The sequence below is a fragment of the Muntiacus reevesi genome, chromosome 7 (assembly GCF_963930625.1).
Source record: "Muntiacus reevesi chromosome 7, mMunRee1.1, whole genome shotgun sequence".
Taxonomy (NCBI): Eukaryota; Metazoa; Chordata; class Mammalia; order Artiodactyla; family Cervidae; genus Muntiacus; species Muntiacus reevesi.
Window position 1 is genome coordinate 9081513 of NC_089255.1, and position 576716 is coordinate 9658228.

At 39.0% G+C, this 576716-nt stretch overlaps 3 protein-coding genes and 3 pseudogenes across 10 annotated transcripts in view; 3 read left to right on the forward strand and 3 right to left on the reverse strand.

Annotated features, from left to right (window-relative positions):
- Window positions 1-101352: 101352 nt before the first annotated feature.
- Window positions 101353-334109, reverse strand: AP3B1 (adaptor related protein complex 3 subunit beta 1). 2 transcript variants are annotated; one of them, XM_065940361.1, is made up of 28 exons: window positions 333824-333898; window positions 333003-333040; window positions 308226-308301; window positions 292675-292749; window positions 280948-281043; window positions 280182-280342; window positions 277904-277970; window positions 267164-267346; window positions 242674-242829; window positions 237681-237778; window positions 236105-236159; window positions 235945-236016; window positions 233779-233841; window positions 230949-231081; window positions 224625-224734; window positions 217440-217616; window positions 202440-202626; window positions 201340-201470; window positions 196078-196186; window positions 193145-193283; window positions 189581-189728; window positions 177273-177345; window positions 171522-171628; window positions 136761-136992; window positions 132160-132244; window positions 119855-119952; window positions 114609-114747; window positions 101353-102083 (listed from the first exon to the last, which is right to left on the reverse strand). In XM_065940361.1, the coding sequence occupies exons 3-28, from the start codon at window positions 308280-308282 to the stop codon at window positions 101930-101932; spliced, it is 3105 nt and encodes a 1034-aa protein (XP_065796433.1). In that variant the 5' UTR covers window positions 308283-308301; window positions 333003-333040; window positions 333824-333898; the 3' UTR covers window positions 101353-101929. The 2 variants fall into 2 exon arrangements, with proteins under 2 accessions (XP_065796433.1, XP_065796432.1); XM_065940360.1 differs by lacking the exon at window positions 333003-333040 and having other exon boundaries at window positions 333824-334109.
- A 10717-nt stretch (window positions 334110-344826) lies between these two features.
- Window positions 344827-345857, forward strand: LOC136171842 (craniofacial development protein 1 pseudogene; annotated as a pseudogene).
- A 7530-nt stretch (window positions 345858-353387) lies between these two features.
- On the forward strand, window positions 353388-366688 carry LOC136172168 (craniofacial development protein 2-like; annotated as a pseudogene).
- Window positions 366689-375935: 9247 nt separating this feature from the next.
- LOC136172194 (NADH dehydrogenase [ubiquinone] 1 alpha subcomplex subunit 5 pseudogene) lies at window positions 375936-376317 on the reverse strand (annotated as a pseudogene).
- Window positions 376318-396322: 20005 nt separating this feature from the next.
- Window positions 396323-526975, forward strand: SCAMP1 (secretory carrier membrane protein 1). Of its 2 annotated transcripts, XM_065940058.1 has the most exons (9): window positions 396324-396501; window positions 423291-423368; window positions 460328-460426; window positions 461400-461508; window positions 466335-466463; window positions 471170-471329; window positions 498119-498220; window positions 501100-501217; window positions 524151-526975. In XM_065940058.1, the coding sequence occupies exons 1-9, from the start codon at window positions 396445-396447 to the stop codon at window positions 524313-524315; spliced, it is 1017 nt and encodes a 338-aa protein (XP_065796130.1). In that variant the 5' UTR covers window positions 396324-396444; the 3' UTR covers window positions 524316-526975. The 2 variants fall into 2 exon arrangements, with proteins under 2 accessions (XP_065796131.1, XP_065796130.1); XM_065940059.1 differs by lacking the exon at window positions 423291-423368 and having other exon boundaries at window positions 396323-396501.
- A 6692-nt stretch (window positions 526976-533667) lies between these two features.
- LHFPL2 (LHFPL tetraspan subfamily member 2) overlaps window positions 533668-576716 on the reverse strand; it is a 168498-nt gene continuing 125449 nt past the window's right edge. For 5 of the 6 annotated variants that reach the window (XM_065940060.1, XM_065940061.1, XM_065940062.1 and 2 more), the window contains 2 exons: window positions 557301-557913; window positions 533668-537766 (listed from right to left, as the gene is read on the reverse strand). In XM_065940060.1, the coding sequence (XP_065796132.1) occupies window positions 537510-537766; window positions 557301-557730 (687 nt within the window). In that variant the 5' untranslated portion in view covers window positions 557731-557913 and the 3' untranslated portion in view covers window positions 533668-537509. Of the gene's footprint in view, window positions 537767-557300; window positions 557914-566464; window positions 566654-576716 lie in introns of those variants that run through there. The other variant, XM_065940065.1, reaches the window with a different exon arrangement.

The window sequence follows — 576716 nt, forward strand, 5'->3', positions numbered from 1 at the left end:
TTTTTGGTCAATATAGCCTCACTCTGGAAGTGTGTGGACCAACCTCTTCTTTAAAGCACCATTGGGTTTTGTGTTCAAGGATAGCCCCCCAGTAGAAATACCTGACTTGGATCCTACACCACTAAGACTCATAAAAAACAAAACACAGTCGGTTAGGGGCAAAAGTGAGTGTAAAACATACAGCTAAAAACAATGGACTTGGAAAAGGAAATGGCAACACACAGCAGTGTTCTTGCCTGGAAAAGTCCATGGACAGGAGCCTGGCAGGCTGCAGTCCATGGGGTTACATGACTGGGCATGCATGCATGAGGGTGGAGGGAGATGGATTGGTAGCAATAAACTGGTAGAACTGAAAAAAAAAAAATGGACTCACTATTGTTTGTTGGTTTTATTCTTTAGGGAAGGAAATGTAAATCAGAGAACAAGAAAACAACTTTTCAGTCCATCAAGATGCATAAATGGCACCCCGAGGGACTCCCCTGGTGGTCCAGTGGCTAAGACTTCCAATGCAGGAGCCCTAGGTTCAATCCCTGGTCAGGGAACGAGATCCAGTACGCCACAATGAAGACCAAAGGTCCCACATGCTGCAGACCCAGCACAGCCAAACAAATAAATAACAATAACTATTAAAATGGCTAAGATGGTAAACTTTTTTAAAAGGCACGACAAAGGATTTATAGATTCAAGACAGAGCTAATTACAGGATTAACAAGTGGTTTACTACCACCAAGAGAAAGCACTAGTTGCTTTGTCTGCTTCCACTTCTAATTCTCTTAAATTCAGGAAGATGCGTGAAATGTCTTTACATCAGTATCACTTGCTGCAAAGCAGAGATCATTTGGGTGGTCCTGGCAAAGTAATTGTTCATCAGTGGTGTGAATGTACACAAGAAGACATCTGATTTGAAATTCATAATTGAAATGTTATGAGCAGTTTAGCATATGGATCCTTCACATTCACTTAATTGCCAGTTTAGTAATAATTTTATGTAACGAGGCATTATTAATAATACGTGAAATACTAAATTGACGTAATGCCCTAAAAACGTAGTATGACATTTGCCACTGAAAGACTACTATGATTCTAGGTGTCTTTACCATGATTTCCAAAACATATGCAATATTAGCTAAGATAAATTAATCCTTACAAATAGCTTGGTTATGAAGTACTTCAAATGCTTTGTAGTACTTCAAATTCTTCAAGTTATAATCTTTTTTTTGTTGTTGTTACAAAACGTGCAAAACTCTGTCCTTGTGGACTAGCACCGCAACTGCGGCTTGACGCGCCCATCTCACTGGATGGGTGACATCTTGCTCCTCTGTGGCTGAGATGGCATCTGATTCACCAGGAGGAGGAAGTGAGACAGAAAAGTCTAGAGGTCTGTCCCAGCTCAAGCACTTAGTAGGAAGCGGGAAGTAAAAGTCACTCAGTCGTGTCCAACTCTTTGCGACCCCATGGGCTGTAGCCCACCAGGCTCCTCTGTCCAGAATTCTCCAGGCAAGAATACTGGAGTGGGTTGCCATGCCCTTCTTTCTCCAAGGGATCTTCCCAACCCAGGGATTGATCCCAGGTCTCCAACCTACTAGAGGATTTTTTACTGTCTGAGCTACCAAGGAAGCCCCCAAAAAAGAGGGAAGCAGAAGTTAAACGCCCTCTATTGACAGACTCCTCAAAGTTTCACCACACTTCAGGGACTTTAAAATACCTCAAGATAGTTTCTAAAACCTTTTTACTGGGGCCATGATTATCATTTGTGAGGCCTGAGGGGAAGAGTGCAAATGGAGACTCACACACTGTTTATGTGAAGTTACAAGGGAAGCAAATAAACAAGTAACTAAAATGTGATCCTTTCTACTCTGACAAGTCTGTCAGAATGACAAAATGGCAAAATATGTAAAAAAGTCTTGGTTTTTATATGAGTTAAAGTCAGGTAAAATGTAAAATATCAAAAACAACTAACACTGTATTATGTACAGCTGAGTACCTTTGCTGTTCACTTGAAACTATCACAATATTGTTAAATGGCTATACCCCAATAAAAAATTAAAAGTTCAAAACAAAATTAACCCTGATTACTACTTTATTATTGCTATTCCACTGTTGGGATATGGATGAGTACTGAAATAAAAAATATATGCAATTCATAAAAAATTATAGTTCAGCCCATAAAATTTTTCTTGATTTTATATCTTAGCAAAATTTCTAAAGAGCTGTTATAATCAACACTTTAATATTTCTTGTGTTCTATTGACAGTAATCTAAATAAGCAAAAACTAGAATGTCATTGTAGGCAGATGGAAATTCTAATATACTGACAATATATATTAAATGTAAAAACTCATATTTTTCATATATTTTTCCAAAATTTCCCTTCTAAAATATTCAAAATTACGTATTAAACTTAAAAGGTGGAATGAAAATCATAATTGATAACCAGTAAACATTTCAATCCATTTAAATAATGTTGAAAATTTTAATTTAACCTTTTGAAATTTCAATTAAATCTTATAAGTATTTTATAAAGACAACCAACTATTTGTAACTATAGCATTTTTTATTCATCTGGTTGCCAGTGTAAAGAACTAGCAACACATTGCCACATGTATGTCTGGATAAATATATCTGCATAAATCTATACAGGCATATATATTTAAGAGTAATATGATTAATTAATACTCCAAAATGTTCCTAAGGCACTATGTGCAACTGTTGCAAATACTACACAAGCTTGTGAACCAGGAAATGGAACTCAACTGAACATGGAAGAGAAGTTAAGAAAATGGATACTAAGAACCACTGGGAAACAATACCTCATAGTATAAGAGTCTATTGCCTTCATGCTGACAGGAAGGATTTGACAAGTTAATTAATTTGTCTTTTCTCTCACCTAAGCGTTTCAGCCACTTAAATCCTCTTGCACTCAAAAGCAAGTGTCCGTCTCTGAAGCTGGCAGTGGCAGAACCCATACATCTGCTCAGCATCTGGACACAGTTGTCTTTTGTTTTGAGGTCATGGGGCAGGCCATGTGAAAGGTGTTTCCCAGCACCTGGAAGGTGTTAGCCACGAACGCAGATGTTTAGAGGTCAGGGTTTCCTATGTCAACACCCAGCACTGGATCTCGAGTGACAGAGGTGCACATTTCCTAAATAAATGTGTGTGCACATGCGTGTGTGTGTGTATGATTGTAGGGTACTCTACAGTTTAAGTCTGAGAGCAAGACTGCTCCCTGTCTGGCTTGAGTGCAACACAGAATGTAGTCATGTACAGAGAAAGAGATTATTAAGTGTACTTCCACTCTAACTAATAACACTGCCTCATAGAGTCTGAAACTTCCCCCAACACGTTTCCCTACTGAAGCTAGCCCATGGCTCAGATCTTTCTCCATCTTTCTGTGGTATATTTGGAGGCACAGTGTGGCCATCATCTTTAAAATTTTGTACCTATGTCCAAGGCAGGTTTAGCTGAGCACACTGGTATTGCCATATAGCATGGTAAAACACTGAAATTCCTCCACAGCATTTGTTAAGCAATGGTTTTCCTGGGTGTGCCTCTCACCTTCGTGTTCCCCTCCTCCCTTCCCTGGAGCTCTCTTCCCAAGATCTCTACCTAGACTCTCCAAGACCGCGCTGTAGTGCCTGAGCCACATGTGTGGCTCAACAATTTTAATATCACCCTTGTCAACGTCACATAGCAGAGAAGTACAACTGAAAGGGACAATGGGTTAACACCATTTGCACTTGCATCACAAAATACTTTAGAGGGCATTGTTGGTGGAATCCTGGTAGGATATTTTGGATGGCACCAATTTATCTGAATAATAGGAGAAGAAGAGATGCCCTTTCATTGTGAGGTTGGCTATAGAAATCTGATTCAGGGTCACTTAGGAGAGCTATTTTCATGCTGACAGATGTTCAGTAGCTTTTGTCAAGTGAGTTGGCAGCCTTTTTTCAGTTCCAAGTGGCCAGATGTCCAAATCACTAAAATCACTATTCTAACCTGATGTGTGATTTGATTAAGGTCCTTCCTGGGCTTTTTTGACTCAGAGTTCAGAAATGAATTGGAGCAGAAATTGAGACAGACCGGTAAGGGAGAACTGTAACATGTTCTGACTCTAAGACAAAACTGAATGCTTAAATGTACCCAGCACTAACCCATTTCATAGATTAATTTAGGATTAAATCTGCATGAAATGTTATCTTAGCACTTTTCAAAAAGCCTGCAAGAAAGAAATTGTTTATTAAAAGTAACTGTGTAATTTCAATGCTGAATATTTTTGTACTGAATGTTCAGCAAAGGCTAGTGAGAATGAAAGAAAGGAGGAAGAAGCTAACATAACATGAAATAACACAGTATATTTTCCAAGTTGGAGTCATTTAATTTGATTTCTGAACCCAAGTTAGTCCAGCACTTTCCAGGCCTAGTTTTGACTGTGGCCTAGGGTTTCTTCCAGAGCTTGGCCCAGAACCAAGAGGTTGCCTAGTATAAAATGATTTAAGCTTCATATATATTTTTACACTTCCATGTTCAGAGACAAACCCAGGCTTTGTGCATACTTAAGTTTAAACAGTTTGGAAATCTCTCTTTTAAAAAAAGAACAGAGGGAAGGCAGGAAAGCAACTCAGCAATGGGAAATCATCCCTGAGTTCCTGCAACGAACTAAGTGCGCACTCGTGGTGAGGATCACAAGGAGCAGGAGACAGCGAGGACAGGCCCAGGAAAATGAAGAAATGGAGCAACCGTGCAGAGTGGAGAGGAAGACCACCCTTTGGGAGGGGGCGAAGGCCACCAGCCAGAAAGAAATCATAGACGGGGACAGGCTCATCGACTTACCCCTAATTTCCAATGGGTCATACCCAATAGGTAGGTCAATGATGGGATGGGTGGAGAGGGAGACAATATGGAAATATTCATGGAGGAGATGAGAGAAATCAGGAGAAAACTTAGGAAGCTGCAGTTGAGGAATTGTCTGCGCATCTTTATGGGGGAGCTCTCTAATGACCATGACCATCATGACGAATTTTGCCTTATGCCTTGACTCCTGCCATCTCCATGAGATTAATACTGTAATTTCCACTGTGGTTCTGTTTTTCCCTGCATTTTCCTGATAACGCCTTTACTGATCTGTTTGCTGTGAACCTTATGTAATTTCAACGGGTGGGTTCTGTGTTACCAGCTTCTAATTGCAGATTGCCTTGGCACCCGGTCTTAAGTTTCTGTCAACAGTGAAGTTTCACCCATTTGCATGGAAAAATGTAGAGTTAATAAAGTAATTAAAAAGCAAAAAAAGAATAAAGGGACTTCCCTGGTGGTTCAGTGGGATGTGGGTTCTGCTTCCACTTCAGGGGGTGTGGGTTCAATCCCTGGTTGGGGAACTTAAGATTCCACATGCCACACGGTGAGGGAGGGAGGGCGGGAGGGATGGAGGGGGGGAGGGATGAATGGAGCGGGGGAGGAAAGAAAAAGACTATAAAATCATGAATTAAAAAGCATTAGGGCCCCAACCAAGGCTTTACAAAGGGCCCCTGAAAGTGAAGGACTCTGAAATATAAGCTCCAGGAGCATCAGGGTGGACCCTCTGTCTAGATAGCGCTCCCTGTGTAGTAGGAAACAACAGTTGGGACCTTCCGTTTTACTCCTTGTAAGTTCTTTGTTGTGCTATTGTGTCTACCTTAAAGGAAAACACAAGTTGGGCAAAATCCACCAGGTTTCTATAGGAAAAGAAAATGGATTTTCTGTCATTTAAAAGAAATCTGATTAAGGAGACACTTCCATATGATGTTTTGATGAAATGTGAATTCTGTGGCCATACAAAAAAAGATAGAATTTGTGCTAGTTTTTTCAAGCTCAAAAATGAGGATACCTGGTATTCATATCTGGAAAACTCTGCAGTGTCAATCCCTGAACACATTGTAAATCAGAATGACGACAGAGGGTAGCCAGACTTCTTGAGCTGACCTTTTCACAGTGTACACAAACGTCCAATCACTATGCCGCACACCTGAAACTGATGGATGCTGCATGTCAATTATAGTTCAGTGATAAAAAATAAACAAAATGAGCAAAAGGCCTCGATAGGCATTACACAGACTACAAAATATAGTCAAGACACATCCAAGACGCTTAATCTCATTAGTAACTCAGTTCAGTTAAGTCACTCAGCCATGCCTGACTCTTTGCGACCCCATACACTGCAGCGTGCCAGGCTTCCCTGTCCATCACCAATCCCCGGAGCTTGCTCAAACTCATGTCCATCGAGTCAGTGATGCCATCCAACCATCTCATCCTCTGTTGATGCATTCTCCTCCTGCCCTCAATCTTTCCCAGAATCAGGGTCTTTTCCAATGAGTCAGCTCTTCACATGAGGTGGCCAAAGTATTACAGTTTGTTTCAGCATCAGTCCTTCCAATGAATATTCAGGACTGACTTCCTTTAGGATGGACTGGCTGGATCTCCTTGCAGTCCAAGGGACTCTCAAGAGTCTTCTCCAACACCACAGTTCAAAAGCATCAATTCTTCGGCGCGCAGCTTCTTTATAGTCCAACTCTCACATCCATACATGACCACTGGAAAAACCAAAGCCTTGACTAGACGGACCTCTGTCAACAAAGTAATGTCTCTGCTTTTTAATGTGCTGTCTAGGCTGGTCATAGCTTTTCTTTCAAGGAGCAAGCATGTTTGAATTTCATGACTGCAGTCACCATCTGCAGTGATTTTAGAGCCCAAGAAAGTAGTCTGTCACTGTTTCCATTGTTTCCCCATCTATTTGCCATGAAGTGATGGGACCAGATGCCATGATGTTAGTTTTTTGAATGCTGAGTTTTAAACCAGCTTTTTCACTCTCCTCTTTCATTTTCATCAAGAGGCTCTTTAGTTTCTCTTCACTTTTGGCCATAAGGGTGGTGTCATCCGCGTATCTTAGGTTATTGATATTTCTACCAGCAATCTTGATTCCAGCTTGTGCTTCATCCAGCCCAGCATTTCAAATGATGTACTCTGCATATAAGTTAAATAAGTTAACTTATAACTTAAATAAGTAGGGCGACAATATACAGCCTTGACGTACTCCTTTCCCAATTTGGAACCAGTCCATTGTTCCATGTCCCGTTCTAACTGTTGCTTCTTGACCTGCATACAGATTTCTCAGGAGGCCAGTAAGGTGTTTGGTATTCCCAACTCTTTTAAGACTTTTCCACAGTTTATTATGATCCACACAGTCAAAGGCTTTGGCACAGTCAATAAAGCAGAAGTAGACATTTTTCTGGAACTCTCTCGCTTTTTCGATCGTCCAACGGATGTTGGCAACTTGATTTTTGGTTCCTCTGCCTTTTCTAAATCCAGCTTGAACATCTCGAAATTCTCAGTTCACAAACTGTTGAAGCCTAGCTTGGAGAATTTTGAGAATTACTTTGCTAGCGTGTGAAATGACTGCAATTGTGCATTAGTTTGAACATTCTTTGGCACTGCCTTTCTTTGGGATTGAAATAAAAACTGACATTTTAAAGTCCTGTGGCCACTGCTGAGTTTTCCAAATTTGCTGGCATATTGAATGCAGCACTTTCACAGCATCATCTTTGAGGATTTGAAATAGCTCAACTGGAATTCCATCACCTCCACTAGCTTTGTTTGGAGTGATGCTTCCCAAGGCCCACTGGACTTCACATTCCAGGATGTCTGGCTCCAGGTGAGTGATCACACCATTGTGGTTATCTGGGTCATGAAGATCTTTTTTGTATAGTTCTTCTGTGTATTCTTGCCACCTCTTCTTAATATCTTCTGCTTCTGTTAGGTCCATACCATTTCTGTCCTTTACCGTGCCCATCTTTGCATGAAATGTTCCTTTGGTATCTCTAATTTTCTTGAAAAGATCTGTAGTCTTTCCCATTCTATTGTTTTCCTCTATTCCTTTGCACTGATCACTGAGGAAGGATTTTTTTATCTCTCCTTGCTATTCTTTGAAAGTCTGCATTCAGATGGGTATATCTTTCCTTTTCCCCTTTCCTTCTCTTCTTTTCTCAGCTATTTGTAAGGCCTCCTCAGACAACCATTTTGCCTTTTACATATCTTCTTCTTGGGGATGGTCTTGATCATTGTCTCCTGTACAAAATGACGAACCTCTGATCATAGTTCTTCAGACACTCTGTCTCAGATCTAATCCCTTGAATCTGTTTGTCACTTCCACTGTATAATCGTAAGGGATTGATTTAGGTCATACCTGAATGGTCTAGTGGTTTTCCTTACTTTCTTCAATTTGAGTCTGAATTTTGCAACAGAAATCAAGACTACAAAGAGATATCATTTTTCATTCATTTAATCTGCAAAATTCAACAATGTGACAGAACCAATAGTTGAAAGGATAAGGAGGATTTCTTATATATTACTAGCACGAGTATATACAAGCACAAGCACTTTAAAAAATAATGTAAAATTATTTTGTAAACATGAACATTGGTATACTGCATGTGAATCACTTCTATAACCCAAAAGAAACTCTTATACAGATATATCAGGAGATGTGTGTAAGGAAGTTCATTTTTGTTGTTTAATTGCTAAGTCATGTCTGACTCTTTGAGACCCTAAGACTTGTAGCCCACCAGGCTTCTCTGTCTATGGGATTTCCTAGGCAAGAATATTGGAGTGGGTTGCTACTTCCTTCTCCAGGGGATCTTCCTGACCCAGGGATGGAACCCTGGTCTCCTGCATTGCAGGCCGACTCTTTACCATCTGAGCTATTAGGGATGTCTGAAGTTCATTGCAGCACTACTTATACAAGCATAAAAAAAAAAGATTAAAATACTCATGAACTTGAGAATAAATAACTAGTGGAATGGTATATAGCAGTAATAATGAATGAACTGTAACCACTGACAACAATGGACAGATCTCAGTAATGCAATGTTACATTAAAAAAAAAAAAGGTCCCAGTAGTCACCAAGTTACCTATAGTTCGTAATACTTGTTTTATGAAGCCATACACACACACACACACACACACACACACACACACACACACACACACATAATAAAACATTTATCCCGCTGCATATATGTAAGATAAACATGCATTTTAGGACAGTGATTATCTTCTGCAGTTAAGGTGCTAAGATTGTGGAGGAGCACAGATGCAGATTTAAGTTATTGTCAGTGGTCCAGTTTCAGAATCAACTGGTGATTTCATAGGTGTTTACTGCATCATAAGAATAAATGAATTAATAAAAGATAGGTTCACATGTGAACCATGAAGCCTATATGTCATAAACCAGTAGAATAGAATAGTTCTGTCTGCTTGGGGTTACATTTAAATCTAAAAAAATCAAAGATGGGGGAGGCCTGGGGAAAGCCCAGGTGTAATGAAGGAGTGGAGAAAGCTGAGTGTTAAGTGTCCGATTATATTGTGAAACATAATTTGGCTGAGATTGCAGACATCTGATCTACCCCAGACAACTCTCTCAAAGCAACAGATACCTCGGTTCTACTCACATTCAGGAACAAGGCGGCTGTGACAATGCTATCCGAAGGAGATGCTCTTTTCAAGCTCTCACCAGCCCCAGTCCAATTCTGTCTTGACCAGCTGACAGGGGCTGAGGTTTTAGGAGAAGGATAGAGCCTATTTTTAATGAACCAGAGGCAATGAGCTCAGGAAATAATTATTCAACCTCACTCTTCTCCCCCCTTCCCACCTGCTTCCAGTATGCTGGCCTCACAGAGAACACGGGGCTGCAGCTTCCCCTGGAAACCAGAGGGTAAAGGATCCACTGAGGCAGTGTGTACAGGTCAGTCTTCAGGGCACACAGCAGGATGGAGAAGGGTAGGAGTAGGTCTGGAGAGACAAGCAGAAGATACACAACACGGGAAGAGAAACAGAAGTGCTGAGGGAAGCTTCTGAGAAAGCTTCTGAAAGGGAGGCAGATTTTTAGCCATCTTTTCTCTTCTTCCTTCCTAAAATGCAGATACAATGCCTAGAAGAACAGGTATTGTATTTTGACCATGGAAGATGAAAAACACATTTGAAGAATGGTAAATCAGGAAGACAGAGAAAGTCTGGTTCCAAAGCAGTCCCTAATAATCTAGCCCCAAAGTCATTGTGACATAATAAAAAAATCAAACAAACCAACCTTTTAATGTCAGGCTTCTGTTACATGCAGCCAAATGCAATCCTGATCAATTCAGACACCTTGCCAAAGTCTCTGATCAGATAGGCTGAATTATTAAGAAACTCTGTATGTAGTAACTTCCAGTGTACTGGATAAACAAACACTATTTTGGAATAATTTGAGTTAATGTTTGAGGCTTCATAAAAAATGAATATTTGAGATTCATTTATCTTCATTTTTAAAATTTAAAATGAACATTAATTAATTGACAGTAGAAATAAGCTGAAAATCAATAACTTTTCTTTTATCTGCACATTAACTGACAGACAACCCAAAGTTTTTATTCTTTCTTCTGGCTAATTTAAGATGGCTCATTTTGGGAGTAAATAAGGTGAGGTGTCAAATTTATAACATATGCTTAGCACTTCTACCTAAAACAGCTGATTAGCAACTTGAAATAAACTGATTTCTAATGCACCAACCTGTATAAAGACTTTTTGCCTGGAAAAATAATTAGGAAAATACAGCAAGAAATGAGTAATATCACAATCACTCTTATGAGTAAATCAATTCTCTCTCAAAGATAAAATGAAACAGCTCTCACTGCTGAATAAACAAGAAAAGAAAGTACATAACAGATTAAATGTAAATCTGTTTATCCATCTCTTAGTATGTTTTCTATGATACATTACATATTACTGAAAAGTCATACAACTTCTCAAAAGTGCTAAACTATTTGAATATCAGTGAATATTTTAACTATACTAGAGAAGTTTGCCAGCTAAAGGAATTCAACTAGTGAATTTTATGGTAAAGAAAACAATTACATTCTAATCTGTTTTGTAAAATCTACCTCTTATAAACTGGGGCAAAGCTGTACCTAGATAAACCTGTGATTTGTGACCAATGTGATTTCTTAGTAAGAAGCATATGAAAGATTTTATAGCTCTTTGTAGACCAATTAGGTCCTGCAGTCTCATATCACCAGGGCCCTCTTTAACTGCATCTTCCAAACCTGAAACTGTTGGGGGGTTGATGCTCAGAAAAATGCAGTATCAGTGGGGTTGGTGACAAAACTGAGAATGATGGGCCATGGGCAGAATCTGTGTATTTCAGGGGCATTTAAAGGAAATGCAAGGCAGCTGGAATGACAGCACACGCCAACTTCCCTTGGGCTCAGAAACTGATAAAAATAGATTGACTTAACACACTGTGGTTTAATAACATGAAACTTTCCCTTGGAATTCCTACTGCATTATTTTGTGCAGCCCTTGTTATAAGATCAGATCTACTTTAATAAAACACCTGGAGGGGCTACCAGTGAACAATGTGGTTTTGGTTCCTGTCTCCATGAGACTGAAGATGGAGAAGGATTACGACCTTTGGTTGCCAACCTTTCCTTAGAGATATTGTTTGGGTTAATCTTACATAACAGAGACTGGGTAACTGTTATTCTCTCCACCCAGTTAAACTATATTTCCCAGTCTCCCTTGGAATAGGTGCAGCCATCTAATAAGTTCTGCCAACAGAATATGGGCAGAAATGATGTACACTGCCTTTAGGCCGGGCATATAGCAATCCTCCCTTCTTTTTCCCTTATGTCAGCTAAACACAGGATCCTCTTAAGAGTTTAGAGAATAGAGTCACTATTCTGCAAGGAGTCTGGGTTCCTGAAAGACTGTGTGGAGCAGGATCTTCCTGCCAACCCTTACTGGATTGATGAGAACAGGGAAAACAGTAAGAGCAACACTCATTTATATGAAGGGCACTAAGATCTTAGGACAATTTGTTATAGCAATTAAACCACCCTGACTAATACATCTTAAGATCTATATATGAAAAGAATACTATTTAATAATAATCTACATACAAATAAATTTGTACATACATACAAATAAAAATGAGTGTATACACAACTTACTGATCTTCCAGTAAAAGCCTAGAAAATACCTATTTCCTAATAACTTTAACAGATTTTGGCATATAGTTCTACAGTCTTGATAGGTATCAGACTTCATTGGGTGGGGTGGGGAGGGGGTGGCAAATGTCACAAAACTGAGGGTTTTCATTTCTATTTTCTTCACCTGGAAAACATTAAAAAAAAAAACTATTTAATTCTTAGGAAATTATTCATTTTTAGTGATATTCAAATGATACCATTAATATTTCAGAATATAAGACCCTCTCACTTCTATTTAACAAGGAACAAAAATAGCTGCATATGTAGTTTTTGTTTCCACAATTTAAAAAATCCAACCTTATCTTTTGGAACAAGAATAAATGCTTGTGTTATTGGCAGATACTCACAAGAAATACTTTTGTGATTGTTAGACACGAATTTCTGCACTCATGCAATCTTGCCATGGGAATCCTACTTTTGCTATGTGCTCAATATATTTAAATTCTAGCTTGGACAGTTCTTGGAAATGGCTTCTTCTCTCAAAAGGCTTTACTCACCCCAATCCTGTATGATGCTATTGACCAAGTTAAGATGCGACGTAAGCATAGTGAGCCTCCAGTTATTTTTTCTCTTAGATGCTTTCAATCGACTATTCAGAGATTAGTTTCCCTACACAAAGTCATTGAACTCACTCATCTCAAAACAGCTAAAACAAAGCGGTATAGATCAGCTCCAGGTTCAGTGGCCACACTGTAGGAGCACAATTCATTTGTTAATTAAATGCATACTGTCTACACCACTGCCTCCTGCTAGCTTCAAATTTCTGTTTATAGGAACTGCTTGGTTTGCCTAAGGAGTGGAAATAAAACAGACACCTCCCTCTGTTCCTGCTAAACAGTCTTCACGGAAGCTTCTCTCCCACTCCTAGCGGCGGATCAGCCTAGGAGCATTATAAGAACGTCAGCTCCACTACTTGTTTCTCCCTGATATCCCCCAAATTAACAACACAGTTTTGATAGTAACACAATAACTGATCATTTATATCAAAAGAGCCTCTTGATGAAAGTGAAAGAGAAGCGTGAAAAAGTTGGCTTTAAAGCTCAACATTCAAAAAACTAAGATCATGGCATCCGGTCCCATCACTTCATGGCAAATAGATGGGGAAACAGTGACTGATTTTATTTTTCTGGGCTCCAAAATCACTGCAGATGGTGACTGCAGCCATGAAATTAAAAGACGCTTACTCCTTGGAAGGAAAGTTATGACCAACCTAGACAGCATATTAAAAAGCAGAGACATTACTTTGTCAACAAAGGTCCATCTAGTCAAGGCTATGGTTTTTCCAGTGGTCATGTATGGATGTGAGAGTTGGACTATAAAGAAAGCTGAGCACCGAAGAATTGATGCTTTTGAACTGTGGTGTTGGAGAAGACTCTTGAGAGTCCCTTGGACTGCAAGGACATCCAACCAGTCATCCTAAAGATCAGTCCTGAGGGTTCATTGGAAGGACTGATGTTGAAGCTGAAACTCCAACACTTTGGCCACCTGATGCAAAGAGCTGACTCATTTGAAAAGACCTTGATGCTGGGAAAGATTGAGGGCAGGAAGAGAAGGGGACGACAGAGGATGAGATGGTTGGATGGCATCACCGACTCAATGGACATGGGTTTGGGTGAGCTCCGGGAGTTGGTGATGGACAGGGAAGTCTGGCGTGCTGTGATTCATTGGGTCGCAAAGAGTCAGACATGACTGAGCAACTGAACTGAACTAACTATATCAATAATCTGATGTCGATTTGGGGAAATCCAAATCCTCCATAATTTGGGGAGACAACCAACTGCCATGTTAGGGTTTTACCCAGAAGCCCCAGGGATCAGCCTGATTTGGACCCAAACTTGTAGACAGATTTTTGCCCTGGATGTGACTTGAGTTTGCTCAATGCTGAGTTCCCTGTAGGGAGGGACTGTATCTAGTTAGCTTTCTGCTATATATGCAACACCTGGTGCAGGGTCTACACTACAGAAGTTTCTCAAAAAACACCTTATGGAGAAAAAGAAGTACCAAGAGATAAGGCTGGAGAATCTCATACGCTGAAAGTTTAGTTGGAAAACGAGGAATGGGTTAGATAATAATCATACTGTGTATCAAAGCCATACTAAGGAACTTGGTCTTCATTCTGAAGGAACTGGTAATTTCTTTTTATTGCTGTATAGTTGATTTACAATGCTGTGATAGTTTCAGATGTAAAGCAAAGTGATTTAATATATATATATATATATATATATATATGTCTACATACATATATCTATGTCTACCTATCTATCTATGTATATCTATTCTTTTTCAGATTCTTTTCCATTATGGATTATTATAACAGGGACCAGTAATTTTAAGTAGGGGAGGTACTCAGATACATTTTTATTTTTAGAGAACTCGCTCTGGCAGCACTTGCCAGTTACACTGGACTCCAAGCTACGTGAAGGGAGGGGCCTCCGCCTGTCTTGTTCATCACAAGTATCCCCTAGTACAGAACACAGTGCCTGGAACATATAATCTACTCAAGAGTTAGCTGCTGAACAAATGAATAAAAAGTCCACGAAGCTTGTCTCTGAATCTTCCAGGAGAATAGGAAGGTTTTAGGGCCTCATGAGGAATTTTGACCTCCTTTAGGTTAGCCCTGTGATGTGATTTCTGAGCTAGTAGCTGGGGTGTGACCCTTTTGAACGTCTAAGAAATTCACCCGAGCGGAGTGAGACGTCACTCTCATCTGGAGACACCTTTTTGGACCCAACTAGACACATCTCTTGGGCCTAAAGTGGAACTGATTCATTCTCCAAGACACAGAGTGGGAAGAGCCATCCTCCTTGAGAACATTTTCTCAAGGGACATTTGCAGGATGCCTGAAGGTCCTTGTCAGCCCGTTCTTAAAATAACAGCGTTCCAAAGAGTACTAACCACAGGACTAGCAGTTAGTTTTATGGCTGATAAACATGTTTCAACCTTGAGTTCCCAGATAATGTGTTTCTATGGGTCAACTGGGCAGCCTCTGGAGTGCTGACCTTTGAAATGTGGGCATCACAACCTGACATCTGAGGCTGTTCGGTGTCTCTGGTGTCCACACAGTTCAATGAGTCTTGCTTTTCATAAAGCCTCTTCCCTCCTAACCCTGACTGTTCCCAAATATAAATGAGAAAATTAAACATTTACTTTGATGAGAAAATAGTGCTCTCTCATTGACACTTCTTCACACCCTCACTGATGTGATTTAGTTATAGTTTTTAGTAGCTGCTTTTACATTTTTAATTATTTTGCAGAGTTAAAATACGTAATAATGGATAACTGTGCAATACATTAAATACTTATGGGTTCGTTGTGCCTTCTGTTATAATATAAAATCCATCTATTCTGGTTGATGGGTTTTAACCTCACACAGAATACTTTAAACTCCATTTGGACTTGTGCCTACAATCACCTTAGCAAAGTCTCTTAAGTAACTGCGCACAGCCTAATTAGTATGCATTATCAATTAACAAACTTAATAGCCGGCAGATTGATTAGATCCTCTGTTGCAGGGGCAGAGCTGAAGCGAAACAGAATGAAAAATCATTGCACGCATACACTGCAGCTTTGTTATTTTCTCAGATCCCCTCCTCCTCCTTCACATTCCTTTAATTAATGTATGCATATGGTTCTGCATATCTGGTAAACCCAAGCTTTTCCTGACTCGTTCATAAAGCTCATTCTTAAACAGAGGGAGTTCCTCCTTCCCTTTCCTTTGGGGGGGTTCTGCATATATCATTTTCACCCCTCTTCTTGCCCTTTGCATAGCACTGAATTTTAAAGGGCTGCTTCTCCCAGCCTGATTATCTTCCGGGTGGTGGAAATGGGAGAGGAATACAAAGATGAGTGGGAAGCATGTGCTTTTTAACACAGAGGCCCGCCCAGGAGTCACATCGGTGGGGCTTTGACAACCATAAAGTACTTCTGGCAATTATTTCCAAAAAGAATGGTACAAATGGACTGTCCTGTTACATCTTGTCTATTTTTGATGGACTGGAAACAATATGAATAAATGAAGGAAAACCCACAATCCCTGAAAGCGGGGATCAAGCAAAAAGGAGTCACCAATTGCACTGTTCATAAAACACTGGCATTATAAGAATTTTACACCTTCCATAAACATTCAACACAAAATTCTAAAAAGACTTCTGAAGACATTTCCAACACCATAAATTGTCACCCTGTAGGGCTGGTTTGGGTTTTATTTTTCTATTTTAAACAAAGTAATGGTTCATGCCATATATTATTTATTAGCTGTTCTCGGGTATAGTATCTTTCTGCTTCTAATGTGGGAAGAGTTCTAATTAGGATGTGGAGGAGGCACAGAGGAGTGTCTTTAATTTCAAAGACAACCTGATGCTTGAGGTCTGTTGACTGTCTCTCTAAAACCACTGCTGTTGTTCAGTGGCTCAGCCGTGTCTGACTCTTTGCGACCCCGTGAACTGCAGCACACCAGGCTTCCCTGTCCTGCACCATCTCCTGGAGTTTCCTCAAACTCATGTCCATTGAGTCGGTGATGCCATCCAACCAAGAACTAAAATCCCACAGCCTCCAGTGCAAAAAACACAATTCAAAACCGTATCAGTTTTCCTAGGTCTAGAAAACTTTTTCTTGACTGTCCTTCTAAAGGCAGACTGTCCTGCCTGCCTCTCTGACTTTACCTCACGCCAGCTTCCTCTTAATCCATAATTCTCCTTAATCCATAATCCATAATTCACCAGCCTTCTCACTTCCTGAGCACACAAAGTGCCTTCCTCTCACTTGCTTCCCTCACCCTGAGATACCCCTCCCTATTCTTCCTATGGTCTACCTTTTCTTATCATGAAGGTCTCAGCTCAGATATCACCTCCCAAGAGCGGCCTTTCCCAATCCCCCAATCTAAAGTAATGCCCACTCCCCTCATCTGACCAACAGGATTTTTTTCATCACAATTGTATTAATATCATAGCTCTTCCACTGTCTTACATGATCTTACTTACCTGCTTTTTTATTTAATATATTCGTCCCTTCTAAGAGCACAAGCTTCTTGTTGGAAAGGACCTCAATTGCTTATTCCTGGTTATTTGGCTTTACCACTGAGCACAGTACGAGCACATTTTAGGAGCTTAATAAATGTTTGTTGAATAAAATGTGATTGAATAAATAGTAGAAAATTAATAAGGAGTGGGGGTTAATGTATATGTGTACGAGAAGAGAAAAGAGGGTCAACACTGAACCCAGAGTAATACCAACAATTATTAAACAAACAAGCCCAAGGACAAAAGACACATCTCCAAAGGAGGTATGCGAATAACCTATAAGCACATGTGAAGATGTTCATCTTTAGCCATTAGGGAAATGCAAATCAAAGCCACAATGAGATACCCACTAGGACGGCTAGAATAAAAAAGACAAACAACAAGTATTGGGAGAAATTGAGACTTCCATACATGGCTGGTGGAAATGTAAAATGATATACCCTCTGCAGAAGAAAAGTTGATAATTCCTCAAAATGTTAAATATAGAGGTACATTGTGATAATGCACTCAGTGGTGTTCGATTCTTTGTGATTCCGTAGACTGTAGCCCACCAGGCTCCTCCATCCGTGGAATTCTCCAGGCAGGAATACTGGAGTGGGTAGCCATTCCCTTCTGCAGGGGAATCTTCCTGATCCAGGGACAGAACCCGGGTCTCCCAAATTACAGGCAGACTCTTTATCATCTGAGCCACCAGGGAAGCCCTAGAGGTTCCATATGACCTAGTATTTCCAGTCTGAAATACATACCCTAGAGAAATTAAAACATGTCCACACAAAAATTTGACCACGACTGTTTCCGGCAGCATTATTCATTATAGCAAAAAAGAAGAAACATCTCAGTCCATCAACTGACAAGTGCATAAATAAAGCGTGATCTAACCATACCATGAATAAGTAATACGACTTGACCACAAAAAGGAATGGCAAGCTGACACAGGCTACAACACCAACAAACCTTATGCTAAGTCAAAGAAGCCAGTCACAGAAGAGCACGTGTTATATGATTCCATTTAGATGAAACGTCTAGAAGAGACCACTGTACAGAGACAGGCAGTGGGTAATGATACCGGAAAGGGCCTCATGAAGCAACATCAACCAGAGCTGAAGTCCTCAGGGCCTCGGGGAGGTGGCGCAAATGCTGGCTTCAGAACTGCCCCACCTGGGCGAGGCAGGGTGCGCGTTTATACAGCACCTCCCGCTTCCATGGGCGCTCCCCCACCAAGCCCTGACCCTGGCACAGAATGGCCGTCGGCGGCCGCTGCAGATCCTACCTGCCGGCAGGTCCCAGGTGGCGCCGCAAGAAGATTCGAGGGCCGGGAGGCAGGCGCAGGCGCGTCTGCTCCCAGAGGGCAGGAGGCGCCGAGCTTGGGCCCCGGCTCAAGGCTGGGTGAGGACGCGGGAGGGCGGGTAGCGGACCGCATGCCCAAAGGAGGGCACGCGGCGAGGTCAGAGGCTCTAGGAGGAAGAAGAGGGCTTCACCCAGCTGGAGCCTGGCTTTCTGGGAGACAAGCTCTCCGAGGTCCACGCTGACTGACTCTGCGCCTGACGACCTCCCCTTCCTCCCGCCATCTTCCCAGGATCCCCCTCTGCTCACTTCTGGAGTCCTCCTGTTTGTCTTCCCCGTGTCGATCCCCCTTCGAGCCCCAGAAAGGAACGGGCCACAGCTGGGTGATCCCGGTGCCCGACCGCCCCCACCTGAGAACAGAGCCGCTGCCGTAACATGGAGTCTAGTACAGGGGGGTTAAATGTGTTGTCTTATGCCCAAATTGACAGAGCTCCATTCTCTCAGGTGGGCCTCGTGGGGCTGAGGAGGGTGGACAGAAGGAGAGCGCTGGAAAACAGGCTGCAGAAATGGAGGGGCCGGAGAGGAAGGGCCTGTCCCGTCCTAAGTTCCGCCGGCCTAGGAGCTGTGGTTTCCTGGCTCGAGCTCAATCACGCAGCCTCACAGCAGCTGCGAGATTTCCTCAAGGGTGGGAACTGGGTCACATTCATTGTCAACCCCCCTGCTTAGGTTTCCCCAACTTTAGGTTCCCAGTAAATGCTTTTCAGCTAAGTTAAACTGATGGGAGGCAGCCTCAGGTGGTTAGTCCCCGCCAGGCGTTCCTCCTCAACCATGCTCCTTCGGGGCCCACTGCTGGGAGTGCGTTTCTGATTGAGACCCTTCGCTGGTACAGATGAAGCTGTTTGTAGGGCAGGAGGAACGTGTGTGTGCCGGGGGTGAATTGGGAGATTGGGATCGATGCATGTGCACTGCCGTATGTAAAAGAGCTCGTGGGAAGCTGCTGAATGTCACAGGGAACTCAGCTTGGTGCTCTGTGGTGACCAAGAAGGGTGGGACTAGGGGAGGCTCTGGAGGGAGAAGATAGATGTATACCTGTAGCTGATTCACTTTGTTGTGCAGCAGGAACTAGCACAATACCCTGATCATAATGATAAATTATGGATAGCCCTCCAGTTCAGTGAATATGTGCTGTGCTTACTCGTTCAGTCGTGTCTGACTCTTTGTGACCCCATGGCCTGCAGCACACCAGGCTTCTCTGTCCTTCACTATCTTCCGGAGTTTGAGTATAGGGTGACATTTAAGTCTGTACTACATAATTTTAATGTATTGCACAAATGGGAGACTCTGAGATTTCCTTCAAGAATACTTCATTGTTTATTTAGTAACATATAAGGAGAATGGCAGTAAGGCTAGTGGGAGCACAAAAGCTAGTTTCTTTTCCAGTCACTTTGATCAAAAAGGAAGGCAAAGCTAGTGTAACATAGGGGCTTGGTGTTTCTCCTTGAGGCAGGGACAGTAAGTTCATACTTCCTGAGTACTTACTAGCCGCAAGTCATTGTGCTAAGCACTTTACACTGCATACAGCAGTACAAGAGAAGTACTGTTTTATCCCCATTTTACTGATGAAGAAACAGAAGTTTAGAGAATTAACTTCCACTCATGAAACCATCAAAGGTTTCTAGATCTGCTTCCTACTGCGTGGCCTTTGTCCGTTCTCTTCCTTCAGCCTCATAATTGCAGCTGCCATTTTTGAGCACCCACTAGGTAGAAGCAGTGTGAAATTCACATGCATCAATTCACTTTAATCTTCAAACTCCGAAGGCATTTCCTATCATCCTCATTTTATAAATGAACAAACTGAGGCTCAGAGAAGTGACTTGCCAAGATGACACAGCTAGGAATGGAGGAGGGTTTCAAACTGACCCCAAAGCCTGTCTCTTGGTCACTGCTCTGTTGTCTAGGGCTCGAATGGTCTCTTCTCTGTCCCCCACGACACTGTGACTCCCTCCCTCTTGGTACCAATATCATTCTATCGTGCAAGTTCTCTGAGGATAGAGATACTATACATTCACCAAATACTTATCAGCTACCTTATGTGTAGGCACTGAATCTTCCCCAGGGTCTAGCATGTAGCTGGTGCTTCATAAATGCCATCTGGACTGCAGCACGTTCTTAAGATCAACATGAAACAAACCACCACTTACAGTCAATATTTTAATATACTATATAATTATTCCCCTTTTCCTTGCCCCAAGTTTTTACCTAAGTAACATAGTATTTATTACACTGGTTATCATTGTTTTCGATATGTTAAAGGCTGAACAAATGTAGAATTTCACTAGGACGGGTCAATGGCACAAAACCCTGAATAGTAATGGGGAATTGTGGCCATTTCAGGTCAGAAATCTATAAAATTTTGAGGCAGAGAAAAGCCAAGAGGCTATTAACCATGTGTTCTTTCTCTAGAGCTAGCAACTACCCTCTAGATGCTTTAAAATTATAAATAGCCACTCTAACCCTTTTTAATTTTAACACTGCTGATAAGATATAATTGTTCAAAGTGGAAAAGAAAAAAAGATCACTCTTCATTATTTAATGCAAATGAACCAAATTGGAAAAAATTACATGTTTCCTTCCCTGAAAAAACTGTCTCTTGTTTTTATCATCCTCAGTCCTTTGTTTTATATAGTTTACACTCGGTTCAGAAAATGCCTGTCTAAATTCGCTTTCTTAGCTTAAGTTACTAACCCCTTGTTCTTGTATTTGACACTAACTCAAATAGCCTTGAAACAATTATCCTCTCTATTCCCTTCAGAATTGTCTATACTTTAATGAGTTCCCACTTAATCTCTTCTTTTCCAAAGAAGACCACTCTGAATAGCTAAAATCCTTAAATCCCTGGGTGGTTCTCTTTGCCCTCTGTTGTACCTCCTCCATTTCTATAATATCCTTTTATAATAAGGTGACTGGAACTGTGCATAGTATTCCAAATGTGGCTTCATCAGTCCTCACAAAGAACCTAGATAATTCCTTGGATTTGCATTCAACCCCTGTTCTTAATCATCCCAAAATGGGGGCTCTCAGGGTGTCTTTATTGCCATTAAACTCTGAAATATTGAGCTTCTTTCTATTCCCCTTTTATCCATTCCATTTCTAATTTCCAAACACACTAAGGGAGTCTGGACCACTCTGACAACTAAATATATATATTTTTCAACAATCCTGGGGCAAAAAGAAAATGTCTATGTCCTTCAGTCACATTCATTTTGGAGAGCAGAGGCTAGAGACTCTTTCTTCAGTAGCCAGTGTCTGAGGATCCATGCTGTAGGAGATTAACATGGGGTTTTCCTCTGCACTGACCTCATCACTTCAGCCTCCCTAGCATCTCCTTCAGAGGAGAAGTGGAGTCTAAAGCCAAAGATGACCCCAGAGTGGAGGAAAAACAGCACATGCTCCTCAAAGATATATATTCTTCAGTGGAAAATTTGGTGAATTCAGGTTTTTTAAAAGATCCCTAGAACCCAAAGAATACAAATGCTTCAAATGTTTTGCATCTTCAAGTATGCATACACACAGGTATACACACACACAGGTATACACACACACACACACACACACACACACACTTACCTTCTATATTCCAGCTATTCAATTTGAAACATGATCTCAGTCCTCTTGGGGCTTCAGGCTTGTGTGGAAAAAAGACATTAATCAAATGAACATTTAAAGAAATACACAACATAAAATAAGCTTTCAGAGAAGCCTGATCCAGTCTGAAAGATCAAGGAAGGCTTCCCCAGGGAAGTAATAGAACTGATTCGGGAGTAGTGAGTAAGAGATGTTGCACTGGCTTGGAGTTAGGGGTGGGCTGACCATTCCAGGCAAAATGAACCACATATGCAAAGGCCCTATGGCTTTTTAGGGAAATGAAACAATACCAATTTTCTGGAGGGCAGAGTGAAGGGAATGGTACATAAGAGCAGAGACAGGCCAAACCCATTCCATGGTAAGGATTTTTTTTTCCCCCTATGAGCAATGAAGAACCACTGAAGAATATAAATTAGGGGAATGTTTTTTAAATTTTTTTATTGGAGTACAGTTGATTTACAATGTTATGTTAGTTTCTGCTGCAAAGTGAATCAGTTATACATTATGTATATCCACATTTTTTAGATTTTTTTCCATATAGGTAATTACAGAGTGTTAAGTAGAGTTTCCTGTGTTATACAGTAGGTTTTATTAGTTATTTTATATACAGTAGTAGTATTATATGTCAATCCAAAGCTCCCAATTTATCTCTCACCTCCATTCCCCCTGGTAACCATAAGTTTTCTACATCTGTGATTCATTTTTTTTTTGTAAATAAGTTCATTTGAACCATTTTTTTTAGATTCCACATATAAACAATATCATATGATATTTGTCTTTCTCTGACTTACTTCACTCAGTATGACAGTCTCTAGGTTCATCCATGTTGCTGCAGATAGCATTATTTCCTTCTTTTTTATAGCTGAGTAATATTCCATCTTCTTTATCCATTCATTTGTTGATGGACATTTAGATTGCTTCCATGTCTTGGCTACTATAAATAGTGCTAAAATGAACATTGGGGTGCATGTATCTTTTTGAATTATAGTTTTCCCCAGGTATATATCTAGGAGTGGGACTGCTGGATCATAGAGTAGCTCTATTTCAGTTTTTCAAGGAAACTCCACACAATTCTCCATAGTGGTTGTTTACATCCCCACCAATTTACATCCCCACTGACAGTGTAGAAGGGTTACCTTTCCTCTGTAGCCTCTCTAGCATTTATTGCTTGTCAATTTTTTTTTATGATAGCCATTCTGACCTATATGAGGTGACATCTCAATGTAGTTTTGATTTGCATTTCTCTAATAATTAGTGATGTTGATCATCTTTTCATGTGCCCCTATGTCTTTCTTGGAGAAATGTCTGTACAGAGTGAAGTAACCAACAAGGGATTAATCTCCAAAATGTACAACAGTTCATGCAGCTCAATAACAGAGAAAAGCAAACAACCCAATAGAAAAAAATAGGGGAGTGTTTTGAAAGCATATTTGTGTTTTGAAAAGTTCTTCCAGGCTGGTATGAGCAGAGGGTGTGGCGAGTACCCATGATGTACTGTGCCACAGCCCCTTGAGTCACCTGACTTCCGCAGAGCTACAGTGGACAGTTCCATATAGGGTGTTGTCAATGTCTCACAGTATTTAGAGTTGAGGACTAGGGGAAGCACACATTTAAGGGAAGGGAAATGAGACTCTACCTGTTAATTGGAAGAGTGCCAAAAAACTTGACATAGTAACATGCTTTGGGGGTAGACCCTATAAATGAATTCCTAGCTTTGCTTCATTTTCAATGTCAAGACACTCAAATGAGAGAAAATAGCCTTTCTTGGAATGCTCCTGTGAGGGTCTGATATTTACTAACCCATCAAGATGCATAACTAAGTCTTGTCTCATTGTTGTTCCTGCTTATTATGGGGGAGACTTCTGCTCATTATGGGGGACCTTGATACTAAAGCAGTGAGGAGATAGGGAAGAACTGAGAATCTAAGTGTCTACCCAAGAGTCATGGGTATCGGGGAAAACAGCCAACTCCTTCCTTGTGAAAGAGACTGCCTTAATCAAGAGAAAGTAGAAGGAAAAATATATTAATGGGATATTCAAGTTTTTGAAATTGAAGTTAGAAATAGTGAGGTTAATGATTTATTTTTCAATATTTGTATTGACTACTTTGCTCTCACAAATGTCAAGCCATTTATTCTATGGTTAAGGTGTTCATATTTTCAGTGGAAGTACTTCCTTTTAAATGTTAAGAGATATCAACCCTGAAATCAATTCATTTTCTCCTTTTGTTAAAATTAGAATATCATAGCAGGACACATTCTAATTGATGTTAACAGGGATCTGTGCAAAAAAAGGATATCTCAAGTCTTCTATTTGATTTTCCTTTTAAGACTCACAACTGAATAATAGTATCTATTTTGAACTCATCTATGTGCATTGATCTAACTTGTCACAAATCAATCAATAGTTAATCAATGTGTTCTCTGAACTAAGCAATGAATTTGGAAACAGTCAATTCAAATCCTAACACCACTATGGTGACCTCACTCCAGCCACTTATCCTTAGTTAAGCTGCTTCTCAGTTTAATCTGTCAATAATGGCACTGCTATTTTTGTCATCACAAAAATAAGTTGATTCGTAAAGTATAAACTCCAATGCATAGTTATTTTCTCCTGAGACTCTGGGCCTATAATTACAGGAGCAGCTAAGAAGAGGAAAATTAGGGTAATGTAAATTCAACATGTAGATTTACTCTGGGTGGGAACACCCAATGTCTTGGATATAATATAGGCAGTTGGGACTTGTCCATAAAAAAAAACCTTATTCATTACCTGTTATTCATTTATGAGAACATGAATTTGTTAATATTTTGGTTAACACTTGCTGTGTAACAAACTACCCCAAAAGTTACTGGCTCAAAACAATAATTTACTATTAGTACTGTCTATATCATGATTTTGTAGGTCAGGAATTCAGATGGGACAGTGATGATGGCTCATCTCTGCTTTAAGATACCTGGGACCTCAGCTGGAATAATTCAGAAGACCAGGAGCTGGAAAGAAGCTGGTGTCTCTGTCTCTCTTTTTCCCCTCCACCCACCTCCCACCCTTCAAGATACACAACTGAATTTGTTTCTCCACCTACTGTCTCCACGTTTTGAAATAGCTCGTTAGAGCTTGCTCACAGTGTGGAAGCCTCAGGTAGTCACATGTCTTACAGGGCAACTGGGGCTTTAAGGAAGAGCGTGTCCATGAACAGAAACCAGAAGATTCAAATTCTTTCAAAATGTTGGCCCAATTTGGCACAGTGCTACTTCCATCATAGTCTATTGGTCAAAGAAAAGTTCACACAGATTCAGGGGAAAGGAATATAGATTCCATGTCTCAGGAATAAGCATTTTGAAGAAGTATGTAATCTTTAGTTTACCACACTTAATTATCTCCTAGTATGCCTTATAATGTAGCAGATATTCTAGCTTCTGATAATAGGAGTAAAGTTCCTATTGAGTCAACTCTCATAAAGATAGCAACTATAAACATTAGACAAATGTAAACAAACATATACCCGAAGGCACTGGAAAGCAAACAAAAACTATTGCTGAAAGAAAGTCAACGGATGGAAGAAAGAATGGTACTGGAGAAATTTTTCACTTTTTATGGCTTTTTACCTAAGGGCCCTAACCTGTGCCAAGCAGGGCAGTTAACACTAGGATAGAAGGTCTGAAATTTTACTGGCTTGAAGAATAAGAGGAAAAAGTTCAGAGATAACACAGTAGCCTAAAAGTGAAGTAAGGGAACTCTAAAAAGGGAAAGAGCCCCAAATTCTGCATATGAACTCTGCCCAAATCTGTGACCACTGAACTACTCACATAGAGAAGATTCCATGCAGCCCAGATAAGACTACAAGTGCGGAATGAGATTTTGGCTGCTGTCCAGCCAAAATCTAGCTGCCTGTTTTAATAATAAAATAATAATTTTAAGAAAGACAAAACAGAATCCAGGGTCTTTATAATGTATCATTGATGTCCACAATATAATCCAAAGGTAAAAATACATTTTTAAAATGTGACCAAGATTCAAGAGAAAATGAAATCAATGAAGATCAACTCAAAGATGACCCACAAATTGAAATTAGTATACAAGGAGTTTAAGATAGCTGTTAAAACTATGTTCAAAGACATAAAAGAAAATATGCTTTTAATGAATGAACAAATAGGAAATCTCAGCAGAGAAATAGAAACTATTTAAAAGAAGAATCAAATGTGAATCTTAGAAATGAAAAATAAAATACCTAAAATAAAAATTCACTGGTTGGGCTTAGTAGAAGAATAGAGATGACAAAGAAAAAAGTCAGTGAACGTGAAGCTCAATCAACAGAAATTATTCATCCCAAAGAAGAGAGAGAAAAAACATTGAAAAGCATGAACAGATCCCCAAGAATCTGTGGAACAATATCAGAAAGCTTAAAGCATGTGAAATTATAGTCCCAAAACTTGAGGAAGAGGATATGGAGCAGAAAAAAGAAATAATGACCCAAATTGCCAAAATCTATTACAAGATTTATATCTATAGATTCAAGAAGTCCAGCAAACCATAATATGAAAAAATACAAAGTATAACTACTCCTATGTACATCATAAACTTCTGGGAACCAAAGAGAAAGAAAATCTTGAAAGTAGCTACAGAAAAATAGTGCATCACACACAGAGAAACAATGGTAAGAATTAAGGCTGACTTCTTGTCAGAAACAATGAAGACCAAGAGAAATATTTAAAATGCTGAAAGAAAAACACCACTGTTAACCCAGAATTCTATATCCAGCAAAAATATTCGCTAAGAATGAAGACAAAATAAAGATGTTTTCAGAACACTGTAGAAAAATATACCTTTTAAACTCTAGTTGAACTAACTCACTGTTAATTTTAAAAATATATATGTAAACAACTTTACTTCAACAAAAATGTTTTTCTCTTCATATTCCCAACTGTCCTGTTATTCCATTTTATTTTGGCTAACTCACCTCTGTGACAGATTCCCTGGTGGCTCAGAGGGTAAACAGTATGCCTGCAATGGCAGGAGACCTGAGTTCGATCCCTGGGTCAGGAAGATCCCCTGAGAAGTAAATGGCAGCCCACTTCAGTATTCTTGCCTGGAAAATCCCATGGATGGAGGAGCCTGGTGGACTACAGTCCATATGGTTGCAAAGAGTTGGACAGGACTGAACGATTTCACTTTCACTTTTCGCTTTCAGCTCACCTCTGTACACAAATTTCCCACTTCTGCCTCCTCTTTTCTCCTATCAAAAAGTATTAAAAACTTATTGACTGAACTGTAATAAAGAGGCATAATTTTGAGCAAATATTCTGTGCCAGGATCTTTCTTCAGCTATTACATTTAATCCTTATCCTTACCGACAGTTAGGGCTGGTATTATCAGGACAAAATTACAGATGAGAAAATAAGCTGAGAAAAACTAATTATCAGTAGTGTGTCCAAGGTCACAAAGCTTGGACCCAAGTAGAGGTCCTTGATGCTTGAATAATATTTCATGGACAAGTGTACATAGCTTGAAAATTGACTAAGTCCCTGAAGGATCCTTCTAAAACCTGTTTATACTATTTGAGTAAATCTTGTTTTTTTTAAAGGAAAAATTTCAGGCCAGCACTCTGACAGAGTCTGTTAAAGGCCTGGTAGCGGGCTGTCCTCTCCCCTCACCCACACTTGCCCTCCTTTAGCGATAGACAATACCCCAGCGGCCCCCAAGCAAAGCACTGTATCTCCCAGCCTCCTCTGAAGCCAGGGGCGGGCTGTGTGACCAAGACTGGGCAAGTGGAATAGGAGTGGGTTTGAAAACAACCAGAATTCAACTTTCCGTCAAGTTCTTAAAGGAAAAAAACACTTGCCTTAGATTCCCTAATCTCTGTTTCCTGAGAGCTAGAAAATGCAAACAAGGCCCCCACCTTGAACCTGGTGACATGTGAAAGGAGGCATAGGCGACCTTCAGTCTTCAAGGGTGGCACTGGGCAGCTGGGCTGGGTGTGGAATCCCTTAAAACAGTTTAAAGAAAACCAAAAGATGAAGAGATAAAGGCACCCACCAAAAACCCGAGTACATGGCCACCTCTGTGACACTGGCATTTTACTTAACCTCTCAAAGCTCTTTCCCCTTCTCACAAATAGGGTGCTCATTTTACTTCCCTCCTAGGGCTGGTCTCAGGGTGGGATAAGATAGTATTTATAAACATGAACACAGGTCCTAGCACAGAGTTACAGCCGACAAGTGTTACACGTGTTGTGTGTCACGAGGCTGGACGCTGTAAGATTCTTTTCCTTCAAGTACCGAGTGCCCTCAGACTGCAGAGAGCACCTGCTTGAACACTACACGTGGAGAGGAAGAATATGCACTGCAAGACAGGTGGTAATGATGTCAAAGGCTGCATGTTTACCCTTACTTGAACCCCTTCTTTCTCACCATTCCCAATGCTTCACCCCTTTTAAAAGAATGTAGGGTGTTCTTAGAAACATTTTCTTCTATAGTTCTGAATGATATAAATATCTCTATTTATCTAGCTTTTTGCAGCCCCATGGACTATAGCCCACCAGGCTCCTCTGTTCATGGGATTCTCCAGGCAAGAATACTGGAGTGGGTAGCCATTTACTTCTCCAGGGGTCAAACAAGGGTCTCCTGCATTGCAGGCAGATTCTTTATTATCTGAGCCACCAGGGAAGCCCTTCTATGTATCTATTGTCTATCTATGGTCCAGATAAATTCTTAAAAAATTAATGTCTCATTTTGAAGCAGCTCATTACTCAGATGCTAAATTTCTTTCAATAAAAGAAATGACTATTTACCTGCTGTATTACTAGATACTTCCCTCCCAGTCCTCCCCTCACCACCAATCTGAGCTTCTCTCAATTCTCTTTCAAAAGGATAGGTGATACCCTGAAAAGGGGACAGCATGGGATGGCTGTTCAACATTCAATGCGTGCCTCCAGCACCAACAGAGGACAGGTTAGAAATACAAGCACGGACCCTTGTTTATTGCAATTTCACACCCATGGCAAATGCCACAGGACTCAGGGCTGGCAGCAGGAATTAGTTCAAACTGGCAGTACTGTTTTCTTCCCCCCCACCCCTACCTCCTCTCCTCTCAGGACAGCTGCCAGTTAACGCTCATAATATGTTAATTTGTGGAAATTAGGAGCAAAGGAAGGGTGAGGAGAGGAGGGGGGAGAGCTAAAGCAGCGAGGGGAGGGCCGGACTGGCAAAGGTGGAGGAGAAACCAGAGAGAAGAGGATGGGACCGTGGGCGAGAAGGGAAGACGGGGCAGAGGGCAGAGCAAGGCACAGTTTGGGCAGGAGCAGCGTCAACTTTTAAAGACAAAGGGAAAAGAAACAGTTGCACACATGAGGAACAACAGCCATTTCAATTTCCTCTCTCTAGCGATGATATGAGGATAATGGGGAGAAATACAGCGATAATCTCAAAACTAATGAAGGAGGCAAATCTGAGTCTAGACTCTCTTTTTTTAGCACCTGGAAAATTGGAAAGAGCATGATTTCTATCAGCTCTAAAGCAGTCATCTCCCTGCCTTGCCCCAGTCCTGCTTCTGGTGGCACCTTACTCAGTTCAGTCACTCAGTCGTGTCCGACCCTTTGCGACCCCATGGACTGCAGCACACCAGGGCTCCCTGTCCCTCACCATCTCCCAAAACTTGCCCAAGTTCAAGTCCATTGCCTCAGTGATGCCATCCAGCCATCTCATCCTCTGGCGCCCTCTTCTCCTCTGCCCTCTCTTTCCCAGAAGCAGGAACTTTCCCAACGAGTTGGCTGTTCACATCAGATGACCAAAATACTGGACTTTCAGCTTAAGCGTCAGTCTTACCAATGAGAATTCAGGGTTGATTTCCCTTAAGATTGGTTTGATCTTGCTGTCCAATGGACTCTCAGGAGTCTTCTCCAGCACCACAATTGGAAGGGATCAATTCTTTGGTGTTCTGCCTTCTTGATGGTCCAGCTCTCACAATCATACGTGACCACTGGTAAGACCATTGCCTTGACTATATGGACCTTTGTCAGCAGAGTGATGTCTCTACTTTTCAACACACTATCTAGGTCGTCACAGCTTTCCCGTCAAGAAGCAATCGTCTTCTGATTTCAAGCCTTGTAGTCACAATCTGCAGTGATTTTTGAGCCCAAGAAGAGGAAATCTGTCACTATTTCCACCTTTTCTGCCTCTATTTGCCATGAAGTGATGGGGCCAGATACCATAATCTTAGTTTTTTTAATAGCTACTTTTAAGCCGACTCTTCCACTCTCTTCCTTCACCTTCATCAAGAGACTCTTTAGTTCCTCTTGGCTTTCTACCATTAGAGTGGTATCATCTGCATGTCTGAGGTTGTTGATGCTTCTCCTGCCTATCCTGATTCTAGCTTGTAACTCATCCAGCTCAGCATTTCTCATGCACTCAGTGTATAGGTTAAACAAACAGGGTGACAGCAGACAGCCCTGTTGTACACCTTTCTCAATCTTGAACCAATCAGTTGTTCCATACAGGGTTCTAACTGTTGCATCTTGACCCTCATACAGGTTTCTCAGGAGACAGGTAAGGTGGTCTGGTATTCCCATCTCTTTAAGTTTGTTATGATCCACACAGTCAAAGTCTTTAGCATAGTCAATGAAACAGGGTAGATGTTTTTCTGGAGATCCCTTGCTTTCTCTGTGATCCAGCGAATGTTGGCAATTTGATCTCTGGTTCCTCTTCCTTATCTAAATCAAGCTTCAACATCTGGAAGTTCTTGGCTTGCATAATGCTGAAGCCTAGCATGCAAGATTTTAAGCACGACCTTACTAGCATGGAAGATGAGTGGAACTGTCCGATGTATTACCGATCCCGTGTGTGATGCCAACTCTGCTGCTCTTCATCCTGTTCACAGCGCCAGTTGCCCTGCTGTCCACACCATCTGCACTGTTCTCTGAACCCAGGGGAGGCAAGGCACGAGCCAAGAGGCCAGAGGAATACGCAGGAGCCATAGGAACTGCAGACACGTTTATTCTCTTCTGGCTGGCACAGCAGTGGTAGCAATGGGCATAACATAACACAACATAACCGCACTAGACCTCTCTCCTGGATGACGCAGCAGCTGGAGCAGTGCAGTTCAGTTCAGTCACTCAGTCGTGTCCCACTCTTTGCAACTCCATGAACCGCAGCACGCCAGGCCTCCCTGTCCATCACCAACTCCTGGAGTTTACCCAAACCCATGTCTATTGAGTCGGTGATGCCATCCAGCCATCTCATTCTCTGTCGTCCCCTTGTCCTCCCACCTTCAGTCTTTCCCAGCATCAGGGTCTTTTCAAATGAGTCAGCTCTTGACATCAGGTGGCCAAAGTATTGGAGTTTCAGCTTCAGCATCAGTCCTTCCAATGAATGTCAGGACTGATTTCCTTTAGGATGGACTGGTTGGATCTCCTTGCAGTTCAAGGGAATCTCAAGAGTCTCCTCCAACACCACAGTTCAAAAGTCCTCACACTATATTCTCTCCTCTTGAGGCCAATCCAGTGGACACAGACGTGACGCAGCAGCAATTCCCACTGCTTTATGGGTGAAGCTCACATATCCGCACTGCACACAAAACCCATGACAAAGTGAGTCCCTCATAATGCCCATGTACAGTGCTATAAATGATCTCAGCTGTTACATAGTCATTATTTACAAAATGTGGGGCAAGAGAGAGAGGCTGCAGGATGAGAGAGCCTGAGCACACACTATCTTGGCTAATCTGCTCTCTCCCCACATCCAGAGGTTAGCACATTCTTTAGTATGACCCTTCTTATGAATTGGGATGAGGATTGACCTTTTATTCTCCTAAGAGTAGACCAGACTCCAACTCCCCAGGCCTACACTCTAACCTCCCCAAAGGGCTTGGACACACTGGATTGGCCAAGATCTAGGAATGGCTTAAGAAAAGGAGATGCTAGGAGTCTACAAGGCATGCTGGTGGAGCCTCACGTTATTTATGGGGCCCTGACATCTTTAAGAATAAAGCCTCCTGCCTTCCGGGCTCCCCTGGGACCTGAGGGTGCTTCTCTCTGTCTCTCCCCACCCAGGGGGTTGGTGTTTGGCTGAAACAGAAAAGTTGCATCAACTTGCTTCCCAAACTGCCATTCCATAGTGGGAGAAGAATAAAAGGGAAATGGACAATTGAGGCGAAAATGGACTAGAAAACTCAGGGATGACAAGAGGCTTGTAAAATTTGAATCCCAGTTTCTAGGTATTTCTCCTACTCATTCCCACTCAGCAATTATGAAGCAACTGCCTTTGGAACAAAGCATTTGTCTTTCAACAGATGTGCCAGGTTCAAGAAGACCTGTGGATTTCTCTGGGGGCCCAGTGCTAAGACTCCACCCACTCAGTGCACTCTCATGCAGAACGATTCCATCCCTCACTGGGGAACTAGATCCTACAGTCTGCATGCTGCAACTAAAGGTCTCACGTGCCACAACTAAGACCCAGCGCAGCCAAAGAAATAAATAATTTTTTAAAAAGAAGAAGGCCTAGAACAAGACAGTTGAATAAGCACAGTCAGTCAGTTTAGTCACTCAGTCATGTCCAACTCTTTGTGACCCCATAGACCGCAACATGCCAGGCTTCCCTGTCCATTACCAACTCCTGGAGTTTGCTCAAACTCCTGTCCATCAAACCTGTGATGCCACCCAACCATCTCATCCTCTGTCATCCCCTTCTCATCCTGCCTTCAATTTTTCCCAGCATCAGGGTCTTTTCCAATAAGTCAGTTCTTTGCATCAGGTAGTCAAAGTATTGGAGTTTCAGCCTCAGCATCTGTCCTTCCGATGAATATTCTGGACTGATTTCCATTAGGATTGACTGGATTGATCTCCTTGCAGTCCAAGGGACTCTCAAGAGATTTCTCCAAAACCACAGTTCAAAAGCATCAATTCTTCAGCGCTCAGCTTTCTTTATGGTCCAACTCTCACATCCATACATGACTACTGGAAAAACCATAGCTTTGACTAGAGGGAACTTTGTCGGCAAAGTAATGTCTCTGCTTTTTATTTTTATTTTTTTTTATGTCTCTGCTTTTTAATATGCTGTCTAGGTTGGTCATGGCTTTTCTTCCAAGGAGCAAGTGTCTTTGAATTTCATGGCTGCAGTCACCATCTGCAGTGATTTTGGAGCCCAAGAAAATAAAGTGTGTGAATGGTTGGGGGGGGGGGGCGGGGCTCCGGGTTGGGGAGGAAGTGTGTGAATAAGCACACCTGGCTCTATATTATTTCCCAATTTAAAGACGTGATTTTTGCAGAGTGTTCTGGATGGACACCTTTGGGTTGGCTGTGGCTTTGCTTATCACAGGGAGCATCAGTGTTCGCATTTAGGCTGCACATCTTCATCCCTCCCCCCTTCCAATGCCTTCCTTTGAACTGTTTCAGGTCAGCTATTTCTTCTGCTTTCTGATGATGATACAAATTCCCTCCACATTGGCAACTTCCTGAGAAAGCCAGGAGAACACCCAGTATATGGCCATAGCCCCCAACTCTGCCGCTACAGGGAAGGCAAGCCCAGCACCTTCCATTAGCCGTCTTCCTTCCACGGAAGGCTGTCAACAGGCCAAGGGCCTTTGATCAACTCCAAACAAGCCAGACTCATTCATAAGAACCAAGGAAAATGCTCAGTTCTCCATCAGTAGCTTGAAACTCTCAGCTTCACTTGTTACAGTCTTGAGTTGACTTGTCAAAATCTGAGATATAGTTTGCAGTTAAATTTGAAAGGGAAAAAGGGCGGGGGGAACCAGGATGTCTGATATTTCCTCCATGTGTGTTGAATTTTATGAGACTGACGCGCTGCCTACTGCGCTAAGGAGGCAACTTGTGTGTTGAATTTTAAAAGCATTCCTCTGCTGCCTTCTACTACTTCCTTTTGGAAGACCAATCACCAGACTGGGACTGAGCAGGTACCTGTGGAAAGAGCCTCCTGGCCCTGAGGCAGGGGCGGGGGGTACACCAGCTACAAGCACAAGATCTGGAGCCAAACGTCTTAAGTTTGATCTCAGCTCCACTGTTCACTGCTCCTGAGAACTTGGGAAAGCATTTCATCTATGTCTCAGTTTATTCCATTATAAAGAGCAAGCGTTAAAAACGGTGTGAGTTCAGGGTTGTTGTCAGGATTCAATAAGCTAGCAACAGGCCACAGTAAGCACCCTGCCTGTATTTACTAGTACCAGTACTACTATTATCAGCGTGCATTCTTTGGAACATACTGGGCGTCTACAGTACGGAACTAGTCTTCTGGGTGGCTAGAGAGCCACGCCCAGGAGGAAGAGCCCTTAGGTGACCCCATTTTCTACTTGTCTTTCTTTTTTTTAATTTTATAGAAATACAGTTGATTTACAGTGTTGTATTAATTTCTGCTTACAGCACAGTGATCAAGTTTTATATATCTGTATCTATATATATATATTCTTTTTCATCTTCTTTTCCATTATGGCTTGTCGCAGGATACTGAACATAGTTCCCTGTGCTATACGGGAGGACCTTGTTGTTCATCCATCCTATGTAAAATATTTGTCACCTAATCGTCTTTCAACTGTGATTACTCACTATAGTAAAGAGAATAGAGAAAAGATGGGCAAGCAAGTAAGGTGGTCCTGCCAGGCCTGGTGGCTAAACCTCCCCCACACTGGCTATAGACTCTAGGCTGATAACTACAGGTTAAGGGATTCCTAAGAGGGGCTTCTGCTGAGCAGGAAGAAGGAGGTCACAAAAGAGTTTTACTGATGACGTGACTGTGAGCTTAAGGTTGTGTATGACACCTGCTGTCCCCAGATGAAACATTTGGAGCCTGAGTCACATTTGTTAGCACAGAATTGATTTACAAAACTCAAGGAGGGCACCGAATTTCTATGAACTGTAAATTAGTAAATTGCTTTTTAATCTACCATAAAAGATCACTGAAAAGTCCTTTTAAGATCAAAGGTCTGCTAATTCAATCATGAACACATTTACCCAGTGGTGCTCAAGGCAAGAAAGCTTCTAGGCTGCGCATTTGCCATTTAAAACATATCATTTAAGAAATGATTCAAGTTTAATTACAATATCGAAGGCAGATATGTGTTACTTGGAGGAGACACTGGCTCCTACCCTAATATTTGCTTTTTCAAATATTTAAGAATAAAATGGCGTTTTCCCCATTATGTGCTTTCTGATCACACCTCCTGCTCGGTGAGCCAAGGAAGGCAACGGGGAAGAAGACCGTGCTGGACACAGGGGCAAAGGGTGTGTTCTCCAAGCTCCAGTGTGCAGAGGGGACACGAGGGGGAGACACTGAGTTGGCCTGGAGGAAGAACTGCAGGAGGCACAGCATGTCAGAGACAGAAATGGTTACTGTCCAGCAACCTGTCCCCAGGTGAGAGATGTGGAAACTGAGGCCCAGAAAGAAGAGGTGCTTATCGTGCCATTAGGACCCGACGTCAGAACTAACTGGAGAAGGCAACGGCACCCCACTCCAGCACTCTTGCCTGGAAAATCCCATGGAGGGAGGAGCCTGGTGGGCTGCAGTCCGTTGGGTCGCCAAGAGTTGGGCACAACTGACTGCCTTCACTTTCACTTTCAGAACTAAAAGCTAGTTCTTCTCTTCATTAAGCGCCCTTTCTACTTTACCAGTAGTTCTCAAATTTGAAAGTGTTTAAGAATTACCTGGAGATCTTACTGGAAATGGTGGTTCCTGGCCCTCCTAGTCTGACTCCCCCAGACTAAGATGCAATACAATCCAGGTGATATGGATGCAAGTGGATGCAGAGACCACACTTGAAGAAAGTCTGTTGTAAATTGACTGTCTTAATGGCAGAGGTTTCTCGATTTATTAAGCTGTTTGATGAATCAATCCAGATGTGAAAGCCCTTTGAAAAATTGTACAAATGCACCTATAGTATGCCCTGAAGGTGCACTTCACTCCTCAGTCCACTTTTCTACTCAAAATATGATCCACAAAGCAGCAACAGCATTATTACCTGGGAGCTTGTTAAAAAGTAGAATATCAGGCTCCATCCCTGGCCTAATGAATCAAAACCTGCATTTTCACAAGACCCTTGGTGATTTGAACACAGCAGTTTGAGAAGCACTGATAAAATGTCCACAGGATCTTTTTCTATCTTATGGGTCAGGAGTTGGAGCAGGACTCGCCTGGGTGATGTGTTCTGTTTGATGGTGACTGGTACCTTAGCTGGGGTGGCTCAGATGTCTGGGGATTAGTGGACAGCTCAACTAGATCCACAGAACTGAAGCCCTGCTCCATCTCCAAGTGCCATATGTTGGGATTGGGATGTCCCAGATGGTGATGACTGGCATTTGGGCTGAAATGAGAGGAGGCTGAGGGCTGGTCAGTATTACTCTATTTCCATGGAAGGAGGTGGTCTCGGGGGAGTCAGGTGCCTGGCCTCCCTCACAGGGGTTGTGGGGAGTGGAGTTTGGGGGAGGGACTTCCAAGAGGCAGGAAGTACAGGCTAACTAACTGGGTATAGGCAATGCTTAGAATTGGGGAGCGCCTTGAACCAGTCTATGAGCAAAGAGCCAGGCTGTGAGGTCTACACTGGAAGACTGGAGAGAGAAAGAGAGAGAGATGCAGGAGATTTTACAGGAGAAAATGGAACTCAACGGACTTGGAAATGTGCTTAGGGGCTGGACCAGCAGAAGGAAAGACAAGGACTTTCCAGAGTAATTTCTAGATCTCCTGTAGCCTAAGGCAGCTAGTTTGGGGTTTTTTGTCTCCCTCCCACCTCCAACCCACACCTACCCCCATCCTAGGCCACAGGTTTCCACCACACTGTAAGGGTACCATGTGGTCCTCTTCCCAGAGGGGTGTGTGTGTGTGTGCATGCACGCTCAGTAGCTCAGTCGTACCTGACTCTTTGTGACCCTGTGGACTGTGGCCCACCAGTCTCCTCTGTCCATAGGATTTCCCAAGCAAGAACACTGGAGTGGGTTGCCATTTCCTCCTCCAGGGGACCTTCCTGACCCAGGGACTAAACCTCTATCTCCTGTGTCTCCTGCATTGGCAAGCAGATTCTTTACCAATAAGCCATCTGGGAAGCTCTCTTCCCATGGTTACCTCTACATCATTCTGGAAAGCAGAAATAGCTTTTCAGATTATGGTTTCCAAAGGAACCTGAAATTCACCACAGGCTCACCACTGTCCTAGGCACTCAGAGAAAATGAGCAGCTGCATACTATGTCAGAGAGGGGTTTGCTCAAAAATCTGAGCTGCTTCCTGTCTAGAAAGGATAAATAATTCTAGGCTCTGATTTTCCTCTGCTCTAAGGAAATGGCAACCCACTCCAGTATTCTTGCCTGGAGAATCCCATGGACGGAGGAACCTGGTGGGCTATAGTCCACGGGGTCGCAAAGAGTCGGACACGACTGAGCGATATAACTAACTAAGGGAATCGTATAGAAAGCCTATAGGAAACAACCCCTAGAATGACCCTTGGATCCAGAGAAGTAGCCAGAAATATATGCACAACTAAGTGGTTTTTTTAAAAAGCGTGAAACCAATTGAACCTAAAATAAGGACCCAATTATATAAAAGCAAATACAGATAAAACGGTGGAAGAAGAAATGATAAATGTTCAATGACTATTTCTGAGTTGAAAAATTTGCATGACTTTTTCCTCTTTTCCATATTTCAGTAAGTTTTCTACAATGAATAGTATTCACTTCATAACCATAAAAACCTATGTCATATAAAGATAGATTTTGATTTTCAAGGAAGATTCTAAGAACCCTCATATAGCAATGATATCTTCAAAAATACAGAATTCAAAAACCCCACCACTAATCCTTCCAGAGACCCACACATAGTAATATTGGCCCTGATAAATGCCAGTTCTGTTCTTTAAGATTTACTTCTCGGGAAATCAAGACACACAGAATGAGTTATTTCAGAAGGAAGTGTTCCGGGATTCTGGAAACAGATGATGCCTTCTTCCAGCCTCTTGTCATTCTTCTCCTTCATGAGATATCATCGTCATCACTCTGGGTCTAACTCAGCTTGACAGTAGCCACGTTTCTGCGTGGATCTTCATCTTCTCTTTTGGTAAAAGTCTGTAAATTGAGGCTCCGCTCACAGCTATTTCATACTAATCAGATCCTAGAACTAGATTAGAATTAAGAATGGACCAGCGGTGCGACCACGTGGAGCCGACCAACTTCCCAGTAGACACATGGTTCTCTGTACCGCATCTTCATGAGTGCTGCCTAGGCCATCTGCTCCCTCCTTGATTTTTTAATTTTTTAGCCGTGCCACGTGGCTTGCGCGATCTTGGTTCCCTGACCAGCAATGGAACCTGTGCCCCCTGCAGGTGAAGCAGGAGCCCCAACCATTGGACATACAGGAAGTCCTTGCTCTCTCTTACAGGCCAGAGGGCCACAGCTCTCACTACCTATCGACAACCCATGGCAGCGTAACCCTTCACTCTCTTTTTCTCTTCACTTGCAGTCTGCACTGCCACTAAAATATTCTGCCTCTTGGCTGCCATGATCAGCGTCTAAATCATCCCTCGTCTAAGGCCCTAGTTTTTCGAGCATAGAAACCACAGACTCAGCAGCCAGGATGTCATCAGTCTGCTCCAGATTACATCATCTCCTTCTGCCAACCTTAATACCACTACAGCAAGCATCAACCGCAATACCCATGCTTATTTCAGGAGAAATATTGAACAGATGTGACAGCCTTGTCAAACTCCTTTGCTGGGGTCCAACCACTCTGTTACACCTTTTGCAATTCTAAAATCTCTCTTCTGGCCATAATAGAGACAGTGTGCGCTGACCTCGCGAGCAGGAAACTATTCCTGTAGCATCAGTTGAATACTGACTATCAACACTAACTTACACATCTAGGCTTTACAGCCCACTGATCATTTTTATACACATCTTCCTTTTTGACTCTCAAGACAGCTGAGCCAGGGATGGTATAACTTAAAAGAGTATAAACCTCTTGTTGGAAGCCTTAAGTTTCTGGGCTTCTTACTGCTTGTGAACTTTCAGCAAGTCCCTCTGAGCTGGTTTCTTGTCAGTAAAATACTAATCTCTTTTCAACCCAATTTGAAAACTACATGAGATGATACATTTAAAAATAGCTAATTATGGGGACTTCCCTGGTGGTTCAGTGGCTAAAACTCTGTGCTTCCAATGCAGGGGACCTGGGTTTGATCCCTGGTCAAGGAACTAGATTCCACATGCAGCAACTAAGAGTCTGCTTGTCACAACTAAAGAACTTGTGCATGCAATGACAAATATTGAAGATCCCAAGTGTTGCAATTAAGAACCGGCACAGCCAAATAAATAAATAAATAAATAAATATTTTTTTAATTATGAAAACAAGTATTCAAACACTTATACACAAATATTCACAGAGTATTATTCACAATAACCAAGAAGTGGAAATAACCCTAACATATGATTATTAATATATGTCCATCAACATATGAATGGATAAACAAAAGGTGATATTCGTATATATCCTAATCCTTAAAGGAATGAAGTACTGATATATCATGAAGGAATCTAGAAAACATTCTGCGAAGTAAAAAGAGCCAGACATTAGAGGTCACAGGTTGCAATGATTCCTTGTATATGAAATACTCAGGATGGGACAATCCATAGAGATAGAAAATGGATTTTTGATTGTGTGGGACTGAGGGGAGGTAGGGAAAGGCAGGGACTGTTTAACGGGTATGGGTTTTCTTTTGGAGAGAGGAAAATATCTTGGAACTAGACAGAGGCAATGGTTGCATAACATTGTAATAAATGCCTTGAGTCACTCAAGGTGGTTAATTTTATGTTATATAAATTTTACCTAAATAAAAAAAAATTACAAAGCACATAAAAGTCCCAGTTAGTAGATCCCAGTTGTAGACAAAACAGTCTCTCAAAGATTAAGTGACTTATAAAAGCATGAAAACTTAGAAAGCAAAAACAAGCAAATCAAAACAAAACAAAAAATCCACTCTGAGACCAGAATTTTCTGGTCCTCTTACAGCCCAGGTAGGCCTTTGTGTCCTTACAGTGATCCTGTTTTATGTGTGGACATAGATATTTAAGTTTTCAAGATGTCACTATTCTTGATGTCATTACCATGCCCTGTTACCTAATCCAGTCAACATACTGCATATATTCAGCCTTCTCATCTCCTTATTCACTCACAGAGATACTAACACAAAATGATAATCTAGCCTAAAGGAGGTCTTTGGAAAACCAGGAGCACCTCCCTCTTTATCTTGTCTAAAGAGAAAGTTCCCGAATGCCTAGTATTAAGTTGAGCAGATAGAGAGCTTTGTTAGAAACTTATTATCCTGGGTTCCAGCCAAGTCCAGCTAAATCAGAATCCAAATTTTATCAAACTTCCCGGGTGATGTGCATGCATATGAAAAGTTTAGACACACTGCTCTGGAGCTGTAGAATTATAACAGAGTCCACTTACATGAAGTCTGAGGATGTTGGAGATGTAAACAATAAGCTATGTTCGCCTATTGGACCATGTGTTCCGAGCAGAAAATATGTCCATATCCATCACCTTCATCAAAATTTACTAGAAAGCTTATGAACAGTGGAGACGGCACCTAGGCTGTTCACCAAGAGACGTCTAATTTCACAGATATGATTAGCCTCCAAGATTCTTCTGTGCCCTGGGAACAATAATTCTACCTCTCCAGTTTTCTAGTGATATCCCCAGTTCACAGGTAAATGTCTACAAAGGGACTATTTAAACTACCAAACATTACAGTCCATGGGAACTTTAGAGGTCATCTGGCCAGTGGTTCTCAAATGTTGTTCTATTGACCTGTTCTGAACTGGCTATGTCAGAATCACCTGGGAATATTTCAAAAAGGCAGAATCCTAGGATATAGAATCAATTTATCATGTCTGGGAAGAGGCACTGGAATGTGTGTTCTTTTTTTTTTTTTTTTTTTAAGAGTGTTACTGAAACTGGATTTAGCCTTTAATCCTTGAAACCCGGAACTTTTTTTTTTCCTCATTTATTTTTATTAGTTGGAGGCTAATTACTTTACAATATTGTAGTGGTTTTTGCCATACATTGACATGAATCAGCCATGGATTTACATGTGTTCCCCATCCTGATCCACCCTCCTACCTCCCTCTCCATCCCATCCCTCTGGGTCTTCCCAGGACACCAGCCCTGAGCAATTGTCTCATGCATCCAACCTGGGCTGGTGATCTGTTTCACCCTTGATAGTATACTTGTTTCAATGCTATTCTCTCAGACCACCCTCACCTTCTCCCACAGAGTCCAAAAGTCTATTCTGTACATCTGTGTCTCTTTTGGAATGTGTGTTCTTATAAAAAGCTCTCCAGGTGATTTCAATGCATAGTCTGGTTTGGAAACCATTCATCTAGCTCAGGCCACTCATCCCCTCCACAGCTCCCCCACCACTTTGGCCTAAAGACCTTCAGGGACAAATGCATTTCATTTCAGAGAGCTGTTAGAAAATTCCTTCCAACACATTGAATCAATACCTGCCTCCCTATGCTTTTCACTTACAGGTTCTGTCCTTCTGAACCATACAAAATGATAAGTGTGTTTCAGATGGACAGTCTCTCTTCCATATCATGTGACAGCTCTTCAAAGGTCTGGCCCCAGGCCCTGTATCCATCTGTCTTTTCCCTAATGACACCTTTTCCTTGAAGCTTATTTCATCCAATAATAATATAGTTACCAACTTTCTATTATTCTTTTACTTTTAATCTGCAATAATTTACATGTATAAGAATATATGGGTAAAAAAAGAATATATGGGCTTCTCAGGTGGCTCAGTGGTAAAGAATCTACCTGCGAATGTAGGAGACATAGGAGGCATGGGTTCGATCCCTGGGTCGAGAAGATCCCCTGGAGAAGAAAATGGCTACCTACTTCAGTATTCTTGCTTGGAAAATTCAATGGACAGAGGAACTTGGCAGGCTTTAGTTCATGGGGTCACTAAAAGTCGGACACAACTGAGCATGCATGTATAAGAATATATAGTTGTCTTGTATAAGAAACATATAGCTAGATTTTTTTTAATTCAGTCTAATAATTTCTTTAGTTTAGTTAAATACTACACATTTATTATAATTACTAACATATTTGGGATTATTTATATCATATTATTTTGTGCTTTCCTTTTATCCTGTTGTTTTGTTCTTTTCTCTCTTTATTTCTTCTTTCCTTTCCTGAAATCTACTAAAGTGATTGAATTTTCTCTATTACATTTCTGCCTTCTTGCTCCAACTCCCACACTTCCTTAAATGTGGAAGCTGTACCAGGTTTAGCAGTAACTCTTCAGAGTTTTTTTTTTTTAATTAAATGATGGGAATATCTAACAAAACATAAATTCAATCAACTTTAGTTGTTATTCTTAAAATTCTGACATGAAAGTTAACAGAATCTAAAGTTAATCAGCATCTTCTCTGCCTCCTTAACACACCAAGGATCTTAGAACAGTTTAACTCTGAATAATCATCTCCCGCTTGCCGTATAGCAATACCTATTTCCAATATTTTAGATTTATCATGCTTTTATACCCCCAATAAATTGTTGTATCATGTCAGTTTTTTTTTTTTTTATGTTGGTTCTTTTGTAGATTCACTCATATGCTTATTTGTTTTCCAATCTGTCCTCTGTCTCAATCCTTCCTTCTGGGTTTAATTTCATCTTTCACTGAGGACCTATCAGTAGAAAATTCTTTGTCAGAAAATGTTTTCACTTCCCCCTCACTCTTGTGTGATAAGGTAGCTGTATACACAGCTCTTGATTGGTGGTTACTTTCTTTTTTTTTTTTTTTTTCATTTATTTTATTAGTTGGAGGCTGATTACTTTACAATATTGAAGTGGGTTTTGTCATACATTGACATGAATCAGCCGGTAGTTACCTTCTCTTAGCACTTTGAAGATATTATTCATTGTCTTATGGCTTCTGTTGTTATTGTAAATTTTTGTTGCTGTTGTAAATTCTAAGACAGTCTAAATGTGATTCCTTTATATATTATCTGCCTCTTTTCCTCTGAATGCATTAAATATTTTCTCTTTGACTTCTGTGTTTTACAATTTTATTACAGTGCATCTAGACGTGGTTTGTTTTTTTTTTTTTTTTTTTTTATGTCTCCCATTTGGGATGTACTGTACTTAATATGAAGAGTTGTTCATTTTATTAGGTCTGGGAAATTATTGCCATTATCTCTTCACATTTTGTCTCCTTGCCAGTTGTTTTATAATCTCTTTAGGAGAATCCTGTTGGATGTATTTTTAACTTTCTTATTCTAAACTCCATGTCTCTGAATATCATTTTCATGTTCCCTTTTTGAAATCTCTTCATGATGCATTCCAGATAATTTTTCCATTCACTTATGTCTTTTCGGCTATGTCTAATCTGCTGTATATTTTGTCCATTGAGCATACAATTTCAAGAGATATATTTTTCATTATGAAAACTTCTCTGTCTCTTCATATTTTTCTTTTCTACTTTCTTGTCTTATTTTTATTCATCCATTTGTGTCCTCAATGTTTATAACCGAACTCATTTTATAGTTTTTAATACATCTTCTTATTACCTGAGTTCTTGAATGACTAATCTGCCATTGTTCTGTTTGCTGATTTTAACACAAGTGTTTTGTAACTTTGTATTGTAAGGTCGCCTTCTGTAAGGCTTTATCTGGGAAGTTTTGCCTGGGTAAAGAGATGATCCTTCCAAAGAAATTCTTGCTTTGGCTTCTGCAGGTTGACTTAGAAATATCACCAACTCTAGATGACTTTTATGCTAATTTCTGACCTTAGGTGTACCTAGTAATGCAATAAATATAAATTAAGCACCAAGCTTACACAAGGAGCAGATACATCCTTAAGGGAAACTTTTTTCTCATCTGGAGTCTAGGCTGAGATAGAAAGGTTTTCCTGTATTGATGGACAGATTTTTTTATTCTAGTGTACTATTTTTCTGAGAGTCCTAGATTTCTGTAGAGATATCAACTCTAACTCCTGCTTAATATACGAGGCTTTTCCTTCTGTCTCTGTGGTATTAACACTCAAGTATTAAAATGGACAGTATGCCCTAGGGCAGCTCCCGTGCCAGCTCATGAATGTATTACTCTGTTGTCTTGTTTCGTTTTTGGTCCTGGGATAGTTCCCTTTCTTTCTTGTGATATCATCTTTTCATTCAAAAGGATTTTAAAAATGTATTCAACCCCAAATTTCTATGTGTTTGTGGCAGGAAGACTTGTAAGTCATCTAGCCTGCAATATTGATGAAAATAAAAATACCCTAAGTATTACCTGTGTGCAACATTTTGTAATACTAAATAATAATTCGTCTTACTACATTTTCTCAACTATACTCAACCATGCTCCAACATCAAAAGGTGTATTCCCAAAACTGAAGGCTATATTACTCTCAAAACACGTCCAATAAAAAGCAACACTTTGGACTTCCCTGATGGTCTAGTGGTTAAGGATCTGCCTACCAATGCAGGGAACATGGGCGTGATCCTTGGTCTGCAAAGATTCCACATGCCATGGGGCAAATAGGCGCCTGTGCCGCAGCAACTGGGCCCATGCTCTGGAACCCACAAGCTGCAACTCCTGAAGCTGCGCACCCTAGAGCCCGTGCTCTGCAACAAGAGAAGTCACCACAATGAGCAGTGTGTGCATCTCAACTGGAGAGGAGCCCCCGAAACTAGAGAAAGCCTGCGCGCAGCAATGGAGACCAGGGCAGCCATAAATAAAAAATAAAAACATGTACACCTGTGGCGGATTCATGTCAATGTATGGCAAAACCACTACAATATTGTAAAGTAATTAGCCTCCAATTAAACTAAATAATTTTATATTTTAAAAAAGAAATAAAAATTTAAAAATTTGTTTAAAAAAGCAATGTTTGTTATATCTATAAAGTGTTCAAATGCAAAGTAGGGCTGTTAAATAAAGAGACTGAATCTTTAAACTAAATCTTTGTATGGATACTATCTGCATATGTTCTCTAGGAAGTGAAAGCAAAACTCCAAAAATGACTTTTCCTCTTATTTTGCTACTTGTTGGATATAAATAAATTTATTGCCATACTAAACATCTTAATTTTTTAAAACAATAACAGCAACATAATTCTTTAATGAAAGTACCACAGAAGAAGAAATCAGAAACCTAAATACTAATCAAATAAATGCTCTATGTAGTCTTGATATAAGGCAGAGAGTTGGCCAATACGTTTATTTCCTTCAGTTCCATCACTAGATTATTGCGTTATCCAAGACAAGTTTCACTTTCTTCCCAGGCTCTGTTTTGCCCTCTTTAACTGCAAGTTTTACTGCTGATTAACTGTGTAATCTAGGGAGAACATGCAAGGACACAGGGCTCCATCTCCTCTTCAATAGCAGGAGTAAGTAGTTCCACCTGGTCTTTAAGGTGTCACCTGTCTGAACCCCATGGTTCTAAATCCTGGGTACCAGACAAGAACACAAGCCTTTGGGGGGTGGGGGGTGGAGAATATTTGTATAAGTTGAGTGGGGATATTTTGTGTGGAACCACTTTATTTATCTACAAATATATTAATAACTACAAATACGACCGTGTACAAAGATCTGATAGCAAGGAATAAAATAAGGGCACAAAACAAGGAATCAGAAAAGCTGGGCCTTAACAAGCCTTCTAAAAATTTTAGATGTAACCTATAAAAACACCAAAGTGTGTTCTATTTCCACTCAGTAAATATCATCTTCAAACCTCCCATGCTGTGAGAATGTACATTTTGTTCCGTGGATGCCACATTCTACATTAAACCCAAGGTCTTCTTGCCTGCAAAGCACTGTAACCTGAACTCACTCATTTATCACTTTTCTTACAGATATTGGTGACAAGACCTCAAGAGGATATGAACTAAATGTCTGCAAGTCCATACTGACATGAGCAAATGACTGAAGAAATAAATGGGAGAGACAAACTTTCTTACAGAAGCATCACAAGTAATGTGCAGATTTGTGAATGCGGGTGGGACTTAGTGACTTGACTCCAAAGAAGAGAGCATGTGAAGGGTGGGGAGGGACTTTACAGTGAGGAAGCCTGACAGACACAACCTTGACCAGGGGACTGTGATAAAATTCATGGTGACGGCACACACCCCTTGATGTGATGGGCTGGAAAGAGCACTTCTCTGTGGCATACTCTCCCCAAACTCCAGTTTAATCATGAGAAAGCATCAGACAAACACAAATTGAGGGACATTTTACAAAATACCTAACCAATACTCCTCAAAGCTCTTAAGGTCGTGAGAAATAAGGAAAGACAGAAATGATTACAAACCAGGGAAGACTAAGGACATATGATGACCAAACACAACATAGAATCCTGGAAGAGATGCTAGAATGGAAAATGGCGTTAGTGGGAAATCTAGGGAAATCCAAATGAAGTCTGGAGTTTGTAAATAGTATTGACTAATGCTGACTTCCTAGTTTTGGCAAACGTGCCACAAGTCTTTAAGATGTTACCGTTGGGGGAGCTGGGTGGTGGGAACTCTCTGTACTGCCTTTCAAGTTTTTCTTTAAAGCTAAATTTATCCAAAATAAAAACGTTTATTTAAAAAAACCCAACAGGACCCCAAAGAATTGAAACTGCAAAAGGAATACTCATACATAAATGGTCATAACAGCAGTATTTATGAAAGCCAAAGGTAGAAACAACCCAAGTGTCTATCAATAGATGAATGGACAAATTCTAACACAGAATACAATGGAATATAATTTGGCCATAAAAAAGAATGGAATCCTGACCTGTGCTGCACCATGGATAAACCAAGATAATATTAAACTAACTGAAAGAAGCCAGATACAAAACCTCACATATTGCAATGATTCTGTCTATATGAAATATCTCAAACTGGTCAATCCAGGGAGACAGAAAACAGCCAGGGGCTGGGAGGGCAGGAAAAGGAGAGAAACTGTTTAATGGATACTGGCTCACTTGTGGGGAATTGGAAATGCTTTGGAACTACATAGAAGTAATTGTAGCTCTGTGTATGGACTAAGTGTCACTGAATTGCTTACTTTGCAATAGTGAATTTTATATCATATGTTTCACCTCAATGAAAAAAAGAAAGAAAGAAAGGGAATATAACCTAAATGTTGGATTTGATGACTTTCAGCCAAGAGACAGATAAGAGAAAACAGGGCTAGAGTAACAGATGGGCCAAGTATCCTCCAGGAGAAGGCTTAGCTGGAAAAGATGGAAATGAGCAGAAGTTAGGAATTTGCAAACAGGAAATGAGGAAGCTGTAACCTACAAAAAGAGGCACCAAGGAATTTAAGACTATTTTTCAAGGGAATATTAAATGGATTATAATATCAAAAGAAAACTCTTATTTAAGTTGGGAACAATTCTTCATTTTATTTGCTCTTCAACTATTCTCATGACGTTTTCCCAATGAGCAAGGATTTTCCACATCTAGAAGATAAATTCCACACGAGAGATCATATCTGTCTTTTTGCACTGAACCCTTAGAACCTGGCATGGTGCATGGTACACCCTGGTAAATCCTCAAATAAACATTGATCAAATTTATACATTTAAAAAATATGGAATGTACTAATGGCAAAAATTAGTGGTAAAGATTTTATTTTGCTTTAGCTATTTTTAAACAAATGTTGCCACTACAACAATTAATGCACTATTGTTACTGTGTATTACTATTCATTAGTATGGGACTTCCCGGGTGGTCCAGATGGTAAAGAATCCACCTGCCAATGCAGGAGATGCAAGAGACATGAGTTTGATCTCTCAGTCAAGACGATCCCCTGGAGGAGGAAATGGCCACCCACTCCAGTATTCTTACCTGGAAAATTCCATGGACAGAGGAGCCTGGTGGGCAACAGTCCATGGATTGCAAAGAGTCGGACACAACTGAGCATTCACACATGCACATTCATTAGTAGGTGTATTTTAAAATCTCAATGAACTCATCTGATGCAATCACAAATTTCTGACAAAAATTTAAAAGACTATTGTAAACCAAACTATATGCTTTATTTAACTTAAGAATGAGCAAAAGAATTTGTTTTTAAACTTGTTTATTCATAAAGTTGAAATTCCCCACTTCTTGCCAGTATTTCTAGGTCTTGGCCCATATTTTTAAGATTAAGCTCTTGGGGCTAAAAATGAGGATAGAGAACTATCCAGATGTTAAGAATGCCATTTTTTATATTATAATCCTTCTTGTAATCATTTATGTGACAGTGACTATGAACAGCCCAGTCATTCCCCTTCAGTGATTTATAGAGTAGCACTGAATCTAGAGGAGATAGGTTAATCTAACCTGCAGAGTTTAAAAGTTAAACGTATAAAGGCTAAAACTTTCCTTTCTATAAAAGTATTCTGTGGAACAGTGATGTCCTTGAAAGGCAGGCCCTGCAGACGAGCTGCTAGAGTTTGCACTCATGCTCCACCCACCACCGCACGGCCCTGGTGGGAGACCGCTTCCTCTGGGTTCACGTCCACGGCCGTCAAGGAGGGCGACACCGTACTGACCCCACGGTCTGCTTGTAAGGACTGCTTAGGCTTAACGTACCTAAAGACTCCAGACCAGGACCATCTACCTACCTCTGTCATTATCATTACCATCACCAACATGTAACACTGTGGTAATCAAATGAAAAAGCAGTCTTTTAAAACTATTTCCTCAAAGAATAAAGAATTTCCTCAGAAAATAATGTTATTTAATACTGCTTCATTTTTGCACAAAGGATTTCCTGCTAAGCTTATGCATCTTTTCTCATATTGAGGATTTTAACAAGAAAGAGAAACTAACACAAAAAGGAAAACTATGATGACAGAGGAGAAGATATACTTCATTTTTAAGCTTTGTAGTAGCCAAGTATTTCAGCTTCAGTAATTACTGACCCCAAAGGAGATCAATTTTAAAACATCACTAAAATATTATTCCACGTAGTTTTCCAAAATACAAAGTTGAAGTCAGGGAACATGCTGATTTCTTTCTGAGATACATGAAAACTTAATTCTTAGATTATACAGTCTCCTTCAAGGTTAATTTTAATCATTTGAAATAGTTTCAGTCTAAACATATGACTTTAAAATGCATGAGTCTATAGAAATAATTGTTCATCGACAAATACTATATAAATTAGTAAGCCAGTAACAAGAGTCTCTAAAAATAACTGTTGCCCTGGGGCTCCCCAGTGGTTCAGTGGTAAAGAATCTGCCTGCCGATGCAGGAGACGCAGGTTCGATCCCTGATTTGGGAAGAACCCAAATGCCCTGGAGCAGCTAAGCCCATTTGACACAACAATTGAACCTGTGTGCTGCCACTGAAACCAGCTTGCACTAGAGCACGTGCCCCACAGAAGAGAAGCCACTGTCACGAGAGGCCCACACACCACAGTTAGAGAGTAACCCCCACTCACCACAACTGCAGAAAAGCCTGCACACCCACGAAGATCCAGCACAGCCAAAAATAATAAATAAAACACAAGTATTAAAATAAACTGGACTGTATGATGCAAGTGCCTTTAAGGGATTCCCTGGTGGCCCAAACAGTGAAGAGTCTGCCTGCAGTGCGGGAGACCCGGGTTCGATCCCTGGGTTGGGAAGGTTCCCTGGAGAAGGAAATGGCAATCCACTCCAGCACTCTTGCCTGGAAAATCCCATGGACAGAGGAACCTGGCAGCTACAGTCCATGGGGTCGCAAAGAGTCGGACACGACTGAGTGACTTCTCTTTCTAGGAATAATAACCTGAAGAACCTCCTGTCACCAGGAGGAGTGGAATTTGCTGTCTGAGTGACATCTAGAACTAGAAGCTAGTTTGGAAAATTCCTTTCTCCAGTTTCACCACTTGCCATGCAGCCTAGGACAAAGCTCTCAATTTTGTTATGGCTCTGTCTATCTGTCTCTAACATTTAAATAATATCTGCCACTTATCCCATTAACAGAGGTGCTGTGAGGATTCAAGAGAGAATGTTCGTTAAGGATCCTGACATGCCCATAAACACAAGCATTATTTCTGATAAATACAATGGTTGGCCTGGCAGGTTCTGTTGAAGGTGTACGGTGCTTGGCAATAGTGAGGGTGAGGATAAAGCCATGTGAGAAACTCCAAGATGACCTTGGTCCAGAGCTGAAAGCGGCTAGAGCAAGGTGGGCAGAGTCAGGTGGTAGTCTTACACGTGGGGTGCCTGGTGTCTTCTGATAAAAGTAAAGCTTTAAAGTCACTTCTGTCTCTAGGTGCTGAGGTAGTTGGAGGTCAATAGAAGGAAGATTTGTTCGGCACTAGACAGCTTCCAGCCCAGCCCAGTCCACCTGGGAGGGAAGGATGTCCTTCGCCCTCTGACCTTTTCCAGCAGAAACTGATGACTGTCAACAGCCTTTGTTCACTCTTCCAGAAGAGTGAAATTGAAACAGCACTAAGCATTTCAAATCCTTCTTAAACATTAAAAATAATCATTAAAAAAAGAGCAGCGGAGATTGGGTTTCTAATTACCCACAAGCAAGCATTTAAAAATACAGTGACTAAAAAAATCTAAATGTGCTTCTTCAGCGTTGTGCATGAAAAAAGAGAAAACTTTTCATTTTCTGTCTTTGCCTTTTGGTTTTACAGGGACAAAATGTGAAATAAACTTCCTTAATTTTCACTTCAGTGTTTGCAGCTTAGGATTCCATTAATATATCCTTTCCCTTGGTTGTGCAGGGTCCTCGTTTGCAGTCAGTTCATTCCGCACTGATGTATATTTCATTGCCCAAGGCTTAATTTTGATTTATTGTCCATCCATAAATTAGAAAAATATGCTCTGGAATTCCATCCCGCTGAAAAGCTGTGCCTGATGTCAGGGGACTGGGTGATATTTAAGATGTCAGAAATACATATTGGATTAGCGTGCTTTGTTTCCCCACAACAGCAGGTGTTTAATCATAGCTGATGGCTAGAGTTAAATGCATTAGGACAGCAGGAGCCAAGAAGATGGAGTTTTTCTAAACCATACAAACTCCAGGATAAATAACTCAAAACTAATTGTGTGTCCACATCTTAGATACATTTTTATTTACTTAATACATTAAACAATGAAAATAGCCTCTGGCACTTAACTTCATGTTTAAGAGCCTGTACAAATATTTTATGTTAGCGAAGTGGTGGCTGTTTAAACGTAATTACTATTTCCCTTATTCGCCCTCTGGCGGCTTTATATAAAATATTTTGTAAAGCAGAAAAGAATAAAGGCTGAATCTCAGTAATTCATGGATAAGGAATCTTTAGGGTTTGCTTTTTTCCCTGAAAGTAATTTGAATGCTTTTATCTGTTTAGACACTCATCTTGCCATAATCTATATGATGCTCCTGCCTACCTACTGACCAGGCATTTTCCCTTCCTCTCTTGGTAAAGTACAGGTTCTCAGCGCCATTATGTATATATATTAATTAGAGGTCTATGTGTATAGAAAAATGATCCTGGTTGGTCTGGTGCAATTTAGCTGGAGGCTGGAGAGAAGACGCTTAGGAGAGCAAACATTTTCAAGGTGCAACCGGTGACCTGTAACAAGCCAGGGAGATTCATGGCGAGAATCGTATATTTTGACACAACAGTGATTTGATTAAAAGAGAAAGTAATGGGTTTAAACAGTCACTATGAGGATGTAGCCAGACTTTGGTAGCATTTTGCAATTTACTTTACAGACCAGTGATGGAGCAGGAGAGAAGACCTTGCTGCTGACAAAAGGCCACTTGGATTTGAAAACAAACATAAACAAAAATTGAGTGGCTGAAACTAGTTTTCTTCCCCTCTATTCTTAAAATAAAAAAAAAAAAATCCATGGAGAGGGCAGGATAATACTAAAGCAAAGAAAATATTGAGGTCACTTTCAGAATGGAATTAGATTTCATTTTTCTTGGCTATTTTTAAAATAATTATTTTTGGAGTCAGACTCCACTGAATCAGTCTGAAAGGCAAAGGAAAAAATGTAATTCTCTGCGTTTTGAGAAAATAAGAATTTGTATTAGAAAACTGAAATACTTAATTTATTCCACTTAGATAAGCAGTATGATCCCCAAGAATAGCTAACATACGTAGGATCAATGTAGCATCAAATTTAATTCTAATATAGCAGTTGAGAATAGTGCAATGTGGTTTGAATTAAGTAGGTTAAAAGGGGTATTCATAAAACACAGTTAAGCAAAAAAAGTGTAAAACTTACAAAACCACCTATGTAGTATGATCCCATTAATGTGAGAACATGAGGAAAAGCAACAACAACAATGGAAAGACAAGCCATATCCACGCGTAGGTCCAACAATAGCTACATCACTCTTAGTAAAGGGTCTGAAAGCCAGCTGAGAACAGTAGCTATCCCTGAGAAGGGGATTTAACTGTTTATTTTAATGTACTTTTTCATTGCTTGATTTTTATTTATAATGATAACATTTTGAGATTTAACTTATATAAAATACTTTCTAAAGAGTTCCAGTAAAGGTTTGTTTTTAAGTGAAAAAGAGTCTTACTCCATATTTTGATACATATATTCTGCCTTATCAAGATTCAATTGTAAGGATTCTCATTATAACTCTGTGTTGAAGGAAATAGTCACTGAATGTTATTATAAGATAAACCCTTTGAAGAACAAGTTTTAAAAATTCCAGTCCCAATGAGGTGTTCACACGGGGCAGACCTCACTGGTACCTCAGTTTTCTCACTGGAAGCTCACTTGTTGTCCCTTTATCCTTCCATCCCCCTCAGCCTCAGTGACCCTGATAAGGTGGCTGCCTCAATCACTAAGTATTTATTATACAAAGCAATTCACATTAAAAAAAAAAACCTAAAAACATCAAGGTCCTAACACTGCTCCTTGGTCTCAGAGTTTCTAATAATAATAGTCTCCCTGGTAAAATTTCTTATTTTCCACAAGTCTGATTTTTAAAGTGACATTTTGGTGCTTTTGCTTTTAAAAAAAATTTTTTTCTAAAATATATTTCTCATTTATTATAGTCATTCTCATACATTTTAATATCTTATCCTGGGTTTCCTGGGTTGCAATTGCTATCCCAAAGCTCTTCAACTATTTTAACCAAGGAGGATCAGATTCTTAGGGGAAAAAACAGATAGGGGGACTGCGTGCCATCCTTTCTAATATTTTTAGCATAAGTATCATAGGTCAGGCATCCCAGGAAATAGTCAATGAGATGATTTCTCACAGGAGGCTTATTGGGGGTGCTCTTGGAGTCATCCTTGACGGGGAGAGAAGGCATCAGGAACAGGCAGAAGTTGAGCTGCGGGGCTTTCGCCACGAAGGTCTCAGCTGATGCCACAGTGACTCTGGAGCTGGGTGGCCCTGCCCAGCTCCGCCCCCTGTGCCCACACTGCCCGGTCCTCAGATGAAGGCTGACCCTGCGCGAGTGTGACTCTGGGAAAAGCAGCTCCCTGTAGCAGATGACAATTCCTGGAGAGGAATTCCTGGGGCTGACAGCCTTCAGCAACCAGCACTTATAGCAGCGTTGGCCTTAAAGAGGGGCTATGGGTGGTGCACCACTCATGGTGGACCCAAGTCCACCACATTAAGCTTGTGGGGTTTATTATCTTCATTTCCATCTACGAAGGACAATGTTCTTTAAACAGTGTCTAGAGCCCCTCTCTAAAACAAAGGAGAGAAAGCAGCAACATTACCTGTGGACAAACATAAGAGGACCACCAATCCAAGGCATTCTTGGTAAAAGAGGCTAAAAGTAAAAGGGTGAAAAATACTCCCTTGTTATGACAAAAGCAATAAAGAAAGAATGACTGAAGTAGCTTGGACTAAACATTTGAGATTTTGTTTCCAAGTTTTCTTGATTCTCTCATGTTGCAGGGCTGGTTCTCTGGTGTATTGCATTTGTGTGATAGAGATAAGTAACCACACATCCTAAGGAGTCTGGAGATGATCACCTAGAACGTTCTATTATATATGCAATAGTATGGCTCATACATGTATTACACCCAGTAGCTGATATTTTGGCCTGTGAGACAAAAGCGGAGGACATCAGGTATCCATTACTGTTTTCCCAGTTTTCTGTTCCAAAGAAAACTGGTTCCAGGAGGAGACGGTGTAGACGAAGTGGATTTGCAGAGCAAATGGGGAAAGCGGGCTTCACCAAACGCCCAGGGACCAAGGAGGACACTTTCTGGACCGGGAAGAGAGCTCTCCTTGCTCCTGTCAGCATATGGCAACGTGAACCCTGACTCTGCCTTGGCAGCCGGAAATGAACTGGGCATATTTTGAAGCCAAAGACGTTAATTAAGATTTGTTAGGTGTGTGGGAAAGAGAAAAAACAAAAATGTTTTAAAGGGTTATTCATAGGGATGTTTATTCAACTTTTAAGCCTAAGTAAAAAACACTTATGTATGAAAAAGAAAAAGCTTGACATGTTTTCCTAATACATCACCAAAAGAAAAAAGAGAGACATTCCATAAGCATTGCCCAAATGCATGTGTGCATGCTCAGTCAGTCTTACCCAACTCTTTGCAACCCCAGGGACTGCTGCCCACCAGGCTCCTCTATCCATGGGGTTTTCCAGGCAAATACTGGATTGGGATGCCATTTCCTACTCCTGGGGATCTTCCAGACCTAGGGATAGAACCCAAGTGTCCTGCATTAGGAGACGGAGTCTGTACTACTGAGCCCCCTGAGAATTCCAAGTTCTCCTCAGAGAGATTCACTTTAGGAAAATTCAAATCCTCCTTGTTCTAAAACAGAACAATGAAGGTACCTGAAAGAAATATCTGTTCCTAAACATCTCCACAACATAACACCCCAGCCTGTGATTTGTATCTATGTATAAGACTTGACAAGGGCAATAGATTCACATTCTAGCAAGATCTAGGATTAGGTCCTGGGATCACTCATTCCTGTACTTGAGATTTGGTTCCTCATCACTTCCCTTAAAGTTTAACTCTTGAAGATAGCTTTTGCAACAAGAGTAAATCTGGAAGTAAGCAAAGAGAGATGGGGGACAAGGAGGAGAATAAGCAGAAAAGAAAAAAACTATTACAGTGGGGCGTCCTCAATAACTGCAAGAGCTAATGTAGGCTGAATGCTTTCTGAGACTTTCTTTCTCAGAGGTTTACGTACATTACCTCAATAAACATACCAGTAACCATAAGGAGTTGGTACTGCTTAGGGTACTCATCATCTCCATTTTAACAGATGAGGAAACCAAGCCCGGAAGAGCTCCGCAGTCAGGAGGCACAGATGGAAGCTGGTATCAACCGAGCCATAGCTCTAGAAGGCCACTTCTGTGTAAGAGCTACACCTCTCCGTATATCTGCAGACTCTCAGTGTTAGGGCTGCAAGAGCCCTTCAACATCCAGAGACCATTCTGCTTACGCCTCTCCCACTGCAGGCAAGGAAACTGAGGCCAGATCAAGAGGCAGAACAGCTCTCTATAGTTCTGCGGTCACGCATGTTATCTCCCAGAAAGACATGTAATTACATGATAAATGATAGTATGGTCTGCAGTGTTTCTCTTTGCCCTGGTAATAAATCATCCTGGGTTTTGTGACCAGACCCACAGTCTATTCTTTCATGTGGTTGCCAGAACTAGGCACACTGACCTAGCTTGCTAGAAGAAAACAGTTTGGATCTTCAGATTCCCTTAGACAGGGTTTCTGAAAATCTGCTTGAACCAGAGCCCAGTTAGTCCTGGGATTCTGAGGTCACCAAATGCCCGGACAATGAGAGTAGTGTCTGCCATCTAGAACTGAGGAGACTTGGGAATGCTATGAAGTCTGGAGCTGAACTTCAGGAAGATCCTTGGTATTTCCAGAGACCACAGTAACGATGCGGCTTTGAATTCATGGGCTTAGAGATAGGTAAGGGCAGGGACTCAGTTTATAGATGAGGCCATCCTCAGACTCTAGTCCCTCATTTTTATTTTAGGAGCAGGGAAGAGTTCAAAGCTTACCATTGATTCAATTGTGGACCTGGGATGCCCCTATATCCTACATGTCATTACCAAGAATGGACCTTAAGTCAATGATCTCAGGGCTTGACAAGATCATTCTTTAGTCAGAAAGTAAAAATGGCTTGATTGTTTCCATTCAAAGGCTGAAAAGCATCTACATATGCTAAACAAGATCAGATCTTCTTTCTCTTGTATAAGGAATTCTTAGCTGCTACAAAGAATCACGACATATTTACTCATCAAACACTGACGCAGCCAAAGGCTGGAGAAATTGACTTTACTAACTGAATTACTGGGCTTCCCCAGTGGCTCAGAGGTTAAAAAAAAAAAAAAAAAAAAAAAAAAATCTGCCTGCAATGCTGGACACATGGGCAGGAGACAAATGTTTGATTCCAAGCAGGAAGATCTCCTGGAGGAGGAAATGGCAATCCACTCCACTATCCTTGCCTGGAAAATCCGAATCCATGAGGTTGTGAAAGAGTTGGACACGACTGGGTGATTAAACAACTAAATTATAGTCACCCAGTGGTTTGGTGACAGATTTTGTGCTACTACTTTTGTTCTGAGTTTGACATTTTACATCCTGAAAATATGCCAAACCTGTCTCTTAAGCATCACTGTTTTAGGATCATTCCCTGTTGCTAGGTTTTCAAGTTTCTGCCCTTCACTTGTTTCAGGAACACCTTGTCCTGTAATCAAGGAGAAGTCATTGGGAGCAGGCACACTGTGCAATGCAGGAGACCCAGGTTCAATCCCTGGGTTGGGAAGATCCCCTGCTTGGGGAAAGCCCTGGAGTCTCTCTGCTCACCCTTTTTTGTCTTCCTAAACTAGAGACAGAGCTTGGGGTTTGGGGATGTCATTTCATATTGCTCAAATTTATATAGTTTCAAATAGATGCCAAGTGTTAAATAGTGAAACCACCCTGGGCTGTGGAAATCGGCCAGTCTGTGTTTTGGATAAGACACTTAACCTCTCTGCGTTTCTCATCGCCAAAATGAAAATAATGACTCCTGCCTCGGGACTTCCCTAGTGGTCCAGTGGCTAAGATTCGGTGTTTCCAGTGCCGGGTGCCTCGGTTCGATTCCTGCTTGGGGAATGAGATCCCTCATTGCTAAGAAGCTTGATGACATAAGTGTACATTGCCTGGCACATACAAAATGCCCAGTAACTTGTAGCCACCATTATTATCAAACTGCTGGAAGATAATGCTTATTCCCATCAAAGATGTTCTATACAATACTTAGGAAGACAGAAAAGCAGGTATCAATCGTAAATCAAACTTCAGTTGAGGCTTCCTTGGGCTCTGGACAAAGGACTGGAAACACCCTACTGGGTCCCCAGAAAAGATCTAACTAATCCAGAGGCAGCAGCATCACGGGAACAGGAACAGAAGTAAAGGACTTCAAATGAGGAGCTGACTGCCCAGTCACCCCAGCACACTTGGCCCGGCACCCTTCAAAACCAGAGACAGACCAAGATGGCCTCTCTACCACCTTCTCCACCCTCTTCGCCCTGCTTTCCGGCAGAACCCAAGTCACAGACCTCAGGCTGAGGTCTCCCAAGCCAAAGTGCTCCAGATCACAACTTCAGGACTTTCTAAATCAGCAGTTCAGGAACCTGTCACCCGCTTACACTTCTGACTTATGCAAATATATAAGAATTTTTTAAGGTGAGCTGTTAAATTAATATGATAGTCCTACATTACTGCTACAGTGATAATTTTTTTTAAAGGCTTACAAAAATTTTGGGCTTCCCTGGTGGCTAAGATGGTAAAGAATCTACCTGCAATGTGGGACAACCAGGTTCAATCCCTGGGTTGGGAAGATCCCCTGGAGAAGGGAATGGCAACCCACTCAGTATTCTTGCCTGGAGAATTCTATGGGCAGAGGAGCCTGGTGGGCTACAGTCCATGGGGTCACACAGAATCGGACACAACTGAGCGAGTAACATTTACACTAAAAATTTTAGCTTGTCAGCCCACTTGGGTAAAGTTGTGTTGAAAACCCTTTGTTTCCTACTTTAATTACTTTGCTTAAGAATAAATACAAGTTAAAACCCACTCCTAACAGACAATAAGAAAAGAGATGTAAAAAACAGTGTGTACTACATAAAGATCCGGGCAAAAACTACAAGATACGGATACATGGAAAAATGAAAACTCTTATGTTAGAGTGGTAGGGTTGGGGGAACTTTCTTTCTTCCCACAAAAAAACCAAGTATTTTTATGGAGCTTTAACATACAGTGAATTTTCCAGATATACACAACTACCATGTAAAGTTTTGTCTGCAACTATACTGAGTTATTCACCACAGTCCAATATTCATTGGAAGGACTGATGCTGAAGCTGAAACTCGAATACTTTGGCCACCTGATGGGAAGAACTGATTCATTGGAAAAGACCCTGATGCTGGGAGAGATTGAAGGTGGGAGGAGAAGGGGATGACAGAGGATGAGATGGTTGGATGGCATCACTGGCTCAATGGACATGAGTTTGAGTAAACTCCGGGAGTTGGTGATGGACAGGGAAGCCTGGCGAGCTGCAGTCCATGGGGTTGCAAACAGTCAGACACCACTGAGTGACTGAAATGAACTCCACCACTCTGGAAAATCGTGTCACTGATCCTGGTATAGTTTGTGGGTTTCATGTTCCCCGGACATCTCCAACATGCACAGCCGTCATCCTGGGACATCCTACGCATAGTAACAAATACACTTATTTAGGCCTTATTGCAAAAAGTCAGTTCTTACGAAAAAGTGTCAACAACAATCAATTGAACAGTTTCCTCTTAAATTAAAATGTATGTGTTAGAAAGTAGTGCAAGAATTTGACTATTTTACAGTTGTCTGCAAGGAAAAATGCATATTTTGTGACATTTTATTTGCTGTTTTTTTTTTCCTTTACAGTCAGGTCATCTTGATTTTTCTCCTTCCTTTCCTCTCTGCCTCTGCCCGCCACGCCCCCTTCCCTCTTATCTGTTCTTTCACTTGTTTTCTTTTTCTTTCTTTCTTTTTTAACCTTGTGCTTCAGTAGGCAATATTATCCAAGTCTTTCGCTGCAAGATGGTAGAAGTATTACAAGAAACTTGTTTTAAAAGGAGGGTTGTTGGCACCAAACAAGGTTGAGAATGGCCGCTCCACACATGTCCTCCAATATGATGTTTTCAAAATCTCCTAGAAAGTGCGTAAGCGCGCTGGCTTTCAGCAGGTCCACCACTGGTTCGTGTGGAATGGTCTGAGTCCCTCCAAAACAGATGTGAAAACCAAAACCGGGCCCTTTTGGGGGACCAGGATCCCTAGGTCTGAACCCTCCGCCTCCAAAGGGGGTCCAGCCCCCTCCCCGCACCCAGCGGGCCTGCGGGGATGCGGTGTGTGGGCTGGAGAGCTTCGCCATCGTCCGTCACAGCATCCTTGGACCCACACCCAGTCTTCGGGGCGCCCTCCTCAGCCACGGCCCCATGATTAGGGCCGCTGTGGCCCCTGACTTCTTCTTATTAATGTTTTTTAAAAGAAAAAAAAATGTAAATCATTACTCAGCTCAGCTCAGTCAGCAGGCAAACTCTGTTTAATAAATTAGCTTAATCTATTCCGCAAGTGGTTTGTGAGTGCAGTGTTTCCTCCAGTTAAGGAAAACATTTATATTCTCTCTTGGCCCTGCGTTCCTGGGCTCCCAGAGCCACTCGCCGGGGCGGGCGCAGGGGGCCATCCGAGTGCGCGGCGCTCGGCGGAGACCCCAGGGCGGAAGGGCCGCGGGCGGCGCGCGGCTCTGTCCCCGCCGGGCCCGGGTACCAGCCCGCGGCGCCGGGACCCACCCCGCCACCCCTGCCCTCGGCCGGAGCACGTCCCACTCCTCCAAAGGGGCCTCTTTAACTGCTCCCCATGAAACAATAATTCATTATGTCACCAGGAGGGAAGAAAGGGAGTGTAAGTGTCTTGATGGGATTAGAGGAAACCCCCGCAGAGATGATTTAGGGGCCGTGATAATTCATTTAATAGGGGCCTGGGGCAAATTGCTAGACAGGGAAATGGAACTGAACCAGCCTAGAAAGGGCGCTCGACAAGGCTGTGTGGGAGAGCTGGCTTCATTAGCAATATTTAAGAGATTTCATTTAAGAAGGAGTCATAAAATGCAGTACTATTTTATCCACCTGGTTTGGTGGCCTTTAGCTTTTCTCTGCATGAATATTAAATTTGAAATGGCACTACAGCAACACATTTTGGAAAGTGTTCTTTGGGCTGTTATTTGTATGGTTGGTTTAGTTTCTCGTTTGTTAACCTTTTAAAATGAATATCATTGAAAATGGATAACTGTACAACCAGAACTGGAGAAGATTAGGGGGAATATAATGCTTTAGAAGAGGTTGTTACTAAACTGGGTAAAGGATTTAAGTTTTTATTGATCAGAACACAAAAGGCATAGAGAGTGAGCCCGCAAGTGGCAAATTACTTTGACAATTCCCGATTTTCATGCAGATTTGGTGACGCTGCCCCATTCAAAGCCACCACCCGCGGCTCGGATGGGACCACAATGCAGTGAACACAGATGGGACTTCCCCACAGACACCCTGAAAAGTCAAAAAAGCTTCAGGGAGATACTTCCAAAGTGTTTTCTCGGACAGATGATACTCCCCTTTATTTCTGAGGGGCAAAGACAAACTCTAGTGTGATCTTGAAACTACTTCCTTCAAACATGGATTTTTATCGTTTAGGGGCAGGGGTAGAGGTGGGGATTGCTTGGAATTTTACAAACCCAAGTTTAAATGTGAAAACAGTGGTAATGGTTCCAATTACAGCTGGAAGGAAAAAAAATTCTCCTAAGGTGTGTGTGTCATCCCGTTTCCTGCACATGACATGCCACTAAGTTGAGAGTCCTAGCCAGGAAACATCTTAGACAAAACACAGCCTTCACTCCATGATATCCCACACATTTGTGTAGCCTAATGTACTTCTCTCCAAGAATCATGTATTTGCTTAAAAAAAAATTTAACTTTCATCCCTCCCTTTTAAAAGATAAAAAATGACTCTCCCAGATATGCCGCATTCATTAAAAAAAAAAAAATCACAGCTGCATTCTGTTATTTTAACAAAACAACTGGCGGGTCTCTATTCACAGAGCTGTTTTAGACACCCAGGATACATACGATGCATAATTAATATGTACTTTAAAAGACTTTCTTAATCAAAAAAGACATTAACTACATGTAAAATTATTCACTTACATATATTGGTTTGTGCAATTTTCCACAATGACAGTAGAGTTGGTAGCTAAATGTATTTTTATAAATAACAAAACTTAGCAAATGTCTTTTGTAAGGCGTGCCTGGGAGGGGTAGTACTAATATTTGTATTCCTCCTGTTAATATCCCACCATCTCCAGGTAAAGATGCTGTATTTTATACAGTTATAAATCACTTTGCATTAGAGTGAAAGGATCTATTTCAAATAAAATAAAGGTGATTAATGCACTATATATAGCATATACTATATAGAGAGAAAGTATATAGATAGATAGATAGATAGATAGATAGATAGATAGATAGATAGTCAGTCTCTGGACAAAGGCAAGCAAACTTTAACGCTAGCTGGTTCCCTCAGAGCCTCTTCCCTGGTCCTTACACTTCACTTTTTTCAGAACTTCCCTTTAGGGAGAAGCAGTCAGAACCTCCAGTAACAGCCCTGGTCAGTGCTGGGCCAAGTTCTGAGAAGGTAGCTTCTCTTTGACTTAAGAACTTTCATTCTTTCCTTTTTCCAGTAAAAAGTCATTCCAAGCCATTCCAAGCCTAACTCTTTTGGGCAGTCCTCCCCAAAAGAAACCTGCCTGCACCATTTATTTTTGCTTTTCAGAAATCATGTTTTGTTGCCAATTAGAAATCCAGGAAGTAAAGAACTCCAAGAGGTGAGTATGCACACATATCCAGACTGTTGAATCTTGGGGTCGCCAGCAGTGTTTAAAGGACATCACAGGTTTAAGCAGTTTCAAGCACAGTGACCATTCAGACAGGCTGTGCTGGGGGCCCAATGAGCACAGATGCAGGAGTTACAAATGCAGGGACAGCTCTCTGCATTCCCAGAGCCCAGCCTTCAGACACAGGGTGTGGTCTCAGCAGACACAAAGCCACATCCATGTCAACAGAGGGGACAGGAGGAGAGCATTAGATGTTTATCTTAGAGGACTGAGGTACTGGCACATTTAAAAAATATTTTAAAATCTTTTAAACAAACAAAACTGGGAGTTGGGTGGGTCAGGGAGTATAAATACTTTTTTTAAAGTTTCAATTTTTCTAATATTAAATTCCAGGGGGTTTTCGCATTACAAAAAATGAAGGTGAAGAAAATGCACAGCCAAGTTATCTTCTCTTTAAAAAATATTAATATTTAAAATACTACACACTATTTCTGAAGGCCGTCTAATTTTTAAAAAGAAAACTACCTTCACAGGAATGAACCAGGAGAACGAGCGCTCGCCGTTGTGCATAGGCCAAGGCAACACGTCCCAGCACCCCATTCAGACTAACCTTGGACATCAAGTCTGGGACAGATCACAGATCACCTCTTTGGAAAGCTGAAACCACCGTGTTTCAATAATGTGAGCAAAATACATCAAAGTTCATTGAAATAAGTTTATACTATAAATTAGTTAAAGCTTTGTGAAAAGTAATTTGGTGATATGTATCAAAAGCCTTAAAAATGTTCACTTCATTTAATCCAGTAATTCTGTCTCTGAGACCAGTTCCTCGGGAGATCTTCTGAAATGGAAACAAGGAAGTAGATTAAAAAAAATGCTTATCTTTGACATTTATAATAGGAAAACAAAAACAACAACAACAAAAAAAAACCACACAAACATCCAATAATGGAAAATAGTGAAATAAATGGTGACATCCTACAATGGAATTTAATAAATGCATTTTCAATGTTATACATATAGGATGCTCTGAACTGTGTCAGTCAGAGGAGAGAAATGTTCACAGGATTGTTTCTGGGTAGTGGGAATATGTAGGATTTTTCTCAAATGTTTTTAAGTTTTCCATAATGAGGATGTATTACTTATATAATATACATCTCTTAATGTATCATATCAGTTTTATACACACACATATATAAAATTCACTAATTCCTTCCATGTTTATGACATGACAAGCTGATTAGGCCAACCGGAAATCTCAGAGTCAAAATAAAACTGAAATCAGTTAATCAGATATTTTCCCCTTAGATAATCACATAAGAACAAATTAACACATATTTCTCTATTCATGTCAGGCAATGCATGATTTCTTCTCTAGCCAATAAGTAAATTTCATCTTTAGTTTATCATTGTGATTTTCTTTTGTGGGCATATGAAGGTAGAAAATGTTCCATGTTTTGGCAGAAAAATTAGGCGGTAAGTCCACATTTCATCATGATCACTTGCAGCTCACCCTTGGCACCAGGGTGCACATATTTATTTATTATTGATGCAAATAATAGCACATGGTGAAGTTACAGGGACAGTCGTGCTCTCAGGCCATTGCATTATCTGCAAAAGTCTGTTTTCAGCTGCAGACTGTAAGTTTGACCCTTGGCTCACTCTCTCACTGTTTTTTTTTAAACTAGGTCAAGTGGCTGTCCCTGTAGCGCCATCAGCATATTCAATAAAAATCACGTATATTCTGTGTTTGAAGCATACATTATAAATAGATGTATAGATAGAGCAGATATTGAGAAAAGAAATGGTAAAGATTATGAATATTAAGATTTATATTAATCTATCAGCCTATTAAAGTACAGTAAAACCTGTCCTTCAGACCACCTTTTTAAAGATATCACCTCCCTGAAGGGACCACTAAATTTCGGGCCAAATTATTTTCCCATAAAGAACAATGAAAAGAAAATGATTATATTAAGACTACTTCGACTATGGTTTCTTTTCATTGTTCCGCCAAAAATGATTCCAAACAGTAAAATAACATTGATTTTGACCTTGTTAATGAACCTGAAGAACTTCATGGAATACTCAAACACCGATTTCCATTTTTAACAGGAAAAAAAAAAATGGGCCCTCCGCCTCACATTGTCGACCACACTAGCGGCAAGATGGGATCGTGTCATTGATATTCGGCAGATGTAGCTCATCCTGGTATCACTGATGTTCCATAAGGTTTGTCGTGTGGATTTGTCTCCGTGTCGCAAGCTGGAGATGATTGTGTGATTTGTAAAATATTGAAGAAGCCTTCAAACTGAGAGGTTTATTTCATTTCTTTTTGGCTACAAAGATTCTCGCATACAATATTACTAAAGCGACTTTCAGTTTTCCAAAATGCCACTCTCTCCAAGGGAGCAGCTTTCTCTCTTTAGACCTTGTCAGGCCTCCCTGTGACTTTGATTGGCTTTTCTTCGCAACAAAACTGTCAGGCGATCCACGGCCCCCCAGCCGAGCCCCCCACGAGGTGGGCCCTGGTTCTCTTAATCAGGTCCTTCAGCTCACTCACGTCAGCCAGAAACGCCAGCGGCCCTACCCATCCTTGTGTTGGACTCCAGCCTATTCCCTCACCCTTTAAGTCTCTGGAATTGCTTTTCTTTGCAGCTTCCAAGAATATAACACCATGGTTTTTTCAGGTCTCCTCCAAGTCTGGCTATTTAAATAGGCCTTCTTTTTTCCATGGCTATCAGAAACGATTAGTCAGATATAGACATTCTTTAAATTACTCCTATGTGTGCAAGGAACACATCTTAAAATTATCCAATGAAATACAAACATCTGAGCAACAACTCACATATTGTTCAGGCCCCATTGGGGGGCTTCATGGACTGCAGAGTCTTGGAGGGCAGGAACCGCACCCTGTGTGTACCTGAGCCCAGCTGGAAGCCCAGTGCCTGTCATCATTAGGTCCCAGTAGGTCAGTGCAGATCTGAGCTGCCAGTCATGCCATTCCAGTCTGTCCCTGTTCTTTAGCTAGAGGCCACTGCCCCGTCATCAGCCCAGAATCACAGAACCTTGGTGCTGGAAGGGAACTGGGAGCACACTGATTCAGTCCAGTCTTTTCATCTCAGAGCTACCGAGGTCTCCAGAGAAAGGATGCCTCAAGTAGTGTCAATACACACAGCCACGAACCTTATGGATGAAAACCATGCATGTTTGTTTCTGTTCCCAAAAAGAAGAGGGAGGCCTGCGATTTCTTAGAAGTATATTTTAGCTGATAGCTTAGAGTAGTAAGCAGCCAGCTATGTGGTATGAGCTTAGAAATAAAGTATAAACATTCACAATTAATCCTTCCATTACCAGGACATCAGAACAATAAACTTCCTTTTATTCAAGCAGGACTTATTTATTTATTTTTTTAACTAGAGATGGAGACAGCAAGGCACAGTGGACTATGAGTGGGATGCGGCATCTAATCACTTGGATTTGAATTCCAGCTTCACTGTTTGCTAGGTGTGTGGCCATGGCTGAGTCACTTAACCTCTCTCTGGGCCTCAGCTTCCACATCTGTAAAATGGGCATAACAATACCATCAGCCTCCCTGGGGCCACTTGAAGAGCAAAGGAGATACACTATGTCAGTGCATCACACGAGGCAAAACAAGTGATTTGTTGGGTGGGAAATGAATTTCAAAGCTATGGCCGTGTACATGACAAAAAGAAAGAACAGATATAGAGGAATGCAATGATCATTTTAACCTAGATAGTCCCTCTTACTTTGGAGCAAGCTAATTGAATTGATGCTTCTGAACTGTTGTGTTGGAGAAGACTCTTGAGAGTCCCTTGGACTGCAAGGAGATCCAACCAGTCCATCCTAAAGGAGATCAGTCCTGGGTGTTCATTGGAAGGACTGATGCTGCAGCTGAAGCTCCTATTCTTTGGCCACCTGATGCAAAGAGCTGACTCACTGGAAAGGACCCTGATGCTGGGAAAGATTGAAGGTGGGAGGAGAAGGGGACGACAGAGGATGAGATGGTTGGATGACATCACCGACTCAATGGACATGAGGTTGAGTAAGCTCCAGGAGTCGGTGACAGACAGGGAGGCCTGGCATGCTGCAGTCCATGGGGTTGCAAAGAGTCAGACACGACAGAGTGACTAGATGAATTCGATGATCAGACTTATGAAACACAGACACCTGGGTGTAAACCCACTCCCAGCTGGAGCTCTGAGGAATCCCATCAACTCTTCACCCTGTCGCCTTTCCATGGCCACTAAGCCCCCTCCTTAGGGGTGTGGGATTAGAAAACTAAGCCCGGCTTCCTCTTTCTTTCTCCTCCCTCGTACCAGCCCCCATCCCTGTGAGCGACACTTAGGAAACTCAGGCCATTGATGAGAAAAGCCCAGATTCCTAAGAAGAATATTGCAGCTTTCTTTCTGCTCTTTCAGTGGCAATCTCCTTGCCGCTCTGAGACTTACACCAGGCGGTGAGCTGTCCTCTCCTTCCACCAATTCATCATCCTGGAGGATCACGGACCACTGTCCTCCCCGAGCCTAACATCTGTTCTTCTCACCTTGTCAGTTTTCTCCTCCTTTCCCTCCCAAATCTGCAAGTAAAACATGCAACTTTAGCTTCTCGCTTCAGGAAGCAGGGTAGAGAAAGCCAAGGGCATTATTTTTGTCCCACTTCAGCCGTTTCTATGGGGACAAGGCTGGCTTATTTTGCATGCTCACTGTGAAGACAGACTGTGCTCGGCTGTGAACACCCATTATTCTGGGCTGAAACGTGCCTTTCTCTGACACAGAAGAGACACTGCATTTTCATGTATCCACTCAACAAACATCCACTGAAGGGTGATTACGTGCTAAGCACTGGCTACAGCTAAAGGAGTGAGGCTCTGTTCTTCTCAGCAGCCCACTCTGCATTTCGAGATGTCCTCTTGCTCTTTTAGGCACCTAACTAGGACTAAGGGTGGCTCAGTGGTAAAGAATCCGCCTGCCAGTGCAGGAGATGAAGAAGATATGAGTTCAATCCCTGGGTCAGGGAGATCTCCCGGAGGAGGAGATGGGAACCCACTCCAATATTCTTGCCTGGAAAATTCTATGGACAGAGGAGCCTGGCGGGGTATAGTCCATGGGGTCACACAGAGTTGAACACGACTGAGCATGCAGGCAATGGCAGGAAAGAGTCCACCCTCTCCAGAGCAGCGGCCTGAAACAGCACTGGGTGCCTACCTGAGGCACAGTAGTTACGCAAGAAATCAGAGATGATCTTAGAACTTCTGAGTGGGACCCCTCAATCTCACCCCTGCGTTGAACCACAGAGGAATGAGAGGCCTAGGGAATAAGTGGCTCACGGAAGCCACCCACAGTGGCCTGTCTCATCCGTCTTGAGTGGTTGAGGGCTGCTCAGAGACCCAAGGATGTGTGAGAAGTTGGCTAGATGTCCTTTCCAGTCTGGAGATTCCAAGCTGGCCAGAAAGAACGGGGGTGACCCGACCGAGCAGCCCTCTGGAGAGTTCAAGAATCTGAAGCAATGTGAGCTGCCGTGGGCTTGTGCGATCGCTGGTGTTTGCCTACGCCATCACTATCAGCATCAAACTCATTCACTGCTTTGTTAAGTGCTTTGGGATTTCTCAAGTATAAAAGGTGCTATATAAAATCAATCACAGGAAACTCAGCTGCTGGCAGCTCAGAACAGCTACAGTAAGCGGTGTCCACTCAATCAATAGTCCCTCACCGAGAAGGGGAAAGAATACCATTAAAAAGATGCGCTCTTAGAAAAACTTCCCTCAAGCAAGAAAAAAAAAAATCTTACCTTCCAATAGTATACAGAAAACACACGATATATTGTTCCTCCATGAGCAATATTAAGCATGATAGGAAGAGTTGCTGACTGCTTGGCATGTACTTTACCTTTCATTTTAACCATGCAAGAACACAAACTGATACACATTGCATCAGAGAAGCTTTGTAGGCTCCATGCAGGAAATGCCTCTTTGATTAAAAAACATTTTAGGGGAATATAACTGCTTTCCAATGTTGTGTTCATTTCTGCTGTACACTGAAGTGAATCAGCCATACAAATACATACACCCCTCCCTCTGAGACCTCCTTCCCAGCCCACGCTCACCCCGCCCCCTCGGGCATCACAGAGCACTGAGCAGCTCCCCACTAGCTAGCATTTCACACGTGTTAGTGTGCAGGTGTTAATCACAGTCTTCCAACTCATCCCATCCTTTCCTTCCCACCCTGTGTTCACAAGTTGGATTTTAAAATCTGGTTCAGTTCAGTTCAGTCATTCAGTCATGTCCAACTCTTTGCAACCCCATGGACTGCAGCATGCCATGGGGTCCAGCACGCCATGGGGTCGTTAAAATCTGGTAGTAATAAGAAAATAGAATTAGTGCTCTGGCATCAGGGTAGAAAAAGAGATCTCTAAAAATTGCTTGCCGAAGGACAATATGCATGTCTGGAATCCAGTATACCTCATCTGCCTTTAATTAACGCTTAAATATAAGAAAAATGTGTAGATGTGTAACATTTTATGATGTTACAGAACTGAGCTCCTTGTACCATCCTGAGAGAGTATTAATTTGGGATATTTTAAGTTTTCATTTTATTTCAGAAAGTAAAAATGGCAAAAAAAATTATGTTACTATATATATGAATTCATGGTATTTCTTAAAGTTATGACATAGTAATTTAAATAGGTGAGAAAATTAGGCAGAGGCTACCTTACAGTATTCTTAGTCCACAAGTTATTTTTTGCTAAAGAAAACCATTAGAGTGAGAACCCGAAAAGCAAACAGCAGCTTTACATGGAGCATAATCTATAAAAATATTGAATCACTATGTTGTACACCTGGAACTAATATTAATATCGTTACATCAAAAAATATTGTTACATCAACTACACATCAATAAAAAATACATTAAATAAAAATAAATACATTGAAAAAAGAATGGAAGACCGGTTTCATAACCTGAGAATATAAAAAAACCAAAGGTTATTATTGTATTGGAAACAAAACACTAAAGGGAAAAAAAAGACAAATAGTGACAACCATTGAAGTTCTCATGAGCAAATGCATTTAAGAAGAAAGTCATTGACGAATTTGCCTAATGAAGTACTCCTGTGGTCTGAAGGAGTATTTTAAATCAGTCATCAGTGTCTCTTCAAGTCTTTTCCTCAAACTGTAATATTAGAGTTCAAATTGCTAAAGCATAAGTGATTAATAACCTCACGTTTATAAGAAAATGTGTAGGTCCTTTAGCCAGAGCATTTTAAACTCTAGAGTGCATGAGGGCTCCTGGGGTTGGGGACTGTTGCTGGGTGCAGAGTGGAGGGCTCGGACCTCACCTTGAGAAACCACGTGCCCAGGCCCTTGGTGGCACCAGGAAACCGCAGTCCGTGCCTGTTTGGCGGTGTGCCCAAGGCCCAGCTAGGTGGCTGCCCATCACCCCCCATGCCTTCCACCAGCCACCTCTTTCTCCTTCACCTGCTCCTTCTCTAAGCAACGGTGTTGCATACGTGCTCAGTCGCGCCCAACTCTTTGCATCCCCATGGACTGTAGCATGCTAGGCTCTGCTGTCCATGGGATTTTCCAGGCAAGAATACTGGAGTAGCTTGCCATTTCCTCCTCTAGGGGATCTTCCTGACCCAGGGATTGACCCCGCATCTCCTTCCTCGCCTGAATTAGCAGGTGGATTCTTTACCACTGAGCCACTTGGAAGCCCAGTTATAAGCTGAGTACTGGTTATTTTGATGATGATTGGTTTTGAAATTCTCAGAAACTCAGGTTGGGGTGGGTAAGTTGTGTGGACTGGGTCATGCTCATCAAAGTTCAGACTTCATCACTGGTCCCTACGTTAGATTTCAGAAATTTTCTTAACGTGAATATACTTTCCAGAGTCTGAACACATTGCCAGAAATTTCAGGTTAGATCTAGATCGAAACGGTCACTTTCAAAATTCTGGGAGACTTGTTTTTTCTTGGTTGACATAATTTTATTTCACTTTACTCAACTCTCCTATAACCTAGCCACACCAGTGGGACAGAGGCTTAATAACTCAGGCATATCCTGAAGTTCAACCTCTAAGGCAATTACTGAAACTCGGAGACAGATTCATATACAAATAGGTCCAACTCTTCAACAGAATTACTGAAAAACTGACAAAATATTCCCTTTCCTTCTTTTAATATGGGCTTCCCTTGTGGCTCAGACAACAAAGAATCTGCCTGCAATGTGGAAGATTTGGGTTCGATCCCTGGGTTGGGAAAATCCCATGGGGGAGGGCACGGCAATATAATCAATGTTATTTCTGATTACTAATCATACTAGGAACAAGGGAAAACCATGGGTAAGTATGATAAACTACATTCTATCTAGAGTTCTGTCTTATATCCTCCATGAAATATCTCATGAAGTTATGACAAAATCAATCCTCCTGTAGAGACTGAAGGAGACGATAAAAAGCCAAAAAACGGGCAATAAAGAGGGCAGAAAACTGGAAGAAGAATTTTTTAAAAACCTAAACTACAAGTGACAGAGATATGCCAATTCTTTCAAACACTGAAAATGTCTTTAAAATTTTAATTCTGTTTCACAATTTCCAGAACAAAGTGAACAAAGAATAACACCCATTTTCTCTTACTTTAAGTTGGCGATTTTTAAGAAATCACTTTTTATGGGACAGGAAAGTTTTAATGTTTAAGTGCTTGAACAATACTTACAAAGTATGACAAAAACATTTGGTATTTTCTCATATATTTACACTGCTTATGGCTTGATTGGAATAATGACTGTATATACGGAATAGTTGGAAGGTTTCATTGTGTGTGTGTGTAATATTGAGCAAGATATTTAACCTTTCTAGGTTTCAGTTCTCCCATCTGCAAATAGGGATGTTTAAAGGGCTTAACAGTCTCTACGTTTCCTTCTCGTTTTTGGCATCCACAAATAAGATTTATGAGTCATAATTAGGATGAACAAAATCACATGTTTCCTGTGTAATTTCTCCTAAAAAAACCCAAGATCTCCTTGTGACATTTTGGTAAGTTAAGTATTGTTGTTTAAGGAGGACAGTAACTTAAATTTTATACTCTAGTTAGCAGCTTGGATGGACTTGGAGCTCCACATCTGGATTAAAAACACATCGGATTCATCCAGCATGTTGTTAATAAAATGGAGATGGATTTCTCCATTGCAGATCTAGCTTCATGATTTTTTCACAGTAAGTGGATTAAAAGAAATCTCAGTGTTTGCAACTTCCAAAACAAGTTCTGCATGCTTGTTCCCTTACTTGAGGCAATGAATGGGCTTTCAGTGGCCAGTTATTGACACCTCCAGTAGGGAAAATTTATTTCATTGTATTATCCAAATGTGTAGATAGCCAGATAACCATTTTCTGAAAATGCATTAAATGGAGTGATACAGAAGGCTGGCTGTGGCAGTGAAAAAGATCCTTCAGGGAGACCAAGTGTCAGGTCACAACTCTTTCATAGCTTCACTATAAAAGCCCAGTCTCTAAAAGGGAAGGCTCTCATGATGCAAGAGGAAATAAGTAGGAGCTGCACCAAAGTACATTACATTGTGCCACAGAAAGCATAAATCATGTGTGTATGAAAATCATAAGCCCTAAGCTTTAGAGAGAGTTGTGCAATTGACAATCAAATGGAGCTTAAAAGGAATTATGAGGTTTTCAACTAAAGTCTTGAAATAAAGAAAGTAATATTTTACAGCAAAAAATTGCAAATGTCAAGTTTAAATCATAAGACTTTGCACCATTGAGCTACTAGCTAGTTCTATAGCTTCTTCAATCCTTAACACAGGGAAAGACCAACTTTCATGCTCAATAAAACTTAAGAACTTTAGAAATACATTTAGGAACATAACTCATGTATTTGTGACTTTTTCCCTCCTGAAATGGCTAATTGTAGAAGAAAAATGAGTGGGCATAAGACCTCCTTGGATGGTAACCTATTCCACAACTGGCTTTGGGCTGTTATGAGTTCTTGTGTTTTTAAAATAGGGCTGTCCCCAGTTTGGTCATTTAAAGAAAAACGGGGTCTGGGGAATATGGAAGGCTGTCCTCCTTTCCCCTTCAGTACATCTAGCTCTTGCTCTGGAACACCCCCTTAGAGCAAAGTAAGCTCCCCTTCAGCCAACCAAGCAGCCGACCAAGCAGCCGTCCTGTGAAAAGCTGGAGCCCAGCTGCACAATTTGGTTGCTCCTGTCCAAAGCCAGACAGGTGGCAACCCAGATTGAATCTGTTGTTGAGGGAATGATTTGATTCACAAACAGGGTTATTAAATTTTATATGGAGACAGGCGAAAGTCACAAGATCCTGAAGAGAAAGACCTGATTCACATAAATTTATCTTAATAGCTGTGAATTCGGGAGCATCAAACAGAAAAAAATTAATGGAAAGGCATTTCACCTCCTCTGTCTGCCTGCTCCCCTCCACTCCCGGCAGGTAGTATGCCCACACACACGCAAATAGATCAACCGGTGCCAGGGCCTCCTCCGGCCCTTCACAGGAGGCGGCCGACACATTGATCCGAGCCTGTTTTGACATATAAACTCCAATTTGGCCCCAAGTCACTGCGAGTGGACACCGCCCCCGACGGCTCTGACACTAGGTTATTTGTTGTTGCTGTTCGCTGTCCCTGTTTGCACATTAATCCAGTGACAATTAGGTGTCAGCGAGCGTTGTTTCTGCTTAGCTGATAGCCTTGGGCTCTGCGCTTGAAGCCCTAATCAGGAGTGTAAACTCTGCTATATTTCAATTTGGAGAAGCGCTCTTCCGCTAAGAGGCCCCTGGCACTGCGATAAATAAAACGCCTATTTACTCTATTGCCACACTTAGACATCTAATGCACTTACTACCAGCCCCCTAATCATAGCCCACAGTTAAAACCGCCTATAAATCACTCCATTCTCATCCTGCACATTAGTGAAGCCATTTTCCCCAAACCCCACAATGAGCACTGTTTCCTTTTCTTGTTAGTCAAAAGCTAGATGATTTTTATTAGGTTAAAGACGAGTTCACAGATGGTAAATCGCGTGGAGAGAAATGAGCTGGAGAGTTACACCCAGTCCGCGCGGGACGCGGCGCCAGGGCGGGGGGTTGGACCCCGTTCTGGAACCCCGGCGGCGGGACCCCCCGAGCGCGGTGGATCCAAGCCCACGGCACCTGCACGCCCACCGGGCGTCGGGGCTGCGCAGCTTAGCCCTGCGGACACCCCCAGCTCCCTGCGCCCCGGCGCACTCATTGCAAGTGGGGGGTGGGGGGACCCCGGGCAGCGTGGGCTCGGCGCGGCGCCCTCCTCCAAGACTGCCAGCACCCCCTAAAAAGGTACAAACTGCCCCATTCCCCTTGATCTCGCCGCGCACGTTTCCCACCGACGCAGCTCAGAGGCGAGAGCCGGGGAGAGGCTCCGCGCGGCGCGGCCCCGGGGGACCGCGCGCCACAAAAGCCCGGCCCGCAGCCTCTGCTCCTCGCCTTCCTTTTCAATTCTCCCCCGATCTCAGGTGGAATTAGGAGGATTAAAGCGCCGAGTAAATGAGGCGAGTGTGCAAAATGACTCCTTTCTGAACCAAACGGCATGCTCCGTGCTGGGGAAATGAGATGCACATTTAAATCTCATCCATCCACCGCCTGCGGCCACCGCCATGTACCTGCCTACTTAGCCCAAGGGTTAATTAATTGAGGCTTCAATGCACTGTTGCAAGAGCATTATTGCATTTGATACTCTACATCTGTGATTTAAAACTCTTTCGGTCCCCTGTCAGCAAGGGAGGGTTTTTAACTAGGAAATTAGCATTCAGATAAGGGAACGCTCTATTTGCTTCTGAAAGGAAGGGAATATTAAGGATGCTGGTGCACAAACCGGGCTGTCATATCCTGTCCCATCCTGGAGGGAGCGCGAGGGCCCGGCTCCCCTGGGAGCCGCGACGATTGGGGCCCCGGCCTTGCGCAACGGGCGCTGGCGCGAGGGGCGGGCAGGAGGGGGCCGCGGCGGCCAGCGGGACCCCACTCCTCGTGCTCTCCTACCTGCTGGGGCGTGTTGGCCTCTGCAAAGTCCAGTAATATATTTTCTCCCCACTTCCGAGGAGCTGATTCTTCTTAAAATGCATTGCCACGTTACTCAAGCGTTGGCTTTCTGGCTTCCACGGGCGCGGGTGTGGGGCTAGGGGCTGAGAACTGGAAGTAACCCAGTTTCTTAAGGAAGAATGAGCCATAAACATCGCAGAATTTGAATGACTCTAAAACAAAACCAGGGACAAGACCGTTGTTAGTGATCATTACCCTCACTACCTTATTGAATTTAGGAGCTAAACGCACTTAAACTCACTTTTCGCACTTCTTCAGCAATTTTTAGCAGAATTTCACTAACTGCGTGCGTGCGCGCGCGCCGGCGTGTGCGCAGGTCACAAACTAAAACAACAAGAATAGAGATCCTGGGTGAGAAGTCAGTTAGGATCCCTCCTAAGTATGCTGTAACTTAGACATGGCTTTCTTGCAAAATGGAGTCATCTTTAAGTTCTGGACTCTCAGACAAGAACTTTGAAACAGAAAAAAAAAGGAAAAAAAGAAAGGAGAACAAATCACAACAGAAAACCTTTGTCCCTGGTTAACTATAAGATGAACAACTTGCTGGTGGAAAGGAGAATGCTTCCTTTCTTGAGCTCTTCGTGGCCAGATGAATTTGGAAGACTCGGGACTCCTTCATTAACAAACACTTGGCCAAATACAAGGAACTGTCATTTATTCTCTACTGAGGAACTCTAATTAGGTGAAATAGCATCACCTATAGTGGATTCAGCTGAGGCCCAAGTCAACAATCTGATCTGAACAGTTCTTTGGGGCTTCTATGAATCAGGCAAAGAGAAGTGGATTTGATGGTGTCTGTGTGACATCAATCAGGTATTTCTTTGTAAAAATGATCCAATTCTATCTCTGCATACTTCTTACTGAATCATTAGTTACCCCCAGGAGTTTCCTTTGCAGATGCTAATCCTCACCTACTTTGCTCAGATTTTACTTTCTACATCTTCTTCACAGCATTTTTAAAAGAAATCAGGAAAAGCTGGTGATGATCACAAGGAAGAGTAGCTGGGCTGTGTGTTTGCCTCATGGTTTCTTAGCTACTTCCACTCAACCCTTGACTCACAATGCCCATTTATAACTTGCTTTGGTCCATTTTGTTCCTCAGGACCAAGTATGCTAACTTTGTTATGTGCATAACATTCGGAGTGTTTTACAATACATCCAGTCTGCATGACATTATCTCATTGGTGGCAGTCACCTTTCTGCCACCACATGCCGAGAGACCAGATACTATCCATTATTTTAAACCTGTTTGATATAATCCTTTAGAAGGAGAAAAACTAGAGCTTGCTTTTCTGCCAGCTTTGCACCACATTTTTCCTATATTGCTCACACTGGTTCATTACAGGAAGGCTTTTTCCCCTGACTCCTGGGGGGCCTGCATTGGGTTCTTCCCAAATAAAAGAGCACTGCAGGAAGAATGCTTGCTTTGGAAGACAAGAAACACAAAGTAACTCAATAAGCTCTGAAAATTGATAAAATGAAATGGTGAAATTCTAAATCTATGGACTTGATGGCAACACTTTGGGGACATTCAATGGCATCAGTCTCTTGAGATGACTTGCTTTTGTAACAGAAGGAGTGCTCTGCTTAGTCACTCAGCTGTGTCTGACTCTTTGCAACCCCATGGGCTATAGCCCATCAGGCTCCTCTGTGCATGGGGATTCTCCAGGCAAGAATACTGGAGTGGGTAGCCATGCCCTCCTCCAGGGGATCTTCACAACCCAGGGATCAAACCCAGGTCTCCCGCATTGCAGGCGGATTCTTTACCATCTGAGCCACCAGGGAAGCCCAACAGAGGGAAAGATCTGCACATTCGGAGGGGCTCAGAGGACCAACTGGATGCCACTTGGTGTCTGGGAGGAAACACGGAGCTCACTGTGTGCAGAATGGTTTGAATCTGATGCACACAATTTGAGCATCTTTCATAAGGATGTATCAAGCAAACTTACAGCATGAAACAGACTCTGTCCAAAATAAGAATATAATGAAACAGAAACCTAAAGTGACATTCTCGCTGGAAAACCGATACCCAGCAAAAGGTTTCTACAATAAGCAATGTGAATATCTTTGGCTGCAGATATTGGCCACAGGGATTTCTCTAATTCACAACTCTTTCCTTGCTGCCCCAAGGAAAGCATCTTTGGCTGCAGACATAAAAGTGGCCACAGGGATTTCTCTAATTCACAAGTCTTCTCCTTGCTGCCCCAACTCCCTCACAGCCCTATCTCTCTTCAGGTCCAGCTGGAACTTCCTTGCTGGTTCCCAAACACAATGCCCAATGACACCCTCAGCTTTCTGTGCTGTAGGGTCAGAGGGAAGCTGAAACATGTTCCTCTTCCCCCAACACCGTTTGTTCCTGATAGAAGCTGGGACTGTGTGTCCTCTTGTAGCTCCTTTACCAAGCAATGCCCCAAACGGGCTCTGCACAAATGATTTGTCAGATCAGTTGGTGAAATCTTATTATGATCCAAGGGACCATTCCAAATCTTTGGAATGCAGTTTTGTTGTACTGGGGGAAAAAAAGCTTAAAAGTGAGCCATAACCTAGGACTGTGAGATTTTAAGTGCATCTGATGAGTATAGTGAGACTTGACTCGTAGCAGTCCTAAAGGGCAGCGGGGGGCGGGGCGGGGGGCGGCGTTTGGGGGCGCTGGGTGGGAAGAGGATGGATTGGAAGCCCCTTGGAGTGCCAGATTCTTAGAACCACAAAGGCAGAGCCACAGACTTCTGCAAGAGCAATGTGATGATAGAAATAAATATTAAAAAGCAAGTAGCCTCAGTCTTTCTGTACATAGAAACACAAGCTTTTTGTTTGTAGGGTTTGGGGGTTCTGGCTTTTGTTTCCTGATGGAATTTATTTCTCATAAAGGAGGCAAAATGGTTGGCCCAGCGACCTGAGGGTGTTGCTGTGGGCCTCATCATGGGTAGGGCTGCTCCGAAGCCGGGACTTGACAAACGGAGGGAAGGTGGCCCTGCCCTCCCAGGAAGTGGTTCTGTGAGCTTCTCCTCTTGAACCTGGGCCCTTGGCTTCCTCTGACCAGGGCTGTACAGCGTGAGATCATGGCTCTCCTGCCAGCCAGGGGACACTAACTGTCCCCTGCTCCTGCCGCTGGATTGGTAACAGTCACCCACTTCCCCCGTCCAGAGCAGAAAGTCTGGGTGAGGGATCCCAACTCATCTCACCCTCTCAGGGGAAGAAGGGAAATAATGCTAGCATCTGCTCCCTGACTACAGATACATATGGGACAGGTAAACTCCAGGAAGTCAGCTCCTAGAATATCCATCAGTAAAAACCAGGAGAAAAGAAATGCAAGAGCCACCTCGAAGTCCCCTGGAGTTCAGTGGGAATGAAATGCAAAGGTAACAGATAAGCAAGTATATAGACTTTTCCTGGAAGCAAAGGAACCCCAGGATGAAAGCTTTAAAGAATACTACTTTTTAAATAGGGAGCTTGATTTTGGCTAACACCGATAGAAGGAAGTGTTAAGTGGTTTAGGTGAAGGTGATTTATTTATTTTTAACCTTTGTTGAGTTTATTACACTATTGCTTCTGTTGTTTATGTTTTGGTTTTTTGGTCACAAGTCACATGGGATCTAGCTCCCTGACCAGGGATCAAACCCGGACCCACTGCATTGGAAGGCAGAGTCTTAACTCCTGGACCACCTGGGAAGTCCCGGGAAGGTGATTTTTTCAGAGGGGAAAGGACAGTTTATTTCCTTTAAAAATAACAAAAATGAAGTCCAAGCAGTGCCAGATTCTCAGTGGAAAGGGAAAGAGCAGCCCTTCGACTCACGGTTTTCTTTTCCCTGGTAAAGGAAAGCCGGCTCACATGGAAGCGTCTGCAGGAGAGCCACACAAAGCAGCCCGGAACGGAAGCAGCGGGCATCTCTGAGGACGCGGGGTCTCTGGGTTCTCACTGTCAAGATGATCTGCAAAGAAAGGGTCTCGCTAGCCACACCCCCAAAGTTGGCCCTGTGAGCAGGTCTAATAGGACTTTTTTCAGTTTCATAAAATATCTTGATAACTGGAAAGTGCCAGTTAATGGTAACCTGTTCCAACTATGAATTTCACAAAGATTAATATACCCCTTTAGGTTTCTTAAGATTCTATCAGGAGGCCTCCCCTAGTCTAGGGTGTTTTACAATCTCTGTGGGCACGAAGCTCAACTGAAACTACCATTCAACAGCCTAACTGTCATCTTCATCTTCTCCTGGCATAAAAATACATATTTTTTTCCCATAATAAAGATTTTTTATAATAGCAATAAAGTAACTCCAGAGAACATGGTTGTCTTGAGATAGCTTAACTGTGTCTGGTACCTCATAACGCCCTGGGGATACAGCAGGCCCATAATACTCCCTTTTGCTGCCATGTCTTTGCTTAATTAAGGAATAAAGCCAAAAGGTCAAGGCTGGAGAAAAATGTAAATCTTCAAAACTTTTCATTCTTGACCCAAACTCTGTGTCATAAAACCTCGGTTATCTCTGTAACAAGCAGCACACCTACCCAGTGAGTTAGGAGATACCCGAATATACATTACATCTTTAAAATATGCTTTTGACACAATGAAAATAAATTCCTGACCTCTGGGCTTGGAATTATGATTCTGCCTTCTTAGAGAGAGACCCTCACAAACCATCTGCTCATCCCCAGTGAATGGAAAGTGCTGACAGCAGAAGCCATCTACCTCGTGAAACATGATTTGCTACTGTGTTTTCATGGCATCAGATATTGTGTTGACTCTCACACAGCTAGGAGGCAAGAAAGTCGTCTGTGGCTGTAGGGGAGAGGGGAGATAAATATGTGTATTCATTATTCAACTGCTGCTGTGAATGCAAAATATGATTTCAGCTCCAATCGTTTCATTAGCTCACAGATTACTGTCCATCATAATGAGTGAGGTGGTGGGGGCATGGGTCTGGCTTACTGGAGCTGCACTCTTTTGCGATGGACGTTTACAGACTATGTCATAGGCACCACACTGAAAATGATATTTCTGACCAATGAAACTCATTATAAACAGGAAACATTCGGTCCCTAAACTGATTTGTTAGAGCTGGTACAATGAATTAATAAATATTTATCTGCCTTCAAGAAATAGAAACTTCCTATCACATTCAAGCCTATGCTATTTGGAGGGGAAGTGTTATTCCATGATGGAACTAATTATATGTCATCTGCTTCTCTCTCAGATAACTAAATGGACAGACAGATGCTATGCTGATCAATTAATGTTGTGATAGATCAATCAATTGATCTGGACTTAGATAATATATATTTATGGAAGACAGAGAATGATTTATTTCTTTTTTCTTACAAATATGAGAATCCAAATGTGACTTTATTGTACAGATGGGAGCAAGTGATGAGCAAAGAGGTGCCGTTGTATTCTTGCCATGAAAAAGAATATTCATCCTTCTCCTTTTGCTTATATATTCAGCAAACCTTATGGCTCAATAAAAATGAGATGTTTAAATATTTAATAAACATGGGTAGAGCAATGTATTGCTAAAACTGCTGGAGTAGCCTGGCAGATTCTCATGGAAACATAAATTAGCCTGTATACAAATGGAACTGTTCAGTAATTCTGGCTTTAAAATTCCCTCTTTCTCTCTCACTTTTTTCTTTTCCATTGTTATCTGATAGGGCTTGGGTTTTCACTGGACGACTTTCAAACTATGCAAACTGTCAGCTTCACTAACCAAGTTAAATGAATCTCATATGAGTGCCTAGACATTTGCAGGCTTCTCTTAGCTATCATCCAGTGCAAGCATCCACAGAGGGGGTCTAAGCTCTATTGATTTCATATCACAGACACACTCCTTATATCAGTCTGAGCGTCAAGTGCAATAAACTCATCACTAATGCGGAAGCCTCCTCAGGCTGGTCTATGTCTGAGGTCCATCTTCTGCAGTGAGGGCTGACCCTGCCATGCCTCAAGGGGGAGGCTGGTGCTGGGTTAGGACGCAACTCCCCACCAACAAGGACTTTCGCTTGGGCAGAGAGAAGCAGCATCTGGTGGACGGAGGGATGCCAAAGAGGGAAGTGGGTTGCCAAATGCCAGCGTTTTATCTAGATGGGCTCTGGACCTCATGGGTAGAAAAGAGAAACCAAAACCAAAGGCACCATGTCCCCTGTGTGCGTGTGTTTATATTTTGACAATTGTTTTGCCTGGCCTCCCTTCCATGATTTGGAAAGCCTGTCTGCTGTTGATATTTTTGAAATCTAAAGACAGTGAATGAAGCCATGGGATTTATAAAGTAAAATGACTGACATACTTGGCCAAGGTAGGCTCCTGTACCAATGGCTTTTAGCAAAACTAGATTAAGAATAGGATTATAGCAAGGATCATAGAATGTGGAATTCACTCAGCAAACACAGAGGCCATTGGAGAGGTCTGAGTTGATGGACTTGTCAAACAGATAAATACACTTGCTGAGTACCTGCTACATGTCAGACACGGAACAAGGTGTTCTACCTAAGAAAAAGAAATAGTCATTGTACTGAACTTTCTAAGGAAATAGAAAATGCTATCTAGACCAGGGTTTCTTGAAGCTTGGGGGCACTCAGGACATTAGCTTTAGACCCAGATGCAGTTGCCCAGGTTCTGGCCTCCGGGCTGAATCAGGTTGGTAGAGGTGGGGAGGTGAGGTAAGGTGATATGGGGGTGGGGTGGGAGATACCCCGTCTCAAAAAAAGCATCTCAGATGCTTCTCACTCACACTGAAGCCTAAGGATGCTGGTTTAAGCCAGCAGGTCTCCCACTGGATGAGAGCAGGATTGCCTCTCGCAATCTGGGCTCTAATTTTGATTTATTACCTTGTGTATTAGTTTCCCACGGCTGCTGTAACAATCTACCACAAATTTGGCGGCTAAAAACAAGACAACTTATTCTCTTACAGTTCTGGAGGTCAGAAGCTCAAAATCAGTTTCGCCAGACTGAAGTTAAGGTGTGGCAAGGGTGTGTGCTGAAGGGATACCTGCCCCCTGCCTTTCCAGGGCTGCAGCGACACCTCTCCTGTCCCTCAGCTCGTGATCCTTCCTCCATCCCCAGGCCTTCTGCCGCTCTGCTGCTCTCTGCCTCTGGCACATAGCCTTCTTTCCTATGGCAAGTCTCTCTCTGCCCCCTGTTACAAGGACACTTGTGATTGCATTCACAGTCCACTGGGATAATTCAGGACAATCTCCCCATCCCAAATCCTCACCTGAAACACATCTTATACTATACAAGGTAACATTCACAGGTTCCCAGGATGAGAACGTGGATGTCTTCAGAAGCCATTTTCAGACTACCATTGGCAACCTTGGGATTCCCAAGTGGCTCAGTAAAAAAAGAATCTGCCTGCTAATGCAGGAGACCTGGGAGATGCAGTTTCGATCCCTGGTTAAGGAGGATGCCTAGAAGGAGGAAATGGCACCCCACTCCAGTATTCTTGTCTGGGGAAACCCCACGGGCAGAGGAGCCTGGCGGGCTACTGTCTGTGGGGTTGCAAAGAGTCGGACACGACTGAGCGTGCATATATGCACGAAAGCACTGGCAACCTTATCTTCCTAATTTCTCTCTCTCTCTTTTGGGCCTTGTCACGTGGCTTGTGGGATCTTAGTTCCCTGACCAGGGATCAAATCTAGACTCTGGCAGCTGAGTCCTAACCACTGGACAGTCAGGGAATTCCCACCAGTTTCTTTTTTAAAAGTCAGGCTTATTAAGATAATCGACACACAATAAAATTTTTGATTACCACGTGATTCCCACGTGATTGACACGTGATTCCCACGTGATTCCCACGTGATTCCCACGTGTATACCATTTAAGGTATACAGTTTGACGAGTTTTGACTAGAATATTCAGTTGTGTAACTACCACCACAATTAAGATATAGAACATTTCTATTATTTCCAAAAGTTCCTTTGTGCCCCTTCATAGGGATTTATTTTCTGTCCCAATAATTGTGCCCTTTCTGGAATGTCTTATAAATGGAATCATACAGTATGTGGTTGTTTGTGTCTGACTTCTTTCACTTTGCAAGATGTTATTAAGAGTCATCCATATTGCTGTGTGCCAATTCATTCCTTTTTATTGCTGAATCACATTCCACTGAATGGATATACCACAATTTCTGTAATTGTTCACTAGTTAGTGACATTTGGGTTGTTCACTAGTTAGTGACATTTGGGTTGTTCACTAGTTAGTAACATTGCTCTTTGGAGCAATTCTGAATAAATGAACTATAAACATTTGCTTGTAGATCTTTTTGTGGACCTGTTTTCATCTCTCTTAGGTAAATTCCTAGGAGTGGAATTGATGGGTTGTGTGTAAATATATGATCAGTATTTCAAGAAACTGCTGATGTGTTTTTCAAAGTAGCTGTATGATTTTGCATTCTTACTAGCAAAGTATGAGAAAGTTCTGGTTCTTCTGTATCCTCATCAATACTTGATATGGTCTTTCTTTTTTAAGTTTAGCAATCCTACCAGGTGTGTAGTGAGATCTCACTCTAGTTTTAATTTGCATTTCCCTGATACTCAATAGTGTTGAACACATTCTCATGAACTGATTGGTTATTTATCTTCTCTGGAGAAGTGTCTTTTCAGCCTTTTTTGCCCATTTTTAATTGTTGTTATTTTTTGTCTGATTATTGTCAGAGTTCTTTATATAGTCTACATACAAGTCCGTTATCAGGTATAATAGGCAAATATCAGGCAAGTATTTCTCATCTGTAGCTTGTGTTTTCACTTATTAACAATAACTATTTTTCAAGCTGGGAATTGGGGTTAAAAAAATCCATCTACACTGAACTCATAAAACTTTAAATGAGAAAGTTTTTTAAAAGTAAAACTAAATTAACTTTTGCATACATTTTTAGACCTCAGTTTTGATCTGAAAATTAGTAACTTGAGAAAGAAAGATATCTGGAGCCCAGGCTCTCAGATTCTTTTTTAATTTCCTGCTATATGACTGAAAAAAATCCATTTCTTTAGCTGTAATTTTCATGGGGCACAAAACAGCATTTGTTATTCTCTCAACATTTGGCTCTGTAGCAATTGTAAAATGCTAATCACGGTGCTGAGCTGACATTCCTTGGTGACATTGGCATACTGCAAAGACCGTTTGCCAGGGTCCTGTGCTATACATATTGAAGTTGTTTATTTATTTTTGTTTAAGAAACAGACAAGTTAATTTTACCTCCATTTGGGACACAGAAAAGAATCAATGTTTGCCAAATAGAAAAACACAAAATTGGTAAAGGGGAAAAAATTGTATCTTCAAGCTTCTAAAATGGAACTAGAGGAGAGAAGGGGGAAAAGTTACACAAACGACCAGAGAGTGTCCCCTTTAAAATTACCTCAGTCTTCTTGCTGAAGTTCTTGCTTCCTGAATGTTCCCTGGCTGAAGATTCTGCCCCGCCTTAAGAGGAGAACCCAACTTCAAAATACCTGGCTGGCATCTTCAATGACATTCCGTGACTTCAGAGTTGGGTTGAATACTGAACACTGGAACGTACAAATTGCTTCCTGCTAGAAATACAGCTCTGTGTGAAGAAGGTTTCACAGCGCAGAGCCTTCCTTCAACACCCTGAACTTCCACGCTCTCCGTCTCCAGGGGGAGCGATATGTATGCAAAGCTCTGAAAAGCAGAACCCAAGTCAGGGCCCCACATCAGATGGGGGTGTCTGGGGTTGGAGGGGAGCACAGCCCCAGGCCGCTGCCCGCAGGCTGGTGCCCCAGCCGGTGGAAAGAGTGCCCTGGAGAGAAGTGTGATCAAAGCATCTCATTCCGCCCTCCTGTCAGCCTGACAGGGACTTAGGATGCACAACCGGCCCGGAGCTGATTACCTTCAAGTGCAGTTAGGCCGAGTTAAAAATTCCATTAGCGGTGCCCAGGCTGGGCGGCCGTTTTCACACCGGAGGCTTCTTCCAGTTAACGAGCAAGAAATGGCCTCTCATTTCCCAGGGATCGCAGGGAGAGGACTCTGCTGTGTTTACAGTCTGCCAAGGGGAAGCACCTCGGCTCCTCGGGCCTGGAGGCAGGGCCCGGGAGTCAGAGAGGGAGCACTCTTCTCCCGAGCCTGCGGGGCCTCCTCCCTGCAGCCTGCGGGGCCTCCTCCCTGCGGCCTGCCACCCACGCTCCTTTCTCAACCTAATTGTTTTTCATTTTCTCATAACCCTCCTCCCTCACCCTAAACCCAACACTGAAACGTCGCCCTCTATTTACGAAGCTCCGAGGCGTGCAATAAAGGTGAGTGCTATTTGCTGCTCTCTGCCTGGCTTTTAATTTTATTCTAGAAGAAAATCAATTAGACCGTCAGAGTCCCATCTTCTTTGAGGCTTTTGGGCTTGAATAGCTCATAGAAGTACTTCCCCTGGCCTCAATATTTTAGTAATAAATGCTTGATTGTAATGGTTTTAAAAGGAATTTTAAAAAAAAGGAGAGAGACAAGCAGGCCGGCAACTTCAGAACAAAACTAGGCATCTGAAAGGCCCCTTTAGGTTGAGCCGCTGTTTCCTGCCCAGGCAGCCTCCTGGACTGCTGATTGCTTAATGCCCAGGACCTACATCCCCTGCTTTTCTCCCCTTCCGCACACTTAAGCTGTTCATTAGCTGAGAATGGGACATGCCGGCGGAGCCACCCACAAAGCTGCCCCGAGCTGCTGAGAGAAGAGCTCCTCCCCCGCGTGCTCCCCGCCGGGGCCTTCCCAGGAGCCCTCGCAGCGCTCGGGGTCTGGCGCCGGCTCACATGGAGGGCGAGGCCTCACGGGCCGGCCCAGAGCGCCGCTTGCGGCCGTCCGAGGGGAAGACGGAGGAGCCGGGGCCCCACACAGGCCCTTCTGGGGCCTCCCGCCGACCTTACAGTTAGCCCGGGGTGCCGGCTCCCATCGATCTGGCAGATATTGGCGTGATGGCTTGTGCACTTAGCTGCAGCATTGATCGCCCAGTGCCAGGGCGCTGGAAGGGCTCGCGTACACGGCGTGCCACGACTCACGGGCAGAGTGTCGACCCGGAGCGCTGGGCCGCGCAGAGGCCCTGCCGCCCCTGGAAGAGGCCGCGTGGGGCCTCCTCGTGCAAGGCCTCGGCGCCGCTGACTTGGAGGACGTCAGTCCACGCCGCCCACCACCTTCTGGGATGTCCCCAGGGAAGGGCCTGCGTGTCCGCGCCCGCCGAGCCGGGAGCCCGCGAGGTCAGGGCCCGTGCGTCCTCACTGCCGCACATCGGGGCCAGGACACTCTCGTCTTCAGAAGGCGTTTGGTGCCACTGCAGAGGGGAGAAACGGCGGGGGAATGGAGGAGGACGCCGGGAATCCCTGCTCTGCGAGCGGATGAACCCTGAGCCAGCCGTCTGCTGGGCTTCTCCAACAGAGGCCGAGGCCACAGGAGCGCGTGCTGCGGGCCTGCGAGGGCGGAGGTCAGGGCGCAGCCCGCCAGCCTGCCTTCACGTTTGCTCCCGGCCCTCAGACGGCGGGCCTCTGGGGGCCACAGCGGAAGACCCCGAGGAAGGCCCCTTGCCCTCGCCCTCTGCGCTGCCCCCACCCCACGCCCGCCGGGGCTGTTTCAGCATTCGTGCGAGCGCTCGGTTGCTCACTCGTATCTGACTCTTTGTGACCCCACGGGCTGTAGCCTGCCAGGCTTCTCTGTCCATGGGATTTTTCAGGCAAGAATACTGGAGTGCGTAGCCATTCTCTCCTCCAGGGGTCTATCTTCCCGACCCAGGGATCGAACCTGCAGGCATTGGGCGTGTTTTAATTCCCAGCAAGCAGGGCCCTTGATGGGGAAGAGAGCCCTGCTTCCAGGGCAGCATCTCTGGTCTTTAACTAATGGTGTGACTCGGGCTGTGGCTTCGTTGCTGTGGTCCACATGCCCATCTGGAATTAGACGTGGGGTTCATGAAGAACGTCTTCCGTTCTCATTTTCTTTTTGAGTATGGGGCCCAGCAGAGTGCCACGTTGCTGCAGGATAACCTCCCTGAGCTAGAGCCCTCCAACTGGTTCCCTTCTTCCCCGCTACACACCCTCTCTCCTCCCCACGTCTGTCTGCATCACCGCACCCCTCCCCTGCCCCTCAAGTGGTTAACAGACTACACACGCGCCAGCCCGTGTGGTCCTCTTCGCTGCCACAGGCTCTGAGCAGTTGTGGTCACAGACAAGCATTGATCAGATTAGCAACCTTGTGACTATTCATTAATTGTATTTTCTCTTGGAGCCGTATTCAACTCAATACCAAGTACATTGTTGGTGACATGGAAAGTAAATACAAATAGGATGCTTGTTATATTTAAAAATGAACTAGCTGCTACCTTTTCCAAAGAGAGTTTAAGAGGATAGGTAGGTTAACACAATGTTAACTTTCCTGGGGCAAAATAGCTACGTTTTCCCAAGAGTCACTACATTTCTGTAAAAGGCTTTTTAGGGTTCCAGCTTCTTTGGGGTTTTAGGAAACTCTACCTCGGTGTATTTGGCTGAGGTCCCCTGGGGCAGACGTCAAAGAGGGCAGGCAGAAACCCGTGAAGCGAAGAGGAAAAGAAATCTGGTTATTTCTGAACTGGACGACAGAGATCTCAAGTATTGCATGGAGTTAAACAGGACAGGAAGACGGACTTAGCGAGGGCACGTCTCTGAGTTGGCCAAGCGCCAGAGGCTGGGTGATGCTCCCGGGGTGGAAGGCTGTGTCGTGCTGAGTGAAGCTGAGTCCAGGCAGAAGAAGAGGGGTGCTCAGGGGACAGTCACTTGGTCTCTCCCAGGAGGCTGGGGCTCTCGGCCGTTGGAGGCCCGACAGACGTCACTCACTGGGCGGCACACGGAGTAACTGACACACCTTCCACCAGTGTCACTGGCATTGCCTGAAATCGTCAGGGTCACAAGCAAACTCAGGCGCTTCCCCATCCGTGCTATTCATTTCCAAGGTTCATAGCAAAAAGTTGCTAAATAATATCCATAAAAATTCCCTGACAGGGAGATCTATTAGTGAGTGGAATATGCTCCCTAGACAAATGGTTAAGAATGCCATTATTTGATACTTATTTAAATGATATTAGATAAAGAACTGAGGAAACGGGCGAAGGGGAGATGCTTGAAAAAATCTATAAGCCAAAGCCACATTTATGCCTGCTGTCCATCATGTACCCTTTATGAAAACATTTGCATCTTTCTGTGTGCTGGTATAACCCGGCTCTTTTTCTAGTCTGTGACGGGGAACACACACTACTTCGGCCTTTTTACAGGAAGTCAATGATTTAATAATGGATGAGCTCCAGGTACCATCAGTTCAGTTCAGTCGCTCAGTCATGTCTGACTCTTTGTGGACTGCAGCATGCCAGGCCTCCCTGTCCATCACCAACTCCTGGAGTTTACTCAAACTCATGTCCATCCAGTCAGTGATGCCATCCAACTATCTCATCCTCTGTCATCCCCTTCTCCTCCTGCCTTCAATCTTTCCCAGCATCAGGGTCTTTTCAAATGAGTCAGTTCTTCCCATCAGGTGGCCAAAGTATTGGAGTTTCAGCTTCAGCATCAGTCCTTCCAATGAATATTCAGGACTGATATCCTTTAGGATGGATTGGTTGGACCTCCTTGCAGTCCAAGGGACTCTCAAGAGTCTTTTCCAATACCACAGTTCAAAAGCATCAACTCTTTGTCACTCAGCTTTCTTTATAGTCCAGTGCTCACATCCATACATGACTACTGGAAAAACCAAATCTTTGACTAAATGGACCTTTGTTGGCAAAGTAATGTTTCTGCTTTTTAATATGCTGTCTAGATTTGTCATAGCTTTTCTTCCAAGGAGCAAGCATCTTTTAATTTCATGGCTGCAGAAACCATCTGCAGTGATTTTGGAGCCCCCCAAAATAAATTCTGTCATTGTTTCCATTGTTTCCCCATCTATTTGCCATGAAGTGATGGGATAGGATGGGACCATGATCTTAGTTTGCTGAATGTTGAGTTTTAAGCCAACTTTTTCACTCTCCTCTTTCACTTTCATCAAGAGGCTCTTTAGTTCTTTGCATTCTGCCTTAAGGGTGGTGTCACCTGCATATCTGAGGTTACTGATATTTCTCCTGGCAATCTCTAGCTTGTGCTTCATCCAGCCCAGCATTTCTCATGATGTACTCTGCATATAAATTAAATAAGCATGATGACAATATACAGCTGTGATGTACTCCTTTCCTGATTTGGAACCAGTCTATTGTCCCATGTTCAGTTGTAACTGTTGCTTCCTGACCTGCATATAGATTTCTCAGGAGGCAGGTCAGGTGGTCTGGTATTCCATCTTTTGAAGAATTTCCCAGTTTGTTGTGATCCACACAGGCAAAGGTTTTGGCATAGTCAATAAAGCAGAAGTAGATATTTTCTGGAATTCTCTTGCTTTTTCGATGATCCAGTAGATGTTGGCAATTTGATCTCTGGTTCCTCTGCCTTTTCTAAATCCAGCTTGAACATCTGGAAGTTCACAGATCACGTACTATTGAAGCCTGGCTTGGAGAATTTTGAGCATTACTTTGCTAGCGTGTGAGATGAGTGGAATTGTGCAGTAGTTTGAGGATTCTTTGGCATTGCCTTTCTTTGGGATTGAAATTAAAACTGACCTTTTCTGGTCCTGTGGCCACCACTGAGTTTTCCAAATTTGCCGGCATATTGAGTGCAGCACTTTCACAGTATCATCATTTAGGATTTGAAATAGCTCAACTGGAATTCCATCACCTCCACTAGCTTTGTTGGTAGTGATGCTTCCTAAGGCCCACTTGACTTTGCAATCCAGGATGTCTGGCTCTAGGTGAGTAACCACACCATGATTATCTGGGTCATGAAGTTCTTTTTTGTGTAGTTCTTCTGTGTATTCTTTCTACCTCTTCTTAACATCTTCTGCTTCTGTTAGGTCCATACCATTCCTGTCCTTTATTGAACCCATCTTTGCATGAAATGTTTCTTTGGTATCTCTAATTTTCTTGAAGAGATCTCTGGTCTTTCCCATTCTATTGTTTTCCTCTATTTCTTTATATTGATCACTGAAGAAGGCTTTCTTATCTCTTCTTGCTATTCTTTGGAACTCTGCATTCAAATGGGTATATCTTTCCTTTTCTCCTTTGCCTTTTGCTTCTCTTTTTTTCTCAGCAATTTGTAAGGCCTCTTCAGACAACCATTTTGCCTTTTTGCATTTCTTTTTCTAGGGAATGGTCTTGACCCCTGCCTCCTGTACAATGTAGGAACCTCTGTCCATAGTTCTTCAGGCACTCCGCCTCTCAGATCTAATCCCTTGAATCTATTTCTCACTTCCACTGTGTAATCATAAGGGATTTGATTTAGGTCATACCTGAATGGTCTAGTGGTTTTCCCTACTTTCTACCATGCTGGACACATTATCTCAGTTGGTGACTTCTAGGCTCCCTTCTCCCCTGCCCCTGTTTTTCAGGCAGAGGATTTTCTTATACCAGCTCAGCTTGGGGACCAGGCAGGTCCCGGCCCCGGCTTCCCATCTCTGGATGTAGCACTGAGCAAGGGGCTGGATGCTCTGAGTACCAGTTCCCTCATCAGTGAAATGGAGGTGAAGGCAGCCTCTCGAAAACCCGGCTGTTGTGAAGATGAAAAGGTGAAAAAATGTTGTGAAGATGAAAAAATATAGGTTAAAAAAGCATTAGTCTAAAACCAAACATAGGAAGTCCTCTATTCAAGGAAGTTAGCATTTAAAACAATAGGTATCATCACTGTGAATCTACTCTTTTCCTTCCCCTTTGAGCTATTTTCTATATATCATTGTTTATCATTTATTTCTGATAGCCTGTGAATCTCACAGGAGCACAAACCCTCTCTAAAGCAGATTTAATTGGGAGTAAAAAGGCAGGAATTCTATGAAAAAGAAATCCCTGTGGCTATGTAAATGTGAGGGGTAAATATTTCACCGACTGAAAGGCTCCAGTGTTTGTTATTCCATAAAAATCTGCCTATAAACTACGGTAACACCTCAATAGGTTAGGTCAAATTCACCCTTAGAGAAATTTTAATTTCAGTGTTACTATTGTTATAATCTGGGGGTGTCTCCCAAGATGGAAATGTCAGTAGAGAAATAGGGGTCCATCTGAGAAACTCATCTAACAGGCAATTTGGGAGCAAATATATTAATATATATATCTCCTGCTTTATATAGTTTAGCACTAAAATGTATTTGAGTAATACCAAAGAACATGTCTATTTAATTTTAACCAATGGGTTATGGGAATCATCAAAAATCAAACACAGTAAAAAGGAAAAATATTTATGGCATTTTAAAGCTTATCCTATTATTGGTTAGTGCTCCCCTCAATTGTTTAACTGCAATTGGTTCCACTTTCTCAGTGTGGCTGGTTTTTATACATCTGAGTTAAAAAATAATGCTGCTTGCAAGTGAAAAGTTAAAGACCAAGACAAGGCCTATTAGAATAACATTACACTTTTTTATTCCCTGCACTTATTTCGCCAATTACTAATTATTTCCCTTTTCCTATGCAACAAAATATAAGCCATAAAATCTTTGATTTAATGAAAACTTCCTTACCAAATAGGTCCTCCAACTCTGCTGAAAGCTCCTAGGTAATTTATCTACCTCAGTAGGCAATGACCTTTTGTGAATCAGGAGTCATTCCTCACTCCTAATGAGATGGATCCAGATGCCGTCCCGCCCTCCGAAGGCCCCCTCCTCCCTCCCGGACAGAGGCCGGCTCCCGCGGCCGCCTCCTAAGTTGCCCAAGTGGGCGTCCCAGCTCAGGGAGCCCGCTCCGCCTCCTTGCGCACCTCCCTCACAGTGGCTGAACCCCGACCCTACTTCTCTCCACGACCCCGAGGGAGAAGGGTGAGGGCCTGGAGACAACATGCGTCTCTTTATTGTTCGGGAAGTAGAAGTAACCTCCTGGTGCCTCAAGAGGCCACGCTGCCCACTCTCCCCAAACCACAGTCGTGGAGAAAAGAACCGGCTTCTCAGAAGGCATCTTAGCAGTGGCGGGCCCTCCCGAGGGCTCGGGGGGGTGTGGATTGAGCTGGCTCCAATGTCCGAATTTATTTGTAAACCGCCTACATGCATTGCTGACTGTGTATTATTTCCTGTATTATGTTATACACAGATATTAATATTACTACTCATATTACTAATTTATACATGGCACATTGATTCTATTGCTGTGTATGTATTACTGTCCTGCTCCAATATATTCAGTGCATTATAAAACAAATAGGGAAAATAGAAGAAGCACGAGGTCAATTATAAAGATATTTTTGATTTTTAAAATATCAAATAGGTTTTGATATTTTCTCTCTGTTCACTCCTGGGTTTTCTTGTAAATTGTCCTGCTTTTCAGGGGTCCAAGGAGAGCTTGACGTATGCGCTTGTCTTGGTCCAAAGCAGGTCACCTCCTGCCGTAAGGAACCGTGTTGGCGGCTGGGGCCACAGACCTCGCCCATCACACTAGATTAGCAACTGAAAGATCAACACAGCCTCCTCCCAGTCGGCCAAGCTCTCCCCATCCCTGCAACATGCTTCTCATGCTATGCTTTCCATTCGCAATAGTGACTGCTGCTGGGGGAGTGAAAATATTTGCAGACAAAAAGCTCTGGAATTCCCTCCGGAATGTTTGAGGGATCTATCTTCAAGTCGCTGGGCCATGGTGGAAGGCCTTGAAACACAGCGGCAGGCTTTGGAGGCCCTGGCACAGGCCCATTGGGCACAGCCTGCGAATTCCAAACGGCCTGGGATCTGAACCTCGTCCTTTTCTGAATCGGAGGTGGTCTTTCACTGCTGCCTTAACCAGAGGAACACTATGTGAAGGGAAAAGACATGCACCTTGAGACGCGGAAGCAGGTAGTGTGTGGAGGCACCTTGGAGTGACCTCAGCCTGACCGTCTCCGGGCCTGACTTGATAACGCCAGGCTGCTAGTCTGCAGAGCACAAGAAGGTCAAAAATAACTTGCAAATCAAAGTGCACAAAAAAATCCAGTCTTTGAAATGTTTATCAAGTGCTTTTTAATTAATATGTATATTCACAAAACTAAATGGGGCTACCTTTAAATTAGTTGAATGCCTGAAGTTGAATAAAATAGACTCTACATACAAATCTTACAGATAATATTACATCTTTTTTTCCTGGAGGAAAACAAGAAACCTAATTCCTCCATATGGGATATTTATTGGTTAAGACCTAGATATTCCCATTTAAATGCCAATAAAATACAGCCATGGGCAGAGAAATTGTGGGGTTTTGAAAATAATGTATTCATAAAGGAATAGAATTCCTTGGTGACTTGCTGCATTTGAAATAAATATCTATCAAGAATGCTAAACACCTGAACCTATGGTTTAGAGATAATTTTCTTAAAAAGTAAAACAGAAAGGAAGAGCCCCTACCGATGCCCGGTTTCTTTCGAGGTCAATGGCTTTGCTTTGTTCACATGTCTGGGTGAGGCTGGCGAGTGTGACCTGCCAATGGAAGCCACTGGTTTTGACACATCTCCGTGTCAGCTGTGGGATTTCTGCCTTAAATCTGTCAGGACGGGCCTGTGGCCACTTCTGCAAAAACCCTTGGGGACAAAATTTATTGTTCTACCTCAATAGCTTTTTGTTCACCTCCAAAATAGGGGTCTGGGGTCATACTAACGATTGTGGAGAGACAAAATGCTCTCTCTATATTTTATTAAACAGATCTCTTAATAATTAATCAAATGTGAAAATTATTTTCCATCACTCTGACACTGAGGCTAAAGCATTGGGAGTTTTGTTCTCAGCCTGCTTCTGTTCCTTTTAAATTGCCCTCCGTGGAGTCCCTCAGCTCCAAAGCAAGTGAGCAGAGAAAGCCCAATTTATGACCTGGCTTTTTCAACCATTATCACCCCTCTGGGCTTCTCCTGGAGAAAGGTTGGGGGGCTTCTTAGGCTGTCAGATAAACACCTGAGAAAATCTGTTCTCGGATCCCCCAGGTCCATAGAGGGGTCATGATACCTGGATGGGAACAGCTCCATGGACGTCTACCCCAAGCCCGACCACACTGTGGCCCCTCAACTAGGAACACAAAGACCCAGCTTCTTCAGTCAGAGTCCCTGTTTCGGGGGAAAAACCAGCTCGTGAAAGCAAGCACTACCCCGTTCAGCTCCAGATGGGGTAAGGGGGGAGCGCAGCGCTGGTGAGGGAGCAGCCCTGAGTCCCCTGGCCAGGCACCGCGTCTGTGCCCCGCCTCCAGCCAGGCTAGTGTGGAAGATGGGTGGTGTCTGAGGGCGCTGACGGAGGAGCCCCAGATCAGGGGCCTTGCTAGGGATGCACGGCAGGCAGTTCTGCTGGCCTTTCCTTTAAAAGGCCAGAGACAAGTGAGAAGTGGGTTTTCCCTGCGGTCCGCTCTAGGAATGTTCCATATGAATGGAGGAGATGTGAATCCCGCAAACACAGGACTAGGCAGAGAATGTAGGGGTGCGGGGGGTAAGGACGAGGGCTCACTTTGGGAGAGGGGGCTCCTGGGCATGTGTGGGAGGCATGCGTGTGCAGATGTGTGTAAGGGTGTGTGTGTGCACAGCCAGGAAACACGAAAGTCCAGTGGGCGACAGAAACGCACGGAAGAGCAATGGCTGCTGGCAGCGGCGTCGATATCCTCCCCCCGAGCACTAATTACATTATTAAGCAAACAGACCAACACAGGGTCTGAGGGACGAAAACACGTATTTAGGGCCCAGTCACCCTCCACTTGGCTGTAAGTAACTGTGCACAATACACAGTTCTTTCCAACCAGTGACTATTAGGAAGCTTCCTTAACTTCTCTTTAATTTACTCAACTTGAGAAAGAGGAGGGCTGTTTTCCACGCCAGCCAGCCACTCTTGGAGTCAAGATTCTCTCCTCCAGGGCTCCGAGCTCTCAGGTATTTCTGAGAGGCGCCTGAGCAGCCACAACCTCCCCAGAGGAGATGCAGGATTCGGGAGTCACAGGAAGAGGTTTCTAGAGTGACAGTGTGCGTTTTCTGGGCGGCAAACAGCCTGAGCACCGGCTCATTTGACCTTTGCAACCCACAGGAACCCACATCTCCTTTGATCCAGCTGAATCCAACCTAGAGAGGTGGCTGCAGACACAGGATGGGAAGAGACCAGGAACAACATGGGGAGGATCTATATGCCATGGAATAAATCTTTTTTTTTTTTTAGTCTAAGAAGAGCCTGCAGAAGGAAATCTGCAGCAGGCTGAGCCAGCCGGGTGAATGGCAGAGAGAATAGAGGCTATTTGAATACTGATGTGGCCCTCACTTTCTTCCATTTCCATTAATGACATGCTCATCAAGGGCAAACAATGGGACCGGCTGCCGGCGCCTGTCACAGTGTGTGGGTGCTGGGATGCCAGGCTGTCATCCCGGGCCGCATCTAGAGACCTGCACGCTAATAAGAAGTGCTTCTGTGCCGTCAATGCAGACAGGTGCTTCCGCGGCTGGGACATGCTCCATTCCCTCTCCCCCGAAACCCTCCTCTCCCAGCCCCCTGACAGACACCATGAAATGCACAAATTAACAGCCCCATCATGGTGGGCTGCTGCTGCCTGCGGTGAAAGCAGAAAATCAAGTTGTCACCCAGGGTGCAGCGATAAAGCCACAGCCTCATTTCTCTGTTGGTGCCCTATAATAGCAAATGCCAGACAGCTGGATGGATGGGAGGCTTTAGATTAAGGCCTTGATGCACGCTGGCCAGAGAATTAGTAGTTGCTGTTTCCGTGTGGATATTCTGTTCAAAACAAACATCTGGAGAAAGCAAAGTTTCCTAGGGCAGAAATGCCCTTTGGTGCTTCTGCAATCAAAGAACAGTCAAGAGAGTGGTGTTTCCTCTCCAAAAAATCCCATAAGGTTTCAACCTTAAATTTGCTTGGGACTTTATCAAGGACTTAGAGCCTAGGCAAAGGTTAACAAGAGGAGAAGTGGGGAAAGATGAGATGGTTGGATGGCATCACCAACTCAATGGCCATGAGTTTGAGCAAACTCTGGGAGATGGTGATGGACAGGGAGCCCTGTGATGCTGCAGTCCATGGGGTCACAAAGAGTCGGACACGACTTAGCGACTGAACAGTAAGTTAGCAGTGTCAGTGTCAAGACCCGTCTTGATGCAGAGACCAGTTCCTGGGTCCACAGAGCCTGGAGCTATGACACCCCATCCAGCAAGTCTCCCTCCTGCCGATAAAAGACTCTTGCTTTAGAATTTTCAAGAGCCCTGGAGCAGTCTGCCTCAAGCTGACCCTGTATCCCAGGCCTCCTCGCTACACATCTTCAGAGATGGAAGCTGTTTCTTGTGAAATAAGATTCAGGCAGCCGTGCCCTCTTGGCACCATGGCCAGCTGGCACTGAGCATCCACTGGGGCGGCCTGGCCAGGGCTGACGGGGCCACGTGTGCACCAGGCAAGAAATGGAGGGGCCTGAGCCCTTCAGACTCCAAGGAGTTTAATGACATAATGGCCTGAGAACTTCAACATAAAACAGGAAGAGCAACTAACGAAACTTACAACATAAAACCCCCCTCCTGTCATTTTTATAGTAACAGTAAAACACTTTATTGAATTTATGAGCTACATAATGACTATGAAGAATGTAACTTGAATTAGAACCAACTAGGACGTATAATGTCAACTATAAACCCTTTTCTATCAGCCCATTCCTTCAGCTCTTCTGTCCTCTTCCTTTCAACGAAGGGACACTGCCTTCCTCAGACTTCTGCCTGAGACAAGAGTTCGCAACTCGCTAGTAAGTCTTGACTGTCCCTCCAGAGCTCCTCAGCTGACAAGGCTTCAGGGGTAAGACATGCTCTGGGGCTGACCATTCCCTTTGGAAGCCCCAGCGCCATTAACGTGCACCTTAGCAAAGAAACTCGTGCGTCTTTTCTTTGCATAAAGTCTGTCAAATCGAGGTCTCTGCAGACACAAGTCAGGTTTTTCAATGTCTGTTAACTCCACGTTGTAATAGCCTTTCCCTAATAGAAACTATAATCCCTCCGAAGTTTATGAAAACTATCCTCAGCCCAGGACTCGGTGTGTGAGTGCGGGTGGTGGTCAAGCTCCTGGGGACTGGACGGGGGAGCACAGATGACTGAGCGGTGCGCTGGGCTTGTGTTCTGTTTGCATTTCACTCCGTAGGTCTTTCTGTTCCCCAGGGCTTTTTCTGGAGGGGTAATAAAATAAAATGGGTGAAACAAAACCATAAGCCAGTTAAGTCTGAAAGACATGTCATCTCATCTAAAAGGAAGAAACGGACCATTTCCATGCCTAAGGCTGACAGCAACGCCTGAGCTGGCAATAGCGCTATTCCATTTGATTTATGGAATAATGGGGTGACAAATGATGACAAAAATAAACTTTTACTGCACTGAACTGCTCCTTTATTTATGAAATTTGGCCAAGTAGTGAAATCTTTTATCTGCAAGTTGTAACATGGAGTGGGAGCGAGCGATTATGGTGTGGTAATAGTAATCCAGCAATGGAGGCTGAGTCAGTTGGAAATGGATTGAGGTAAAATAACTACCGCACCATGATAAATGTGAACAGCGCTTTGCTGACAGATGATCTAACAGGTGTTCATAACAACTATATAAGAGGATTTATTTATGACCAGCCACAGCCGCAGCTCTGTAAATCAGCCCCAGCAGCTGCAGGCCGCGGAAACCAAGTCCCTGATGGAGGAGCAGAGCGAGAGCCCAAAGAACACGGCTCACTCCAGAATCTTAATCGTCAAATAACGTTGCTTTTTTTTTAGGTAATTACACCACAGCACAGAAATCATAATTACTTTCAATTAGGAACAGAGCTGCCTGTAACTTTGTTGACAAAATATTTTTATTTAGGCCCTGCGGTTTTGATGAGGCCCAAACAACATGGAGGCTCTGGGCTGCCGGCGAGAGCGCCCTTGGTGATGGTGACTTTGCTGTAATGCCAGTAAGAGGCCTTCTGAGTGGCTTCATTTTTTTAAAGCTCAAAGAGCAAACCTTTGAAGGATACTTGTCCCACCCTCCCGCACAACCAAACTTCTGTATTATCCTTCCCGTGGCAGCATGTTGAGCTCACACCTTATCCTAAGTGTACTACCAAAAGGAATAAGCAAAGAGGGGTTTAAGTTTAGGTGGGGGGCCCACCTTCATACAATCTTTAATTCCTTTGCAAAGGCAGAATTAAAACCTCTTTCTCTTTGAAGGCCAGTCTTAAGAATGCCTCACTGCTGCGCATAGAGATGGCTGACCCTACCATGAAACAAGAGTCCTCATTCACATCCCACTGATTTGAAGTAGGTTGTTTCTTACATAGTCTGAGAAGATGCTCTTCTGTGAAAAGCGTTAGTTGCTCAGTCGTGTCTGACTCTTAGAGACCTCACGGACTGTAGCCTGCCAAGCTCCTCTGTCCATGGGATTTTCCAGGAAAGAATACTGGAGTGGGGTGCCATTCCCTTCTCCAAGATATCTTCCCAACCCAGGGATCAAACCTGGGTCTTCTGCACGGCAGGCACGCTCTCTACCGTCTGAGCCTTCTAGGGGGAAACAAATCAGAATCTTGGTTGGGGTAAAGTTGGAGACAGCCAATGTCCCTTCCCCCCTTCCCTCCTCTATTCTGATACCTTTCCCTTCTCAGACATTAACGAGCCCAGAATCATCTATTGGTTAGGTTTTCTTAACATCTCTAGGTCTTAGAATAAAGACCCTTCTACATTTAAGCCGAATCTCTGGCTCCCTAGGTTTTAAATGAGAAACCAGGCTCTCAGAATATCATTAAAGACAGGTTTGAGTCCATTGTAAAAAAGTCCTCATTTGAGTTTTGAGGGTTTGGGGTCTTCAGCGTGCATAATGAACCAGCTAGGAATTATATGTACAAGTGACTATGTACACCAAACCGGGGTGATTAGAAATTTTACCTTCACTTCAGCTCACAATCAATCACCTAACCAGGAAAGAGACACCAGTGGAACTTAATACTCTCTAGCTACTTTAAGTCTGAAAGACTCATCCTGGAACCAGCAGTGGCCCAGCAAACACCTGAAACTGCCCTACAAGCAGGAGAGGAAAACCAACCAAACCTGTTTCTCCTGATCTCTGTTCGGGAGATCCTACCTTTCCACTGTTCACCTGTCGCCCCCTTTCTTTCTGCTTCTGCGGACTTCCGTGCACAAGCTCAGGGTAGCCCCAGGGGTAACGGCTCAGCCCGGCGTTTCTTCTCTAAGCAGCACTGAGGTGGAAGCTGGGGGGCGGCTTCAGGAGAGAGGGCTGTGTGAGGGGCAGGGGCACAGACGAGGGCAGGGAGAGGAAGGGGCCAGCACTTCAGCGTGGGAGCAGCGCAGCCTTCTGTACCGAGAATGTCTCAGAAGCATCCTAAGATACAGCCTCTGCTGAGGACAATTCATGCTCCCTCATCTCACTTCTGGAAACACTTCTCTAAACGCCACCCCGCTTTTAAGAGCTAGTCTCACAGGCTCAGTCAAACCTTCTCAGACCCCTCCAGCACAGTTATCACTTCTTCCCCCAAACCCAGTTAACTCTTACTGGTGTGACCTGACAATGAATCTGCCAACTGCTTCTCGATCTTTCCTAGAAGAAATCTCAGCTTCTGAACAGCCGCGGCCGAGTGTGTGGGTCAGGTGATCACGTGGAATCTAACACGTTTTTGATTTTACACATTTTACACACTGTTAACAACAACAATTACATATGATGGTTAACTTACCAGGCAGGCCAGATCTTACAATCCTGCTTACTTGTAGCAGTTGAAAAGTTGTGGGAAAGAGGAATGTTAGCAAAATAGGACCAGAGTAAGGCACACATGTAATTGTCTCGAGTCAAAGTCACATAAGGAGATGGAGTCTGTGAAGATTCAGAAAAGAAACTTCCGGCCCATCTAAGGGTGTATTTTTCTATTACACACAATTTCCATTCATCTAAGACAATAACACTGTCATAAACTTGATTTTTCTCTAAAATCTTGAGAAGAGGCCAGAAGTGATCCTGAAAACTTTTCCTGAGGTAACTGGCCAAGTTGGAAGGTGTGGAGAGGGGATGGACAAGGATTTAAAAAAAATAATCAAGGACATGGTCAGAAGGTAATTCTCTCAATGAATGGACCTTCAGTTGATGGAGGAACAAAGTGTGCATTCAGAGACTGGCCTTGTCTCACCTGGGAGAGAAGGGGGCGGTGGTAACACGGGCTCCGCAGGCCCCTGAGGCTGGCCTGGCACCGAGGAGTGGAGTGGAAGTGAGGCTATCAGCACGGAACCAGGGCTCGCTAATGTGGCCGAGGCCACACTGCCATCTTTACTTATTGCCAGCTGGCCTGTAGCTCTCTTGGGGGGAACAGAGCTCATCTTCTATGTTCCCACCCCTCAACAAGGGTTACCGTAGTTCGTCACGCTCCACAGTGGACAGGGTCTTTGAATAGAAAGGAAATAGTAAGGCTCTGTAAATTTTGTGTTGTAACATAGGACTTTTTTCCTCCCCTCCGATTATGTAAGAGAGGAGTTTTTCCCCCTTTAAACAAAGTTGCCAATGATGTGAGAGAGATTACAGAGAGGGAACAGAAAAGGTCAAAGATCTCAGGTGTTCCTTTACTGGGCCTACTTTTTTTCTTTTTAAACCTCCCTTTATGTTGTCATTCTGGGTTCTTGTCTTCTCTGATATTAACATTTACATTTTTAACCACAGAAACACAGGTTTATGAGGGCAAACTTTTCATAAGCTTATAAAGTTATTCAAATGTTTGCTAACAGTTATTGGGAAGGGCAAGTATCTAATATTTTAACGGGGTACAAGTTTATTGTTACAGTCTCTTCTTTTCCTTTTCTTATAATAAATAAAGCAAATGTATTGTGACACCAAAAATGTGGCTCAGTCTGAAATACACTATGTGAGCCATTCTTCAAGACTGGTGTACATAAGTGGGCATTAAAATGAAAAAATATAGCTGGAATTAAGAATTCAACATTGACTAACTCAACTCAATGGAACAATTTAAAAGATAATCATAGATTATGATAAAGTTAAAAGAAATATGAGTAAAGGAACTCTGAATCACTGTGCCAAACAAAGGTGAAAAAAACAACAAAACCCCCCTAAACCTTTAACTTGGGACTGCGGTAATTTTTCTCATTTCAGTTATGTGAAAAAATATTAAGAAGCTACTGATGCTCAAGCGGTTTCATCTGCTAGCATACCACACATATTATTAATTTAATGTACATATTAAAAATTAAATATTAAAGGTGATCTTTTTCAAAGGTAAAATTTATTGAAATTTCCTTCATTTTAAAAAACAGACAAATGCATGACCTCTTTTCAAAGATGAGTGCCCTAATGTAAGGAAAATAAAAATCTCTCTACATCATGACATGCATTTCCCCCTCTGCTTTGATGACACTAAGCATATATATTTTTTTCAGAAAACAAATACTTGGCCTGTCAAATTCTTTATGTTTTAAAAAGTTATTGACTTAAAAATCCAAAGGTGTAAAGCCCTAGGAAATAGGTTGAATAATGGAAATGCCAAGGGGCTGCAATTACAGAGGTGCTTCTTGGTGTGAGTCCCATCACAGTATACATGTCTCCACGGTGAGGAAGGGCATGTTCCTGCTGCAGCAATACTTCACCCAGATTAACTGCTGCATTTCAGGAGCAGGAAAATGTAACCAGCTTACATGCTCTCCAGCTCACAACCTGAAAAATCTAAATCATTTTTTTCACAGCCTGAATGGCCCAAGAATGTTTCTGTTTTTCTTTCCTCTTTATATGTGTTCCATAATGTTTCAATCAGTGTACCTTCTCTTTTTACTTTTAAAAAATCAGTATGTGGCTCCATATAAAAGGACCTATCTTAAAGTCTTATTACCTTGTATCACAAAGTTTGGTAAATATAATTTTAACTGGCTTTAAAAGTATTAGGAAAGTTTTCTGATTACAGAACAATCTTTTACAAAATTATTAAAATATTAAAATTATTAAATTATTAAAACAGTAACTTGTCTAAGTTTGTAAAACAAAACAAACAAAAAACCCCAAAAAACACTTCAGGGAAAAATGCTAAAATGTTGATCATATAACTAGTTTTTAAGATTTCTATCATTTAGTTTATACTAGTTAGCTTCCAAAGGCATGTCAGTCCATCAGAGCTGGGCATCAAAATCTGTAAAGGAACAATGAAATTCAAAGAATTTCTTTAGTAGTTGTAACAGGCCTGTAATCAGATCTTTACTAAGATCAAAATTGTCTATAAGAAGACGTGAAGACTTTTGTTTTTGTTATTAAATATATCAGCTTTTTTCTTGGAGTTAACGGACTGTAACATAACTAGAAAACCTACCTGGTTTGAAAGTGGTTTTTCTTTCACCAACTACACCCCATTGTTTCTCTACATAAGACTCAAAACATTTATTTTAAAGAAACCTCAGCATATGAACTTCAGGATTATAAATGATTTCTCATTAAGAATGCAAAGACAAATGTTATTCAGGTGCTAGTTTATTTATCTTATTATTCAGAGATAATTTCATGATGACAGTTGTCAATAACCAATTACAATACCAGGAAATTTGTAGAACAAAATTCTGCAGATAAATTGTTGTTTCTGAATTTAATTCTAAGAAGTACACTACCCCATTTTTCATAGACCAAGCTGAGAGGCCATGTCTACTATTTCTAGGCTAATTTTTGCTTACTGCAGAAAGGAAGATGATTTCCAGTGAACTTTAAGTAACCAGTTCATGTCCATCATTGTTGAAAAAGGGAAGGGAGCCGAGAGGACCGGAAGTAGCAGGACAGAGAAAATGCCACATGGATTTAGGAGTTGAGATAACTGACAGTAAAATATATGTTCTTTGGTTAGCAAAGCGAAAAGGGGGAAAGTATTGCATTCATGATAGATACACACTAGCATTCTAAAGCAGGAGACAAGAATGTCAAGAGTGTCTTCTTCCCCCACTGCCAGATGGAAGGGCTATTATTATAAATGAAAGGCAGCAGTGGTGGATGCCAGGCACTCTTGTTGTGTGCCAGATTCTCAAGTCCAGATGTAAGCAGGTTACCCCTGGGACAGGACCGGCTTCAGCTCTCGCAGCAGAACAGAAGCAATCACAGTCTTCTCAGTGTTTATGATAAGCTGTGCTGTGGAGCCTTCCTTCAGTTCCACGGTGACTAGCATCAATGACCCACTGTGCACAGTTTTAGCTGCAAACCTGGAAGAAAAAAAAACAAAACACCAGGGACCTTTTATCACGAGGGGGAAAAAAGGAGACAGCATATATTCAAATAGGTTTAAAATAACTTTTTTTCCTCAATAATTTATTACAGGTTCCCTATTGCCCCAAACCTAAAGACAAGCATTCTCCCCCCAAAATCAATAAACTGCCCAGCACCATGCTTACCACAAGCAGGTAATTTCAGTATCTTGGGAACAGAACAGAAAAAGGAGTTTTATTTTACTTATTAGTTTGAACAATGGATGCATGTGAATAACTCTTGATTACTACATATTTGAGAATCACTTACTCATTTGATATATAACATTTCACCAGCCAAAGGCCATTTAAAATAAACCACTCTATTTTCATCTTTAAAACATGTTAAGGTTATCTTTCTCAAAGAGCTTGAAATTTTAATTTCTCATATCTGAAAATGATTATGCAAGAAATTAGATAATTTTATGTGCATTATTGAACTCTTACTAGGTTTCAGTGAATTCATACATGCCAAAATATTCAACTTCAGTCTCTAACATTGAGGACATGGAAGAAAATCATGTGACAGCCATGTGTAACACCACACTCCCTCTGTTTGTATTTTGTTTTTAATGTTCCGAACATTAGATCTTCTTTCTGCTTTAGAATAGGAAAGAGGAAACTTGAGGTCTAAGGCTCACATTACTAAATTCCAAGACATGAAGAACCTACTAATTACGTGGAATTAAAAGCAAAACTAGCCTTTTAAGCACTGCAATTGACTGCAAAGCCGTTGGAGATGCAATGAACCTCAGTCAATCCTGCTCATTCATTCTGCCCGCACAGTTGAGCCCCAGAGACGGAAGAGAACGGTCCCCTCCTAGGCCCCGATTTTTACATGAAGCGTGTTCCACAGATTTTTTTGGGGGGGTGAGGGGGTCTGATTGCAGGGATGACTGGAGAAAAACAAAGTTGCTGCACATGAGCTTTTGAAAACACTAACAAGTGTGGAGCAGGTCTGTGACCTGCTGTGACCCCACTTTGCAGGGCCAATCCCCTCTCCCCTTTCGGCAGGACACGTGTCTGAACCTGAGCCATCTGCCTCAATTTGCGCGACATCTCCAGCCACAATGGCGCCCAGTTAGCCCTGACAACAGCGCACAATACAGAGAATCAGACCGCAGCGCTGGCAGCACGCTGCGGGCCATTCAAGAGCAAGCCAACTGGTCAGTGTCTCCTGTCTGACAATTAGCACGGGCCTCGCACTGAGCCCAGAGCCTCCTCAGGGATCTGTTTAATTACCATCAACATAAAAGAGGGAGTTTATCAGGAGACACTCAGAAAAACTTCACTCCCGACTTAATTAAAATATTAGCCACTTAAGCAGGAAGCAGATTCTCTTTAAATGGAAAGTAATTTCTTTTTTGAGTTTTTTTTGAAATGACACCAAGAGCTCATAATATATTAGATTCTTTTTTTTTTCTTTATCTTTTTTTTTGGGGGGTGGGGTGGGGGGAGTACCTAATAAGCCATTTTTGGCCTAAACAGAATCATGAAGATCAGTTTTCCAACAATAATTAGAAAAATGTATCAAAAGCAAAACAAATATGCTAATTTTACTAAGTTGAAAATCTTTTCAACAATTTTAAGCTGTGTTTTACAATGTTAGCTAAAAAAAAAATATTAGCTAATGGGTGGTAGATAAAGTATATTAGAAACCTTCCTACATGTGTATTTGTTTACTCTATCCAAACATGCTGTAGACTTGCAAGGAATCTGATAGAGCAGTTTTTCCACTGAGAGAAGCAAGTATAAGTAAGCAGTTTAGGAACAGAAATCATAGAGGTTTCATGAAAGCTTAAACACACCCATCTGCCCTTTAGATGCCCACACAAGAGATTAGGAGACGGGCACCTCAGCTGCACTTTTTTGGGGTGCCATTTTTTTAAATTGAAGGATAACTGCTTTACAGAATTTTGTGGTTTTCTGTCAGACATCAAGAATCACCCATAAGTACACCCATGTCCCCTCCCTCCTGAGCCTCCCTCCCACCTCCCTCCCCACCCCACCCTTCCAGATTGTCACAGAGCCCCTGTGTGAATTCCCTGGACATACAGCAAATTCCCACTGGCCAGCTATTTTACACATAGCATAAATTTCCATGCCACTCTCTCCATACATCTCACCCACTCCCTCCTTCTCTGCCCCCGTGTGCATAGGTCTGTTCTGTTTCTCCATTGCTGCCCTGCAAATAATTCATCAGTACTGTCTTCCTAGATTCCATACTATATGTGTTAGTATACGATATTTATATTTCTCTTTCTGACTCACTTCACTCTGTGTAATAGGCTCTAGGTCATCTGCACCTTTGAGAGAACACAAGATCACCCGCCCTCAAATGGCCTCTTTTCTAACACCTTTCGCAGGTTTCTGGGTTCCTTTTGTCCCAATTTTCGAGGCTCTTCTGCTTCACAGGAGAAACCTATTTCTGTATTTCTGTTAAACCATGTCACCAGATGACAGGCCCTAGGTGGCTCTATTGTCTCACCCCCTTATGCAACTTTCCCCAAAGATGTGGTCATCACCAAACTGTCACTCAACAAATATTCCGGCAGAGGTCCCTATTTCTGACAGGTATCATTATGTCAATGGCAGTCTTAGTAGTCTCTTCATTTACTTAACACTTGTGCCTTGGGACCATGAAGAAGACAACTGTCATGCATTCTGAATAGGAAGGCAAAAGTGCTGCCACTTGACTGTCAGGGTTGCACAGCCCCAAAGCGCCTTTTGTCTCTTTTCTGTTAAAACTTAGGTGTGATGTTACAAAAATACAAACTCAGCAGAGACAACAGTCAATTCTGACGTCAGTATGTTTACAGAGATTAAAGGTAGTGTCAGTCACTAAGCCCTGCCCAACTCTCTGTGACCCCATGAACTAGAGTCTTGTACATGTTTTTAAGATATTTATTACCACAAAATTATCGATACAGTAAAGAATACAAATGTAGAAGGAAAGAGGTATTTGCTTACACTGCAGTGGAAACACATTAAGCAAATCATCCCAGCAATAAAATCTGTCAGCTGGTGTGAAAGTTACTGTCTTTTAACTAGTTCTCTATGTTCTAATGGGCACAAGTGGTGGAAACAATGTTTTAAAGCAGAGGACCAAAAGATCAGATGTTCTGACATTCTCATTTCACAGTTCAAAAAGGATGTATTTAATTGAAACACAGCATGATTACAATTGGTTTGTTTTGGTCCATGGAAAGCAGAAACCACCCCCGCCTCCAAATTATTAATCACTTAACTCCCAAACAGGCTATGCTTTAATGTACATTTAAAAGATAGTTATGGAAAGAGTACTAATTAGTAAATAACAAATAGCTAGGTTGGGGGTGTAAGAAACACTGAAGACAGCTTGCATCAAATACTTGTATACTAAATTTAATGACTGACATCAGAACTTTTGAACTTGCCTCAAACTAAGATCACACTGTGATATAATGTTTTTCAGAAGAGCTGTGAAGTTTCTGATCATGGTAACGATGATAGCAGCATTTATTAAGTGCTGTGTGCACTGGGTGCTAAGTACCTCATTTGCATTATTTCTCTTGATTCTGAGTCAGATCAATTCACAGATGAGGAAACCCAGGCCCACAGAAGTGGAGAAACTTGCTCAAACACTTGGCTAGTGAATGGCTGAGCAGGAATTTGAACCCAAGCTTTCTGATTTGAGGTGACACAATTCTAATATATGCAAAATGCCCTCTTAATACTGTTTTTTATCTGTCAACAGTAAATTAAGGTTTTTCTGATTTACCTTTTATGCATATACTCTATTATTGTTCTAGAACTTTAAGAAGAAAGATTTTTCTCTTCAAAAACTGTGCATCTGATTTGTAGTGTTCTGTAATTCAAAGCATCTTGATTTGATGCTCTGTCATGACATATTTTAAATTTCTGTCTTTAAAGGTTAAAAAAAGAAATAAATATTCTCCTACCCCTCACTCCTTCAAAAGAGACACCAGCAATGAAAAACACAAAACCTTGAATGGAGCTGTAATGTAAGGAGGGACGACTAGAGACCAACCAACCTCGAACACCGGCACCACCACAAATGAGGACAAATAAGTGGGTGACAGTTAAAGATGTATTGCCTATGTATGATGGCCTCCATGTTATTAAAAGAATACCATCTAGGTATTTTTCATAATTTTTCATTTTCATTCTAACCACCAAGCACTCGTTGTCTGTAACCACCGAGAAGGTAAAACTGTATGAATATATTTGTATTTCATCTTATTAAATGTCTTTTTATTATCTCTAGCAACTGACATTTAATTTTTGAAATCTATAAGAATTCCTAAGGTATGGCAAAACCCACTACAAATATTGTAAAGTAATTAGCTTCCAATTAAAATAAATAAATTTTTAAAAATCCTAAGGTTTAAAGAAAAAGACAAAATAAGCTGGTTGCCAAGCCTAAATGAAAGTATGTACTACTCCTCTAAAGAAGCTAATATTTAACTATTGAGAAAATTTAAAACTATTATGAGAACAGGTCAAATAACAATACATTTGAACAAATACATGCATGAACTACAATGCATGAACTTATTCCTCATGCACTTAAACCGTACTTTTTTTAGATTTGTGAGATTTGTGAGAAAATGGCTGTGGACCTTAAACGCTCTTTGTTGGATTGAAAAAGAACCCTGCGACTCAGTAACTTAAATGTTAATAGAACAACGTGAATTTAAACATGGTTATCTGAGAAGCTGCATCCATCCGCAGGGTATTCACAAACAAAAACATTTTTTATGCAGAATCATATTTGCTACACTTAATGCAACAGCTCTAAGACATGCTTTTTCTTCTCTTGGATAGTCTTCCTGGTTTCTGATTTTTCTATTCTGAGTTCAATTTTCTTGTGTTTTCTGTTCTACTGGTTACCAGAAGCTGTGACAATGGCCCACTCAGGCTAAAACTTTTTTTTTTCCTACTCTGTACATGAAGCCTTCAATTACTGCCTGCTGAAGCAGACAGAATCCTATTAGTAAGAAAGACGATCACAAGATGCAGTGCCCTGCCCTAGCTGTATAAAAATAATTAGTCCAAAGTTGACAAATGTGTAATGAAGTCGCACAATAATTATATGTAAGAAATACTGGTTTGAATAAGCTTCCTAACATCAAGCACCAAAGCATGTTGATTTGTAGTATTATTTTCTAAAGGATTTAGATGATAAATCCCTACAATTTTGAGTTAATATAGCATAACATTTTTAAAAGGCAGAGAGTTTGTATGTTGTAAAAAATCCTATTTTGTTGACTATAAAAATGTAAAAGTTAAGCTCACTACACTATTGAATCAGTATTGAGAAAAAATTTAGATGTGATTCAAGTTTAGAGAATTTATCTGAAGCAACGTATTTTTCCCTATTATTTTAAAAGAAGGCCAGCAATATTGTAACGTTTCGTTTAACATTCTGATAAGAGTTAAAAGAATTAGCGGCCATCATAATTTAGGACTCTATTTTCCATTTTAATCTTTAGAACTTATATAAAACATGATTCCCCACGCTTTCTTGTCAATGATGCGTTCTCTTTCTTTATATAAGAAAGCTAAAAAAATCTAAGTGCACTTTCTCAAGAAAGATACAAAACATCCCAGTTATTCAAGAGCATTTTTGGTTTGTCTGTTTGTTGGGGGTGGGGTGGGATGGGACTTAACAGAAAACCAGAGAGTAAAACAAATAAATTCTTACCCCCTTCTCTCTGATTACTTACAAAACTGTCAGCCAGAAGGAAAACCATCAAGAATACCTTTCTTTCATTTTTACATGAAAACATTTATACATTCCTATTTGTAAAACTGTTGCATTGTAGAAAATTATCTCACAAACGGTAGAATTAAATAAAATTTAAATATAGAATATCCTAAAACAAAAATTAACTGCAGTTTGGCTATTTCTGAAATATCCAAATGCGCCTTTCGTGTAAAAATTAACTGAGGTCCACATTTGTTTTTCAGCATAACGCTGCTCAGAGCCTTCAGAGATGAAAGCAGTCAGACAAAAAGCGGTGCTGCGCCCTAGTGGATAACCACTAAACTGAGAAACACTGACCGCAAAACAGCTTTCACAGTCTTAGTCATGTCTGAGATTCCACTTTGTTTTTGCTTTTTTTTTTTGGGGGGGGTGGGGCATGCTGCTCAGGTTGTGGGATTTTACATCCCCGACCAGGGATTAAACTGGGCCCTCAGCAGTGAAAGCACCAAGCCCTAACTACTGGACCACAGGGAGTTCCCTCTGACTTGTTACAGAGTAAGGTTGAAGCCTGGCACCTTTATATTATTAACAACTGTAGGCACAAACTTTTGTTTTAAAACAGATTAAGTTTGGTGACTATAGTACCAGGCTTATAAAATTTGGGCATCAAGACATCAAATGTCATTCTTTTTCATTATGGTCCTTCAAAATTACCTAGTATTTAAATATTCCATAGTTATCAGGGGAAAAGAAAACAAAAACAATAACCCAAAGATTGACCAACCTAAGAATCGAAACCGGGAAAATAGCAAAGACTTCACCAAAAAGTATCTATGTCGTTCATGTTTGTAACCCCAACGCTAACAAAATCTGTCACAATGGTCTTCAAAAAATACTGAATTAAGGAGTTACACAATGTGGATATTTTAGAATACAAACAATGGTATACGCCAATACTTAACCATTAAACATGTATACACAGTTTAAGGACTAGAAATGAAACAAGTTGTTCTTTACAACTACTTTAAGTAAAAAAAAAATAATTTAATCCTAAAACAATAAATGGTCTTTAAGTGTGCTGATAAATTTTAAAAGTTGGCTGCCAGGTTGCCATGGATTCACAGTTCCATTCACAGCATCCAATTTTTCTAATAGTTAAGGACCTAAGTAATAACAGCAAAACAACACTTACTCTATTAGGACTGTAATTATTCACAGGTTGTACATGTTCAAAATTTGCAAATTAAAAAAGTGACACAGTAAACAAAGTCCAAACCATAGATTAAGAAATATAGGGTGTAAAAAGGAATGTTAAGTCCTGAATACAACTTCATAATGAAAGCTCTTCTAAGGTTTTACTGGAGAAGCTAAGAATCAAAATAGAATCATGACACAGCCATGGCTTTGTGCTTTCACTCAAATATCACATTTTCCCCTTATAAGGTCAATTTGTTGTTCATGAAAGGGTAAAACGAGTAGGTTGTATGATATAACAAAATGAGTAGGTTGTATGATAATTGCTTTTAACAATATTACTGTATATGAACGTCAGAATTCCTGAAACTGGGTTAAAATATAAAATGCTGAGACTGCTGAAAGACAAACTTCTACTTATGGTCTAAGACCGTCTCATAGTCACCACTGTAGTGTGCTACTAAATGGCAACCCACCCAGAATTCTTGCCTGGGGAATCCCTATGGACAGAGCAGCCTGGTGGGCTACAGTCCGTGGGGTTGCCAAGAATCAGACACGACTGAGTGACTCAACAATGAATTCCTTTCTTGATGGAGCATATAGGACAAAAAGAAGAAAGGCTTAAATCAAACATCTTGTCTACTGGTATTCCTTAATGACTAACCTGTGAAAAAGAAACATACAAGGAAAAATATTTTTAAAAATACACCATGTGGCTGTCATTAACCATGAACTTCTGGAACATCTGTCTGCAACTACTTGGAGTACTGGCTAAAGTGCAGATTCCTGGGCCCTGTCCCAGCAGCCCTGAATCTGAGTGTTTGGGTGTGGGTCCCAGGAATCTGAGTTTTACAAAAACTCCTACCTGGTTCTTTTATACAGAAAAACCTTAGAGATTTTGAAGGTACAGATTTTTCAGCTTTCTGCATTATACCTTAGTTTATCAGAGGACAAACAATGTGATTAAGGCAAATACACTTTAAAAAAATGCAGTTTTTACACTGTTGAATAAGAATCTCCTTCAAAACCGCTGAATTTAATTTCTTTCTTAGACAACAAGACATTTTTTCTGGCCCTAGAAAAACCTAGAATTTCCAAGGCTAGTGTCTCTAATCTCCCCTAAAACACATACTCTTTTAACTTTTCAGTCTATTTGTACAGTGACTTACTATTGTTCATTCTGCTTTTTGTATATATTACTTTGTTTGTCATTGTTTAGTCAGTCGCTCAGTCATGTCTCACTCTCCTGCGACCCCATGGACTGTAGTCCGCCAGGCTCCTCTGTCCATAGGATTTCCCGCAAGAATACTGGAGAGGGTTGCCATTTCCTTCTCAAGGTATCTTCCTGACCCAGGGACTGAAGATGTGTCTCTTGCACTGCAGGTGGATTCTTTACCGCCTGGGAACCCCATATTCTTTATTAGTATCATTTTAAATAATATGCTTTAAGACTTTCAGTGTCTCATATGACACTCTATTATGAGTATCTAAACAGGACATGAAGATATTTGGCTGTATATTTAGTAAATGCTTTGATTCTTTTGATTCTGATGTCTATATTACCCCTTATCATGTGGTAACTGTAATTTGGAAAATAGCAAGATTGTTACAATGACCATAACTCTGTAGATCTCAGTAAGATGGTTTTATTCTCAAAGAGCAGCTTTTTTGGTCTTTAAGTACCTACCATGGAAATGAAGATAGAAATTAAGTGTTTTAATAATATACTGGTTGGGTTTCTGATTCTATGGCTCATTTAGAAAATAAAAACTAAATGTCATATAATCTAAAAGTAGTTATACTTTTTCAACTGATCTTTAAAAGTGGTTAACTACACTTAAAATGCTCGTGGCTTTTGAAGTGAATTCCATAAAACTTGTGCTCCTTTAATTGACTTTTCCTTAATGGAGGTATTTTCTGCTAATGTATTAGGAGCCATTTTCTATTACGTATTCAATTAAAATGTCTACTTTATATTATTACACACTTCTGTATATTAATAAAGACTAATTTTTTCTTAGCTAATTCTTATATAAGCATTTTTAAACTTGGTATTTAATGTAAAAAATATTCAAATTGTAAACAGTAGTAGGAACAAATGATCCTAAAACTAGACAACAGGAATTTAATTCATTGAATGGTTAGAAAGAATATTCTAACGTTAATTTAAAAGTCCTCTCAGAAATAAAAGGCCCTGAAAAATTAAATAGAACATAATAGATAGGCCAGCCAAGAATAATGCAATTTCTTAAAATACTAATGGTCAAAATGCTTTTCAAGCATATTGTTTTTTTTTCAAGTAATTTAAAACTTATTACCATTAATAAATACAAGAATGGCTTTGGTCCAATTTTTCATAAACTCAAAAAAAGCAACTACCACATAAGAATAGAGAAGTCATTCAAAAATCTCATAGAGATTTCAATTTTATTATGACAATTAATATATAAGCTTAAATATATAAATTCATTCATCCCACAGGGTAATATACTGTTGAACACTACCATTAAAAACATTAATAAAATTTAAAAAAGTAGTAAACTTAATTTTTGTTATTATGAATAGCAACTGCGATTTCATTTTAAATGAAATGAAGATAGCCATCCGTACAGATTTTACTAATAATTGTTTATTTTGGTTTTAACTTACTGGGCATAAAAGAGTGGCAAAAATGTTACATTTGCAGAATAATAATTTTTGTTATTTTCTCTATATAAGACCATGAGTAACTCTAGATATTTATTACCTGGAAGCCTTCTAAAATTTCAAACATTATTACAGCCATACCTAACTATAAAAAAAAGCAAATGTAAACCATTTTCAGTAAGTAGGATGAGACTTTTGAGGCAAGTCAAGATAGCACAGCCTGTTCTGAATTAGATAACAGCCATTTCATTCTCTTCTGGCTCTGTAGTAACTTGGACTCCTCCACCAAGTAAGCCAAATACCAGACTGCTGGGATAAGGCTTCATTATAAAAGTGTCAACACATTGCAGAAGTATACGAATATGAGGACCACGGACATGATGTCTAAGTGCAGGCTTCCCTGGTGGCTCAGTGGTGAGGAATCTGCCCGCAGTGCAGGAAACACGGGTTCAATTCTTGATCCGGGAAGATCCCACATGCTGCAAGCAATGAAGCCCGTGTGCTGCAACTACTGAGCCTGGGAGCGCAACCACTGCGTCCACGTGCGGCAACCCGGAGCCGGTGTGTCTGGAGCCTGCGCTCCGCAACTAGAGTAGCCCTGCTTGCCACAACCACAGAAAAGCCCGCACAGCAACGAAGACCCAGCACAGCCAGAAATAAAATAAAAGCATAGAACCATCTTTTACAAAGTATAAGTGCAATTTCTGCGTTCCAAAGTTGAATAGAAATGGTTCCTATTGTGTGCCTCCCCCATAGTGGTATGGATAATTGAGAACGGACTGTCACTTAATCATCTGAACAGGCATTAAACCACTTCTAAACCACAAAGACAAGTTACAGGCAAATTTTATGCTTTAATTAAGAATTATACACCTGTGCTAATGTCTCTCTGTTTCCCAAAAAGAAAATAGTTTTCATATTTGTTGGCTTTGAGAAGGTATTTTGGCCATTTTCTTCTAAGAAACAAAAATCTGGAACACTGTCATTGCTTTCAGAAAAGTTAGAAACCCACATATGATGCAAAACAAAATCAGAAGTTCCAGCATAAAGAAGGGTTACCCTACACTGTTTCGTCTATTATGAAAGAACATATTAAAGTAAGACTGAATGAAGTATGCTGGATACTAGATGAGTCAGGTAAAATTTCATAAAGCTAAAAGTTACAGATGACATACAATATTTTGGTATTTTAGTAATTTCAATAATTCAAAGGATCCACAGGTAAAATACAACAACTTCTGCTAAAGGAAACCACTCAGGAAAATGAAAAAAAAAAAAAATTCAAAGAAGAAAACAAAACAAGGAAGATATAGAATCAAAAATTTTCACTGAAAAGTCTTTCTGTTCATTTTTTCCCCTATTGAATAACACTGATAGATAAGTTGTATTTGCCTAGTGGTACCAACAAGAACTTCTATCCATTTTATTATTTTATCACCAACTTATGTGAGAATGACAGGGCTTATCATAAAGAAAGTGAAGCAGATCAGACCTCAGATGGAAGGTGCTCAGATCTCTTTAGCAACTTACTTAGTGACCTCCCTTTCAAAAAAAATAAAGGCACAGGGTAAATTTGATTTGTAACTAGTACATGCAGTTTTCAACCTGTCAAAATGAGCAGGTGAAGTAAGGCAACTCTATAATGGCAGATCAAGACTTGAACTCAGCTCTTTTGATGTCAAGTCCAACGTTTTTCCATAGATAACATAATTTCACTTCAATCACCTTCTTTTCCCTGCCATCCATTTCCAAACAGATGAGGAACTTAAAGCCCATAAGGAGAAGTTATAAAGCCCAATAATGGCAGAGCTGAGTCTAAAAAATTCCAGATAACCCTCAGAAATCTTCATTTGGGGCCTCTCTTGCCCCTGTATTAATTTAAAAGGATACATTAAATTTTTAAAGGTTTGAAGGCACTCTCTTTGATTTTAAATTATTTCCTAAATCTAACGATGGAAGTATGCCATTGGCAGTAGAATGACAGAGGAATTAAAGATAGTTTGCAATGAATTCCCTTAAGCTCACAGAGGACTAAGTAATCACTGCATGTTTATTTAAGGAGTAATTATTTTACTTTCATTTCAACTCACTAGCATTCGTAAGAATACAAAGAAGGCACATACTAATCACGTTTTCTGCTACCTTTGAGGGCAAAAAACTTGGACCTCACGGTTTAGACGGCTGGCGGTGAAGATACTTCCTGGCCTAAGAAATAGACTCTGCATTTGGCCCCATAATGGTTCCTCGTTACTGAAAGCAGTCTTAGGGGATTGCTGTCAAAAGGAAATCTATACCCAAACTTCCCCTCTTTGAAGTAAAAGTTCAAATCCACTGCTTTATAAAACAGTTCTTCCTGGAATTCACCGACTGTAGTGAAGTAAGAAATTCGCAACCACATCTCACACAAGTACCTTTACAAATCACCAAGCTATTATAAAATGCAGGTACACCATCTGTATCTTTCAGGAAAGTCCATATCCATGTACTAAAGACTGTACAAAATACGGAAGAGGGACCTTATTCCAAACCCATCAAGCAAATGTATTATCATAAAAAAGAAGGGGCATAGATATGTTATTCCCTGGTGGCTCAGCTGGTAAAAAACTCGCCTGCCAAGACAGTAGATACAAGAGATTCAGCTTTGATCCCTGGGTTGGGATGATCCCCTGGAGAAGAAATGGCAACTCGCTCCAATATTCTGGAAAACTCTAGCCTGGAAAACTCCATAGCTAGAAGAGCCTGGTGGGCTACAGTCCATGAGGTCGCAGAGAGTGGAACATGAATAAGCGTGTGTGCGCGCGCACACACACACACACACACACACACACACAGATATGTTTAGGACTTAATATTTTCAAGGAAAATTATGAATTGAGAATATATATTTATACATGTATACAAGTTACCTCCACATCACGGGTCAGTGAACATACCTGTGTACATTATCTTGTCCAGAAGGGACTGCACCCACGTTGGCTACATTTGCTACCTTCTGAAGGATCACAGAGGAAGCAAAATTCTGCGGGGCAGCAATAATTGTGGTGGAAGTTTCGTTCATTCCAGAGAGCATGCCTGTAAGAGCAGAAAGAGGCTCTCTTTTACTGATTTCTCTTTGAAAACTACATTAAACAATTTTAAATTCATAGTCAAAATCTAAAAACTTTCTAAAGCAGAAGAAATACCACTTCAGAATGTAATTTACAGGATGATTTATCATTAAATTAAAATGAACTGCAACTGATTAAAAAATTTTTTTAAATCCTCGTGGTGTTGAAAAATGTGTAAAAACGCAATTGAACATCACTCTTAATAACTTGATTTTAAAACTATGATTGATAAAAACATAGAATCACACAGATAATATTTTAATTTCAGTCCCTTTAAAATATACTCAATTAATTTGGGCTACATAATCTTAAGTTTTTACTATTTAAGGACCCCTCTCACCTCCTTTTCATTCAAAGATCTCTCTTGCCAAACGCTGCCTGAGAACAAATCAAAGTGTTTCTGGAATAACTAGCAGCATTACATGATGAATGGTCTCAATATAATGCATCAAAGTTATCTCAACAGTAACTGGAAGTCACTGAACAGCTGTGTGGTTCTAAAAAATGGACACGTATCTAAGCCACACTGAGTGGTCACAGTATTTGCCTAGTTAATGGAACTATGGTTGCTGACAAAAACAATCAAAATTTCTGAAGCAAAAATGTCTGAAAACAAAGGGAACAATGTAAATTGGAAAAATTTAAATCCCAGAGACATTTCAAATAATATTTAATAAAGATCATGAACAAAGCAAAATCATGAACAAAAACCATATAGAATTAACACAAGGCATGCTGTTAATGTCAGAATCTTATGTACAAATGTTCAAAGGACAAATTCAATAACCTGAGAAATACATGGAACAAATACTGAAGTTAAGTACCCAGTTTAAAAAACACAAAAGCTATATATGTTAAATGCCATCTATCTGATTCTGTGATGTTAAGTCACTGACACCCAAAAGTATCTACTAAAAATTATGATCCTTTGAGACATTTGATATGTGTACAATAGTTGACAAAATTTATAAAAAGGTAAAAGCTGATTTTGTATTCTCAAAAGGCCCTCCACCTTTAACGTTTGCTATTTAATTTTGCTATTTATGCTAATGCAACAGGAATTTTTTTTTTAAATCCCTATGAAGACACTAAAGCCTAACACTGTAAAAAGACTTATTTAGCTTTAACAAAGGACAGTTTTTACCAACCACTTTCAAACTCGGGGACACTATGTTCTGTCTTAGACTGTTTAACTTTAATATTAGGCAAAAGCTTTAAAAACCACACAAGCAGTCAAACACTGCTTTTAAGGAAAGCACAGTGGCTGCTGACATAACACTGCTGAGAGATGTGTGTACTCATTTAGGATTTAAACCTTCTCCATTAAGCTCTATTGAAGAGCAACTGCTGAATAAATGAATGCAACTATGTTTATGTTAAAAGCCTGTTTCCCGCAGCATGTAATTAAAGGAAATGTTGTACAAAGCCAGTACTTTTGTCAAGCTCCTGTAAATGGAAAGATGGATAGCACTCAGAGAAGTGAATGCATTGCTTCATATTTAACCTTAACACTCTTGTCATTAATGGTTTGTCTAACTTGGTCTGTAAGAGACAAGGTACTGCTCCATTGAAGTAAAATTAAAAAAATCAACTAAACCATGCTTTTCAGAACAGAAGATTCATTATCGTCAGCTAATGTATTGGCATAAAGCAAAGTAACATCCTATCAAGTAAGGCACACATTCAATCTGCCTTCCCACCCCCCTTTATTTTTAACTCATGCTGTTTTATTGTTATAGGCAATTTGTACCACTCAGCATGACAGTGTAAACTGAATCAAGATTAATTTACATGCAAAAGAACACTTAGGAGAGCAGCATGGTAAGCAAATGTATTGTCTCGATTGCTGAGGTGGAAAAAGAACCTGGAAAGAAAAAAAGGTGCTCTAATTAAGGGGCATCAAATATGATTGCTTGTGGTGGTTAAGGGCCAGAAAATAGTAAATGTCTGACCATTTAAAGAATTAGCATCTTGCTAGCTAGGAACCCATAAGATGGAGGCATAAATCATAATAAAATTAAGTAACCATTCTAGGTTTCTTAAACCAGAGATTTTTTTCTAAATGAAAATATATCAGGTATTCTTAAATTAATGAAAAAGAAAAATATGCCAAGATATCATTAAAAGTTTCTTCTACAAAAGCAGACTTTAAACACTATACAGCCTGCTCATACCTAATGAAAGTCAGGTAATTGGAAGAATATTTTAAAATTCTCAGACTGCAGAATATGCTGCCTCATTAAAATTTACCTCATTTTGGTGAGGCAGTGGACAGCACTTAGGTTAATCAGCTGTAACGCACTGCTGAAATGTAAATAAAATAAGAAAAGAAGACCTAAAAAATTTCCTGAATGTTTTAGACTTCCAATTTAATTCTTAAGAAGAAAGCAAATAAGAAGAGGAAATTTGGAATAGGCAGTTTCCTTAGGTCTCGTACAATTAAAACTGCTTCAAGAAACGAAATTACATTTTTAAAAGTAAAACAGATCTCACTTAATAGTACTGAAATCATCCCACAGCTAGATCATGAACTAACTTTGCAAGGATCAAAATTCATAACAGTGAAACAAACATGCCTTCTGGTTAAGGCTCATAATATGAATACTCCGGATAACTACAAAATATAGACTAAACCAATCTTTTGTTTAGCACTTTGACCACCAACCTTATAAAAATGCACGTTTGTTCATGGAACTCTAAATGTAACAACTGAGAAAAATTGACAGATCATGCTATGTACTAGAAACAAAACATTTTCGCTTTAAAAAATATTAATCTAATATGTACAACCTGACATAAGTATTCCTAATTAATATTATACACATTTTTCAAATATGCACATCTGTATATAAAAATAGAATCATAGTCCTCATGTTTTTAGTTTATAATTTCTTCAGTTAAATCCTAGTTAATACAGTTAATACATTTCTTGAGTCTTGAAATCTATGCCCTGTGAAATGAGATATTAAGTATATAAATTCACTTTAAAGTAGAAAAATCAGTTAAAGCCAGCATGTAATGACACAAAGACATTTCTTAAATTTACCAGCATTTTACCATCCTGAAGTTTGCAATGATAGAATCTGAGGAAACTGATTTTTATTCTGATTTAGAATTTCCAGTTAATGAGTTATTTCTAGGTATCTTCTGCAAAATAAGCTAAGCTCTTCCTAGTGTGATATAAGAAACAGATACATGTGTAAAGTTGAGAATTGAGACCTCTATTACCAAAGCAGCTGAAATCTAGAACTAAAATGATGCTATTGAAAAGACTCTTTAAACCTGTGGTAAATTTGCCAGCATCAAGTCCCATATCAAAGAATGAATTCAGGAAGACAGAAAGAATGATACAGAAATGCCAAGAGACTTGCAAGGATTTACAAATACTTCATATAAACAAATTTTCAAATAGCTTTATTCAGAGTAGCCTTTCTGCTCTATTAAACATAGCAAACAGCTGCCAGATTTATTCAGACAAATAATCAACAACCATAGAAGTAAAATGGCAGAAGAAAAAGGAATTTTGGCAACAACTCCACAGAGGACCACAGCTGTTCTCCAAGCACACCTCTCTCACGCGATTACGGTTCTGTATGGCTAGTCAGGGAAGAAATCCCTCAGTCACAACAGAGCACAAAAAAACTTGATCGAAGTATCAAGTACATATTCTAAACCAAAGCTGAGGAAGAGAAAAGGTATACAATAACCTACTGCTTTAGATAAACTTTAGCTGCACTTTTCGAAAAAGGAATATCCCCTTCACAATAAATGTGTCAAGGCTTATTCAGCTCCTATGTGCCACTCACCTGGGTTTGCTGAGCAGGTGTAAAGCAGAGAGGCAGGCTTTAGCCAGCAAAGGGTAAGAATAGCAAATGTAAGAATCAATTCAATTTGGCAATGGAAAAATAAAATCACAGATATGACTTTCTTCTACAGCAATAACCAACTTCCAAGAAAAGTAAATGCAAAGATGGGTTTAGTCACTCTTTATCACTTAAAAATAAGGCAGAAGAATAAAAGATAACCATTAATTTACAGTCTTATTTGAGAGTTTCTTTGTGAGATTCTTCTACAACAGGTCTTTTGGACACTGAACTGCAAAGGTTCATGGTAAAAACAGACAAACCAGCCTCTGGCACTACAGTGATGCAGAGCCAGGAAGCAAGCCCTTCCCCTGAGGGATAGGCGTTTGCGTGCGCCCAGTGCTGCATGAAAGCTTGGCAGGTACGAACTAATGACCTCAAGATGAAGGGAATCTTTGCTAACTCCTTCCAAAGAAAAACACAGCCCGGATTCATATACACTTGAAAAAATTGCTGACTATACTATTTAAATACGTCCTGGTTTTATAAATGCTATTCTTAACTAAATACATAGAATGAGGCAGTTGTTTCCCCTTATTTATATAAGAAGAAAATTATTTTTAATAGAAAGTATGCCTAACTCTGGGTCAAGTCCAAGATAGTAACACTTTCATTCTGCTGAAAATATTTTCTTTTTTGTTGCTTATTTTAATTTGCTTCAGCTCTGATACAGCCTTACAGCATAGCATTTCTTTAATACAGAATAAGGTCAAAAGAAAATAGAGGTATTTTAATATTTTAATGCTACAATTAGGACTTTATTTTGAAGGACAGGGCACTCTAACAGGGAAAAATATTATTAGCAGAACACAAAAAACCAGTCCTATAGTAAAAGGAAATACATACACATAACACGTACTGTGATGGGACTCTGCTAAGTCCCAAATTCCTGACATTTTCACTAATACAAAACACGTGAATACATCATTAGACTGACAAGCCGAAATTCCCAGGACTGAAAAGTTAATTAAGAATCAATTTATTATTTAAAAGACATAGTACTCAATTTTTAAGTATGCCAGGGATGCAGACAAACATATACCTTTAAAGGCTACTTTATAAACACAGCATTAGCAAAACTTGGAAGACTGTACATTGACATCTGTTAATAGCTATGTGCATATGGTAATTTATTTTAGAGTTCAGCCAGAGGAATGAGCACACGTTATCTGGGATGCCAATTTCTAGTAAACGGTAATGATTTCTCACCTTGCTCCTTCTTAAAATCTTTCTCTGACATGGCCACAGGTAAAAGCAGTTCTCCAACAGGAGGCTGAATGCTAACACTGAAGCAATCATCCTTGGTACTAAAGAAAAAACACATTAAAGCTGACTAAATGCTTAACAAATAGACATTCTTCTTAATACTATGCAGTTAAACAGGTACAATTAAAGCATATAAAGATGTTTGCCTTAAATATCACAGGTAAAAAGGCTTGAAATATTTCTCATCACCATTTGCAAAGAAATACATCTGTTATCTCAACTGGAAAGTCTATTATTTCCAGTTATGATAAATTGACATTTGACATAGAACTTTTAAAAATAGGTAAGGAGCAACCACTAGAGGAACACTTAATGCACCTTATCTGAAAGATAAGTAGGTAACAACTACCAGATGAACATTTAATGCAGCTTATCTGGTAGAGAACATCTTGTCTTCAACTTTGCAGTAAAAGTGCACAAAATGGAGCACTTTAGTCTTAGTTAAGATATTTTTTTAAAGGTATCAATTTTTAAATAAAGAATAAAATGGAGTGACCATACTGTGTTAAGATGTGTGCTAACAAAATAATACCAAATGTTAATAAGTGTTTATGTACTATGAAAAGAAAACCTGTACAATAATGTTAATCACAGTTTTATTATTAATAGCCCCAAATGAAAAACAACCCAAGTGCCCATGGATAATAGAATGGATAAATGAATTATGATACCATCAGTGAGATATTACATAACAATTAAAAAAAAAAAACCTAGTGTTACACATAAAAGATGATTCCACAGACCTAGCCTTGAGTGAAAGAAGCCAGAAACAAATATACATATTGTATGATACCAAAACTAACTCATGGATAGAGAACACAGAACTGCAGCCACTTCTATAGGAAAGGTGGTATCTATGGGGAAGAATGGGAGACCTTTCTGGAGGACTCTAGATGTTCAAAACTTTGATTTGGTGGTACACATAAAAATTCATCAAGCTGAACACTGAAGTTCTGTGTTATGGATGAAGTTATTCTTCAATAAAAACAATGTCATATATAAAGAGGAGAAAAGCAAATAGTAAATAAAAACATTTCTATGCAAGCAAAAAAAAACCCCCAAAACCCACCAAACATAAGGTTAAGAAAAATGCTTTCTTGAAGGGTGGGGTAGGGATAAATATTAAAATATAAGGAAAGAGAAAGAAAATCCACTTCGATTTTATGCTATTATATACTATAATCTTTTAAGCTGCCATTTTCTTTAATGGAACAAGGTAAGGACTAGACTAAAAAAAAAAACAATGATTCTGAATTATTCACACATGGATTGCCCAAGGCAAATCAATAAACCCAATTTATTTATTAATTCAATAAACATTTACTGAATATAAACTTGATCTCATGTACTCTCTGGGGATTTAAAGACAAGTAAAATTGGCCCTTGAAGTTCACAAGTTTAGTGACAGAGAAAGAGTTCAATTATGTTTATAACAGAAAGATAAGTACAATGTTAGAGATATGTGGAAAGTATCATAGTCCAAGAAAGAGGGGCTGATTAATTCTGCAGGAGTGAGGTAGAGGTAAGTTTACTTCCAAAAGGCGGGAGAGGGGCATTCTATGACTTCCAGACCTATACTTTGGGAATGGTGAGCAGAGGGCGTGTCAAAAGACTGGCTGGGGACACAGCAGAGAACAGCGTACACAACTGCAGTCCCAGTTCTCACGGCAGCTGTCCCAGGATCTTGTTTAGTTCATGTCTCCTGTCACCGTCCGAAGTGTTCTGATTTGTGTGACAAAGTATATGATTACTTTACTCTTATAACTTAGACAAATGTGCTTCAAAGTATCCTGGAGAAAAAAAAGGAAACTACCAGAGCTTTCTGACATAGGAAAATAAACAAACAATCTTTATAGACTGCCAGCGCTGTATAAAGGTGGTGTACAAGAGAAACCCAAGCCAGGGAGATGAGCAAGGATATGAATCAACAGTCCAAGCAGGGGTTTTCAGCACTGACTGTGTGTGTTGCTTTAGTGCATCCTAACAGTGATCCTAAGAGGTACCTTCTGTTACCCCTAATTCACCAAGAGAAGCTAAACAACATGCCCAAAGTCACACAACTAGAAAGAAGGTCTGAACACAGCGGCACTGAGATTTGAACCAAGGTCTATCCTATTCCAAAGTCAGCTATGTAATGTTTACTGCCATATACATACATATATATATGTATATATATTTTATTTGACTACACAAGGCTGCTTCCCTGGGAGCAAATGCAGAAGACAGGGGTGTTTTAGAGTTAAAAGGGACAGATGCAGTGATGGACGGGAGGAAGAGACCTTGAACCATTTAATGTGAATGACTGGAAGGATGACTTTCTCCAATGAAGAGGAGTTTGGAGGGTTAAACAAAATGATTTGGATTTAATCATGCTATACTTTGAGTACCCCTGCATCACCCAGGAAGAGATATTTAACAGATAACTGGAAATACAAATCACGAACCAGAAAACAGGTCAGGGCAGTATACATACGTTTAGAAGTAACCAGAATGTACGGGGAAGGGCTGAAGCCTTGTAAGTAGATAAGATCACATAGGAAAAGAGGATATGCCACGAAAAAGGATAAAGTGGACACCGGCATGTAAATAAAAACAGAAGTGGTACAACTTGCAGAAGAGAACTGGAAAAAGAGGTTGGGGAGAAAAGGTGTGAGCCAAATACTGCAGGGAGGAATAAAAAGAAGCATGTGTAACATCTGACTTAGCAATGCAGTTCAAACTGGACGAAGAATGCAGGATGCAATGAGCTGAAGTTCAGTGCAAAGACTGGCAGTGAAAGGCGGGGGACAGAGAGCAGCAGAAGCTTCCTGAGGATGCAGAGGCAAAAGGAAAATGCTTAAAGCAGCTCAAAAGTAATTAAAGGTTGGTGCCAAACAAAGAAACAGAGTGAGGTGTTAGACGAGATAAACGAGATTGGGATTAACAGCGTAAGAACTAGGTGAATGGGTCAGGCCTGGAATGGAGGAAGATATTTCTTCCAAAAACAGCACAGATGGAGTCCTTAAGATAGAGGTGTTGAGGGTGGGATGCTTGAAGGATAAGAGCAGGCTGATGTACTGGAAGGCTAAGTCACATTAAGAGAAATATTAGAGGCTGATAAAGTAGTAAATGGATAGGTATATATATTATGAACTAATTTAGTGTTAAATATAAACTCCCAGCTTCAAACAACTAGATAAATCAGTGCGTTCCAAAGTAGGAAAGGACAAGGCACTCCACTGAGGCAGAAAATCCACTGAAGGAAAAAAAGCACTATCAATTATATTCTTTTCTCTCTCATCTGAAGTTCTATTTTTGTCTGTACATAATACTTCAGTACATATATAATATGTTTGCATAGTGAGACACACACAGTACATATCGGGAGTGTGTGGTATAAATATTTTACTAAGATGTACACAATTTTAAGAGTTATGGCCACTGGGTTAAGTTACACATACTATACTATCTTTACCTGTGATTTCTTTTAATTATAGATGAAGTGACTTCTTTCCAACACTCCTGAAAAGGACCCCGAGAACCCTTGGTTAAGCAGCTATAGGGCACTGATGCCCAGGGATAAGAGGGCAGAGCACAGAAAGAAGGGAAAGTAGACCTGCCTTCTAAGGCCTGTGTGAAAATCAAGGTGGGTAAGCAGTGGGCTTCAGCCTGGGGGGGTAAAGGCGATTCTGAAATGCCCCCCACAAGCAACAGCCAATGGATTAGAGATGAATATATGATTCAGCTTGACTGGATATGTTTCACTTCTATTACCTTTTGGTAATGCATGTTTTATTATTATTTATTTTATTATATATTATTTATATGTTATGTTTTATTTGTATATTATATACTTCATTCTTATATCTATTTTATTATATATTTTATTCATTATTCTGTGATTGGTAAAATGATTACCATGTGTTTGCATATGAAAAACTAAGGCTGTAAGTTCATCCACAATGGGTCTTGGGCAAATAATGTAGTAAAATTGGAACACGGCTACAGCAGACACTTACTAAGTAATACTTTCCCTTCTCTTCTTTCCTGAAATCATCCTGATTCTCTTCAGGGAGACAATGTGCCCACCTGAACACTGTCTCTCTCAGGCTCTTGTATTAATAACAGCGGGACGGATTAGGTGACCCAGGTATGACCAATGAAGCCTGAACAGAGAGCGGCTGGGGGCTCCTGGGAAAGGTCTGCTTTTCCAGCACACACGGGCTCCTCCCGCCCTGTCACTTCATTCCTTCATTGGGGGGAGGGGGCTAGAATGCAGACGCCATCTTGGGACCCCTGGGATGACTTGCTAATGAAATTAGCTCATGGAACAAAAAGCTGGGAAGACCTACTGGAAGACATGCGGAGATACTCTAGCTGCTCTAACTGTTGGCCTCTGTTTTCCTTATACCAGGAGAATAATAAATAAAACCCTGTGTGGTGAAGTCACTATAGAGAGGTTTCTGTTACACAGAAATGAATGCAAAATCTAGTTACTGTAACTAGTACATAAGATATTTTATAACCCAGTCTTAGCTTCTAAGCAAGATTTGGCTTAGTAGGGAGTAAGAAGGAATGTTTCCTCTTTATTTTGGGGAAAATTTACTTTCATTTATATTAGTGATTTAGGATGTCCTCCAGAGTTTTCTGTGAGCTTCCTTTTAAATATTTTGTCCTCTTTTTTTTTAATTGTTCTCTTCTCTCTCCTCATAGAGGACTTCCCTGGTGGCTTAGACGATAAGGCATCTGCCTTCAATGCGGGAGACCCAGGTTTGATCCCTGGGTTGGGAAGATCCTCTGCAGAAGGAAATGGCAGCCCAATCCAGTACCCTTGCCTGGAAAATCCCATGGACAGAGGAGTGTGGTAGGCTACAGTCCATGAGGTCGCAAAGAGTCGGACACAACTGAGTGACTTCACTTCTTCACTTCACTTCTCTCCTTATAGTTCTTTTCTTTTGCAACCCACCCCCGCCAACCTTTTTCTTCTCATCTCCTTTGGTTGAACATGGGGCTAAACAAAGATGTCTTGACATAGACAGGGGAATGGTGAAAATGAGAAATGGCAGATGTAAATTTAATAAAATTAACAGATTACTAGACTGACAAGGTACTAATATGAGGTAGCTCTAAACAGCCTAAATTACAAGGGATCAGATGATGTAATAGTTTAATGTAAGACAAGATTCTACCTGTTCTACAAAGAACTGTAATGCATATTCTTAGACTACATGTAATCTCATTTCACAGATTCCTAGGATCCAAACTGTGAGACTCAAGTTTCCTTACCTATGAAGTAAGAAAAATGGCACTTAATCTTGTAAGCTAGTTTCGATGATTAAAGGAATATCACAACCCAGTTTAGTGCTTAATGCAGAGTAGACACCCAAAGCCCTCATACCTAGTAGGGATGTAACCATAATTTGTTTAAGCATTCCCCTAACAATTCTCAATTGCAAATTTTCTCTATTATAAACAAAACTTACTTAACACTCTTAGATATATTTCTTCATCACAGGCTACCATACTTCCCCAAGCCTGATACCCTAAAAATGAAATCACTAAGTTGAAGAGTTTAATTTATGAATGTTTAATATTTGACAAATACTGCCAAACTGACCTAAAAAAAGGTGGTACCAAATTGAAATCCCACAAACAGTAAATAAGAATACATGTTTTTCTGTACCTTCCTTGTCAGGTATCAAAATTATTTAAGAATTTTGCAAGTCTTTTTTTATTTGAATAAATTTTAAAAAATTTCCCTATTACCAATGTTGTATATATTATTGTTATTGGCTCACTGCATTTCATTTTCTGTAAATGAATTATTCTCAAACTTTCTCCACTTTCATTTTGAAATTTGCGAGAGTTCTTTATATACTCTGGTAACTAAACTTTCATCTGCTAAAAATGCTGTAATACTTTCTCACTATCTCTCACCTGTTATAACATCAATATTTTCTTCTTTTGTAGAGAAGCTTAAAAGTTTTAATGGTCAAACCTGTCACTTTTTCTCTACATCTTTCTGGATACTGTGTCTTGCTTGAATTTTGCTCCCCCGCCCCCCGCCCCCCAGCAAAGAGTATATGGAAAAGGAAATGGCAACCCACTCCAGGTTTCCCACCTGGAGAATCCCAGGGATGGAGGAGCCTGGTAGGCGGCAGTCCATGGGGGCGCTAAGAGTCGGACATGACTGAGCGACTTCACTTTCACAAAGAGTATAAAATTACTTGTTTATATTATTTCTAAACACTTTTTATAGTTACTATGATTAAATAATAAATCCATGTGGAATTTACTTTGGAGTAATCTGTGGGAAGAAGGTATCTTTATTTTTTTCCAGAAAATGGTCCATACACAATTGACATGAAATCTCACCCCACTAATATGAAACGTTACCTTCATGATACACAAAATCTCTAAATTCTGTTTTGATTCACTAACTCCTGTGCCAACAGGCAATTACACTGAATAAAAATATTCTTATGACCTTAAAGAATATTTTGAAGTTATTATTGAAAAAGGCTTTTTTCATCAAATTTTTGTTTTGACTTTTCTTGGACATCCTTTTATCCAGGTGAATTTTAGAAATTTGTCAAGGTCCTTGAAAAGGTTTACCGGAATTGAGCTCAGAATCACATTGAATTTGAAGATTAATAAGTGGGAGAGTCCTCTCTCCCATTTAGGAACACAGCAAATTTATTACTTTTATTTATATCATCTTTTTATGGCCTTGAGGAAAGTTTCAGGTATTTAAAAAATTCCCACATATGTTATCATGAATTTCTTGTTAATTGATTATTCCTTTTGTTGTTCTTGTAAACAGAATAATTCTACTCATAATGTTTTAAAATTGGTCATTCCTACTATATAGAAATGCTAATGATTTTCACATAATGATTCATACCACTGTCCTAAACTCACTGATTCTAAGACTTTGTGAGTTGGTAATTACATGTTGGGTAGAAATGATAATCTTGTGTCTTTCCAGATTTATACCTCTAACTATTTTTACTTGTCTTTTTGTATTGGCTAGAACTTCCATAAAAATCTCAAAAGTGCTGAAAGAGGGTAAAACTTTGTTTTCTGACTTAAAAGAGAATGCTTCTGATATTTTATGTGGTGATAGGTAACTTGCATGTCTGATAATAAACACACACAAATAAACATTTTATTTTTTTATTCTCAATTTTTCTGTGCCACCCTCTTTTAGGTGGGGTTTTTATAAACAGTATATGCTTAATTGTGTTTTTACAAGCCCAATATAAGTGGAAATCAACCTGAAATCTGATAACTAGTATGTGTGGCCCCTTTTAGTCATCTTATTTTGTTTTTTATTTGCCATGCTTTTTTCTCTTCCTGCTTTGTTGAACTGGTCAAGTTTTAAGCACTCCTTTTCTTCTTTCCTTTCGTCATTTGGATGTTATAAGCACCATACTTCTGTTAATTTAGAGGTTAGCTTTAACATTGTACACCATATTTAAACTTCTTTTTGTCATCAGTCAATTCTCTTGTGAGGCATGACAAGAACACCTCATGACAAGAACACATCTCATACTTGTTCATGTTGAGATTTTTGTTCTAGATCATTAGTTTATTTTTTACATTAGGTATGAACAATTATTTTTACATATTGGTGGATTTTATAGGTAGAATTCTTTCTCTATTTTTTATTCTATTTTTCTCTGTTACAGATTAAACATTTTTTTTTTTTAACTAACTGTATCTTTGAGTAATCCTTTCAAGAAAAGGTCATTGGGGGGTAAACTAATGGAACCTCCACTTGTCTGAAAAACATCCATTTGGCTTCCTCAGAATTTTCAAGGTTATGTCCGTTGCCTTCTGGTCACCAGAACTGATAACGGTATTGAGGAGAAATCTGATTCCATCCACAATCTTATTCATTTTTAGGTAAGCTGCTTTTCTTCTTCTCTTTGGAAGATACTAAAGTGGTTTTCTTCTTATCAAAAATTCTATAAGAATGTGGCCTTTTTGCTAGTTGTTCGCATTCACCCTGTTTGGCCTTTGATGGGTCCTTTCAATCTGAAGGCTTATGCATTTCATTTGCTTAGGAAAATTTTCTCCTCTAATATCTTTATTTCTTTTCTCCATTGTCTCTTTTCTTTCCTTCCAGACCGATTAGATGAATTGCTTCTTTTAACTTTTCTTTCATATTTTCCATCCCTGTGTTTTTTGTCTTCTGTTCTACTCGATTACACTCACTGAGACCCTCTTATGGAATACTAAATCAGACTTCAGCTGTGTCCAGTCTATCATCCACCTACTGAATTCCTTTTGGAATTATGTTTTTAAATCCCTAAGAATAACTTTAAATTGTCTAATTACTCTTTCTCAAAGTAAGTAATAAATTCCTGCTTTATAGATAAAGTGTTCTCTGGAATCAGATATTAGTTATAATTTTTAAAGATCTCTTGTCTCTTTCTCAGATTGTCTGCTCCCTTTCAAATTGATGCGTTCCTTCAAAAGTCTGGTCATCCTAAGCTGTCTGTCTGTATTTATAATGAAGGACTAGGTTTGATTAACGAACACAGCAAGTTCTGCTGCATGTTAGCTATAAGATTTTAGACAAGTTATCTTCCTATGCCTTAGTTTATTCATCTCTAAAATGGGATACCACTACTACTCACTTCATAGGGATGTTCTGAGAATTAAGTAAATTAGCACACACAATGCCAAGTGTTTAGAACAGTGTGCAGCACGAAGCTACTACTCCATACGTGTTAGTGAGTGTTATTTCTATGGATCTCCTCTACCTTGCTGGGCTGGATGGAGTTTTCTTAAGTGGGTGAGACATGACTGGTTACCTGGTTGTGAAGCTGGGAGGCAGGTAGGCAATGGACTTATCTCTCTACCAACAGATGCAACATTGGCTTTATCCTAGTGTAGATAACTTGAGAATATCCTTCTCTTGGGTAGAAGGATTTCCTCTCATCTTTGACCATCTGCTTCCTTCCTATAAACTCAACCCCTGCTGCTCTCTTAGGCCCCCACATTCTTACCAAAAGTCCTTCCCAGGCAAGTAGTTGTTCACTTTCTTTACAGGGTAATTCTTAGGTCTGATTAAATGTGTATGCTGCCTGCTGCTAGGGGAAAGGCTGGGGAACTGGGGTTTGGAAGTAGTTCTTTAATTCCCGAATACTGTCTTACCCTCACTTTTCTTTTCACTTGTTCACTTTGTGTTTGATATTCTGCCAGAGTTGTTCTTACCATTATAGTAGTTTTCTCCCGTAAGTGCTCTGCTCTGCGGTTTTTATTTTCTCTGTTATTGTATATCTGCTCCCATTTGCTTTCTAACTGCCAATAATTCTTCACAATTTCTGGTCAGCTAATAGCACTCTTTCTCTTTTTAGTGCTCATTTTCTATTAAAGAATGTATTTTCTGACTTTTTAATGATTTGGGGCAAAAAGAGGGGTGGAGGTTAGTGCTCAGTCCTCTAACTTGAGCCAAGTCATATAATTTTTCATACTAGTTAATACATTAATATCTGCTGGTAACAAGGGTGAGACCTGTTTATGCACTGCATCTACTTTTAGAGAGACACATTTATGTATATTATACACATTTAATCAAGGATTTAATTTGATGACCATTTAAAATGCAAAGCAAAAAGAGACATTAATACTTATCAAGTATCCATATAACTATGCAGTTATATATAGTAGCTTTAACTGTCTATATATGCATCATATAACTATAACAATAGAGAGAATTAATCTAGAAGCTAAAGTAGGATCATTTCACTCTTGTTCCTTTTCTATAAATAAATAGAAGTGTACCTGAAGGGCTCATAATCCATGTTCTCAGCATTTCTGAAGGCTTCCTATCAAATACGCTCTTATTACCCACAATTTTATATATCGATTTGGATAACATATTTTGAAGAAAAAATTCAATATCAGCCATTCTTGCTTTCCCCTCCCTTTTTATTGAACCACCAACACTAACACAGCACACCACCAAGCAAAAAGTGCTATTTACTATGCAAAAGGCACAGTCAGTGATTGGCGTCTAAGACCGATTGATCTACCCATTACCATTATCTCCCTACCTCCACTAGCAGTACTATGAAGCTATTGATTTAAACACTGTCGATCGGTTTCCATTTTCTGATTTTGGGCAGGCCAATTAAGAAAGTGAGTAATTGTGATTACATTGCTTCAGGATCAATTACATTTGATGTAAGACAAAGTGTTCTTTTTGGAATACATACAAAAATAATTTTTGATCTAGTGTGGTTATGTACTTAATAAAAATCTACAACAAATAACTAATTCAAACCTTCAGAACAGAAAAACATATTAATGCAGATGCTTATAATAGCTAAGGCTATTTTCTGTCTAAAATAAATTCATCATTTTCCTAAAATTAGTTTAAGAGAAACTGAGAAAAAATTATTCATATGTACTTTCCAATGGAAGATAAAAATAAAACATTATCTAAATATTTTTCCCTAAAGGGACTTAGTTAATTGTCAAAGATAAGATGTAAATCTTATCTAATGAACTAAACAGAAAACCTCTGTAGTGAAAAAATATTTTTAAAAACCCTTCACTGCACAGATGTATGGCAAAAACCACTACAATACTGTAATTAGCCTCCAATTAAAATAAATAATTTTTTTAAAAAGGTTTTTAATATAAACTGAAGAGAAAAAAGAATTTTTTTAGTTCTTAATTTTGCCCTAACTTAGTGCATAAGCTTTGTCATTGGGATCACATTGTCGAAATCATTAAAATGAATATACCTCTGGTGTTGGAGGCAAATCTATTTAGAGTGATGTTACTCATAGTCTTGTGCTCAGTAATATTGATCTGTGTTGTTTGTCTAATAGAAAAATAATAAACAATTACTAGGCAATGTTGGGAAAAGTAATCAGTTTTTATATATCACTAATATAGCAGACCTCCCAAAACATAAAGGTGATGATCTGCATAAAATCAATGTGTTATGCTACATTGCTTATATTCATCATTGCAGGTTCTCAGCAATAAATGGTATAATATTAGGCCTGACTTACTGGTATTGAAAAGGTATATGAAAAAGAAAGATTCATTATACTTAACCTATAAACTTATTTAAAAGTGTCTGTGTATTTCCTAAATCTGGAGGTATTTATCATAACAAATTCTGTTAGAAGCTACCTAAAATTTAGATAAATAAAATGTCTCAATTCTTCTCAGAATAAGAACAAAGGACTTCAGATCAAAATAACAAATTATATCTTAAATTAGAAAAATATAAAAGAAATGAGTTCAAAGATAACTCTTAAAGACACACAAATACAGCTTTCTATTAGTTTGCTAATAGTTTCTGGATTTCATCAGAAATGTATAAAACATTATATAAAACAATAACAATGGGAAATCTCAATCCTAGAAAAGCTCTTTTGAATAGTATTCACCTATGAAACCTTTGCCAACTGATAAATGTTCTCTTTTGAATTTCATCAAAAGCAGTAAATGTATGGGTTTTTGATACTGACAGAATCAGTAATCCTCCACTTAAGGGGCTTAAGATACCATATAAAATGTTTCAAAAGGTATCTTTCCTGGGCTAGTCAACAATATTATGAAATTTAATTTCTCCTGAGTTTTCCTCATGAATTTTCTCAGACATTTTCCAAAAGCATAGAGATAAGCAAAAAAAAAAAAAGAAAAAGAAAAATATTTAGCGGCTCTAACAAACTGAAGTTAACTATGTATGGAAGAAAGAAAAGTGTTAGTCATTCAGTCGTGTCTGACTCTTTGTGACGCCATGGCCTGTAGCCCATCAGTGGACTACAGTCCAGGAATTCTCACACATCAGAAGAGTGAAACTGAAAGTGCTAGTCACTCAGCTCTTCGTGTCCAGCTCTTCGCTACCCCATGGACTGTAGCCCACCAGGCTCCTCGGTCCATGCAATTCTCCAAGCAATAATACTGGAGTGGGTTGCTATTTCCTTCTCCAGGGGATCTTCCTGACCCAGGGATAGAACCTGGGTCTCCCGCATTGCAGGCAGATTCTTTACTGTCTGAGCCTTCAGAGAAGCCCTTGGCCACATACAGCAGACTGTAATGGCTATCTGTGTAATAAATACTAAAAATACATATATCACACATAATTTGTGCAACTATTTCACAGCAGTCTAAACACTGCCAAAGAAAAACATGACTGTGTAAATATTTTCTCTCATAGAAAAAGCGTTTGAAAGTCTTGATTTTGATCTGCTATTGTTTATAGTAACAAGAAAACACAGAAGAACTGAACTCACCACAACTGGAAACTGGCAGTCTGAGTGGAATCACAGAAGTCAATACCCATTGAAACGGTAATGGACCCCGCGGGCTCAAGAGATTCTAGGAAATAAGATAAATTTAGACGTGAAAACACAGAGGAAGTGAAAAAGAGGCAAACTAAACACTGAAAACATATGTAATGTTTGTGGTTTGGTTAGAACAGTCAAATTTAATGATAACTTGTAAGAATAATTTGAAACTAAGGGTATTAAAGCAAATTATAAAATAATTTCACCTCAAGGCTTTCTTTTTCACGAATTAATTCTGCACATATTACAATGAACATATTATACCTATTTGTTTCAGAAATATAGCTCATCCTGAGAAATTCCATGTTTTACAATACTGTCTTGATAGGAACTGAAGGTAAGAAGGAAATAAATGTTTTCCTGTTTGGAACATCTGTACCAGGCTCTGGGTGCTTTTAAGAGATTATGTACTTTATGGAATATTTACTCTAGATATAAAAAATACATTTTAAGCAATGTCCTAAATTTTCACAGGGGAAAAAGTCCAAAATTGAAAGCATGCAAATTAAAGCAAAGTTGGAAGAAGAAACTAATTTGTCCTCAGGTATTATTGAGGATAACCAGCATTATATGAACCAAAACAGTAAGTCTAATTGTATTATTTGAAGAATTACTCAAAGAAAATTTAGTAGCAGATTATGTTATCTTGAAAAAACAAATTATAAAATGACATTTTGTAGATGTGTAATTTCTGAAGCTTCACCTATCAACTAATCAAGTGTGGGAAATAACTGCTTCAATATACAGTACTGGTTGATAATAATAAAACTCAAGATAAACAGTAACACCATCTTACACTGCTTATGACTCCAGAGTCAAAGAGTAATGCTGTACATTAGAATAATAAGGGATCTTAAACATATACTATTTAGTACAAATATTTGTATATATTCTATATTTAAATAGAAACCATTCACTTTTGATTTCTACTTTGTTTAAAGTCTCCAGTATAACTGTGGTTGTATTGTTAGTTGCATTATTAGATGTAATTATATTTTAGCAAGCACACAATGGTCCAGTAGACTCTGATTATCCTAGGGTTTGTGATAGGTATAATTTCCCATTTAACGCTAACCATTACAGAAATCATGGTACAGGCAGGACAAAATAATTCAATAAGCTTAAAATATTAATAAGTATTTTTATATCTAAAAGCCTAAATGAAGATTAAACATTATAAGGAGGTATTTGATGCTGATTTTTTTTTTTGATGTTGATTTTTAAAGTGTTATTGGTGTGCCGGTTCTAGCTGGAATTCCTTTTATTTATAAACCTAACATTTACCAGGAGGGGATGTAAGTACCCCAGAAGCCTTGCTACTTGTCTTAGACAAACAGGCTTTACTGTAAATAACTACAATGAGAGTTTTCTTGCATTTCTCCTAAAGCTTACACCTTATCAGTTCACAGCTGTCAGTCACACTGTTCTACACTCTTCTTCACTGAACCCTTGATGCTTTCTTCTGGGCCACAGATATACTGGGGTTTGGTCTTGTTTGCACCTGACACCACATTGGTAGCAAATCTCCAAAAAACAATGGCACTCGGGACTAGATCTTTCTATATCACGTATCTTCATGTCTCATTTGACCAAGTGACAGTTCTTAGGATGCCTTGATGATGGCACTGTTTGACACAATTTCATAACCTCCTCAATCTTAAGATAATTAACTGTGAGCTTAGTGCCATACTAAATCTGGAGGCTAGGTCATGATCAATGGTATGTTTTATTATATGAAAGCTTCAACAGCAAAGGGGCTTCCCTGGAGGCTCAGATGGTAAAGCATCTGCCTGCAATGCAGGAGATCTGGTTTGATCCCTGGGTCGGGAAGATCCCCTGGAGAAGGAAATAGCAACCCACTCCAGTACTCTTGCCTGGAAAATCCCATGGACTGAGGAGTCTGGCAGGCTACACAGTCCATGGGGTCACAAATAGTCAGACATGACTGAGTGACTTCTCTTGCACTTTCAAAAGCAAAGTGATCAGCATAAAATTATTCATATAACAGATTTTTATAACATTTGAAGCCTACTATAATACATTGGAAAAGTTTATTTAGGCAGGGGTCTATAGTTGAATACTACTTCTGAATCATCACAGTATACATGAGAGGGTTATGTAGAAATGGCTGAAAAACACTGGTTCTATTACACTGCTATCTTAATAACGAAAAATGAAATCACACAGGATGATGTCTACTATGACAGGACAGTTGTATAGTAACTAGTGAAATCTTAGCTGAACTCAAACTTGTGAAGTGTTAACATAAAGTCACTGAATACAGTGCAGAGAGCCTAAGGCTACTCTTTTGGGGGGGGGGGGGTGTGTTTTAAATCTCTTGTGTACATGTACCTGATCTTCGTGGGAAAATGGCACTTTATTCCTAATACTTTTGCAAGGAATCCAGTTTCATGCTAAAGGCAGGGCAAAATCCTGACAAAAAAGTTTTCTCATATTACAGAGAAAAAGAGAACAGACTGGTGACAAATAAGAAAGTCACTGGACTCCTTAACATACATATATGTGCTTATTAAAGAACACAAATATCTTACTTCCCTTATTTCACAAAAATATGAAAATGCTGTGTTTTTGTTGCATCCTTAGGATGTTTTTGAAGGACTAATTAAGATATACCATACTCTGAACTCTACTGTTATCTACTGATGGAAGAGACTAGGTGGTATTACATACAAATCTGCACTGCACGGGAAAGAACTCTGTATCTTGAGGGTATCCAGTAAATGCCAACAAAAAGAATGAAACCCTGTGGTCAGGAAATCTGCCTAAGAAAAGAAAGCCTATTACTAGTACTGAGGCAATGATATATATTCATATTTTATTTTGGTGTGAAGGCCATACTCTGAAATTTATTGTATTTATTTCTTCTGTTCTACATAGGCCAACAAAAGGTCAACTCATCAACTCATTATGCCAGCTCAAAGGAATGTTAATACTGTTCTACTGTTTTAACCTTTGGATAACATTTTCAACCTTCAGACAATGCATATATCAGTTGCTTGATGCTTTTTAAAGTAACTTTTTAACTAGATAAAAAAAAAATCTGGATTGCAAGCAATAAAAAAGAACACAAATTGAGATATTCTTAATTCCTTGGCAATACGTTAACCACAAAATAAATAAGAATCAGCACACTGTATTCTTTAAATGGTGTCTTAATTACCAAATTATTTTTTTAAAAGGATATTAAGTGGGTTCTGAAATCAATTTACTTTAACTCTACTTCTCTCTACTGTGGCTGCTACCAACTTTCATCTAAATATTAGGAATTTTTTATATCTTTGTGGAAAAATATAACACAAAGGATGACTTCTTTATCGAGTGACTCATTAAAATGACAGAGGAGAGAATTCGACAATGTCAAAGAGCTCACTCAGGCAAAGACGGAGAAAAGCAGAATAACCATACGATAGGAAATCATGAGTAAAGAAGGCACAGTTACCTGGTCAAAAGGCTTTGCTCACCTGAAGTGTTATAAAAAGGGAACTATGTGGACCTATCTGATTCTAACACTTCAAGGACTCAATGACAGAAACCTCACATCACTTTTAATTAAGATCTTTTCTGAAGTTTCTTTCAACTAAACTGTAGGACTGCCTCCACTCACGCAAAACCAAAATAGAGCTACGGTACCACTTAAAAAATTCAAAGCAAGCCATACAGCTGTTACACTAAACGCTAAGAAGGTGTATTCCTGTGACAGCTGGAGAGACAGTGATGTAAGGGGCACTGATTTAGCCTGGCAGGCACATGGTGCCCGGGGGGCAGCCGACTTGACATCAGCTGGCCGTGCAGCAGGTGGGAATACAGCCCGGGTACTGCCATACTCTCGTGCTTTATCCATGAACAGCGAGATTTCTGGGTTTGTCCTTCAGTGTGAAAAGATACTGATTTTTAAATGATGGCAACAGATTAAAACGCATGATGTGTGAAAATACCAGTAGGCTTTTCTGCCTTCAGAAACATACTATGGGCTTTCTGCCTTCAGAAAGAGGAAGACAAACAGAATTGGTATACACCCTCTCAGTCTTTGCTCCCCTCACATTTCAATCTACAGAATGTGAGGGAAAATGGGGAAGAAAAGATGCAGGAGGTACTATAACCAAAAGGCAAAGTAAAATCATTCAGGGAAGGACGCTGACCAGGAAAACAGGTGGGGGTAGGTGATGCAGGTAGGAAAAATGGGAAGCAATTTTGATTCTCCATCTTTGATGAAAGAACCATTCTTTCGTCAGTAATGGTTATCACCATTGCTGGCATCTGATTTGCTATGGGCAAAAAAAAAAACGTATTTATCTTACACAACAAATTTGGTTTAAAAAGGAAAAACTAATGTTGGGCTGGCCAAAAAGTTCATTCAGGTTCTACCATGCCATGGCAATGAAAAACCCAAGCGAACTTTTTGGCCAACCCAATATAAACTGAATTTGCTAAAAATCAATAAAATAGTATGTATTCTACCTTATTTTAAAAATAAACACATTTAATTACAAATATAGTTAAAGCAATAAATGAGAATTAATATTTACCTATTGGATTAAAAACATGCATTTGCATGCCCATAGGAAGCTTTTTTTCCCCTACATGGATATTTTCTATCTTCTGATCAGTGGTATTATTCAGTGTTATTTGCACAGAGACCATCTTATCACCAAAAATGCAAGGCTGTCTTGGAAAGAAGTAATGGGCAGCTAGTCCTTTCCCACTCATTCGATGAAGCAGCACATGAGTTCTCCCTGGTACAAAGACAGGAGTACTGACCTATTGCACATTGGAAAAAGAAAAAAAGAAGTGAATTAGTGAATATAGTTACTAATTCTTAGAAAATATGTAAAAATTCATAACATTTAACTCCTATTTCCCCTAAAGTAGTAAATAAATCACAATAAGACACAATAGTAGGGTATCACATAGATAGATATGAAGTCAGAAATTATAAAAATTCTTCTGGAATTTCCAGGCATATATTAAAATATTTTGACAATCTACATCTAAAAAAAAAGAGAATAATTATAGTTATATAAATATATTTATTTTTTTGGAGTTTATAAACTTTATTTTCTTCCTAGGTACATTTTGGACATTTTGTCAATTTTCTTTTTATTTTTAATAATTTGTCTTTTGATTTCCTTGGGCTTTCAAACTATAAGATATAAGGCAGACAGAACTTATATCTGCCTATAACTTCATTATAGGCAGATTATAATATCTTTCACTATAGGCAGATACTTATACTTTCATTTCCAATCTTGACTCCTTTAACTTTTTTCATCTTGAATTTCTTTCGCTGTAAACTAAAGATTATAACCTCCTTTTTAAGTGGTTCTTCCTTTGCTTTAATGATTAAAAGATCTTCCCTGCCTCAAGATCAGGTAACTATTCATTTACATTTTCTTCCAGAGCTCTTATGGTTCCAATTTTTCAATTTATGAGGAACTAATTTAGGTGTATTTACTCTATATTTAATCATTTTTCTCCAAATACTTAACATCTGTACATGATTCAATGATTAGCTTTTCCTCAATGATCTGTAAATGCAAACATTCTAATTATTTAGTTGGAGACATTTTTGAACCTTGATAGAACTGCTAAATCAGTACCACACAGTTTTATTTCTTAAAGCCCCACAATATGATTCAGTTGCTCGACAAAACAAAGTGTCCCTTATTCTTCCACCCACCCCGCCCCCTGCCAATATTTTCTTGGCTAATCACCTGTTTCTGTTTCCACTGAACTTTAGACTCTGAGCTAAATTCAACTGTGACTGGAATCAAAGGCAGCATATTAAAGTAAAAAAAAAAATGTCCATTCTAAAATCATAAGGAGGCTATCTTTCCATTCAAAGTATTGCATGTGACTTGACATAGGAAGGCTTAAAAAAAAAAAAAACCAATTTGTAATTAAACTGGAGAATGTGATGGCACCCCACCCCAGTACTCTTGTCTGGAAAATTCCATGGATGGAGGAGCCTTGTAGGCTGCAGTTCATGGGGTCACTGGGAGTCGGACACGACTGAGCGACTTCACTTTTACTTTTCACTTTACTGCATTGGAGAAGGAAATGGCAACCCACTCCAGTACACTTGCCTGGAGAATCCCAGGGACGGGGGAGCCTGGTGGGCTGCCATCTATGGGGTCGTACAGAGTCGGACACGACTGAAGCAACTTAGCAGCAGCAGCAGCAGCAGCAGTCAAGATTTGTTCCTAACAAGTGCACTCTCCCAAACTAGGTTTCCTATTATAATTTAACCTGTTCAACAGGTTCACTATGTCACTGACATCTGATATATAAAAAGCTTAATAATAATACTAATCATTTAAAATGCATCAACAAAAATCCAAGAGTTACATAGAAAAGCAAAAGAGAAGCAGGAATCTGGAGTTATACACAGCCAGGAATTAGCACTCTAGACATCATATAAGGTTCTCTGAAGGCATGCCTTATGTCATTTAAGAGCTATCAATGTGTGTTAGTTGGTTTATTGAATTCTCTTAATCTAGTTCTGGGACACATGGTCCAAATATATATATATTTTTTTCTACTTTGTCTCAAAATTCTGCACCTTTATTATGATAGTTAAAATGATGCTAAAGCAGTGTGCAGCAAGGGAAGAAAAACAGTGTAATTGTCTTCACTCATTCTTTCTACACTCAGCCAAATTCAAGAAGCACTCTTTAATTAATGAAGTTAGCATCTAAAAAGGTCCTCCCTAACAATCCTCCAAGTTTATCTATGATAATGCAAAGAAGTCTACTGTTTTCTTACACAGTAAATAGCTCCTAAATGGCATTTAGAGGGTAATAATATAGCTTTTTTTTAACTACAGAGATGGGCTAAATGAGAATGACTATTTTTTCTAACCTATTTTCTAAGTTCATACAAGTCACAATTAGTGAATCTCCTCTAATATCTTAACTATATAGATGATATTTTGTTCAATAAAACCAGTAGGTTCCATAAATCCTTTGCCAACTTCCACATGTAATACAATTAATCCTGACAAGAAAACAAGACTTTAGTTCAACATTTTGTATGTCAGATTAGTTACCTATACTCCAGAAGCATACATATGATCTGTCGGTGCTTATATTCTAAGATGGCTTTTCTGACTTCACAATTGATAAATAATGATTATTTTACTAACTGCTAAAACAATAGTAAAAGATAAATTAATTAGAGAATGACCTAGGCTGGGGCTGTGAAAATGAGGATTTAAGTTTAAGGATACTTGAAAAGTCTGACAAAACAGACCATCTTTGGCCCACAAGCCAAATATGACCCGCTGCCTGTTTCATAAAGTTTTATTGGAGCACAGCCATTTGCATTCTTTGACATACTGTGGATGGTTGCTCTTCTGCTCTATGGTGGAAGAGCTGAGTACTTCCAATACCTAACATATTTACTATCTGGACCCATTATAGAAAAAGTTGGCTGACCCCTGACCTAAGGGCACAATGTCATATCCTTCCTTCTCCAGTTGTTGAGGAATAGTTCTCCATATTCTCTCACAGTTCTGCACAGCTTCTAAGGAAAGGCATTAACAAACAGCTTTGCTTCTGGAAATCTTTTCCAGGATGTATAGCAAACAGTCTTTGGAAACAGGTTCAGTGCCTCCACTCTGGCACAAAGGTTGGACAGGTTTACCAAAAGACCCTTATAAAAGGTTTGGATCTTTTATGCTAAAAATCTTCTTCTCTAAAGCAACACACTGCATGTGCACTCATATCTAGCATTCATCCTGTCACCCTGTGAAAACTGGGGAAGTGGTAAGAATGATGTTCCCCTGGCTATTGCTACTGCTGTGAGTAATAAACTGTACTTTGCCTTTGACACAGGAGTTTGTGTCTTCTGTCAGTAGCCATGAAATTGTCTCAGGCTCATCTGTTAACCTGCAAGTGAGGCAACATCTCATACCCTTCACAGTTCTTTGATACCTATTCATTTCCTTATTTTTTGGTCACTCAACAATTCCCAGATCCACTTACTCCAAAGAGCTAAATTAACACTGAGTAGGACTATCATGTACAGCTGGATAGCTGTAACTGCCTGAGACGGGGATATGAGCTAAAAATCTAGCTTACACTCAAGGGCACCTTTACAGAATGTTCACAATGGTACTGCCTGGGCTAGCATGCTTTGCTACTGAGAAGCCTACTTTATACAGGAGAAAAGTGAAGTGAAGTCACTCAGTCGTGTATGACTCTTTGTGACTCCATGAACTGTAGCCCACCAGGCTTTTCCATCCATGGAGGTTTTCCAGGCAAGAACACTAGAGTGGGTTGCCATTTCCTTCTCCAGGGGATCTTCCCCACCCAGGGATCGAACCCAGGTCTCCTGCATTGAAGGCAGACGCTTTACCCTCTGAGCCACCAGGGAAGTCCTTATATAGGAGAAGCTACTTTTTTCTTTTCACTTTCCTTTGTAAAAGTTGATTTTATAACCTGGACAATTATTTCTATGGGTTTCTGATGTCTTATGATGTCTTCTGATGGCTGACAACAAAGTATCATATAAGTTTTATGACAGACATTGAGGAATCAGGATTCAGTGTTTCAGGACTGCTTTTATCTGGTTGAAGACTAAAGGCTAGTCTTTCAAAGGCGCTTTCTCCCCAGTGCTCTACCTGTAGAGGTTATGTCCGGGACTGCCTAACACATCTGACCATCTTCTAAGAACGCTGCCATTTAGTTCCCGATGCAGCTGGAATGTTCTCACGCCAACTCATGATCTGACCACATTAAGGAAAGGCTCAGGAATGGACACCTGGCCCAGTGAGTGCCTTTTCTAGGATTTTTGGATTGGGCACTTGGGAAGTAGAGTCAGTCTCTCTCAAGTAGCTAAAAGTCTGAGATTTAAAACTCTAGTGTCTGTGGCCATATTTCCTGCTGTATTGCTCAGCAAGAAATAAAGCAAAGCACAGCTGAGAGACAGGGAGTCCTGCTGGTATCTCTGGTTTGGATGGTTCTTAAAGCTGACATGTTCCTACCATTTCTGAAGTGTGGCTTTCTGTAAAATACTCTAGGAAGTGGAACCCCCTGCCCCTTTTCTTTAGTTTAAGCCAGTTCAAATTCAGTTTCTGTCATTTAACTCCCCCAACTCAACTACTAATCAGGATTAGTCAGAGTTCAGGATGCTAACTGGGGACTGGGGAATAAATTCATAATGAGAGAATGTACTTTCTCATTCTTTCCCCTAAAGCCCTGGGACAGATGTTATGGTGAAACTCATGCATGGTATCTGATTAGGTTCAACCATATGAACCTAACAACTCTGTAGATCAAAGAGTTGAATTAGAGCAAAAGAAATAAAAGCAAAAACAAACAAATGGGACTAAGTTAAACTTAAGAGCTTTTGCAGAGCAAAGGAACCTTTGACAAAATGAAAAGATAATCTACTGGACAGGAGATAATATTTGTGAATGACATGACTGATAAGGAGTTAATAATCAAAATACAGAAACAACTCATACAATTCAACATCAAAAAAACAAACCACCCAATTAAAAAATGGGCAGAAGATCTGAATAAACATTTCTTCAAAGACAACATAACGATGGCCAGCTGGAACATGAAAAGATACTCAACATCTTTAATTACAAGAGAAATGCTAATTAAAACCACAATGAGATATCACTTCACAACTATCAGAATACACACATCTTCTCTATCCATTCATCTACTGATGGACATTTTGGGTGCTTCCAGACCTTGACTATTTTAAGTGTGTTGTTATGAACACTGAGGTGCATGTAGTTTTTCAAATTAGTGTTTTATTTTTTTGGATATGTACCCAGGAGTGGAACGTAATATGGTAGTTCTATTTTTAGCTTTTTGAGAAACCTCCATATTATTTTTCACCAATTTACATTCCTACCAACAGTGTAGACAGGTTCCCCTTTCTCCACATCCTCACCAACAATTGTTGTGTTCCACCAATGTAAATTGGTGGCAAATAATATGAAGTTTCTCAAAAAACTAAAAATAGAACTACCATATGACATTCCACTCCTAGATATATATCCAAAAAAAAAAAAAAAAGAAAACACTAACTTGAAAAACTACATGCACTTCAATGTTCTTAACAACATATTTACAATAGCCAAGATCCGGAAGCAACCAAAATGTCTATCAGTAGATGAATGGATGGAGAAGATGTGGTGTGTGTGTGTGTACACACACACACACACACACACACACACACACAGTGGAATACCACTCAGCCATAAAAAAGAATAAAAATTTTGTCATCTGCCAACAACATGGATGGACTTGGAGGGTTTTATGCTAAGTGAAATAAATCAAACAAAAAAAGACAAATACTGTATGTAGAATCTAAAAAAGAAAACATACTAGGGAATATAACAAAAACAAAGTAGACTCACAGGTATAAAGAACAACTAGTGGTAACCAATGATGAGAGGGAAGGGAGAGGGGAAAGATGGGAGTAGGAGGTTAAGAGGTACAGACTAATATGTATGAATTAAATAAGCTCCAAGGATATATCATACAACACAGGGAATACAGCCAACATTTTATAACTGCTATAAATGGAGTATAATCTTTAAAAACTGATTCACTATATTGTTCATCTGAAACTTAAATAATTTTGTACATCAACTATACCTCAAAAAATAAAGAGAAAAAAAAAAGAGTGGAATTAGCAATTCTTATGGTTCAATCTAAAAGCCTGCTTTGGTTCAAGGGCACTCTCTTTAGGGAAGAGGAATTCTTGATGTGCCCATACTACTCACTGAAGTTCTATGCTGAGGTTACAGAGCAAAACCCTGGCTAATAAAGGACCAGTCTGCCTGTTTTTGTTCTCTGACTTCTATGTCTCCCATGGGTATCTTGGGGAGAAAGGTGAGAGACCACAACCTCACATCTGGATTATTCCTATAGCCTTCTAGTTGGTCTCCTTGCTCCTATTCTTGCATCCTACAGAACACATACTGAAAACAGAAGCCAGCAAGAATCAGTTAAAATAAAGTTACATCATGTCACCTCTCTGTTCAAAACACTTCAGTGGCTCCCAATTTCATTGAAAATGAGACCTAAAAACTTTTATAAAGGCCGCTAAGGCCCCGTATGGCCTGGCCCCATTGTGTTTCTTTGACCTCATTTCCTGTTACTTTTGAACCCACAACTCCCTTCACTCCAGCCACCCCGACACCCTTCCCACTCCTTGCACACACCAGTAAGCCTCTGGATCCCTGGATCCCTCCTCCTGAAATGCACTATATCCAAATACTCACATGGCTCAATGCCGATATACCTTTGCTCAAATGTTTCCTTCTTAATGAGGTTTAACCCATTAACATCTCTTCCTTCTGATTCCCCTTTCTTCTTTTATCATAGTCACTTAATATCTTCTCAGATACAATAAACATAATCACATAATTTGCTTATTTGCAATGTTTATTATCTGTCTCTCCATTTATTCATCGATTTTATGTTCAATTTATAAAACACAATTGTACCCATTTTCAGAACTCAAAGTATAATTTTTCTACTTTAAATGTCTACAGAGATCTACAGATAATATGCTACTAGTATTGGTCATAACTATACTTAACAAATGCTGAGTGCTTAACTATAACACTGTTCCTAAAAATATTAATGGTCTTTCAAGGAGCTTACTGTGTTGATAAGTGAAGATTATCAATATTAATATTTGTTAGTTTTAGAATATGACTTGACTAAAAATTTCCTAGTGCATATAATTACGCACAAATGAAAAATACCATATTTCTTAAAGGCACACACAAAGAACAATTTAATAATGAGAAGAATTTCTATGATACAAACACTAATTCTTAAAGTATCCAGTTCATGTAAAAGCATTATTTTCCATTAAATATTGAAACTTGTATAAAGAGGATAGTATTAAAGACAGTATTTTTAAAGTTTTGATTTAATTATTTAATTGCAAATGTTCAAAGAATTAAAAATTTAGCTGTACTATAAGCAAATGATATGGGTTATCCTCACTATGATTCCTGAGAAGGTAATTAGCTCAGTAACTGTAATAACTCTAAAATATAAAGCCCCCTTCTAGAGTTAACAGAACAAAAAGCATCAAGTAACAGTGAGATAATCCTCACAAATCTTTACACAGCATATGTTTAAATAATAAAAGTCATTTGTGTACCTTTAGATGGTTTATGAAAATAACCAATCAATTCTGCAGACACAACATTATTTCTAAAGGAAATCTATGTGACTCATGATGCCTGTAGACACACAGAGACAAACCACACATATTTTATCAGTTTATTACAGTAAGCAAATAAGCGTGGAATGAGAGTGCACATAACTGTCTACTTAGCACTTGCTGAAACATTTATAAGAGCTGTTATCTCCCTAATAACAGACAGACAGCGTGCAATTTTAGAGAGGAGAAAAGCTTCATATTTTTTAACACTTCACTAAAAAGTAACTGAAGAGTGTAAAATGAAAAATACTCTGTGCAGTTAGCTGGTAATGGACCATATTATCAACTCAAGTTAGATTTATAGGATACAAACTAGTCACTAATAGTTATTTTATGACATAGCATGTCTGCTTTTTTTTTTTGAGATTATTAAGATTAAAGTTGTAAAACTTCTTTCAAAATGATTGAATTATAAAATTTAAATGAGAATTGAAAATAAAACAGGGAGTATCAAGTAAGTGCCTAAGAATAAACCTTGTTCAACATCTGCATTACTATTTCAGAGATGACACTTCCACATAAAGCTTTATGAAAACAATGTCTTCTAGTCTTTTGCTTTAATCCAGACACTTAATCATTTTTAAATATTATCAATCTACTCTGTTTTTGAACTTCAAAAATATAAAGGTCTATAGTACATAAAATACTTTCTTTGTATCTAATTTTGTTTGGTTTATTTTACAGCAGTATATATTTAGGTATATGATTTATAAAAAAAACAACCAGAAAATAGTTGTAAATAGAGATGCAGTTTCATCTTTAAAATTAGCATTTTTTAAACCAGTGTAAATCGCAACTGGTAAGAACTGTAATGCAGAAAGCTAGAGTATTGCTTTATTTGCCCAGTAAACTGTAGAAAGTGAGCCCATTTTAATATTTAGTATTGGGTCCAGGTGGCACAGTTGTAAGGAATCTGTCTGCCGATGCAAGAGATGTAAGGGTTCGATCCCTGGGTCGGGAGGATTCCCTGAAGGAAATGGCAACCCATTCCAATATTCTTGCCTGGAAAATTCCATGGACAGAGGGGCTTAGCAGGCTATATAGTCCAGGGAGTCACAAAGACCCCACGCAACTAAGAATACACACACACTCATACACCAGTACCTAGTTGTTGTTTAGCTGCTAATTTGGGTTTGACCCTTTTGCGACCCCATGGACTAAAGCCTGCCAGGCTCCCCAGTCCATGGAATTTTCCAGGTAAAAATACTAGAGTGGGTTCTCATTTCCTTCTCCAGGGGATATTCCTGAACCAGGGATCGAAATGGTGTCTTCTTCACTGACAGGTGAACTCTTTACCATAAGCCACCAGGGAAGCCCCCTAGCACCTAGTACAGGATTTAAAAAAGCAAACGGCAGTATACCTATGGCTGATTCATGTTGATGTCTGACAGAAACCAACAAAATTCTGTAAAAGCCATTATCCTTCAATTAAAAAAAATTTAAAAAAAAAGCAAAGGGCAAAGTTGCTTAACTGTTAGCTAGAACTGTACACATAAGACTCAAGTAAATATATATTTTTCCATCAAATATGCCTTTAAATAAATGGTTTATAATTCTAAAGGTAACTTCTTCCTTGCATATGTAAATTAAGATACTCTAGAAAGTATCAATGATTGCACTAATTACTCTTATTTTAGTCATCAGTATATTCACCTCTTATTATCATAACAAATAAAAGTGTATTTGCCGAAAGAGCTGAGTACATTATCAACAAACATTTAGTGAGAACCTTACTTCATGCATGGTGTTAAGCAGGATCCAGCAAACTTGGCCTGTCAATCAAAACTAGTCCACGGCTTTTGTGTAGTCTGTGAGCTAAGAATGGCTTCTATGTTTAGAAATGTTTGAAAAAATAAAAAGAAATAACATTTGTTAAAATTCAATGTCCACAAAGTTTTACTGGCACACCACCACATTCATTCATTTCTATATTGTCTCTGGCTGCTTTGCCACAGTGGCAGAGTTGAATGGCTGTGGTCTGTGAAGTTGAGAATATTTACTCTCTGGCCCTTTACAAAATGTTTGTTGACTCCCATATAGGATGTATTCTGTTTCCACAGCTGTTGAGAGGAAAGTAAAATCAGTTTATAATAATATCCTATTTTTTCCTCTCCCCAAAGGAAAACCTATAAGCCTCACTGTCAATATTCTACTTTTTAATAAATCTGAAATCCAGAGTGATGTGTATAAACTTTTATAAAGCTGTATATATTATATATACCACTTTCATAGAGAAATAGTTCCAGAACAATGGATAGAGATATGTTATACTATTCTACTATTTTTTTTCTTTTTCATATTTCCTTTCTGACTTCTGGCTTAAAGTGAAATCAAAATGAAGTCGCTCAGTCATGTCCGATTCTTTGCGACCCCATGGACTGTAGGGTGCTAATAAAAACAAAATAATCTGGTTTCCAGAGTGTTTAGCATAAAGCTCCCAATGATGGGCTACAGTAAATTTCCTCACAACCAGAGCATTTTACACAAGAACAGAACAATTATGTGTGGTTATCTGACAGATATGATAATCATATGATCTTAGTAGTTCACCTGCTTTCTGACAATATCAATGACATCATGTGAAAAAAGAAAATGGTAGGCCCTCTTCCTTTTGAACCAAGCTCAGAACTGAACTATGGCATCGTGTTTGACATCCTTATTTCCCTTCAATAATTACTTGAGAAGTCTGATGTCTCTTGTATTCAATATCTTCTTTTCTGCTGTCTACCACCAGCTTAGTTCAAGTCATCAGTGACACTTAAAACATTAAAACATTTTTAAAATTTAAAATTGCAAAAGAAGCACAGTTTATTGAAAACAATTTCAAACAGTATGGAAATCTTTAATCATAATTAATGATTTGCTGTACCTCCCAAGTCTTTGCTCACCTCTTATTTCTGCTTGCCCATTCAAACTGGCCTCCCTATCTCTTGACTCTTCCCACTGCAACCTGTACCATGGACTGTTGTAGACTGTACCTCCCTTATATGCTCAGTGAGGAAGTGGGTAGAAAGTGTTAAGCTTTGAAGCCAGATAGAGGAGTTGAAACTCTGGCTCTGCAACTTACTAAGCCTATGACATTAAAAAAGCTACTCATACTCTAGAGAACTCAATTTTCACATCTGTGAAATGGGGAAGCTACCATCTATCTTTCAGGATTGTTGTAAATCTAGGCTAAATATGGGAGGAGTGAAGGGCCTGAAGGTGTTAACATAACAGGCAGAAGTATGGGAGTAAGACATAACTTCAGAGTTGAAATAAAGGAGTATCTGGTTGAAATTCTGTACAGGTCAAAATCTGGAATGGAACAGATCAAAGAGTCTGTGAGGTTACATATGTCACAGGTTGATAGTATACACAGTGAGATCTTCCTGGGAGATGTGGGGCTGGAGAGATTATGTGAAAGACACCAAGATCTTCATTGAATGGAGGCAAGTGATGAATAGATCCCAAGACGAGAATAACAAGGGAAGGAAGAGGGTGTAAGATGATGGAATGGGCCTCAGAAGAGAAAGGAACATAAGGATGGAAAGGGAATGGCCCAATGCAACATCTGGGAGCTTCACACAAGCCATCTTGCTGTCAATAATGATTTTGTCAAAGAATTCTAGAGAATTCTGAGTGAGGTCATGCTGACAATATCTACTATAGGACAGCAAGAGCCAAAGGGAGACCCTAAGGGGGAAAGCCAGGCTTTATAATAGTACTTTATCAAGGTATGTGAGGGGAGTGGTGGCTGTTCCACACATTAATTTCACAAATGGGGCCAACGGCATCTAAAAACTGGCCATGATGCTTGCACTGAAATGAACGGTAACTTAGGAGACAGAGGGACAGGAATGTCATCTAGATGAAGTCCGCGAGGAAGGAAAAGGATGCCTTAGTGGACGGACAAGCTGGAAAGGCACTTTTATTACTGCTCTGCTCATTTTAAGTAGCGGGTCTCTGCAGGCACACTTTCCGCGAGTCTAACAAAGAAGAGAAGGATCCTTTTTACATCAGAGACGCCGACCGGACAAAATATAAGGTGCTGAGGAGCTCCTGATGCCGGGCAAGTCTGGGGAAGCGGGGTCTCTGAGAGCAAAGAACTAGTAGCTAGCTCTCTCTGTCACACACACATACTTTTGCCTGTACAGATACTGGGTTAGCCAAAAGTTTGTCCAGGTTTTCCTGCAAGATGTTATAGAAAAACCCGAACACACTTTTTTTGCCAAGCCCATGTTTTATATTCTCCAGTGAGGAGGTAGGGATGGGGACAAGACCGTGGGTTACAACACAGGAAACTTAAGAGCCTCTGGAGTCCGCGTCTGTGACAGCACAGCTCTGATGAGACCGACCGTGGGTCACGGCACAGGACCCTTAGAGTCTCTGGAGTACCTGTCTATAGCAGCAAGGCCTCTGATGATCCACCTTCACCTTGACTCAGTAAAGTCAACTGAGTATATATTTTTGTGCCTCAAGACCGAGGACCGGGGACTCTGCCTGCATCTGCCCCAGTCCAAGTCTTCTCAGGCTACCCCTATGCTTGGCACACGAAACCTTTCTCTTCAGACGCAAGAAAGGCTATGGTTCCCTTCTTGTCAGGTAGAACTACTGCTGGCAGTGGTTAAGAAAGAAAACACTAAATTTTAGGTTAGAAGAACTTAAAGTTACTGATGAGAAGAAAACTCTTAACTTCTTTGAGCCAGAATTTGTAAGACAAAGGGTGCTATGTGCCACGTGCTCAGTCATGACTGACTCTTTGTGTAGCCCACCAGGCTCCTCTGTCCGTGGAGCTCTCCAGGCAAGAACACTGGAGGTGGCTGCCAATTCCTCCTCCAGGGGATCTTCCCCACCCAGGAATCAAACCTGCGTCCCCTGTGTCTCCTGCACTGCAGATGGATTCTTTACCCACTGAGCCATCGGGGAAGAAAATAAAGGGTAACACTACTTAATTTGTAGGACTGTTTTATAAGGATTCAGTGAGATACTACATAGGAAAGTGTTTTGGAGCTGAAAGTCCTCGTCTTTAGTTATCATTAAAGACAACGTTTATTAGCAAAAGAAAAAAACACTGGCATAACAAAGATCGGAATTTATCACTTTTAACTGTCCTTTCTGTTAAGCAATAAATAATCTACCATTCTTTACCTTTTTCAATAAACAGAAAGCATTCCTTGTGATAAAGGGAAATAAAGGTCATTCCTGAAAGCTAGTGGGGAAACTTCTTCCTCTTCTTCAGAGAACTAGAGGAACTGAGAGCAACCAGCATTTATGATTTCTTTCAAAGACTGAAGATAACTAAGAGAATCTGATGGTCTTAATTATGAATCAGTATCCTTAGTCAGCAGAATAACTTTCAGAAGCAAATCAATAAAAGGAGATTAGACTTTTAAATTATCAGTTATATAATAAACTAGATACCCGAAAATGAACTTCAAGTGATAACTTCATAAGCACACAAAATTTATGATGCAATGCACAATCTCAGATAAATCTGAATGCCCTAACATCATAGGAAGACTACTATGCTTTGAGATATTTATACCTCTTTACTTCATCAGAAGTACCATATTAATAAGACTCCTACCATCTACCTTCGGTACTGAAATTATAGAATTCCACTTTTATGCTAGTTATGAAGAATTAACTCTCAGTGTACATATTGAAAAGAGCAATGGAGAATATCACTTAAAAAAAGAGTAGCGATGGTGACCGGGGCACTGGATGGGGCACTAGATCAAACTGTTAGGACTGGGGTTACGGCTCCAACTCAGCCATATGTTATTAGTGAAAACTTAGCCAATTCACCACCTCACTTGGTTTCTGCTTTTCTCTTCTGTAAAATGGGGCTAATTATACATATCCTGTCTACTTTGCCGAGTTGTTCTGAGGATAATGTGAGATTGTATATGTGAAATTGATTTTTAAACTGTTCAATAAAAGGCATTACTGGGATTGTTAGTAAATTGAGTTTTCAGTCAACGTTAAAACATCAATCTGTCTGATAACATAGGGTCTTGAGGTTAAAAGTACATATCAAAAAACTGAATCACCATTGGAAAAGGGCTTTTAAAACAATATTGCTGTATTTATTGATAGTACCATCCAAAGGCCTTTAAAAAAGTAATCCCTTCCCCCCATGTCCTTTTTTTTTCCTGTTAGTTGTGGGTGACGAGGACTGTTCTCTAAAAGGTTTCTAAATGATGTTGATATTAAAAAATATAGTGTCACCATTTAACAGCCTTTTAAAGAGCAGGCCCTAGCCTCGTCTTTGTTAACAACTGAGGGGGCAGGGACTATTTTTTCAAAGGCTTTTAGAGGATGTTGTTAAAAGAATATATAGTGACATCATTTAAAAGCCTTTTAAATAATAGTTCTCCTTCCCTCCCAATTGTAATGTCCTTGGCTTTCATTTATTTTGTACTACAAACTGAAAATGGACAAGCCAACATATTATTGGCTATGGCAGACATTTGCTGGATGGAGGATGATGCATTGCCTTAAAAGATGTTGATGTTCAGGAGTAAATTCAACTCTTTGAGAACACGGTAGAGAGCACTGTGCTCTTGAGTACAGCTCTGTACTGGCTACCCACCTTTTCACTGAGCTATGGGACCTATTGCTTGTTGTCTCTAAGCGTGTCCTAAAGAGGAGACCATGCAAACAGGAAGGAGTCATAACTAAGTCACTACAAGATTTCCAGTGGCGTAAGTGTTATCCTGCTGCCCACTGCTACTTAATTCTCCCACCCAACTTACAGCAAAATCTAACTCCTATTCTGCTATGTTATTAAATTATTTCTCCCCACTATCCCTCTAATTTTAGACTCTACTTCACTAGGAGACAGTAGTGGACGCTTAAGAGTTCCTTTCCTTATTCAGCTCTCAGGGAGAGGAAAATCTAACTCAACTATTTGGTTCAAAGCACAGTAAGCTCTGAGATAGGTTAGCTTTTATTATCTTTCACCTAACATACCAAAAAGAAAAAGTACTAGCCCCAGGGGTATCATCATAAAATAGAAAAAAACTTTTAATTTCTTATGCTGTGTTTTTTTCATAAGTGTCCTTTCATTTTAAAAACAGAAATTCCTACAACACTTTGATGAAAAAAATAAACCTTTAAAAAAAAACCTAAGCAGAGTCCTCCAAACACACTGCACTTTAGTTCTAAATTTCAGTGTATCCCTATTTTTTGCCAGTCTTGCACAAAGAACTCACTTGTTGGTTCTATGATCTGCTCAAATCATTTTTACTTATGATTTACTCTAATAAATCATATGATTTGATTAAATATCAAATTTTAACCATAATACAATGTTCAGCTCAAGTTCCAACTGATCTATTCAACTGCTCCTGACCAAATCCAGTCCATAAATGATGTGAGTCACATTCCATTTTGACATTCTTTGTAATTTAATTTTCATATTATTATTTAACTTTATAACTTTAATAAGATTACTTAAGTTTATTCTTATGAACCATATAAGCAGAAAAGTGCTATCTAGACAATAATTTCCTTGCATGATTTAAAAAAGTATAACTTTAGAATTCTCTGTTGCCTTAATAGCATAATTATTTGTGCCTGTAATTATGTGATAATACTTACGTTTTAAAAGTCCTAAAATTTCTGCATAAAAAGGCATGTTTTGAGACATGCTTCCATTACCTATTGAGATAAATCAATATTTCACTGAGAATGCTAATATAATAGATTCTAATAAATGGAAATTGGTGAAAACTTTGAAATAAAAATTCTGACTTAAAAAAGCATCAAAAAGACAGCAACAGGAAAATATAGATGTATAAAATTTAATTTGATAGAATTGATTTGAAAAATTTCAAATTTCTCTTAATTTGAGTGCTCCTGGGTGACCGCAGCCATGAAATTAAAAGACGGTTGCTCCTTGGAAGAAAAGTTATAACCAACTAAACAGCATATTAAAAAGCAGAGACATTAGTTTGCCAACAAAGGTCCGTCTAGTCAAAGCTATGGTTTTTCCAGTGGTCACGTATGGATCTGAGAGTTGGACTATAAAGAAAGCTGAGTGCTGAAGAATTGATGCTTTTGAATTGTGGTGTTGGAGAAGACTCTTGAAGAGTCCCTTGGACCGCAAGGAGATCCTATCAGTCCATCCTAAAGGAAATCAGTCCTGAATATTCATTGGAAGGACTGATGCTGAAGCTGAAACTGCAATACTTTGACCACCTGATGCGAAGAAAAAACTGACTCATTAGAAAAGACCCTGATGCTGGGAGAGGCTGAAGGCAGCAGAAGAATAGGACGACAGAGGATGAGATGGTTAGATGGCATCACTGGCTCAATGGACATGAGTTTGAGTAAACTCCAGGAATTGGCGATGGACAGGGAGGACTGGTGTGCTGCAGTCCATGGGGTTGCAAAGAGTTGGACACGACTGAGTGACTGAACTAACTGACCAGAATTAAGTAAAACCGCCACAAATAAGAATTGCTTGGTTAGGTAGCTGGCCATAATCCCCACAGGAGGGCTCCATTTGAATTTTAGGAATAGCGAGTGATCACCATCAACATCAAGATCCTGGAGTACGTGCTCATCTGTGGTGTCAGGCTCTGGCTCTGCATCAGAAAGCCCTCCTTAATGCCATGGCCTTACCCTTCCACTCTTCCACAATTTGAAAGATGAGGAATGAATATCTGAGTCATCTTCTTCTCCCCAAAGGTGCTATACATGAGGTGATACACAGATAATGGATTCCCAAAAGGATCTGAGTCTCCCCCACACAATCTATAAATATGTAATGATGCATGGCAGGGGAGAATTAAGATGACTAAACAGCTGATTTTGAGATGAGATTTTCCTGGGTTGTCTACGTGGGCTACCATAACTGTATGGATCCCGTAAGGGAAACCAGGAGGCAGGAGAGTCAGTGTCATAGGGATGTGGTGTAAAGACAACTCAGTCATTGATGGCTCTGAAGATATAAGAGGCTATGAGCCAAGGAATGTGGGCAGCCTCTAAAAGCTGGAAAGGCAAGGAAAAAAATTTTCCTTTAGAACTTCCAGAAGAAAACACAGCTGTGCTAACACCTTAATTTTGGCTTGGTGAGACCCATTTTGGACTTTGACCTCCAGAATTATAAGATAATAAATTTGCATTGTTATACACCACTAAATTGGTGGTAATGTAGCAGTAATAGGAAACTAATAAAGCAATTATGATATCTATTTGGAAACTACTGTTCTAAATTCTTGTGTTATAAAACCCATCTGTGGAGTCTATGGTATATTTACTTGCATACATCTTTCAATGGCTGATCTGTGATCTGAGAGGCATCAAAAAATTCTGCTTTCCCTATGGTATTTTCCCATTGGACTTAAGATCCAACTAGCATAGTTATTAATAAATTTGAGTGGCTTTCAAACCCAACAGTTACTTGTCAGAATCATTTGGAGGTCTGGTTTATAAGAAATTCACCTCCCCTAATATTCTTTCTATATTTTTAATGAGATTCATCCATTTGGTTAACAGATAGGTGCTGAGAACCAGTGAAAAAAATAAAAGATGAACTGTTTTCCAAAGGCTCCAATTTAATGCTCTGAATATTATCTAAGACTACTTCTTAACACTCTTTAGTTAGTATGTGTTAGTTTTTCTCATAAAATATACATACAGAAACATTCTGTATGAGTTCTATACAAGCAGAAAGGGATTATAGTAGTAGACACTTGAGAGACAATTCCCAAGGCAGACAAGTTTCCATGGAGGAAAATGAAGGAACCAAGAAAAATACAAGAGGGTGGGGCTAGGCTAGAGAAGGACAGGGAAGGTATTACAAGAGTGATAATTCTGGAGCACCTCTTTACAATGCTAACAATTTTTTCTATCACCATCTTTTTCTGAAGCAAGTACAATAAAAAGTCAGATTTTTAAAAAGGCTATACTGAGTCTCCGAATCAGGATTCTTAACCCTTTTACAGTACTCATGTAAAAGTTAACAACATAAATCCTGGGATAAATAATGAAGGTGTACCAGTGGGTGCTTAGGCAATCAGGTACACATGAGCAAAGTGAAACCACCGCAACTATAGGCAAATACTGTTCAGAAGAAACTCAACTCAGTCTGTGTTGGTTTGACAGAAATATACGTACAATGACAAACTGCTTCTTGGTGGTAATTCCACAACTAAATTATTTTATGGAAGGCATTCAGTATTACCATCCAAGACAAAAAGATTCTTCCCTGAAGACTGAGCAGCATTAGTGATGTCCTCTGTCAGTGACCTAAGACACCTTACACACACCTCCCATGGCAGCACCGTTCATGTGCTACTGTACTCTTGTTCATCGTCTGTTTCCAAAAGACTGTGAGATGTGTTCAAAACTGTAACCACAGCTCACTGTTTTGATCTGATGTAGCTCACACCATAATGTTCAGAATGTGGAAGTCACTCCTTTCATGTTTACTAACAGAATGTTCATAGTTAAAACAAACAAACAAAAAACTTATCATAAGAAAATGATAACCTCCAAAGCTTTTTACTAGGGGCATAAGAGAACTAGCACCATCCATAGAGATATGGAGTCTGCAAAGAATGTAAAGAACTTTAACCTATATTAACTATTCTATCCAAACTCTTCTTGGAGATCTGAGATAGCTAAGAAATTTCATACAACTATAATACGTAATTTTTATGTTTAATCTGACACCTGCTCAGATCATTTCACTGCCACTTGATATATAATAGCACTTCTTTGGTTGAAAGATTTGAAATAAGTATTGAGCCACATATCTATAAAATATACTCTTGAAGAGCACATTGGTGAGTTTCAGAATACACACAATCTGGTCAAGTAATAAAAAAAAAAAAGGTATGTTATGATTCCTTCTACCTATTTATTGAAAAACTGATGAATTGATAACCTTCTCTCCAGATGTCCAATATTCTTTTAAAAATTAATTAAATGGTACTGTTTTCTAAGGAAGAAATATTAAAAAGAATTCAGACAGTAATTTCTGAATTTTCTTTAAACTGTTTTACTTTTTCCCTCAGTGTTTAAAATGAGCAAGGCATTTAAACTTGTTGGGTGGTATATCTAAGGGTTTTAGCAAATGAAGCTACACAAAAATTCAAATTCTTTTCTTTCTTTCTAAAAAACTTGGGGAAATTTCTGATTCAAATCAAATATGATAGAGGGTCTAAGATTAAATTGACAGTGGCTGACCTATATTTACAATCTACCTATAATTTGCTCCTGTGACTAAGTTGTTTGATGCAATACCCAGAAGTAAAACAGGCGTTTTTCCTGGCACAGAACACATCTCTGTCACAAAGCCATGTCTTTATTTCAAATTCATATTTAGAATCACTGCTTGGAGCAGCACTGCCACTGCACAAGACCTGTGTGAGGCTTCACACTGTGTCATCACCCATCGACAAAGTTGACGTTTTATGAAGGGCCAGCCCCCTTTCACACTGACATCCTCTGAACCCTGAGTAAATAACTAACAATTCATTTCCTAACCTTGACTTTACAGTCCATCCTTTCTACCACTTTTTTTTTTTTTCCTTTCTTTCCAAACAAGTGACAAAGAACAAGGAAGCTGATTGAAGGGGTCCATTATGTATCAACTTAAAGAAAGGCAAAGTGATTGATGAAACTAGCAGTCACCTTCACTGCTAGCTACTGCACCTGTATCCTTTTTGTCAAATGACCTGAAAATCCTGCTGACAGTTTAACATTCACTACAAGGATACACACTATGGAACTACAGTTTTCAATATTTCTATTCGCAATGAAATCTTTAGGGATGTGATTTGAGAACAAAAGCTAAAACTTTATAATTTCCTAAGCTCTACATTTTCCTGTTACATAGTCACTGATTACAATTAACTTGCTTTGCAAAAATACTGTCATGGGAATATACAGGATAAGTAGGTGTGGTACGGTAAGTAATGAATGTTTATTTTAAACTTTACCTTTCTGTGTGTTTTGTTGGCAGAGACAAGACTGGTAACTCAGCAGGATTCCTTCTGCCGAATTATTGATGAATTACAATTGTACTGACACAAGAGGAATTTGTGATTTCTCATTTTTTTCTCTAAAGGTAGTCAATTAAAAAGTAATTAAAATAAAAAGTAAAAATGCATCATTAAAAAAACAGTATTTTATCTAAACCATCTAAAGTTGTTTCCCAACTTTCCATAGGTGGGGGACTTAGTGAATTCACAGGATAACCAGTAACTAAGAATTTCTTCGGTGGATGGATAAGTTTACCTAAATTAAAGAACTCATGTTCAGTTATAAGCTCTATGTGTTAGAAATAAAAATTTCACTAGTCAACAGTGACACTGTTCTCAAAAGAAGCCACCGTTCTCTATGTGGACACAGCACCATTTCCTCTGGGCATTTATTACCTGTTAAAAACCAATCTTTTGGTGAGTGGCAGTTCAGGGTTTTTGAGAGCAAGCTGCAATATTTCTTCAGGTCTGCAGAGTCATAATTAAAGCTGAACTGAGCGGAATTGGAGAGGGAAGGTCAGAGAGGTGCCGTATGAGAGATGAGGCTGGGCTGATGGGCGCCAAATGAACAAATTATGATGGGCCCCACTCAACGCGATGAGGTCAAATGCTTGTTTCTACCCGCTGACAGTTCAATTTCCCCGAAATGTCTCTCGGTTCTCTATGAGCTAATTATGAATGAAAAGTTATCAACTGCCCATGCCAAAGGGGGCTTAAATACTATTTTGTGGAGTTCTTAATGTCAAAATATTGTTCAAAACAGCATGCTGTCCCACTCCAAATACAATGTGTGGGTTAATCTAAATACCAGTGAAACATCATCAATTTTCCTCAGGTTTTTCACAATGTATACAACAAAGCAAATTCTCCAGTACTTGTCAGCAGCTTACAAAAATGAGAGAGAGATCATTTTATCAGGTAAATCTGCATTATACTTACAACTCACTTCCAAGGTAACAGCAGTATAGTGCTTACAGTTTCACATATCACAGGCTACATAATCTTCAAAGAGTACTGTATGTTTTGGGGGCAGAGGCTGGGGGAGGGGTTGGGAAAACGATGCTATTGGATTATTAGCTCTTAGGTATCAATACTCAGATTTATCCCGGCATACTGACTGATTACACAAACTCAGCTCAAGAGCAATTGACAAAACATAACCTCCATTTATGGAACCAGTTTTTGAGAACAATTTTCCACAGCCTGACTTTATGATAGATAATTATTTTCTTTACATCTATGTAAGCCTAAGTGCATTCAACTTCTCTCTGAAATCTTGTGACAGATGATAAACATTTGATACAACCAAGGATCCTACTAATGAAAAACATGTATATTGCTTCAATCAATAATACAAAAACAGATGGACATTATAAATTTGCTGTGACCCTACTATGTGCCAATCACTATGCAAGGGACTTCCATGTAAGGCTGTTTAACGCAACAATAAGTAGTTTTCTAACAATATACAACACATATAAAAGCTTGGACTGATGAATGTCCTGAGGTTAAAGGGTACACACACTAAAAATAAATATGATATGTATAAAATAAAAATATAGCACTGAGCTTAAATTGTAAGAAGAATTATAAAATATGTAAACATAATGCACATGAAAACAACACATGTCAACTTTTCTTTTTTCCACTAGATGAAAAGGAGTGTTGGAATGGCTCTATAAGGATAGATTTGAGGTATAAACATTGGAAGTATTTGGTGGAAGTGGGGTAGAGAGAAAAATCAGTTATGATTCAGGTAAACGAAACTGGCCATCAAAAAATGAGCCTGGAAAAAAAAAAAAAAAAAAAAAAAAAAAAAATGAGCCTGGAGTAGGGAAAACTTTTTGTCATTTAAAAACATTATATGCAGATATGTATACATTATATATTAAGCACTGTCTGTACATTTGCCATAATATACATAGATACACAACATCAATTTATATGATTCCTTAGGAAGTATTATCTCATATATATATATGTGTATATATATATATTCATGTTTATAGAGCTCACAATTTAATTCGTTCATTAAAGGATCCTTTCTAGAAGTTGGTTTTTTCTAATTCTTACTGTAATTGCATTGTTCTAATCTTGTATTATAAAGGCAGCTGCTTGCCTATCATTTGTACTTTCCTCGTTAATCCTGACTCAGTGAATTAACCTTTAATTACAGCCGTTAAAATTGAAATGAGCCTCTTGTCTGGCTGGGGCTGCCCCCTTTCAGAGCATGATTCTGATGAGAATTTTTAGGGTCAATGAATATGTCCCATGTCATGTCTGATAGCTGCTAAAGATGTGAGGAGGTAAATGTTACCTTAGAAAGATGTGCTTTAAATTTTTAGGAGATCTGCTCTATTGATGATGGGAAAATAAAATAAAAATGTTAATTTTAGTTTCTTAGTTTACCACGCTGTATTTTTAGCCAAATTGAGAGCACATAAGGTATATAAAGAATGGGCTATTAAGATACATTTAGTCAAACAAAGTAAAACAATAACTTATTCTCCATTTCAGTCTTAAATGTTGCATGTTATAAGAAAAGAAATATGTAAGGAAATGATCATGACTACTTTTGAGATATGTGCTTCATAAGAATAATTCTCACTAACAGGTTAACAATAGTCTTTTAAGCTGAAATCAGAGGGAAAGGATTCTATAATAATGAAACTAGAAAACAGGAAAGATTAATTTCATTCATTTAATACACTTTGGATGAATTTCTATTATGGATCGAGCAGTGAGAACAGAAAGGCCAATACAAAGGCCCTGTCCTATCTTCCAGGGACCCAGACTCTGAGTCTTATTAGATTAATATATTTCTAATACAAAAGATAAGGCACCTTTCCCCTACACTGACACTGATGTTTACTAAATCACTTGCTGCCTCCCTCTTAATTTCCCATAGACTTCTAAGAGCTAGAACTGAGGGATGTTAGAAACAATCTATTACATATTACAGTCTTCTTATTTCACAGATGACAATCTGAATGGAACTCAAAATTTAATGTACTATCTTAAATTTACAAGATAACTTTGGCAAGGCACACATGTAGTGAAGCATGGATGCCAAAATCTTCAGTGAAAATATGAAATAAGTTTCTGAAACTGTGTACTGTTTTAAAAAAACTTACTAGGAAAACTTTCAAACATACACAAAAGCAGAGAGAATAACATAAAGAACAAGGTACTGATCACTAACTTTCAAAAAACTATCAATATTTGTCCAATCTTGCTTAATCTTTTGTTCTACTTCAAATGTCAAATGATATAGTAATTTCATCAGGAAGCAGTTTGGTTTGTATATCTAACAGATAAAGACTTGTCAAGAAAATTTATAATACTATTATCACACCTAAAGAAAAAAAAAAACTACCCCAATTTCATGTAAAATAGTGTTCACATTTCCTCAACTATCATATATATGTCTTTTCAGAGTTGGTTTGCTATAGTCAGGATTCAAACAAGACACACACGTTACATTTTGTTGGTATCTCACCTAAATTATGCATGTTAAAGAACACAGTAAAAATTTGTTTTATCTTTTTTCAGCAGAAGTGTACAGTAGACCTTTAGTAATAATTTAGAATTTAGGGGAGATATTTATATATTCAGTAATGTGGAACAGCTGCAAATGTAGAGAAATAACCCATATTGATAGGCCTATAAAAGCTGTCTGTAATTATATTCCTGAATGATTTGAATCACAGTGTATCTGATATATTCTAAGATAAGTGGCTCTTACTTTTCTTTGATATTAGGGTCATAGACTGTGCTTATCTATTTTTACTCCATGTTCTCTTCTCTCCAGTAATAAATTAATTTCTTAGTTTCCTGTGTGTCTGAAAGCTAAATTCATTCTCTTTTCCTTTGAAGAGAAACAAAGTTTCTCTAAGTATCAAAGTAAGATTTTTCATGTTTAGGGAAAGTTTTTCATGTTAAAAGGCTTAATACTATTAAATAACACTTAATGGAATGGAAAATCAATTTTCCATACCATGCCTTGTCCTGTGTTCAGAAAATTTTTGGCAAGCTTTTAAAAGAGGAACAGAGGTAACAGAAGTTAACTTGACTGATACATAATTAAATAATAATTAAAACATGATTGGCAAATGCATAATAGTCTAAGATAGCTTAAAGCTTAAAAAATATTTTTCACTATAGATATCATAATTCAACACAAGCAAAAAAATTCACAACATGGCAGCTGACAACAATAGTTCAATCAACTTCAAATGCGGAAAACAAAATTTCCAGAAAAAGATTAAATTCTTTTAAAATAACTGGTACTATAAAACCTTTTATTTTCGAGTGTAGTACATATAATTGTAATTAATGAAAACTAAAAACAATAATCTTAGGAAAAAGTCTCAAGTGAACTGCCTTAGCTCTAAAGATGGAACCCACAGCAAGGACAGGAACTACTCACCACAAAGTAACAGGCAGGCCCGGGTCCTCTTTACCATCACGTCTTTAATCCTTCTGTTTCTTACAAATTTCTACACATATTTTCTTTGTTTTGGTGGTAACCTTTTTTGTGTGTGTGTTTTGCTATAATAACTACTGGTAGCAATTGATAGAGTGGATTTGTCACTGTGGAGAATTCAAGACTTAAGATTGCCATATATTTGTTTAAGGCAAATAAAAAATGTTTTTACAATAAAAAACCTATAGCTAAAATTAATAACAATATCTTTTAAAAAAGCAGCTCCTTTTAATAATCTAGGACAGGGAGAGATGATAATGGTCTGTTACTAACTATGAGACCTCTGAATTAGTACAGAAATAAAAAGATAAAGCAGTAATACAGCATACCTTAAAGATTAATTTAAAAATTAAAGCAACTCATATGCAGAAGAGAATTAAATAAAAGAATAAGATGGGACATGGCTGGGCAATGAAAGCACAAAATACTGTCAGACTTTAATTAAAAAATGTTTTCAATTTAAGCAGACCCAGGCCAGTGATTTTTCATTATTTTTATCACAGTTCCATGACTACTGACATTTTCATCAGAACAAATAAAGGATTTTTCCCAAATTTAAAATGACAAAATTATTTTTAATTTTAACTTATAATTTCTTCCTTCTTTAAAGTCAAGGAAATTTTTGATCTGAGCTGGACTTGTCTCTGAGCCTGAGGCTTAAGTTTTTAAAATATAAAAAGCACATATTTAAAAAAATACAGTTTGTCCAGCATATCAGAAAACAATCTTTACCACAGATATATTATCATTTATGTGGGAATGAGGCTATGTATTTGTGAAATATCTAGCATATGACTTAGTAAGACCCTTGTACAAAAACTAGAAGCAATCTGTCCTTGTAGGCAAACTAGAAGAAAGCCAGTACTCTGGCGGTAGAAGACAGCAGATTGGAAAACAAAATTAAAATGACCTGCTGCTGCTGCTAAGTAGATTCAGTTGGGTCCAACTCTGTGAGACCCCATGGACTGCAGCCTACCAGGCTCCTCTGTCCATGGGATTTTCCAGGCAAAAAGTACTGGAGTGGGTTGCCCATTGCCTTCTCCGTAAAATGCCCCAGCCCAGTATCAATTTTAAAAAAGTGAAAGGCCTATCTAAGATCTAAGTCCACTTTTGAGAAATGGAGATCAAATTCAGTTACAACTGTCCATCATTATGATGTGATTACCGAGTATATCCACAGGCTGTTTTACCAAATTCAGACTAAGAAATTCAGGTTCTGCATCATGAGTTATGGTTTGTTTTTTTCTTCATATTGTTTTAAAACTGACATAGTGACCTCTGTGCCAAAAGCAGGTCTGACAGGTACTCTTGATTTTCCAATTAATTTCCTATAATACAAACTGGGTCAGGATCTCATTCCTAACCATGGATAGCTGTAACTCAAGTAGTTGCCAATCTCTATCAATAGCAGAAGCTGTAGGCCTACCTGCCAGTTCTCCTATATTCCTTTCAAAGGTTTCACAGAACTAATGATAAATACGAACTGCAAGTGGTAAACTTGGTTTATGTATTAAAAAAAAAAAAAAAAGCCTTTTCCTTGCGTCACTTTGCCTGTTCAAGGGCATTATATATGGGTTTTCTCTTTCTTACTATCAGCCTGTAAATCCTGGAAGGGGTTGGTTTAGTCCATAAGTCATGTCTCACTCTTGCAATTCCATGGACTGTAGCCCACCAGGCTCTTCTGTCCATGGGATTTTCCAGGCAAGAATACTGGAGTGGGTTGCCACTCCCCTCACCAGGGGATCTTTCTGACCCAAGGATCGAATCAGGTCTACTGCAGCGCAGGCAGTTTCTTTACTGACTGAGCCAGCAGGAAGCCTTGAAGGGGCCGGGTGGAGCCCTGAGTGAAGTAGCTTCACATTGATAAAACAATGCCATCTTTTGGCTGCTCATAGGAAAATTCCATGCTGACTACCCATAATAAGCACAAACCTCTGGTTACCGCTGCTGCTGCTACTGTCTTTACTGGACATGGTGGGAATCTATTTCTTCATTAAGTGATTTAGTGAATATCCACAGCACCACTTCAAGAAAGAAGAGGTGAACAGCATGTACTCAAAATTATCCATCTACTTTTTGTTAGAGAGCGATGTTAGTTCAGATATTTAAATTCTAAACTGTGTTAAATGTCAAAAGTTAACTCCTGCTAGATTTTAAGCTACTACTGAAATAGGTGGCGCTGTGGAGTTTAGCTAATATAAAATAACCATGGTTATGCATAGTCATAGAAATGCTGACAACCTGCATTTGTAGAAATATCCCAAAGGGCAAACTATGTTACAAGATGAACATACTTAGTACACCAAAGTTACATAATTTTGAGGAAATTTTTCTTTTGTTTGCTCTTACTCAACTGTAAACTCCCTAAGGTCTGAAACATAGCCTTGTACACAACTAAATCTTTGGCTCCTCCTCATATTCCGCCCTGAATAAACACTTGTTGAATGGAAAAAAAAAAAAACCACTTAACTGGCATATGTAGTATGGAATCCGGTCTCATTTAAAGACTGACCTGGACTTTGTTCTAGCTCTTGAGAGGTAGCCTCTAAAGACTTGGAATTTCCAGAGTGATGGAGTGCCTTTTTTATTCATGGTGGGCCCCTAGAAAGCTTGGCTAAGCAGATAACCCAAGATGGAAGCTGACCACACCAGAAAGACCAACCATATGATTATAGAGGGCTGGGGCTCTAGGGCACTGATATCTGACTGACTTGCAGGGGAAGACTAGAGAGTGAGTTCAGCCATGAGGCAATTAATTCAGTCGACACTGCTTATGTAGTAAAGCCTCAATAAAAACTGGATATCTAAGCTTGCTGAGCAACCCTGGTTGGCAGTACTCCTGTATATACTACCAACTCCAACACAAGGAGGGTAATCCCAAAGCTTTGAGTTTGGGACACAACCAGAATCTCCTCCATAGATTTCTTCCTTTAGCTGATGCTAATTTTATCCTATTGTTACTTACAATAAACAGGTGGCACTAGTGGTAAAGAACGCACCTGCCAATGCAGGAGACGTAAGAGACACGCGTTTGATCCTTGGGTCGGGAAGATACCCTGGAGGAGGGCATGGCAACCCACTCCAGTATTTCTGCCTTGAGAATCCCACGTACAGAGGAGACTGATGTGCTACGGTTCACGCAGTTGCAAAGAGTCAGACGCTACTGATGCGATTGAGCATGAGCATGCCACAGTAAAACTGTAACCCTAAACATAGGGTTTTCCTGAGCTGTGTGAATTGATCTAGTGAATTACCATACTTGAGGGGAGTTTCAGAAAACCCTTCACCTTGCAGCTGCCTCAGTAGTCCTGGACAAACTTACCAGCCTGGAGGACTCTGCCCTAACATCCTGTGCTTAGTCGCTCAGCTGTGTCTGACTCTTCGAGATCCCATGGACTGCAGCCTGCCAGGATCCTCTGTCCACAGGATTTTCCAGGCAGGAATACTGGAGTGGGTTGCCATTTCCTTCTTCAGGGGATCTTTCTCACCCAGGGATCGAACCAGCATCTCTTACAGTCTCCTGCTTTGCCAGGCGGATTGTGGATTCTTTACCGTGCCACCTGGGAAGCCTGTAACATCAAGTTGGGCTAACTCCAAATAACATATTGTATCAAACTGACTTTTCCTTTTTGCAACCCTGGCTTCTCTTTCATGGACTGTTCTTGGAATTACTTACTACTCCTTAATATATTACCGCTGTCCTTTATAAAGATTGCTTTTCTTAATGAACCTTCCCACAGCCTCCTAAGTTAAATTCCACTTAGGGACTGTGATCCATGAGGATCAAACTGGTTATATTACAGCAGCTAAGTCAGCGCTTCCTCACTAATGTACCACAAATGGGTCAGAGGTATGCTGCGCTACTGCCTCTGCCATTAACCTCAGAAATGTCAGGTGTTTCCTGTGAAACTGGAGCTCCCGGCCTGGGAACTTCCCATCTCCTGCAGCATCTCTGTTTACTCCAGAGCACAATACAAATATTGTGTGTGTTAGTCACTTGGGCGTGTCTGACTCTTTTCTACCCCATGGACTATATAGCCCGCCAGGCTCCTCTGCCCATGGAATTCTCCAGTCAAGAATACTGGAGTGGGTAACCATTCCCTTCTTCAGGAGATCTTCCAGGCATCGAACCCAGGTCTCCAGCAAATTCTTTACTCTCTGAGCCACCTATTATCACTTTTTTATATGTACCAAGATATAAGAAAGAAATCATTACTATAATTTTCTCATGATAGTATGTCACCAACATTCTCCAGCATCACAGACTTGGTTATTCCAACCTCTATGTTATGCTTTAGCCACACTGAACAACTGTTTCTCCAATTTTCCAACATTTCTAATACCCTAGGTGAACAAGTCATACTTCTGCTGTGCTCTGCTTAGTCGCTCAATTGTGCCCGACTCTCAGTGACCCAATGGACTGTAGCCCACCAGGCTTGTCTTCCATGGGGATTCTCCAGGCAAGAACACTGGAGTGGGTTGCTATCCCTCTTCCCAACCCAGGGATTGAACCCAAGTCTCCAGCATCCCAGGCGGATTCTTTACTGTCTGAGCCACCAGGAATAATTCATTTTTATTTCACATTTACTCTTAATATGCAAACTTTATCCCTCCTCTTCTTTTCTCATCTTCGCCAGAGGACTAATACTCTGAGGATTGCTACTACTGAATTGTGGGGGTGTGAAGTATAAGAATTTAGAAACTCTTAGCCTAACAATAATATAGTTTAAAAAAAAAAAACTTTACAAGTAATTCACTAAAAATTCAGTTTCTTTACTGATATACTCTCAGTTCAGTTCAATTCAGTTGCTCAGTCATATTCAACTCTTGATGGCATGCCAGGCCTCCATGTCCATTACCAACTCCTGGAGTTTACTCAAGCTCATGCCCATAGAATCGGTGATGCCATCCAGCCACCTCATCCTCTGTTATCCCCTTCTCCTCCTGCCCCCAATCCCTCCCAGCATCAGGGTCTTTTCCAATAAGTCAACTCTTCGCATGAGGTGGCCTAAGTACTGGAGTTTCAGCTTCAGCATCATTCCTTCCAATGAACACCCGGGACTGATCTCCTTTAGGGTGGACTAGTTGGATCTCCTTGCAGTCCAAGGGACTCTCAAGAATCTTCTCCAACACCACACTTCAAAAGCATCAATTTTTCAGCGCTCAGCTTTCTTCACAGTCCAACTCTCACATCCCTACATGACCACTGGAAAAACCATAGCTTTGACCAGATGGACTTTTGTTGGCAAAGTAATGTCTCTGCTTTTTAATATGCTATCTAGGTTGGTCATAACTTTCCTTCCAAAGAGTAAGCGTCTTTTAATTTCATGGCTTCAGTCACCATCTGCAGTGATTTTGGAGCCCAAAAAAATAAAGTCTGACACTGTTTCCACTGTTTCCCCATCTATTTCCCATGAGGTGATGGGACCAGATGCCATGATCTTAGTTTTCTGAATGTTAAGCTTTAAGCCAACTTTTTCACTCTCCTCTTTCACTTTCATCAAGAGGCTTTTTAGTTCCTCTTCACTTTCTGCCATAAAGGTGGTGTCATCTGCATATCTGAGGTTATTGATATTTCTCACAGCAATCTTGGTTCCAGCTTGTGCTTCTTCCAGCCCAGCATTTCTCATGATGTACTCTGCATATAAGTTTAATAAGCAGGGTGACAATATACAGCCTTGACGTATTCCTTTTCCTATTTGGAACCAGTCTGTTGGTCCATGACCAGTTCTAACTGTTGCTTCCTGACCTACATCAAATCACTTACAATTATACACTGGAAGTGACAAAGAGATTCAGGGGATTAAATATGATAGAGTGCTTGAAGAACTTTAGACGGAGATTCATGACACTGTACAGGAGGCAGGGATCAAGACCATCCCCAAGAAAAAGAAATGCAAAAAGCCAAAATGGTTGTCCGAGGAGGCCTTACAAATAGCTGAGAAAAGAGAAGTGAAATGCAAAGAGAAAAGGAAAGATATACCCCTTTGAATGCAGAGTTCTAAAGAATAGCAGGGAGAAACAGAAAGCCTTCCTCAGTGATCAATGCAAAGAAATAGAGGAAAACAACAGAATGCGAAAGACTAGAAATCTCTTCAAGAAAATTAGAGATACCAAAGGAACATTTCATGCAACGACGGGCATAATAAAGGACAGAAAAGGTAAGGACCTAACAGAAACAGAAGATATTAAGAAAATGTGGCAAGAGTACACAGAAGACCTATACAAAAAAGATCTTAATGACCTAGATGAAATTGAAAGAGGAGAATTAAAAAGCTGGCTTAAAACTCAACATTCAAAAAACAAAGATCATGGCATCTAGTCCCATCACTTCATGGCAAATAGATGGGGAAATAATGGAAATAGTGGCAGACTTTATTTTCTTGGGCTCCAAAATCATTCCAGATGGTGACTGCAGCATGAGATTAAAAGACACTTGCTCCTTGGAAGAAAAGCTACGACCAACCCAAACAGCACATTAAAAAGCAGAGACAATACTTTGCTGACAAAGGTCCGTCTAGTCAAAGCCATGGTTTTTCCAATAGTCAAGTATGGATGTGAGAGTTGGACCATAAAGAAAGCTGAGCGCTGAAGAATGGATGCTTTGGAACTGTGGTGCTGGAGAAGACTCTTGAGAGTCCCTTGGACTGCCAGGAGAAACAAACCAGTCCATCCTAAAGGAAATCAGTCCTGAATATTCATTGGAAGGACTGATGCTGAAGCTGAAACTCCAACACTTTGGCCACCCGACGTGAAGAACTGATGCATTTGAAAAGACCCTGATGCTGGGAAAGATTGAAAGTGGAAGAAGAAGGGGACGATAGAGGATTAGATGGTTGGATGGCATCACTAACTCAATGGATGTGAGTTTGAGGAAGCTCTGGGAGTTGGCGATGGACAGGGAAGCCTGGCGTGCTGCAGTCTGTGGGGCTGCAAAGAGCTGGACATAACTGAGTGACTGGACTGAACTGAACTAGTGAAACAGAAGTCACCATATAAGCTAAACAGTGTTTAATCCATTTATTTTTCACACTCAAATCATCCCAGCATAATTTGCTTGCTTAAAAATTCCACAGATTCACAAAATGTTAGAGTTAAAAGGAAACATGAAGATCTACTTTGCTTTTATTTTAGAGGTGAGAAAACCAAATTACTTGCTTAATATAATTACTGTTGTTGATTCAGAAAGACAGACATTAGGTATCAATAAAATGGCATGCTAGTCATTCATATACATGCTTACCATGCCTATTACAAAATGACTGCTTTTTGGGTTATATATATATATATATTTATTAATCCTTGCCTAGAGAAACTCTGGAAAATACTACATATAATAGCATTTTCTTCTTTCATTCTCCTTACATTTAAAAAATAGTGAGTATACAATTTTATAAAGTTGAGGTTAAATACATAATATTTTATATTGTTTCATCATTTAATTTTATACCACATTTTAAAAATCTCATTCAAAGATTTAATAAAACCATCTTTATTAAGACTACACAACATTCTTTAATTTGACTCTGCCATACTTGATGCAACCATCATTCTCCTATCACGGCACTGTGGTTACAAATAACCATGTACATAAACCTCTGTATTTCTAATTATTTCCTTAGAAGAAAAACCTAGACATAAGATTACTGGGCTTCCCTTGTGGCTCAGTAAAGAATCCATCTGCAATGCAAAAGACCTGGGTTCTATCTCTGGGTCAGGAAGATCCCCTGGAAAAGGGAATGGCTACCCACTCCAGTATTCTTGCCTGGAGAACAGCCCTGGGCTACAGTCCATGGGATTGCAAAGAGTCGGACACAACTGACTGACTAACACTTTCACAAGATTACTCTGTCAACCAGGATGCATATTTTGATGATTCTATACACAGATGCCCAAAGTGCCACCCAGAATGATGGTTTAGACGACATCAGTGGAGAAGTATGTAACACCTGTTTCACTGCATCCCTCATTCATTTTCTGGATAAATCCCAGGGAAGATTCATCCAATAAGGATTATACCACGTTTCTCACAACTTTCACCTGTCTTGTTGGACATTCATAACATGGAAACCTGTTTAAAAATCACCTGGTCCTAGAACATTTTTCATATCAGTACAGAGTAGTCTTTTATGGGTGGGGGGGCCCGCACTGCAAGATTTTAAAATATTCAATTTTCCAGGAATAACTACCAGAAAAACCATTCAATATTTTGGAAAATCATGTTACACCACAACTCATGGCATTTGGGTTGCTAATACAATCATACAGTTTATCGGTTTGCATTTACAGTTGCCGGCATCATTTCACTACTTCACTACATTTCTAATGTAGTTATAGTCAAACATTTACGGTCTAACATAGTTATAGTCAATCATTGTACTATTTATTAGAAAGTACTTTTTTCTTTCTATTGACTTGAGGTAACATGTTGATTTTTAAATTAAGGATGTACTCATCCATGAATTTTATTTTGGGATTCAAGAGACCCTTGCATTTGTTGAGGTCCCATACCATTATTGGAGCTTTTAATTTTTGAGGACTAGTCTTTGAGTATTTCCTTGATGTCTTTAGTCTATTTCTGTCTAAATTTGTACACCTAATGAGAAAACTTACACTTTGGTTGATTCAGCTTTCTAAAGCACTGTTTCAAGGGCTGAACGTGAGATCAGGAGCCATGATATTCTGCATCAGAATGCTCAATTTATTTCCATAGGTTCTACTTTTCAAGGCTCTACTTTTCTCTTTGTTTAAAGTTCTGTTGGTTTCTTTATTGGCTTGTTGCTGGTGAATTTCTGATTGCCATTCTTGTTATGCTCACTTGTTTGACCATTTTGTTAGCTTTTGAGGATGAAGGTTGTGATCCTGCTTCACCTGGGAGTTCTTTTTATTGGGCATACTCTTTCGAGAGAGTGCTTTTCTTTTCCTTTGAAGAGACCATCTCAATAAATATTTTCTTTAGTATAAAAAGATGAGTCCTTCAATTACTTTGTGATAAGTGAAAATTTACTACAAGCTTTTCTAATCTCAATTGCATTCTTCTTACAGCTAATAAAGTGTGAGTCTACTCAGGGTCCATTATCACGTATTATACCACTTTCAAAAATATTAGCTAATATTTACTGAGTGATGACAATGTGCCAGTCACTGTTCTAAGAGCTTCACATTTATTAGCTCATTAATCTGCAAGAACCTGTGAAGTAGATATTATCTTCATAGGAAACTTAGGTGCAGAGAAGCTACCTCCCAATTTGCCCAAGGTCACAAAGCTAGTAAGTGGCAAAGCAGGGGTTTTCATTTTGGTCATCTGATATCAAACCCAAGTTATTCATCTATCACCTTATTGCCTTCCAAGTTTTTAGGGTCCTCCCTTCACCTCAAAAACTTACTGTGCTTCACTATAGATTTTTTGATGACCAGTTTCTCTCTACAAATGCTTAATAAATATTTATTACTTAAATGAAATAATTACCCACTTTCCCGTCCTCTCTTCTAATGTGCCTTGACCTTTTACAGTAAGAAGGACAAACTAAAGTCCCAAATACCGCTTTACTCATTTCTGAGTGATAAAGAGATAATCATGTTCTACAAGCTGAAAAACAACATGATACGCTTAAGAGTTTTCGCCTGTATTTTCTGAATTGACCAACGCTAAAGGGAAATGCATGGAGCTCTTTTGAGTGTTTCATTGCACAGCCCTGATATCACATTTGTTGGTAGCACTGTACAAGAATCAGGTACTGCTCTCTCTTATCTCTGGCAGAAGCAGTTCTATGTTTCCTGGCAGCTCAAATCACCAGTCGTGTTCCCTGCTCGCCCTGGCAACCACTGGTTCAGCAGATCTGCTCAAGCTACCTGTGTGCCCACCAGAACTTGCTGTGCCACTGCTTCGTTTGTCAGATTGCCAACGACAGAGTAATAGGAGGAAGCATACCAACAGATTGTACATCTCAGGCAGCATGCCTGACTTAGAGTGAAAGGTTAGCGTATAACATGCCAACACAGAAAAAGTTACTGTACTTTCAGATATTGTGACAGGCTGATGGCTTTGGCATTATTTTGAGATAGGTAAGCCTCTTGCCTCGTTGCCAAGTCAGTCCCCACAAATAATATTAAAGAATTTTCTTAGAAACATTAAGGCATGTATGTATATAATGCAAATAGATAGAAACACAATGTAAAAAGAAATACTATCTTGAGTGTTTAAACAGAAACAAGAAGTTTTAGTAGCCTATGATAAAGGAATAGTGTGGTAGACATAGAATCATGATGAGAATGGGAGTCTCTTCATGTAGAAAACAATTCTTCAGGACAGAATCTATGTATATAAACTAATTCAATGTGGCAAAGAACTTTTCGTAAGTTAGATACATAACAATACCAGAGAAAAATGTACACATGGTAAGTAAGTGTGGATAACAAGGAGAAATTGAGACAACGGTTTGGATAAAGCTAATTTAAAAATATATTTACAAAATTAAAAGGTTAAATCTGAAATAGATTTGTTAAGAGGAAGAACTGTTTGAGGCTAAGAATCTAATTATTTCTATTTTAATAAAAAAAGATGCAATGGCATAATTTGAAAACTGAGCTAATATATTTTGAAAATTACTTACGCTAATGACTGATGAAGTAGCTGACAAGTTTAAACCTTCAAGATCAGCTATCAGGCTTGGAGAAAGAGCTGGGGTGGGAAGTGCAACTGGAGTGGACACCGGGTTGACTGTAAGCAAAGGGCCAAATTAGCACATGTGCATGAAAATTTAATTCATATTACTAAAAGCAACATTTTTATTTTGCTGGTAAATCTAATTAAATTACTTTGATTAATAAGTCTATGACAATTCTATTTAACATCTTGATTTAGTCAAGCTATTATCAAGTCATGGCAGTTATTAGTCTTAGCTTTCAAAACATAATGACAAATCCTATAACAAAATAAGAATATAAATACCTTGAGTAATACTTTTTGAAAATTTTAATCTCCCAACATTATCACTAACATTAATCACCCAGTAGCTTAACTAAAAGCAAAAGGTAAAGAAACATTTTTTCAGACTAATGTAAAGGATAACAATAGCTCTCAAGAGAGTTTTCCAGTTGGGTTATAAGCCTTAAAAGAGTGTTTATTAAGTCTTTTCTCTATTTTATTCTCCACTGTAATAATTATAAGGGGCCCAGACTACCTAATTCACTTCTAATTATACTTTGTCAGCAAAAGCTATGAGCTAGATAAAAATATTTGATTCCATTAATAAAAGAAATTTGAAAAACTTTTGTAAACACAAATTTGATCACATCATTGTCATGCTGAAAACTCTTCAAAGATTTACGATTGTCTACAAAAATAAAGTCCAACTCCTTAATTAAATGTGCAAAGTCTTCTATGATCTAGCTCTGCACTGTCTAATAGAACTTTCTGAGATGATGGAAATGTTAACTGTAATGGCCAACATGACTGTCATTAGCCAGTATACCAACTGCACTCCTGAAATGTGGCTAGTGTGATCAAAGAACTACATTTTAAAATTTAATTAAATTTAAATAGCTACATGTGGCCAGTGGCCACCATACTGGGCAGGTCTAGCTTAGTTCCAATTTCATCAGTCACTCTTGTGTTTTAGCTCTACCAAATAAGTTTCCAAGATCTTGCCTCACGTCTTTGAACCTTGTATATTCTATCCGCTTTGCCTAAAGGTACTCTCATGCCTCATTCACCCTGCAGTCTGTATCACTGAGATACCACTGAGAGGGAAGGCGCAACTAGACTCACTTAAACACGGTTTGTGTGTGTCTTCTTCCTTCTACAGGTGCACTTGGATACCCATCTACAACTATACTTCTCTCATAATACAAATTTGTATCTTTAAGTGTTTTCATCTCTCCTGGTCTGTGTGAGTGGACTTTGACACATTTTCAGTACTTAGTCATTGTTCAACTGTTTGTTGAATGAAATAAATTCAAATGCGGAAAAAGTTTTAGCTTCCAACAAATTCTCTCTACAATAACACTATAAAGGAAGTCACATTTACTTCATGTGGCATCATTTTTCAAGCATCTTTCTCTCACTTTAGTCTCACAATATCTTGTAAGTTAGGCAGAACAAATATTCATTCATAAAATTATCAATAAGTATTTTTTGAACAATGGAGCAAGAGAGAGACAAAGAAGTTCAAGATATGGTCCCTGTCTTCAAGAAACTTAAAACCCAACTGAGGAAAAAAGATACATGCTTGAAGACAAAAAAAAAGTAACAATACGGTCCATAAATGATATTGCCAAAAGAAGAAAAGTTTCAAAAAGAAAATCTGAAAATCTCAACATGCCCAAGAGAAAAAGCAGCGTGGATGCTGGCTGGGGAGGGAGTGGAGCCCCTAGCTGCTCCCCTGTACTCTTAAAGGAGTGTGCTCTTAGTGAGAAGCACAATATCTCCATGCTTCCTTAGACACACGTCAAAAACCACCAACAATTAGCAAGTGCCATAGGGAATTGTTAAAAAAAAAAAAGGATCAATGGGGACAGGGTGGCAAGAGAAGGCTTGGTGAGTAGGAGGGAATGAAGCCCCGTTTTAAATTAAGGGTAGAATTCAAATTAATAGGAAAGGAAGAAGCTGGTTAGTTACTGAATGAGATGATGTAAACAAGGGCTGAGAGGTGGGAATGTAAAGCTAAGGGGATTGGATTTATCCTATAAATCAAAGAGAACTATTAAAAATCTACCAGAAAGAGGAGTAGTAAGATATATGGTACTGCATAATTAGTCAGAGGCTGTTGTAAGAGACAGACTGAAGAAACGTAAAGAGCACTCAGGTTGGCGCTGAGGAAGAATTTACGATAGTTCAGGCACAATATGATGAGGACTGAAGTAAGATAACGGCATGAATAGGCAGAAGGGGCATTTATATAAAGACAGTGTAAAATGAAGCCTATGGAGATTAAAACTTGCAAGATTATAAAACAAGTGAATGGAAGAACCACTGTAGGACTAGAAATTGGTTCTTCTTTAATTTGAATCAAAATGTGTTGCCTTTCCATGCAACATGTAACTTTTCCAGTGGGCTCTAAGGGCATGTCTGCCCATTTGTTTGTCTATCCATCCAATCCAAAATATTAGGTGACCATGTAAGAAATAAAAAACTGAGCATGAAATAGCCTCTGATTTTAATTATAGCTTGGCTGAAGACAGAGAAGAACAATTCACACCATAGGTAAGCTTGACTTACAGGAAAAAATATAAGCTTTTAATATCATTTCAGAAGACTGAGGTTCTGGCATTAAAGAAATAATTACACATTTGTTTACAGGTCTGGCAAGATGAAGCTGGCACTGAAAGTTAATCCTAAATAGAATTCTGCAGGCAGCTGACTATGGTGAATTAATGAGTAAGAAACAAAACGACTCTATAGTTCTTTTTTTTAAAGGCATACAAATTAAAATGAGATACCATTTCCACCTATCAAACTGGCAAAGGCAATTTTAAAATACAAAACCAGCACTGGTAAACCACGGTAAAAGGAATCTGGCACTCTCATAATACTACTGGGTATGTTGGTACCAACTCTGTGGAAGGCAATTTTAGAGAGTAGAATTCTTCATAGCTTTTGTCCTGGCAACTCTATTCCTGGGAATTTATCTTAAGGATATAGTCATGGAGACAATGCAATAACATACTTACAAAGATGTATATAGCTTCACTGATTAAGACAGCAAGAAATGGAAACAATAGTTAATTAAAAAATAAGTTTTATTTCCACAATAGTAAACTTAGAGTATAAAGGATAACCTTACAGTCTTAAAAGTTCTTAAGGAATATTTATGGTAAAGAAAGAAATGTGAATGATAAAGAGAGAAAGAGGCAAATAATAAAACAGAATTTCAAATCTCCAATTTGGAGGAAAAAGGATTTGCCTATGAAAAGACGCTGAACTGATCTGTCAGAATGCTAACCCATTTTCTTTTCAAAACTTTCTACAAAACACTTTCTTTACTAAAGTACATTTAATAATTAGACAACTGTTTTTCTGATCAAAGTTATGCTTCAAAATCTCAGTAAAACTTTTAATATACAAAAATTTTTAAATGAATAATTACTGGGTATTAAAAACAAACAGAAATATATCTGAGGTTGAGTTAAATGTAAGTTGGGAAGAAATTTCCCTTAAAAAAAAGACTTAGATTTAAATTCTTAAAACTTAGTATTTAAGAAAATCTTTGTTTCTACATACTTTTAAAAAAGCTTTTAAAAGAAATAATAAAAATTGTATCATTTTATAGGTTTCGCTTTTCTCTTTAGCTGCCAGAAAATCCAGTCAAATATAAGGAGAAAAGGAATGAGTACACTCTAGTACCTTGTAACATTGACTCTTAATTCCTTTTCAAAGGTCTGACTGTTGTTCTTTTACAATTTAAAACTTAAAACTTTACACAAAAATGTAAAAAATTCATTGTCACAGAGAGATACAAAATTAAGTTGTTGTTTTCCCCACCCCCCCCTCTGTCCCTAGTTCATTCTTACATCCCATAGGGGTCGGAGCTAACACTGTTAAGTGTATCTTCTGTAGACTTCCAGAAATATACAATGTATAATCATATTTGTATTTGTCTGCAGGATATAGTTCTTCTTTTACTTCTTTACAGAGGAGTCATAACCTACATGTATTTTTTTGCACTTATAATGTTTCATATATATAATAACATAAACTAGCATATTAAAAAGGTACCTCACTTTTCTTAATGGTTATATCACGTTATTGGTAGACAATTTCATTTATTTTCAGAACTGGGCTGTAAAAATAATGCTGCAGTGAAATTTGTATATACCTTTGCATATTAATTCAACAAATAGTTACTGGGTTCACACTATCTCCCAGGTGTTGTTCTAGGTGCTAAGAATAACAGTGAGCAAGACAGACAATAAACAAGACAAAAAAATATTTAAGATAATTTCAGATAGTGAAAAATGTCATGAAGACCATCAAGAATGATTCAATAAGTATGTAAGAGAAGGCGATCTTTAAGCTGAGATCTGAAAGATAAATAGCAGCTTGCTATCAGAAGATCAGGAAGAAGTGTTCTTAGCAGGGAAACAGTAGAACAAAGGCCCTTGATAGGAAGGAGCCTGGCATATTTCAGAAACGCAGAGGAACAGTACGGATAAGAGGTAGGCAGGAGTCAGAGCACTAAAGGAATATGGACATTAAGTGTAAAATTAAGCCATTAGGTTAAAGAGTCTAAAACAAGGATGGAATAAGAATCTGCTTTTGCTAGTTTATCTACAGGATAAATTCCTAGAAAAGAACTGCTAGGTCAAAAGGTGTGTGGAATTTAATATCTTGACAGATATTGCTCAAATGACCTCAAAAACTGCACTTATATGCCTATGAAAAACATATGTATGGTATCTGCTTCTCCAAACCTTAACAATATTGGATGTTGCTTTAAAAATCTTAGCCAAGAGGTAAGAAGTGATGTAAACTTTAAAATCTCTTTGCCAATAAGTGAGAAATTATTCAAATTTGGTTCCAATTTTATTTTTAGTTTCTCTGTTAAATATTTTTCAGTATTATATATTTTAATTTCTCTACAGTAAGGATTTGCCATGACTATTAGAAATAGGCAAGGTAAACAACATATATAGAACAGGTTCTGTGACAGTATGACATAAATGCGTAACTCACATCTGGCACAGGAAAACTATACTGCAAAATGACAGCAGTTTAGTGTTCAGTAATCTCATTTATTGTTACTCTTCCTCTAGTGCAAAACCTACTGATCCACAAAGTTAGTTCTACTGTCTTTCTCAAAATTCAGGAGACTTTAAAGGAAGGTGAATACACATTTTTGTAAAGGATTCTAACTTCCTAGAAGTGAATTTGGTGAGGAAAGATTTTTTGCAGTTAAAATATTGATAGATATAAATTTTACTGCATTCCAAAAGGTTTGTGCTTATTTCTGTTCACACCCCAAGTGTGGCAAGTAGAAAACAGTGATGTCCTTTACATTTCCAATTACATCCCTAATTCCCTATATCCTTAAGTTAGATATCTTGATCCCCATGGTCAACATTTAACAATGTAGAAGTTGTGAGATATGGATAATTATTCACTAAAACCAAAGAGTTTAAAATGAATTTGATGCATTTTATTTGACAAATTATACTTATTTAGGTGATACAAAACTAACTGATATACAGAACAGATGGGAAAAAATACTAATAGAAATAATTTTTTATATTTTCCAGTCTATTGATATCTATAAATCTTTTGTAATAGATGTTGATTATTTTGAGACATGTAAATGAAAGGTACTATAAAAATGAAAACTACTACTGCTAAGCACAGATAAAAAGATTTAAATTTCAATACTTACAATCATCTAGATCCAGAAGTGAAACATCTTTGGTAAGAGCATTTCTATCTTGCTTTGTTTTTTTTTCTTTCTCCTACAAAATAATAAATATTTTATTTATTGCATATTCTATCTTAAAAATCTATGACATAGTCCTTAACATTTCAAAACAAACATTTTTCCCCCTTTGCTTAGTCTTCCATAAAAAAATCAAGTTAAGTTTCTATATGGTTATGTGAAATGCTTTTTTGAATCAAAATTATTTCAGTTAGCACATGATATTTCTTCTTCACCTTGCAAACTTTTAAAATATCTTTTACTTAGAGATTATAAAGGACCTTCAGAAGGAAACTTAAAAGTAAATAATTATTTTATGTTCTGTCAACTTTTTGCTAACATAAAAATCTAATGTGACTCTTTGATAGAGAGTGTACGAATATTCTCAAAAATAATTTTGATTTGATTTAAGAAAAAGAATTGCTTGATTTAAGAAAAAGACTGATTTAAGAAAAAGATTTAAGAAAAAGAAATGCTTAAACAATACATGCTTAGCTCTGATATTGTCAGTGGGCTTGTGATAGCTCAGCCTTTTTGAGAGGTAGTCTGTAACAGGCATTGTACTAGGAACTTTACATTTCAACACTGGTTTGCATCGGACTTCTTTTGCCAAAGATATTCATTAAAAACCATAAATATTTTCAGGCTCTTGCTCTTTAGGGTTGAAAAGAATTAATTTACTTTCTCTTCTATTTTCCTTTGGAGAGGATAAGTATTTCAATATTTCTATACATAATTAGGGCTTCTCCCACCTCAGATTTGCTTATTTAGTCTATTATATTTTTGAAATGTGGATACCCATAGATTAGATTCCTAAGCCTCAAGGTAGCCACAGTATGCTTAGAGATTCAGAAAAGATGTGTAACTGTGAGAAAAAAAAAAAAAAGGCACAGTACAGAGTAGTAGTATAAACAATTAAAGACCAACAAGGATTAGGATGTTAAACAGATTTATTTGGGTCATGGTTACCTAACTTTATACTTTATTTTTACATTAAAACTTCACAAGTTGAAGGCCAAAACTTAAGCTTTTGACAAAATGTTGTTGTTTACCTATTCAATCATTCATTGATTCATACATATGTATAGAATTTTTAATAGATTCTGTGTTAAGCAATGGAAGTAATACAACCAGGACAGACACAGTCTAGTACCTGCCTTCAGATGACTTATAATCCACCAAAGGAGTTTACATCTTATTACTCATGTAAGTAACTACAAATATTTTTGAAGTAGTCCTTTAGCTATGGAAAGGTATCACTAAAGCAAAAGGTACTTTACTGACATTTAAAGTCTGTATAGTGTTAGACCTCTTATAGCAGTGAACATACATGAACAAGAGCAATATATCACATAACATATCTGGTAACATTTTTAAATGATTTAAATCCTGCTTTTTTTCCCCCCTTCGCCAATACTCAGAAAAATTATTTTCAAGGATCATATAATAATATACATTAAAATACTAGCTAGAAACATCAGCATTGATTTTCTTCAAAATATTTATTTCTGCCACTGAAAACTCCAAATCATCTAGGTGGGTTTTAATTTTCATTCGTTATTTAAAAACAAAACAAGCAATATGTGTCCTCGCCACACCTGAAATAAATAACAATTTCTAGGACTGGAGAAAGAAAAATAAAAGAAATGTTAGTTTTGAAGCTGAAATGTGAAAGTCGCAGGTAACAAAAACACATTCAGAATGAATATGCCATCTCAACAAGAATAACATTCCTGTGAAGAAAGAACATAAAACAAAAAGCTTATCACCATGTGACTTTATCAAAATGCCATGCTGAGCACAATGGGTGTAGCTTCCTATAACCTACAATGGTGCATGACTATCTTTATGGAACTGTAACCTCCCCACCTGAAAAATTAGAAACCTATCAAATCAAGACAAAGTTAAATCTGGAGGCAGGTCTATATACCTTATTTTCTACTTCACAGCTAAGAATGTGTAACAATATCTATTAAACACACATCAGGTCACATATAACACAGGACAGAACTGCATGTGGAATTGGCATAATCTCTTATTAGAAGCCTAAAAGAAAGAGAAAAAAAGGATCTCAGAAGGACAGAATTTCATTGACTTTCTGAGTACAGCAAATAACTGGTGACTGAAATACAACATTAGCAATAGATAACGGTCATTTATACTGAACTGAAAAAGCCTTGCATTCCGAATCAAGGCTGTAAAAAGCATCGTGATGTGTTTGGCATTCCTCTCTTATATTTCATTTCTCATTTAAAAAAATCCATAGTAAGTTCAAAACATTTTCATACTTAAAGGATCTACTTTAAAAAATAAAAATCTGAATTCTAAACAAAGAAGTTAAGAGCCCCATTCCATCAAACATTTCTCCATTTGCAATTCATCTTGGTAATAGAGACAGAACCTGGGTAAATGCATATAAGACTTGAGGCAGGAGATTTTTCTTGCTCAATGCATAATTCATGTGCTCCGCCTGCAAAGTGTGTAAAATGAGAATTTCACACCGCAGCATGAGCCATGGAGCTGCAGAGAAAAGGCAGACGAAATCATATTTTACTGTGTGAATTTTATTTCTTACCCTCCCAATATTTATACAAAACCATCATTGACAAACCAAACACATTGACAGATCACCCACTGTTTCCATTGTGTTAGTACTTGAGAAGAGATCAGGCAGAAAGATAGACAATTTGTTTTTGTATATTTTTTTAAATAGAGGATTAGATTTTTAACAGCTGAGTGACTGTATTAGACTTTTATAAGGACAACAGTAACTGATCTTAAAATCTCACTACAAAAATACCTAGTTATCAATGCATCATCCTCAAATCTCCATTTGTTTCTATGGTATTCGATTATACACCTCAACACATCAACATTTTCAAAATGAAATACAAAGTCACAGGGCTAAGAAACTGATTTCTATTTAACATATTTCATTTCAAATAATAAATAAAAGATCCTGGAAATACTTATTAAGCTCCAAATAATACAAACAAAAAAAATGTAATTATATACCTTGTAAGGATTTAAAAAAATCTATCATGCGTGTTTATCTTCATGCTGATAAAAAAAAAAAAAAAGGAAGCAAAAGATCTAACACAGCATCAAATATGCTTCCTAACAGGAAACCATTATAAAGAGGTTTGAAATTTAAAACTATAAAACAGGATAAATGGTGATGTAAAGTTTGCCAAACCCACACTATGCTTTGGAAGCAACAAAAATTCAACGCTTACTTCTAGCCTCAAAGGACAAGGTATCCACATGAAATATTTTCAGTTAGAATTACCAATCAAAGACAATTTAATGATTCTCTTGCCTTCAAGTCATCTAACAAATCTGATTTTAAAAATCTGAGGCTCACACTTACACTTTGTTTGAAAACAAAATTACACTGCCAGAAAATTGAGGCTTCGATATAAGTCAAAAAGAAGTCTAAACTGTTATACAAATCTTCCCTATTAGATTATACCTACTTCAATAAGAAAGATTGCTTAATGGCATTCACTGTGATTTAAAGATCTCAGTTGAAGTGAAATGCTAATTCTGTTCTGGAGAACTTAAAATATGAACTAAATTGGAAAAGACATAAATTGAAAGAGGCAAGTCTTTGAATTCTCAGAATAAAAACTAATATTCTACAATCTTCAGAGAAGTTATGTAATTGCAACAATCATAAATACTTGAAAAAACACAAGTAAACCTTGTTTCCTAGTCACAGATAGGGCAGAAAACTAATGAGAAGATAGTTCTTTTCACTGTTATCCACAATCTATTCATACCACATTCCATATTTACTTTATACCCAAGAATCTTGCATGTCTCTATATTTACTGACATCTGAACACTAGTCACAAGACACTGACCAGGCCAAAGAGCACAACAAGATTTAATTAGCTTCTTTGCACCTCTCAAAAAGAGACTAACAAAGCTATGTGAGATCTCTATAAATGTGATAAAGACCACCAACAAAAGCATCTTAAACACTGGTAGGATATAGAGATGATATTATTTTTCTTAAAGCTCGTAAACATATTAATCTTAATTTTGATTAAAATATGGAAATGTTCTTTGTATTAAATGCTATTAGGTGCAAATACATTAAATATATCTATTTTCCATTGATAGATTACTATGCTTAATATAAAATAAATGTAATTAAAATACTATTAATAAAGGAAATACATAATATTATTCACAATAAATTAACATTATGACTTAAAATTTTTATTATTTTAATCACAGCTTATTTGAATATTCAGCAGGTGGTGCACAGACATTGAGGATATAATCAAAACTACTAAATCAGAGTTCAGGTGTTAACAGTGGGACGAACAAGGTGATGGCAGAAATAAGTACAGTAAGTGGGAATGCTCTAACTTATTCTGTGTGTGAGTTGCTCAGTCTTGTCTGACTCTTTGTGACCCCATGGACTGTAGCCTGCCAGGCTCCTCTGTCCATGGGATTTTCCAGACAAGAATAGTGGAGTGGGTTGCCATCTCCTAACTTATTGGCTGATAATAAACACACTGAAGTCATGTTCAATGAAGAAAAAAAAAACCCTGGCAACTTAAAAAATATATGTTAAATAAAATTTTTACCATCTGTTCAACACATAATTTTAACTACAAGCAGAATATAACTTAATTATATCAGTAAAACATGGGATAAAGTGATATAAATGTGAATGTCTTCCTGATTTAATGTGGCCTGTATTACTAATTTTTTCTCCACTTTTCTTTGTAAAAAAAAAAAAAAATCTTTCCTAAACACCACATGAAATATGTGAAAGTACTGAAAATACAGAACTATTAAAACTAATTTTGTTACAGGTATTATACAAACTCCAGGAGATAGTAAAGTACAGCGGAGCCTGGTGTGCTACAGGCCATGAGGTCACTAGGAGTTAGACATGACTTAGCAGCTGAACACAAATTATTTCATATAAGGATTGGACTCAAATTAAAATGTTTATTAAATTTAGTTCAGAAAAGAACATCTGCAAATAAAAATATGCTTGCCCATCAAAATAATTGTAACTGAAGAAAAAGATAACTTTCTTTGGTTATGACTGACAATATCTGACTTCAGTGGAGGCCATCTCCCAATCAGAAAGAGAAACAAACCAACATGACACCAGTTTTGAGTTTTATGGCTATGCAGGGGTACGCTGCTGAACGACAAACACTTCAGGAACAGATATAATTTAACAGTAGTTCTCACCTGACTGTCCCTACACCATTCTCACCTGACTGTCCCTACACCATTCTCACCTACTGCCCTACACCATTCTCACCTGACTGTCCCTACACCATTCTCACCTACTGTCCTACACCATTCTCACCTACTGTCCCTACACCATTCTCACCTGACTGTCCCTACACCATTCTCACCTGACTGTCCCTACACCATTCTCACCTGACTGTCCCTACACTATTCTCACCTGACTGTCCCTACACTATTCTCACCTACTGCCCTACACCATTCTCACCTGACTGTCCCTACACCATTCTCACCTACTGCCCTACACCATTCTCACCTGACTGTCCCTACACCATTCTCACCTGACTGTCCCTACACCATTCTCACCTGACTGTCCCTACACCATTCTCACCTGACTGTCCCTACACCATTCTCACCTGACTGTCCCTACACCATTCTCACCTGACTGTCCCTACACCATTCTCACCTGACTGTCCCTACACTATTCTCACCTGACTGTCCCTACACTATTCTCACCTACTGCCCTACACCATTCTCACCTGACTGTCCCTACACCATTCTCACCTACTGCCCTACACCATTCTCACCTGACTGTCCCTACACCATTCTCACCTGACTGTCCCTACACCATTCTCACCTGACTGTCCCTACACCATTCTCACCTGACTGTCCCTACACCATTCTCACCTGACTGTCCCTACACCATTCTCACCTGACTGTCCCTACACCATTCTCACCTACTGCCCTACACCATTCTCACCTGACTGTCCCTACACCATTCTCACCTCACTGTCCCTACACCATTCTCACCTCACTGTCCCTACACCATTCTCACCTCACTGTCCCTACACCATTCTCACCTCACTGTCCCTACACCATTCTCACCTACTGCCCTACACCATTCTCACCTACTGCCCTACACCATTCTCACCTGACTGTCCCTACACCATTCTCACCTGACTGTCCCTACACCATTCTCACCTGACTGTCCCTACACCATTCTCACCTGACTGTCCCTACACCATTCTCACCTACTGCCCTACACCATTCTCACCTGACTGTCCCTACACCATTCTCACCTGACTGTCCCTACACCATTCTCACCTCACTGTCCCTACACCATTCTCACCTCACTGTCCCTACACCATTCTCACCTCACTGTCCCTACACCATTCTCACCTACTGCCCTACACCATTCTCACCTACTGCCCTACACCATTCTCACCTGACTGTCCCTACACCATTCTCACCTGACTGTCCCTACACCATTCTCACCTGACTGTCCCTACACCATTCTCACCTGACTGTCCCTACACCATTCTCACCTACTGCCCTACACCATTCTCACCTACTGCCCTACACCATTCTCACCTGACTGTCCCTACACCATTCTCACCTGACTGTCCCTACACCATTCTCACCTGACTGTCCCTACACCATTCTCACCTGACTGTCCCTACACCATTCTCACCTGACTGTCCCTACACCATTCTCACCTACTGCCCTACACCATTCTCACCTACTGCCCTACACCATTCTCACCTACTGCCCTACACCATTCTCACCTGACTGTCTCTACACCATTCTCACCTACTGCCCTACACCATTCTCACCTGACTGTCCCTACACCATTCTCACCTGACTGTCCCTACACCATTCTCACCTGACTGTCCCTACACCATTCTCACCTACTGCCCTACACCATTCTCACCTACTGCCCTACACCATTCTCACTTGACTGTCCCTACACCATTCTCACCTGACTGTCCCTACACCATTCTCACCTGACTGTCCCTACACCATTCTCACCTGACTGTCCCTACACCATTCTCACCTACTGCCCTACACCATTCTCACCTACTGCCCTACACCATTCTCACCTGATTGTCCCTACACCATTCTCACCTACTGTCCTACATCATTCTCACCTGACTGTCCCTACACCATTCTCACCTGACTGTCCCTACACCATTCTCACCTACTGTCCCTACACCAGTCTCACCTACTGTCCCTACACCATTCTCAGCTGACTGTCCCTACACCATTCTCACCTGACTGTCCCTACACCATTCTCACCTGATTGTCCCTACACCATTCTCACCTGACTGTCCCTACACCATTCTCACCTGACTGTCCCTATACCATTCAAGTGAGGAAAACCCTCTAGTCATCAATATCCTTCAGTCCATGCAGTCATTCTCAACTACAAGTGAGGAACTACCCTTGATACAAGGCCACTTTCTTCCTCAGCTTCTATTTACTGTAGTAAGAGAAAAGATACAAAAAGATCAAAGGCATAGAAATGGAAAAGCATACCGTATGTCATGAGAGCCATGAATAGTCCATTGGGATTAGAACACAAGGGGGGTTAAGACTGGAAAGGTGGGTTTTGGACCTTTGAGCTTGAGGAGCTCACTGAACTCAGAGACAATGGCGTATCATTATAGGTGACTCTGACAGTAACCTGGCAGCTGTCTGGAAGGACTGGCGTTGGGGAGCTGTCTGAGGATGACAAATCAGCCATGTATGGGAGACACAAGAAAGAGATGACCTATAATGGTGATGGTAGGGAAAGAAGAAACAGGTATGAGAAATAATACACAAAATCTCTAAGACTTGGCAACAGTGCATACAAACAGGATGAAGTAGGGATCAAAGACAACTGTGGGGCCCCAAATCCAGGAGAACAGAAAGCATGTTGGTACCAAATGACAGATCATGTCTCTGGGTTTATTAGGTTTGGGAAATAAGCAGCTCCTAAGACGTCTAAGAAGCTGGTTTGAATGAGAAAATTTACAGATGTTATGGAAGTAACTCAAAGAAATGTTTCAGCTGATGTTACAAGAGTTAGTAAGTCTCACAACAGTAAAATGTAGAGGAAAAAAAAGACTAAAATTAATCCACATCGATTAATATTTTTGAAGAATGTGAACTGTGAAGTACTAACTTTGGAGCAATGTTCACACTTGGGTGTCAGAAGAGGAGTAAAAAGTGAAAAACAGAAAAATTAATGGGTTAGAGAAGTCAAAAGAAAAAGGATGAAGAGAGTTTCAAGTAGTAGGGAAACTGTCATATAAACAGATCAGAGAAGGACAAACTAAGAGAAGGTTCCTGGTTTTGGCGAAAGATTATGGTTGCCTTTTCAGAGAGCAGTATCTATAGGAAGTGATGGAAGTAGAAATCAATTTAAAAGGGACTAAGAAATAATTTGCAGAGTACATCATGAGAAACGCTGGTCTGGAAGAAGCACAAGCTGGAACCAAGATTGCTGTGAGAAATATCAATAACCTCAGATATGCAGATGACACCACCCTTATGGCAGAAAGTGAAGAGAAACTAAAAAGCTGCTTGATGAAAGTGAAAGAGGAGAGTAAAAAAGTTGGCTTAAAGCTCAACATTCAGAAAACTAAGATCATGGCATCCAGTCCCATCACTTCATGGGAAATAGATGAGGAAACAGTGGAAAAAGTCGCTGACTTTATTTTTTTGGGCTCCAAAATCACTGCAGATGGTGACTGCAGCCATGAAATTAAAAGACGTGTACTCCTTGGAAGGAAAGTTATGACCAACCTAGATGGCATATTAAAAAGCAGAGACATTACTTTGCCAAAAAAGGTCCGTCAGGTCAAGGCTATGGTTTTTCCAGTGGTCATGTATGGATGTGAGAGTTGGACTGTGAAGAAAACTGAGCGCCGAAGAATTGATGCTTTTGAACTGTGGTGCTGGAGAAGACTCGTGAGAGTCCCTTGCAAGGAGATCCAACCAGTCCATCCTATAGGAGATCAGTCCTGGGTGTTCACTGGAAGGACTGATGCTGAAGCTGAAACTCCAGTGCTTTGGCCACCTCATGCGAAGAGGTGACTTATTGGAAAAGACCCTGAGGCTGGGAGGAATTGGGGGCAGGAGGAGAAGGGGACGACAGAGGATGAGATGGCCGGATGGCATCACCGACTCAATGGACATGAGTTTGAGTAAACTCCGGGAGTTGATGATAGACAGGGAGGCCTGGCGTGCTGTGATTCATGGAGTCGCAAAGAGTTGGACATGACTGAGTGACTGAACTGAACTAAACTGAAGAAATAATTGCGTTAAGAAGTAGTAGCTGGAGAACATCTAGATTATTCTTCTAAACTCTCACTCTCACACATTCTCTCTGTCTCTCTCTTCCATTCCCTTCTCCTGTCTTTAAATGCTAGGAAAGACCTGAATGCTTTCATTGGCAGGGGAGGAACTAAGGAAAAAAAGAGACCGAAGGTGCAAAGGAGGTAGAAGACTATCAACTAAACAAATCCAAAAGGAAACAGGACTCTAAGTGGATAGGGATCACTTACTGTGAGCTGCAGTCAAAGATAAAGGAGGGTAAATTGAGACTGTGTGTCAGAGAGTAGAGAGGTAAGAGATACTCATAGTGAATGCCAGGTCAGTCTGCAGATAGTGGATGAGATCAGAGGCTTCAGGTAAGGAGTCACACCTGACCATTGATTTCTAACTAGAAAGGTATTTAAAAAGTTGGAAAAATGCAGGAGACACAAGAGTGACAAAATATTTTGGGTTCCTTTTAGCATTGGTGTTCTGTAACCCTAATACTGGTCTCTCAGAGAACGAATATTCAAGTTTAAAAATGTTAACACTAATGTTTTATATTTATATAGGGCTTTACATTGATCTTTCACATCTGATTTTTTTATAATAGCACCTGAAGGAAGCAGAGTAGGTATTAGCATTTCTACTTTATAGATGAGGAAACTGAAGCATAAAGATATTATCTTCCAACAAGGAGAACACTATACCTATCTCACAGGACCTCCATAAAACGAACTGTTTTCAAAGCCATATATTTGAGGTACCCCAAGGTCCCATTTTCACGCTCAGTATCTCTCAAATACATTGTCCAAATGAAAGAAAAGGCTGAGAGAGTAAAAGTATAGCTTTAGCTGGGCTGCAGATGTAAGGTATATGAATTTGTAGCACTAACATACTGTCATGCTAAATTAAGGTAAAGCACCCACCATCTGCCTCCATTACTCATACTTTAGAGTGGAAGCCACAACACGGAGCAAGGAGAACTTTTCTACAATTACAGTGTTGTCCATTATTAGAAAATTGGTACACTTGTAATTGCATGCTATGTTTCAAATCATTCAGAAAGAAATAAAAACAAAAAAATTGTTACAGTGGCTCTAAGGTGGAGAATACAAATTAAAACAAATAATCCTATAACCCGCCTGTTACATACAGGAAAGGCATTACAATATATAGAAAATAAACTATATAAGCAAAACACATAGACACAAAACTATCGACAATGTGAATAAAACCTGAATTTCTCAAGAGTCTTGGATCACTGCATTACTTTGAAATTTCATAATGATGTTCTACAGTAAAATATTTTCAACTACTAAGTGATTTAATCTGATCACTGAAAGTGACAGAGAAGAAATAAACTGAATCTCTGGCCTGGCGTACCTCTGTGGGATTCTAATGTCCAACACTGAATAGGTACTAAAGTCTGCAATTTTTCAACTTTCACAAAACTTCATTAGAATAACTCACTTGTACCCACTTGACAACTCTTAATTTCTTGCTTGGTTATTCTGAAAAACTCTCAGTTTCTAAATCTCTTTTATTTTGAATAAAATCTTAAGATCATTTTGTAATTTAATGTAAGTAGGAAATGAGAGGATATCCAACTAACTGAGTAGTTAATAAGAGGCCAGATTAATAAACCTAAAAATCTGTAAGATTTTATGTGAATTTTTGAAAAATAAAACCCCATGTTACATACTACATACAGACATAAATTTTAAATATAAATTCAAGTTTAAAATAACTTTTTCTATATTTAAGAATATTTAAAGACAGACAAATACTAGCCAATGTTTAAAGCATGTTTATTCTTTTTCAAAAATATGGTTATTCTTTAACAATAAATCTTGGATGGAGGAAGACAATTTTTACTTTGATGAATTTATTTTCATACTTGCCTATTCAAATGATTTATTCAAGAAATTCATGTTACTAGAACAAATAAATGAAATAATAGTGCATTAAAAACAAGCTGAATTCAATAAAAGTAAGGTGTGATCATACTTTCAACACATGGAATAATACACTTATTCATAAAAACCACTGCGCTTGAAACCGAGCACCACCACGACCCATTTATAGGATGGGAACAATAATTAAAGATCAAAAGGATACATATTAAGTCTGAATTTTGTATTAAAAAAACTACATTTTCCAATTTTCTTTTTTTTTTTTGCTGCTAAGCAGACAAGGTTTAGTGCTACAGATATTGTACTAAAAAACCATAATTGCTCTTTTTTTTTTTCAGCCGCACAGTGCAGCATGCAGGATCTTAGTTCCCTGACCAGGGATCAAACCCGGGCCTCCTGCAGTGGAAGCTTGGAGTCTTAACCAATGGTCCACCAGAGAAGTCCCTATAATCATTCTATTAACACAAGTGGTTCTTGCACTTGTTTTTAAATACATGTTACTGTATTTTTATTAATTATTAAAGAATGTATACTCTTTAATTAAAACTTTAAAAATTATTATCCAAAATGCCTGATATATTTTTTAAAAGTATATTAGTCTTAATTTCTTATGAAGCATGTACATTTATATTTCGTTGCTCAATACTACTTCTGTGGGGGAATAGTACTGAGTAAAGGGGAAGTCAAAGTCCCCTTTACTTCCCATCTGGCAAAAGCTTCCCTTGTTACATCACAAACAAGAACAAAAAAGGTCATACTCATAACACTGAGTTCTCTAACTGTGGTTGGAAAATGTGAAGTTAAAGAAGTTTCTAACTTCTCTGCAGAGTTGAGTTATGAGGGAAGTAATAATCTACACACACACACACAAAAATCAAAATAAAATCACAGGTGTGGATGAATGAAGATGGTATTTTAGTTGCCAGTGACATATTAAATTCCTTCCCTGCTTTCTTGACTTTCAACAAAACAAATTTTTAGAAATATTTATTCTTAATTGTGAAAAGGCTAAAGAATATTTACTTTCTGTTACAAAAATGTGTAATCTCTTACCTTAGTAACTTTTCTGGATTCAGATTCACTTTCAGATTCTGATTCTGATTCAGAATCTGAAGAACTCTCTTCTATTGAACTAGATTCACCACTGGAAGACTCTGAAGTTTTAGAGTTTTCTTTTTCCTTATCCACATCTTTAGAATCACTAATCAGAATAATAAAATTTGAAATATTAGATACTTACATAAAAAAGTAGTTAGAAAAATCAAATGATAAATGTTACCATTTTTCCATTTTGTGTATGAATCAAAATCTTTATTAGAGAAGTGTATTTCACTGAGAACAATTTCCTTTTAGTGTATAGACAGTAAAAATGGTTTTAAAATTCCAAAACACGTTAATGAAATAATAATAAAGACAGTATTATCTATAACTAAATGAATCAGAACCCATTCAAAACTAAACCATATTACACACACTTCAAGTGCAAAAGATCATAAAATAACACTAAATGACATCATAAGTAGAAAATAATTAATAATTAAATGTTTGATTTACTAGGACTACAGATTAGGTGCTACCATTAACAACTTCAGAAATACTTAGGCAGATTTTAAAATACTACCTCAAAATACTCATTAAAAATTTAAATACTCATAATCTACTTTTGCTAATACAGACTTGCATTTTAGAGATTATTCTGCCCAGAAAAAGATTTACATATGTTCCCAAATGTGACCCTTTAACATATACGAGAAAACATCAACCAGTTCAAAAGAGAATTCTTCTAACGTACTAAATTTTACTAAAAATGTAAGATAACCAGACAAAAGAGAGTTCTTCTAATGTACTAAATTTTACTAAAAATGTAAGACAATCAGATAAACACTAAAGTTTTAAAATACCAAATGATCAGACCTAAGTGCTGATGTTCATTTTGTTCACTCATTCCCTTATTTAACAGATATTCACTGACTGCCCTCCATGAGCTGGCACTATCTTAGGTGCTAAGAGTGACAGTGGTTAGTAAGATACAGATGATCTCCATCTTGCTCCTTTAGAGTCTACAGTCAGTCCATCGGAAGATAAAGAGAAGTTAAGTTGGCAGTGACAAGAAAGCATGGCAAACAGTAAGTGACAAAGTATACTGTGTCATGGGAATACTTGAAGGAGCATCTAAACAAAACGGACCAAGACTGGGACCCTTCCTAGAGGAAGAGACACATGAGTTGAAAAAGAGGAATAAGGCAGGAAGAAGGGAAGGGAAAAAGGTCTCCAGGAAGAGATAGCACACGGTGTCCTCTCAGGGGAAAAGAGATACCTTGTGATCTTTTTTATTTTCTCAAGTTTGAAGGTCTAACTTCTCTTTATTATATGTGCGTGTATGTGTGTATTGTTTTAAAAATCCACCTTGTGCCAGACAGTATTAGGCAATTCATAAACAATTATCTACTTGAGATGTTTTAACACATTCTTCCCAGGTGGCAGGAGCGGTAAAGAACCCACAGGCCAACGTGGGAAACATGAGACGTGGGTTTGATCCATGTGTCAGGAAGATCCTGTGGTGGAGGGCACGGCAACCCACTCTAGTTTCCTTGGGCTCCCCTGTGGCTCAGCTAGCTGGTGAAGAGTCTGTCTGCAGTGCAGGAGACCTGGGTTCGATCCCCGGGTTGGGAAGATGCCCTGGAGGAGGGCCTGGCAACACACTCCAGTGCTCTTGCCTGGAGAATTCCAAGGACAGAGAAGCCTGGAAGGTTACAATCCACGGGGTCACAGAGAGTCGGACACGACTGACGACTAAGCAGAGCACAGCTGTTACGACTACTAAAGGGTGGTTCTGAAGATGCTCAGAGCTCCTGAACTTTAAAAAATTATCACATAGCTATACTGGCAAAGTTTTTAAAGAAATTCTAAGAGTCAAGACGAAAACACCTGGAGAGGGTGAGTGGTGAGGCAACTGGAAAAATCGATATTTCCCTGAACTGATTTTTGTGGAGGAAATATGTGACTGCTGTTTATTAAATATGGAGTCATGGTAACATCTCAGAGCAGATGTAATTATATCTGATGACTAAAAAGCATGTTTTTTTTCTTCTCCTAGCAAAGAATGGCAATTTATTATCTCCCATGTAATGGTTAAAACATATACCTAAAATATAAGGTTTAGAATGTATCTGAGATTTCCTTTTATATAACAGACAATTTTTAAAAATTCAAACATGAGTTTAAAAAAGTCTGTTTCTGAAGAAAAAAATAATGAAACTAACACAATTTATGATTATAAGCTTCTAGCACATTGACTTTTGCTATCAGAAAAGGTACTTAGTGCTCTGAACAAAACTTTGCCTTCCTAAGAAACATTCTTCACAAACGAAGTAATCACAGATGGACATGAGTTTGAGCAGACTCAGAGAGACAGTGAAGGACGGGGTAGCCTGAAGTACTGCAGTCCACAGGGTCACAAAGACTCAGACATGACTTAGTGACTGAACAACAACAAATCACAGATACTCTAACATTAAACTAGAAGCACAGAACCTCTCTCTGAGAAAACCAAGCAACTGGCTTGCTGCAACAAGTGAATGATTCTGAGTATACTTAGCTTCTAGCCTCTAAGATAAGATTTTAAAGGTAAAAGTGTTATTTTGTTATGCATCACTCAATTTTGATGGGTAATTATTGTTTACCTTACTGCTTAGAGTTTCAGATGTTAATCTAATGAAAAGAATTTACTGGTAACTAGCTTTTTAACTTTGCAATGATGAAAAGCCTGTATTAATTTAACCTACAGATTTCATTTGTTCTGAACAGGAAAAACAATATAAATCACTTTTAAAATCATTAAATCCTGACTTAAATTAATAAAGTCATAATTAGGGCATTATGCTGTGTTTGTTATGGAAGTGGCAGGGCGAGCTGCTTTAATTACTGTCTGTAATAAAAGGAGCAGAGAGCGTACTGCGCCCCAATCAGTGCTGTCAGCCACGACTGAGCTGGGCTGCAAGCTCATCAACTGAACGGGCAGCAGGCTCCCAGGGAAAGGGCCATCGAGCCTGCAGAGGCCACTCTCTGACAGCAACGGGGAAAACAGACTCAGACAATCCAAGGTATTAGCCCCAATTACTCAAAATTTTAATGACACTTTAATACATGATAACATTGTTGATAATGGGAGATCTTAAAAAGTGCTAACACTTAAATATCTTATGACCGTCTTCCTTCACAGCCCCTGACTCTAATATTTGGATCATAATCTTTTTAATATAACATTATTTAGAAAAATCAATTGTCTTAGTTACATAATGGCAAAGTGTTGAAGGATTTAATTTTCACTCTCAGCAAAATTGCTGCAAAAGGTAATTAAGTGTTTCATACCAACTGCGTGATCACTTAACTCAGCTTTCCAAGGTTACACCAATTTTCAAAATGTAACCCCAAGATTTGTTCAAGTTCAAAATGGAAACTGAGCATTACAAGTAGGAGAATAATGTGAATTAGTATTTTAAATTAATATTAAAAGACTTAAAGTCTGTTTGGGGAAGTAAACACACACTCATTTTTTCACTCAAGTGTTAGACCAGGGGAAAAGACCCCAGAATATTTGTGAAGGGAATAACTCACCCTTTCCCTTTGGCTTTGGAGCTCTTGGCCGCTCTTTTCTTTCCAGCCTCTGACTCACTTCCACTCTCACTCGAGTCCCCACCGCTGTCCCCACTGCTGTCTTCCTCGTCTTCTCCAGTTTCACTTCCAGACTCACTCTCTGAAAAAAATAATAACCAGATGCTCTCTGATTTAAAGCCACTTAATAAATACAAGGGACAGAAGCAAGTATCAACATTCATCACAAATGAAATGAGATGCTGAATTTTAATGCAGTGGAGCCCACTTGACCCATAGTTTCTATTTCTGCTGTCTGGTCACTCAGACCTCCAGAACCCTGCAGCAGAGTGAGCACAGTGGGACTCCAATACACACAGAAGGAATAGTAAAATAATGTGAGCATATCTTGCTCCCCAAACCCACACATGTCTGAGCTACAGCAAAACTTTTTATTTAAAGACTGATTATGAGGATGACTCATCAGAAAAGGCCCTCATTTTGGGAAAGAGTGAAGGCAGGAGGAGAAGGAGATGATGGAGGGAGAGATGGTTGGACTGCATCACTGACTCAATAGACATGAGTTTGAGCAAGCTCCAGGAGATGGTGAAGGACAGGGAAGCCTGGCGTGCTACAGTCCATGGGGTTGCAGAGTCAGACACGACTGAGCAACTGAACAACAATAAGGATGATATAAGAATAAAGAAATAATTTTATTTCTTCTACTTATAATGGGAAATTTTATTTAGAGAAACAGAAGGGATTATTGAATCTTCTTAGGAACAAATTTTGAGAGAAAAGAGTTGTTCAAATCACCTTCAAAAATTCCTAAATTCAAAGGCAACAAAGCAAAATCACTAATCAGAAAGTACTTATTTTAGCTAGTGCAAGAGTCTTCCATAAGTCAAAGAAATGATAAAGTTACCCTGAGGAACTACACAGTTAAAACTTTTATGTATAAATTACGGCATACTAGGCCTCACTGCAGAAGTGATATATACAGCATATTTATGTGTATTTTAAACAGGAAGCATAATTTTTTGGTAGTTGAAACGATGACATGTGCAGAGTTGTATCCTGGATAAGAGGACACACTGTTTTCCTAGCCTATGCATCTGACGACATGTTCTCAGGGAGGAACATGTTGCTGTTGTTCAGTCACTGGTTTGTATCCAACTCTTTGTGACCCCATGGGTTGCAGCATGCCAGACTTCCCTGTCCTTCACTATCTCCCAGAGCCTGCAAAAACTCATGTCCATTGAGTCAGTGATGCCATCCAACCATCTTGGCCTATGATCTATCTGATGAAGTGTCCCCAGGGAAGAACATAACCTCTAGTTAAAATAGTATTCTAATAGGCAAATACCAGTATATACTCTATGAAGATTAATTTATGTATCACACAGCAAAAAGCTACGAATGCCTATATTCTTTTGGAATAGCTTAGAGTGATAAGTATGAGTTTTCAAAATGGAACGTCCACGTTCAAATCCTGGCCCTGCCACATACCAAGGTGTAAGACCTCTCTAGGTCTTGGCTTTTTTTTTCCAGCGAAGCTCCATCACAGAGCTGTTGTGAAGATTAAATGATTTGAAACGTGTAAAGGTGATTACAACACAACAGTGCTACCACATGGTAAGGCACTCATTGCCTTGAGCTTTTAAAATGTTCTTTTTTATCATTTCATAAGAAAAGAAAAAATTTATCATTTTTTTTTTTGGTTGTGCTAGACCTCTGTCTCCTTGCACGGGTTTTCTCGAGTTGTGGTGAGCAGGGGCTCCCCTTCATCGCGGGACAAGGGCTCCTTGCTGTGGTACACCGGCTTCAGCAGCTGCAACATGGAGGCTCAGCAGTTGTGGCATGTGACCTTACACCGACTCCGAGGCATATGGGGTCTTCCCAGACCAGGGATCAGACCTGTGTCCCCTGCACTGGCAGGTGGATTCTCATCCACTGAGCCATCAAGGGAAGTCCCATTGTGACTTCTTACAAAGAACAAAATTCATTTTACCCAAGCTTTAGAAAACAAAACCGTTGATTAAGGGTGTTTTGAATTCGTTGTGATGTCAAAGTTAAGCACACATACATGTTAACTTAGATAACTGGCTTAAGTTATAACCAAACAAACAAAAACACTTATAGCATGTAAGTTACTTTTCATGTTATTATGGGAGTTCAACATGAACCTGGATCCAGTTCACTCTAGGCATCATTTATTTAAATTTTCAAGTTAGGAAAATCCTTGAGGAAATTTGTCTATCTTCAAGAAGACATGTTCACTGGAAAAAAACTGGTATCTTCTAATGAGAAAAGTTTTCTCTTTCTTCTGGTAGCTAAAAAGGAACTCTTGCCATCCCTACTATATGTGTTCAGATAATGCCGTAAAAAGCCATAATGTTAATGGAATATTTCAAATACATACTGAAGAAGGCTAGACTCTAAATAGAACACGAGCTTGTGAATAAACGGGATGGAGACAAACGTCTCTATGAGACACTCTTAACTACACAACATATCTTTCTCAATGGTCTATATCATTCCTGAAATTCCATATTGTTAGCATTAACTGTTTGAAGTAATTTCCCCCATTTTTCAGCTTATTACTTCAGAAAATAATGCACCACAGATTTGTCAAATATTGAAAACAAAGGCTTACCAAATGTAAATTTATGTTTTTCAACACGCTAATGAACATCCCAGGCAGTGTGGGTTAGAATTCAGAAAAGCATGAGTTCTTTTTTCAATTCTATCATTTTTCAGTTATGGGTCCAACAGGCAGTGTCAAATAAAAAGCAGTTAGAAATTACTTTGATATGTAAATGAAAGGAATCATTTCAATCATATAAACTTCACTTAAACCTGCTGGTTCAATATTATGCTCTAGGCCTTGTTGCTCTATAGCGAGCAGAGCATATAAGCCACGGTGAACAAGGTTTTCCAACAAATTAAAAACCCACCACTGTCACTGCTGCTCTCAGAAGAGTCCTCTTCCTCCTCAGATTCGGAATAAAATTTCTTATCAGGATTCTCTTTCTTTGCTTTTCCTGCTGGGGTCCATTCTTTTGCCTGATTTTAAAAAAGTAAAAATGTAAATATCAACGAATTCTTATTAAGGGATCTAGTCTTCAGGCAGACTTAATCATTTGGAATACTCTGCAAAACCAGAAGGAAGTTTAAAGCTTCCGTAGAAAAGGCAACACTGAGAAGTCTTGGCATTAAGACTGATTCCCACTACCCCTAAGTAGAGAAACATAAACTCTCACTCAGAACCTATTATTTTAGATCCACAACCTTATATATTACATGTGATTTTAAATACTTCTGTATTCGTTGGTTTACAGAAGATTCAAGCTAAAGTGAGACAGTCTAGAAGAGAGAAGGGCAATAAGAGGCAGATACACCAAGAGCGGTAAGAGATTCAATTTCACAGCCTGATGTTCTGTGTGCTGTGCTAAGTCGCTCAGTCAGGCCTGGCTCTTTGCGACCCCATGGACTGTCGCCTGCCAGGCTCCTCTGTCTATGCAGATTCTCCAGGCAAGAATCCTGGAGTGGGTTGCCATGCCCTCCTCCAGGGGATCTTCCAACCCAGGAATCTAACCAGGGTCTCCAGCATTGCAGGTGGATTCTTTATCAGCTGAGTTACCCTGATACTGAGGTTTAAAAAAAAAAAAAAGTGACAATGAAAACATTTGGTGTAGGCAACAAACAGCCTGTAGCATCTCAAAAGCCTGAAGCCTGGGGTAATTCTTGACTTGTGTGTTTGTTATATCCTAGATACCTAATCCATCAAGAAAGTCTGTAGGCCCCTTGGTCCTTTACCACCTCGCTCAGAGCCACCTCTCTCTCTGATCACCACAATCGTCTCTAACTGGCTATCCGGTGTCTAGTTCCATCTCTCACCCCCACTCCAAGCTGGGTCAAAACGGCAGCTGGAATGATTTTATTAATCCCAATCAAGCTCCTCTTTCTTTGAAAAGGTCTGCAAAGGCCTCCCATTCACTTAGAACAAATGAAGCCCTTAACGATAAAAGTCTGCCAGCCCTACCTGACTCCTGCGGCTGCTCTCCCTCTGGCTCACTTCCCTCCAGCCACTCATCACAGTGTCTTCAAACACCCCATTCCTGCTTCTCCTTGAGGCCATTTCTCCAAAGCTGATCCTACTTCCAGCACCTCACCCCAGACGGCCGCATGGCTCATTTCCTTCTTTCAAGACTCTGTACAAGTGCCACCTCAGGGAGGACCACTCTACCGAAAATTTCAACCTCCCATGGAGGCTGATCTTCCTTTGCACAAATTTTTTTTTTTTTTGTCATAGCACTTATTACTTTCTAATATACTACAGTAGACAATTTATATATTTATTGTAATTGTCACTCTATCCCTGCAAGAACATCAACATCTGGAGAGCAGAGATGTTTGAATATTTTCTACACTGATATATCTTAAATGTGTCTGGCACAATAACTATTAGTTGGGTGACAGACTCTTAAAAACTTTAATACAGTGTATTGAAGTAAAATAAATTATTTTCATAGGTGTGACTTTGATTCATTAAGAAAAACTTAAATCATGTTTCATGCACTCTCCTTTAAAGGGCAAGGAAATGTGTATTTTATAAAAGGTCAAGAACAGTTGAGATGCATTTATCTATCACACTTCAGAGTTTTCCCTATGTGCCAGTCTGCTACCGTAACATTTGTTGTAAAGATATTGACAGTAAGACCAAGGTTCTTATTCAAGAATGGTTCTCAGCACTGGATGCCTGTCAGAATCACCTGAGAATACTTCTTTTTAAAATACTAATATCAAAATAAAAATACTAATACTAAAAATGCTAATGCTTGGGACCCACTTCCCAAATTCTGATTGGTCTGGTACAGGTCTGACATATTTGTTTTAAGATCTCCATATGAATATAGTATAAAGCTAGGTTTAAAAACCACTGATGTAGAGGGCTTATGGGCTTAAGATGTGTTGCTTACAAAGGTAAGCTTCAGTAATCTGGAAAATTACTATCTGGAAAATAATAGAAAAATGAGCAAAAATTACTCAAATATATTTGAGTAAGATACTAACATAAGATCAACAGTACTGCTTTCTATGAATGTTTAAAATGCTCTGTCCTCCAGATATGAATAAAGACAGTACTCTATAAACAAAGTTTTCCTATATTTAATAAACAGTAAAGTTCATATTTTTCTTAAATCCAAACAAATACATTTTTCTGCAGGCTAGTAAAATGTGCGTGTGGTCAATTTATGAAAAAAAACAAGTATTTAATTAGACTCTGGCTTTCAGGATAAGACTAAGTCATCATATAAGGAAAATCAGGCTCCTATGCTCAGAGGGGCATAATATTTTGACAGGGCCATAGATTCTCTATTCATGGAGTTTAAGGTTTTAAAGGGTAAAGACTAATAAGTATTTTAATTTTTGTTATGGTCTGTTATGACTATGATCATTGTATCATTCTTAGCAAAGGAAATAAAAGGGTAAAGAGAAGAGGAAAAAAAATAACATAGTACTAATTTGAAAGTTTCAATATAAGATAAAATATTGATAGTAGATGTGTTTATAAAGCAAAATAGCCTTGATATGTAAAACTGGGAGAAAAGGATTTTCTAGAACCAAGTAAAAACAAAAATTGCAAAGAATCTTAAAAATTTCCTAGTGTCACAATATATATAGTACCTAATATCCTGGAATGGATGGAAATGTGTAATACAAAGTGACTTCTAGTGTCAGTGTGACTAGGTTCCATATTGTTTTGACTAAAATATTAATTGTCTAAACTTAGGCTGTTATTCTTGCTAAGCTAAATTTCATAGTAATAAGATATGACCCTATAAGATGACTTTACAGTAAGACTAGGGTAACACATGTATTATGTGCATAAATACATTGATGTGAGTTTAGAGAGGGATGAGGCAGAATGAAAGGCAAGAAAGATTATGTGAACACTACTTTCTATACTACTGCAGCCAAATTTGGTAATAAAACTATATATGCTATTTTTATATTTAATTAAGTCTTTATAGTATAATTTCAAGTCAGTGTGTCCACAGACAAACAGACTGAAACTGTTTTCTGCATGGCATCAATGGAGAGTGAGTTTTTTCCAACCAAGTTCCCTCAGTTATAATTATTCTCCATAATAAGTTACCAATTATTAATTTCCACAATGTAGTCAGCACAATGAAAAAGAAATCAATTTGTCTCTGTTCAACTGGACAGGTGAAATGAATATAAGAAAATAGGTTATTCAAGTACTGTCCCTATAGGCAGTTAATGCTCAGAAGAGCACAAGAAAATGGACGAAGGCAGCCAAACCACCAATCTATCAGTCAATATAAGAACACTGCTGAGACCAAATTAAATTGCATGGCATTGCTATCAATTTCTGAGATGATATTTTTATTTAACTTTTTTTTTTTTTTTTTTTGGTGGATTGGGGCAGCAAGGAGGAGGGATAAGGGTAAAAGGAGGGGTAGGATAAAAGGATGATTCTACTTGGGCCAAAACATTATGTACCTAATAGTGAAAAGGGACAGAACCATGAAAACAACAAACCATAAAAAGAAATTAGGAGAGAATATTACTTACAACAAAGAACATTCTCTTTGTATTCTAGTATCTGACTAAACGTTTCATAAATAAGCCAATCTTTTTGAAGAATACTTAAGAGTAGTATGTATATTCCAGGAGAAATCACCAAACTTAGTTGCAAGGAGATATATGGAACTTGTTAGTTTTATATTTTAAAAAATAATCTCTAAATAGAGATAATTTGTCACAACCTGAAAACAGTGTTGCTAATAAATACTAAGGACAGTCCAGATTTGCAACAAGCTCAAGCTTCCTCTCATTATGTTATATAATAAAATGCAGTAATCTCATGAACAGTGGACTCAGATATGAAGTGGTATTCCAGTTCCATCACTAACTAGCTATGGGAACTTGGGCAATTTACTTAACTTCTCTGAACCTTGGTTTCGTCAGCTGCAAAACGGGAATAACAATAACCATCACTTATAATCATTATAAGGTTTAAACAAATAATGATTATAAAATATTATCAAAGAACACTACCAGGGTTAGTTACTGGTTATTATTGCTCTGGTCACACTCCAAAGCCAGATAAGTTTGAGTAGTTAAGAGAAACATACTTTTCAAAGGAGTCAAATTAAATGGCTATGCCCCAGAAATTTCCTGGCAGTCTAGTGGTTAGGATGTAGGCACTTTCACTGTTGTGCCCCACATTTAATCTCTGGTCAGGGAACTAAGACTCTACAACCTGCAAAGTGTGGGTACGAAATTCTTCTATTTAAAGTAAGACAGCTTTTTCCCCACTGTATAGGGAAAAGTCAGTAGGCAAGAAGATTAACTGACTTTCTCATAAAAATTATAGATAAAGAACAGTTATCTGAATCCTAGTTCAATATATGTGCTGTACTGGAAAGGCACCCAGGATGTAATACATAACTGTTCTTTTTATTAATTCTATTTAAAAAAATATCAGATATATTTCACATAATCAATCTCTAAACAATCAGAAGACCCCTCTCCTTATTTTTCCTGTTTATATAAGAAAGAAAGAGATAATATTAGGAAAGAACAAAAATTCTCTTATTTTAGTGGCCAGCATGTTATAAAGACCTAGGAAAAGAGTATTTATACAGAGACTTTTTTTTTAATGTGAAGCAATATGCTATTCATTAATTGTGACCTTGTTCAAGGATATTCTTGGTACATAATGCTTCCTATTTATATTTGGCTTCCTGTGAAAAAGGTTCCTCAGAAAAGCCAAAAGAACACTTTGTATGGTTTTTCTGGAAGAGATAGCAAAAATGATTTGGAAAATATTGACAGGAAGCTTATGAGTCTCTAAACTAAGTGGGAAAAGCTCAACTCAATGAAACTAAATACCTTAGAAATTGAATCTGCACAGCTACAAATGCAGTATCACAAATGTGGGTGGCACTGATGCAGAGAATTCAATTCTCTATTTCCTTGAAGAAAAGGAACAGTACATGTACAATGACATAGGAATACTACAATATTTAGTTCCCATAGAAGAAAGATATATCTAACACACTACATTTAGAAATACCAGAACAATTTTCAGTTTTCAACCCCCCAAAAAAGCTTTTATACAAAACAGTAGCTATCCTAGAATCTCCTACTGCTTGACAAAATTAATTTCAGAAAGGTCAACTTACCAACTCTATTACTTCTACATTTCGAACTGATGGGTCAGGCGCCATCTCTGGCCAATTAGATAATTCCAGGTACCCAGTTGCTTTGGCGTTGAGAGTGTGAGATAAAGTGCCAAGCTGGAAATGATCCCTATCTATTAAAATAAAGGAAAATATAAAATAAACAATCTGAGCTGCACAGAGCAGAGAACAAGCCTAATCAGAGCTCAAGGTAATTGGCATATTACCTCAAATGTCAAGGAATAAATATAAACTAGGAAACTCTTCACAGGTCAAAAAAACTGATTTCAGTCCATAGATTACAATAATCTCCCCGATAATGGTCAATAAAAAAGCTAATCAGTCAGTGTGTTTAGAGGTGTTGCTCTGATATGTAGCTTCTCTAAAAATTACTTTACTGTGAATATTAAGAATGACAGCACAGTTAAACAATCCATATACATGTCTTGCCACCAACACATTCAGAATTTTAATAGTTTTACTACAAAACTGAACTGCTTTTTATCCCTTTATAACAATTAAATAAGAAACAATATGAAAACCAAAGTATATCATTTGATTCCCACTGTAAGGGCTACTTGTGAAACTGATAAATTACTCCTTTTAAAAAGCTGGGGAAAATAAGTCAATTTCCATCTCTGAAAAGCAAACATACATAAAGGGATACTACTATGAAATAATTCTTTCTGGAAAAGTTTATGTTAGTGTACACAGAATATTTAATAACTCACTATTAAGGCGAATTATATATTCCTTATTAAACAAAGCTATCTATTTAAACCATAAATGAAGTCAAGGTCTGCAAAAACAACACAGCTTTTATCTATTGTTCAGTCAAATCATTTGGTTAAGAATAAAAGTCAGAAGATTGAAATTATTTAGGTAAATAAGGCCTATAAAAACATAAACTTGAACTAACTAATATAAAGCTTGTATCGGAGAAGAGATGAATGAGTAGAAAGCACAGTTTTCGTATTTATATATTTATACACTAATCACATATTTTCTAAGAGTTAAATTTTAAACATGTTAAAAATGGGACATAATATCATAATTTCTAAGATAACATAAAATATCCTGCAGGTATATTCTGACAATAATACCTTTAAAAGGAGATTCAAGCAGTGGTGCGGGTTTCTGCGCCAGGAATATTTTTTTGGCATATTTACTTAAAGCTCCACTCTTCTCATTCGGAACAATAAGCTGCCTAATAAATCTTGTACGATCTCTGATGTCGTAGTTTTGATCATACTTGCCGAGATTTAATATGTACTGGGTAAGCAATTTTGTCTGTTGGAAAAAAACAGAACAAGATGAGAATACAGTTATTTATGATTATTGATAACTCTGGATAAACATATTTAAAGAGGTAATAAAAATGAATGGTTATGTCAAACAAATGTTGTTCCATAGGGAATATGCATTTCTAACGCTGCAAATGGAATTCTGAAGCCAAAGCACATGTCCTCTTCAGTATTGGGGAGGTGAATGCTGAGTACTGAGAAGCAGCCATGTGCTAGATTATTAAACTGCTGAAGTGGAAAGAAAGGCATCATTAAAAAAATAATCATATATGGCAAACTCGCTGAAGGGTCTACGTGAGAATAATGAATGTGGAAATACAACTAAAAACATGGCACTCAAAACTTAATCGGAAAAATATGCAGGACATCAAAACATCAGAGAGTATTAGGGGGCTGGCAAACAGCTTCTCCTGAGGTGTGTTTTATGAAGAGATACTGTCCCTGGCATAAGCAGTGTCTGCACTCTGACTGCACTCAGTTACTTTACCCTGAATTATGACCCATTAAAGCAGACACATGAATCACTGAGCTGGATTACTGCAAATTATTTGCAGTGCATTTAGCTGTTACTTTTTCATAAAAGCAAGCTGCTGATGCCCTCTAAAAACTAGGATAAAAGACTCCTTCCATTTTTTCCCCATATTGCTTATGGCCTCTAGTAATATTGGTCATTTATTTATTTATGTTAGGGAACAACTTATTATAGTAGCTTTTACACTCTAATAAGATTTCCTAAGTCAATTTTTGATTGTACTACATTAACATATATTGAGATAATTTTAATAATAATTAAACCAAAATTGAAATATTAACAAAATAGGTTTGTATTTTCAACTCATTACTTTATTGAAAAAGCATAATTTTAATTTAGAAGGTTACACATATACAATTCTAACTATAAACAGGATTCATAATACATGGAAAAAATAAACATCTACATTAGAACATTTTATAGACATTAGAAATGGATTAAAAACAATAAAATCCATCAAGTCAGGTAGAGCTAAAAATAGTTCTATAACAATAAGTCAAGATACAGGAATGGTGTGGCAAACTCTTTTACAATATTAATTCATTAAGATAATTGATTTGGATAGAAAGCAACCTTCTTTCAGTAACAATCTATTTAAAAACCATTAACCTAGTTTTACTAAAGTAGAACTACAAAAAACACAAATGAAAAATGTTAATAGAGCTATTCTAAATTTGGTTAACAACAACTGCTATTCACTAATTACTAGACTAGGTTGGTTCAATGACAGATAAGAAAATTTCTATGACTGATTTTTTAAGGACAATCAGCAAAACAGTCACTAAGTGAAAAACCCAGGTCAATCCAAGGTAGACTGGACTGTGTAATCAACTTGCTGGGATAACCTGGAAAATATATCTTACTGTTAAGTTTCTTCAGCTGTAGTGAGAATCCATAACTAAGTTAACTCTCTAAAGTATATTTGAATGTTGGGATTTAATATGCAACTAAAATAAATCAGATAAAAAAGTCAATTCATTGCAGTAATTTTTTAAGCTAGTGGAGTGATTCATCTCGCTTTTATTTCTAGTCTCCGAAATTAATTTTTAGGAAGTTAATTATTTCAAATATTATCAGATTCCATTTAAAGTGAGATAGAAAATTTTAAGTTATTAATATTATGTAATTTCTATAATATGTACCTATTGACTATAAAACTTTATTATATTGGTGGGTTATGAAATAATTATACCAAGTGTATTTTCAAAAATAAAATTCTAAAAGATAAAAACATATCCAGGTCCCATGATGCATTAAAAACATAAACAGAATATTTATTTACTCACATACCTCTTTATTCACGAACCTTAATCAATTTCTTAGCTCTATCTCTAAAACCAAGTCTTGGTATTTATCTAAAGAATGTAATTTTATATGTTATTATTTTTAATTAAAAAAATAAGATTGCTTACCATTATCTTCAAAATGGAATTTTATGATCATTAATTATGAAAGTATTGACATTTGCAACTTATTCTTAGCTATAGAACTTAACATTTTTAATGGAGAAAATGCCCTCTTTACAGTCTGAACAGAAAAAATTCTGTTGAATAAAGGATATTCTCAATGCTTTCATGTTAAAATTTGTAAATATTTCAAGCCTAGATAGTTAAATTTTTTCCCTTCAACGAAACTATCTTTATGAGATAAAACTTTTGAATAATTCTCTCTAGCTTAATTTTCATCAAATTTAGATACTGCAAAATCAACTGCCTTCTTAATTTCATTTCATTCTAATACAAAATATAAACTTAACCAACTAAAATAGTAGCTCCATCAAAAAAATCTTCATCATAGCTGAAATACTGCAAATGAAAGAACTTCTACAATAAATTATTAGCTCTTACCATTTAATTTGCTCAACTCTGTCTTTGTTTTTATAGGGATATATTTCAATGTCATTCTTTTTGCAAGATTTGTTTCTAAGAACTGTTATTTGCTAAACTTTTCAAAAGCTGAAGGTTGCTGGAACTCTACCTGGTAAAAACTTAAAAGGTTTCCAAATGATTTTGAATAAAAATCTAACCAACACACAAAAATTTCACTTAATCTACTCCCCACCCAGCCACCCACCCAATCCAGGCAAAAAAGCCAGTATATAACACAGGCTAATAATTTACAAAGTAGTTTTTCACAAAATCACATTTGTAAAATCCTGCTGGTCACATGCAGCAAAGAGAACTGAGTATGAGAGTGTGTACTGTCATGCTGAAGTAAGCCTTTTCAGTATTAGCTTCATCTCAAGAATTCTGTAGTTCAGTTAAACCACACATATCAAGTATCAGTATAGTTGACCATTATAGTTTTATTTCAATTGGTAAAATAAGCAGAGTGAGTTTGCATGTACCACAACCAATTCCCAAAATATTTCTGTTCCATGGTTTTCTTAATTTAATAAGAATGTTGCTTTTACCATGACAACATTCATTCAGTGAAAGCCACGTTGGGGCTTTTAAATTTACAATAATAGCATTTACAGCGATTTTGACAGAATAAACTTTCAAAAGCTTTACTCAGATTTCATTTACACTGACAGAAGAAATGTACAAAAGCTTTGAGTAAAAATGGTCTATTATTGGAATTAATTGTTTTTTTATTTGAAAACCAGCAGCATGACTTGGGTCCTTTTTCTGCTAATGGAGCCAGTACACTAACCGTCACTGCTTCATTCCTCATATGTGCAAAAGAAAACTTGTAATAAAAAATAAAGAAAACTAAATTTTAAAAGTTACTTGCTTTATATGAGATCATGTCTCAGAGAAAGGGATGTAAACATATTTGGCACCTATATACATTAAATCATCACCCTGAGGCTCTATCTTCCAGTTTTGAAACTAGATGCTGATCCTGTTTTAGCAGATATATCTTATCTTCAGTTCATTGTGTGGTCAGTGGTATCACTATGATTTTCATGGTAGATGGTACATGCTGACGAACATTTTGTACAGGTTAAATAATGATACAGAAATTCTCTACTTCATTCTTCATTAAATATACACTTCAAGTTTTCAGAATTTATTGCTGCTGGATTTATAACAAAATAAAAAAAAAGAACAGACAAATAATAAATAGGTTTTGGATTTACAGTACACAGTAAATGACAAAACTACTGTAGCAAGAGTGCCCTGACCACTCTCTTTAATAGTTTACAGCAAGATTGTTCTGTCTCTATCTCCTGCACATGTTTCGTCCACAACCAACCCCTAGGTTCCCATGCTTTCCCCTTACTCCAGCCACTGACAGTTGGGAGCTTCATGCTTTGCACAAGCTGTGATACACATGCTGGCTACCATCAAGTTACCATCAGATGAAACACTAACACACTCATGTCACTACCACGGGGAAAACGAGGGACCTGTCTTACGAGGGCACGTTTTCTCAGTACACATCCCACATGCTGCTCTAAACGGGAAAGGTTAGTCAGGTTGTATCTCAAAAAGGTTGGGAAAAGAAAGACAAAGTCTTTCCATTTAAATGTTTCTCATTTTAAAACGAAATCTCTGTTCACTACACCTGTGTCTCACAGGCCACTAGACAAAACCACAGCAAAGGTTAGAAGTCCAACATGGAAATTTACAAACTTACTCTGACTTATTTTGACGCAACTCTCCTTGGACAGAAAGGAGATCAAACCAGTCAATCCTAAAGGAAATCACCCCTGAATATTCATTCACTGGAAGGACTGAGGCTGAAGCTCCAGTGATTTGGTCACCTGATACTAAGAGCCTACTCACTGATGCTGGGAAAGATTGAGGGCAAAAGAAGAAGGGAGTGGCAGAGGATGAAATGGTTAGATAGCATCACTGACTCAATGGACATAAGTTGAGCAAACTCTGGGAGACAGTGAAGGACAGGGAAGCCTGCTGTGCTGCAGTCCATAGGGTTGCAAATAGTTGAACACAACTTAGCAACTGAACAATAACAACAACAACTTCATTAAAAATGAAAACCCTGGGATAAAGCCTGAACTGGATGTGACACTGAGACAACAGATAAAAATCAAATCTGTCCTGGGCAACAGTAACAAAGAAAACAGACACGATCACGTAAACAATCACGGCATTTCAATATGACTGAAGGCTCAATCAAAACCAGATTGGACATTCAGCAGTACATTTAAAGGGGTTTTATCAAAAAAATATAAGATGAAGAGAATATTATAATGCACCATAAACAGAAATATTCAATAGCACATATACAGCTTTATATTCAATTTTTATGTCATATTCTTTTCCTGTTTATATTTAAGGAATCATTCTGGGAAAAAAATTTGGGGGGAATGCTTTGTAAATATGAAGAAATCCAATATTCTAAAAAAACTGCTTAAAACATGGGCATCACATTTTTACCTAAATACTCTTGACAAGTAATAAACTGGCAAAAACTATTTGCTCAACAATAGCCTTCTTCAAATATTATATAGATCAACACAAAATAATAAAAAAGTTATCTTAAATTATAGTCCTAACATGAACTTACATATATATTAGTTTATGGAATGTTAAAAAACATACAGAACTCAGCATTTAAAATTGGTTTCACGAATGAAAATGAAAACACAACAACCCAAAACCTATGGGACACTGTAAAAGCAGTGCTAATGGGAAGATTCATAGCATTACAGGCTTACATCAAGAAACAAGAAAAAAGCCAAATAAATAACCTAACTCTACACCTAAAGCAATTAGAGAAGGAAGAAATGAAGAACCCCAGGGTTAGCAGAAGGAAAGAAATCTTAAAAATTAGGGCAGAAATAAATGCAAAAGAAACTAGAGAGACCATAGCAAAAATCAACAAAGCTAAAAGCTGGTTTTTTGAAAAAATAAACAAAATTGACAAACCATTAGGAAGACTCATTAAGAAACAAAGAGAGAAGAACCAAATTAACAAAATAAGGAATGAAAAGGGTGAGATCACAACAGACAACACTGAAATACAAAGGATCATAAGAGACTACTACCAGCAGCTCTATGCCAATAAAATGGACAACTTGGATGAAATGGACACATTCTTAGAAAAGTATAACTTTCCAAAACTGAACCAGGAAGAAATAGAAGATCTTAACAGAACCATCACAAGCAAGGAAATCGAAACTGTAATCAAAAATCTTCCAGCAAACAAAAGCCCAGGACCAGATGGCTTCGCAGTTGAATTCTACCAAAAATTTAGAGAAGAGCTAACACCTATCTTGCTCAAACTCTTCCAGAAAATTGCAGAAGAAGGTAAACTTCCAAACTCATTCTATGAGGCCACCATCACCCTAATTCCAAAACCAGACAAAGATGCCACAAAAAAAGAAAACTACAGGCCAATATCACTGATGAACATAGATGTAAAAATCCTTAACAAAATTCTAGCAAACAGAATCCAACAACATATTAAAAAAATCATACACCATGACCAAGTGGGCTTTATCCCAGGAATGCAAGGATTCTTTAATATCCGCAAATCAATAAGCATAATACACCACATTAACAAATTGGAAGATAAAAACCATATGATTATCTCAATAGATGCGGAGAAAGCCTTTGACAAAATTCAACACTCATTTATGATTAAAACTCTCCAGAAAGCAGGAATAGAAGGAACATACCTCAACATAATAAAAGCTATATATGACAAACCCACAGCAAGCATCACCCTCAATGGTGAAAAATTGAAAGCATTTCCTCTGAAATCAGGAACAAGACAAGGATGCCCACTCTCACCACTACTATTCAACATAGTGTTGGAAGTTTTGGCCACAGCAATCAGAGCAGAAAAAGATGTAAAAGGAATCCAGATAGGAAAAGAAGAAGTGAAACTCTCGCTGTTTGCAGATGACATGATCCTCTACATAGAAAACCCTAAAGACTCTTCCAGAAAATTACTAGAGCTCATCAATGAATATAGTAAAGTTGCAGGATATAAAATTAACACACAGAAATCCCTTGCATTCCTATATACTAACAATGAAAAAACAGAAAGAGAAATTAAGGAAACAATACCATTCACCATTGCAACAAAAAGAATAAAATACTTAGGAGTATATCTACTTAAAGAAACAAAAGACCTATACACAGAAAACTATAAAACATTGATGAAAGAAATCAAAGAGGACACAAACAGATGGAGAAACATACCGTGTTCATGGATTGGAAGAATCAATATTGTCAAAATGGCTATTCTACCCAAAGCCATCTATAGATTCAATGCAATCCCTATCAAGCTACCAACGGTATTTTTCACAGAACTAGAACAGATAATTTCACAATTTGTATGGAAATACAAAAAACCTCGGATAGCCAAAGTAATCTTGAGAAAGAAGAATGGAACTGAAGGAATCAACCTGCCTGACTTCAGACTCTACTACAAAGCTACAGTCATCAAGACAGCATGGCACTGGCACAAAGACAGAAATATAGATCAATGGAACAGAATAGAAAGCCCAGAGATAAATCCACGAACCTATGGACACCTTATCTTTGACAAAGGAGGCAAGGATATACAATGGAAAAAAGACAATCTCTTTAACAAGTGGTGCTGGGAAAACTGGTCAACCACTTGTAAAAGAATGAAACTAGAACACTTTCTAACACCATACACAAAAATAAACTCAAAATGGATTAAAGATCTAAATGTAAGACCAGAAACTATAAAACTCCTAGAGGAGAACATAGGCAAAACACTCTCCGACATAAATCACAGCAAGATCTTCTATGACCCACCTCCCAGAATATTGGAAATAAAAGCAAAAATAAACAAATGGGACCTACTGAAAGTTAAAAGCTTTTGCACTACAAAGGAAACTATAAGTAAGGTGAAAAGACAGCCCTCAGATTGGGAGAAAATAATAGCAAATGAGGAAACAGACAAAGGATTAATCTCAAAAATATACAAGCAACTTCTGCAGCTCAATTCCAGAAAAATAAATGAGCCAATCAAAAAATGGGCCAAAGAACTAAACAGACATTTCTCCAAAGAAGACATACAGATGGCTAACAAACACATGAAAAGATGCTCCACATCACTCATTATCAGAGAAATGCAAATCAAAACCACAATGAGGTACCATTACACGCCAGTCAGGATGGCTGCTATCCAAAAGTCTACAAGCAATAAATGCGGGAGAGGGTGTGGAGAAAAGGGAACCCTCTTAACACTGTTGGTGGGAATGCAAACTAATATAGCCACTATGGAAAACAGTGTGGAGATTTCTTAAAAAACTGGAAATAGAACTGCCATATGACCCAGCAATACCACTTCTGGGCATACACACTGAGGAATCCAGATCTGAAAGAGACACGTGCACCCCAATGTTCATCGCAGCACTGTTTATAATAGCCAGGACATGGAAGCAGCCTAGATGCCCATCAGCAGATGAATGGATAAGGAAGCTGTGGTACATATACACCACGGAATATTACTCAGCTGTTAAAAAGAATTCATTTGAATCAGTTCTAATGAGATGGATGAAAGTGGAGCCCATTATACAGAGTGAGGTGAGCCAGAAAGATAAAGAACATTACAGTATACTAACACATATATACGGAGTTTAGAAAGATGGTAACGATGGCCCTATATGCAGGGCAGAAGAAGAGATGCAGAAGTACAGAACAGACTTTTGAACTCTGTGGGAGAAGGTGAGGGTGGGATGTTTCGAAAGAACAGCATGTATATTATCTGTGGTGAAACAGATCACCAGCCCAGGTGGGATGCATGAGTCAAGTGTTCGGGCCTGGTGGGCTGGGAAGACCCAGAGGAATCGGGTGGAGAGGGAGGTGGGATGGGGGACCAGGATGGGGAATTCGTGTAACTCTATGGTTGATTCATATCAATGTATGACAAAACCCACTGAAAAATAAAAAATTATAAAAAAAACAATAATAAAATAAATAAATAAATAAATAAATAAAATTGGTTTCACATGGTTGTAACTTTTAAACTGAAGGATACTGGCAAATGTGCTTGGTAAATTTAGAACTACACAGAATTCTTAACGTATATCAGGGGCAAATGCAAGCAGCTATAGTGTTCTAGCTAATCAATTTCATCATTCCACGACTAAATAGGGCTTTAAATTTTTTTAATTAAAAATTTTATTAAATGACTGGTTAAATTCTATACTGCTTTACAATTTTCAAAAGTGTCACAGAGAGGCTTTCAGAAGATCCTGTAACCTTTCCCTCCACCGCTGCGTCACCCCTCCCCCTTCCCTCTCCTCACGGGTAACCAGCAGTTGCACTCTGTGTCTGTGAATTCACTTCTTCTTTGTTTTATTCACCAGTTTGTTGTACTTTTTAGATTCTACATACAAGTGACATCACACAGTATCTGTCATTCTCTTACTTCACTTAGCATAATGCTATCCAAGTCCATGCATGCTGTGGTAAATAGCAAAAATTTTATTCTCTTTTATGGCTGAGTAGTATTCCATTATCCATGGACAGAGCAGCCTGGTGGGCCATAGTCCGTAGGGTCACAAAGAGTCAGACATGACTGAAGCAACTGAATGAGCAAGTATTCCATTATAGACATATATCATGTGTGTATATACATACATATATACATGTATGTATACACACACACACATATATACACATCTAATATACACTATATAGTGTATGTATACACTATATGTATATGTGTATGTATACACTATATAGTATATGTATATATACATCATATATGTGTTTCATTATACTGATACATCTATATCTAGCCCTCCCTCCCTCCCCCCATATATATGTATATCACATCTTTTTTATTCATTTATTGGTTGACAGATACTTAGGTTCCTTCCATAAGTTGGCAATTGTTAAGTAATGCTGTTATGAACATTGGGGTACACGTATCTTGTATTTTTGTGTGTGTGTGTATCTTTTGATTAGTACTTCTGTTTTTGTTTTTTTGTTGGCTATCTACCCAGGATTTGAACTGCTGGGTCACATGACAGTTCTATTTTTAGTTTTTCTGAGAAATCTCTATACTGTTTTTCACCATGGCTACATGAATTTATCTTCCCACCAACAGTGTATAAGGATTTCCTTTTCTCCAGATCCTTGCCAATATTTGTTATTGGTGTTCTCTCTGATTATAGCCATTCTAACAGGTGTGAGGTGCTATCTCACTGTGGTTTTCATCCAGTTTCCCTAATAACTAGCAATTCTGAGTATCTTTTCATGTGCCTGTTGGTCACCTGAATTTCCTCAATGGAAAAATGTTTATTCAGTTCTTCTGCTCATTTTCTAATCAAGTTTGTTTGCTTTTTTGATATCAAATTGTATGAGCTATTTATATATGTTGGATATTAACCCCTTACTGATCACATCATTTGCAAATACCTTCTTTTCAGTGGACTGTCTTTTCATTTTGTTGATGGTTTCCTTTGCTGTGCAAAAGCATTTAAGTTTAATTAGGTCCAATTTGTTTATTTTTGCTTTTATTTCCTTTGCTTTAGGAGATGGATCCAAATAAATATTGTGATTTATGTCAAAGAATGTCCTATGTTTTTCTCTAGGAGTTTTATAGTATCCAGTCTTACATTTAGGTATATAACCCATTTTGAGTTTATTTTTGTATACAGTGATAGAGAACATCCTAATTTCATTCTTTTACATATAGCTGTCTAGCTTTCCCAGCACCACTTACTAAAGAGTCTATCTTTTCTTCATTGTATATTCTTACCTCTTTTGTCATAGACGAACTGACTATAAGTGTGTGGGTTTTTTTCTGAGCTCTTTATTCTATTCCACTGACCTATATGTCTGTTCCTGTGACAGAATCATACTGTCTTGATTATGATAGCTTTCTAGTACAATCTGAAGATTCCCTGGAGAAGGAAAATACCCACTCCAGTATTCTGGCCTGGAGAATTCTATGGACTGTGTAGTCCCTGGGGTCTCAAAGAGACAGACACGACTGAGCGACTTGCACTTTTATGTACAATCTGAAGTCAAGAAGTATGATTCCCTCAGCTCTGTTCTTTCTCAAGATTGTTTCGGTTATTTGGAATTTGTTTCCATACAAATTCTGAAGTTACTAATTCTAGTTCTGTGAAAACACCATTGGTATTTTGCTAAGGATTGCACTGTAACTGTAGATTGCCTTGGGGAGTATGGTCATTTTAACAAAAGTAATTCTTCCAATCAAAGAACATGGTACATCTTTCCTTTTGTTTGTGACATCTTCCATCTCTTTCACCAGTGTCTAATAGTTTCCAAGTACAGGTCTTTCATCTCCTTAGGTAGGTTTATTCCTAGGTATTTCTTTTTTTAATGTGATAGTAAATGGGACTGTTTCCTTAATTTCTCTTCCTCATAGTTCGTTGATAGCATACAGAAAACCAGATTTTAAAAAATTTTACAGTATACACATATTTTTGGTCAACATGAGTGTTTTACCTTTATATGTTTTATCCTGACTTTTTCAATGCCAAGAAAATTTATTCAAGAAAGGTTATAAATGTCACTGCATAAAGCCTGTGTCATCAACGAATTTTTTGAGTGTTGTATCTCTGGTTCTAGTTTTGCAATAATCCCTGTGGTTTGTGCATTTCTGTAGAGCATAACGATTTTTAGGAATATATATGTCAAATTATAAATAACTGACCATATTATTGTAACTCCCACCTTACATATTAGGAAACTAAGTTTTACACAGATTGTATAATCAGCCCAAAGTCATGTAGCTAGTAAGTGGTAAAAGAGAATTTGAAGTCAGAGAGTCTAATATTTGAACCTGTACTTTTTTTGATTACCACCTGACTTCCAGTAATTGACATTAAATAGTTCTAAGGTAGTCATCACATACCAACTGCTTTCTAAATTTCCATTGAAAGAGCCCAAAGTCAGAAAATTAAAGAAACTTACAGAAAAAGTTCATCTACAGAGTCTTAATCATAATTTTTAAAAACTATATGAACAGCTTTATATCTCCATGCCAAAAAAATTAAAATATTAAAGAATATGTAATACTAGACAAAATGTTGATTTTTCAGGTACTATATTTTTCAGTTCTAGAACTTCCATTTATTTTTCATTAGATTTTATTTCTCTGCTAACAGTTTGCTTTTCATCTATTGTGAACATATTTTCCTTTACGTCATCAATCATTTATAAAAGTTGCTTCAAATTTATACCTGTAAATTTCCACATCTGAGTCATATAGAAGTTGGTTTCTGGTTTTGGTTTTCTTGAAAACTGGTCATGTTTTCCTATTCTTGTCCACTATTAAGCTAAAATAAACATAAAATTTACATTGCAACCATTTTTAAGTACACAGTTCAGTGTTATGCAACCATCACCACCATTAATCTCCAGAAATTTTTATGTCTTCACAAATTGAAATTCTATACCCATTAAACAGTAATTCTCTGAGTTCTTACGTTAAGTAAATTGGGACTTATCTTGGACATTATGAATGCTGTCCTGTAGAAACCCTAAACTTTGCTATATTTTAGGTTGGATTCAAAGCACAGACTGTCTCCTCAGTGCTGTCCAAACTGTAGTTCAGTTCCTTTATTACTAACTGTGCTGTTCTAAATCCACCATGCATATATGTGGTTCAGGTGTCAGCCAGAGACTTGGACAGAATTACTCAGATTTTGAGGCTCCTCACACTGGCTCTTTCCTTTCTAGAATTCTTCCTTAACTTTTCAATATCTTTGGTGGTAGTTCTCTTTTTGACCCCACCAAGCGGCTTGCAGGATCTTAGCTTCTTGACAGGATCTGAACCTGGGCCCTCAGCAGTGAAAGCAAGGAATCCTAACTGCTGGACCACCAGGGAATTCCCTGTATTTTTCTTAAACTCTGTCCTCTGCTTCCTCAGGCAGGAGGACTCTGCGTTTCCTTCTGGAGTTTCAGTCTCTATGTGCTCGTGCCAACTGAAGACTGAATTCGGGAGCAGACCCAGAGAAGTCAGTTTCCCTTCAGAATCTTCCCACTTTTAATTACTCTTCAGAGACTTCAGACAGTTGTTTCGCTTTTGTATCTTCTCAGAGTTTACAGTTGCCCAGTAAGAATTTACTCAATACTACTAAAAGCAGACTGTTGACTAAGTTTCAAAATCTCTTTTACACTAAATAAAGACATTTGAGATATTAACGAAGTTTATTATTCAATTATTCTTAGGCATACAATTCCTGTATCTAATAAAAAATCAATCTAGGCAGCCCCTATAATTAAATAATGCAATAAAAATTCTGAAAATGCTCACTGAGAGATCTAGGCCACAGGGAAGTTGGATCTACAAACAAATATTGGGACATCATGGCAAATTGGTTTCTAACATTGTGGCCTGGTCTCCCTAGTTGAGTTTTAAAGATGGCTAAAATTAACATGTATAGAAAATATATTTTTTTACATTTACAAGAATTTTAGTCTCATCTCATATCCAGTAGATTACGAATCATGCAACTTAAAAATGCTGTTAAGTTAATGGAACATTATTCTTTAGTGCTAATTCTCACTTATGAATTCTCTAAAACTCCTTGAGAAATGAGAAACTGGATAATAGAACACAACCTTTAAGGATACCTTTGTTCATCTATTTTTATATTTAAACATTTAAAAACAATAAGTTTTTTTTTCTTCTAATTGTAAGTGTTGCACCAGCTAGTGGTCAAGTCTATTATGGTTATCTAGAAGTATCATTCTAAAATACACAATACAACACTTCAGAAGTTCAGCTCCAAAAATGAGTTCAAGGAAAAAAAACCAGCTGAATGCAAACTATGTTGTCTTCAGAGTCACTGAATAAAAAGTTATGGAATACACTTTACAATTTCTGAACACAGAGTACTATGCTCTATTTCTGGTTATTTGTTGCTCCAAAGAACCTTTATTCAGTTTTGTAAGATATAACTACTTCAGTGTTGAGTGACATATAATTTTGTATTACTTTCTTTGATGATACTATGTAAGCTAGATTTATTTACAGCAGCCAAACCATTGTTATGGTGTGCTGTGTTTAGTTGCTCAGTCGTGTCTGACTCTTTGTGACCCCACGAACTGTCACCAGGCAGGCCCCTCTGTCCATGGGGATTCTCCAGCCAAGAATGCTGGAGTGGGTTGCCATGCCCTCCTCCAGGGGATCTTCCCAACCCAGGGTTCAAACCCATGTCTCCTGCATTGCAAGCGGATTCTTTACTGTCTGAGCTACCAGCGAAGCCCATTGTTACAATAAGGCCATAAAAATCATATATTCTAGGTGTCATGGTAACATTCACAATACCATACTAACAGTAAGAAACAATGACTGTCAGGCTAAAACAGTGTTTTTATCAATAAAGAAGCAACTCAACAGCAAGCACAGTTTCCCCCTCTTTTACTCAGCTTTTAAAAAATAACTCATTGCATGAATTAATTTACATGACACTTGGAAATGACTAACTTATTCCTTTCAAAGATTTACTTAAAAATGTAAAGATAAAATCTAAATCATAGAAATATGCTCAAAATATTTGTGATTATTTGGTCACAAATTTGATATACCCATCAGCCAAAGCTATATTAATGTAATTCACATCACAATTAGGAATGAAGACAACCTGAAAATATACAAAAATTAATTTGAGGAGTTACCTGAGATTTCTCATTCTTTTTTCTTTGTCTAAACAGCTATTTAGACAAAGGAAAAAGAATGACCAAGATCCTATATTATACACAGAGGTGATTCTATGCATTTTATACACACAGGCTATTTCTCTAATCAACAGTTAGTTCCACAAAGTCAACTGACTTAAAAAGTCAATATTCTAAACTGCAAACATGGTCAATTATACCACTATTAAAAAATATTTAATGGCTTTCCCTTCACGTGGCAGATCAAGTCCTGCCCTTGCCTACCTTTCCAAACTCAGCTTTAAGTTTCCTGGGGGCACCATGGTGTGTCACGACTCTGACCCCCTGTTCTCCTCTCTCCTTATTCTGTATAGTAAACCATTCCTTAAAAGCACTTAGTCAGGAGTCTTATCCTTCATGAAACTCTGTCTGACCTCTCTCCTCATTCTATTTCAGACTTGCAATAACTTTCTCCTCTGGAGTTCCACTGTGTCACAATACACTATTATAGTACTTACTATGTACTATTTCATTTTTTTATGTTTTTCTCCTCAACTAGACCAGAACACTGTCTCTACACCACTGCCATCTAAAGTAAAACCTTAAAGAAACAGGCACCTGGTAACTGTTGAATGGACAGACTAATCTATAAATGGGCACAGCTACTTGATCAGAGCAAAGAAGAAAGTAGATTCCACATAGGTAGACTAAGGATTAGTCTCTTACCTGTTTGGAGTTGGTTAAATACAATTTTGCTCCAAGATTTAAAATCTGCAGTTTCACAAGATCGTCTTCGCTGGTGAAGCTTTTAGCTGTCTTCCTCAAAACATCAGGGGCAATTTTAGGAACTCGTTCACAGTTTTCTCCAATTAGCCAAAGAATACTTGCTCTAGCCACAGGAACCTAATAGTAGAAGCAGATAATATAGAAATATTGCAAATAAAATAATCATACTCTCCTTAATATTAACATAGAAAAGGCTTTAAATATTATAAAAGGTTTTACATCTATTAATTCATTTAACATATATCCAGGAAGTCCTCTTATATTTACAGATTTTCTTCAGTTATCAGAAAATCTGATTAAAACTGATTTCATAAAGGAAAAACCACTGGTCTAGAATCTTGATTCTATCAGAGATCTGCAAACTCCTGGGCCAAATCTGTCTAGCCTAGCCCATTTGTTTATTTATCATTGCTGCTGCTCCTGTGCTGTAATTGCAGAAGAGTAGCTGAAGCAAGTGTGTTAGTCGCTCAGTATCTCCAGGCTCCTCTGTCCATGAAATTCTCCAGGCAAGAATCGTGGAGTGGGCTGCCATTCCCCATAAAGCTGAAAATATTGACTTACCTACCAATTTACAGGAAAAGTCAGCTGACCTTTGCTCCAGGGCATGGTTCACAACTCTCAATGCCTATACAAAGCATCCAAGGTTAGGACTAGAGTTTGAGTAAACTCCGGGAGTTGGTGATGGTCAGGGAGGCCTGGCGTGCTACAGTCCATTGGGTTGTAAAGAGTCGGACACAACTGAGCAACTGAACTGAACTGAACTGAGGACTGTAGGGTTTTGGTATCAGTTCTAAGACAGTAGTTCTATGATGGGGCTCTGGAATCCATGCTCCATGAAGCATCACAGATGATTCTTGAGACAGGTGGCTTGCAAACCACATTTTGAGAAGCCATGGACAAAACAGAGAAAGGAACAGAGGACCCATTTAAGGCCCTGATTCCAAATCAAAACTGTTATTGTTTTCTACGTATCTGTATCTACAGCACTGGCAAAATTACCAAGATCTGCTTATAAAATCATGAATGCTGGTCTATTATTTGGTCATCAATAAAAGAAACACGAATAAGATAAACTTGTCCAATATGGCATTTTTCACTATATATTTTTAATAAAGTACCTTTCCATATAATTTGCTTCTTAAAAATAAATGCTTTGCTAAAAATTGGAAACCTTCCACCAGCACCATTAAGAAGAACATTTTATTTAGAGCATGCAAATTAGTTTTATTACTATTTATTTGTATTCTCCCTTATTCCAAAAGGAATTTGAAGGGGTATGCAAATTAGTTTCTGCAAACATTTTCACCTAGTATAGAAAATTTGCTTTTTATAATAAATGAAAAAGCCACTGGCTATCATTAAGAAGTAGCATCACAAGAAGAGGTAAGACTCTTTATGAAGTTCTTTTCTAACTTCTCAAATAAAGTCCCAATGCTTTCATTACAGTTTCACAGCTGTACACAGTATGACTGTTAAGGAAGAAAGTGAGAGTGGCGACCTTTGCACAGTGAGAATTTTATCACAATATCTACCATCTCAAATTCCTTCAAAATACCCATTTTGAGAAGTAACAAAAAATTATTTAGACATCACTAAGTCAAGTCATTCACCAGAATGAGGTCATCAGAAATCTTTAAAATGAAGTACACATTTTTATATAAAGTGCTAACATTACCATCTTTAAATTAATATTAGAATAAGTTTAGTAAGAAAGAAGAAAATCAATATATTTACATAATAATTTTAAGTACTAAGCCTAAGTAATAGTAAAATACTAAATGCTATTACGGATCTATTCATGTATTATGATAAAATTGATATCCTTACTGTATACTGATTTTTGGGAAGAAAGAGGCTATTTCCAATGTTCCAAAGGTTACACTGCATTAAGATCTTACTTCCAATCTATTATTTTAAATTGGGCTAAAGAATAGTAATTGAGTGGTACATTAAATTTTCCAGTATGAAGCAATTCAAGTTGCCTACCATAATGAAATGTACCTCTAAATAAGAATATATGAGCAACTTCAGATTTCAGTTATGCTAGATTTATTTTTCTTAAATATTTTATTATATATTGCTAGTATAAAAATTAGAATTCTATGACATATCACAATCTATTACTCCACTTTAATCCTTCGGTTATACACTTTTTTTTTTTCAGTTAAAAGGACAATCCCCCAAAGGTCTAAGAGATTATTTATATTTCTATTCATTAATATACCAAGATTAAAATAATATTCAAATACTCTAAACACAGTGCATACATTTAAAATAGAGTTCTTTAAAAAATTAAAAATCAGTAAGTTCTAAATGTTCATACTGAAAATCTCAAGATGGTGGCAGTGGTGTGGCAGGGCCAGAATAATATTCAGAGAGTCTAGAACTAAGGTAATAAAATTTCCAAGTAACATTTTAAAAACACAGAAAATTTCTCCACAATAGGAAGTAATATCAGTAAGTATATTGAAACCAATCCTTCTGTGATGACATTAAAAAGCTTATTTAGAAAACTGACAAACCTAATTTTGAGCATTTGGCTGGAATCTGAATCATAAAATCTTCAGGTTCCAGCCCTGCCTTTCCCTATTAAATTATAAGACTCTTATTTGTACACTACTGATACTATGAATCCGTGGCCACTATTTTCAAAGATTTGAAGCAACTGAAAAAACAGTAAGAAAATTAGCCACGTTTTGTTCCCCATGGCTAAAGCCAAACTAATAACACACATGCACACATATGATATAATACTTTCATTATGAACCTCTACTTTTCAGTATTTTCAAAGACAAACTGGGCTGTAAGTGACTTTGCTTCATCCTTTATTCTAAATGTCCTGAACAAGTGGTTAAGTGCACTTTTTAAACCTTCTACCAGAAGGCAGTTTCCACTGCCATTTTAACCCATTAACCTGCCTGCAAGAACAAATAATCTTTCCAAGCTGACCACAGCAGTTATAGAAAGACATCCACAACGATTTCAAAGATCACTCTGTAAGCAGTTCAATTTAAAAGCTATTGTATTACAATACCAGCTCACTGCACAATGCAATAGTGTACGGTAAAACCTGAAAAACATCAATTTTATTTAAATTTGTCAAAGGCACAATCAGAAGACATCTAAACAAACTGTATACAAATAGCAAATCTGATCCAGTATTCTGCATCTGGACTCAATATGCATTAAAACTGAAGTGTGAATTAAGTTGGGGTGGCAGGGCAAGTGCAGTTAACTTGTGAGACGGCAGGCGTTCAGTCAGGCACTTGGGCAAGAAGTACATAAAGCAGTACTTCAGTATCACTCAGCGTCTTTACGAAATAACAACTCTCCTTCTATAACATAAAATCCTCACCTATCCCATTCAAGATAATATGAAACCCTGTTAGAACAATCCTCAGGTAGTATAAATTTCATTCTGGAAGAATAAAACTGTATTTTATCTATTTCTCCTTGCATTTACCATAGATTTTTCCTTCACATATTTATTTAGTTGCCATATTTTTTGCACATATAGGTAGGTATATGTTTTTAAATTTCTTTGTAAATTGGCCTTTTTGAATTTTATAATGTCCCATTTTATCCTGTTAAAAGTCTTTAATTAATTTTAAATCTCACATTCTTGTTGATATTCACTTGATTATCTCTTTCCCTACTTTCCTATTTTCAATGTTTATACAGTGTTTTAATTATAAATGCCCTTTATCTGACTTTCGTTTTTCATTCCAAAGTCTGTCTTCTAATGAGAGAATGCAGTCCATTCATATTTAGAGTAGGATATATTTGATTTTTAGTCTTCCATCTTACTTCTTGATTTTAACTCTTCCATTTTAATTTTTAAACATTTATTATTTACTTTACATTTAGGTTTTCTTTTTTTTTTCCTTTTGTGAATTTGGAATTTCCACCATACTTTGTATTCCACTAATGGTTATCTTCTATCTGACAAAAACAGAAAACTAAGCTTTGCTGTAAGATCGTAAGGAAGTATGTACTTGGCTAATATTCCATCAACTGTTGTAGAGAAAGGTGATGCAATAAAAAATTTTCCTGAACCCCACACAGGGACATAATCAAATACAACAAATTCTTTTCCCAAGAAAGCCTGTCACTTGCTTGATCCAGGTCTCATGTACAGTCACAGGTTTCGTGTGTAAGCCACTGCATTCCCCCGAAAGCCCTAACACTCCTTTGCCTTGCCTCTCCCCTTCTAACAAGACCAGAACAAGACTAATAGCACAAGACTCAACTAACTATGCACAAGATGACTGGAATACAGAACTCCACATTCCTATTTCTCTCTCATAACCTGACACACATTTCTCCGCCATTATTTATAAGCAAAAAAATAACTATTTCCCCTACCAAAACCCACTGCTTTCAAAACCCTAAGATAACCTATTTTCACCTTGAAAAGTGAAAGGGAAGTTGCTCAGTAGTGTCCAACTCTTTGTGACTCATGGACTGTAGCCTCCTAGGCTCCGCTGTCCATGGGATTTTCCAGGCAAGAATACTGGAGTGGGTTGTCATTTCCTTCTCCAGATCTTCCCGACCCAAGGATTGAACTCAGGTCTCCCACATTGTAGGCAGATGCTTTACCATCTAAGCCACCAGGGAAGTCCTTACTACTTTTTAAACACATGAGACTACTAAAATAATCTCACCTCCCTCTACTCTCTTCCTCCCATGACACCTTCAAAACACTTTTATTCTGAACTAATCATACCCTACCCCTAAATTTTCTAAGACTGCTCAATATTTTTAGTATCAGATTAGAATTTCCTTTATATTATGGCCCTTCTTTTTCAAGAGTTCTCATTTAGTCTATTTTTATACATTTAATTATGTGTATAAATATATACATGTATTTGTATAAATACTTCTGTTCTTTGATTGCCCTGATTTAGGGTTTCCAGCTTTGGCTCATTAGTTCTTACTTAGAAAAGTGGGTCTTACTAAGCGATGTAACACTTGTCTAAACAGGATCTAAACACCTGTAGGAGTATTTGCGATTGTTACAATGACTAAAATACTACTGAAATCTGATGTCTGGTTACACAGAGATGTTGGATACCTATCTCAGTAGACATGAGGAAAAAGTTTTACCCTCCTACTTCCTATCAGTAGATCACTGACAAAAAATGTCAAACACTTGTTCCACATATGGGCAAACGGACCAATTTAATGCCTAATTTGTCAACAATTTGGGTGAATCAAAAGGAAACAACAACAAAGTCCTGGCCAGGTCAGTGAGTAGTCAAGTGAATTGGATACAAAAAAGAGAGACTAGAAAAGGAAGACAAATACAGCATAATGTACTGGTTAAGAAAGCAGACCTACTAACTATATGACCTTAATCATGTTACCTAACCTATCTTTGCCTCGGTTTCCTTTTCTAAAAACTATTTTATTAAAAAATTTTTATTGTAACATTTTATATTTTTCTTTTGCCGTTTTTGATTTTCATAAACAACTTTTACTGAAATGAATTAAGTTGCTCTATGTTGCTCTATATTTGTAAGAAAGTTTAATAATTCTGCTTCCATTTTCTTTTATGCAAAATAGAATAGAGCCTACTTTCCAGAGTTGTAATAATTTAAAATTAATGATTTACATTTTTAGGGTGCTTAGAATAGTGCCTGATATATTATTAACACTATAGGAGTTATGTTAAATAAATGATCAAAACAGAAAGAGCAACAAGGATGCTTCTTAAATTCAATAGCCATGATCATAATAAAAGTTTACACTAAGCACTATTCTCAGTGTTTCATTTATGTTGACTCATTTATTCCTCACAACAGATCTATAAAGTCATTAGTATATGTGCTTCAATTTTACAGAAAAGAAAACTGGAGCAAGGAGAAGTCAAGTATTGCTTAAGATCACAAAGCTAGTAAACCGCAGAGACTAAATCTGAACCCAAGTCATGTGATTTTCAAATCCAGTCTCTTAATCTCTCATACACAGCCTTTGGAAGAAGTCCTGACTTTGACTATTAACCAAAATTAAGAGCAGATATGAAGAAAAAGAACTGTGATAAGAATATAACAAAAGATCTTTCCTTTCCTCTTACTTATTCATTCATTCATCCATCCATTCCAGTTTGGATTCAGAGATTCTTACCCTGTTCGATAGGTTACAATCCTTTTACCAATATTTATTTTGTTGCTCAAATTAGCCAGTGGGAACTCTTTTAAATTCTGACATCTATACCATTCCGTGAGCAGAGCCATCCATGTTTTTATGGCCCGACAAGATGTTCTTTCCATGGCCCAGCTCTAAAATCAGCCATTTCTCTAAGGAGTCCTGGGTTCTTTAAATGCTAAATGGAATTTAAAAACCAAAGTCTTCCCAAAGGGGGGATGTGGTACTACTTTGTACAATATGCATGAACCTTGAAAACATTCTAAAGTGAAAAAAGCCAGACACAAAAGGCCATGTATCACGATTCCAACTGTATGAAATGTCCAGAAAAAGCAAATTCACAGAGACAGAAAGTACATTAGTGGTTGTTAGGGGCTGAAGTACGGGGAGGATCAGGAACCTTGGCTTAAGGACTTGATTTTAGGGATGATGAAAAGGTTCTGGAATTGCACAACCTGGTGAATACACCAAAAGTCACTGATTCAAGATTTAAAAGGGTGACTTTTATGCTATGAAATTATATCTCAATTAAAACAAAAGAAAACAAACAGGATCTGGGCACTAGGTGTGCTGTCACTGGGGTTATCATCGCACGGAGGTCCTCTTAAAGGCCACATAAGAAACATCTCTTTGTATACTCATGAATGTATTCATATGTACATACAAATGTGTGCACACACACACATACCTGCACATATGTACTCCAACACACCTAGCTCTCTACATAAAAACAAATGCAGTTCACACTGACATGTCCAATTCCAATCCAATGTGCAATATTTATTGTAACCTTTCCCTCTTTCAGATTTGTGATTTTCTTCCACAACAGGGCAGAATCTCAGAACAAGAATCCAGACTGTGCAGCTCTCTTATTCATTATACTTCAGTAAGTCTATTTATTTTAACAAAACCATAATTTACTAAATACAATTCAGTTCAACTGGTACTGAAAGCAAAGACCTCTTAACTGGTACTCACAGTGATACTATCCAAGAGTTTGGCCATATGTTTGATAATTTCACCATGTTGTATGGGTTGCATTTGCAGCAATTTCTTAATAACAACCACACTTTCAGCAACAACTATTTCTGGGGAAAAAAAATCAGATTATTCATATTTAAATATGAATTTCAAATCAATTCAAACTCAATTCGAACATAGTATTTTTAGTAAAATGTAAATTTAATTTAGCAAAACACTCTACATTTCTTAAATGATTAGGCAAAAACTAAAACAAGAGAGAATATTCACACACCTGGATCACTTTCCTGCCAGATCTCCCTAGCAGTGCTAGCACTTCTCCATTGAAGGTTTCAGTTCCTGAGAGTGGCTCTCTCCTTCGGGGTCTGATAACTGCTCCCAATCCTCAAGCCCTTTCCCTTTAGTTCTAGACATGGCAAAGGCTTCCCATCTCTACCAGCCGGCTAGCCCCAGGGTATTACAGCACATCTTGTTGGTCTCCCTTAATCCCACCCACAATTAATAAACAGCTCCTTCATTAAACTCTTTTCAATCATCTCTTTAAAGTGTACCATCCGTTTCTTGCCAAGGCCTTAACTACAACAGTAACTGGTACTAGGAGTGGTTCCAGAAAGCAGACCCTCAAATTGGGATTCTGAGATTGCATTATTATAGACTAATTAGTGGTCCAGAGAAATGTCTGTGGTGGCACCAGCAGTGAAACACAATAAACCAGTCAGAGCACCTGGCTTTATGGGATGAATCTTATATAAACAATTACTAATGTTACCAACACCAAAGAAAGACACCAACACTGCCTTTCCTTATTATTCTGGCTTTTTTTTTTTTATCAGCTGGGATTGATGGATATTAGAGATTCCCTGGTATACACTATAAAGGTTTATTTTAATATTATCCTGAAAACATGCCATGACTTGGGTTCTGTTACTCATTTTCTCTGAAATATATTTTCTTATCTGCTGCTGCTGCTAAGTTGCTTCAGTTGTGTCCGACTCTATGCGACCCCATAGACAGCAGCCCACCAGGCTCCGCCATCCCTGGGATTCTCCAGGCAAGAACACTGGAGTGGGTTGCCATTTCCTTCTCCAGTGCATGAAAATGAAAAGTGAAAGTGAAGTCAATCAGTCGTGTCCAACTCTTAGCGAACCCATGGACCGCAGCCTAGCAGGCTCCTCTGTTCATGTGATTTTCCAGGCAAGAGTACCAGAGTGGGTTGCCACTGCCTTCTCCGATTTTCTTATCTAGCTCCCTTTAAAAATACAAGCAAAATTTTCTATCATTCTAATTATTATTACAGTATGTATTTCATATTATATATATTTCTTCATGGGAATGATATACCATTACTTCATAAGGTTTTAGTTTGCTGCCATTGTTGTTTAGTTGCTAAGTCATGTCTGACTCTTTTGCGACCCCATGGACTGTAGCCCGCCAGGCTCCTCTGTTCATGGGACTTCCCAGGCAAGAATACTGGAGTGGGTTGCCATTTCCTTCTCCAGAGATCTAATCTGATTTCCTGCATTGGCAGGCAGGTTCCTTACCATTGAGCCACCAGGGAAGCCCAATGTTTTAGTTTAAGAAATGATGTATTTCTTTTAATTGTCATAATAACTTATGGTAGGCACCTTATTATCATCATTTTAAAGATGAAGAAAGAAAGATGCACTGGAGAATTCAAACTCAGAACTAGAATCTACCATTTTATCTCTAATGTTCTATGTGACTATGAGCAGGTGTTGCTTTTATAAAGACCACCTCTTGGAGCTATGAGGAAAACAAAGACAAATCAGAATGACACTCTGCCCTCATCAAACTTACCCTCTGCTAGGAAACATTAAGTGGTTATGTAAGAAATTACTATGCAAAGTAATGGCTTTGAAGAATCAATAGTATAAAAATCTTTATAAAATATATTATTGCAAAATTAGTCCAGGTTTTTTTTGTTGTTAAGTTGTATATTTTTAATTATTCACATGTACAGGCAAGGTTGACTAACCCTAACTATAGTTGAAATAAAATTTGGCATTATTTAACCTTTGGTGCCACCTTATTTTCCGATCATTATTGTTATGGATTACCACAAACTTGGTGGCTGATAGCAACATGAGCTTATCATTTTACACTTCTGAAGCCAGACTCTAACATAAGTCTTATGGAGCTAAAACCAAGGTGTCAACAGGGCTAAGTGCTCTGTGGAGGTTCTAAGGGAAAATCCACTCTTTGCCTTTTCCAAATTTTAGAGGCTGCCCACATTCCTTGGTTCAAGCCCCCTTCCAGCAAAGACATCATTCTAATCTCTGCCTCTGACATTTGGTTACATTAGATCCCAGATTATTGGATGAAAAATCTCTCCATCTCAAGAATCTTAATCACATCTGTAAAGTTCCTTTTGCCACATTATATAACATATTCACACGTTCCAGGCATCAGGACCTGAGCATCTCGCGGGGTGGTGGTGGTGGTGGTGGTGGGGTGCTATTTACCTAACCTGGGTGCCTTCCCATTCCCTTTGGGTAATTCCACCCTACTTTTCCTTTATGCTACCTCCTGGCTTTCAAGGACCTCAGCACTCCACTACAAATACAAAATGAACTTGTGTTCTGGGCCTTTCCAAGCTTTCTCCTTGTCCTCAACAGAACTTAACTGTACTGACTCTAAGAATTACAGCCTACTATTTAAAAAAAAGAATCATTTTAGTAAGAACACTTAACAGGGGATTTACCATCTAACCAATTTTTAAGCATATGATACACTACTGCTGCCTACAGGTACAGTGTTACACAGATCTCCAGAGCTTACTCACCTTGCTAAGTAAAACGTGATGCTCACTGATTAGTAGCTGCCCATTTTCCTTTTCTTCCAGCCCCTGGCAAGTACTTTTCTACTCTTGAATTATATGAATTTGATTATTCTAATACCTCATACAAGTAGAAACATTCAGTATATATCTTTCTGTGACTGGTTTATTTCACTTAAGGTTCTCAAGATTAGTACAGCCTACTATTATCTTCATTTTACAAATGAGGAATCTGAAGCACAAAGAGATCAGGTAATTTATTCAAGACAACATTAGCATTCAAACATAGGTAGTCTAGTTCTGCATGAGAGCAGATAGCTAGCAGCTGAGTAAGTGTTCAATAGATAGGAAGACTATAGTACACTTGTTTTATATTATTGTATCCCTGTTAGAATATGAGCTCCTTAAAGGCAGGAACTTTTTATAGGCTGGTGAATACCTTATTCATCTATTCTACATTTACTAAATACCTCAACTGATTCAAATTTTCAACAAATGCTTATTACTATGAACAAAATTTTAAAATAGTCTTTTGCTCTAATTCTTTCAGTTTACAGCAGATGGTAAAAAAGTTTTTCAGACCAACAAATTTTGCGAAAGAAAATCAACTGGGAGTTAAATTATTCTAAGTCAAGTCAACTGAAAATGCAGATTTCTCCCTAAGGTCTTTAAGAAATCTGTTTATCAGTGAATCTTTTTTTTTTCCCCACAGTATTTGTTGTTTATTTATTGAGATACTATTTCTCACCCCAGATAGTCATAGTTTCATAGTTCAGGAACACAGGAAAGTGACAAACTTCCATCGAACTCAACCCAAGAAATTCTTTATAATCCAAATCACTTTGCACTCTGAAAAACACCAGCCTTCCTCATCTCCTCAAAATCTTTCATGGAATCATAATTTCTGTAGAAATCTGCACATGCCTTCTTTCTTCGTTCAGCCACAGCAAACTTATAGAAAGCTGCAAACCCCAGGGAGACCATGAGTGCTCCAACAATATGAAATCACAGACGTTTGGCCAGGAGGCCACGCATCTGAGGTTTCGCCAAAGCAGTGGACATGGTAGTTTTTCTTCTCAATGGGAAGGTTAAGGAACCATTTTAAGGTCACGCAGTCAGGACTAACACCCCGGCGGGACCCCAGCAGGTCCTCCGGGCCCTCGGCAAGCGCCACCCGCGCGGGGTGGGAAGGCCGTGTGCGTGTGGAAGGGCTCAGTGAATCTTAAGATAGTGATAATGGGCTGTTTTAGGACAACCTTCAAGTCTGCCTAGAAGTCCTGTCCCTGACAAGAAGGAAGAAGTCAACAGCAACAACAAAAAAATCCCCAAACCCCTACAGGTCCAAGAAGAATATATTAAATATATGTAAAAATAATGTAGCCTCAATGCTGTCCCTTAAGTTGCAAGATACAGTATCTAAAGAGATGATGAGGTATTCACAATATAAAATCAAAGAGGCAGAGCTCCTTAGAGGTCCCAAAGGTCTTACAGATTTTAAAGAATCCGAGGCCTCATTCATAGCACTTATTCCTAAATGCAGACCTTTCAACAGAAAGACAAAGAGGCTCTGTTGTAACAATTGGCCATTATAAATAAAAATTTTATTGGTTTCTTTATTGTTACTGAGCCAGATTTCCAAACTACAGAAGTGCAGCACATACAATAAAGAGTTAAAGAACCAGGCTAAAGATAACTATGGAATCAGAACCTGAAAAATACAATTTAAGTTTCTTAATATTCACAACAGAAAAAAAAGTCCATGGTTATGAACAGAGTTTTGATTCACCAAAAACAAAAGTCTAAACATTAAAATATCAGTTTAAATTAGTAGATCTACCTTTAAGAATGATTATAAATTAGTCTCCTCCCATTGTCTAATTATAAAATGATCTAGTCTTCCCCTAGAAGTACTACAAGGGTACAGAATATTCATCTCTTTAAAATGAAGTGAACAAAGAATATTTTTTTAGCAATCAATGTGCTAGAAAGCTGAAGTAGAAACATCTGCTTTAATATCCAGCTTGAAAATTTCACATGAGAAAAAAAGAGTAAAAAAACAAAATTGAAAAACCCTGAATACATTTTATATTTGAAAGAACTAGCCAGTGTTCTGATTTGTGCGCTTTTTATATGCAATCAAAGTGAAGTGTGTCTTGTTTGATCAAATAGGAAGTCATTACTAAAGACATAGGAAAATGAAGGCATATTTTTAAACTCACAATTTAAAGTGTGGCAGAAATAGAGACAAAGAGGATGCTATTATTAAAAGTAGAAATAGATAAAATGAATGACATTTAGCATCCTACCCTCTGTAATTACCTTCTACAATCAGTGTTTTAAAAAAATCTATTTCCTTGATAATTTTTTTTTGCCACTTATTTGGAGTTACAATACTACACACAGAAAAATGTTCTCTCCATTATAATATCTTGAATTGATAGGTTAACAGTTATAATTTTATGTTGATTATAAAGATCACTCTTATTTGAGGACAAATTTTGTTTCAAAAAGTTTTTTGTCATTAGAAGTACTTACAACAATGTTACAGCTTTCAAAAGCGATCTACATGTGCGAAAAGATAATTAGGAGTGATATTTGTAGTAAAAAGCTATTTTTCAAATAAAATATAAAAAATAATCAATTCTGCTATCTTTCACCTTATGGCTGCTATGTCATACATGCCTGGGTCTAGATATGACATAATATTTAGAATTCCACAAAAAATTTCAATAATTTTACACAGCAAATTGTTTCCTATAAAGAAACCCTTGTTTTAATCTCTTTTTAATTAAATAAATGAATACTTTTAAAGGTGAGAGTGGAATTTCTTTTTTTCTCCAAAAGGTTTCATTTATTTTAAAGCCATATCATAGAAATAACTGATATTTTTCCCATAGAAAGAATAAAGTCTAGACTGTGCATTTTACTGGATATTACCTATCCAGTTCTACACGATGTTTAGACACTGACTGGCTTAAAAACATGAAGGTGTTCCAAATTGATGAGTTTTACATTTAATTAATCTTGACTATAAAATTATTAAGTTAACTTCTGGGGAAATACCTTGAAATTACAAGTTTAACATCCTTTCTGATCTAGCCTTTTAAGGACGCATGCTGTAGAGCCATTTGCCTGCTTTCAGCACCCTCTGCAGGTGAGCCAATATTGTACACGCCTTATAAACACTATACATGCCATTAAAGACCAGAAAACGGAACCTTTGTGGGAACGGTGAAATGCAGGCAACTAAACTGTGAAGAAATAAAACAAACGATTACAATTCCTTGGTTCTGTTCAGGCAAGAAAATTCTGTTTCTAAGTTAATTATCTAACTTACTAAAACAACAACAAAAACCCTATGTGTGTGTGTATGTGTATTTCAAAGATAAAATGTTACTCTTCATTGTAATCATGGACATACAGAAAAAACTCAAAGGCAACACTAAAAAATTACAATTTGTAGATCATGCCAAGAATATTCAAACGATAAACTATTTGCCAGTGAAATGAAACTGCCAACTCACCATCCCTGTTGGACAGCAGACACACCAGGCCGTTGAGGCATGTGTCAGAGACTTCTGTGATGCTGGTCGCACATCTGCCTATCGTTTGAATAGTGGCTGCTGCAAACTGTTTATCCTGGCTTTTCACATAGGTCTAAAAAACATTGTCTCAATTAGTTTATACACTGGTACTATCAAGCGAAGAAAAATATCCCTATAATATGAAGCTTTGTCAAAATCAAATTCTAGAATACATCATCTTCTCATCTGTAGGCACAATAGGAAGTCCAACTTTTGACTTAATTCAGTTGTTTTTTTTACTTAAAGAATGTGACTGTAGTACAGGCACATTTTCAAGTCAGGTTCATTCACCTGTGGCCACAGTAGCTTATAACTCCAAAACAGATAGTGGGGGAGCAGTGACCCAAAGACAGCAATTAGTTTTAGTGCAAGGTTGAAAGAAATCATGAGACCTCTCTTTTTGGAGGTTTCAGTTCATTTAACCAGCAGCATCTATGAATCTATGAAAAAGGGTTGCCTTTTCAGAGATACTAAACCTAAACTAAAAACTGGGAGAAGTGGAGAAAAGGGAGCAATACGCTGCTGATAAACATTTTACTTTAAAAAGGTTATCTGAATGGTGGTAAAACTACAATAGCCACAGTGAGCAGCATTTCAATAAAGACTTTATAATTTGCAATAAAACAAAACATCACACTTTTGAGAAAGATTTTCTTGAAAAAAAAGTTTTAAAAATACAATGTAAACCACATATTTATACAAACTTAAGAAATTAAGCACTTATTTACTTCAGGCCTAAAAAATTTTCATTTTGGTTATTACTTTTCTAATTCAAAAACTAAGCTTTTACTGTGTACAGACAGAGATGCACTTTTAATAAATATGCACATTTATGTACAAAACTATAAATGGATTTAAAATCTCATTTTCAAGTGGAAGTAAAAAAAAAAAAAAAAAGATTCCCAAACTCAAATGACAAGCACATAATCTAGAATTAACACCTTGTTCATCTAACATGCAAAAAAGGATATGCATTTAAATGGAGCCTAAAAGACACATGAAACTGGTGAAAATGGTACCCAAAACACGATTAAATGTTGAAGAAATAAACAAATTAAATGTCTTAGTTCCCTGTAGGAAAAAATCAACTGTTATTTAAAGCCATTTCCCAGTTGATTACCTAATTTCCTCAATCACAAAAAATGAGTCCTTTGAAAAGTTCTCTATTATTTAAAAAAGTTATAAAGAAACTGTAACATCTATGGACGTAACACATAAACACGGAAATAAAGTACATGTATAGACAGTGATAAAAACAGATGCATAAATAAAGAATATATTTAAAAGTCTGACTAAAGAATGGACCTTATTAAATATCCTGATATTAAATGAAATGACTGGATCACCAATATTCTGAAATAGGTAAACAATGCCATAAAATTACCTGAGACTCACTCCCTACAACTCCAGTAACCTGACAGAAGCAGAAAGTAGAAAGCGAAAGGACATCCAAACAGATTACACAGATTATACATGACAACAGGATAAGGGAAAACTGCAAACAGAGACAAAAACTTAAAAATAAATAAGCCAATCTATAAAAATGAATTACAAGTCACATTTAAGCAATATTCTATAGCCATAGATTACTAGCTAAGAACTTGAGATACTGTATTTTCTGCCATGCAACTATAAAATGAGCATATATCCTAATTTTATAAGAACTTTTTCTAAAAAAGTATGTACCATAAAAGCATAGTAATCCAGTAACAAAATTATAAAGCATGAATATATTTACTACTCCTGTTAAAAGTATAAGATCACATAGTCAAAAAGAAATACAATGTCTATATAGCTAAAAAAGGATTTAGGACAGGCATAAAGAATGATTATAGAAACAAAATAACTTTAATCTATAAAAGCTGTATGTGTCTGCTCAGTTGCTCAGTCCTGTCCTACTCTCTGGGACCGTATACACTTAAAAGCCACCATCTATCACACAACCTAAGCAAGAATACTGGAGTGGGTTGCCATGCCCTCCCTCCTCCAGGGGATTTTCCCAACCTAGGGATCGAACCCGTGTCTCCTGTACTGGCAGGTTGGAGTCTTTACCACTGAGCCACCTGGAAAGCACCTATAAAAGCTGGGGGTAGACAAAAATTCTGGGAATACTGTGTGGCATGTGGTATACTTTAGTTAAGAAAAAACTGCTGATGAAATGTAAAACGCGTAATATTGATATAAGGTTTTCTATTACTGTGCTCTACCACTAAGTCTTCAGGACTAACTCTTTCCTCATAAAGAGTCTAAGAGCCATGAGGCAATTTTTTTATGTTTTTGGAACATGTCTGTCTGGGAAGCATCTCATCCATCCACATACAGGATTTGAAAAATACAACAAAACATTAACAATTACACAAACATGAGGAGGGCAATTTTAAACCAATTTTTTTGAGCTATACATGAAGCTAGTGGACAATGTCTAAAATAGAACCAGACAATCCAATAGGGGCAACCAAGTAAGAAATTAAGTCATTCTCATGAGTACAGAGTGGAGCATGAACCATTGATGATGACAACAAAGAGTTATAAACTAGTCTCTCAAATTCTACAATATGAAAATATGAAAGGGACTACATTCTATTTCCCTTAAATTTAAAATTTGTAGATGTTTATTATTGAAAATTTATAAATTAGTTGTCAACCTTCTTCCGAATTATACAGTTTTATTTATACAATTACACATATCTAAATTGAGAAAGACACATATCTAACTTTAAACTGAACAGATGTTTTAGAAGTTATTGCATAATTAGCATTGTACACAAACCTGAAATTCTCGAAGGAGAGTTGATATGTTGGCTTCATTTGCCAAGTTTGTCAAAATTTCAAGCTAAGGTAGAAAAAGAGAAAGTACATGTTTTTTGATGGTATGGAGAGAGCAACATGGAAACTTACAATACCATATGTAAAACAGACAGCCAATGAGAATTTTCTGTATGACCAGGGAACTCACACAGGGGCTCTGTGACAATCCAGAGGGGTGGGATGGGGTGGGAGACGGGAGGGAGGCTCAGGACGGAGGGGACATGGGTGTACCCATGGCTGATTCTTGCTGATGTTTGACAGAAAACAGCAGAATTCTGTCAAGCAAATATCTTTCAAATAAAAATTTAAAAAAAAGAAAACAAATAAAGAAAGTGAATTTAATAAAGGCCAGCCATTTAACAGAATTTCTATTTTTAAAAAAATGCCTCACTATTACAAATGTGAGACACTATGCCTTTCAGCTGAACTTTGTCTCCCTACATCTACAAATAGAATAATTACATAGTGCTTAAAAAAATAATTACAAAAAAGAGAATTCTACGCCTTCGTTAATTGTTTGCTCCAACTTTACAATTTATTATCTAATTAACCTGAACAACTTAAGGCAGTTTTCTTTTTCTTTTAATAATAAAGTTAGAAAACAACTTGCCCTCCATATGATACCTCTATATTCCAGATACCAATTAATTCTTTTGATTAGTTTTCCTCCATCCTACCAAACCAAATATTTAGACATTTTAATTCTTTCTTTTGGATTCAGCTAAAAGAAACATGCAATTAAAAGTTCATCTCCAACAGGCTTGCTAAAAAAATTTCAGTATGTACTCATAAAAAAATATTCAATTTATCTGAAGGAAAGCTTCAAAAAGGAAAACAGGAACGCAGAATAGATGGGACAAACAGAAAACTAAAATAAAAGATGTAGACATAAACAAATTCATATCAATAATTACATTAAAGGCAAATGATCTAAACACTCTAATTAAAAGGCACAAATTGTATGAGTTTTCCTATATATTCTGGATACTAGTCAATTTTTAGATTATGTACTGTAAATATTTTCTCTTAGACTATGAACTAACTTTTCATTTTATTTTGATGAAAACATCTTACTTTGTTGTATTATTTTAAAAAGTAATTCTTAACATATAGAAAAGGTAAAAAGCAGTTTTTATCTGAGCCATTTGCTTCCAGAGTTACCAAAATGATATCACATCATCCCCAAACACATCTGTACGTATTTTCTGCAAATAAGGACATTGTCCCACAGGTCACAATACAACCAAGAAAACCAGGAAATCAACACTGATACATCAAACCTATACAATAATCACTTACATTTAAGTTTCACGAATTATCTCAATAATGTATATAAAAAAAAGATCCAGTTCCATATCATACATTATATTTAGCTGTTTAGTCTCCTTCAGTCTAAAAGTTTCTCAACCTTTTTTTTGACCATCATGACCTGGATGATTTTGATAACTGCAAACCAATTATTCTGTAAATTTATTCTACAATTTGGGTGTGTCTTAGATTTTTCTTATTAAACTTAAGTTTCCATGTGATTAACCAATCATTTCAATATTTGTTGAACAGTCTACTATTGAATAGCTCTCACTGATTTATAATGTCTCCCCTCATATATGATACATTTTGATATGCACAGATCTGTTTCCATGCTTCATGCTATTATCACATATTTCAAGTATCACACTGTTTTCATCATTATAACTTTATATTCATAACTACACTCTATACTGTAGTTATCATTCCCTGAATACAACTCCTACGCTAATATCATCTTTTCCATCAGTCTTTTCTAAATATACCACAAAATTAGCTGCATCTTTCTCTTTTTCCACCACACTCAATTCACATCTATAAATCTCTTAAAACAAAGTGGTGAAATCATCTATTTACATGTCTGTCTCTTTCACTTACTGTGAGTTATTCAAGGTATAGGCAGCATGTCTTTGTCTTATTAAAATGTAGCACAGTAATTAGTATATAATAATGTAGTTTTAAAAGCATAAAGAGAATCCCCCAATGTATTATTAAAAAAAAAAAAAAAAGGTCTCCATTTTGCAAATGCTAAACTAAAATTTACAGCAAAAAGTGTCAAAGTAATTATGCATTAAAGTCTGAAAAATAAGAGCATTCATACCTTCAGTATCTTGATCATAGTTGGATCAGTTGACCTAACGTAAAAACTCTTCAGATAAGGTTCAAACATACCCTAGATTACAAAAATAAACATATAAAATACATTTATGGTACTAGTGTATTCATTTCTCTCTTAAATTTTGTGTTCACAACATACATACCTTTCTTTGAATTGACATAGTTGCTATATTCTGTAGGACAATATATTGCACTTCCCTAGAAATTAAAGTAGAATTTTGACTAGGTATATTTTCCAACAAAATGTATCCTAAAGTAAACAGTATATTAAAGAAAAAAAATCAGCAGTAAGCTTCACATTGAAAGGAACTCTTAAATATAATACTGAAAATTTTCTAGTAAATCTTAAGATATTTATGCCTTTTAAAAATACATTTTCCCTACAGGCTATAGCCATTATAACATTAGATTTGATTCATCACATGGAAGAGTTAAAACAAATGTTGTAATACTGTATTCCGAAGAGGCAGAGCCAATACTGTACATGCTCTGAACACATGCAAAGAAGGTGTTCTTAGGGTTAACAGAACAAACGTAACCACAGTTAATACAAACTCTTGACTGGAGGGCTCATCATGAGGACTCATCATGTGACTCAATTCTGTCCAAAGTGAAAGACAGGTTTCAAAAGAAAAAAAGCCATGTTATTTTAAGTCCAAATATCTAAGAAATGAATGTACAACCGAATCTGGTATAATGCTTCATGTGAAAGATGCATTCCAGATCCTTATTTGAACCAGCTATGGACAACAGAACTTAATGAACTGACAAAGGGAAAGAATGACTACGCGTAAAGACAGAGGAATGCAAAGGAAATAGTATCTTACTAAGGAAGGGGAAAAGCCAACCTAGAGTGAAAGTCATGGCACGAATTCTCAGCTAAGAGCAAAAATAAATGTTTATCTTCCTCCTCTCAACTCATTAACACAAGTACTCAAAGGAAAAAAAATTTAATTTAAAATAACTAATTACTGCAAAATATTCAGGGTAAGCTAAATAGCTTGAAACAATAGTATTCTTAAATACAGAAAACAAAACAAATGACAAACATCTGATCTTAAACTTACAAAGGACATGTGACAGGAACTCAAGGTTTCCCGAATTGTTGATTTGAATTGCTGAATTAAAGAGAGGTAAAACTGAAAAGTACACTGCTACCTACCTACCTATCTCCAGGAAATAGCAAGATTATGCATTTCTTTAAAACAAGTAATATTAAGAATATAACTTCCTCTTAAATAGAACTATTAAATATTGTAACTTTACAAAAAGCAGTAATTCTGTCATAAACTACATAATTCAGCATATGTACTGCTTTATATGAAGTCTTATATAATTACACTAGTCAATACAATAATATATTTAATGTAGTTTTTCAGTGACTCCAGATTTAATGTAAATCCCCAAATTCTTACTGTCATGCCTAGAAATACCAAAAATACTAGTCTACTGTAATAGCATATACTATATTACAAAAAAAATACTTCCAATTTCTTTGGGCTTAAGGTAAAAAAAAAAACAACTTCAATATTTAACATTAACTTTGAAATCAATCATCTACAGACTTTCATAATAATCCTCTTAAGCATGAAATCTCAATTGACAAAATACAGTCAGAATCATGTGTTAAATGCCTAATGGACACATTTGATTTGTTCAAACATTACTAGTGAAGTAATACAATACAAAAGAAAACATACATGTAAAATGATGTCATACCTATTGCTACGAAGTAAACGCACTAGTGATTTAGAAATAATGCCAGCTTCTGATTTTGGAGCTATATGCCAATACAGTTGAGCAACTGCCATAACCACCTAAAAGATAAAGCATGAAAACAGTAAGAACTATGAGCAGCTCCAAAAAAAAAAAAAAGAACTATGAGCAGTTCCATACTACAGTTTCAAAGTATGTTCTAATACATTATTTCCTTTAACTCCTACAAAATTCCCATGAACCAAGATGAGTATGTTGTTACCCTGTGTAGCACGTTGAATAGGGTCCCCCTAGGAATTCATGCCTACCCTCAGAATGTGACCTTATTTGGAAATATAGTCTTTGAAGACGTTATTAAGGTAATGATCAAGATGAGATCACACTTGATTATAGAGTGGGCCCTAAATCCAATTTGAGTGTCCTTATCAGAGACAGAGAAGGACACAGAGAAGAAGGCAATATGAAGATGAAGGCAGAAATTGCAGTGAGGCATGTAAGTCAAGGAATGCCAAAAGCTGCTGGCAATCTCCAGAAGCTAATTTCTCCCCGAGAGCTTCCAGGAGGAACCAACCCTGTCGACATCTTGACTTAAGACTTTTGGTCTCCAGAGATGTGAAAGAATAAATTTCTCTTTATTTTTAAATAAATATTTTTCTTTAATAAAAAATTAAAGAAATTTTTATTTCTTTAATCCACACAGTTTTTGGTAAACTGTTACGGCAGCTCTAGGAAAGCAGTACTGTACACCCTCAGAAAAAAAAAAAAGAATGTTCAATGAACTACCCAAGGTCTGCCAGCCAGTATCCGGCAAAGCTTGACACACACCCCAAACCGCACAGTCTTCCTAGTGTTGCTGCTGCTGGCGCTACCCTGAGACAGGGAATGAAACCAGACCCTTAAAGGTAACAGAAGTAGTAGGCTACAGTTTTTTTAAAAAACCCCAAATTCAGTGTATTCAAGTTCTAATTAAGGGAACTCTATTAAAACAATTCCTCTAAAAGAACAGCATTTGAAATCCTGTTTTTCAAATGTAGAGCCTTAGAAATAGTGTTTGGTTCAAAGCTATTATGGGGGTAGTCAGACTTTTGCTGTCATAAAATATAACAAGACTATGCTTCCCCACATGCCTCTACACTTAGATCCAGAGATCAAAACTCCAGACTTTCCACTTAGTGAAAGTATTCTGTTTGGCACGTGACAAATGCAAAGAGAGAGCTACAGAAATTAATCATCTTGTCTTTGGTTATGAAGCTATATTAATATTACTACTCTACTTTTGCTTGGGCCGTAGGTAACAAATATACAGCAGGATTTTATGTATGCCTAAAGAGTTCACAGTACTTGAGGGTGCTTAAAGCAAAAACAGTTTCTTCTAGAACAAAGAAACATTTTTTAAAACTAGAGTTAGAGGTTCCTCAACTTACTGCTCTATGGCGTTTTTGTGTACTTTTCTTTTTTGTAACAAGACTGATTTCCAGTTTTCAGACATGACTTGGGAAATTGAGGAGTTTAAGAATATCTAATTTCTTCACTTGTGGTCTACAAATACACTTTAATTACAGAACAGCCTCTGCTGAATTTAAAATTTTAGTAAGAAAAAATTAATTACGGACAATCTACAAATAGGTGACAGTCATTTTTAAAAAATATTAAAGCACACAGATGGCTAGTAAGTATTATATGAAGAAAAGAAAACTGGCGCTTAATAAACTGTGCTTTCTATGTGTGTCAATGAGTTTAAGATTCTAGATTCTACTTAGTATGTCATTTGTTATGATACATTAATTAGGGCACTCCCTAACCCAAAGGGGCTAAAGGATCTTCTTTTTCCCCAATATTTACAAATCAAAGAGTTTTAATCTCTCTTCAATACCCAAAATTTGAATTTTATAGTCTAATTTGTAAAAGCCATGAGGAAAGCTCCCATAACTCCAAAACAACTGAAAATACACAACCTCACAGGCCTTCAACACTTACATTATGTATGTTTATAAGAAAGTACATCCTGTAATAACTTTTCTATTACTAGCCATTCATATACTACCACCTTATCCAGATGTCAGAACAGCCTCCCAACACTGCCTCCAGTATCGGTTGTCTCCAATTCAATCTACACAGGACTGACAGATTCCTGAAACAAACTCTCAAAGTCTCTCTTGTAAGTTAAGAATACTAAAAAAAAAAAAATCTATTCACAATCCTTCCAAAGTCAACCTTTACACATATTTATTGTTGCTCAGTCACTAAGGCATGTCTGACTCTTTGCAACTCCATGTGCAGCATGCCAGGCTTCCCTATTCTTCACCATCCCAGAATTTGCTCAAACGCATGTCCACTCAGTCAGAAATGCTATCTAACCTCTGCCCTGCCCTTCTCCTCTTGTCCTCAATCTTTCCCAGCATCAGGGTCTTTTCCAGTGAGTTGGCTCTTCACATCAAGTGGTCAAAGTATTGGAGCATCAGCTTCGGGATCAGTCCTTCCAATGAACAGTCAGGGTTTATTTCCTTTAGGATTGACTGGTTTGATCTCCTTGCAGTCCAAGGGACTCTCAAGAGTCTCTTCTAACACCACAGTTCAAAACCGTCGATTCTTCAGCACTCAGCCTTCTTTACTTATGCTCCAACTCTCACATCGGTACATGTCTACTGGAAAAACCATAGCTTTGACTAGATAGACCTTTGTCGGCAAAGTGGTGTCTCTACTGTCTAGATGTGTCATTGCTTTTCTTCCATGCAGCAAGCGTCTTTTCATTTCATAGCTGCAGTCACTATCTGCAGCGATTTTGGTGCCTGAGAAAATAAAATCTGTCACTGTTTCCACTTTTTCCCCATCTATTTGCCATGAAGTGATGGGACCAGACTCCACAATCTTAGTCTTTTGAATGCTGAGTTTCAAGCCAGCTTTTTCACTCTCCTCTTTCACTTTCATCAAGAGGCTCTTAAGTTCCTCTTCACTTTCTAACATTAAAATGGTATCATCTGCATATCTGAGATTGTTGATACTTCTCTTGGCAATCTTGATTATACCTGTGATGTACTCTGCATGTAAGTTAATAAGCAGGGGGACAGTATACAGCCTTGATGTACTCCTTTCCCAATCTGGAACCAGTCTTTTGTTCTATGTCCAATTCTAACTGTTGCTTCTTGACCTACAAACAGGTTTCTCAGGAAGCAGGTAAGGTAGTCTGGTATTTCCATCTCTTTAAGAATTTTCCACAGTTTGTTGTGATCCACACAGTCAAAGGCTTTAGTGTAGTCAACAAAGCAGATGTTTTTTTTGGAATTCCTTTGCTTTTTCTATGATCCAATGGATTTTGACAATCTGATCTCTGGTTCCTCTGCCTTTTCTAAATCCAGCTGCACCAAATAAGCAGAATACTAAAACATACTAGAACAAAAAATAAACTACCTCTAGTTGGTATATAATCAAATAAGCAGGGAACCAAAGTATACTGTTACAGTACAAACTACCTCTATTTGTTTCATTATTCAAAAACATTTTTGATCAGTAAGTATTTGGACTATAAGCCAATTTCCAAGACAAAGTTAAACTAAAAATGAGTCAATTATAAAGTAATTTTAGTTGGCAAGTTACAGCTACTTAAATAACATCAAGTCAAGCAAGGGCAAGCTAAAATGCAAGCATATTTTACAATATTAATAAAAAAAATATGTGTCATTATTGTGCATAGTTACTTAATCATGATTTAGAAGCTAAATACATAGTATAGGATAAAAACTTCTGCTAATTCCTAAGACACACATACAAAGGTCTAAGGACCAAATTCTCAAGCATCAGAAAACAAAGCAGTTCAAGGGAAACTCTCATTTTCAGTTTTAACTAGTTGCACAGAATGATTCATTAAGAATTTGTTTTTAAATAAAATAAGTTTAAGAAAACATTTAACTTGAATTCATCAAAACTTACCTAACTTTCAGTTAACTGGAAACACAAGGTATAGTAAAGAAAATAACCAGACAAACCCAGAGAACATTCTTCAAGACTTGAGAGGTTTATAAGACGTAACAACCAGATGTAATGCAGTGTAACTGGTATAGGTGAACCAGCTATAAAAGAATTTAGGGTAAACTGGTATTTCATAAGATGAAATTTTATTGAAGTAGAAATAGGGAACTGACTAGAAAAAATATGTTACAAAATATTATGTGTACTAAGACTTTTATCTTGGTTTAAAATGTATTATGTACAGAAATATACACATATGAAAGAGGGACATTTATACAGAAAAGAAAGATGTGGGGAAAACTGCATTAAGATATTATAACTGATATGTGATGGAAATATAATGTTATATTAGTTTTGCTAGTTTGTATTTTCTAATTTTCTACTGTATTCTTTTAAAATATTTTAAAATATAAAGAGTTATTTAAAACAAAGATATAAAACAAAACAAAAACTTAGGACCCAAGTAAGGATGATTTTTAATTATTCCTACCAGCTAAAATTTACTATGTATGTATGAGGCGTCATGCTAGGTGTTTCTAACTATAGTCTTTTCAAAACTCTTACTAGATAAATACAAATATAATGAGCAGAGGATGAGATGGTTAGATAGAATCACTGACTCAACAGACATGAATTTGAGCAAACTCCAGGAGACAGTGAAGGACAGGGAAGCCTGGAATGCTGCAGTCCACGGGGCTGCAGAGTTGGACATGACTTAGTGACTAAACAACAACAACCTTATTAAGTACTCACAACAATAATCTCATAATAGAGAAATACATACAGTCTTCCAATCAACTGTAAAACATCTTGGGCTCATATCTCAGGAATCCAATTACAAAATCAAAAAGAAAATGAAGAACAGTAGGCACACAACTACCAAACCAAGTAACCTATAAAAACCTGATTTTTAGTATACAAACAAAAAAATGCTCCATTAGTACACTCAAAATTACTTATTGAACTTGCATACTTTTAAGCACTGTTTTTAAAAAGCTGTGAATTATTTCTTGTAATGGTTTTTACATACCGCTGCATTCCTGCTCTGAAGCAAAGGCTTTGTATTCCGAATTAAAAGCCTATGGTCTGGATCCATAGTATATGGCCTCTTCCTTTTGTCAGCCTTTTCCTTCTGTTCCTCATCAGAATCATAGAAATCCTTTTCATTGTCCTCTAGACCATCACCCTACAGGAAAGAAATCCAATTCCAAGATTAGTTCAGACCTGGAACCACCCGAACACTACACAAAGAAAACTTTTTAAAAAACATCTACAATAATGATAATATTTTACGAATACTACTGTGGAGGCAGTTTGAAACCATGTTACTTATATGGAAGAAAGGCCTTGCTTTTTCTTGTATTTTATGGCACAGTAACTGTTCTTTAGTGCAATAGATAATACTTTTATATTATATAGCAAATCTCACATTAAATTACCACAGAAATACCCACAGCCGTCTAAAGGGAAAACCTGACCATTAATTTCTAACAAAGCCTATGATATGAGACTACCCAAAGCTGAAAACTGTTTCCATAAATTACCAGTCACTCTGTAACCGGATCAAAGGGTCAGAGGAAAAAAGAAAATTGTTTGAACTGCAACACACATAAAAGAAATCATTAATAAAGTTTGACAGGTTAAAAATTGGTAATTAAGAAGGTCCCTGTGTTGTCAAGAAAGACTCAGTTTGAGATTTATGAATACCCCTGAGACTTGTACTTTTTATTTATTTGAATTCTTTATTATCTGTCAGTAAAATTAGCCTACAGGTGCATGCGTTGTACATGCAGTTGTTCCGACTGTTTGTAACCTGCCAGGCTGTCTGTCCATGGGATTTTCCAAGCAAGATTACTGGAGTAGGTTGTCACCTCCTCCTCCAGGGGACCTTTCCGACCTAGGAATCGAACCCGTGTCTCCTGCATTGGCAGGATTCTTTACCAGAGTCACTTGGGAATCCCAGCCTACAGGTTAAGGAGTCCTAAAAATAAACAACAACAAAAAGCACACAGAGACAATAACATTTAAGTGGATCCAGTGCAATTACCAGGGCTTCCCATGTGGTCCTAGTGGTAAAGAACCCATCTGCCAATGCAGGAGATACAAGACACACGGGTTTGATCCCTGGGTCAGGAAGATTCTCTGGAGGAGGGCATGGCAACTCACTCCAGTATTCTTGCCTGGAGAATTTCACGGACAGAGGAGCCTGGCGGGCTGCAGTCCATGGGGTCGCACAGAGACGGACATGGCTGAAGCAACCTAGCATACACAGTGCAGTTACCATTTAGAGGTAATTTCTGTTACCAAGTACCTGAAACGTGTTTTCCACTTCCGAGAAGATGAAATAGATATACTGTTTCCTATTCCTGTCACTAAGAACAACTAGAAACCCAAGACATTATATATAAAACAATTTAAGAAAAGAAAGGCAGAGAGAAGAAAGGCTGGATACAGACACCTCAGGACCCAAAGAATGATGCAACAGTGAGTTCCTTGGATTTTCATTTTCCTCATATATCAAAGATAGGGTGGAAGAGAAGTGAATTAATAAGAAAATCCAGTAAGTGTAGATTAAATAAATCCCCCAAAAGCCTGCTCCTTGTAGCCAAAGAACCAAGAAAGAGAAAGTCTAGCAAGACAGAAAACTTTTTAAGAAAATAACTGCTCTAGGGCAGTCAACTCTAGAGGAAAAAACCACGACCCTAGCCCTAATCCCACAAGCAAAGACTGACAGGGAGAGCCTAGATTTCCACTCCTCCCCTCAGCCTCCCACTGGGTCGCTATCAGAAAAGGCCAAGATAGAACTGAGATTTTATTCCCCGCCAGGAGGTAATACAGTGTGGGGAGCGTGGACATCCAAGTCTGCTGATCAATACGGCGGTGACTCTATCCCTGGCTCCCCTATGCTGAGCGTAGAGGATGCTTAGTGGAATCTCCACGCAGGATTTGCAGCAGCACCAGCCAGTGGTAACAAGGACACTCCACTCTGTGGTGTCAGTGGAAGACACATCTGGAAGTCATGAGCCACCTCCATCCCTCCTGGCCAGAAAGCTATCAGGGGAGTAACAGTGCGGAGCCAGAGCCCATATTCACCCACGGTAACAATGAGCAGTCCCCCCGAGGTGTCCATGGAGGCTGAGGGGGGAACCTGGACTTTTAACGTGACCTGGCAGTAATGAGATGGCAGCAGCCCACCTTTCTTTGCTGGAATAGTCTCAAACAAACCCAGCTAAAACTTAAAATTTGAACAAGATCCACAATCTCATAATATCCAAAATGTCCAGGTTTCAACAAAAAAATCATTGAGCACTTCAAGAGCGAAGCAGGGAAAGCGGATTCCCTGATTAGGAAACTAAGATCCCACATGCTGTGTGGTGTGGCCAAAATAATAATAATAATACAAATGGTCACAAACATGAAAAGATGCCCAGTTTCACTAACAAAGAAACAAAATGAAATAATATTAAAAAAAAAAAAAAAAGAAGAGGCAGAAAAAACAATTTATTCACTAGCCAAAAATGTATGCAACTACACATGAAACTTACTCCTTGGAAGAAAAGCTATGACAAATCTAGACAGCATATTAAAAAGCAGAGACATCACTTTGCTGACAAAGGTCTGTATAATCAAAGCTATGGTTTTTCCAGCAGTCATGTACAGGTGTGAGAGATGGATCATAAAGAAGGCTGAGCACTGAAGATTTGATGCTTTTGAACTGTGGTGCTGGAGAAGACTCCCTTGGACTGCAAGGAGATCCAACCAGTACATCCTAAAGGAAATCAGTCCTGAATATTCATTGGAAGGACTGATGCTGAAGCTGAAACTCCAACACTTTGGCCACCTGATGCAAAGAACTGACTCATTTGAAAAGATCCTGATGCTGGGAAAGATTGAAGGCAGGAGGCAAAGGGGACGACAGGACGAGATGGTTGGATGGCATCATCGACTCAACGGACATGAGTCTGAGCAAACTGTGGGAGACAGTGAAGGCAGGGAACCTTGGTGTGCTTCAGTCCATAGGGTCGCAAAGAGTCGAACACTACTTAGAACTGTACAACAACAACACATGAAACAAGGGGCTAGTATCCAGCACATATAGACCACTCCTAAAACACAACACTAAAAAACCAATTCAGTTTAAAAAAGGACAAAAGATATCCTTACAGACTTATGTCTCCCCTAATATTCATATGTTGAAGCCTCAAGGTGACCATATGCTTAAGTAGGGACTTCAAGGTTAAATCAGATTGTATCAATGGTATTCTAATCCAAAACAACTGGTATTCTTATTAGAAGAGAGAAGGTATATTAGAATACAGCAAGAAGGCAGCCATCTGTAAGCCAAGGACAGGTGGCTTGGGAGAAACCAAACCTGCTAACACCTTGATCTTGGACTTCTAGCCTCTTGGAAAAACTGTGAGAAAACAGTGAGAAATAAATTTCTTTTTATTTAACCAGTCTATTGTATTTTGTTATAGCCCTAGCAAACTAATACAGACAATTACCTAAGAAGATATCCAAAGGGCAAACAAAGCACATGAAGCAAAACAAATTAAAACCACTGCAAGGCGCTTTTGTTATGGCATACATATCAGAATTGCTTTCATCTAAAATTAAATTTAAAAGTACTGACAACACCAAATGACAGTAAGGACAGTGAGGAAATGGGTCATTCATATGCTGGTAGTGAATGTAAAATGCTATAGTCACTTTGGCAGGTTGGCACTATCTTACAGAACTGAACCTATATTTACCATACAACCCAGAAATTACATTCGTGGGCATTCATCATGGGGAAATAGACATTAATTCTCACAAAGATTTGTACATCATAGCAGCTTTATCCCTATTAGCCAAAATGGAAACAACACAGATGTCCTTCAATGGATGAATGGTTAAATAATTTGTTAAGCAAATGGTTAAACACCTCTGCTATGGAATACCACCCAGAAATAAAAAGAAACAAACTACTGATACACACAATTCTGATTAATGCCCAGAGAAGTATACTGAACTTGGGTGAGAAAAAGTAATCCTAAAAGGTTAATATTGTATGATTCCATTTACACAGCATTCCTGAAATGACAAAATTACAGACATGGAGAAAAAATTAGTGGTTACCAAGGGTTAAGGGGCAGCAGGGTTAGACAGAAGAAGGAAAGGAGTTTAGCTATAAAATGGTTACATGAAGGATACTTGTGATGGAAAAGTTCTGAATCCTGAATGTATCAACGTTAATACCCTGGTTGTAGTATCTTACCATAGTTTTGCAAGATGTCACCACTGGAGGAAAATGAATAAAGGTTACACCAGATCTCTCTATATGATTTCTTACAACTGCATGTTAATCTACAATTATCTTAAATAGAAGTTTAATTAAATAAAATTAAGGAGGAAAAAATCAGCAAATCACTTAAAAGCAATTTGCATATATTTATCCATTGTTATAACAATAAAAGAAATTACCTAAATTGTTAAAGTTTAACATCACCTAATTGTTTTCCTTGTAAGTGCTTTTAAGACACAATCTTTACTTAAATATCACTGAAAACACTTTTCATCAAAAACATGACCTTTAGGTTTCTTAGAAGTGAGAATATTAACAACTCAGAGTTTTTTAAATCAACAATAAAAAGATCTTAAGAAATTTTCCAAACAAAAGAAACTCACCAAGTTTATACTCTTTGAAAACAAAAGGCATTTTAAAAGTAATACCCATATTTAGAAGTAAACTAGAAATTATAACATTATCTTCTTCAAATTTACAATTCAAAACAAACTACTTGTCTAAGTGCTTTAAAAACAGGACTATAACTGAGATAAACTTTTATATCAAGGCCAAAACACAAATAATTTATTCTTTAAGCCTAAGCACTCACCTACAATCTTCAGTGTATATTAATCAAACAAATGTTCAAAATCAACCTAAAATTGATATGATGAAACTGCTGTATTTATCATATTCATCATCAATATGAAACACAGCACTGTAACAAATAAAATCCTCAAAAGTACATAAAGCTGCCTTTTAAAAAGTTTATTCATTCATTCCAGTTTTCCTTCACTATTAACTTTATTAAAGCCCAACTATGAACTGAGGGACTTGACTTTCACTTTTCACTTTCATGCATTGGAGAAGGACATGGCAACCCACTCCAGTGTTCTTGCCCGGAGAATCCCAGGGACGGGAGAGCCTGGTGGGCTGCCGTCTCTGGGGTTGCACAGAGTTGGACACGACTGAAACGACTTAGCAGCAGCATGCTATTTTAATAAATGATATTTGTATTGCTTATTTTAGTGTACAAGAATTTAGGATTATGGCAGTAATTTTAGTAAAAAGATTATTAAAGAATATTTTTCTTTCATTAGTATCTTTCTCACATACAAAGATCTTACAAAGCTATTATGTAAAACTTCTATAAATTAATGCTTCATACGTTTTATTAAAGATCTATAAACTAATTCTCTCTTAACATTTAACATTAGATAAATTAGTGTAATTTACTAAAATGAAAGGGATTCTTTGAAATAGTACAGTTCCAACAACAGGATTATTGGATAACAAACACAAAGAACACGTTGCTTAATACCTAAAATAGTTATTGATATGAACTGTTGTTTCAAAGTATATTCCCTTCAAAAGAAACTTTCTCTTACACTTTCTGTGAAATTTCAACTTAGTTTTATTGTGATGAGAACATCATGGCATAGCTTTTTAGATGTCTGCTAATGACTAACTATGTATTTTACCAACAGCATAATTCTAAATTTGAACTAAAAGGAAAAAAAAATTTAAGGATTGATTAGGTTAATGAAATGAAAGAGATGAGGCTTCCTCACAGGATTGGTGCCCATCTGCAGTAACTTAATATCTGAATCTCTGTCACTGCAAGCTGTTTTCTCAGGTTTTCAACCTATGAGTACAGACATAAGCCAAAACAGAATGGAAGAGAGATGCATACAATCAAAATGGGTAATACTAGGTCATGGCAGCTCAGTATCAGGGCTTCCTCTATGGTCGTGTTAATTTCTTGACCTCTCCTTGTCTTCATTTCCTCATTTGTAAAATGAAATAAAAGCAGTATCTATATCATGGGTGGGTGTGTGTGTATGTGTGTGTACACGTGTGTGCGAGCTCCATTGTGTCCAACTATTTCCAATACCAGGGACTACAGCCCACCAGGCTCCTGTATCCATGGAATTTTCTAGGGAAGAATACTGGAGTGGGTTGTCATTTCCTTATTCAGGGCATCTGCCTGACCCAGGGATCGAACCCCAGTCTCTTGTCTCCAGCAATGGCAGGCAGATTCTTTAACACTGGCACCACCCAGGTAGCCCAAATAATATTATGAAAGTGTTCATGAAGATTGATTTATTTAGTCAAAGTATATAACCACTTAGTGTCCAGTGAATATTAAACACTCTAATAGTAGCAATTAACACTGCTTTCATTATTAAAATTTTTTCTAGAAATTATTACCTCACTTTAAATCAAATATCCCCAGAGGACAAATATGAAGAAAACTTTCCCCTGAAACCCTAACCCTAAAATTATCCCTCTGAAAAGAAACTGCCTCATATTTGAGATTTACAAGTATATCATGAGGCTTTTGTACAGGTGCTTCATTTTGAACCAAAATGTACTGTTCAGGGAACTCATTACACTAAAACAACTTTAATCAATGCTAGTTCCAGTTGCTTAAAAGAAGTCACAAACCCCAGGGACAAAATGTCATTAAAAATAAAACTTAAAAGATTACTTTCTAAAACCAGGTAATACAGGATCACAGAGTTCTGCTTCTAATAATAGGCAATTTGGAATAACCCTTATAGTGAGCTAGGAAAGAAAAATGAAACACACTTGTTTCAAGGCACTGAAAAGCTAAAAGAACAGTGATGAATTATGCAGGCAAGACCCAGAAGTAGTGATAAACCTAGAAATCTAACAGCTGAACACCTGCAGTTGTTTCTCCACCCAAAGCGTGAGTTGTTACATACATGACAAAAATCTGAAAGGCCTAAAGAGCTTTTAGCAGATTCACAAAAATTACAGAAGCAAAAGCTGGTGATGAGGATCCAGCAAAAAGCAAGATCCCTAACTCTCCTTAGTTTCTGGTTTTAAGTCCTGAAAGCCTATATCCTAGGGAGTTAAGGTCATAAAATTGAAGCTCATATTTTAATCATGTCAATCTAGAATTGAAGTGAATGAATGAAGTCAGATTGCTGATACCCTGATCAAGTAATAATCCACAAACAAACCAAAACTAACCATCTAGAGCTTCAAAACCAGTTCAACAATTTTTCAGAAAGTAAAGAAAGAGGGCAGAAAAAGGGGAAGAAAAGGCAGTGTCACTGAGGGTCAGGATGTTGTTTCCATTTGGGAGGGAAAGCAAGATATTAAGTGGAAAGTGAGGAATTAGGGGCTTCTGGTGAATACATATAATTTGTTTCTTCATCTGAGTACTCCTTACATCAGTGTCTTCAGTTTGCAAAAATTCATGAAGCCATTTGCTTCTGACACATATACATTACCTATTTCTAAATATGCATATAAGAAAAAAGCAGTGATGTGAATACGTTTTAAAAAACAAAGACAAAAAAAAAAAAACAAAGACAATAAAGAGAGTAGTTTAAAAATGAGGCTATTAGACACGAATTTTCAAGAACTGAGACCTACCTGTGGACAATATATTCAAGAAATTAAGTTATAAGACTGAGCTTTTGGGTGGGGATTTCGAATCTGTCTGGAGAAGGGAAAGGCTACCTACTCCAGTAGTCTGGCCTGGAGAATGCTATGGTCTATACAATCCACGGGGTCGCAAACAGTCGGACATGACTGCGCGACTTTCACCTGTATTATTATTTTTAAACTAATTCTTTTTGGCCATACTGGAAGATATATGGCATCTTAGTTCCCTGACTAGGGATCGAACTAGTGCTCCCTGCATTGGAAGCGCAGTGTCTTAACCAGCAGACCACCAGGAAAGTCTCTCAACTCTGTATTATTTTTACAGAAAAGTCAGATTCGTTTTTTTACATAACTTTGATATAAAGTGCTATAATTTCAGCAACCACCAGGACAGAAAAGACTCAGGAAGATTTATGCTCTCTTAGAGAAAACAGCCCAATAATCAAAGACATTAAGTGACGACTCATACTTTGTATCTTAGATAACTGAGAACTCCAAAATAATCATTCTTAATTAGCGTTTTAAATGTATGGTGGAAAGAATTTTATTTTCACCTTGTCCAGAAACATTTTCTGTTGCTGTTTGGTTAAACAAGTAAGGTAAACAAGATACAATCAGAAGGATGCTTAGTCTGCTTAAAAGTAAATATAGATAAAATAGGTTTCAAAGATGCTGAAATCTATAGAAAGAAACTTCCATTTGCTCAACTTAGTATACTAATTGTACATCATATTATGAAAAAAGCATATGAACTAACTTTAATATAGCTTCATGTGTATTTGAAAAAAAATTTTAGAAATAGTTTGTTTCTAATGGAATTGCTTAATTTTTTTAAACAGTTTAAAAAATACCTTCTACTGTATTTTTTATCTAGTTTAAACAGTTTAAAAAATACCTTCTACTGTATTTTATCTATTTTTATCTAGATATTAACATTATGCAGTTTCAATTTATGGGCTTCCCAGGTGGTGCTAGACGTAAAGAACCCAACTGCCAATGCAGGAGATATAAGAGCTGTGGGTTCGATCCCTGGGTCGGCAAGATCCCTCGGAGGAGGGCACGTCAACCCACTTCAGAATTCTTCCCTGGAGAATACCAAGGACAGAGGAGACTGGCAGGCCACAGTCCACAGGGTCACAAAGGGTTGGACACAACTGAAGCAACTTAGCACGCATGCACACACGAAGTTTCAATTCATAAAAAACATCTATAAATTTAGAACTAAATAGAAAGGCCTTCCCTACAAAGCTGAAATAGCAGTTATTAGGGATTATGTATTAGTAATAACAGTCTTTAGGTATTATGCTAAGTTCTCATTCAGAGTATATTATGCATATAATCTTAACCATCTTATCTCCTGATTCTCGAATAAAATAAGGTGCAATTTAGAAAGAAAAAATATTAAGTCGTATCCTTCATTCACTATCAAAGGGCAGGAAAACAGAAAATTGTTTTAGAAGTGCTTACATCAAAAAGTTTTTAAAAATCAATTATTATATATTGTTTGTATTGAGGCTAGAGAAATAGGGTATTATCACCCATGGGGACTTTAATGGGTATTAATTAAAACATTTTATATAGTGGCTTATGTTGGTAATTTTTCTAAACCTCATGATCATTTAAATAATTTCACCTTTTACCACAATAAATTACTATTACAGAGAGAACCATTTAACAGAAATCTGATGTAAAAAAAACAGTAATGAACTTGAAAAACCCGCTCTTTTGCACCTTGAAACACAGCTGGTTCTAAAACTCAGGCAGTTAAAATAAATCTAGATCATTTTAGCAACAAAATAATGATGTTATCAGTTTATAACCTGAAGAATAAAATAAATATCTATGAATCCATACTTAGGAAAATAAATAAATAAATGGGAGAAAAAAGTCAAGTCTTCCTTACAGAAGGATTTCTAACAATAATTATGCTAATAGTGAATGAGTACTTCAGGCTTAAAATACACTTCCATGTCACTATCCATATTCATGGAATATCCATATTCCGAGATGATGTGCATCTCAAACAACCTATACAGAAGTAAAGATGGTTCCCTATGGAAAAGTATTAAATGACTCAAAAAGGAACTCTGGTAATAATAAGGACACAAATATATAAAATCAATTATATACAATAGACAACCTTCTCCATCTTTCTAAAAGAGTACACACTCAAGCTGAACAAAAAAAAAAGTTAAATCCCTTACTTGGAAAATGGAGACAGCTTTGTAGTTTCTTTAAAGACAGTGTTTTAGAAATACATTCTGAGTAGATATGGGTGGAATTATATAGTATCTTGAATTGTATATAAAATTTGGGACAGAAGTGGGAAGAGGCTTGAGTTAAAGTGAGAGTAGTCATGAGTTGATGAATGCTGCAGCTAAATGAGGTATACGTGAGGATTCATTAGACTGTTAGCCCTATCTTTGTGCATGCTTAAATTTTTCAATAACAACATTTATACAGTGAATCTGACTCAAGATCAAACTATAAAGCTACAGTAATCAAAACCAAGACAGGGCGGTACTAATGAAAGAACAAAGAGATGAATGGAACAGAACAGGGAATTTCAAAACAGGCCTGCATGAATATATAGTTAACTGACTTGTGACAAAGGAGCAAAGGTAATACAGTAGAAAAGAAGCAGTCTTTTCAACAAATGGTACTGAACATCAGCATGCAAAAATAATCAATCCAGACACAGACCTACAGCACTTATAAAAATTCACTCAAAAAGGATGAGAGACAAACGAGGAACAGCAAACTGTAAAATTCCAGAATGCAACACAGGAGAAAATCTAGATGACTGTGGTAGAGTGATGACAAAGGCACAATCCATGAAAGAAATAAGTGATAGACTGAATTTCATTAAAATAAAAAATGTCTACTTTGTAAAAGCTGTCAAGACAAAGACAAGACAAGCCACAGACTTGGAAAAATATTTGGAAAAGATATTATCTGATAAAAGGCTGTTATCCAAAACATACAAACTCGACAATGAGAACGCAAACAACTCAATTAAAAAATGGGCAAAGGATCTGAACAGGTAACTCATCAAAAAAGATACATAGTTTCGGGAAGATATATAGATTCCGAAAGATCCGCTGGAAAAGGGATAGGCTACCCACTCCAGTATTCTTGAGCTTCCCTTGTGGCTCAGCTGGTAAAGAATCTGCCTGTAATGCAGGAGACTTGGGTTCAATCTCCGTGTCGGGAAGATGCCTTGGAGAAGGGAAAGGCTACCCACTCCAGTGTTCTGTCCTGGAGAATTCCATGGACTATAGTTCATGGGGTTGCAAAGAGTCAGACAAAACTGAGCGACTTTCAGTTTTCACTTTCAAGCTTACGAAAAGATGTTCAACAGTACATTACATGTAATTAGGGAAATGCAAATTAAAACGATATACTAGTGCACACTTGTTAGAATGGCCAAAATCCAGGATACTGACAACACTAAAAGTTGGCAAGAATGTAAAGCAAAAGAAATTCTCATACACTGCTAGTGGGAACACAAAACAGTACTGCCACTATTAAAGAAAATTTGGCAGCTTCTTACAAAATTATATATAATACTATCAAATGGTTGAGTAACCAGGGGCTTTCCCTGGTAGCTCAGATGGTAAAGAATATGCCTGCAATGTGGGAGACCTGGGTTCGATCCCTGGGTTGGGAAGATTCCCTGGAGGAGGGCATGACAACCCACTCCACTATTTTTGCCTGGAGAAGCCCCATGGACAGAGGCGCCTGGCAAGCTACAGACCATAGAGTGGCAGAGTCAGACAGAACTGAGCAACTAATCACATACACATATAAGTAATCGGAGTCCTTGGTTTATGCCAAAACAAGCTGACACAAAATCTGCACAGCTTTACTCGCAACTGCTGATTTACAGAGGCAAACAAGATATCCTTCAGCAGGTAAGTGGATGAATAAACTCGGGGACATCTAGATAATGGAATATAATTTGGTCCTAAAAAGAGACATGAAAAGACATAGAGCACCCTTAAACACATATAACTATTCAAGGAAGTCAATCTAGAAAGGCTACATAGTGGATGATTCTACCCAAATGATACTCTGACAAAGGAAAACTATGGAGACAATTTTAAAAAAAAAAGCGATTGCCAGGATCTGTAGCAGAAAGAGGAATAAATAAGAAGAATACAGAGGATTTTTAGAACAGTGAAATTATTTTGTAAAATATCACAATGGTGGGGTCAGGTCATTATACATTTGTCAAAACCAACAGAAGGGACCACATGAGCAAACCTTAATGTAAATGGTGGACTTCAGGTGATAACAATGTATTAACATACGTTCACCAATTGCAATAAATGTATTACTGTGGTGAAAAATGTCAACAGGCAGGTAGGGCGGGCATAGGGAGTATAAAGGAACTCTTTGCATTTTTCACCCTATTTTGCTATGAACCTAATACTGGTTTAAAAATAAATATAAAAACAAATCTTTTAAAAAGAATCAATGAGTTTAATATATCTTATTTCATATGAAAGTAGGTCTCCCTTCACTCATATGTACTGACCACCCCAAATGCTAATATAAAACTCAAAATTAACTTTTCATCATGCTCTAGAACATTCACTTTCAGTAAGAGAAATGCTGTTACATTAAATATAAGCTTTATGAAGTCCAAAAAACTTACCTTTTATTTCATAAAGCGTATTTCTGGAAAGGCACAGTTTGTAAACATTATCATTTATCCTGCCATCTCCTTCTTTAATTACCATGGTGTTGGCAGTAGTCAAGAGAGAGACACTGAGGGTACCTACTTGTCTTATGAATCCCAAGCAGCCTGCAGGGCAGTAGCACCAACGTAAGATCTGAACCAGAACAGCACAGTGTCTGCACTCTACCGTGGACACAGACTACTACATAATCCTTAAAGGCTACAGGGGAATGCATCAAGCCATTGTCACGCCATGAGATACTCATAATAGCAGGCCGGAGCTGCTTTAACGAAATGTCATAGGCTGGGTGGCTTAAACAACAGACATTTAATTTTCAGTCTTGAAGGCTGGTAAGTCCAAGACTGAGGTGTTGCCTGACTTGGTTTCTGATGAGAATCCACTTCCTCGATGGCAGCTGGTTGCCTTCTCACCATGTCTTCACACAGGCAGAGAAAGAAAGGCGGCATGCTCTCCGGTGTCTCTTCTTGGAAGGGCACTATTCCCACGATGAGAACCCCACACTCACAACTTGGCTGAAATCTAATTCCCTCCCAAAGTCCTCACCGCCAAATACATCACACCGGGAGTTAAGGATTTCAACATGTGGATTCTGAAGGACGTAAACACTCCATCCACAGGTACCATAGTGGTATACTGGAGGTGCGTCATGCTCACAATGGGTCAGAGTTCCCTGACAAGACCAGGGTGAGCAGGTGACTGGCAGCATCATAAATGCTTCATTAAACTATTCAGTATCAATGGCACACATTTACTTTCTCTTATAAGTCATGTTTAATACATTTTTAATATTTTTCTCAAAAAAAAAGTAGTCTCTTTCCCCTCAAATAAGGTCTATAAAGAACAACAGAAAATATATATACTAGTTTCAAATATTTTTTCCTTCCCTGAGGTAACTGCTATGCTCTTCACTTTACATGTTTTTCTACCACAGCCCAGTACCCACTACACCACAGGTGGAACTATGGGTTTGAGGATCATCAAACACTGAATACCCCCCAACATATCACAATTATAGAAACGCCTGTGCCCAGTAACTTTGAGTTGAGTCACTATGAAAATCCAGAGCACTCAATTGCCCACCACACTTCTCATTTTTCATGACGACATGTTTAGTACCAGTATTTAAGAGATACGTTTTCAAATGTAGTGGTTTCCATATCTTGCTACTGAAAAATCTAAAGAATCTACATGAGGCATTTTCCTATGTTACTCTGCAGTAAAATGTACTCATGACACAAGTTGATGCTCAATCTGAGTTCTAAGACATGAGAAAGAGTGGCCCCCATCATTTGAAAACTAACCAATCTCAATCTCATGACCAAATAAAGAAGATAAATAAGTTTTTTGTGCAGAATGCATTTTAGAGTGGATCTCACTCAATCATAAACTACAAAATAAAATTAAACCCAACTTATGTAAAATTAATCATGACTCCTCACATATTCACTCCCATGCACACGTGTTTAGTCGGTAAGTCCTAAATCACATCCAACTCTTTGTGACCCCACGGACTACAGGCCACCAGGCTCCTCTGTCCATGGGATTTTCCAGGCAAGAAAACTGTAGTGGGTTTCCATTTCTTCCTTCAGGTAATCTTCCCAACCCAGGGATCAAACGTGCATCTCCTGTGTTTCCTGCATTGGCAGGCAAATTCTTTACCACTGAGCTACCTGAGCCCAGATAGATAGATGGATGTATACGTATGTATACATCACTGATTATCATTTATCTTCAACCAAAACAACTTCTTGCAGTATCTTTTTACAATACAGTTCTCCTATGTATGAATTTTTCTACTTAGTTCATCTGAAAATGTCTTCATTCCATCTTTATTTTTAAAGAATGCTTTTGAGGTGCTCGGGCCTGGTGCGCTGGGAGGACCCTGAGGAGTCGGGTGGGGAGGGAGGTGGGAGGGGGGATCGGGATGGGGAATACGTGTAACTATATGGCTGATTCATGTCAATGTATGACAAAACCCACTGGAAAAAAAAAAAAAAAAAATAAAGAATGCTTTTGTTCAATATAGAAATCTTTGTTGATAGATTTTTCTCTCAACAATGTAAAGATATTCCATCGTTTTTTAGACTCCATTCTTTCTTATCAGCAGTCAGTCATAATCATTTTCTCTGTATATAATGCATTGTTTAATATCCATCTGCTTTCAAGGTTTTCTCTTTTCCTTCTGATTTCAGAAGTTTGACTATGATGTACAAAGGTATAACGTTTTATTTATTTTGCCTGGGAATTTGATATGTTTCCTGGATGTGTACACTCGTTTTTTTCACCCTTAAATATGAAACTTTTTTCACTTTTATTTCTTCAGGTATTATTTCTATCTCATTCACTCTTTCCTCCTACTTTGGGATTTTAATTACAAGGATTTCATTCCATATTGTTCACACGGCCCTGAGACTATTCACTTTTCTTCATTTGCTTTTCTCTTGGCTCTTGAGAATGAATAATTTCTGTTAACCTATCTTCAGGTTTCTTAACATTTTTACAGCCTTTTCCTGGCTGTTATATCTATCTAGCTTCTTTTTCATTTAACCGCACCAGAATTTCCATTTATTTCTTTCTTATAGGGTCTTTACCCTGTTAAGACTGCTCATTTGTCCACTCAATATAACTATGTTTCTTTTTAATACTTTTGCTGTGTGTGTGTGTGTCTATATATAAAATAAATGTAGTAACTGCATTATTTGTCTGGTAATGGTCTTTTATTGATTATTATGTTTCTGTTGCCTACTTTTTCTCTTGTGCATTAGCTATATTTTTGTTTCTCATGTCTGCTGACTTTTTCAAATTGATTCTGAATATTACCAACCACATGCTATAAATTGTTCCTCACGTTGCATTCCTCTGACATGTACTGATATTTGTTATAGCAGGAACTTTACTGGTTTCAAACTCCAAACTCTGTCTATCCTAATGTAGCCAGCAAGTGAAATCTATTTAGTTTTTTTTTTTTAATCATCCAGTTGCTTTTTTTTTGCTAGACCCATTGGAGTCTTTCTCACACATGTAGAGTTGGTCAGTCAATGATTTGGATGGTGTTTACATGTATTTCCAAGGGTGCACCCTCCTGTGGTTCCCACACCTTTCTGGAATTTTCTCCAAACCTTTCAGGTATTCTGCCAACCTTGAAGTCTGTTCTCTAATACCTACGTAAGCAAGACTGTGACTTTTCCATTATTATATGGGATTGAAAAATGCTCTCAGGCAAATCATGCAAACTCACAACCTGAAATTTCAGTCCTTCCCATGTAGAGTCCATTCTAGTTTTGCCTACTTTTGATCATCTGATAGTGCCTTTAGCTGCTGGTTTTCAAAATAATTTCCCAGAGAGTTAATCTGATCAAGGTATTCCATCAGCAGAAATTAAAACCATTAAGTCCATGGAGTTACATCTCAGCCTCAGGTCAGATGTCTTCATACTTTTTCTATTAAAGTAAACGTTTCTCATACACCCCTCCACACCCCACTTTTCTCATATTTTTGATTACTTCACATTGGCCAGAACTGTGTTGTATGCCCATTCCTAAACCCATCACCTACAAAGGGAATGTACTTAACATTAACTAGATTAGCTTGCACTGGGAAGCAACATGGCTTCTGCAAAGACACAGTGCTAAATCCCTGCAGAAAATCTGTCTGCAAGAAAGATCTTTTTGAATAGGGGTGTCTGCTGGAGACAATTAACAGCATCTGCCACATCCCCCCATCCAAGTACTAACCAGGCCTGACCCTGCTTAGCTTCCGAGATCAGACGAGACCGGGCACATTCAGGGTGGCATGGCCATAGACTGCCACATTCTCTATACCATCTAGACAATGATGCACTAGCAGAATCTGTCTGACATAATCATTTTGGAACTCTGTAGTCTGCTGAAGACTTGCAATTTCCAGGAGAACTGCAGTAATTTTAAGATATGTATCAGAAACTTAAAGTTTGTATGTTAAGTGTTCGTTGCTCAGTTGTGTCCGACTCTTTGCGACCTCTTGGACTGTAGCCTGCCGGGCTCCTCTGTCCATGGGATTTCCCAGGCAAGAATACCAGAGTGGGTAGCCATTCCCTTCTCTATGGAATCTTCTCAGTTGAGGGATCAAACCCACGTCTCCTGCATTGAAAGCAGACTATCATCTGAGCCACCAGGGGATATCAGCAAAATAAAAAATAGAATAGAATAAAATGGACTGTTTAAAATTACCACATTATTAGATTACATAAAACCATAATTTTCTATGAGATGAATATGGAAAACTACTAAGCAGCAAAATCACAAAACTGAAAATTAAATAATAGGATTGTTAGAAGATAAATTCAATACTAATCAAGGCTATTCCTTTATGCTAGAGTAATAAGACTAACAAAGAGAAAATAAATAAGACTAACACAGAAAAATAAAAAAAACAGGAGACAAATAGGGTATAGGGTCAAGAAAAAACAATGATATAAATATCCATGACAGAATGTCAAGGAGAAAAGCACAGTGGAAAAAAGACAGACATCAGAGAAGGGCAGAAGAATGATTCACATTTCTTAACGTTTTAAGCTTGCATCTCTTTTCCTAAAATTCATTTATTAATAGTACATGTTCCAAGTCATAAAATACTTTTAATACTGTGAACATTTTGGAGCTCCGAGGTAAATATGGTGAGAGAAAGACAGAAAATAGACTTTTCCCAAATATAAATAATATGAGGGAAAAAAATTAAAACTAGAAAAAAATCAGTCAGTAGAAAGAAACAAGAAGAGGGTCACAATCTACTGGCATAAATTTTCTAAAAAGTTGTTTAAAAAGACAAGACCCTACAAAAACATGTTCTTCACATCGTGAGACTGCATTAACGATCCTTGCCTCCCAATCTGGACAGAAGAAAACTGAGGGGTTATTCTTATCTTTTCATCCTACTAGGGGTGAGGTAAGCTCACGAGGGAGGTTTGTAGTGGAAGTAAGTGGTAAGGAGAAGGCAGGAAAGTAAACAGCAAACCCGGCACTCTCTGAAAGAACTAACACTCTGAGGCAAAACTGTCCAGTAGAAACTTCTGTGATAAAGGAAACATTTTATATTACACTACGGAATACAGTAGGCACCACCCTCACATGACTACTGAACACTTTATGTGAGGCCAGTGCAACTGAGGACGTGATTTTCAATTTCAGTCAAACAGCCCCATATAGCTAGTAGTGACTCTACTGGACAGCAGAATTCTTGGGTTAAACAATAAATAAACAAGAACAACTTACAAGTCAAGAGCATTTCTTCAAAGGAATATACTAAGTGGTATCAATGATAGTATAAGTCATTTAAGAAAGTTCTAAAGTAAGTGCTCAAGTTTCCTAAAAATGACATTAATCTCTGTTGAGACTGAATTTACTATCTCACAAGTTATTCCTTTCCCAAAATGCCCTAAGGCTACGAAAACAAAAAAGAATAAGGCAAATCCTTTATGCTAGAGTAATAAACATACAGTAAAATAACCCACAATCAGACTGAAACTGAGAGGAAGAGACAAATGGTCTTTGGATATGGTGGGACAGAATGAAGAAGTCACACTATATCAGAATGAACAAAATGTCTATACCAGCACTTCCCAAGTAGCTGCAACAGGAAAAGAGCATAATTACTGTGCAAAACATTCATGGCACAAAAGGAAAAAAGTGCAAAAGACAAAAAATTCTCCATGTATCAAAAGGAATTCTCTAGCAAGTTAGTAAGAATGTAAATTAAAAAAAAAAACAAAAAAACCCCTCACATATTCAAGTCACAGAATAAAGGAAAGAGTGAAACCTGAGTAAACTTAAAAATGAAAGAAATATCATTACCAAATTAAGTAAAAATTATAAGTAACATACTTTCAGGTCACTGAAAATCAAATTACTAACACACACACAAAAGACTGGAGATATATGAATGCAATAAGAAGGCAAACATTAAAGCAATTATTTAAAGAGGTGACAGACACAGCAGACAAAAGATTATAAAATAGAAAAATCTGTATTCCTCAAGCATATAATTCACATGGAGTACGAAAAGAAGCTTGACAATCAAATTAAAAAACTGAAACATAAAAAGACAATTCCCTAAAATATAGGAAGAAGTGAATATACAAAACATATAGAATGATCCACACCGAAGATGCAACCTTGCTAATCCTCTAAATATTTTAAGAAAAAATAAACAAGCAAAAAACCATCTTTTTGAGGATTCAGACAAACAAAAACAATCGAGTTACCTACAGAAAAATCTGTGACTACAGAGCTCTCAGAACGTGTGACCCAACAGTATTACATCTGGCTGAGAAGTCAAGTGTAAACGTAGCAAGACATTTCGAACATAGAAAACCTAAGAGAAGACTGACCCAAGAGTCCAGTCAAAATATGAAGCACAATACTGTGACAGCAATACTGCAAAATCCTGAAATTTTCTCTCTCATCTACCCATTCTTAAGAAGGTACTGGAGGATGTGCTCCATTCAGGAAGACCAAAAAAGAAGAGAGTACAGACAGGAAGCCCTAAGAAATAAAGGATTTAACACAGAAGAGAGAAGAAATTAAGTTCCAGAACAACAGCTGTGTAGCAAGCCCAGAAAGCAATCAGATTAGAACAGGAGGGTACAGAGCCTCCAGGACAACGTCTCCTGGAAGAGCATGAAGTTATTGGGACACTGGATATACGACCACGGTACTGACTAGAATGTATGTGTTCAGCTATATGTAACAGAAATACTAAGTTACCCATACGGAAAACTTTTTTTTTTTTCAAAATTCCAGAGTGTGGCTTCATCTTCATGCCTGCCAAATGGTGCTGTACCTGTAATCATCGTACATACATTCCAAGAAGAAACAATGAACAAAAGGCAAAGGGCAAAATAAATGCATCAAGGAAGTCTGCCAGGGAAACAATGGCTTTCCTAGAATTTCAGCCAGAATATCTCCACAACTATTTCAATATCTACAACTGGTTCATACAGCCATTTCTTGACTCCAACGGAGTATGAGGAAGTTGGTTATTTTTAACTGAATATGTTGCTACTCTGAATAAAAATCAGGATTCTTTTATTTAAAAAGTGAAGCTGGAGACTTGATATTTGGTAGGCAACTAGCAGAATCTCAACAACTGCATATGAAATAATATTTGGAGACAATTTAATTTTCTGATGGAGAATGTGGTGTGCTTTGTAATAGTGACATGATAAACTAGGCAATTTCAATTCCAAAGAAGGGAGTGCCAAAGAACATTCAAACTACCAGAAATTGTGCTCTTTTTTAATGCTAGCACCATATATATAGTGTGTGCTTTATACACACACACACACACATGTATTATATGTAAAGATATATTATAGATATTATGTGTATATACATGTGTATGTATATATACATATATGTGTATATATTTATGTATATGTATATGCACATACACATGTGTGTTCACATATGTATGTACACATATGTGTATACACACATAATATCTAGATACATATATCTAGTGCTACATAACACCATATAGATATAGATAGAGTACTTAGAAATGGAGAAAGTTAAATGCACACAAATATGAAAAGGCCTAAAAGAATTTGAAGTAGCTGATCCAGGCATGGGAAAAAGTGGGATAGGAAAATGTTTCTTATAAACCTTGCAGTATTCTTTTAACCATACACATGTTACTTGAATAAAATTTTAAATGTTTCTTTAGAAAAGAAACTATGTAAGTTTAAAAAACCCAAAAAAAAAAAAAAAAAAACCCAAACAAAAATAAACTATAAACAAGAACAACAAAAGAATAATCTTTAAGATAAATGCTCCATAACCAATGAAGTGAGCAGAGACAGAGACCTCATTTTAATATCAGCACGTGGTCCATAGTTTCCCATTAAATTGCACACTGAACCTTTCCTTCCTCAATAGTTGTCTGAAAGAGTAAGCAAAAAACTTTTAAATGTGCACTGTAAAGCATGGATTCTACCCCAAGTCTTCAAGCTTTTGTTTTTTAAAAAATCCACAGGATACCAAGTAAGATTCAAAAACAGCCCACTAGTAAGACAAAATACAAAATTTATTTTACAAAGAAAATTAACCTGTAAAGAAAATTTAAAACATAATCTCTAACACTCAGGTCCTCTAAAACAGGACCTAGATGTAGAGTTTTGAATCTTTTCCCCACATACCTTTATACTTGCAGAAAATTGCTAATCAAGAAGTATGTACATGAACTTTGTGTTCTGATGAGTTCTTATTTTATAGCTACCCTTGAAAAATGTAAGAAACTTTTCTTAAAAATACTTTAAACAAAACTGTAAACTTGGAACTTTCTTACACCTATATAAGGTTTTACAACTGAAGTAAAATGGGGTGAAGAAAAGTAAAATTATCACTTTGAATTTCAAAATGGAATATGCATTTCCACCAGAATTTATTATCTGGAATCATATACTAAAAAGTAACTGTGAACAACAGAATTTTAAGTTCTAAACTAGTGAAGTAAAATATTTTGATAATTATTGCAAAGCCATCGTCATCTCCTAGAGAAAGTTCAACTTTAAATTCATAAAATTAAAGACATTCCTATCAGGCCCAGTGACATGAGTTCCACTTTAGTCTATAACTGAACATTACTAAATCACTCTTAAAATTTACTTGGTGCTTTATAACATTTATTTTAAAAAATCTATTACTTCTACAAAAGCAAGTTTAGTCTTAGAGACTTACATCATTTATACTTCCAGTATTCTCCTACAATAAGCTTGAACGATACAAAGAAAACATTTAAGTAATTTTATATCCTTGACAATTATACAAAGTTGACCTAGAATAAAAAAAAAAAAGCAGCTGCAAGAGTAAAGTAAATTTAAGAAAATAAAAATGCAAATATGCATTTCAGGAGTCCCTTGAATTTATTAACCTAAAAGGTTTAATTTCCATTTTCCTGCATCAGCTGTATTTATAAAATGTCGTGCCCTATAAATATGCTGTTATTTTCTATAGTCAAGCACCCTCTTAACAAATCTTCTCATTAATATGTAAATTTAAAGTCAATCGGTCTTCTCCCTGACAGCCCCATGAATTCCTAGTGCACTGTATAATCGGCTTTGACTTGGCATCCACTATTTATCATCAAAGATGTCAGTTAGAAAAATTATGGAAAATGCACTGCAATTGATATGACTGCAATCTACTTTGTCAACACTTAATTGTTCCGCAAATCATACATTTACATATAAACAGCCTAAATACTGATCTATAATGATGCAAATAAACTAAATTAAAAATCGCTTCTGCCCCTGAAGAAGCCTGTTTGTATATGATGTGTTCATTTGAGGACTTACTGACAAAGCATGTACATTAGTCCATCTCAGAAAGTACTTTTAATTTTCAATTCCTTTAAAAAAAATAATATTTTTTGCTACCCTTGAAGCATATGAACATAAACAAATAAAGAATTCAATGAGAAACATGATTTGTCTCTTTGAAAAGCAAATTTAATTATGGCCGTTAGCTAATTGTAATGTTTGCGCACTAAGGATTGGGGAGGAGGCTCCAAAATTAGCTTTGACTAGAACAGGGCTTCCCTGGTGGCTTAGACAGTAAAGAATCCGCCTCCAATTCAGGAGACCTGGATTCGATCCCTGGATCAGGAAGATCCCCTGGAGAACTAATGGCAACCGACTTCAGAGTTCTGGCCTGGAGAATTCTATGGACAGGAGCCTGGTGGGTTACAGTTCATGAACTTTCAAACAGTCAGAAACTTATTAAAGTGAGCAAAAAATATATTTTTTAATTTAAAAGTCATGAGCGAATACATATAAAGGAATGAACTATGAGAAGACTGATTTTTATTTCACCATGTGCTTCAATTGCTTCTATTAATTTTAAAAAATAAGCTACACACTTCCAAATGTTCTGTTTAAGTGGTTTTCTTTCTTTCCATATCTTAAGCCAAGGAGCCTTTCTCAAAGGAAATCATACACATAGCTGCCTATGAAAGGCAAACAAAGGTGAAGCTGCTCCACACGGAATGGTGGCAAGATTCCCAGGAGTAGCACTGCCCACCCTCCCCGACGACCCCCTTGGTTGCTCCAGAAGCAGTGAGCTTCCTGAGGACAGAGCTGCATGGCTGGCAACTACAAAATCTGTCTACTAACCTACTGAATTTAGAATAACGCCAATGTCAGACTGCAAAGAAGTGGCAAGGAAATGAGGTAGTCCAATTCCAGTGCACCCATAACAATGATCAGACTTCTTCATCTCATGTTTGTAAAAATTAATGTTCAGAGTTACACATGAAAAGACAGAGAATGCACTACAGTATCAATTTTTAAAATAATCTGTCAAAAGAGTAAATATATATGGCAGTGTAGATTTTAACTGTTGGGCTTTGTGAATAGCTTTAACAACTAATTTTACCTAAAATAAAATAAAATAAAATTCAAGGAATAGAGACACAATTACAAAAACAGATATTTGAAAACCTATTTTTAGAAGGTAAGAAAAATACATTTTTTTAAACTCTAGATTCTACATAATGATAAAGCATGGATCACTTGCATACAGTTACTGAAAATGATTTGATGATGACAGGAAAGTAAAATATAAAAAATTTAAATAGTGACAATATCTAGATAAGGTAAAACAACCTATAATCTTATACAACAGGAAAAAAAATATGAATAGCATTCTGGAAAGTGATTGGCTGAAATCAGACAGACAGCTGTAGCTATTAGCCACAAAAAATTTCTCTTCCAAACTTACCACTGACAGGAAAGGGTCAAGACACTTGCTACATGGACCTGTTGCTTAATCCAGCAAAACTGCCTTCTAAATTTTAGTTTGTTCAAAGCTAAAATTTCATCAATCTAAGAGCTCTATGTGGCATTAGATGTTTACATATGAATAGTTTAAAATCTCCTTTGAATTTTAAGTAGAATAACCCAATCACCTTTTAAATATCAAAATTAAGATGAAGTCAATATTACAAATAGCCTTTTGGTTAAAGATATATTTTTTTAAATTTTAAATACTTTTTTAACAGCAAAAATACTTAGTAAATGCAGAAAACACTGATAAATATTTTAAACATCTAAACTTCTTAAATATCTGAAAGCTGGATACATCACCTGAAGCAAGAATTATAAACATTTTTCCCTTTTATATGTCTTTCTCTCACTGTAATATTATTTCTAATTAACAAAAGCAATTAGTACTGAACATTCGATCAAAGCCTATTCATAAGCTTGTGTAAAAACCACTATGACATAATTGGGTGGTATCTGGTCTTTTACTTTCCATTCTGTTTTTAAAATCTATAATACTGCTTTTTATTTTTTTAAATCTATAATACTGCTTTTTAAAAAGACAGAAATATCATTAAGTACAGAATGAATGCAAGTGCTTTTATAATATTGAGTGATTTCTTTAAACAAATTAAACTTTACCCTTAAATCTTACATACACACTTAGAGATCTCCACTGCAAACTATGTAACAAGGCTTTCTAACTTGTTCATGTAATGAAAAGAGTAAGGTATGCTGCTAAAGTTCGTCAGCACAAAGGAAACAACTTCACTGTAAGGTATACGTAATTATTAACTTTACTAACGTTCTATCAGCTTAAGTGAAAAAAAGTAAAACAAACATTCTAGAAACATAAAACTAGGAAAAAGTAGTTGAGTTCAAAAACGATTTACCTGTAAAGGTGCGAAATTATCTTTGGTATAAATTCACGTATGTTAGAACCACCTTATCTACTTTTACAAGTGAGTACCTGGAACAGTTGGGAATCAAAGGTGTGAAACTAACAAATAACCAAAAAAACCCCATGATTTAGCAATGTCACTGCCAACACTTTATCGAGCTGCTGTTCCCAACAAGGGCCTCTTGCTAGGCCTCATACCAAAAGTTTATTCGCTATGCCATTAAACATGCATCAATCAGTGCCAAAACAATGAACAATTATCCATGCATTTATACTGGTTTTCTGCTTTCCAAAAGAACATGAAAAAAACTAGTCCTCCTTAAACATGCAGATTTTTATATTTTCCTACTCTTACATCTTTGCACACATTTTAGAAACCTCATTCATTTTCTTAGTATACTGTGTAATATAAGATTATTCAACACTTACCTCTTTCCAAGGACTGACAAACTGTGTACGAGCATATCGAGTTAGCATGTGGATTATGACAACCTGTCCCCACTCTTCTACATCAACTAGTAAATTACATAGTTTGCGGTAATTCTTGTGAATGAGATCTATTCTATCCGGGCAAACTTCTTCAAAAGCCATGACAACACTGCCAGCCACCAGCTAGAAAGGAAAGAAATAGTAACTCATTAAAAAACATTTTCCTCCCATCAAAGATTCTACTCGGGCATTACAGAGATGCAATCAGTGTTATGGCAATCAGTATTTAAAGTGTTCAGTCATTTGACTAATAAAATATTCATGTTTGAATAACAAACAAATTTTGAAGAGTCACTGCCTGAAAGAATAATATTGATAGCTGAAACAAATCTGAAAAGCTAACACTTAGAATCAGAAGTATTAGTATTAGAAATTATATTTCTTATTTCATCAGGTTAAATTTCAATGGACTGCTCATACATGGATTAGACATATTAATTATGGGCAGTTTTCATTTTTAAACCTTACCAAAACTCTAAAGATTCATTACTCAGTACAATAACAAAGACCATATCATGTCAGTTTAAAATGAGAATGACAATTTCACCATGTTGTTCAGTCACTAAGTCATGTCTGACTCTTTCCAACCCCATGGGCTGCATGCAGCATGCCGGGCTTCCCTGTCCTTCACTGTCTCCCGGAGTTTGCTCAGATTCATGTTCACTGAGTCAGAGCTGCTATCTACAATGAATCTATCTTAAAATGTATGTTCAACTCATAAATGTCTTTAGAACAGAAACACTTTCAAATCTTACACATTTTAACCACAATCTTACACATTTTAACCAACCTGTTAATTTTTATCAACATAATTATTTCCAAGAAAATACTGCTACAATTTTAAAACATTATTATTATTTATATAATACTGTATTTAAATTGAAATAAGATAGTACCAATAAAAGGAAGCTTTTCTCCAAGACCAGTTAATGAAACATAAATGCTGTTTTGGAATTGTCATGTTCTTGCAAAGTGATGAAATTAAGATTTCTTTAGTATAAAGATACAAGCTAAGCAGAATATATAATAGACAAATACTTCTATAATATGTACCACTAATAAGTCTAGAGTTAGCCAAAAATATAATATTGTTTTGAAAAAATAAATTAATATCATATTCTTTCTGAACACTAGGGATCTTCACTTTAGTATCTAAAATTTGCCCAATGTCTTAAAATAAGCAATTAAATAGAAATAAAACTTACTGAAATGGTACTTTTTGAAAAATATTAGATACAGTGATATTCATATTTTTATTGTTTGTCCCTCTACTTGGCTGACATTTAGTTTATTAATATGCAACCAACAATACAATTGAAAGAAAACAGCTCAGAATATAGACTTGCTATTATGCTAAACAAGTTTCCAGTCCTGTGGGGATTTTATGAATTACCAATCAGTATAAACGTGAAGCTGCATTTATTGACTCCAGCCCTGCCCAAGTACTGGTGCCTGCTGGTCCCAGCATGTATGCACCTCAATCGAAAAAGCAAAGAATTGATTATTTGTGTGAACTAAATAAAAATGCATTATACGTATAATTTTCTATTTGCTACTGATATGGGAAGGAAGTTATGTTTGTGTTTTCAACTCTACATTTTTGTCTGTACAAATCACTCTTCAGCAATAATATTTCTAAAAGATGAGAACTATTATCATTTAAAAATCTCTCAAAACAGCCAAGTTTATGACATCAAACTACAAAATAACATGGTATTTGTGAAACATTTATATTTACATATATTTTATATATGTCAATCATATTAATTAAGCTATATTTTTTTAACTGGTTAGGGTGTTGAAGTACAAAAATGAGTAATATCACTTAGAATAAAGTAATATATGAAACCGAAATGGGAATTCAACAAAGTTTGAATTTAAGGACTACTATGTAAAATCAAGTTATTTTGGCTAAACCTAGAGACTATTTTTTTCAATTATGTTTAGACACCAAACAATTAAATGGAAAATCAGCTCCCACATAGTACTAAATTTATCAAAACAAGACCTACAGGTATAAAATAGTTCTAAAGAATTAACAAACACCTTGAAATTGAAAAAAAAATTGTTTAAGTTCAGGTAAAGTTTATGGAAACACAAAAGTAACTAGGAAAAATATTAAAAACTCCTCTTTTTTCTGATGATTTTAGATATTTCATTCATCATATGGTTTTAACAGTTGACCCCAGCCTAAACACTGCCAGAAGAATTGATAATTCTGGTATAGTAAATGTTCAATATTCTATAAAAACTTACAGAATTAAAATAAAATGATCTACTGAGATTTTAAAACCAAAAATATTGGTTTCCCAAAAACAGACAGTTAATTTCCATCTCATTGTGTCAATAGTAGCTTTTTATATAAGGGGAAAAATAAATCACTCCAACGAAACTAGCAATGAGCTCATCAAATTCAAATGCAGTTTTCCATTTATGTATTTTTTATATTAAAGCAATAAACATGGTTCATTTATCTTCCCTTGGTTGCCACGTTTTTCTGTGCTGTTGCTATGAACTTCAGCCATTAGCTGTGCTCCAAGGTAAACTACATGAACCATCAACAAAAGTGACACTCCATCTATGGAGTTCATATTTTCTCCAGATTATCTATGCTAGTTGACAAGCTGGTAATGAAAAAAATCACACTAAGCAAATGGTTCCTCTAATAACAATAAATTTTCTATAAAATTATGAAGAGTACAAAACGTTTCCTTGCATCTATTTTGTCATGAATTCTAATTAACGCTGGAAAAACCTGAGAGTGCTGGGTCATCACAAGAAGTGCATCAAGGTTTGATTGATAATATGGTATAAGTTGGCCAGTGCTGCCAAGATTTTCTTCTCTTAAATTAATGGCCATCCAACCTGCCCTAATCATACAGCCCAAATGATATTCCCCCTCTTATTTCAATTTTCTTGAGGCATGGAAAATGGGAAAGATCAGTCATTTATCTTCTAATAGCTGGATAATAGATCTATCACAATAAAACATGTGCACAAACTCAGAGGTGTGTTTTTGCCCACAACAGTGAAGCTTTTACCAACATTAAATCAATAACTTATAAAATGGTGTCTTACCCCCAACAGCTTAGCTATGAACTACCAATATATTCATTAGACATCATTTTGTAGCTAAATTAAGGAGAAGAAACTTTGTCACCAAAAAAATATAAATAAACAACTCAAATTTTCAGTAGGCACTGATCTAATTTGTTTTCCTAAGAAGCCATTTTCTATTAGAAAGTTAAATGCTACAAAAGGATTTCTTTAAAATTAACCTGAAAGGAAAAGGAAATAAATACCACTTTGCTTTTGAGGTGTTCTAAATAAAAGAAAGAAGGTTCACTACAAAGCTTAAATTGCTCAATAAATATAAATTTCTACATTTTAAAGAAAAATGAGAAAGTGTTATAAATTTTTAAAAGGAATTTACACATCCGAACATTTGGTAAGGTTTTCAGTAAAGAAAAGAAGTGTTCAGGATATGTTAAATAGAGAAAATATGATGAAACTGGTAAATCTAGGAAAATACAATAAAGAAATTATATTAAAAAATATAACAGTTGACTGTATGATCAAGTATAAATAAAAATGTTCCCTTAACTGCACTGACATGGTAAACTCTTATTATATCTTTTAAAATTTACAGGCACAGACCCCATGGACTTAGCCTACCGGGCTCCTCCGTCATAGTATTTTCCAGGCAAGGGTACTGCAGTGGGTTGCCATTTCCTTCTCCAGGGGATCTTCCTGACCCAGGGATCAAACCTGGGGCTTCTGTGTTGCAGGCAGACACTTAACCATCTGAGCAACCAGGGAAGCCCAATAGATACCTTTAGACAATAGTTATCTTAAGTAATTCTAAATGTTTTTTTGGGGAAAGGACTTTTCATATGACAAATACATGTATTTCTCTAGTAAAAGGGAAAAACAATTCTATTTTAATAGGCTTTTTATTTCTACCTTTTCTTAAAATCAGAATGACACAACTAATTTTGAAAAAATCAATTTCAAGAAAATCTTCCTTTAAACTAAAAGAAGCAACAGAAGGTAGATCTCAAAATCAACAGAAATTAAAGTTCTTAAACATATTAACACCTTTCAAAATTATATTTATCAGCAGCAACAGCAATGTCATCATCATTATCATCATGATCCCAAACAGCTCCTGCTGACAGCAAATAAACTCCTTTTAAAATGTGGAAATAAAATAAATTTGGATCATTTAATGAGGAAATTTTAAACAAAAATGATTTAGGTTTTTTATTTTAAATATTAATGCTAACACTATTAACTAGTGGGGAATAAATATAGCTATATCACTTCAATATATTCTATCTGGCAAGAAAAAGTAATAATAAAGATAAGATCCATAAATATCTATATAGATAATCATAATGTTTTCAATCTTTTTACATCAAATTATAAGCATACAAATGAAAAAATAATCAGAAAACATTCACAAAATATAAATACTTAAATACTGGGGAGACAACTTAAATACTGGATAGAAAGTTAATGCTACCTGGGGAAATGTGAATCTCTCAATGCAAAGTCAGAGAAAGCAAAAAGATTAAAATCAAAGCTCTAAACAACACTAAAATACTTTGCAATGTCCAAACTTTAATTACATGTGAGTAGAAAATAAGTTCTAAAATCAGAGGTATCTGTCACGTATGCACCACACACCTTACAAAGATCTACGATAGTATGAAGTACCTGCCCAGAAGAGAAGCAGACGAGAGTCAGACATGGGCGTTAAGAGAGAACTGAAAGCAACAGCGGAGAGAAAGCGAGGCGCCTACGTGTGAACACACTACAAAAAGATTCCTGGTAGCTCAGAGCAGAAGACGAAAATCACAACAATTGATGAAAATTATCCACAAAAAAAATTCATGAGGAAGCAAACAAACAGCTGTCCACAACACTTCAAAATGAATTAACTTGCCAGAAAGAAGCATTTCAAGATCACATAAATGAAGTGAAACTGAAAATCATAAAAGAGAAATGAACAAAAGACAACAGGAAGAAACAGAAGTTGACTGAAACCAGAAAAGAAATAACCAGACATCTTGATTAAACTGCAAAATGCCCCTGGCAGAAAATAGCTGAATAAAAATTTAGGAAGGGGCATTTAAGAAAAGTACAAAAAGAACCAAGAGAAAGAAAGCGAGATAAAGAAGTAAAGGCAGCAAAGAAGATCCAACTTAGAGAAAACTGAAATCTCTGAAGAAAAGGTAAGAGTTGAACAGAATTAATATTTAAAACTTAATCTTAACAACAACAACAGTACTTTGCCAGAAATAACATAAACTCTAAATCTATATTGTAACAAGCCTCACTGGGTACCAGGAAAAAACTGACCTTGACATACCAGACAAAACTAAAAGAGAAAATCCTCAGAGTCAGCATCTCGCTTAATACACACATATTACAGGGATTTCCTTTAAACTGAAACAAGGCAAGGATGCTTACCATCTCCGCCACTACTGAACCCTGTACTAAAGTTATACACCAATATAATTAATTATGACAAGAAAAATTAGAGTCATAGGTATCAGAAAAGAGAAAGTAAAGTTATCTCTATTTGCAAATGATATGATTTATTTTCTGGAATGAAACAGTGACGGTTGAAAGATAAAACTAAATCAAACAATAAAAGAATTCAGCAAAGAAGCAAAATATAAAATCACCATACAGAAAATCAATAGCTTTCTTCTATACCAATATAACAAGTTCAACCATACAATGTTAATGCAATTTCGATTTATAACAGCATTCAAAGAAGTAAGGCTAAAGATAAACATAATTCTAAACCAACATTTAACTCAATTAGTAGTCCCCATCTCACTACTCTTCAGAGTACACTCCAGCAATCCTGAAACAATACCGTATCTACATTCCAGGACTGAGTGAGTGAATGTGTAGTGGATAATGGGAGTCACATTTCTTAATGCTGGGAAAGGAAGTTACGAACACTGACATGGAAAGCCAGGACACTGGAAACTGCGCTTCTGCTCCGGGATTAGAGAGTTCAGGATACACTGCTCCTGCTTCATATGGACAGGAAACAGACATAGGCTCTCTTCTAATCTTTTAAGAGTAAACATATCCTATATATACTTTAGGACAGGCAGTACCTCACAAACGACAAGACCGTCAAAGCTCCTAAAGGACCTATCTACCTATGAACAGAGCATGACACACACCACTGGGGAAGTAAAACACTGAAAATGATAGTAAATACCTAATTATCTTCACCAAGAATAGAGCCAATTAATTCTCACAATTATTCAACAAATATTAAATACCTACTATTAACAAGTACAATACTTTTTCTATTGCATTTTGGAAATAAATGGTCAGAACCCAAGAGCAGACATTATAAATCTACAAAGAAAGTGTATTCTTTATACCCCTTTTTGAGTTGTCTGTTTCTTATTAATCTCCTTTCATGGTGCCAGGCACTATGCTGAGGATTTTATATACAATAACTTTCTCAACACAAACAAAAACTTTATAGATTGGAAATTATAAGGTCTAAAAATTTGGAAGCTGAAATTTATGAAGGCTTAATACATAGCTATTGCTCAGTCGCTTAAGTCGTGTCCGACTCTTTGGGGACTTCATGGACTGCAGTCTGCCAGGCTCCTCTATCCATGAGATTGCCCAGGCAACAATACTGCACTGGGTTGTTATTTCTTCTCCAGGGAGAAGGGGATGTTCTCCGCTTCTCTAGGGGAACTTCCCGACCCAGGGATCAAACCCGCCTCTCCTGCTCTGCAGGTGGATTCATTACTTCTGAGCCACCAGGGAAGCCCCTAATACATAGCTAGTAAGTGGTAAAACTTCAGGCTCAAATACAATTCTGTTTAATTCCAAAGAAGGTAGTTGTTACCTGTGACATGCTACATCTTGTTTGAGAAGACATGCACATATTATATACGGAGATTTCATTTCTAGGCCAAGAAACTAATTTCTTTAGCTTATTATGTAGCAGAAATCATGGCAAACTACCTTAAAATAAATGATCTCTTTCTTACAGATCTTAGTATTCTTCACAGTACTTGGCAAACGTCTTCAAGACAGAAGAAACTAAATGTTTTTTTATTATTACTAAAATCAAGTTATCCACAATATCAATAATATTGATTTCGTATTTGGGTCTAGAAGGATATAACAAGTATGCCATACAAAAGACAAAAAGGAATCAAATTTATTTTCTGTCTTCATTACGCCAACCACTGCAGAAGAAATAAAGATTCCTGCTACATTATTGACTAAAAGAAGTTTGCTGTCTGGTCTCCAGTACACTCTCAGTAAATACAGTATTTTCAAAAATACCTAGTAAAAAAGATCACTGAAAGAGCTATCATACACATCATATATACTGGATATTAAAAAAAAAGTAGTGAAGGGGGAATAACAAACAAAAAAAGACACAAGACATAGAAAAACATAATGGTGGCTATAAATCAACTATATTATAGTAAGAATTAATATCAATGGACTAAACCAAATCAAAAAGCATATGTAGTCAGACCAGAGTAAATATCAAGATCCAACTTTATACAGACCTCAGGAGACACACATTAGATTAAAAAATACCAACAGCTTGAGAGTAAAAAGAAGGAAAAAGATATATCATGTAAAAAGCAATTGTAAGAAAGTTGTACTTAAACAGAACAAAGTAGAATTTAAAAACTGTTATGAGAGATTGAGACATTTTATAATGCCAAAAGGAAGGTAAAAACAATTATAAGTACACTCTGTTTATTTAACTTATTTGCCAAGTACATCATGAGAAAAGCTGGGCTGGAGGAAACACAAGTTGGAATCAAGATTGCCAGGAGAAATATCAATAACCTTAGATATGCAGATGACACCACCCTTATGGCAGAAAGTGAAGAAGAACTAAAGAGCCTCTTGATGAAAGTGAAAGAGGACAGTGAAAAAGTTGGCTTAAAGCTCAACATTCAGAAAACTAAGATCATGGCATCCGGTCCCATCACCTCATGGCAAATAGATGGGGAAACAGTGGAAACAGTGGCTGACTTTATTTTTTGGGGCTCCAAAATCACTGCAGATGGTGATTGCAGCCATGAAATTAAAAGACGCTTACTCCTTGGAAGGAAGGTTACGACCAACCTAGACAGCATGTTAAAAAGCAGAGACATTACTTTACCAACAAAGATTCTTCTAGTCAAGGCTATGGTTTTTCCAGTGGTCATGTATGGATGTGAGAGTTGGACTGTGAAGAAAGCTGAGCGCTGAAGAATTGGTGCTTTTGAACTGTGGTGTTGGAGAACTCTTGAGAGTCCCTTGGACTGCAAGGAGATCCAACCAGTCCATCCTAAAGGAGATCAGTCCTGGGTGTTCATTGGAAGGACTGATGCTGAAGGTGAAACTTCAATACTTTGGCCACCTGATGCGAAGAGCTGACTCATTTGAAAAGACCCTGACGCTGGGAAAGATTAGGGGCAGGAGGAGAAGGGGATGACAGGATGAGATGGTTGGATGGCATCACTGACTCAATGGACATGGGTTTGGGTGGACTCCAGCAGTTGGTGGTAGACAGGGAGGCTTGGCGTGCTGTGATTCATGGGGACACAAAGAGTTGGACACGACTGAGCGACTGAACTGAACTGATGCACCAAATATCAGAGCTCCCAAATATACAAAGTAAGAGGGACAAAACTGACAGCTCTATAGTTAACAGTAGACTTCAATATTCCACTTTTAATGAGCCACAAGAAGGAAGATCAACAAAGAACAGAAGACTTGAACAATACTATAAACCAATTAGACCCAAAAGACATCTACAGAACACGCCACCCAAAAGCCAGCAGAGTATACATTCCTCTCAAATACACACTGAGCATTCTCCAGGACAGACTGTATACTAAGCCATATATTAACAGCTATAGTCTGGCTTTGCTTGGTGGCTCAGATGGTAAAGAATCTGCCTGCAATGCAGGACACTTGGGTTCGATCCCTGGGTCGGGAAGATCCCCTGGAGAAGGTCATGGCAACCCACTCCAGTATTCTTGCCTGGAGAACTCCATGAGCAGAGAAGCCTGGCAGGCTCTAGTCAACGGGGTCACAAAGAGTCAGGCATGACCAAGTGACTGAGCACAATACAAGGCTGCTCCTGCTGCTGCTGCTAAGTCGCTTCAGTCATGTCCAACTCTGTGCGACCCCACAGACGGCAGCCCACCAGGCTCCCCCGTCCTTGGGATTCTCCAGGCAAGAACATTGGAGTAGGTTGCCATTTCCTTCTCCAGTGCGTGAAAGTGAAGTCGCTCAGTCGTGCCCAACTGTTAGCGACGAGGCTAGTGGTTGCTATGTTGGCTTCTATAAACAGATATGCATGCACCTGGGTGATATCTTCCTAAAAATGAGCTGGAATCCTTTTTTTGAATAGTTTTAAGCCATACAGGTGGGTGTAGAGGACTCCATCAAAGATACCATTACACCAACTCCTCCAGAGGTCTGCTCATAGATCCCATGCATCGCCATTATTTCTAGATCTCAATATCATGTCACTATACATAAAGAATAGGCGTGGAATAAGAAGGAGGAAGAGACATGCACATTCCCCAAAGATGGGGAATTTGCTCAGTAAGATCATTCTAACCAGCCAATAAAACAGTGTTATACATACGAAAACATTTTAGTATCTAAGAAAAAAAATAACCCATGTATAATACTAAAACACACTCCTCTATTTTTCATTATCTCTGTAATACTGAATACATTTTATTTATTTATTTATTTTCTGAATACATTTTAAAACAATTATTTGCTTTCAACTGATTCGGCCTTTAAAAATCGTAGTAAATCACTATTTTAAATAAAAAAAAGTTGGCCTCAAAAGCAGTCAACAAGTTAGCCACAGGTTAAAGAAAGAATAGTCTTTTCCCAACTTGCTCTTCTTCAGACTCTCATGAAGAAATATGTAACAAACTAAAATTCCAAATGGAACTTTTCTCTTTACCTGGACATTTTTATTTTTCAAGATTTTAATGAGCTCCATTAATATTTATATAATTTCAAAATCTATTTGTTGTTCTGTTGCTAAATCATGTCTGCCTCTTTGCATACCAGGCTTCCCTGTCCTCCACCGTCTCCCAGAGTGTGCTCAGATTCATGTCCACTGAGTCAGTGACGCCATCCAACCATCTCATCCTCTGCCGCCCTCTTCTCCTTTAGCTCTCCATCTTTCCCAGCATCAGGGTCTTTTCCAATGAGTTGGCTCTTCGCATCAGGTGGCCAAAGTATCAGAGCTTCAGCTTTAGCATTAGTTCTTTCAATGAATATTCAACATTGATTTTCTTTAGTATTGATTGGTTTGATCTCCGTGCAGTCCAGAGGACTCTCAAGAGTTCTCCAGCCCCACAGTTTCAAAGCATCAATTCTCTGGCACTCAGCCTTTTTTATGGTCCAACTCTCACATCTATAAGGACTACTGGGAAAAAAACATAGCTTTGACAACACAAACTTTTGTTGGCAAAGTGATTTTTCTACTTTTTAATACATTATCTAGGTTTGCCATAGCTTTCCTTCCAAGAAGCAAGCGCCTTTTTATTCTATAAGAATTATTGTATCATATATATGATAGTAAAATAATATTATGTAAATAAAGCACAATTTTATTGGACATGAAAAGATATTACTTACTGTGCTTTTATCCTTCAGAAGTTTTTCAATTATTTCAATTAACATTTCTTTCTGCTCTGGATCAAGGCTAAAATATAAAAAGAAAAAAATTTACATTAATTTTTTTCCTTTATTTCTAACTTTAAATGAGGCTAATCATTTCAAGAATATGAAAAATTTTTTAAGTTGGGGGGAGAAAAAGACTATAGATAGAAATAAACAAAACAAATTTAAAGTGGAATAAGTTGATTTTCCCTATTCTATCTAAAGTTGCTCATATTAATTAAACCCAGATATCAAAACGATTAAGAAAATAGTTAAAGAACAAAACCACTTCTTAATGAAGTTGAAAACCTTAAGAAAGTAATCAGTTAAACCACAAAATCTTTTTTTAACTAGGGGAAAATAACAAAATAGGAATCATTTTTTACCATGGATACCTAACTGTCAAAAAGAAACACATGGAAATTTCCAAATAAGAATTTTGTATCATTCTAGTTTACTGATGGGAGACATGCATAATAAAACCTGCCATCTAAAACCAAAAAATATAAACAAAGGCTCACATATGTATAGAAATGACAAATGCATCTTAATACCAGCTTTACGCACTGAAATATTGATAATAATTTCTTCCTAGCACAGAATTCAATTGTTCATTTACTGAGAAACTAAACAATGGGTCTACAAAGAGAAGTAAGACAATCTAGTACAAATAATCCCAAACATAATCATAAGTCACAATAGTGATATGGATAAGGGATTATGGGGATAAAGAACACTGATGGAAGCAGGAAGGTTGCGGAGGGTTTCTTTTGGGATGTGACATCTCAGATGAATCTTGACTTTAGAGCTGAAAAAGTAGGAAATATTCTAGGTAGAGACTAAAAAATGAACAAGAGATGATTAATGATAAGAAACATTTTATGGAGAGGACTAATAGGCAGTACTGAGCTACCAGACTGTAAATTCAAGACAGAGAGAGGTAACATGGAGCCCAGTGATGGGCCTTCAAACTGTCATAGTGAACTTTGATCTTATTTTGTAAGTTAATAAATAGAAAGGATAAAAACTATGAAGCATGAGGTGACTTTGACAATTAGGAAAGAGTTTCACTTTTCATAAACATTATATAAGTTTATTATTGATCATTATAATTATCTGATTTATAATTACCTTGGAGGAGGGCATGGCAACCCACTCCAGTATTCTAATCAGGAGAATCCTATGGACAGAGGAGCCTGGTGGGCTACAGTCCATAGGGTCACAAAGAGTCTCACTACTCAAGTGACTAAGCACATAATTATCGGAACACTCAAACCTCTAAATTCTTTCAAATTCCAGCTCCACTCTCCCTTCTCTAATCTTTCCCAACTAACCCCATTTCTATTTTACTTTAAGAAACGCTATATGACAGTCTCTGAGCTCTACCCTGTCAAAGGCACTGTCATTGTGCCTTTGTATATACATATTCATTATATAGCAATACCTTACTCAATTATAGATTGCTTTAATTATTTGGCATATGTTTGATTTTTTTCCCTCAAAATGTGATACTACATCCTCTAATGTTTTCATACATCTTATGCATATAGCACCACACCAAAAACACAAAATGATTTTGATAAAAGCTTGTGAAATAAATGGTAACCGAAAATAATACCAAATTATGAAAGATAATAATTCTTTAAGCAATATATTTTATACAGAGATCAAGGTACCATATATATGTGCATATATATCTATCAATATATATAATTTTACCATATACAATATATATATCACATAAATATAGTATGGTGCTATATTTAAAAATCAGTATTTAAACAGTATTTAATAAAACAGCTCTGGAAAAGAAGAAAGCAAGGAAGGAAATAGCAGGACCAAAGATGGATGAAGGGGTAACAAAGTGAGCTGAGAAGATAACAAGCTTTAGACTCTACCCTACAGTAAATAAGAGGAAAAAAATCTTAATTTTCTAATAACATATATGTATGTGTAATGAGACTGTATAAATGAAAATTCAATATCTGATTATTTTTAAGTTATAAAATCCATTAAGTATCACTGTCCCTAACAGGCTCACAAGTACAAACCCTGCAAAGGCTCTCAAAATAACCAAAATAAAACAGAAGATGCATAAAGAATGTTTGTGGGCAAGGGGAAAGAAACATGGTCACTGAGTTTACTTACTTAGTTTAAGGTCAGACTATTATATAAGTGAACAAAATATGCCTCCATGGGTTTTAACATTCCATGCAACATTAGGGGTCTTTGGTATTGTTTATAAAGTACCAACCTGTATAGTTTTTGTATTGCATGGGCTGCATTCTTCCTAACGTATGGTGATAAATCAGCAGACGCTTCCTTAATGGCAAGCATCATAATAGGTACAATAATTGGCACTCTAATACTTGACAGAACTCTCAAAGCGCTTGCACGAATTAGTTGATTTGGGTCCTAAAAACGGTACAAAAATATTCATCAAAATTTCAAGTTTGCAATATTTCAAACACATCATTATGATACAGTTAACAGGTGCTTATAGGATATAACACAATGATAGCCAAAAAAAAAAAAAAAAAGGTACTTAAATTTAAAATAACCAGTATATGGAAATGGCTAAGGAAAAAGAGAAATAAAATGTTTCTTTCTCTGAATAATGTTTTAACAAGCAAAGCAATGTTTATAATTCTACTTGATCATATATTACCAAACATGGGGGGTTTTTAAGAGTTTCATAATAATAAAATGCTGCAGGTCGTTAATTTTATCTTTAAAAAAAATTCATGCCCCCTCTTTGTATACTTTCAACAAGTTAGTGTAATGATGAAGAATTCTTTGATGCACAACAATGATTACATTGAGCTTAAAGGAACCTATAAGGCAAAGCCCAGTTGATTATATATTTTCCAAGAGTGTTGAATAGGCATAGTGAGAGGCCTTTTAACTCTTTCAAAACATGGCTGCACCATGGAGAGGATTATTGCTCCGCTTCTTTAAATGACACACCTTCAGCTGTGCAGAAATGCTGCAGCTATCTGCCTGCTCACTCTATCGTTTACCTTCAGAGCTCGCTGGAAAGTGCTGATGGACAAGAGGGCCAGATCCTGCTGCTCTTCAGCGTATCGCACCAGGTAAACATACACTAACTTCTTGATCTGTGCAAAAGAAAAAACCATTTAATCCTAGCCAGAGTGAAAACTAAACATTCAATACTGTCTATACAAAAATCCATTCTCAACTTTTCTGAACTAAGTAACAGAACCTGCTCATAGCCTACACTATAAAATAAAGATAATATAAGATAATTAATAGAATCAGAAAAAGTTTGTGAAGTAAGGATTTTACTAATCTAATCTGTAACAGCAACATCCTATCAAGGTGTCCTTCCTCTTGAAGGGAAAAAAAGTTCCTGAGCAAAACTCATACAAGAGTATTAAAACATTAACTAAACTGCAAAAGTATTTTCAAAATGAGGGATACAAATAATACATGGAACTTGGGTTCTGTCCGCTAACCAACTACACAGTATGGAAACTTACATTTCCTCATCTGTCAAAAGGTGTTGAAATGCAACTCTGATTCTATGATAAGATTCAGATTCCAACAGACCTTACATGATATTTTCAGCTCCAAAAGAATGTGTGACAACAGCATCAATTTAATGTAATAAAAATTCCAGACGGATGGAAGTATGTTCTGAAAACTGTTTTCAAAGGCAATTAAACTACTAAATTTATAACAAAATTATGATGAGCAGAAAAATTAACCGAAAATTGAAATCTGAGTTGAAATTCATCAACTTCTTCCTTATGACACTGCTTTCAGCTTGTCTCTCCCTTTTCAAATACCTTCAGATACCACTGCCTGATTAATTTTCTGATACATTTCCATAGTACATATCTAAAGGTCTATGGAATGTTCAAAGAGCATGGGAAAGAAGGGAAAGTAGCTAGAAACAGCTGGAATCTATGCTGAAAAGGACAACAGTGCTATATTGGGCCATATTTTACATCATAGGAACCAATGTGGATTTCTTTAGGGACAACTGCCAGGGCTTCCCTGGTGGCTCAGATGGTAAAGAACCCACCTGCAACGCGGGAGACCTGGGTTTGATCCCTGGGTCAGGAAGATCCCCTGGAGGAGGGCATGGCACCCCACTCCAGTATTCTTGCCTGAAAAATTCCATGGGCAGAGGAGCCTGGTGGGCTGCAGCCCATGGGGTTGCTAAGGGTCGGACACGACTGAGCAACTTCACTTTCACTTTTCACTTTCATGAACTGGAGAAGGAAATGGCAGCCCGCTCCTGCGTTCTTGCCTGGAGAATCCCAGGGATGGGGGAGCCTGGCGGGCGGTACAGTCCATGGGTTCACAGCAGGACGTGACTGAGCAACCAAGCGCAGCAGTCACAGCCTTCTTCCTTACGCTTCAGCTGCTCTTGACACAGACAGCAGTGTCCTGAGTTCCTTCACCATCCTGCTTGTTCCCTTCTGAACTCACCCCAATTTGTCTATATTCTGTTCAGCGTGGCACTCCAAGCTACAAATGAAGTCTAAGCAAGACAAACTAGCTAAGAGTTTGTTCCAGATGAGGTGCTTCTACTGAGACAACTAATTCTTGATTAAAACCATATACTTTTTCCAAATGTACTACTGACTAAATCAATCCACACTTGAATAATTGTCCTAGTGAGGTCTTTTAAAAGGACAGTACCTTACACATGCCTACAGAAATTTTCAACTTAAATTCAATACATCATGGCACCCTCCTCAGATAATTTTAGTTCTATAATCTATAATCCAACCTATTTTGCTATTCTTCACAATTTCAGGAACAAGAGTGAAAACAACGAACATACTTTCTACAACTTTATCATTACTAATAAAAATGCTAAACACACCATTTCAAGGTAATATCAATTTGTCTATAGTATATTGACAGGGTTATAGGTGAAATTAACAAAAAACACATTTCCAGTTACTCTTCATTGTTGAACAGACCCACAAAATCTTAAAAACTAAACCTAATAGATAATACAGCTCATAGTGTATATACAACCTACTCAATATAGCCCATAATCTTCCCTTTCCAGTCAACCAGAAACAATCCTCAAATATAACTTGATTTTCTGTCTCAATCTCCACTTAGTTTATCATTCTTTTTTCTCGCAAGTTCTACTAATCAAAATGTTCCATAAAATCAAACATCAAACAATAAAATTCCCACTAGGAGGGGAACAGTAAAACAAATTACAGTATATCCATATAACACTGTATTATGTGGCCATTATTTTATATAATTAAGTGAATCGATATTTGACATTGAAAATATGTCCTTGTAAAAATTTTTGAGGATGCAAAACAGCATGCATTTTATGATCTCACTTCTGTATTAATAGAAAATAAACATACATATGCTGCATTTTATCAGTCTTAGGGTACACCATCAATTTGTAAGATGTACCATAATTTCATGGACCGCAAGAAAGGTACAAAAACCTCTGCCAATTTTAAGTCATCCTCAATTGTAAAGATAAGTCCCGACTGCATAAACTTTAAAATAGAAAACACATGTCTTAGACTGGACATAACACAGTAATAATAGCAAATAGTTATATACTTAACTATGTGTCAGGCACAGTTCTAAATGTTTTATTTAGATTAATTAATTTTATATTTATAACTCAATGAATAGATATTATCATTTGTCCTTTACAGGTGAAGAAACTGAAGCAGAGAGAGGTTGAATAACTTGAGCAATATGGAAATCTATTAAATGAAGCGTCAAGACTCAAATCAGTTAAGCATAAAAGTTAAAAAAAATATACAGAAAATGTTAACAGTGACTATCGTTGGGTAATGGTATTAACCAGTGACCTTCATTCTTTACATCTTTCTATATTATTTAATTTTTTTACAATGAAAATTAAGTTTCTACTAGTAAAATAATAAAGACATTTTCATTTCAGGGGTGAATCTCATCTTTCCAGACAACCTCCAACCCAAAAATAATAGTACTTTCTCTGATTTTAAAAGTATTTGAAGTTTTCATTATAAACAATCAGAAACAAAGTATTTTTAAGTTCCCACACTCCTCTAAGATGGCTTTTTCTATAGCATTGGCAAGGAGTAGCCACCAGAACTATTTTAAATGAGTTCAACAGACAAAAACTCAGCTTAATCAACAAGATTTTGCAAGTCAACCGAACTGTGACAGCCCCGTGCTTCTGAACGCTAGCCAATCAGGAACAAATTCACTCCGAAAAAAAACACCCTGGCGTGTCAATCAATCAAAAGCAGATCTCACCCAAGTGCCCACTCATCCATAGATGATACCAACCCACTCAGGCCCCTTCAAGTCCATGAAACCTTCAAATGATCATTGAATCACGTGATCTCACATAAGAATATAAAAAATGGGTTCCAAAATTAAGTGATACTAGTATACAAGATGGTAACCAAATGGTCCAAATATACCCAATACTTTAGATTATATTTAAATGGATATAAAAATATTTAAATTATTAAATCCCAGTTTAAGAAGCACTTATCATTTTCTCCCCAACCAGATCTTAAAGTTCCTAAGATTACAACAGCACCAAAAAGGAGCCAACATTTGCTGGTTGACTGATCTGCACCTATTTAAACATATCAAATCAACACAAGATTTTAAATAAGATATTTTTTAAATCCACCTTGGAATGAACGTGAGGTTATTTAGTAAAGGCACCATTCCTTACTCATCTGTATATTCACATAGCCTGGCACACAGTAAGAGCCCAATAATAATCAGCTGAATGAACCATCACAATCCAATGAGAGACGGGGGGGGGGGGGGGGGGGTAGATTGCTATATCTAACTTAGCACCAACAGTTATAATTCATGAAACAGATGTTTAAAAGGACATCAACACACTTGTTAGAAAACAACAAGTATTAAGAAGATTGCCTCCAAAGTCTTTAACTTGTGGGTTTTTTTGAAGAAAATTAATCATTTAAAATACTCTTTCTCTTCACCAATTACATTCAGGTCTCAGTCTACAGTTCTCAGGGAAGTGTGGAAACCAGAATGGGTTGGGTTCACACCCACTTCCTCATCTTCTTGGGATTTATTTCTCAGCATCATCTTTATTTTCCTAACTGTAAGCCAGCTCTTAAAGCTGAATTATGAACTCCAAAATATATCTAGTATATATACTGGCAACACCAAAACGTTCAAACCACAGCTGAGCTAGCAGGCATTGCTGTAATTACTCACCATTGGAGAAGGATTTTTATGACTGTTATAGCAAAAAGCATAACAATATTAAATCACAGAAGGTTGCAAAACACTAAATTTGTTCAAGTTCTGTTATAAGAATCAATCAATATTGACCACAAGAGGCCTATGCAGTGACTGGCTGCAGGTGTGCAGAGAGAGCCTACTTTCCCTGAAACCATTCTGTGACCAGAAATGGGAGGACTTAAAGCTTCGTGACTACACCATTCTCTGATCAGTTACTTTCATTCAATGTTACAATACTCCTTGCTGTAAAGCTAATCACAGCAGAGCCCCAGTAGGCTGGAAGAACACAGGCAGATCTGTTTAATTAGCTTATCAATACCAGTGCATCAAACTTCATGAGTTATTGACTACACCTTTGATTATTTTTGTACTATAACCACTTATAGTGGTTACTTACTATAGTGGTTGCTTACTAGGTTACTTTTGGTATCATTTGACATCGAATGGCAGATGATGTACAGCTCAACTCTGTGTCTAAGGCAGCATGTACTTGTAAAAATGAAATTTTGTACTTGATAGCAATGAAACATCCATTTTCTGAACATAAATTTTAAGCAGCTTAGGTCAGTTTTTTCACAACATTAGAGGATTAAGGCTGTTTCCAAAAACTAACAGTATTTTAAGAGCAAAACAAACCTAGAACAAACAGATCAATACAGTAGTCCCCCTCTACCTGTGGGGGATATGTTCCAAGACCCCCAGTAGATGCCTGAAACTACAGATAGTACTAAATTCCATATATGCTGTTTTTTCCTACATACACATACTTACAATAAAGCTTAATTTATAAATTAGGCACAGTATGAGGCTAACAATAACTAATAATAAAGGGAACAGCCGTAACAATACACTGTAATAAAAGTTGTGTGAATCTGATCCCTCTCACTTACTGGCCTGCACCTACCCTTCTCCTTTCTGTGGTGATGGGAGATGATGAAATATGTATGTGTAAGATGAAGTCAGGTGAATGAAGCTGTCATTGTGATACAGGGTTAGGCTGCTACTGACCTTCTGATGTTACATCAGAAAGAGGATCACCCAGCACAAAATGGTGACGGTTAGATATCAGGAGCAGACGTCATCAATGGTTGGGGATCCCAGAGAGAAAGGCACAAAATTTCATCACACTATGTGTTATAGTGAGCAATTTAAAACTTATAAACTATTTCTAGAATTTTCCATTTAATATGTTTGGACTGCAGTTAACCATGGGTAACTGAAATCATGGAAAGTGAAACCATGGGGGAGAAGGAGACTACCATAATTATATTTATAGGGACATTTCTGTTACAAATATTAGACAGCATGTCAGAATCTGATTGTAAAGGATAAAAATGAATAGAAAAGTTCTACTATTGATAATTGAACATTACAAATAGCTTTGAATAAACAACAGTACAGAATTTTCTATTTAAAATAAGAATACTGGAAGTCCAGAAGGAACTAGTTACAGCATAACTTATTACCAATATCTAAGGACTTGGTCATTTCTAGCCATATCTAAAACATAAAAAATTTATATACCCAAATGGGCAGAAGACCTAAACAGACATGTCTCCAAAGAAGACATACAGGCAGTCAACAGGCACACGAAAGAGTGTTCAACATCACTGAACATTAGAGAAATGAAAATCAAAACTACAATGAGGTATTACCTCATTCTGGTCAGAATCAGTTCAGTTCACTCACTCAGTTGTGTCCAACTCTGCGACCCCATGAATCGCAGCACGCCAGGCCTCCCTGTCCATCACCAACTCCCAGAGCATACTCAAACTCATGTCCATCGAGTCGGTGATGCCATCTCATCCTCTGTCTTCCCCTTCTCCTCCTGCCCCCAATCCCTCCCAGCATCAGGGTCTTTTCCAATGAGTCAACTCTTTGCATGAGGTGGCCAAAGTACTGGAGTTTCAGCTTCAGCATCAGTCCTTCCAATGAACACCCAGGACTGATCTCCTTTAGGATGGATTGGTTGGATCTCCTTGCAGTCCAAGAGACTCTCAAGACTCTTCTCCAGCACCACAGTTCAAAAGCATCAATTTTTCGGCGCTCAGCTTTCTTCCCAGTCCAACTCTCACATCCATACATGACCACTGGAGAAACCATAGCCTTGACTAGACGGACCTTTGTTGGTCAGAATAGCCATCACTTAAAAAAAAAAAATCTACAAATAACAAGTGCTGGAAAGTGTATGGAGGAAAGGGAACCCTCTTACATTGCTGGTGGGAATGTAAATTGGTGCAACCACTACGGCAAACAGTACAAAGGTTCCTCAAAACACTAAAAAAACAGTTGCCATATTATCCAGAAATCACATTCTTGGGCCTATACACAGACAAAACTGTAATTTGAAAAGATACACACATCCCTATGTTTTCAGTAGCACTATTCCCAGTAGCCAAAACATGTAAACAACCTAAATGTCCATCAACAAACGAATGACCAAACAAGATGTGGTACATACATACAATGGAATATTCAGTTCAGTTCAGTTCAGTTCAGTCGCTCAGTCGTGTCCGACTCTTTGTGACTCCATGTACTGCAGCACTCCAGGCTTCCCTGTCCTTCACTATCTCTAGAGTGTGCTCAGATTCATGTCCATTGAGTCAGTTATGCTATCTAACCATCTCATCCTCTGCCACCCTCTTCTTTTGACTTCAATTTTCCCAGCATCAGGGTTTTTTCCAATGAGTCGGCTCTGTGCATCAGGTGGCCAAAGTTTTGGAGCTTCAGCTTCAGCATCAGTCCTTCCAATGAATATTCAGGGTTGATTTACTTTAGGATTGACTGGTTTGATCTTCCTGTCCAAGGGATTCTCAAGAGTCTTCTCCAGCACCACAGTTCAAAAACATCAATTCTTTGGCACTCCACCTTCCTATGGTCAAACTCTCACATCCATACATAACTACTGGATAAACAATAGCTATGACTACACAGACCTTTGTCAGCAAAGTGATGTCTCTGCTTTTTAATATGCTGTCTAGGTTTATCATAGCTTTTTATTCCAAGGAGCAAGCGTCTTTTGATTTTGTCCCTGCATTCACCATCCACAGTAATTTTGGAGCCCAAGAAAATAAAATCTGTCACTGCTTCCACAATGGAATACTACTCCTTAAGTATGAGATAATACTTAAGAATGAGATAATACTATTTACTGATTGAATGGACATGAACTCTGAGTGAACTCCAGCAGATGGCGAAGGACAGGGAGGCCTGACTTGCTGTAGTTTGCGGACGTGCAGAGAGTGGGACACGACTCAGCAACTGAGCAATGATAACACTAGCACTTACAGCAACATGGACGGACCTGGCAATCATCACACTAAGTGAGGACATCAGAAAAAGACCAATAGCATATGGTATCACTTACGTGTGGAATCTAAAGTGTGACACAAATGAACTTATCCACGGAACAGAGACTCACAGACACAGAGAGCGGACCTGTGGTTGCCAAGGGGGCGAGGGGGCTGGGGAAAGGATCAGAGACACAACCTGTCATACAGAATGGATAAATAACAGGGTCCTGCTGTAGAGCATAAAGCTGCATTCAGCATTCTGTGAAAAACCACAATGGAGAAGAGTATGAAAAAGAATGTATATGTATAACTGATCATTTTGCTGTGTACTAGAAACTGATACAACAGTGTAAATCAACTCTCCTTCAATACAATAAAGTTAAAACAACTTTATACCAATGTCATATACCTCCCAAAGGACAGATAATGAGAAAACACTAGATGATGGGAAAAGGTCAAAGAAGCTGAAGAAAAAGGAGGAAGGATTCAAACAGGAAGGATGGCTTTAAAAGGGGAATGACCTAAAAAGGTTTCTGAAGCCAAGTTACCTGGCTTTGGATTCTGACTGCCACACACGAGTATGTGACCTTGCTCATATAACCTAACCTCTCTGCTACTTTGTCCTCATAATAAAAATATGGAGAATGAAAGAACCAACTTCACAGGGTTATTTGTGAGGATAAAATGAGTTGTTATAAGTAAGGCACTAAGACAAGCTTTACCCATGGCTCACTAATTTTCTAAGTGAAATCTTGATTTTTTCCCCTAGCTACTTGAACTTTCTTATACCAGAGAACATAAAACTAATATACATATCAAATTAGGAGTTCAGACAGCTCAGATGGCATTGTCATACCACAAAGACAGTTTAACTTAATTACCAATTCAGAATTATACATCGTAACAGGCTCATAAATAGTACTTAATAAGTATCTACTAAACTAATCATAAGTAAACTTTGCAAATACTGTAAGATTACATGCTCAGTCTAGATTTATCCCATTAATTAGAATCTGAGAAAGAACAGTTCATCAACTTAAGTCCAATATTAATTTATCCTAGTTCTTAAGTTGGAAACAAGTATACAAGTGTTTTGATTTTAATTTACTCAAGTTAGTCAAGTTCATTTTATAATGTTTATTTATTTGCACACAAAATTCATCTGAAATAAGTACTGTACTCACTAATATAAAATGAAATTACTTCAAAATGTATCTAAAAAGTAGATTTAAAATTTTTATAGAATCTTTAAAATTCTATAATATAAATTATTCTATTAAAAAATTTAAGATGGCAGGAAAACATTTTATATACTGAAATGTATACTCTAGAAATTATATAACACATACTTCACCATGCTTTTCCAGATTTTGAACATGCAAATGCAAATTATTTAAACTACTAGTATTTCTTATATGAGAGATACAATAATGCCCAATCTATTGCATAGAGTTCAAATAATAGCTAAGAGTCTACATCATATCAACATTGTGTTTGTATAACACAAATGAAATGGACCTGGCTGATCTGTCTGTTTCACTTAAACAAAAAATTCTAATCATCATTCTCAGGTCATGAATATTTTATACACTCTATTTTTCTTGTACCAAATCCAATCTCTTCATTAGAAAATACCTTGGTTTCTAAACTAGAAGTAATTAACTTTCCATATATTATAGGGTTTTAAAAATATTTCCAGATTATGATATAAAGCTATAACTTAGAAATAATAACTGAGAGATCTTATTTACTCTCCCTACCTTACCCACACAGGAAATCAAGGGAAAAAAATGAAACAAAAGTTTTCATATGTTGGACACCAGGCAGTACATTACTGTGAACCCTGAGAAAGGGAAAAAAATTAACGGAGCAACTCAAACAAAATCCAGAACACTCACTGTGCTGATGAGACAGTGATCAAAGTTCACACAGGCCAAAGGTGCCTGAGTTTGCAAAGCAGGACACCAAAGAGGAGGGAACTTCAGAGAGAGAGAGAGAATGCACTCTGGAGAGGAACAACATCAAATTGTGGGCTAGCACGGTCTTGCACATAAGACGAAACTACCTGAAGCCAGACCAGAGAAACACAGGGAAGCAGCTAGCAGAACAGACACCAAAGATCACAGAAACCAAGGAAAAGCTCATGTTCTCACCAACCAGAGAGAAAATATCTCATAAATACACGTATGATTGAGCAGAATCCTAAGGTACCGCTTTAGTACTGGGGTTACATTAGTCTAGACTACAGGTGTTTCTGTATCTCCTAGTAAACATTGAAATTATGCTCTGACAAGTATCCTCCAATCAAAAATTTAAAAATAAAAAAAAAAAGAAGAAAAAAAAAGAAAGGATAAGGTGGTAAGAAATTCGTATTTAGTGGATTAGCTTGGAGATCTGATACAGCTACTGACTGTTTCTCAGAGTTTCTAAGCACTTAAAATAAAGCAGTATAAAATATCCAAAACAAGTATGCTTTGAAAGAATCAAATGATCCACATAAACTTAACTGTGCATCACAAGAAAACTTAACACAACTTAAACAAAAATCAGGACAGTATGAATCATAACAGTGAGAAAACCCAGTCTCCGGAGAAAGACTTAAAATGACAGAAATGATAGAACTGGCAGAGGGATGTTGCAACTATTATAGATATGCTCCATATGTCCAACAAGGTAGACAAAAATATGAATATGCTGAAGAGAAAATTGGAGGATATAAAAATGACCTCATTAAACATGTAGAAATGAAAAAATACAGTAGCTGGCAAGATAACTATATGACAGGGGAGTCACAGTAACTAGACACTAGGAAAGGAAAGACGGGTTAACCTGAGCGTTTCTCAAGTGCAGCACAGGGAGAAGAGACTGAAAAAGTGACCTGAGCAACAATATCAATTAGTGTACTGCATGTCTGCTTGAAACACCAGAAGGAACAAAGACAGAAAAGACATATTTTTGAAAAACTAATGTCTGAAATGTTTATAAATTTTAAGAAAATTATAAACCCACATGAGTAAGAAGCTCAACAAAACCCAAGCAGAATAAGCATGAAGAAAAATATGTCAAGGTACACAATAAAACTGAAAACTAGTGATAAAGAAAAAGTCTCAAAATCAACAGAGGAAAGAAATGATAGGTTATGCAGAGAGAGATAAGAATGACAAGACACTTCTCATAAGAAGCCATGTAGGTCAGAAAACAATGAAATACGTTTTAAATACTAAAAGAAAAAGATAGTAAAGAACATGGGACTCTACATTTTACTCAGCAAAAATGTTTTCAAATTGTATACAAAGAAAAAGACTTTTTTAAACAAAAGCTGAGAAAATTCATCACCAGCAAAACAAGAAACATTAAAGAAATTCCTCTAGTCATTCAGGGAAAAAATATGGACTAATATGCTCAACACACACCAAACCAAATGAACACAAATAAGCAGCAAAGAACGAGTATAGCCAACAATAAATAAATTAATGAATTTAAAAAAAAACAACAAAAAACCACACCATTTGCTCAGATCAATCTCTAATTCTCTTCATTGAACTTTCAATCCTACTCATCTTTCTCAACAGTTTCTACATGGGCTCATTTCTATTTTTCTTCACACTCTATCAGAAGTCATTAATTAGTCCATCTCATATTAGTTCATCTGACCTAATATTAATTACCTTGGCCTCAACGTTCTGTGAATCCCTCAACTTCAAATTCCAGGTACAGTTATACAGAGAGACCAATAATTGAAGACTCCCACTACATCCTGCCTTCTGCTCACCTCCTGCTACACTGAGAAAGGGTCTACCAGAACTAAGATGCTCCAGGAGAAGCACTAGATTTGGCATCCTAACACCTGGATTCAGTCTCTGCCCTGATAGTGTAGAAAGGTAGGCCTGTTTCACTGGACATACAGTATTTTAAAATCAAGTCCCAAGAGCAAAACTTCAACAAAATTGGCTTCTAAGAATACTTAGAAGGTTACCATCCTTAACCAAGGTGAAGTAATCTCAATTTTACTTTTCACATTCTCCAGCAAAATTCCAAGCTAAGATTATGTCTACTTTGAATTCAATTCCACCTATTAAGATTATGGACATTTTATGTGTATCAAAAATCTAGTGACACTTAAGTATCTTATGTTGTATTTCAAAGTAACTGAAAAGTATATGATTCTATCACACCAAAAGGAATCATGAAAATTATGAATCAAAACAGTACCTCAATATTTTTACTGGCCACATTCTTCACAACAGCAGGAAACAGTTCAGAAGCATTTTTCCCTTTTGCAATCATCTGAGGAATAAAAGTAGAATATGAGAGCTCAAACTTTTAAAAAATTAGTCATTTGAAAACAAGACATAAATTCTACATACATATAATATTTAGAAGATAAACTACAGAAACAAGTAAGCTATAGAATTAACAAGCTTAACTCTTTTTGAGTCATCTTACTTAGCCCAACTATCTGCAGCAAAGAACAATCTCTTGTGAATCAATATAAATACACAAATACATAGACATATTAGGGAAGAAACACAGTAATTTAAGACATACAATATTTATAATAGATTCTATGGCTAATGGCATTATAAACATTTTCAAATATTTGTACTCTTCTTTATTTAACAAGTTCTTACATTAAAGATGTAATACATTTGCAGCGGGGTGGGGGTGGAGAATAAATGTTATTCTAAACAAACTACAGTCATTCCCTCTCCCCTGTTTTTTTTTTTTTAGATTGCCCTACTTCTCCAACCGTTTTCTTCACAGTTCCCTTCACGAGGTCCTCTTCCTTTCCTCACAAAAGTTAGCTGCACCACCATATTTTCCAAGAGAAAAAACAAGATTTAATTCACTCTCCTGGGTTAACTTTTAATTTTTTAGAAAGATCTTTGTTATATACCATATATAAGAAACTATCTTAAAAAGATATAAGGCGTTTAGTTTTATAAATTCACAAAAACATTTTACAAATACTATGTGACATTTTAAACAATAATAATCTCAGTTAATAATCTCTCAGATTTTCTATATGACAGCTTCAGAAAACTCTGATATAAGCTAATCTTCATTTTCTATTTCTTTACCTGTGAAATTTTTTGTTTTGTGAAACCTTCTGAGGATTAAAGAAGGTTCATAAAGTGTACAACTAAACTATTTTTATGTGATTTTTACAATTTTCTCATCTGTAAAATGAGGAGAGAGGGATTCATGTTCTCTAGGGTCCCTTCTTTCAGTCATTCAATAATTACCTAAGTCAGATATCCTGTGCCACGACACCCTATCCCAAGGCTTCCCCAACTTTAGTCTACAGAATGCTATTCAAAAAGATGTTACGAAAGAAATCAAAGAGGACACAAACAGTTGGAGAAACATACCGTGTTCATGGATTGGAAGAATCAATATTGTCAAAATGGCTATTCTACCCAAAGCAATCTATAGATTCAATGCAATCCCTATCAAGCTACCAACGGTATTTTTCACAGAACTAGAACAAATAATTTCACAATTTGTATGGAAATACAAAAAACCTCGAATAGCCAAAGTAATCTTGAGAAAGAAGAATGGAACTGGAGGAATCAACCTGCCTGACTTCAGACTCTACTACAAAGCCACAGTCATCAAGACAGTATGGTACTGGCACAAAGACAGAAATATAGATCAATGGAACAGAATAGAAAGCCCAGAGATAAATCCACGAACCTATGGACACCTCATCTTTGACAAAGGAGGCAAGGATATACAATGGAAAAAAGACAATCTCTTTAACAAGTGGTGCTGGGAAAACTGGTCAACCACTTGTAAAAGAATGAAACTAGAACACTTCCTAACACCATACACAAAAATAAACTCAAAATGGATTAAAGATCTAAATGTAAGACCAGAAACTATAAAACTCCTAGAGGAGAACATAGGCAAAACACTCTCCGACATAAATCACAGCAAGATCTTCTATGACCCACCTCCCAGAATATTGGAAATAAAAGCAAAAATGAACAAATGGGACCTAATGAAAATTAAAAGCTTTTGCACAACAAAGGAAACTATAAGTAAGGTGAAAAGACAGCCCTCAGATTGGGAGAAAATAATAACAAATGAGGAAACAGACAAAGGATTAATCTCAAAAATATACAAGCAACTCCTGAAGCTCAATTCCAGAAAAATAAACGACCCAATCAAAAAATGGGCCAAAGAACTAAACAGACATTTCTCCAAAGAAGACATACAGATGGCTAACAAACACATGAAAAGATGCTCAACATCACTCATCATCAGAGAAATGCAAATCAAAACCACAATGAGGTACCATTACACGCCAGTCAGGATGGCTGCTATCCAAAAGTCTACAAGCAATAAATGCTGGAGAGGGTGTGGAGAAAAGGGAACCCTCTTACACTGTTGGTGGGAATGCAAACTAGTACAGCCACTATGGAAAACAGTGTGGAGATTTCTTAAAAAACTGGAAATAGAACTGCCATATGACCCAGCAATACCACTTCTGGGCATACACACTGAAGAATCCAAATCTGAAAGAGACACGTGCACCCCAGTGTTCATCGCAGCACTGTTTATAATAGCCAGGACATGGAAGCAACCCAGATGCCCATCAGCAGATGAATGGATAAGGAAGCTGTGGTACATATACACCATGGAATATTACTCAGCCATTAAAAAGAATTCATTTGAATCAGTTCTAATGAGATGGATGAAACTGGAGCCCATTATACAGAGTGAAGTAAGCCAGAAAGATAAAGAACATTACAGTATACTAACACATATATACGGAATTTAGATAGATGGTGGCGATAACCCTATATGCAAAACCGAAAAAGAGACACAGAAGTACAGAACAGACTTTTGAACTCTGTGGGAGAAGGGGAGGGTGGGATGTTTTGAAAGAACAGCATGTATATTATCTATGGTGAAACGGACCACCAGCCCAGGTGGGATGCATGAGTCAAGTGCTCGGGCCTGGTGCACTGGGAGGACCCTGAGGAGTCGGGTGGGGAGGGAGGTGGGAGGGGGGATCGGGATGGGGAATACGTGTAACTATATGGCTGATTCATGTCAATGTATGACAAAACCCACTGAAATGTTGTAAAGTGATTGGCCTCCAACTAATAAAATAATTTAAAAAAATAAAAAAAAAAAAAAAAAAAAGATGTTACTACATGAAGGAGAAAAGAAACCTTAGAGTCAAATTCATTCAACAAATATTCGCCAAGAGGACACGACATGCCAGGAACTACCCTAGGCCTTGGGGATAAAGCCATGAACATTACAAAGTCTTTACCCGCTGGATTGTTCACGCGTGCTCAGTCGCCTCTGTGCGACCCCATGGACTGTAGCCCCCAGGCTCCTCTGTCCATGGGATTTTGCAGGCAAGAGTACTGGAGTGGGGAGCCATTTCCTCTTCCAGGGGATCTCCCTGATCCAGGGATCGACCCTGCATCTCCTGCATGGCAGGCGGATTCTTCACCTCTCAGTCAGCAGGGAAGCCCCTTACCCATCTGAGCTTACCTCTAATGGGGGCGGGGGACAAAAAACAATGTGAGGATAATGAGTACTATGGAGAAAGTTACAGCACTGCAGGAGAAGTGGAAAGTGCTAGGGTTAGGAGTAGGAATTGTTCTTTTATGTTTTGGTTGGTTTTTGCATGGTATATATTTTTCCATCTTTATATTCTTTATCTTTATCTTTACATTAAAAGTGGATTTTTCCTAGAGAACACATAGTTGCTTCTTGACATTTTCATCCAATATGATGCTCTCTTTTAGTTAGTGACATTAGATCAGTTACATTTAATATAATTACTGATGCAGTTAGATTCAGCTCTATCACTTTATTAATCAGTTTCCTTATTCCCTGTGATTTTTTTGTTCTTACTGCCATTACTCTCATGATTTAGAAATTTTTTTAGTATTCAATAACTTGTATTTTTATATTGACTACTCAGCTATAATTTTTTGTGTAGTTTTTATTGGTTCTTCTTCTAGAAATTATCAGATAATTACAAAGATGCACAAACACGGTTTACAGATACATAGATAAGTAAGTCGAGATATGTCAAATCTTCTACGGTCATTTTAGAGTTTATATTTTACAAGTTATTAGGTTATATGAGTTCTTTATATATTCTGCAAAGTCTACATCAGATATAATTAAAAATATTTTCTCCAGTGGGTTGCCCTCTCATGTAGCTGATGGTGTCATCTGATGCACAAAGTTTTACATTTTGATATAGTCTAAATTATCAAGTTTTTCCTTTTTTTGCTCACCTTTTGATGGCATATCCAAGAATCCTCTGACAAATCTAATGTCATACCCTATGTTTTAGCTCTTACATTGAGGTCTTTGACTCATTTTTTAACTTATTCTATATATAGTATTAAGTAGGGGGTCTAAATCCATTCTCTTGCATACGGGTTTTCGGTTTCCAAACACTATCTGGGGAAATTCTACCCCCACTGAATGGTTTTGCACCCTTGTTGAAAATAATGTGGCCATATACGTGAAGTTTTTCTTTTAAGGCACTCTCTACATGTGTGTGTATATATATAAATAAATATACACACATTTTTATATATGTCTGTCTTTAAGCTGGTACCACACATTTTTTAAATTTAACAATATATTTTATTTAACCTTATATATCCAAAATATTAGAATTTCTTTAAAAATGTTTCACTGACTCCCAGCTCCCATGTTTTTGATAAGATATATGGCGTTGTTCAAATTGCTGTTCCCTTGTATGCAATATATATTTTTTTCCAAATACTTTCTAAACTTTTTCTTTACTGTTTTCTAGTTTAACTGCTATATGTTTATTATGAATGGTTTTCATTCAGTTTTATCCGGTTTGGGGTTCAAGGAGTTTCTTTCATTTACAAACTTAAGTCATACATCAAGTTTGGGGAATGTTAGATGGACATATATGTTAGATGTTTTGATAACATCCAACAAGACCCCAAGGTTTTGTTCCCTTCTTTTTAATCTCCGTTTAACAAACTGACTAGTTTCTAGTGATTTCAACTTCCAACATATCGATTCTGCTATTCAATCCAAGACATTTTTGATTCTAGATATGACACTATATACATGTCAGAAATTTCAACAAATTACACGATGTAATTAACTTGAGATATTTTGGAAAACAACTATTTACCTATTTACCTAGGGAGTAAGTAGACACAGGCTATCCCTTTTCTTCGAGTAACTTACGGGAGGAGAAGGGGATGACAAGGATGAGATGGTTGGATGGTATTACCGACTCGATGGGTGTGAGTTTGAGTAAGCTCCAGGAGTTGGTGATGGACAGGGAAGCCTGGCGTGCTGCAGTCCATGGGGTCACAAAGAATCAGACACTACTGAGCAAGTGAACTGAACTGAGAGTAACTTACCATCCAATCATTAAGTGGCTTTAATATTACTACTGAGGTATAAAACAAGAGAAATATTTAGGTATTTACCCATCTTTTTGCTATTTATTTAAAAAATTCCAGATTTATTGAGATACTGACATAACCAAGATCAAGGTGTATAATGTGATGATTTGACTCAAGTATAGACTGCAAACTGATATCACAGTAAGGTTAGTTAGCACCTCTATCCCCATAAAAAAATTACATTTCTTTTTGTGGTGATAGATCTACTCTCTTAACAACTTTCAACTTCTACAAATGAGAACATTCAAGAGCTTGCCTTTTTATATAGTATGTTACAGTTCACAAAAGACAGCATTTTGTTTTTGTTTTTACTTCTTACATTTTCTTTCTTACACTTTAACTAACTAAAAATGACAATAACAGGATCAAAACATCATTTAAAAGCCTCTCAGACTCTATGGTAGGCAGCTTCAGACAGTTTCCAGTCATCCCTACCCATAGTATACACACTCTCATTAACTACTCTTATTGAATACGGGCTAGACCTAGTGACTTTTTAAAAAAAAAAAAACTTTTTATTTTATATTGGAGTATAGCTGATTAACAATGTGGTGACAGTTTCAGGTGGACAGCAAAGGGACTCAGCCATACATGTATCCACTGTCGCCACACTCCCCTCCCATCCAGGCTGCCATATAGCACTGAGCAGAGCTCCCTGGGCTATGCATAGGACCTTGGTTACTCATTGTAAACACAGCAATGTTGGTACCTCACACTTTGATTACTGCAGCTCTGTAGTAAGTTTTGAAATCAGAAAGTGTGAGACTTCTAAACTTTGTTCTTCTTCTTCAAGACTGTTTTGGCCAAGGACTTCCCTGGTGGTCCAGTGGTTAAGAATCCGCTGTGCAGTGAAGGGGACATGAGTTCATCCCTGGCCAGGAAATTAAGATGCCACATACTGAGAAGCAACTAAACTGCAAACCACAAAAGAGAGTCCATGTGTCGCAATGGAAGATCCCACATGACATAACTAAGACCCAATGCAGTCAAATAAATATGTGTGTGTGTGCACAGACTTTTTTTTTTTTTCAAAACACATTCCTGGGATTTTGATACAAACTGCAATGACTATGTAGATAAGTTTGGGAATACTGGTATCTCAATAAGTCTTCCAATCAATGAACATGGGATATCTTTCCATTTATTTGTGTCTTAATTTCTTTTAGCAACATTTTAGTTCTCAAGGTACAAATATTTTGTTTCCTTGGATAAGTCTATTACTAAGTATTTTATTCATTTTGATACTACCATATATAGACTGCCTTCATAATTTCTTTTTAGGACTGGTGATTGTTACTATATGGAAACACAACTAATTTTTATGTGTTAATTTTCTATCCTGCAACTTTGTTGAAGTTGCTTATTAGTTCTAAAAGATTTTTTGTGGAATCTTTAGGTTTTCTAAATATAAAATCATGTTGTCTACAAACAAAGATAATTTTGCTTCTTTTCCAATTTGGATATCTTTTATTTCTTTTTCATGCCTAATTGTCATGGTTAAAACTTCCATTACTACCTTGAACAGAAGTGGGGAAAGCAGGCATCCTCGTTTTGTTCCTGATCTTAGAGGGAAAGCTTTCAGTCTTTTACCACTGAGTATGAAGTTAGCTGTGAATTTTTCTTTAAAACACTTTAAAAGGTAGTTTTTTTATTCCTAGTCTGTTGAGTGAATTATCATGAAAGGGTGCTGAATTCTGTCAAATGCTTTTTCTGTATCAATTAAAATAATCTTATTTTTTTCCCCTTTGTTCTGTTAAAGTCCAACCGAATACCATGTAACATGTATGGCTAAAAAATAATTTATATCAATAACTCTGATTAGAAATTTTAAGAATTTTATCCATCAAAAGGTTCAGATTTGCTCATTATCCCAAAAAGACAAGCAAACTAATCTGAGAAAGACCTTTAACATCCAACACTTACTGAAAGAAAAGATTCTGATACACTGAAATATTCCATTCCTTCAAGGACTTGGAATAACCAACTCATCAGTATTTTAGCTAAAAAACTTATTACAAGTTCACTACATGAAGCAATACATTTCAAATTCTTAGTTCACATTTCATCAAACCAAGATAAAATATGAAGATGTGCTTTAAACATTAGACATACATTTTTCAGAAATATCAAGAAAAATAACATATGTATGTTTTTCAACTTGAGTCCTGCAGTGTAATAAGTGGCCACAAGATTTTGAAGTAGGTAGCTTTTCTTCCCTAAGCATGCTTTGGCATACATGAAACTTTATTCAACATATGAACCACTGGAAATATTTCCCCACGATTCTAAATAAGCCTCAGGTATTACCAAAGAAAGATAATAAAATGAACTGAGACTATCATTATGGTTTCTCGCTGGTAGATACTGCTCATGAGATTCTCTGTTGAACTGCAGGGCTACCAACTGTGAAAGATAGTCAGATGTGCACTGCCAGCATTTTGATACGTATTAGAAAGTAATGTAAAACAAATACATAACATTTAAAATTTTGGTAAATTAGAATTTAGAAATGTTCAAAGGTTTTTAACTATAAAGCTAAGGTCTTAAAACTACCCTGTATACAATTATATGAGGTGATAAAACCCCATATTCAGGGCTCATGAAATCCAAATTATGTAGAGAAATGTAAATATTGAAAACTATATTTTAAAAAATAAAGAAACTCTGAAGCCAATATAATACTCTACTAATTGGCCTCTAGCAAACTACTTCCACCCAACAGATATTTTGAAATGATGCATAAATGTGCATGCATGAACATAACATTTTAAAATGATTTTTAAAGCTTCCACATAGAAACATGGTGCTTATTAGAAATCATACTAAAAACTGGGCAAAAGTAAACAAATGATTGTTATAATACACAATGGAAAAAATTTCAAGAAAAACAATTACTAGTTATATAATAAAAGAAAAAATTAGCAACCAATAATTGCTAGTTTAAGAGTAAAATACAAGGGGAAATATTTGACAGAGCTACTGCACTATGGCTTTGATTTTCTATTTTCTTCTCCAAAAGTTAAGTTAGAAAAGATCTGTGGTGATGAACAATTTCTCCTGAAAGGAAGCTAGGCGAATTAGTTTCGGAAGCACTTCTTGAATCAGACCAACCCATGCTCTTACAGACTTTTTAAGTTTCCGTTTGTTTGATATTAAAACAAAATTAAAAGATGTCTTAGTTTTCCCCATAGAATTTTAATATGTCAAAAGCCGTATCGTCCAAATGTGTTTCTTAAGCTAGTACGCACTACTACTACTAGTGTTTTAAATCCGGACAGGGAGTTTCTATTATGAACATATAAGAATAATTACTATTCTTTTTAAAGGCTTTTTTCTTTTAACCAAACACTCAGGAAATATTTTAACTTCATGGTTAAAGAAAGGTAATAGGTAATGCCTGTCATTTTCTTGTTTTCTAATAACTAAGAGGAGATAACTTACTTTATTTGTTGTTAGTCATTCAGTTGTGTCTGACTCTGTGACCCCATGGACTGTAACTCGCCAGGCTCCTGTGTTCATGAAATTCTCCAAGCAAGAATACTAGAGTGAGTGGAAAGTGAAAGTGAAAGTGAAGTCGCTCAGTCCTGTCCGACTCTTTGCAACCCCATGGACTGCAGCCTACCAGGCTCCTCTCTCCATGGGATTCTCCAGGCAAGAATACTGGAGTGGGTTGTCATTTCCTTCTTCAGGGGATCTTCCTGACCCAAGGATTGAACCCAGGTCTCCTGCACTGCAGGCAGACGCTTTAACCTCTGAGCCACAAGGGAAGTCCTTTTATTTGTTTTAGCAAATTCCTAAATGAAAACTGGGCAAATGCCATATCTGGTCAGTTGCAACCTACTACCTTGACCTTCATTCCCAGGGTTTCTTTGTTGCTATAACTCTTGATTAAGTGGCCTTGGGTCCACTTTGTAATTTTCCTAGTCATCAGCAAATTCACTTGTATGACATTACTGCCAAATGAGAACAGTTACATTACTGTAAATGAATATGGATCATCAAAAAAACGAGAGCTCCAGAAAAACATCTACTTCTGCTTTAGTGAGTATGCCAAGCCTTTGAATGTGGATCACAACAAACTGTGTTAAATTCTTCAAGAGATGGGAATACCAGACCACCTAACCTGTCTCCTGAAAAATCTGTATGCAGGTCAAGAAGCAACAGTTAGAACTGGACATGGAACAGACTGGTTCCAAATAGGGAAAGCAGTACATCAAGGTTGTGTATTGTCACCCTGCTTATTTAACTTACATGCAGAGTACATCATGAGAAATGCTGGGCTGGATGAAGCACAAGCTAGAATCAAGACTGCCAGGAGAAATATCAGTAACCTCAGATAAGCAGAGAGTTCCAGAAAGAAAACTACTTCTGCTTTATATCTACTTCTGACACCAGACTTATGGCAGAAAGCAAAGAAGAACTAGAGTCTCTTGATCAAAGTGAGAAAGGGAGTAAAAATGTTGGCTTAAAGCTCAACATTCAGAAAACTAAGATGGTGGCATCTGGTCTCATCACTTCATGGCAAATAGATACGGAAACAGTGACAGACTAATTTTGGGGGCTCCAAAATCATTGCAGATGGTGACTGCAGCCATGAAATTAAAAGACGTTTGCTCCTTGGAAGAAAAGTTATGACCAACCTAGACAGCATATTAAAAAGCAGAGACATTTCTTTGCCAACAAAGGTCCATCTAGTCAAAGCTTTGGTTTTTCCAGTAGTCATGAATGGATGTGAGAGTTGGACCATAAAGAAAGCTGAGCACCAAAGAATTGATGCTTTTGAACTGTGGTTTTGGAGAAGACTCTTCAGAGTCCCTTGGACTGCAAGGAGACCCAACCAGTCCATCCTAAAGGAAATCAGTCCTGAGTGTTCATTGGAAGGACTGATGTTGAAGCTGAAACTTCAATATTTTGGCCACCTGATGCGAAGAGCTGACTCATTTGAAAAGACCCTGATGTTGGAAAGATTGAAGGCAGGAGGATAAAGGGATGACAGAGGATGAGATGGTTAGATGGCATCACTGACTCAATGGAGATGAGTTTGAGTAAGCTCCTGGAGTTGGTGACGAACAAGGAAGCCTGGTGTGCTGCAGTCCATGGGATTGCAAAGAGTTGAACACAACTAAGCAAATGAACTGAACTGAACTGAAGTGAATGTGATGTAGGGTTGTGCCATGAAGAAAACCTTATATTTATAGACATTTAATTATGTTCATTGAATTGATCTTACTAAATATCATTACCATTTAAAAAAACTGAAATAACAGTATTTAATAGCATTCAAAGACACAAAATATTTGGAATAACTATTAGCAAAAAAAAAAAGAACTTAAAATTTTACACTAAAAACTATACTATAGTGTTGAGAGAAATTAAAAACAACAGAAACAAGAGAGAGAATTGTGATCATGGGTCATAAGACAAAATGATGTCAAAAGTCAACTGACTTAATGCAGTCGTGTCTGACTCTATGCCATCTCACAGACCGTACAGTCCATGGATTCTCTAGGCCAGAATACTGGAGCAGGTGGCCTTTCCCTTCTTCAGGGGATTTTCCCAACCCAGGGATCGAACCCAGGTCTTCTGCGTTGCAGGCAGATTTTTTACCAGCTGAGCTACTAGGAAAGCCCAGATTTAATCAATTCCATTATAAACCCCAGTGAGCTTTTTTTTGGTAGAAACTGACAACCTTTCAAAATTTACATGGAAATGCAAAGGATACAGCATAAACAAAGTTTTGTTTTCTTTAAAGGAAGACTGACGAGACTTTATTTTAAGGCTACAGAAATCAAGGGTGAGGTATTGGTAAACTGAGGGCCACAAAGACCCATGAATCAGAAGAGTTCAGAAGTGGGTCCACAAACACACAGTAAACTGATTTTCAGTTGAGGCTGAAATTTGGTTGGAAAAGGATAGCTTTTTAATAACAAACAGTGGAATATTTAATAAAAATAGAGGAATATTAGATATACATGTGTTAAAAAAACATTCGCCTCTTATCTCACATCATACATAAGAAATAATGCAAACTGGATCTCAGACTTATACACAGAGGCTAAAAATGAGAGGTGAAATCTTTGCAATAATGGAGCAGGCCAAGATGGCGTAAATTAGAACTCATGCTCTGAATCTAATAAAAAACCTCAACACAAGACAAAATGAAAACTATAATACAACTTCACTTAATATATAGATATATATTTACTTGAATTCCTTGAAGTTACTTGAAGAGTAAAATATTGCAAATATTTACATTAAAATCAGAAACAATATAGTGTTGTTTTCTACCAGGCCTACTACTCAACATGATAGTGTAACTAAATCCAAGCAAAGAGAGAAGAAAACAAGAGATAAAAATATCTGAAAATAAAATATAAATCTGTTTTAACTTCTGGATAATGCAATTAACTATCCAAAAATCAAGCAAAAAAAACAAAAAACTACCAGATTTAAGAAGTTTGCTGAGAAGGTCAAATACAAGAACAGAAAAGTTATTTGTTCTTCTATACACTAGTAATAATTAATTTTGAAAATATAAATAAAGGAACCATTCATAATGGCAAGCAAAACTGAAAAGTACACAGGAATGAATCTAGCAAGGAATGTTCAAGATTCCTTATGATTAAAAACTATAAAATATTAATATAATGCTACTGAAAGACAGGAAAAGAGTGGAGGTGGAAATACACAAATTCCGTATTACCTTAATCAAAATCCAAAAACAATTTTTAATAGAACTTAACAATCTAATGCTAACGTATACCTGGAAGGTGAAACTTTCACTTTTTATATCTCAATATTATTTGAAAATCTACAAATACATATTTATGTCACTTGTATAATAATTTTTTCCAGATCTATGGAGATATAATTGATGTAGAATACTATGTAAATTAAAGGTGCCAACAGGTACATGAAAAAGATGTTGGTCAACATTAGTCATTATCAAGGAAATGTACATCAAATCTACAATGAGGTTATCACCTCAAACCTCTTAGAACTGCTATGAACAAAAAGACAGGACATAACAAGTGTTCGTGAGGATGTGGATAAAGGGAAACACAGGGCACTGTTGGTAAAGTAAACTGGTAATGTAGATATACCTTACATCTTTCTTATATACACACACACACACATATGTGTGTGTCTGTGCTGTATATAAAATGGGGTATTATTCAGTCATGAGAAAGGAAGAAATTCTGACATTTTTAACAATAAATCCTGAGGATCTTATACAAAGTGAAGGAATAATTTTTAATTAATAATAATTTTCCTACAGTTTAATGATCAAGTTCCAAATTTACATTTATATAAACTTCCTAATGAGAGAAAGTCTGTAACTACCAGACTACTACCATAGCTATATTTACACTTCTTTATGATGTCTATTTACACGTAAATTACATTTATAACACTCAAGTAGTCTAGATTGTGAGAATATCCATTTTTATTTCTTTGTAAGTTTGAAAGAGGAATAAAGAAAAAACTACCAAATACTCATTTCCATATTTAGGAATTTCAATAGCATCCTCAAGACAGTGAAATAATTCACCGTAGTGGGACGTAAAACCAAAATTCAGTGAAATAATTAGGAGTACTGCCTCCTTTATATGGCACTGCAGGACTGTATCCTGCAGGTCTGCAAGCGGAAACCAATGTAAAGCAATCTTGACAACTGGATCTGTAACTTATAAGAGTTTTATAAAAAACATTTAAAAACATTCTCTTATTACTGTCAGAAATATATAGGTAGGAAAATGAAAAATGATAAAATTAATGTTTATTTAATATACTGTACCTTAAAACATTAGAATCATTGAGAATCAACTGATCAGGAGTAGTTTGAAATGGACCTGCCTTATTCTCATCATTTGAAGTATCAAGCAAGCATCTTTAGGGCTTCCCACGTAGCCCTAGTGGTAAAGAACCTGCCCTCCAATGAAAGAGACAAAAGAGACTTGGATTCAATCCCTGGGTTGGGAAAATTCCCTGGAGGAGGGCATGGCAACCCACTCCAGTATTCTTGCCTGGAGGATGCCATGGTCAGAGGAGCCTGGTGGGCTATAGGGTTGCAAAGAGTTGGACACAGCTGAAGTGACTGAGCATGCATGCATGCATGCAAGCATCTTGTATAGTCCTTGAAAAATTAATTCTAAGTTTGAATCAACTTCCAAGATTGTATCCTTTGTACTTCTAATGTTGTGACTTATCTCCAAGAGTTCCTCCAATGTGAAGATTTTGGCATCATCACTTCCTCTGGCATATCTTCAGTCTTTTCATCACAACCATTTTCCTCATTTATGCTGACAAGCCTACCTGTCTGACGTGCCTCTAGCTACATGTTTGTGCATGCTCAGTCATCTCTGATTCTTTGCAATCCCATGGACTGTAACAGTCCGCCAGGCTCCTCTGTCCATGGGATTTCCCAGGCAGGATTTAGAGTCTCTCAAAAAGTGGCGGCATCAACATTCCCACAGTCAGCAATTTCTCCATAACTCCAGTTACATTCTATCTGAATTTCATTTCTAGTATTATCACTTTTCATTTCCTCCTGCATTTTTATCTTTGTTGATCAAATTCTGTTTTTAATCATCCATTTTGATAAAAAGTCAAGTGGGCTTCTCACTGGTAAACAAGGAGGGATCACTACTTCATGCTTTGCAATCTGTACATGAGCTGAGTAACACACACAGTGACCAACTGCTAAAAATAACTTTGAAAGAAGTGACATGACATATGCTTATTTGTTATATATATAGTGAGTTGAGGACTGAAGAGTTAAGTGATGAAACATGTACAGTATGCAATTACCAAGTCGATATACCATGATAACTGAAATATAAACCTACTGTGAGGAGACTGGTACTATTTAACTAAACTGTGGAGATTGAAATTCAAATGCCAAAGCCATGTAAAGCAAGGAACTACCTCTCCGTAAACGCTGCTATTTATACGATATAACACTGCGTGTGCGTTCAGTCACTCAATCACGTCCAACTGTTTGTGGCCCCACAGGCTGATGCCTGCCAAGTTCCACTGTCCACGGGATTTTTCAGGCAAGAATACTGGAGTGGGTTGCCATTACCGATTTCAGGGGATTTTCCTTACCCAGGGACCAAACCTGTGTCTCCTGTGTCTTCTGCATTACAGGTGGATTCTTTACCTGCCGAGCCACTAGGGAAGCCTTGGTTTAACATGAACAAATGAAAAATTTACCAAAAAATCTTCAACATTTGCCTTCATTACCAAATGACATAAATCTAAATAAAAGAATCAAGCAAGTTCTACAGGTATAATTAGTTTTTGACTTTGACACATTAGGTTTTCACAACAACAAACTTTTGAACACAATAAAATCATATCTATAATCATCTTTCATAAATGGGATTTGGATTTTAGAATGGAGATCTCAAACTCTCATATGGTGGCACTGCTGGAAAACAGTACTGTTTCAGTTGTGTTTACATCCTTCTGTAGTAGAGTTAATTTGTCCAATTACATGAATTTACTACATTTTGACCTGATACAAAAAGTTCTGGAAAACAAAATCAGCAATGGTGGTGAAAAAAAGCAAAGTAGTAGTAAAAAAGACAAGGTCTGACAAATTTAATTCCACTGAGACAAGCAGATTCTTTAGTATCAGAGAATCACTGAATTAAGCCAGTTTTTTTCACTGTCAATATAAACAATCAAAAAAAAAAAAAACAACAGAGTAAGATCCACAGAAATTGCAAATATTTTTAAACTTAATATATAATCAGAAATTGCATTATATTTTTAATTCTGACAGTAGAACCCCTCATATAATAATATATTAGACCATTGTCTGAATTTTGCATTGCAATAGAAAAGTAGAGGACGTTTTTATATCTATTAATATTCATTAGAAGTTCTATGCTGATAAACTGAATAAACCATTTGTATTGGTAGAAAAGAAATTTGAAGATCAGAAGAAAGCATGCTCACAATTTTTAGGTCATAGAAGGACCAAAAAAATATCCTTTAGCACATTAGTATCCCTCTTTGTAGGAAGTCAAAATATTGTGGTATATAATCTTATTTTCTCTTCAAACTGATTAGCACTCTCTATTTGACAAAAGAAATATTTGAGAAACAGAAGAGACAGAATTAGAACTCAAGTTTCTGAATTTTTTTACTTCATTACTTCTTCCAAAACATTTTAGACAGGAAATTTTAAGTTAATAATAAAGGGTAGATGGGAATGCTTGATTTGGCATTTAACATATTCTATAACATATATTTTTAGCATATCACTACTTGTCATTTATTCAAAAGTCAAAATGATCTAATTACTTTACCTACCCCAACAATCCGTTTCATAGCATCCAATTTAGCAGAATCTTTGTTGCTCTCTAACATTTGCTTTAGATCTTCATTTCTACACACACAAAAAAGAAAAATTGCATATTTAGACTTTATATTACATAGGCATTAAAACATGTAATTTTAATAACATGCTGTACATTATTACCAAATTATTTTCTTATTTAAATACATATTTCTCTTCTAACCCTACAAAATAATATCAAAGTGGTTAAATGGAATATAACACCACCCTAACAAAGACACCTACAAGTTAAGTACAAATAAAAGTAGGAAAATCAGAACAAGACTCAAGAAGTTATGTCAATGTCAACACCTTGGTTGTGATATTGTACTATAGTTAATCATTGAAGGAAACTGGACAAAGGGTACACAGACTCTCTCTGCATTACGTTTTATACTTGCGTATGAACCTACAATTATTTCAAAATCAAAAGTTTAATTATAAAAAAGTTATATAACAATTACAACAGATTTATAGATGACACACCAATTTTTTAAAATGGTCAAAAAACCTGAACAGGCATTTCACACACAAAAAAAGATGAGGAATACTGTTAAATACCTAAGGTCATTAACTATCAACAATGCAAATTTAATGAGAAACCATTACACATTCATGAGAATAAATGAAATTAACACAATGACAATAACAAATGTTGCCAAGGCTATAGAGCAACTAGAACTCTGATATACTGCTGGTAGGAACATAAAAGAGTAAACCACTTTGGAAATAATTGGGAGTTCCTTCCAAATTTAAACATAAACCTACTATGTGATCCAGTCATTCCACTTTCAGAGAAAGAAAAACATAATTCTACAGAATAACTTAGAGCGTATACATAGCAGCTTTATCCATAGCAAAAAAAGAGAAACAATCTAAATGTCCATCAGTAAAATGGGATTTAGCCATACACTGGAATATTACTCAGGAAGGGAAAAGAACCAACCACTGAAGTATGCAATAACATGGATGAAGTCTCAAAATTATTATGTGACTGAAAGACACCAGACACAAAAGACCATAATTGAATTAATTTAAAGTTCTAGAAAATGCAATCTGTAGGGACAGAAACAAGGTAGTGGAATCATAAGTAGAAGTCGAGAAGTGGACAAAGGGACATTAGAAATTTCTTCCATAAGAAGATGGAAATGTTGTGTATCTTCTTAATTGTAGTAGTGATTTCACAGGTGTATACATCTGTCAAAAACTCATCTAATTATAATCCGAAGTTGGGTAATTCGGTGTATGAGAATTATACCTCCATTAAAATGTATTAAAAAGTTTTTGTAGTGTTTTATTCACATATGTGAATAAGATAGAAATACTACAAAAGAAAAAATAAAAAAAAAAAGAAATACTACAAAATATTAAAAGACATTTAATCTGTTTCTGAGAAATACATTATTAAGGATCTGATAAGCCACTATTATACATACTCTGAAATTAAGAGTATCACATTTAAGTCTCAAGCTTACTCAAGAATTTAAATCACTGAACCTTATTTTAGGACAGCATTGAAAAATCCTCTTAAATGACCATAAAGATCGTAGTATTACAAACTATAACTAACCACTTTGTATTCGTTATCAGTTTATGATTAGCAACTTTTAATAGTTTCTACAACAAACTCTCCAGAAAAGAGATTTTAAAAATTTACTTCACATAGCTTCATGCAATATGGTTCAAGTTGCTCACATGCATGTGCACACCCAAACAAAGTATCAGAAGCTCTCTGATCTCAGCTTAAGCTTAAAAGTAGGTGAGAAGAGCTTCCTTAACTAAACAGACAGCCTTGACAAAAGTACTTTACTTTTTACATTTTACAAATTTAGGCCTAATATAGGCAGTAAACACCAAGAACAAATGATTGATCATGTGTTATTATGGGTTGAGTTGTGTCCCTTCCAAAATTCCTATGTTAAAATCCTAATCCTCAATATCACAGAATATGAGTGTATTTGAAGAATCATTAAAGAGGAATTAATCTCTTTTTAATTAAAAATTAAAATAGGTCAACATGGGTGGACCCTCATCCAATATGAGTGATTTTTCATAAGAAGAGCAGGTTAGGACTGATTCACAACGACCAAAAGATGACCAAGTGAGGGGACAGCAAGCAGGTGGCCATCCGCAAGCCAGGGAGAGCAGCTTCAGAGGAAACCAAATCTGCCAAAACTCTGATCTGCAACTTCCAGGCTCCAGGATCCGGGGAAATAAATTTTTTATTAGGCCACTGAGTCTGCAGTACTTTGTTATGGCAGTCCTAGCACCCTAATATTGGAGTTAAATGTTACAAACTGTTACTGCAGGAAAAATAAACAAAGGCAATGAGATTTATTATGAAAAAGTTACTCTTCCTTTCCAAGCAGCTCATAAAATTAAATACAATGATGACTACTAGCAAGACACAATAATCACAATAACTACTTTTCTCTAATTAAAAATATAGCTAGAAAAAAAAAAAAAAAAAAAAAAAAAAATATAGCTAGAAAACATACAAATAGTAAGACAGCAACATATAAGAACTACATCTCAGGATATATAACAACCAAATATAAAATACTCCAATTGCTCACTCCAATGAATTCAGAATTCCTTCTTAAAACTCTCTGTTCTTTCACACTGCACTGTTAACTGAAAAGGAACAAAAATTCCTTTTGTTGACATTTTTTGTGGTAGGAACCACAAATAAGGTTTTTTTCCCCTACTTTTTGGCATTTTCCTATTTTACTTACTGACAATGTAGGCTTTTATATTCAAAAAAAAAAAAAAGAAACCTTTAAAAACTTTTGGGAAATAAGAACTTGAAAAAAGGTAAAATAATTAGATAAGTAAACAGAAAGAAAATGTGACCACACATGTACATGTCAAAAGAAAAATTCATTTTCTTATGTCTGACCCCTTTTTCCCCCAAGAGTATTCTACCAATCTTCTCTACAAGTGTTATCTGGAGAGAAAAGTGAGCAATGAAGAATAATGAAGTGTCAATTTTCAGGAAATTCCAACCTCCAAATCCAGGTGTAATCTTATTCACAGCCTAATGAAAACTTGGTTTGTTCCTAATGCTACAGTTCCCTTCCCAAACACCTTCATGTCCTGACCCGCTCTCTTAAACTAAAAATAAGAGAACATGAATCCGACATTAAAGTCAAAGGTTTTGCTCTTCATGGTTAACAGAAAAGATGGTCTTCAATAACAAATATAAGTATCTTCAGTGTTATCATGGGTAGAAAGCTAATAACTTTGAAGTTCAGAGAAAAGAAACAAGAAAACTCCTAGGCACTGCTTCAACCTGATGTAATATTCAACTTCTCAGATATGTCATAAAGACCTACTGAAAATTCTGATATAAATTACATATCCCTACCCAAATTGCTCTTTGCCTGTCACCAAAACAGTAAAGATATGGGAAAGCTAATACCAAAACACCTCGTTTAACTCTCAAAATATGTTCACTTGTATTGAGCCATTTTAGGTCTACCTCCTTCATTATACAAATTCAAATATGGTCAATTAACATGCATTACTACATTAATCTTAAGAATTTAGAAATTCGTTTTAAAATTTTGAAAAATCTAAATAAGGAAAAGAAATTCTTTGTGTGAAACATCAAGAGTTGATTCAAAACAATACTGAATTAGTAACATTTTCATTGATTCTACCAAAAACCAATCCAAATATTGCTTTTTTAATTTACCTAGTTCTTAATTTATCTACTTACCTGTAGCTTTTCAGCTTTTGAGTATTAAAATACAACTTTATTTTTACATAAGTGACATCTTGTGGTGTTAAGTGGTATAACTTTTCCTTTCATGTTCAAAATAAGCTTGTTCTTAGTTTTCAGAACCCAAGAAAAATAAATAACTGGAAAGTTAAAGAAAATCTTACTGTTACCAAGAAGTCACTTTTACTTCAGCACTGTGTAAAGCAGCAACCATTCAAAAAGCAAAGTTTTAACAGTTACCCTTTCAGAACTTAAGAAGCAGTAAAGCTTTTTACATTGTATAAATGACCTCTTTTTTAAAAATCTGCAGTCCATAACTCATTAAAACCCCCTACTCCTTCGCAGGACTGTGCAGACTAAGGGGAAACGCACGGCGGCGCTGCGCACTGACTGTCTCACTGCTTCTCCAAGGGGGACCTGAGAAGACCGGTCCAAGGACCACTCCCCGCGCACCAAGTCTTGCCACTAATCCACAGGAGACAGAAACCGAGACCAAGTACTTAGGCACTTCAACAGGGTAGTTTTATATTTTTGAATCTAACAGAAAACTAGGGCTAGCACTTTGCATGCTTTTTCCAGCAATTCATTTTTTATTGTATTTTACAGAAGTATCTATCCATAATGGATTGGAAATTTAAAAGAAGAAAAGGGCCCTTCACCAGTTTGAGAGCACTGTACTACACAATGACTTCCTTTTCTCTCAAAAGAACTACCAAAATTTGGGTACTATAGAAAGTAACACTTGAATTTTAAATCCTGGAATGACGCATTGGGAAAAGTGATGAATAGTGATTTCCAATTAGCAGTAAAGTACATCCTCAAAAGGATGCATCAAAAATCTTTGAGGAGGAGAGGACTGAAACATTTTCAAGCCATACCAAAAAATTCTAAATCATGGGCACCTCTTCATGCTTTGACAACTACTCAAATGAAAGATGCTTCCACCCCAAAAGGTCTACTGTATAAACGAATGTTGCCGCTCAATCGCGCAAGTGTATCCGGCTCTTGGTGACTCCATGCTCCTGTGTCCATGGGACTCTCCAGGCAAGAACACTGGAGTGGGCTGCCAATTCCTTCTCCAGTGTATATGAAAAGGTATGTAGAAAAAAAAGGTTGGGAACAAGAGTCAAAATTTACTTTTATCTAGCACTGTGCAGCATTAAGGTTCTGCACTTCATAACAAGTTTCCGTGCACAAGGTGAAAACCTCAGTAACTTTACCTTGGATGACACTCAAAACTTTATGTAGTTTTGGGCACAAAGTATTAATTAATAGACACAAAAGTGAGTAAAACCCGAAATTGCAACAGCCAATCATCCATTTATTAACTCTCTAAAGGGAGAAACCAAAAATTATCCAAGTAAATATGAACTTTTTCTACTATACTCTCACAAAACTAAAGAATAGTCTACAATTGCTATCACAACATCCTCAGTCTCTGGTCATCTTCGTTTTCTCTTTGCTCTTCTATAAAAATGTCTTTCAGAAAAGTAACAACCTCCTTATTTAAAAATCCAATGCAGAAATATCATAAATACTTTTAGATTATTTGATATTTGATATAACTGACTACTTCTCTTCTATCTCTGAATTCCTTCTTCCCTTAGATTTTGTAATTCTCCATCTCATCTGGTTCTAATTTGCATTTGTGACATACCAATGAACAAAAATGATGAAAATCCCTGCCCTTGTAGAGTTATCATTTTAACAAGTAAAAGAGACAACAAACATAATAAAAGAATAAGTTTTAAAATCACAAGATGATATGAGGGAAAAACAGAGCAAAGGGAGAGCTAATGCAGAAGGGAAAGGAGGAGGTAATTTTAAGTAGGGTGGTCAGCACAGGCTGAGTAAGGAAACATCTGAACAAACATTTGCAAGTGAGGGAGTCAGTCACACCAGCACTGGAGGGGAGGGACAGAGTCTCTAGGCAGAGCAGATGAAGGAAGGTAAATAATACTAGGGACGCTGGTGTCCACCCTGAATGAAGTAAGGAACCATAGGAGGGTGATGAATATAGAAGTCATAGTCTAACACACAAACAGAAGCATTCTGGCTGTTGTGTTTAGAATACACTGTAGGGACTTCCAGATGTGCCCATGGTGCTCTTCTTGTCAGACACTAAACCTGCCACAGAAAATGACTATAAAACCTGGAAAAAACAAATAAGGAAACTTTCTCAAGTCATCCAGGCAGAACTTAAGGGGCCAAGATCATGGAAGGAATGGAAGCACATAAAGTGGGTTTTTATTCACATCAGCTTTTTTCTCGACTGCATTTCTCAAATCACTAACTGGGAGAATAGAATCCAAGGATAAAAATGACAGTTTTAAAAGACTAAAGAGACAAACGTTAATGTTTGTGGCTACCGAAGGAACTGGAACTTAAAGGGTGAAACTACAGAGTAGGGAACAAGTGAAAAGGTACACAAAAATCTGTGTACAAACTCCCTTCAAGTAGTTGACTACGTTTTCACAGAGTAAGAATGTGGGAAATCCAGTAGAAAACAACAGTGGCTGGGAGGTTAAGTATAAACACCTGAGCAGAGATTTCAGCAACCACACACTGCAGGGAAGAGAAGCTGGAAACCAAGTCTCCCGAGGAGATGTGGTGGTCTGGTTCCTCAGTCGTGTCTGACTCTCTTGCAATCCCATGAACTGTATGGCCCACCAGGCTCCTCTGTCCATGGAATTTCCCAGGTGAAAATACTGGAATGGGGTGCCATTTCCTTCTCTAGGGAGGTGTTGGTAAATACCCTGGCCTTTCCGTTAAGACCACAGGAGGGGCACAATTGAAAAGTAAGGATACTTCTTAGGAGTAGAAGAAAAATTGAAATAGACAAAACCTTTAAAAGCCTAAAACTGAACTTAAACAAGACCAAAGTGCTCTGCTAGCACTGTACTGTCAGAAAGAAAAAAAAACAAAACACATAATCCTCTTTGGAAGACATCATTCAGAGACTCACCTATGTTCCTGATTACCTAGCATCTGATCAAAACTTAACAGACACACTAAAAGCAGGAACAAATGACAGGAAAGAGAGAGTGAGGGTGGGAGGAAAGAGGGAAGGAGAGAAGGGAGAGAAAGGACAAAAAGGAACAGAAAGAGATCCAGGGTACTCACAAACTAGAGTTATCAAATAGGGACTTTTAAACAACTACAATTAATATGGCGAGGAAAATACAGGAAAAGATGGACAAAAGAGACAAAACAATAGAGAATGTCAACAACGTAGTAAAATCTTTATAAAACAATCAAACGAACATTCAGAAATTAAGAGTGTAGTTTATGAAATGAAGAACTCACTAGATAGGTTTAAGAGCAGGCTGGAAATAGCAGAAGATAGGACTATTGAAAGCGAAGGCAGGTCAAGAGAAAATACACAATCTGAAGCACCAAGAAATACAAGAATGGAAAACACCGAATAGCACATCAGAGACATGTATAATGTAATACCTAAAAAGAGGCAGGAGAGACAAGTGAAGTGAAATGAAAGTCGCTCAGTCGTGTCCGACTCCTTGTGACCCCATGGGCTATCCAGTCCATGGGATTCTCCAGGCCAGAACACTGGAGTGGGCGCCTTTCCCTTCTCCAACGGATCTTCCCATCCCAGGGATCGAACCCAGGTCTCCCTCATTGCAGGCGGATTCTTTACCAGCTGAGCCACCAGGGCAGCCCAAGAACACTAAAGTGCGTAGCCTATCCCTTCTCCAGCAGATCTTCCAGACCCAGGAATCGAACTGGGGTCTCCTGCATTGCAGGCAGGTTCTTTATCAACTGAGCTACCAAGGAAGCCCCAAAAAGAATGGGACAAAAGCAAATTTCAAAAGCTAATGGCTAAGAATTTTTCTAAACTGATGAAAGACGTAAACTTTCTATATATTTTAAAATCTTTAAAAAAACAGGAAAAACATAAAGCCACACACAGAGAGACAGACACACATACACACCAGGTCTAGAAGGTCAAACAGCTAAAAATCAAAAGATGAGAAAAATCTTTAATGTATGCAAAAAAAAAACCAAGACATTTCCTTAAGAATAGGGTTAACAAAACTTTTCAATAAAGGGCCAAATATTTTAGGCATTACATGCCATACCATCTCTGATGACTGTAAAGTAAGATCAGCTAATACAATACATACATAAATGGGCTGGCTGTGTTCTAATAAAACTTTATACATATGAGGATTTCTGGATGGCACAGTGGTAAAGAATCCACTTGCCAATGCAGGAGACCCAAGAGACATGGGTTTGATCCCTGGGTTGGGAAGATCTCCTGAAGCAGGAAATGGCAACCCACTCCTGTATTCTTGCCTGGAAAATTCCACAGACAGAGGAGTCTGGCGGGCTACAGTCCATGTGTTCACACAGAATTAGATACTACTAAGCAACTAAGCGTGCATGCACGAATGCACAGGCCATAGGCTATTAATCCTTGTTTTAAAAGGACCAACAATAATACCAACAGTCAACTTTTCAAAAGAATTTACAGAGGTCAGAAGAAAATCAAATGACATCTTTAAAATGCTGAAAGAAAAAAAGCCAACAAACAACAAACCCACTGAAAGAAAATACGCTTCAAAGCTGAAGGTGAAAAAAAGTGATTTTCAGACCAATAACTACTGAGGATCTGCTGCCAGGATATAAAAAGATATCATTTCAAAAGGAAGACAACTCTAAATTTACATGAGATTTATTCTAAATTTATACCTTTCATCTACAAAGGAAAACTTCCATCTATAAAGCAGAACTAATAGAAGAAAGACATATATCCACGAGCATGACTGGCACTTTTAACACACCTCTCTTAGAACAAGCAGATAAAAAAATTCAATAAAGATGTAGAAAATATGAAAACACAAATAACCAGCTTAACCTGACAAGCATAGAACAGTATATCCAACAACTGCAGAAAAACATTCTTTTCAAGTGCACATGGAACATTACTTATCAAAGTAAAATTATATGCTGGATAAGATCTTAACAGATTTCAAAGATCTAAAATCATTTAGGGTACATGGAATGTAACTAAAAATCCATAACAGAAAAAAAAAAACTAGAAAATGCTGAGATGTTTGGAAAGATAAGCAACACACTTTAAATAACCTACAGGTCAAAGAAAAAATCATCAGGGATATTAGAAAATATTTTGAACTGACCAACAAAATTACAACATCTCACAACTCATGATATACAGTAAAAGCAGCACTTATAAGTAAATTTATATTTCTAATTGGGAGGACTGATGCAGAAGCTGAAACTCCAATACTTTGGCCACCTGATGTGAAGAACTGACTCATTGGAAAAGACCCTGACGCTGGGAAAGATTGAAGGCAGGAGGAGAAGGCGACAATAGAGGATGAGATGCTTGGATGGCATCACCGACTCGATGGACATGAGTTTGAGAAAGCTCAGGGAGTTTGTGATGGACAGGGAGGCCCAGTGTGCTGCAGTCCATGGGGTCACAAAGAGTCGGACACAACTGAGCAACCGAACTGAACTGAAATACAATATAAATGAAGAAAGATTGACTATCAATATTCTAGGCTTCCATTTCAGGAAACTAGAAGAATAGCAGCAAATTAAACTCAAAGAACAAGTAAAGAAAAAAAGTATAAGGGGAGAATTCAATACAACAGAAAGAAACTACAATAGATAAAAATCAACAAAACTAAAGGATGGTATCTTTCACACAGGTTGTTAGGAAAACTTAATGAGATCATTGTAAAGCACTTACCACCGGGCCTAGAACATTCATTTATTCGGTATCTACTAGGTTCCAGGAACTATTCTAAGTATTGGGACTTACATTCTAAGTGAGAATGCAGGGGAGCTGGGTATGGGTGAGGAAAAATGACAGAACTGACAGAAGCGGGAGGGAGGGAGGGAAGGAGAGAGGGAAAGGGAAGGGAAAAATAAATATAAACAGAATAAGTACTATTCAAATAATTAAAATAAGGTAATACAATTAAAGTAAGACTGGGCAATCACAAATATCTCTATAGGTAGAAGTGATCAGTTAAGCTGAGATCTCAGAAGACAAGGAGCCAACCATAGAAATTTTGCAAAGATACATGGCAGGAACAAACAGAGATGATAAAGACCAAAAGAAGGTCTATAAAGGGTCTATAAATGTACACAATGGTTGTTTCCTCAAGTACACTAAACACACAATACATATGAGTTGAAAGAATAAATGAACATAAGCTATATACTAACCATGTTCCTCAGAGGAATACAGGAAAACTCTAAGCTTTCATTGGATTCTCAAAATGGTCCACGACCCCAGCAAAAGTTAAAAACTATGCATACATCTTCTATGTATACATTGTACGTGTGCATGTTTTAAAAACCATGATGTCATATATACATCACAAAAGTCTCCATATTTGCCAAACCCATTACCAAAGTCCTCAGCTACTATTCTGTTGGCAGGCAGCAGGAAATAGATTTTAGTTTTGCTCAGGATGTAAGGAATACTTTCTAGAATGCGACTACTCATCCTTAAAGTTTTAAAGGAAATATCACAGAGCCATTCAGCTTCTTAGGAACAAGCTAAAATTCTTCCTTCTGTCTAACAGCACCATAAACCAAAGTTGCCACTTTCGATAAAAGATTAAAAAGACTCACGGAGTCTCAAAAGTCACTGCAATTTGATAAATATAAACAGAAAGTTTTAAAATTTTTGCACTAAGAATAAGTGCCATAAACTGAAGTCAAAAAACAAATAAAAAGAATTTGGAATTTAACTCAGAGCTAATTTCCTTAGAATACAAAAGACCCTTAACTAATCAACAAGAGCTGATCCAACAGGGAAATGGACAAAGGACATATAAGGTATTTCATTGAGAAAATAAACCAATAAATATGAGGGAGAAGATGTAATGCACTAACAATTATAAAGATTCAGTGTAGTAACAAAATGTTATTATATATTATCATTTGGTAATATTATACATATGTATGATCATTTGGTTTACAAATTTTTTTCTAGAAGGATACACAAGAACTTTTCCATTGTGATTATCTCAGGGGGGTACAAGAATGGGGAAGTGATACATTTTCTCTATTACTAACATGCCTTACATTGATAACATATGATTAACTTATTTAGTCACCTGAAAGCATTTTCTAGAACTTAAAACATTATTTATTTATTTTAGTATCACAGAGTCTCTAGGAAGCATGCGGAGTTACTCACTATTCAATTAATAAGGAAGCTGAAGCTCAGAGAATGTAAGGATAACATGCAAGTAAAAAATTACACATGTAAGAAATTCTAAACATAATTTTCAAGTATACCAACACAGAATTAGGGAACAGCAGAGCAAAGAATTAAACCTGAGTCTTGTTTTGAAATCCAACATTCTTCCCATTTACCACATTACTATGAACTTCTAAAGTTGAGTATATTAAGAAAACATTTCAAGAATTATAGAATAAGTATAAAATCCATAACCTATGGTGCCACAATACCTACCTAATTTTTATAATCGACCACAAGAAAACTGTTGCATTCTTTTTTCTCTTGAATTCAAAATTTTGTGAAAAGAAAACTGATCACTGGAACCATAATAAACACTAACTATTCTCAGTAGTAGTCTAAAGCATCTGTGATACACTTCTGTCTAAGTCAAAATAAATTTTATTATCACTGACATTACTTTGACTATATTTGGTTAACATTATCTCATGTAGATTCATCAGCTCAAAATTAATTAGTATTACAGAATAGTGTATTCCATCCAAACAATTCGTCTTTGTTGGCTCACATGCCCCACTGATACTGGCATGCCACTGTAATAACGGGCATGGTGCCAGAGGAGCAGATGGGCATAAACACAGACATGCCAAAGAGTCAGTGTGCGCATCAAGTATGAGTATTAGTATTAGGTTTTCCTCCAAGAAATTCATAAACTACAGCAAAATAAATATAAGTTTTCTACTATGTTCATAAGATAGGCCAACTCAAAGCCAGATTAATTTTTAAATCCTTAAAAAGAAAAAAATCAACTTTCCAAGGCCACAGAAGGCAAGTTTTCCATCTGATGAGTTTGGATTAGCCTTCTGTTTAGGGAATTGAGGAAACCAATATTCAATCTCTACCTTAGATAAGCTTTGTCCCCGAAGCACTTGAAAATCTCAGTAAAAAATTCAGTTTTGAAAAAAAATCACTTGGCATTGTTACAAAATGAAACAGTTCTGGGATCTGTTGAACAACAATGTAAGTATACTTGACACTAATGAACTGTATACTTAAAAATGGTTAAGATGGTAAATTTTATGTTATATATTTTTTAATCACAATTTTAAGAAAAGTCACACAGTCAAGTTTCCTGATGAAGGCCATGTAGGCCTAGAAACCAAAAAAAATCCTACAATTTCCTATATGACAGGAAAAAAAATCTGAAAATGCAAATCACTGAGCTTTACATGTTTATTTTAAATTCTGCATTCTGTTGGAAAAAACTATTGTAATTTTCAAAAGATTAATTTATTTCCACATGTATTTTTAAAATTTTGAAATATAAACATATGATATTGACCAAATAATACTGCATTTTTTAATAATTTTTACCATATTAATGAAAAGTTTTAAAATACCAAAAATGATTAAAAAAAAAACCAAAAAGGCAGGGGGGAAATCATTTGTAATCACTATTCTCCAAAATCATTTGTTAAGCACTATATAAGAATCCAATCACTGCTCCCCTCTACCACCGAGGACTGAGGCATCACCTTATCTTGCCAGGGTTACTGTAGGGTCTCCTTGCTGGTCTCCCTGCCTCAGATCTGCAGTCTACTCCTAGTTTAGGAGACAAAGCGATATATTAAAAACATAAGGTGGGTCACCTCACTCTTCAGTTCAAACCCTCCAATGGCTTCTTTCTCTCACAGAGTAAAATCCAAGTCCTTACAAGGATGGACAAAAAGCCCTACACAATCTGGTCCTTACCTCTCTGCTCTCATCTACTACTCCCCCCTCTTCCTTCATTCACTCTGTGCAGACATACTGGCCTCTTTACTACGCTCCCAGATCAGAAATTCTTCTGCCTCAGAGCCTGAGCACACACAATTCCTCTGACTGAAGACTTCTTTCTCCCCAGACTTCTGCAAGTCACTCCCTCACCTACTTCAGGTATTTGCAAGCATCTTTTCTTCACCCTGCTATTTCAAACTCAACCCAACCTCCATCTTAATTCTCTATCCTCTTTCCCTGCCTTATTTTTCTCTATAGAGCTCCCTGTTATCAAATGACTGACCATATATTGACTTATTTTATTGCTTATCTTCTTCAGATTGGAATACACTCCATGAAAGCAGGCATTTTGTCCACTGATTGATTAATCCCCAGCATTAAGAAGAGTACCAAGCAAAAGAAGGCACTCATATTTGTTAAAACCACAAGTTACTTCTATATTTTTTAGGTTATAGAAAGAAACATTAGAAATGAATAAGGTCAATGAAAAATAAATAAATAAATAAAAGAAAAGGAAAAAAAAAAGAAATGAATAAGGTCTCAAGTATCCTGCAGACCATAACCTCTTCGAAAAAACAAATACATCTGGCACACAGTAGTCACTTAATAATGACTGACTGACTTCTAAATGCCCATTCTGCTCAAAACCTTCCAATGGCTCCTCTTCACACTCAAAAGTAAAATCCAAAGTCCTTACAAGGCCCTACACAATCTGGCCCCCAAACTTCAACTCTCCCCTTCCGCCCCCATAGTACTAAATTTCCCCCTTATTCTTTATGACTACATCCTTAACCTAGGCTTTAAGAAATTTTAGGTAACCTACTCCTAGAGTAAAGCTCTGCCAACCCATGATCTTGGGACCAGCCTTATTCATAAGCCTCTCGCTTATCCAGCTGGCATGCTACCTCACTCAGCTGCAAGATTAAAGACACTGGCCTTCTAATTAGGTCAGTCCCTATCAGCAATACAAGTAATCAGCCCATCAATAAGCAGACATTGACTATAAATTGTTCACTTTTGTAGATCTATGAACTGTTTCCAGCTGACATGTTAAGTAAGTCTTCCCTAAGTACATAAACCAAAGAATGTTATTCATAATAATGTGAAATATAGGAAAATCATTTCCTTCTTGATTATTCTACTTTGGGCTCTTCACTTTAAATTTTGAATTTGGACTGCAGGCAATTTGTTTTTGTCGGTAGTTCATTTATATTCACAATTGCAATACTGTCAAATTATTTCACTATAAAACATTTGTCATTTCATGAGCATTTGTAACTTTTCTGCAGTAAAAAAGAACATTTCAACCCACCATCTGTCTGATCTTTTCGGTTTTCCTCATTCAGTTCTAGCAATGTTACCTCAAATTCTAAATATTTTTAGAAATAATATCTCACATCTTGGGATTTAGTAGTAAGGCTTGATTTTAAATATTCTAGATTTTCTCCTTGGATTTCACAAAATCAGTGATCTTAAAATAACATATTCTATATCTATGTTTTTTGGTTGAGTAGTTAAGATAAACTATAAAAGTCAGAACTGAACCTCCTCCAAGAAGAAATGCAAGCTAAGCAAATAAAATAGAACACTGTTATAATCTGTTGCAAAGCAGGACTCTGCAGTATTTCATCACTTTTTTTGTTCAATGTGGTAAACTTTTATTTGATTTGAAGAACATTTCAAGAAGTAAATTATAGGAATCCTACTGCACCACTAAAAGTGAAAATCCTTAACCTGAATAGCTGGCCCTTTGTAGAACTAACAGTCTTACTTACACGAAGACAAAAACAACTAATTCATCTACCTAGGAATGTACTGCAGATATCATTGTATAGCTTCTTCTTTTGCTATCAGCCACCTTAGAACACATGACATTTACTTACTAAAAGAGCAATAAAAACACTGAAATTGGGAGTCTCCTAGTGGTCCAGTAGTTAGGACTTGGTGCTTTCACTATCGTGGCCAGGATTCAATTCCTGGGCAGGGAGCTAGTATTCCACAAGCCACACATTGCGGCCAATATAAAATAAAGCCCTGAAACTGCCTTATATTTCATATATTCCTTGTAAATAAAAACATTAGGGCCCAATTTATATATACAGCATGGCAACTATGCTGTTAACATTGCCATAACTAGATTAAGTGGCCATAAATTCCAACAAGCTAAGCAGAATTAACAAGATGAGCAGTTACCAAAACTGGAGTTATCAAACTCAAAGGAATTAAATCTTCAGAAATCGAAGATGATGATGTTATGCCCGATGTCCGAATGCCCGATGTCCGAATCCCCGAGCGGGAAGAGAGAAGGCTTCCAAGACAACGCAACTCGCAGGAAGGGAAGTTTATTACTGACTCGAGTCAGGACTCTCCACCCGCAACCAACGCAGTGGTGCGGGTCAGAGAGCCCCAAGCCCAACCTGTTACACAAATTTACAGAGTGAGAAGCGGATTGGTTACACGTTTGCAAAACAATTTCATTGGTCAATACTTTCGCGCGGGCGGGACTTTCCTGGGGGTTTCCGCCCCGTTCCTAATTTCCTAATTGGCAAACATCGGTGAAAGCTAATTGGTCCTAATTGGCAAACAGTGGTCATTGTTAAGCGAAAGCTACCTGATAGTAGGAAGGCCTACTCCTAGTCTAAGTTGCGTTACTTCTGCTTGCCTCACAGATGACAAGGACAAAAATATGCTATGGAAATCATTAATGGAGTATATTTTCATACCAGCAACACCAAATTCCTAAACACAAGAGAAAGGAACTCACAATGAAGAGCCTGTGCCTCTTCATAATATGCTAACAACTCAGAGCTCCAACATTTTCAGCATCTCAAACTAAAATGTGTTTGACATTTCAAAATTCCAGCATGTCCACTGTGTTCAGTAAATCACTGTTTACAAAAATAAAGGCTTATAGACACACATATATGTATGGCTGAGTCCCTTTGCTGTTCCCCTGAAATTATCACAACATTGTTAATCCACTATGAAAGTGAAAGTGGTTCAGCATGTCCAATTCTTTGTCACCCCATGGACTATACAGTCCATGGAAAGCTCCAGGCCAGAATACTGGAGTGGGTAGCTTCTCCCTTCTCCAGGGGATCTTCCCAACCCAGGGATCGAACCCAGGTCTCCTGCATTGCAGGCGGATTCTTTACCAGCTGAGCCACAAAGGAAGCCCAAGAATACTGGAGTGGGTAGCCTATCTCTGCTCCAGCGGATCTTCCCGACCCAGGAATTGAACTGGGATCTCCTGAATTGCAGGCGAGTTCTTTACCAACTGAGCTATCAGGGAAGCCCTGTTAATCGACTATACCCTAATACAAAATAAAGACCAAAAAAAAAAAAACCTCAGTTGGCCAAGTTCACATTAAAATGCACTATTCATTCTGGAAAAAAAGTAAATAAAGGCTTATAATAAGTCATTTTTTGTTAGGTATATCACACTGAAATCTTGAGAATTACTACACAATTTGTACTATTCATATTAGTTCACATTAGCCTTATCTCACCAAATAAATTCTTAAAGGTAAGATAAAAATCTTATCAGCTGAAAACACAGAATTAATTATACTTACAGTATAACCCCACATTTGAAAATAAAAATGCTATTTGAAGAATGGTATAGACTTCAAAACCTTGATTATAAAATTCATTCAATACCTACGTGACAATTCTAAGTCAATTAAACCTAACCACAACAAAACCTCAAGCAATGACATAAAGAAAATGGCTGTTTGGGGCCTTCACGGTGATGCAATAATACATTAACAGGGATAGGAGGTTAGGTTTTCCCTTTTGTATAAGGTCCACAGAATCTGGTCATGTTTATTTTTTAACTACATTGGCTGAAGTGACAGTAAATATTAGTAGAATCTGAATCATTCAATGATCAGTCATGAAGTAAAAGTTCTAAAATATTTATTATGCAAAAATATGAGCCAAACACTTTACTAGGCATCTTCACATAAACTACACTATCTAATTAACAGATTCCCTGGTGGCTCAGATGGTCAAGAGTCTGCCTGCAATGCAGGAGACAGGAGTTCGATCCCCGGGTCTGGAACATCCCCTGGAGAAGGAAATCGCAACCCACTCCAGTATTCTTGCCTGGAAAATCCCATGGCTGGAGGAGCCTGGTGGGCTACAGTTCATGGGGTTGCAAAGAGTCAGGAATCAGACATGACTGAGCACGCATGTCACGCACACGTACCATTCTGAGTAACATACATACAAAATCTCACATGCTCCAGGTTCCAAGGCAGAAGCAGTATTCTGAGAGGAACCTAGGTCAGACCAAGTTGCTAATCTTGGAAAGACTCCCAAAGAGGCAAGAGGCAACTGGGAAGTATCCTGGAGACACAAACGCTGGTGGCAGCCACTTGGGGGAGCTCATTTCACAAGGATACTGGTGCTGGCAAGTGTCATTTAGGAATTCTCTTCTAGTTTACTAGTGTCAGCACCCAGCCCACCCACCAGCCCACAGGCACCAGTCCTGGAACACTCTAGACCAAAGAGTAGCGGGGGGGACCCAGTCCTGCCCACCAACAGGCCAGCTGCCAGAGGACCCCCTGAGCCCTCAGCTACCACAGCTACCCCAGGACCCGCCCTGTCTACCAGAAGGCTCAGGATGCAGCCCACCCGCCAAGGCGTGAGCAAGAGCCCTGGGTCCAGCAGCCCGTCGATCCCACCCTCCCCACCTGCCAGCAGGCCAGCACTATCCTGGGCCCAGCCCCATCCGCCCAGAGAAGGGGACCAGACCTGGGACAAACAAGGCCCTACAGCCAGCTGGTAGGACCCGCCCACTCATCAGCAGTCTGGCACCAGCTCCATGACCCCCTGGGCCTGGTCCCCCTACCTACAGGCCAACACCAACCAAGAGTTTAAGGTATAATGTAGAAAAGACAGTCTCTTCAACAAGCTACGTGTACAAGTTGAGGTTACTACCTCACAGCATATATAAAAACAAACTCAAAATGGATTGAAGATCTGAAACCCTAAAATGTCTAGGAAAAGACAGAGGCAGAATATTGACAAAAATCATAACTATTTTTTCTGGACCTGTCTCCTAAGACAAAAGAGATAAAAGCAAAAATAAATAAGTAGACCTAATTAAAAGTGTTTGCACAGCAAAGGAAACGATCAACAAAGGAGAGGGGCAATTTATGGAATGGGAGAAAATATCCACAACTGATATTAGTGACAAGGGATTAATGTCCAAAATATATAAACAGCTCATACAAGTCAGTATGAGAAAAACCAAACAACCAATACAAAATGGCAAAGATGTGGGAAAGAAGGGATTACTGTACACTGCTGATGGCACTGTAAACTGCCGCAGCCGCAAGGGTATGGAGGGTCCTCAAAAACTTGAAAGCAGCTATCATATGATTTAGCAATTCCACTCCTGGGTATTTATTCAAAGAAAACAAAAACAGTAATTTGAAAAGATATATGCACCAGAAGTTCACTGCGGCATTATTTAAATAGCCAAGGTACGAAAGCAATCTAAGTCTCCACTGACAGGTGAATGACCAAAGAATACATGGTGTATATATATATACAGACAATACACAAAACACAGGGGATATTACTCACCCAAAAAAAAGAATGAAATCTTGCCATTTTCTACAACATGTAATGACCAAAGGGTATCATGCTAAGGGCAACAAGTCAGACAGGGAAAGATACACATGGAATCTAGAAAAACAAATGAACAAACATAACTAAACAGAAATAGAATCACAGATACAAAGAACAAACAGATGGTTTTGGGGAAAGAGAGTATCGGTGTACAAAATTCAGTTACAAAATAAATGAATCACGGGTAATGAAATGTACAGTCTGGAGAATACAGTCAAGAAATATGAAGCATCTTTGTATGGCAAGAGACACCAGCTAGACTTATCACAGTGATCATTTAGAAATGTATAGAAATACTGAACCACTGTGCTGTGTACCAAGAACTAACGTAGAGTGTGACAGGTCAATTACTCACCAAAAACAAACATACAAACTTACAGAAAAAGAGATCAGATTTGTGGTTGCCAGAAGTAGGGAGACTGGGGAGTGGGGGAATTGGATAAAGACAGTCAAAAGGTACAGACTTCCAGTTTTAAGTACTTTATCTCACAACTGGGAATGTGCTATACAACATGATAATATAACTAACACTGCTATACGTTATAAGTGAAAATTGTTAAGTAAATCCTAAGAGTTCTCATCACAAGGGAAAAAGTTACTTTCTATTTTTTTAATGTTACATTTATATGAGATGATGGATGTTCATTAAATTTACTGTGGTAATAATTTCATGATGTATATAAGCCAAATCATTATGTTGTACACCTCAAACTCATGCAGTGCTGTATATTAATTATATCTCAACAAAACTGGAAGAAATACAAAAACAAAAATATACAAACTAGTGTGTTACTATCAACAAGGCACTGACATCTGGGGCTGCAAAAGGAAAATAAAACAAAGTCAGCAGTGGCTGGAAAGCTCTCTAAAACAGCTTTTAGAAATGTGTGACTGATGAAGTGTGACTTACGGACAACAGCTCAGATGGAATCTGAACTTCGACCACTTACTATCTTAACGGAGGTATCCAGAATATGTGCCCAATGTTCCAGAAACTCAAAATATTTATCCAACCCTTACTCTAAAGTAACTTGTGACAGCCTATTCATTAAGAGCAAATACTTCCTTGCATCGTGGTCAACCATGAAAGTGAAGTCACTCAGTTGTGTTCGACTCTTTGCGACTCTTCGGACTACAGCCTGCCAGGATCCTCTGTCCATGAGATTTTCCAGGCAAGAATACTGGAGTGGGTTGCCATTTCCTTCTCCAGGAGATCTTCCCAACCCAGGGATTGAACCCAGGTCTCCTGCACTGTAGGCAGACGCTTTACCATCTTGCCACCAGAGAAGTCTTGGTCAACCATAGTTCTTGCCAGATAACAACGACCTTGCGGCTTTCATCTTTATAAGACCCTGAACTCTTTTCCACTGTACAATCTTGAGCTACAATTCTTAAGATCCCAAATAAATTATTTTATTTGTAGTCCTCTGCATTTTCTTGGTCCATAAGACTGGTTCATCTTTCCTTTCAATAAAGTTAACTCGAGAACATCCCTATAAAAAGGTTACTCTCATTCAGATACATTTCTATATGCCCCTTGAAAGTGACAAAAAGCAGTGTGGATTGAGCTAGATGTGTTGTCTGTCGTGTGCCCAATCACTCAGCCATATCCAACTCTTTGCAGCCCTTAGGACTGACTGTAACCTACCATGATGTACACACACCAGAGACCCACGTAAAATTCTAGTGACCTCCACCGAGAAACACTGATATTAAAGGTTAAAGAGTTATATGTAATGTAATGTTCATGGATAATATAAAGCTGACAATAAATAAAATTTAAGTTAAAAAAGTAAGCTAGGCTTTATCATTTGCAATGCAAAAACAATGACATTGATTACATCAGACTACACGATATAGTAAGACAACAGAAAAGCACGCAGTCCTTTGGGGCTAAATCAGCTCTCCAAATCAAACAAATGGAAAGACCACCCCAATTTCAGCAAGGACTGAAAAAATGCTGCCTTGGTTACCTTTTAATTGTTAAATCCAATGGCCACCTTTCAGCCTTCATTCCATCTGCCTTATCTCAGCAACTCCTAACATAGTTAACCACTTCCTTGCTCCTCTCAGCTTGCTTTTTTTTTTTTTAAACTTTCCTCTGGTTTCCTAGCCCTCTGAGCACTGTCTCCTTCCCTAGTTGCTCATTCATTCACACTTTAAATGTTGATGCTCCCTACAGTTTTGTCTAAACTGCCTCTTCACCTAAAAAGAAAAGTTCTCCCTGGGCGATTTAATCCATTCCCATACTTTAATTACTACCCACAATTCTAAATGCTGATGCTTGAATCTATATTTTATCTAAACGTGCATTTTCTTTTGCATCTCTCCTGGTTTCTATTTACTTTGCCTGAAGAACTCCCCCTGTTCTCCACCTGGCAAAAATCTTCTCAGGCTTTATGACCTAATACATTACCACCTCAGTGAAGCTTTCAACAACTTTTCCAAATAGTGTTAGTTACTATTCTAGTTCAGAAGTCATTTCAACTATACCATCTTGTGAAAAACTCACAAAACAGGCAAGTATTATCATACTCTCCCTAGAAATAAAGGCACTGAAGTTTGAAGAGATCAAGCAACTTGAACAAAGAAGCATTACTACAAGCAGAAAACATCAACTTAAATCCAGGTCTTTTCACTCTAGGTCCAACATTCTTTCCAGTACACTGTGATGTTCCCCCCCCCCAAAAAAGAGAGATTCAGAAATTTAGTAGTTTTACCATTGTTAAGAAAAACTAATTAGTAATTTTTAGAAATTAATTTATAATTAAATGCTTAATCCAAAAACAAATTATTAATAATTACTATTTTAAATTATACACACACACCCAAACTGGTTAAAATAAGCATTTAAGACAAAAGAAAACACCTCATACCAACCAGAACAGCCATCATAAAAAAGAAAACTACAAATAATAAATGCTGGAGAGAATGTGGAGAAAAGGGGACTCTAGTGCACTGCCGGAGGGAATGTAAACTGGTATAGCCACTATGGACAACAGTATGGACTCCTTAACAAACCAGAAATAAAACTACCATATGACCCAGCAATTCCACTAGTGGGCATATACCCTGAGAAAACCACAATTCTAAAAGGCACACATACCCCAATGTTCACTGCAGCATCCTTTACCATAGCCACGACATGGAAGCAACCTAGACGTCAATATAGAAGATGTGTGTGTGGTTGGGGGGGGGTGGGGTGTATTTTATATGTATATATATGAATATTATTCATCCATAAAAAGAAACAAATATGAGTCAGTTGTAGTGAGGTGGATAACCTAGAATCTGTTATACTGAATGAAATAAGTCAAAAAGAGAAAAACAAACATCATATATTAACACCTAGTGGCTCAGTCAGTACAGAATCTGCCTGCAATGCAGGAGACCCGGCTTCAATCCCTGAATAAGGAAGATCCCCTGGAGAAAGGAATGGCAACCCACTCCAATATTCTTGCCTGGAGAGAATCCCATGGACAGAGGAGCCTGGCAGACTTGCAAAGAGTTGGATATGACTGAGCGACTAACACCTGCACTTTTCTTTGAACACATATATATGGAATCTAAGAAAACAGTGAACCTACTTACAGAGAAGACATGGAGACACAGAGGTGGAGAACAGACTTCTGGACACTGCGGAAAAAGAGGCTAGGAGAAACTGAGAAAGTAGCATTGACATATATATATATATACTATCATGTGTAAAACAGGTTAACTAGCAGGAAGCTGCTATACAACACAGGGAGGCCCGCCTGGTGCTCTGAGATGACCTAGAGGGACAGAACTGGGGGTTGGAGGGAGGCTTCAGAGGGAGGGACCACACACACACACACACACACACACAATTATGACTGATTCGTGCTGATGTGTGGCAGAGACCACCTCAAAACTGTAAAGCAATTATCCTCTAGCAAAAACATCACCACTGCAGACACTGTGGTAAAGACTGGTTCAGGAGATTCACACACGGTGGCCAAGTACAGGGGATGGTGAATCTAATGAAGAGCAGAACACATGTATGATCTCAAAGTGTCCCCCCATAGATAACTAGAAAAAAAATCCTATAACTGGGAAAATTAACATCATAAAGATGGTCACCCTATGCCTCCTGACACAAAAGTCTAAGAAGGTAGTACTGCAGCCTGGGATATTTAACATGAATCAAAATGTGAGGAAACACCAGCAAAGGCAAACTGATTAACATGCTATAAAGTAACTGGCTTGTGTTCTTCAAAAATATCAAGGCAGTGAAAGACAAAGGCTAAGTAACTATTCCAAATTAAAGGAGATTAAAGAGATACGAGAACTAAATAAAATACATAATCCTGGACTGGATTCTACACTAGAGAAAAAAAAATGCTAAAAAAATTAAGACTACTTATTGGGACAAATGACAACACAGGATTATAGACTGTAAATTATACTAATGATAAACTTCCTAACTGTAACAGTGCTGCAGTTGTGAATGAGAATATCCTTGTTCTTAAAAAAATACATGCTAAGGTATGAGGATAAAGGGACATGGTGTATACAACCTATTCTCCAAAGGGTCAGAAGAGATAATAATACGAATGTGTGTATGTCTGCGTGTGGATGGAGAAAGAAAGAGAAATAAAGCAATGTAGTAATTTTTTAAAAACTGAGCCTGCGTCAAGAGTAGTTCTCTGTATTACTCTTGCAACTTTTCTGCAAACTCAAAATCATTCAAAGTAAATCATCAAAAATGAGACCAGAGGGTGTGGGAGAAATGGGTGAAGCAAGTCCAAGGCACAAAGTTCCAGTTATAAAATAAGTAAGTCAGGGGGATATAATGTACAGCATGTTTAACTACAGTTAATAATACTGTACTGCATATTTGAAAGTTGCTAAAAGTCAATCTTTAAAGTCCTCATCCAAAGAGGTGGGGGGGGGACCAAACTGTAAGTACGGTGACAGATGTTAACCAGACTTGCTGTGGTGATAATTTCTCAAAATATAAAAAACCTACCGAACATTACGGTGTATACCTGAAATTAGCATGTCAATGTCAAATATACTTTGATTAAAAAAAAATCAGAGTACAGGATCACGGTAAGCTTGAAGTTTTTTACATAAATTTGTCATTTGGGTTTTTTTAAAAAGGCGAGAAATATAACATTTTTATAAATGAGAAAATAAAAGAGAGGTTAAGTGACCACTTCCAGAACTCAGGTCCCTGTTTCTGTACAACCATTGGTTTGAAATTCAATGGCCAAAATGTTTCTAATTCTTGAAACCCTCAAGGTCATACACTGTCTACGACTACTAAAGTTTTAAACTTCTAATGATTTGTATGCATTCTCTAATAAGGTACAATTATTTCCTTCTCCAGGGGATGTACCCGCCCAGGAATCGAACCCCGGGACTCCTGCATTGCAGGCAGATTCTTTACCAACTGCAATACAAGGGAAGACCAAGGTACAATAAACTTCGTCAAGTGCTACTTCTAAATGCTCAAGAGAATGGGCTCTGAGATGAGACTGTCTGAGTTCAAACTCAGGCAGGGCAGTATTCTAGTTCTGCTATTTTAGGCAAATTAACCACTTGTGCACCAAATTCCTCATCTGCAAAGTGGAATCAAAGAAATATCTTTGGGTTCCTCCTATGTCCTCTGTGGCACCTGAAAGTCACAGAACAGTTTCCCGTAAGTCACACTCACTCACTCAGACAGCTGTCAGGAGGACCAAATGAGATAATCAATGTAAAGTAGTGTGCACAAGTACTCAAAGTCAGCTATTTTTATTTCAACTCCAACATGCTCAGTCACCTCAGTAACACTGGTCACAGTCAAAGCCACACATTTTTTTCAAAATCAGACCCAAATTTGACAAAATAGGAAACGAAAGGCTCTAAGAGGAAAACATCTTAGAAGTTCACAATCCATAAATCAATTGTAAGCATATCACATGCAAAACAGACTCTACAGACTTAAACATTAATTTAACAGGTGAAATATCTGCTAATAAAACAGTAGAGCTGCAACAGATTTCTTGTTGGAATAATCCATCATCTAAATGCACAGAAGGAAAAATGAAAAATTATTGAAGTTACATTACTTATAAACTTTGCTAACCTAAGAATAAGGAAATAAACAAAAAACTCTGTTCCACACACTCCACACAGATTTCAGTTAGCTTAATGCAGTCAAAATGTAATCTCAACTTCAACTACTAGCAATTTCCAGAATGTCTTTTTAAATAAATTTAATTTTAATCAAATAAATTATTTAAGTTCAGCATAAATCTAGTGTCAGCCTATAATGTTCAGTGAGTACTGAGAGATCTTCTGATAAAATTGAGATTGAAAGAGCAATAAAAAAAATGCTACGTTCTCTAGAAAAAAAATAAGAAAAAATGTAAAAATGATTACAAAAAAATGCAAAGTTAGCAGAATTCTGTAAGTTTAAAACCACTCCCTCTCCCCCACTACAAAAAAAAACAAAAATAAAAACATCAGTGAGTGGGGTGTTTTCTTTCCCTTTTTCGGTGGTACTTAAAATACTCGTAATAAAAAAAAAAACACGCATACATTGTTTAGTGTTCATTTTTTAAATCCACATTATTTGCAAATTTTTACCACTTGCCCACACTCTAAATATTCTCTCCTCATATGCTTATTATTGTGTTTCCGAGCTTTGTTTTTTGGTTTGGGGGTTGTCTTTTACCTTTGGTGGAGGGTTTTGTTTTTTCTTTTTTGGTCTGTTATGCAAAAGACATTTTCCGGGAACGCTGGTGTCCGAATAAACCAGCTTGTTCATTCATAAAGCGCCTAAAACACCACCTTGCTTCTACACTTAAGGGTCACAGAACAGGTTCCCATAAGACACAATCTAACTTTCCCTCTCAGCTCCCCAAACGTGAATCCTTCCACCCTAGCGAGAGAATTTCTCCAGGTGTCATCAAGCAAACGTTAAACTAGCTTGAAGTGTTCGTTCAAAATTCAGACTCCTGGGCCCCAGACCAACTCAATCGGGGTCTTTGGGGGAGGCACCTAAGCGGTCCCAAAGGTTCTTCTTCACTAAAGGCTGAAAACTCCTAGAGATCCCCTCCACACACTCAACTCAAACTCCCAACAACTCCCGCCACGGCCAAGTGCTCCCGCGGCAGGAAAGGCCCGCTCCGCTCCCGGACGGTCTCAGGGCGACGCCGCCCCTGTCCCGGGAGCCCCAGCCCCTCAGTCCCGTCCCCACCCCAAACCTTTCTCCTCACTTCTTCATATCGCTGCTAAAGAGGCCGAAGGCGCCGGAGGGGGAAATGGTTGAGGTCGCCTCCTGACCCAGCTCCGTCGCCTCCCCTCCTCCCGACTGCTCGTTGTAAGCGAAGCTGTTGCTGGACATCGCTGCGGGGTCGCCGGCTGTCGAGCGGGTCCGGCCCGGGGCTCTCTCTGACGGGCTCCGGTCCCAGCGACTGGAAACAAAACTAGTTCTCGGGCAGAGGGGCGCGCGCAGGCGCTTCCGGACTCGTCACCGCTCCCACAGCCGACCCGGCGGGCCACCCCCTGCGCATGCCCAGTGTGCGGGCGGCCAGAGCCCACCCCCCGGCCACTCCCGGGCCGGACCGGAGTTCCCGCCTCCGGGCTTTTGAGGTCGCCGAGCGGCTTGAACCCAGCCTCTGCGCTGGGCACGCCCTCAGCGTGCTAGGGACTAAGCTCTTTTTAGAGTTTTCTCTTTTTTTTTGGAGACAGGTACCCACGTATCCATTTTGAGCCCTTAGGAGATCCCCCGGGCCGGGACACCTCTTTTTTGGATTCCTGTTGTAAACCAGAAGCTTTCAGATTTCTCCTGAAACACCGTTTAACACACCAGATCAACTTTGCTAAACTTATCGGGATTGCTTTTCCTGTTTAGGCTGGTTTCTAAAGCTTTCGCTCCAGCCTGCTTAGTCTTGCTGTTACATCTGCCCCAGGCAATCTGTATGCAGAACTCTGCGTTTTAAGGAAATTTCTAAAACCCTGTCTTTCTGGGATCTGCCACCGCCAAGCTGGGATCATTGTAGCTTCAAAGGAAAATCCTGGGGTCATTGGTTCCGAGGAGCTAAAGGCGTGCTTCCTACTGGCGTCTGGCTACCAAAAGTAGAATAAAAGTAAATAGAGCTGTCCCAAACACCAGAAGTAGCTCATTATCTGGGCACCTCTTTTTGTTCTTCTTGTGGTAGCTCTTACTAAAGTCTAAAGAGGAGTCAAGGCAGAAAGTTGCCTGGCTCCAGAGTAGCTCTTGAGAAACTTTCTTTTCAGGAGTAACTTGCCCCAGCCTGATAATTCAGGTGGATTTCAGAGCAGACTGCGCGCTATTTCCACTGCTTCCCTTTTAGTCAGGCTCCGAAACCTAGAAACTGTAAGGGGACTAGTGAAACACAGGGCTTCCCTGGTCGTTTAGAAGGTAAAGAATCCCCTTGCAACGCAGGAGACCTGGGTTCCATCCCTGGGTGCAGAAGTTCGCCTGGAGAAGGGAATGTCTATGCACTCCAGTATTCTTGCCTAGAGAATTCCATGGACAGAAGAGCCTAGTGGGCTACAGTCCATGAGGTCGCAAAGAGTCAAACAACTAGAACAGCACACACTGAAACACAACCCAGAGGGCCAGTGTATGAGGCGGGTCTGAAGTGTTGTACAAGCATCAGAACGTGGTCTTCACATCCTCTAATGGCCACACTGAAAACAATTGTCAGATATCATTACCTATCTTCCCTGGGGCTCAGCAGTAAAGCCTACTAGGCAGGAAGCACAGGTTCAATCCCTGGCTGGGGAAGATCACCCTGGAGAAGGAAAGAGCAACCCACTCCAATATTCTTGCCTGGAAAATCCCATGGACAGAGGAGCCTGGCGGGCTACAGGACTTGGGATCTCAAAAAAGAGTAGGACAACCCACTGACTAAACAACACCACATACCTACTACTACTAAAATCCTCAAAATCCACAACACTAACAACACCAAATGCTGGCGGGGATATAGAGCCCGAGAAACTCTCATTTATTGCTGGTGGGAATGCAAAATGGTACAGCCGCTTTGGAAGATAGTTTGGCAGTTTCTTACAAAATTAAACATACTTTTATCATATAATCCACCAATTGTGCTCCTTGGTATTTATCCAAAGGAGGTGAAAACATGTCCATGAAAAAACATGCACATGCACAGATGTGTTTAGCATAATCACCAAAATGGAAAGCAATCAGGATGTATCTTCAGAGAGTGAATGTGTAACTAAAATGTGGCACATCCAGACAGTGGAATATTATTCAGCACTAAAAAGAGAGAGGCTATTGAGCCATGAAAAGACGTGGAGGAATCTTAAATGCACATTACTAAGTGAAAGAGGGCCTTCCCAGGTGACTCAGTGGTGAAGAATCTGCCTGTCAATACAAGAAGATGCTGGAGATACAGGTTCAATCCCTGGATCGAGAAGATCCCCTGGAGAAAGAAATGACAACTTACTCCAGTATTCTTGCCTGGGAAAACCTATAGACAGAGGAGCCTGGCGGGCTATAGTCCATGGAGTACAAACAGCTGGACATGACTTAGCAACTGAGCATGCATGCCAGTGAAAGAAGTCAATCTGAAAAGCTTATATATTCTGTGATTCCAACTATATGGCATCTGGAAAACGCCAAACTATAAGACAGTAAAAGCATCAGTGGGTGCCAGGGATTCATTTGGGGAGAGGAGGGATGAAAAGGCAGAGAAGAGAGGATTTTTAGGGCATTGAGAATACACTGTATACCATGATGATGAATACGTATCAGAATACATTTCTCTAAACCCATAGAATGAATAACACCTTAGAATAGAATGAATAACATAGAATAGAACAACACCATAGAATGAATGAATCTTAACGGACACCGTGAACTTTGGGTGATAATGATGGGTCAGTAAAGGTTCATCAGTTGTAACAAATGACCATGCTAATGAAGATGCGATAAGGAGGAGGCAGTGCATGTATAAGGGCAGGACACATACGGGCAATCTCCATACTTTCCTCTCAATTTTGCTGTCAATCTAAAACTTCTAAGAAATAAAGTTTTAACAAAAAATAAGAGTTTATTTTTAAAAAGAAAAGCCACACTGTTATATTGGAAACAAGCATGACTGCAATTCTAGGTCCTCTAATGGAGAGAGAAGAATGCCCTCCATACTTCATATTCTGATCAAAACTTGGCAGGTTTTTTATTCATGTTTGAATATCCCTCCAGGGATGAGACAATGAAGCACTTAAAATGTGTTGTTGTCAATAATGATGATATTGATCGATCTATGGAATTTAATCTATAGCTGATTATTTATGATGATAATGATGATGATGTTGGTGATGATGATATATACTTAATAGATGGCTTAGGGCTTCCCTGGTGGTTCCATGGTAGAGAATCCGCCAATACAGGAGACATGGGTTCAATCTCTAATCTGGATAGATCCCACATGCTGCAGAGAAACCAAGCCCGTGGGCCGTAACTACCCTGGGCTCTAGAGCCTGGGATTCACGACTACTGAGCCACATGCCACAGCAACTGAAGCCTGTGCACCCTGGAGGCCCCTGCTCCACAACAAGAGAAGTCACTGAAATAAGATGCCCACGCACTGCAACTAGAGAATAGTCCCCATCTGCCACAATTAGAGAAAAGCCCGTGCAGCCACAAAGAGCCAGCACAGCCAAAAATAAATAAATAAATAAAATTATTTTTAAAAACTAAATGGCTTAATATGTACCAGGCATATAAATATTAGTTCATTTAATAATAAAAGAAGCTAAGAGTTCACTTCACTTATCTGTAAAATGAGGACATTGATACACACATACCCTAGAGAATCTTTGGCATTTATTTCTTGGCATAGAATGTCTTGGTTGTACATTATATATACCTTTGCTGAATATCCTAAATTGTTCTCCAGTATAATTTTACTGGAGCGATCCTTGGTAGCTCAGACTGTAAAGAATCTGCCTGCAATGCAGGAGACCCAGGTTCAATCCCTGGGTTGGGAGGATTCCCTGGAGAAGGGAATGGAAACCCACTCTAGTATTCTTGACTGAGAAATCCCATGGACAGACCATGGGGTCACAAAGAGTCGGACACGACTGAGCGACTAACATATAATTTTAACAGTTTACATTCCCACAGCAATGCTGAGAGATCTTTCCTCACATTTTCACTAACACTTTGTTTTCTTAAAAGTTTTCATCATCGTCAATATGATAGGCATGAATATTGTTTTATTATACTTCATTTTCATTTTCATATTCATAATGAATCTGAGTACCTTTTAAAATTATTGTTCCATTTGCATTTTGTTTTCTGAGAACTGCACATGAACATACTTATTTGATTTTACATTGAGTAGTTTGCTTTTCTTATACATTTTAAGTTCTTTATTCTTGAGTCTGTTATGTTTAACTCACTGCTTGATTTTATTTGGTAATATTTTAATTTTTTCATGCAGACTACTGTAGGAAATTGAGCTACAATTTTTTTACATTGTCCTTAAATAGTGTGAGTATTATGATTATATATTCCTCTAAATACTTGTTGGGTAATTTTTCTCTGGATTCTTATGTATAGGATGCAAAATAAATACTCCTTGGAAAAACAGATGAAACTTCATCACTGAAAAGATATTAGAGAATTGACAAGAGAAGACTTGAATTCCTTTATGCCTTAAGATTGCAAGACTGTTACAGAAGTATTCTTACAGAAATGTAAAAAAATACATAAAAATAGTAACTACATAGGTTGAAGTCAAGCTCTCACATTCATTCAGAATTCAAGAATCTTACATATAGTTCGGATGTTTTCTGACAGAAGAAAGGTCACGCTCCTAACCAGAAGAAACTTCAGCTCTAATAGAACCAAATTATTCTTTGATCTCTGTTACCAAGCCCAAACCAATTTTTTCTGTCTCCTATTGACATATATAGAATCTCAGGATCATTGTTAAACATGCTGTTTTTTCAAAATGTTTTTTTTCCCTAACATTTTAATAAAATCTTTATTGAATTTTCCAATTTCAGTTTCTGTTCATTTGAACTCCCATGTTATAGGTGTTAAATTTGGTATATACATATTTTTGAACTTATTTTCTAAGCATAGAAAAACTAATTATACATGTGTATATTTTACCAAATGTCAGTTAAAACTGTATTATCACTCTGCATCTTTTTTTTATTTTAGTCTATTGTGGAAATCTTTCAGTGTCAATTTATATGGCTGACTCATTTTTAAAACATATATGTAATATTTCATTCTATGGATACACTTTTAATTATTTAGTCAGTAGCTTATACAATAATATTGCCCATATGTGTGTTTGTACACTTGCATCAGTTTTTCCATTAAGTAAGATCCCAGAAGTCGAATAGCTAGGTCCAGTGATGTACATACTTAAAAATTTTGTTAGTGCCAAATTTATAAGCCAAAAGGAGGATTCCAATTATCTCTTCTACAAATATTCCTCTGTTTCATCATACCCCTTCCAGCAATGAATACTGTAAATCTTTTTAACATTTGTTAATCTCACTGGCAAAATATAAATAATAAGATCCGCATTATCATTTAAATTTTAATCTCATTTGTTTTCATTGTTGTTCTTCAGTCGCTAAGTCACATCTGACTCTGCGATCCCATGGGCTGCAGGATGCCAGACTCAGCTCCCCTCCACCAGGTCCTGGAGTTTTACTCAAATTCATGTCCATTGAGTTGGTGATGTCCGTATAAGAATGCATTGTCCAAATTTCAAACTTTTAAGATTTTATGAACTAGTCATAATTTTACTGAAAGAGCACATATAAACCAGGCCTTTCCCAGGGAAGCAAGACTATATAATTACTCCAAATGTGATGGAATTAAAGCATACATTAAATGAATTTTTTTCTTTTAATATGCTGAGTTGACATTTGCTTATTTTCAAATGAGTTATAGGTCTTTTTTATTTGTAGGCACATTATAGATAGTAAATGTTAACCTTTTCTCTTTATTTTCTGGAAGAATGTAAGCTATAAAACATGGTTCAAAAAGTACTAGGAAACATGAATAGACTAAATAATTACAGAAGAAAATTTCAAAAATTGTCAAAAATCTACCACTAGAAAGACACTAAACCAATATAGTTCTATTAGGCCTAAAGCGATTTCCAATTTCTGTTACATTAAACTATCACTGAGTTTTTAAAAAGAAAAAGACAAAGCACTTCCAAATTCATTTTGTAAAACTAGTGTTATTAATATCAAAGCCTGATTTTTTAATACCAAATAAGGAGATGTACAGACTTTCTAAGTAATATGCTGAACTAATATTAAAGGAAAACAAAACTACCCTGTAGGTTTTATGTATAATAAAAGAAGCTTAAACATTAAAAAACTGATTATACTTAGTATATGCAGTATATATATTAATAGATATTAGAAATGGATTTAATAAAACTGAATCAGTTTTTCTGACTTAAAGAAATGCTTGATAGCCCAGGAAATGGAAAGAAGTAGTGTTACCATCATTGTGCATATACAGTCGTCCCCATTTGTCCAGTTTTGCTTTCCATGGTTTCAGTTACCTGCAATCAACCACAATTCAAAAACATTAAATGAAGAATTCCAGAAATAAACAGTCATACATTGTAAACTGCATGCTAGTCTGAGTGACATGATGAAATCTTGTGCTGTCCCATTCTGCTTTGTCCAGGACATGAATTACCTGTTTGTCCAGCATAGCCACACTATATACACTACCTGCTCATTGGTCGCTTAGTAGCAATCTTGGTTATCAGTATCACAGGGCTTGTTTTTAAGGAAACCTTATAATCCTTAATAATGGATACACAGTACAGGAGTAATGTTTCTGGCAATTTGGATATTCTCTTACTGTTCCTAAATTAAACGCTATCATTATTATGTATGCATAGAAAAAAAATATAGATAGGGTTTAGTACTACTCATGGTTTTAGGCATCCACTGGGTGTTTTTTTTTTTTTTTAACATATCCACTGTAGATAAGGGAGTGCGTACTAAGTCACTTCAGTTGTGACCAACTCTTTGCGACCCTATTGACTGTAGCCCACCAGGATCCTCTGTCCATGGGATTCTTCAGGCAAGAGTACTGGAGTGGGTTGCCATGCCCTCCTCCAGGGCATCTTTTTGACCCAGGGATGGAACCATCATCTCTTACATCTCCTGCATTGACAGGAGGGTTCTTTACCACTAGCGCCATCTGGGAAGCCCAGATAAGGGAGTACTACTACATAAATGTTGTATGTACAGATTATGCTAAAATATTTCCACAAACATACAGAGTACAACACATTACTACTTAATAGTGAAACACTAAAGTATTCCAACTACAGTCAGAAAAAGAATAGATATACCTAGTAACAGCATTACCATTTAGTACTATCAATTCTAGCTAATACAATAAGAAAGATAAGAAAAAATAGATCATGGAAAAGAAAAATTATAATATTTATAGATAATATGATTATCTTGCTGGAAAATCTAAGAGAAAAGTAGTAGAACTTTATGTTGATTCAGCAGAGTGGCCAGATTCAAAATCCAATAGCAGTCCTACACACCAATATCCACTTATAAAATGTAGTTTTAAAAGACCCTATTCCAGAGTAGCAACAAATAAGCCTTAGAAGTTTACAAGACATAAGTGAAAAAAAAACTATAACATTTTACCAAAGGGTGGACAGTGGGGAAAACACCTGAGAAGAGAGTCCATGTTTCTGGATAGGAAAGTGGATCTATAATATTTAACACAATTACCATCAAAATTCAAACTTCTTTACCAGACAAGCTAAATCTAAAGTTTATCTGGATGAATAAACGCAGCTTGAAGAAAGAAACTGGAGGTGAGGGTTAGGAGGAATACAGCATGACGAAGGAATTACCCTTCTACTCACATAAATGTACTATAAAATTGTTGCAATTTAAAAGTTTGGTAGTGTCTCAAGAATCAATAGACTGATTGATAGAATAGAAATAGGCTAACTCTGAGTGAGTATTGACATTATGATAAAGGTAACATTTCAGAACACTTATGAAATAATGTATCATTCAATAAATGGTACTGGGACAATTAATTAGTTAGCTATAGGGTGAAAAATTAAGTTAGATTTCTGTATTCATTTCTGATGACTGCTGTAACAAATTACCACAAATCTAGCAGCTTAAACCAACATGAGTTTAATCTCTTGCAGTTCTGGAGCTTAGAAGATTGAAGTCAAGGTAGCAGTAGTAGAGTTAGTTGCTCAGTCATTTCCGACTCTTTGCAATCCCATGGACTGTAGCCCTTGTGATTTCATGGACTGTAACCCGCCAGGCTCCTCTGTCCATGGGATTTTCCAACCAAGAATACTGGAGTGGGTTGCCATTTCCTCCTCCAGGGGATCTTCCCAACCCAGGGATGGAATGCTTCTCTTACATCTGCTTTGGCAGGCAGGTTCTTTACCACTAGTGCCACTAGAAGTGAAGGGATACATTCTAAAATAGGGGCAGAGCCACTCCTCCCAGAGCTCCAGGGATAAGACCTAAGACCTTCCTTGCCTTTTCTAGCAGCTAGATTGCATTCCTTTCATTCCTTGGCTCTTGGCCCCTTCTTTAATCTTCAAGGACAGAAGCATAACATCTTCAAAACTCTCTGCCCTGACAAACTCCCTCGGCCTCACTCCAACATGGACATTTGTGATTATATTTGGTTGGCCAAAAATTCATTCAAGTTATATTGGTTCAAGTTTTTCCGTAACAACTTATAGAAAACCCAAATGACCTTTTAGCCAATCTAATGTTTAGGACCTACCTAGGTAATTTAGTGGCTTCCCTGGTGGCTCAGTGGTAAAGACTCCACCTGCCAATGCAGGAGACATGGGTTCAATCCTCGGGTCAGGAAGATCCCCTGGAGAAGAAATGGCCACTCTAGCATTCTTGCCTGGGAAAGAGGATCCTGGCGGGTTACAGTCCATGGGGTTGCAAAAGAGTCAGACATGATTTAGCAACTAAATTAGATGCGGCTAATCTCCTCACATCAAAAACTTTAATCATGTAGGCAAAGTCATTATTGCCTTATAAGGTAACATTCATAGTTTCTAGAAATTAGGATTTGAATATATTTAGGGGTTATCACTCATCCTACCACAATCTCTGACTCACACTATCTAAAAATAAATTCCAGATTGCTGAAAAATAAACCACAAAACTTGAGTAAATTTTAGGAAAATATTTTCAGGATTGAGGATGGTTAAGAATTGGGGTAAAAAAGACTCTTGGTATAAATCTAGACTAGAAACAGTAGATATATTTACATAAATAGTTTTAACAGCCTTTACAATTAGAAAGTGACTCTCTTCTGTTTTTTAGCAGAATTTACATTTTACAGGGTTAGTGAAGACTCAAATTTCACAAGCATTTTTCTAAGTGCTCCCACTTCAAAAAATATTTAAATTTGAATAATGAAGGAAACAATAATTTGTTCTCTAATAGCAAAGGTTTTTTCCATTTATTGAGCTCTTTAGAAATTTCAGAATCCTGGAGAAGGAAATCGCAACCCACTCAAGCATTGTTGCCTGGGAAATCCCATGGACAGAGGAGCCTGGTGGGCTACAGACCTTGGGGCCTCAAGAGTTGGACACAACTTAGTGAATAAACAACAACAACAACAAAATAAATACCTGAGTAATAGCATTTTGAATACTGCACAGCCCTGTTATTCTCAATCAGCCTGTTACCACTAGCGTCCAAAAATAGCTTTGTGATTATGCTATATATCCATTGCCTTCCACGGTTTCTTTTACTTTGCCATAAACCAGTTCCAAGATGGTAATCTGAAATGCCACTCCAATATCAGAAAAAAGAGGTTAGATGGGAATATATTTCCTGTGGTTTTAGAGTGCAAAGGGTCATCCTACTCTCTGGTTAGTGTACATGTCTGTGGTGTGTAATAAAAATTAAAATGAACTTGCAAAAAAAAAATGCAGGATCCAAATCAACTCCATGTGCTCACCATGGTCCTGCATGATCCTCACTCATATCTAAAGACTTCATTAGGAGCCACTCCCCCTAGTTTACTGTATTCCAGTGTGGTGTTTTGTCTCTTGATCCAGCACATTCGTTCTGACCCGGGAGACCTTACTTACTCAGTGATATAAAGAACGTTGTTTCACTGGGTCTTCAAAAGTCTGATTCCTTCAGCTTTATTCAGGCTTCATTCTATTCAGCTGTTCGCTCGAATATCACCCAAGCAGAGGTCTTTCCTGTCCACCCATCCTAACAGTGCTCTTGCCTATTCTCACTCCCATTAGTAACCACTGTTTGGGACAGCTGAGTCTTTTAGTTATCTGTGTCTCTCTCTGCAACACAAACCCTTCTGAAGGCTTTGCATTGGGTTAAAGAGGACATTTTTTTCCAATAGAGTGCAAAGTTTCTTTTGCCATATTAATATGAGATATAATGCCCTCCTATTTAAAGACACCCCATGATCAATTATTTGGAAACATGAAGAATCCTTCTGTAATTGAATTTATGCAGTCCTCTAATGTACCAAGCATTTGGGGATTTTCACATTTCAGGTTTTCTAAAATGGTACACACTTGCAAATTTATGCTTTGAAAAAGCCAAGACTTAATTATTATATTTTATAATGAAATTGCTCTGGAAAATGAAATGTGATAAGCCCGACTCTAGACAATGACTAATATTTATTTGAAATGATGTTAGAAGACTAGAGAGAAACTATTATCACTAAATATCACAAGGGGAACCTTTAGGCCTCTTATCATTCTCTTCTTTAAGAACCTCAGAGGGACTTAATCTCAGAGGCAAAGGGTTAAGTTATACAAAATGATTTTGTTGTTGCATTTTTCCTCATATTCTTAATATATTGAGTGTTTTTATTTAGTCCTACGTTTTAAAAGAAGTTTAGATGCCTAGAGCATGTGCTCAGCAAAGTGAAGCTCTGTTGAGTAAAAATCTAGTGAAAACCTCTTCCTAATTTCCTTTCTCTGAGGTTTACTTACAAAGTCAGTGAATGTAGCTTTCCATTCTGCCTCCCTCTTGTGGCAAAAAGAACAATTAATCAGATCTGGGTTTGAACCCTGACTCCGTCACCAGCTAGCTGTACAAAGTCAGGCAAGTTCTTGATCTTTCTCAGACCCAAAGTTCCTAAAAAGTATTATCTCTTTTACTCATTAAAAAAAAATTTTTTTTTTAAGGAAAAGAAAATACTTGGCGGGGTCCGCCCCAGCCACCGCCTCCTGTCTCAGACCACTACACTCTATCCCTAGAGCTTTGCCTTTGGGCACAGCTGCTTCGCCCCTGTAGACATGGAGGAATTCGACTCTGAAGACTTCTCCACCTCCGAGGAGAACGAGGACTACGTGCCCTCGGGTGGAGAGTATAGTGAAGATGATATAAATGAATTAGTGAAGGAAGATGAAGTGGATGGTGAAGAGGAGACACAGAAAACCAAAGGGACAAAAAGAAAGGCTGAGAGCGTTCTGGCCAGGAAGAGAAAACAAGGTGGCCTCTCACTAGTAGAGGATGAAGAGGTTGCCAACGAGGAATCTGGAGGAAGTAGTAGTGAGGAGGAAGATGCAGCAACAGGGCAGGAAAAAGGCATTGAGTCAGAGGATGCCAGGAAAAAGTAGGAGGATGAACTATGGGTCAGCTTCCTGAATGATGTAGACCCGAAATCAAAAGTGCCCCCAAGTACACATGTTAAAACAGGAGAGGAGACTGAAGAGACAAGTTCAAGTCATTTGGTCAAAGCAGAAAAGCTAGAGAAACCTCAAGAAACAGAAAAAGTTAAAATTACAAAGGTGTTTGATTTTGCTGGTGAAGAAGTCAGGGTGATTAAGGAAATGAATGCCACATCTAAAGAAGCCAAATCCTTCTTCAAGCAAAACGAGAAAGAAAAACCCCAGTCTAACATTCCCTCATCTGTGCTGTCACTTCCTGCCGGGTCAGGGTTAAAAAGATCAAGTGGCATGAGCAGCCTTTTGGGGAAAATCGGAGCCAAGAAGCAGAAGATGAGCACGCTAGAGAAGTCCAAGCTGGACTGGGAGAGCTTCAAGGAGGAAGAGGGCATTGGCGAGGAGCTAGCCATCCACAACCGCGGGAAGGAGGGGTACATCGAACGAAAAGCTTTTCTAGACCGAGTGGATCACAGGCAGTTTGAAATCGAGCGAGATCTCAGGCTGAGCAAAATGAAGCCCTAATGTGATGAGGAGCCCCCGGCAGCGTAGTCCTCTCTACAGTCTGAGCTTCTTGTGTGTCTGCGAGATGTTTCCTGTTTCTCATTGACTGTCTCCCAGCAAGGTCCTTTTTTCTACATTGAATTTCTTCTTTGTATCTTGATCTCACATGATTTCATTTGTTTAGTTTGTCCTTTCAAAAATAAAAATTAAAAAAAAAAAAAAGAAAATAAGAATACTGCTCCTCCAAGTATAAATAAACTTTCTAACTTCTTTGTTAACAAAATCTCTGAAGGTGTTCCTAAATGTTAAAATTATAGAATCAGCTCTCTTAGACATCTTCTTAAACTCCTTAAAGTGTGAAAGCTCTGAAGTTTTTATATGCAGAGAGCAATCTGAATGTTTTACTAATGCAGTCAATATATACATATGGAACTTGCCTTGCATATGGCAAGTGCTGGAGATCATGTTTGGCACAAAGCTGAGGAAAAGCCAAGCCTTCTCCTCAAAGACATCTTAACAAGAAGAGATAACCCTCTACATGAATATGTGTAATACAGCACAAGGTAGTCGTGGTGAAAATATGTGATATACTAAAAAATGATGAATAATTCAAATTACTGCAGTATGTTAAAAAGATTGTTTTACTTTATTAGTTATATTAAGTCATTCAAAACCATTCATTCACACTCCATTGTAATAGTTCTACTGTTTTACTATAAGCCAGACACTCTCTGGGCTTCCCTGTTGGCTCAGCAGTGAAGAATCCCTGCTAATGCAGGAGACGTGGGTTCAATCCCTCGGTAGGGAAGATCCCTTGGAGAAGGAAATGGCAACCCACTCCAGTATTCTTGCCTGGGAAATCCCATGTACAGAGGAGCCTGGTGGGCTACAGTTCATGGGGCCACAAAAGAGTCAGACAGGCCTTAGCAACTAAACAGCAACAATGAGACATTCTTCTAAGTGCTTGGCATTTACTAACTCATTTGATCCCCACACAGTCCTGCGACACAGTTATCGTTCAGTTCAGTTCAGCTCAGTCGCTCAGTCCGACTGTTTGAGACCCCATGGACTGCAGCATGCCAGGCCTCCCTGGCCATCACCAACTCCTGGAGCTTGTTCAAACTCATGTCCATCATGTCAGTGATGCCATCCAACCGTCTCATCCTCTGTCGTCCCCTTCTCCTCCCACCTTCGATATTCCCCAGCATCAGGGTCTTTTTCAATGAGTCAGTTCTTCACATCAGGTGGCCAAAGTATTGGAGTTTCAGCTTCAACATCAGTCCTTCCAAGGAATATTCAGGACTGACTTCTTTTAGGATTGACTGGTTGGATCTCCTTGCTGTCCAAGGAACTCTCAAGAGTCTTCTCCAACACCACAGTTCAAAAGCATCAATTCTTCAGCACTCAGCTTTCTTTATAGTCCACCTCTCACATCCATATGTGACTCTTGGAAAAACCATAGCTACCATTAGCATCCTCATTTCATAGGTGAAAAAACTGAGGAACTAGGCTTAAGAAATTTGTCCAAGTTTGCACAACTAATAAATAGCAGAGCCGGTCTTTGAACATAGACTAGACTTCAGGTCCACAATTTTTTCCCTATTATACTATCTCTTCAGATACTTAATCATATATCTTGGAAATGTATCAGTGTTTATAAAACTTACTTGTTCTTTTTTTCCAACACCATAGTATTCCATTTATGGCTATATCATACTTAATTAAATCAGCCCCTAATATTGAACATTGATTTGCTCCTAAATTTTTGGTATTGTAAATTATGCATCCATAAATTTGATGGTAATACATTTTGTAGTGTAGTATATTGCTACCTACTATTCTCTGAAAGGCACGTCCATGACTGTTAACAGTCAAGGTATACTTGACTACCTAAATTGGCACTACCCCCATTATTGCATCAACTCTCATAGGTAAAAGGTAAATTTACTAATGAGAGGTGGAAACAATTTGGGGAAAGTGGTAAAAGAAATCGCATAGAAGGCACTAACATTTGTGCTAGACTTTAAGATGTGGAAAAGCTAATTTATGTGGGTAAAGCAGGTATGTATAGACTTCACAGCAATGAAACAGTAAGACATTTTTCACAGACATTAGGATAATAGAATAGTATTGTACCATAAGTGACTGTAAAAGTTTGAAAACTTAAAATTGAACACTATTGGCCTTGCAGTTAATAGTTAAAAGAAATCATAAAGCAGGTCCTACAAGAGTCAGAAATAAATCTTCACAGTACCATAAAAAATTTCCTAAACCACTGATGTAGCACGCTACTGCCTTCAAATGCGCCCAAACGGCTGGAGCAGATACTGCCACAACAGTTGGTATAACCACAGATGGAATGATTGTAATAGAAGTGCAAAAGCAAAAGAGAATAAAGCAAAACCAAATGGCCTTAAATTAGATGGTAAGTGATTCAATTTTAAATCTTGTAGTTCAGAATTCAAACCTAGGGCCCATGTTTGAGTGAAACTAATGGAAAATTTACTAGAAGTCATTCAAAAGGCACTGAAAAAGAACACTATTTGTAATGGAAAAATACCTCAAATCACTTTAAAGTTCAATGTTAGCAGAACAGTTAGGGAAATCATGGTGCCACAACTTGAATATTATTTTCTTAATCAGCACTTTTTGTTGTTGTTGTTGCAAGTGAAAGAATCCCTGTCAAACCATCTTAGCAAAAGAATGAAAAAGGGGGGGCGGGATTGGTGGGGGAGAGATTTATTGACAAGGATTCGCTGCCCTTAGATGTGAATGAATATAGAGATTCAAATGATACCATCAGGATTTTCTCTCCCATCTTTCAACCCTGCTTTCTGTCTGTGTTGGCTTTATTCTCTTGAACTGCAGATAAGCTGATGACATAGCTGCAGGGAGCTTCAGTGTTACAAAGTCACAGTTTTGGTAACACAAATGAAATAGAGTCTTCTAGCAAATTCCCAGGAAAGGGCTTTGACTGGCCGGGTTTGGGTGATATGCCTGACACTGAGACTGACCATGCTTTGGAGAAGGATTGTTATGACTGGTCAGGCTTGAGTCACTTGTGCCTGGGGGAAGGACCCTAGAATCAAATGACGAGCCTAAAGGAGATGCAATTCCGCAACAGACAAAGGGGTGCTGTTGCTGGAAGAGGGAGCAGGGTAGATAAAAACAACAGATGTCTGTGGCATACAGCAACAATGGAAATACTACAAATCAAGTGGAAAAAATAGAATAAACATTACATCTATGCTATGATTACAACTCCATAACATTTTGGACTCATATTGACCTGTAGTAAAAGCAGAGTTGATAAATAAAACAAGAACCACTGCCAAAGTAAGAAGCACTTGGCAGTAGTTCTCAATCAGGGATAATTTTATCCCCACAACCCCATCCCCCGAACCCTCGAATATTTGACATTTTTGATTGTCACAAAGAAAGGCGCGCTACTCGCCCCAATGGATAGACCCCAGGGATGCTGCTAAATATCTTACAGTGCGCTGGACAGTGCTCCATCACAAAGAAACACCCGGCCGAAAATGTCAATGTGGCTGCTATTGAGAAAATCTGGCAGAAGTGTAACAAAAGTGAATTGGGTTTTTGTTTGTTTTTTATTTGACTGAGCCAAGTCTTAACTGTGGTATGTGGGATCCTCACTGAGGCATGGGGCATCTACTTCCCTGACCAGGGGTGGAACCTGGGCTCCCTGCAGGGAGGGGAGCAGGAATCTTAGCCTCTAGACTACCAGGAAAGTCCCAGAAGTGATTTGGTTTTTTAAATTTGTTTTTAAAAAAAGATCTGTTGTTGTTTGCTCAATAGAAGAATGGAAAAAGAGGAAAGGAAGAATTAGAAAAGAAAGGAGATAAAAGGGATGGAAGATAATGGCAGAGAAGATGAGAGAATCAGGGACATGAGGATATTGGAAATCAAGACATCTTATTTCTAGTCCCACTTTTACAATTAACTGGTGGTATAACCTTGACAAATTACAGACTTTTTGAGATTCACTTCCCTTACTGCTAAATAAGGAATTTAGCTATTTAATTTGCCTCTGAGTTTCTTCCAGCTCAAATATTCTAACATTATCTTTAATAGTTAAGCAGATTCAGGGAAATCTTAATGATCTATGTGCTCATGGCTAATATTAAATCCCAGCATTCCTTGTTATTACAGAAACATTATAAGATTTCTCCTTTTTATCAACATTTCTTATATAAAATAAGTCAAGTTGCCAAGCTAAAGAAGTTAGGCCCAGTAGTTAGGCTTCTTCTCAGGCACTGGCAACAGAAAAAGTAACATGTGGTCCATTTATCTTTACTCTTTTCTCCAAAATTTTTTTTATTAAGACGGAAGACATAGACCTGTACACTTAAAAAATTGTTATGCGTATAGAAAGGCAGGAGAACTACTTTAGAATAAAAAATATTAGAGACATAAAAACCAAATGCAAAGTACAAAACACCATTGGATCCTGCATTCAAAAAGCAACCACATAAGAAATATCTTGTGGACAATTAGTGGAATGAAGATATGGACTCTGTTCACTAGATGGTGTTATTGAACTAATGTCACCCTTTTAGGTATCATAACAGTATTTTGGATAGGGGGGATAAAGTCCTACTTTTTCCCAGAGATGTATGCTGAAACACCTATGGGTTAAATGTCATGATAATGGCAACTTATTTTCAAGTGGATTGGGTGAAAAAAGTCTTTTCAAAAGTATGTTTGTATCTGGATTAATGTTTGAATATTGAATGAGCCTAGCATCCTTGGTTGATTATGATATATTCATGGCTAAATTCTATTTGTATATTTTTCAACAAGGCTTTTGTATTAATATTCATGAAGGTCTTTTCAATATTGATTTATTTGGCTGTGGCGGGTCTTAGTTGCAGCAGATGGGATCTAGTTCCTTGACCGGGAATTGAGCCCAACTCCCTGTGCTGGGAGTGCAGAGTCTTGCTGCATGTCAAGTATATCTCAATAAAACTGAAGAAAAAAATAAAAATAAAAACTTTTTTTTAAAAAACAGTATATATGTATCAAGAGAAAAATGTGACAAAATGTAAATATTCGGTGAACTAGGTGAAGAGTACTTACGTATTCATTGTTTTCTTCTTTCAACTTTTCTATGAAAGCAAAAAGAATAAAGAGAAAGCACAGATATCTAGGATGTCAAGGTTGTAAAAATTCTTAAAGTTATATACAACCTCTTCAAAATGCCTAATTGAGGATAGACTACAGTGTGAATTGGAAAGCCTCCGTGACCTGCTTCACCTACAGAAACTCCTGCTCTGTGTGACTGTTATGTTGGGAGACACATCCACTAATACCACTGATAAAGGAAATGGATCATTAACCTACAATTAAATGTGATCACAAAGGAAATTTGATAATCATGTAGGGCCTGATTACCGAGCAAACGAAATAAACCAGAAAGATACACTTAGAACATTTTTCCAGGAAATATACTTACCCAATTATCCCTATTACTTATTTCCATATATCCAATTTGCAAAGGAAAAAATTCTGTTGCCTCACCTTTCTCAAACTCATGTTGAAAATCAGTGTAAAACATCTCATGATACTAAAAACTTTTCTTTATATTAACATGTGATGATTACTGCCGTATTCTGTATTAGAAAACTTGCTCTCTTTTGACACATGATGTCTATTTCATGGAAATGTTAAGTAAGTTTTCATACAGAAAGCTGTTTTAATCAGGCAGAGAGTGCACTGCAATTTCAGCATTATTTGTTGGCTAGGTTCTTTAAGATGGAGAAGGAAGTGGCAACCCACTCCAGTGTTCTTGCCTGGAGAATCCCAGGGATGAGGGAGCCTGGTGGGCTGCCGTCTATGGGGTCGCACAGAGTCGGACACGACTGAAGGGACTCAGCAGCAGCAGTAAGCAGGTTCTTTAAGAAGAGAGGGAGGTGAGACTATGGTTTACTGATGCAAGTATGTCATTGTATTCAATGATAAAGGATTTCTTTCAAGTCGCAGACTTGGAAAGCCCCTCCCTTAGCTCAGCAGCTGGAGTAAGAAGGCGCTGCAAGCAATAGTCACACAGCTAATTAGTTGCAGAGATGGGAATTGAACTGTTTTTCCAAGTCACCCAAATAAAATGCTCAGAGGATTAGTATTCTAGCTTCTTGCGATCAATGGACTTCATTCTCTCTGAAGAAAAAAAAAACAAAAACAAAAGTTAACTAGCGACATCTGCAGCATCTTTCAAAACAAATTTTTATATCTCAGCAAAGGTAGGAGGTAGAATTTATCTTAAGATAACTTTAAGGTGGGAGTCCAGTATTACCCATATGTCTCCCTGATGAATGACTATTGGTCTAAAATACTTTATATAATAAATCATAGGATTAAACAAATTGTTCTGGGCCAACTTTAACCAATCTAAACAGCTCTGTTTAGGCTATAAATTTCTCAAGGGCAGGGACCACATCAAATATATCTTGGTGTCTCTGTCTACCTAGCAGAGTGCCCTACAGATTCAATAAATGCTGTTAGTGATCATGCTTGCAATGAAAATAAAGAAACATGCTAAATCTATCAACCCAGCAGAATTTTTGGATGATAATGAAGTTCTTAACCATCATTTGCTATTACTTTGGTAAGATTCTATTGTGTGAAGAGTTTAGCAAAGGTTATAAAATTTAATTAACTTAGAGAGAGTGAAGAATACTTGAGAAGATTTTATTTTCCCTTCATAATTGCAATCGATATAATAAAATTGTCCTCAAGCAGTCATTCCTGTCACATTAGCATATACAGTTACTTTGAAGTCCCAGCTGATATATTCTCCCATTGTTTCATGTTTCTTGACTGTTGAGGTTAATAGAAAGGGCCCACATTCATTAGAATAAAATTGCACTAAAAATATAATCTGACCCAATTAGTAAAAGAAGCTCTTGTCGGGGATAAGTGGCAGTTCCAGTTGTAGGCAGCAGAGGTAGTTGTTTTCACAGAAAACATGAGATACTAATTGCTCACACTTAAGTTTCTCTTCTAATTATAATTTCAAATATTAAAATCTTATAGTTATTGATCTTAAGCCTTATAATTCCCCCTCTCTCTCCTTTTGCCCTTTCTTTAGAAAGTATGTTTTGCCCTAGGTCAACACTATCAATTCTTTTTTGTTTACTCAGTGTTTAACTTTCTAATTGAGTCCTCAATTATCTGACAAGCATAAATATCCCAGGGTGGACACTACTGTAATTATATCACTATTATAAAATGACTGTTTCCTGTTGCTCCTGTAAGAAGATTTTAAATCAAATTTAACAAATATTTACTAAATAATCATGATGTACATGGGAAGGTGGCATAGGAAAGATAAAAATAAACAGATGTCTCCTCTAGTATAAGAGGTTTAAAACAAGAGCCTGGGGAAAATGAACACAAGACATTCACCTCTGGAAACCATCTGATTTCAGATCCTCTCATGTGACCGTCTTAGGGTTGTCGAGTCCTGAGATGAGACTCTACTGTCAATATTTAAAAGGACAAGATTAAATCCATGTTGACTTATTTGGTTCCTTCTTTCTCCCTAACTAATGTTGCTGCCAGAGCAATTAGTTTTACGTACTGCACGATGAGTGGAACTCTGGGTGAGTTATTTAATTACTCCCATCTTCAATATCTCCAACAGTAAAATGAGGATAATCACACCAACTTTAGTGGATCATTGTGGTGATCAAATGAGGTATGGAATGTGAAAGTACCCACGCAGTGCCTGTCACCTATAGGTGCGCAATAAATATTAGTTCTTTTTCTCCTTTTGAGTGTCTCCCAGCAGCACACCTACCCAGTTGGAACATCTAAGCATTCTTGACCACAGGCAAGTATGTGTAAGATAAATGATAATACTAGGCTGATGCCAGTGATAATTCTAGATGCTCCTATTAAGATTTTGACTTTAAGCTTCTTTACTGAATAATTTTTTCTAATTAATTGTTTTCTTTTCCCTCTGCGGCCCTTACTCCTCAACCCCTATTACCACACCAAGAATCCCAACCACCCAAGGCTCATTTCTCACTGAGTACCCTGCTTCCATAAAGTTCACTCGTTAAAAAAATTTGGAGCTATAAACCCAGAAAAGTACACAAATGTTGATAAAAGAATAATTTAGATGATACTTTGAGAGTAAAGACAGAAATAGGATGAATAGCAATTTAACATATTTCATTTTTCTGACGTGGAAAATTGGGCAAATTCGTAAGAGAGAACAAGTAAATTTGATCATTTTAAGTATGGTAAAAATCATTTTAAGACACTGCCGAAGAATCAAGAGATGGTGATAATGCCCTGTTCTACTAGGTTGTATTTGTTTTTATTATATTCATGATGAACTGTAGCATTTTTACTGCATTCAGGTGGATATGAGTATGTGCTATCTTCACAGGTTTGAAACCCCAGTCAAATCAGTATGAAAAACCCATTGTTTTAATCTCTTTTAATAGAGGAGACAAATAAATAATTCAGCCAAAAACTAGTGTCTGTTTCACTGACCATGCATTCACTTAAAAACAAAAGGAGAAAAACCCCTGATACATACAGCATGAGATCCATATTGGGCTGTACTGGAGAAAACTTAGTTTTGTCTTGATTAAAGTAGATGAATTGCAGAAAATTGAGGTAGGAAGTGCTAACATAACTATGACATTTGGGAATATGTTTATGAAAAACATATTCCCAGATGTATTTTTATTCAGTGAATTTTTTCCTAACAAGATAATATTTTATAGTAAAAATGTATGACTCCATTTTATTTTTTTCTGCTGAACTCAAAGGAAAACAATTAAACCTATCAATTACTAGAGTTCAGCAATACTAAAATAGCTAAACAGCTGCAGTGATATTGATTAATTAGTCATGAAAATGTAATTTGATGATTTAACATTATTTAGTAAAGGGCTTAATTTTCTATCTAAAAATTATTATCTACAATGAGAAAGTCTTTCTCCAAATAATTTTGTATTTTTCTACGTAGTAGCAAAATATTACTTGAAATGGCTGGAGGCAAAAGTGGAATAACTCGCTGAACACAGAAAGTCATAACATTTCAATATAATCTAATGAGTAGAGTGAATCAGTAATGCAGAATCATTGTCGACTATCTCTGCTCCTCTCCCTGGCACCACAGTGAAGCAGTGAGATTGGAATATTGAGCATTTCAGGCAAGAGCCAAAGTAATTTAAATTTTTATTGCTACATTTAGTCCTCGGCTTTAAACAAACCTAAAGAGAAGAACCCTCAAAAAAGTAATTTACTGAATCATGGTATCAATCAAATCATGAAAAATTAAATGGCAGCATTTGGCTTTCCTTGGGTTCTTTCTGTGTTGCTAAGACATTAGACGGGTCTGAATGATAAGCACTATTTTGTTCTCTTGCCAAGGCTGAGAAGAGGCGCATGGAGGCTGAGGTTATCTCCTTTTTTGGTAAGTAGGATGCCTTTACTGCACGTTCCTCTTGCTTTAATTGCCCATGGAATGATTAACATTGGTTCCAAACTCCCCTTCTGCAGGCAAATCAATTCGGTGAGGCTCTGGTAAACTTGCTAGGCAGCTTAGGCCAATGACCATCAAAAATTCTGATTCCTTGGAGAAGCCATTGAAGAATAAAGATTTAGGTCATCAGAGTAACACACCACACACACACACACACACACACACACACACACACACACACACACTTATATTGCAACAGTGGTTTTTAAACATAGCATAACTTTTTTTTTTTTTCAATTGAAAACTTAAAAAAAATTATTTAAAGGAACTAGGTATGTTTGGTCTACAGGAGATAAGGCATTGGGTGACGTAATAACTGTCTGCCTCCAAACAATTTAAAAGGCTTCCAGGAAGAAAAAGGATTAAGCTTTTTCTGCATAACTACAGTAGAGAATTCAGATTAGTGTGTGCGAGTTTGAGAGTGGAAGAGACCTGTCTGATAGATACAGTTTTCTGGTTGTCATAGCAGGACTGGCTTGTCTTGATAAAGAGTGAATGTCCTGGCGCTTGAAGTCAGTGGTCATGGGCCAGGGATGAGGGAGGTGGAAAGATGTGAGGGGGTAAGCTTGTGAAGATGATTTCAAGCATTGGAAAGACAGTTAGACCCTATAACGTCTGAGTCTACTCTAGTTTGGAAAACCTAAGAGTAATTCTTACTTTAATAAAAATAACCACGCTAGTCATCACTGTCTCAGAAGAGAAAATTAAATCTGGCTTATGATAAGTTAAAATCCAATGAAAATACCGAAATTTTGTCATTACTTTAACTTTCACTTTTTCTTCTGTCCTCTTTCATTTTCAGAAATGAATTCATATGAAGCAAATCTATAAAGGAGAGCGGTAGAGGTGAAAATATCATGGAAAAGGCAAGTCATTTGACTAGTAAACTCATTGAGTTGAGACGAGTGTGAAAACTCATTATGACCTGAATTTATCACACATCTCAGTTTTTCCTCCTTTTTAAACTTCCTAATAGAAAAAGTTGAATTCACATTATTGGCAACTCTGCTATTTGCCCTCACTTCCATAAAAAAAATTAGAAATCCCCCCTTTCCCACATTTATTTTAATCTAGAGTGTCGTGATCCCTCAAGATTTATTTTATGGCTTCTCAAAAGACCAAATCTTAGAAATTTCACTCTTAAACCTGTGGGGAATATGTTCATTTCTACTTTATTTGGGCAGGTGAATTGAGAGGGAATGGGGTTTGATTTAACACCTATTAAATTCTGCAGTCCACGTATCAAAGGTGTTGCAGAAAAAGTAAATACTATAATACAGCTCTATTTCATTTCACATTTGAAAACAATATTACTGACCATTGCATTCCTTGTATATTAATGAAACTGAAAAATACATTTATAATCTCATGAGCTTTTATCAATGATGTATTTTTTCTTTCTCCAATACATCTTGCTAACTAACAGGAGGAAAAAATCTTTTTTAAAAATTATTAAATCTCTAACAAATCACAGGTAAAATGACAGTGATTCACTGAGTCCCTCTTTTGTGGCAGGTGTTTTATAAACATTATTTTCTGTCATTAACTGCTTTTTATTTACAGATGAGAGATCTGATGCTTAGGGAATTTTAGTTTCCAAGGTCACACAACCAGTAAGCTGTTGGGCCTGGATTCAAAGTGTGGCTTCTGTTACCCCATTCAGCACTCTTGCCAACTATGCTACCCTCCCTACAAAGCTTGTGGCAGGAGTTGTTTTCACCTACCAAACATCCATTCTCTCCCTCTCCTTTACTGGAAAAGAACTTGCTTCTGGATTGGTCATTTGGAGACACTCCAAATGGTGACTCTCATCACTGCATATTCTACAAAATTTCTTTTAAAAGTCTATTTTGAGTAGATAATATGTTCTGGTTTAAAACTGAAAGCAATATTAAGAGGTATACATGCTAAGTTGCTTCAGTCGTGTCCGAATTTTGTGACCCTATGGACTGTAGCCCGCCAGGCTCCTCTGTCCGTGGGGTTCTCCAGGCAAAAATACGGGAGTGGGTTGCCATTCCCTTCTCCAGGAGATCTCCCTGACCCAGGGATCGAACTTGTGTCTCCTGAGGCTTCTGCATTGCAGGCAGATTTTTTACTGCTGAGCCACTAGGGAAGTCATTAAAAAGTGTATTAGAAGTAATGCACTCACCCCTTGCCCTTAATTCTCTCAGGTTTTTGTGCACCTTTTCGAGGTTCCTTTATGTTTGCCTTACACCAAAGCTAAAGCTAGAGCACAAACTCTTTGGAACCATGTTTTATTCAAGTTAACATGTCTTAAAAATCCTTCCATATTAGAGTATAGAGACTGTTCTCTTGTTTTTAAAAATGCACAGCATTCTACTGTGTGAATGTGACTTGGTTTATTTAACCAGTCCTCTATCCATGAGCACATTGGTTGTTCCAACATGTTTTTGCTATTACAAATAACACTGTAAGAAGTAACCATTTAGGTAAACATAAGAGAAGACATGTGATCTAGCAATTCTACTCCCAGTCATACACTCAATAGTATGCATTCACATGAAAACTTGTACTTAAATGTTAAGAGCGACATTATTCATAATAGTAAAAACGTGGAAACAACCCAAATATCATCAATGATGAATGGATAAACAAAATGTGGCATACCCATATAATGGAATACTGTTCAGCCATAAAAATAATATTATAACATGGATGAATCTTGCAAACATTATGCTAAATCAAAGAAGCCAGGCATAAAAGGCCACATATTGTATGATTCCATTTCTATGAAATGTCCAGAGTAGGAAAAGATGTAAAGACAGGAAGTGCATTAGTGATTGCTGGGGGCTGCTGGTGGGGGGAATGGAAAGTGACTGCTAATGGGTGCAAGGATATTTTAGGACCAATGAGAATGTTCTGGAAATAGACAATGGCACTGATTGTGTAAACTTGGGAATATACTAGAAATCACTGAATTATACAGTTTAAAATAGTGAATTTTACGGCATGTGAACTATATTTCAATTTGAAATGTAACTTTGCACTTATCGTTTTATATGAGTGTAGGTTTTCCTGTAGGATAAAATCCCAGAAGTAGAATTGGTGGGTCAAATGTCACATGCACTTTTGATTTGCAATTTTCATAGGTGTTGCTGAATTTTTCTCACAGTGTGTATATGACAGTTTATTCTCCCATCATCGTGACAGTTTATTCCCCATAGCCTTGCCAATGGAATACATTGTCAAATATTTAGAGCTTTATTACTCTAATAGATCATCTGTCTTATTTTATTAATTTTTGGTAATTATTTATTTAATTATTTTTGGTTGTCCTGGGTCTTTGCTGCTGCTTGGGGGCTTTCTCTAATTGAAGTAAGTAGGGGCTACTCTTCGTCGCAGTTCTTGGGCTTCTCACTGTGGTGGCGTCTCTTGTGAAGCACAGGCTCTAGGTGTGGGGATGAAATAGTTGTGGCTCCCAGGCTCGGGAGCGTGGGCTCAGTAGTTGTGGAGCACAGGTTTAATTGCTCTGCAGCACGTGGAATCTTCCTGGGCCAGGAATCGAACTTGTGTCCCCTGCACCAGCAGGAGGATTCTTATCCACTGTACCCCCAGGGAAGTCCCGACAGATTTTTTTAAATGGTATCTTGGTGTACTTTTGTTTGCTACCCCCAATTATAAGTGAAGATGAGTTGCTGTTGGAGTTGTTTTCTTTTCCTGTTTCTTACAAAACAGATTAAATTCATTGAAAATGCTTGCTTGTACCAAGCAGTGTTTTGCTACGTAGGAATCTGTAATTCCTATGGTAGGAAAAAGCTTGCTCTGTTTCCAACCCTCTCAATCAACCCCAGTTTCAGTTCTACTCTACAGTTCAATACATAATTATTCAAATTTGTGATGATGCTCTGGCAACAAATTAAACCTCTACAGAAAATGAACCAACTCCAATAAAAGGAAAATAAAAGCTGAATTTATAACCTTGAAATATGAACTATTGAAAACCATACAAAAGACTGCAGCCTTTCCAAACTACTGATTATACAAAATTTTTTTAGTCCTGATATCTGATTTTTCCCAAGGTTAAGTAAAAGAATTGTAGCTCTTTTTTTTTTTTAGTAGTTCTTCTAACTAGAAAAATAAACATATAAACACTGTTCATTCCTTAAATACATTTATTTATATAGTTCTTCCATCACTGAAGACACAATCTTCTCTGTAGTAACTTGTATTGCAAAATGTGCCCATTTTCTGGGTAGAAAAACAGGTTCTGATGAGAATTCACTTATTAAGGCCAATGGCAAGTTTGTATGCCAGTAAAGTATAACCTGGGCTTCCCTGAGAGCTCAGTTGGTAAAAAAAAAAAAAAAAAAAAAATCTGCCTGTAATACGGGAGACCCCAGTTCGATTCCTAGGTTGGAAAGATCTGCTGGAGAAGGCATAGGCTACCCACTCCAGTGCTCTTGGTCTTCCTTTGTGGCTCAGCTAGTAAAGAATCTACCTGCAATGCAAGAGACCTAGGTTCACTCCCTGGGTTGGGAAGATCCCCTGGAAAAGGGAATGGCTACCCATGCCAGTATTCTGGCCTGGACAGTTCTAGAGACTGTATAATCCATGGAGTCCCAAAGAGTCCCTCACAACTGAGCGACTTTGAAGAAAAAGAGTATCAATTTTCAGTAGCATACTTTAGAATCTATAATTTCAAAGCGAATACTTTTAATGTAATCTTAAATACTATTAGTAAATTCATTTCTAAGCAGATATGTAATTTAAAAGTTATTTCATACCCAGTGTTCCTCTAGGTAGCATTTTTCCCTAACCAGATATGATGTTGTAAAGTCTCTGAGTCTTGGGATGCTTGTTAAAGATTGAAGAGACAATGAAAACCGGAGCTGGAACAGCAGTGAGAGGTAACATTTATGGAGCACTGCCTATGTGTCAAACTTAAAGTTCTAGGAACTTTAAGTATGTTAACTGCTTTAATTTTCACAACAGCCTAAGAGATATGGGTTTTAATTATTTCCCCTTCTTACAGATGGAGAAATCACAGCACCTGGCGGTTAAGCAACTTTCTAAAGCTCACCCTGCCGGTAACCCTGATGATTCCCGTCTAGAATGTCTGATTCTCTTGCACCTGCTGTAATCTTTGTGCTGGGCTATACTCAGTCACTCAGTCTTGTCTGACTCTTTGTGGCCCCACAGACTGCAGCCTGCCAGGTTCCTCTGTCCTTGGGATTCTCCAGGCAAGAATCCTGGAGTGGGCTGCCATTTCCTCCTCCAGGGGATCTTCCCAACCCACAAATTGAACTCATATCTCCTGCACTGGCAGGCAGATTCTTTATCACTGAGCCACTTCTATATTATTTTAAACCTCCAGGGCAACCTGGAGTTGGATCCAGTTGGATCAAGTTGGATTAAGACAACCATTTTAGAAGCAAACCGCATGAGGCCCAGAGAGGTGAAATGCCTTGCACTTGAACTCCAACCCTTTGTTCTTGGGACAATACCCATAAGAGAGAGTGAGACAATAATTTCTGTGTCAAATCTTACATGGATTATAAATTAACCCAGCCTGGCTGAGTTCAGAGAAATGACAGTATAATTAGTTTAGGAAGCTGTATATCTAAGCTTGGCAAATTTAGCAAATAAAAATACAGACATGGGATTAAAATTGAATTTCAGATCACAAATTAACAACTTTTTAGTACATTTCATGCAATATTTGTGACATATTTATATGAAAAGATAATTCATTGTTTATCTGAAATTCAAATTTAATGGGACAACCTGTATTTTATCTAGCACCCTAACACATATTACAAGGTAAAGTGTTAATTGTGTGCTTTGGAGAGCTTTTACTTCTTACTCTATCAAATTCTATATCATTTGATTTATTTACAACTACCTATCATTTACATTTATTTACAACTACTTTTTTATTTACAGCTACTCTTTTAAATTCTATATCATTTGATATATTTACCAACTATAATTTATTTACTTACAACTACCTTTCCCCAAACACCAAGCAGACCTCAGCTTACAGCCAGCACTGAACCGGTCTTAGCCAAGGGTAATAGGATGACTGTGATTGATTGGATTTGCTCTAGGTTAGGAAATACTTTGGCCACATTATTGAAGAGGTGATTCATTGGGAAAGATCCTAACGCTGGGAAAGATTGAACGCAAAAGAAGGGGGCAGCAGAGAATGAGATGTTCAGATAACATCACTGACTCAATGAACATGAATTTGAGCAAACTGCAGGAGATAGTGGAGGACAGAGGAGCCTGGTATGCTCAGTTTACGGGGTTGCAAAGATTCGGACATGACTTAGGGACTGGACAAGGAAACACTTTGAAAGATATATTGGATTAAGTTAATAATAGTAACTATTGTTTAAGCTAATAGTTATTACATGCCACAAGCTTTTGTCAGAGCTCTAGATAAATTAGCTTACTTAATTCTCAAAATAAACCTGGGAGGTAGGTAATATTATTACATCAATTTTATAGGTGACAAAACTTAAATAGCAGTGGGATTAAGTAATTTTCCCCAAATAATTTATAATCTATTAGGTGTTGTGCTGTCAAACATGGTACCCATGAGACACATGTGGTCATTTAAGCTACAGCTAATTAAAGTTTTAAAAATTCAGCTCCACAGCTGCATTAGCAATATTACATGATAAAGGCCACATATGGCCTGTGGCTACCATATTCAATGGTTCCATCGTGACAGATGGGACCAGCTTCATGGCCTTGCACAGGGCCCCAAGCTTTGAAGGGCCCATGTTTGGTTTAAAGCTTTGCTGTTGTTGTTTTGAAATTCTTAATAATTTTAAAGCACAGTGAAAGTCACTCAGTCGTGTCCAACTCTTGGTGAGCCCATGACTATACAGTCCATGGAATTCTCCAGGTCAGAGTACTGGTGTGGGTAGCCTTTCCCTTCTCCAGAGGATCTTCCCAACCCAGAGATCAAACCCAGGTCTCCTGCATCGCAGGTGGATTCTTTACCAGCTGAGCCTCGAGGGAAGCCCAAGAATACTGGAGTGCGTAGCCTATCGCTTCTCCAGCGGATCTTCCCGACCCAGGAATTGAACAGGTATATCCTGCCTTGCAGGCAGATTCTTTACCAACTGAGTTGTCAGGGGAGCCCTTTTAAAGCAAAGGGCCCTACATTTTCATTTTCCAGTGCGAAATTATGAAGCAAGTCCTAATGGCAGAACATTGCATTAGACAACGCTGCTTTGCATTGAAGAAGTAAAGAGGACTTCCCTGATGGCACAGTGGATAAGAATCTGCCTGCCAATGCAGGGGCCATGGGTTCAATCCCTGATCCGGGAGGATTCCACATGCCGCAGCACAACTAAGCCCATGCACCATCCCTGCTTAGCCTGTGCTCTGGAGCCCACACACCGCAACTTCTGCAGTCTGTACGCCTAGAGCCTCTGCTCCCCAGCAAGACACGCCACGGCCTCGAGAAGCCGTGTAAGGCAAGGAAGAGCAGAACCCTGCCCACTGGAGCCAGAGAACAGGCTTGTGCAGCAACAAAGACCCAGTGGCCAGAAGAATAACATAAATAACCAAAAAATTTAAGAAAAAAGAAGTAAAGAAGACAGCCTATAATTAGAATAGCCCTTGTTGAAGAAGGGAGACTAGAGCTGCTCATTGTTGCCATGCCAAGAGTTAGTCTCTCCAGCCTGGAATAAAAACTCTTTTTCCCATCTCCCTTTGCCCAAAGGGACAATCAGATAAGACTCTTCCCCGGGGATTTGTATTCACACACAGTAGTGTTGGGTCCTGTGCCCCCTTCAGAACTGCCTAGAGCTGACCAGCTGCCCCCATTCCTCTCCATCCTATGTCTGTCCTGAAACTGACCCTACAGGAAATTTCCCAAAGGTAATTCCTAAAAAAAATGAAAAGAATCTAAATTCAAGATCAGTGAACAAGCTTTCAAGAGAAATAATTCCCGTGTGGACACAAATATCATTTGAATCCAGTCTTCCTAGTGCCTGAATACTCCTGAATAAATTGCCAAGATGAGAGGCCAGGCCATACCTAGATTCTCAGTTGCCCCATAAACCGCAGTGACCCAAACCCATAACGCAGGCTGACTTATCTCGCCTGCAACACCCAACCTTAACAGTTCAGATTCTGTGCCTGTGTTTGCCTGTATTCTATGCCTATATTTAGTATTGAAAAGCATACTAAATAAACTTGCTCCATCACGGTGACAAGAGCTTTCAGAGAAGCAGGGAGTAACAGAGAGAGCATAGCAGCAAATAAAGATCTTTCTGAGGTGGTTTCTTTGAGGTTTAGTGGTTAGGAAACTATCATTTGTCAAAGAGAACATTAGGATTTCTAGATGTAAATCATGGGTTATTTTATTTCCAGGGGTATTGAGAAATGAATAATGAAATTAGCAAAAGTCACGCCCCTGGGAGGAAAACTTCAGGACAACAATTAACCAGATTATAATGCAAATCAAGTGGTGATTAGCGCCATTAGTTAAACTAATTGAGTGAGCAATAAATACTTTAAGAAAATAAAACTTCAGATGTTTAATAGTAAGCTATTTTTATTACAATTTCAGAATAGCTCTGAGAATGTATAAGTGTAATTTAGAGCATTTGTTGTTGTTTAGTCACTCAGCCATGTCTGACTCTTTGCGACACCATGGGCAGTCACCCACCAGTGGACTACAGTCCAGGAACTCTCCAGGCAAGAATACTGGAGTGGGTTGCCATTTCCTTCTCCAGGGGATCTTCCCCACCCAGGGATCGAACCCGCGTCTCTTGTACTGCAGGCAGATTTTTCACTGCTGAGCCACCAGGGAAGGCCAGTTTAGAGGAGGTGTGCTCAGTCGCTCAGTTGTGTCCGACCCTTTGTAGGCCCCGGCGACTGTAGTTGGAATCACACCATACGCAGCCCTTTCAAATTGGTTTCTTTGACTTAGTGATATGCATTAAGGTTCCTCCATTTCTTTTGATGATTTGAAAGCTCATCTGTTTTTAGTGCTGAATAATTTCCCATTGTCTAGATGTCTGTTTTCTTATTACTGAGTTCAAGTGTTCTTTGTGGTTTGACTGTGACTGACATGCATATATATAGTTTTTTAGGCATTTATCCTGCTTGGTATTCTCTGAGGTTTTCAGATGCGTGGTTTGTTGTCTGGTATTAATTTGGGGGAAATTCTCAGTCTTTATTGCTTCTAATATTTTTTCTACCTCTTTCTTCTTCTCCTTCTGGTGTTCTTTTTTTTTTTTTTTTTTTCTTCTGGTGTTCTTGTTAAGTGTGAGTTACGTCTTTTGTCCCACAGTCCTTAGATGTTCTCTTCTACTTTTTCAGTCTCTTGTCTGCTTTTCAGTTTGGGAGGTTTCTGTTGAAGATATCCTCAAACTCAGAGATTCTTTCCTCAACCATGTCCAGTCTACAAATAAACTCATCAAAGGAAGTCTTCATTTCTTGTTGCAGTATTTTTCATCTTTAACATTTCTGTTTGGTTCTTTCTTAGGAGTTTCATTTCTCTGCTTACTTTGCTAATCTGTTCTTACATGTTAAAATCAAGGGCTCTTAACATACAGTTTTTCTAAATTCCTGTTCTAATATCCCCAACATACTTACCATGTCTCACTCTGTTTGTTCTAATGTCTTTAAATTGTGTTTGTTACCTTTTGATATGCCTTGAATTTTTTTTTTTTTTTTTCCTTGATAACTGAGCCTGACGTGTAAGGAGGCCTTTAGTGATGTGGTGGTGAAATGCAGGAGAGGAGGGGCGCTCTGTATTCCTAAAATTGTGTGTGTGCTCAGTAGCGTCAGTTCTGTCGGACTCTGCGACCCCGTAAACTGTAACCCACCAGGCTACTCTGCCCATGGAATTCTCCAGGCAAGAATACTGGAGTGGTACTCATTCCCTTTTCCAGGAGATCCTCCCAACCCAGGGATCGAACCTGCATTTCTTATGTCTCCTGCATTGGCAGGAGGGTTCTTTATCACTAGCCTCAACTGAAAAGCTCAGTCTTTTATTGAGCAGATATCTCTGGACTGTGAGCTTCACAAGTGTTTCTCAGTTTTTTTCTTCCCTTTTAAATGGAACAAAGTGGTGAAAGTGGGTTGGCGTTGGCGATATCCCTTTTTCCAGGTCAGTTGGGCTCTGATAATATCATCAGGTTTTTGTTGTTCAGTGATATGACTCTTTGTGACCCCATTAGGATAGGCTCTAGTTAGTTTATCCTGAGGACAGACCTTGTTAAGAACAGAGTACTCTGGCATTTCAAACTGATTCCTTTCCCTCTCCTCTGCCAAAAGTACAAGGAGATTTTCCTCTGATAATCATTGTGAGAATCTACCTGATCGAGCTCTTAGAGGCAAAAGTATGGAGGCTCCCCAATGCCTGGGTGGTCCTGGAGTTTTAACTCTCAGACTTGTCCTCTTTGTGTCTCCAGCAATTTCTCAGTTAAATTCAGATTTTCCTACACTGGCACTGTTCATGGAGTTCTCAAGGCAAGAATACTGAATACTGAAAGATGAACTACCCAGGTCAGTAGGTGCACAATTGCTACTGGAGATCAGTGGAGAAATAACTCCAGAAAGAATGAAGAGACAGATCCAAAGCAAAAACAACACTCAGTTGTGGATGTGACTGGTGACGGAAGTAAAGTCCAAAAGAACAATATTGCATGGGAACCTGAAATGTTAGGTCCATGAATCAAGGCAAATTGGAAGTGGTCAAACAGGAGATGGCAAGAGTGAACATCGACATTTTAGGAATCAGTGAACAAAAATGGACTGGAATGGGTGAATGTAACTCAGATGACCATTATATCTACTACTGTGGGCAAGAATCCCTTAGAATAAATGGAGTAGCCATCATAGTTAACAAAAGAATCTGAAATGCAGTTCTTGGATGCAATCTCAAAAATGACAGAATGATCTCTGTTGGTTTCAAAGGCAAGTCATTCTATATCACAGTAATCCAAGTCTATGCCCTGACCAGTAATGCTGGAGAAGCTGAAGTTGAACGGTTCTATGAAGACCTACAAGACCTTCTAGAAATAACACCCCAAAAAGATGTCCTTTTCATTATAGGGGACTGGAATGCAAAAGTAGCAAGTCAAAAAATATCTGGAGTAATTGGCAAATTTGGCCTTAGAGTACAGAATGAAACAGGGCAAAGGTTAGCAGAGTTTTGCCAAGAGAACGCGCTGGTCATAGCAAAAACCTTCCAATAACACAAGAGAAGACTCTACACATGGACATCACCAGAAGGTCAATACCAAAATCAGATTGATTATATTCTTTGCAGCCAAAGATGGAGAATCTCTATACAGTCAGCAAAAATAAGACCGGGAGCTGACTGTGCCTCAGATCATGAACTCCATATTGACAATTTCAGGCTTAAATTGAAGAAAGTAGGGAAAACCACTAGACCATCCAGGTATGACCTAAATGAGATCTCTTACGATTATACAGTGGAAGTGAGGAATAGATTCAAGGGTTTAGATCTGATAGACAGAGTGCCTGAAGACACTGTAGTCCAAGGTGTCTACTGAGTGTTCGTGACATTGTACAGGAGGCAGGAATCAAGCCCATCCCCAAGAAAAACAAATGCAAAAAGGCAGAATGGCTGTCTGAGGAGGCCTTACAAATAACTGAGAAAAGAAGAGAAGCAAAAGGCAAAGGAAAAAAGGAAAGATATACCCATCTGAATGCAGAGTTCCAAAGAAGAGCAAGGAGAGATAAGAAAGCCTTCCTCAGTGATCAATGCAAAGAAATAGAGGAAAACAATAGAATGGGAAAGTCTATAGATCTCTTCAAGAAAATTAGAGATACCAAAGGAACATTTCATGCAAAGTGAAAGTGAAGTCGCTCAGTTGTGTCCGACTCTTTGTGACCCCATGGATGGTAGCCTACCAGGCTCCTCGGTCCATGGGATTTTCCAGGCAAGAATACTGGAATGGGCTGCCATTTCCTTCTCCAGGGGATCTGTCCCAACCCAGGGATCAAACCTGGGTCTCCTGCATTGCAGACAGATGCTTTACCGTCTGAGCCACTAGGGAAGCCCTAGTGCAAAGATGGGCATAATAAAGGATAGAAATAGTATGGACCGAACAGAAAGCAGAAGATATTAAGAAGAGGTGGTAAGAACACACAGAATAACTTCATGACCCAGATAATCATGATGGTGTGATCACTCACCTGGAGCCAGACATCCCGGAATGTGAAGTTAAGCAGGCCTTAGGAAGCATTACTACAAACAAAGCTAGTGGAGGTGATGGCATTCTAGTTGAGCTATTTCAAATCCTAAAAGATGATGCTGTGAAAGTGCTGCACTCAACATGCCAGGCAATTTGGAAAACTCAGCAGTGGCCACAGGACTGGAAAAGATCAGTTTTCATTCCAATCCCAAAGAAAGGCAATGCCAAAGAATGTTCAAACTATTGCACAATTGTACTCATCTCATGCACTAGCAAAGTAATGCTCAAAATTCTCCAAGCTAGGCTTCAACAATACGTGAACTGTGAACTTCCAGATGTTCAAGTTGGATTTAGAAAAGGCAGAGGAACCAGAGATCAGATTGCCAACATCCATTGGATCATTGAAAAAGGAAGAGAATTCCAGAAAAACATCTACTTCTGCTTTACTGACTATGCCACAGCCTTTGACTGTGTGGATCACAACAAACCGTGGAAAACTCTTCAAGAGATGGGAATACCAGACCAGCTTACCTGCCTCTTGAGAAATCCGTATGCAGGTCAAGAAGCAAGTTAGAACTGGACGTGGAGCAACAGACTTGTTCCAAATTGGGTAAGGAGTATGTCAAGGCTGTATATTGTCACCCTGTTATTTAACTTCTGTGCAGAATACATCATGCAAAATGCAGGCTGGAGGAAACACAAGCTGGAATCAAGATTACTGGGAGAAATATCAACAACCTCAGATAAACAAATGACACCACCCTTATGGCAGAAAGTGAAGAACTAAAGAGCCTCTTGATTAAAGTGAAAGAGAAGAGTGAAAAAGTTGGCTTAAAACTCAATATTCAGAAAACTAAGATCATGGCATCCAGTGCTATCACTTCAAGGCAAATAGATGGGGAAACAATGGAAACAGTGACAGACTTTATTTTTGGGGGCTCCAGAATCACTGCAGATGGAGACTGCAGCCATGAAACTAAAAGATACTTGCTCCTTGGAAGAAAAGCTGTGACAAACCTTGACAACATATTAAAAAGCAGAGACATTACTTTGCTGACAAAGGTCCATCTAGTCAAAGCTATGGTTTTACGAGTAGTCATGTATATGTGAGAGTTGGACAATAAAGAAAGCTGAGCACCGAAGAATTGATGCTTTTGAACTGTAGTGTTGGAGAAGACTTGGGAGTCCCTTGGATTGCAAAGAGATCCAACCAGTCCATCCTAAAGGAGATCAGTCCTGGGTGTTCATTGGAAGGACTGATACTGAAGCTGAAGCTCCAATACTTTGGCCACCTGATGCAAAGAACTGACTCATTGGAAAAGACTCTGATGCTGGGAAAGATTAAAGTTGGGAGGAGAAGGGGATAACAGAGGATGAGATGGTTGGATGGCATCACTGACTCGATGGACATGAGTATGGTAAGCTCTGGGAGTTAGTGAATGGACAGGGAAGCCTGGCGTGCTGTAGTCCATGGAGTCACAAAGAGTTAGACCTGACTAAGCGACTGAACTGAACTGAACTGAACTGATGCTGGCACTGGTTCCCCTGGCAGTTTCTGCTTACGAGTCTCTACTCTGGTAAGCCACCACTTGCTGTATTTTCTGTCTGTCTCGCCAATCTTGGGGCCTCTGATGTTCTCTGTGTCCTATTCTTTCACAGATCCAAAGAGGACTGTGGATTTTTCAGCCAGTTCAGATTTTTTATTTGTTCTTAGGATGGAGCAGCAACTTGCAAGCTCCTTTCATACAGGACTGGTAACCAGAAGTAGAATATTTAAAATCTTATAGTATTTTGATTGTCAAATAAGGGGAAAACTTATTTTTTAAAAATTTCAGAGACTTCCCGGGTGGTTCAGGGTGGGACTCCTGAGTTTCCACTGCAGAGGGTGCGGATTGGATCCCTGGTCGGGGAACAAATATCCTCCATGCTAGGTGGTGAAGGCAAAAAATAAAGTTTTCACTTCCCCAACTTCTAGTGAGATTAAATGTTTTTAAAATGTATTCCTTTGAACTTAATCTTAAAAGACGAATCAGTGTCCAGCAAAGGGCAAAGTGTGAGCAAAGGCATACACCTATTAATCGCATAGTATCAGGGAGCTTCAGGGGGGCTGAAATTGCTTCCTATAGGGGATCAGACCATGACTTCAAAAGAAAACGAGGCGTAGAGAAGGTTAGCTATTTGAACTTCAACCTGTTACACAATGGGGAGCTACTGAAGTGCCGTCGGCAGAGCTGCAAAGGGCCATAGCTTTCAGCTGTGAGAAGAATGGAAGGAAGTGAAAGCAGAGACTGAGAGCAAAGCTGAGAGAACTCGAGCGGCTCCAGAGAGAGCAGCGTGCGGGTCTAGAGGTGGAGGGGAGGACCGGCAGACCGGAGGTACTGAGTCTGCAGAGGGGCAAGGAGCAGGAGCCATGGTTCCATCTGGACCGCATCTGTGAGGACGGGGAACGGGGAGGCCAACACCAGAGCCAGTTTTCCATCAACAGTATTGATGTCAGTGGTTTTCCAGGAAAAGTCTGCTGTAGCAAAAAAAAAAAAAAAAAAAAAGTTACAGAGCGGTTCCATTTAAACTAGTTCAGTATAATTTCAGTATAGTTTTCTACAGAGATGAATAATTAAAAGAAAATCAGAAAAAAAATGTGCACCCTTACTTAAGAGAGGGAGAAGAAACTGGTTGAGAAGAGCGAGGAATAAATGAGTCTACAAGGAAAAAAAAATGGAAGAATAAGAGAAAACCTGTTTTTTTTTAAAGGAAGAGGGAAAGAAAAAGTAAAAGGTGGGTGGATGAGGATATGAAAGAAAAACTAAGCTGGTTAATTTTTATATTTTTTACATTTCCTTTTATATTAATTAACATTATGTCTTAAAAATAATATATTGAAAATTTAGACCATTAATTCATGGAAGAGAATAGATTCTGAACCACATTTGATACAAATCTCAAAGTGATGGTGCCACTAACCTCCACCCCCAACCCACCCCTGCACTGCTGAGTTCTCTTTGAGGACCAGAATTTCACCAGGCAGCACTCTCTTTACCTCCTGATGCTATTTAGCCAAAAAAAAAAAAAAGTCTCTATCTCTAGTTTATACAGTGGAGTCCTGAGGCATGAAAAATTTGCTTGTATATGTTATTAGTTAGATATTTGATTCTGTTATTTACTACCAGTCATTTATTTCATTGCTGGGGTATTTTTCATAGGAGTTCTGAAATCCCTTGACATTTCAATTGCCTTTATCCTGGACTGAGGTTGCACTCCTCAGAGTCTATTTCTTAGATACAACAATTATTGCTGCTCTATCTTTATATCTGTATATGCCAGTTTTTACATGAATAGTGATTTATTTTGGAATCAGTGACACTTTTTAAATGTATGTCTGTAAAAACCATCTTTGATTGAAGAATTCTGTGTCAAAACATAATGCTTTGCTATTACCATCGTCATAAAAGTGCCATGGAATAAGTAAAGTATTAACAGAGAAGGAATGTATAATAGCAATGTTGGTTATTCCTGTCATTTTGATTGGTTAATTTAATTTTTGGAAAATATATAGAAGCAATGGTATGGCCTGAATGTTTGTGTCCTCCCCCAAAATTCATATGTTGAAATCCTGATGCTTGAGTGAGGTGTTAGGAGGTAGGGCCTTTGGGTGATGTTTAAACCATGATAGCGTAGATTCCAAAAAGAGGATTAGTGTCCGTGCAACTAGAGATTACCATACCAAGTGAACCAAATCGGAAAGATAAAGACAAATATCACATGTTATTACTTATATGCAGAATCTAAAATATGACACAAATGAACCTATCTACAAACGACTCACAAACATAGAGAACAGATTTGTGGTCGCCAAAGCAGAGTGGGTTGTGGGTGGGGTGGAGTGGGAGTTTGGGGGTAGTGGATGTAAGCAGATGTTAGCTATCATGTATGGAATGGATAAATAGCAAGGTCCTACTGTACAGCCCAGGGAACTATGTTCAGTATCCTGTGACAAACCATAATGGAAAAGAATACTTTTTTTTTTTTTTTTTAGAATACTTTTTTAAAACAAGTGTGTGTGTGTGTGTGTGTGTGTGTGTATGTATATACACACATATACATATATATATAACTGAACTACTTTGCTATACAGCAGAAATTAACACAACATTGTAAATCAATTACACTTCAATTAAAGAAAAAGGAATAGGATTAGTGTCCTTAATAAAAGAGACACCGGAGAGATCCCTAACTTCTTTCACCAAGTGAGGACCCAGCCAGAAGGTGTTGGTTATGAACCAGAAAGAGTGTTCCTATCAGAAGGTGACCATGCTGATGCCTTGATCTTGGACTGCTAGACCCCAGGACTGCAAAAAATAAGTATCTGTTGTTTATAAGCTACCAATCTGTGGTGTCCTGTGATAGCAGCCCAAATGGGTTGAGACAAGCACAAAGACAAAATAATAATCCTCCATATTCCTGCCTTCCAGAACTAAACATTATTATCATATTGACATTTTTCTCACATTTTAAAAGAAAAGTTAGTTTATCTTCACACTTACTGTAGGAATTCACGTAACAGTATCGCACAGAGATTAAAGTTCAAAATCACTCATATTAAACTTAATTTTAACTTATTAAACTTAATCTAACTCAAATCTAACAGAAGAAAAAGAGAAATTGAAGCATTTGTTGAACTTTCAACAAATATTTCTCTACCACAAGATATACTATTTTCTGTGCTGTGCTATGAGTAGTTGCTCAGTCGTGCCCAACTCTTTGTGACCCCATGATCTGTAGCCCGTCAGGCCCCTCTGTCCATGGGGATTCTCCAGGCAAGAATACTGGAGTGGGTTGCCATGCCCTCCTCCAGGGATATGATTTTCTAAAGGATTCTAAATATTCTAAAATACTTAGAATAGATTCAGTGTGCTTTAAGCAAGAAAAACAGACACACATTTCAATTGGATGGATCTTCAATGACTCTCTGCTCTGAAAGATGAGAACATTTTCAAGCTCCCATTCATCTCTTTGTCCTGCCCCAGTTCAAGACATTTGCCTTCTATCAAATAACCATAATTCTCAGTTTTGAGCAGGCACAGCCTGTGTACTGAAAAAATCCTCTGTATATACCTCTGCCACTCTCAAGCAGCTGTCCCAGAAAACTCTGTCCCCCGCACTGCCAACTCCCAACCAAGACCTTCCACCACGACCCCATGTCAGCAGCTCTGAATGTCCTTCCCCGCCTCCATCTCTCTAATAGGCCCGAAAGAAAGGTAAGTGGAAAAATGCCTAGAGAATGAACAGCTCCAGAATTCTATTTAGCTTGTGGAGGGAAAGAAGCTGTGGACACTCGTACTTTAATGAGTTTAACCCTCTGTGATTTAAAAGTTTTTTGATGTATAGTTGATTTACAGCGCTGTTAGTTTCTGCTGCATAGCTGTGTGATTCAGTTATATATGTGAATACAGTCTTTTAAGTATTCTTTTCCATTATGGTTTATCACAGGATATTGAATATGGCTCCCTGTGCAATAGAGTAGGACCTTGTTGCTCATCCATTCAATATATAATAGTTTCGTATCTGCTAATTCCAAACTCTAATCCTTCCCTCCCCCACCCCCACCTCCCTTGGAAAGCACAAGTCTGTTCTCTATGTCTGGAAGTCTGTTTCTGTTTTATAGATGAGGTCATTTGTGTCTCTATGACTATTTGTAACACCGATTTCTCTGGAACGACAGGTGTGAACCGTTGAACTCAGATAATACTAACTGGCTTCTGAGAACTTCCTGAGGGAGTGAGGGCAGGAGGGCCAGGGAGAATAGGGTCAAAAGGCAAGGAGTGAGGGGAAGAGTACCCTATCTCCAGGGTTAGCAAGGCTGGCAGAGGGGCTGCACCTCCATCTCAGAGGAGAGCGGCCAGTCTCAGCTCCAGAAAGCTCAGCATTTAGAGCTAAACATCTGGCTTGACAGCAGGGAACATTCTGTTAATGGCAGTTCAGAGGAATTGCTGTGTTTGCAGCTGCTTCTTCCTGATAAAATAATTGTTGTTTCAAATAAGAAATTATTATGTAGAATTGGAATCAAATGAACAGTGCTGTCTTATCACAGCTTGATTTAGTGGTATATAAATAGGTTTTGGAAAGGGAAGGTATAACATTAAAAAGTGAGAGCATTATAAATGGTAAATAAGCACTTTCATAAACAGCAAAAGGGAACAATGCCAGGGAAATGTGACATGTGACTGAAGAGACACAGATCACATGTCAAATTGATGACTATACACATTTTCTAACCCCTTTTCACGGAAAACACATGCCCTTAAGACTGGTATTTGGTAATCTGTTTGCCCAAAATAAAAGCTCAGATGTTTCTAGAAGACACAAGAAAGCTGGTAGGAATAGCTTTGTATATGGCTTTAAAATATGCAACGGTCTTGTGTCAATGGTCAAGCTGTAACTGGCTTGCAATAACTATTAGTTGAAGAAAATTAATAAATGAATGGTGCATCTATTTTTTGCTTGTTTCTACAAAGAGCAATTGAGGGAGTACAGAATGATTTAGGCCCTAAGGTGAGAAGGGAGCCCCGGAGACCTAAAAAGAAGAGCAGTTAAATGAAAGAAACAGAGGCTGGGAAAGAGATTTCAGAACACGCTGCATGCCCTGAGTTTCTCTTCCAATTAAACATGGCCCTGGTAAAGAGCCTAAGTGGGCTATACGTTGAAAATTCATAGGTCCTGTGTTAAAGAGCAGAACAGGAAAGGGCTTGGTAAATATGGAGTAGCAAGAATCTCAGAACTGGGGAGCTCAGACATGGAGTCTGGGTGAACTGTAACCTGTTTCCGGTTACTGATGGGAAGGAGCAGAGAACTCTCCCTAGGGTTCCTTATCAGGGAAGCAGAGAGGTCCTCACCCTGGGTCTTCCCCTTGGCCCATCCCAGAGAGGATCTGAAAGAAGGCACCAGAAGGTCTTGCTCACTCAGTTGCATCTTTTATTTGTCCTGTTCACATTTCCTTTTGGCTTTTCTTGCTTGTTAGCTTTTATTGAAGTACAGTTGATGTACAATACTATCTAAGTTACAGGTGTACAATATTGTGATTTACCATTTTAGATGTTATACTCCATTTGTAGTTATTATAAAATATTGGCTACATTCCCCGTGTTGTACAACATATCCCTGTAGCTTATTTGAAACCTAATAGTTTGCAGCTCTTAACCTTCTACCCTATATTGCTCCTCCCCACTCATTTTGATTTTTGGTAAAATTTATGACAGGTCATATCACAGTCCACCGATTTCCTTTTGGTCATTCTATTTCCAAACCCAATCTTCTCAGACTTAGCCCTGAGACACCTAAAACCCCTTTCATGCTTTTAGCTTCTGATCAGTGTAGCTTCAAAATAGTATACACTCCTTGTTTCATTTGTTAATAATCCTATTTTGCCCTGTTCTCTCCATATTGTTTTGGGCTTCTTGAGATTTCCTTTTTCTCCTCAGTGCCAGTTAGTGGAATCCTAGGTGTTGCCTTTAAAAACCTGGAGGCATTTGTAACTGCTCCCTGTTTCCGCAGCTGAAGAGAAAAGCAGATAATATCTTGCCTGTAAAATCATCCTTTTAGAAGTTATTTCCATCATAATAGTATTTTCTCTCTTAGAGGTCCAGATAGTTAATATTTGAAATTTCCAGGTCACATGGTCATTGTTGTGACTACTCAATTCTGCTCATGAACACAGCCAAATGAATGGGTGTAACTGTGTTCCAATAAAACTTTATTTACAAAAACAGGAAGTTGAACTGGGCAGTGGTTTTCTGACTTCCTTAGCTGCCAATTCCTGTTAGATACCTGGAGTCAAGATTGTTTCTGTGGTCTGTGAATGCAGTCCTTAATAGGTTATAAACTAGTTGTCTTATTAATAATGTGTTGCCTAGTAATAAATACTTAAATTGGCATCCCTGGTTTCAAGAAGACATAAATACTTGTGCATTTTCTTTGTTGAACAGAGGATTTAGGGCCTTGTCTCTTTTTTCTCAGGCGCCAACGTAAAACAAAACGACTCTATCATAAGTAAGGTTCTCTAGGAGCAAATAGTGAGGCAGAACTTTGGAAGCAATTTGTTTTACTAGGTGCAATATTTGTGAAAAGCAGGCAAGGACACAAGACAGGAGAGAGAGAGTAGAACTGCATTACATAGGTCCAAAAACTTCATCCAACCTGGGAGGGAACTCTGGGAGACGAGGACCCCAGATGGTGAAGACGTTATATTCCCTACTTCAGTCAGTCGTCACATGCAGGCTGCCCTAGGAAGCGAGGGGCTTCTGGGAAAGCAGCTCGCAGGAAAAAGCTCCTGGCTGGAGACCACCCGCTAGCTATACTCCCCACTGCCAGGTAAAAAGTCCTTTCCTGACGGGCGATCTGGACAGAGAATCTTCATATTTGCCATAGTCAGAGTTTTTTTTTTTTTTTTTTAAACATATAACAGAATATTTAATTACATCAGTCTCCTATCAACAGTAAGTTAGTTAATGCTGTTTATATTGGCCATTTCCATTGGCTGGCTGGAGGCCCTTCCACTAAAGGCTCCCATGGTTTCCACTGGATCATTTTTCTTGCCAGACTAAGTTCGTTTTCAGCCTGAAGAATCACCTCTTCTATTTGGCCACCCTGCACTTGCTCTTCTAGTTTTTTAACATCTGGTTCTGCTTTAACCATACTCAGCCTCTCATTTGTAATCTGTTCTGTATACTTTCTATACACTGCATTTTTAGGGATGTGTCCAAGAACATCAAGAATTTTTGTATACAATATTTTTAGCCTCTCATGTGGAGTTTCACAAACAGCCAATCCCACCAGGCCAGTGGTCTTCAGCAAGCCCGCCATGACAGCGCCCAGAGTTTTTTTTATTTAAACAGGAATAAAAAACTGAGAGTGTATCTCATATAAGTTAACACCAGTAATGGAGTAAGAACAGCTGCAGAGCTATTGAGCATGTTAGTTTCATCCTTTTTATTCTGTTTCCACTTTTCATATGTAGAAATATCTCTTAGGGGAGGGGAAAAAAGGCTGTGGGACACTGATACCATGATATCATGATAAAGAAACATCTGAGAATCTTTTTATTTTCTCCTCTATTTCTGCACTTACCTCCCCTCTAGTGATCATTCATCTTCTATTCTGCTTTCTTCCATTATACCTCTTACCTTCTGGTTTCTGCATCTTCCACTCACTAACTCCGTATTCTATACAAGGTCGTTAAATAGCTTCATACATAAGCAATACCTAGACTTTGTGATGGAGGAAAATTTTACAAACTGCATTCAATTTTATTCTCTTGTTTCTGTTGTTGTTCAGTTGCTAAGTCATGTCTGACTCTGTGACCCCATGGACTGCAGCACGCCAGGCTGCTATGAACATTCATGTACAAGTTTTTGCATGCATATATGTTTTCAATAATCATGCTTATATACCTATGAGTGAAATTGCTGACTTTTATAGTTAACTCCAGGTTTAGTCCTTTGAAGAACTGCCAAAATTTTTTCTAAGGAAGCTGTACCATTTTACAGTCCCACCAGCAAGATATGAAGGTTCCAATTTCTCCACATCCTCCTCATTACTGATAAAATCACTGCAGATGGTGACTGTAGCCATGAAATTAAAAGACGCTTACTCTTTGGAAGGAAAGTTATGACCAACCTAGATAGCATATTAAAAAGCAGAGACATTACTTTGCCAACAAAGGTCTGTCTAGTCAAGGCTATGGTTTTTCCAGTGGTCATGTATGGATGTGAGAGTTGGACTGTGAAGAAAGCTGAGTGCTGAAAAATTGATGCTTTTGAACTATGGTGTTGGAGAAGACTCTTGAGAGTCCCTTGGACTGCAAGGAGATCCAACCAGTCCATCCTAAGGGAGATCAGTCCTGGGTGTTCATTGGAAGGCTGATGCTGAAGCTGAAACTCCAGTACTTTGGCCACCTCATGCGAAGAGTTGACTCATTGGAAAAGACCCTGATGCTGGGAGGGATTGGGGGCAGGAGGAGAAGGAGAGGACAGAGGATGAGATGGCTGGATGGCATCACCGAATCGATGGACATGAGTTTGAGTAAACTCCGGATGTTGGTGATGGACAGGGAGGCCTGGCGTGCTGCGATTCATGGGGTCGCAAAGAGTCAGACATGACTGAGTGACTGAACTAACTAACTAACTAACTTTAAATTATAGCCATCCTAGTGGGTCTGGAGTGGGATCTCATTGTGGTTTTGATTTGCATTTCCCTAATGACTAAAGAGTCAGGGCTATGGTTTTTCCAGTAGTCATGTATGGATGTGAGAGTTGAACTATAAGGAAAGCTGAGCACTGAAGAATTGATGGTTTTGAACTGTGGTGTCGGAGAAGACTCTTGAGAGTCCCTTGGACTGCAAGGAGATCCAACTAGTCCATCCTATAGGAGATCAGTCCTGGGTGTTCACTGGAAGGACTGATGTTGAAGCTGAAACTTCAATATTTTGGCCACCTGATGCAAAGAGCTGACTCATTTGAAAAGACCCTGATGTTGGAAAGATTGAAGGCAGGAGGAGAAAGGGATGACAGAGGATGAGATGGTTAGATGGCATCACTGACTCAATGGATGTGAGTTTGGGTAAATTCCAGGAGTTGGTGATGGACAGAGAGGCCTGGCGTGCTGTGGTTCATGGGGTCACAAAGAGTCAGACACAAATGAGCGATTGAACTGAACTGAACTGAACTGAATGACTAAAGATGAGCGTCGTTTCATGTCTTTGTCTTACTGTTTCTCTTACTATATCTTTTTTTGAGTTACTTTCTTAGTGTTTGCCCAGGAAATTACAATTAGTATACTAACTCACACCAATTAAGTTTAGATCAATAGCAACTTAATTTTAGTAATATACAAAAACTTTGCTTCAGTATAGCTCCTTTGTGCTGTTATTGTTATATATATGTGTGTGCATATACATATTTATACATTATAAGCCTATGAATACAATTTTATAATTATTGCTTTTTGCAACTCTTTTAATTAAGGATAGAAAAGAGCTATAAACAAAAACAATATATATAATCTTTAATATTTACTTATGTAATAACTATTACTAGTGTTCTTGATTTTTTGGAGTAAATTTGTGTTACCATCCAGTGTCCTTGGGCATCTCAGGTGGTGCAGTGGTAAAGAATCTGCCTGCCAGTGTAGGAGATGCAGGTTCGATCCCTGGGTTGGGAAGATCCCCTGGAGGAGGAAATGGCAACCTACTCCAGGATTCTTTGCTTGGAAAATTCCATGGACAGAAGAGCCCAGTGGGCTACAGTCCATGGAGCAGCAAAGAGTCAGACACTACTGAGCAGACACACACACACACACACACACACACACACACACACACACACACACACACGCCTGTCAGTATCCTTTCATTTCAGCATGCATCCCCCTGTAGTTTCATTTGTATGGTAGGTTTGCTAATGAGAAATTTTCTATTTTGCATTTTTTTAATTGGCAATATTTGAACTTCTCTTTATTTTTAAATTTCTCCTTGGATATGGAATTCTTGGTTGACAACCTTTCTTTCAGCACTTAAACTGTTATTCTACTGCCTTCTGGCCTCTATAGTTTCTGATGAGAAGTCAGCTATAAATTTTATTGTGTATCCCTTGTACTTGTGAGTCATTTTTCTCTTGCTGTTTTCAGGATTCTCTCTTTGTCTTTTGACAGTTTGCCTATGATGTATCTAGGTTTAGATCTCTTTTAATTTATCCTACATGGAATCCATTGCACATCTTGGAAGTGTGGATTAATGCTTTCATTACATTTGGGTTGTTTTTGGCTGTTATTTCATTCTCTCTACCTCTTCTTTCCTCTCCTTCTGAGACTTTCCTTATGCATATGGTGGTATGCTTTATGAAGTGCTGAAGATCTTTTATGATCTGTTCCTTTTTCTTTTAATAACATAGGAGCTACTTACAAAATTATATTAGTTTCAAGTGTACAACACAGTGATTCAATATTTTTATATATTACAAAAAGATCACCATGATAAGTCTAGTTACCATCTGTTATCATACAAAGTTATAAAAATATTATTGATTATATTTGCTGTGGCATACATTAGTTCTTCCAATGCATGTGCAAGGGATATCTAGGAAACTACAGATCATTTGGATATTAATGATAATGACAATAATACACTTGAAACACATCAGAGTGGTTCCTACATTTAGTGGCCACTTTGTAGATATAAATGCCTTTATCATTAAAAGTTCTTTAAAAGATAAACAGGCATTCATCCCAAGAATCTAGGAAAAAGTTGAAAAGTAAATGTAAAAAATAGTTAATAAAAAACATAGACAATGAATTAGAAAAAAGAAAAACAATATGTAAACTCTTTACAAAAGTCATATGGTTTTGGTCTTTAAGCTTGTTCTTTATAAATACTAGTAAAATAGACATATTTTGGTAAAAGTTACTCTTTCGTAGATAAACTAGGCCATGTCTAGAGCTTTACATAGACCACACTACTATAATAGCTCTCCTAACATAATAATACTTAATAGTCAGTAGCTTATACTTCACAACATTTCTGTTTCATTCACACACATGCTGTTGGAATAAGCCATACAATATCAATACCTGTATTTTCATCCATCTCTATGGTGGAGGTATGTTCATGAACATTTCTATAGCAGAATAAATTATTAATAGATAATACATTGTTAGAAAAGAAGTACTGTTTGAAATCAAAGAACATATATATGTTTTTCACTATAACTGGGGTTTCTGGACTTTGGACTCTGTATAACTAACTGATCTTCTGGACAACTAAACCATCAGAGAATTCAGCCAGTCAAACCTGAGCCAGAGTATAATCACATACCAGTTGAGTGGTGCCTTAGGGAAATTGTTGAAACTGGAAAACCATTTGTGATAGTCGTGAGCAGTCTCTACATTCTTGAACACTGGAATTTGTCCTTGAACCTGGAACCTCTCTCTTCTTTGTCCTGGTTGTGGCTACTTTGATGAATTTTTAAAATAACTTTACTGTAGACAAGTGCCTAGTCATGTTCTTAAGCACACTGAATCAAATGCAGATATTTCTGATTTTGATACTAATTTTAGTTAGAAATCTAAATTGCGTTATGTCTTTCTAGGATGAGGCCACTACAGAGTTAAGGGGGAAACTCTTTCTACTCATTCAAAAAGAATTGTTTCTGAGAGATGAGCGCCTTTTATTCAGTATTTCCTCACAGGAAATCATGAGACTAGGACCACGCCAGAGGGGGTGCATAGATCTAATTTCTTTCTTTCTGCGTACTGAAAGATTATGAAGTGAAACTGCACTGGATTGTTGCTGCCTGCCGTGAACTGAATAATTAATGTCTCACAGGAGGTACCATTTACAACTGAATGAGTCAGAGTTTGGGATCCATATTGTAAACTTCTGTACTTGTTTACTTTGCATAGTTTATGGGACCCACAGGATCTGAGGTGAGGGTGGGGATATCTCTCCTGAAGAAAATGGTGGAACCATTGCTAGCTTCCTAGAGAAAGAATGAAAATAGTCTTGGATTAGGGAAGCGAGGACTTTATCCTCTCCCCTTGCTGGTGGCATTTTGGGATATGACTCTGGTTAAGAAGAACATGATAGAAATAAATTACTGTGGAAGATAAGATGGCATTGGCTACTTGTTGTTGGGAAGGTCCCCTGGAGAAGGAAATGGCAACCCACTCCAGTATTCTTGCCTGGAAAATCCCATGGATGGAGGAGCCTGGTGGGCTATACCCCACTGGGTTGCAAAAAGTCGGACCCAACTGAGCGACTAACACACACATGTTAGTCAAACCCAGGGAATCGGTTGCCATTACCTTCTCCAGGGGAACTTGTTTCATGCTAAGGGCTAAAGAGAGAAATGACTCGGGGGCACTCAGTGCAAAGCAATGACTGATTGACTCCAGCACTAATACCAAAATTTCCATTTTATAATTTTTCTTTTGTATGTCCTGAGTCTCCTTTATTATATTCAACCTCCACTAAAATTTCAAGTGATACGGCTCAAGGTATTCATGTTGTGAGATATTAGGAACAAGCCTGTGTTCACTATTGAGACAGGTGGAGAAACGTATCTTCCCCCACTGTGTCCTCTTCTCTGAAGTCATCTTGGTGGTAGTTGTCAGAAAATTGAATTGACATCTTGGCTGGGTAGAGGGTATTTGTCATACACCAGACAAGAGCTGAGTGCAAGTGGACACTATATTGCCAATGTGAGACATCTTCCCTGCCAAAATTCCAAAAGGATGAAATTGGTCAGTGTTGGGAGATATTTTGACATCATACAGATGAGACTGATTATCTAGCCAGTAGGTCCATCTCATAGAGTCAGTCAAGCCAGTAGGATATCTCGGCAATTAAATCGTACTAGTTTGGTACTAACCACAGAAAATTCAATGAAAAACTGATTTTTGTTGCTGTTGTGGTTCAGTCACTAAGTTGTGTCCAACTCTTTATGACCCCGTGGACTTTGGCACACCAGGCTCCTCTGTCCTCTATTATCTCTCAGAGTTTGTAGAGGACAAATTCATATCCATTAAATTGGTGATGCTATCTAACCATTTCATCCTCTGCCACCTCCTTCTCCTTTTGCCTTCAGTCTTTCCCAGCATCAGGGTCTTTCTCAATTATTCATGGTTAATTATTAATAATAAAATAATGAGCTTGTTACCTTCTCAAAAATGTCTAATATTGAGAAAGAATATGACAAGAATAGATAGTTGAATTATGCTAAAGGAAGTGAAAGTCACTCAGTCGTGTCTGACTCTTTGCAACTTCTATAGGCCAGAATACTGGAATGGGTGACCTTTCCCTTATCCAGGGGATCTTCCCAGCCCAGCGATTGAACCCAGGTCTCCTGCATTACAGGCAAATTCTTTACCAGCTGAGCCACAAGGGAAGTCCAAGAATACTGGAGTGGGTAGCCTATCCCTTCTCCAGGGGCTCTTCCTGACCCAAGAATTGAACCCAGGTCCCCTGCATTGCAGGCGGATTCTTTACCAATTGAGTTCTCAGGGAAGCCCCATGCCAAAAGAAAACCAGATTTAAAAATGAATGTGGCCTGTTTCCCATAGGATTTTTTTCTCTTTAACCTCCTTAACTAGAATGAACGGACATGTTGACCAAGGCATGTAGACAAATGTTTGTATGTTACAAACAGATGTTGTTTATGGAACAAAGGTACAAATTCTTCCTGTTTCCCAGGAAAATTCTAGAACACTGAAGACTGTTACTAATCCAGTGTTTTCTGTGCTTTATTTTTTTGCACGTCAGGATTCCTATTGTGCTCTTCTAAACACATGCTGAGGGGATTATTTCCTTACTACAATAGCACTGTGGGAAACAGTTTGATTTATAAAGCATTATAATTCTTCAAAAGCACAAACATTAGAAAATTCTAATTGGAGATGGGCAGGAAAGAGGGAAACACACATACTGAGATATATATATATATACACACATATATATGATTTTGTTTTCAGCATGAGTTCTGTCACAAAAATGTTGCAGTTCAGTTACTCTGGTATATATAAAATATCTAGCAAATTTTGACACTTACAGATTTTACTTTGCTTGGTAGAAGATTGTGCTTGTTTGGACACAGTTATACATTATACATAGAGAAGGATATGGCAACCCACTCCAGGACTCTTGCCTGGAGAATCCCACGGACAGGGAGACCTGGTGGGCTGCAGTGCATGGGGTCACGGGGAGTCGGACATGACTGAGTGACTTCACACACACACATACATTATACATGCCTTACAGCAAAACACATGTGCAGAACTTATGTTGTACAGATATTTTAATGGGGGTTGGCAAACCCGAGGGCCAAGATCAGTCACACCCATTAGTCTACATATTACCTACATGCCTGGATTTACCCAAGCTGTAAAGTCTCCTGTCCCCTGGAATGATGACTCATTAAGCTCCCAGCACTGATGTCTGACAATATGCAGGGAGTACTGCCCGGAAAGATCGCTTGCGTTTTGGTGTCCAGAGTTTTATTGGAACTTTATTCCATAGGCATAATTGATTGATTTCTTGCTTCTGTGGTTGAACTCAGTCTCCAGGTCAATGGATACTGTGTGACTCAAATCACATGGCTGATCTCTCTGATATGGCCAGCTTGCACCCTAAACAAAGACAGTCCTATTGGTTATGACATAGGTCACTTTCCAGAAGCCTTTTTGTATCTATTGATAAAAAATTAACTAAAAATTTAAAATATAATGAATGTCAGTATCAAGGTCTGGTCCTAAGATATTCACAGGCAAATAATACTGTTAAGAAAAAGGATGACACATAGGGAGTCTCCTTGCTAAGACTGATTTAAACCTCTGAACATTGTTTTGCTTCACACAGAGCAGAGTGATTAAGTTTTGGGAAAGAGTAGGTAGTAGAGGCTTCCCATGCCAGCAATAAACGTTGATTGAGGGCCTCCTTTCAACAAGGTAACTGCCAGGCACACATGTTCTCCAGTTTTTCACATATTTGTTCCAGACTGAGCAGGGGGAAAAAAAAGTGATTTTCAAACTAAGGCAGAAAATTATTTTATTCAAAACAGTTCATTCTAGATCTGTAAACTAAGTTTTTCCAAATCGAGGCCCTGTGAAGATTTGGGATTTTTTACACACTTAATTTAAGCTAAAAATAAGTCATGTTCTTTCTCCTGAACCTATTTTCAAGTTAGTAACATAACGGATAGTTACTGAATAAATAGAAAGTAAAGTAAAGGAAGAAATGGTTCATGTCTCATCTATCTTTCAATTTTAGGTTTTAAAAATGAAGTTGTGTCTCTACACTTTATATTCAATAATATCTCACTTTCCCCCATTCATTATTATACTTGTTTTTTCACATTATTTTTTCACACATTTAAAGAAAACATTTTAATGGTTATATAATAGTCCTTGCAAGGATTTAACATTGTTGATTTAACCATTTGACTTTAGTTTTATATGCATGCCTGCTAAATCACTTCATTTCTATGTTCTAAAATAATATTTTTATTTCTTGGTGGGATAATGAACAGTAACATCACTTCAAATTTCTTTTTTCTGAAATCTATGCAAGCAGATAGGGTAATTCAGAACCTTTCTTCTAATAGATATCAATTGTTTATATAATTAAACATATGTATTTACATATGAGGGCTTCCCAGGTGGTGCTAGCGGTAAAGAACTCGCCTCCCAGTGCAGGAGACATAAGAGACACAGGTTCAATCCCTGGGTCAGGAAAATCTCCTGGAGAAGAGCATGGCAACCTACTCCAGTATCCTTGCCCGGAGAATCCCATGGACAGGGGAGCCATGGCAGTCCATGGAGTTGCAAAGAGTCAGACACAACTGAAGTGACTTAACACACACACACATTTACATATGAATTAAATTTAATAATCAAGTGAAGTAAGCTTTCTTGCTTAAATTTTTCTTTACTTTGACAATTACTAAGAAATATTTAATACTATGTCTTATTTGTATGTTTAATCAAAGTGAGTTTCCAGAAGATTTCCACGTAAGGAAAAAAAAATCAAAGCTGTCTGGTAAGGAGTGATGGTCTTGGGCAGTGTGGTTTGGCCTGAGGTGAGTAGTCACAGGGATAGAGGATGGGAAGATCTCCTTAATGATTCTGCCACCCAGAAGTCAGAAAGTGTGGTTTTAATTTCAGCTCTGCCTCCTAGCTGATGGCCTGAAGGCTTCCACCCTCTCGTTTTGATGTTACTACTTTTCTCTGTAGTTCATTCCATCCCTCTGCTTCCGCTTAGAAGGATATGATGTTGCCCTCGTGTTGCTCAGCCTGATCCCTTCTCTCCATCCCTCCAATATTGGCAAGGTTCTTGGTTCTGAAGTGAGCTTCTTTCTTCCCTCCTGTGACACAGAGCTATCTCTTCTCAGTATCTTGCTGCATTTCTAGTGACAATAGCTCTTTATTTAGTCTTCTCTCCATTACAGATTTTCTTTCCCTAGGAATCAGGCATGCGTTTCTGAGGGCTGCGTGGGAAGGCAGTCAAGTGCTGTATCTCCTGCTGAGTCCAGATTTGTCCTCCTTCTCAGACCTCAGCCGTGGGTTCTTCCATCCCCTCCTCTGGGCAGAACACTTTCCCCACCAAGTACATTGCCTGTCAGAGGATAAAGGAAGACTTTCTGCTCCCCAGTGGGGTCAGGGCCTCAGGCCCAGAGGCTGGCTGTCAACATCTCCCACTGTTCTCCTGATGTTCCTACAGTCCTCTTAAAGCTGTGCTCTGGTGAGCCATCTACAGGCCACCCTGACATGTTGAGACCTGTCTGAGTTCTCAACTTCTCAACTTGAGCTAATGCTCTGGGACCCTCACTCCACTGGTTGAGAAATTAATGGACTTGATTACAATCTCACATCATTAAATCTCCATTGAGTTTACTTTTCAAATTCATTTGTGTACCAAACTACAGTTTAATCAGGAAACTGGTCTAATACCCTTGTGAAAACGTGATTAATTTCTTTGGAATCTTGCCTAACCGAGTCGATGTTTTCTGTTCTTATTTTATGATCACTCTTTTTCCTGTTGCCCTTTACAGTGAAAAGTGGGTGACAAAGCAGGCAATAGGAAGGGAAATGATTTTTTTTTTTTTTAATTTTATCTAGAAATTTCATTGTTCTTAAAAAAATCTCTTTAGAAATTTTCCCCACAGCTTTTATGTACTATGATAAAATGTAGCACTTATGGCAAAGCTTCAGAAGGTATGGTAAAAACTGTTATTAACAAGGCAAGTGATACAAAGAGATCAGAAAAGCTGTTAGGTGAGTGCCAACCTCAAGTGAACGAGATTCCTTTTTTACCCCTGTTTATACATCTATCCATACAATCATTTAGATTTCAGATTATACCAGATACTGTTCCGGGTATCAAGGCTGTGAATGATCAAGACATGGTGTGTGCCCCAGAGGGATATATAACCTAAAAAAAGACAAAGATGTGTCAAGAGATCTTATAGAGATGGTTGATGCCCAGGTCATATTCCTTTGGCCACCTCTGACTTGAGCTGTGGAAGACAGTAACCAAGTATGTTAAAGGCTCCTCACTACTGGTGTCCACTAAGTTTCTCAGTTTTAAGCTACTTGAATGCATATGGGGTGTGTGTATGTGTGTGTTGAATGCCCCACAGAAAATCCCAACCAATTCCCACTGGGATTCAGCCCCAGTTACCCACAGTTGTAAACTGCTTAATAATTCTTCCTTTACTGACTTTCTCTCTTTGTCGGTCTCATTCTTCCTCTCTCTCAATCTGGCTTCCTGGGAATACCACCTAAATAGACTAGGTGTACTCAAGCTCCTTGTCACTTTCACCACAGATCCCAATTTTGATAGAAACTAATTCTGGTAGTACCAATACAAAGTAATATTTTTGTTACTGTCCAGTTGCTAAGTCATGTGTGATTCTTTGAGATCCCATGGACTGCAGCATGCCAGGCTTCCCTGTCCTTCATCATCTCCTGGAGTTTGCTCAAACTCATGTCCATTGAGTCAGTAATATTGAGTTGGCCACAAAGTTCATTGGGTTTTTCTTTAGCATCTTAAACCATCTAATATCTGTAGATGATGAAGATATACACAGAGTTCTCTTGTTCTACAGAGGATGGAGTAATTAATATCCTGGGTAGAAGTTTCCAAGAAAGACTATTGCAGGAGCCAAGGAAAGGGAGAAATTAGAAATTGATAGTTAAAAGATAAGTATCTCCAATGTCTTTAACTATAGCTCAATACAAGATAGCTCTGGGATGACATAACAGAGGTACTTTGCATATCTCCTGTTATGTGCATGACTTATACTTGTCTGAGCCTTTCTGAGCTTTCTAGAGGAGTGAATGATGAGAAGTCGGAGCTAATACTCAGCTCTCAGACTAAGAAGATTTCAGAACTAAAAATAGGAAGAGTTCTATGCTTTGACCTTTGAAACCAACCCTGGATCACGGAGGCTACTTCAAGGTAGGGGAAGGTCAAGCTACCCCAGGCTTGGTCCAGAGATAATAGTTGTGGTCACGGATAAAAGGGCAGTTTGCTTGCAACACTGTGTGTGGCTTTCTTTTTTTTAATTTTGTGTGCGTGGCTTTCTATTGTCTTGTAACCAAGCTCCTAGGAGAAAGTATGCCGGGTTCCATGAGAGAAGGACTGTGAAAATTTAAAGAGAGGGTCAGAAGAAAAAGCCGTAATTTGTCAAATCATTGTAAAAGAAAAAACAAAACTCTATGAGAGATTTCCTGTGGAAGGCCCATTCCCAAGGAAAACCCAGTGCTTTGACTAAGGGGTCTGGAGAATATTAGAGGCCTGTGTTAATGGGAGGAACAACATTAACTGCTGTATTTTCTCAGCTCTGTAGTCTAAAACCATGCCAAGAGGCAGACAGAGCATCAAAATTCCTGAGGCCACAAATGGGAGAAGCCAACCATGGCAGGTGGCCCATCAACTGGGCAGATGAAGGAAGTTACACAGTGGGGATTGGGTGAAAAGTGCAGGTTCTCAGACTCAGACACTATGACTATGGTTATCTATATCCCTTCCGTTGTTTCCCCCCTGGTCATCGGGTATTTGGATACTGGAAAGCGTGTGAGTTACAATGGCCTGCTTAATGAGCCAACAAGATTATGCCACTTCTTTAAAAAAAAAAAAAAACCAACACGGACTTCTGCATTTGGGCAATACAATAAAGCTTAATGCAGCGTGTGAGGACAAACAAGACAAACTCCCAGTAGGAAGCCTCTAGTTCTCAACATAATTCTTCAAATCACTTTCAGATCCACTCACCTCTCTGAGTTTCCATTTTCTCATTTGTAAGATGGAAATAATAGCACTTACCTCCCAAAGACATGTTGCATATGAGAAAATGTCTGTTCAGCCTCCAGCATCTCAGTGCCTGACATAGACCAGGCATTTAAGAAATTTTAGCTGTCTCTACCCTCTCTTCTCATGAGACAAGGAAGAAAATAGCCATTTCAAACAAATGTGATTTCTTGAAATTCTCAGCATTAGATATAGGGAGAACCTGAAAGAAACTTTTCTTGCCTTAAAGGCCTAATAATCAGATTGGGGTATTTCTTTCAGGAGGTCAGAAAATGTGTTAGATTGCTCTGATTATTTCCTCTTTTAAGAGTCTCCTGAAAATTTATGCTTAATGTGCAATCTAAGAATTATAAACTGTCCTTACTTGGAAGACTTTTATGTAATTGCATAGACTTTAGGTCATATCAAGTACGATTATACAATTCATGGTTCTTGGAAAAAAAATCAGTTTTCAGAAAATGTACCTAGATAAAAGTACTAGTGTTCTTTCTGTCTGTTCACACAAGAACAAATCAAATGTCCAAAGAAGTCACAGGACTGTAATACTTCTTTTACTATTTTACTATATTTATATGTTACTATATACATTACTATATATTATTATACATAACTATATATTGCTATATATTTCTTGAGAAACTTGTATGCAGGTCAGGAAGCAACAGTTAGAACTGGACATGGAAAAACAGACTGGTTCCAAATAGGGAAAGGAGTATGTCAAGGCTGTATATTGTCACCCTGCTTATTTAACTTACATGCAGAGTACATCATGAGAAACACTGGGCTGGATGAAGCACAAGCTGGAATCAAGATTGCTGTGAGAAATATCAATAACCTCAGATATGCAGATGACACCACCCTTATGGCAGAAAGTGAAGAGGAACTAAAAAGCCTCTTGATGAAAGTGAAAGAGGAGAGTGAAAAGTTGGCTTAAAGCTCAGCATTCAGAAAACTAAGATTATGGCCTCTGATCCCATCACTTCATGGGAAATAGATGGGGAAACAGTGGCTGACTTTATTTTTTTTGTGCTCCAAAATCACTGCAGATGGTGATTGCAGCCATGAAATTAAAAGACACTTACCCCTTGGAAGGAAAGTTATGACCAACCTAGATAGCATATTAAAAAGCAGAGACATTACTTTGCCAACAAAGGTCCGTCTAGTCAAGGCTATGGTTTTTCCAGTAGTCATGTATGGATGTGAGAGTTGGACTATAAAGAAAGCTGAGTGCTGAAAAATTGATGCTTTTGAACTGTGGTGTTGGAGAAGACTTTTGAGAGTCCCTTGGACTGCAAGGAGATCCAACCAGTCCATCCTAAGGGAGATCAGTCCTGGGTGTTCATTGGAAGGACTGATGCTGAAGCTGAAACTACAATACTCTGGCCACCTCATGAGAAGAGTTGACTCATTGGAAAAGACCCTGATGCTGGGAGGGATTGGAGGCAGGAGGAGAAGGGGACGACAGAGGATGAGATGGCTGGATGGCATCACCGACTCGATGGACAAGAGTTTGAGTAAACTCAGGGAGTTGATGATGTATAGCGAGGCCTGGCGTGCTGCAATTCACGGGGTCGCAAAGAGTCAGACATGACTGAGCGACTGAACTGAACTGAACTGATACATTGCTATACATGCATATATTTTACTATTACTATATAATTTACTATATATATTATAGTATACACTATATAGCATATAATTTACTATATAATTTATGTATTTCACTATAAGACTATTTATCTTTTCAAAAATAGTATTTTAAACATGATTATTGGTAAATGCATCCCTACTATTTAGTTATGCAAACATGTATTCTTTGGGCTTCCCAGATGGTACTAACAGTAAAGATCCTGCCTGCTAACGCAGGAGACGCAAGAGGCATGGGCTTGATCTGTGGTTGGGGAAGATACCCTGGAGTAGGAAATGGCAACCCACTCCAATTTTCTTGCCTGGAGACTCCCATGGACAGAGGAACCTGGTGGGCTTCTGTTTATAGGGTTGCGAAGAGTCAGACATGAATGAGCACAGGTGCACACACACACATACATTTTGTGTGTTACATAATGTATACATATATGCAATACTGTCTTTCTGTCTTGCAAAATGAGGATAATTTTCACCATACTGTTCTTATTCGGACTATTTTAGCTAATAAGATGAGCACCATAGTTAGTTCTTGCATGTCATTGGTCCATACCATTTGAAATGATTCCACAGTCTTTCTATGAAGTCATTGTTTAGAATTCAGATTTTCAGTCCAGAAGACTTTATCACAGTAGCTGCACAATTCTATTTGTATTGACTATTAAAATGCTTACTCTTAATTTTATATTTGAACTTACTCTGACCAAAGATGTAAACTGGCAATCTCCTTTATAAACTAAGACATTTTAGCTTATCTCTTTATCACAATTATCTCTTGAGTATCTTCTTTGAACAAGATGCTATGCTTGGCTCTGTAAATAATATAAAGATGGAATTTCTCCCTGCATTCAGAAGCTCACATCATGGAGAGAGACAGATATATTCATCTGATATCTGAAATATCAATAGCTACCATATGTGTTGGGCATGTATCAATACTAACTTTATACCCATGGTATATTGGTATATTGTGAGTTCTGAAACAGAGATACAGAATTGTTTAGATACTATGGGAAGGTAGAAACAAGTCTGGATTAGGGATCACCAGTAAGGATTTGTTTAGGGCATGTTATTTGAAATTGACCATGAAGGATTGGTTGGACTTTGACAGGTGAGAACTGAGTGAGAAATGGACATTCTTGGTACCCAGGACTGTATGTGCATGTAGTCATGAGTAAATGGAGACTCAAAACATACATTTATTTTTGCCGAGTTTATTGTGTTCCCATACTGTACAATACTTTATGCAATAAATCATAAGAGAATGCCACTATGATATAATTATCTGAAGGATACTCAGAACATTCAGCCTCTTGAATCACATGGGAAAAGGTGATGAGAGAGAGTTGGTTGGGATGAATTTAGCTTAGGTGGTGAGCTTAGAAGGCTGTAAGCTGGAAAATGGGTGGTGGTGTGAATGAATACATCTATTGGTCTCATGAGGCTATAATCAAGGTGTCATTGAGGCTGAATCCCTTTTTGAACACTCTCAGGAAGAATCGTCTCCTTGCTCACTAAGGTTGTTGACAGAATTTATCCTCCTGGTTTTAGGATGGATGTCTCCATTTACTTGGCTGTTAGCTGAGAGCTGTCCCCAGCTCCTAGAGGCCACTCACATGCCTTGGCTCATGACCTCCTTTCTCCATATGCAAAACCGACAATTTCTCTGCTTTCCTCTTCCACTTTTAAGGACTCATGTGATTCCACTGGGTCTACCTGGATAATGCAGTATAATCGCCCCATCTCAAGTCTTTAACCTTAATTGTATTTGTAAAGTCCCTTTTGCCATGGAAAGTGACAATTTCACAGGTACCAATGAGTAGAAGGTTAACATCTTTGAGGGACTATTATCAGGCCTACCACACAGCGCCTTCAACTCCTTTGATACCTTCTTGAAGTTTAGCTGGTGGCTGAACAGAGGCCATGTATGCTCCTGTGCGTGGTTGGTATCAGTAGCAAGGGACACGGCAGCACAGCTGGAGACTGAGTCTTCTGCAAGAGATGATGGCTTTCAGTTTTAACCGATTTGTGAACCCAGAGTCCAGTGAAACTTTTGAGGTTGGAAATACAAATTTCCAACTTCTCTTCTCAATACTCACCAGCTGTCAGTACAGGAAACATGGAATTCAGACTAAGCCCTTGCCCAGAGGATTCACAGGTTAAATGTGTCAGGCTGAGGGAGAAGCAGTATGATGATGGAGTATGACAGAAACTAAAAGAATGGACAGAAATTAAAAGAATGCTGATTAGCAGAATGTCGTGTGTGTGCTCAGTCATGTCCGATGCTTTGCAACCCTATGGACTATAGCCCACCAGGCTCCTTTGTCTACGGGATTTCCCAGGCAAGAATACTAGAGTGGGTTTTCATTTCCTTCTCCAGGGGACGTTCCAGACCCAGGGACTGAATCCGCATCTCCTGTCTCCTGCACCAGCAGGCAGATTCTTTACCATTGAGCCCCTAGGAAGCCCTCTAATAGAATGTTAGAGCTGTTTAAAGGACACGAGGGACTTTTCTGGTAGTCCACTGGTTGACTCTGTGCTTCCAACGCTGGGGGCACAGGTTTGGGGAAAAAAAAAAGGACCTGAGATATCATTTAGCCCTGTTCTGGGCCTTCTAGGTTTACAAAGTTTCTTGGGAATAGACCCTACCCTTACAACTTGTTCACTGCTTTATCCCCACTATCTAATATAATATACACCACTCAGTAGTTGCTCAGTAAGTACTTGTTGACTAGCATGGAAACTCAGGTCAGAGAGGTGAACTGACATGATCAAGGTCACAGAGCTGATTTATGCCAGAGCAACTAGTTTGACTCTTCATTTGCTCGATCATGTGGGGCAGTGGTATAAAGAATCTTCTTGCAGTGCAGGAGGTGCAAGAGAGGTGGATTCGATCCCGGGGTTGGGAAGATCTCCTGGAGAAGGAAATGGCAATCCAATATTCTTGCCTGGAGAATTCTATGGACAGAGAAGCCTGGTGGGGCCCCAGTGTCGAACACAACTGAGCGTGTGTAAGCACCTGCCCATCCTTCCTAGAAAATGAACTACTCCAACAAATAAAGCCTCCCGTATGCTTTCTGTCTACCTTGCACATAGCATTCTGCTTCCTCTATGAAACAGTACCAACCAAATCTATCCAGTTAATGTCTGAAATGTGATTTGATACATTTGACCTCTGTTTCTAGTTCCTCCATTCACTTCCTTTGTAACTGAGGCAAATGACTTAAATGTTCAAACTGCGTTTCTTCTTCGGTTGTGAGAGGGGCTAAAGGTTCTTTCAGTTCTCATAGCCTGTGATTCTAAATTTCATGAAAGGTACTAACACACTCACCTGTGGACCATATGTCTGAATATCCTTTGTCCTTGAAGTATGGTCATTATATCACCTCTAACAGAATCACCTGGGGTCCTTTATACTGATTTTGTAACTGTTGTAAAGAATAAATAGATGTATACTTGTTGATTTGGAGGTATTTCCATAAGCTGTGCTTCCCAGCACTTTTCACCTTTATAGCAATGGTACACATAAAAAGAGATAAATATTTATGTGGTGTACTGGGGTAAGAAACCATAGATTGTCTCTTTGTCAATGCCCATCTCAGTGAAAAACTACTATTGAGTGAGAAAAACAATTTGCACAAAAAAAAGACCCTTTTTTTCAAGACAATACCAAAATTCTGTATGACTTACGTATAAGCATACCTGGATGAATATGTATTATATCTGCATATGATTAGGTGAGTTCCATTATGTGCTTGTAGATATACAGTATTATAAGAATAGAGAGGAAGGAAAACAAAAAAGAAAAAAAATTTAAGAAGGTTAAAAACATTAGTGAGTATGCTATGAACTCCTTTAAGTATTTATGTAAAAGAATATAGTCATATGTAAAGGCATTTAAAAATAGAATAAATCTGTAAGAGTGGGATGAATGGAAAAAGTAGCATCGACATATATACACTGCCATGTGTAAAATAGATAGCTGCTGCGAAGTTGCTATATAACACAGGGAGGCCCAGTCTGGTGCTCTGTGATGACTGAGAGGGGTGGCATAGGTGGAAGGGAGGGAAGGTTAACAGGGAGGTGCTGTGCTGTTTTTAGTCCCTCAGTTGTGTCCGACTCTTTGCAACCCGATGGACTGCAGCCCACCAGACTCCTCTGGCCATGGGGATTCTCCAGGCAAGAATACTGGCCTGGGTTACCATGCCCTCCTCCAGGGGCTCTTCCCAACCCGGGGATGGAATCCAGATGTCCCGCATTGCAGGCAGATTCTTTACAGTCTGAGCCGCCAGAGAAGCCCAAGAGGGAGGTGATGTATGTATAACTATGGCTGATTTGCATTGTTGTAAGGCAGAAAGCAATGCAACATCGTAGAACAATTTTCCCTACAGTTAAATTAAAAAAAAATGCAAATCAATGGCCCCTATTGTAAAGCCAATCTCAGGGGTAGGTGATACAGGGAGGTAGGAGTCTGCATCATTAACAAATATTCCAAGTGATTCTGTAACAACGAAATCTGTCAAATTTTGCATTAAGTGCTAATATCATTAGGTGTGAACACAGCATAGTTGGAAATTTCCATCCAGAAATGCAGACTCAGGTGATCTCTGTTGTCTGGGAACATAGTAGATGCATAATAAACAGCTGCTGATTATCTGAGTCATTTGAAGGACAGGTGAAGGGAGTGAGGGCCAGCGTGGTGAAAGAAGTCAATCCATGCTCAGGCATGAGGAGGAAAAATATTTAAGAAAGATGGACCGGGCCCCTTTAGCATTTTCAAACATTCAACAGTATTTGTTAGGCACTAAATACCTACAGGCAACTTTTCTCTATCTTATTTCAAATAAGTCTTAAATAACCCTTTACCAACTCAAGAGAGGTGAAGTGTGTAGCACAAGGAGTATTAAAATTGGGGTTTGAACTCCACACACGTTTTGAGCACTCAGCTATAAACTAGACTCCTGGAAGCTGCTGAGGATAGGGGTGCAAGTGCATTAGATTTGTATGCTGTTTTCCATGTCCACAATCCTGCAGTTTTGCCATGATCATTCTGGTCTGTCGTCACTTATCAGTTGACAGTCCTAGTCTGCTGCCTAGGAGCTTGTCATATATCACAACCTGGATCCCACCAAAGAGAGATGACAGCAAATGCGTTTTTCGTTGATTGTCACTAGCAAGTATTTTTCACAGTGGGGAGAAACCATTTCCTAGGTGACTTTGAACAGTGCAGGAAGACCAAGAAAACCAACTCTAGTTCCTTTCAAGTGAAAATAATTCTGGCTTTTGCTAGCTTTGTCCGATAAGTGTTCTGCTGTTAAGAGCAAAAGGAAGGTGAGAAGGGAATAATGCAGAGATGCCCTTTCATTAAGTTCAGGGCTGAGACAACACATGAATAGAAACAAATTTCATATCATACTCATTTTTGGTAATCTTTGGCGTTGGGTGCGTGCGTGCGTGGGTGCGTGCTAAGCCGCTCCAGACCCGGTGGACTGTAGCCCACCAGGATCCTCTGTCCATGGGATTCTTCAGGTAAGAATACTGGAGCGGGTTGCCATGCCCTTCTGCACTGGTGTTGGGTAGTGACTAGGAAATCAGAGGTGTATATTTCGCCCCCAAAGGCCTGAATGAAAACAAAGACGGCATCTCTTTGTCATCTAGTAGATGATTACTTGAAGGCCTTGATCTCTGGACCTGTGCCACCCCGCGATCATTTCCGGAGACGTAGCCATTTTGCAGATTCTGGAGGATGGTAGAAAGGGCCAGACCCTGGTATTGACTCGTTCTCAAACCTCCGCGGAGCCAGTCTAGATCGGCGGCATCGAGGCTGGTCTCCGTGACTTGGCAGTGACCCAGGGGCGGAAAAACCGGAAGGCTGAGATTCCCAGGTGGGGTCAAGGGTGTGCGAAATTCATCAGCGAGGACTGGGCGCCTCGGGGAGTCGTCTTTGGAGACAGGTTCCCCGCTCCTCTGCGCCCATGAAGTAGCCACTCCTTCCCGAGGTGTGTAGCCTGCGTCCCAGGTGCCTTCCCGTTCTGGAGACGTGGGTTCAGTGTATCTTTTTCTTAACCCGCAAAGCGCGATCTCTCCCTTAAATTACGCTCGGCCTCAAGGGGCCGATTTTAAACCAGTAATACAACCATGTCCAGAGAGACGCCCCGCTCATTCAAACGCCGAGCATCTGTAGGGCGCTTGGCCGGGAGCACCTTGGCTCGCGGCCTCCCCGCCCCTCGTTCCTTCTCGGTCGCGGCGAAAGCCCGGATCGCGGGACGCGGCCGCGAGGATCGGGGCCGCGAACGCGGCGCGGCGCCGGCGGCCCGCCGCACCGGGCATGCTCAGTGGCGCGGCCTGCCGGGCGGCCTCGCGAGCCGCCCCCGGATCTGCGCGGCGGCGGCGGCGGCGGCGGCGGCAGCGGCGACGTGAGCGCGCAGGGGGCGGCGGCCTCGCCCCGTCTCTCTCACGGCGCCTGGGTCGGGTGGGTGACGCCGAGCGCGAGATGTCGGACTTCGACAGTAACCCGTTTGCCGACCCGGACCTCAACAACCCTTTCAAGGTGAGCGTCGTCCCCAGCATCTCCCGCCGCCGTGACGTGTCGTTGTTTGGGTAAACCGACAAGTTTCCTTCGCGCCCACGGCGCCCGCTACTCAGCCCCTGAGACCGAGGCGCGGGGCCGCTGCGGCCCCCGTGTCACTCGTGTGGGGGTCAGAGTGGGACCTCCTGATCTCCCCGTGCGGCCGGGCTCCCCCCTTCCCCGACCGGAGAGGGTCGTGCCCTGGCCCGGGAGTGGGGGCTCCCGAGGCTGCGGCGTTCCCGGCCCGCCTCCCGGGAGCAGGGCGGGCGAGCGCCCGGAGCAGGTGGACTCGTCACCTGCGAGGCCGGCGCGGCCGGGCCGGGCCGGGCCGAGGGCCAGCACGCCGCAGCAGAAGGGGGCTCGCCCTCCGGCGGGGTTGTCATGGGGACCCGCGGCGGCGGCTGCGGGGAGCTGCTGGGGTGATGGCCGCGATGTGGAGGAGAGGTGAGGGCGCCGAGTACATTGTGATTTTTAAAAAGGGTTTTGTTTTTATTTTATGAACTTGTGTTGCGCCCGGATACCGCACGCGGCGCTGCCATTCCTGCTCCCCACCGTTTGCCTGAGGTTGGAGGTGCGGATAGCAAAGCCTAAGTTCCATATAAATAAACACACCTGGAAAACAATAGTGCACGTGGACGAGCGTCTTCCTTTCCAGGCGCTCTTAGTAAGGTAAACGCGATATTTCCCAAGCTCCTGGGGCGTCAGCTGTTCTCTGAGCTCTGTGAGGATAGCCTTTCCACCGTGAGCTGCTTTCCTTGGAGTCTGCCTTGTAGATTTCCAGCTTCCGAAGGGCTTGGCTTAGAAACGGGTAAAGGAAGGCGGCTACGACGTTCATTATCTGCGCCGAAATGAATGCAATGTCAAAGGAACTATCTTTCTAAAAAGTACCACTCCAGGTTTCTCAGTGATCGCATTTGTTTAGCACATGTAATTTATTTATGACTATTGGTTGAAGTTGGTTCTTTAATTTCCCCTGCATATGTATCAGTACAATAGTAACAATTTGTGGTCGTACAAGGGTCGCTTTTCTGGCTTGTTGAGTTTACGTCTTTTCTTTTTTACTCCTGGTTTTATTAATAATTCTAGAAAAGGAGAAACACCCCTTCCCTGTTGATCGCCTGATAATTTCATGGAGGATTTATCTTAAGTAAATGATTCCGGTTGTCACCTACAGTTTGACTCACCCTATAGAAATGTGGAATGGACTCAGTCAGCTATTCTTTGCCTTTAATATCACCTAAGAAAATTCTATACACCTGGCCTGAAACTTTCAGTTTTTAGAGATAATATGGTTGTACTTTGAGGAGAATTTTTTTTCCCCCTAGAAATTAGTATTTAGTATTCCATCATTCCATGTTGTGGAAAATTAGATTATTGTTTAATCATAGGCATTCTGAAGCGACATCTCATAACTTGCTAGATGAGTGTTATTTTAGAATATTTTGAGGTATAACACAGAGAACCTGTCAGCTCTTCCTAATTCAAACAATTCATTGATGCTATTTATTTAGCATCTGACCGTTTTGCTATTTTCTATTATACTGTACCATTTCCTGGCTTTTATTAGGTAGCTAGTTCTCTTGTTAGGGCAAGACAATGTTACCTTTTTAGCCCAGACTGCTTTTTTTAAATTACTAGTTTTGATTGGACTATAGTTGCTTTACAGTGTCATGTTTCTGCTGTCCAGCAGAGTAAATCAGCTCTATGCATACATATATTCTTTTTTCTATTTCCTTCTCATTTAGGTCACCACAGGGCAGTGAGTACAGACTGCTTTTTCATCGCATATAGTGTTTCCATGACACTTTCCTCTTCTGCAGTACTTAAGGTTGCTGTAGTAATTCTAAACCCAAAAGTAGCTTTAAATACTCATTCATTGTGGCATAAAATTATAAACCATTCTTGTTCTTTATAAGTGGATGCATTCAGAGGACAGTGATTATTTAGGTTCATAAAATTCTTCAAAGATAGATCAATTCAGGCCTCAAGAGAACTTGGTTGTACACCTTTACCTATTTTCGGTGACTTTTATCATTGTGTACCTGACCTTTTATCTTTCCATTTAAGTTCAGCTGCCTTTTTCTTCTCACAGTAAAAGTTTACATTTATAGCATATTCTTTTTTCTTGCTACTATTGGTTTCCTTTCATGTAAATGTTGATTTTTGAAATAGCATTTGTGGTCATCTCTACTTAAATATAAAACATTCCCAGATTCGTCTTTGTGTTAACCTTATCATCAACTTTCCTTACAAACCAGTTCTTATTTTCAATATTTGAAATATTTTAGTATTCAAAAATAAAGTTCATATTTGAAAAATATATGTATTTCACATTTGTCAGCCATCCTAATTTCTTCTTGATTTAAAACTACTTGATTTCCACTGCTAAATTGCTAACTTGCCCATTGTCTTACATCCAGGTGTAGGTAGTGTGGAATTGGCATTAGAATTTAGAGCACCTGATTCTTGCTCTGTTGCTGATGGCACTATATAATCTTGCCTGTTTGCATTTCTGACATCAAAATTCTTGTGTGTGTTTGGTGCTGGAACTGGAGGGTCTCATATTTAAAAGCTTTGGCTCGAGAGTTTAAAACAAAAACACTGCGTTTAATTCTGGCTTTGTCTCTGACAGGCCAGCTGCAAAACCTTGGAAAGTTGCTTAGCCTGTATATCTTAGTTTACTGTTATGTAGAATATAGTAATAGTACCTTCTTTATAGGATTGTTAATCGGATTAGGTGAACATACATTTAGTGTGTTATAACTACTCAAAGCAAGGTGGCTTTAATTAGATAATAATAATTAGTATTAATAGTAATTCAAGGGACTATATTTATAGTTAACCATTTTATTTTTGCTTATTAATTTCATGAAATTCATATTCCCTTTGAGTCTCCTAGAGTATTAGAAGCTGTTTGGTGGGTCATGACTGAGAAATCAAGGCCAAAAATAAGTGGTTTGCTTTAGTTTGTTCTACTAGATCAGACGCAGGTTGTCTGAAGTCTAGTGCTTTGCCACTACACGTGCTTCCTCCCCAATAAAAAAAAATCTCTGTATTAAAATTGAGCAACTGTCCACTTTATTTTAACCTCAAAAATTAATTCTACTCTATTGAAATAATCTATTTAAAATGGCCTATAATTCAGTGTTCTTATTTAAGTTGTCTTTTTAGTTTCAGTAATACCAGTGGTATCCTAAGAGTTTATTTGAAGTTGAAAATCGAAAACCTTGTCTTAAAAAGAGGTCCATAATTCAAGGATGTTACCCATTTTGTTTTCATTTACAGCAAGTGGTTAGCACTCTTATCCATTTAAAATATTTAGACTGGAGATTGGATAACACTAGGAAAGGACTTTAAGGAATTTTTCTGTGGTAGTCTAATTTGGAAACTTTTATCTTTCAGCATTAATCTGGAACATATTGGTAGTAATTTATGGTTTATGGTATTTTATGTTCATGTCAACTGCATGAGTTCCCACTGTTTTCCTCAGGTCCGTATTTTGAAAAAGCTTCCACTGAACTGCTGATTATGTTTCATCAAATAAAGATGCATCATTATTTTATTTACCTCTCTCAGTTATCTCTGGAGAAGGCAATGGCACCCCACTCCAGTCCTCTTGCCTGGAAAATCCCATGGATGGAGGAGCCTGGTGGGCTGCAGTCCATGGGGTTGCTAAGAGTTGTACATGACCAAGTGTCTTCACTTTCACTTTTCACTTTCATGCATTGGAGAAGGAAATGGCAACCCACTCCAGTGTTCTTGCCTGGAAAATCCCATGGACGGAGGAGCCTGGTGGGCTGCTGTCTGTGGGGTCGCACAGGGTCGGACACGACTGAAGTGCCTTAGCAGCAGCAGCAGCAGTTACCTATTGCTGTGTAACAAATATTCAGTACTTGCAAAATCCTCGGATTTGGAGGCCGACTGCATAACACTAGTTTATATAAGGGACTTGAGCATCTGTGGATTTTGGTATCCAAAGGGGCCCTGAAACCAATCTCTGCTTATATACTAACGGATGATTGCCTGTAATCCCAAAATGTAGTGGCTTAAAACAACATTTATTCAGTATTTTGTTATTTGAGTTAGATTTAGCTGGGCAGTTTGTTTTTAAATGTTACTGTCTAGAGTCACTCATATGCCTTCAGTTATCCAGCAGCTTGGCCAGGGTGGGGTAGTATAAGATGTCCTGGCGGTTACCTGGGGCTATCTGTGGGCACAAAATAGGTTCTCTTTCATGTGGCCTTTCTGAGGAGTAGTCTGGGCTTTTTTCATGGTAGCAGCAGTGTTTCAAGAGGAAAAGAGTGAAAGCCACAAGGCTTCTTGAGTCATTTCATTTTTGCTACTATTCTGTTAGTCGAAACAAGCCACAAAGCAGTCCAGATTTAAAAAAGGAGTTGGGAGGATGAGACTTCACTTCTTGATGGAAGGAACTGTGCCCCTCTTGATATAGACCTGGGAAATGAAAAGATAAACTTAGTGTAAAATGGTGAGACACGTACAGGATAACATCAGTAGAACTCCCACCATGTGGAGGAGGAGTGGGAGGCACATCGCAGTCACTGGTAAGATGTGTGTGCATGCTCAGTCATGTCTGACTCTCTGTGACCCCATGGATTGTAGCCTGCCAGGCTCCTCTGTCCACGGGATTTCCCAGGCAAGAAAACTGGAGTGGATTGCCATTGCCTTCTCCAGGGGATCTTCCCGATCAGGGATCGAACCAGCATCTCCTGCATTAGCAGGCAGATTCTTTACCACTGAACCACCTTCGAAGCCCACTGGTGTGAATAACAAGTACGAAATCGAGCTAGGTTCATTAGTTGGGGTCCCCTGTTTTGGGGGCAATGCATGTTCTTTGATTAGGGCCCATTTCTGTTACCTTGGAAACATTTCCTAATCTTTTATCTTCTGCTTTTGGCTCTACCTTTTAAGAAGCCTTTCTTTTCCATAAATTATCCATTTGTGACTGAGTAGTATTTTTCAATCTGCTTCCTTCTCATTGACAATTAGGAGTCCAAAAAAACTCTCTTCAATTTGAAGTTGTTTCTTTTAGTCCAGGCTGGTAAACTCTCTCCACAATTTGTTCATCTTGTTGTTGTTCAGTTGCTCAGTTGTGTCCAACTCTTTGCGACCCCGTGGACTGCAACATGCCATGCCTCCGTGTCCTTCACCGTCTCCTGAGGCCTGATCAAACTAATGTCCATTGAGTCGGTGATGCCGTCCAACCATCTTGGCCTCTGTTGTCCCCTTCTCCTCCTGCCTTCACTTTTTCCCAGCATCAGGGTCTTTTGTAATGAGTTGGCCCTTTGCACCAGGTGGCCGAAAATATTGGAACTGCAGCTTCATCATCAGTCCTTCTGATGAATATTCAGGATTGATTTCCATTAGAATGGACTGGTTTGATCTCCTTGTAGTCCAAGGGACTCTGAAGAGTGTTCCACAGTTCAAAGAGTGCACCACTGTTCAAAAGAATCAATTCTTCAGTGCTCTGCCTTCTTTATGGTCCAACTCTCACATCCATACATGACTACTGAAAAAATCATAACTTTGAGTATATGGGCCTTTGTTGGCAAAGTAATGTACCTGCTTTTTAATATGCTGGCAAGGTTTGTCATAGCCTTTCTTCAAGGAGCAAGCGTCTTTTAATTTCATGGCTGCAGTCACTAACTGAAGTGATTTTGGGGCCCAAGAAAATAAAGTCTGTCACTGTTTCCATTGTTTGCTCATCTATTTGCCATGAAGTGATGGGACTGGATGCCGTGATCTTAGTTTTTGAATGTTGAGTTTTTTTTTTTTTTTTTGAATGTTGAGTTTTAAGTCAGCTTTTTCACTCTCCCCTTTCACTTTCATCAAGAGGCTCTTTAGTTCCTCTTTGCTTTCTGCCATAAGGGTGGTGTCATCTGCATATCTGAGGTTATTGATATTTCCTCCAGCAATCTTGATTCCAGCTTGTGCTTCGTCCAGTAGAGCGTTTTTCATGATGTACTCTGCATATAAATTAAATAAGCAGGATGACAATATACAGCCTTGACGTACTCCTTTCCCAATTTGGAACCAGTTAGTTGTTCCTGTCCGATTTTAGCTGTTGCTTCTTGACCTGCATACAGATTTCTCAGGAGGCAGGTAAGGTGGTTTGGTATTCCTATCTCTTGAAGAATTTTCCACAGTTTGTTGTGATCCACACAGTCAAAGTGTAAGTCAGTGAAGCAGAATTAGATGTTTTTCTGGAATTCTCTTGCTTTTTCGATGATCCTGTGGATGTTGGCAATTTGATCTCTGGTTCCCCTGCCTTTTCTAAATCCAGCTTGAAAATCTGGAAGTTCTTGGTTCATGTACTGTTGAAGTCTGGCTTGGAGAATTTTGAGCATTACTTTGCTAGTGTGTGAAATGAGTGCAATTGTGTGGTAGTTTGCACATTCTTTGACACTACCTTTCTTTGGGATTGGAATGAAAACTGACCTTTTTCAGTCCTTTGGCCACTGCTGAATTTTCCAGATTTGCTGGCATATTGAGTGCAGCACTTTCACAGCATCATCTTTGAGGATATGAAATAGCTCAGTTGGAATTCTATCACCTCCACTAGCTTTGTTGGTAGTAATGCTTCCTAAGGCCCCCTTAACTTCACACTCCAGGATGTCTGGCTGTAGGTGAGTGATCACACCATTGTGGTTATCTGGGTCTTTTTTATGTAGTTCTTTTTTATATAGTTCTTTTTTTTTTATATAGATCTTTTTTATATAGTTCTTCTGTGTATTCTTGTCACGTCTTCTTTTTTTTTTTTGTCACCTCTTCTTAATGTCTTCTGCTTCTGTTAGGTCCCTACTGTTTCTGTCCTTTATTGTGCACATATTTACATGAAATGTTCCCTTGATATCTCTAATTTTCTTGAAGAGATCGCTTGTCTTTCCCATTCTATTATTTTCCTCTATTTCTTTGCATTGTTGACTTAGGAAGGTTTTCTTATCTCTCCTTGCTATTCTTTGGAACTCTGCATTCAGATAGGTATATCTTTCCTTTTCTCCTTTGCCTCTAACTTCTCTTCTTTTCTCAATCATTTGTAAGTCCTCCTCAGACAACCAGTTTGCCTTTTTCATTTGTTTTTCTTGGGAATGGTTTTGATCACTGTCTGCTGTACAGTTTTACCAACCTTTGTCCATAGTTCTTCAGGCATTCTGTCTATCAGATCTAATCTCTTATTCATCTTACGCAGATTCAAACTGTCCTTTAAAACACATCCGTAATTCTTTCTGAGACAGTCTTATTTATTTAGGGTAGATTGTCAGGGTGCTATGGATCAACACTCTAAAGATATGTAGAAACCTTTTGTCTAGATTGAGTGTCTCCTACGGCCAGTGAAAGCTTTCAGGGTGCTAGGGTGGGTGGGGTATCTCTCACAATAACGAAATGACAAAACTAGTGTTTGAATATGTTTTGTAATATTTTGGTCTTTGGTTTTAACAACAGTTGTAACAGAAAATGTGTTTGTGAGAATTTTTAAATATAAACTGTTCTTTTGCTGATGTTGCCTCCCACCAAAAGGTCTTTTGGAGCATATTTAATATTTTAGTAGTGTTGAATGAAGATCCAGGAAATTTACTGGATATTTTCTTAATATGAATCATAGTGTTAGGTGGTTCTTGAAAAATATATATTGGATTAATGAAGTTAGTTGCCAGTTCTTAAAAGTGAGTCTACAATGTTCTGTTTTTGTCCATCCAATGAGCATTGCCTTCAGTTTCAAGTACATATTTAAAGAGTGGTTTGAGCAAGATAGGTTGTGCCCAGAAAGAAGTCAGAATGACCGTGCGTCTGGAATCAAGTCCTCGGAAGAATAATGTAAGTTTGTTCAGTGGGTTTAGTCTACAGAAGGCTAAAGGGAAGTTTGAGATACATAGATACTTGAAGGGTTCTTAGTTGGTTGAGAAAATAAATTTGTTCTTGCTTCAGAAAAAAGGCCAAATGACAGAATTTATGTGAAAATAGATTTAGTCCTAAACTAAAGATGTAAAATATATATATATATATATATATTTTTTTTTTTTTTTAAATAGTCTGACAATGCTGTTTAGGTATGGAGTTCCTCAGCACTTGAAGGAATTCATGCAGAATTTGAATGACTTATCACAGCTGCTAAGGCAGAGACTTTCGTTTCAAGTTTTTTTTTTCCCCTTACTTTAAAATTCTCTGTTACATTTTTATACACTTATGGACCATTTGTGAATGCATAAATTCTCTCGTTTTAATAGATCAGATATCAGAATTGAGTCTGGTCATCTCAGAGAAGAGGGTTTATGTTCTAGGATCCTATTATGCTCTGTATCCCAGCATCTACTTAGGGAGCAGCCTGAAGTGACTGCTTCCCCACAGGCCGTCATCTCCTATATTGTGTGATGCTTGCCATGCTGGCCATAGCTGACTGATCTTATCAGAGGTACCTGGCTCAGCGGAAGCAGGTCTTTGGGCTGATGAGGAACAGATAAGAGCTCTTGGTCCAAAGCTTTTGCCCCAACAAGAACAGTGATAGTTAACTGAACTTTGTCTCCAGGAACATGAACTGAGAGCACAGAGAAAGTTACGGCAAAAATGTAGTGGGGATAACTGTGGAGAGACATGAGGAGAGAGCCAAATCATCTTAATCATGAAGCGCTGGAGTAGGGATCAGATGACCAGGGCTTCTGAGGTAATTTTCTAGAACCGCAGTCCTTATTAGAGCTGCTCTTGAACTACAAAAGATATTGTCCTGTTTTGAAGAATTCCAGCCTTTGTGAAACATGGAATCTTTCTTTCTTTGTATGCAGAGTCCATTTCTTTCAACCAGAATTGCTCACAGGTAAATGCAAATTAACATCTTCTAAACAAAATCATGATTGAATCAAGCCTGTATCTAGACTGAATACAGATATAAATGATAGAATACAGGTTGTCATGATACAGTTAAAGTTGTAGTTAGTTTTGGTGGTAATGAAAATTCAAACACTATGGGGTGTTTTTAAATCACAAGGAGGAAATTTCCCAATGTTTCATAGGTGTGGAACGTAAAAGACAATGTGGAGGTTGGTTGGAATTGACTTTGTACCAAATCCCCTTTCCTGTGCAAGAAATGCCATAAGAAGTCCTTGTAAACGTGTGCAGAGAGCAATCCAATAACCTCCTCTCTGGCCTTTGGGTGCTTGTAAGAATTAGTAATGCCAGTTCATCAGTTGATGGATATTTGAGTTGTTTCTACCTTTTGAGTTTTATGAATAATGCTGCTCTAAACACCCGTGTACAAGTTTTTGTTTGAACATTTGCTTTAATTTTCTTGGGTGTATACCTGAGAGTAGAATCGCTGGGGCTTGTGGTAACTATGTTGAATCATTTGAGGAATAGCCAGACAGTTTTTCAAAGTGGCTGCACCATTTCGTATGTATTCCTGCCTGCAGTGTATGAGGGTTTCACATTCTCTACATCCTAATCAACACTTGTTACCTGTTAATAATTCTAGTCATCCTAGTGAATGTGAAGTATCTCATTTTGTTTTTTTTTTTCTTTTTGGTTTTGACTTGCATATTGTCATATGATGTTGAATTTATTTTTATGTGCTTATTGGCCATTTGTATATCATCTTTGGAGAAATGTCTATTCATATCCTTTGCCTCTTTTAAAATTTGGTTGTCTTTCATTGAATTGTAAGAGACTTTAAAAAAATATGTTCTGGATTTAAGATCTTTATGCAGATAAAGGATTTACAAGTGTTTTCTCCCATTTTATTGGTTAATTTTTTACTTTCTTGTTAATGTTCTTTGACGCACAAAAGTTCTAAATTCTGGTTAAGTCCAAATTATCTATATTTAGATTCTGTGTTTTGATATTTTATCTAAGAGTCCTTTGCCAGACCTCAGGTTGTGAGCATTTATCCCAGTTTTCTTCAGGAAGTTTTATAGTTTTAGCTCTTATGTTTAGCTTTATGATTAATTTTGCATTAATTTTTGTGTAGGGTGTGAAGTAAGGTCCAACTTCATTGTTTTGAATATGGATATCCAGTTGTTCCAACACCATTTGTTGAACCATTGTTTTTTCCCCTTTGAATGATCTTGGCACCCTTGTTGTAAAACTTTATTCTTAATCTATGTTTTTGCAAAAGAAATGAAGAATTTTTGTTAAAAAGCCCTTCATATTTCATGAAAAATGGCTCCCAAGAACCTGCTGAAGTCCCTAGACTGTGTGTGTGTGTGTGTGTATACAAGCTTGCTAATCTTCCCAAATCCATAGAGCTAGTGTAGCAACTGTTTCTAATCTCTGCTTGTTTCAAAACTTTAAAAAAGTGTAATAATGAGTTTTACACTTACTTTTAGAATGTAATTATGAATACATCAATATTACCAACTTGATACTTTTTTTCTTTATAAGAGTCTTCTATTTATTTTACAGAGTACAGATGAATTGTTGAAATTTTTTTATATCAGCAAAGCTGTTAGAACCTCTTAAAAGAAGAAAACAAGGAATAAGTGTAAATTATAAACGTGTTGTGCATTTTGAGTATTGCTGAGATCAAACACTGACTTTTGGTGAGATCAAACTAGGAAGAAAGGGTTTGTGATAGGTATACATTGATAATTTTAACTTGATTGTTAATAGAAGAAAAGTAAATTAGACATTTGAATGCAGTGATTTAGTATATGTAGCTGTTAAAGAGTTTTGCTTATCAAACAGAACAGTGCATATCATATGAACAGTATATACTCAGCAAGTAATGGATGTTTCTTCTCAGTTCAAGAGAAATGAGCAAAGGTAGAGCTGTGTGTGTGCTGTTGGCAGTCATTTCTGCAAGAATCCTCCAGTGGTGGTTGGAATTCTCATCCAGTGATGTGGGGAATATGTGGGAGGTGGAGGTGATAGGAAAAGAGGAGCAAGAATAAGGGCCAGTCATGGCCGGGGCTAGCATACTAGCGTAAATTTACTAGTGGAATTTTACTATTTTCCCAAAGTGGTTTATGCTTGTTTTAACTTGATTTAGCCAGTCTTGTGGTTTTATTTATGGCCTACCATGCCTAATTTTTGGCATCTCAAGTAGTCATAAATTTTAGTGAATTGCTCACAAGTAAGTGGCATATTATAAAACTGTAATTAATGTATTCCCTAAACTTCAAAGAAGTGTTACATGGTTTTTCTATTTGATTTAAAAAAAAATGTATGGAAATGTTTATATTTGAATCTCAGGGGAGCTTAACCACCATTTAGAGTTGAGTTCATAAGAAAGTGTTCCTTGAGCTATATGTATTGCAACAAACATTTACGTGTTCTTACCGCAGTGCTGGGGGCTTAGAGGAAGGAGTTAGTGAAATCTACAGAGGTGGTCCAGGGGAGTAGGTAAAGGCATGGCGTTCTAGCCAGGAGCCTGATTTGCTTGTTCACCTCCCAGCTAGGTGACCTTATGCAAATTGCTTAATTTTTCTGCTTTCCATATTTATTTGATTTTTTTTTTTAACACTTCTTATGGTTACAGGAGTTTAGCTTTTGAACTAAGACAAAGATAAGAAGCTCTTAAAATAACAGATAAAGGAAATAAATAATGGTGCAAGTTTCCCTTTGGTTGCAACATGTGATTATTTATTCTTCTCCTTTATTTTATCCCTAAATTGCCTATATTTTCTAAGGCAGACTCTAATTTTTATTAACTTTTAAACTTTTGGTATTAACAGAAATAGCAACAAAAACAAAACGTAGAAATTACTGGTTGTCTTACAAAGCATGGGGATTTTAGAAGCTATTATATATCACAACTTGAGCTGAGGATAATAGAGTTCATTTTATTTTTATGACAGATTACCTTGTGGTGCAAACTTTGTTTAAATGGTGAAAAGTTGTAAACTTGGTTGTTTAATGTTGATTTTTAAAAAGGATATCTAATGTTCTTTTTATTATATTTGAGGCTAAATAGTTTTTTAAGTTGTGATTATGATTACCTTTTGAAGTCATGGGAAGCTGGCAGGATGAATCCCTGGTGTCACAGTTGGAATGCTGAATGCTTTCTGCCTATGGATATATTGTTGTAGATTTGGATTTGCTGGTTTGAAGAGCTTAACCACTAAGTTAGCAAGGGTAGGTTATTTATTTAGCCAGAACTTGTTTGTTTGTTTTTTTTTTTTAACTTGCCTTCTTAATGGTTTTTTTATTTTTTTCTTTTATTTTTATTAGTTGGAGGCTAATTACTTTACAGTATTGTAGTGTTTTTTGCCATACATTGACATGAATCAGCCATGGGTTTACATGTGTTCCCCATCCCGATCCCCCCTCCCACCTCCCTCCCCACCCGATTCCTCTGGGTCTTCCCAGTGCACCGCCCCCGAGCACTTGTCTCATTCATCCAACCTGGGCTGGTGATCTATTTCACCCTTGATGGTATACTTGTTTCAGTGCTATTCTCTCTGAACATCCCACCCTTGCCTTCTCCCACAGAGTCCCAAAGTCTGTTCTGTACATCTGTGTCTCTTTTTCTGTTTTGCATATAGGGTTATCGTTACCATCTTTTAAAATTCCATATATATGCGTTAGTATACTGTATTGGTCTTTATCTTTCTGGCTTACTTCACTCTGTATAATGGGCTCCAGAACTTGTTTCTTAAGAAAATGTTCCTTATGACATATATTTGAGGTGGAAGGGCTACATTTGAAAGTTGACTGCCTATGTGTGTGTGCTCAGTTGCTAAGTCATGTCTGACTCTTTGTGACCCCATGAATCCCATAGACTGTAGCCCACCAGGCTCCTCTGTCCATGGGAATCTCCAGACAAGAATACTGGAGTGGGTTGCCATTTCCTTCTCAATGACTGCCTGTGATATGACCAGACTACTAAGACATTTAAAAATTTGTTCATGGGTATTTGCTGGTCACATTTAGTGGTAATTGTTTTGCTATTTCAGTGTTTAGTATGAATGACAGAAAACTCATTAATCTTGGGGCAGAACCAGTATATATGACAAAACAAACTTTTTGGTGCAAAAATCTCTTCAGAGTTTATTGAAAATAAGGGATGTCATCCCATCCTTAGGATATCAGTTCAGTGACTCATTCATTAGTGGTCATTTGAGCCCACCAGTCAGTTGAACAAATATGAACAAATATTTCCCTGTTTTTTTGCCATCATCTTTTTCTTTTTATGTCTGTATACTTTAGTGCATTTTTGATGGGCATCTAGCTCTTTTAGCTACCCAGTTTCTCAAATTTCAGAAGAAATTTTCATGACTCCATATAGTGGGATGCTAAAATAAAGTATCCAGTTTGTAAGTATGCAAACTCTGGTATCATTGTAGTCTCTGAGAGCCAGATCTCCTGCCCAGTCTCTTTTTTACTTCTTTCCTAATGAGTGTTTCTCTGTTTAATAAGGGCACTGAGTGAGTTGGTATTTAGATTTTGAAGACGTGGATTTTTTTAAAAGGCTTGTTTCTTATTTATGGCTGTGCTGGGTCTTCTTTGCTATGCATGCTTTCTCTGGTGGCAGTGGTCTGGGGCTTCTCTTCATTGTGGAGCGTGGCCTCTCATTTCAGCGGCTCCTCTCGTTGCAGAGAACGGGCTCTAGAACGTAGTTGCAGTGTGTGGACTCAGCAGTTGTGCAGGGCTTGGGTGCCCCGCAGCATGTGGGATCTTCCCGGACTGGGGATTGAACCCAAGTCCCCTGCATTGCAAGGTGGATTTTTAACCATTAGACCACCAGGAAGGCCCTGCATATGGATTTATAGCTGGTTGGCAAGATTTCTTCCAAGAAATGTTACACCTGATTATCTTCTTAAAAAGCAACTCTGAGATATAATTAATTTACCATACCATTAACCAATTTAATGGGTACAGTTTAGTGATTTTTATTATATTTACAGTTGTGTGTCAATACTGTCAATTTTAGGACATTTTCATCACTCTGAAAAGAAATCTCATGACCTTTAGCAGTTATTACCCATTTCCCTCCCGAATTCTCCAGCACTAGGCAGCCCCTAATAGTCTCTCTGGACATTACATATAAATGGAATTGTAAAAAATGTAGTCTTTTATGATTCGCAGTACCGTGTGTTTAAGTTTCATTCATATTGTAGCATGTATCAGAACTTCATTTCTTTTTATTGTCAAATTATAATTCCATTGCATGGATATACCACATTTTATTTGTACATTCATCAGTTGATATAAGTTTGGGTTGTTTCCACTTTTGGCTGGTAGGAATCATGCTACTGTGAATAATTGTACAAGTTTTTATGTGGACACATGGATATGTGTTCCAAAGAATAGCAAGGAGAGATAAGAAAGACTTCCTAAGTCAGCAGTGCAAAGAAATAGAGGAAAGCAATAGAATGAGAAAGACAAATGATCTATTCAAGAAAATTAGAGATACCAAGGGAACATTTCATTCAGAGATGGGCACAATAAAGGACAGAAATGGTATGGACCTAACAGAAGCAGAGATATTAAGAAGAGGTGACAAGAATACAAAAAAGATCTTCATGACCCAGATAACCACAGTGGTGTGGTCACTCACCTAGAGCCAGACATCCTGGAGTGTGAAGTCACATGGGCCTTAGGAAGCATCCCTGTGAACAAAGCTAGTGGAATTGATGGAATTCCAGCTGAGCTATTTCAAATCCTCAAAGATGAGGCTGTGAAAATGCTGCACTCAATATGCCAGCAAATTTGGAAAACTCAGCAGTGGCCACAGGACTAGAAAAGGTCAGTTTTCATTCCAATCTCAAAGAAGGATAATGTCAAAGAATGTTCAAACAATTGCACTCATTTCACACACTAGCAAAGTAATGCTCAAAATTCTCCAAGCTAGGCTTCAATAGTATGTGAACTGAGAAACTTACAGACATTCAAGCTGGATTTAGAAAAGGCAGAGGAACCAGAGATCAAATTGCCAACATCCATCGGATCATAGAAAAAGTAAGAGAATTCCAGAAAAACATCTGCTTCATTGACTACACTACAGCCTTTGACTGGGTGGAAACAAACAAACTGGAAAATTCCGAAAGAGATGGGAATACCAGACCAGCTTACCTGCCTCCTGAGAAATCTCTATGCAGGATAGGAAACAACAGTTAGAACTGGACATGGAATAACAGACTGGTTCCAAATCGGGAAAGGAGTACGGCAAGGCTGTATATTGTCATCCTGCTTATTTAACTTACATGCAAAGTACATCATGTAAAATGCCGGGCTGGATGAAGCACAAGCTGGAATCAAGATTGCTGGGAGAAATATCAATAACCTCAGATATGCAGATGACACATCTCTTATGGCAGAAAGCAAAGAGGAACTAGATAGTCTCTTGATGAAAGTGAAAGAGGAGAGTGAAAAAGCTGACTTAAAACTCAACATTCAAAAAATTAAGATCATGGCATCCAGTCCCATCACTTCATGGCAAATAGATGGGGAACAATGGAAATAGTGACAGACTTTATTTCCTTGGGCTCCAAAATCACTTCAGATGGTTGACTGTAGCCATGACATTAAAAGATAACTGTTCCTTGGAAGAAAAGTTATGACCAACCTAGACAGCATATTAAAAAGCAGAGACGTTACTTTGCCAACAGAGGTCCATGTAGTCAAAGCTATGGTTTTTCAGGTAGTCATGTATGGATGTGAGAGTTGGACTTTTTGTGACATAATTGAATTTTCCCAAATGAATGAAAGTGAAATTTTGGTCATTCTTGAATAAATTATAATGACTCGATCAACACTGTTCAGTGGGAATATTATTTGTGCCACATGTGTAATTTAAAATTTTGTAGAAGGTATAGGAAAAGAAATCAGGTGAAATTAATTTTAGTAATACATTTTATTTAACTTCATATGTACAAAATCTCTTTCAACATATAATCGACCTAACAGTTGTTAATGATATTTTACATTGTTTTGTGCTTTAAAATCAGAAACATGATGTGTTTTATACTTTGAGCACCTTTCAGTTTGGATTAGATACATTTCAAGAGTTACATGTGGCTAGTGGCCACTACATTATATGACATAGGTCTAGGTAGATAAAATAGAATATCACAACAGCAGTGGGTTTTAGCTGTGTGTGATAGAAGAATGTCAGTAGTTACCGCTGGTTTAAAGCTTGTCTTCATGCTGTAGCAGTCACTTATGTGGATGGTGAGAATATACCCATCTTTGCAATCTCTACCCCCTGAATGATTTCACCAGTAGTTCATTTTTCATTCCTAAAGACTGGTAAGTTTTCATAGGCCTAAAATATGCTCTTAGATGATTGAGACAGTAAACCAAATTTAGTATACATTTGTTCTCTTCACATTCATCAAATCTGTAGGTGTGACATGAACAAGTTTGTATTTTGAGAAGCTCCTCTTGGTTCACTGTGAAGAATAGATTGGGGAAGGTGTCACACGGCAGAGAAACAGTGGGAAGGCTAGTGCAGTTTACACTGAAAATATAGCCCCTGATGGGAGGGTGTGTGGGTGGGAGATGAGAAGTGCATAGAAAGAAGGGGGCTTATAGTACTAGTTTGAGGGTGATTGAAGGAATGATTTTGAATTTCTTTGCTTGTGTGCATTTTCAAAATAATTGAGACTTAAAGTGTAAGTGTGAGGCGTCCTGTTGAGAAGATGACCATATGAGAGAAAGGGATAACTGATAGGGTAATCCAGAGAAAAGATGGGAAGAGATGAAACTTGTATATAAAGAGGTTTGTTTTTTTTTTGCATAGGTTTTGTTAAGTTGCCTTAAACTTTACAACTGTGGGAAATATCTATCACTAAGAAAATCAAAGGATAAATTAAAGACTAGAGTTGTATTCTCCTCCATCTCCTTAAAATTAGAAGGGAGAGAAAAGGTGAAATTAAAATTAAATTAAGGAGTGATAGAGAGCTGACTTGTGGTTGCCAAGGGGGTGGGGGTTGGGAGAGGGATGGCTGGGAGGTTGGGGTTAGCAGATGTAAGCTGTTACATTTGTTGTTCAGTTGCTGAGTTGTGTCCAGCTCTTTATGACTCTGTGGGTTGCAGCACAGCCAGGCTCCTTGTCCTTCAGTATCTGCCAGAGTTTGCTCAAATTCATGTCTGTTGAGTCGGTGATGCTATCTAACCATCTCATGCTCTGCCACCCCCTTCTCCTTTTGCCTCCAGTCTTTTCCAGCATTGGGGTCTTTTCTATTAAATATGCAATGGATAAGCAACAAGGTTCTACTGTATAGCACTGGGAACTAAATCTTATGCTAAACCATAGTGGAAAAGAATATATATGTGTGTGTGTGTAACTGGATCACTTTGCTGTACAGAAGTTGACACAACATTGTAAATCAACTTCAATTAAAAAAAAAGTGATTTAGCAGCAGTTTGGATGAGTAAGTGTTTCAGATCAGAATGTATACTTGGCATCAGTAAATGGTAATACTTATTAAAATCTTTCTCACCCAGAAGATTTTATTTAAATATAAAATCTTAGTAAACTGTTTTTATGTAAAATTTTAATAGAACACAAAATGGTCAAGAGCATTGGTTCCACCTGTACTGGTTTTAAGGCAAGGAGATATGCTCAGGTTACCTCAGGTGATGGAGGTTTTTGTTTGGATTTTGGGGAGGGAAGGAAGCCCCAAACGCTCAGTCTCTGCTGTTGGGATGAAACAGTTTCTGGGAGCTCATGTGGTGTTTCCTCAGTTCACAGTTCCTGCCCTTTACCTCCCTCCTGCCAAGCCGCGGAAACCGTTTTCACATGAAATCTATAGTTAAAAGACATAAGAATTGGACTTCACTGATTTGAGTGAAGGGTAGGGTTTTTTTTTCCCTCTTCTGCTCCTCTGATGTATCCTTCTTTTCTCTTCTTCCTGTGGTCTCCCTGGGGTCTGTAGGAATGTGTGAAAACTTCTCTAACACCAGTCATTCCTCATCAGCTGGAAGAACAGCAACTCTGTTGGCCATATTTTTGCTTGAGTGACTCATTGGCAGCTCTGGTAAATGCCATTCCCCTTAGGTGCTGAACCTACTGCCCCCTTTCCTGGTCACCTTCTTATGACTTCGCTTCTGTCTGTATACTGTGACTGGTGTCAGCTTCTGCTGCTCTTTACAGTACCGTCTCTATGTCTCATTCAAGTGCCTCAGCAAACAAGCCCGAATTGAATGGAGTATTTCGTGTCCAATGCAGAATCACTTCTGTAGGGGTCTGCCAGGCTCCCTCACGTCCCGTCCTACACATGGCTGCCACTGGCACAGAGGCCGGTTCTTCATCCTTTGGCACGCCGCTGGCTGTCGGGGCACGTGACGCGATCACCGGGTGGAGGGCTCCGGTCGCCGCTTTCCTTGGAAGGGGGCTGTGGATGTTTTTTGGCCTGTTCGTTACATAGGATGCTCTATACTTTCTCGATACCTCTGTTAATAAAAAATGGACAGCTTTTTTGTTTGACTCTTTTCTTGTTGGTAATAATGATAACAGCCTAAAAGCTGTCACTCAAGTGTTGTCCATGTGCAGGAACTGTATCAGTCATTTTACACGCAGTAGTTCATGAACTATGTGATACATCTTACTGATGAAAAAACTGAGTCACATTGAAATATGAAGTGCCTTGTTCAGTGAGTGTTTACATCTTTTCACTAGTAGGGTGGGGAGGGTTAAATACAGGCAGTTAGCTTTCCAAACAATGAAGACTTAAAGTCTATAGCATAACATTTCAGAGCTTCAACTGACCAGGGTGATCATATATCATATTTCTCCTATTTTATGTATGAGACGAGAGTTTACGTGACTTGCTTAAGGTTGCAGAGGCTAGTCATTTCCAGTGAACTGAGTTTCCAATTCCTAGATGAGTCCTCTTTCTGCTTTTGAACAAGTACCGAAGATACAGAGACTTTTGAGTGTTAATCAGGAAACCCAAACCTATTAAGTGTTAGCAGATATACTAAGTAGATACATAATGTATGTTATACAGAATCATCCATGGAGTCTTTTGTGCTTTTAGACTATTATTTAGCTTGAGGATGACATATATACTGAGAAGACACTGAGGTTAATTATTTACAAGAAATGTTTATTGAAGAAACTATTGCCATTATTTTTGTCACACCATGTGGCATGTGGGATCTTATTTCCACAACCAGGGATTGAAGCTGTACCCCCTGTGGTGAAAGTGTGGAGTCTTACCACCAGGGAGGTCCCAAAGAAACTATTACTGAATTGATGTCCCTATGTCTAGCTGAAGGTGAAAGTACTTTCTTGCCAGGCTTTAATCTTCCTGTGAGGTTATATGTGGCAGTGATTGAGAAGGTCCAGCATGAAGCATGATGGAGGAAATTCTCAGTTGAAATTCAGTGAAGGTGCACTACCCCGTCAGTTCAGTCACTCAGTTGTGTCCGACTCTTTGCGACCCCATGGACTGCAGCATGCCAGGCTTCCCTGTCCATCACCAACTCCCAGAGCATACTCAAACTCATGTCCATCACGTCGGTGATGCCATCGAACCATCTCATCCTCTGCCATCCCCTTCTCCCGCCTTCAGTCTTTCCCAACATAAGGGTCTTTTCCAATAAGTTGATTTCTTCACATCAGGTGGCCAACGTATTAGAGCTTCAGCTTCAGCATCAGTCCTTCCAATGAATATTCAGGACTGATTCCTTTAGGATGGACTGGTTGGATCTCCTTGCAGTCCAAGGGACTCTCAAGAGTCTTCTCCAACACCACAGTTCAAAAGCATCAATTCTTTGGTGCTCAGCTTTCTTTATAATCCAACTCTCACATCCATACATGACTACTGGAAAAACCATAGCTTTGACTAGGCAGACCTTTGTTGGCAAAGTAATGTCTCTGCTTCCTAATATGCTGTCTAGGTTGGTCATAGCTTTTCTTCCAAGGAGCAAGTGTCTTTTAATTTAATGGCTGCAATCACCATCTGCAGTGATTTTGTAGCCCCCAGAAATAAAGTCTGTCACTGCTTCCATTGTTTCCCCATCTATTTGCCATGAAGTGACGGGATTGGATGCCATGATCTTAGTTTCCTGAATGTTGAATTTTAAGCCAACTTTTTACTCTCCTCTTTCACTTTTATCAAGAGGCTCTTTAGCACTACCCCAGAGGGTTTGGTAAATAAACTTGGATTAAAGATATAAAAAAGTGTAATGTAAAATATTTATTTATTCTCTTCTTAAAAAAATTTATTTTTGTAATGCATCTTGGTTTTTAATGAAACATGACCATGACATTAAGTTAGCAGAATAGCCCTGATTTGACTAAATGGTGTAACTTTATTGATAATCAGAACCAAAAAGGATATTTAACATCTAAAGAATGTCTTGCTTCTTGAAAGTTAGTAAAATACAGAAATCTAGTATATCCCTCTAAGTAAGTAAAATGAGACTAGCTCAGAATGTTTTCCTTGGTACAAGTGCAAATTCTCAGCCACCGTTCCAGACCTGACGGTATGCTGGAATGGGGCTCAGCAATTTGGATTTTAATAAGCCTTCCAAATGATTCCAGTGCTTGCTGAGTGTGAGAACCACTGTTATAGAAGCAACCAGCTTACCAGTTGAAACAGTTTAATTTTGATTGTGTTGAAGAGGAAGCAAGATATTTTCCTTTTTAAGTTTTGGAATTGGTAAACAACCACTCAACCAATATCTTCTCTTGATAAAGTTATGGTTATGGTTAACTATTTTTAGGCATTGGGAAGTCCTGACTTCATGTTTTATTTCGGACGTATGCTAATTAACCTTGAGGAAGTTTCTTTTTTAAGGCCATAGCTTTTTTTTCCTGAAAAACAGAACAATATGGTCCATCAGGGAGGATCACAATAAGGATTGGAAATAATGTAAATAAGTGCTCAATACTTAATAGGCATTAAAAGATAATTCATTATTAATTAAATCATCAACTTTGCTGATTTTCTCTCAGTTTAGAGACTGTAGCTTCCTCAGCACTGTTTACATTTATTAAAAACTAATTTGAAATGTTAATTATAAGTCAGAAATATCAGTTCTTTATCTTCCTAAATCACTCTTAGTATATCCTATAGTCTAGTGCTTGGTCACCTAATACTACGTTGAGGTAGATTCTAGATCAACTAGAATTTGAGACAGTGATTTTGGCAAGCTGCCAGTTAACTTTCATCCTGGATTAACCTCAAATCTGGAAGGAAAAAAGGTCATTTTAATTATTGTAGTCAAAGGTAGAAAATTGAAGAATGATTTCATTCTGGGCCTCTTTAAAATAAAGTTACACTTTATGTGGGATTAAAAAATTTTAATGTGAACTTGAATTATAGGACACTTGATAATTGGTTATACATATTTGTAGAATGAAAGCTAGAACTCATTGTACTTAAGTAGCATTGAGGAAATGACATTGGTGGCATAAATGTTGGCTAAGCAGGATTCATCTTTCTGGGACTATGTTTTGCCTCCCCTCTATTTCTTTTCTTTTTTTAAAAAATTTATTCCCATTTCTTATTCCACATTTTCATTTTTCTTTACCATTATGGGCTTCCATGGTGGCTCAGTGGTGAAGAATCCACCTGCCAAAGCAGGAGTTGCAGGTTCGATCCCTGGGTTGGGAAGAATCCCTGCAGAGGGAAATGACAACTCAATTCAGTATTCTTTGGGGTTTCCCTCGTGCTCAGACAGGTAAAGAATCTGCCTGCAAGGCAGGAGACCAGGGTTCAATCCCTGGGTCGGGAAGATCCCCTGGGGAAGGGGATGGCAACCCACTCCAATGTTCTTGCCTGAGGAATTCCATGGACAGAGGAACCTGGTGGGCTGTAGTCCATGGGCTTGCAAAGAGTCAGACATGACTGAGTGACTAACCCTTTCACTTTCAGTATATTTGCTTAATATTTGCATGTCTTCTTTTCCAAATTGTCTTCTATTATTTAAAAAATTTAAATACAGATAATTATTTTTTAGCCTATTAATAATGTTGTGATAGTTTCAGGTGGACAGCAAAGGGATTCAGCCATACAAATACACATATCCATTCTCCATTTCCCCCAAACCCCTCCCATCCAAGCTGCCACATAGCATTGAGCAGAGTTCCTTGTGCTATACAGTAGGTCCTTGTTGGTTATCCATATTTAATATAGCACTGTGTACGTTCCCATCCTAAACTCTCTATCCCTTCTTCCCATCTCCCCCCTACTCCGGCAACCATAAGTTGGTTTTCTAAGTCTGTGAGTCTCTTTCTGTTTTGTAAACAAACTCACTTGTATCATGTTTTTTTAGATTCTCATATAAGAGATATCATGCAATGTTTCTCCTTTTCTGTTTGGTTTTCATCGCCAGTATGACAGTCTCTACGTCCATCCATATTGCTGCAAATGTCATTATTTCATACTTTTATTTGGCTGAGTAATATTGCATTGTATATATGCACCACTTCTTTATCCATTCCTCTGTTGATAGACATTTGCGTTGCTTCCATATCTTGACTGTTGTAAACAGTGCTGTGATGAACATTGGGGTGCGTGTATGCTTTTGGAAACCATATTTTTCTCTGAATATATGCCCAGGAGTGGAATTACAGTGTCATATGGTTGCTCTATTTTAATTTTTTTTTTTTAATTTTTATTTTTCAGTGGGTTTTGTCATACATTGATATGAATCAGCCATAGAGTTACACGTATTCCCCATCCCGATAGTCTTTTAAGGACCCTCCAGATTGTTCTACATAGTGGCTGTCCCAATTTACATTCCCACCAAGAGTGTGGGAGGGTTCCCTTCTCTCCACACCCTCTCTAGCATTTGTTGCTTTTGGATTTTTTGTTGACAGCCATTTTGACTGGTGTGACGTGATATCTCATTGTAGTTTTGATTTGAATTTCTTTAGTAATTAGCAGTGTTGAACATCTTTTCATGTGCCTCCTGGCCATCCATATGCCTTCTTTGGAGAAATGTCTGTTTAGGTCTTCTGCCCAGTTTTTAACTTGGGTTGTTGATTTTAATGATGTAGAGCTTCATGAATTGTTAGTGAATTTTGTGACCTTGTCAGTCACATCATTTGCAAATATTTTCTCCCAGTCTGTGGGTTTTCTTTTTGTTTATTGTTTCCTTTGCTTTGCAAAAGCTTTTGGGTTTAAGTAGGTCCCATTTATATATTTTTGTTTTTATGTCCATTATTCTGGGAGATGGATTGCAAAAGATATTGCTGTGATTTATATCAGAAAATGTTTTTCTCTAGGAGTTTTATAGTGTCTGGTCTCATATTTAGATCTTCAATCCATTTTGAGCTTATTTTTGTGTATGATGTTAAAGAAGGATCTAATTTCATTGTTTAAGATGTAAACTGTCCAGTTTTCCCAGCACCATTTGTTGAAGAGACTGTCTTTCCAGCATTGTCTAGTCTTGCCTCCTTTGTCATAAGTTGGTTGACCATAGGTGCATGGTTTTATTTCTGGACTTTCTATTTTATTCCATTGATTTGTATTTTTATTTTTGTGAGTTTCATACTGTTTTGATGACTATAGCTTTGTAATATAGTCTGAAGCCAGGGAGCCTGATTACTCCAGCTCTGTTTTTCTTTCCCAAGATTGCTTTGGCTGTTTGAGGTCTTTGCATCTCCATACAAATTTTAAGATTTTTTTGTTCTAGTTCTGTGAAAAATGCCATTGGTAATTTGATAGGAATTGCATTGAATCTGTAGATTGCCTTGGGTAGTATTGTCCTTTTGGCAGTTTTGATTCTTCCAGGCCAAGAACATCTTTCCATCTACTTGTGTCATCTTCAACTTCTTTCATCTGTCTTATAATTTTCAGAGTACAGGTCTTTTGTCTCTTTAGGTAGGCTTATTCCTAGATATTTTATTGTTTTTGATGTGATGGTAAATGGAACTGTTTCTTGAATTTTTCTTTCTGATCTTTCATTGTTAGTGTATAGAAATGCAGCAGATTTATTTGTGTTAATTTTGTAACCTGCAGTGTTACCAAATTGATTGATGAGCTCTAGTAGTTTTATGGTAGCATCTTATAGGATCTTCTATGTATAGTATCATATCGTTTGCAAACAGTGAGAATTTGACTTCTTTTCCAATTTGGATTCACTGTATTTCTTTTTCTTCTCTGATTACTGTAGCTAGGACTTCCAAAACTATGTTGAATAAAAGTGACAAGAGAGAACATCTATGTCTTGTTCCTGATCTTAGAGGAACTGCTTTCAGCTTACCATTAAGAATGATGTTAGCTATAGGTTGGATATATATGGCCTTGATTATGTTGAGTTATGTTCCCTCTATGCCCACTTTCTGAAGAGTTTTTTTTTTATTTGTCATAATTGGGTGCTGAATTTTGTCAAAAGCTTTTTCTGCGTCTATTGAAATAAGTATGTTTCTTATTCATTTTATGGTTCATGTTCCTCAATTTGTTACTGTAGTTGTTTCACATGGATTTGCAGATATTGAGAAATCCTTGCTTCCCTGGGATAAACTCCACTTGATCGTGGTGTATGTTTCTTTTAATGTATTGTTGGATTCAGATTGCTAGTATTGAGAATTTTTGCATCTATGTTCATCAGTGATATTGGCCAGTAATTTTCTTTTTCTTTTGTGATATCTTTGTCTGTTTCTGGTATCAGGGTGATGATGGTGGCCTCATAGAATGAGTTGGAGAGTATTCCTTTCTCTGCAATTTTTTGGTCTAATATTTTAAAATTATTTCTTGTTCAGGATGTAGTTATTTTATTTATATTTTGGCTGCACTGGATCTTTGTTGCTGTGTGTGGGCTTTCTCTAGTTATGGAGATCTCCTTATGAGTGAGATTAAACATTTTTTTACTTTTTGAGTTAACTTCATTTGTAAATTTTTCTTAGGAAGTATTTCTTGGTTATTACTGCTGCTACAATCCCAGATACTTATTGTAGATTTTTTCCCCTAGAGCTGGTGATAATCACTCAAGAAAACAGTGTTACTTTGCATGTATGATTAAATTTAAAAAGACCTATTTACTGATTCCTTGTATTCAAAGATGTCACAATATAATTTGGGGAAAAAAGACTTGCATGAAGCTCATCATGGTTCAGTGAAATAAATGCTAATGGAGGTAAATACCAAGTTCTGTGGGAACATTGAGATTGGGATGGAGTGACAGGGTTATCAGGCAGGAATCAGGAAGATTACTGGTTAGCATATGAGGTAGTCTTCGGGTTGAGTCTTTAAGGAAGAGGAGGAGATTGCCAGGCTGACTCTGCCTGGAAGAGTATTACTGCCTGAGGAAGCAATGCCGAGGAAGCACATGGTATCTGAGGACTCAGGTCTCCTGGTTTTGTGGTGGATGGTGGTGGGCTGGGCGTCATATCTGCAGCAGGACCATCCAGATTCGCTAGGTCTCCACGTTTTGACCCTGGACTCACTTCCAAATTTTATGCACAACAATGTCAACTTGATAAAAAATTTTATCAAAATATTCATGTTTCTTTTTTTTCTTAATTTTCCCCCCAAAGCATGCATCCACTCTTGATAATCTTTCTAGTCATTTTTTAATAAACTTGGGAGGGAAACCTTGAGAAAGAAGTGGAGTGATTTCATTCCCTCCTCATTTTATTGTGGAGCAAACTTAAAGCCTTTATTTTTCACCTGTGCTGTACTTTTAATTTATCTTTACCACTTGCTTATTGCCAAGTGTGAGGCTTTTTATGTAGTAGCTTGTTTTGTTTGGCTAGGGGAGAAGGATTGGTGAGGTGAGGATGGTTATAGAGTTGAGAAAGCTGGAAGGTAGGCAGGGGCTAGTTCAGATTGTCAGAAGCCTTGTGTCTCGTTTTGAGGAAGCTGTATTTTATAGTTGAGAGTTTCTAAAAATCTGAAATGGATAAAGGGGCAGAGGGGAGGGATTGGAGGAGGGGAATGAGAAGATCAGCTTTATATTTTTGGCTTTGTTAAGGAAGAGGGATTAGAGAAGGGACAGTGTAGACAAGGGAGCAGTGGTCCCCAGCGGCGGCATCACCTGGGAATTAGTTAGAACTGCAGATTCTCAGGTCCCACCCCAGACCTGTTGAATCAGAAACTCCGGGAGTAGGGTGCAGCAGTGTGTGTTTTATTTGATTCTGATGAATGTGAAAGTTTGTGACTAACGTGATGTAAAGGCTGATGAGGCTGTACATTATGATTTGCATAACCCTTTCATATTAGTTATATAGTTGATTTTGTTGAGATGTTCATTATATTAGTATCTTACATTTTACAATCAAGAGAAATAGAATAACTAGGATTTTGTGAGTCAGTTATTTATATGAAAGCCTAATATTAAGATTTGAAAAGCTGGGATAATGTGGTGATAATACTTGGAAAAGGGAGACAGTCTAGGATCATGTGGAACAGTAGAAACTACAGTCATAGAGAAACACTTTGTAGAATAAAACAAGTAAGAGAGGCTTGATCTTGAATACTCTAGGTGTTGCCTGTATGTGACACTGATTTGTACTGTGGTACTTAAATATGCAGTAGGGAAAACTGAAGATATTATTTTCAAGAAAAGGGGGACATGAACTCTTTGTGGAGCTCAAAGGAAAGGATGGATTGACTCAAGATTTGCTAAGATGCAGTTGGTTCCACACAACTGTTAAGAGGTGGTCTATTTTCATTCTTTAAATAATAGCTAGCAGCTGATTTGCATCTAACCTCGTTTTCATTTTTTTTCTTTGAGGGTGTGAGGGCTGTGGGTTTAAATTTCAACTTTGTGAAAATGGGACTGAGTAAATCTGATAATCTTCTTTATTTTCCTCTGTTAACTTAGCTGAGTGACCAAATGTACAGATAAAGCAAATGCTTTGTAAATATAAATATATCTTAAAGGATAAGTAACCTTTTTTTCTCCTTTGAATTTTATTCCAGGACCCATCAGTTACACAAGTGACAAGAAATGTCCCACCAGGACTTGATGAATACAATCCATTCTCAGATTCTAGAACAGTAAGATTATTCTTAATTGGACTACTTTTAAATATTAAAATGGAAATTAAATGGGATTTATATCTCAGTTATGTTTTCTTTTAGGTTGATTATTAAAATTATATAAAACAAGCTGTTAGTGTTTTATTTAGAATTTAGCAAGTTCTTTTTTAAAAAAAAGAAGGACCATTCCAAGTAATTGAAAATACCGTAATGGTTCTACAAATTGCTAATATCCCCTCTAATATGTTAATATTACTACAGTTTTTTAAACAGGGAATTTTTTTACTGTACATGTTGTTTTCATGGTGATACAGGGTGATGTTTTTTTACAAAGAGATGTTTGTACAGAACTGTACCATTAATATTTGTATGATTGTCATCTGAATTAGGTGATTCTCAATAAGACTAGCCTTCTCCTCTGGTAGACTAGAATCTCTGGAACTTTAACTGGCCTAGAAACATAATCTCAAAATGTAGTCTTGGTTTATAAAATGAAGGAGTATGGAAAAAACCCTTTGGACAGGGTTCTCTACCTTGAATGCATGTTAGAAGCAGCTGGGCAACTTCATTCATTACAGTGTCTGAAAGAAAGAAAGAAAGAAAGTGCTCAGTTGTATCCGACTCTTTGCAACTCCATGGCCCACCAGGCTCCTCAGTTCATGGAATTTTCTGGGCAAGAGTACTGGAGTGGGTTGCCATTTCCTTCTCCATATTACAGTGTCTGTTAGGGCCATAATCCCTCATAAGGCAGTTTTTTGTTTTTCTTTTCGTCCTTTAGATAATTTTATTGTGAGCCAGTTTTGAGGACTACTGAAGATAGGTTGAGAATTCTCTCTCAAAAATTCTCTGGCGAATAATTTTGTCTCCTTTATTTAAGCCTTTAGCTTAAATATCATACTCATGAGGCCCTTAGTTTTAAACGTTGTTAGCTCCTGAAATTTTAGTCATCCTGTTAAAAATATTGAAGTTCTTCAGTTCCGTGCTTGCATTTACTTGTCAGCATAAGGATCCTTACTTGATTATCTCTTCCTGAAAATCATATTTTTCATAATCTAGAAAATTATTCTGGAAGATCATATAGGGTTTTGCTTGAAAATATCTTCATGGTGTATTAACTTTTTAGTTTGAAAAAGAACTTTGTGCAAGATAAAAGCCCTAAAATAAGGGTGAACTTTAAAATTTCACTTTATTTCAAAGTCCTCATTTATTTTAACAGCCTCTGTTTTTGTGTAGCAACTGCAACCCAGGCTGAGATCACTAAGTTTTCACTGAGCATGTCAGTTTCACATTGAACCCTGTGAAATGACCAATAAGTTGACCAATGTTGACATGTAAAGATAGCAGTGTTATATGGCACAACCTTATAGAAAACTGTTTAAAAGTACGCGATTATAACTTGGTAGGAGTTGAAAGGAAGAAAAAGAGCCTGGTATATTTTATTCCACTATATGTAATTCTTCTAACATGATTTCTGGAGGGTAGAGATTTGAATGACTGTTAAAATTTGCTGGTGATGAGTAGAGAGAGATTTTTATATAATTTTTGGGAAGATTTTACTAGCAAAAAATATGTTTAACCTTTTTACAGTTGCAGTTTTAGATTATTCTTTGTGGTAATGTTAATAGTAGTGTTCTTCAACAAGTTGTCTACTTTGTACCATGTGCTTTTACCTATATTATCGAATTCTTATGACAACATTGAACATGGATATTTTCTGTTTCCTTTCGCTGATAAGGAAAAGAAACTGAAACACAAGTCATCTAGCTAGTAAGTGGCAGAACTGGTTTACATAACTCATCATTTTTTTTTTGTAAAGCTTTTGCCTTTTCCATTTTGCTAGTGCTGTCTTTAGAGACAGATGCCTAAGAAATAGCAGGTATAGTCTTGGTCATGGAAATTTTCTCACCTAATTGGGGTTTAAAAAAAACTACACAAAGAAGATACATCCAGGAAAAAAAAATGTAAATTATAGTTTTAAATGTTTGAGACTTTACAGTCAAGGGAAGATTTTCTGAAAGAATAGCTAGGCAATAATGAACAGCTAGCTTACAATGAAACTTCTCTTAGATTTGATGAGCAATGATACAGTGTCAGAACCAGGAAAATTACTGATGTAAGAGCATTGACGCACTTTGCATTGAACTTTTTACATTGTGGAAAACACGGGTGAAATAATTTAAAATTTCAGAATTCTTTTGTTTCATAATGTATGATTTTAGAAATTTGTTTCCCTTCCTTTTCTGCAGCTGTGACTATTTTCTAAGACAGAGCAGGTATATTTGGATAATTGATTTAAGAGATATCTTAGAACTCCAAATACTATTTTAGTGGATTGTTGTTATCCATATTTGTCATAGAAAAATATTTTGAAAGTGAAGCAATCAGGGTGTGGTGAACTACTTGAGGTCAAGTAGGAAGATCCTTTAGCAGAATAGTATATGCTTTGTTAAGACTTTAGAAAGTTCCTGTCTTTCCTATTTTTCTTTTTAGGTTTCCTTTTATATTTAGTTTTCTGTTTGAATGGAAACTGTAAGGAAAGTAACAAATATTTAAATAATTTTAATAATTTGTATATTAATTCATGCTATACTATAAATTCATAGAAAGGAGTCCTCATAAAATACCATGTAGTTTTTAGTCCGAGGGTTGGCAGTATACTGTAAATGTGGTAGTCTGAATTGAGATGTACTATGAAGTGGAGGGTAGTCTTTGGTTATGAAATAATTTTTTTTGCTTGAACTCAAAATGCAGTTTACTTCTGGTATTATGTTGAGCATAATGGGTAGGTTCCCTGACTTACCCTCTAAAACTTAGTGTATGAATTACTAGAAGAATTGGCTCATCCTTGAGAATTGTTACATATTTAGGGGGAATGTTTTTCTTTTAAATTAGGCAACAGTTTAAAATGCCTTTTGCAACTTGATTCTCAACTAGCTTCAGCCACTGGTGACCGGTGATGGGATTCATGGCTTCAGACAGGATTTTTTCTGGCAAGTTGTTGAAGCATAGGGGTATGGAGACAGCTCTATCTGTGTGTATGGAGGAAGTGTGGTACTGTTGATAAAATCCTTAGTGACGTTTCTCACGGCCTCGTTTATTGTCATACTGTTTTCCTTCAGGAATAGGCTGTTTGGTTTCTTTCCTGTTCTGCTAGTTGTTGGTATTTATAATTTCTGTCACATAAAGCAGCAAGATCTGCAGAAGAACCAAGAGAAGAAAATTCCAAGTACTGGCATGCTCAGGTGGTCATTTCTGACCATAAAGGACATAGATAATTGACTTATGTAAGTAGGAACTGCCTCTGACTAAGTTAATTCAGGACATGGAGTAGACTGAGAATCATAAGACCTGGATTCTAATCTAGTCCCTGCCTTTAATTAGTTGCTACCTTTAGGAAGCCATCTAACCTCTTCGGGCGTTTTTTAATTTTTAATTGAATGATAATTGCTTTACAGTGTTGTGTTCGTTTCTGCCATACATCTACATGACTCGGCCATAGATATCCACGTGTCCCCTCCCTCCTGTGCCTTGAACCTCCCTCCTGCCTCCCACCAGATCCCACCGCTCTCGCTTGTCACAGAGCACCAGGCTGAGCTCCCTGCTCTATACATAACTTCCTTTTAGCTATCTGTGCTTTTTTTTCCCCCCAAATGTGTAACAGTGGAACTAGAGAGGAAGATTTGCGTTAAATAATTTCTAATGTCAACTTTTTTTCCGATAATGGATTAAAATTTTAGCTCCAGGAACTGACTAGATAGTACATAGTAGTTTACCTATTTTTAATACTGCAAAAGCAATTTCTGTACTGTAATAGCTTTTAATTTTCTGTTGGCATACATTTCTGTAACATTTTTTTTCTTTCTCCTTTGCTTCTTGTCTTTCTTGGAGCTCATAATCTGTCCCTTCTGGAACCTTCTTTGTTTCTATTCTCATTTAATGATAACTCTTGCCTTCTAGTGTCATTGGCTGGAAGCACCTGAGTCTTCTTTGTCTCAAAGAGCTTCTTATCCTACATCTAATCAGTAGCCATATCCTGTCATTTATACCTCCGGGAGAGATTATGTGTCTGTCCTTTTCATTGCTACTAAACTGCCCTAATTCAGGTACTCATGTGAGATAATACAGTGGCCTGTCTACTTACCTGTCTCTAGTTTCTCTTTTTCAAATCTTTTTTTTTTTTTTTTGGCTGTGACTAGAATTATTTAAGGCCGAGTTCAGATTAGGTCTTCACTCCTTAGAAATGTGTACATTGATTATGTATTGCCTACAGAGTAGTATGCCATGTCAGGGCCTCCATTATATGACTTCAGACTATCTTTTTTTGGGCTTCCCTGGTAGCTCAGTCAGTGAAGACTCTACGTGTCATGCGGGAGACCCAGGTTTGATCCCTGGGTTGGGAAGATCCCCTGGAGAATGGAACGGTTACCCACTCCCGTATTCTTCCCTGGAGGATTACATGGACAGAGGAACCTGGCAGGCTGCAGTTCATGGGGTTAAGAATAATGAATGCCAAGTACATTTTTTGCTTCCTGGTAGCTCAACTGGTAAAGAATCTGCTTATAATGCAGGAGACCCTGGTTCAATTCCTAGGTTAGGAAGATTCCCTGGAGAAGGGATAGGCTACCAACTCCAGTATTCTTGGGCTTCCCTGGTGGCTCAGATGGTAAAGAATCTGCCTGCAATGTGGGAGATCTGGGTTCGATCCCTGGGTTGTGAAGAAGAGGAGGGCATGGCAACCCACTCCAGTATTCTTGCCTGGAGAATTCCCATGGACAGAGGAGCCTGGTGGTCTGCAGTCCATGGGATCTCAAAGAGTTGGAAACCACTGGAGTGACTAAGCACAGTATCTTAAAAAAAAATTTTTTTTTATTACTTTATTTTTTAGAGCAGTTTTAGGTTTATAGAAAAATTGAGCAGAAAGTAGAAAGTCTCATCATCATCAGACTTCTCCCCTTGACTCTCTTTTTAATCTTATCTTGTAATGTGTTGTTTGCTCCAGCTAAAGTCATCTACTTTCTAACTCACAACCCCATTGAGACTACCTCCCCTAGACCTAATACTGGTCATTGAATGGAGTAAAGAGATACTGTGTGGTCATAAGCCTGGCTCCCCTAGACAATCCTCACCTCCTTTAATGGGTCAAGATGAATCTCTCATAGTAGATATATTCATTTTCTACTGCTGTGTAACAAATTACTACAGACTTAGCAGCTTGAAAAAGCACATTTATTATTTTATCATTTCTATAGGTCAGGAGTTTGGACACAGCTTAACTGGATCATTTGTTCAGGGTTTCACAAGGTTATGATCGAGGTGTTGTCTGGGCTGCATTCTCATCCAAAGGCGTGACGGGAAAGATCATTTCCAGGCTCATTCAGGTTGTTGGCAGAATTAATACCCTTGTGGTTATATGACTAGGGGCCCTGGCTTTTGGCTGGCTGTCAGCTGGAGACCACCCTCAGGTCATTGGTGCTGTCCACAGTTCCTAGAAGCTGCATGATTTCTTGCCACAGGGGCTTCCCCATCATAACCACTCATTTCAGAGAGTCTGCAGAGTTTCTCACACTGTTGTACTAAGATAGAGTACCTCTATTATATAATGTAATCAAGGGAATGATGTCCTGTCATTGTTACCATATTCTGTTGATTAGAAGCATATCACAGGTCATGCATACACTCAAGGAGAGGGTGTTATATTAAGACATGAACATGAGGGGAGAATCATTGAGGTTCATCTTAGGTTTTATATGCCACACTGGGACTAAGATGGCACATTAGGGTTAAGACTGTATTACTTCATATCTCTTCATGCCCATTTAGAAGGAGCCTCCACAACACTTATCCCTCCCTGCCACTTGACTACTGTTTATCAGGACCAATCTCACTATGTCCTCGATTCCCATTTATGTCATTCTCTATAGGAGGCCCAAGACTCTTTCTCATTTCTTGGATTTTAATCCTCATGATGCTTTGCACATTACTGATTCTGAACCCTTGTGTTTCCTTATTCTTGAAACTTTCCTTGTGCTCTCTGAAAGTCAGAGTCCAACTTCATCCAAATCCCCTATATCTTTATGTTTTTCTCTGAATGTTTTATCCTTTGCCCTAGTCTTTCTATGAGGACACTGCTTCCGCTGTAACCTTCTCAAAAACCAGCTGCTTTTTCTCTCACTATTCTCAGACAACTGGCATAAAATTTGGGTATATGTTGTCTTGATTTCTAGTTGCTACTTCTAGACAGTCTTCCTCCTTTCTGTCAAAAACTTTCCATGTGATCATTTGAATCTCATGTCATCAGATTATAATTGGGTCCCAGGACTTGTTGTGGGTGTCATCTACTGATCCCTGAATTATTGCCTCTTATTTCTCTCTCTCTCTTTTTCTTCATTTTCTTAAGTTTCCTTCTTGGTTCACTATTATTCTTTCTAATGCTGTTTGTATTTTGTAATTTAAAAAATTTTTTATTTTTAATTGATGGATAATTGCTTTACAATATTGTGTTGGTTTCTGCCATACATCAACGTGAATTAGTCATAGGTATGCATATGTCCCCTCCCTTTGGGACCTGCCTCCCGCCTCCCACCCATCTCACCCCTCTGCGTTGTCACAGAGCACTGGCTTGAGCTCCCAAGTCATACACCAGATTCCCACTGGCTGTCTGTTTTACCTATGGTAGTGTATATGTTTCCATGCTACTCTCTCCATTTGTCCCACCCTTCTTTCCCCAACTCTGTGTTTGAAAGTCTGTTTTCTATGTCTCCATTGCTACCCTGCAGATAGGTGCATCCAGCTCAGTAGAACTGACTCAGATGCGTTCCTTTTTTATGGCTCAGTAGTATTCCGTTGTCTATACGTACCACAGCTTCTTTATCCATTCATCTGTTGATGGGCCCTTAGGTTGCTTCCATCTCCTTCCTCTTGTAAATAGTGCTGCAGTGAACATTGGGATAATGTGACTTTTTCAGTTACGGTTTTCTCAGGGTGTATGCCCAGTAGTGGGATTGTTGGGTTATATGGTAGTTTTATTTCTAGTTTATTAAGAATCTCCATACTGTCCTCCATAGTGGTTTGCATTTACTTACATTTTACATTCAATTTGTATTCCCACAAGCAGTGCAAGAGAGTTCTCTCTTCTCCACACCCTCTTCCCAGCATTTATTGTTTGTAGATTTTTTGATAATGGCTATTCTGAGCAGTGTGAGATGATATCTCATTGTAGTTTTGATTTGCATTTCTCTAATCCTGGGCAATTTTGAACATCTTTTCATGTGTTTATTAGCCATCTGTATGTCTTCTTTGGAGAAATGTATGCTTAGATCTTCTGTTCACTCATTGAGTTGTTGTTGTTGTTTTTTTTATATTGAGCTGCCTAAGCTACTTGTATATTTTGGAGATTAATTTTTTGTCAGTTGTTTCATTTGCTATTATTTTCTCCCATTCTTAGAATTGTCTTTACACCTTGTTTATACTTTCCTTTGCTGTGTAAAAACTTTTAGGTTTAATTAGGTCCCACTTGTTTTGTTTTTTTCCCCATTAGTCTTGGAGGTGGTTCATAGAGGATCTTCCTGTGATTTATGTCATAGAATGTTCTGCTTATGTTTTCCTCTAAGAGTTTTTTAGTTTCTGATTTTACACTTATTTTTGAGTTTATTTTTTTGTATGATGTTATGAAGTGTTCTAATTTCTTTCTTTTACATATAGCTGTCCAGTTTTACCAGCACTACTTATTGAAGAGACTGTCTTTTCTCTATTGTATATTCTTGCCTCCTGTGTCAAGGATAAGGTGCCCGTTGGTGTGTGGGTTTATCTCAGGGCTTTCTATGTTGTTGCGTTGGTGTATATTTCTGTTTTTGTGCCTGTACTGTACTGTCTTGATGACTGTAGCTTTGTAGTGTATTCTGAAGTCAGGAAGGTTGATTCCTTCATCTCCATTCTGCTTTCTCAAGATTGCTTTGGTTAGTCCGAGTCTCTTGTCTTTCCATATAAATTGTGAAATTTTTTGTTCTAGTTCTGTGACAGATGTCGTTGGTAATTTGATAGGGATTGTATTGAGTCTATAGATTGCTTTTGGTAGTCTAGTAGTTTTCACTATATTGATTCTTCCAACCCAGGAACACAGAATAAACTCTCTGTTTATGTCATCTTTGATTTCTTTCATTAGTGTCCTATAGTTTTCTGTATACAGTTCTTTTGTCTCCTTAGGTAGGTTTACTCCTAGGTATTTTATTCTTTTTGTTGCAATGGCAAAAGGGATTAATTCCTTAATTTCTCTTTATGATTTTTGTTAAAGTATAGAAATGTGATTTCTATATATTCTATATAAAAGTGATTTCTGTGTATTGATTTTGTTGATGTTTATCATGCAAATCATTTACTTACTGATTATCTCTAGTAATTTTCTGATAGTATATTTAGGGTTTTCTATGTATCATAGAAAAACAAAAATTTAAAAAAGGAAAAAGAAAAAACCCCACAGGACTGCAGGGAGCCAACATAGAGTTAGACGATTATAAAGGAAATAAAAAATGTGGTTTAAAAAAGTTCTCCAAAGCTTAAATACAGTTAATAATAAAATCAACAACCACAGCATCAGGGGAAAAAAAGAAGAAAAAATCCAGAACCAGTAACAGAACAAATCAAAATATAAGAAGAATAATAAATGTTTTTCTCAGATCTCAGCTGTCAGTTTCCTTGCCCCTGCTATGAAGGGCAGTTCACCTCTGCCTCTCTAGGATGCCCTCCACCACTGGGCTGGTCTCTGGAGTGCTGTGAGGACAACTCAGACTCTAATCTGGCTCCACTCCTGTGTGTTCTTGCCTCTAAAGACCACAGCCGCCAGAGCTAGGGTGTTTCCTTTTGTGGGAACTTTGATTGTCCTTTTATGTATTCCATAGGCACAGGTAGAAAAAGCAAGAGAGTTACAGAAAAACATCTACTTCTGCTTTATTGATTACGCCAAAGCCTTTGGCTGTGGATCACAACAAACTGTGGAAAATTCTTCAACAGGTGGGAATACCAGACCACCTTACCTGCCTCCTGAGAAATCTGTTTGCAGGACAAGAAGTAGCTAGAACCAGACATAAAACAATGGACTGGTTCCAAATAGGAAAAGGAGTACATCAAGGCTGTATATTGTCATCCTGCTCATTTAACTTACATGCAGAGTACATCATGAGAAATGCCAGGCTGGATGAAGCACAAGCTGGGATCAAGATTGCCGGAAGAAATATCAATAACCTCAGATATGCAGATGACACCACCCTTATGGCAGAAAGTGAAGAGGAACTAAGCCTCTTGATGAAAGTGAAAGAGGAGAGCGAAAAAGCTGGGTTAAATCTCAGTATTCAGAAAACTAAGATCATGGCATCCGGTCCCATTTCTTCATGGCAAATAGATGGGGAAACAATGAAAACAGTGATAGAGTTTATTTTCTTGGGCCCCAAAATCACAGCAAAAGGTGACTGCAGCCATGAAATTCAAAGACGCTTGCCTCTTGGAAGAAAAGCTATGATCAACCTAGACAGCATATTAGGAAGCAGAGACATTACTTTGCCAACAAAGGTCCATTTAGTCAGAGCTGTGGTTTTTCTGGTAGTCGTGTATGGATGTGAGAGCTGGACCATAAGGAAAGCTGAGCGCCGAAAAATGATGCTTTTGAACTGTGGTGTTGGAGAAGACTTTTGAGAGTCCCTTGGACTGCAAGGAGATCCAACCAGTCCATCCTAAAGGAGATCAGTCCTGGGTGTTCACTGGAAGGACTGATGTTGAAGCTGAAACTCCAATACTTTGGCCACCTGATGGGAAGAACTGACTCATTGGAAAAGACCCTGATGTTGGGAAAGATTGAAGGCAGGAGGAGAAAGGAATGACAGAGGATGATATGGTTGTATGGCATCAAAGATTTGATGGACATGAGTTTGAGCAAGCCCTGGGAGTTGGTGATGGACAGGGAAACCTGACGTGCTACAGTCCATGGGGTCACAGAGTTGGACATGACTGAGCGACTGAACTGAGACTGAGATAGACAAAGAGTTTGCCAAGTTGATCATGTGGGTTTAATCAGCTTGTACAGCTCATGGAAATGGTTTTGATCCTCTTCCTTAGCCACACTGCCCCTGGAGTTCAGTTGTGGTTTTTCTCCTACCTCTGTATGTGAGTCATCCATAGAATTTGCTCCTGAGGCTGTACTGGAGGACTTGAGTCTGCCCCAGTGAGGACTTGGTGTGGAAGTGGTGCAGCTGCTTGGATTCCTGTGACCCTGGCAGCACCAGGTATGCATGGGAGCTGGTACCCACAGGTGCAGGACATATGGAGCTCATTGTTGTTCATTTGTTCAGTTGTGTCTGGCTCTTTGCAACCCCATGGACTTTAGCATGCCAGGCTTTCCTGTCCATCATCATCTCCCAAAGTTTGCTCAAACTTAATGTTCATCGAGTTGGTGATGCTGTCCAACCATCTTGGCCTCTGTTGTCCACTTCTCCTCCTGCCTTCAATATTTCCTAGCATCAGGGTCTTTTCCAGTGAGTTGGCTCTTCACATCAGGTGGCCAAAGTATTGGAGCTTCAACTTCAGCATCAGTTTTTCTAGTGGATATTCAGGGTTAATTTCTTTTAGGATTGACTGATTTGGTTTCTTGCAGCCCAAGGAACTCTCAAGAGTCTTCTTCAGTACCGCAGTTTGAAAGCATCAATTCTTCAGCATTCAGCCTTCTTATGGTCCAGCTCTCACATCCATACATAACCATTGGAAAAACCATAACTTTGACTATACGGGCTTTTGTTGGCAAAGTAATGTCTCTGCTTTTTAATGCGCTGTCTAGGTTTGTTTATAGGGGGTTGGAACCCACATCCCCTGCTTTGCAATTAGAGTGTTAACCACTGGACAGCCAGGGAAGTCCCTCTTCATTATCTTGATAGTGTTCTTTGACACACAGAAGTTTTAAATTTTGATGTCAAATTTGTCTATTTTCCATTTCATTGCTTCTGTTTTTGTTGTCATGTATAAGAAGCCATTGCCTAACTGAAGGTCATGAAGGTTTACTCTGAGATTTCTTCTAAGAGTTGTATAGTTTTAGTGCTTAGATTTAGGTTTATGATTCATTTTGAATTAATTTTCATGGATGGTATGAGATAGATCTCCAGCTTCTTTCTTTTGCATGTCACTATCCACTTGTTCTGGCACCATTTGTTGAAAAGTCTTTTCTTCCCCATTGGATTATTTTGACCCTCTTGATGAAAATCAATTGATTGTCAATATAAGGGCATATTTGGGGACTTTAAATTCAACTTAATTTTCTGTGTCTATCCTTATGCGGGTCTCACACTGTCTTGATTGCTGCAACTTTGTAACAAGACTTTACCTTGATCTCCTTTCCTTTTCTAGTCTAATTTTCACATCTCTGTTCCTGAAGAACTTTCTCTGCTCCCATTTGCTGCAGAACTCCTCTAAAAAGTTGTCTGCTTTTTTTTTTCCACCCTGCAAGCCTGTCTCCTAAGAATATTTCAGTAAGGCTTTTGCTCCCTGAACTCCACCAAAACGCATTTGTCAAGGTAGCCAGTGACTGCCACGTTGCTAAATCCGGTGGTGAATTTTCAACCTTACTGCCCATCTGTCAACAGCTCTGACAACTGATCGTTGCCTCATTCTTAGTAAACTTTCTTCCTGTGGCTTTCAGAGCACTTGTTTTTCATTCTCTGTCTGCTTTGCTAATTTCTCTCCTTTCCCTGTTCCTTCACCCCCAGTATTGAAGTGTGCCAGGAGATAGACTTTACTTCACTTCTCTTTGATCATTCAGATGGTTATTTCATCAAATCTTATAGCTTTAAATACCATCTTTGTGTTGATGACTCCCAAATTTACATCTCTAGCACAGACCTCTGTTCTGAACCTCACAGTCATGTATTCAGCTGCGTACTAGATACATCTGCCATGGCTGTCTTAGAAATTGCAAATTCAACTTATCCAGTACTGAACTGAGTCCCCTCACTGGAAACCTGCTCATTTTCAATCTTTCTTATTTCTATCCTGTTAGTTACTTAGGTGAATACCTTGGTGGTATTTCATTATTTCCATTTCCTTACACATCACATTTCTGCCCAGGAATCCTGTTGGCTTTCTTTTACAGATACATACAGATCTGATGCCTGGTTTCCATAGCCACTACTTCGCTTGAGCTGCCATCTTCCCTTGCCTGGATTGCTACAATGGTGGTTTCTTCACTACTTTCCCTCCTTCCACCTTTAATCTATTTCTAGTTCAATAGCCAGTGTGATCCCTTGGGGAAAAGTTGATCATTTCAGACTCCTGCTTAGAGTTCTTCATTAGCTTTTGATTTTCTTCAAAGTAAAACCAAATATCCTTAATATAGTGTTTAATCTAGTCTGTAATATCTCTCACTCCTATCTCCTCACTCCTTCCCTATGTATTCTTTCCCAGCACATTACCCTTCCTTAGTCATTCTCCTGACTTTGTATTGGCTGTTCATTCTGCCTTAAATGGTGTTCCCCCAGATATCTGCAGAGCTGACTTCTTCACTTCCGGAAAGTCTTTGCTTGAATATTGGCTTCCCCAGCCACCTTTGTAAAATCATCCCTACTCAACTTTTCATGACCTCTTTATCCTATTCATTTTTTGCTGTTTCGTAAAATTTACTGCCTCCTAAAATACTCTATACATGACCCAGATAACCACGGTGGTGTGATCACTCACCTAGAGCCAGACATCCTGGAATGTAAAGTCAAGTGGGCCTTAGGAAACATCACTATGAACAAAGCTAGTGGAGGTGATGGAATTCCAGTTGAGCTATTTCAGATCCTGAAAGATGGTGCTGTGAAAGTGCTGCACTCAGTATGCCAGCAAATTTGGAAAACTCAGCAGTGGCCACAGGACTGGAAAAGGTCAGTTTTCATTCCAATCCCAAAGAAAGGAAATGCCAACGAATGCTCAAACTACTGCACAATTGCATTCATCTCACATGCTAGCCAAGTAATGGTCAAAATTCTCCAAGCCAGGCTTCAACAATATGTGATCTGTGAACTTCCAGATGTTCAAGCTGATTTTAGAAAAGGCAGAGGAACCAGAGATCAAATTGCCAACATCCGCTGGATCATCAAAAAAGCAAGAGAGTTCCAGAAAAACATCTATTTCTGCTTTATTGACTGTGCCAAAGCCTTTTACTGTGTGGATCACAACAAACTGTGGAAAATTCTGAAAGAGATGGGAATACCAGACCACCTGACCTGCCTCCTGAGAAATCCGTATGCAGGTCAGGAAGCAACAGTTAGAACTAGACATGGAACTACAGACTGGTTCCACATAGGAAAAGGAGTACGTCAGGGCTGTATATTGTCACCCTGCTTATTTAACTTATATGCAGAGTTCATCATGAGAAACGCTGAGCTGGATGAAGCACAAGCTGGAATCAAGATTGCCAGGAGAAATATCAATAACCTCAGATATGCAGATGACACCACCCTTATGGCAGAACATGAAGAAGAACTAAAGAGCCTGTTGATGAAAGTGAAAGAGGAGAGTGAAAAAGTTGGCTTAAATCTCAGCATTCAGAAAACTAAGATCATGGCATCAGTCCCATCACTTCATGGCAAATAGATGGGGAAACAGTGCAAACAGTGGCTGACTATATTTTGGGGCTCCAAAATCATGGCAGATGGTGACTGCAGCCATGAAATTCAAAGACGCTTACTCCTTGGAAGGAAAGTTATGACCAACCTAGACAGCACATTAAAAAGCAGAGACATTACTTTGTCAACAAAGGTCCGTCTAGTCAAGGCTATGGATTTTCCAGTAGTCATGTATGGATGTGAGAGTTGGACTATAAAGAAAGCTGAGCACTGAAGAATTGATGCTTTTGAACTGTGGTGTTGGAGAAGACTCTTTGAGAGTCCCTTGTACCGCAAGGAGATCCAACCAGTCCGTCCTAAAGGAAATTAGTCCTGAGTGTTCATTGGAGGGACTGATGTTGAAGCTGAAACTCCAGTACTTTGGCCACCTGATGCAAAGAGCTGACTCACTGTAAAAGACCTTGATGCTGGGAAAGATTGAGGGCAGGAGGAGAAGGGGACGTCAGAGGATAAGATGGTTGGCTGGGATCATCAACTGAATGGACATGAGTTTGGGTAAACTCCAGGGGTTGATAGTGGATAGGGAGGCCTGGTGCGCTTGGGTTCATAGGGTTGCAAAGAGTCGGACATGACTGAGCGACTGAACTGAACTGAAAATACTCTATAATGTATTTAATTGTATGTATACATATTTATATGTATTGTTTATCTTCCATTGCTAGAGTGTAAGTTCCTGATGGTAGGGATGTTTGCCTGTTGCGTTCATTAATGTCTCCCAAGTGTCTGTAATTGTTTGTGGCACATTGTAATTGATCAATGAATGTTTGATAAATGAATGAATGAGTATGTCTCGCCACACCTCTCTTCCTTTATGTGCCTTTCTCTCTTTGAAAGCTCTCATTCTTGTATATCCCTTTTTTTCTCCTATTATAATATCACCTCTCTCAGTTACTCTAATCTTTAAAAGCCTTGTTTTATTTATTTATTTATTTTTGTATTTAAATATATTTTATACACCATTGCTTTCTTTTTTTTTTTTTTTCATTTATTTTTATTAGTTGGAGGCTAAATACTTCACAACATTGCAGTGGGTTTTGTCATACATTGACATAAATCAGCCATGGAGTTACATGTATTCCCCATCCCAATCCCCTCTCCCACTTCCCTCTCCACCCAATTCCTCTGGGTCTTCCCAGTGCACCAGGCCTGAGCACTTGTCTCATGCATCCCACCTGGGCTAAAAGCCTTGTTTTAAAATGTTCATATACTGTGATAAAATGATTTCTGCTTATTCTGATTCTGACATTGGTATGTTTAATTTTCACCTCCCTTAATAACAAGGGAATCTGTGTTGGGCATAGATAGCCTCAGTCAGTTCTTTCTGCTCAATCAGAGACTGATAAAGTCAGTGGAGGCTGCTCAGTTTTAGGTTTCTTTTGGCATTCTTTCCATTAGGTGAAAGAATAGACAGTGGTTTACAGAACCGGTAAACTTTGTTCCCTCAGAGAGGAGTTCTCAAATTTCAGGGTGTATAAGAATCATTCTGGAGAGCTCACCTTAAATGTGAGCACCTTGAAAACACAAACCCCATCTCTGCAATCCCTGAGTTTTTAAATCAAGATGTCTCTAGTGGGGCCTAGAGTTTGCATTTTCAGTAAGCACTGGGGCTTTCTGATGCAGAAGATCTATGAACATGTAAAGAAACATTGCTTTAGATCTGAGTGTACTTAGAAATGTTATTGGCTCACGGATGGAAGAGAAAGAGCCGGAAAAAGCAAGGAGAAATTTTCTTGAATAAATGTTTCAAACACTGGAAAGAAACCAAGAAAATGAGCATTATTTGTTTTATGCCTGATAAGGACAGCTTGTAGACCTCCCATGCTTTAAAGGGATCTTATATACTCATTTATTTAATAATGAAACACCTTTGGAATTTCTGATGCAAAGAGCTCACTGTATAACAGAAAAGTCTCTCCACAATTGTATTTCTATGATCATCATAATATTCTTAATTCTATTGACTGAAAATATGTCTTCCTATAATTTTTACTTGCTGGTCCTGGTTGTGTTCTCCAAAGCCACATAATAGGCAAATGTAGTTGTGTAATTTGTGTTAAAATACAAAATAAGAACCATATAAATTATAAGAGAATTATAACATTTACAAAGATGTAAGAAATGTAGTTTATTCTTAACATGTGAAATTTCATCCTCAATGGGAGAAGGGTATATGGCCTTGCTCTGGCCAGAGCGCTGCACCCAACATCACTCTCCTATTCTCCTGGCTTCTCTAAAGTTTTTTCTTTCTCTCCGTCTTTGGACCTACTGCACTTTTCTCAATACTTCAGGTTTTGCTAGAGGCTTGCTGCAGCAGTGACACAGTTTCAGGATAGTCAGGAGAAGAGGCTAGCATGTCCAGGTGCACTAGAGTATTTTTTTTTTTTTTTTCTACAAATAGGTTGACTTTCCTTCTGTATCTTCAGGTTTTTTTTTTTTTTTTGTATCTTCAGTTTTGATGAGTGCAAAAGGAAGATGATGTGCTCAGAAGTGTCCAGTGAGGCAGAAAGATGCTACTTTCTGCATCTCAAATATCCGTTCTGGTACTAGTTTTCCTGTTCCTAAAAATAGGAGTTCGTTTAGTGAGGGTCTGTTGGTAGTGTCAGGTTGGTTTATTTGTCTCCTTTGGTTCTTGTCCCATTGCAATAAAAATTTGGAAGGACAGACTAAAAGGTTTAAAACAACAGACAAGTTACAGCTCAGTTAGCTCAAGCAGACAGATCTTTTATTAAACAGACACTGCCAAGACATGGAAGGAGGCATTTGGCTTCCCTTTTTTCATACTTCCTGTCTCATTTTGGTTGTACTCTGTGCAAAACAGGACTTGTACGCACCACCAATCAAGAAAGGGAATGCAAATAGGCATGCACTCAAGGCCGATTGACAGTTCCAAGTTATATAACAATAGGCTCTGTTGTGCATATCTTCTTCTAATTCAGTCTGTTATAAGCAGATGTATATATGTATAGAATATTTATGAACCTTAATAGGCTGCTAGTTGCCTAAGGTCACTTGAGGGAAGCCCCGTGTGGTTAGTTTGTATCCACTGTGTGCTATCCTGGGCAGAATCTGGGTTTAGAGATCAGCTTGCCCCCTTTTCTGCTAGGCCATCCCTCATTGCTCATGCCAAACTTCCTACATAACAGTAGAAGGTCTTTTAATATTTTTAACTATTTGTTAGTTCACCTTGGTTCTCAAAAGCTAATTTCAGTGGATTTAGAGGTTGACATTGACAGTTACTTTCTCTCATCAATTTGGCACTTTCTCCCTAGGCTATTGAGAAATAGTTCAGTCTTACTGGCATTCCTTTGTGCAGGTATTGTGTCTTTCTTGCTTTTTTTCCCCTCCTTCTTCCAGGTTTATTGAGATACAGTTGACATATGGCTTCCCTGGTGGCTCAGTCGATAAAGAGTCTGCCTGCAATGCGAGAGACCCGAGTTCAATCCCAGGGTGGGAAGATTCCTTGGAGGAGGAAATGGCAACCCACTCCAGTGTTCTTGCCTGGAGAATCCCATGGACAGAGGAGCCTGATGGGCTACATTCCATGGGGTCACAAAGACTTGGACGCTACTGCGTGACTGTTTCGTTTTGACATGTGACCCTGTACAGCGTAATTTGACTTATAGGAGTTCCCTGGTGGTCCAGTGGTTAGGACTCTGCACTCCCAATGCAGGGTTCAGTCCCTAGTTGGGGAACTAAGATCCTGCATGTGGTGCGGCCAAAAAAAAAAAAAAGAAAGAAAAAAGATATATCATGCAGTGGTTAACACATCAAATTTAGTAAGCATTCATCTCATATAGATACCAAATGAAAGAAATAGAAAAAAACTTTTTTCCTTATGATGAGAAGTCTTGGGATTTACTCTCCTAACAGCTTTCAACTATAGCCTGTAGCAGTGTTAATTATGTTTATCATGTTGTACATAACATCCCTTGAACTTATTTATAACTGGAAGTTTGTACCTTTAAACTACTTTTATCTAGTTCCTCACCACTCCCCATTACTGGCAACCACAAATCTGATCTCTTTTTCTATGAGTTTGTCTGTTTTTGAAATATAATGGACCTACACTACTTTAGTTCCTGTTATACAGTGTAATGGTTCAGTGTTAAATGTTCACCACAATAGGTCTAGTTAACATCTGTCACCACACGAAGTTATTGCATAGTTCTTGACTGACTGCCCCACCCTCTACGTTTTATGCCCTGACCCCTATTCTTTGTACCTGGAAGGTCATGCCTGTTAGTCTCCCTGACCTGTTTCTGTCTTCCCCCCTCCTCTCCTGTTCTCCGTGTTTATGAGTCTGTTTCGATTTTATTTTGTGTGTTCATTTGTTTTGTTCCTGAGATCCTACATGCAAGTGAGCTCATACCGTATTTATCTTTCTCTGCTGACGTGTTTCACTTAGCACATGTCACAGATGGCAAGATTCATTCCTTTTTATGACCGAGTAATAGTCCATGGTTTTTATGTACCACGTCTTCTTTTTTTTTTTATTTTTTATTTTTTTTATTAGTTGGAGGCTAATTACTTCACAACATTTCAGTGGGTTTTGTCTTACATTGTATGAATCAGTATAGAGTTACATGTGTTCCCCATCCTGATCCCCTCTCCCACCTCCCTCTCCACCCGACTCCTCAGGGTCCTCCCAGCCCACCAGGTCCGAGCACTTGTCTCATGCATCCCACCTGGGCTGGTGATCTGTTTCACCATAGATAATATACATGCTGTTCTTTCAAAACATCCCACCCTCACCTTCTCCCACAGAGTTCAAAAGTCTGTTCTGTACATCTCTGTCTCTTTTTCTGTTTTGCATATAGGGTTATCGTTACCATCTTTCTAAATTCCATATATATGCGTTAGTATGCTGTAATGTTCTTTATCTTTCTGGCTTACTTCACTCTGTATAATGGGCTCCAGTTTCATCCATCTCATTAGAACTGATTCAAATGAATTCTTTTTAACAGCTGAGTAATATTCCATGGTGTATATGTACCACAGCTTCCTTATCCATTCATCTGCTGATGGGCATCTAGGTTGCTTCCATGTCCTGGCTATTATAAACAGTGCTGCGATGAACATTGGGGTGCACGTGTCTCATTCAGATCTGGTTTCCTCGGTGTGTATGCCCAGAAGTGGGATTGCTGAGTCATATGGCAGTTCTATTTCCAGTTTTTTAAGAAATCTCCACACTCTTCTCCATAGCGGCTGTACTAGTTTGCATTCCCACCAACAGTGTGAGAGGGTTCCCTTTTCTCCACACCCTCTCCAGCATTTATTGCTTGTAGACTTTTGGATAGCAGCCATCCTGACTGGTGTGTAATGGTACCTCGTTGTGGTTTTGATTTGCATTTCTCTAACAATGAGTGACGTTGAGCATCTTTTCATGTGTTTGTTAGCCATCTGTATGTCTTCTTTGGAGAAATGTCTGTTTAGTTCTTTGGCCCATTTTTTGCTTGGATCATTTATTTTTCTGGAATTGAGCTGCAGGAGTTGCCTGTATATTTTTGAGATTAATTCTTTGTCTGTTGCTTCATTTGCTATTATTTTCTCCCAATCTGAGGGCTGTCTTTTCACCTTACTTATAGTTTCCTTTGTTGTGCAAAAGCTTTTAAGTTTCATTAGGTCCCATTTGTTTATTTTTGCTTTTATTTCCAATATTCTGGGAGGTGGGTCACAGAGGATCCTGCTGTGATTCATGTCGGAGAGTGTTTTGCCTATGTTCTCCTCTAGGAGTTTTATAGTTTCTGGTCTTACATTTAGATCTTTAATCCATTTTGAGTTTATTTTTGTGTATGGTGTTAGAAAGTGTTCTAGTTTCATTCTTTTACAAGTGGTTGACCAGTTTTCCCAGCACCACTTGTTAAATAGGTTGTCTTTTGTCCATTGTATATCCTTGCCTCCTTTGTCAAAGATAAGGTGTCCATAGGTTCGTGGATTTATCTCTGGGCTTTCTATTCTGTTCCATTGATCTATATTTCTGTCTTTGTGCCAGTACCATACTGTCTTGATGACTGTGGCTTTGTAGTAGAGTCTGAAGTCAGGCAGGTTGATTCCTCCAGTTCCATTCTTCTTTCTCAAGATTACTTTGGCTATTCGAGGTTTTTTGTATTTCCATACAAATTGTGAAATTATTTGTTCTAGTTTTGTGAAAAATACTGTTGGTAGCTTAATAGGGATTGCATTGAATCTATAGATTGCTTTGGGTAGAATAGCCATTTTGACAATATTGATTCTTCCAATCCATGAACATGTACCATGTCTTCTTTATTCATTCATCTGTTGATGTTTTGGGCCTCATGGTGAACTTGTCTGTGTCCCATGGCAGCTGGGCCTGAGGGGGCCCTAGGGCAGCTGGCCTGCTGGTGGGCAGGTCCAGATGCTGACACTGATCAGCCAGAGAGAGGATTCTAAAATGGTGCCTGTCAGCACCAGTGTCCTTGTGATAGGATGATGCAGTGGGCTCCCCCAAATGGCTGCCACCAGCATCTGTATCCCCAGAGTGAGTCCCAGTTGCCTCTCCTTTTGATAGCTTATGGTGAATGATGTTGGATTCGTGATCTCTGAAGAAGATTTAGCTTCAGGACCAGGGACCAGGCTTGAATCCTCAGAGCTCTTGTGTGGTAGAAGTTTTATTACAGTGAAAAAGGACAGAGAAACTTCTGTTGTAGACATCAGAACGGGGACAGAGAATGCCCTCACTCCAGTCTTTATCAAGGCCTTGTATACTTTTACCAGAGCCACTCCCACAGCATGCATCTTAAATTAACAAGATTAGAACTAGCAATAGAAAGGTCTTACCAGACCCACTCCCACAACATACTGTCTTAAGATAAGATTAGTCAGAAGGTTCTTGTTAAGAAGGAGAAACATGTCTTTGAGCAAGATACATTATTGTTATACAGTCATTGGTACAGAGCTTAAGGGAAAACATACCCTTGCAAGATGAGTTGTTTTGTTGTAATCATTAGTTCTGGGCTTAAAGAAAAGTAACAAAACATTTTAGAAAAAAAAATTTGTCTTTTTCTCCTCCTCAAGAGCCCCAGAACCATTTCTCCTTCTCAGGGGCCCTGGACTTCTTATCAACCAGCCTAAGAATTAACTGTCCGCTTTCAGATTACTGCTTCTGCCCTGGGTCTTGGAGCAGGTGACATTTTGTGAGTCCTGTGAGAGAGGAGTCTCTGCTGCAGCCCTCTGCCTCTCCTGAAGTTAGCCCTGCTGGCCCTGAATGTTCTTGGGGCTTGTCCTCCCAGTTCAGGCCCCCTGAGGTGTGGCACCAGAGGTGGGGTTTGGTCACCTCACTCCTTGGGAAGAGGCTCTGCAGTTGTGATTGTCCTGTCTGTGGGTTGCCTACACAGGGCTGGGGGTCTTGACTATACCACAACTCCGCCCCTTCTCCATGTTTTCTTGTGATTCCATCTTTGTATCTCTAGCTGCAGAAGATCTTCTCTGCTAGCCTTCAGGGCATTTCTTAAAGAGCCGGTTTGTAAATAGTGGTCATTTTGGTGATGCTCATAGGAGGAGGTGAGCTGAAGATCTTCCTCCTCTCATCTTGGTCACACCCCCTTTCTTTTTGTGGTTTTAAGGTCTCTTGGGATTTGCTCTTGGGCTCTAGTGTGTCTGGCTCCTAACTTTTAAGAAATCTGGTGTAGGATTTGGAGTCTGGAGTCCGGGTATTAGTGTCCTCACGTTTCCTTTGAACACTAATTCTCCCTCATTCTCTCTGTTTGCTTCCAGTGGACCTCTCTTTCACACCTTCCCACTCTCTTCTTATTTCTCCTAATGTTTCACATTTTCCTTTTTTCCAGTCTTTCTGCTACATTCTGTGCAGTTTCTTTAGACCCAGTTCTATTTCCCTAATTATCACTTCAGCTTTGTCTACTCTGCTGTTTCATTTTTGTGTATCAAATTTATAATTCTAATTATTATAGTTTTCATTTCTGTAAGTTCTGTTTGTATTATTCCAGTATTTCTGGTCTTTCTAGTTTGTGGATCTGTGGATCTTTGCTTATGATGACTTGCTTCCTTCTGTATTTAAATCAGGAGTCAAAGTTACTTGGAGGTTGAGCTGTGAAAATTCTTTGAAGCTTAGTTCTACAGTATGTTCCTCTACTTTTGCCACCTTGTTATCTTGCAACCTGGGTTATCTTGAAATGAAAATTTCAACTTGGAGTATTTTGTCTGTAGTGTGAAACCTGGCCCCAAGTCTTCAGTATGGTAGGTTTAGGATTACTAGTTCCTGAGGAAAATTTTTATTTTTATTTTTTCCTTTCCTGTCCAGAGTCAAGGGCAAGAGAGGCAAATATTCATGCTGTTTCTTTTTGTGAAGCTGCTCTTTTCCTTATGCACTGAGAATGTTGGTTTTTTAGAAGTCCTGGCTTTATGCAGTGATCTCAGATTGATTTTTACCTTGTATGGACTCCCAAGCTTTGCCTCTAGTTTATTGAATTCTGGTGATTTTGTTAATGAGATGACATCAAGGCTCTTCTTTATTTGGATTCACAGTTTTACTTACTTTCTGGCCTCTCAGGATTTCCTGTTAGCTTAGTCATATATTTACAATATTATTTAAGTGAAATTTGATTCAGAGTTTTTGTTGTTCCTGTTCAGTCACTCAGTCGTGTCCAACTCTTTGCAACCCCATGGACTGCAGCACGCCAGGCTTCCCTGTCCTTCACTATCTCCTGAAGTTTGCTCAGATTCATGTCCATTGAGTTGATGATACCATCCAACCATCTCATTCTCTGTCACCCCCTTCTCCTGGTCTCAGTCTTTCCCAGCTTCAGGGTCTTTTCCAATTAGTCGGTTCTTCACATCAGGTGGCCAAATTATTGGAGCTTCAGTTTTAGTATCAGTCCTTCATCAGTTGAATATTCAGGGTTGATTTCCTTTAGGATTAACTGGTTTGATCTCCTTGCAGCCCAAGAAACTCCCACATCTTCTCCAGCACCACAATTCAAAAGCATCAATACTTTGGTGCTCAGTTTTCTTTATGGTCCAGCTTTCACATCTGTACATCACTACTGGAAAAACCGTAGTTTTGACTATATAGACTTTTGTTGGCAAAATGATCAATCTGCTTTTTAATATGCTGTCTAGGTTTGTCATAGCTTTTCTTCCAAGGAGCAAGCATCTTTTAATTTCATGGCTGTAATCACCATCCTCAGTGATTTTAGAGCCCTGTTTCCATTTTTTTCCCCCATCTGTTTGCCATGAAGTAATGGGACTGGATGCCATCTTAGTTTTTGGAATGTTGAGGTTTTTTTTTTTTTTTTAATTTATTTTAGTTGGAGGCTAATTACTTTACAATATTGTGTTTGTTTTTGCCATGCATTCATATGAATCAGCCGTGGGTGTATATGTGTTCCCCATCCTGACCCGCCCTCCCACCTCCCTCCCCACCCCATCCCTCAAGGTCAACCCAGTGCACCAGCCCTGAGCACCCTGCCTCATGCATTGAACCTGGACTGGTGATCTGTTTCATATATGATAATATACATATTTCAATGCTATTCTCTCAAATCATCCCACCCTCGCCTTCTCCCACAGAGTCTGTAAGTCTGTTCTTTACATCTGTGTCTCTTTTGCTGTCTCGCATATAGTGTCGTCGTTACCATTTTTCTAAATTCCATATATATGCATCAATATACTGTATTGGTATTTTTCTTTCTGACCTAATTCGCTCTGTATAATAGGCTTCAGTTTCATTCACCTCATTAGAAGTGATTCAAATGCATTCTTTTTAATAGCTGAGTAATATTCCACTGTGTATACGTACCACAGCTTTCTTATCCATTCATCTGCTGATAGACATCTAGGTTGCTTCCATGTCCTGGCTGTTGTAAACAGTGCTGCGATGACATTGGGGTACACGTGTCTCTTTCAATTCTGGTATCCTCGGTGTGTATGCCCAGGAGTGGGATTGCTGGGTCATATGGCAGTTCTATTTCCAGTTTTTTAAGGAATCTCAACCCTGTTCTCCATAGTGACTGTACTAGTTTGCATTCCCACCAACAGTGTAAGAGGGTTCCCTTTTCTCCACACCCTCTCCAGCATTTATTGCTTGTAGACTTTTGGATAGCAGCCATCCTGACTGGCATGTAACGGTACCTCATTTTGGTTTTGATTTGCATTTCTCTGATGATGAGTGATGTTGAGCATCTTTTCATGTGTTTTTTAGCCATCTGTATGTCTTCTTTGGAGAAATGTCTAGTTCTTTGGCCCATTTTTTGATTGGGCCACTTATTTTTCTGGAATTGAGCTGCAGGAGTTGCTTGTATGTTTTTGAGATTAAATCTTGGTCAGTTGCTTTGTTTGATATTATTTTCTCCCATTCTGAAGGCTGTCTTTTCACCTTGATTATAGTTTCCTTCGTTGTACAAAAGCTTTTAAGTTTAATTAGGTCCCATTTATTTTTGCTTTTATTTCTATTACTCTGGGAGGTAGGTCATAGAGGATCCTGCTGTGATTTACATCAGAGAGTGTTTTGCCTATGTTCTCCTCTAGGAGTTTTATAGTTTCTGGTCTTACATTTAGATTTTTAATCCATTTTGAGTTTATTTTTGTATATGGTGTTAGAAAGTGTTCTAGTTTCATTCTTTTACAAGTGGTTGGCCAGTTTTCCCAGCACCACTTGTTAAAGAGATTGTCTTTTTGCCATTGTACATTCTTGCCTCCTTTGTCAAGGATAAGGTGTCCATAGGTGCGTGAATTTATCTCTGAGCTTTCTATTTTGTTCCATTGATCTATGTTTCTGTCTTTGTGCCAGTACCATACTGTCTTGATGATTGTTGCTTTGTAGTACAGCTGGGATTTTGAGTTTTAAGCCAGCTTTTTCACTCTCCTCTTTCACCTTCATCAAGAGGCTTTTTAATTGCTCTTTGCTTTCTGTCATAAGGGTGGTGTTATCTGCATATCTGAAGTTATTGATATTTCTTCTGGGAATCTTGATTCCAGCTTGTGATTCATCCAGCCTGGCATTTCTCATGATGTACTCTGCATAGAAGTTGAGTAAGCAGGGTGGCAGTATGCAGTCCTGATGCACGCCTTTCTCAATTTTGAACAGTACTTTTAGGTAGTGCAAACCAGAGGTGTCTCTGCAAATGTGTGATCTGCTGTGTTGCTGTAAATGAAAGTGTTGAGTGGATTGTTTTATTTTTCTTTTTATTCGTATGTGCAGATGTGAAAAGTTGGAAAAGAATGTGGAGCCATTATTAGAGCATGTTGTTAATAATGACAATATTATATACTCGACTTAAGGTGGCTAATCATACATATTGTGGCTGATGGAAATCCTGGTTCCAGAGCTGGGCAGAGATTTAGCTAGCATTGACAAATTTGAAGAAATTATTTGGATACTAACAATCAGGTTAATGTCAGTGTTATTAGAGATTTGTGCTTCTCCACCATTTCTCATCATTGCTATAACCTCAGCAACTATTACCTCAAATATATAAAATACTAGCTCTAAACTAGCCTTCATTCTTACCTACTGATTCATTATACTTAATACTTCATTTGTTACTTAAAGCAGTAAAGAATTTATACTGTAGTTTCATGAGATACCACCTCACACCTGTCAGAATGGCACTCGTCAAAAAGTCTACAAACAATAAATGCTGGAGAGGATGTGGAGAAAAGGGAACACTCTTGCATTGCTGGTGGGAATGTAAATAGATATAGCCACTATGGAAGACGGTATGGAGATTCCTTAAGAAACTGGGAATAAAACCACCATATGCCTCAGCAATAGGCATATACCCTGAGGAAACCAAAATTGAAAGAGACACATGTATCCCATTGTTCATTGCAGCACTATTTACAACAGCTAGACATGGAAGCAACCTAGATGTCCATTGACAAATGAATGGATGAAGAAATTGTGATATATATACACAATGGAATATTACTTAGCCATAAAAGGGACACATTTGAGTCAGTTCTAATGAGGTGGATGAACCTAGAACCTATTATACAGAGTGAAGTGAGTCAGAAAGAGAAAGATAAATAGTGTATTCTAATGCATATATATGGAATCTAGAAAAATGGCACTGAAGAATTTATTTACAGGGCCGCAATGGAGAAACAGACACAGAGAATGTACTTATGGACATGGGGAGAGGGGAGGAGAGGATGAGATGTATGGAAAGAGTAACATGGAAGCTTACATTACCATATGTGAAATAGACAGCCAACGGGAATTTGCTGTGTGGCTCAGGAAACTCAAACAGGGGCTCTGCATCAACCTAGGAGAGTGGAGTGGGGAGGAAGGTGGGAGGGAGGTTCAAAAGGGAGGGGATATATGTATACCTATGGCTGATTCATGTTGAGGTTTGACAGAAAACAGCAAAATTCTGTAAAGCAATTATTCTTCAATAAAAAATAATTAAAAAAAAAGAATTTATACTGTAGTTTCACCAGGGTAAATTCTTGAATAATTTCTTGTGTGATTTTTCTGAATTGTACTGCAAAACTAACTTTGCCAGGCATTTTACTTGGTCACTGTTTTGTTGTTGATCCTCATTAAACCAAGAGGGTGATACTTCAGGGGTCTGATTTTCCAATTGGAGAACAGTTAGGATTGAACAGGGTCAGCTTTTCTGCCTATTAATATGAAATATTAGAGTCAGGGAATAGGGAATTGGAATAGAGAGTACAGTTCTTTTGATAATAAAAGTTATAATGGAGATAAAAAATTACAAGAAAAAAACTTTAAATTCCACTAGCCAGAAATAATCACTGTTAACATACTGATGCATTTTAAAATAAGAAATTGAGATTATACTGCACATACAGTTTTGTTTTGTAACTTCTGTGTAGAAGCTTTTCTCATTTCATTTTTCTTTCAGAATTTTTAAATAGTTTCATAATGTACTCTCCTATGAATGGATCATAATTTATCAATTTATCTCTATTTTATCTATTATTGGACATTTGGGTATATTTCTGACTTCTTTGCTTTTATAAATAATGCTGTAGGGAACATTTTGACATACACATATTTGTGTATATCTTGTGTTATTTCTGTATGCTGTTTTTCAGGAGTAGCTGTTTATGGGTCATAGGGTATAAATATTTCAGTGGCTGTTAAACATAATGTCAAATTGTCTCTAGGATTACTTTATGAGCTAGTTTATATTCCCAATATCAGCGTGTTAGAAATATCCATTTTATCACATCTTTTCCAAAACATTTTGATAGTCTTATGGTAATGATCGTAAAAAATGTTAGGTGAAATTTGCATTTGATTACTGATGAGGTTGACATTTTGAATATATTTATTTTCTCTTTGTATTTCTTTTGTGTAAGCTGCCTGGTTAAGGGTTTTTAAAATACATTTCCCCCCATAACATGTTCTTCTATTTCTTACTGATTTGTACATAATGAAAAATATAAACTAATTGTCTATATTTGTTTATTATTTAGAACTTGCCTTAAACTCATGTGTGAAATGCTTTATATCATCGGAGCTCTAAATTTTTATGTTGTCAAGTGTATTTTCTTTTCATTGTGATTTCTCATGAATCTTTACCCTATGGCTTTTCTCCAAGCCAAGATCAGGTAGTCATCTATATTCTATGTACTTGTACTATTTCTAGTACCTTTATAGTTTCTTTTTTTCCTTTTTTCATTGAACTTTAATCCATTTGGAATTTATTCTGGTAGGATATGGATCTGATTTTTTTTCTTCCAAACATTTAAATAATGATCCTAGCACCATTTATCAGTATCTTTTCTTTTCCCAATGATTTGAAAAGCTTCTCGGTCATGTGCATTAATTTTTATAGCATCACTGTGTATACACTGTAATTACAAAGTTTGGTACTTCAGGCTTTACATTTTCCTATCTCATAGTTTGGAAATGGTATGTCACTGTTTTTATATTTCTTGATTACTAGTGAGGTTAAACCGTTGGTTCATAGTTTTATTGGCTATTCCTGTTTTCTTTTCTTTGTATTGTCTGTTTGTCTGTTTTGCTTATTTTTCTGTTAGTAGTTTGTATCTTTATGGATTTGTAGCAGTTCTTCTGGTATTCTGAGCAGCAGGTTTTTTTGGTGAAGTCTGTTGTAACCAGTTTTTCCCAGTTTGTGATTGACTTTTCAGCTTGTTACTGTATTTCAGTATAGTTGAATTTATTAATATTAACTTTATGGTTTATGTATTTGCTAACCTTATTTTTTGTCTAAAAGCTGAAGAATTGATGCTTTTGAACTGTGGTGTTGGAGAAGACTCTTGAGAGTCCCTTGGACTACAAGGGTAATCAAACCAGTTAATCCTAAAGGAACTCAGTCCTGAATGTTCATTGGAAGAACTGATGCTGAAACTCCAATACTTTGACCACTGATTTGAAGAGCCAATTCGTTAGAAAAGACCTGATGTGAAAGATTGGAGGCAGGAGGAGAAGGGGATGACAGAGAATGAGATGGTTGGATGGAATCACTGGCTCAATGGACATGAGTTTGAGCAAGCTCTGGGAGATAGTGAAGGACAAGGAAGCCTGGTGTGCTGCAGTCCATGGGGTTGCAAAGAGTTGGACATGATTGAGCTACTGAACAACTACCACCTTAATTTTGTAAATACTTATTGATCATTTACTGTGTTCCAGGCTGCTTTACTCACTTTCAATACATCATAGACAGGATACACCAAGATTTCTGTAGCTTATATATTTGAGAAGCTGTTATGTGCTTTGAATTCATGAAAATATTCAGGTATATTTTTTTGCTTCTTGTTGTTCATTTGCTAAGTCTTGTCTGACTCTTTGTGACCCCATGGACTGCAGCATTCCAGGATTCCTGTCCCTTACCATCTCCCAGAGTTTGCCCAAGTTCATTTCGATTGTATTGGTGATGCCATCCAACCATCTCAAGCTTTGTTGTCCCCTTCTCCTTCTGCCCTCAGTCTTCTCCAGCATCAGGGTCTTTTCCAGTGAGTCGGCTGTTCGCATCAGGTGGCCAAAGTATTAGAGCGTCAGCTTCAGCATCAGTCCTTCCAATGAATATTCAAGGTTGATTACCTTTAGGATTTACTGGTTTGATCTCCTTGCTTTCCAAGGAGCTCTCAAGAGTCTTCTTCAGCACTGCAGTTCAAAAGCATCAGTTCTTTGGCTCTCTGCCTTCTTTATGGTACAGCTCTCACAACTATATGTGACTCCTGGAAAGACCATATAACCTTGACTATACGGACCTTTGTTGGAAAAGTGATGTCTTTAACACAGTGTTCAGCTTTTCATAGCTTTCCTGCCAAGAAGCAATTGTCTTCTAATTTCATGGCTGCAGTCACCATCTGCAGTGCTTTTAGAACCCAAGAAGAGGATATCTATCACTGCTTCCACCTTTTCCCCTTCTATTTTCCATGAAGTGAAGGGACCGGATGCCATGATCTTAGTTTTTTTAATATTGAGTTTTAAGCCAGCCTTTTCACTCTCCTCCCTCTGTCTCATTGAGAGGTTCTTTAGTTCCTCTTCACTTTCTCCCATTAGAGTGGTATCATCTGCATATCTGAGGTTGTTGGTATTTCTCCTGGCAGTCTTGATTCCAGCTTGTAACTCATCCGTCCTGGCACTTCTTATGATATGCTTTGCCTGTAAGTTCAATAAGCAGGGTGACCATAAGCAACCTTGTCATATTCCTTTCTCAATCCTGAACCAGTCAGTTGTTCCATACAGGGTTCTAACTGTTTCATCTTGACCCAAATGCAGGTTTCTCAGAAGACAGGTAAGATGGTCTGGTATTCCCATCTCTCTTAACTACAGTTTGTTATGATCCACATATTCAGAGGCTTTAGCGAAGTCAATGAAACAGAGGTAGATGTTTTTCTGGAATTCCCTTGCTTTGTCTGTGATCCAGCAAATGTTGGCAATTTGATCTGTTTCCTCTGCCTTTTCAATGCCCAGCTTGGATGTCTGGAAGTTCTCGGTTCAAGTAATGCTGAAGCCCAGCGTGCAGAATTTTGAGCATAACCTTACTAGTGTGGGACATGGGTGCAGTTGTCCTGTGGTTTGAACAGTCTTCTTGGGAGCTGAGATGAGGATTGACCTTTTTCAGTCCTGTGGTCACTGCTCGGTTTTCCAAATTTGCTGGCACTTTGGATATTGAGTGTAGCACTTGAATGTATCATCTTTTAAAATTTTAAATCGCTCTGCTGGAATTCCATCGCAGCCTCCACTAACTTTATTGACAGCAGTGCTTCCTAAGGCCCACTTGACTTCATTAATGTCTGGCTCTGGGTAAGTGACCACACCAATGTTGTTATCTGGGTCATTAAGATATTTTTTGTACTGTTCTTCTGTGTATTCTTTCCATCTCTTGATCTCTTCTATTAGGTCTTTACAGTTTCTGTCCTTTATTATGTCCATCTTTGAATGAAATGTTCCTTTGATATTTCCAGTTTTCTTGAAGAGATCTTTGGTCTTTTTCCCTTCTGTGGTTTTCATCTACTTCTTTGCATTGTTTATTGAAGAAGGCCTTCTTGTCTGTCCTTGCTATTCTCTGGAACTTGGTTGGGTCTACCTTTACCTTTCTGCCTTGCTTTTCACTTCTCTCTTCAGCTATTTTTAAAGCCTCCTCAGACAACAATTTTGCCTTCTTGCTTTTGTTTTTCTTTGGGATGGTTTTGTTCACTGCCTGTACAAAATTACAGATCTCTGTCCATAGTTCTTCAGGCACTCTGTTTACGAGATCTAGTCCCTTGAATCTCTCTGTCACCTCTACTGTATATTCATAGGGGATTTGATTTAAGTTGTGCCTGGCTGGCCTTGTGGCTTTCCCCACTCTCTTTAAGCCTGAATTTTGCTATGAGAAGCTGATGGTCTGAGCCACAGTCAGCTCCCAGCCCTGTTTTTGCTGTCTGTAGAACAGCTTCTCCATTCTTTGGCTACAAAGAATGTAGTCAGTCTGATTTTGGTGTTAACCATTTGCTGATGTTCATATGTAAAGTCGTTTCTTTTGTTGAAAAAGGGTGTTTGCTATGACCAGTGCATTCTCTTGGCAGAATTCTGTTAGCTTTTGTGCTGCTTCATTTTGTACCCCAAGGCCAAACTTGCCTGTTACTCCAGGTATCTCTTGACTTCCTGCTTTGGCATGCAGTCCCCTATAATGAAAAGGACATATTTTTCTTTTGGTGTTAGTTCTAGGAGGTCTTTGAGGTCTTCATAGAACTGATCAACTTCAGCTTCTTCAGCATGAGTGGTTGGGGCATAGGCTTGAATTACTGTGATATTGAATAGTTTGCCTTGGAAATGAACCGAGATCATTCTGTTGTTTTTGAGACTGCATCCAAGTACTGCATTTCGAACTCTTATTGACTGTGATGGCTACTCCATTTCTTCTAAGGGATTCTTGCCCACAGTAGTAGATATAATGGTCATCTGATTTAAATTTACCCATTCCCATCCATTTTGGATCACTGATTCCTAGGATGTCAATGTTTATTCTTGCCATCTCCTGCTTGACCATGTCCAGTTTGCCTTGATTCTTGAACCTAACATTCCACGTTTCTGTGCAACACTGGATTTTACTTTCATCACCAGACACATCTGCAGTTGAGCATCATCTTCACTTTGGCCCAGCTGCTTCATTCTGGAGCTGTTAGTAGTTGTCCTCCCCTCTTACCCAGTAGCATATTGGACACATTCCGACCTGGGGGATTCATCTTTCGGTGTTACATCTTTTTGCCTTTTATACAGCTCATTGGGTTCTCATGGCAAGTATACTGGGGTGGTTTGCCATTCCCTTAAAGTGTTTAAATTTTGTTTTTTCACCTTTTTGTAATTGATCCACATGGAATTTATTTTTGTATGTGATTGTTGTTCAGTTGCTCAGTCATGTCCGACTCTTGGTGACCCCATGGACTGCAGCATGCCACACTTCCCTGTTTTTCACCATCTCGCAGAGCTTGCTCAAACTCCTGTCCATTGACTCAGTGATGCCATCCAACCATCTTGTCCTCTGTCATCCCCTTCTCCTCATGCCTTCAATCTTTCCCAGTATCAGGGTCTTTTCTAATGAGTCGACTCTTCTCATCAGGTGGCCAGAGTATTGGAGCTTCAGCATCAGTCCTTCCAATGAATATTCAGATTGATTTCCTTTAGGACTGACTGGCTTGATCTCCTTGCAGTCCAAGGGACTCTCAAGAGTCTTCTCCAGCACCACAATTCAAAAGCATCAATTCTTCCATGCTCAGCCTTCTTCATGGTCCAACTCTCACATCCTTACCTGACTATGGAAAAAATCATGGCTTTGACTAGATGAACCTTTGTCAGCAAAGTCTCTGCTTTTTATGTATTTGTATGTGATATCAAGTAGGAAATCTAGTTTAATTATTCCATCTGCTTAACCAGTTATCTCAGCTTCAGTTATTGACTAATACATTATTTCTGCACTGTTTTGTGGTATGACTTCTATTAGGTATCAAATTTTACAGGATTTATCTCTGTTTCCCTGCTGTATATTGGTGTTTTCTTGTCTTTGGCATCTGTACCACACTGTTTATTACCATACTGAGTCTTTTTCTTAAAAAGAAAATTATTATTATTTTTGTTGCACTGAATCTTCATTGCTGCTCATGGGCTTTCTGTAGTTGGCGAGTGGCAGCTGTTCTAGATTTTCATTTTGGAGGCTCTTTTGTTGAGGAGCACAGGCTCTAGGGCACACAGGCTTCAGTGGTTATGGTGCACAGACTTAGTTGCCATGTGACATGTGGGATCCTCCTGAACCTGGAAGCGAGCCCGTGTCCCTCAAACAGTAGGAGGATTCTCAGCCATTGGATTACCAGGGATGTCTCTACGTTAAGTCTTTTTTAAAAAGTTATTTATTTTTAATTGAAGGATAGTTGCTTTATAAGATTGTGTTGGTTTCTGCCGTACATCAACATGAATCAGCCAGAGGTATACATATTTGAACCTCCCTCTCAGCTCCCACCCCATCCCACCCTCTAGATTGTCACAGAGCACTGGTTTGAGTTCCCTGAACATACAGCAAATTCCCAGTGGATGTCTGTTTTACATATGGTAGTGTATATGTTTTCATGATACTCTTCATTCGTGCCACTCCCTCCTTCCACCCTGCCCCCTGCCCATGTCCACAGTTCTGTTCTCTGTGTCTGTGTTTCCATTGCTGCCGTACAAATGAGTTCATCAGCACCATCTTTCTAGATTCCATATATATGCATTAATACATGATATTTGTTTTTCTGACTTACTTCACTCTGTATAATAGGCTCTAGGTTCATCCACCTCATTAGAACTGACTCAGATGCATTCCTTCTTTTGGTTGAATAGTAGTCCTTTGTATATCTGTTCTACAGCTTCCTTATCCATTCATCTGTGGTGGACATCGGATTGCTTCCGTGTCCTAGCTGTTGTGAATAGTGTTGTTGTAAACATTGGGATACATGTGTCTTTGTCAGTTATGGGTTTCTCAGGATATGTGCCTGGTAGTAGGATTGTTGGGTCATATGATAGTTTTAGTCTTACTTTTTTTAAGGACTCTCCATAGTGGCTGTATCAGTTACATTCCCACAAGTGCAAGAGGGTTCCCTTTTCTCCACATGCTCTCCAGCATTTATTGTTCATAGATTTTTTTTTTGATGATGGCCATTCTGACTGATGTGAGGTGATATCTCATTGTAGTTTTGATTTGCATTTCACTAATGATGAGTGATTTGAGCATCTTTTTGTGTGTTTATTAGCCATCTGTTTGTCTTCTTTGAAGAAATGCTTGTTTAGGTCTTCTGCCCACTTTTCAATTGGGCTGTTTGTTTCTGGTATTGAGCTGCATGAGCCACTTGTATATTTTGGAGGTCAATCCTTTGTCAATTATTTCATTTGCTATTATTTTCTTCCATTCTGAGGGTTGTCTTTTTACTTTGTTTGTAGTTTCCTTTCCCATACGAAAACTTTCAAGTTGAATTAGGTCTTGTTAATTTTTTTTTCCATTATGTAGTAATTTTTCCATTGTGTAGTAGAGGATCTTGCTGTGATTTATGTCATAGAGTGTTCTGCCTATGTTTTCCTGTAAGAATTTATAGTTTGTGGTCTTAGATTTAAATCTTGAATCCATTTTGAGTTTGTCTGTGTATGTTGTTAGGAAATAGTCTAATTTCATTCTTTTACACATAGCTGAGCAATTTTCCCAGTACTACTTATTGAAGAAACTGTCTTTTTGCCTTTGTATCTTCTTGCCTCTTTTGTCAAGGATAAGGTGCCCATAAGTGTGTGGGTTTATCTTTGGGCTTTCTATTTTGTTGCATAGGTGTATATTTCTGTTTTTTTGTGCCTGTACCATACTGTCTTGATGACTGTAGCTTTGTAGTATAAAGTCAGAAAGATTGATTCCTCCAGCTCCATTCTTCTCTCTCAAGATTGCTTTGGCTATTCGGGGGTCTCATGTGTTTCCATACAAACTGTGAAGTTTTTTGTTCTAGCTCTGTGAAAAATGCCATTGTTAACTTGATAGCAATTGCATTGAGTTTGTAGATTGCTTTTGGTAGTCTGTTCATTTTCACAATATTGATTCTTCCAACCCAGGAACATGGAATATCTCTCCATCTGTTTATGTTGTCTTTGATTTCTTTCATCAGTGTCTTACCACTTTTTTGTATACAGCTCTTTTGTCTCCTTAAGTAGGTTTATTCCCAAGTACTTTGTTATTTTTGTTGCAATGGTAAATGGGATGGATTCCTTAATTTTTGATGCTTTGGAACTGTGGTGCTGGAGAAGACTTGAGAGTCCCTTGGACAGCAAGGAGATTAAACCAGTCATTCCTAAAGGAAACCAACACTGAAGCTCATTGGAAGGACTGATGCTGACCCTGAAGGTCCAAGGAATACTTTGGTTATGTCATGTGAAGAGCCAACTCATTGGAAAAGATCCTAATGCTGGGAAAGACTGAGTGCTGGAGGAGAATGGGGCTACAGAGGATGACATAGGTGGATGGCATCATTGACTCAATGAACATGAGTTTGAGCAAACCTTGGGAGGTAGTGAAGGCATGCTGTTCTTGATGGGGTTGCAAAGAGTCAGATACAACTTAGCATCTGAACAACAACAGCTGCATGTGGGTCATCCACAGGAGTTTGCCCCTGTGGCTGCCCTGGAGGACTTGGGTCTGCCCCGGTGAGTACCAGGTATGGAGGTGGCCCGACTGCTTGGATAGCAGGGACCCTGTTAGTGCCAAGTACGAGGGGATCTGGCAGCCACAGGCCCAGGAGATGTGGAACTCTTAGGACTTTTTCTAGCCTCTGGAAACTCTGGCCCAGTAAGGGTTGAGCATGGAGGCGGCACAGCTGCTTGGATTGTGGGGAGTCTGGCAGTGCCAAGTGTGTGGGGACACCAGCAGACCTAGGTGCAGGAACTATGGCACTAGTAGAGTCTTTTTCTAGCCTCTGGTGTTCAGAGGTCCTTCTCTGTTGCTTACTGCGTCAGGCACTTGAAGGGCCACCCTCTCTGGGGTCTTTATTGGTCAGCTGCTTGTGCTGGAATATGGGGAGAGAGAAGCTATAGTGATGGCTCCACCCCCTGTGCATGGCTTAGAAGTATTGCCTTGACTCCATCGTTGCCTAACTTTCTTCCAAAGGCATTCACCACAGCAGTCTTCTCCCTCATGTCCCCTTGGGCCATGTCCTTGCAGTCACCAGTAGACTTTGCCCTGAGATTGCAGTCTAACCCATAAACTCCTGCTCTCAGCCACCGTGCATTCCAGGGGACTTCTGTCCCTTTCCAGGGTATGTAGGGCTGTGGCACGGATTGGCTTTGTGGATCTCACTCCATTCAGACTGTCACCGGATAGCTGCTGTACCCTCCAAGGGCCTCAAGTGCTACCCCTCTGTCCCAAGCAGCTGCTCCAATGTGTCAATCTGACCCCTGCTCCAGTTCCCCCACCCCTTGGGTATAGGTCCAGTCCTGCTCACTCTCCTCTTTTTCCCTACCTTCCTTCATTCTACTGAGTTTTGCTTGGATTTAAATTCCTTTCTGGTAGTCAGGGGATCCTGCCAGCTCTCAGCTGGTGTTCTGCAAGATCTTTTGTATCTGAATGTGTTTTCTTGATGCATCCATGGAGAAAGATGTACTCCATGTCCACCTATCCTGCTGCTATCTTGTCTCCTCTCTATATTAAGTCTTGCTATTGTAGGTTTGCCTACCTTCATCATCTTCAGAATTGTTTGACCTATTCTTAGCTCTTGACATTTCCATAGGAATTTTAGAGTCAGATGTACTCCATTTATATCTTTGGTTGTGTCTGGCTTCCTTTTCAGGGCTGCTGTTTGCTGTGTCAGAGTAAAATCAAGCTGCATGGGTAGTGTCTTTGAGTTTAATAGTTCTTCTGATCATTGAACTTCTTTCTGCAGCTGCTTGCTGGTATGTTTTCTTTTCTTTTTTTTCTTCTCTTTTTTTTTTCTTCTTGTCCTCTTTTTCTTGTGGCTATTTTAAAGAATATCTACAGTTATTTTTTGACTGAAGAAAAAGTAGTATAGTGAGAAGAGAAGGCAAGTAATAGAGAATGTATAAAGCAAAAGGTACAAATCTCTTTGATAGGTTGCTGGGCATTCTAGATATTTTTCTGGACATATATAACTGTGTGTTCATAAAATTGGACATATACAACTGTTTTCATAAAAGAAAAAAATTAGTCATATGCAAGCTGGTCTGTAGTTGACTTTATTTCATTTAGTATTTAAAGGGCGTCCTGTAGAGCTAACGCATTCCTTTTGATGACTGCATTGTATGCTACATATAGTAATTTAACCAATTCCCTACTTGTAGACATCTACCTACTTTTTGAAGTTGCAGCTACTTTCACATACTGTTGATCCTCATTGGCAGAGTGGAGCTGTGCAGTTTATTTTCCATCTCCCTAATGTCTTCCCTTTTATTCTTTTCAAGGAGTATTACTGGTGTTCTGCCAAGACTGTTCCTATTTACTTTTTAGGGTCACTGTCACATAACTTTGTTAGATGGAAAGAGTGGACAGTTAACCTAGTGAACCGTTAACCTTGGTATAAATTCTTCAGTTTGGTGCTATCTGTATTTTACTAAAAAGACATACTTACAGGTTTTTTTTGTTTTCATTTTGTTTTTAATGAACAGTGTTCTGGAGAAGAGTGCCAATGGTGTAGTGCTGGAAGTAGCAGCCAAACTGAAGAGTTAAGAAATGAACAAGTTTGAGAAAATGGAGATGAAACTCTTTTAAGTAGAGCTCATTGCCACACACTTGATTATGAGAAGTTAGGAGAGGAAGTGAGGCACTTCTTGGCATTTTGGTTTTTATTGATATACTTTTTGAAAGAAGTTGAAGTTAGGTTTCTATGTTATGTAATTTGCTCTTTTCTTAATCTTCCTAGCCTCCACCAGGTAATGTGAAAATGCCTAACGTACCCAGTACACAGCCAGCAATAATGAAACCAACAGAGGAACATCCAGCTTATACACAGATTGCAAAGGTTAGTTCATGTTACATGTGTAAATTCATATGGAAAATTGCAATATCAATAACATTTGCTTTCAGAGCAAACTACTTCTTTATATAGTATTCCTTATTACTTAATTTTATTGGAGTATAGTTGATTTATCCTTCTTGTTTAATTTTTAACTCACTTTTGAAGCTGGGTTAGTAGTTTCTCAGCCCTATAATACTCATACCTCATTTTCAAAGTATTGATTTGCTTTGCTCCATTATTAGCAGTTATTGAATTCCTGTCATCTTGGTGTATAACTTGTGTAGTGAAATTTTTATTGCTTTTGGTCTCACTTTTTAATACACAATTCTATTATAGTAACAATGATAAGATCAGATAGATATTATTGGAAGAGAGTTAGGATGGCTAAGCAAAGTATATTGGTAGGAAATAGAAGGTGGCAAAAAATACCAAGAAAAAAGGAGATGAATAAGATGCCTGGTATTACATAAAGGCAGATGGAGTTATAAACCCGAATTTCTTAACCATATCTTTCTTTTACCTTATTATCTTGTAAAATATAAGGTATTATACAGTATTCTTGCGCTGGGAACCTTAGGTACCATTTAATCCAAATCATAAGAGCTGATTCAATTGCCCTTTTCTCCGTTTGTCTCTTTTCCTCAACTGTTCTCGTCTCTGCCCCTCGTTCTAATTTAGCCACGGTTCCCATTAATTTCATTTTCCCAATTACCTTAGGATTTTAACTACTCTTACTGAGAGAATTTTTTCTTGTCCTAGTGGGCCCAACATTCCTGTTGAGGCTTTTCATAACCAGAAGGCCAAAATGGGCCAAATAGTTCCATAATATTCTCTGAAACTAATCTTCAGTGAATTCCTATACTGTGGAATAGTTGAATTAAGTTTCTAGCATAGTAGAGAAGTAGGAGTATAGTAGAAGCATAAATATTACTGTACTTTCTACTTCTGACAACCTGTTCCCTTATTTTCTGTGTAGGAACATGCCTTGGCCCAAGCTGAACTTCTTAAGCGCCAGGAAGAACTAGAAAGAAAAGCAGCAGAGTTAGATCGTCGAGAACGAGAAATGCAAAACCTCAGTCAACATGGTAGTATCCAAAGATGTTTGAAATAAAAATAACTTAACCTCTTAAAACAGGCCAGCACCAGCTCTAGGTCATTTGGCTTATAGTTAAAACTCGACCCTGTTATTCTATCAAGGAGATCAGACATGGCAGATTTCCTGCTTGATAACTCTGTAGTTCTCTGATCTTGGCTGATTTGCAGTGTTTTAATAGATTAGAACAGTGTTTGACTCTTCACAAGTGAATGAAAATATGGTTTTACTTTATTGTAAATCAGGAGCCTTTCATTCTGCACTTGGACCTTCAGCTGGGTCTGCTGAAGCTTTGTGAGTACATGGGAGTATACCCTATGTTTGACTGCATTTAGCTGTTAACTTCTGGTTTATTCAGACCAATTTCAAGTTAATCTGCCCCTATCCTCACAAGTATATCTATATGTGTCAAACCAAGTTTAAAAAAATAACACCTATAAACAGTGTGGAGATTTCTTAAAAAACTGGAAATAGAACTGCCATATGACCCAGCAATCCCACTTCTGGGCATACACACCGAGGAAACCAGATCTGAATGAGACACGTGCACCCCAATGTTCATTGCAGCACTGTTTATCATAGCCAGGACATGGAAGCAACCTCGATGCCCATCAGCAGACAAATGGATAAGGAAGCTGTGGTACATATACACCATGGAATATTACTCAGCCGTTAAAAAGAATTCATTTGAATCAGTTCTAATGAGATGGATGAAACTGGAGCCCATTATACAGAGTGAAGTAAGCCAGAAAGATAAAGATCATTACAGCATACTAACACTATATATGGAATTTAGAAGGATGGTAATGATAACCCCATATACAAAACAGAAAAAGAGACACAGATGTACAGAACAGACTTTTGGACTCTGTGGGAGAAGGCGAGGGTGGGATGTTTCGAGAGAACAGCATGTATATCATCTATAGTGAAACAGATCACCAGCCCAGGTTGGATGCATGAGACAAGTGCTTGGGCCTGGTGCGCTGGGAAGTTCCAGAGGAATCGGGTGGAGAGGGAGGTGGGAGGGGGGATTGGGATGGGGAATACATGTAACTCCATGGCTGATTCATGTCAATGTATGACAAAACCCACTGAAATGTGGTGAAGTTATTAGCCTACAACTAATAAAAATAAATGAAAAAAAAAAAATGACACCTATGGTAACTCTAGGAAGCCTGGGTATTTTGATGGTGCCAAATAAGTAACTTCCTGGTGGTTCAGTGGTAAAGAATCCGTGTGCCAATGCAGGAGATGTGGATTTGATTCCTGGGTTAGGAAGATCCCCTGGAGAAGAAAATGGCAACCCACTCCAGTATTATTGCCTGGAAAAATCCCATGGACAGAGGAGCCTGGTGGGCTATAGTCCATCAGGTCTCAAATGAGGCAGACACAACTTAGCAGACACAGGAACAACAAAGAAATAAGTAAGAGGTGAAGTAACTATTCGATGTGAAATCCATTCAGGCTGTGACTGCCAAAGAGCAGTCAGTTCACAGGAGTAGCTTAGGGAGAGAGAGAAATTCTCTGGATACGAAGGGATGGATAGCTAGGCAAAGTACTGTGAATATGTCTGGATAGTTATGGCATGACAGTGTTAGGAGAGTGATGCTATACTGCCTGTTTTTTCTTTATCTTAGAATATATAAGTCTAGGGCCTCATGTCATATCTCTTTGCCTTTTCAAACTAAAAAAGCTATGACAATTAAAAAGCAGAGACATAATACGTGTAACTCTATGACTGATTCATATCAATGTATGACAAAACCCACTGGAAAAAAAAAAGCAGAGACATTACTTTGCCGACAAAGGTCTGTCTAGTCAAAGCTATGGTTTTTCTAGTAGTCGTGCATGGATGTGAGAGTTGGACTGTAAAGAAGGCTGAGCACCAAAGAATTGATGCTTTTAAACTGTGGAGACTCTTGAGAATCCCTTGGACTGCAAGGAGATCCAACCAGTTAATCCTAAAGAAATCAACCCTGAATATTCCTTGGAAGGACTGATGCTAACGCTTGAAACACCTGATGTGAAGAGCTGTCCCTTTAGAAAAGACCCTGATGCTGGGAAAGATGGAAGGCAGCAGAAGGGGACGACAGAGGACGAGATGGTTGGATGGCATCACTGACTCAATGAACATGAGTTTGAGCAAGATCTGGGAGATGGCGAAGGACAGTGAAGCCTGGCATGCCACAGCCCATGGAGTTGCAGAGTTGGACATGACTGAGCGACTGATCAACAACAAGGGGATCATGAGGACACATTTATGCTGGGCCATTTCTCGCTTGCAGCATCAGAGACAGCATCTGTGAAAGGAGGAACTAAAAGTTTAATTGAGATCAGTGTTTCTGAAATTCATGTAACAAAAATCTGTCCTGTTGCCTTAACTTTGACTAATACAAATTGCTTCTATGAGAGATGTTTTAGTAAATGAAATAGTAATGAAGTGTGAGAAGTTAAGGGACTTGCCGTATGTTATACATTTAAGTATTTTTCATCTGTCAACTCATTTCATCCTCAGTACAGTTATGGGAAGGGTGGTAAGTTGTTCTCACTTTACAAGTGTAGAAGCAGTGTCTTCAGGAAGTTGAATAATTTGTTCAAGGTCTCCTAGACGGTAGATGTGTAGGTGCTTCTAGTTTCAGAGCCTCTGTTCTTTACTACTGTTCTCAGCTTCTCAAGTAGTATGAGACTTGTATGAGAGATGTGTGAACTATATAAAGTTTGAAAGGAGTGATAAAACAGTGGAGACATGTTGGGAAGAATCAGAAATAAAGGATGCTTTTTTTCCACTATGAAAATTTTCCTTATCTGTGAAAAAGATGATGATGCTGTGAAAGTGCTGCACTCAATATGCCAGCAAATTTGGAAAACTCAGCAGTGGCTATAAGACTGGAAAAGGTCAGTTTTCATTCCAATTCCAAAGAAAGGCAATGCCAAAGAATGCTCAATTGCACTCATCTCACAAGCTAGTAAAGTAATGCTCAAAATTCTCTAAGCCAGGCTTCAGCAATACATGAACCGTGAACTTCCAGATGTTCAAGCTGGTTTTAGAAAAGGCAGAGGAACCAGAGATCAAATTGCCAACATCTGCTGGATCATCGAAAAAGCAAGTTAGTTAAGTCGCTCAGTCGTGTCCGACTCTTTGTGAACCCGTGGACTGTAGCCCACCAGGCTCCTCCATCCATGGGATTCTCCAGGCAAGAAAAAGCAAGAGAGTTCCAGAAAAACATCTATTTCTGCTTTATTGACTATGCCAAAGCCTTTGACTGTGTGGATCACAATAAACTATGGAAAATTCTGAAAGAGATGGGAATACCAGACCATCTGACCTGTCTCTTGAGAAACCTCTATGCAGGTCAGGAAGCAACAATTAGAACTAGACATGGAACAATGGACTGGTTCCAAATAGGAAAAGGAGTACGTCAATGCTGTACATTATCACCCTGCTTATTTAACTTAGCAGAGTACATCATGAGAAATGCTGGGCTGGATGAAGCACAAGCTGGAATCAAGATTGCTGAGAGAAATATCAACAACCTCAGATACGCAGATGACACCACCGTTATGGCAGAAAGTGAAGAGGAACTAAAAAGCCTCTTGAAAGTGAAGGAGGAGAGTGAAGAAGTTGGCTTAAAGCTCAACATTTAGAAAACTAAGATCATGGCATCTGGTCCCATCACTTCATGGGAAATAGATGGGAAAACAGTGGAAACAGTGTCAGACTATTTTTTTGGGCTCCAAAATCACTGCAGATGGTGATTGCAGCCATGAAATTAAAAGATGCTTACTCCTTGGAAGGAAAGTTATGACCAACCTAGATAGCATATTAAAAAGCAGAGACATTACTTTGCCAACAAAGGTCCATCTAGTCAAGGCTATGGTTTTTCCAGTAGTCATGTATGGATGTGAGAGTTGGACTGTGAAGAAAACTGAGCACCGAAGAATTGATGCTTTTGAACTGTGGTGTTGAAGACTCTTGAGAGTCCCTTGGACTGCAAGGAGATCCAACCAGTCCATCCTAAAGGAGATCAGTCCTGGGTGTTCATTGGAAGGACTGATGCTGAAGCTGAAACTCCAGTAGTCTGGCCACCTCATGCGAAGAGTTGACTCATTGGAAAAGACCCTGATGCTGGGAAGGATTGGAGGCAGGAGGAGAAGGGGACGACAGAGGATGAGATGACTGGATGGCATCACCAACTCGATGGACATGGGTTTGGGTAGACTCCGGGAGGTGGTGATGGACAGGGAGACCTGGCATGCTGTGATTCTTGGGGTCGCAAAGAGTCATACACGACTGAGCGACTGAACTATGAAAAAGTATGTAAAATCTAATTTATGAAAGTGTGGGATATGATATGTAAAATGAGAAAGCAGCAGAAAACTCAAAAGTTTAAAACCAGATTTTGCTTCTCTGTGGGTTAGGAATTATATTTAAAGATCGTAGATACTGAGGAGGAAATGGTAGAGACTTAAAATCTGCATGGGTTTCATATGAGAGCCAGAGTCTTGGGACTTTGAAATAAATCTCTTTTTAGGGAAGAGTCACAGCATATGTCCCTATGCCCTTTTTTTCTTTTCTTGTTTCAACTTACATAAGTGGTATGACACTGGAAAATTATTTACCATCTAATTGATACTCTGGAAAAAATTTTAAAAATAGAAAGCTTGGTTTTCAGAGTTGTAGGAATGTAGATTTTACAGTGTTATATTTTTAAACTCCTATTAAAATAATAGATAATATTCTTTATTATGAAACAAATAATTACATGCAAAAAGAATAGCAATATTTGTACTTATAACTTCTTTTTTTTTTATTTGCAGGCAGAAAAAACAATTGGCCACCTCTTCCTGACAATTTCCCTGTGGGCCCTTGTTTTTATCAGGATTTTTCTGTAGATATCCCTGTAGAATTCCAAAAAACAGTAAAGATTATGTACTACTTATGGATGTGTGAGTATAGAATAAATATAAATTATATATTTGTTTGAAAGTGTTTATATTTTATTGTCAAAAATCTACTATTAAAAAACTCATATATTAAGGTAATGGTCCTTTCCTATAGATATTTTAAATTTGAGTGAAACATATATTTAGTTACTTCAAAATTGTGCACTATGTGGTGGTCTAAGTTCTTATCTGAGGAAGGTTTATATACTGAGAACTGGCATTCTTTTGAGGAAGGGACTTCCCTATCATATGGTGGAATTTTGCAATGATCCTTTTTCTCTGAAAAATCTTTTCTAGGTAATAATCCTTTAAAATAATTATTTGTAATATTTTATGCAAATGAAAGCTGTAAAGCATTATGACTATCTTATAAAAGGGCATAAAATTTTGAAATATGAATTATTTCACTTTGAGCACTGTTTACTTTCACTTTCAGGTGGAGAGGAACACTTCTGTTATTGAAAGTGATGAATTAATACAGGATATTTCATTAAATAGCACATTAGGACATACATTTTAGGCTGTGATGTTCACAATACTTTGGATGTAATTACAGCACATGGAATATTAAAACTAAATGTCAAGCTGTTACCAGTTTTTGTATGTACACAGAATCCCCACTTAACTGTTTGATTTTTATTCCAAACGGCAGTCTCAGCCCCATTTAACCTCGTTGAGTTGGTAGGAGAGGTAGCTGCCGTGGCTTCTTGCCTGCACCACTGCTGAGTTAATGAATGTGTTGTGGAGTCCATTCTTGTTGAAGAACATCTGTGTGTTCTTCCTATGTGATTAAGGAGCCTCCCCGCCCCCCCCCCAAAAAAAGGAGCCTCTCTCCATCAAATACATGAGATCATTGTCTTAAAAATCTTTCAACAGCATTGTGAGGTTGCTTTGGAATGTGAGAAGTGATTCCTTATGGATAGTACATGTTTAACTCTTATTTTTAGTTTGAGATTATGTTATCAATCTGACTTCTTTGGTTCATCCTGAGTGTCAGTAGTATTGCATATTTTTATTAAAGGTTTTGATTCCATATCTGTCCATACTAACAACTCTTATTCAATCAATATATCATTAAATAAATGCAGATTAAAATAATTGGGCTTCCCTGGTGGCTCAGATGGTAAAGAACCCATTTGCAATGTTGGAGACCTGGGCTTGATCCCTGTGTTGGGAAGGTCTCCTGGAGGAGGGCATGGCAACCCACTCCAGTATTCTTGCCTGGAGAATCCCCATGAGCCTGGCGGGCTACAGTGCATGGGGTCGCAGAGTCAGACGCGACTGAGCGACTAAGCACAGCACAAAATAATTATTTTCTTAATTGGCAGAAATTGGCCTAGCATTTTAAGTATAAGTTCTTCGACTTATTAGTGAAAAGATGTATTTTAGATAGGGGAGATGGGTGTTGGAAGAAAATTCTATAGGGAATTTGTTAAGTATAGATTGAATGGGGAAGATGATGAATTTTAACCAAATAACTGCTTTACAAGTGCTGATTGTTTCAAAATAAGTCTGTTTTGCCCTAGTTACATATAACTTTCTGAGGGTCTTACAAATAACGTAGTTGGCTATAGTTTTTCCCAACCCTGTTCAGTTGGCAGATCTATATTCAAAGAGAGCTTAAGATTCCATCCAGTTAAGGTTCTGATTTGAAAAAACATTATCTGCAACAAAGTACGATCTAGTCTAGCTTAGTAATGTCTCTCAGTTTCATAAGATATAGGCTGTTTTAGTTATTTTTAAGAAGTATCATCTTACTGATTTTGGAGTTGACTAATGCTTTCACACTGTAATGGGCTTCCCTGATAGCTTAGTTGGTAAAAAATTTGCCTGCAATGCAGGAGATCCTGGTTCAATTCCTGGGTTGGGAAGATCCGCTGGAGAAGGAATAGGCTTACCCTCTCCGTTATTCTTGGGCTTCCTTTGAGGCTCAGCTGGTAAAGAATCCGCTTGCAATGCAGGAGATGTGAGTTTGATCCCTGGGTTGGGAAGATCCCCGGGAGAAGGGAAAGGCTACCCACTCCAGTATTCTGGCCTGGAGAATATTATCACACTGTGGTAATACTGTGTGAAAATTATCACACTGTAATAATAATTCTAACAAGAGATAACATTTATCCAGGATTTACTTTGTGTGAAGCACAGAGCTAATCACTGTATATATATTACATTATTAAATCTTAACCACACTATGAAGCAGGTACTATATTATCTAGCTTTATAGTTTGAGAAACTAAAGCTTAGAGAATGAGAGCTAACTTGTCCGAGATTACTCAGCAAGTAAGGTTGGAGTCGAATGGCTTGATTCTAGATCCCAGAGTTTAGATTTCTATGTTATGCCACCTACAAGGTACCAAAATAAAGAAGTAATTTACATTTTAAACTCAAATATGATGAAGATATGCTTTCAGTGGTACTTTTCTTGAGGCAAGTAATCTCTATAAAGGAACTGAAGCAATTAGAAATACCAATATAAAATGAATCTCAGCATCTTTTTGACTATACTCTTGAATTTAAAGAAGGAAAGAAAAAGAAAATTAAAAAATATCAGCTACATTAAAGACCGTTTATTGAAGAAGATAATATACTGTCCTAAAATTATTTATTTTAGGTATCTATACTGTAATGCAGGACTTAGCAAGAAGAATATTCCAATGATGGTTGCAAATTTAGGTCCACTAATACCAGATTTGAGTGCTTAATAAAGCAAATTGAAATTTTATAAGAAGGAGGATCATTCAACTTGGGAATCATATAAACAAAATGGCCTATAATTTTAAGTATTTTACCCACAATCGGAATCCATCAAGTGGACTGAAGTTGGATTAAAATTATCAACATAGAATTGTGCATTTCACTTTACCTAGACCTTCTGTTTTTTTGGTCTCTGTGTATGAGGACTGATTGTATAGTAAGTAAACCTAGATATTTTACTCTTCATTGGTATACAAATGAATGACTTACTGATCATAGTTGCTGGTTACTATGAAAACATATAGAAAAAATTTTAATAGATTACACAAAATTTAATTGATATTTTAATCTATTCTTGAAAAGAATTTTTATGAGCTTTAAAATACATATACCTGTATATTCTGTCTTTTTTTCTTAAACACATTAGGGGATAAACCTTAAATAGTTACTTCTTTAGAGGTTGAAATTTGACTTAATGTTCTGAACATTTATTATGGTTTTAGGCAGTTGGATTCCATTTAATATTACAGAATAATATCACACAATATCTCAAATTCTGTTTTTAAGTCCTTAACAGAACTACTTTTATTTTGAGGCCAAGGATTTTGAGTAAATTTGTTATAAGCTAGCTTTCATGACTTAGGAATCCTAGTGGGAATAAGTAAGAGTCTTTCCTGTGTGGTAGAATGGGATAGGATTTTAAAGCTGCAAGGGCTTGTGCCCTTCTCTAGTTGAAAACCTGAAATGCACTGAGGTTGCTTAGCTCAGTGTATGTCACTCGAGCCCACGTATCTTCATTCTTCCTCTGGGGCTCGCTCTCCTTTCCTAGTATTTGTGTATTTATCTGGTTGTTAGATAAAGGCAAATTTAGAGGCACCCTGGAATGTGTTTATATCTTACTTCATTAACTATCAATTTTTTGATTAATAATTTAAAGAAATTTTAAAGTTTTTTTTAATGTTTGTTGAAAATATATTTTTAAAATTTATACTCTCTAGGTTTTCCATTTGTTGTTTTTAATTAAGGTAGTAGTTTGTGGACATTTTTACTGTACTGATAATTTACATTAAACAGTACTTTAACTTTTGAAATGATTTATTTCTTATAACAAATTCAGCCTGTGAATAAATTTTTTAAAATATCCTTTAAAAAAGTTACTAATTATAATGGGTCAGTGTTCTTTAGGATAATAGTGTGCTTAGATGTTACTCAGAGTTTTGGATTTTGGTCTGCAGGCAAAGTAATTGTTAGATCATAGGAAGAGTTTGCCAAGATCTATTTGCATTAACAAAAAGAAAAATCTGCTAAAGTAGGTAAAGTGCATCATGGTAAACTTTACTTTTTTTAAAATAAATGTAATTCCCTACCAAAACACTGTTTTTAATGCCAGGACTTTTAAAAACGGTCAACTTTATGAAAATGAGTTAATAATCCTTATAGCTTGACTATTTAGTCATTGGAAGTTTCTGCAGTTTTAGTAGTTTCAGTCCAGTCATTCTAATTAATTTTATTGCTTAAAAATGTTACAATGAGATTGCACAGGGCAGTTCTCTAGTATTCTCTTGTGTAATTCATGCTGGGAGGAGCCTGCAGCCCTATTCTATAAAAATTATAGTTCTAAGTGTAGGATCTTTTCCCTCTTAAGTCCTGGTTCTTTTCCTGGAAGCCACTACTTTTCTGCTTGGGCCTTGGATCAAGAGACACATCACATGTTTCCTTCTTGGGGAAGAAGCCATTAAGGTTCTGCTGCTTTGGTTTAGCTGTGTAACTGCCCATTAGGAGAGGGCCAAAAGAATTTTTGCCAAACAGTGCATGTATTAGAACTCCTTTTCCTGTGAATACTCTGTTTTCAAATCAAACATGTAAAAAACAGCAGTGTTTTGAAAAATACTAAATGGAAATGGGGTAGATTGTATGTACTTTTAGGAAGTGTTTTTTTGATTATAATTTCTGTTGAATGAACACATACATTGAACGTAAACATTTCTTTTCTGTTTTGTTTTTTAATTCCACAGTCCATGCTGTAACACTGTTTCTAAATATCTTTGGATGCTTGGCTTGGTTTTGTGTTGATCCTCCAAGAGGCGTTGATTTTGGATTGAGTATCCTGTGGTTCTTACTTTTTACTCCTTGTTCATTTGTCTGTTGGTACAGACCACTTTACGGAGCTTTCAGGTAAAATGTGTGTACTTTAAAATATGCTCTTTAAACCTGTGAAGTAAATAATTTGTAGTACACCTTAAAGGTAAAGGTGACATATGTTCATGTTTTAAGCTTTTTATTATTATACAGTATACCTTCAGAAAAGTCTGTATGTAACATCTATGTATATTAAGTCCATCTCTAACTTGCTGTATATTCATTCGACCTTGTAACTAACAATATCCCATTCTTTTCTCCCACTTGAGAAAAAAGACCAAACGTGAAAATGAATGTGGGGAAAAATGAGAACAAACTTAAGTCTTAATATTTGTAAAAAGATTCTTTTCCATAAGAACATTTTACTCCTATTTTCGCCTTCAAAAAAAAAGTTAAAAAAAAAAAAGAGAGTCAAAAGTGGTGATTAATCCTAATTTTTTAAATGGATCTGGGTCACTTAGCTAAGGTAAATATACATGTAATATTTAAAGTGAGTCACTTCACCTAACAACTTGGTAATTATTTTCTGTGTAAATTCATTTTTGGTTTTTCAAAAGGCAGTGACATTTTAAAACCGTTTAGACTATAAGATTAAGTATACTATTTTGCATGATATATTTTAATGAATGGTTTAGGATAAACATTTCCTAAATGCGTGTCCTGTGGGATATTACTAAGTGTTGTAGAAAAAGTGCTCATTAGCTTCAGTTTGGGAAGTTAAATGGGATAATAAAACTAAACAAGTCTCTTCATTTCCGAATCTCTTAGGTTTTGTTAAGAGCTTCGTGTGATTTGTGGTATAACTGTGAAACCATATGTGTCTGTATGTGGAGTGTCTTGTTGGGTTATTGCTTTAGAAAACAAACACTGGGAAATGCTGATTTAGAAGCTAGCCTTAGCCGAGTCCATGCATTCAGTTGTTGATCAGCTTTCTTTTATTTGAGTAAACTCATTTATGAATGACAAACCTTTTTCAGCTCTCAGGCACGTGGAGCGTGTATTGTGCAAATGATGTATTAGAGAAATTAGAGGGCCACATTCAGTTGTTTAAACTTCTTATTTTCCTTTTCAACAAAAAATGTCTTTGATTATCCAGAATGTGTATTACCGTCCCCGCCCCCCCCCTCCCCCCCCCCCCGCCCCGCCTCTACCCCTCCCAGTCTTGCCAAATGGGATCAGAAATGAAAACATGGAAACCGAAAATGAAAAGGAAGGAAATGGGGAAGATTAGGGAGTTTGGAGAGAAAAATGTCGTTCAACAGAAAACTAAATTGGTTAGAAATTGAATGAAGGGAAAAAAATATGTGGGGGGAAGGAAGGAAGGAAGGAAGGAATCTTTGGATCTAATGGAAAATGATAGGTTGGTTGTCAAGGAATGAGAGAGGCTCCCTATAAGATGTAGGTTGGAGAGGAGTAAAAGGGTCCCAGCATGAACAGAAGAGTTCCTGCTGCTCTTTTCCTTGTTATCGTTTTCATGTGTTGCTGGATTTGGTTTGCTAATGTTTTATTGGTTTTTGCCTCTATGTTCATTAGAAACAGTGGCCGTTAATTTTCTTTTTTTGTAGTGCACTTATCTGGCGTTGGTATCAGGGTAATGCTGGCCTCATAAAATGAGTTTGGAAGTGTTCCCTCCTCTTCTGTGTTTTGGAAGAGTTTGAGAAAGATTGTTATTAATTCTTCTTTAAATGTTTGGTGATTTTACCAATGAGACCATGAGGTCCTGGACTTTTGTTTTGGGGAAGTTTTTGATTACTAATTCACTCTCCTTACTAGTAAATGATATGTTCAGATTTTCTATTTCCTTATGAGTCATACTTGGCAGGTTGTATGTTTCTAGGAATTTATCCAAGTATAAGCTCATGTATTCTTAGTTTCAGTAGTTTCTTTTACTTTTGCCATGTGCACTAGAAATTTTTTAAAGATTTCATTCTCTTATGAAATTTTTTTAATGTCTGTGTGTGCATACTTCAGTATCTAGAATGCTCTGTGAACCTGTTTTGTATTGTTCATATTTTCTCTTTGTTTTTAATCATATAGTGCAGCTATTGGTATACTTAACATGACTTGACTGAATCTGGTTGTGGTGAATAAACAGTTGTGTAGGCTTTTGATGTTGGCCAGTTGTTTCAGAAGAAGTTCCCCTTTGCCCTGCTTGTCAGTTAGAGGATAAGTCAGGGGCTGAGCTGAGCTATAGTCTATTAAGCCTGACATTAAAGAGGTTTGCAAAAAATATAAAGTAATGCTACTCTTTTTGCTTCTACCACTCCTCCAGTTTTCATGAAAGTGTTATTTTATTGTAAGAAATTTATCTAAAAATTAGTTAAATGCTTTAACATTTTCTCAATTTTAGTTTCTCATTTGGTAAAGCAAGAGCTGCAACCCACATAATCAAAAGTTCCTTGTGATGCTCAATAATAAAGAAGTGCTGAGGCCAAAAGTTTGAGAATTGTTGTTCTAATCCTTTTCCCATTAGGGAACACTGCGGAAAAGCCTATTCTGCTTTCAGAGGTTGTTCTGTCTTTCTAGCGTCTGTATTTGGTACATGCCTTGAGAGAAGAGTTGGCTGCATGTTTGGACCAGTATTATGCCTCTCACTTCTCATTACTCAACATGTGAATCTGCTAAAAGCTCTGTTGGTTTGTCTTTTCCCTCACAGCAGCGTTCTGTGCAGGCAAAATCTGAATTTTCAGCTTATTGTCTTGTATTCAGCAAAAATGAATTGAAGCTATAGAATGTCAGCTTACACTTCTGTAGTTCTCTTCCACTACAGAACCATGGACTCTATTCCTGGATGTTTCAGGAGCTCTTCAGTGGATTTAAGCAGATTTTTTTCCCATTTTATCCTACTATTCTAGTTGCTCTTCTTGGAGATACACACACTAGCCTTTTCTCTCATATTTGGAATCATAAAACTAAAATTAATTTGTTTAGTTCTAAGAATTTACATCTCTGTTTACATTGCTAATCTGTTCTTGCATACTGTCTAGTTTATCCGTTAGAACCCATAGCATATTACGTTCCTGATGGTAATTCCAACATCCTAATCTTATCTGACTGTGATTCTGATGCTTGCTCTATATTTTCAAACTGTGTGTTTTTGCACTTTTGTTATGTCTTGTGATTTTTACTTGATTGCTGGACATAGTGTACTAGGTAAAAGGAACTGCTGCAAATAGGCCTTTAGTAATGTGATGGTAAGGTAGCAGAGAGGGGAAGCATTCTGTGGACCTACGAGTAGGTCTCAGTCTCTTGTTTAATAGTTAACCAGTGCCTCTGGACTGTGAACCGCACCAGTTGCTTCTCAGTCCTTCCCTCTCCTCACGTGGGACAGGGTGTCATAGAGTGCGCTGGAATTGGGTATTTTCGGTTTCCCCATATAGGATCTCTGAAAATTTTCCCTGTAGCTCAAATGGTAAAGAATCTACCTGCAATGCAGGAGACCCAGGTTCAGTCCCTGGGTTGGGAAGATCCGCTGGAGAAGGGAATGGCCACCCACTCCAGTGTTCTTGCCTGCAGAATCTCATGGACAGAGGAGCCTGGTGGGCTAGAGTCGGTGGGGTCGCACAGAGTCAGACACGACTGAGCCACTAACACTACCACTACACTATATAGGTCAGGCTGCCGTAACACTTACCTCCAGAGTGAGCTGGGCTCTGGTTTCTCCTGAGGCCGTACCTGGATAAGAACAGAGTGCTGTAGGCAGGGGTCCCCAACCTCTGGGCTCTAATGCATGATGATCTGAGGTGGAGCTGATGTAATAATAATAGAGATAAAATGCACAGTAAATGTAATGCATTTGAATCCCAAAACTCCTCCCCCCTCCCCCCACCCTGCGATCCGTGGAAAACTTGTCTTCCACGAAACTGGGCCCTGGTGCGAGAAAGGCTGGGGGCCGCTGCTATTGTGTTTCCAGAAGATTCCTTTCCCCTTTTTCCCGAAGCACGAAGGGGTTTTCTCTAAAGAGATCACCCAGAGCCAGGGTGAACTGTTGTTGGAAAAACTCACAAATGTGTGGACTCCCTGAATGACTAGGTCTCCCTGGAGTTTTAACTCCGAGTTGTCCACTCCGAGCCTCCAGCATTTTGTCAGTTACAGTTCACATATTCCTACCCTGGCAATGGTTGCTGCAGAGGTTTCTGCTTATGGGTTTCTGCTCTAATAACTTTTGATTCTTTGTATCCATCTATCTGTCTTTCCAGTTTGGGGTTGCAGTTTGCCCTCTGGCTTCTCTTCTCTTTCAGATTTAAGAAGAGTTGTTGATTTTTCAGTTTGTCCAGCTTTTTACTTGTAGCTAGGATGATATACTACTTCTAAGCTTCTTCCAGGTATGCTTTTTAAAAAAAGCAAGCTACCTCTGGGCAATAGACAGTAGTTTTTTGGTCCTATTCCTTTATAACATAATATCTGTGGTGATTTCATACCTTTCATGTTAGAATATTTTGCTAATTGAAATTAGAAATTAAATATAATTGAAATATAAAATCATTTTAGCATCCTGAAAAATGTTATATTAGCGTATGAGCCAGGAAGTCAATTTAATTTTTTCTATAGAGATATACTTGATTTTTAAGTGTAAAAACATATTCAAGTCCTAGTCCATTTTCATGTTGTTTAGTCTTCCAAGTGAGTTTAATGTAGGTTAAAATACTGCCTTTTGTAATTAACTTTTTTATCCTGTTTGTATAACCAGAAAAAGAGAATTTTTCTTTTTTATTCCAAAGTGAAGTATCAAATTACATTAATCCCAAGGGAAGATAATATTCTTTCTATACCTGCAAGAAGAAACTACTGTTTAGTCTCCTTCATGTGTATATGAATATATAGTGCTTACAGTCTGCAAGTCTTGTTTAGTACTTCATATTGTTTAATATTTATAATCTCTCCAATGGGTCATGAGTTGCTGAGATTTTCACCCAGGCCTTTGGACTGGAAATTTAGGGCCCTTGTGCTCTTCTCTGCTGTATTATGTTTACATTATTATTTAATTTGCAGAAGTCTGGCTAACTCAGTGATCTCCATTCAGTGGCCTAATTAATTTTAGATTATAGCTGCACCTTGAGCAACATAGGTTTGAACTGTTTGAGTCCACTTATACGTGGAGTTTTTTCAATGAATGCTAGTGTAGTACTACTTGGTCCGTAATTGGTTGAACCTGCTCATTAGAACGTTGGATACAAGGGTCTGACTGTAAAGTTATATGCAGATGGGTTAGAGGTCAGTGCCTTTAACCCTTTGTTCAAAGGTCAGCTATATTTACTGGCAGTTTTTATTTCTTGGTTAGATCTTTAGCCAAAGTAGTTAAGAGCTTACTATTTGTTACAAAGTTCTGTACCAGTTGAGGGTTGAGAATGAGAAGGAAAATGGCTTGTTTATTTTTATATGGCTTATTTTATAATAGTTTTTATAGTGTGATGAAAGGACCCTTGGTATTCTCTTTTCAGAGAGTTTAAGGTTCTCCCTTTTCTAACTATATATCTGTGTGAAACTGATTTTCTTAATTTTCAGCTATAATAACATATGATAGATTGAAGACAGACCTGATATGAAAATCTATATAGAATATAGCATTGTTAAGGATTTAAAAACTTTGAAACTAATACCTCCTTCTGTATGCACTTGAAAGAATATATATTCTCTTTTGATTGGGTGAAATGTTCTGTAAATATCAGTGTGGTCAAAATGTTGATAGAGTTGTTCAGCTCTTCTGTATTCATACTGATATTTTGCCTGCTTGTTTTGTCATTTTCTGGGAATTGACAACATGTTGAAATTTTCAACTTTAATTATGGATTTTTCTCTGTTTTAGTTCTATCTTTCATGTAAATGTTTTCTTTGTGCTTTGAATTCTTTATCATTATGTAGTGTCCCTCATTATCCCTGGTAATAATCCTTTTTTTGTCATCTATTTTATCTGATATTCACTACATCTGTTCTAGCTTTCTTTTAATTTATATTTGCATATTGTATCTTTTTTCTTTACTTTTAACCTATAAATATTTTTATATTTATAGTAGCCTTTTTTTTTTTTTGTGGACTGCCTTTATTTGAGTCTTGCATCCACATTGGCAGTCTATATTAATGATGTATTTCTTAGGTTCTCTTTTATTCTAATGCCTTTACATCATCTGCATCATCAGGAATTTCATGTATTACTTGATTCTGGTAGTAATGAGGTTACCAACCTGTGCCAAAAATTTTCAAGATTTTATCAGAAGCCAGATGTCACTTCTGTAAGTAGAATCTGTGAGCAAAACTGTTTCCACTGCAGTATTGTGTAATAGAGGTACCAGCAACTAACATTTAGATCATTTCCCATGTGCCTGTACATCCTCTGCTTAGCACTTACAGGTATTATTTCATCCATATAAAAGTAGATTCCATTGTTATTCCTATTTTGCAAATAGAAAATCTCAGATTTAGGTCTAAATTTTCCTTGAAGTTACATAATTTTAGCTGGGAGAGTCTGGATTCAAACTCAATCCTATTTCTAAAGCTACATGCTCTTAATGACTACTCTTGAGTTACTAAAGGTTAAACGTTTAGTACTTTAGTTAAGTTGTACCCATTTATTGTAGTTAAATGAATTGCTCTTCCTTTAAAAATAATGAAATACTTTGTCTTTCCTGTTTTGCCAAATTGTAGTTGTAATTAATACCTCTGATATTGATATGTAATGTGAAATAAGCTGTATAAAATTAATATAAATCTGTGTGCTGAGGTTTTTAATAATTTAGGGAGAAACATTTTCTATGAAAGTTGGCAGTGTGTTATTTGAAGACATTAAGCAAAAACAAGTGGCTTATTTGAGATTGTTTTCCAGTAGGCTTTGATGTGGAAGAGTTAGGATGGCAAGCAGTAGGAAGCTTCTTTTATTTAGTTATTTAGTCTGATGAAGAATTGGGTTACTTAGTTGGATTTATTATGAATAAATATTCAAAATACCACAAATACTTTGTTGTAAACTTAGGCCAATTACAATTGAGAACTACTTAGTTTAAATCAATTGATCGTGTTTTTCTAACTATAGTTCTACTCATTCTTTGGCTTAAAATGACTGTGTACAAGCTGGGTTGTTTAAACAGTCTGCTTCCTAACCTCTTTCTATGAACAAGACCCATGGCCTTTGGTTTTGGATAATGTTGTTGTTGTTCAGTCGCCAAGCTGTATCCCACTCTTTGTGACCCCATGGACTCCTCAGCATGCCAGGCTTCCCTTTCCCTCACCATCTCTTGGAGTTTGCCCAAGTTCATGTCCTTTGAATCAGTGATGCCATCCAACCATCTCATCCTCTCTCACCCTCTTTTCCTTCTGCCTTCAATTTTACCCAGCATCAGGGTCTTTTCAATAAGTCAGCTGTTTGCATCAGGTGGCCAAAGTGTTGGAGTTTCAGCTTTAGCATCAGTCCTTCCAATGAATATTCAGGACTGATCTCCTTTAGGATGGACTGGTTGGATCTCCTTGCAGTTCAAGGGACTCTCAAGAGTCTTCTCCAACACCACAGTTCAAAAGCATGAATTCTTTAGCACTCAGCTTTCTTCATGGTCCAACTCTCACATCCCTGCATGACTACTGGAAGGACCATAGCCTTGACTAAATGGACCTTTGTCAGCAAAGTGAGTCTTTGCTTCTTAACACACTGTTTAGGTTTGTCATAGCTTCCCTGCCAAGAAGTAGTTGTCTTCTAATTTCATGGCTGCAGTCACCATCTGCAGTGCTTTTAGAGCCAAAGAAGAGGAAATCTGTCACTGCTTCCACCTTTTCCCCTTCTGTTTTCCATGAAGTGATGGGACTGGATGCCATGATCTAGTTTTTTTAATATTGAGTTTTAAGCTGACTTTTTCACTCTCCTCCTTCACCCTCATCGAGATGCTCTTTAGTTCTTCTTAGCTTTCTGTGATTAGAGTGGTATCATCTGCGTATCTGAGGTTGTTGACATTTCTCCCAGCAGTATTGATTCCAACTTGTAATTCATCCATTCTGGCATTTCATATGATGTTCTCTGCATATAAGTTAAATATACAGGATGAGAGTAAACAGCCGTGTCATACTCCTTTCTCAATCCTGAACCAGTCAGTTGTCTTGACCCGCATGCAGGTTTCTCAGAAGACAGGTTGGATGGTCTTGTATTCCTATCTCTTTAAGAGTTTTCCAGTTCACACAGTCAAAGGCTTTAGCACTGTCAATGAAACAGAGGTAGATGTTTTTCTGGAATTCCCTTGCTTTCTTTATGATCCAGCAATGCTGTTACACATCATGTATACCTGCAATGGTGTTTTTTCCTCCTGGACCTTTTTAAAAAAAAAATTATTATTTTTATAATTTATTTATTTTTTAATTGAAGGATAATTGCTTTACAGAATTTTGTTTTCTGTCAAACAGCAGCATGAATCAGCCATAGGTGTACATATGTCCCCTCCCTTTTGAAACTCTCTCTCATCTCTCTCACCATCCCACCCTGTTGGTTGTTACAGAACTCCTGTTTGAGTTCCCTGAGACATACAGCAAATTCCCATTGGCTATCTATTTTACGTATGGCAGTGTAAGTTTCCATGTTCCTGTCTCCATACATCTCACCCTCTCCTCCCTTCTCCTCCCCATGTCCATAAGTCTGTTCTCTATGACTGTTTCTCCATTGCTGCCTTGCAGATAAGTTCATCAGTACTATCTTTCTAGATTCCATATTTATGCGTTAGCATATGATATTTATCTTTCTCTTTCTGACTTACTTCACGCTGTATAATACACTAGATTCATCTACCTCATTAGAACTGACTCAAAAGCGTTCCTTTTTATGGCTGAGTAATACTCCATTGTGTAAATGTACAACAACTTCTTTATCCATTCATCTGTCAGTGGACATCTAGGTTGCTTCCATGTTCTAGCTATTGTAAATAGTGCTGTGATGAACTTTGGTGTACTTGGGTCTTTTTCAATTTTGGTTTCCTCAGGGTATAGGCCTAGGAGTGGGATTGCTGAATCATATGGTTTTATTCCTAGTTTTTTTTTTTTTAACATTTTATTTCCTTCATGCCTCTTTTTTTTTTTTTCATTTATTTTTATTAGTTGGAGGCTAATTACTTTACAATATTGTAGTGGGTTTTGTCATACATTGACATGAATTAGCCATGGAGATACATGTATTCCCCATCCCGATCCCCCCTCCCACCTCCTTCTCCACCCGATTCCTCTGGGACTTCCCAGTGCACCAGACCCGAGCACTTGTCTCATGCATCCAACCTGGGCTGGTGATCTGTTTCACCCTAGATAATATACATGTTTTGATGCTGTTCTCTTGAAACACCCCACCCTCGCCTTCTCCCACAGAGTCCAAAAGTCTGTTCTGTACATCTGTGTCTCTTTTTCTGTTTTTGCATATAGGGTTATCATTACCATCTTTCTAAATTCCATATATATGTGTTAGTATGCTGTAATGGTCTTTATCTTTCTGGCTTGCTTCACTCTGTATAATAGGCTCCAGTTTCATCCATCTCATTAGAACTGATTCAAATGAATTCTTTTTAATGGCTGAGTAATATTCCATGGTGTATATGTACCACAGCTTCCTTATCCATTCGTCTGCGGATGGGCATCTAGGTTGCTTCCATGTCCTGGCTATTATAAACAGTGCTGCGATGAACATTGGGGTGCACGTGTCTCTTTCAGATCTGGTTTCCTCAGTGTGTATGCCCAGGAGTGGTATTGCTGGGTCATATGGCAGTTCTATTTCCAGTTTTTTTTAAGAAATCTCCACACTGTTCTCCATAGCGGTTGTACTAGTCTGCATTCCCACCAACAGTGTAAGAGGGTTCCCTTTTCTCCACACCCTCTCCCGCAATTATTGCTTGTAGACTTTTGGATAGCAGCCATCCTGACTGGCGTGTAATGGTACCTCATTGTGGTTTTGATTTGCATTTCTCTGATGATGAGTGATGTTGAGCATCTTTTCATGTGTTTGTTAGCCATCTGTATGTCTTCTTTGGAGAAATGTCTGTTTAGTTCTTTGGCCCATTTTTGGATTGGGTCATTTATTTTTCTGGAATTGAGCTTCAGGAGTTGCTTGTATATTTTTGAGATTAATCCTTTGTCTGTTGCTTCATTTGCTGTTATTTTCTCCCAATCTGAGGGCTGTCTTTTCACCTTGCTTATCTTGTCTTTTCACCTTTCCTTGGTTGTGCAAAAGCTTTTAAGTTTCACTAGGTCCCATTTGTTTATTTTTGCTTTTATTTCCAATATTCTGGGAGGTGGGTCACAGAGGATCCTGCTGTGATTCATGTCGGAGAGTGTTTTGCCTATGTTCTCCTCTAGGACTTTTATAGTTTCTGGTCTTACATTTAGATCTTTAATCCATTTTGAGTTTATTTTTGTGTATGGTGTTAGGAAGTGTTCTAGTTTCATTCTTTTACAAGTGGTTGACCAGTTTTCCCAGCACCACTTGTTAAAGAGATTGTCTTTTGTCCATTGTATATCCTTGCCTCCTTTGTCGAAGATAAGGTGTCCATAGGTTCGTGGATTTATCTCTGGGCTTTCTATTCTGTTCCATTGATCTATATTTCTGTCTTTGTGCCAGTACCATACTGTCTTGATGACTGTGGCTTTGTAGTAGAGTCTGAAGTCAGGCAGGTTGATTCCTCCAGTTCCATTCTTCTTTCTCAAGATTACTTTGGCTATTCGAGGTTTTTTTGTATTTCCATACAAATTGTGAAATTATTTGTTCTAGTTCTGTGAAAAATACCGTTGGTAGCTTAATAGGGATTGCATTGAATCTATAGATTGCTTTGGGTAGAATAGCCATTTTGACAATATTGATTCTTCCAATCCATGAACACGGTATGTTTCTTCATCTGTTTGTGTCCTCTTTGATTTCTTTCATCAGTGTTTTATAGTTTTCTATGTATAGGTCTTTTGTTTCTTTAGGTAGATATGCTCCTAAGTATTTTATTCTTTTTGTTCCAATGGTGAATGGTATTGTTTCCTTAATTTCTCTTTCTGTTTTCTCATTGTTAGTGTATAGGAATGCAAGGGATTTCTGTGTGTTAATTTTATATCCTGCAACTTTACTATATTCGTTGATTAGCTCTAGTAATTTTCTGGTAGAGTCTTTAGGGTTTTCTATGTAGAGGATCATGTCATCTGCAAACAGCGAGAGTTTCACTTCTTCTTTTCCTATCTGGATTCCTTTTACGTCTTTTTCTGCTCTGACTGCTGTGGCCAAAACTTCCAACACTATGTTGAATAGTAGTGGTGAGAGTGGGCACCCTTGTCTTGTTCCTAATTTCAGGGGAAATGCTTTCAGTTTTTCACCATTGAGGGTAGTGCTTGCTGTGGGTTTGTCATACATAGCTTTTATTATGTTGAGGTATGTTCCTTCTATTCCTGCTTTCTGGAGAGTTTTAATCATAAATGGGTGTTGAATTTTGTCAAAGGCTTTCTCTGCATCTATTGAGAGAATCATATGGTTTTTATCTTTCAATTTGTTAATGTGGTGTATTACATTGATTGATTTGCGGATATTAAAGAATCCTTGCATTCCTGGGATAAAGCCCACTTGGTCATGGTGTATGATTTTTTTAATATGTTGTTGGATTCTGTTTGCTAGAATTTTGTTAAGGATTTTTGCATCTATGTTCATCAGTGATATTGGCCTGTAGTTTTCTTTTTTTGTGGCATCTTTGTCTGGTTTTGGAATTAGGGTGATGGTGGCCTCATAGAATGAGTTTGGAAGTTTACCTTCTTCTGCAATTTTCTGGAAGAGTTTGAGTAAGATGGGTGTTAGCTCTTCTCTAAATTTTTGGTAGAATTCAGCTGTGAAGTCGTCTGGTCCTGGGCTTTTGTTTGCTGGAAGATTTCTGATTACAGTTTAGATTTCCTTGCTTGTGATGGGTCTGTTAAGATTTTCTATTTCTTCCTGGTTCAGTTTTGGAAAGTTATACTTTTCTAAGAATTTGTCCATTTCTTCCAAGTTGTCCATTTTATTGGCATAGAGCTGCTGGTAGTAGTCTCTTATGATCCTTTGTATTTCAGTGTTGTCTGTTGTGATCTCTCCATTTTCATTTCTAATTTTGCTAATTTGGTTCTTCTCCCTTTGTTTCTTAATGAGTCTTGCTAATGGTTTGTCAATTTTGTTTATTTTTTCCAAAAACCAGCTTTTAGCTTTGTTTATTTTTGCTATGGTCTCTGTAGTTTCTTTTGCATATATTTCTGCCCTAATTTTTAAGATTTCTTTCCTTCTGCTAACCCTGGGGTTCTTCATTTCTTCCTTCTCTAGTTGCTTTAGGTGTAGAGTTAGGTTATTTATTTGACATTTTTCTTGTTTCTTAAGGTAAGCCTGTAATGCTATGAACCTTCCCCTTAGCACTGCTTTTACAGTGTCCCATAGGTTTTGGGTTATTGTGTTTTCATTTTCATTCATTTCTATGCATATTTTGATTTCTTTTTTGATTTCTTCTTTGATTTGTTGGTTATTCAGAAGCGTGTTACTTAGCCTCCATATGTTTGAATTTTTAACAATTTTTTTCCTGTAATTGAGATCTAATCTTAACGCACTCTGGTCAAAAAGATGACTAGAATGATTTCAGTTTTTTTGAATTTACCAAGACTAGATTTATGGCCCAGGATGTGATCTATTCTGGAGAAGGTTCCGTGTGCACTTGAGAAAAAGGTGAAGTTGATTGTTTGGGGGTGAAATGTGCTATAGATATCAATTAGGTCTAGCTGGTCCATTGTGTCATTTAAAGTTTGTGTTTCCTTGTTAATTTTCTGTTTAATTGATCTATCCATAGGTGTGAGTGGGGTATTAAAGTCTCCCACTATTATTATGTTGCTGTTAATTTCCTCTTTCATACTTGCTAGCATTTGCCTTACATATTGTGGTGCTCCTATGTTGGGTGCATATATATTTATAATTGTTATATCTTCTTCTTGGATTGATCCTTTGATCCTTATGTAGTGTCCTTCTTTGTCTCTTTTCACAGCCTTTATTTGAAAGTCTATTTTATCTGATATGAGTATTGCGACTCCTGCTTTCTTTCGTTCTCCGTTTGCATGAAATATTTTTTTCCAGCCCTTCCCTTTTAGTGTGTATGTGTCTCTTGTTTTGAGGTGGGTCTCTTGTAGACAGCATATATAGGGGTCTTGTTTTTGTATCCATTCAGCCAGTCTTTGTCTTTTGGTTGAAGCATTCAACCCATTTACATTTAAGGTAATTATTGATAGGTACGGTCCCGTTGCCATTTACCTTGTTGTTTTGGGTTCACGTTTATACAACCTTTCTGTGTTTCCTGTCTAGAGAAGATCCTTTAGCATTAGAGCTGGTTTGGTGGTGCTGAATTCTCTGAGCTTTTGCTTGTCTGTAAAGCTTTTGAATTCTCCTTCATATCTGAATGAGATCCTTGCTGGGTACAGTAATCTAGGTTGTAGGTTCTTCTGTTTCATTACTTGAAGTATGTCCTGCCATTCCCTTCTGGCCTGGAGGATTTCTATTGATAGATCAGCTGTTATCCTTATGGGAATCCCTTTGTGTGTTATTTGTTGTTTCTCCCTTGCTGCTTTTAATATTTGTTCTTTGTGTTTGATCTTTGTTAATTTGATTAATATGTGTCTTGGGGCGTTTTGCCTTGGGTTTATCCTGTTTGGGACTCTCTGGGTTTCTTGGACTTGGGTGGCTATTTCCTTCCCCATTTTAGGAAAGTTTTCAGCTATTATCTCCTTGAGTATTTTCTCATGGCCTTTCTTTTTGTCTTCTTCTTCTGGGACTCCTATGATTCGAATGTTGGGGCGTTTCACATTGTCCCAGAGGTTGTCCTCATTTCTTTTGATTCTTTTTCTTTTTTCCTCTCTGCTTCACTTATTTACATTATTTTATCTTCTACCTCACTTATCCTATCTTCTGTCTCCATTATTCTACTCTTGGTTCCCTCCAGAGTGTTTTTGATCTCATTTATTGCATTATTCAGTTTTAATTGACTCCTTTTTATTACTTCTAGGTCTTTATTAAACATTTCTTGCATCTTCTCAGTCTTTGTCTCCAGGCTATTTATCTGTAACTCCATTTTGTTTTCAATATTTTGGATCATTTTTATTATCATTATTCTAAATTCTTTTTCAGGTAGATTCCCTATCTCCTCCTCTTTTGTTTGACATGGTGGGCATTTTTTATGTTCCTTTTCCTGTTGGGTATTTCTCTGCCTTTTCATCTTGTTTAGATTGCTGTGTCTGGAGTGGGCTTTCTGTATTTTGGAGGTCTGTGGTTCCTTTTTATTGTGGAGGTTTTACCCAGTGGGTGGGGTTGGACGATTGACTTGTCAAGGTTTCCTGGTTAGGGAAGCTTGCGTCGGTGTTCTGGTGCGTGGAACTAGATTTCTTCTCTTTGGAGTGCAATGGAGTGCCCAGTAATGAGTTTTGAGATGGGTCTATGTATTTGGTGTGACTTTGGGCAGCCTGTATGTTGATGTTCAGGGCTATGTTCCTGCGTTGCTGGAGAATTTGCGTGGTATGTCTTGCTCTGAAACTTACTGGCTCTTGGGTGGTGGTTGGTTTCAGTGTAGGTATGGAGGCTTTTGGATGATCTCTTATTACTTAATGTTCTCTGTAGTCAGGAGTTCTCTGGTGTTCTCAGGTTTTGGGCTTAAGTCTCCTGCCTCTGGCTTTCAGTCTTATTCTTCCAGTAGCCTCAAGACTTCTCCAACTATACAGCACTGATAATAAAACTTCTAGGTTAATGGTTAAAAGATTCTCCCCCGTGAGGGACACCCAGAGAGGTTCAGAGTTACATGAAGAAGAGGAGAGGGAGGAGGGAGATAGAGATGAGCAGGAGGAGAAAAAGAGGGACTCAAGAGGAAAGAGACATATCTACACAGTTGTCTGTTCCCAGAGTGTTCTCCGTAGCCCAGACTCCCACAGAGATTCACAGAACTGGATTGGGAAGAGAAGGGGAAAGGAGGAAACAGAGGTGTTCTGAGGTAGAAAACGGAGAGTCAAAATTGGGAGAGAGTAATCAACACGCTCCTGAATAAAAATGGGAACTGAATATTGGATTCTGAAATTTTTCACATACTGAAAAACAAAGATTAAAAATCTAGAGTAGAGGTTAGACTCTTAAAAATACAATATTAAAAACAAAAGCACAAAAAATTTTAGAAATATATATGAAGTTTGGTTTAAAAATAGGGCTTCTGTTTTTTTTGCAATGTTATAGTGAAATGAAAATGAAAATTAAGGAGTAGCAGAGGAGTAATAGAGGACTTTAAATGGAAATAAGAGAAAAAGAAAAAAAAAGAAAAAAATAGAATAATTTTTTCCTAATTTAAAAAATCATAAAAATCTATGAAAATGAAAATTAAGGAGTAATGGGGGAGTAATAGGGAATTTTAAAGAAAATAAAAGAGAAAAAATAAAAAAAATTTTTTTTTTAATTAAAAAAAAAAAAAGTAAAAATATATCTAGGAATTTCTCTGGAGCTGTTGCGGTCAGTGTGGGTTCGGTTCAGTTTCAGATAGCGCCTCGTTCCAGCTTACACTTCTCGATATCTTAGGCCCCTTCTGGTGTAGTTGGTGTTATCTACAGGGATTTTAATCTGTTGCACCGGTCCCTTATGAAGCAGTTCCCTTTGTTTATTTGGCTTCTGTTTGCCAGTCTCTTCAGTGCCTAATTTCCGCCCTGACACAGGCGGGCGGAGGTGGACTCTTACTCAGGTTGCTAGTTCCGTCACGCTGTGGGGAGGGGCTGGCGCTGCTTTCCCTGCCGACGCTGCCCAGGCTCTCAGCTGCTCTATATGGAGCGCGCCCTGCGCTGCGCGCAGTTCCAGCCCTCGGGTGTTCCACAAAAGCGCGGACTCGGCTGCGCCTGCGTTTTGTGCTTTCCCCGGCCCAAGCAGCTCAGGCAGCCAGGAACTTGACGGGCGCACTCTCCCCGGGTCCGGTGTGCCTTCTCCCCTCCTAGGTCCCAGCCTCAGTTTCGGCTGTGTTTAGCCGCGACCATCCAGAATCTCAGGAAGGCTTTGGTTAGAAACTGGAGGCCTGTTTTCAGTGTGGTAGGGGATGCCGCCCCGGGGGCCGAGTTTGCCCCTTTCCCCTCCCCCCTGCCTCCGACCGGGCTGGGCCGGTCCGCAGCCGCCTAGCTCCTCTGGACTTGCTCGGTCCCTTTGTTCTGCGAACAGCCGGCAGTGTGTTCGGGCAGGTTAATCTCCTCTCTCTCTTTTGCTGTCCCACAGTTTAAGTTGGTAACTCACAAAAGCTCCCTCCGATTGCTCTCAGGGCACTCAGGCCCGCTCCTCTTCGTTCCGCCCCCACTTGCTGGTGGCGGATGCAGATGTTGGGTACTTTTCTGCTGGGAGTTGCTTTTAGGCATGTAATATGTGGGTTTTATTTATTTTTCCCCTCCCAGTTAGGTTGCTCTCCGAGATTTAAAAACTTCCCCCAGACCCGCCAGTGCCAGGGTTTCCTGGTGTTTGGAAACGTCCTCTATTAAGACTCCCTTCCTGGGATGGATCTCCGTCCCTAGCTCTTTTGTCTCTCTCTTTATCTTTTATATTTTGCCCTACCTCCTTTGTAAAACAATGGGCTGCTTTTCTGGGCACCTGATGACCTCAGCTAGCGATCAGAAGTTGTTTTGTGAAGTTTGCTCTGCGTTCAATTGTTCTTTCCATGAATTTGTAGGGGAGAAAGTGGTCTCCCCGTCCTATTCCTCCGCCATCTTGGCTCCTCCCTCTATTCCTAGTTTTTAAAGGAATCTCCTGTACCATCTTCCATAGTGGCTGTATCAGTTTGCATTCCCACCAGTAGTGCAAGAGCATTCCATTTTCTCCACACCCTCTCCAGCATTTATTGTTTGTAGACTTTTTGATGATGGCCATTCTGACTGGTGTGAGGTGATATCTCATTGTAGTTTTGATTTGCATTTCTCTAATAATGAGTGATGTTGAGTATCTTTTCATGTGTTTGTTAGCCATCTGTATGTCTTCTTTGGAGAAATGTCTGTTTAGTCCTCCTGCCCATTTTTTGATTGGGCTGTTTGTTTTCCTGATATTGAAGTGTATGAGCTGCTTATATATTCTGGAGATTAATCCTTTGTCCATTGTTTCATTTGCTATTATGTTCTCCCATTCTGAGGGTTGTCTTTTCACCTTGTTATAGGTTCCTTTGGCAACCCACTACAGTGTTCTTTCCTGGAGAATCCCATGGATGGAGGAGCCTGGTGGGCTACAGTCCATGGGGTCACAAAGAGTTGGACATGACTGAGCAACTTAACTTTAACTTTGCTGTGAAAAAGTTTTTAACTAGGTCCCGTTTGTTTACTTCCGTTTGTGTTTCCACTACTCTAGGAGGTAGAGGATCTTGCTTTGATATATGTCATCAAGTGTTCTGCCTATGTTTTCCTCTAAGAGTTTTATAGTTTCTGGTCTTACATTTAGGTCTTTAATCCATTTTGAGTTTATCTTTGTGTATGGTGTTAGCATTCTAATTTCATTCTTTTACATATAGCTGTCCAGTTTTCCCTGCACCACTTATTGAAGAGGCTCTCTTTTCCTCATTGTATATTCAAAAATATACAATATACAATATTCAAAAATAAGGTACCCATAGGTGCATGGGTTTATTTCTGGGCTTTCTATCTTGTTCCATTGATCTGTATTTCTGTTTCTGTGCCATACCATACTGTCTGGATGACCGTAGCTTTGTAGTATAACCTGAAGTCAGGAAGGCTGATTCCTCCAGCTCCATTCTTCTTTCTCAAGACTGCTTTGGCTATTCAGGATTTTTTGTGTTTCCATATGAATTGTGAAATTTTTTGTTCTAGTTCTGTGAAAAGTGCCATTGGTAATTTCATAGGGATTGCATTGAACCTGTAGATTGCATTTGGTAGTATAGTCATTTTCACAATTTTGAATCTTCCTACCCAGGAACATGATATGTATCTGTATCTGTTTATGTCATGTTTGATTTCTTTCATCAGTGTCTTATAATTTTCTGTATACAGTTCTTTTGTCTCTTCAGATAGGTTTATTTTAGATATTTTGTTCTTTTTGTTGTGATGGTGAATGGGATGATTCCTTAATTTCTCTATTTTTTCATTGTTAGTATATAGGAATATAAGTCATTTCTGTGTATTGATTTTTTTTATCCTGTGACTTTGCTAAATTCACTGATTAGCTCTGATAATTTTCTGATAGTATCTTTAGGGTTTTCTATGTATTAGTATCATGTCATCACAAACAGTGAGATCTTTACTTCTTCTTTTCTGATCTGGAGTCCTTTTATTTCTTTTCTTCTCTGATTGCTGTAGCTAGGACTTCAAAAACTATGTTGAATAATAGTGGTGAGAGTGGATCTCCTGGACCCTTACTGATTCTGGCTGTGGTATAGCCTTGCCCTTGAGGTGGCCAGAGGAGTCGGGGAGTGGAGTGGCAGAAGTGGTTATCTTGCCCTGTAAGAGCTTCACAGCTTTACCAGGCTTTTAAAGCAGTTCGGATGAACTTGAAATTCATGTGATCGTTATATCATTTAAGCTTACACTTTACAGAATGTTCTACTATTCAGTATATGGGAAATTATCTATACTTAATGTACTTTCTGCTCCATAACTACCTCGGGTTTTTTTTTGCATACAAGTCTTTAATAAATTTTAGACTTTTGGCAGGGAATTGCAACTGGTATTGTAAAATTGTTTTCACAGGGAAGTCAGATTCACTTTTTAAATATTGTTTTGAAGAGAGGAAGTATATTTTAAGTAACTCTTTGTATAGTTAAAAACAGAGCAACTGTTTGAAAACTGGAATTTGACTGATTTTACATTTGTAATAATTTGGATAGATTAGAGGAAGATTTGTGCACTCTTGGAAGTTAAAGTCTAGATAGTTCAGTACGTGCTGGCATGTGGAATTTATAGCTTAGAGAAATTTGTAGTGTTTTTTTTTTTTTCTGCTTTATATTTTATTTTTTTTTTTTTAATTTTTTAAAATATTATTTTATTAGTTGGAGGCCAATCACTTCACAACATTTCAGTGGGTTTTGTCATACATTAACATGAATTAGCCATAGAGTTACACGTATTCCCCATCCTGATCCCCCCTCCCACCTCCCTCTCCACCCGACTCCTCAGGGTCCTCCCAGTGCACCAGGCCTGAGCACTTGACTCATGCATCCCACCTGGGCTGGTGGTCTGTTTCACCATAGATAATATACATGCTGTTCTTTCAAAACATCCCACCCTCACGTTCTCCCCCAGAGTTCAAAAGTCTGTTCTGTACTTCTGTGTCTCTTTTTCTGTTTTGCATATAGGGTTATTGCTACCATCTATCTAAATTCCATATATATGTGTTAGTATACTGTAATGTTCTTTATCTTTCTGGCTTACTTCACTCTGTATAATGGGCTCCAGTTTCATCCATCTCATTAGAACTGATTCAAATGAATTCTTTTTAACGGCTGAGTAATATTCCATGGTGTATATGTACCACAGCTTCCTTATCCATTCGTCTGCTGATGGGCATCTAGGTTGCTTCCATGTCCTGGCTATGATAAACAGTGCTGTGATGAACATTGGGGTGCACGTGTCTCTTTCAGATCTGGTTTCCTCAGTGTGTATGCCCAGAAGTGGTATTGCTGGGTCATATGGCAGTTCTATTTCCAGTTTTTTAAGAAATCTCCACACTGTTTTCCATAGTGGCTGTACTAGTTTGCATTCCCACCAACAGTGTAAGAGGGTTCCCTTTTCTCCACACCCTCTCCAGCATTTATTGCTTGTAGACTTTTGGATAGCAGCCATCCTGACTGGCGTGTAATGGTACCTCATTGTGGTTTTGATTTGCATTTCTCTGATGATGAGTGATGTTGAGCATCTTTTCATGTGTTTGTTAGCCATCTGTATGTCTTCTTTGGAGAAATGTCTGTTTAGTTCTTTGGCCCATTTTTGGATTGGGTCATTTATTTTTCTGGAATTGAGCTTCAGGAGTTGCTTGTATATTTTTGAGATTAATCCTTTGTCTGTTGCTTCATTTGCTGTTATTTTCTCCCAATCTGAGGGCTGTCTTTTCACCTTGCTTATAGTTTCCTTGGTTGTGCAAAAGCTTTTAAGTTTCACTAGGTCCCATTTGTTTATTTTTGCTTTTATTTCCAATATTCTGGGAGGTGGGTCACAGAGGATCCTGCTGTGATTCATGTCGGAGAGTGTTTTGCCTATGTTCTCCTCTAGGACTTTTATAGTTTCTGGTCTTACATTTAGATCTTTAATCCATTTTGAGTTTATTTTTGTGTATGGTGTTAGGAAGTGTTCTAGTTTCATTCTTTTACAAGTGGTTGACCAGTTTTCCCAGCACCACTTGTTAAAGAGATTGTCTTTTGTCCATTGTATATCCTTGCCTCCTTTGTCAAAGATAAGCTGTGTTTTTAAAATAATCATTTATATTAGTGTGGTAAGTGTATATGAGATTAATTTTACCGTCTTATTGTCCAGAAACAGAAAGATGGGTTGATCAAATGAAGCAAACAAAGTCTGTTAAAAAATATGTTTAGCTTCCTTAAATAGTAAAAGTAGAAAAAATGAGAAACTCTGAGGTTTCTGTTTCATCAATTTAGTATACTAGCTGTGCATCTTTCTACTTTTACTATTTAAGGAGGCTAAACATATTTCTCTATAGACTTTGTCTGCCTCATTTGATCAACCAGCTTTTTTCCTTCTGGACAAGAAGACAGTAAAATTCATTTCATAGCTGTGCTTTTATATGAACTAACTATACATATGGGAGCTTCCGTGGTGGCTCAGCGGTGAAGACTCCACCTGCAGTCCAGGAGACGCAGGTTCAATCCCTCGGTCGGTAGTATCCCCTGGAGGAGGGAATACAACCGACCCCACTATTCTTGCTTGGGAAATCCCATGAACAGAGAAGCCTGGCGGGCTACAGTTCATGGGGTCGTAAAAAGAGTTGGACAGGATTTAGTGGCTAAACAGCAACAACAACAGCTACACATACAAAGGAGGAAGATGAACCAATCTTTACATTCCTTCATTACTATTTGAGAGCAATATTTTAGAAATACTTTCTTTTTATTAGGACAGCTTAATTATTGTATTTTTTTAAATTTATTTTTAATTGAAGGATAATTGCTTTAGAGTTGTGTGTTGGTTTCTGCTGTACATCAACATGAATCAGCCACAGGTATACATATGTCCCCTCCCTCTTGAATCTCCTTCCCTCCTCCCACCCTGTCCCACCCCTCTAAGTTGTCACAGAGTACAGGTTTGAGCTCCTGCATCATAACAGCAAATTCCTGCTGGCTATTTTATGTATGGTCCTGTATATGTCTCTGTGTTCCTCTTGCCATTTGTCCCACCCTCTCCTTCCCCCTGCTGTGTCCACAAGCCTGTTCTCTATGTCTGTGTCTCCACTGTTGCCCTGCAGATAGGTTCATCAGTACCATCTTTCTGGATTTAATGTATATGTGCATTAAAATATGATACTTGTTTTTCCGACTTCACTCGTATGATAGGCACTAGGCTCATCCACCTCATTAGCACTGGCTCAGATGCACTCCTTTTATGGCTGAGCAGTATTGCCTTGTATAAATACGCCACAGCTTCTCTACCCACTCTTTTGTCAGGGGACCTCAGGTTGATGCTCTGTCCTTGCTGGTGTAAGGAGTGCTGCGTTTTACACTGGGATGCATATGTCTTTTCTGGTGAATGGTTTCCTCAGGGTGTATGCCCACGAGTAGGATTGTTGCATCATATGATGGCTTTATTCCTAGTTTTTTAAGGAATCTCCATACTGCCCACCATAGTGGCTGTATCAGTTTACATTTCCACCAGTGGTACAAGAGGGTTCCCTTTTCTCCACGCCCTCTCCAGAATTTATTGTTTGTAGATTTTTTTGATGATGGCCATTTTGACTGGTGTGAGGTGATTCTTCAGTGTAGTTTTGATTAGCGTTTCTCTAACACTGGACAATGTTGAACATTGTTTTGTGTGCTTATTAGCCATCTGTATTTCTTTGGAGAAATGTCTGTTTGGGTCTTCTGCCCATTTTTTGATTGGGCTGTTTGTTTTCCTGATGTGATCTGTATGAGCTGCTTATATATTATGGAGATTAATCCTTTGTCAGTTGTTTTGTTTGCCATTGTTTTCTCCCACTCTGAGGGTTGTCTTTTAATCTTGTTTATAGTTTGCTTTGCTGTGTGAAACTTTTTGCTTAATTAAGTCACATTTGTTTATTTTTATCTCAAAGAGGATCTTGTTGTGATGCATGTCAAAGAGTGTACTTCCTTTATTTTCCTCTAAGAGAGCTTTGTAGTTTCTGGCCTTACATTTAAGTCTTTAATCCATTTTGAGTTTATTTTTGTGTATGATGTTAGGAAGTGCTCTCGTTTCATTCTTTCACATGTAGCTTTTTCACAGTTTTCCCAGCACCCCCTATTGAAGGGGCTATAAGACGCTTACTTTTTAAGACATATTCTGTACCTTTTAATAGATTTCTTAGACGTTTTGTTAGGTAGATTCCGTTACTAGAATTTATCTGTGAGTTTGGAACCTAGAAAGATCCCTGTTAGGTAACTGAAATAGCTGTTGTGATGCCTTTAGACATTATTCTATTTATGAAACTCTCTTCAGAGCATATGTTACATATACTCTGGTTTCTTGGTATACAGGTAATAAAGCAAAAACATTAATAAGAAAAAAGAATATATATATGTATGAGCCATGCTCATATTAATATAAACAAATGACTGTTAAATAAATGAAGCAGAAGGGACAAATCTTCCCTAATGAAGACTTCCAAAAATGTGTTTTGGGGTTGGAATAGTCACTGGGATGAGCAGAAATGGAATAAACTTTGGACAGTTGAAAATCTTCCCAAAGAATCAAATTCAACAGTATACTTAAAGATACTGTGTCACAATCAAGTGAGTGTAGCTTATTCTAGGAATTCAAGATTGGTTTAAGATTAGGAGATTAGTTATTGTAATTCACCATATGATCATCTTAATTGATGCAAAAGAAACATTTGACAAAATTCAAAAACCTTCACTTTCATGATAAAAACACTCAAAGTTGGAATAAAAGGTAAGTTTCTCAACTTGATAAAGGGCATCTATGAAAAACTGTAACATTTAACATCATACTTAATGGTGAAGGACTAAAAGCTTTCTGTTGAAGATCCAAGAACAAGATAAAGATGTTTATTCTCACCACTTATTTTAAACTTTGTAGTAGAGGTTCTCATCAGTATAAACAGGTCAGAAAACCAAGTAAAAAGCCTCACATTAGAAAGGAAGGAGTAAAACTGACTTTTTTCCCCACATATTACATAATCATCTATGTAGAAAATATAAATGGAGACATACATCTTGTTAATGGATTGGAAGACTCAATATTATATGATATGAATTCTCTCCAAATGGATCTATAGATGCAATGTAATCCCTATAAAAATCCCTTTAGGTTGTTTTATGGAAATGAACTAGGTGATTCTAAAAGATATATAGAAATGTAATAGCCTAGAATAGCCAAAACAACTTTTGACAGCAAAATTGGAAGATTAACATACCTAATTTAAAGACATACTAGAAAACTTAAGCAGTCAAAATGGTTTGATACTGATACTGACATAAAGGTTGACAAATAGTATGAGGAGAGAGTTCAGAAATAAACCCACCCACATATAGATAAGTGCTTTTTTTAAGAAAGGTACAAAGGTAATGTAGTGCAGAAAGAATAGTCTTTTTAAGAAATGATGCTGGAAAAAACCTCGAATAGCCAAAGTAATCTTGAGAAAGAAGAATGGAACTGGAGGAATCAACCTGCCTGACTTCAGACTCTACTACAAAGCCACAGTCATCAAGACAGTATGGTACTGGCACAAAGACAGAAATATAGATCAATGGAACAGAATAGAAAGCCCAGAGATAAATCCACAAACCTATGGACACCTTATCTTCGACAAAGGAGGCAAGGATATACAATGGACAAAAGACAACCTATTTAACAAGTGGTGCTGGGAAAACTGGTCAACCACTTGTAAAAGAATGAAACTAGAACACTTCCTAACACCATACACAAAAATAAACTCAAAATGGATTAAAGATCTAAATGTAAGACCAGAAACTATAAAAGTCCTAGAGGAGAACATAGGCAAAACACTCTCCGACATGAATCACAGCAGGATCCTCTGTGACCCACCTCCCAGAATATTGGAAATAAAAGCAAAAATAAACAAATGGGACCTAGTGAAACTTAAAAGCTTTTGCACAACCAAGGAAACTATAAGCAAGGTGAAAAGACAGCCCTCAGATTGGGAGAAAATAACAGCAAATGAAGCAACAGACAAAGGATTAATCTCAAAAATATACAAGCAACTCCTGAAGCTCAATTCCAGAAAAATAAATGACCCAATCCAAAAATGGGCCAAAGAACTAAACAGACATTTCTCCAAAGAAGACATACAGATGGCTAACAAACACATGAAAAGATGCTCAACATCACTCATCATCAGAGAAATGCAAATCAAAACCACAATGAGGTACCATTACACGCCAGTCAGGATGACTGCTATCCAAAAGTCTACAAGCAATAATTGCGGGAGAGGGTGTGGAGAAAAGGGAACCCTCTTACACTGTTGGTGGGAATGCAGACTAGTACAACCGCTATGGAGAACAGTGTGGAGATTTCTTAAAAAAAACTGGAAATAGAACTGCCATATGACCCAGCAATACCACTCCTGGGCATACACACTGAGGAAACCAGATCTGAAAGAGACACGTGCACCCCAATGTTCATCGCAGCACTGTTTATCATAACCAGGACATGGAAGCAACCTAGATGCCCATCCGCAGACGAATGGATAAGGAAGCTGTGGTACATATACACCATGGAATATTACTCAGCCATTAAAAAGAATTCATTTGAATCAGTTCTAATGAGATGGATGAAACTGGAGCCTATTATACAGAGTGAAGCAAGCCAGAAAGATAAAGACCATTACAGCATACTAACACATATATATGGAATTTAGAAAGATGGTAATGATAACCCTATATGCAAAAACAGAAAAAGAGACACAGATGTACAGAACAGACTTTTGGACTCTGTGGGAGAAGGCGAGGGTGGGATGTTTCAAGAGAACAGCATCAAAACATGTATATTATCTAGGGTGAAACAGATCACCAGCCCAGGTTGGATGCATGAGACAAGTGCTCGGGCCTGGTGCACTGGGAAGACCCAGAGGGATCGGGTGGAGAAGGAGGTGGGAGGGGGATCGGGATGGGGAATACATGTAACTCCATGGCTGATTCATGTCAATGTATGACAAAACCCACTACAATATTGTAAAGTAATTAGCCTCCAATTAATAAAAATAAATGGGGAAAAAAAAAAAGAAACGATGCTGGAAATAATTGCATTTATATGTTCAATTAAAAGAGTTTAAATCCATCCCTCATATCTTAAAACTTAACCAAAAAAGGGGACATAAACTTAAATGTTAAACCAATAAATATAAAGCTTCTTGAGAAAACCAGAAAAAAATCTTTGTATCTTGTTTTTGGCACAGATTTCTTAGATAAAGCAATAAAATCAAGGTTCATATAAAGGCCAATTGATAAATTTGAGTCCATAAAAACACAAAACTTTGTTCTTTAAAAGACATTCTTAAGAGAATAAAAAGATAAGCCACAATCTGGGAGAAAATTCTGCAAAGCATTTATCTGATAGAAAGACCTATATATTCAAACTCAGAGAGAAAACTCCACGGTAAGGGTAAAAAGCACATTAAAACCTTGGAAAAATATTTTGATAGTTCACCACAGGAGATGTATGGATGACAAAAATGTGGATAAAAATGTGCTCAACAGTAGTTATTAGGGAAATGCAAATTTAAATTGAGTTACTGCTATGCAACTCTTAGAATGGCTAAAATTTAAGGAATTGATTTTGTCAAGTCTTAATGAGATGTGGAGGTACTGGAATTCTTATATACTGCCATTGAGAATATGAAGTAGAACAACTCCTTTGGAAAGCAATTTTACAGTTTCTTTAAAAATTAAACTTATATCTAACATGGGTTCTAGCCATTCCACTTCTAGGTAATTATTTACCAGGAGAAAAATAAATGGATGTTCATATGTGTATATATACATGAATATACATGTCAGCTTTATTTGCAGAAGGAGAAACCATAAACAACCTAACTGTCCATCAACAGATGAATGAATAGATAAACTGTAGCATAGGATGCAGTGGAATACTACTCAGCAGTGAAGAGGAATGGACTTTTGTTACATGGCAACAACATGAGTGAACTGGAAAAGAACTGCTGAATGAAAGCAGGCAGACAAGGAAAAAATATATACTATATTATCCCATTTAAATAAAACTCTTAAAATATGTAACTATTGTGACAGAAAGCAATGGGTGGGGAGGGAGGAATTAACCAGGTACACAAAATTTTGGACTGTGTTCACTATTTTTATTAGAAAAGTTTCATGGTTATATATTTAAGTCAAACCTTTCAGAATTGTATATTTTAAATACTTGCAGTTTATTATATGTTAATTATAATTCAGTGAAGCTATTTAATAAAAAATAAAAGGAAAGCAAAGTAATTTTTCTTTTGCCAAGATGTTTTGTGGTGCAGTTGGAAATCAGTGACAGTAATAATAATAACATTGTCTAAGCATTTGAACAGACAGTTCAGGTAGTTGCCACTGATATTTTTAAAAATATTTTTTAATTTTGTATGTCAGTCTACATGTGAATGTAAAAGTATTGAGAAAAATGATGACATTTTCCCTTTCTTTTTCTCCCTACTCCCCTCTTTCCCCCTTTCTTTTTAAAAACAGGAGTGACAGTTCATTCAGATTCTTTGTATTCTTTTTCGTCTATATTTGTCAGTTTGCTGTACATGTCCTCCAGGCTGCAGGATTTCATAATTGGGGTAACTGGTAAGTCATTTACCTTAATTACTCTAGTTATAATCTCTTCTTCTAATATCTTAATATAATTTTTGAATTCCTAAAAAATATTTGACATAGAAAAACCAGATTAGCAAAAGTAAACAAATATTAAAAAAGGCAATTAAAAAATTTCCTAAGGACTAACCTTTGAAGGAATTTAAGAAAAGAGTACTTGTTATGTGTAAAGTGCTATTTTAGGTATGTAAACATGTAGACACATAATTGCAAACACACATGCACATGTCTGAAAAGTAGAGTCACTGCATGCTTGTTAAGGATCTATCTTTAAACAATAGAATCATTCTTAATATGGGAAAATGCTCACTCAGTGGGGTCCCTCAGGAACTGAGACTATTTAGACCCTGGTTAGAAGGTAATAGATTTTATATCTCTCTTCAGATACTCTAGAGCAGACGTTCTTTGAGTGAAATGGTACATAGAAGAATACATATTTATAAAATCATCCCTCTCTGTCTTGTAACTGTTGCATACAGTTGAATTTTTGTAAGGTAAAAGCATATACAAAGCAACTTTGCTGCATTATGTATGTAAACAAAACTGATCATGTAACTAGAGTATATTTGAAGACTTGAATGTAGTATGTGACTACTGAATTAGAGCAGACACTGAAAGTGATAGCTTTGCAGATCTAACGAGCACATATACATGCATACAATTTATTAGGGTATTTTAAATCAGTTCTAGGAAAAAGTAGTGTTCATTTATCATTTTAAAAATTTTAGTCTTTGGCATTTGACAGAAAGATGTTTTAAATATTTAATTAAAAAAATACACTGTTTATGTTAACAGTACTTTCTTAATGAAGCCAAAATAATTTCTTTTGCTTTTTAGTACAGACTTAGGAAAAAGTGTTAAAACTAAGCATAGAAGCATGTGAGGTGACTAAATAGCACAGGAATCTGCTAGTGAGGGTGCATGCAAGGTGACCTGTTATAAGCTAGATCTCATGTAATTCATCAGACTTTAAAAAAATCAAGCTGTTTATTCTGAGATAATTGTTGAGTCACAGACTTGATAAGAAGTAATGAGAGATCCCCAAGTATCCTTTGTTTAGTTTTCCCCAGTGGTAGCATACTGTAAAACTATGGTATAGTATCAAAATCAAGATCTTGACATTGATACAGTAAAGACAGAAGATATTTTCATCGCCAAAAGATCCTTTATTCTGCTATTTATTGCCATACTCACTTCCGTCCTTAACCCTAGCAGTTCTGATCTGCTTGTCCCCTCAGTTATGTTATATAAATGGAGTCATACAGTCCGTAGCCTTTAGCTTTTTCCACTAAACATGATACTCTGGAGATTCACCCCGGTCGTCGTGTCTGTGAGTAGTTATCCCTCTTCATTGCTGAGCAGCTGATGGTGTGGATAGAAAACAGTTTGTTTAACCACTCACCAGTTGAAGGACCTCAGGTTGTTCCCAGTTTGGGGCTATTCTGCTATAAACATTCATGAACAAGTTTTTGTGTGAACATAAATTTTCATTTGCCTGTGATAAGCACCCAAGAAGAGTGTAATTGCTGGTTCATATGGAAGTTGCATGTTTTTTATTTATTTTATTTTATTTTATTTTAACGGGGAAAATATTTATAATACATCAAAGTATCTCTATCCAGAATATATAAAAACACTTGTAATTCAATAACAAGAAAACTAGTAATCTATTTTTAAAAACAGGACAAAATTTGAGTATTTACCCAAAGAAGGTATGTGAATTAATAGGCACATGAAAAGACCTATGACCTCAATAGTCATCAAGAAAATGCAAATTACAATCATGATGAGATAGCATCAGACAACTATCGTAATTGTTAAAATTTTGTTGTTGTTTAGTCACGAAGTCATGTCCAACTCTTTTGCAACCCCATGGACTGTAGCCCTCCATGCTCCTCTGTCCATGGGATTCTCCCATTTCCAGAATACTGGAGTGGGTTGCCATTTCCTTCTCCAATGTTTTTTATTTTTATTTATTTATTTTAAAATGATTTCCCCCTGCCTGGGGCTGTCCGCTAACAAGGGATTGAACCTGTCAGAATCCTAACCACTGGACTGCCAGGGAGTTCCCTGTTTGGTGTTTTTAAAAAGCTATTTTCCAGACAGTGTTCACCAGAAAAGCTGCACCATTTTACAGTTCCAACAACAACATATGAGTGCTTCAGCTCCACATCTTCACCAGACTCTGGTGTTGTCACTGATTTTTTTTTCAAGCCATTCTGATAGCTGTGCAGTGATGTCACACTGTGGTTTTAGTATTTGCTTCTCTAATGTTCTATGGTGTTTTATCGTTTTTTGTGCTTGTTTGCCATCTTTTATATCCTCTTGGTGAACTGTCTCTTCATGTCTTTGTCCACTTTCTAATGGAAATTTTTTTAATTTTAAAGATTTAAGGTTGAGATATGAAGGTTCTTTATATATTTTGGATACTAGCTCTTTGTTGAATATGTGGTTCTCAAATATTTTCTTACATAATTAAACAAAATTTAAAATAAACTTTAAAAAAATAATAATAAACTCATAGGTTTAAAAAATGTAAAATCTTGTGTTCATATTTAAGGCTCTGTATTTTGGTGCTTAGGTTTGAATTCAGACTGTGCTGTTTTTATTAGCTGTGTGACCTTGGGCAAGTCACTGAATAATCTTGGAGACTCACTTTCTCATCTGTGAAATAGGGATTAAATATTACATATCATAGGGGGCTGTTGTGAGAATTAAACGAGTTAATGCATACGAAAAACTAAAATGTTGCCTGGCTCATAAGTGCTGAATATATGTTAGTTATTATGTGATTGTTTTTAAAATTGTGTGTTAACTTATTTGCCTAATTATGCTTTTTAAAAATTTCATAGTGGTTGGATTTCATCCCTTACTGGTCTCAACAAAAGTATTCCTGTTGGAATCATGATGATAATTATAGCAGCACTTTTCACAGCATCAGCAGTCATCTCACTAGTTATGTTTAAAAAGGTAAGTGAAATTTTGTGTCTTTAAATTTTTTTAGTGAACCTGATACTCAGTTCTCATTTTCCGATCTTGCTGATTTAGTGTAACCTCAAGTCATTTTATTGTTGTTCTTAATGCAAGTTTGCTCTCTGAAGATTACTTCTCACAATTAAAAGCTCTGTATAGAATGGGCTTCCCTGGTGGTCCAGTGGTTAAGGCTCTGTGCGCCCAGTGCAGGGGGCGTGGGTTCAATCCCTGGCTGAGGAAGATCCTATATGCTGAATGGTGAGGCCAAAAAAAAAAAGGTTATGCATAGATAAATTTTAGAAAATTGTGTCACATTTTAAACTTCCTGTAAAAAAGGAGTATTTTAAAATTTTATTAACTGAAGCCTTCTTTTATTGAAGAATCAACCTCATTTTTAAAACTTGTTATCCTTTTGTATATTCTGATTTCTTTTTTTGAATATGGCATAGTAGCTCAATTAATAAATAGAAGTAACCATTCTGTGTGTAGTGCATACGTTTTATTTGTATTTAAAATTTGAAAACACTAAATTATTTTATCTAAGAATATAAAGTGAGCTGGTAACAGATTCAGGCGGTAATACAGATTGAATTTTGGTTTTAGTAAAAATTCCAATTAGCTATACAGTTGGCCTTCTATATCCACAGGTTCCACATCCTCTAATTTGAGTACTGTGAATTGAAAATATTAGAGAAAAAAATTCCAGGAAGTTCCAAAAAGCAAAACTTGAGTTTGCTCCACGTCGTCAACTCTTTAGATATTACCTAATTGATTTAATAACTATTTACATTGTATTATATTGTATAAGTAATCTAGAGGTGATTTCAAGTATACATACAGGAAGGATGTGCTTAGGTTATATGCAAATGATGCCCCACTTCGTATAGGAGACTCAAGAACATCCTTAGCTTTTGGTACCCTTGGGTGTGAGGGTAAGGGGTATCATGGAACCAATACCCTACAAATACTGAAGGATGACTGTTGCTTCTTATAGAATTCCCATGGCTGTTTTCATTGCCCTTAAAAATGATTACATAGGGTAGGGGAAAAAATAAATATTTTTATTTTATATGAAGTTTTACTGTGTTTTAGATATGTAGTTCAGTTCAGTTCAGTCGCTTAGTCGTGTACGACTCTCTGCGATCCCATGGACTGGAGCTCGCCAGGCTTCCGTGTCAGTCACCAACTCCTGGAGTTCACTCAAACTCATTTCCGTTGAGTCGGTGATGCCATCCAACCATCTCATCCTCTGTCATCCCCTTCTCCTCCTGCCTTCCATCTTTCCCAGCATCAGGGTCTTTTCCAGTGAGTCAGTTCTTCACATCAGGTGGCCAAAGTATTGGAGTTTCAGCTTTAGCATCAGTCCTTCCAATGAATATTCAGGACTGATTTCTGTTAGGATGGACTGGTTTGATCTCCTTGCTGTATTATTATATTATCTAATACATTAGATATATACTAATGTATATATTTTTTTTTTACTGGTGTATAATCGCTTTGCAGTGTGTGTTAGTTTCTGGCGTACAGCGACGTGAATCAGCTCTGTGTATACATAGATCCCCTCACTCCTGGACCTTCCTCCCATCCCTCCAGGTCATCACAGAGCTCCAGGCTGAGCTCCCTGTGCGATACACCGGCTTCCCACTAACTATGTGTTTCACACCTGGTAGTGTATACATGTCAATCCCAGTTTCCCAATTTGTCCCACCCTCCCCTCCCCTCACTGTGTCCACATGTCCCTTCTCTATGTCTGCATCTCTGTTCCCACCCTGGAAATTGGCTCATCTGTACCATTTTCCTAGATTCCACATGTTCCAACATGATATAGAAACCTTGTGAATGACACCTATGTTTTAAAATGATACTTTTTGATGTGTCTCACATTAAAATAACATTTTTTCCCTTTAATTTGCTGTCTAGTCATTTGGAATATGTACAAGGATTACATAGAAATAACTGTAGCTTATATTTAGGAAAACTACATTCTTGAAATAATTGGCTTGTATGTTTTCCTTTAATCCTTCTCAAAACTGTGAAACTTAGGCTATATTCTTCCTGTCCATATTTTCCTACATTTTTTTCTCTCTTAAAAGCTTTTACTTCCTTTTAGACATACATATGCGTAACTATTGAAACTGCTTTCTGAAGTTACTCATTCCATTTTCCTCCTTGGACTCGGAAGCCTTCTGTGTTGCAGGTGGCCTTCTTCCTCAGCCTTCTTAATGATGTCCTGATTCTCCTGCCTCTGAGACTAGTCTTCCTCCTTCAGTTCTTTGTTCAGTTCACAGTAAAAGTCATCTTCAGTGCGCTCAGTTCTCTGCTCTGTGCTTTTGCTGTGCAGTCTTTTCTCCCTTGGGTATTTCAGCCTTCCGCATCGTTTGAGGCTCTTCCCCACCTGAATGGACTAGGATCTTGGAGTTGAAAGACAGTACTTTGCCCAGCTGTTTAGTGGCATCTTCAGGTGACTGTTGACCTGCTCTGGTTGATTGGTGTCATTGTCTCACAGTTCAGTTCAGTTCAGTCGCTCAGTCGTGTCCCACTCTTTGCGACCCCATGAATTGCAGCACGCGAGGCCTCCCTGTCCATCACCAACTCCCGGAGTTTACTCAAACTCATGTCCATCGAGTCGGTGATGCCATTCAGCCATCTCATCTTCTGTCGTCCCCTTTTCCTCCTGCCGCCAGTCCCTCCTAGCATCAGGGTCTTTTCCAATGAGTCAGCTCTTCACATCAGGTGGCCAAAGTGTTAGAGTTTCAGCTTCAACATCAGTCCTTCCAATGAACACCCAGGACTGATCTTTAGGATGGACTGGTTGGATCTCCTTGCAGTCCAAGGGACTCTCAGGAGTCTTCTCCAACACCACAGTTCAAAAGCATCAATTTTTCGGTGCTCAGCTTTCTTCACAGTCCAACTCTCACATCCGTACATGACCACTGGAAAAGTCATAGCCTTGACTAGATAGACCTTTGTTGGCAAAGTATTGTCTCTGCTTTTTAATATGCTGTCTAGGTTGGTCATAACTTTCCTTCCAAGGAGTAAATGTCTTTTAATTTCATGACTGCAATCACCATCTGCAGTGATTTTGGAGCCCCCCAAAATAAAGTCTGACACTGTTTCCACAGTTTCCCCATCTATTTCCTATGAAGTGATGGGACTCAATGCCATGATCTTAGTTTTCTGAATGTTGAGCTTTAAGCCAACTTTTTCACTCTCCTCTTTCACTTTCATCAAGAGGCTCTTTAGTTCTTCACTTTCTGCCACAAGGTGTCATCTGCATTTCTGAGGTTATTGATATTTCTCCTGGCAATCTTGATTCCAGCTTGTGCTTCATCCAGCCCAGTGTTTCTCATGATGCACTCTGCATATAAGTTAAATAAACAGGGTGACAATATATACAGCCTTGACGTACTCCTTTTCCTATTTGGAACCAGTCTGTTGTTCCATGTCCAGTTCTAACTGTTGCTTCCTGACCTGCATACAGGTGGCTCAAGAGGCAGGTCAGGTGGTCTGGTATTTCCATCTCTTTCAGAATTTTCCACAGTTTATTGTGATCCACACAGTCAAAGGCTTTGGCATAGTCAGTAAAGCAGAAATAGGTGTTTTTCTGGAACTCTCTTGCTTTTTCAACAAACCAGTGGATGTTGCCAATTTGATCTCTGGTTCCTCTGCCTTTTCTAAAGTCAGCTTGAACATCTGGAAGTTCATGGTTCACGTATTGCTGAAGCCTGGCTTGGAGAATTTTGAGCATTACTTTACTAGCGTGTGAGATGAGTGCAATTGTACGGTAGTTTGAGCATTCTTTGGGATTGCCTTTCTTTGGGATTGGAATGAAAACTGACCTTTTCCAGATGCACCATAAACTCATCCTTTTTTCAGAATTAGCAGTCCTTCCAGAAGTTCTGATCCATTTTCAAAGAAACATTTGTTGGTACCACATATTGCATGATTCCATTTACATGAAATGTCTAGGGGTGGGCTGGAGGGTGACTGCAAATAGTTATTGTTCAGTCGCCAAGTTGTGTCTGACTCCTTGTGACCCCACGAACAGCAGCATGCCAGGCTTCCCTGTCCCTCAAACGGTCATAGAATTTCTTTTTTGGAGGTGATGAAAATGTTCTAAAATTAGATTGTATGTATAGACACATATATTCAAAACACTGAATATACTAAAAACCATTGAATAGTATACTTTACAAGGCTAAATTGTATAGTATGCAAAATTTATCTCAAGCAGTGTTTTAAAAAGAAAATCTATTAAGTACCAATTATGAGTGAGTGATCCTGAGTACTTTCTCATGTGATTGCCTTTAAGACTTATGTCAGTGCTTCCATGACTTCCTTAGTCACTTTCTTAGAAATCGGCTTAGTGTCTGCTCCATCTTTCTGTCGTCTTTTCCATTTCCAACCTCAGCTAACCCAGAAATTGTTTTTACAAATAACTTATACCCCACTTCCTTCAGTCCACTTTTTGTATACTTACCATATTAATACATTAAAAAAATCATCCCAAACAAACCCAGCGCTCTGAAGATTTTTGAAAGTGAACCTCATGCTGGGAAATGAGACTGTGGTGGTTGTGGTGGAAGGGCTGGTGGTGGCCTGTCACAGCTCTGCTGGATCTAGAGTTTCTACTCCATTTGAAGTGTGCTGTGCCGTTTCTTTCAGTCCATCATATACATTCCTTTGTCTCAGTTTTGTGCATGGCATACTTGACCTCTGGGCTACTCTGTCAATCGAAGACTTATAAGCACTCTTTCAAGACCTAGTTTCAGTTTCATATTCTTTGTAAAATAAGGAATTTAAATGACATGATTTTATGAAGTATAATAAATGGAGATAATATATGTTAAAATATAGTTTGAGCCAGATTTCTTATTTGTAATGGCAAGAATTTCTCTTAATTTACTAGCCATTGAGATCCAATGAAAACACCTTTCTTTTTATTTCCTTTTCCATACTTGCTCAGAACTTGGCTGTTTTTTCCTTCCCTTTTAGTTTCCTTGAGATATAAATGACATACACCTCTATGTAAGTTTAAGGTGTACAGCATAATGGTTTGTACACTTACATATACATATATGTGCATATGTATAAGCATAGTACAGCACACTTACATATATCATGAAATGATTTAATAAGTATAGCAAACATCCATCATCTTATATAGGTACAAAATAAAAACTTAAAAGGTTTTTCCTTGTGATGAGAGCTCTTAGGACTTATTCTTAACAATTTTCACCTATAATATACAGTTCAGTTCAGTCGCTCAGTTGTGTCCGATTCTTTGTGACCCCATAGACCACAGCACGCCAGGCCTCCCTGTCTATCACCAAGTCCTGGAGTTTGCCCAAACCCATGTCCATTGAGTTGGTGATGCCATCCAACTATCTCATCCTCTGTCGTCCCCTTCTCCTCCTGCCTTCAATCTTTCCCAGCATCAGGGATTTTTGAAATGAGTCAGCTCTTCGCATCAGGTGGCCAAAGTTTTGGAGTTTCAGCTTCAACATCATTCCTTCCAATGAACACCCAGGACTGATCTCCTTTAGGATGGACTGGTTGGATCTCCTTGCAATCCAAGGGACTCTCAAGAGTCTTCTCCAACACCACAGTCCAAAAGCATCAATTCTTCGGCGCTCAGCTTTCTTTATAGTCTAGCCCTCACATCCATACATGACTACTGGAAAAACTGCTTTGACTAGATGGACCTTTGTTGACAAAGTAATGTCTCTGCCTTTTAATGTGCTGCCTAGGTTGGTCATAACTTTCCTTCCAAGGAGTAAGCGTCTTTTAAGTTCATGGCTGCAGTCACCATCTGTAGTGATTTTGGAGCCCCAAAAAATAGTCAGCCACTGTTTGCACTGTTTCCCCATCTATTTCCTATGAAGTTATGGGACTGGATGCCATGATCTTAGTTTTCTGAATGTTGAGCTTTAAGCCAACTTTTTCACTCTCCTCTTTCACTTTCATCAAGAGACTCTTTAGTTCTTCACTTTCTGCCATAAGGGTGGTGTCATCTGATATCTGAGGTTATTGGTATTTCTCTCGGTAATCTTAATTCCAGCTTTTGCTTCCTCCAGCTGAGCGTCTCTCATGATGTACTCTGCATATAAGTTAACTAAGCAGGGTGACAATATACAGCCTTGATGTACTCCTTTTCTGCTCATTATACTTACCATGTTGTATATTACATCTCTAGTACTTACATATGTTATAAGTTGAAATTGGTACCTTTTGAAGGGGGGATTGAATCATCCATTTCCCCTTCGCCTAACCCCCCCCCCCCCACCTGTGTAACCTCAAATTTGGTATCTTTTTCTATGAGTGAGTTTGTTTTTGAAGTATACTTGTCCTGCAACACCGTGTTCGTTTCTGGTGCACAATATGGTGATCCAGTATTTCTGTATGTGTCAAAATGATCACCGCAAGAAGTCTACCATCTGTCATGATACAAAACAGTATATTATTGACTGCATTCCCCACACTGTATCTTTTAAAAGAAAAAAGTCCTTTGAGGGGGTCTGTGGCCATAGTTTATAACCACTAGGGGTCAGGCTTTTCATAAGCAGTTAATGCCCTCTAAAAGTTATCTATGCACACTGTTTTGGCTCTAGAAGAGTTAACTTCTTTTTATTAGGCTATTCTGTGTCTCCAGCACCAGCTGAACCGTGATCTGTGGTATATTTTCATTTCATTGACAATGAATACAATTTTGATAACTTTTGTTGGCATTCTGAAGTCTCACATAATTTGGAGTTAGCTAATCAGTGGTGTCTCAAGTGCCAGATGTGAGCGCTATGGTATCTTTGTTTTCCCTTAGTATCATCTTTTAATCTAATATAAAATAATTGAAATGCAAGAATATCTTCTCTTGTACCTCTTTATAGATAAGGGAACAGTTTCTTTTAGGTTATTCCCGAGCAGTATTTTTTTTTATAGGCTCATGTTTTTAGAGTAGACTAGTCAAAGAATTAAATACTAGTTATGGTTCAAATAACAAATGGATGAGTCATAGGAGATTGTATATTAAGGGAATACAAAATTTCCCCTGTACTTTAATTGATAGAAAAGCTAGAATAACTTAGTGTGGAAGAGATAAATACATAAAACATAATTTGTATTTCCTTTGGGCCCTAGTTTTGAATGGTTATTTCTTCAATTGTTAATATACCTCATCCATATTAATAAAATGATTGTTAATAATGACTTTTTGTACTTCAAAAGAATTTTAGAAAAGGTTATTTTCATTTCTTTAAAAAATAAATTTTTTAAAGCATTTAATTTTTTTTTATACAAAAATGTCTCTTTTGCAAGTACTCTTTTATTTTCTGTTGTTTGTTGTTCAGTTACTAAGTTGTGCCAACTTTTTGTGACCCCATTGACTGCAGCACACCAGGCTCCTCTGTCCTCCACTATCTCCTGGAGTAAGCTCAAATTCATGTCCATTGAGTCAGTGGTGCGATCTAACCATCTCATCCTCTGCCACCCCCTTTTCCTTCTGCCTTCAGCTTTTCCCAGTATCAGGGTCTTTTTCAGTGAGTCAGCTCTGCATCAGGTGGCTGTAGAGCTTTAGCTTCAGCATCCGTCCTTCCAATGAATATTCAGGGTCCATCTCCTTTACGGTTGACTGGTTGGATCTCCTTGCAGTCCAAGGGACTCTCAAGAGCCTTCTCCAGCACCACAGTTGGAAAGCATCAATTCTGGGGTGCCCAGCCTTCCTTATGGTCGAACTCACATCTGTACCTGACTACAGAAAAAATCATAGCTTTGACTATAGGGACCTTTGTCAGCAAAGAGGTGTTTCTGCTTTCTAATAAGCTGTCTAGGTTTGCCATAGCAGTCACCATCTGCAGTGATTTTAGAGTCCAAGAAAATAAAATCTGTCACTGCTTCCACTTTTCCCCCCATCTGTTTGCCACGAAGTGTTGGTTCTGGATGCCACGATCTTAGTTTTTTGAATGTTAAGTTTCAAGCCGGGTTTTTCACTTGCCTCTTTTCACTATCATCAAGAGGCTCTTTTGTTCCTCTTCACTTTCTGCCATTAGAGTGGTAATATCTGCATATCTGAGGTTGTTGATATTTCTCCCGGCAATCTTGATTTTATCCTGTGAATCGTCTAGCCTTGTATTTTGCATGATGTACTGTGCATATATGAGCACTGAAGAATTGATGCTTTTGAACTGTGGTGTTGGAGAAGGCTCTTGAGAGTCCCTTGGACTTCAGGGAGATCCAGCCAGTCCATCCTAAAGGAAATCAGTCCTGAATATTCATTGGAAAGTATGATGCTGAAGCTGAAGCTCCAGTACTTTGGTCACCTCATGCGAAGAATTGCCTCATTGGAAAAGACCCTGATGCTGGGAAAGTTTGAAGGCAGGAGGAGAAGGGGATGACAAAGGATGAGTTGGTTGGGTGGCATCACCGACTTGATGGACATGAGTTTGAGCAAGCTCCGGGGACTGATGATGGACAGGGAAACCATGGGGTTGCAAAGAGTCAGACACGACTGAGCAACTGAACTTAACTCTGCATATAAGTTAAATGAACAGGGTGAAATATATATCTTTGTGATATTCCTTTCCCAGTTTGGAACCATGACCTGTTCTAACTGTTGCTTCTTGAGCCACTTACAGGTTTCTCAGGAGACAAGGTGGTCTGGTATTCCCATTTCTTAAAGAATTTTCCAGTTTATTGTGACCCACACACTCAAAGACTTTAGCGTCATCAATAACGTAGAAGTAGATGTTTTTCTGGAATTCTCTTGCTTTTTCTATGATCCAACGAATGTTGGCAACTTGATCTTTGGGTCCTCTGCCTTTTCTAAATCCAGCTTGAACATCTGGAAGTTCTCAATTCACATTCTGCTGAAGCCTAGCTTGAAGGATTTTGAAGGATTTTGAGCATGACCTTGCTAACATGTGAAATGAGAGCAACTGTATGGTAGTTTATACATTCTCTGGCATTGCCCTTCTTTGGGATTGGAATGAAAACTGACCTTTTCCAGTCCTGTGGCCACTGCTGAGTTTTCCAAATTTACTGGCATATTGAGTGCAGCACTTTCACAGCATCATCTTTTAGGATTTGAAATAGCTCAACTGGAATTCCATCACCTCCACTAGCTTTGTTCATAGTAATGCTTCCTAAGGCCCTCTTGACTTCGCATTCCAGGATATCTGGCTCTAGGTGAGTGACCACACTACTGTGATTATCTGAGTCAATAAGACCTTTTTTTTGTATAGTTCTTTTGTGTATTCTTGCCACCTCTTCTTATTCTCTTCTGCTTCTGTTAGGTCCTTACTCTTTCTGCCCTTTATTGTGCCATCCTTTCATGAAATATTCCCTTGATATTGCCAGTTTTCTTATATCTTATAAGACTTATATCACTATAAGTTTCACTCTTCAAAACTTCTTTTGCTGCTTCCTATAAATTTTGAATCATAGTGGTTTCCTATTTCTTCAAGTGTTTCTTTTAATTTCCTCTTTGATTTCTTCAGTGACCCATTGTTTGTTTGGGAGCATATTATTTAGTCTCCATGTGTTTGTGGTTTTTTGCATTTTATCCTTGTAGTTCTAGTCTTACAGCATTGTGGTCAGAAAAGATGCTTGATATGATTCCAACTTTCTTAAGTTTATTGTGACTTGCTTTATAGCCTAACATGTGTACTATCCTGGAGAATGTTCCTAGTGCATTTGAAAAGAATGTAATTCTGCTACTTTGGATAGAATCCTTTCTATATATTTATTAACTTCATTTGGTCTATTGTGTTAAGGCCAGTGTTACCTTATTGATTTTCTGTCCATTGATGTAAGTAGGGTGTTAAAAGTTTGCTCCTAGTATTGGGTTGATGCCAAATTTCTCTTTATGTGTGTTAGTGCTGTATGTACTTTGCATATTTAGGCTCCTGTGTTGGGTGCATATGTATTTACAACTGTTATATTTGTTTCTGGATTGAACTCTTGATGATTATGTAATGTCCTTTTTTGTCTTTTGTTACTGTTTGTTTTAACATCTGTTCTGTCTGATACAAGTATTGCTCCTCCAACTTTTCCACTTTTCTTTGCAAGGAATTCCTTTATCCATCTCCTCACTTTCAGTCCATGTGTGTTACTTTAGGTCTAAAGTGAATCTCTTGTAGACGGAATATATATGAGTCTTATTTTTTTATTCAGTCAGCTGCTCTGTCTTTCGATTGGACCATTTAGTCTATTTATGTTTAAAATAATTACTGATAGGTGTGTTCTTATTGGCATTGTGTTAATTGTTTTTCTGAATAATTTTTGTAGTTTACTTTTATTTCTTTCCTTTGCTCTCTTCCTTTGTGATTTGACGACTGTCTTTAGTTTATGTTTGAATTCCTTTCTCTTTTGCATGTGTGTGTCAATTACACACTTGGTTTGTTGTTATTATGAGGTTTGTATATAGCAGTCTATGTAAGTTTGAACACATTTTAACAACTCTGAAATTTTACTCTCCCAGTCCATCACATTTACATCATATTTTACATCTTCTTTCGTGTATTCCTTAGCTAATGATTGTGGATATAGATAATTTTTCTGCTTTTAAGCTTTACTGGCTGTGTAAGTGGTTAATTTACTACTTTTATGCTTGTCTTTGCCAGTGAGATTTTTCCTTTTGTAATTTTCATATTTCTAGCAGTGGCCTTTTCTGCTTTGAGAAGTCTCTAACATTTCTTATAAATCTGGTTTTGTGGTGTTGAATTCTTTTAGCTTTTGCGTGCCTGTAAGACTTTTGGTCTCTCCTTCAAATGGGGAGGAAAACCTTGGGGAGCAGTCCTTGTTGCATATTTGTCCCATTCATCACTGTAAATATGTTGTGCCACTCCCTACACCCTGTAGTTTCTCTTAAAAGTAAGCTGATGGCCATGAGGGAATTTCCTTGTGTGTAACTCGTTTCTTTTCCCTTGCTGCTTTTAGTACTCTGTTTTATCTTGACTTTTGCTATTTTAATTACGGTGTGTCTTCCTAGTCCTCTTTAGGTTGGTCCTCTTTGGGGCTCTCTGTACTTCCTTGACCTAGATGTCTGTTTCCTTCCCCAGAGAAGGGAAGTTTTCAGCTATTATGTCTTCACATGAGTTCTCTGCCCCCCCCCCCCCCCCCTTTTTTCCTTCTGTGAAAGGGACCTCAATGAAGTGAATGTTAGTACGTTTGATGTTGATTTCAAGGTCTTTTAACTGTCCTCATTTTTTAAAATTCTTTTTTTTTCTGTTCAGTTTGAGTGATTCCACTGCTCTCTCTTCATGTTCTCTGATTTGCTACCCTCATCATCTAACCTACAATTGATTCCTTGTAGTGTAGTTTTCATTTCAGTTACTGTGTTTCCAGCTCTGTTTGATTATCTTTGTATTTTCTAACTCTTTGTTAATCTTATCACTGCCCTGCATTCTTTATTATGATCATTACCTTAAATTATTTTTTGTGCAGATTGCCTTTCTCCACTTTACTTATTTCTTCCTTTGCGGTTTTATGATATTGTTGAAACATATTCCTCCATTACCTCATTTTGGCTAATGTACCATCTTCTTCTTTTTTTTTTAAAATTTTTTTATTTTTTATTTTTTTTTTTATTGTTCAGTGGGTTTTGTCATACATTGATATGAATCAGCCATAGAGTTACACGAATTCCCCATCCCGGTCTCCCCCATACCATCTTCATTTCTCTATATTTGGTAGGTTTGTTACATTTCCTGACCTTGGAGAAGTGGTGTTATGTAGGAAACATCCTACATGTCCCAGCAGTGCACTCCCCTCTGACCACCAGAGCTATATGATCTGGGGTTGGCCCAACAATGGGCCCTTTCATTGTTGTATACCGGCTGCTGTGGGCAGTCTGGTAGACGTGCCGGCCCCAGGCTGGTTGGTGCTCTGCCTTGCCTTGTGTAGAGACTGTCAGCCACTGGTGGGCCAGGCTGTGTCCCGTGGTGGCTGATTACAAAGCCCCAAGGGTCCCGGGGCTCATGCTGGCCCTCTGTTGGGTAGAGTTGTGCGTCATGGTGGCTGGCTTGTATGCTGGGTGTCCGAGATCCCATGGCCTTCTGGTGGCCGGGGCTGGCTTCTGACGTAACTGTTTGCCAGGTGCATCGTGTTTGGAAGCTGGTGTTGGCCCTCTTTGGGGTAGGATTGGGGCCCAAGGAGTCCCAGGCCTGGTGACTACCCTTTGCTGCATGAGTTGGAGTCTTGGGGCTGGTGCCGGCCCCCTGGTGAATGTAGGTGGGTCCTAGGTCTTTGATTGCAGAACAAGGGCATCCGAAGCCTAGAGTCAGCCTGTTCGTGGATGGGGCCAGATACAGGGGGTCTCAGAGCTAGCGGTGTGCCAGTGGAGGATGGACTCAAGTTCTGGGGTCTTTGACTGCATGGCTGTGGAGATCTGGGGATTGATGTCAACCAGTGGTTTGTGGAGCTGGGTCCTGAGTTAGCTGGGGGCTCAGAGGAGTCTGTGACTTTTGGCCTGGTGTCGCCTTAGCCTGTGTCCACCTCTTAGAAGCTTGGCCTGAGATGCCCTCGTTCTGGTGCTGACAGGTTGTGGGTGGGGTCAGGTCCCAGCCCTGATAAGCAAGAAGGAGGATTCCAAACTGGCATTTCCTATTAACAGTGTCCTTGTGGTGGCACGAGTTCCCCAAATTGGCTGCCACCAGGATCTGTGTCCCCAAGGAGAGTTCTCGTTGCCTCCTGTGTCTCCAGGAGGCTCTCCAAGTGGGTCCCACCCAGGCTTTTCTCAAATTACTGCCGCTGCCCTGGGTCTCAAACCAGGTGGCATCTTCTGTGAGCCCTTTAAGAGCGAAGTCTCTTTGCTGGGAGAGCTATCAACAACCTCAGATACGCAGATGATACTACTCTAAAGGCAGAAAGTGAATGGGAACTAAAGAGCCTCTTAATAAGGATGATAGAGGAGAGTGAAAAGTCTGGCTTAAAATTCAACATTCAGAAAACTAAGATCATGGCATCCAGTCCCATCACTTCATGGCAGATAGAAGGGGGAAAAGTGAAAGGTGTAACAGATTTTGTTTCCTTAAACTCCAAAATCACTGCAGATGGTGACTTCAGCTGTGAAATTTAGACGCTTACTCCTTCGAAGAAAAACTATGACCAACCTAGACAGCTTATTAAAAAGCAGAGACATTACTTTGCTGACAAAGGTCCGTTTAGTCAGAGTTTTTCCAGTAGTCATGTATACATGTGAGAGTTGAGCCATAAAGAAGGCTAAGCACCGAAGAATTGATGCTTTCAAATTGTGGTGCTGGAGAAGACTCTTGAGAGTCCCTTGGACAGCCAGGAAATCAAACCAATCAATCCTAAAGGAAATCAACCCTGCGTATTCATTGGAATGACTGATCCTGAAGCTGAAGCTCCAGTACCTTGGCCTCCTGATGCAAAGAGCTGACTCATTTGAAAAGACCCTGATGCTTGGAAAGATTGAAGGCAAAAGAAGAAGGGAGTGACAGAGGATGAGATAGTTAGATAACATCAGTGATTTGGTGGACCTGAATTTGAGCAAATTCCAGAAGATAGGATAGTGAAGGACAGGGAAGTCTGGTGTGCTGCAGTCCATGGGGGTGCAAAGAGTCGGACACGGCTTAATGACTGAAAACAACAACAACTCTGTTTCCTCCAGCCCTCTGGCCCTTCAGAAAGCACGGCTTGCTGGCCTCCAAAGCCACATGTTCTGGGGGCTCACCTTCCCTGTTCAGGAACCCAGTGTGGGACTTGACCACCTCACTTCTCAGAGAGAATCTCTATGATTCTAATTATCCTCCCATTTACAGGTCACCCACCCAGGGTTTTAGGCCTTGACCGTACTGCATCTGTGCCTCTATTACCCATCTTCATTTGCTTCCTTCTTTATATCTTTAGTTTTAGTAGATCTTTTCTGCTAGTCTTCAGGTATTTCTCATTAATAGTTGGTCTGTAAGTAGCTCTAAGTTGGGTTTGCCTGTGGGAGAAGATGAGCTCAGCATTTTCCTTCTCTGCCACCTAAGAAGATAGTTTCTTGACATGGTGTTCTGGAAGCTTTAATGGAGATAATACATGTGGATTGTTTTGTTTAAATAAAGTACTATGATTTTTAAAATTTCCACAGTATATAATATTTTGTGTGTAATTCAACCACATTGTACACTAAGATATTTTTGAAGATAAATGAAGGATGCAGAATTCTTTCTGGAGTTGTGTCTCACATGCTGGACTTCCCAGGCGGCACTGGTGGTAAAGAATGCACCTGCCAATGTAGGAGACATAAGAGACACGAGTTTGATCCCTGGGTTGGGAAGATCCCCTGGAGGAGGGCATGGCAACCCACTCCAGAGAATCCCATGAACAGAGAGAGGAGCTTGGCAGGCTACAGTCCATAGGGTCAAAAAGAGTCAGACACAACTGAAGTGACTTAGCGTGAATGTGACACTTTGGCAGACATTTTAAAGTTTATTTTGAGTTTTACTAGTCTAGCATGTTCTCCTTTGATCCTCAGGAAAACTCTGAGAGATAGGAAGTATTCTTTGTTGTATTAGAAGTAAACTTGAGGTTTTGAGTGGTGTCCAGCCCTGTAGAAAGAAGTGGAATCAGTAGATATAAAATCTAGTGTCTTTTCTGTGGTACTCCTAGGACTAAATATGTAGGTTAGTGCAGATCTCAAGCAGGAGAAACAGCAAGTATTTCAGTTGTTCAGTTTCTGTTTTTAATTACATTGCCTTACCTTAAAACTGTATTCCCGATTTCTTAAGGAGTCTATTATTAGTAGGTATCACTGAACCATAACAGGGAAATGGTAAGCTTTTTGAGATGTTGAACCGTGTAAGTAGCCCATCATCTTGCTGGGACGCTGAAATGAAGAAGCACCGCTTTCACATGGATATCCTGGACTAAATGCAGCACTTGAGCATTGTGCACTGATGCATAGGTACTGCTTTCCCTCTAGGTGGCGCTCTGGGTCTGTACAGATAGAGATCATTGCGACGTGCTAGTCCTACCTCTGTTTTCCCTCTCTGCTCTGTGGGGCTTTAGTTACATTTTAAGTAATTAAACCATAAAGTCCACTAGGATATAATATCAGCCACTCAATTTAAAATAAATCTGAAAAAGGAATAAACAAGTTAGAGCAAATGTTTGTTAATTACATGCCCATAAATTGAGGGGGGGGTGGGCAAGGGAAAGCGGAAAGACAGATAAGTAAAAAAGGTTTATTAGATTTCTGTAATACATTTAATTTATAGTTTGTAATTATATGTACTCATGAGATAAATTTCTTGAACATAGGTGTAGTAATTTAGCTGTACATTTATTTTTTATAAAAAAACTTGGTTTGGAAAGGGATAAAAATAGTGCCATATTTATGATACTGCCTTGGTACTAAAAGAATTTTAAGATTCAACATGTAGGTATTTGTCAGTGCTTTTTCTCCCTGACCTTTTAGTACTTTGATCCATAGTAATATGGCATTTGCTTCCACTACTGTATCAGAAGAACTGGGGGCTTTTACCCCTTTATTCTCCTAACAGCTCTGCATTCCCTGACTGCTTTCTTCCCTTGGCATCTGTGAAAAGATCCCTGGTTTTCCTCATTCCTCTGTTAATCATTTCTTCTTGTTATGAGTATGTCTTAAATATAGGTGCCTTAACAGGCTTTGGTACTTGATTTTCTTTTGTTTCTGCTTTATGTGTTCTCATCATGCACAGTTAGATGATGTCAGAGTTGCGGGTACCATTTATGTGCCATTGGTTTCCAAGTCCCTGTCTCTAGTCCATTTCTGTCTAGCTTCCAACCAACTTTTCACCTGTCTGCCATGGCAGTCTTATAGTAGGTATTCAATAAACATTTGTGCAATGGATGAATGCTTAGAACTCAGTGTCTGCTCCCCCTACTAAAACAACCTATCCTCTCTATTCTGTTGAAATGATTTCTCAGTATCTAAGCTTAACTTGAAAGTATTTGACTCCTTCTTTCCCTCACTCTGCACTTATCCACAATTACCAGTTCCTGTGTATTTGAGCTTGGAGAAGGGGCTGACTTGGGTGCATTGCCCCCATCCTCCAAACCTGCTTTGATGACATTCTAGTCAGGCTTCTAATTTAGGTCTTAATCACAAGGCAGTGTAATTACAAGTTCACTTTTCTGTCTCATCTTTCTTCCCCCCAACTTTGTAGGCATGTAATAAATAAATATTTGTCTTAATATGTTTTGTTGTTATTTCCTTTCTCAAATTTGTATTAGATTGAGTGGCTGATGTTGTGAATTGATGTGCTTCATAGTTTATGCATCTTAGAAAGAGATGCTAATAGAGTATTTTTGAACCCTGCTTGTAAGAATCTTAAGATTTGAGTGATGAATCAGTATGGACAGGTAGTTCTCAGTATTTCTTCTTAAATCCTTTAAGACCTGACTATACACAAAATGTTAAATAGTGTACAGAGTGAATAGCAGAAGTATCTTTAAGGATATACACATTGCGTGGTACCATTAAATGATAAAATGATACAATTTGATATATTGGGTCAGTGGTGTATGTGTAGCCAACATAGAAATAGGTAAGGTATTATTTTCTTGGCATTGTCTAGGGTAGTAACTTAATGTATTTAAGTCAGAATGTCTCTTGTTATATTTTTTGTTGTTCAGTTGCTCAGTCGTATCTGACTCTTTGTGACCTCATGGACTGCAGCATGCCAGACTTCCTTGTCCTTCCCTATCTCCTGGAGTTAGCTCAAACTCATGTCCATTGAGTCAGTGATGCCGTCCAACCATCTCATCCTCTGTTGTCCCCTTCATCTCCCACCTTCAATCTTTCCCAGCATCAGGGTCTTTTTCATTGAGTCAGTTCTTTGCATCATGTGGCCAAAGTACTGAAGCTTCAGCTTCAGCATCAGTCTTTCCAGTGAATATTCAGGACTGAGTTCCTTTAGGATGGACTGGTTGAATCTCCTTGCAGTCTAAGGGACTCTCAAGAGTTTTCTCCGATACCATAGTTCAGAAACATCAGTTCTTCAGTGCTCAGCCTTCTTTATGGTCCAACTTGCACATCTGTACATGACTACTGGAAAAACCATAGCTTTGACTGTATATACCTTTGCTGGCGAAGTATTGTCTCTGCTTTTTATCTAGGTTTGTCTTAACTTTGCTTCCAAGGAGTGAGCGTCTTTGAATTTTATGGCTACAGTCACAGTCCACAGGGATTTTGGAGCCCAAGAAAGTATAGTCTGTCACTGTTTCCATTGTTTCCCCATCTATTTGCCATGAAGTGATGGAACTGGATGCCATGATCTTAGTTTTTTGAATATTGAATTTTAAGCCAGCATTTTCACTCTCCTCTTTCATCCTCACTAAGAGACTCTTTAGTTCCTCTTCAGTTTCTGCCATAAGAGTGGTGTCATCCGCATGTCTGAGGTTATTGATATTTCTCCTGACAATCTTGATTTCAGCTTGTGATTCATCCAGCCCGGCATTTCGCATGATGTACTCTGCATATAAGTTAAATAAATGGGCTGACAGTATATAGCCTTGACACACTTATTTTCTAATTTTGAACCAGTCTGTTGTTCCATGTTTGATTTTAACTGTTGCTTCTTGATCTGCATTTAGTTTTCCCAGGAGGCAGGTAATGTTGTCTGGTATTCCAATCTCTCAAAGAATTTTTCACAGTTTGTTACATTCCATACAGTCAGAGGCTTTACTGTAGTCACTAAAGCAGAAGTAGATGTTTTTCTGGAATTCTCTTGCTTTTTCTATTATCCAACAAATGTTGGCAATTTGATCTCTGGTTCCTCTCCCTTTTCTAAATCCAGCTTGTACATCTGGAAGTTTTCAGTTCATGTACTGTTGAAGCCTAACTTGAAGGATTGATTAGTTTTCTGTGATTGTGGTTTTCAGTCTGTCTGCCCTCTAATGGAGAAGGATAAGAGGCTTATGGAAGCTTCCTGATGGGAGTGACTGACTGAGTGGGAAACTGGGTCTTTTCTGATGGGTGGGGCCATGCTCAGTAAATCTTTAATCAGTTTTCTGTTGAAGGGAGGGGCTGTGTTCCTTCCCTGTTACTTGACCTGAAGCCAAACTATGGTGGAGGTAATGAAGATAACCTCCTTCAAAAGGCCCCAGGCACACACTGCTATCCTCAGTGCCCCCAACCCTGCAGCAGGCCATCACCAACCCACGCCTCCGCCGGAGACTCCTGGACCCTCACGGGCAAGTCTAGGTCAGTCTCTCGTGGGGTCACTGCTCCTTTCTCCTGGGTCCTGGTGCACACAGGGTTGTGTTTGTGCCCTCCAAGAGTCTGTTTCCCCAGTTCTCTAAATTCCGGTGGCTCTGTGGTGGGTTAATGGTGACCTTCTCCAGGAGGGCTTATGCCACACCCAGGTCTGCTGCACCCAGAGCCCCCGCCCCCACAGCAGTCCACCGCTGGCCCGCACCTCCTCAGGAGACTCCCAAACACAGTTCTGTCTCAGTCTCTGTGGGGTCTCTGGGTCCTGGCGCACACAAGGTATGTGTGAGCCTTCTGAGCCTTCAGCCTCTGGTGAGTATGGGGTTTGGTTCTGAATGCAGTTTCACAGCAGACAGACTGAAAAACACAGTCATGGAAAACTAACCAGTCTGATCACATGGACAACAGCCTTGTCTAACTCAATGAAACTATGAGCCATGCCGTTTAGGGCCACCCAAGACGGATGGGTCATGGTGGAGATTTCTGACAAAATGTGGTCCACTGGAGAAGGGAATGGCAAACCACTTCAGTATTCTTGCCTTGAGAACCGCATGAACAGTATAAAAAGGCAAAAAGATAGGATACTTAAAGATGAACTCCACAGGTTGGTAGGTGCCCAATATGCAACTGGAGATCAGTACAGAAATCACTCCAAAAAGAATGAAGAGACGGAGCCAAAGCAAAAACAACACAACCTGGTTGTGGATGTGTGGTGATGGAAGTAAAGTCCAATGCTGTAAAGAGCAATATCGCATAGGCACCTGGAATGTTAGGTCCATGAATCAAGGTAAATTGGAAGTGGTCAGACAGGAGATGGCAAGAGTGAACGTAGACATTTTAGGAATCAGCAAACTAAAATGGACTGGAATGGGTGAAATTAACTCAGATGACCAGTATATCTACTACTGTGGGCAAGAATCCCTTAGAAGAAGTGGAGTAACCATCATAGTCAACAAAAGAGTCTGAAATGCAGTACTTGGATGCAGTCTCAAAAATGACAGAATGATCTCAATTCGTTTCCAAGGCAAACCATTCAGATTCAAAGTAATCCAAGTCTATGCCCCGACCAGTAATGCTGAAGAAGCTGATGTTGAATGGTTCTATGACGATCTACAAGATTTTCTAGAACTAACACCCAAAAAAGATGTCCTTTTCATTATAGGGGACTGGAATGCAAAAGTAGGAAGTCAAGAAATGCCTGGAGTAATTGGCAAATTTGGCCTTAGAGTACAGAATGAAACAGAGCAAAGGCTAGCAGAGTTTTGCCAAGATCACAGTGGTCATAACAAACACCCTGTTCCAACAACACAAGAGAAGACTTTACATGTGGACATCACCAGATGGTTAATACCAAAATCAGATTGATTATATTCTTTGCAGCCAAAGATGGAGAAGCTCTATACAGTGAACAAAAACAGTCCGGGAGCTGACTTGGCTCAGATCATGAACTCCTTATTGTCAGATTCAGACTTAAATTGAAGAAAGTAGGGAAAACCACTAGACCATTCAGGTATGACCTAAATCAAATCCCAACTTTACAGTGAATTGATAAATAGATTCAAGGGATTAGATCTGATAGACAGAGTGCCTGAAGAACTATGGACAGAAGTTTGTGACATTGTTCAGGAGGCAGTGATCAAGACCATTCCCAAGAAAAAGAAATGCAAAAAGGTAAATGGCTGTCTGAGGAGGCCTTACAAATAGCTGTGAAAAGAAGAGAAGCAAAAGGCAAAGGAGAAAAAGAAAGATATACCACATTGAATGTAGAGTTCCAAAGAATAGCAAGGAGAGATAAGAAAGCCTTCCTCAAGTGATCAGTGTGAAGAAATAGAGGAAAACAACAGAATGGGAAAGACTAGAGATCTCTTCAAGAAAATTAGAGATACCAAGGGAACTTTCCATGCAAAGATGGGCACAATAAAGGACAGAAATGATACTAACAAAAGCAGAAGATATTAAGAAGAGGTGGAAAGAATACACAGAAGAACTATATGAAAAAGATCTTAATGACCCAGATAACCATGATGGCGTGATCACTGACCTAGAGCCAGACATCTTGGAATGTGAAGTCAATTGGGCCTTAGGAAGCATTACTACGAACAAAGCTAGTGGAGGTGACGGAATTCCAGTTGAGTTGTTTCAAATCCTAGAAGATGATGCTGTGAAAGTGTTGCACTCAAGACGCCAGTAAATTTGGAAAACTCAGCAATGGCCACAGGACTGGAAAAGGTCAGTTTTCACTCCATTCCCTAAGAAAGGCAGTGCCAAAGAATGCTCAAATGACGAGTGCACAATTGCACTCTTCTCACACGCTAGCAAAGTAATGCTCAAAATTCTCCAAGCCAGGCTTCAACAGTGCATGAACCATGAACTTCCAGATGTTCAAGCTGGATTTAGAAAAGGCAGAGGAACCAGAGATCTAATTGCCAGCATCAGTTGGATCACTGAAAAAGCTAGAATTCCAGAAAAACATCTACTTCTGCTTTATTATCTATGCCAAAGTGTTTGACCGTGTGGATCACCGCAGCCTGTGGAAAACTCTTCAGGAGATGGGAATACCAGACCACCTGAGGTGCCTCCTGTGAAATCTGTATGCTGGTCAAGAAGCAACAGTTAGAACTGGACATGGAACAACAGACTGGTTCCAAATCTGGAAAGGAGTATGTCAAGTCTGTATATTGTCATCCTGCTTATTTAGCTTATATACAGAGTACATCATGAGAAATGCCAGACTGGATGAAGCACAAGCTGGAATCAAGATTGCTGGGAGAAATATCAATAACCTTAGATATGCAGATGACACTACCCTTATGGCAGGAAGAGAGGAACTAAAGAGCCTCTTGATGAAAGTGAAAGAGGAGAGCGAGAAAGCTGGCTTAAATCTCAACATTCAGAAAACTAAGATCATGGCACCTGGCCCCATCACTTTATGGCAAATAGATGGGGAAACAGTGAAAACAGTGAGAGACTTTATTTTTGGGGGCTCCAAACTCACTGCAGATGGTGACTGCAGCCGTGAAATTAAAAGATCCTTGCTCCTTGCAAGAAAAGTTATGACCAACCTTGACATCTTATTAAAAAGCAGAGATGGTGTGATCACTCTGCTTTTTGCCAGCAAAGGTCTGTCTAGTCAAAGCTATGGTTTTTCCAGTAGTCATGTATGGAAGTGAGAGTTGAACTATAAAGAAAGTTGAGTGCCGAAGAATTGATGCTTTTGAACTGTGGTGTTGGAGAAGACTCTTGAGAGTCCCTTGGACAGCAAGGAGATCCAACCAGTCCATCCTATAAGAACTCAGTCCTGAATATTCATCGGAAGAACTGATGCTGAAGCTGAAACTCCAATATTTTGGCCACGTGATGCAAAGAACGGACTCATTGGAAAAGACCCTGATGCTGGGAAAGATTGAAGGCAGGAGGAGAATGAGATGACAGAGGATGAGATGGTTGGATGGTATCGCTGACTCAGTGGACATGAGTTTGAGTAAACTCCGGGAGTTGGTGATGGACAGGGAGGCCTGGCATGCTGCAATCCGTGGGGTTGCAAAGACTTGGACACGACTGAGCAACTGAACTGAACTTGAAGGATTTTGAGCATGACCTTGCTAGCATGTGAAATGAGTGCAATGGTGCAGTAGTTTGAACATTCTTTGACATTGCCCTTCTTTGGTATTGAAATAAAAACTGACCTTTTCCAGTCCTGTGGCCATTGCTGAGTTTTCCAAATTAACTGGCATCTTGAGTGCAACACTTTCACAGCATCATCTTTTAGGATTTTGAAACAGCTCAACTGGAATTCCGTCACCTCCACTAGCTTTGTTCGTAGTAATGCTTTCTAAGGCCCAATTGACTTCACATTCCAAGATGTCTGGCTCTAGGTCAGTGATCACACCATCATGGTTATCTGGGTCATTAAGATCTTTTTCATATAGTTCTTCTGTGTATTCTTTCCACCTCTTCTTAATAATTTCTGCTTTTGTTAGTATCATTTCTGTCCTTTATTGTGCCCATCTTTGCATGAAAAGTTCCCTTGGTATCTCTAATTTTCTTGAAGAGGTCTCTAGTCTTTCCCATTCTGTTGTTTTCCTCTATTTCTTTGCATTGTTGACTTAGGACGACTTTCTTATCTCTCCTTGCTGTTCTTTGGAACTTTGCATTCGGAAGTGTATACCTTTCCTTTTGTCTTTTGCGTTTCGCTTCTCTTCTTCTCATAGCTGTTTGTAAGGCCTTCTCAGACAACCACTTGCCTTTTTAATTTCTTTTTCTTGGGGATGGTTTTCTTCATTGCCTGCTGTACAATGTTACGAACCTCCATCTATAGTTCTTCAGGTACTCTATCAGATGTAATGCCTTGAATCTATTTGCTATTTCTACTATATATCCTAAGGGATTTGTTATGTTTAAACCAGTCATTTTAAGGCTGTAAATATCTTAACTTGGTACATTGGAAAGCATAGCTTTTTGCTTTTGGTTAAGCTGCTTTTAAATTATTCTTGGTTTGGCATAGGCATGATTATCTCTTCTGCATTGCAGATGAAAAGGAAAAGTCTGTTTTAAGAAAATATTTATATGCAGTGTTGTGTTCCAGTGTGGGGGCTGATGTCCTTGATCTTAGGAATCCTGCCTGCCTCGCATCTAGTCTTTGTATCTCTGAGTCATGTTGAGACTAACTGGAGAGCTGTTGATAATGAACATGTGAGATTACCACTCATCTTCTCCCACTTTTCTGTGCCTCCCTAGGTACATGGACTGTATCGCACAACAGGTGCTAGTTTTGAGAAGGCCCAACAAGAGTTTGCAACAGGTGTGATGTCCAACAAAACTGTCCAGACTGCAGCCGCAAATGCAGCTTCAACTGCAGCAAGCAGTGCAGCTCAGAATGCGTTCAAGGGTAACCAAATTTAGAGAGTCTTCCGACAATGCACTGTTACCTTTTGATTGTACCTTTTTCTCTAGTTACTGTATTCTATAAATTTTTTTTTCCCAAACACAGAGTACACACAGCACGTATATTTCCTAATATCTTGTGCATGGGCTAAAACCAGAAAAACTTCCTCGTCTTATTATTTACCTGACAGTTTCTCAATAGTTCAGTGCCCCTTGCAGAAAAAATAGTACATACAAAGTAAATATTCTCCATGTTTTTTGGGGGATGAATATTCCGCGGATGATTTCAGTGGTGCCACACTGACATTAACATGGCACTTACTGAAAAATGCACTTAGTACTTGCTGCAGTCCTCCTTTCAAGAATCTTAGACATAAAAATTACACATTTGAGCAGGAAAGCAATGCTTCATTCCTTTTCCTTATTTATATTGAAAGAAATAGGACATCAGAGACTTAGGGACTTTTAAATTGGCTTGCTTTTTAGCAGTTTCAGTCACCAGTGAAGAGCCTGTGTGCATTTCAAAGCAGATAATGTAAATTTTATCTTTTTATTTTCTTTTTTTAGAGTAGTTGATATTTTGATAATCAATCTCTGATCTTGCATGGATACCATTTTTCTTAAAAGAATTAGTATTTTGGGTTATGCACTGCTTATGGTTGTAGGATTGGGGAGTTGTTTATAGAATCATAGAAATGATTTTCTGTAATACTTTCTTTTAAATAAAAATGTACTGGGATGTAATATGAGGGTATAATATAATATGCAGTGCATTATCCAAAAAAAAGTAGATAATTGGTGGAATAGGATGTAGTGATGATAATACCTTTTTGTTTTTAATTTTCAGTATTCATGCCATAGTAAAATATTACTGTTTGGAACTTTGGTATATTCGTGTGGCTACTCTTTTTAATTGAACTGAGATTGTGTTTGGCAGTTCTCTTTTGGGGTATGCTTGTGTAATTTTTAACAGAGGTGTTAAAGTCTAGCCTAACTCCATGTCCTAAGAGAACATAACAGTATTTAAGGTATTTTTCTTTTAGCCTCTCATGTCCAGTTGGCATTAAAAATAAAAAGACCCTGGTACTTCACTATACTTGAATCCCTAATGCACCTCAGTCTTTGAATTTTTGAGACTCACTGAACACACTAAAATCTGTAGCAATAGAAAAAATAAAATTTAACTTGAACCAAGTGAGAAAATACAGATATAACTGATTGCATTAATTACAGACATAATCATGTTAAATTGTTACTATGCAGCACAGGACTTCATTCTTATAGTATACTTGGATTGAAACTTTGAATCATTTTAAATAACTGATTAAATGCCTCAAAGACACTTGTAAAGTCATGTTACTGTTGTTTTGGAAGTCATTAGCAAACCTCAGATTGCAGAATAATGAGTATGTTTTATTCAATTTGATTTTAAGGAAGGGTAGTCTGTTGGATTATATTAATTGATACTTAAAAATCAGCTGGGTGTAAATGGTTAAATCATTTTTATTCTTCCCCCCAAATTTGGAGTTAAAATGAGTTTCATCCTAGGGGTAGGATGGTAAATTCTCCTATTTATGAAAGAAGCTTTGTGTGATGCTAGATATAACTCAGATTCATCCAGATGGTGTTTACGTTTGATTTATTTGGGACTTTGTTGAAATAATATACTTGGAAGATATTTCTTTTATTTGATGAAAATAGGATTCAGAGTATGAATTTAAAGCTGTTTTTATGAATATTTCTGATCAGTGATAATCTCTACCTACTTTCTCAACCAAATAAGCCCATTCAAGTTTTTTAGAGCCTATAATCTTACTGAAAAATGTTTCATCAGTATGCTTTGTTGAGTGTGGATTTTGCAAATATTCAAAACATTAACCACAAAATACAACAAAAGCACTTATGTCTGTCATTATCTTTCAAGTTCCTTTCGTTTCTCCTTAAACTACAGATGAAAACTTTATCATAGAGACTTTTGAAGAATACTGAGATATCAGTACTTTTCTTCAAGAATTATGAATGCTTCTCTCTGTTCTGTAGAAATCCTCTATTGCTAAGTAGCAAAGAATAATTACAACCAACAGTACATTTTTTTGTTTGGATGGCGGAAGTGTTGTTTTAAATTCCAGTTATTTGGGTTAATACAAGCTTAATAAAGAGAAAAATGTTTTTTAAAAACATAAATGTGCATTAAAATGATGGCATTGCTTAACAGTTTGATAAAGTAGAGGGGTTTTTAATTCTTATAATCTCTATTCTCTTAACAATTATTAGCAAATAGTCACATTTGCACTCAGTAAAAGATTGGCATTTGTTAGTGTTTTATATTTAATATTAGCATTACCCAGTATCACAATCATGAAATGGTCTTCACATTGTAAGGAACCACATCAGTTTTCAGTTTGTAGTATTGTTTTGGCTATTTTATTTCAAACAAAAGTTTGAACACTGGAAAATCATTGCTCAGTGGTTTTTAATTTGGAACTTGGATTATTTATCTAAGGATGTTTGTATATTTTGTCAACGAGTAATATTGAGCTGCCATTATGGTGATTGTCATGGTTCTATATAAATGCCCTCCATCTGTCCCTCTAATGTTGCATGTTTCCAGTGGTTTGGAAGTTTTGTATATTTATTGTATTAACACAGTGTCATAAAATAAAATGCTGTTTACTGGATGTTTGTTTGTGTAATTTTAAATACTATATTATTACCTCAGAGGCAGTAATTATACAGAGGGTCAATGTATATAGAAATACCACATTTGATTTTTAAAAACGACATGACAGTTTTTCTGTTGCTTTAGACTTTTGTAGGTAGTGGAACATGAGATTCACTAGTTAAATAGTTTGACCACTTTAAGGTCAAAATACACAGACTAGAAGCTAGATTCAAAACAGAAAACCTGTTTTGTGGTTCAGACCTTTGCTTGTGGGTTAACATGGATGCCTCTATACTAGTATTGTATTGATTCGATCGAACCTGTTTTCTGTTTCCTAACCTCACTACCTGTTGTTGTTTTATGTACTGATGAAAGTACCAGTTTGTGTATTGTTAGATTTTTCATTTGGTTATCTAAAGAGGACATAAAAAACATAGTCTAAAAAAGTGCTCATGGTGAATCTTATTTGAGAAATTCATGTTAAATTAAAATAGGAACAGCATTTTCAGTTTTCTGAGTGTTACCTAAAAGTGACTTTGGATTTTCATTGTAAATCATGTTGATACAATGTATGGTTTGCATTTTAGAGGGAGTTTATGTTTAATTATGTTTTAGTTGTTTCTGTAAATCATTTGTAGTATATAATGCTTTTTATAGTTATTGCTTTATCTTTTTCTGAAAACACTGGCATTAGCACCTAATTTTGCATTTTTATTGGTAAAAATCTACATTAACTGTTTACGTACAGAATCTGTTACATTTTTTGTGCAATTTTCCCTTATTAGAATTACTGTGCTGTCACTCACCATTTCACTGTATCTTCTTCCATTTTTTCCTTAAGCTAAATGTTTAAAGGAATTTACTGATTCCTTGAGATTAAGAATTTTAGAGGTGAAATAAAAGCGGTTAATGTAAAAATAATTGAGGATGTTTAAAAATCTGTACTTTGATAGATTTTTCAAGTACCATAGTATAAATTTATTTAGAGTAGAATTGTATGTTTTAAAACACTAGAATTGTTTCTAATTCTTGTTTATTAAACTAAAAGGTTGTAACTCAGTGGTTAAATATTATGGAAAGTGAAGTATTTCTACTAGAATTTTAGGGTACATTTTATACAACAGTATGCTTTTTGTAAGGATGGATATTTTTAAACTTTAAGATTTATCACAGTCTATAGAAAGATAGAAAGGGATCTGTAGAAAATTTCCAAGCCAGCCAGATGTTGCCACTAATCTATCCTAGATAAATACAATAGATATCCTTGATTAGAAGCAAAATAGGGAAAGGCTCCCCTCTCGTGTTCTTACCCTTCTTGTGGGCTTCATATTTACAGTTTAACTGTGGTTTTGATAAGACAAAGCTTTCAACTTAGAGAATTTTCATCACCACTGTTTATGTTTTCAAATGGCAAGGGACATAGGAGCCAGCATGTAACAGTGCAGTGAGTGTTAAATTTTAAGATTATCCAAATCTTGATTTATTTTTCAGCTCATAACTTTCTGGAGTTGGCATGGCTGATGGTGTAGTTAAAATTCTTCTGCCACTGAAACCCATTTTATCTTTACTGGAGAGAGAAAGTCATTAATCCTCTTCTGCCTTATAGTGTTTCCTATGTTGACTCTTACCTTCTGTACATTTAAACAGTTGAATTTGTAGAACCATAGCGTGCACATTTTAGTTAACTCTTTGTTTTATAGTACTTAGCCTTAATCTTAGAATTCCTGTCCTAGAATTCCTGCAGAACTCTTTAAAAATTTTGTGGGCCAGTAATTCTCAAGATAAATCATGGTCATGAGATGTTGTTACCATGACAGTTTATAATATTATTCAGGTGTTTGAGAGCTAGGAAGAAAATGCCCTGAATAACTTTTTTTTCTGGTGGTTACAGAAGTTCCTACAATATTATTGTCTCCTATACAAAAACTGAGCCCACTGGGCACACGCCTCCCTCCAACTAATGTTTTTCTAGTATGAAGGAAATAGGTATCTGTTGGAGGACTACTGAAAATATGGAAAATAAGTGAGAAAAACAATATGTAATTTTTATCATCTAGAGATACCACTGTTAATATTTATTGTATTTTTTCCATTCTTTTTGTATACATACATATTTTATACAGTTAAGGGATATAAATAATGGGAATTTTTGTCCTGTTTTTCCCTCACTTGGTATTATATCATAATGACCTGCTAGTTAAGCTTTTAGAATTAACTTATTTATAAAATTAAGATTACATTTCATATGAATTTAAAAAAATATCTACAGCAAAAGGAGTTACAGTGGCTCATGATTTTATACCCACAAATAGCTACTGTTAAAATTTGGTTCATTTCTTTCCATTAATTTTCTAGGAAGACCACTTTTCTCTCTAATATTAAGAACTCTACAGCCTTGTAGTTGGTCTTTTAAAGATGTCTGTCCAGCTCTCACAAACCCCGTTTCTTTGGACCCCTGAAGACCACACTGGCACTGGATGTCACCTGGCCATAGTGGACTCATACATGGCTCATTAAATTTTTACTCTGAAAGTAGATTTGTCTAGAATTATACTGTTTCAGAGTTGGGCCATGTGGATAACCACATTCTGCCAAGACTTCGAAAGAGTTACTAGAAAACTGACGTGTGATGGAAGTGGAGAATAAAGCAGACATGCAAAAGAGGTAGGCTGAGGGACACAGCCAAGGTCTTCCCAGCTTTCTGTTTCCTCTGTGAGGCCTGACTGCGCACCCCTATTCTGCTGGCTGGGTATTACATTCTCCAAGTGATACTCTTATCCTTTTCTCCCTGAGCTATCTTGAGTCGATTTCCTATGACTTTTTTACCAGAGAATTTTAACTTACACGATGGTTTGTAATCTTTTTTCCAATTCTGATATAAATATGTTGAATTTTTCGTATGATGAATTACTTCTGTAACAGCGGTTGTATAGATAACCTTTATATGCATGTGTCACATGTTGTTTTTCAAATCCTGTTACTCTTTTAGGTTCTGAATTTCAATTTTTTTTTTAATTATAAATAACTTACCAAGGAATATATTATTGCTAAACTGGGGACCCAAGCTTGTGTTCTTGCCTAAGGACAATATGCTTGGTCAAAGCGTAAGTGTAGATTTTTATGATCTTTGATGTGCATTGCCAAATTGCTCTCCAGAAAATTGTATCAATTTATGCCTCCATCTCCGTCTTCATTTACACTGTGCTGTGATTGGATGTTCCTTTTCTAAGAAGGCTTTTCTATCAATAGGGTTTAACAAATAATTGGAAAGTTTTCTGAGCATTCTGGTTTCCCACAGATGATGGGCTCAGCTGATACTCCTTGTTTATAAATAGGAGTGACCGTGTATCTTGTATCTACAGAGGAATCTTCCACTTGCTGAAAGCCCTAAGCTAAAGATGACTAGTACAGGATGGAAAAAAATTGCTGGCCAAGGTAGCCAAGCCATTGAGCCTCTCTAGGTAAAAACTAGATTGGGTTTAACAACAGGTCATGTTTATTCTTCACAATTTTTAGGACAACGCTTCATTTTTAAGATTGACTCTAAATGATATTAGTCTGGACAGAAGATTCTTTTAACTTTTTTCTAAAAATAACATACTACTGGGGACTTTCTATATATCAGAAACTATACTAAATGCTTCACATAAGTCGGTTACTTAACCCTCACACCAAGCCTATGCTGGAATTTCTGTTTCTGGGCCCTGTTTTATAGAGGAATAGGAAATTATCCCAGTCACTGAGTGAGTGGTGGTGGTGGGCAGGGGAGAGGCAGCCAGGCGCAGGGCCCCTGACTCTTGCCAAGCGTGGGGTTGCTTCCATCACCCAGTGCCACCTTTTTCCAGTTTTCTCTTTTCCATTTTCCACATTTCCAGTAATTCATATCCATCCTTTAGGGACAATGGACTCTAGAAAACAATTCAGTAATCAAGAAAAAAAGTACAGTGTGTATTTTTAAAAATCTTCAGACCAAGGCCTACCTCCACAACCTGTGGGTAAGTACCTGCTGCCTGCTCTTCACAGCAGTGCTGACTTCTTCAATGGTCTTTGGCATGTGTGTGTGTGTGTGTGTGTGTGTGTGTGTGTAGAAACTTAGGTTGAAAACAAATCCTTATTTAATTGTCGTATTAGCTATGAAGAAAATAGGCCCCTTATGTAATCCTAATGGCTGCTTATTCTAGATGAGAGATTATAATTTTTCTTATGGAAGCATAGTTGAAAAGTACAATTTTGTGTTTATGCTATGCAGCAAAGTGACTCAGTTATACACATATGTACATTAAAAAAAAATACTCCTTTTCCATATGGTTTATCCCAGGATATTGAATATAGTTTCCTGTGCTATATACAATAGAAGCCTGTTGTTCAGAGATTGTTTATAATAAAACTATCATTTTTTACCACTGTCATATACTTGGTGAATTTTTAATGCTGTTCTCAGGATTGAGCAAATTGAGATATATGTTGTCATCTTGGAAAGTATGAAAAATTACCAGGTTTTTCTCTGAAAGGGAGCAGTGTTTTCATCAGTTGTCATCCTATGGTGTGGCTTTTTTGGAGTTAAATTTGGAAGTTATTCTGAGAGTTTAGTATGCAGATATTGGTGTCTCCTTGGGGTTTGTATTTGTTTTCTCACTCTGTTATGGGTAGAAAGAAACTACAGCTGTTGGAGAATGTAGTCTTTGGTGTCAAACCTGTATTTGAACTTTGGCTTTGCCACTTACCAGCTTTTTCATGTGGGATAAACTGCTTAACCTCAGTTAAGTTACTTGGGTGACAGTTAATACATCTATAAAATGAGGATATTAGTTTCTACTCGTAGGGTTTTGATGAATAAGTGAATTAAAAAGAAGTGCTTAGCATAGTACCTGCCCATGAAACATGTATAAAGGTTAAAAATTCTTACTGCTGTCTATGTTGAAGATTCCCAAGTCTCTGTCACCTAGCTGGTCTTCTCTCCACCGTGTATTTCTAGCTGCACATGGGACTTCACGTTGACAGCCTGGGCTGAACCTTCATGCCTTCACTGTCTCAGTCCCTGCTGGGTTCCTGATCTAGGTGAAGGCACTGCTTTCTGCCCAGTGCCCAAACCATCTTAGACTCCCTCCCCCATTCCCCAGACTGCTTCTGATCAGTCCCCAAGCTGTCCCTTCTTTCTCCCTAACGTCTCTTCGTCTCATTGTCTTCACTATCTCCTGCCTTCATTCGGGCCTCCTTGTCTTAAGGATAGTTTAGTGGTTTCTCCCAAACATATACCCTTGGTGGACTGCTTGTACAGATACTAGATTTTTCAGGATATTTGACTATAAAAAGTCAAAGAGCTACAAGTTATTTGATTGATTTTTCTTCCATGTGGTTTTGCTACTTCCTCTTATTCATTTATGCTTTTATTTACATCCTGTGTATCTAAGCAGAGTGAGCAGGTCGTGTCTTAAAGACTTATCTTGCAGAACTCTGCAGGGTGAGGAGAAAGCTGCAGTGAAGAAGATAGCAGGGGCACCCGCAGATGCCCACAATTGTGTGACTAGGCAACCGATGGGGTCCTGAAATGAAGACAGTTACTGGCTGCTTTAGAGAGGAGGTTAGAAATCTGCTTTGAGGCTCTTACCCTTTAGTGTTTGGGAGTAAAAGAAAGGTACTGAATGATTGGAAACTACTGAAATAACTCCCTTAAAGGAAATGTCCAGGATAGGTGTCAAGACTGTTACTATATTAAGCAGAGATTTCTAAGGAGAGCTAGGAGTGAGTTGAATGCAGTGTGTTCTGGGAAGATCAAACCATGGAAGATCAAGCTGGTAGCAAAAATAAGGAAAAACTCAGTGTGAAATGTGAAGCAGAGGTGTGGGTTGCCCAGCCTGTGCTGAAATTTAAAGTCAGGGTCCTTTCTCTTGTGGATTAACTTTTGAGAAAGATGTAATAACAGCTGAGAAAGCAACTGAAAATGTCCAGTTTCACTTGGATTATTTAGATTGTAATTTGTTTGGAAAAAACTTGCCTTTATTGATTTGGGTAATTTTGTCAGCTTTTAATGTTGATTCCTATTAGAAATCTGGCACATGTCAGGAATGTTAAAATGTCTCAAATGCTTAGAAGCCAAAGCATACAGTACTGTCAGCTGTCACAGGCCCTAGATCAAGAAAATAAAGCTATTTTTGTATGTTCTACGTTCTTCACATGATATGGAGCGTTGAATAAGAGTTTATGAAAAGGGTTGTTTGTGTCTTGAGTTTATAAAGTGGAGTTCTGTTTCTAGATGAAGCTTTTTATGGGCAGGATTACCTTCAGGAAATGTGGATGTGTATTGCTCCATGATTGGCTTTTAATTGTGGTATTCTTGTTGGAAGAGGAGAACGTGCCCTTCAGTTGACTTTTCCCTTGTTGTACACATTTCTTTACATTATATTCATAATACTTTGAGGTATTTCCATATTTCTTCAAAATTTAGATAACTACAGCATATGAGAGGGTTTTTATTTTTATTTTTTCCTATTTATAATTACATCAGTGCTTCTCAAGGGAAGAAATATATACTTCAAGTTAAAGCTAACCTCAGGTAGGTATATATATATATTATTAGTGAATGGCAGAGTTAAAACACTTGAATATCTTATCACCAGTATTACATATGTTAATGTTAGAAATTTGATAGATATTTTCTTGATCAGATTATACACATTATTGAAATAATGAGACTTGAAAAAATCAGAATAAGTTTGCAAAATCTGGTTTACTTCATATCTGGGGAGGGTAGGGAGCATGTGGTGAAAATACATATGCACAGGAACCTAATCAATGCTAGACAAATAAAGTATTAGTTTACAATAGGATGACCAGAAATTCGAAGGCTCTGATTGAGTCCGTCAGCGGTAATACAGTTTTACATTTGGCTCAAGTGGTTGTTGAATAATATCAAGTGGTGCCAAGTTCCTCCAGAGCACCTCATGACCCCCCAACCTTGGAAGGCGTTTCACCACAGTCTCAGAAGAAATCCCAGTCGTGCCTTTCTTGTGCTGCCCCGGTGCAAATGCAGGCCTGGGATTTCCAGGGGCCATGTGTTATTGCACAGGGAGGTCTGTTCTAGGCAGACCTTCATGGCTGAGAAGGTGTGAGATTGGCCCTTAAATAGTGGTCTAGCATTAACGTGGTCTATCAAAGCAGGTTAAGAAAGAGCTCCTTAGTGATTATGTACCAGCTACTAGTTATCACACTAACAGAAAAGGCAACATGGCAGCTTCACATTTCACATGAAAGACTAGCATTAACTGGGCCTGGTTTGCTGGCTTAACTTTTCACATAAATCTAGTGATTATTTTAATTTAGACCCAGGGAAAGATGATTTCATACCAGTCTTTTCTTCACATAGGTCTGTGTAGCATTAGAATTGTTCTGGGTTAATGACTAGGCCATGAAGGCAAAATGTTTTAACTCTCCTTTGCCAAAACAGAAACAGTCTCTGTTCTGATTCCTGTCCAGTTCCCCAAAAAAACAGAACATACATACACCTTTGTTATTGCACATCTCTCACACAGACTCGTGTATGTATAATATATATATATTTTAAATATGCTACACACATTAAAAAAAAAAGGACTATGGCACTTTACAGAATACATGCTTAACAAAGATCATGACACCACAGATGTTTGATAAGTATACAAAAACCCTTACACAATTCATGTAAATTGTTGAATTAGCACACAGGTTTAAAGAATCCACAGAATCCAAAGCAAACATTTCTGCCTTCTTGGAGTTCATTGAGGAAGCCCAGCCCCATCATAAAACTTGAAGCACAAATGCAGGCAAAAAATAAATAAGACTTTTTCTGGTAGTAGTGATGGTCCAGGTATATTAGATTTTTAGACTGAGGCAATTATGTGATTGATAGAAATTTATTAGAAAAATAGATGTAGGTCAACGATTGTCTAATTGTTTTCAATCTGTTTCTTTCTAACACAGTCCTCCCATTCAGTGGTTTTTAAACAGCCATGCAGTTTTCATCTAGGCTAGCATGATTTTTATATTCCATTTATCCTAACTGAAGCCTGGCTAAATGGACTTGCAGGTTCAAAAGGCTCACATTTACCTTTTTACTCTTTCTCTGCTAGAGAGATTTCATCTGTGCTCTGCCTGACAAATCAGTGTTTTAAGTAGTTTTTAATGGTTTGGGGTTTTGTGTGTGTGCACATGTACCTTTTCTGGTCTTCTGTGACATTCAGACTGATGAAGTAAACACTGTCAAGTGACTTTCTTCTGACCAAGAGAGGGCACATTTTCACTTATGACTTGTTATTAGAGTGATCTAGGAATGTACCTCCACCCCGCCTTAGTGGAAAAGCAGTTGGGCAGTAAAGATGATGGACATGCTCAGAGGCTCCTCCAGGCTTATGACTTGTCTGGGAGGAGAGTGAGAGTGTAAAATCAGAGTTATAACATAGGTTCTCTATGTTGTATAGAAGGAAAAGTGAATCTTGTGATAAATTTAAGAAAAAAATGTGTATTTTTAATCAAAATTATTTGCCTGGTGGAGGGAACTTCATTTTTTTATTAATGAAAATAATTTCCTAGTGTTAAAAAGGGATAAGTATGACGGCATCAGGACTTTGTGCGTCCCTATCCGGCAGGGACAGGAGCCCTGTTCGGTGGCCACCATCACCTACGCGGGTCTTGTTTCCCGAGTCTGGATGGCAGGCTGCCGTGAGCACACATATTTACCCCTTTGCTTTTTTGAAAAGAGTCACAGATGTACACTTTGCTTATTCTCCGTTTTGGTCTAAGAATGGTGAACTCATTAAAGGCTGGTTCCCCACCCCCCCGCCCCGCCCAACCCCATACCTCTCTTGCCCTTTAGGTCATAATCTGTGAGATAAAATGGTTTCTGGCATAGACCAATGGCCAGACTGGAATAAAACTTTAGTTCTCCATCCCATCTATGTATTAGTATAAAGCAATTACTTGTTCTGCAGCAAGGCATGGTTTTCAGACTCACGTAGCTTTAAGATGATTAACTCAGGGCAGGGTTGTAAGATCTGAATCCAGGATTCTTCTATGCCTGGTGGCGCTTAGCACACAATACCTTGCCCAAACAAGGTTATTAGTTATTTGTTAAATTTTCAAAACAAAGCAAGCCCTCAAGTAAGCAGATTCGTAAGCCTAAAGAGACCCATACTTTTAATCCTTCCAGAAATTTGGTGGATCCATCCCATTTGCTTAAGTTGTAAGGAAGTGTTTCTGTAGCATCCTGTAATTCTGAAGTTCAGGGTAATATCAGACTAGGTTCCTTTTGGTCCCTTTGATCATTCCAGGGTAAGGTTGAAGTGATGGCTAATACCATTTTCCTGAATCAGTTATTGGTGACTTATAGAAACTAGATTAAAAGCCCCTGGATCCTTTTTAATAGTGGTGTTTCATTCTTTCTGTAAACAGTTGTAGGCAGGTGCTAGGAGCTTGGTTGAGCTCTCATTTTTGCATGAACCTTCTACTCTATGCTTTCCTGAGAATGAAGCCTTTGCTGTAAACTCACTGGTTAGAGCAATTTAATGTTATTTGAGTCTGCATCCAGGACCAACACCAGTAACTAGAGAAACGTAACTCCTGTGACCAGCTCCTTGTCATCTGCTGCCGCTGGGGGCGGGAACACGGCCGGGTGCTGCCTGGTTACCGCACAGCGGGGAACAGACTCCCCGCAAGGGCTGAGGTTCGGGCACGCTCTCTGAGTGAGCCACAGCAGCCTGGAGACCTGGGTCCCTGGAAGGAGGAAACAGGTTTCCTCCGGCAGTCAAAACAGGTCTAGCCCTCAGGGAACAACAAGGGATTTCTGGTGGCAGAGGAGACTGGGCCAGTACTGGTGCTACGCCTGGGAAGTGGAGTGACTCTGTCTCTACTAATAGGATTCTGTCTGTGCTTTTATTCTCATGGTGGGACAGGTCCTCATCCTTTCTCTCCTCAAATTTCTAGACTCTCAGAGTGACAGTTCAGTGGACCCACCTGACTCTGGAGTTCAGCCTAGAGTAAGTCCCACAGTAGAATTCCACACTGTCCCTGCTCAGGTCAGCTAAGCGAGAGGCAGTGTCTTGGTGTCCCCGGGAAATGTGTGGTCTTCACTGTGGACCCCAGAGGAGACAGTGTGAAAGAACATGAGGAAACGAAGGACCCCCACACCAACCTCACCCTGAGGCAGAGATGCACGCAGCCTAAAACCGCCTGCAGATCCGGCCTGTGGTCTCATCTGTTACCAGAGAACCTGTTGCTTTCATGGTTCAGGTCATCATCCTTCATTGAGCCTTGGGGGGAGATGGGGTCCAACAGAACGAAACTCCACGTCAGGGCTTGTGTGCTGTTTTCTCGTTCCATCTCTTACGATGTGCACCGTGACCCTCACGTGCAGTGCTCGGCGTGGCTGGACGCGACCTGCCGTCAGTCCTGGGAGGCTGTGGAATGTGGCTTCGGTAGGTAAAGGCTAGTTCTTCACTTGACCCAAGTGACGGAACCAGAAGTGAAGTGTTTCACAAGGTTACGGCGAGCAAGAAAACGGCGCTGATGTCTCTTCCAAGCTAAAGGAGGCAGATGAGGTTTTTCCCCTCTTCGATTTCTTCCTGTACTTTGTCACTGGAGGTGGCGATCTCCGCTTGGGCGGAGAAGACAGCACAGATGAAGGTGAGCACCGTGCCCCCGATGGCGGTATAGAAGGCCCAGCCCAGTGAGCAGTCTCCGGGTTTGTAGGCCGACGCGTAGTGTCCGCAGTAGCCTATGGCCTTCTGACAGCCCCAGCCAGCGGGGTAGAGTATCAAGCCCAGGATGAGGAAGAGGCCTGCAGGGCAGAAGAGAGAACAGATGAAGACCCCGTGGCGAACGAGTGAGTGTGTGATGTTGTGTTTGATGCGCCTGCTCTGGGCTGTGGGATCCGGGCTGCAGTAGCGGAACGATACTGAGTCTGCTTCCAGGACCAGACTCAGAGCATGTCAGTACTGTTCTGTGCAACCACCCTGGCCTGATCCAGACAGTCTCTTTATTAGGAACACTTTTAGCCTCGGGCTTCCTTTGTGGCTCAGCTGGTAAAGAATCCACATGCAAGGCGGGAGACCTGGGTTCGATCCCTGGTTTGGGAAGATCTCCTGGAGAAGGGAACGGCTACCCACTCCAGTGTTCTGGCCTGGAAAATTCCATGGACTGTGCAGTCCATGGGGTCGTAAAGAGAGTTGGACACGACTGAGTGACTTTCACTTTAGCCTCGTATGTACATGTCAGAATGTGAACCCACTAGTAATTTCTCTTCTGGGAAAGTGGGTGACTCTCTTACTGCTTCCTCCCCTTCCTTACTGTCTTGCAGTAAGGCAGAGGTTGGCAGACTTAAGGTCAAGCAGGGCCTTGTTTTTATAAGTAAAGATTTACTGGCACACAGCTATGCCTGTTCATTTATGGACTGCCCATGGCAGTGCAGGAACAGCACAGTGAGGGAGGTGGTGCAGGGCCTGCGGCCTGCAAAAATCTAAAATATTTACTATCTGGCTTTTGGCAGATGAAGTTTGCAAACCCCTGCTCTAAGAGAATTCACAGAGAACAAGAGTTAAATGCAAGAGACCAGATCTTAACTTGGGTGTCATGCTTTAAAGAACATGAGGGGTCAGTTTACCGGCATTCACCAGCAACCAACCTCATACCTAGGACAGTGATTTCTATATTTACATAGACATTCTGAAACCACATGCAAACTTCATGAGAACTTTTTGTCTGATTGCTTTTAAGTAAGTGCAGCTTTGAGTAGACAGTAAGTAGCCCTGTTTCCATTCTGCTGATCCCACCACACTGACACACGAAAGGTCCACTGTTTTTCTATTCGTGCAGCTTTACTGCTCACTGTGTAATCAAGGGTTACCTTTGTGGCCAGCCCGGGCGGTGAGGCAGGGCGCCTTGCCTGCTTCCCCCTCACACAGCAGAAGCTTCTTATAAGGAAGTCCAGATCCCAAGATGACAAAGAAAACTGAGGGACCCCAAATCTTACCCAACAAAACTTTCTTGGTAGAAAGGATGCTGTAAGAAGATGATGGCTTTATTCTGTTGGGTTGGCCAAAAAGCTCATTCATGTTTTCCCATTCGACGGTATGAAAACCCAAACAAACTTTTTGGCCAATGCTATATACAGCAAGAAAAGACAGTTTTCTTTGAAAAATGATATCTATATAAACAAGATTATTAATTCATAGACAAAAAGACCTGTGTTTCAGATACACTGGAATAGCAGTTCTATCCCCCTAATTTAAGCTTGACTTTTAATTCTGTTTCCCTACCTTTACTGACCTGGAGAAGGAAATGGCAACCCATTCCAGTATGCCTGCCTGGAGAACCCCACGGACAGAGGAACCTGGTGGGCTCTAGTCCATGGGGTCGCAAAAGAGTTGGACGTGACTGAGCAACTAACTTAATAATCAGGGGAAAGGCCAGGCTACAAAATAGTACCCTTGAAAGAATAAACCACTCTCCATCTGAACAGATGTAAGTCAGCTGCGGGGATCTAGGATGACTGAGCTAATTCTTTTGTATCTTTAAGGCCTATGATATATCCTGATTAATCCCCACCTTGTTCCCTAAGAAACCTCACCCCAGGCACATGGAAGCTGGGAGGTCTCCTCCCTCAGGTCCTGAGTTACTGCCTTGGGGACAGGAGTCCCCCCTCACTGGGACCTGTCTCAGGATGCAGAGGCATGCAACCTGGGGGCAAGGGAGCATTACTTCCTCTTTGTTTTAAAAGGCCAGAGTGTGTGAATTGTGGCTCCAATTATTAATTGTACACATTGTTTGTATTATGTGGCTTAAGTCCAGTTAGTAAACGAATGCATGTTAACATGATCAGGGCTAGGGCGACAAGGATTTGCCGTCACCTAGCAGAAGGAAATGGCAACCCACTCCAGTATTCCTGCCTGGAGAGTCCCAAGGACAGAGGAACCTGGTGGGCTACAGTCCACCGGGTCACAGTGAGTCGGACACGACTGGGCGACTTCACTCTTATTTAGCAGCTCCGCTACCCTGTGCCGGGCTCTGGCTTGTCGTCGTTCAGTCGCTCAGTTGTGTCCGGCTCTCTGTAGGATGCACAAAGCCACGTGGCGATTGCAGATCCTTCTGGGAAGTTTTAAATAAATAATTCTTCTTCTAATATCATCACACCCCCTTTTCTCAGCACAGTCAGGAGCATTTACCCCTGCACTTCTCCTGAGCTGTTGCCTTACTGGTAGCTCAGGTGAGGTTCCTCAAGTGCTTCAGGCCTGCTTAAAATCCTGTGGTTGCTATTTGGCCAGTCGATCTGTGAACAGCAGGGAGACTGTCAAAAGGGTGCCATGCTTAAGAGTCTTTTGAAAGCCCCAGCTTGATTATAAGCCCACAGGGCCGTCCCCACAGGTGGGTGACAGGAGGTGGCTCCGGTCCATCTGTGAGCCCCCAGTGCACATGACTGTGTCCGCAGCCGGGCGGCCTGGTGCAGATTCTGCTCCTTGCACACGGCAGAGCCGAACCCAGCATGGTCAGTGCCGTGAACGCAAACAACTGAGCGCGAGAGAAAACCGCCAGCCTTCCGGTGCGCAGGAAGAGACGTTTGTCACCCTGCTAGGCATTTCAAAAAGCCTCCTCCACCAAAGGAATTCCAGAAAGCTTCGTGACGCAGATGGCCACACAGGCTCCTCACTTCCCGAGGTCCTGACTCCCCACTCCTCCTGGGGCACCGGTCCCCAGGCGCTTACAAGCGTCCCCTAGTCAGAACCCTCATCCCGGCAGGTTCCTTTTGCCTCCGAGTAAAGTTCTCGAGAAGCCCACAAAGGCTCCCCAGCCCTAAGGCCCTCTGTGTGTGGCGCTCTCGCCCCTGCTCTCTGCTCCAGCCTCATGCTCCTCTCAGATGACGCCTGCTTGTCTTCAGGTCCCACCTACTCACAGTTTCAACCGCCTCCCTTCCCCTGACTTGCTACCCCCGTTTCCTGCTTCAGTATTTTTCCTTAGCATTTCTTAGTAACAATCTATTACCTTGAGTCATATGAAACTATTTGTCCATTTTTTTTAACCTACAAAAATGGTGGTTTCATGCGGCTCAACCTGATATTTCACTTATTTTGACTGTTAATCCATCTCCGTTCTAAACTAAGCTCCACAAAGGCCGGGATTTTTGTACATCTGATTTACTACTAGAAAGCCAGTGTTCAGAACAGTGCCTGGCACAGGGTCGACTCTTAATAAAACATTACTAATGTCAGGGCAGCTTGTTCTGCAATAGAGTTTTTCTGAACCACAGTGCTCTGGAGGAGAAAGAGTAATGTAACCCTGGCAGATGGCAGTCAACAAGAATGAACCACCCCAGCAGAAAAAGAGATGCAGACTCTTGGTTGGTTGGCTTCCCCTGTCACACTGCCCATCCGAGGCCTGTGAACCCCAGGGGCTAGAGGCAGACATGTGCCTCAGAATCCAAATAGGCTTGATGACACCAGCTGCGGGGACAGAATGGGCACATCGGACCACAGGCAAGAGAACGCAGGGAGACACGCACCGAGTCTGCGGCAGATGTGGCGGGCTCCCCGCTCCTCGGTTTGGAGCGCCCCAGGGACCACCAGCGACGTGTGGCTGGACTGAGTTTCACAGAAGAGCCACGCCAGACACTGGTCTCTCTCCCTTGGAAGTATTAAAAAGCAGCAGCTCCTGCAGTGAGGCCAGCCCGTCTCTGGGGCCTTTCCGTCTCCCTGTTTTTCACTGCATCACACCTTCAGGTGTGTGCGTGTGTTTGGAGGGTGACAGAGAAAACGGGACTAGGCCAGTGGGCATCTGCTTTTCTTCTGACTGGCCTCTCTTCCTGGGGCCTGGCTGAGCTGCAACAGGCCCAGCTGGGAGGAGGAGGAAAGGCATAGAGGATGATGCTGGACGACAACTCAAGACAACAACCACGGCTACAGGAAACTTAGCAGTTCAGAGAGCTGGGAACCCCCGCAGCAGCTTCACTTGATGGGATGGTACCCAAGTAGGTACGACTCTCCCCAGCCTTAAGAGAGACCCTCCCCCTTGCAGCCCATCTTTTCTCTCACAGCCTGTCAATTCCTTGTACCAAGAAGACTAGAAAGTGCCAGCATGTGCTCACATGGGGTCACTGGGGTGTGATTCAGCCTCATCTGGGGAAGAAAGACATTAACGGAAGTGATGGTCAGTCACTTGGACTACCTTACAGATGCTGCCCCAGCCCAGGTAAGAGACAGCCCTGACAGTTTAGTGAAGCCCACCATAAGATGGTGGCTGCCATGGGTACCAGCAGTCACAATGCATCATCCACCGTGTCCCTGTGCCGTTTTAGTAATAGTTTCTCTGATCTGAAAGGAGCTTTCAGACTCAATCTGGATACCCAGCCGTTCTAGCCTGCTCCAGAGAAATTTTTAGAGTCTGTGGGCAACATATACACATGGCTCTGGTTTAACTCAAATAATTAGACTTCATGAGCTCTAAAAGGGAGAGGGTAGGAGCTGGGTTTCCTGGCTGAGTTTCCAGTGCCTAAAACAAAGAAGGTGCTAAAAAAGAAAAAAAATGAAACACGCTGGGAAAAGTAAAGCCATAGTCTTCCTGATCAACAGTCAGCACTGACTATGATTAGACCAGCCACAAAATTATATATCTTAGGGAATTTTCTTGCTGCTGCCCTGAAATCAAATAATATGTTATCAAATATAAGTTTTAATCAAATCTCTTAGGTTGGGGTGGGAAACCTCCATAATCCTGCCAAGCCCCCAATTTTGGAAAGACCAGGAGCTGCTGAATACAATAATGTTTTACTTGGCCTGAAGATGGCCACCTCCAGCTTTAAGAGCAGGGGATGCTGTTGGGACGGGGGAGCCGAGTCTGCACCGCCGCTCACAGCCCGTGAGGGAGGCGTGGGGAAGGCCGTGCGGTGACCTCCCAGTCTCCCTGCTGTGTCGGTGCCAGCCCCGCTGCGGCTGTCACGGGACCACCACCCCCTTTCACCACCTGCTGGCCGAGGGAACGGACTTCAGGTGGCCTGTCTTTTGTGGGTCACGCACTGCCTGTCCAGAAGGAGGCCCTTCTCCCTGGCCTGACAAGGGAGAACTAGCACTAACGCACTTGCTTATTGTACAGAATAGCAACATGCATCTTTGGCCATCATATTCCTGTTTCCTCCTCAGGCAGGCTTCCAGACTAAATAGTAAAGACTGACTGGGTCTCAGTTCACAAAGAAAAATTTCTAAGGACAGGAAGGAAAGACAGCCATCTGTTATTGCTGCTGGCAGTCTGTGGAGAAGCCCCCAGGAAAGGGTGCCCACTCAGCCACCACTAGGTTGGAACACGCTCATTCTAAACCTCTGAAATATCCTAGACTCTGGAGAGCTCACAGCAGACAGGGACAAGCAGACATAGCATCATTCAATAGATCTTGGCTCCAACTAGGTCATCCTGGGGAGTGCCCACTCCCCAAGCAAGGGGTGTCTGACCCCTTGGGCACTCACCCACCTGGAAATACCCGCCACCCGACATCCTGGCTCACACGTTACCTGTGTGACATCTGTCACCACTTTCTGCCAGAATGGTATTCTGTGTTCCCACTGCCCCATGTACACGCCTTTTCATGTCTTCCGTGTGTTACTTTTGTGTATTTATTCAACTCAGTTTACTGAGCTGCCTAGTAAGTAGCAGGCTTTATTCTCAGCCTTGGGACGGAGCAATACCCTAGCAGGACTCTGAGCCCCTTGAGGGCAGAAAGGCTGGCTCCTTCTGGATTTCTGCCACAATTTTATCTCCGCATTTACCATAAACCTCTGATGGGTGTGTCACAGTTAACCTTGGGTAACAGAGGTCAAGAGTTCAACTTATTTCTGGCTTTCAAACAGCCACTGACTCATTTAAGAACCTAGCAGGAAACCATCTAACTATCAAACATTCATTTCCCATTCAACACAGCTCAAAAAAAAAAAAAAAGAAAAACTCTACCTGGTGATTTTTATCCCTACCAGGTCTACGCTGTGACTCAAACTGAATGCCAGTCTATTGAGCGAGCTTCTCTCACAGAGCACATTGCCGGAGGCAGCCCCCTGCCTCTCTTCACCTTGTGCCCAGGCGGGCATCTATAACAAGAAGCAAGACAAATCAGACAGGAGAATGACTGGCTCCCGGCACCCCAGCCCCATTCTGGGACACAGCTCAGAGAGCATTCCGGGCTTACTGGGGGTGACAGCTTCGGTTCACAAGTTCTGACAACATTGGATTAAAGGAAAACCAAGGTGGGAAGCCCTGCTGACTTTCTCTTCTTTGTATCCTCTCCTCTTCCTCCTCACCTTCCCAATCTGTCCTCTACATTCTCCTTGTTGATCACACTCAACCTACAGCTTTAGGTACTGCCTCAAGGCTGACATCTCCTGAATCCTGATCTTAATTTTAGCTCCAGAGTTGCATACCCAACTGCCCACTTAATCTGCACTTGGATGTCTAACAAGGTACTTGAAAACTATATCCAAACTTAACTCTTGATTCCTACTCCCCACTTCAAAACCCACTCTTTGTCCCATGGGCTTCATCTCATAAATGGGAGTCCAGTTCTAGAGCTGCTCAGGTCAAAAATCTTAGAATCATCTCTGACACCTGCCCGTCTCCTCAAGCCCACTTTCCTCCACTAGCAGAGCCTACTGGCCTTCCTTCTAGCTGTTCCTTGGCCAGAAGAGTGCTGCTGCTTGACTGCCCATATGGCTAACTTCTGCATCTCCTTGAAGGTCTTGGGGTGAATCTCTTCTCACTGACTCCTGCCCTGAGACCCTATTTAACACTGCAGTTTACCCCCGCCTCCGTCACCCCAGCACACCCAGCCTCTCTTGCCCTGGCTTTTTGTTCATTCCTGCCATAGCACCCGTCACTTTTTAACATACTATATAATTATTTGGCTTGTTGTCTGTCGCCACCAGCTTGAATGTAAAGCCCATGAGGACAGAGAACTTTGTGCAGTTTATTCTTTCTGTGTCCCAATTGCCTGGAGCAATGTCTGACATGTAATAGGCATTCAGTAAATATTTGTTGGATGAATGAAAAGATAAGAGTGCTGTGGTGTAGATTTGTTACATTTTAAAATGAAGCCATTTTAAGTTCTTGCCAGTTTTTTTAAATGGTTTCAGGAAAAGCTTCATTCAATAACATGAATCCTAGGGGTTGGCAATTCTGGCTAACAGCACACCAGCCACATTTACTAATGAAACACATGCAGGGACCAAATCATGAGACTGGCCTTTGACGTGACTGCAAGTGCTGAAAATCTCCTTTCTGGCTACAAAAAAGAGATCTCTATTGGGAGATCACATTTTAAAAAAAGCAGTAAGTCAATTAAGTGTGATAAGTCTTCAGTAATCTAGAGATCGTTTAGCCTCAAAACTCTGAAACTGTTTCCAACTATGCCTGGCTGCAGCCTCAACACCTGTAAAGAGACGCTGAGGCTGACTGGGCACTGCCCAGGTGCCAGCAGGAAGCAGAGGAGCAGTGCAGGGGTAAACCTGGAGAAGTTCAGCAAGACGGCAGGTGGCGGTGGGGGACAAGGGGAGACGAGGAGGGAGGTGGACCGCCCAGCTTGCAGAAGCAGTAAGGCACGAGCCTGGAGAGTGGAGGGACCAACAGAAAGTCCTGGCGCTGAAGCAGGAAGGCAGACCTTCTGACGGCCCAGGGAACACCCACTCTGGCCCTGAGGGCAGAGTCACAGAGCAACCTCGATGGGTGGGTGGGGGTGGTTGGGGAAGGGAGAAGAGATGGTTCCCTGCTCCTGAGAGGAATAATGTGCTTACGTAACTCTCAGTCTGGGACCGTCTTCTGTCTAAAGCTTCATTTTCTCCAAACTCATCTTCCATGCTGACAGCTGGAAGTCATTTTGGCAGTCCCTAATAGCTATTTGAAAGTCACCCTCTGTTGTTAGGTAGGGATCTTTTCACTTTCCTAATACCCCAAGGCACACTCAGGTACTAAGACTGTGCTTGGAGGAAGGCACTCTGTCAGACCATCCGGTTCCCCACCTAACAAGTCTGCCATCTAGCTCTTCTCTTCCCAGACATGACCGCGTGCAATGGCCTGCTCCTCGTGTGCAGGGACTCTGCAGACACCTTGTAGTCATGTCTCCACAGTCGCCAAGGCAAGGCTGAACTAGGTCCCTTACACTCTGTTTTAAGAGAGGCAGCTCAATTTTGTGGGTAAAATGTTTAAATAAAAACAAGTAAATGGTTAACCAACTACCTGGACAACGGAAGTAAAAAACGGGAATCTTTCTGTGACATAACACGCATTTGTCCCATAAAAGAAGAGCCCTGGTTCCCAGGTCCCTTAGATGCCTCTGAGTACAGACTCTGGCTCAGATGAGCTCCAGCTGGGTTATAAACCGGACAGCAGGGAGGAGCCTGTTCTGTTCCCGGGCTTCTGCCTCCACGCCCACTTCAAGCTCACACCCAGTGCCTGTGACACGGCCCCTTCACATACTGTGTTGCAGACCAACTTCACATGTCATTTGTGATTCCCATTTCCTTTTTAGTCTTCTCATATTTGGAAGAACCTTTGGAAAGATCCGCGATGGTAAAAATGGTAGATTCCAAACAAAGATGACATGGAGTTTAAGCTATAAACACCCTCCCTCTATTTTCTGCATTTGCAACTAATACTTTAAAGGTGGAGGTTTATACAGCTGATTAGAACCCTTTAATGATCTGAATGATAACTGTTAAGTAACTATGAAAGAAAGTGAAGTGGCTCGGTCATGTTCGACTCTTTGCGACCCCACGGACTATAGCCCGCCAGGCTTCTCTGTCTATGGGATTTTCCAGGCAAGAATACTGGAGTGGGTTGCTATTTCCTTCTCCAGGGGATCTTCCTGAGCCAGGGATTGAACCCGGGTCTCCCGCATTGCAGGCAGAGGCTTTAGCCTCTGAGCCACTAGGGAAGCTATGTAACTATGTTACCTCCATGGTAACTGTGGCAGCAGTTAATACTCACTGACCACTACACAGTGCCAGCACCAGCTGAGCCCTTTACATACAACTCCTTTAGTCCTTGAGGGAATCTTCTGAGGTTGGTACTATTAATCTCATCATTTGACAGATGAGGACACCAAGGCACCGAGGGATGAAGTAAGGGTACACTGCTAATCGATGGTGGAGCTGGGACGCAGATCCAGGCGGCAGTGCTCCATGGTCCACTCCAGAGCCATCACCCTGGGCTGCTGCTTGACTGTGAACCAAAGACTAGCTTCCAAAACAAAAGCGTCTGTCCAGCTGAGGAGGGGAGGTTGCTGAATCCTCCAAAGCCAGCTTGCTTACACCTATGAGACATTCAGGAGCACATGACAAGCGGCTGTCAAGTGGAAACACCAGAGGCCTGCTGTCTAGGGATGACGGGGACGGGAAGGCTCGCCTAGGGTCAGGCAGGCTGACCTGACAACCCTACAGCAAGACGGCAACCAGATAAAGGGTGTCCATCCCCTCCTTGTCTCACATTGCAGTCTGAGTGTCGTCAGCCTACTACTGCAGTATAGGTGCCCCTTGGAATAGCTGTCACTGGCCAAAAAAGAAAAAACACTTCTAGAAAGAAAACCTGTCAAAATGTTGAAACAGCACAGTGTTCACTATGATGCCCTCTCCTGCAGAATCTGTGTGAGCAGAAAACTGGAAATAAAGCACAAAACCCATCAGACAAAAGGGAGAAAATTTAAGCTGCATACCCGTAAGCTGTATAACCTGCTTACATTTCAATCTTTGCTCTTAGAGTCTGTGTGCTCAGGAGCCATCTGAAACTGCACATCCACCTAGAATACTAATGTCATCCACAAAATGATCCACAAAAAACCATATCCTATGAACCTCCCAGGAGAGACACTTATAGAGCTGATTAGACAAAGTTGAGCACCAAGAGCATGCTCAGACAGCCTCCAAATTACATCCTTGCTGGTGCAGGCTGGGCCATGGTTTAACCATCTCCCCTCCTCCAAGTAGCCCTTCTTAATCACGAACAGAGCTGAGGAGCTCGTCTTGACCCCCTAACCCTGAACCCTCACACACTACCTATTCGCAGCAGGTTCAGTTAGTCCTGTGTTAACAAGAGACCGGCTTTGTCCCCGTGTCTGCATCCAGGGAGTGCTGCTCTCAGTCTAACGCACCAGGCTCTCATGAAATCTTGCTTACGACAACTACAGACACCAGGTCGGGGGCCCCCCAGGCTCTTTCACCCAAGGAGAACTCAGGTCCTTGCCTCCCAAGCCCCAACACTCAGCAACGCTACCCCGGCCTGCATGACTCCTGCAGGTGCCCGGACACTGTCCTCCGCACCAAAATGCCCCTTAGCCATTCAGAGCCAGGGCTGTCCAAGTAGCATTCACACACCAGTGTAATACAACAGAGTGTTAGTCATCCCACAAATCAAGGGCTTCTGCCCATGAATGCCCCCTTGGGTGAATCTCTACTTTTGAAATCACGTTGCCCACTAAGGTCTTTCAATTTTTCAATGACAATTTATTCTGTAAAGCCAAACAGAACTTGGTTTTAGTGACAGCCAGCTCTGAAATGATTCTTACTGCTTCTTTGGATGATGACTGCATTAATTACTATTTCTGCTCTAGCTGTCTATGGGCAGAGTCCATGCTAGGATTGAGCCTTAGCAGCATTCACCACAACCTTTTCTCTTTCAAAATCCCAAGAAACTCATAGTTTCTAGCACAGGTTAATGAACATAGAACAGACTGTTTTTGTCAGTGAATAACAGTTATTGAGCATCTAGTGTGTATGCTGCAGGCAGCATTCCTTGCTCACATTTTAGAAGAGTGGTTCCCATACTTTAGGACTTCAGACCGTAACACAAGAGCCATAAAAGTTACTGGGAGTCAATCTTTCTTCTGTTGCTAACATAAGGACACTAAAAATACCATTATCTCCTCTCATTATCATTTCATGAAAAAGAGTATTTTAACAAAAAAGGGTAAAGGAGGCAACCTAAGAATAAAGGACAGGTCTTTTAACTTGAACACATACAGCACTATGAAATCTTACAACACTGTCCTTAGTTTTCTCGTTTTTGTTGATGACTAGTAGAAACTAAAAACTGTCACTTGCCATCTGCCTCTACAAGGATGAAGTCACTAGCCACTGCAGCTGCTGACCTTCAACACCCTCTGACAAGAGCTCAGGGTGGAGACTGGGAACGAAGCCCTCTCTGATATTTTCAGGAGATTTTATGGGCCCTGATTCTTGTATCTCTTCTTATCTAGAAAAGCAGTAAATTCATTAACAGAGACATCTGCTCCTCATGACTAGCAGTAACCTTCACCAGACTAGCAGCAACCTTGTGCAAAAATGTGTGCTGGCCCGCATATCCCACTTCACCAAAATCACTAATACTGACCTTCCCCCACGTCTGTGAAACAGTTCCTCAGAGCTGTCTGGGGTGCTGTCTCCGAGGCTGTAGTCCTCATTTTACCACAAATAAACTTAGCTCACAACTCTCACATTGTGCATTGCTTTTTTTCTTAATTGACAAAACCTTAGCAGAGTGGATCGGCATTTGTTCTAAGGCAGTGTGAGGCTGCCTGGGGGGTGTGTGTGTGTAGATGTGTGTGTTAGAGAGAGAGAGGCAGGTCTGAATTAGGATGGGGACACCTCTCTGAAAAGCCCACTTGTTAACTGTACAAGTAAAAAGGTAGAAGAGTAAAGAGGCTCTGAACTCTATCTCTTTGGAATGCAGAATCCAAACCTGTTTCCACTGCATCTCATTTTAAAGTTTCAAGGGTTTATGGATAAACTAGACTGCACCCAACTTTGACATTTAAAAACTCTGCTCTGAAGGCCAGATCAGAAATGAGAGGTCAGAGGGTTCACTGGTAATGAAAAGGGTTTTCAGCTGATAACCACAGTGTCTTAGAGCAGATGATACCTACATGTTATTTTAGCATATGATCAATAACATTAGAGGCTTTTAACCAACAAGATTTTCTGATGGGAAGGAGAGAACAAGTGAAGGATCGGGTGTCAGTAGTTTTTTACATAAAGCTTCTGTTAATGCTTACACCATCTCCCTGGAGGAGTCTAGTAGGGCACTTGTTGTCTACTAAAAACACTTCCATGGGATTATAATTGGCAAGAAAAATACTCTTCTAGGGTGGGGGGTGGAGAACAGATGACACAGCAATAAAGAGAATTCTTTGGAAGACAATCAGAGCATAGTTGTCATAAAAAGACCTTGCAGCCAAGCCCCCCAGAGGAAGTTTCTTTCTATAATTACTCAAAATTAATGACTATCAATTAAGAGTTGTCAGACGCCCCTAGAATATGTGGTGAAACAATCCATGAGAAAGATGCAGTTTCTCCCACACTGAAGCCTCCCTAAGCCTTCCTCAACAATGATTCATGCTTATATGCAAATTACTTCATTGGTCGTTTCTAAAGCCTTAACTCTTACTGATAAAATGCCGACCAGCAAAGTAATTTAGTGAGATTATTCCTTCCCATGAGTTAGTGATAATATTTTACTTTGCATTCCAAATGAGAAGGTGTTTCCTAAATGGTGTCTATGCAACTGGAAGAACTGCATAAAATATTTCTTGATAAATTATTCATCCAACATGTAGGATTAGAAAGAGCTACTATTGACTATAACCAAAATACACTTATAACTTAAAATAAGCTGCTGCAAAAAATAAAATACAGTTTATAGCAGAATACAAGAGACTGTAAGAATGTAGTTATTGAGCTCTGAAATTTTCAGTCAGTAAGTAAATTTCTTGTCTACTGAAGATTTTGGGGATCCAGATAATGTTAAATAATTCCTGCAACAAAGCAGGTGCCATCTTTTCAACACTAGGGCCCTGATGTTGGCTTCTAAACTCTGAACACATAGCCACTAAGTATTTTGGTTTGAAGTTTTTAATATTGATTTTGTTTTCTCAATATGTGTAGTTTAGGTTTCATCTGTACTAGGGGCTATCTTAAAAAAAAGAGAGAGAGATTGTGGATTGTGGGCCAATTAGTAAAACCACTCTATACAACATCCGAACTCATAACTGTGCTGTGCTTGAGCACACAGAAGTCTTCAGAGGAGATGAAGATTACTTCTGAAGTGACACCAAAACTTAGACCACCACCACTGTGGCATCAAGCTTTTAGAATAGTGCCTGAACCACTTGTGTAAATACTGAGTCATACTTAAGTGAGGATTTGTTACTGGAACTGGAACACAGATCATCCATGGCTCACAAGATTATTTGTCTACAATTAAGTGGTTACCATAGCAAAATACTTCATTTGTGTATCAACTGCATGTTCTATCTGAATTTTAAGAGAGTTTGCGATTTTCTTCTACAGTTTCCAGCCGATTCTTCAAATTAATATCTGTTTGGTCCACTTGCTCTTAGGCAGTAGTTTTTCCTCTAATGATACAGCTGAACTCTTTTGTTCCCTTTATATGTGGTGACACTTTTTGTTTGCTTTTCTAGGGTACAAGCTTCTGAAGCAGTGACTCTCTAATATGGCTTGGGAGCAAAGAAACTCAAGAAATTGTAGACCCGTGTCTAGAGGTCTTTGTATTTAGTGGGCATTTAATAAAAGATCCTTGAATTTAAATTTAATTCTGGCCTTTTAACATTTTAACATTTCCTCAAGATGGATGAATCATTACATGTGGTCCTATTAAAGTGACTCAGATATAGAAGGGTTGGACCCCACTTCTGGTGGAGGCATTCTGACTGGAGAGCTAACAATTCAGAGCCTCCTTTTGACAGCCAGATCTTCTGGGGCCTCGTTCTAAGGAGGAGAAGCAGGGGATGCTCCCTTGACTTCCCTTATGCCTTTTCTGTGAAGGTGTCTTGAAGTCAGGCAATCAAGGTCACACTACCTTCTCGGAGAAAAGCGGGTGAAAAGCGGCTCTGAGACAGTCAGGAATCTCTTCCCCTCTTCCCCATGCTTCCCAAGCCCTTGTTCTCTCTCCCCTTGCAAGTGACTGACTTGGTGACTGGGCGTGAGCAGGTACGGCAGGGCATACGTCAGAATGGATGCTGCCATCAGGTTGAGTCCTGGTTATCTTCCTCATGCTAAGGTTAGCTCTCACCCTGTGAAAAACCGCAGTGAGAATGCCAAGCCCCACACAGCAATCACGGTGCATCTCACATGACAACCCTGACCTCTTCACGCGGGCCGGACCACACCAAAGCCCCTCTCCAGTTAGCACAGACAAAACCCTCTGCTTGTCTTCTAAGATTCTTTCACCCCTTTCCCATCTTTTCTCCTTTTCTCCCATATTGTCCTCCTTCCCCCTCAGTCATGGCTCACCTCCAAGGAAACTGAACCAGCGCGGGAGGCCCGGAGCTCCCATGGAGGGAGCGATGCCCGCGTGCACGCCCCACGGCCAGCCAGCCAGCCGGACGGGTGGGCAGCTTGCTGGGGCCGTCCTGCTGGGCAGAAATGGGTGCAGACAGAGGGCTACAGGGACGGGAAAGCGGGAGAGCCGATAAGACACGAGGAGCACAGAGCCTGTGGGGGAAACCGAAGCCCGCAGGCGGCCAGGCCGGCAGCTCCCGCGGAGTCTCGCCTTGTGGCCACCCCGGGGGACGGCCCAGGCCGGGGCCAGCGGGCCCGCTCCTGAGCTCACTCTCGTGGCTCCGTCCCAAACCTGGGTCACTGGGGATTCCACGGGCTGCTAAGAGGGCCCTACATGTATTTCCAAACCCACACTGCTTGATGCGGTCATGGAAAACTTGGATCTTTGCATTCTACACTTTTGCTGTGGACCACATCCAGGTCACAGCCTAAGGAAGGCAGCTGGCGAAAACGACCCTGCTGGCTGATTCCCCAGCTTTTGTAATGAATCCCAGAGGGCTATGAACTGACGTGTGCTGGTGGCTCTGCCAAGTTCCAGGCGAGCCCTCACCCAGTAAAGACCAAGCAGCCTATGGTTTATCCTGCAAGGGGAGACTGAGAAGCCTCCTGCAACCAGGACTCAACGGCCAGAAGCTACCTCCAGAAAGGAAAGGATGGAGGAGAATGTACATGTCAGGGGAAGAGGAGCGAGAGGAGGAAGTTCTGTGTTGTCCTATCAATTCAGCTTTCAGAAACCGGCCCGAGGACACCCGAGGCACGTGAGGGTCCCAGGACTGCCCTGAAGATCAGTCCCCATACAGGCAGGCTGTGAAGGGCCAGGGAATGACTTGAGACGATGTGGTCACTCTAGGTTTCAACAGAACAAGGTCAATTCTAAACACACCCCTATTTCTTAGAATGCAGCAGTTGTTAAGGAACACACAAAAAAAATGCTAAAAACCTGCCAAGAAAGCATAAATACTTTTATAATCATCATGTAGCTACCACTTACTATTTACCATGTGCCAGACACTGTGAAGAGCCTTTCTCACATATTATCTCATTTAATCCTCAAAACAACCCTGAGAGAGGTGCTCCTGTTAAATCCGTTTTCCAAGTGAGAAAACTGGCCAACATTTCACAGACACTTCAAGGTGAGGTCAGGGCTGATCCAGGGCCAGGTGAGACTTGAGCTCCAACTGCTGCGGAGAGAAAGCTCTGAACAGCCAGGGCATTTGTGCATGAGCGTTTGGAAGTGTCGGCTGGGTGCCACCACGACGTGAGGCCGTAAGGGCAGATCCTGCTATCTGGATTAGCTTAATAGTCAATAGCTTTTTTTTTAAAAAGTAACTCAGATTTTGAGATTTTTCAGTGAGGTATATTCTTTTACACCCAACTTCTAAAATCAAAATACTAAGATTTTGATGACTTGTGTTATACTATGAACAGTGACAGCTATTCAAGCCTGTGGCCTTTAAGATTAGGCATAGTAAAGGAATATATTGTTCTTGTTCAGTTGCTCAGTCATGTCCGACTCTTTGCGACCCCATGGACTGCAGCACGCTAGGCTTCCCTGTCCTTCACTATCTCCTGGAGTTTGCTCAAACTCATGTCCATCGAGTTGCTGATGCCATCCAACCATCTCATCTTCTGTTGTCCCCTTTCTCCTCCTGCCTTCAATCCTTCCCAGCATCAGGGTCTTTTCGAAAGAGTCAGCTCTTTGCATCAGGTGGCCAAAGTATTGGAGCTTTAGCATCAGTCCTCCCACTGAGGATTGACTGGTTTGATCTCCCAATATATGATAGCTTGTAATTTTTCACCCAGTTACATTTTACAAAAAAAAAAAAAAAAAAAAAAAATGTCCTTTTTGCCAAAATGCAAGTGGTGAGAACAAACACAGTCCGAGGATATTTCTAGAGAACCCTTTGGTTGCTCTGGCACCAGCCTCCTCTCTCACCATTGGTTTCAATGTTGAACAGATGCTGGGTTGAGAGAGGACGTGGAGGGAGAGGCGAGACTGATGCTCACAGCTGCAGCAAGTCCTTAGCTGAGGCTGGGGCCTGCCCAGATTCCCTTCCAGACTGGCCAAGAGGACAGAAAGCCAGTGGTCTGCTCCGGACACTCGGGGGCAACTCTCTGCGCCACAGACTCAAGGGCCACATCTGCCATTGACATTGGCTTCACTGCCTGGTGGGGCCCTGTTATCAGAGGAGAAAGAGCCCACTGGAAATCTAAGAGATGTGGCCCCCGCCCACCATGAGGGAGCTGGCTGACCAGAAAACGTTCGGTTCATCTTTCCCTTGATTTCTTCTCAGAGGGGTGCTGCTGGGCTGGGCGGTGAAGAGAAACCCCTTTTCGTAGCCTTAGATCAGTGGTCCCTAGAGAGGCAGGGCCTAACTGTACCGGAATCTTTGCCTTCAGTCAATTTTTAGTAATTTCAGGCATTCTGAGACGACATATGTGCGCATGGGGAAGATGAGTGAAAGAAATGAGGAGCAAGCTTTTAGAAAATCAAGACTTCTGGAGACAGGTGACCAATAGACCAGTATCTTGGGTTGGTACTCCCTTCTCCCCAGCCCTTCTTCCTAGAGGCCTGATACGGAGAGAAAGAGAAACGTCAAGAATAACTCATTGGAGTGTATGAATAATACCTAAAATATGTACTCATCTCTGTGCCAAAATGAACACTCTTGCCATTTATGTGAAATAGCAAACAAGAGCACCAAAAGACTCTAAGAACTAATCCACATTCTTAGAGACTAAAGTTCACTGGAATAACACCTTATTAAAAACTACGGGTAAACAGTCTTTGAGACCGAAGGATATCCATAATCTGCAAAGTGACTGCAAAAGACTGATTGTGATGGTACGTCCCAAGATGTCCCATCCTACTATAAATGGCTATCCCTTGGCTGAAAGGCACTGTTTCTCAGGATGAAAAACATTCCTAGGGATGACAAACCAGAAGTCTTATCTGCATACCAGCATATTGATAAAACTCATAATAAAGTCATGAAATCACAGGAGATGAGCAAATGCACCATAGTCACAGCAAACTGAGCAGAAATAACTGCTCTCTGGTTAACCAGGGCTCTTCAACAGGACTAATTTGTGTAAATTGGCTTCCTTTCATCTATATGTTTATTTTGACTTTTCAAAAAGTTTTGGTAGCACTTTGGTAACACTCCTCAGCAAAAGTTTTAAGACACACACACACACACACCTGAGGCACTGTGTGCCTCGGGGAATAAAGTAGGGACTTTTCTCTGAGAAGGAAAAGATGATCCAGTATGGAAACCTAGCTTACTGAACATTTTTGGGAGGTGAAAGGCCAAGCCAAAGGGGATGAATGTCAGATTTGAGAAGTCAGTCAAAAGAAGGACAATGAGTTTCACAGAAGCAAAACTCTTAAGATCAGATCATATTTTCCAATCTCTTGATCTTTAAGAAGAGGAATGCCAACATCCAGAGAACTAGGTGCATTTATCTCGAGTGAAAGTGCAAGTCAGTAGCAAAGCTGAAAATCAGAATCCTGGCCTCCCAAATTCCCTGAGTGCCTTAGTGCCTGGGTCTCTCATGGTACACCTGGTCCCGGCAGAGAAAGAGATGGGGGTCCTGAGATCGTCATGAGTGTACCCCCCACACAAAAGCATCAGGAGTGTAGCCCAGGTCCTCTGTCATTCCCCCGGGCCCACTACCCTCTCCCCAACACGCACACATGGGGCCCCCTAAGGTCTGAGCAAGGAAAACACCTTATCAGCTGGGTTTGGGAAAGAACTGTTGTTGGACCTGTGTGTTTGGAAGCCGGCCCTGCTGAGCTCAAGAGTTTGCCATAAAGCAGGGGAGAGCTGCTTCATTCGGGGTCTGCTTCTTCAGAGGCCTCGTGCCAGGCTCAGAGCTTATCTTCACCGTCCGCAGCCCGGCTCACAGCTGCAGGATGTGCCCTTCAATGACAGGTGGGGGTGGCCTGCTGTCTCTCCCGTCAAGAGTTCAGATTAAGAAATACTTTGGGTGCGGTTGTTTAAGAAGTGGATTTTCCCCTTGAGAATCAAAGCAAGAGTCTACTTCTCTGCTTCTTGAGGATGTCTGCAAACTCTGCTGTGTGGGGGTGTGTGTGTGTCTGCCACCCAGAACAAGTCCCTTGAGTGTGGACAGACTGATAACCCTCTTGGTTCCAGATCCACTGTTTAACCCCACATGGCACAGTCTGTGAGAATGCTGGTGGAAGTCTTCTTGGCGCTCACAGCCTCCCCTCTGGGATCTCTCTCTGTAAGGCGCTCATACTTCTCTTTCCACCCACTTCTAACAAGCTCATTAGTGAGAAACTCCCAGAAAGTGGGAACGTTAGTTTGTAATTTCTGATCCGAGTGCACAGAACATTCTGTCAGGCTCCAGGAGACAGTCAGTTTAAACCAGAACAGTTATTAAACACAGCAGCGGGATACTCGTTCCCTCCCGTCCCGCGTCCTCCCCGCCCAAAGCTGAAGTCATCCCGCGGCGGGGATGGGGCGGTGGGGGCGGGGTGGGCGGCAGCGCCGGCTCCCTGCCTGGGAAGGGCGGCCCCTCCCTCACAGTGGTCCCAGGACACAGTCCACTGCAGGGGGCCTCCTCACCGCAATTCCTCCCTGGACGCCCGAGGGCGGAAAGCATGCTATTAATTTAGTGGGAAAAGCAAGAAGTAGGAGCTCATTTGTTTGCCAAGCTTATTGCCTTCATGCGCGCAGAATGGCTGATCCGGAAAGCCAAGCCCCGTGGCAGCTTTCTCAAACAAAACCCAGCAACTTAAGAACCCGGGGCTACAGGCTAAGAAGATGAGCAGGGGAGAGCGGAGAACAGCCTTGCCTTTGCTTCAGGGGAGTAGGGAAAAAGGAGCGATGAAGGCAGCGCGTGGCTGCTGCCTAGCCCGGAGAGAAGAGCGCTCCTAAAGACGCACACGCAGCGAAGGAGTGGGCCGAGGGCGTGCCGCGCACACGCAGTGGCACGCACGTGGCTCCGGGCCCCCTCCCCTCCGCGCACGCTTACCTGCGATGCCTTGCAGCAGCCCACAGACGTTGAAGATGCTTTTCTTCATGATGCTCTGCACACACATGGTGAAGACAGACACCAGGGCCACAGTGCACAGAATGAAGATGCCCACGGCTAAGAAGATGGCGGTGGCCTGCCAGAAGCCGCTGGCGATCTCGCCGAAGCTCTCGGCGTAGGGCCCGCAGAGCGTCTCGCGCGGGAGGTGCTGCACGCCGGGGTTCCGGATGCAGCGGGCGTAGATGCCCAGCGTGGGGTGGTAGGGCTCCGGGGGTCCCGCGCCCTGCTCGCCCGGCTCGGCGCTGCCGCGGGGCTTGGCTTTCCCGATCAGCCAGTCTGCGCTCATGAAGGCGATGAGCTCCGCGAACGCCACCACAATACTCAGGAGGGTCCAGAGCATCGAGCGACAGGTGACAATGACATGACACATATTGATGCTCAGTCGGAGGGAGCTGGGAGTCCAAGGGGTGAGCAAGCGCCGCGAGCCGGGCGGGGCAGCGGGAAAGGTGCGGGAAGGCGGCTCAGGCGGGGGCTCCCTCGTCCCGGCGTCGTCGGGCAGCGCGCTCCGGGGCTGTCATGCTGCCATGTCGCAGCTCCGCGGCCGCAGCCTCACCTGCGAAGAGACCAGAGGAGTGCGGTGAGCGGCGCCGGCCTGGCCCCGGCCCGGCCCGGCCGCCCGCCCACTGGCAGGTCGGGACCCCGGTGCGCGCCCGCGCCCTGGCGAGCCCCGCGCCGCGCCAACACGCCGCCCCCTCCGCGAGCTGGCCGGTTTCTTTGTTTGCAGGGCGCTCCCAGAAGCGTCTGTGGCGCCCCTTATCTCTAAGCTGCACTGCTCACTCCCCGGGGCATCCTGCTCGCCGGGCGCTGTGCGCTCTTGGGACGCCGCTCCTGCTCCGTTACATCTTACTAGAAAAAGTCCAGCTGCACAGGCTGCATTCGGACAGATCAAGACAGCCTTCTAGGGGACTGTGTCCGCGGACGAGCCGCGATTTACAAGTTTGCAGGACTTGGTACCAGATGAGCTAAATCTGCCAAATTTGTACCAAAAGCTTTTGCTTTTTAGCAGCTTTCACAACTCCCGATTTTACTGTCTGGGAATCAACGTACTAGCAGAGACACAAGAGAAAGTGTTTGCTTCAGAGGTAATGGAGAATTTAAAAGGAAAACAATGCCATGATAAATAATAAAAGTTTGCCACCCAAACTTATTTTTCATGCATTTCTCACCGGGTGATTTTTAGACAAAATAAGCTACAGAAGTTAAAATGCAAAGAAAAAGAAGGAAAAAAAAACCCAACAACCTCCAAGAACTGTTGACTTACTTGTGGGAATTACTCGAAACAGGGACATTAATGACCATTGACTAAGTAGGAGACGTGCTGACAACAGAGCCCTGCCAGTGCAGAACGCATCCCTTGAACTGTCCCAATCCATCACAGGGCCTCTGCCTGAGCGGTTCACACCAGGTCTGAAACTCAACACGCTCATTGTTTCTGGTCTCACAAGGCCTCATTCTGTTCCCAAGGACAAACGGCTGGCTTCATTACCAGAGGGCCCTGCTCTAACGGCTCAAACCTCCTTCAGGGAGGCCTGAACCCTGAAATGGGCCACAGGGCTCCTCACAGCCCCGTCTTCCTGCCTCTCCCCGTGCCCTCCCTCCCCCGAGGACAGGAAAATCCCACAGCTTGCAATGGACATCGGGGTGCATGGCTCTGAGTGATTACTTATTAACCCAGGTCACATCAACTCCCTAAGAACTGCAGAGAGCCTGGTGGCATGTGGGCCATGGCTGAGCAGGAAGTATGCGGGAGGGAGGAAATGGGAGAAGGGAGTGGGTGTCAAAGCTTCAGCACCATGCTGGCTTACAGTCTAGTAAGCGGTGATAACTTATAAAACAGTGGATTTAACACTTACACAAGATGATGTTTTGAGAAATTAGCTAGTGCAAAGCTAGGAACAGAGGAACTTAACTGTCGCATGTATGCGTGTGTGTGTGTAGCACTGGGGAAGGGAGAGATAGTGTGTTGCACCGCAAAGGTTCCTGGACACACAGCACCTAACTTCTCTGAGCCTTAGCCTTAGCCTTAGCTGTCAGTTCCGTCATGGACCACGTGGAGAAAGAGAGGGGCCCCTGCCTCACGACACTGTTGTAAGAATTAAGCAAGAAGCCGTGAAAGCGCCTGGCACGGTAAGTGCTCAGTAAACACCAACTCCTTTGCCTCAACAGTTTCTCCCCAACAGGGCTGAGAGCTGAGACTGATCAGACAACGGTTTAGCCAGTGAAAGTGCTTCAACGGTTTAGCCAGTGAAAGTGCTCGGTGGTAACTGAAGCTTGGCCCTTACACATAGAGGAGGATCAAGCCCAGGCTATTTAGAGATGGATGAGGTCACTCCTGGTGTCCAAGCTTCCCTGGTGGGCTTTGAGGGTGAGGTCCTGGGTCTTACTTCCTGTTTCCCTACTGCCTAACACAGCTGACAAACTCAGCTGGGGAAAATAAATTAGCATGAGGCCAGAAGTATAATTGATTCTCTCTCAGTCATTCTTACCCTCTCACCCTGTATTACCAAATAGAAATGGCTTTTGAGTAAGAAGTTACCAATGCAAAAGAGCTCTGGAGGAGGTCTGTGTATAATGAAAGTGATCATTTCAAAAGAGAACAAGAAAACAAGCTAGGATGACTCCCACGAGGAACCCCCGCTTCATCCAAACAGTTCCCACCCACCAGGCTTACAAACACTTCCAATTCACAGGTGGAGAGTCTGCTTGTTAGAAAAAGAAGCTCTATCCAACCTTCCCATTTGATTCTCTGGTCTGCTCAGTCATGTTCAAGTCTTTTGCGACCCCATGGACTGTAGCCCCCTGTGGGATTCTCCAGGCAAGGATACTGGAGGGGTTGCCATGCTCTCCTCCAGGGGATCCTCCAGAGATCCTCCGGGGATCCAACCCACATCTCTTGTGTCTCCCGCATCGGCAGGCGGGTTCTTTATCACTAGAACCACCTGGGAAGCTCCCCATTTGATTAGAAAGCCAGTTCACCGGTGCCCCCAGTTGCTGTCAATCCCTGCCCCTCTACTGTTCAGCGGCACTGTTTCAATGTGAATATAAAACCTTTACATATTTGTCCTCTTGCAGAACCTCAGGCTCTGCTACAGCCTCTCAAGTGACTGGGATCTTAATGAAGACGCCAAATGTACAATGTCCTGCTCAGCAAGCTCAGCTTCGAGCCAGGGGTGGGATTAGGCTGCAACTTCTAAAGAGAAAGGATGTGAAACTTCAGAAGGGAAGAAGGCACATTTAGGCTTAGCACGGTTCTTAGCAATGCTTCTTGCCAAATTTAAGGCAGAATTATTCAAGGACCCCTGTGTGTAAAATCAGAAAATTCAGTTCCTTGTCCATCTGTGCTAAAACAAGTCCCCCCTCTGCTATAGCAGATCATTGCAGCCACACCAGAGTGGCTGGAATGAGACCTTCACTTTTCTGTTTGGAAAAGGGAGATAAGATGCTTTGGTCTCCTCAGCAAGTCTGCTAATGACTACTTTAGAGGAATAGCCATGATATGCAAGGCTGACAAAAACTGGCTTTCCTGAGGATCCAAGAAAAGTCCTTGGGTCAGGGAAAGGCAGCAAGGGGCTTCTCCAGTGCTCTGCACTCTGTAAAATGCCCCAGCGCGGAAGGCGTGCACTGAGATAAGAGCCACTTCAAAGGGGAACAAGATCCGCGGTACAGATCTCGTTAACCCGGATTCGGCACAGAGCTCCTTCGCGGCCCTCCCTGCTGTTCACTGCGATTCCCACTCCTCCAAAGATCACATAACGAGACCAGACCCTTGCTCAGCTTCCATGTAAACATCTTCTCTCTACCGGCCACTAAACACAGGTCGCCTCCAGGATGCTTGGCTTTACTACCACATCCCTGGTGTTTGTGGATCATGTGGACAGCCCTCTGACTTTCAGAAAACTATGCTAGTCCACAGAGGAAAGCCTCTTAGCAAGGGAGAAACAAAAAACAAACAAAAAAACAACAACCCTAAACAAATGAGACTCTGGCAGAAACCTAGAGTAATATACCACAGTCAGAATACAGAACCAAGAGAAGTGACGAGTGGGTGGTCCACGGGCGTCAGCACACCCTCCACAGATCCCTACTATTTAAAAGAAGTGGGTGGTGTTAGCAGAGCTGAACGCGGTCCTTTCCTTGGCAGCTTCCTGCTGTCAGTGAGAAGGACTAGAGTGCATTCGGGCGGAACTGCCCTAAGAGATTACAGTCTGGAAGCTTGGAAGCAAAGCCACAGCCTCTGGAAAGGCGGGGCAGGCCGAGTGGCCTTGCGTCAGTGCTGCCTCGGTGGGGCGCTGGGAGCGGAGCTGCCTGGCATGCCCACCTCTCCACCCTCACGCCAGCAGCGGTGCCCGAGAAGGCGGCCGTGCAAACCACGGTTTGGAGAACAGCACGGCCTCACTTACCTGGGTGCTGTTTCAACCTCATTAAGACAACCTGCCAGCACAGACAGAAGGTGAAGAAAATGGACAGTGAGCGCTGGGGACTGAATGCTGGTTTGCACGCTGCCCTGTCGGTTCCATCCACAGTGCACACACTCACACACAAACAGTTTTTCCCTGGACCGTTTGAAAATGAGTTACAGATGTCTCGACGCTTCACCCCTAAACACTTCTGCCTATACCTCCTAAAAATGAGGACATTCTCCTACATAACCACAATAAAATTAACACACCCAAGAAAACTGACAATAATTTCCTTATATCCTAAAGCCTGGTCCACACTCAAGTTTCCTTACCCTGCCCCAATTTTTATAGCTGTTTTCATAAAACCATGACTCAATAGAGGCTCATGCATTGCTTTTAATTATGTTTTTAATCTTTTTTAGTCAGAAAATAGTCAGTCCTTCCATCCCTAACCTACCTTGCTCCGCCTTTATTTTTTTCCCTTGACACCGACTTATTTGAAGACACCAGGCCAGTTGTCTTTCAGGTTACCCAGCAATCTGATTTGTCTATTTCCTCATGATGCCATTTAAACTTGTCCTCTATTCTTTATCATAGAGAAAATGGAAATTAAATCTAAAGGCTCGTTTGGATTCAGCTTAAACATTTTTGGTAAGAATCCTTCATAGGTGATGCTGTGTAATTCCCACTGGATCACATTTGGGAGGAATGTGACTGAGGCTACACCTCAGAATCAGAGGAACTTGACACATACATCTATGTATACACATGTGTAAGTGTTATACGTGTGTGTACAGGAAGAGACAAAAACAGAACAGTCTGTATGGTCCTCTCCAGTCCTAATAAAGTCATATTTTGGTGAGGAAGTGAGCAGAAAGCTGCTCTGGGTAGGGCTCTCCTTTGTTGCTGTTTATGGCTGTGCCGGGTCTCCATGCTGCTTTCTCTAGCTGCGGTAGGCAGGCTTCTCATCGCAGTGGTTCCTCTTGTTGCAGAGCACAGGCTCTAGGGCCCAGGCTTCAGTAGTTGAGGCTCACAGGCTCACTAGTTGTGCCTTACGGGCTCTAGGGCCCAGGCTTCAGTAGCTGTGGTGCATGGGCTTAGCTGCTCTGAGGCAGGTGGAATCTTCCCGGACCAGGGGTCGAGCTGTGGCCCCTGGGTTGGCAGGTGGCTTCTTAACCCCCTGCCCACCAAGGAAGTCCAGAACTCTAGTTTCTTTTTCTTTTTTTTGAGTTTTGAATATTTATCACTTTGGTTTTTTAAAATTTTAATTGGAGGATGATTGTTTTACAACGTTATGCTGGTTTCTGCCATATGACAACATGAGTCAGCCTTAAGTGTGCACATGTCCCCGCCCTCTTGAACCTCCCTGACACCCCCCACCCCATTCCGCTCCTTTAGGTTTCAGGACTCTCTTTTTTAAAGAGCTCCTGGGACGGTGTGTGGGGGAAGTGGGTCTGATGTCACAGTTAAGAAGCTCTGTTTTGAGGGATGCCACCCTGGAAGTTAAACAAATTCCTTACCAAAGGAACTTTATACAGTATCTGTGGTTCAGTAAGTACTAAAAAATATGAACTCCTGTGATTAATAATGAATTTACTACACTGACCCATGTGGCCCAAATAATCGATACCCTTCGGAGCAGGCTGCATTTTACTCCCACATCACTGGTAGTTTCCTGGCCAATGTCCACGTTCATTATTACCACCTCCCTCAGATATACAAGTCCCACAGAGGCTCAGCACCGTGGCCTCCCGCCCAGTGTCTTCTGGAAGGATAAGAGGATTAGGAAAGTAGAATTTATGTGCTGCTGCCTTCCAAAAGTTAGAAAGACCCTCTAGAGCGCTGATTCGAGCAGTGTGGTCCCTGGCCCCCCCCAGCTCCTAGAGGGGGATATGGGCCACCTGTTTCAAAGAGCACAAGTTCCCAGCTCCCACACACTGAACCAAACTTTCTGGAGGGGCTGCCAGAACTGCGTCTCTAACAAGCCCCCAGGAGATTCTTTACACAGTGAATTCTGAGTCAGTCAGCCGGAAGAGGGTCTCAGACTCAGTGAGGTCCGCCCGCACAAGAGGCTGCGTGGTGCTGGGTCGGGGGTGCGGGTGGGTCAGATGGGGATGGGGCAGGGCTGCGGGGGCTGCAGAGGAGGGCGAGGATGTGTGTGGCCCAGCGCATCAGCAGAGCCAGATGCGTCCCCGCACAGCTCACGAAGCCACACGAGGGCAGGAACGAGCGATTCTGCAGGGCAGCCAGCTGTCCCCCCGACCTTGCTCCCATGCTGTCCAGGAACCCTCCTATGGCAAGGGGTCCCCATCCACCAGCACCTCCTCTTCAGAGCACAAAGCAGAGTGAGACCCGATGGGACGGTGCTGGTGTGAATAGCTCGGAACCCTGCATGGATTTTTTTTTAAAAAATCAGTTACTAAAGGAAGTCTGCAAACTCTCACTTGCCCTGGTTACCCCCTAAAATACACTGACTATGGAAATGCAGACTCCTTGACTCTATTGAAGAAGAGGGTCCAAATACCCTGGAAGTTACACTGTTTCTTTTTTGTTTTGTTTTTTTATTTTATTTTATTTTATTTTATTTTTTCCAGTGGGTTTTGTCATACATTGATATGAATCAGCCATAGAGTTACACATATTCCCCATCCCGATCCCCCCTCCCACCTCCCTCTACACTGCTTCTTAAGTTACGGTCTCAACAGGCTCACACCTCCTTCTGGCTGCCAACACGCTTTCCTCAGGGATAACTAGCCCCCACATCCCACCTCTGACTCTGTGGGCAATCTCTCAACTGGGGGCGACTGTGCCCTCCCTGCCTTGCAGGGAGCATCTGGCAATGTCTAGAGACATCGTTGGTTATCACAACTTGGGGCGGGGAGGCGTGCTACGGGTATCTAGTGGGCAGAGGTCAAGGCGGCCAATATCACAGGCCGCTCCCCTGACAGAGCAAGTCGGTGGCGTGGATGGTGAGTCCACGCTGGGCGCTTCGTGCAGTTTTCATATGTCTAGGTGCAACTTCAGAACAGAGCTCTAAACCCTCATATTTTAGAAACACCTGCTCTAAAGAGTAAGTCAAGCTCTATCATCTGGACGGAAATGCATAGCATTCACTAAATTAAGTACACCTTCACTTGTTTTTCTGAAATTTGTTAAAGGTCCAAGTTAATCTGCATCAGGCTGTCCAAGATGTCAGGCTGACAGGACATGGACTCCAACTGGCCAGCATCGACAGAACCTTGACCCTGCCTCTCCTGGGGTCCTGGGAGTTTCTCTGGACCACACATGGAAGTCAGTTTTTGTTTTCAGTAATCCCTCCAAATGGCAAAATGGGGCTTCTTGAAACTTCCCTTGGCAACATGGCTTTTATTTCTCTCGAATTCTCCTCCTCCAGACTTGGGCTGGCCACTCAGGACGTGCTCAGGTGGCCGTGGCCGCTGCAAATGTCAGGGAATCCCAAGGAACTTACCAAGTAGACCTACGTAATCTTAGGCATTCCAGGTCTTACTGACCCCGGCTCAGCTCCCCTCCGAAGGGTGGTTCTCTCTCCTGCTGAACCCAGCGGTGGTTTCAGCGTCTGGTGCCCCACCCCGGCCCCCCGGAGAAGCAGAGGCTCCACGCTCTGGAACACCTCAGCAAGCCTCTATTTGTCTGGGTCTGGAGCACTTGGTGAGGAGTTGCTCACTGTCAAGTTTGTCTTTTAATCCCCCAGTCCTGGCCAGTCAGATATTTCTTCCTTGATGACCACTTCAACTCCTCTGTACCCAGTCAATCTGCTTTCTGAGCACGCATTTCTGGAGGAGTCATTTTTATACTCGGTCCTGAGGCATCAGTAACCAAGGCCAACAGGTCCACCTGTCTGGTCCCAGTTTCTAAATGATCCATTCTTTAAGATTTTTCAAGCCCACTTACACATTTCATAACCCTTTTTTCTTTCTACAAATGTCATCATCTAAAAACCTCTAGGAGGTTGAGGAAACCTTTCGGAAAATGTCACCGTCTTCCTTTATGTCTCTTTCTGTTTCTGCCCAACAGGAGTGACTGGAGAACCAACTTCCACAGCAGACATTAGGGTGTGATTCAGTCAAGATCCCATTAGCCAGGGGCTTACGACCTGCACGCACTGTGGGATGTCAAAGGCTTCAGGTTTAAGTGGAATCGGAACTTGAGCTACAGGAGCTGCCTTTCAATGTCTCTGTTATATACACGTTTAAACAGAAAGTGTTTTTCATATTCATAATGAATTCTGGAAAAATATAAGCCCCTAAGTGAGCCTCACCAGTATTTTCAGGGTCAATAAGAAAGCACAGAGTTTTGGGACTTCCCTGGTGGTCTAGTGGTTAAGAACCCACCTTTCAATGCAAGGGATGGAGATTCAATCCCTGACCAGGGAACTAAGATCCCACGTGCTGCAGGGCAACTAAGCCCGTGTGCCACAATTACTGAAGCTGGTGTGTTGTGACCACTGAAGCCTGCACACTCTAGAGCTCACGCTCTGCAACAAGAGAAGCCTGCACACTGCAACCAGGGAGTAGTCCCCACATGCTGCAACTAGAGAAAGCCTGCATGCTGCAATGGAGACTCCACTCCCCCATTTTTAAAATTTAAATACAAAAAATAAAAGAAAGCAGAGCGTTTTAATAGTACAAACATACTAGGACAAAGTAACAAAGGGTGAAAACCAAAAAGCTTATAAGAACTTACATATAAAATCAAGATACTTGCTGCTTCATGAACTTCCTGGTGTCAATAGAGGGGAGATTGCCATGTCCTCTGCTTCAGTGACCCAACCCTGAGAATCAATAACCCTTAGAGGAAGGGCTTCTGGCTCATCTAAGTGACAGCTGGGCAGTGCCCCCAGCATCAGGGAGTTTGGATGTTCATTCTGCCAGCAACTGCAGGCTTTCCCGTCCCCTCTGCACAGAGGCAGAAAGAATCGCTGCTTGTTCACAAGACACAAGGCCATCAGCCAGGTTCCCTTCCAGCAGCTTAAGAAAACCCAAACACGATCAGTGAAGAGGATTATGCAGTCCGTTACTTCTGAGCCTCTCACACAAACCCATGAAACACCAAGTAAACTCAAGAATCAAGTAGAAGAAGAGTCGTCTCCTGACTGGAAGCTTCTGGGAAAGCTCTTGTGAAAGGATGTATTATTCTTTCAAATATCGTGTCCCTTCTTGGAGGAAAATGATATTTCCCGACCCCACTGACATGATACCAGATCATGGGACTTGTTCAACCAATTCAGCGTGGGTAGAAGTGACACATGCCACTTCTGGGCAGAAGAGCTTGGGGGGGCGGGGTGGTGCTTTGTTGTCCAGCTCACTTCTCTCTCCCAGGAAATATGAAAAATCCCAGAGGAGACCTCTCTGACAGCCTGAGTCCCTGCTGAAGCAGAGGCACAGCTGACCCTTGACGGACAAGTGGTGTGGGTAAAAAAACACCCAAACCTCTGTGGTTGCTAACGCTGAGACTTTAAGGTCACACACAATCCAACTGCCTCCAAGGGCCGAGCTCCTGGCAGAGCCAGGGCCCATCCATTCTGTCTTTGGTGTCGCGATACATTCAACTCCACCATCCTCTATGATAGCCACGGGAAAGAAGTTTGCAGCTGGACAACAATAAGTCACCTAGTGACCCACACTGTGTGTGTGTGAGTCACTCGGTCGTGTCCGACTCTGCGACCCCCTGGACTGTAGCCCGCCAGGCTCCTCTGTCCATGGGATTCTCCAGACAAGAATACTGGAGTGGGTTGTCATGCCCTCCTCCAGGGGGTCTTCCTGACCCAGGGATCCAACCTGCACCTCCTGCATTGGCAGGCGGATTCCTTACCATGAGGCACCAGGGAAGCCCCACTAAAGACTGGCAGCTATCTCAGAAGCATTCACTGTACAATTCAACAAGGTAGACTGCTTCAGTAAAAAGTTTACTTTCTTCATATACTTATCTTACGGTTAATGTGTGGAAGTACCAAGTAAGAAGAAAAAACCCCTTCTGAGCAAATGAGGACAATGAGAAGTGACCCTGAGCACCGCAGCTGCAAGAACCACTTTCCATATCAGGCGCTTCTCCGAGCCTCTCACCAGAGTCCTGACTCACTCCCGCTGCCTCCCTTTCCTTCTCTGCTCCTATTTCTTCCATCCTGCAGTGGCTCCAGCCAGCCGCCAGCTAGGACGGCAGCTCGGAGGTGTGCTTCTAACAAGCAAAGAAGAGAGCTCTGAGCTCCGCCTGCAGGAGGCTTGGCCAGGCCGGCAGCTCAGGAGACACCTCCAGGGCCCGCTGGTAGCTGGTGTCAGCCCAGGACAGAGCTCTTTCCTGGGAATGGAGCGCAGGGGGCCGGAGTGAGGTATCCATGAACTGAGGGGGCGAGAGATCAGAGCAGAGCAGTGGGGATGACCGACGCCCTGGGCCTCTGGCTGGGATCAGGAAGGAATGGCGGCCAGGCAGGCAGTGCGGCGAAAAGCTCAGCCCACGGGGCGCGAGGCAGAAGGAGCGGCTCGCAGGCAGAGAAGTGGCCTTGACCACACTTTTAACTGCTTTCAGGCCATCTCCATCATGAGAACCCAAATAGTCCCTCTAGGAATACAGTCGTTCCAGAGATAGAGGAAAAGACTGTGGAGCATTAGGGTTAAAAAACTGGTAGCTTCTATGAGGAGGGTGAACATCAGCTAATGGTGAGAACACCCATCCCTTTAAAAATACAGTTGTTTTAAGTTAGGTATCACCTCTTTTTGAGCCATGTCTGTATATGTAGAGATACACACACATACATATGTGGTATCATCTTACAAGCTCAATAACTAGTAGTAGACAAAAATGTTAATCTGGAAATAGTCACAGGTGGTTAAAGAATGGCAGAAACGGTTTTCTTTCCTTGCATCTCCACTGGCCCTGAAAACCTGACCCGTAAGTGCTCCTGACAGAAGCAAGGGCGGTGGTTAATGTTCAAGCTGGGCCTTAGTGCCAGGGTTCCAGCAGCCGTTAAGGAGGTGACGGGAGCCTCATCCCGGCGTGGCCCGGGGACAGGCCAGCTGCATGACCCACAGGCGGGGCTGCCAGCCCAAAGCCCAAAGCCCAGGAACTTCTCAGAGGGCCAGGGCAGGAGCAGCTCACAACGGCAGCGACCTTCACCCAGAAGCCCATCAAAACCAACGCTGCCAACCTTGCAGCTGTCATTGGGTTTATTGGCAAAGCTCTCAGCAGAATGACACATTTCTAATTACCCAATGAAGGATATTATCAGTGAACTGGGCCTAATCATGTAAAATAACCTGTATCCTTAAAAACCAAGATCTAATTTGGGATTTACCCAGGGACTAAGACAATGCTAGCCACTGCTTGCCTTAAAAACAAACAGAAACAAATCTTTTGTATATTCTCACTGAGGTCACTTCTGTTTCTAACCAACATTGTTAATGAATTTTAGAAAGTTTCTGAGTGACTTAGAGTCAAAGTCTATTGTAGGCTATGTTGATATTTCTAAGAATATCACTGAAATGTTCAAACTCACTATTTTTATTATTTCACTCTCACTGATGCTGGCTTTTCACAACCAAAGGTACAACCTGCAGCATTAAGGTCTAAACTGCCCTGTGAGTCCATAACACACCCTTCTGGAAAGACAGCGAGCTCATAGAAGGATATGGAAATAGCCTAAGGCTTTATGTGTTAAATGCATCTGCAATAAAAAAAAAAACAAGACACACAAGTGGATATTCACAAACGTGGCTCTTTACTTATGTTTCAAAAATCTCCCCTCTCTAGTGCCTTACTTCTTTCAAACGTTTAAGACCCATGAAATACTGTGTGATGAGGAATGCACACATACACATTCACACACATTTGTAAGGTCAGATTTTTTTAACATCTAAAAAGTCAGCAAGATAGATTTGTACGTTGCATCCACACCCAGTTCATCCCACACTGTCCGTCTCAGTGATTTCACAGCCAGAGATCAAGCCACACAGCATTTTTCAACTTCCCCTGAGAATGTCAAATTCAAAACTGTAGACCAGTTTAAGCTTCCTTCATTTATTAACTAGAGGAATTCCCCAGACATTTAGGATTCAGACGGTGTTTTGGAAACAGATGAGCTTAAGTGTAGCTCCCAAAGGGATGCAACACTTCGAGAAAACGCAAGTTCAACATCCTCTACATTCAGAACCACCCTCAAAGGCAGGCAGGACCTCGGCGGCATAACTGAACTGGCCTGAGGCCACAGGACGTGCCAGGCGGGAGGCGGCGGCCCAGTGAGCTTTGCCCAGATGAAGTCAGTGCAGATCAAAGTTCAGGCCGGTCACAGAAAACCCCGTTCTGCCAGTCTGAACCCTTGTCCTTGTTCATGAGATGCAGTACTCTTTCTGGGAAAAGGGACTTATTGTCACAGCTTCTAACAGCAGTGCAGCCTCATAAACAGAGATGAACTCAGAAGAAGAGAGAACAGGCCAGAGGACCAAGCCACTTCGGAACAAAAATGAAAGTACTGGAGAGGCTGGGAACACAAAGGACTTTAGCTTCACTTCCCAGAGACACCCCAATCCCTTGTTCCCAGATGCTCACCTGGAAGGGCTGCTAAGGAAGGTAGCAGAGAGGAAGCCGGTCCCAGATGATGCATGTGGCCAGAGCCCTGGACTCCAGAGGCTGCCAGGGGCTCCTGCCCCAGCCTCCCCGGGGTGCAGGCTGGAGTGGGTGTCTCTGCTTTGAACCCACGTGGCTCAGAAACAGAAAGGTGCTTGGCAAGGGAGTGCCAGGCAATCGGAGGAGAGAAAAAGAAGCCCGTGTTCTGGTTAGGTAAGAAAAAGGAGCACCCCTGGGTGCTGACACATACTTCTCTGACGTGTTTGGAGCTAACAGGCTTCCTCACAGCAAACGTTTCCCACGGCTCTGATGACCTCCGGCCTTGTGAGCAGACACCCACACGGGGCAGAGAAAGTCCCTTTCTCCGAGTCCCACGTGCACGCGCAGGGTGGCTGACCACTCTGGGTCCTGGCAGAAAATGCGGGCAGGACTTCGGGGGAGGTCTCTCAGGCTCACGAACAGGATGAGCGTGGACTCAACAGTCACTCTCCCAAGACTGCTACCAAACCCACTGCCCCACCCTTCCAGCCAATGAGCTCATCCCGAAAGGCACCTCGGGGAGCGCTCCCGTCTGGAGCCAGACTGTCTGGACTTGGACTTGAATCCCCGTTCTAGCACTTGCTAGGCAGTGACCTTGGGCCCAGAGGTGGCGCTGTACCTCAGTTCCTGGGTCTGCAAACGGAGGGTACTAACAGAACCTACCACATAGGCTTGTTGTGAAAGTCAACTGAGTCAGTCATAAGCTTAAAATGTGCTTGGCAAAAGCAAAGTACACCAGGCAGGTGGAGTAGACTCCCTGGAGCGGGACCCAGCCTCCCCACCCCCAAACCCCACATCACCAAGGCCACCTATGAGGTCACGGAGGGCATGCCTTTCCCCATTTAGATCTTCTAGGGCCCTCCTGGCCTGGGGTAAGTAGTTTCACCATCAAACACCGATTTTCTCCCTGTAAGAAGAGTTCTACAGCATAAAGAATACAAATGGATACAAAAGGGATACAGAAGGTCTATTTCAATACTATCACCCTGCCTGCACCTGTAGCTCTGTGTCTTTCAGCAATGAAGTGTGGGTGTTCAAAGGACCTACCTCAAAGGGTGTTATAAGGATTAAAAATACGTGCATGTAAAGCCAGGTATAATTTTAAATAATCAATAGGTGCTAGGAATTATTACTATTATCATATTTGGCCAACCCCTTTATTTTTCTGCTCTTGGAGGGCTGTCTCCACACAGCCACACACAAAAATCACCTTATAATATCAATGACTGTAGACTGAAGCTTGTCAAATGGTAAAGTCATAGGTGGGGACAAAAACACTAGACAGGAAGCAGGGGATCATGGACTCTGGTCTAGGCTCTTGGCTAATGGTGTGTGACCACACTCGGCATCCTTAGCTGCTCTAGCTTCAGAGATTCAGGTACAGAGGTGGGGAGGGGTGGTGATGAGGGTCTGTAGATGATCATGGTCACTGTCAGTTTCCAGAGTCGATCCTCTGAAGTGCATGACCACCTTTCATCACCTTCTCCCCCGAAGCAGGTGGCTCTCCAGGTCCTACAGTTCTAGATGGATGGGAAAGGGAGATACCCTGTCGATTATAAGAATTGACAAGTACAGAGACAGAGGAGAAGGTCATATCTGAGCACATTTGTCCAGGGGCCATGATCAAAGGGCATGAGCTAGACTGTCTCCCTCTTCTCATAACGTCATTATTTCCTCTACCCTTTCATTTCCAGGTCCAGAGTGTCTCTCATTCTTGGAAATACAGCAGAGCCGTCTCCACTCCAGTCTCTGGGCTACCAGCTGAAAACGAGGCCCTCTCTACCCTTAGTTGCAGACACAGAGCCAGCAATTAAAGAACCTGTACTTGGTTTGGAAAAATCACAGTCACATACAGACGCCTTCCTTCCTCAGATACTGTGCTTCTGTTCTAGACAAGTAAAATGATGGGTTATAAAGAATTTCATAGCCATGTGCCAAAGGACATGATAGAGCACAAAGTTGTGGTCACTATGTAAAGTGTTTATATTTTTGGCTTCTTATTTATTGCAAGAAGGGTGCCAACTGGTTAGCGAATGATCTGAGAGCAAGTTCCCCAGTCGGAGATGCCAACAACACGAGGGAGTCCTTTATAAGTGCTCTGGTTTCAGGCAGGAGTCAAGTCATATCCCTTTTATTTCAAAACATAAACTGTATGAAGCTGTCCAATAAAATTAATGTTCGCTGCTGTTTATTCTCTGTTCCTGGGTGAATTATTAAAGTCAAGCAGTGCAATTCTCTCATTGGTTATAAATGGCCCCAGAAGGCTGATTTGCATCCATCCAGGGGCACTTACTTCTGGTAAGTATTCTTATTAATGATCTAATAAAATGTCTTGTTTTGTTACGATCATTTGAAATGATTCAAATGATATTTAAAAATTCAGCACTCCAACCCAACAGCCTGGAGATGAAGCTGCTGAGCTGACATTAATTTAAAGTGATTTTCAATTTTACTTGGTACTGTCAATGAGATCATGGATGGATTAAATTTTCTTTTTTAAATTTTGGTCTCAGTGCTGTCAAAGGCAATGTCTTACCAAGATTTGGTAAAACTGGTCTGATTACAATGATAACTGCAGATAGTAAAGGCTGGGGTGGGAGGTTCTGGTAAGAAATTATTTGGCGGTCAACCACACACATCCTAAATTGTAGAGGTAGACTGTGAGAATAAAGCTATGTCAACAAGAATAACACTCATAAACATGTCCAGTTTCACTCCTCCTAACTTCCTGACCTTTCTTCCAAACTGCCCTTTAGCGGAGGTGGCCATTCCCAAAAGCGAGCGCTGAGCTCCATGGATTCGGCCTCTGTGATAAGTGCAGGAAGAAAAGCGCAGCCCGCCTAAGGCCACTCTGTGTAGGTGGGTGATGAGCTGATGACTGAAGTGTACGCGCTCAGACACACCACCCACCCCATCACCCTAACCCACCTGCCAAGAAGCCAAGGGCCCAGAGGCTTCAAAGAAAAGAAGCAATGAATGGTTGAGGTACTCGGTGAAACTGCACCCAGCACTGCAAAAATAGCTCTTATTTTTCCCAGGTCCCAGAATATTTGATTTCTGGATTTTTCCTCTGTTCTTATCTCATTACACCCCACCCTTTTTAAAAGATAATGCTCATTAAACATCTGCTGAAACGAAAGCACTTAAAAAGGAGTCGCATGTTGTGGGCTTCCCAAACTGGAGAACTGTTACTGTGCATTGTTGACCATGGTGATGAGCAACTGCTAACTTTTACTGAACGAAGCACTGAAGCTGCTAAAGAGGTAAGACCAGGCAGGTGCCCTTGTCTGAGATCTGACAGCCCAAGGTGTGCAGGGAACACGCAGGGAAAGGAGGGCGGGAGGGTGGGCCGGGAAGAGACACAAAGATACTCCTACTGGCCTCATGGAAATGTCATTAAAGTTGGAATCAGGAAACACAGAGACATTAAGAAAGACCAAGGCCAAGAGGAATGGGACTTCAGAGAAGAGTGCCCTGGTGGGTGGGGCAGCACCAGATCAGGGAGAACCCTGAGGAAACCACGATAAGGCTTTTATCAGGACTGTAATAACTGCAAAGTAAATCCATCATTAGTTCAAAAGGGAGGGTCACAGTTGGGGTGGAGAAAGGCTAGAATTTTTCTGCTTCTGTTGGATAACCCTGGATGCTGGCATTAAAAACTCTTCTTAAAAGAAAACTAAAGGGCTAGATAATGCTGATACTGCTTATGTCCTGAGCAAAACAGAAGCATGCTGATGGGCCTCATTTTTTTTTTTTTTTGGTATATTTAAGTAGAAATGAAGGCTGAAAGGGTGAATGCTTGTTAATCCAGGCATATCTGCTAGCTATTTAGTACGATGAATTTTAAACAGAAGAATGAAAATTAACTTTATGCTCTAACAGCCCCCTTACCCATTCAAATTCATTTATAACTTACAGGGTTATTTGTAAACCTTTATAATGATTTCAAGGAACTAGGATGATTGTTAAGTGAGTGTGGCTTTCTGATCCAAATTCGATCAAGAAAGAAACCCCTAGGACACATGGAGTTTTGGCGGTTTTAAGAGATAAACATGTCAGAGATAACTAAACACTGACATCAAGCCAGGACGGTTTTAGGAGGCTAGTGGAGTGATACCGGCGTGTCTGCTTTGCCCCTTGCCGCTTCCAGAGCATGATATTCTCTGATGCATAAAAAAAGACAAAAAAGAAAAACCACTGTAGATGAAAGTCTTTACCACTGAGAGAAATAGTCTGTACTGCATAGAGTAAATATGTATCAATTTGGCTCAGGAAAAAATTAAATGACCACACCAGAGGAAGAGTCTGCCTGTACAAAGTGTGGTCCCAAAAGGAATTTGCAACCTCTTTTTTCAAGCTGTCCCCTCCCACTAAATTCTCTCTCCACTCCTGACCACGTGGGACCTTTTTAGGAGAGGGAGGAAGGGGCTCCAACGGATGCGGTTAAGAAGTGTGACTGATGCGCGTTGATGTGAGGCAGAGACCACAACCTTGCCAAGCAACTGTCCTCCAGTTAAAACAAAAGACAAGTTTTTCATCTTAGGTAAGACATTCAGTGTCTATGGGTACCCTAACTGCCTCACCAGAAAGAAGGCAAAGGTGAAGTAGCCTGGCTAGCAGTGTTCGTTTCTCAGAAACCGCATGCTCTCAGGTCTGAAAGACAAACCCCGTTCACACACCAACGACAGTGGCTTCTGAAGTGCGTCCAAGTGCCTGGTTTGGGACCAGTGCTCGGACACCAAAATGATGGCTCTCCAGCCTCAGAGGGGTCCCAGGCCAGCAGGGCAACGGGGAAGTCGGCAGGTGGGCCCAGCACAGAGCCCTCGGTGCCAGTGAAGCAGCAAAGAGGGGCCCCCTGTTCTGCCTGGAGGGGAGAAGGCCACGGGAGCAAGTGCCAGGCACGGGGCCGGCCAGGGTCAAGGTCGTCCCTTGAAGCCAAAGCCGGGGGTGAGGAGGACGGGCAGGAAGGCGGCAGGCGGAGGGACTGGATGAGTCTCGCCAGGGATTCTGCACTCTGTGCTGTCCGCTACAATGAGGGGCCCCTACAGTGTTTTCAGCCAAAAACGTAACAAAATCCGGCCTGCATTTTAGAGAACTCATCTCTAGGACCTCTGTGAGGAAGAAATAAATGTTCACATACTGGGTATGGGGAAGTCATTCTGGCTTATCCATGATTTCACTCAAATTCTATGCTAACTAAAACAGCCTGCTGGTGGCTTGTCACACATCGTGCATCTGCTTTAATTATTAAAGAAAAGGATCCCACGACCAAAAGAAAAGCAGGTCGATGTTAAAAATAAAGATGAAGTGCCCCTCTTCCTAGGACACCAGTGCTGGTTCTCCGTCAATGATAAGACTCCCTTTCCAGGTGCCAAGGCCATACTGACTTGCTGTGTACATGCTGACCTCTTCTTCTTCTTTTTTTTTTTTAAACCTTGAAGGATTGCATCTCTGAGTTGTTTGATGTTCTTTGCTATGACAACTTATGACCCTGTGCTGAAAACCATGCTTCTCTGGGGCAGCTCCTGAGTTATCTGAGCAACTGCGGGGCTGTCATCCTCAGCGTGGCTCAAGTAAAAATCATCGCCATTTCTATTACAGGCGACTTACGGGTGATTTCCGTGGACACCTGTGAGGAGCAGGCGAGTAAAGGCAGGGATAAGCCCGCGCCAAGCGTGCCCACGTGCCCCGTGCATGCGTGCACCCAGACCTATACACAGGTCAGCGGAAGCCAAGGATCCACAGGCCCGTGCAATGGGGGCCACTGCCCCCCACCCCATCGAGTGGACTGCAGCCAGCGACTGGAAGGGGCACACCTGCGGAGCCAGGACGGCCAGCGGGAAGCCCCGGCAGGGATCCAAGCAAGAAGAGAAAGGCCCCAGAACTACTGCAGCGGAGGGGGTGGTTTTGAGAAATGTTTAAAAAGACAGTAAGACTCGAGAGTCTAACTGGCCCTGGAGGTTGCTGGGAAGGGGAGTCAAGGAGCACTTCCAGATTTCTGTACAACTACTCGAACGTTTCCATTCCCTGGAGCCAGAATATGGCAGGAGGGACACCCTGGGCAAGATCACAAGTCTAGTCTGGCTAAAGGAGAACGAGTGGTCTCTGCAGACCTCATCAGGACATGAGCAGGCACTGGGGCACCTGGGGTAGCAGGGACGTCAGGGGCACGGATGAGACCTCCTGGCGGACGGTGTGGAGGAAGGAGACGGGAGGACCAGGGTGTACCCTGGGGACATGAGAAAACTGCCAACGGGATGGAGGGTCAGGCCAAGGGGGAAGAACGAGGTGACCATGTGTCCCGGAGGGCACGGTGGACGGAACCGGTCATGGGTGGCCG

Bases quoted from the DNA above. Each gene is read 5' to 3' on its own strand.
- AP3B1 (XM_065940360.1), bottom strand. From the start codon at position 333,951: ATGTCCAGCAACAGCTTCGCTTACAACGAGCAGTCGGGAGGAGGGGAG. The intron at 237,779-242,673 runs GTATGTAAAAAC...TTTATCTTTTAG, and splicing joins TTCAGAGCAGGAATGCAGCG to GTGGTTATGGCAGTTGCTCA. The intron at 196,187-201,339 runs GTAAGTTGACCT...TTTTAAAATCAG, and splicing joins ATGTAGAAGTAATAGAGTTG to GCAAAAGAATGGACCCCAGC.
- SCAMP1 (XM_065940058.1), top strand. From the start codon at position 396,445: ATGTCGGACTTCGACAGTAACCCGTTTGCCGACCCGGACCTCAACAAC. The intron at 460,427-461,399 runs GTTAGTTCATGT...TTTTCTGTGTAG, and splicing joins CTTATACACAGATTGCAAAG to GAACATGCCTTGGCCCAAGC. The intron at 466,464-471,169 runs GTGAGTATAGAA...TTAATTCCACAG, and splicing joins TATGTACTACTTATGGATGT to TCCATGCTGTAACACTGTTT.